Genomic DNA, 521,630 nt, shown 5'->3' on the forward strand with positions numbered 1-521,630 from the left:
TATGTGTATGTTTTGTATGTATGCACATTGATAAAATGACATAACTAGATACAAATACACAAAAAATCAATCTTGGCAGTACTATTATTTGATGCAGAAATGATCCCAATAAATTCCTTCAAATTGGAAGCATTTCATGTGTCAATGGAATAAAAAAATTCACTGGTAATGGCCATTCTTTTAAAAAGACGACATTCATTGGATTTAAGTTGTGACCCCTTAAGCTGCTATTTTACAATTGTTTCAAGTTCGAAAATGTTATTATTCCAGTTGTTTACCTTTATTTTTAATATTCCCGTGCAAACAGCAGCTTGCGTAAGTATTTCACCGTCTTCTTTTCATACCTTTATTTTCCTTTACAATTTACAAACAATTTTTATATTTGTTAAATGCGAGAACCTCATTCACAACATTCTTCTTAACACATTTTTACAACATTTTTATCAGATTTACCTTTAAAGTCTTTATCTCTTAGATAAGTTTGTGGTGCTTTAATTGAATATTTTTTTTTATCTTAAACCAACAAACTCTTCTACAGTTGTAGCTTTAACTTCATCTTTCATTTTACCAAGTATTTTCTTGTTTACTTGAGATATTTTGTATATATTATTTTGAGCTTTTTAAAACATGAATTACCTAACATACCAATAGAAATACAAAAAAAATATTAGCGGGCCACGGTGACTCGGTGATTGAGAGTTCACCTCTGGTGCATGGGATCCTTGATTCAATCCCCGCCTGCGCCAAATGAACTTTGTGATGGACAAACACCGTGTGCGTTGGTCTTCTCGGGATTTTCCCGTTTCCTCCCACTTTCTTCATTCACCACTTTCCTTTATTTCTCATTATCACAGTCTCCTTTAGCATAGCTGGCACAACCGTGCGACGTAAAACTCAAAGATTTTATTTCATTTCAAAAATTGATTAGATCTTTATCAGTATGATCATCATGAACATAATTATCATCAACATAATTTACGATACTTAAATAATTACATACACAATCAAACACTAGTTTAAGAGATACTATTTCTTTAGTACATGACATATTCAATTACAATTCTTCTGTATATAAATATAATTAATTTCATGTTTGTATTTAAAGGTATATAATTTTAAATAACGTCTATATAATAAATATGGAATAATATTGTAGTCCAATTCGTGATACACTAAACTAATTCATTAAGATGTTAAAGTTTTACAGTTGTAGTAGCATTAATAAAAAATAGGTATTGTTAATAGTGTAGTGTCCGCAGATTCGCAAATTCTTTTGGCGAATATTTTTTTCTTTTTTTGCATTTTTAAACTGCAACAGAATTCGTATTTCATTTACTTCTTTTAAAATACAAATTCGTGTTGAGTGTTGTTTTTTTTCTCTTAGTTAGAACGAAAGACTTTTTCGTTCTCCCCGTCTGAGCATCCGAGCTCCCCTTCTTGACCCCGAGGTCAACTATCTGGTAGATAACAAAATTCCCTCTGTAACAAGGAGATGTCTGGCTCTGTGTCTGACATATATCTAGTCTTGTATTAGTTATATTATTATTATTATTATTATTATTATTATTATTATTATTATTAGTGGTAGAAGACTTTTAACGAGGTCCATATAATCTGTATGTTTAAAAATCTTTTAATTTTTGCTTCTAAAAAGAAGATTATTTTTCTGTCCTCAAACTGCAGATGTTTATATATGTTATCTTAGAAGGGTTTAAAGATAAATTACAGTAAGAAGATCCTTGGTTCAAACATATATAAAATCTTTGTTCTTTAGTATTTAAAACCATTTATGTTTTATATTTTAAGTGATTCAATGTATGCATTTTAAGTGATTCAATGTATGAATATTGTATATCTCGATGTATACCACTCTTCCAGAGTTTGGGGGTAACACGTCCAAGAACACGGAATACATATACACGCATGCGCACCAACATAATCTGCTCTTCTGATTTAGCGCCGTCCAGGCACCCTATTGTAAACCAATCTTGGTGTTAGGAGCATGACGTGTTCCAATTGCTTTTCTCTCCGCCCCTCGGAGAAGCGCTTTTCTCAGCTGACTTTGCCCTTAGTGTCGTGTGCACACCAAACAGCTTTCTTTTCAGGCTGCTGGCTACTCTTGGGTTCCTCCCCAGGGAACTTTCGGACTACCACGCATGTCCAGCCTCTGACCTCACGGTCCGAGTGCAATGTCTGCACGCGTTACAATAGTGCACACGAAACGTAAATTGGTGCCGTGCGCCAAGCCGACCGAGCCCCTTAAAAACTCGTGTTTTTGGCTCGATCGTCGGACAACGTCCCTTTCCTGAGGCCCCTCAAGGTCGTGCTATCTAGACGGAGTCCGCAATGTCTTAGGCACGATCTAGCCCAGGATTTCCGAATAAGTTCCTAGTTGTCCAAGCCGTCATTCTGCCCCTTACTCTCTCGGCTTCTTCGGAGGCCAACCTACACTCTTGGTTCCATCCATACCTTATCCTAGTGGATAACTTGGCACTTTGTTTCTGAAAGCTTGACGACAGCCAGGGATCTGCCCATAATTGCTGGTCGGCTTAGGAAACTGACGGTCAAAGTTACCTCCTTCGAACTCGGCAATCTACTTCTGAAAGATAGATGGGCCAGCCGGGACCCGTGCGCCCAGAAACTGCTGGCGAGCTTAGGAAGTTGACGGTCGAAGTTCTGTCACTCCCCTATTTGATGTGTGTTTTGACAGACTCTAGGTTCATTGCCTAGCTGGACTAAACATACGAAAAATCAAATAGTTACACCTTTGCACCTAATCTTCTACTAGGACTGACTCGTGCCCTCCCAGTCTAGTGAGGTTTTATTTTATTTTGTGCTTCTCTGTGCAGTGATTATCGATTGGAACCCGTCACGTAAGTCAAACTATTTATCACACATATAACCACATTTAGCTCCCCAAGCTCGTAGACTTGTAATAACCTTAGGAACAATAAACTGCAGGCTTACTGCAAGGAACTTTATTTCTGAGTTTTGCTTTAAGTGATATCCCAGGGGTTGGTAACTATAAAGTTTTCGTCGGATAATGACTCCACCGTTCTCTAGTTAGAAGTTAAGTCTTGGCCGAGGCCATCGCTAACTTGTAAAAGCTAAGATCTTCAGATTGGTTGCTAGCTGAGTTCCTGTTCCAGTATAACTCTGCCGCTCGAGTTATAATGGGTAATTTGCAGAAATTTTGTTGACCAATTAGAAGTATTTTGGTTAATTACTAAACTCTCTTGTGTGGGTGCCGGTCTCCGCAAACGCATACCGCCGGCCCGCCACATAAATTTGGTGTCAGCTTAGTGGGATATCTTGAACAACCCTAGGATATCTTGAACAACCCTAGGATATCTTGAACAACCTTAGGATATCTGGAACAATTGTGAGGGCGTAAACTTTGATACCAGTTTAAGTTGTTTTTAGTGAACTGTGTTATGTGCATGTGCATTTTGCATGTGTGAAGTTTATTGTGTGCTGAAAGTTTTTCCATCTGTTTAACTTTTATTCCATCCTCCTTGGCGGAAGCGAAAAAGGGAAAAGGACGCTTTTGTTGTTTGACTGGCCATCAATCAGCAAAACAACCTGCTCACTGTTCGTGACGCCACACGCACATTAGTGAATCCAGTTCATTAAGTGATATTAGTGATTATTAGGTGCAGTGCTAATTAGTGTTGAAAAATTAGGCATTTAAAGCCCCATACAGGTGATAAACTCATCGTGAATTTAGTTTTAGAGATAGATTTAGTAAGACATTCCTCTGAGAAACCATTGTCGCTCAAACCTTACGAGTTTTCGCAGAATCTCTTGGAATTGATTCATCTGTTTAATTTGTTGTAGGCACGTATATTTTAATTTTTAAACATGACAGAAGCCGACGGCAATTCAGTACAATCAGAATATGTTGAAGTTTCTCAGGCGATTCAAGTTATTGTAGAACCATTTACAGGAGATCGTTCTAAGTTAAGACAATTTATTGACAGTTGTGAAATTGCTTTAGGGTTAGTTAACCCCCGTGATAACCTGTATTGTTGAAGTTCATTAAGTCGAAAATTTTAGGAGAACCTAGAAATCGTATTTTAGTCAGAGTAAGCACAAATTCTTGGGAAGCAGTTAAGGAAATTTTAGAAGAGAATTATGCTACTCATAGATCCATTGATTATTATGCTTGTTTATTGTTTTCTGCCAGGCAAGGCAAAAACGAGAGTATTAGCTCATGGGCTAGCAAATTAGATGTAATTCGAGCTTATCTGAAAGCTGCTGCTTCGAAAATCAGTCGTGAAACGGAAAGAGCCGGTGATCACGCACTCATTGATCGTTTCAAAAGCATCTTTTGTCCAGGGAATTAGCGATCCTCGCATTCAAACAGTAATTCGTGGTAAAAGTACAGAAGAAGATAAATTCGCGCAATTAGTTGATTTCGCTGTAGTTGAAGAGTCGCACATTTTGTCTCAGAGACGAAAGTCATTAGATTCTAGAAATGAAGATAGGGCAACTTCTTCAAACCATAGTCGTGACAAGTCAGAAAAGAAAGGAAAAAGGAAATTTTCCCATAATAAGAGTTCTGAAAGTAAACCCAGAGATTCCCATAACTCTTCTCGTTCTCGTAACGATAGGGCTAAATTTAAGAAAAAGGTTCATTGTTTAGAAGATTGTGAACATTCAGTAGATTCTCATGAAGATGAGCACGATAAACTTTGTAGAGAAAGTAATACAGTTGAGGATTCCAAATCTTGTTGTGCTTTACGTTGTACACACTCCTATCATTGTCGTGAAAAGCGTACCCATACTTGTGGGAAAGAACGTATCCATGTTTGTACCCGATAAAACAAGAGTTCTCCGCGTTGTTCTTAACACCGCGAAACGCGTAGTCCTTCTTCGCGTAGTTCTCATTGCCGCAAAACGTGAAAGCTTTCCCCGCGTCGCATTCAGCGTCGCCCAGCGTGAGATCCATCTCCGCGCCGTCCTCAGTGTCATCGCCCAGCGTGCACTCATTCTCCGCGTCACACCTCGCGTCGCCGGTCGCATAGTCATTCTCCGCGTCGCACTCAACATCGCCCAGCGCGTAGTCCTTCTCCGCGTCGCCCAGTTTGTCCTCAGCGCCGTACACCGCGCAAACCTTCTCCGCGACCTAAACCGAAAGCTGTTTTGCCGCGTCGTCATCCCGTCATTGACACGCATGAATGTAATTTAAGAGATAAGTGTCGTGCTGAACACAGCACCAAGCCACAAACTTTTAGTCAGAATAAATCTTTGTGTTGTTTATCGAAACATAGCTCTTCAAAAGGCAAAATTGCAAAACGTGTTGATCGCAGTAATAGGGTTAAGAAGATTTTCCTTTGTTCCGCAGAACAAACAAGTAATAGTTGTACGAAGGTGAAACCACCTCATCAATGTGATCGCGTTGATAGAAATTCTGTTAAGTCTGATACAATTGGACGTTACGACCATTTATGCCAATGTTCCACCAAGAGTATAATTGACGAAAAAGGTAAAATAAAAGTACGAATGTTGGATTTGAATAAGAATTATGAGATGATATTAGATTCAGGCTCAGGTGTTTCAGAATAGCCATCAAGTATCATCAAGTATAGCCATTTACGTGAATCGATGTTGAAAAAGATTCACAGATGTGAATCCACTCCGGTGCATGGATTCAATAATTTTCATGCCCATACTTTAGGTACATTAGATCTTAGATTAGAAATAGATGAGAATAGAGTGACTCGTACTTTTTATGTAATGCGTAGTGACTTATTACGTCCTAATGTAGCCGGTATAATAGGTAGAAAATCTTTGTTTAACGTCCCACGGTTATGCCGGTTAGGCTAAAGGAGACGGTGATAATGAGAGATGAGTGAAATAGTGGAATGAATGGGGGCTAGCTGAGTTCCTGTTTCAGTATAACTTTGCCGCTCGAGTTATAATGGGTAATTTGCAGAAACTTCGTTGACCAATTAGGAGTATTTTGGTTAATTACTAAACTCTCTTGTGTGGATGCCGGTCTACGCAAACGCATACCGCCGGCCCGCCACAATAGAAAAACAAATGGTGTTAGAACACAAATGATTTTAAATGAACAGTATACAACATAAACAAGTTGGAATAGTCACAAAGAAAATGAATCTGTTATTGAAAGTGAGGGTCATGATGAGGTATATTCTTAAAAATGAATCAGTTTTATTATATTATTTGTGACTTTGATGGGTTATTCCAATAAAAGCCGCATTCTTAATATGGCATGTTAATTCATGTAAGGACTTTTGCAGGTCACTTGAATATTTGTGTTGTATTAGTAGTAATGTTAAAGCAGTGGAATGGAAGATTCAAATAAATAAGAATTATTAAAAAGATTTTCTCTATAATAAAGAATAATAAGTGGGAATCATATCCTGTAAATTATGTATAAATACTGGTACAAACTCAGGCACTTTAACTTTTAAATTACAATTAAACTACAATTACATATTCGTAATGCAGCTACAAACTATCCACTTAAATGCACATAATGTTTAAGTTTATAGTTTTTAGCAGTGTATTCTACTTTACGGATTTATTTGATACTTTTTTTCTGTTAACGTGGTAAAGGTAATTTGTTATTTTGTTTACCTAAGTTTGATAACTGTCATTTTCTTTAACATGGTTATAATTTTTTAGCTACATCTTTATCTCTACATGCAAGTGAATTTGTTTTAGTTGCGTTATTTTTACAATATAATAACAGAATTGTGATGGGGTATTCTGTTGATTTTTATGATTCATTTACTGGATAGCACTCTACATCTCATAACCTTATGCAGTAAACATTCAAAATCAGCACAAATAACAAATGGAATTTTTATCGTGTACTGATAGCTCTCAAATTTAACATACGTATGTTGTTTTGGCATTTCTATTTTCGCAACTTCGTGAGTAGAACAATCTTTCTCATGTTTATCTAATGCTTTTAAAACTAAAAGTATAACAAACATCTATCATAAATATTTTCGAGCTCTCCATTTTGTTAATTGAGAATAAACCAGTCTATTTAAATCTTTAATCCAACAATAGTGAATTTTATTTTCTTCTTTTAATTCAATAAATGTACATAATTGTCTGTTTTTTTGTTTTGGGTATAGTATATAATGTACAGACTATTTTTCTTTATACTATACACATTAATTGATATATCGAATCTTTTTTTCAATTTTTTGAACCTCACTTAGCTTTAGAGGAAAATGGATATCTTTTAATGTTTCTTCTACTTTTGTTAATAGTTTATCTCTTTTAGATACTCGTTCTCATTCATTATAATATTCAGAAGGGTATAAAGCTTTATATATTGAGTAGGAGAAGCATTTTTTATCTTTGTTTTGTATATTAATAACAGCTTTCTTGTTTTTAATTCTTCTGGTTCCATTTATGATGACGCCCTACATACTGCATATTTATTGAATGTTAATTCTGAAAAGTTGATATCCATAAGAGCCCAAGCACAACCTTTATCTATTCTTGTTTTTAATATTTCTTTAGCATTAGTTAAGAATTCTTTTAAATTGGTTGATTGATGTACTTCTTTGTTATTACCATTAAAGTTAGTTTCGAATTTATTTATATTGATAGTTTATCCAACAATTAGCTTTTAACGAACCATGTTTCTTTAAGCTCATTTTCGTTCTGTTTACTATAACTTTTGATGATATAATAATATACTATTCTAGATCACGTGCGTCATAATCTGTTTTAAAACTCCAGTTTTCTCATTTTCATTTAAATGCTGAATTTTGAATTTTACATCGATTGTTAATTTTAGTATTTATTTTTGGTTCTTTAAATATTTGTTTCTTTAAATGGAAATAATCCCTTAAGTTGTAATCAGTTTTGTTTGTCTTCATATTGTTTATTACAATCAGTAAGTTCTGCTTTCTACAACTGGAAGTAATCTTTTAATTCCTTTCCTTTGCATTGTTTTATTAATTAAATTACAGTATATATTTATCTAAATGTTTCATCTTATTGTTTCTTACTTTACCATTTGATTTGATTTCATTTTTCTTATATTACCATTACTACTATTATTAAAACTCATCTTCTCTATTATAAAGTTAATCTTTCATTCTACTGTTTTTTACACTACATTCAATACAACAGCTAGTATTCTTATGACCTGCAAAATACTTATGATTATTAACATGTTGTATTACGAATACGGCTTTCATGATAATAAACTATCAGTCAATAATAATATAATAAAAACTAGTTCATTTGTAAGAATCTACCTCATAGTGAACCTCACTATTAATTACAAGTTCATTTTCTTAGTCATTATTTCAATCTGATTCTGATGTATAGCTTTCCTTTAAAATAATTTTTGTTCTTTTAAAATCTTATTTTGTTCTTTTACACCATTTCTTTTCTTTTAACAGCATTTGTTATTCGATTGATGCTGCTAAAAGTTTAAGATATTTCATGAATAAGTTTAAGTCCATCACCAATTAAATCACAGTATTTATCCGTATTTTTATATAGAAAATATTTAAAAATGTATATTTTAATACAAAAAATGAAATTAATTATATTTGTATACAGAAGAGTTGTTATCGAATATGTCATATGCTAAAAAATATTATCTCTTAAGTCTGTATTTGACTTTGTAAGTAATACGTTAAGTATCGTAAATGATATTGATGATGATTATACTGATAAAGATCTAAACTATTTTTGTATCTCTAATGATGTGTAAGATCATTTATTCAAAATAGTTTTTCGATACAAGTAATTATCATCAAAATAGTAGATAAAAATACCTCAAGTAAACAAGAAAATACTTGGTAAAATAAAAGATGAAGTTAAAGAAGAGTGTCTTGGTTTAAGATCAAAAATGTATTCAATTAAAGTACCATAGAATTGTCTAAGAGATAAAGATAAATTCGATAAAGGAAAATGTAATAAAGCAAAAAGCGTAAAGAAAAATGTTGTGTATAGGATCGTATTTAACGAATATAAAGACTGTTCGTACAATGAAAACTAATACTATAAGAAGATGAATTTAATTAGATGTGTTTTCAAAGGTGGACTAAGCATAAGAAGGTGTAATAAGAAATGCATGAACAAAATATAATAAAGTTAGACCGTGTTCAATATTATTGTTAAACTTGTAAATCATCTGCGACACGTATCAAAGAAGAATGTAACAGCTCTTTCTCTTTTGGCGCTTGTAGATCCGAAAATATGCTTATATTTATATCTGTAAATGCGTAGAATAATTTTCGAGTAGCTGTAAACTTAACTTTAGTTTAGTTAGAAATATAAATATACTTTATGGTATATGCTATAAAGTTTTGTGACCATTAAAATTGTAACCTCTGTAGGTTGGGAAATGTTCTGTATCAAAGAAGTATATATAAAATTATCTGTCCTAAAATTTTGCCTTAGAGGCGAGGTGTCTTATCTACTAATCTGAATCACATTCTGATATCAGTGACACCATACTAGTGAATTCCTGTAAAGGAAGGACATTATTCTTCCGATGTGGTCAAACATCTTTGAGTACTATTGAAACTGTGTTAAAATGTTGGGTCAGAAATCTCTCGATTGTTTTGACGCAGCTTTGCGCCACTCCCTATCCTGGACCAGACTTTTAATTTCTTTGCACCTTTTCTTCTCCAGTCTTCTATTATTTGGTCTGTATATGTTAATTGTGGTCTTTCTCTACTACTTCTCCTTCTGCAATTCCCTCCATAGCTACCAAAGTGATTCCTCCAAGTTTCATACTGTGTCCAATCATCCTCTCTAATCTTTTCGAAATATTCTTCACTATACTCTCTTTCTCGTAGCATTTCCAATACTCTTTCATTTGATATCTTCTCTGTTCATTTAATTCTCAACATTCTTCTTATATTATAGCACTAATTTTCAAAGGATTCTTTCTGTTCTCCGTTTTACGTTGAAATGAAGATTTTTTCGTGCATCAACAACTCAACACCTATAGCGCTGCCCAGGTCTACCAACTGTCTGCGTTTACTGGAATTGTAACATGTAAGTTGGAATGCACTTATCCAAGTGCTCGTGACACCAGATACGACATAATGAAGTCATATTAGTGAAAGAGGGAGGTGCCCAAGCTGGTGACTATACAATTCACCAGTAAGATTCCCTATAGCGAGAATATCGTCCTTAACATATTTTTATTATGATTACTACTGCACTTACGTCGTAACAGGTTTGTTAAGTCTAAACGCAAAATTTAACGTCAAATAACTTGGGAATCGAAAACCAGCAAACTGTTATATTTTATATGTGTACAAAATTTGTATAGTTCTATAACCATTCCAATTTTGATCCAGATTGGATGAGTTTCTTCAAACGAGTTTTAATGAAATTTCTTGATTTCATCGAAGTGAACTTTGTGGTGGACAAATACCATGTGAGTGGGTTTTTCGGGGTTCTCCTGTTTTCTCCCACTTTCTTCATTCCACAATTTCATTCATTTCTCATTTTCACGTTATCCCTTAGCCTACACGGCATAACCACGAATGAGACGTAAATGTGAAAGACTTCATTTCAAAGATTTTTCTTGATTTCATTGAATTCAAACCCAATTTTCCTGGTCAATAACACATAAGATTTGCGTATCCATGATATTTCACGCTAAGTTCAAATAGTGTTGAACTCCTCAAAGTATACTACTATGTCAGGTTTGGATAAGTTCAGAAGACTTTTATTCAGTGGTGTACGCAGAATTTCTCATATTCTTTCAGAGCTCACGTGATTTTTGTATATACATATTAATATAGTAAGTTTTTGTTTATCCACAGTATCTTGTTCAAGGGGGTCAAAACCCCGAAACACCTTTTACATGCGCCACTGGTTTTATCGATTGCGATTCAATAAAGTTTTATCATTTCAATGTGTTCAAATCAATTTGATGGTCCATAACAGGACACCCAATGGTCTGCATGCCATAATATTCCAAATGTACGATGATATCATGGTGTATCAGCACGTCAATTTTGGTCAAAATCGGACAAATTTCGCCAACAGGAAACAATATGTAATATCATTTCTCAAAGTCCGAGCCTAACTTTGATGGCCTATAAGCTCAAGAACCAAAGGTCTGCAAATCAAAATATATGTACTGAACTCGTAAAGTTCTTCCGTCGTCCGTAAAGTTTTGGTTGAAATCGGATGAATTTCATTTTTAAAGGAAAACCAAGTAAAAAACGAAAACAAGCTTTAAATATAGCGCAATTTTTGTCATTACGAATCGTGCATCAATTGAAATATATTTAAGAATTAGAATTTCATAGGGTAAAGATTTCTGATTTAACCCTCGCACTACTTAGGTATTTTTTGTAACGATGACTACTAAGGAAGACTTATTTTGTACCCACCTCTTAAGAATAAATGTTCTTCGTAAAACAAATTACAAATTCTCCCAGAAATCTACAGTGACTGAAGTGAATGGTACATGGGATAAGACAAAGCTATTTAATACATTGTCATCTAAGAGTGACACTTCTAAATATCAGTCACATTTCCTACCAACGGCGGGAGGGGTACTTTGTGCCCACCAACTTAAGATAGCAAATTTATGAGACATACTAACGTTCAATTTGAACCACCCTAAGGTATACGCTTTAGATAAACATGTTGAGCAATAACATAATTTTTACAATTTTAAAGAAAATTATTAGAAGAGTAATTACAAAAAAAAATTACTGTAGTAGGCACAAAATACCCCCGTTGATAGCACGAGGGTTAATAAAATGTGAACGCTAAGTAATAAAATAATTAACTCAAAATAGCAATGTTTTCAGTCTTTTATTAGCTAGGGGGTAAAAACAAAGCGTATGAATACACTCGAAACACAATCAAAGACCTTCTCCAGGAACCAGTTTTCCAGCAACATAACTTATTCGTTTTGTTACTCTTTGTTTTATGAACATTTAGTAAAGTAGTAAGTATAACAATAAATTTGAATCAAAATTATTTCCACATTATTCCGGCATAAATTTCACAGTAAGAATATAATTACTATAAATTAGTGTGCTGATGTTCAAAAAGAAATTATTACACAATTTTTCAATAATATTAACCTTAGTTCCTCAAAGCAATTTCTACAACGACCACAGACTTTGCCTTCTTAAAGACAAAACTAGTTTATAATCTCCTAGACAGCCAAACTCTCTAATAATATAATATATGTATATACTGAATTATATGCTTTTTATATAGATATATATTTAATTTCTTGTATACACATTATATTTACGATTTCTCAGTTGGAATATTTCTTCCCAAATCCTCTTCATATATCAATGAATGAAAAAAAACTTTGTTTAGAATCATCGGTATTTATGATAAAACAAACCATTGTAAATTGCACTTATAAATTCTGAATATAAATTGTATGTAAACAAAATAATTAAAATAATGATAATTCGAGTTAGTGCAAACTCTTACACATAAATAATTAAGAAAATATATGTTCCCTTACGAGTCCTTCGCAATAAAAGTTACACCGTTTTCCTTCTATCCAGAATAACTGAAAAATTCAAATTAATACGAAAATTTGGAAAATATGGCGGCCAGTAACATAGAAATTAATGTTACTGTGAAATATACTGATAAAAGGCTCATACAGTCTCATAAAGTTATCGTGTACTTCTCAGCTGAAAATCGTATGCACAACATTCATACTTTAGGCTCTCTTAGTAGCCAGAAGGCTAAAACGTATGTTTTGTATGCATGTGGGTGGTCTCAGTGACAATACGAAGCCTTGGATAAAAGCCCAAATAGTGAGTTGTATTCGAGTTCGGTTGGCATCGAATGAACCTGTAACTCCAATCAACGAAATCAGGCATTCTATATTGTTTGGAGCTATATAGAAAGTGTACATTTTACTGACAATGACTCTTACGAATTGAAAACCTTTGCAAAGCTTTTTCCATATGCTTGCTTGATAGTCTTACGCGCTCTTTTTCTAACACCGAGTTTATATAATCGCTTAGATATAAACGGATTAAATGTTAAAATAGGCGTAACAAACGCATAACTTCTTAACGTATACATCTTTAGTTGAGAAAGGTGTACCTATATACGTTTAACAAATTGTTTGTCGTTTAATGTTTCTCATCTACGAAAAGATTTTTATTATTATGCAAACAATATATGAGCTGATTACTGTAATCAATGTTTGATCACTTTCAACCAGTGGTGGTTGTTGAGGAAAGTCCCTTTCTTGATGATAGCTCTTTGCCATTTAAGTGAAATATGAGGCATAAAAGTTGAGTTTAATGAAGGATACCAACCAATTGGACCCTTAGTCATGTAAACTACTGGAAGAGAGTAACCATAAATGAAGAAATAACAACGAATCCTGTCCAGAATAAGGAAAAATGTTAAAGTTTTAGCTTACTTCACTTTCAGGATTTTAAGACGAAAGGATAAGATTCAGAGTAAATTGTTAATATTTTTTAGCTCTTGATATTAAGCCTTAATCTTTATCCGTTTGACTTAAAAATCCTAATAGTGGGTCCAGCAAAAATTTCGTGGTCACTTCTTCAATCATCTCAGTACAGAAAGTAAAAGAACAGACTTACTATTTATTGTATCTTTCTACCCTCATTTGAAATTGATAAAAAAATGTGCACATACACATAATATTGAAGAAATTAATATTATCTTTCCATTGTGCTGGTGCCACAGTATGCGAAGCTCTTTTCTGGTTTATGCTTAAGATTATTCTCATTCTACGTGCAAAATATTTCTTTGTGCAATCAGACAGCTGACTAAAACTTTCACTGATCATGAAGTGAGAACACATTCGTAAAATATATCTAGGAGTTAGTTTTGCTGGTTCATAAGTGTATCCATGTTTATGAGTTGCTCACAACGAAATATCAGAGGAAAATTTAAATTAAATATTTTTGATTCATTAAACATTATGCTACTTCAATTTAGTCTTAAACATGGATAATTTCAATCACATCTTAAAGTTACGTCGGTGAGAACGGAACTAAAGTCACAGAATTCTATTCCATTAATATATTTTATACTAGTAGAAGTTATCTTTGAAATGTATTCACTCACACTGTTCTCAGATACGACAAACTAAACATGGAAACTCACAATTTTGCCTCCGTAGTTATCCTTTGATCGTCGCTCAAATTTGTCAAAATAGCGTTAGAAATGGAAGGAAACATACACGAAAATACTTTCACTAATATTAAGGTACTCCCAATCCGACTGTGTTTCAGAACAATTAGCTTAAAGCTGAAATCTTAACCTCACCTATTCTTGTGATCGTGTATTTTTCTCTTTAGTTCTGCCACGAACTGCATCTGTTGTTACAATTATTTAGCTTTATTTCTGTTACTGATCCACTCTATAACCTCATTCATTTACATATTGTTGATATCTATAGAAATATATTACATTATATATATATATATATATATATATATATATATATATATATTATATATATATATATATATATATATATATATATATATATAAAAGACAAATTCTGACCAAATCATCAGTACAGTATCGGCAAAGTAGCGTTACAGTATTGGCCTTCATCAGATAATGTGTATGATGAAGGCAAAGATACATCGCCGAAGGCTGAAGCTGTAACGCTATTATTTATTAGATAGTATATATATATATTGAAACCCGGACAAGTGATGATGAAGGTATAGACTTGAATATCAGTTTGTGTCTGAGTCCATTGTATATTCTGTCCCTTTCTGTCACAGCAAAACATGTATACACGTATTAGCAGGGTTTCGTCAAATTCTCTGAAATTAGAGCAACAAATGTTGATGTAAAATGAATAATGACGTCTCTTTGATTAGTTCATAGATTGGAATTCTATTGATAGCTTGTTTCATTATTGTTGAAATCATAGAAGATGGTACTAACAACTATAGACGCATTTATGAAGTATTGGAGTTTTAGCAAACTGTTGTCCTCTCAGAAGAGGCAAATTCAAGTATTTTCATGTTCTAATTTCTAAACTTTGTTTCCAGAGATCGTTGTGGAATCAATGGCTTTCTTTATACAGTGAAAAGTACACAGTATTCCTCCATTTGTTTCTGTAACGCAGTTTATAAGGTTATAACAATTAGTGAGGTAATAATCAAGTATCCATAAGTTAAAAATACAATAATGATAATAAAAAAATAAGACGACAGTTCACAAAACTGGCACATGTGCGTCATCTTATCTCCAGACCACAAAGAAATTGCATTATTTTTTACATTTGTTTCTCGGAAATATTCAAATAGGATATAAATAAGTAATGTGATAAGTATAATACAAAAGAATTCTTAAACCTAATCAATTCGAATTCGTAGTTTCGACGTTGTTACGAATACTTGGAAAATTTCTCCAACTTTACAAAGATATTGTAAAGCTTATCCGAGTTTTAAATTATTATTTCCTCAATAATAGTTTAAGAAAATTAACTTTGTTCTGCTGTTAGTAGTATAAGTAATACCTTTTAGTGATTGCTAACACACGTGAAAAATAATCCATTGCACAGTTTGTTCAATCAACATCTCGAAACAAAGGACATGCTCCAGTGTGTGGGCCTAATTTAGTTGGTCAACTATTTGGAACACTTTAAACATCATACTTTAAAAAAACGCCTGAGGGAAGTAAGTAAATTCATATCTACTACGAAACTCAATATTAAATCAACTATGTACAACATGTCATTTCTATATGCATTACAACTTGGCATTTTACTAGAGATAATTATACGAGGAAATGTGTTTGGTGACGCAGGATAATGTGTGAGCGTAAGAAAACGAAGGAGGTGTGTAGCATAAAAGGATAGAACACGAAATGCGGATAAATGAGCACTATGAAGGCACAACAATACTTTACAAATCAAAGAAAAAGACTTTATTTCATTCGTGTGGCATTTGCACTACTTATCCTTTGGTCCCTGTTTGTCGAACGTTATTGCTACCGTGCTATTCAATTATTTTCTACAACATTTCCTTTCATCTCGTTCGTTATTGCATGTACTGAGACCCGTATTTCAACTGTTTCTCAAAAGCATTATTGCTCCGAGTTAACCGTTAAATTCATATTGTGATTCTATCACGGCTCTTTGATGTTAGTTAATGGTTAGAGGATATTTATCTATTAATTTCTCATAATTTTAGTTCATGTTAAAGAATTTTCATTACACCCAATATATTTTGCCTCTGAAGTTTCAATATAGTTGACTACCTAAACCAGGTCCATACTTTAAAACTGTTGAATACTTCATCAAAGGATTATAGTGAAAGTTATTTTCATCGAAGATTTTTAATGCCTTACAATACTTGTTTTGAGGATAATTTAATGTTATAGCAGCCTCAAAAATGTGTGTACTGCAATATTCAATTTGATTTGTTAACGTAATTTGATATAATATTGCATTAGGAAATTGTTTTCCTTACGTTAATATTTTATATTATTTTTATCTTTTCTCAGTGTTTCATGTCTATGTTCTTTTATACCATAAAGTTACAACAAGCGAATGTTCCTTTTCTGTTCATTATGTGAAATCGTTGTTAGATGCAAACAAAAAATGGAAAACTTTTAATTTGATACTTTAAAATGTTCATTTGTTGGTTTATCTTCATTGAGAAAAAAACTTCTCAGAAATCTGTTTCACAATATGTCATGTCATAACGAAACTTACGTAGTAGGTTTAGTAAGTTTTGTTATCGAATCAATTGTTGTAACTTGTAAGTACTCTTGGGTTCAGTTTTCATAACAGTAGTGATACAATAAATTCTTCGTAGGAGTGTATTTGTTTTTTTTTAAAAAAAAAACATTATTGTTGATGTTATTGGAATAGAAAACAATAACAAGATGTGTACATTTTTTTTAAAAAAATGTTAATACTAGTTATTGAATAAATTGAAGTTAATATCTTTTTTCTATATATTGTTCCTATTCTTCAAGATTATGTAACTGAAGCAACCCCATTAAATAGTCTTCCTGTAGTCAAAAATGTAAAACTTTTCAACAATAACTTTTCACATCTTTCACCCGTTCAATGAATTGTCAGTTATAGGAACATTTCATTTCATATTCATGTAATAAAATGACACAATGTACTATCAATAATATATGAAACTCAACAATCAAGCATTTTTAGAGGAAAAAGCTTATGTTACACGATAACCGCCTGAATAATTGCTCAATCAATGGCAAGGAAAATGTCGTAAGTTTAAAAGAGGCCCTTTACCGTTGGACGAACAGTTATAAGCGTAAGATTTAATTTTCATATTTTACAAAATCAAATTCTATGCGTTCAGCCTTTTTAAAAAGAAGATTTCTTAATACGAAATGCCGATATGCAAGAACTATGAGCGATGTATTTACATATATAAATAGATATATATTGCATTGTTTTACAAATACTTATTAACCTGTTACCAGGATATTTGTAAACAATTTACGTGAACCTTATTAAATTGGTGGTAACTTATTTTACAGAGATAATATGAATACCTTGTATAGGTCAGCCTTATACGGTTGTTTCGTATAATAAACAATATGTTGGTCTTTATCCGAATCGTATCTCTTTCTATAAAAATATTCTCCAATATATGAAACTTAATATTTTATATCCTCATATCATCAACAATCTTAGATTAATGTTTCATAACAAAAGGGGGTAAGAATAGTGATATTTGCATGCGGATATCCCAATGTTTATATCCTATACATGCTTTCTTAACAGAAGGGCGAAATATTTTCAACAAGTACAAACATTTTTTTACCCTTTTGTTTAAAGTATAGTTTTTAAAAATGTATTATTAATTTCTCTTATTAAAATTTAATAATACTTGTTTCATATTTTAAAAAAATTAATGCATTAAAAATATCTATGCATTCAATATGTGAAATTGTCAATGTAGTGTACTCTTTTACATACTATTTTTTAAACATGAAAACATTGCATTTATACAAAAGTTTACTCTTTTGTTTATTTTAAAATATGTTTAAGTTTTTCCAACTGAGAAATCACACACACGTAGTCTTTTACTTCATTATTGTTTTATTTTTATTATATTGTTTATATGTTTGCATAACATGATTAGCAGTGAAAATATCTAAAGCTCTTCGGTCTTGCTCTTTCAAAACTTCGAAGAACACATTGATATTTTTATAACAATATGGCAACAATCACAATTAACAACACCTTTGTCCAAAATACGTTAACATTTACAAAAACACAAAATTGGAGCATAAAAAGTTTCATGTTTTTATCAAACAGACAAAAAAAAACTTCATGCACTCATAACAACAGACAACATATCTCTTATAACAAAAGAAATATTTTATTCATTTTTATATACATACAGAATACATCGTATTTACCCGAAAATGCACGAATTTGTTTTACATAAACATATCCATTCCTGTATTCCATGTCGCGCTTCTATACGTAAAAGTGCATCACTTGACTATCACTCATACTAAATAATTGAAGATAACTGTTAAATAGGAAATATATTAGTTTATAATATATGAACTACTCTCTTTAATCCGTGTGAGTACTAAGTGAAGTTGTCTGTTATGGAACTGCATATTACAATGGTTTTCAAGACTACAGAAAAGACAATGGTTTAACTACCAATGATATCCAGTACCTGTGTATACACAAAGTAACTATGGTAGTAATGAGAAAAGTAATTTCGCCCAAAATATAATTCCGGACATTTTAACTAATTCCGTGACATTCAACAGATCTTAGAACAAATCGAAGTTCCTTTTTATGTAAAAAAAAAACTAGAAAACTTATGACATGTGTCTACAATTTGTAAGGTTGAAGAAAACATGTTTTCCTAATACTTAACATTCTTTGGAACATAAACCCAGTTAGTGAGAAAGATTATAGTTGCATTTCCTTGATACTAGTGATTTTTTAAAATTGTATTTACTAAAAAGTTTTAATGGACTACACAGTTACAGAAATGAGTGATACTAATAAGTGTATTTTTTAAATTCACATTTTTCTAAGATCCTGTTCGTGTCTGTGTATTAATTCTTAAAATGAAATGAGTCTTTTTTTTTAAAAAAAAAAAAAGAAATACACATCCATAAAGAGAAGACATTACGAGAATCGATACGCAAAACTTAAATCAAATTCAATTCACAATTTATTCGTTTCAGAGCAACCGTTTCGCTACGTAGTAGATCAATTTATGTAATTGCAGCTTTCGTCACATTATGTCAGATTTTCATGTATTCGGATACTAATGGATCATTAGCTATTCAAGATAGCACTCCTAGCATCAGTAGTATCCTGTTTCAAATCCTTTAGTTTAACGTCCCACGATTATGCTCTTTGGGCTAAGGGAGACGACGATTGAAGCAAGTGGATGATGATGGAAGAATTAATAGAATGATCATGTGTGAGGAAACGGGAGTACCTCGAGAAAATCCATGGACATGATGTTGTCCATCACAAACTTACCTGACAGGATCGAACCAGGGACCGCAAACACCAGGTGTAAGCGTTCCACCATTAAGCCATTGAACTACCCTGTCCAGTTCCAAAGGTGAAATATATGTGATAATCTGGTTCGCTTTAGAAGAAACATACTATCATATATATAGTATATAACTATTTTTATAAGAAATGAAATTGTGTAAACGTATATGCAGCAACCGAATAAAGGAAAACTATGATTAATTTTTATAAAGCCATTTGGGTGGAAGAAAGGGTTTTTAGGTCTGGTCTGTGTATTTTTCTAGAAATTACACCGTTAATTGTATTACTCCATATCATGGAAATTGAATGACGTTTCGTTACCGAAATTTAATTATGACAAACCAGCTTAATAGGACACACGTCCACTCCAAAAGATCGATTATCTTAGTTTTTTGGATGCTCTAAAAATTTATAGTTTCCCTATAAGTATAAGATTATACCATGTTGGAATGAATAATATGTTTAAAAAAAAATGACAAGAAAAATTATTAAGTTGCCTGCATTTGCGATTATGGTCCACAAAATCTATTGATTCCTGAAGCTTGTTATGTTGAATGGAAGAGTGATAGCACTGTATTTATTTTCTGGTAAATACGAAGTAGCTTTATTTAAGGAGATAGTACGGAAAGAATACTTTTAAATTTCTGACACAGCAAATACTTCTAATGTTCAACACACACCCTGATTCGTCTTTGTAAACACCAGAAATATTCTCTCACAAGTATACAAATTTCAATTCACGTTATTTATTAATACAAACATGTTCAACAGTGACAATTAAAAACAAGATAATCTGTTATTAAAATTCAAGAAGCTTGTGTTTAAACACAAGCCCACTTAAAATTCACTTTAGATTAGTGAACAAAATTTTACAAAATATACACCTAACGTTGCATAAATTATTTTGTGCAATATATGTACTTAGATAATACGGTTCCACTTAGAAGAAAAAACACAACATATATATAGTTATTTTTGTAGGAAACGAAATTATGTAAAACATAAATGCTACAAAGAAATATAGAAAAAATATTTATTTTCACAAAGCCATTTGGACGAAAGGAGGATAACCACAATATCATACTAGGATAAAGTTAATAGTCCTCAGCTCAGCTCATGTATGCTCATGAACTGTACTTAACGCCTCCGAAAAAATGTGATTCTCATCACACAGACTCTGCGCAAGTTATGTTTGTAAGAATCATTTAACAGTGACAATATTTTTCTATTTCCATTCTTTTCTTTATGAGAAATGACATTTTGAACAGAAGATTGTCTAAACCTTGTAATCTCACGATCAAGTTGACTTGTTCTTTGAATCTCGCTCCTAGCCATATCAATATTCACCTTATCTTCTTCCCGATGCTGAGATAACTTACAGAAAATTTTAAGAACAATCGTTTAAGATCTTTCCTTTGCAACTAGTTATTTTAATATGTTGCTGTTTTAAGGTATGAAGTAGCGTATTGTTTAAGTTTTCTTTCAACTTTCCCTGTTGCAAGTTGAATTCATTCATGTTCGTTAGATTCATATTCACAATAAAGAAACGTTGAGGTATTGCGTCCCAGATTCTCATGTAATAGCTATTCGTTACTAAATGTTGTAAATGTAATGTTGAAACAAACTGGAAGTTAACTACAAAATACATCTAGTTACACAATGATCAAGTTCAATTTTTATCTGATGAAGCATCAACAAGGTGAAATCAAGCGGTGTACGAAAGAAAATCATCCAATCTGCCTTAAATATTGTGTCTGGTGTATTTATAATATTTTTTTCTTTACTCATTTTTAATCTGATAAGATAACTTCAGCTGGCCATTTAATGTGTAAAATTAGAAGTATGACTGGTTATTGAACAGAGTTTACCCGTTTATGTATATGTTCACGTAAAACTAAAGATTTATTTATAAAATATATGTAGCTTATAATACTTTAAGTTATTTATATAATAATGTTCAACTTCAGTTATCTTCCCAATAATTTCGGAATAAATTTCAGATATCCATAATTTTAAGACAAATTATATTATCAATGAATTTATATAGAAGACTTCAGAACATGCCTGGAATATATGTTTAAAAGTTTACGTGTGATCTTGGCACATTTTAAGATTAACGAAGTTAAAAATGGGGACGTGAGTTAAGTTTACAATAGAAGAGATAATTCATGAGAAAAATACATAAATAACCTTTAAACAACATAACTTTGAAATATATCACAACGTATCTTATAAACATTAGGTGTTATCGCAGTAGACTTGTTCTGGAAGGAAAAGTTCAAATTATATTTCAAAATGATTCATCACAGTGACAAGGGACTGAAACTGTCTTAGATAAGTTTAGACATTATTAATGTGGATATTAATTAATAATCATGATAGAACTATGATAAATATCAGATAATAAAAATGTAATTGTTTGTATATAATAGCGGGCGGATGTATCCCATATATAACTACATCACAAGGTCACCAGTTTAAAAATATGATTCAGCCTAAAAGCATAACAAAGTTTTACATGACCGTGTTAAAAATAAAACACTAAACTATTTCGCTTATTTCAATTGATCTTGTTCTAAAATCCATTAAAATAGAACATATACATGACTTACGATGCAGTTACTGTTAGTATTAAAATTAATGGAAGCAGAGTCTGAGGAATAAGACAAAATATTTTATCCCCTCTTTCTAAGTTTTGATGAACAGGTACTGTACTTCATTCAATCTATTTATTGCTTAATTCTCATTATTGTAAAGAACATTATACTAACAGAAAACCTTTAGAACACTTTTGAAGCCGATGAATTTTTGTTTAACAAATCATGTGTTTTATGTTATGCCACTACTCTGTAAAGTTATACCCTTATGCTTAGAACATCTTCCATTTCTTTAGGTTATCGAATTATGCTTTTACTGATTCACAGAAACATTACCTCAAATGGCACACAAGAAAAATTAAGATATACGACAAACTTTGGACTCATTCAAGATTTAATGTTAGCAATAAAACCATGTGCGAATGTGTTGGTGTTTTGAATGTACGTAATTTGTGGTGTTAATACACTGTCAACGTATTTATTTTCCAATCCAATACAAACAATGTCTAAAAGGCAGCGAAATATAAAACATGCGTCAAATTATAAAATTTTACATTTCATTCCCTATTACAACTTCCTAAAGTTCTCTTTATATCTCCCAAATTAAAGAGTCCTGCTTCGCTCTTGACTGCAAAGCTAAAGAATATATCTGTGAGCATGTAACTATGTATTGAGTCACTGGGTAAGCCTTTCATATGTATCACTTTTAACATTGTATGCTTCTTGAATTCGTTGGCGACCTGACAGTTAAAATGGTAGAATTAGTGTTCATCAGTAAATTGTTTGTGATGCTTCATTGATTAAAATACAATTGAAGAAACGAAACGAAAATAAAAAAAAACGAATAAAAAATAATTAAACAAATAAAAGGTTGGTGTGATGTCATTTTGTAATATGTTGAATTCATTTTCTAGTGTTCTTATTCCGTAGTACTTTGTAATCAATTAGTGTTGGGCTAATATATTCTGTAAGCAACTTAAAAATCTTTATGCCTTTTAAATTTTAATTGCGACGCATATACCTCAAATTCTTTAAGAATTAACAAATGACTGGAAAAGGATTGTTGACGTTCACAAATATAACAGAGGAAAGTTATGACTTCCGGAATTATGTATATGTTTGCATCATTTATAAGGGACAAATTTTATTTATTCATTTTCATCTAACGTATTCAAAAAGCCAGATAAACTTTATTATTGCATTTCTCTGGATACAAAAATATTGCTTAATGTGTAGGCTAACACAAGACAAATGGTCCTTCTCTTTCCTCTTAGATAGGCTGTACATCTTGATCAAATAATAATGTTTATTTGTCATATTTATATATATGAATACAAATTTTATACTGATTTTTTTTTTGAAATTTCATTTATTATAACAAAAATACTTAACACATGTTATTCAATATCAGTTCAGAAAATATTGCTAGCCTATATTTTATAAACAACTCTTTCATTTTAAATTTTATTTTAATATTGGAACAGTTGAATAAATTAATCTGGTTTCGGTATAAATATTGAGACAGATCGTTCTTCAGCATTCCCAGCACTCTCAGACATCCTGACAACATGTTTACACAAGAAATAATCTCCAGAACTGATAATTAGTTTGGCATGTTTAACTTTACTAGACAGGTATTTTTTTTTAAAAAAGAAAAAAAACATTAGTTCTCTATGATAGGGTATCAAAAGTGTATTGTAATAAACAATGCTAAAAACAAAGGGTATAAAGTTAAGTATTAAACTGCCATTAATAAACAAAGAAATATTTTTCTCACACTGCCTAAATTGATTCTAATCTAAAAAGACAGAAAAATCTATTTTTCACTTAAAAGAAAGTACTGTTACAACTATTGCTCTTGTCTATAACAACGAAAAAACATACATTATTGTTTTTTTACTCTGATAGGATTACATTTAAAAGGAAGTTTATATTCAACTATTCTGTTTTTAAAACATCTAAGCGTATTGCAAGACTTAACATTTTATTCTAACAAGCATTCCTTCCTTTATTATCTTTAATCTTCTTACAGGAATCACATGAAAGCATTTATTATTTAAATTTCGTAAATATTTTTTCTCTTGTTTTTTAACAACAACAAATAACTGCTTAGTTTTATTTGTTTATTGTCAGGGGACAAAGCTGTCCTACCTCTAATTTAGGCGATCACAAACTTTTAACGAAACAACTTCTTTTCCCCAACTATTATCATCATTAACACAACGCACACTGACTCTCACTGATAGGATGTCTGCAGCCAAGAAGTTTATTGCAACTTCTATGAATACCAAGATTTTAACGTCTTATGCTTCGTGTTCTAACTGGGAAAGAATCAAAAGCTGTCTGTCTGCTTAAGAATTCACATTTAGGAATAACAATGTCTGAATTATACAGTCAAAGGTATGGCATAGTGGCATTTATCATCCTATTTCAACCATTTCATATACTTTACCTGCACATTTGCAGCATATATTGGCATCAGACAGGCAGCGCAAGTGGAGACACCTATTAGGACGACTGTTAACTGTTAGGAATTAACGTTACACAAACAGACACGTTTTATATTATAATAAGAATTTAAAACAAATTTCGTCTGTTTTCTAAAGTAGCCGTCTTCAGGCAGCGAAGAATAAGAATGTTCCTTAGAATCCAATAGATCGGAAATTCTTCAAGAAATTTAAATTGTTACAAAATGTACAAGTTACACATAGAACTGGTTAGTAAATTGATTCGTAAACATTTATAAAGGGTGTTTTTTCAGAGGCGGAGAGCTTTATGTTGAAATAAAATATAGAAAAATGTTTTTAATATCCATGAAATTGGCTTTATATGAGAGTCATTTTTATTGCATTAATGTTTGAATATAGCGTAATATGAAGGTCCAATTTTCACACACTTCGCAGTAAATCAGGCTGTATTTCGGCTATAACGTGCCGAATGTTGACTTCCAAGTGCTCGATTGTTTCTGGTTTCTCGGCGTAGACATACGACTTTACATGTCCCCAGAGAAAATTATCTAATGGCATCAAATCGCACGAACGAGGTAGGTGGCGATCAAATGAAATTGCGGATCAATAGCAATATTGCTTCAGCCCATTCACCAAATGTACGGCGCGAACGATGATCGTGTGGCTTAAATTCCTGTACAGTTGAATCTTGTAAGCACGTAAACCAAGATCTTTATGCAAAACTTTCCATAAAGTGGCTGGACACAAGTCTAATTGTTGAGTAAGACGACGAATTGATACATTTGGATCATCATCAATCGCTACAAACCATCAATCGCTTGTTGTGTATTCACTGCACGACGTCTTACGGGATGTGTATTATCGTTTAGAATAAACGTATTGCGAAAACGATCCATAGTTTCCTCAAATTAATCACTCTGATGGACGATTATGAACACCATAAAATACACGTAATACCTGATGAGTTTGTCGAATTGAACCATGGTTTTCAAAATAAATTTGCAGAATTTGCAAACGTTTCTCCGACGTGAGTTTATTCATGGTGAATTGCCAAACCAAACTTACTTCAAAACAAACGAGAACTGCAATATCAGCTGTCACAGAAAACAGTGTTGCCAGTTTAAAGTTCTCCGTCTTTAAAAAGAACACCTTTTATTATACATGAGAAAGAGAAAATTGTCACACAAAATGAGAAACAATTTAGCATGCAACTAGAAGACGTGTATCTTTGCTCATTTTATTCCTTTCACTTTCTCTTACCTTGTCATCTCCTTTAATGATCTTTACGTATTGAAAAGAAGTATCAATATTTTAGTTATAATATTTTGTGTTTTCATAGCTTATCAGCTAAGATTTCTACCTTTATTTCAAAACACTTTTCAGCTCAGCAGCTATCGACATCTTAAAGACTTTTAACTTCATATCAACAGAAGTAGCACTGACAAACATCCCAGCTGCAGAGTCATCCCACACTAACTTGTCTCTCATAATATAAGTGTGTTACTTTTATCGCATTATCATATCATATTTATCATTAGAAAAAAACAAAATTAATGTACACAGGCACACTTAAATTATTAATAATAACATATCAATACACATGTCGTAAATAGAGTTTTCCTCTACACATTTTTACATTTTACAAATTATTTCCAAAAGAAATATTTGATATACTTTATTTTTTAAATAATTATAGCTTTCATGCTATTAAGTGTAATAAAAAATATTTCCGCGTCAGCACAGAGAAATGAAAACTTGTTTAACTTTTTAAACTCAAAATCAGGGGTGTGGCCATGGGGGGCCCATCGAGGCCAGGCCCCCAAATGATTTCCGGGACCCCTTAAATGACCAGCTCTTAAAACATCATCGAAAGATCACATCGCTTCAATCATTTAAAAACTAACGAAGTTTACGTATAATTTTGCATAAAATGTTATAATTTTACGGTAAATTATTTACCGATCGAAAAATAATACGGTATCTCTTCCGTGTAAGGAACGACCAAATGCACAGCTTGTTACCACATCTGCTGCAACTAAAATTTTCCGTTTCCTCAGGAATCAAAATCACTAGCTGTAACACAACTTTTCTGGCTTTGTACATTGTAACTGCACCCCTCGCTCACAAACGACGGGCCCCTCCTAGATAAACTGCTGGCTACACCCCTGCTCAAAATAAACATACACCATTTGAATACATTTCTTCACACTACGAAATTACTCTTTGAAATTCATACTCAGCACCGTAACATTACTTCTTTTCCTTAAAACACTGAAAATGGGTATATTTCATCTGCCTTGCAGTTTCAGATTAACAGACTACTCTAATAACAGACGGCCAGTTTCTAACTTCTCCTAAAATCACATAACACTAAGATGTTTTACTCGGGTGTGTTTTCTTGTATGTCTGTTGCTAAATAAATGTGTGTGTGAGTGTTTGTCCGTGTTTATATCCTAACACTGTATCGAAAGCTTTTAACAGGCACAATAATATTATTAATCATGAATAATAGTAGTAATAATGATAATAATACCAAGTCTCGAAATGCTACTACAGATACTTTTTCATATTTCAGAATAACTTCGTCGTAACTACCGTCCCATTAGAAAAAAAGAAACCTATTCGTTTGGTGAAAGTATAGAATAAATGAAAGACTGCACTGTGAATATTGTATAAACGCGATAACTCTACATACATTTACTTTGTATAAGGCAGCAAAAAATTCTTTTTTTTTTTCCAACACTCTCCGGTTAGAATAATTATAACAACAAAAATTAAGGACAAAAACTTCTCCGAACAGTTTTTCTTCGAATATATGTATAAAATATTCTAGAACAAAATGAATTGTGTGCATTCTCTTTTCATATCGACATGATAAGCCCTCCCCTTTCTTTCAGTTCCCAAATAATTGTCTCTGTCTTTATAACGTAAAACGTGTGTGACACCCCTACCCCTGGCTAACAACACCTGAAAATGTTCACAATCATTATTTCCTTTCAGACAAATAAAACAATTCAGCTTCTTTTTTTCATATTTCTGTAGTGTCTTTAAATAATTATAATATTAGTCCCTTGTATCACTTTCACACTTTCCCCCCTTTTTCATTGAATTATGCAACAAATGCCACAAGGAAACGGTCCATCACCTTTCAGTTGACGGACTATGGCCGGTGATAGACTGCTGAAAGTCGCCGCTGCACCTGGAGCCATTTTGCGTGTTGAAGGTTTTCGTGTATTTTGGCGATTATTTGGAAGAGGCTTACTGAAAATAACCTCATCACCAGAATCCTCAGACTGTACGCCACTATCGTTTGTTCCATCACCTCCATATAGACGGAGAGTTTCACCGTACACTGCTGAATATGCCTCTGGACCATCACTTTTACGATGCTCGCTTTTCTTTTGTTCGAAATCCTTCACGGTATCGTTAATAACCATTTCTTCTGCCAACGACATCTGGTTCTCTTGCTCTTCTTCCGTTTCTGGTGATGTCTTATGAGGGGAGTTGTATCTATGGCTAAGCAGCTCCACGTCTTCGGATCCACATTCAGACGTCTCCGAGCTGGCTTTCCGCTCCTCGTCGCCCATCGACTCCATTTCCTCGGTTGATATCCCTAAATGATAATACTTGGAAAACTTGAGCGGATCGTACATGGCGGGTTTCTCGAGTGGTGATTCACCAAGAACACTTAAGTACGTCCCCGTCTCGTCCCACTCGCCGCCTTCTCTCACCTTGTCTTCATCGTCTTCACTCCACAAGTAAGAAGGAAGTAACCCAACCCTTTTTTCTGGACCATCGCAGACTACAACTACTGAATGTCTTTTTGTATCAACTAAAAGGCTACTGGATGGTGCAGGCAAAGGGTTGCCAAACACGTTTTTTGGACCGGTAACGGCGGTGTCTTCTTCCTCCTCCTCTGCATCTTCTTCTCCTCCCTCTGATGAGTCAGAATCCCCTGGAGGAGGCAATGAAAGTGCTTCTTCCAGAGGCTGACTCTCCAGCCATCGAGTCACGGCAGCTGTTATTGGTTTGGGTGTCAGAGAAGAGGCCACTTGCACAGCGTTTTTCACGATATCTTCTGAAAGACGTTCTGCGAGATGTACTGCCACATTTCTCAAAGCTTCCTCTTCGTGGTTCAAATCCGGTCGATGAGGAATATCTTCGAAATGCTGAAGCGTGTCTTGTGCTACGTTATGCACAGTTTCTGTTTCCCGGTTTGGAACACTTTGTTCGTCATGCACTTCCAAACAAATGGCTTGCTCTTCCTGATGAGTCTCTTCTTTAAGTGATTGCATTGTAGTTGCCGTTGTTATAGTCTCAACAAGAGGCGTTGATTCAATAACGTCAAGCGTCTCTTCTTGAGGCTTATTCGAGCATTCTTCTTCAACAGGTTCAATTGTACTTTGTGCCATACTGATAGTTTCTTCAACTTCCTTTCTTGCCTCTTCATCTTCTTCCTCTTCCTCCAAAATTACCGTTCGACTCAAGCCCTTCTTCTCTTTCCCACTAAAGATAATTTCATCATCATCATCGTCATCAATGGCGTTCGTTGATGTGTCTAACTCTGGCAACAGCTCCAGCGAGTCTTCATCCACACTCGTCCCGTTGCTATTTCCGCTCTCTTGGCTGCTCTCCAATTCCATCGACAACTCTTCCCCTGGCGTCGGAGGTCGTTCCACGGACCGCTTCCGCCGAGAGCCTCTTCGTCGTGGTGGAGGCACTGGAGGCTCCTGGGACGTTAGCGTACATACTTCTTCGTCGGATGCTGCAGTCTCCAAGGAAGACACGACGTTCTCCGCCTCTGTCTTTTGTGTTTCGTCAGTTGAGCAAAGAAGGGTCCCCGTAGACTGATCCACTTCTTCTTGGTTTATGCTGCTAACCAGTTTTGAGGTCGTGACGTCGACTGAAGGCGTTTGTTCTGGAGATGTCTGAAGATGGGGTTGCTGGACAGACCTTTCTTGAACACAAGGATACGACTCATTCTGTGGCGAATGATCTTCAACAGGTTCCGCTTCCCCGGGAAGTGGTGTAGTGTCTTCACGCGATGCATCGGTAACTTGAGAACTTGTACTTTGATTCCCGCTTCCAGGCGTCGCTAGCTGTAGATGTACCTGCGACTGGTATATGGTAGGTTTCTCCTGCTGGACTACCACATTCTGCTGCTGGTCCTCGATGCCTCCGCTGCTACGCAATGAAAGATCACTTTCGGTCGCTCCATCTTCAGCCGGGGGCGAAACCTGTGAGCATTCTGATTGGCTGAAGCTCATCCCAGCCGCTTCCTTCTCATCGAGGTCTCCTGCCTCAGAACTGGACACCTCCGAGCCATCATCACTTAGCTGCAAAAATAAAACAACACCATTAATGGTTCTCCTTATGTTGCACACACAAAATAATCAATTATTATACAATAATTATAATGCACATGCATTAGAAAATCAAAACGTATTTGAAATTTTGCATGATTACTCTTTTTGCAGAAATCTCCTATCTAGATATCCGAAAGGAAAATCCATTTCATAAATACAGTAAGCTCAGCTTTCAAATGTAATAGAAATTTATGTAAATAGAATCGTCGATTGGGTTTATAATTCACAAGTAATAATTATCAGGATTATAGAAAGTAATGAGGATTACATAACGATATTTTTATCCTATAACTTTTACTGTTACAGTCCATCAAAAATGTATACACACTTTAATTAAATAAAACCCTATATTGTGTGTTAGTGCTTCACATAATGCACTACATCACAAGTTTAATACGCATTACAAAAACGGACATTACAAGTTAACGTCGCCACTACAGTTACTGAACGTGCTCAGTGGCCATACACATGCCACAACGGCTAGAGCAACGTTCGCGAGATTGTTGCGAATCTACTGTAATTTCTTCACACAGGTTTCAGGAAGGTCCTTCAAACTTCAAAGTTCACTTTCAAACTTGAAATACCGTTTTAAAAATGGACTTCTGTCCCTCAAATGTCAAGCGTACAGTGGCCATTTTGTTTCAGCGTCCCATGTTACATTCATGAGAGTACCGACATCTATTGAGGAAACAAGATATTGTATGTTGTAATGATAACTCAATTGGACTTCGTAAACAAGAGCCAAATACATCCTATGTAATAAATTGTGTTGACGTGTGTTGTTTGTGGGAACCAGCGCTGTGGGTTACAGGAAATGAACGTTGTCACAATAGATATCCTCTGGATAAATGTTTAATACTTCGCGAAAATAGCAGAACAATTGAAGTTAAAGGTAAATAATTGTGAAGACGGATGATGTCGATCCCCTGGAAGTTTCCATTGTTTTTTGTCCCACAGGATGAATGTTGTATTTTCGGTTTCATTTTTTTTTTTTTTTAGCTTCTTAAAGTCGCTATCTTCACCATTGTGTGATATTATTGTATCTTTAAAATATCACTAGCTTGCTCATTTGGAATGGAGAGTACCTATGTTCTGCATGGGCTGTTTGCATGGCAAATATGTAGCATGAAGCTGAAGACTACAGCGTAGTCAACTTGTCATTGCCAAAGGATAGCTGGATGTTATAACAAGCCTCGTTATCTTTAATAGCATAGTGCCGCATTAAACCTAAATTCGGCTCTGAATATATATAAATACGTATAGCTAACCGCCATATTGAAGAATCGCCACAAGCAATTTAAGTATTATTTACGTGGTAAAGAAACATGGCGGCTCCTGGTTTGTTGATTGTAGTTTAACAGGTCTTTTCAGTAGCGAGGCTAAGTGAAACGGGACTGTGTGCTCTATCACATGATTGATTGAAGTAGAGTTTGGGTTGCCGGAGACCAGTAGCATTTATCTGATTTGAAAATGAAGACTTTTATTTTTATGCTATAACCACTGTTACTTCCGATGCGTATAACCACTACTACAAAATACAAATATTACTATTACTACTAAACAAACGTATAGAATATCAGACTAAATGAAAATAAAATTAAACTTGAACTATTATAGACGCCTACTTTATTATTCATATTTTTTAAAAGCTCCTCGCTGTTGAAGAGGACTCCTACTTTCGAGTTTTGTGGGGGGGGGGATTACAAATTATTTTCAAATTCATCTGAACACAAATTTCGGTCATCGCAACTTCTATTGATATTCTGTTTATATTATCTGATCATTAAGTTTTCGTTACACATTACACTAAACACTCGTTCGGTATGTGAATTATTACCTGGTGTAGCAAGAGAATACACTGCATTTTCTTGAATAAATTTGGTGCATCTGCTTTCTCGGAAAACCAACTCCATACTTTTCAGCAATTGCTTTGATCTTTTGTATCAAGTGTTGATATTACAAAGTTCTTTCTTTCTTTCCTCTCAACCACTAACGGGTTATAGTAATAAGATTAGCAGTCGTCAACTAGAACTCTTTATACGAGGTGTGATTGAAAAGTTTTAAGACTGGGCTTGTAATTTAAAAATGGCAGTACTTTTAGGCCATTGTGATGGATCTCCTTCAAAGTAGTCCCCTGCTGAATGAACACACCGATTACAACGGTGTTTCCACTTCTGGAAGCATTCCTGAAAATTATTTTCCGTGATGGTGTGAAGCACTCTCTCCGTATTTGCTTGAATGTTCTCAATTGAGTCAAATCTCTTTCCTGGGCCTTTGTTTCTGGGTCATACCCATAAATCCATGATTCATACCCATACCCATGTATTACCCTATTCAAGAAATCTGAGTCCATTTCGGCTCGATTAAACAGTTCTTGGGACACTTCAAGTCTGTGTTGTTTCTGCTCGTGTGACAACACTTTTGGAATGAATTTCGCGGACACTTGACGCATGTTCAAATCATCAGTTAAAATTGACTGAGCCGCATAGAAATTTAAATTCAGGTCTTCAGCCATCTCTCTAATTGTAAGTCTACGGTTCGAGCGCACTAAATCGCCAACTTTCGCAATGTTTTCGTTTTTGATGTTGAAGGCCGTCCAGACCGAGGATCATCCTCTACTGACTCGCGGCCATCTTTAATATGTGAGACCAGATAAACACGTTTGACCGGCCCAGACATTTCTCTCCAAAAGCTGTTTTTAAGATTTCGTCAGTCTCCAAGTCCGGAAGCAGATTTCCCAGTTTTAAAACAAAATTTCACACAAATGCGTTGTTCCAATTTTTCATCCATTTTGCGCACTTAAAAATCCGCCAAGACACACACACAGGCCCGCACTCAACTGGTTGCTACGCCGTACTCAAGAAAGATATCTCGGTGCATGTTTCAACATGTCTCACGGACACACCAAGCCACCACTTCCATGCTAACGGGCCATTATATCTACTGCTGAGCAGTGTTGCCAACTGTCTTAAAAACTTTCCAATCACACCACTAATTTCCGTCGAAACTAATTTTAAATCTGTCAAATCATTAAACGAAGAGAGAACAGTGTTGACGCTGCGAACAACAATGAAAGAAATTAGACCTAACCTTTTGTAATAATAAAAATATACGAGGGCAACTCGAAAAAAAAACGCCGTTTGGTTATTAATGACATACAACGGCAGATACAGAACTTTTATTATGCAGATTAGAAAAGTACATTACATTACGGTTCAACATATTCACTATTCCAATCGAGTCACTTGGCATAACGTTTTACAAGTTTTGAAATTATTTCTAAAAAAAAAAAAAAAAAAAATCCTGCTTCGAAATGCAGCCACTCGGTAACAGCATTGTGAAGTGCATTGTCATTGGTGAAGCAGTGCGACGCAAGCCACTGTTTCATGTGCCTGAAGAGGTGTCAGTCGCTCAGCGTCAAATCTGAGCTATAGGGAGGATGATCAAAAAACATCCCAGTGGAACGGTTTCAAAAGTTTTTCAGTATGTCCAGCGGTGTGAGGACGAACCATTTACGTACGACACCTTCACTTATTACGTTTGTTCCGTAAAGACCACACAGTTTGCGATGAATCGCAGCTGCCGAAAGGTTTTTCGAACTCAGAAATCGTATTATTGCACACACTTCACATTTGGCTAGTTATATATTGGAACGTTTATTTTCATGAACTGCAAAGCAACCTTCTGCTTCCATGTTCACTATCTACTGAACTACTGCACACAGTTCCACAAGACTGATGTCACACTTCCCGGCCATTTCTCGCACATAAGCAAACGGAGGGTCTTTTCCTAATTGCCCTCGTAAATAACTAAGAACTAAGTACTGTACTGTACAACATATAATAAGATATAAACAATTAACCGTAAATACTTTAGTTTTGAAGCCCGTACATTTAGTTAGTTGCCCCTACATCAGGGGAATATATTTCAAATCGGGGCACTTTGGTGTGGTAACCCTAAGAAGGATCCACACTACTTCCCGGGTTTGTATCTAAGGCAAATACTCGAACCACACGCGTGAGTCAGTTGGCCAGATAGGGACTTAATTTCCTGAGAGTCTACAAATAACTGAAACGCTGACCAAAAGTTGAGGAATGCAATTTGAAGCATATAGATACCAACAATAGACATATACATTCCGCCTTGTTCGTTTATTGATATTCATTTAGTTCTATGTTAAAACTACATAATACTTCTCATACAGGCAGACTATTATAAGTTGTGTTTCGTCACATGACAACTAGTTAAAAGTGTTGCATTTTTATTTTGTGATACCCGTAATTGCTGTCGTAGTTAGGGAACTTCGTTTCGTTCTTCTCTTCTTGTTCTTGTTGTTGTGAAAAGTATTTCAAATTGCCCTACAAGCTGAGTGCAGTAAGATGGAGATAATAGCATAATGCTGAAAGTATCTTATATTCATAATCACTTCTGCTTATTAAATAGTGTATAATAATATATGGAACAAAGATGAAACGTAAGGCTAGAGGATTTTTGCAATTTCATGTACTCCCAATATTATAATGTTAAAGAATTCAATGAGAGCTCTAATATTGGTACAGAACTATTTGGGTTGAGTTGAGTTGATTTTAGTTTAGCGTCCCGTTCAGCAGCGAGGCTATATGAGACGTGGACCTACTGATTAACGTGGAATCCGAACCACATGAGCTCCCGCCGGGAATCGAACCCGGGTCTCCCACGCCAAAGGCGCGTACGCTAACCGCTTAGCTACGAAGGAGATCAGAACTATTTGGGGTTCTATCCATCTTGCATTAAAACTCACTAAAATATTAAACTTGTTTACATCAATAAAAATATTCCAAGAACTAGATCGAATTGAGCAATCGATAAGTCAAGTGATGTTGTCAGTTCTGGTTCCAAAGTTGCAAAGAGCATGACTGCTAGAAAAAAAATGAAATCAAAATCTCTGAGTTTAACGTTCCACGATTATGTCTTTTAGACTACGTGAGACGGATGATTAAAGGAAATAAATGATGGAATGGTAATGTAGGAGGAAACGGGAGTACTTCGAGAAAACCCACGGACACGATGTTCTCAACCACAAACACTTGACGGGAGATCGAACCAGGAATCCCACGTATCAGAGGTAAGAGCTCTGCCACTCAGCCACCGTGTGCTAGCTAAAGAGTATATAATTCAGATTTATTTTCATGCAATGCGCTCTCCTTACCTTTCTAGAAATCTAGATAAAAGTTAAAATTCTCTCTTTTCTTACAATGTTTAGGGATACATACAAAGCATAATCATTCTATGTTCCATGTCTGGTATATTTCTTTGAAACCTACAAGAAACGAGATGCTGGAAGTATCTTATACTCATAATCAATTATGCTTATTAATTGTTGAGTTTCTACCTATTTAACTCGTTTATTGCTATAGAATGAGTATCAGCGAGGAAACTAAAAGCTAATCAGAATCCTTATTGGTCTGCCCACATCAAAAGTATTCTTAGCGTTTTAACACAGATTAGTTGCAATACACTAAGATGGCGCGCTAATAACATGTATATATCTATGAAATTTGATTGGTTCAATTTAGCAGTTTTGCTGAAAGCCAGTGATGCCAACTCTGGGGAGAATCCCATTTTGCATTTCTTTTTACATTGATTAAAGATCTGAATTGTAGAACATCCCAAGTCCACCGCAGAACTTTTTTGTTTTTACAAGAGAAGAAGATTATACTTGGCATGCTATTCTGTTTAGCTGAAATCATTTTGTATTTTGTTTTTTTAAAAAGTTTTCATTTGGACTCACGTATTATGCAGGTGAATAACCCTTAAAACATAGATACTAACATTAAAAAACAAACAAAAAACGCAAAATACGAAGAAAAAGAATGAACTTGGGATGTTTTGCAATTCAGGTCTTCAATTTTCCTAATAGAGACAAAGGAATATTTGGTCAAAATGGGATTTTTCATATATTTATTTGATTGACGAAACAAAATTCTCAATGAGCGGCAGGGGCGGATCCAGGACCGACTTCTGGGGGGGCGGTGGGTTCCCATACTGCTACTTTTAAGGGCTCCAAACTTTGGGATGGGTTTTATTTATATATATAAAATAAGAAAGGTTCCTCTTCTGGGGGGGGCCTGGATCCGACCCTGATGAGCGGGATGTAGGCAAATGACACTTGAATCAATATGAAATCGGTGCTAATTGTTAAACGCTATATTGAAAAGTGTATGTTAGTATGAAAATGATTTATACAGAAACTTGTGAATCTCAAAAACAAACAACAAGGAACGTCAATTTTACTCTGTCTGTAATAGTTTTTAAAAATCATAAATTAGGAAACGGAAGAAAGTAAATTAGGAAAAAGCTTGTATACCAATACACGCTTTCCCTCATGTCTATTCCCTCTATCAATACAAAACTTGGTATATACATTTCTTATCTCCTATAGTATTTTTTGAGATACATTTCGATTGTGTGATTTTACCCGAGGACACTCCAGAGGGGTCCAAAGTTGATGGGAGGAATTTCTGGAGAGAATTATCCTTGTTCAAGTACGTTATAGGCCCCAATACGTAGAACCTCTGGAAAGCTTATTCCATGTTGAAGGGAATGATCTATAATCCATGACTTTCCAATGAACAGTGTTGATACAATAGCTATTTCACTGCCAGTCTACGATTTTCTTTATATTTACAGGGTTAATGGTCCCCAGGGAGTTACTCCCTTTCCATGACACCTAATTTGTTTGTACAGGAACTTATCTTTGTTATGTTTATCGAATGGACTAAGTTTGATTCGGATGACACGTTCATGTCCGTTCCTTGTAAGTTCAACAACAAAACGTACCTTTTTTAATTAACGTTTTCAATAGGCTCTTTTAATTAAGAATATACTGATTCATCAACTATTTTATAAAAATCGGAATTCACGAATAATTCACTCAAATTTTGAAGAAAGAGAGTTTTAATTTTCATAATTTATAAATTTTTGATTTTTTTGTAATTAGAATAGCACTTGGGAAATTTAAGACTACAATAGGAATTTCTGTCTTTCGAGATGGGATTTTATAAAAGGTTTCACGTTGGCATAACTGGCGTCTCCATTTACGTCTGAGCTATGAGCTGTCAAGTATTACATAATTTAATGAATGGGTCACTAATAATTACGTCTGAACTTTAAAATTAAAATGAGATAAAATCAAAAGTGATAATGGATTTTTCTTGTTATTGTGGAAAGTAATCAATGGCATGTTCTGAGGATATCATTCAAAAGTTCTCTGCTTCGCTGGGTAGAATGGATTTCCGTGCCTTATCCTTATTGCACTGTTTGATGACTTAGTGCACAAAGAACCTCCCCTGGATGTGTTGTGTCAAGAAATGGAACTCTGAACTATCCGTCCAGATCATGTGATCTCGCCTTCAGGATTATTTTCTATTATGTGATTATCTGAAGTTTAGGTAGCCTTCACACTAGGATCATGTGAGTCGCTCGCGTGAGCTGCAGCTGCTAGCTTTACATTGTTTTAAATGTGCGCCTTCACGAATGCACTTCGGTGCAAGTGAGCCGCGGCTTTGAGCTGCTATGAAGATCACCCTGCCAGTAGCTGGTTCGAGCAGGCTGCTAGCGGGGAAGAAAATAACACGCAGTTTTATGAGAGCCCTTCACAGTTAGACTGGGGAAAAGTGTACATATATTTGAAGTTGAAAATTTTCTCATTTTGGTGTTATCTGACTAAATTCATATTTTATACTATTATACAGTTCGTCAAACGAAGATATATATACATCCTGAAGTAACTGAAAAATTTTCTTTCCTCTTCTCTCAGCTTAGGAAACAGAGTGTAAAAATAACCTTCTTCCAGTCTTGATTGATTTATAAAATGAATCCACATTGCTGTACATTTTCTTTTCCTTATTTTGTTGCAATTTATCGCTGCAGCTTCTTTTGACTCTAGCATGGCTGTCGTTTTGGTATCGTGATCTTTTCAGTGGGTTAAAAGTATTCAATGCCTCCACAATACAGATTGGCATGAGCGGCTTCAAGATTCTAGTGTGAAGGCAGGCTTAGATCTATGAGAATAAGCCACAAACAATTCGTGTACTGAAAGGGAATATTGAACCAGTGTTCGTTCAATCTAGGAAATTTCGCAGGTAAATTTAGCAAATAATGAAGAAGGAAATTTTTCGATAAAACGTGAAAAATACGGGGAAATTCTTGTGCTGACTGATTGACTGATATAAAAGGTTAATTTTTTCTTTGTTCTTCAGAAATAAGCCAATATAATAGCAATAGTATAGTATAGTGTGTGTGTGTGTGTGTGTGTGTGTGTGTGTGTGTGTTAACGCAGCATAATTTGCACTCATTGTTGAATGGATATATTTGTATGTTTTTTTTTTTTTTTTGTTAAAAATAAAAATATTTCAGTTTTACGTTCCATGCTTATGCCCGCTAGGCTAAACGAAACGATCATGATGAGAAATGAATGCAATGGTGGAATTAATAAAGCGGGAGAAAATAGGAGAACCGCATGAAATCACACGAACATTGTGTTTGTCCACCACGAAATCCGTATGGCACGAGTTGGATCGCGCCAGTGACACCACGCACCAGAGGTGAACGCTCTATCACTGAACCACCGTGCCCCCTTGTTAAAAATGAATGAAGGAAAGAGAAAACAACTAGAAGCAAAAACAAAATGAATAAAACAAATGTGGTTGGTTCTTCTTTTAATACGTATAGCTAAATTAATCTTATAACATATCTTGTGTCATAGAAATTGGACACTCAACAAATTAGGGGAGATTTGATAAGAAAACTAAAATTTTGTGCCAGTCGAGGGAATTTTTCTTAAGGAAACCTACGAACACTATATTGAACGCGCCATTGTGAATATATGTAGGAAAAGGTACAAAACTGGACCTTCAAAATACATTCGGCTCAGCGATGCACAGCAGGACATTTGAATGACATTATACGAGTATCTCGAAAACATAATCCTATTTCCTTTTAAAGTTCTGATGCTCTTATTGGTAAACACTATGTATTAATTATTAGTAGTTTAATGGCTCTGACAACAAAAATAATTTATAGTTATGTGAAATGCATTTCTCGGCAGAATGGATTCAAGACAGTAATAAAAACCCTGACTTTACTTTTCATAGGCCAAATTGCCATGTTAAATGAATATTGTAGCTGTCATTAAAAAAAAAAATAAAAAAAAATAAAAAATTAAAAAAACTTGCAACTCGATCTTTCTATTTACTCTTTACATGTTACAACTTCTTGAAAGCATGAAAGGTATCTCCACCCATACAGCACTGCACTCTAGTGAATAAACAGTGAACCTCCTCATTAAAAACGTGTATTTTGGCGCACTTCCCCTCCCTGTCCAAAAGAATCCGTTGTTTCGGAAGCAACGAAACTGGTTTTTCCTCAGTCAGTGGGAGGGCGATAGCAGGTAGCAAGCAAGACGTCTCAGAATGTTGCACACTGTTCAACTCCTTGCAAGATGGAAATAATATTTTATGACCCTTTCAAACTATGTGTACACGGTGAAATATGGTAAGGTTTGAAGATTTTTTTTTTATGACAGCTACAAGTTCTTCTAACGTGGCAACCCATCTTTACTCTGAGAATTCTGTTGCTAGACAATGATATATAATTAGTACTGACCGCTCCTTCCCCTCGGAATCCTCTTCTACCCCTTCTCTTCCTCTTCCGCTTCCTTCTTTTGGCGTCAGATGGCGGCGGCGGCGGCGGCGCTTGGTGGTTGTGGAGGTGGTGGTGGGGGCTGGAGACAACGACACCTGCAACACACGAAGCCCGCTAAATGGGCAACAATAGGATAGCACTACAGCAAACAATAATGAGCACTTATTAGCACTACATTAGCTACATCATTACTAGTACTACTATACCAATAATATAGTTTTAATTAAAAATAATGCTCTCACCTGAAGACCAGAGTTTTAATTTAGTTGTTCCCTAACTAAATTAAATATTTAACTGAATAATTTCCAAAGACAGTACATGTCTTTCACATCGGTACAGGGATGGCGATTAGGGGGGGCAAGAGAGGGCACTTGTCTCCTCCCCACTTTTTCGAAGTGACCCCTTAATGAATATAGTTTTATTTGGAAATGTAAAGTGTTTCTGTGCATTACTGGTTCATAGGAAACACTGGTGCCATATAATATTTGATGTTGCGTGAGTAAGTATTGGTTACTTGTCTTCCCGTGGGGTTAAGAAAGCTACAGGAATTGCGTTTTAATCTCAATTCAAAGCAATTAATATTACAATTGCGTATTTCTTTAAATGTCGTAGCATATGCTTGTATTATTTATTGTCCTTCATTTTCTGAGAGTAATAACAAACATTTAGTAGCATCGGTGAAATTAAAAATATAAGTTGTTCATTCCCAGTTTCAATATAACTTTTGCAAAACAAGCCTTATTATTCATTACTGTGATTAATATTATCCTTTCTATTTATTTGTTTTGCAAATTTCTTATTAAATAATCCGATCACACAATTTTCCAGACAGAATTTTAAGATGTCATGAGCAAGAAATCAAATCTCTTCTTACACTTTCGTTGTTTAAGAGTACAATACGATATAAGGTATATTAACTAAAAAGATAGTATTCTATTAGTTACACAACCTTTCATTAAACAAAGTGTTAGAAACAACCAGGAAAACTAACACTGATATACAAATATTCAGATCATGTCTTCCCCCCGCCTCCCCAATTTTAACGTCCAATCGTCGCCACTGCATCGGAGAATGGGTAAGAGCCAGAAAGAGAAAGAGTGATAATGCTAAATAGGGGCTAGGGGAATGCGGCGCCCCAGTGACATTGTTTTCCTCCCAATTACTGATGACGTAAATATTCTCTATTTTCAGATATTCAGTTATCATATTGTTACGGGATATGAAGTAAGGACAAGCTAGGACATCTTTATTTCATGTGGAAATTCAACCAGTCATCCATGGAAGCCAAGCAGCCTTCAAGAGTTCACTGCCTGATGTTATTAACACCAATATTCTGTTGTACTTCGCAATCTGACTTTGCATTGAAAGATTAATCAACTATTGCTTTTCTGTTATTGAGGAAGTCTTTGTACTTGTAATTTGTAATAAACACTGGTAGCAACTTCCTATTACCTTTTGCCTACCAAACAGTCTCACACGCGACGCTTTTAATTTGCTTTGTTAGATCAATTGCTTCTCTCAATTGGTTCGACCTCATTGGCCCCTCATAGTCAGGCTACTGCAAGACATTGTCCGTTTCGTTCGTTTACCCACGACACGATGTGACAACAAGGAAGTAATAAATACAGAAGTAAGTACTTTGACTCAGGTGAGTCTCTTTTTGGTTCGTTTACCTGTCAACGTTAGCAGTCTCATGAGCAAGTTTGAGAACTTTGTGTTGAGTCGACGACATGTGGAAACATGGACTTGGTCAATGTCAGTTTTGGGTAACCGACCACGCTCAGGAAACTCTGTGGTGTCACCATCATCTCATTCTGACGTCAGAGGGACAGTCAGGTCAAAAGCAATTGAGAGAGCACGATCTTGGTCTTTGGATCTCAACCACGAGGCGAGGCACATCGGAGTCTCCCTGCCTTTGGGGTCCGGCATTCAATGCCATGGTTGATTGTCGGACAAGTTTTCATCATGGACTTCATCAGGACAACCCAACCTGCAAGTCACTGGAACTTCGAGGACAGCGCCTAAACATCGCCTATGAGTAAGAGGGAGAAGAATGGAACGACTTCGAATTAGGGTGAGACTGTTCAAAATTAGTTGCTATTCCTTTGCTTACCTTCTATTCCTTAACGCCCTTATTGCTACCAATTTTCAATGAAAATGCATTGGTTATTTTCAAACTATTTTTACACTAAATTCATATTCATTATCTTGTCTAATTTTGCTCATGGTTCTAGTCGCCTAAGACTAGTGGTGGAATCGCCCCCATATAGTATGTGCTTTATTGCTATAAATTTGGTATTGTTATCGTCGTTTTGTGTAGTATCTAGGGCTAGTGCATTTCTATTAGACAAACCAGCTCATTTGGCCTCCACAATTTCTTGGTCAGTACTACTGTTCCTTCTTTTTGCATTCCTGCTTCTCTCTACTTTTCGATTTTGCTTGAGAAATCTCTGTTGCTCTTGCAAAACGAAAACGGTTCAATCACCTCGTCCGAAACCAACGATATCTCAGCCAGTAATTAAAACAACAACGGATTCTTTTCCTATAACAAACCAAGATTCTCCATTGCCATGCCTTCCTCCACCCCTTTCTATATATGAAGATTATTTAGAACCTAAAGTAATAATTAATAAGGCATACTCTGAAATTTCTTCTCTCGCTCATCTTAATCAAGTGTCATAAAGTTTATTTGGCCTAACGGTGAGAGTTGTGTGTACTTTGAGAGCTCTTTGTGGTGCATACTCCGATGCCCTTTTGGCCCAAGTGATAGTTATGAAACTATGTATATCTTTGTTAGATTTATATGTGATTATCATATTTAAGAATTATCATCACTGCATAACGTCTTGTGTTCACTCACCATAGACTGCGCTAATATCAACCGGTGTGCTCGTGAATAAGACCTTTAGTGGAAGCACAGACTGGTTTTCATCAATTGTGGTACAAAAACGTATTTATGAACTTTCATGAATACCATCAGCCTAATGAAGTTTTTAGAATTAAACTCATCCTTGTGTTCTTAATAGTGAACAGAGATAACGTTATTCCTGCTCTCTGTGATTGAAACATTAGTGTGACAGTGTTATGTGATATTTGGTGATGGTGATAATTATTATTACTACTTTGTGATTATTATATTTTCTTTTTAAAATTAATTCAGTGATGCCATGCTTCAGCAAGACAGTGTATATTAACATTTCAATTCAGTTTTCTTACATTTGCATAGACTGTATAGCAATAGTATGTCTGCGAACTATCAATTCAGACCATGGACGCCATTCATTTATTTTCTCTTAAACATTGAACTTTGTAGTTATATTTCTTATTCTGTGTACATTTTATTTATTTTATTTATTTTATTTTCTTGTTATATATGAAATTCGAATACGGTTGGTATTCGATGGCCACCGGGAGAATGTTTGTATCATACTTGGAGAGAACGATCCATTGAAGTTTTACAGTATTTTCTTTGAGTACATTGCTCTGTCCTGATCATACCACCCTGTCTGGATTCCGCATTCTTTAGTGTACTGCCGGGTTCAATGATAGAAAACTGCTGAATTGAACCTAGGAAGTGACTTCTGAATAAAATCCAGACTACAGTAAGGCTAAGGATGATTCTGGTTAGAACCTCGGTCCGTCGTCTTTGTGGTCTTAAGTGAAAAGACATCCAACGAAAAGAGAAGTAGTGGGCCCGGTATGGACAGGAAAAGAGGTATGTACACAAGGTCTCTCTGAGTATGATATAACTTTCATCCTAGGCCAATAGACTCATTTATCAATAGGAAGGGAATAAATCCGTATATTAAAAGGTATAAATTTGGGTCTGTTCATTTAATTCGCTTAAATGTTAGTTCATCAGTGCATCCCCAATTCCTTATTATACCTACTCTCGCATAAGACTTGCCACGATCCCAATTAAGCATGGTGGAATGCTGGTCTCAAGCACTTATTTATTTTTTTTTTTCCTCTCTTCTGATTTTTCCCCATTATTTAGTAGTGCTTATAATACTCAACTTTTTTTAGAATAAAATCTGAATTTATTTAGAATCCATTTCATGATTGGCATTGTGAAGGTTGTTGTATAGATTATTCTTATTTTCTTTTGTTTTTGACGAATCAGCATCTGCTGTTTCAACTGTCTCGTATGTCGTGTTGCTTTCGAGTAATAATTCGTTGTCTTTTTTCCTTTCCTTTTTTTTTCTTTCTTGTATGCGTAGTAATGAATTCTTCTCTTGCTTTGTGTTAAAGGCCTCGTTTGCCAACGCTATTAATAATATGCTGAGTTGAAACTTCCTTTTGTGTGTATTAGCGGAATATTCTGTTTCAATAACCACGGAGGTCTTTAGTGGCGTACGTACGAGGGGGCAACTTCGTAGACAATTAGAATCACAACGTAGCAAAATGACTAGTGAAAATCGGAATAATTTTATGGAGTGTATAGGACAGCTAGTGAAAATTCCGTCTTATACAGGTTATGAGCCTCATAAAGTAGATTTATTTTTTGAACAGTTAGAAAACGCCGGAAGATATTATAAGTGGAATAATGACAAACTGAAAGAGGTTTTGCCTACTTGTTTGACAGATTTAGCTTTTGATTGGTTCCTAAATTATAAAAAGGAAAGTACATATGATGGAAAATCTTATGACGATGTAAAGAAAGACATGATTTCCACCTTTAGAGGCATATCTTCGCCTTTAACTGTAGAAGACACGTTACGTAGGGCTAAGCAATCTATTAGTGAATCTCCACAAATGTATGCCATTCGAAAAGCCAGATTAGTTGCGTTGTATTTGCCCACTGCTACCGTTCAGCAGACAATTATGTATATTATAGACGGTCTTAGGTCCAAGTACATGAGTGTAGTTGCTGACAAGCATTTTGGCTCAGTGGACGAATTAATAAAGCAGTTGAACAGTGTAGATCGCAAAGAAACAATGTTAAGTGAACGTATTAAGGAAGAACAGCAAGAAATTAATGCTTATGCACAAAATCCCTTCATTCCGCAGGGAATACCTTACAATTTTCCTGGTAGCTCTTGGATGTCTGGTCAGACACCAATGTTTCCTCATGTACAGGGGAATTCTCATTCCTTTCCGCAGATGCAATATGATTCTTCATTTCTTTCTTCGTATCATTTACCACCTACTTATCAACCGCCAGTACTAGCTCCAAATTCTTTTCATAACAATGAAATACAGAAACTTTCTAAAGAATTAGGGGAGGTTAAACAAGCTTTAGCTCAAAGCCATAATGAGACGAGTAAGGGTGAGGTTAGCACCTCTAATTCCCAAACGGATATTGAGAAAGTGTGCGAAAATATGCAGAATCTTGTGTTAGCTCTTGAATCATCCATGAAGGATAAGAAAAAATATAACAATAATTACAAGAAGAAAAAGCCGCAAACTCAGAATTATTTTAACCGGGAGAACGAAGCACAGGGTAGTTCAGCCAGTAACCAGAACACAGGTCAAAATAATTCTGATTCGTACAAACCTATAATATGTAGGGCTTGTAAAGGAATAAACCACATTGCTAGATTTTGTCGAGCTCCTAAGCAAAATTTAAACTAGAATCATCTACGGATCGAAGGGGGGATCTGGTAGATATTCAAAAGCATCAAATCCCCATAAGAGTAGAATCAAGGTTATGTCTTATTACTGCTAAAGTTAATGGAATGCAACAGGATTTAGTAATTGATACTGCAGCCATGATTTCGGTTTGGCCTGAGCATTTGGTTCCAGAAAACGTGAAACGTGTAAAAATTACTAGCAATCTCATAGGGGTGTCTGGTGCTAAAATTATTTCAAAGGAAGTAATATTTTTGAAATTTTTCTTAGGAAATAAGTCTTACGTACATTGTTTTAGAATTATACCTTTGAATTCTAAACCTTTATTGGGCATTGATTTTCTAAGTCATCAAAATGCCTCCATTTCCTTTTCCGACTTGACATTGACATTGTATAGATATGGTAAATCGTTGTTTTTTCAGTTGTTTTGTGTTTTGGACCAGAGTGGTTCGTTTTTGGTGGAGCAGAGGATGCCGCCATTTGTTTTGGACGATGGAAGTTCCGTCCTTGACATGGTAAGAGTTGTGTAGTTATGTGCCATGTCGTATTTTGCTAGCGTGCAATATGTATGACAAGTTGAGTAGTTATTAATATAAGTGAGTACACGAACACAGAGAATTTTATGTCATGTTACACAAGTAGTTCTGACGATTGTCTGCTACGGTAACCTATGAGTTTACGTTTTGGGGTTAATTTTTATGTATGCTTGGATAAATAACAGGTTGTGATTAATGGTATACGTCATTTTTGAATATATGCATTTGATTTACTTATTTTATTAGACTGCTTACAGTGCATTGGACCATTCGTTTGATTTGTTTTGCTAAATTTTAAGGTCATATATATTTTGTTTATCCTTTGCATGAATTATTCTTTTATTTGTGTTGCACCATTCTATTTACATGAGAGCTTGAATTAACTTGTATAGCCTGTTTCATCTTGAGCTATTTTATCTAGTATACATTTATGATTATTCGATTTCTATGTTTGTCTCGAATTTATGAGATAATATATGTATATGATATTTGAGACTATATATATAGATATGGATTTTATTTCGTGATTTTGACCTTTTTTTTTCCTCCTGAGAGATATATTCCATCTTATCTCTATATATTTAAGTTATAATTATTTAGCACGTGCATTTTTTTTAAACCTACTGATTTGACCTATATTTAACTGTGAATTTCATTTTCTGTAAGGAAGACTAGCTACCTTCCTGAGGAATCCTGAATGTGACAATTTTTAAGTACTATTTTATGACATATACGCATGCATGCAATCTTATCGATATAGTCGAATTTTTTTTAACCTATTTTGAATCTTACCGATTTAGACTTTTTTTTCAAGAATAGACGATAATTTTACTTGGCTAGGTATTCATTTTTGACGAAGTTTCAATGTTACTTCGAAATGGTAATATTTACTTTGACATGATATATTAACCTTTTTGTTGAATGATGTAAACTGAGTGAAAATGTTACAGAATTGACATATAAAGCAATTTAGTGGTATAAGTGAGATATAGAGATATCTGTTGGCAGTTAATATTTAAGCTACATGTTTATGGTTGCACTTTTTTCATGCATTATTTATTTTTGTTGCTATTTGAATTGCTATTCTGAATTTAATTTTATTAGTGCCTTTTGCAAATTTTAATGTCTTTCGTAAATTTATTATGCATTAGAAAAATGTTTGCTTTTTCACTTAAGTTTACTTTGAATAGAATTTATTATTTTGAGGCAGTAATTTAATTTTGACTTTTGCCTTGTGGAATTTTAATTCAGTTAATTTTAAAGAATTTAATTTTCAATTTTAGTAATTATTTTGCAAACATAATTTGTTGTGTAAATGGATTAGTCTATCGTTTATGAAGCTGACCTATTAGTGTTTACTATGCCTATGAATTTTCGTACTTTCTGTATATTTTGTTGACCTATATAATGTGTAATATTTGCTGCTTATGTTCTTTCTCAAGTACTATTTATATTGCCCCTTGCAATTAGATTTGGTGACGGCCTTCGTTTTGGATTTAATTACTTTTGATCGGCGAGTGGCTAGGCGCCGATATCAACAAAACCTGCCCCGATGCTTTACTTTGTTTCAAGGAAATGTGAAACAAAATTTATTTCGTTTTCAGAAAGTAATTAAATTCTAAACCCTTCTGTGTTGTCCAATCTTTGATTCTTTAGTTAGTTTACATTCCCCCCACATTTTTTGGTAGCAAATAGGATTTTTTCTCCAGTTTTTCGCATTTTAGGTTTCAAATTGATATTTTTCGAGATTTTGTTTCTACTACTGTTTTGCTAGCTTTTTCTCCATTTGTCATTTTGTTCTCTTTTCAGGTACCTTTTGTTTTATTTGGGTTTGTGGTTTGGACCCTACAACGCTTTATTTGAGTTTAGTGACCCATATTGCGTGGGCTCGTAACCCACAAGTGTTTGTTTGTTTACATTTTATCTAGGTCATGGGATATGACCCAGATTACTTGTTTACAGTTGGTACAATTTCAAAGTTTTGTTTTTCTTCCAGATTTCCCATTTTGGTTTCGTTCCAGCCAACGCTTTAATTTTGTTCATTTTGTGTCTTAAGAATATTTAGTTCATTTTATCCTACACTTACAAATTGCATTTTTTATTTATTGGTAATTTATTTAATGTTCAATTGGTAGCGTAATTCCTTATACCATACCTTAATGCAACTTAATATAAACTGTAACGTGTTACTCGTCTCACCCATATCATAATTGGAACATTAGTTGCTACGTGTGTGCTATAATACGAAGCTGTTTTAGTACGTTATTGTTTTATTTATTCATCGAACTGTGTACTCACCATCCTGCTTTCTACTCCAGCATTTTCATTCTACTCTCTTGGGACATTCTTCACTACACCGTCACTACATTCACCTGACAACAACTACTACTCTTGCATCATCGGCTGTTATGGTTGTGCTACAAGTGTGTTCCCATCCCCAGCAAGTGCATCGCTTATGCCATCTCTTAGCAGTGTGGATAATTATTGGCAGTTCATCTTACGTTCTTCGTTATGGTCCAGTGGTAAGAAGTTTATCTTACTTACAGCATCTATCCCATCTCAAGATCTTAATTTTTTTTTCTTCTCCTACGATTCCACAGATCTTTGCTGTCGAAACGTCAGGATTCTCCAAGGATTCGACTCCTTTCGATTCGACATTTTGGAGGGAGGCCATGTTACGGGATATGAAGTAAGGACAAGCTAGGACATCTTTATTTCATGTGGAAATTCAACCAGTCATCCATGGAAGCCAAGCAGCCTTCAAGAGTTCACTGCCTGATGTTATTAACACCAATATTCTGTTGTACTTCGCAATCTGACTTTGCATTGAAAGATTAATCAACTATTGCTTTTCTGTTATTGAGGAAGTCTTTGTACTTGTAATTTGTAATAAACACTGGTAGCAACTTCCTATTACCTTTTGCCTACCAAACAGTCTCACACGCGACGCTTTTAATTTGCTTTGTTAGATCAATTGCTTCTCTCAATTGGTTCGACCTCATTGGCCCCTCATAGTCAGGCTACTGCAAGACATTGTTCGTTTCGTTCGTTTACCCACGACACGATGTGACAACAAGGAAGTAATAAATACAGAAGTAAGTACTTTGACTCAGGTGAGTCTCTTTTTGGTTCGTTTACCTGTCAACGTTAGCAGTCTCATGAGCAAGTTTGAGAACTTTGTGTTGAGTCGACGACATGTGGAAACATGGACTTGGTCAATGTCAGTTTTGGGTAACCGACCACGCTCAGGAAACTCTGTGGTGTCACCATCATCTCATTCTGACGTCAGAGGGACAGTCAGGTCAAAAGCAATTGAGAGAGCACGATCTTGGTCTTTGGATCTCAACCACGGATCTCTGGTGCTAAAATTATTTCAAAGGAAGTAATATTTTTGAAATTTTTCTTAGGAAATAAGTCTTACGTACATTGTTTTAGAATTATACCTTTGAATTCTAAACCTTTATTGGGCATTGATTTTCTAAGTCATCAAAATGCCTCCATTTCCTTTTCCGACTTGACATTGACATTGTATAGATATGGTAAATCTCCCAAATCAAATTTTACAAATTCTCAGAAAATACAGTATGTTTTGCCAGATAGTATTTTGTCAAAAGTCAATATACAAGGACAGCCTCAATTAGTATTAAAGGTCAAAACAAAACTTTTGCCTCACACACGTACTTTTGTTCCTATAGATTTAGTAAACGTTCAGAATGTAAAGGAATATTCGTGTTTTGAACCAAACGTAGATTTGTTGTTAAAGCGCAATATTTTTATTCCCAATGCATTGTTGCCAAATCAGAATAGACTGATTCCCATTATAAATCCAAATCCTCACAATGTAGTTTTAAAGAAGAATACAGTTATTGGTTATGCATCTTCTTGTGACGTTGTTTGTAAAATATTTGAGGAAGATGGAGAAGGCGAAAAGGCACTAGACTGGGAAAGTGAGTTAAGCGAAACTGAAAAAGAAGACCTTAGAAAGCGTATAGAGTATCACCAGGAGCGCTATAATCCTTCTTTGTTAAATGTGAATCCGGCTTTGTCTCAGTCTCAAAAGGACACAATTTTAAACTTAATTTTTAAATACAGCGATACATTTTCTTGGGATCAAACTTGTACAGGTGTTACTAGTCTTATTAAGTGTGATATTCCTACTGATGGCACTATTGTTAATGTAAAGCAGTATCCTGTTCCATTGCACTTGGTAGATCAAATGAGAGATGAATTAGAAAAATTAGAATCTCAGGGTGTGATACGTAAGTCTAGGTCTTCAGGATTTAATAATCCTGTTCTTCTTGTAAAGAAACCTCAAGGGGGTTATAGATTTATATCTGATTTTCGATTTTTGAATCGGATTGTGCGAAAAAATGAGAATTTTGCAATACCGTCCATGGAGCAAATATTTACGAATTTAGCAGGTTGCAAGTGGTTCAGTGTTCTTGATTTAAATTCTGGATTTTTTAACATTGAATTGACGGAGAGTTCTAAACCTAAAACAGCTTTTAGCATTCCTAATATTGGTAGTTGGGAGTACAATTGTATGCCCCAGGGATTGTGTATTTCTTCCTCAGTGATGTGTCGCTTAGTAGCTATGATAACTGCAGGTATTTCAGCCTCTGAACTCTCCACGTTTGTGGACGATTTCATATTTTATTCTAAAGACTTCTCCTCTATGCTTAATACAATGGAAGAAGTATTTAAGAGACTTCGTAGAGCTAATGTGAGATTAGGAGTTAAGAAAACTCAATTATTTTATAATGAAGCATTAATTTTGGGACATCTTGTATCCGAACGTGGTATACAAATTGCGCCGCATTTACTTAATGCTGTGAAAGATTTTCCTCGTCCTACAACAGTTAAAAAAGTGAAGTCATTTTTAGGGCTTACTGGATACTTACGAAAACACATAAGGAATTATAGTAACATAACATTACCTCTTCAGGGGTTATTGAAAAAACGAGCGAAATTTCATTGGGACGAGCAATGTGAAAAAAGTTTTCAAATGTTGAAAAAGTGCATTGCATCCGCGCCTGTTTTAGCGCCCTTTCACACGACGCGTAAGACCTTTTTACATGTAGATGCAGCTTATGACGGGCTTGGTGCTTGTTTATTACAAGAAGATGAGAATAATGAAATACACCCAGTTGTATTTTGCAGTAGAAGTCTTAGACCACAGGAGAAAAACTATGATGTTATGTCTCTAGAAATTGCTGCTGCTGCTTATGCATTTCGTGTTTTTAGATTCTTTTTGTTGGGATGTAAGAAATTTACTGTTATCACCGATAATGCTAGTTTAAGCTACTTACAAACATCCAAGAATCTTACAGGCAAGCTAGCTCGTTTGAGTAATTTCTTTCAAGACTATAATTTTGTCATTTTGCACCGTAAGGGCGTATCCAATAAAATAGCGGATGCATTGTCAAGAAACCCTGTAAATGAGCCAACAGAAGAGGATAATGCAGTTGATATAGAAAATAGGCTTTATTTTCTTAAAGACGAAAATTTCGACATTTCTGTCTGTCAGAGGAAAGATAGTTACCTATCTCAAATTATACGAGTGTTAGAAACGGATGGATTATGTAGTGAAGTGGAACCGAAAATTCAACGGGCAGCCTATCATTTCTCTTTGAAAAATGGTATACTTATGCGCAGGCAGAAAATTGGTGAAGAAATTGTATATTTGATTTGTGTTCCCTTGTGTTTACGTAAACATGTTTTTGAACAGTATCATGTTTCTCCACACGGCGGGGCCCATATGAGTGCACTCAAAGTTTATGAGAATATGAGGCGTCGATATTATTTTCATGATTTAAAGAGATATGTGTATTCTAAAGTACGATCATGTATAACTTGTCAACTTGTGCGTCCAATATATGGGAAAAAGCCCCACACATTACAAATGTGTGAGAACAGTCCTGTACCATTCATTTCGATCACTTGTGACATTTACGGGCCGACTGTACTAGACAAAAATAAACATCGTTATCTTTTTTTGATAATTGATGATACAACCAGATTTTTGGTGACCACAACATTGGAGAAAGTAGATGCAGAATCAGTGGCGGATGCTTTAGTGAATCATGTTTTTCTAAGGTACGGCACACCTAAATTTCTCAGATTAGACAGAGCTTCAAGTTTCAAGTCTGCGTTGTTTAAGGAGCTGACTCAACGGCTGGGGGTTACTTTGAAATTTGCAGATACAATGGCGCACTTTAGAATTGGTGTTGTTGAGAAAGCTATACAAACAATTTCTATGCTTCTCAAAGCGTATGTGTATGATAAACAAGAAAAGTGGTCTGATTATGTTCAATCCATCACATTTTCTTATAATACTGCCGTCCATTCTGGAATGAAGTTTTCTCCTGCTTATCTTTTAATGGGCTTTAATCCATCACTGCCAGTGGATAATACCATGTCTGTACCTGTTCAGTTTCAATCTAATGAAGATCGACTGAAGAAGATTGAAGAAGCTCGCCGTGAAGCATATATGAATCTTTGCAAGAAATTTGAATGTCAGAAGAAAGTATCTGACGCCAAAACGTCGCACCCACAATTTTCAGTTGGGGAGACAGTCTTAATTCTGGACGTAAATCCGAAACCAGGAAAATCGAAATTTTTCAGTCAAATATACAGAGGCACTGGTATAATAACTAAGAAGAATGATGAGAATAGTTATATCGTGCAGTATTATTCTCCACGTGGTAAACTTGTGGAAGATTCCATTACTGTGTCCAGATTGAAGAAATTCTTTCCAGAAGAAAAGGAAGAAGAAGAGGAGGAGGAGGGAGATAATAACAAAGCAGAAGTAGAAGAAAAGGAAGGACAAGAATCTGAAAACAGGAAGAAAATTAAACAACAGGATTTTGGGCGACAAAAAATACAATCCGAGGATAAGGAGACATCTCGAATCACGAAACATGATGAACATCCGGACCATGAACAACATAAAACCGGTGATGGCCCTAATCTTCGAAGATCAGAGAGACTCCTTCAGAAACATATGAAGACACTTGTGTGATTGTTAAACAAAAAGACAGAGTAAATAACACTAAAGGGAATAAAAAATTAGATTAGGCACTAACACAGGTGGTGGTCTCCAATAACGCTGTTCATTACAGTAGCATGGGCGAGTGGTGGGCGCCTGTGTGTTCCAGTTTGTCAATATCTCACCCCGATGGCCAAGCTACGATTTGTAGAAACACAAATCGTCCTTTCATTCTTCTATACTGTAATGGAGAGTGTTATTCCTTCTTTTAACCTATTTAGAATCATCTTTTCTATTCTTTGGTTAGATATAGGAGGGGGGAATCTACGTTTAAACCGTAACATCTTTCGCGATTTAGAGATCTTTTTTTACAATTAGAGATTACATATTTTAATTTGTTGTTTCAGCGTTCTCTTAGCAGAACGTGGTCAATAGGTTATACTCCTGACATCTTTACGTTTGCTGAGTTTTCTTTTATTGTTTTGTTTCCGTTGGTCGTTTTATCGTTGAACGTCTGTATATTTATGCTGTAATCAAAGTACAACATTCTCATTTGCTTCCGATTTTTTCTTTTTCTTTTTTGTATTTCGATTAAGCTGAGTTAGCGTATGATGATAATCAGTGGGTTTTGTTTTGTATCATATTTGAAGTCTTATTTATTTTGATTTTATCGTTCGATTACAGGTTAGCTGTAATTCAAGATGTAAGACAGGAAAAATGAGTATATGTACGGGTAATAATGATGCTATTTTAATGTAGAATAATAGAAGTATTAGTTTGTCCTTTTGTTAGGTACCAGGGACGTTGTTTACCATTGTTTTATTTCTATTGCATTACTAGTTATATTTAGAAAAGAAAGGATCTATTGGGAGTACTTCCAGTAGTACGTTCACGTATAATTCGTATCTATTATTCGTCTTCATTGATAGCATCTATTCGTGCATGTTTTGTATTTTTGTTTCTCTACTGAATGCATGGAAGTTGATTTTCGTTTTCTTTTTGTTTGCTTACAGGTGCACAGGAAAGCGGATTGATCTTGCGATCTTTCCGTCTTATTTTGATGATCGTAAGCTTATCATCTCTAACCGCTACTCAGCATATGCAAGTAATTTCTGGCATCTATTTGAAACCACTACCAAGCATTATTTCATATTCCTACAGTGTACCACTATTCTACAATATCACGTTAAAGATTCCGGAAATTAAACAGTTCGACAGTTCACTTCAACATGTTTTCTGCGGTACAACTTTACCTGTATCAACCGAATGTGAATTAGCTAGAACTATAATTAGTTTGCATAGGCATATGTTTGAACATTTTGGTCTCTTACAGCATTTTAATCATTCTACCGTAAGTGATGTGAAATTTCGGGGCAAACGTTCTCTGTTTGGTTTTATTGGTGACATTGCTAGTTATTGTTGTGATTTTGCTACTACAAAACAAGTCCAACCATTGCGTACTAAAGTCGAACAATTGAATCAGATTGTTAATACTGTGCGTTTGCAATTAGAAGCTAATCATATCTTTTATCGAAATATGACTCAAGAAATTAATTTATTTCAGTCAAAGGTTCAATCTGCTTTTGGGAAATTTGATGAATTTTCTCGTCACGTGCTAAATCAACAGAAAAATTTGGCTGATGAAATTCGAAATATTCATGAAGAAACAACTCATACTACACGATCTATTATTTTGGAAATACTTACAACCTTACTTCAAATTTCTCAACTTTCTCGAATTTATATGTATGAGGAAATAATTCAAAATTGTCGGCATCATTTTCTATCAGCACAGGTAGTGTCACCATCTATTCTTAAGCAAGATTTAAGCAATTTACGTAGAAGGATTTTGGTAGATCAGTTTGATCTTGCTATTCCATTGGACCTCTTAGATTTATATTACGAGACTGATTTGGTTCATTGTTCTGTTGTGTCAGATTTTATTCATATCCAACTGAAAGTTCCTATCGTACAGGCAAATGCTAATTACAAATTATACTCTGTTTTACCAATACCCTTTTCACATGACAATATGACTTGCCGCATTTCTTATGACCCTGCATATGCAGCCTTGTCAGCTGATAATACATTCATTGTAATTACAGGATCAGACTTGCAACATTGTCAGATTCATTCAGAACGCTTATGTAAAATTCCGTCTACTGTGACTCGCCATGATGGTTATTCGTATTGTCTTAGTCAAATGTATTATGCTAAATCTGTGGCTGACACTTTACAGGCTTGCTCCTATACCTGTCATGAATCCCACCTTACCGATGTTATCGAGCTAGATATTAATCTTTATGCAATTATTCATCCGCCTCCATCCGCTCTTTTTATTTATCCCAATAGCACGGAAGCAACAGTTCCTATTCCAACCCATACCGACCCTGGAGTAGTAATACTTCACGTTCCTTGTCATGTGAAAATTATTTTGAATTCCTACACAACGATACACCCGATTTATCCTTGTGGCCTAAATCAAACAACTACCCACAAAATAATCCATTCACTACCCGCTGCCTGGACAAATAATTTGCAATTCCCTCTTAATACACCTTATAAAACGTCACCTCACTTTAATGTTTCCTTTGTTTATGATAAATCTTGGGCATCTCAGATTCCACACCTAAATATCACACCTTACCGAACTGTTCCAACTCCGAAATCTATTCCTATTTATTTGCATTCTGATGCTCCAACTGTTTTGTTGATTATATGGAATTTTTTGCTCACCATGGCAATCCTTTATTTGCTGAATTTTCATCGTGTGTTGGCGTCGTTTTGTGTAGTATCTAGGGCTAGTGCATTTCTATTAGACAAACCAGCTCATTTGGCCTCCACAATTTCTTGGTCAGTACTACTGTTCCTTCTTTTTGCATTCCTGCTTCTCTCTACTTTTCGATTTTGCTTGAGAAATCTCTGTTGCTCTTGCAAAACGAAAACGGTTCAATCACCTCGTCCGAAACCAACGATATCTCAGCCAGTAATTAAAACAACAACGGATTCTTTTCCTATAACAAACCAAGATTCTCCATTGCCATGCCTTCCTCCACCCCTTTCTATATATGAAGATTATTTAGAACCTAAAGTAATAATTAATAAGGCATACTCTGAAATTTCTTCTCTCGCTCATCTTAATCAAGTGTCATAAAGTTTATTTGGCCTAACGGTGAGAGTTGTGTGTACTTTGAGAGCTCTTTGTGGTGCATACTCCGATGCCCTTTTGGCCCAAGTGATAGTTATGAAACTATGTATATCTTTGTTAGATTTATATGTGATTATCATATTTAAGAATTATCATCACTGCATAACGTCTTGTGTTCACTCACCATAGACTGCGCTAATATCAACCGGTGTGCTCGTGAATAAGACCTTTAGTGGAAGCACAGACTGGTTTTCATCAATTGTGGTACAAAAACGTATTTATGAACTTTCATGAATACCATCAGCCTAATGAAGTTTTTAGAATTAAACTCATCCTTGTGTTCTTAATAGTGAACAGAGATAACGTTATTCCTGCTCTCTGTGATTGAAACATTAGTGTGACAGTGTTATGTGATATTTGGTGATGGTGATAATTATTATTACTACTTTGTGATTATTATATTTTCTTTTTAAAATTAATTCAGTGATGCCATGCTTCAGCAAGACAGTGTATATTAACATTTCAATTCAGTTTTCTTACATTTGCATAGACTGTATAGCAATAGTATGTCTGCGAACTATCAATTCAGACCATGGACGCCATTCATTTATTTTCTCTTAAACATTGAACTTTGTAGTGATATTTCTTATTCTGTGTACATTTTATTTATTTTATTTATTTTATTTTCTTGTTATATATGAAATTCGAATACGGTTGGTATTCGATGGCCACCGGGAGAATGTTTGTATCATACTTGGAGAGAACGATCCATTGAAGTTTTACAGTATTTTCTTTGAGTACATTGCTCTGTCCTGATCATACCACCCTGTCTGGATTCCGCATTCTTTAGTGTACTGCCGGGTTCAATGATAGAAAACTGCTGAATTGAACCTAGGAAGTGACTTCTGAATAAAATCCAGACTACAGTAAGGCTAAGGATGATTCTGGTTAGAACCTCGGTCCGTCGTCTTTGTGGTCTTAAGTGAAAAGACATCCAACGAAAAGAGAAGTAGTGGGCCCGGTATGGACAGGAAAAGAGGTATGTACACAAGGTCTCTCTGAGTATGATATAACTTTCATCCTAGGCCAATAGACTCATTTATCAATAGGAAGGGAATAAATCCGTATATTAAAAGGTATAAATTTGGGTCTGTTCATTTAATTCGCTTAAATGTTAGTTCATCAGTGCATCCCCAATTCCTTATTATACCTACTCTCGCATAAGACTTGCCACGATCCCAATTAAGCATGGTGGAATGCTGGTCTCAAGCACTTATTTATTTTTTTTTTCCTCTCTTCTGATTTTTCCCCATTATTTAGTAGTGCTTATAATACTCAACTTTTTTTAGAATAAAATCTGAATTTATTTAGAATCCATTTCATGATTGGCATTGTGAAGGTTGTTGTATAGATTATTCTTATTTTCTTTTGTTTTTGACGAATCAGCATCTGCTGTTTCAACTGTCTCGTATGTCGTGTTGCTTTCGAGTAATAATTCGTTGTCTTTTTTCCTTTCCTTTTTTTTTCTTTCTTGTATGCGTAGTAATGAATTCTTCTCTTGCTTTGTGTTAAAGGCCTCGTTTGCCAACGCTATTAATAATATGCTGAGTTGAAACTTCCTTTTGTGTGTATTAGCGGAATATTCTGTTTCAATAACCACGGAGGTCTTTAGTGGCGTACGTACGAGGGGGCAACTTCGTAGACAATTAGAATCACAACGTAGCAAAATGACTAGTGAAAATCGGAATAATTTTATGGAGTGTATAGGACAGCTAGTGAAAATTCCGTCTTATACAGGTTATGAGCCTCATAAAGTAGATTTATTTTTTGAACAGTTAGAAAACGCCGGAAGATATTATAAGTGGAATAATGACAAACTGAAAGAGGTTTTGCCTACTTGTTTGACAGATTTAGCTTTTGATTGGTTCCTAAATTATAAAAAGGAAAGTACATATGATGGAAAATCTTATGACGATGTAAAGAAAGACATGATTTCCACCTTTAGAGGCATATCTTCGCCTTTAACTGTAGAAGACACGTTACGTAGGGCTAAGCAATCTATTAGTGAATCTCCACAAATGTATGCCATTCGAAAAGCCAGATTAGTTGCGTTGTATTTGCCCACTGCTACCGTTCAGCAGACAATTATGTATATTATAGACGGTCTTAGGTCCAAGTACATGAGTGTAGTTGCTGACAAGCATTTTGGCTCAGTGGACGAATTAATAAAGCAGTTGAACAGTGTAGATCGCAAAGAAACAATGTTAAGTGAACGTATTAAGGAAGAACAGCAAGAAATTAATGCTTATGCACAAAATCCCTTCATTCCGCAGGGAATACCTTACAATTTTCCTGGTAGCTCTTGGATGTCTGGTCAGACACCAATGTTTCCTCATGTACAGGGGAATTCTCATTCCTTTCCGCAGATGCAATATGATTCTTCATTTCTTTCTTCGTATCATTTACCACCTACTTATCAACCGCCAGTACTAGCTCCAAATTCTTTTCATAACAATGAAATACAGAAACTTTCTAAAGAATTAGGGGAGGTTAAACAAGCTTTAGCTCAAAGCCATAATGAGACGAGTAAGGGTGAGGTTAGCACCTCTAATTCCCAAACGGATATTGAGAAAGTGTGCGAAAATATGCAGAATCTTGTGTTAGCTCTTGAATCATCCATGAAGGATAAGAAAAAATATAACAATAATTACAAGAAGAAAAAGCCGCAAACTCAGAATTATTTTAACCGGGAGAACGAAGCACAGGGTAGTTCAGCCAGTAACCAGAACACAGGTCAAAATAATTCTGATTCGTACAAACCTATAATATGTAGGGCTTGTAAAGGAATAAACCACATTGCTAGATTTTGTCGAGCTCCTAAGCAAAATTTAAACTAGAATCATCTACGGATCGAAGGGGGGATCTGGTAGATATTCAAAAGCATCAAATCCCCATAAGAGTAGAATCAAGGTTATGTCTTATTACTGCTAAAGTTAATGGAATGCAACAGGATTTAGTAATTGATACTGCAGCCATGATTTCGGTTTGGCCTGAGCATTTGGTTCCAGAAAACGTGAAACGTGTAAAAATTACTAGCAATCTCATAGGGGTGTCTGGTGCTAAAATTATTTCAAAGGAAGTAATATTTTTGAAATTTTTCTTAGGAAATAAGTCTTACGTACATTGTTTTAGAATTATACCTTTGAATTCTAAACCTTTATTGGGCATTGATTTTCTAAGTCATCAAAATGCCTCCATTTCCTTTTCCGACTTGACATTGACATTGTATAGATATGGTAAATCGTTGTTTTTTCAGTTGTTTTGTGTTTTGGACCAGAGTGGTTCGTTTTTGGTGGAGCAGAGGATGCCGCCATTTGTTTTGGACGATGGAAGTTCCGTCCTTGACATGGTAAGAGTTGTGTAGTTATGTGCCATGTCGTATTTTGCTAGCGTGCAATATGTATGACAAGTTGAGTAGTTATTAATATAAGTGAGTACACGAACACAGAGAATTTTATGTCATGTTACACAAGTAGTTCTGACGATTGTCTGCTACGGTAACCTATGAGTTTACGTTTTGGGGTTAATTTTTATGTATGCTTGGATAAATAACAGGTTGTGATTAATGGTATACGTCATTTTTGAATATATGCATTTGATTTACTTATTTTATTAGACTGCTTACAGTGCATTGGACCATTCGTTTGATTTGTTTTGCTAAATTTTAAGGTCATATATATTTTGTTTATCCTTTGCATGAATTATTCTTTTATTTGTGTTGCACCATTCTATTTACATGAGAGCTTGAATTAACTTGTATAGCCTGTTTCATCTTGAGCTATTTTATCTAGTATACATTTATGATTATTCGATTTCTATGTTTGTCTCGAATTTATGAGATAATATATGTATATGATATTTGAGACTATATATATAGATATGGATTTTATTTCGTGATTTTGACCTTTTTTTTTCCTCCTGAGAGATATATTCCATCTTATCTCTATATATTTAAGTTATAATTATTTAGCACGTGCATTTTTTTTAAACCTACTGATTTGACCTATATTTAACTGTGAATTTCATTTTCTGTAAGGAAGACTAGCTACCTTCCTGAGGAATCCTGAATGTGACAATTTTTAAGTACTATTTTATGACATATACGCATGCATGCAATCTTATCGATATAGTCGAATTTTTTTTAACCTATTTTGAATCTTACCGATTTAGACTTTTTTTTCAAGAATAGACGATAATTTTACTTGGCTAGGTATTCATTTTTGACGAAGTTTCAATGTTACTTCGAAATGGTAATATTTACTTTGACATGATATATTAACCTTTTTGTTGAATGATGTAAACTGAGTGAAAATGTTACAGAATTGACATATAAAGCAATTTAGTGGTATAAGTGAGATATAGAGATATCTGTTGGCAGTTAATATTTAAGCTACATGTTTATGGTTGCACTTTTTTCATGCATTATTTATTTTTGTTGCTATTTGAATTGCTATTCTGAATTTAATTTTATTAGTGCCTTTTGCAAATTTTAATGTCTTTCGTAAATTTATTATGCATTAGAAAAATGTTTGCTTTTTCACTTAAGTTTACTTTGAATAGAATTTATTATTTTGAGGCAGTAATTTAATTTTGACTTTTGCCTTGTGGAATTTTAATTCAGTTAATTTTAAAGAATTTAATTTTCAATTTTAGTAATTATTTTGCAAACATAATTTGTTGTGTAAATGGATTAGTCTATCGTTTATGAAGCTGACCTATTAGTGTTTACTATGCCTATGAATTTTCGTACTTTCTGTATATTTTGTTGACCTATATAATGTGTAATATTTTCTGCTTATGTTCTTTCTCAAGTACTATTTATATTGCCCCTTGCAATTAGATTTGGTGACGGCCTTCGTTTTGGATTTAATTACTTTTGATCGGCGAGTGGCTAGGCGCCGATATCAACAAAACCTGCCCCGATGCTTTACTTTGTTTCAAGGAAATGTGAAACAAAATTTATTTCGTTTTCAGAAAGTAATTAAATTCTAAACCCTTCTGTGTTGTCCAATCTTTGATTCTTTAGTTAGTTTACATTCCCCCCACATTTTTTGGTAGCAAATAGGATTTTTTCTCCAGTTTTTCGCATTTTAGGTTTCAAATTGATATTTTTCGAGATTTTGTTTCTACTACTGTTTTGCTAGCTTTTTCTCCATTTGTCATTTTGTTCTCTTTTCAGGTACCTTTTGTTTTATTTGGGTTTGTGGTTTGGACCCTACAACGCTTTATTTGAGTTTAGTGACCCATATTGCGTGGGCTCGTAACCCACAAGTGTTTGTTTGTTTACATTTTATCTAGGTCATGGGATATGACCCAGATTACTTGTTTACAGTTGGTACAATTTCAAAGTTTTGTTTTTCTTCCAGATTTCCCATTTTGGTTTCGTTCCAGCCAACGCTTTAATTTTGTTCATTTTGTGTCTTAAGAATATTTAGTTCATTTTATCCTACACTTACAAATTGCATTTTTTATTTATTGGTAATTTATTTAATGTTCAATTGGTAGCGTAATTCCTTATACCATACCTTAATGCAACTTAATATAAACTGTAACGTGTTACTCGTCTCACCCATATCATAATTGGAACATTAGTTGCTACGTGTGTGCTATAATACGAAGCTGTTTTAGTACGTTATTGTTTTATTTATTCATCGAACTGTGTACTCACCATCCTGCTTTCTACTCCAGCATTTTCATTCTACTCTCTTGGGACATTCTTCACTACACCGTCACTACATTCACCTGACAACAACTACTACTCTTGCATCATCGGCTGTTATGGTTGTGCTACAAGTGTGTTCCCATCCCCAGCAAGTGCATCGCTTATGCCATCTCTTAGCAGTGTGGATAATTATTGGCAGTTCATCTTACGTTCTTCGTTATGGTCCAGTGGTAAGAAGTTTATCTTACTTACAGCATCTATCCCATCTCAAGATCTTAATTTTTTTTTTCTTCTCCTACGATTCCACAGATCTTTGCTGTCGAAACGTCAGGATTCTCCAAGGATTCGACTCCTTCCGATTCGACATTTTGGAGGGAGGCCATGTTACGGGATATGAAGTAAGGACAAGCTAGGACATCTTTATTTCATGTGGAAATTCAACCAGTCATCCATGGAAGCCAAGCAGCCTTCAAGAGTTCACTGCCTGATGTTATTAACACCAATATTCTGTTGTACTTCGCAATCTGACTTTGCATTGAAAGATTAATCAACTATTGCTTTTCTGTTATTGAGGAAGTCTTTGTACTTGTAATTTGTAATAAACACTGGTAGCAACTTCCTATTACCTTTTGCCTACCAAACAGTCTCACACGCGACGCTTTTAATTTGCTTTGTTAGATCAATTGCTTCTCTCAATTGGTTCGACCTCATTGGCCCCTCATAGTCAGGCTACTGCAAGACATTGTTCGTTTCGTTCGTTTACCCACGACACGATGTGACAACAAGGAAGTAATAAATACAGAAGTAAGTACTTTGACTCAGGTGAGTCTCTTTTTGGTTCGTTTACCTGTCAACGTTAGCAGTCTCATGAGCAAGTTTGAGAACTTTGTGTTGAGTCGACGACATGTGGAAACATGGACTTGGTCAATGTCAGTTTTGGGTAACCGACCACGCTCAGGAAACTCTGTGGTGTCACCATCATCTCATTCTGACGTCAGAGGGACAGTCAGGTCAAAAGCAATTGAGAGAGCACGATCTTGGTCTTTGGATCTCAACCACGAGGCGAGGCACATCGGAGTCTCCCTGCCTTTGGAGTCCGGCATTCAATGCCATGGTTGATTGTCGGACAAGTTTTCATCATGGACTTCATCAGGACAACCCAACCTGCAAGTCACTGGAACTTCGAGGACAGCGCCTAAACATCGCCTATGAGTAAGAGGGAGAAGAATGGAACGACTTCGAATTAGGGTGAGACTGTTCAAAATTAGTTGCTATTCCTTTGCTTACCTTCTATTCCTTAACGCCCTTATTGCTACCAATTTTCAATGAAAATGCATTGGTTATTTTCAAACTATTTTTACACTAAATTCATATTCATTATCTTGTCTAATTTTGCTCATGGTTCTAGTCGCCTAAGACTAGTGGTGGAATCGCCCCCATATAGTATGTGCTTTATTGCTATAAATTTGGTATTGTTATCCCGCACCTTTTAGGTGCCTCTCGTTTCTATCCCGACAGTTAAGTGGTGTCGGAACAATATTAAAGTTCTTGAGTGGGAAATACAAGGTGCGGGGGGAATACAAAAATGTAAACTTTAATTTTCACGTTTAAATGTGCTCTCTACACAATGCATCATTCACATATGAGCATGAATCTCCTTATCATTCCTCACTACATCTGTACATGTCCCTTTGCAGACACGACTGAAAGACGTTTTGATAAAAATCGGAAAGAGGTACCATAAAGGGGAGATTTTTTTCGATTACTGTTTCAAATCTCGCACCGTTTGCAAGATTTCAACCTACTTCTGGTTGGAGTTTCTAATTCATGTACGATCAGTGTTTTCTTTGTTGTTGCATGCAGTACGTAATAAGCAAATACAATACACACACAATTAATTATAAAGCCATTGAGATATTGTGTTCATTGAGCAAAACACTCCAAACAATACAGATTCATCTTAGACTAGAGAAATGGTTATCCTTCATTTTTCATCATAATTTGGTCATGAAACAAACGCCTGAGAGGTATGCAACCCCTATATACAAATATGTGGTGTTGGAATGTATAACTCATAGGTAGAGGTCTGCGCGGATGCGGATATCCGCGGATATATCCGCGGATATCCGCATCAAAATTGGTATTTGCGGATATATATATCTTTTCTGTGCGGATAGCGGATAAAGTTGCGGATAATGTTTCCTTAAAAAAATGTTGTGAAATTTCTGATAATGGTGGAAAGAACACTAGAAACGTTCATTTTGAATTAAAAGTTTTAAAACCAGTTGAAAAATACTAAAATCAAAATACAAGTATGTTTGAAGCTTGAGACTCTGTGACAGCAAAAGGACAAAAAATGACACAAGAGAGTTCTCCTTTTATTCATGTTTCAATATTTTTAGCAGCCGTTTTGTGGGTGAATGACATCTCTGACCTAAACACAAAGAAACGACAGGCCTCATCGCTACTCCTCAAGTACCGCTATTGGCTGTAAAAAAGAAAAATAATTGCCGCCAAAGCCCCTCTGATAAAGCTGAAAATTTTCAGACCATTCGCCTTGAAGAGGAAGCAATGTCTTCAAATAAAGTTTTTCTAGCCCGAGAGGTCAGGAACCAAAACCCTAATTTAAAACACCGCATCCCCTTCCATAAACTGAAAACTGGTCAGCAGAATTATCTTTACCTTTTGTGACAAACTGGAGAAGGGCGTCACCGAAATAGTAAACAAATCACATCATATGCTCATCTTTCTCTCTCCCTTTCTTTAAAAAAAAAAAAGAAAAAAAGAAAAAAAAGAAAAAATCTTCACTGCTTCCTTTGAAGTACAGGAGCAGATAGTGAATGCACATTTGCGACCGCACAGATTTCTCTCTTCGGAGAGGTGCCACGGACCTCAATGAACATTCCGAGGGATTGGAGTTTTATAACAGCAATTGTTTCTCTCTCTCTCTCTTTCTTCTTGTGTGTATATTCTGGGCCTCTTTTTCATTTCTAGTTTCAGTAAAAGCGTGGTCGTGAAAGCTTGAGTTGACTTTGAGTTTAACGTCCCGTTCAGCAGGGAGGCTATATGAGACGTTGACCTACTGATTAACGTCGAATCCGAACCACATGAGCTCCTGCTGGGAATTGGAACCGGGTCTCCCACGCCAAAGGCGCGTACGCTAACCGCTAAGCCACGAATGAGCTTGGTCGTGAAAGCATGCATTGTATTGCGTTGTTAGTTTCGTCACTTATTTTTTTAAATTTAGTGCAATTACTGGTGCTAGTGTCAGTTCGGGATATGTGGATGTGTTTGCGGTCCTGTGATCAATTTTTATTTCTTAATAACGATTATTTCTATTTCGCCTTTGTGTTTAGAACAAATGCCCCTTTTTTATGAGTAATGATGAAGTTTAAAAACTTAGTGACGTGCTCTAAAATTAGTCGATTGAGGGGATATTACCTACGTGGCATTATTTTGGTCCGATATCTACATTTGAAGATCTTGGATAAGTACATAAATCGTTTATTAATTTCTAATTTGTATATGCACGGTTTGTATTGCATTTTATTTATCGTAGTTGGTATTTGATCACGAGGAAACTGATTAACATATTGCTTCGTTTGATTCAGATACGACGTGTATTATAGAATATGTAATTTGTATATATTTGCTACCTCATTATCTGCGGATGCGGATGCGGGTGCGGATAGAGATGTTGCGGATGCGGGTGCGGATGCGGATAGAGATGCTGCGGATGCGGTACGGATGCGGATGCAATATTTTGTATCCGCGCAGACCTCTACTCATAGGATATGTGTTTTAAAATTTCAACACTTCCAGTGCACCTCTAAAATGTAATAAAGAAATAACGGCCATGTTATTATTTTAATATTCAATTAGAACTGGACAAGCTACACAAAATTTGGAATAGACTAAAGAAAACGGCACGTTTCTAGTACTTGTGGTTTTCGAGATCTTAGTGTCAAAAGGAATGGCCACAAACATATAAACTTTCCTTGACGGCAAATATATAAACCTAGCATTTTAATATATACACCTGTAGATACACTGTGACAAAGCAAACTCGTTCACGTGTGCATAAGAAGTAATGCTTGAAGGAGTTAGTGAAATGTAAAGAAAAGCTGTTTCTATCTCTACCACTGCTGCATTGTTATATCTACCTACCATGTCCAATGAGGAAATTCTCAATGATTATCTTGAAATAGCAGAAACAGAACCAATAATGTGAGAAAACAGTGAAGGCACGAATAGTGTTAAAATAGGATTTTGTAATGGTTTTACAACTGAAGTCACGAGATTCATAACACAATGATAATCTTTATAAAATTGTTATAGAGATCTTTGTGCTATACTCATACAATCTTTATATTGAGATTTCCTAAATGCCACCAATACAGTGATGCCAACCTGTGGGATTTTTTAGCATTGATTTCTGAAATAGGGATAAAGGGAATTCTCGTAGACATTGGTAGCATATATCGGATTTTTGTTCTATGGTTAATCGATGGAAACAATTCTTGGACTCAATAAACGTTAAATCAGTGCTAATTGTCAAATTTTGTTACAATAAAATCGATACTAGTATGGGAATGATTTATGCAGTCTTGAAAATCTCGAGAAACAAGCGCCAAGGAACGTAAATTGTACTCGTTTATTTTTAAAATAATGATAACAGAAGAACGTAAAATACCAAACGTTTCACACGAAATGAATGCAGAATGAAAGTTCTCTAGTTTTGTTACGTTCAAAGGAGATTGCTGCATAAAAGTGTGATGGAATAGCATTCTGACAACAAAAAATGTTTCTTCTCGTCAGTAGTTTCAATTGTCTCTTTCAATTAAGGAAGATAGTTATTGATACACGTAGAAGATGGGAATTTACGGATAATTCACTCGTATATTGAAGAAAGTGAGTGACATACAGTGTGATATTTCATAAATTTTGAGAACTTTGGAGAATTAGTATTGCACGGGAATAAAATGGGAATTTCTGCCTCTGGAGATGGGAGTTTATAATAGCCAGTTGAGATTTTGATTAGAGTAGAGGCCCCTATTCACTTGGAGGCCTTGGGCTAGAGCCCCCTTTAATCCGGCCCTGAGCCAGGAATAACTCAAATAAGGAAAAGTATTAATGCTGTTTCTCTACATTATTCCTCCAAGAGTTGCAACTCCTCGATCATCTCTCGGTTCATACACAAGTTATGGTTTACTGACAAATGTATCGATTTGTTAAAGGAAGCAGTGGTGTTGGCGCTTATTTAATCTGCAAAAAAAGAAGGAAACATCAGGACTTGGTTAACTAAAATTTCTCATATTAGCATCCGTCTCTCTCTCTCTCTCTCTCTCTCTCTCTCTCTGTTTTCCTTAATGAACATTGCTATGCAACTGTGATAAGGTCATTGTGTTCTGTGTTGACTTCACTTTCAAGATAAACTTGGAGTTTATTTTATTCGTTACGTTATCACCTTCGTATGTTGACATAAGACATTGGCGTTCCCAGGAATATGAAAACACCATCTGCTTTGACCAGGGTTGCAAATTTACCTTATTTTGAGCTTATGTGGAGTTGGACGCCTAGTCAGTAGCGGAAAGTTCAGAATTCCTCCCGAGTGGAAATTTACTTTGTTTTACTACTCGCCGCAATAACGAAGAACGCGATTTTAACTTCCTCGTTGAACATTTCTTGTCACAAAGCATTTGTTGTGACGTTTTCTTGTATATTTACATTACAATCCACACGAACTAATGAATTCGTATTTGTGTCAGCAGCGACGCTAAATAGAACGACGACATCCGTAGTTTAAAGTTAGATCTGTGCGACTGTATAGTGTTTGGTGTTTTCCCACTCTGAATCGAAGCCGAGACCTCGTACAACAAAGGCCAAGCCCTAGCGACTAATCTAGAAAGCAGGGCTGTTACCATCTACAGATGATCGATACTTATCTACGGTACAAATACTCTTCCGGTTAATATGATAAGAAAGGGAAAGAAGGAAACAAATTAGTCAGGTTTCACGAAATGAAATGAAATAAAATCTTTGAGTTTTACGTTCCACGGTTAGGCCGACTAGGCTAAAGGAGACGGTGATGATGAGAAATGAGTGAAATGGTGGAATGAAGAAAGTGGAAGGAAACGGGAGAACTCCGAGAAAACCCACGCAAAACAAAGTTCACTTAGTGCGAGCTGGGATCGAACAAAGAACTCTCATGCACCAGAGGTGAATGCTCAAGAACGGTTTTCAAAACCTGTTCAATCGTGTATTAAAAACTGTTTGCTTTTTCTTTAATTTGCTTTGGAAATGAGTATTACAAGACGAAGAATAGAAAGGAGCTTCAGTGAAAATCACACTGCTTTCACCAAAAACCCAAAACTCTTTTTGGAAAACTGAAATCAGTTTCGTTGAAAAACTGAACCAATTTTTTTCTTTTGTGTGTGTATGTGAATACTGAAACCGGTTTCAGTAAAACAAAAAAAAAAAAAAAAAAATGTGGTTTTAGAGAAAACTGAACTGTCAGGTTCTCGATTTTTCTAGAAACCCATTTTCGATTGTTATATATTTTTTAAAAGTTTTTTTTTCTTTTCGTCCGTAGTTGAAACCTAACCTCCCGTGTGGCTATATGGTTAACACAGTTGCTTTCACATCGAAGACTGCAGTTCGATTCTCAGTGGGAGTTCATGTAATATGTATTCTGCATTGAACTATACATCCATATGTCATAGATCTGAATGCTGGAAAGGGACATTAAACCACAAATCAACCTAACTAATAATGAAACCGGAAATTCTATCTATCTATCATTTCCGGTTTCAATAGAGGATATGAGAGAGTATATGAAATATATCTAGACTGCGCGGGAGAAACAGTATAAATAAAAAAAAATGGCCAAAATGAGGTAAGTCAAAATTGGAGATCTATGTGTCATGCTCCACCTCCAGTTAACTTGGTATAAGTCAATTTTAAACGTGAATTGAATAATAGAGTCTTAGTACTGTTAGTATAAGTGATTCATACTTATGTTTGGTAATAAAAAATCGCCTCCTGAAAACCTGTGTTTTTTACTTATACTGTTTCTCCCCCACAGTGTAGATATAATTTCTGCTATCTTTCACCATCTTGTTATCTCTCACTCTCTTACAGATGGATAGACGAGCAAACTTCAATAGGACTTCCCATTGTTATAGTTACCATGGTAGGCGTGTTTAAGAGATCATGGAGTAAAGTACAAGGAAGGTACACTGTTGTTAACTATCTTCATTAGTATTTCAGCTCCCCAATTCCCTTTATAACTGTTTCATTTTATACATGCTCTTGGAGAAAATCCCCCCCCCCCTCATGTCTTGTCATTTCTGTATGTCCACATTACAAAGTAAGAAAACAAAGGCGTTTAATTTTTAACGAGCACTCTTGTTTCTAGCCTATCCCTCTACTGTTTACTCTCCCAGTTTCAAGCATTGAAGAGATAGACAGGAAAAGGATGCAAATCGGTGAACATACCCAGCGAAGTGCATGAAACGCTTTATATTCAAAAAAAATTTAAAGGGCTTATTTTGGCCTGAGATCTAGAGGAATACCTGAATATTGTGTTGGAAACTGACTGCAATTACTGACAGAACAAAGCTTATATTAATTAACATCTCTTTACTGTCTTTTTTTATTTTATCAGTTCTCTTATGTTTCACAAACAGAAAATTACACAAAATATCATGAAAGTGTATGGAAAGGAAACGAGTATACTTGAGTCTTTCTGCGATTCCCTTAAGAGTGGTCATCGGTTCGATTCGTGTTAAACCAAATGCAGTTCTATGAAGTTAGAATGTACCTTTATGTCTCGGTGAATTAGTTTCTGGAATTGAACATCTCTTTTTGACAACCTCATCTAATAACACTAGAGACCTATAACTTAATGTGGGATTCAAATCAATTGGAAATCAGCAGGAAATCGATATCGAACCCTTGGCTTCTCTCACCTAAGGAGATAATGCTGACAATTTATCGACGGGCCAGCATACTTTGATTTGCTATTTTCCTCGACGTGAAAAGGTACGCTTAAGCCCCAAAGAATAAACATTTACTTTACTTCGAGGATAGCTGCTTGTATATATAAAAATTTGAATTCAACGTCAGTCTTTCTTCGCTCGTACTCAAAGAAGGAATGTTAGACGCGATTGTTTGCCAATAGACCTAAATACGTCTTTATGGTAAGGCAAGTGTAGAGCCACTGGGATAAAGTTGAAAAGAACTTAAGCTTTCCAAAGTCGTTAAACAGCCCAAAGAGACGGTGTACATACACCTGTCCGTCTACATACCACCCCATAAAATGCATGTAATCTAGTCTAATCCCAAATGAGCTACACTGTCAGAAATTTTCACTTAGACAAACATCGGCAGTTGAACCGTGATTTATCCTATGTCATATGATGCTATTTAGCCGGTAGAAGCAAGTATTTGCCTATTACATCACAGAGACAATTGGTAAGGCTTGCTCCAATGATTTGGACTACAAGAAATATTGTACTTGCTACATATTCATACGTTCTACATCTACAAGTTTCACTGGACTATGAAATCAAAAATATTACTTCCTGTTCTCTCGAAATAACAAGTTCACCATATCTGTTATCGTTTTATGTCACATTAGACAAATAAGTTTCGTTTCATAGTGTGGAACTACGGTAGACTATGCGAGCTCAATACTCAACTTGAATTAGTATATCTATAACTACTGGTTGCAATAGATCAAAGATAGATCCCGTTCCTCGGACGCTGAATCCATATCAATAAGTCATTGCTCGCTATTCCTTAATGTTCTTGTTGTATGAGATTAATATTTGCAACCGGAAGTGCTAATTGATGTCTATTAATTCCAGTGGCAATGGGGGAATAAAACTAGAGGTGAAACATTCTTGCAGTATTGAATTTATATCAAAAATTGCTTCCTTATCTATTTCTACTTTATCTATTATGCAGTGTTGTAACTGAAAATATCAAATATTCATTACTTCCGGTTTCAACAGGCAAGACGAAACTCATTTCTAGAGCGCAGAACCTGTGTAAAAAAAAAAAAAAAAAAAAGGTTTTCACTAAATATTTTACCGTTTCTGCTTTATAAAAATAAGTGTTAAATCCGGAATGTACTAGTAAATTTCAACCACTTCCGGTTTCGGTATACCGTTTCGGCTGGTGGTAGCATATTTGCTTTTGAAGCTGAGTCGATTGCAAAAAAAAAAAAAGTCGCTATCCACGAAAGTTTTTATGCTATGGCGACCAATATACAAACCGGAAACAGTTCATTTTTACCATTTTCGGTTTGGATGGAGGGTTAACGAAAGAGATAGAAAGTATTTTTGAGGCGTTGAATCGATTGCAAAAACTGCTTCTGTATACCTCTGCTCATTTTTGTTTTATAGCAATCAGATTGAAAATGGAAGTAATAGTAAATTTGAGCCACTTTCGGTTTTTTTTTTTTTTTTTTGGTAGAGAGTAGCAGATAGTCATAATAAATTGCCTTGAGATGCTGAATTATTTGCACAAAACCGATTCTCGCTATCTATAACCGTTTTCGTTTTATGGCGGAAAATGTTGAAACTGCACATGGCTAATTTCAGTCACTTCCAGTTTGAATAGAGAATTAACGGAAGAGATGTATGTTGCTTTGATATCTGTCGACAGATGGACGAACAAAAGCCGTTGTATAAGACTTCTGGTATTCATGTATAGCATAGCTTGGAAGCGAAACAAAGAGGTTAAGCATAATTTCCTACAATGTTATACAACCCAATAAACAATTAAGTAGAGTGGGTTGCGTGTATGTCAGGGGTTCTAAAACCCATAGCAAAAGACTTGCTCCTCATGGAAAAGTCTTTTACAGACCCCTTAAAACAGTGCTTCCCAACTTGGGGGTACGGTCCCTTAGGAGCGTGAAGAGCGAGCAAAGAGGACGCAAGCTACTCACAGAAATAGACTGAAGTTATGAAAACACATAATGAAAAAATGGAAAAGCATAGTCTAAATAGTTTATAACTGATTTACAAGGAACAAACAAGTAACCTAAATTATCTTGTATCTTTATCGTTACTTAATGAAGAGCCTGAAAATTGATATCGTGCAAACACTATTCAGTAAGAACGGTACTTCAAAACCGGTAAAATTGGGGAGACTAGAGATTATTATTATTGTTATTATTATTATTATTATTATTATTATTATTATTATTATTATTATTATTATTATTATTATTATTATTATTATTATTATTATTAAACATTTGAGCTGCATTGAAATTTCACAATGAAATGAAAATGAAAGAAATTTTTAAGTTTTACGTCTCACGATTTTGCAGGCTAATCTAAAGGAGATGGTGATGATGAAAAATGAATGAAATGCTGGAATGTGGGAAGAAACGGGAATACCTCGAAAGATCCCACGCACACGGTCTTTGGTCACTTCAAAGTTTACTTGGTGCGAGCTGGGATCGAACCAAGGACCCCAGGCACCTGAGGTGAACACTCTACCATTGAGCCACCGCGGCCCTGAAATCTCACAAGGGTCAACCAAAAAGTATGTATGATCACCAAGCGGGATGGAGTGGAACTTTACAAAGAGGGCGCCAGGTAAACAAGGTTGGGAACCAGTGCCTTAAAGAAAGGAAGTTGAAATAAAAAAATATTACATACTGCTGGTCATCGAAAATATAGCATCCAGAAGAAGAAGTGGACCTCCAAATGTGACACATGTGAAAGGATTATACTTCGCTCTGTTTAATGTGTGACAGTGCCCACGAGTCCAACATGGGCTTTCAGAACAGCTGCGACATGGCGAGATATAAAGATGATGCCACACTGGAGACCCTTCTAGGAGTGACAGGACATGCATCTGCGATACATTGTACCAGCTAACATCATTAGTTGTAGCTGAGAAAGGCCTGTGGTATACAATCAAAGACTAGAAGTGTTCAGTCCGCGAGAGATCATGTGAATGCGCCGGCCAAGAGAGTAGTGAAAAATCAGTAGATGCAGAAATGTCATTTTATAAAACTTCGTGTGTCGATGTGGAACATAAGCGTCTTCTGCCTCTTCCCTTTGAATGGCCGGGACACGGATGCAGCCATCATGATGCTGCAGGCAAAAGCAGGATTCGATGAAGAAGAGGATGTCGTGCCAATCGTGTTTCCATGCGCAGCATTCGCAGCGTCATTCAAAGTGCGCTGTATAGTTCAATATGACCCGCTGCATCACACGACGTCGAACTGTTCGTTGAGAGACTGGCCTCTAGTTCCTGTTTTCAGGAAGCGTTGCTGGTGACAGTGATGCATCTCGGAGCTGTATTGCTGTCATTTTACTGCCCTTCCATCTTCTAACATTCTACACATGTAGAATTAATCTGATGTCCTCTTTCAGATGTTGTAACTTTCTTTTACGTAACAACATTTAGAAATATTTTAAAATGAATCGTTTTCCTTCTAACTTTTAGATAGTTGTAATTTTTCTGTAAAGTACGTCTCGCACACCTCATATCCCTAACATATCTCCAATTTTAAAGAATTTCAGGACATGGCCACCTTATTATAACAATTGTAAACCTCATCCTTTTTTCTTCCGGCAATTTTCTTTCCAAGGAAAACGTAAAAAAAAGAAAAAAAAGAAAAGAAAAAAAGAACAGCGAGAAACATCTTTAGTTATTTTCAATCAAAACCCTAAATACCAATTTTCACACCTCTAACCATAAGGGATTCAAAAAAACGGCCATCTTATTGTAACGACTGCAACACCGACAAGTTTTTCTTCCTACCTTCTTTCTTTCCTTGTAAGGAAAGTATTAAGAAACACTGAAACATGTCTTTAATTATTTTACATACAAATTCTAAGTACCAAATTTCTTGTCTCTATCCTTAACGAATTTCGAGATCTAATTATCACAATTGTAACCCAACTTTTTTCTTCGCTTGTACTGCAAATATTTAAAAAGAAAACAGTGAAATGCGTGTCTAATTATTTTAAATGAGCAGTCCAAGTACCAAATTTCATGTCTCTAACTTTAAAAGAATCCGAGTTAATTCTAATTCCTGCCCTTTTTTTCCTTTTCAACCCCTTTCTTCACTTCTGGGTCAAATATTGAAAAAGACGCTGAAACAAGTGTCTAATTATTTCAAATCAGAAGTCCATGTCCCAAATTTCATGTTTCTATCCTTCTGAGATTCCGAAATTTAAGTTAATAATTGCCAACCCTTCTTTACCCTCTCCCCCGTTGAATTTCCAAAACCTTACATCACAAATCAAATGTCAAGTTTCTAGTTTTAGCAGTTTGGCCTGGGCTTTGATCAGTTGATCAGGATTTCTTTTATATAGAGAGATAACAATAAGGAAGGACTTTTTACTAATTTCCAACATTGAGAGTTACAATTTTAATACATATTCTGGACTTAGAAACACAAGTTTATCATTTCTGGTGTGGTGTTCATAGAGCCAAAACAGTTCACCTCTGGTGTGAGGGTCTGTGGTCCGATCCCAGAAGATTTCAGCTTCTGGTGCACAACCACATCTCTTTCGATGTTTTGCTGTTTCCTTGCACATTGCCATTGCACAAATTCTTTCATAATTACGCGTATTCACTTTCATTGATTATCCATCTCCTTGAGACTACAAGGTATAGCGTAGGACGTAAAACTGAAAGATTTTAAAAATCTAGGATCTTTGTAAAGAAACACATTTTACTAAAAATAAAGAACCCAAACACCCACCTAAATTCTTACTCACATGCATACCTAGAACCTATTTTTTCGAAGTCAATTTTAAAAAAATGGTAAAAGATTGTTTTTTTCTAATTGAATGACGTTGCTGATAACAAAGGCGCCGTTGTTTCTATTGCGATGTGCGTTGAATGATCGCTTTGTGGACTTTAGAAAACAAGAAAACAAAAGAACGGCAACATTTTATGAAGGCGACATATTTAGCCATGCTGAATATCATATGACAGGGGGAGAGCAGGGGAGACGCTGTTGCCAGAAAGCTATTTTAATGACTGAAACCTGCTTGGCTGGCACTTTGGTCCCGGAAGTTTCATGCAAACACATCAACCCACCACATGCATTCAACGTTATGCTAATATCACTCCGCAGCCCTTGTCTAAATCCACGAATTGTCACTCCGTTCTTTTCCTCGTTCAAGTTTTTAGATGAAGAGTAAAAGGGTACGAAGTTAAATGCACTAGAGTTGTCATATCCACAGAATGCATTTTTTTTTTATTCCGATTAGATTATGTACATCATAGTTACCAAAACATGTTACGGATATAAGTTTATTCTACGACTAAGTAATCCGGTTCCCAAACTTTTCAACACCACACACCTCGATATGTCACATTAACCGTGTGACATTCCCACACTGAAAATTGCGAAAATAAAGAATTGAAACGTCCCCCCGATAACGTTGTATGACATTGCAGTCAAATAGAGAAAAACGAAGAAGCATATGCTTTCATATACAGCAGTGATTCGTACAGAGTTTCCCAATACAGGGTTATTACAAATGATTGATCCGATTTAATATTTTCACTGTAGTTCTATTATTATTGGACATATTGTCACAAAACTTTGTAGACGTATTGAAAAACTTAAAAAGCTTTTTTAGTGACATTCACAAAAAATGTTGCTTCCTCACTGAAGATGAGTTTCTCACAGAACCCATCTTCTTCCATAAGTTGTTGTAAGATTGACGAAAATTCAAAGCGTCTGACTTTGCCATCAGGCGTTAGGACTTCTGCCAATTGCAGTCGCTAAGGTTTCTTCTTTAATTGTTTCCGTAAAATCTTCCAAATGTTCCAGGTTGTGGAATGTTCAGCTTTCTGCTTCCTCTGTTCTTCGACTTGTGTGAGCTTCATGGAAAACTCGCTCGCACGTTCTCAACCGTTTCTGACTGTAGACCGACCAGTTCGTTTCCCCTAACAGAGGCATCCTGAAGCTCTAAACTGCTCATACTATCGCCGAATGGACTTGTCAGTTGGTGGATATTTGTTGAACTTCGTTCGGAAGTGTCGTTGCACTGTTAGGACAAACTGATATGAATGAAACTCGAGCAAAACATAAATTTCCTCTGCGCCTGGAGACAATCTTGAATAAATGATCACTACTGCGCTCTCGTGTCAGAAATCAGAAGCGAATGTGCAGCTCAAAAACTTTTTGAGATTTTCAATGCGTCTGAAAAGTTTTGTGACAATATACCCAACAATAAACCATGAGTGAAGAACAGTGAGTTTTCACTATATGTCAATTACGCTCTGTACAACATGATTTCACTGTTAATTTAGCAAATTACAAGATGTGGCGTGCAGTATTATTCGGGTGATGGCTTTAGTTCTACAATACGTTTAACGCGAATAAAATATGATAAGATGAGATAGAAACCAGTAGATGTAATTAAGTTAAAGAACAGAATATGGCGACTGTATCCTTAGGGATACTTTTTGAATAAAAGTGAACGTTTATGGGGTTAAAAAATCTGTCATTCGTTGCTAATAATAATCGATACTTCTTATCTCCTGCATCAGATTGGTTGTTTATTGACTTACAATATATGCAAACATCTAGTGTTAAATATCTCTCTCCCCCTCACGGTTACACTACACTATTTAAAATATTATAATTTCTGTTCGTAATTATTTAATAGAGTGAAACATCTAAATAATGGACACCAGCCGCACATTAATATTCGTCCATATTGGCAAGTGTCCGTCACATAGACGTTGCAAAAGTTTAGATTATTCACTGCTTATGTGTTAATTGTGTGCAGTATAGCCTGTAGCATATGCACAGTGGCTAATCAAAGTTTTGAATTTGTTGGGGGAAAGTCTAAAATAGTTGTCTAGCGTGTGATACTGCAGACACTAATTTCTTGTTTATTAAAAGTTGCTTCCTCAGTGTTAAGAGGAGATTACTAAATAAATGGAGATAGAAAGAAGGCAGTCTACTTCCGTATGCAAACAATGTCTATAAAATGGAGACTTCTTTCACAAAAAATTCATGTACTTTTACCGGGATAAAAAATCTGTCCTTATTTATGGAGATATCCACTATTGAAAGGTCTCCATTAAGAGTGATTTCACTGTACTTAGTACAGGTAAAGACTACGTAATGGAATAATATTTGTTGATACATTCCCCATTGTCAAAGGATGGATGGTGTTTGAAGTGTCATAGATTTTGACGACGAACTGACAAAGGATAAAAATACTATACTTCAGAATGAAGTCTTTCAACTTTACGCCTTATGATTATGCTCTTTAGGCTAATGGAGATGAATGATGATGGAGAAATTGATGGAATGATATAGTGGGAGGATATGGGAGTACCTAGACAAAACCCACGGACACGATGTTGTCCACAAACTTATTTGGTCGGGGATCGAACCAGCGACCACACTTACCAAAGGTAAGAGCTATATCACTGAGCCACCGTGTCCAATAACATTATACTTTAAAAAGCATAACTGTTCCTTGAAATATTGAGTACATATCATTTCAATAAGGAAACAATTTTGGGAGTAGAGATTCCATAGAAATGTTTAGAAGTTTCACGGGCCGCAGCTTGAGAAACGGCGTATTCATACTTCTTGCAGGCCCCTAGTTCTGTTGCAAGTGTTCAGAGGAAAAGTGCGCACCGGTTTTCCCACCTCCGTCTGGCACTGACGCACACAACACTAATTTTGGAGTGGAAACAGTCGGGGGCTTTGAAGAGGGATACAATCACATCATCTGCCGAAAAAAAACTCTCACACGAGCACGTATTGACAGCAAATGACATTTTACTTCTGCAGTATTTTATTATAACATTTCATTCATGCATTATACGTACAATTCATACTTACATTCTGCAATATTTAATCATAATTTTTTTCATTTTCGTATTATGGTGTATTTAATTACAAAATTCCTACAATTCTATATAACCTTCAGGAATATGAACAATTCTTGCAAATTATTACTCTTTTATGTCTTGCATGGGCGTCAATTCCACCGGAGACACCAGGGGCGTTTCCCCCCTTCCCCAATGTTTGTAAAATCATTCATCTCCACCTCAATATTTCTAGTATCTCACGTCAACTACGACCCAAAAGAGACTCAACCATGTAGCAGTTTACTACATTCTCTAAAGAATGTTAGACAAAGTAGATGTGAAAAAAGTAGCACAAAAAAACTGTTTCAAGTTTTGAAAAAAGGTAGTAAATTTTTGACCCTTTGAAGGTGAAGGTTGAATAAACGATCAAGTAATCAACTGTTTTTGTTAAGATAGCAAATAGCAAAGCGAATTTAGCTTAGCTAAATAAACCTAATTTTCAACTACTTTTTTAACTATATATTGTTCAGCCTCATTTTCGTTAGTTGTAGGCTTGTAGGCGTAAAACCTGTTTTCAAAACTTTACTGTTTCTTAGTATTCACTTCACACTACCTTTTATCATTATTTTGTTTTCGACATACACTTCATATCATTTAAGTTCAGGGGCGGATCCAGGGGGTGGGGTGATCGCTCCCCCCAGAAGAGGAAACTTTCTTATTTTATATATATAAATAAAATCCATCCCAAAGTTTGGAGCCCTTAAAAGTAGCAGTATGACAACCCCCCACCAAAAGTCGTTCTGGATCCGCCCCTGTTTAAGTTTAGATAAAATTGTAAAAGCAGGTTGAATTTTACTGTTTGAATAAACAAACAAGCTATAAAGTATTTTTTTAAAGTAATTACCACGTTTTCCAAAAAAAAAAAAAAAAACTATACTATAGAAAAATATAACATTTTGTTTGCTTTTTGAGTCAAAAATGCTTTAAAATGGAATGTACGAAGACTATTTTTCTTAAATTTTTCGGGCAGGATCCTCGGACCCCAGCTTTCTTGGGAGGTATTCCATACATCCCAGTCAACTCGGTAGTTTGTCCCCCCCCCCCAGGTTCATGTCATGTGCTGACGCCAATCATGCCTTGCAAGATAATGATGCTATTCATCCATAATTATAGAAGTTCGTGGAAGAGCACGACGGACCGTTATAAATTATATCTCAGTGAAGGGTCACCGATTCGAGTCTTGGCCACGCGAATTTGTAGTGTATGTAGAGTATCGTTTCTTCCATTTTCTTCATTCCCTGCATTGGTCACCCGCCTTCTTTACAATACAAGCTATAATCCCCTTCCAGGTCAAGTGGCAAACGTGAGTGTTTTCGGTGTCCTTGTTACTAAGTTCAATTCTCTGTTCGAGTTTTTACCTTCAGAAAAAATATGAGTAGTGGTCGGGATTCCACATTAACGATAGATCTTCTCTCTCATAAGCAACCTCAGCACTTCTGCAAAGGGTCGCCAAATTACATTCTATCTGCGCCATAATGGCTGAAGGACACACTACATATTTCACTAAATATTCATGCAATGGAATTTCCGAATGGAACAGAAGGTTATCTGAGACACCAGTGACAATAAACATGTTTGACCAAGTCTGTAACAAATAGCACTTGGCACCAACAGAGACTTCTGGGCGCTGGCAGTTAATCGAAGCATCTGGTGGAGTTAGAACAGGAACTGCGGAGAAGGCAACAAAATCCACAAAATTTTTAATCGGGAGTTTTGTAAGAAAATTCTACGGAATTTAAACAAATTTTGTTGCATCATTTGAAGAAAGCAATATAAAGTAACAGCCCTACCCGATAGTCTAGTGGCTAGCGTGTGTGGTCCCGGGCTTGATTTACTGTGAGAGAATATAGAACGTACTTAACTAGTTCAAATACCATTTCTAACTGCCAGTCTTCTTGTGCGCTGACAAGAGACACAAATACAACCATTCAATCAGTTATCAAGTGACTAAACGTTGAATACATATGTCTATATTGTAATATTTTGTTTTTGAAAAGTTCTCTGTTTTAGTGTTAGAAATAGCAACTAATTGACCCCCAGGTTAAAAGAACAACAAGAACAAAAATTGATCTTTGTCTACTACAATTCTCTTCAAGAAGCTCGTGGCTCAGAAAATAATAATTTGGTTTTGAGTTTAGCGTCCCGTTCAGCAGCGAGGCTATATTTGACGTGGACCTACTGATTAACGTGGAATCCGAACGACATGACCTACCGCCGGGAATCGAACCCGGTCGCAAGCTCAATAATAATAATAATAATAATAATAATAATAATAATAATAATAATAATAATAATAATAATAATAATAATAAAGATTACACGAAGTGGGTTTTGTGGTGGACAAACACCTTATGCGTGAGTTTTCTCAGGATTTTCCCGTTTCCTCCCACTTCCTTCATTCCATCATTTCATTCATTACCACCACCATTTCCTTAAGCCTCCATGCACAATCGTAGGACATTAAACCTAAATAATAATAATGATAATAATAATAATAATAATAATAATAATAATAATAATAATAATAATAATAATAATAATAGAAATAATTATTAATTTTACATGCTTCTAGGCTTATTAAACAAACATTTTATGCCAAGCAAATTCCGCATTCCTATAGTAGTTACTTACTGTTTGGTTGTTATATGGTAGAACGCATTCCTTTGTTGACCGTCGTTTTATATCAAATAGCGATCAGTGTACCTCATCCAATGCGATCAGAGAGGAACCGCAGCTGTTTCGCTCCATCGGAAGAACTGGCAAACATATACGATCTACGCAAATGCTCCACAGACTTGCGCTGTATTCCCTGACTTTTTTTCTTTTTTTTTAAAAAAAAGGTTGCCTACTTACTTGTTGAGCTCCCACCCTTGTTGGAAAGTAGCACATACGCCACAACATAGCTATTTTTACCTCTAACCATTTAACCTTCTCTAAAACTTAAGGAATTGACATCACGCGAAGACAGAGAGAAGAGAAAAAGATGCAGAAACTACCCTCGAAATGTCTACATCAGCAGTTTGCACAAAAGACAAAGAAAGAAACAGAAAACTACGAGATGGTCATCTGTATTGCATTTCTTTGAATCAGTAAATCAGTTATTCCCGAAATACGAGGGGCAGATCTCGCCCGGGGCCGGGGAGGAGGGGGGCTAGCACCCTCAGTTTTTGAGTGACAAAAATAATTGAAAGTATTATTTATATCATTTTGAAAGTTTATAATAAGCATTGCCTTTTATTCTTTATTGAAAAAAATTAAGCATTAGATATGGTTTCAATTGCAGTTTTTCCTGTTATGCGATGTGTAGAAACAATACTTGAGGTCTACAATGTCAACGTCCAACCTAGCCATAATGCCCGACAGGAAAGATTTAAGTTGGAAACATCTGCATGGCTCATGAAAAATTGTGAACTCATGATTTAAGTATCATAGTCTGGGTTTTGGCCGCCCTTCTCCCCAGTTTTTACCTTCCAGATGCACCACTGCGAAATACTGGCCTCGATGCACTAACAGATCCGCAGAGCTTGTTAACATATTGTACGTAGTTTCTCTAACGTAATTTTGTAACTGTTAAACAAAATACGAGATTATTATACGAGGCGCATCCAGAAAGTAAGTTTCCCATGCGTCCCATAGCTAGGAAACCGTATGTTGCGCGAAGCTACTACATGTACGTGAGAGAGTAAGGTCCTAGCATGGCGCATGCAGCAGCGGAACTTCCCTAGTGCTCTCAGTAGCGTCGTGGCAGTGGTTGAAGATGGACGTTCCTATTCCAGCTCCCGCCGCGTGTGAAGTGCGAGCAGAGATAAAATTTTTGAATGCACAGGGCATAGCACCAATCGAAATCCATCGTTAGCTGTGCCAGGTCCATGGGCCTAACGGCATGAGCAAGCAGTTCCTGCAGATTTTCCGCTCCTTATTCTCAGGGGCGTCATTTAGGGAGGGCAGGAGGGGGCAATTGCCCCCCCAAGAGTTTGAGGAATACATAAACATTAATAGATAGTTTACTAATATACTAGTACAAAACGTGGAAGTCCTATGTCTGTGGTGCTCTTGCTCCCTCCAAGCGAAGTCTGAAATGACGCTCCTGCTTATTCCACACCACTGTCACGTAGTGCCTGTTGATCAAGAAGTTTTGTGTTGAAGGAACTGACCCTAGAGCACAAAGCAAGGCGCACAGGGTCAGCATTGACATTTTTGAAACGATACAGCTGACGATGGATTTCGATTGGTGCTATGTCCTGTGCATTCAAAAACTTTATCACTGCTGGCACTTCACACGCGGCGGGAGCTGGAATAGGAACATCCATCTTCAACCACTGTCACGACGCTACTGAGAGCATTAGGGAAGTTACGCTGGCGCATGTGCCATGCTAGGACCTTATTCTCTGACGTACAAATAGTTGGTTCGTGCAACATACGGTTTCCTAGCTATGGGACGCGTGGGAAACTTACTTTCTGGATGCACCTCGTACAAATAGAGGGTGCAGAACGCTGAAAAATAGTAATAAAAATGCAATATTAAATTTAGGAAGAACAACAGCAATAAGGAATTAGCGGTTAAGCGGTCTCCGCCAATCAGTAGTGGCGGATTTAGAAGGCAAAAACTGGAACAGCCAGAATCCAAATTATGATAAATATATCATGAGTTCACAATTGTTGATGGACCCTACTGAAGTTTCCAACTTAACTCTTTTCCAACGGATATTGTGGCTAGGTTGGACATTCACATTGTGGACCTCAAGTATTGTTTTACACATTGCATTACAGAAAAACTAGAACTGAAACTATATCTAATGTTTAAAAATGTTTAAATAAAGAATAATGGATAACGATTAGCATAAACTTTCAAAAATATATAATTAATAGATTCAATTATTTTTATCACTCAAAAAAGTGGAGGCCCCCGGCTCTGAGCTAAATTCGCCACTGCCCTAGATACGTTTTCTCCTCTGACCTACAAGGACAATATGAGAATAAATTATATTAAAATTTGGAGAATTACCCTTAAAATTAGACTAAATTTACAGAAAAGTAGGGATTTCGGGAGTCCAAACCCCCATGATCCACCCCCTGCACATATCTCTGCTTGTTGGTTCTTTTAAGGAGAAAAGCTTTGTGCAAATGTAGAAGTCGTGTTTCCATGTTCAGCTGTTTTCACGCAGCTAAGGCTTACCTAATAGCATGCGAGCGCCCAGATATTTTTGTTGGGAGGGGTTTTAATATTTGAGGGTCCAATAATACAATATAGTATCATGTTTATGTAGTATTGAACGTATGTTATTCTACAGCTGAGAAAAAGAAGGTAAGTAGTTTTTAAGTGCTGACACCTATATTCTCACATAAAATGATAAAATTAGATTGTTTTCATCAGAACAGAAATAGTACAGATGATGACTAAGGTCAAATATTTAGTGTATATCAAGGATTTCACTGCTAAACAATTATAGTTTTATTAAGAAAATGTACAAATGTATGTCGCACGAAACTTGGGGGAAGGAGTCCGGAACCGGTGGACCTCAGGAGTGCGCCCCTGACAAGACTAAAAGCTGTTCCGCCTTCAAAACGTGTTGTGAAAATGATGTTTCTCCTCGGCTGTTTGTTTGCATCTCGTCACGAGAATTCTATCGTGTCGTCTCGACCAACTCTAAGCCTAGATACACATTTTAGTTAAATTAATCGCTGACGAAAGCAAACCAATTTACTGTTATAAAACTAATATCCTGTTGCTTTTTTAACAAGATATCTAATAACAAGATATTACTTTTATGATAGTAAATTGGTTTCCTTCGCTCTCATTGATTGGTTTGTTTTTAGTTATAGTATACGAGGCGTGTCCAAAAAGTATCGAATCTTTGATTGGCAAAAATCCATTTATTGATTTGGAAATCCGAAAAACTAATCCCCTTCAAAGTAGTCTCCTTGGTAATGCACGCATTTCTTCCAGCGCTCCCACCATTATTGGAAACACTTCTAAAACCCAGTATCGAACCTTCGGTTGGCAAAAATACATTAATTGATTTGGAAATCCGAAAAACTAATCCCCTTCAAAGTAGTCTCCTTGGTAATGCACGCATTTCTTCCAGCGCTCCCACCATTATTGGAAACACTTCTAAAACCCAGTATCGAACCTTCGGTTGGCAAAAATACATTAATTGATTTGGAAATCCGAAAAACTAATCCCCTTCAAAGTAGTCTCCTTGGTAATGCACGCATTTCTTCCAGCGCTCCCACCATTATTGGAAACACTTCTAAAACCCAGTATCGAACCTTCGGTTGGCAAAAATACATTAATTGATTTGGAAATCCGAAAAACTAATCCCCTTCAAAGTAGTCTCCTTGGTAATGCACGCATTTCTTCCAGCGCTCCCACCATTATTGGAAACACTTCTAAAACCCAGTATCGAACCTTCGGTTGGCAAAAATACATTAATTGATTTGGAAATCCGAAAAACTAATCCCCTTCAAAGTAGTCTCCTTGGTAATGCACGCATTTCTTCCAGCGCTCCCACCATTATTGGAAACACTTCTAAAACCCAGTATCGAACCTTCGGTTGGCAAAAATACATTAATTGATTTGGAAATCCGAAAAACTAATCCCCTTCAAAGTAGTCTCCTTGGTAATGCACGCATTTCTTCCAGCGCTCCCACCATTATTGGAAACACTTCTAAAACCCAGTATCGAACCTTCGGTTGGCAAAAATACATTAATTGATTTGGAAATCCGAAAAACTAATCCCCTTCAAAGTAGTCTCCTTGGTAATGCACGCATTTCTTCCAGCGCTCCCACCATTATTGGAAACACTTCTAAAACCCAGTATCGAACCTTCGGTTGGCAAAAATACATTAATTGATTTGGAAATCCGAAAAACTAATCCCCTTCAAAGTAGTCTCCTTGGTAATGCACGCATTTCTTCCAGCGCTCCCACCATTATTGGAAACACTTCTAAAACCCAGTATCGAACCTTCGGTTGGCAAAAATACATTAATTGATTTGGAAATCCGAAAAACTAATCCCCTTCAAAGTAGTCTCCTTGGTAATGCACGCATTTCTTCCAGCGCTCCCACCATTATTGGAAACACTTCTAAAACCCAGTATCGAACCTTCGGTTGGCAAAAATACATTTATTGATTTGGAAATCCGAAAAACTAATCCCCTTCAAAGTAGTCTCCTTGGTAATGCACGCATTTCTTCCAGCGCTCCCACCATTATTGGAAACACTTCTAAAACCCAGTATCGAACCTTCGGTTGGCAAAAATACATTAATTGATTTGGAAATCCGAAAAACTAATCCCCTTCAAAGTAGTCTCCTTGGTAATGCACGCATTTCTTCCAGCGCTCCCACCATTATTGGAAACACTTCTAAAACCCAGTATCGAACCTTCGGTTGGCAAAAATACATTAATTGATTTGGAAATCCGAAAAACTAATCCCCTTCAAAGTAGTCTCCTTGGTAATGCACGCATTTCTTCCAGCGCTCCCACCATTATTGGAAACACTTCTAAAACCCAGTATCGAACCTTCGGTTGGCAAAAATACATTAATTGATTTGGAAATCCGAAAAACTAATCCCCTTCAAAGTAGTCTCCTTGGTAATGCACACATTTCTTCCAGCGCTCTCGCCATTGTTGGAAACACTTCTGGAACGTAACTTTTTGGAATGGTGAGAAACTGTGCAGTCACATTCTGCATGATGTCTTATCTTGACTCAAATGGGGCCCCTTTCGTGGCATTTTCAGCTTGGAAAATAACCAAAAGTCACACGGAGTCATCTAGGGTGAGTAGGGAGCCTGACAACACACAGGAATTTTGTGTTTGCCGATGAAAATTTGAATTAAATTTGGCGCACATTCTCCTCATGCTCAAATTTTCATTCAAAACTGAATATACTGATCCGATTGAATGGTTTCCGCTTGGGTATCGCCAATCCTTTCCCAAAATTTGGTGCAATATCGCTGCTGAAGTTTTTCTATCATGTTACAAAAAACTGAATTCCGACGACCGTTCACCACACGTCTTCACTTGTTGGCCGACTGCTAGCGACTGACACTTTCTGCGGACGGGAAAAAAATTCACGACTGGTTATGAGTGTCCCCTCTACATCTACACTGAAGAAAGTCACCTGCGCTTCACTGGTTTACGCATGAAAGAAATACGGTTCGATAGTTTTTAAACACACCTCGTTTAATAGGCAAAGCTGATATAATGCAGAATATTCCACATTATACGAAAGTTGTGGCCCATACCGCATTTTTTTCTAAAATTTTAGATAAAAATTAAATGTGCTGCTTTTATACAGAGGCGTATGCAGAGGGTTCGTACGGGAGGTTAAAAATCGCGACTTTTCTGTAAATTTACTTTAACTTTACGACCGATTTTACAAATTTTAATATAATTTATCCTCATATTGAATTTGTACCTCATTGAAATAAATTTCTACGTACGTACACTCATGTCCAAAATGATTGTCGCATATCTATAACTGTCCTTTTGCAAGAATATGATTTGATAATGATTTTGCAGGGTACTTTTAATACTGATACTATGGGTATAATCGTGAAATGTATATTTGTGTTAAATTTCACAGGAAAAGAATTATAAATATGAAAATTACAATGACTAAAACAAAATGTTGCTAAATGGACAAGAAAGTTTTATTTTCGTTTTATTGTTCTTATTTACTGCTCTTTGGACATGAAATTTGCCACATACATGTCTTTGCGGATTATACACATACTAACATTATAAGATATACAGAACAAATTCGTTATCTAATTATATTCCTACAACATCATATTTATAGACATGCGACAATAATTTTGGACATGAGTGTACATACTTAGTAGTAATAAAATTGTAGAAGTTATTTTCTCACACAGAATAAAAAATGGTGAAGTGAAATGTGAGAGTAATACCAGATGAAGACAACATTAGTACTTCGACAACCAGGGCGGATGAAACAGCACTCAGTAAGCGGTGAATATTTTTCATAAAGAGCCCATTTGCAGGGTAATGCTAAGCCAATGTCATGTGAGAGTTTTTACATCTGTAAAAATTGCTGTTGTTCTTCCTTAATTATTTTGTTTTATGTTAGTACAAATTTTCACTATATTACTGAATTTGAAGCTGTCAATGTAAATAAATACTTATGCATATAGTATATTAGACTTTTTCGGTCACAAATTAGACGAATTACAGCTTCGTGCTTGATGATCGAAAATTCTGGGTTCGAATTTCGCTGACAGTCACTCTGAGTAAGCATTTGATCTGTTTAACATGTAAATGATAGGGAGGTTTCTTTAAATACATACACTGGCTATCTTCACACCCTGTATTAACGTACTATTAAAAGAAATACTAGCATTCAACTGGTGGGACTGAGGAAAATACTTACTACAAACACTTCACTCAGAATGGCCGGCAGCAGAATGAATTTTGAGGGAACATCGGAGAAGGCCTTTGGTAAAATTTTGAATATTTCAATTACATAATCTTGAAGCGATAATACAGAAAAAAACTCCCCGCTCTCCAGTTCATATCTGCCTTATGCAGCAAGATTCGAAAGCGGGATCTTTTTATTACGAAGCGAGTGATATGCGTTCACCTACTTGGTATTCCTTGCATTTAAATTAGGTTTCTCTCTTGTTGTAGAGACGGCCACGGCGGCTGTGTGGTAGAACGCTTACCTCTGCTGCGTGGGGTCCGTGGTTCGAACTCTGGCCAAGAAAGTTTGTGGTGGATAAGACCGTGTTAGTGGGTTTCCTTAGAGTATTCCAGTTTTCTGGCACATTCTCATTCCACCAATTTTTCCATCATCATTCACCTGCCTTAAACGTCCTTCTCCATTAGGCTAAAGCAAGGGCGCCCATCAGGGGGGCAAGGTGGGGAGCTCGCCCCCCTCAGAGGAAATCGTACTTGGGAATATCGAAAGCCCAATAGAATTTTTACATTAGTTATATCAAAATTTGAAACTATATTTGAAACCTCGCTTATATTTGCCCCCCCTTGGAAACCACAACATGGACGCCCTTGGGCTAAAGGGCATAATTGTGGGACGTTAAACTGAGATTCCATTTTATTTTCTTGTTACAGATTCAATAGGTCTATCCCTTAAAACCTGAACTGTCGTAAAACACCCCAACAAAGAAATAGTACTTCTGAACAAACCCCAGTGTTAAAACACTGTGATGACGGGCGTGATTCCCCATACTAATACAGAATTTTTCTTGTGACTCAACACCATTACTCAACTTGGAAGCTACTTCATTTAACGAATAGAAGGCTCTGGATGAAGAAAGACTAAAAGAATATTGTCGGGAACCGATGTCATGACCACTCACCAATAGTTGAATTATGTACTTTGGCTCGGTGTCGGCTCACAACTTTGTTTCCCGCTAACAAAAATGTAGTAGGTTATCAGAACCGAGGTTCGAATCAAGTTCTTTTACAAGAAGAGGAAAAACTTTTGCAGAAATAGCCTATTGATTTATGCGAAAAGGGGCAAATATTTCCTGGCGAAGAACAAATACTTCTTTGACCAGCCATTGAAACTACTTGACGAGAAGGGGACATCCCCCTCATCCTAACTTCCTCCCTCCGTTAATTTGAACCCCAATTAGATCACAACTTTGCTTAATTTTATAAATAAACAAATAACTTTGAAGGAAGGTTTTGTGTGTCTCCTGTAGTCATACAGTCTTCCTCTCTTCACGACATTTTTTTAAGGAGATTTATTTCAACGCTCATTTGTTTTATGATAATAATGCGTATCGTCAGAAAGAGAAAAGTTGAAAAAGATAAACCGCAATTTAGTTCTTTTTTTTAAGAACTTTTCTTTAATCGAAAATGAAATGGACAGCTGTGGTTGTCAAGGAACGAAGCCTCATTTGCCAACCACTCAATCGTAGCAGATTGTTTCACAAGTGGCCGCCAGATGGCAGAAGCTACTAACGACCGAGGATGGTGCTGCCCTCTGTTCCCACTGCCTCACAATTACTTAAGTGTAAAGACGAATGAATTAACTGCACTTTTGCTAATAGGAGCACGTAATGTTTTCAAATTATACGTCCAGAAGAGACGTACTGTAAATATTTTATAGTTGGTATCATCGAAACAATGTGAAATATCACAATTAATGATTTATACAAGTGCAATATTGTATAGAGCCGACCCTAGGCAATTTTCCGCCCCGTGTAATGGTATCATTTGCCGTCCCCCTTTCTCCAGAAATAACAAATCTTAAAAGCCAGGGTTTTAAGTATGCTACCCCAACATGAACAACGAAAGGGAGGGAATGAGCACTTGGACTCAGAAAGGTCTAAACCTACAAATACAATCTCCTAGTACCTGTTTTTTTTCTTTAAATAATAATCTATTATGTTAGTCAAAGCAAACACGCCTACAGACGAAATATGGTAATCCTTGTAGAATTCAATATCGAGCTTTAATCTCAATGTATGTTTGCAATTCCAGTGCAACTAGGTCTTTTATCTTTATTTATTGATTTTCCTTCTACATCTGTTAAGAATTTTTTTCTTTAAAAAAACTTGTTTCCACCTTCAATGATAAGGACCTTGTTTTGACAAAAGAGACTAGTTTTTATGACAAAACTTTGATAAGTAACTAAATGAAACAGGTGTTCGCTACTATTCTAGAATTAAGTTCTTGTATTTGACAACAATCAACCAATTCATGCTGGGATTGTTTGACCATTTGCTTTAGCACTATCCATGTGATTTAAATTAATGCGACCTAAACATGATTTAAGAATATAGTATTCAAATGGAAGGTGAGCTTAGTAAATTTAATTACCATCATCATGAAGGCTGTTTCGAAGAATAAATATATATGATTGACGGCTAACGCCTCTAGAAAGCTGCACAGATTTTGAGGATTTTTGATACGTGAATTGATTCTGACTTCACTCAGGTTTCTGGCATATGTTCGGCAATGGGATAGAAGGGAATATGTGCAATGTGTAAAAAGAATGGAAAACGACCGATATTGTGCAATCCATAGTTTTTAGGGTCTCTGAGATGAATAGTGATATATCCCAATGTCGAAGTCGAAACTTATCTCCCACCTCCATGAGGGCTGGGGTGGGATTGGGGTTACATTTTAAATAACGGAAAACGGCCAATATTAGTGTGAAATCCATAATTTTCAGGGTCGATAAGACGGATAGTGATACTTGAGATGCCATTTAGGTGCAAGTTGAGCTCCCATTGGCATGGAGGTGAAAAGAGGGAGGGATGGGTGAGGACAGTACGGATTTTCATCATTACACTTATTAAAATGTGCACCCTTAACGGGGAAAGGGGTTGAAGCATTTCCATAAATCTATTCTCCGGCTGCGAAAAAGTGACCATAAGGGTTTTCGACAAAGTTTAGATGAATGGTTTGCAGACGACAAGAACATACACGGGGGGGGGGGGAGCTGCTCCTGAAATCCCCACTTTTCTGTAAATTTAGTCTAATCTTGATGATTATTTTACATATTTTAATATATGTTATCCTTATATTGAATTTGGACTCGCTTGGAAATAAATTCCCTCGTACGGGCCTGGTAGACGATAATATACTAGACTCTTGCTAATCCGGCCCTCAGTAGTCCGTTCTCTCAGTAATCCGGTTCCAATATCTCGCGTCTGCTGCATACCGTTGCAACACTCTATCAAAGATTTTAATTTGTTTATACTGTAGCTGAGGAAAAATAGATATAGCACTGTTGCGGCTTCCGTTTATTGTTGCTTGTAAATCGGTTGCATGATAGTGCATGCCACTGTCGAACATGTTCATTGCTTGGACTGAAAATTTGGGACATGCTTCATGGCGAATGATAATCTACGTATAATTTCAAGCATTACATTTCTATATTTTTAATGTACAGTACCTTATATTTAGTAAAGTATATTACTGTATGTGTTAAAATTATTGGTGCCCACCTCCTTATGTCCATGACGCACCGCCCCCAACTGTCTGACTTACCCTCCTCCCACCCTGATCGTATAATTATGACAATTCAAATTTAAATGTTATGTACAATCACTTTCTCTTGTCAAATCGGCTGTTCTACTACCCATATTTTTAAGTTCAAATACAAAATTCTTCCTGCGAACCACAGACACTCTCAATAATTCGACATTTTTGCTAATCCAGAACCCATCTTTGAAGAAATGGCCGGATTAGCGAGAGTCTAGTGTATTGTTGTGGAACGCAAACAGAAACTTATAATATGAAAGGTTGAGAGCGAGTTGTGTAGAATGTTAAAGCAAACGTCAGAAGAAGAAAAATAGTGGTGAAAGAAAAAGAAAAAATGGAATGAAATCCGCGATTACACCTTTTAGACTAAGGGAGACGATAGTGAATGACGATGGAAGAATTGGTGGCATGAGAAAGTGGGAGGAAACGGGAATACCCCGAGAAAGCCCTACAGAAGTAAGTGAGATGAAAAGAAAGAGGTGAACAGCTCTTGTTGGTTGGTTCCACTGCAGTGTAAAACTCCTTTCCATCATCGTGGACGAACGACACGAAAACTACTTTTAAAAGTAAGATCCGAAACACTACTCAGGCTTGAATCCGAGGCAAATACTTCATCTGGGATTCAATCCGGTACCCGGCAGATTGTACTCGTATCTATTACTTAGCCATAAAGAGAGAAACTATAAGAGATAACGTGGGAAAAAGTACATCCCAAGAAATGTGACAGACGATATGGTCAAAGGTGAAAGAGGAAAACGCAGAGAAAGATTTCAGAGGTAGAAGAATGGGTGAAAGCTCCGTCAAAAGGAAAAAGTTTGTTAGCTCTGTTTGTAGTGACAGACTTGAGTAGGATCATATTTACACATAGGCCAACATGGTCCAGGAGCGTCATTTCAGGTTTTCGTAGGAGGATAATTGTTCAGCATAGAGCTTCACTTTTCTTAGTATATTAGTATACAATTTATTATAAAACACTTTTCTCAAACTCAAGAAGGGAAGGACATTGGCCCCTGTTCTCTCCAAATGACACCCTTGTTAATCTCAAGTGGTTCTTAACGAAAATTGAAAAAATAGTCCTCGTATATACTTTATTTTCGGACTCTGTGGTAGGTCTAATATTATCCTCTCGATTGACTTTTTTGTTCAAAAAAAAGAAAGATGTGATACGACTGGAATAGCTTGTGTTGCTGACACATTCCGTATTCAGCTCAATTTGCCTTAGATGATGAACTGAGAAATATTGATCACGTTAAGAACATTGACCAGTTTGGTGTCGTGGAGTTTCTAAAAAATATAATAATGATGATGATGATAGGTATTCTGTCATTATTGACAGGTCATTCGCCACGACTGAGAAGCTTCCATGCTCCACGATCTCCCGCTGACCTCTTCGTCTTCAGTACGATTTTTCTGTTTCGATATCGTGCATTAATTGTAGTCCCCTTCGCCCCCTCCCTCTCTTTCCTGCCACCATACCCTCTAGCACGCCCCTTATGATATAGTTCACTCTTGGCCGATGTCCCAACTAGATTCTCTTCCTCTTCTTAATAATATCCAAAATTCTTATTTTCTCTCCAGCCATTTCTAAGACTCTCTCATTCGTTTTCCGCTCGACCCAACTAATTATGTCCGTTCTTCTCTATACTCGCATTTCAAACACTTCCAATTGTTTTTCATCATTTTTGTGTAATGTACATATTTCTAAATGTTAATATTACTATGTGATTGTGAAATATGAAAGAATAGAGAAAGTTTAGAGAGAATTGATAACTAATTGTAAGGCATAAGCTTACTTTGTCATGGCCTGTGTTCACATCCTGTTCCAAATGTGCTTCTGCAGACAGTATCCAATAATTGTGTTTGGTTGCAGGAGAGCTAGCCAAGGTGAGTGCATGGAGCCAATTACGATTAAGTAAAAGTCCCGAACTTTTCTAACTATAGAGTGCAGTGTGCAGTACATGGAAATAAATTTAGATTTCACACCAACGAACAGCACAAGTTTCATAAATAGCTCCAGCTCTCTTGCATTAAGTATTATGGCCTCTCTTCTCCGCAACATTTCGGCTCAATTTATTGTACCGGTCGTTACTGTAGGCGCTGCTATGTGATAATTGTCCATTATCAAACAGTAATAGATTGGAAGAATTCGGAATATGCTTCAGTCAATAGGGGCGTGATTTTGTACATGAACAACACAGCAATTGTACTTGAAATCTGTTGTGCCTCAAAAGTAAATAAAGAAGAGAGGTATAGCAGCGAATTCCAGTATAAAAGCGACACGAATCCCTAAAAAAAAAAAAAAAAAAAAAAAAAAAAAAAAAAAACGTGCTTGTTATGCAACAATTATCTACAGGGTGAGCCAAAAGTCAGATGACAGTCCTGTAACAGAAAAGTCTTTTGCACGAAAGGTCCACAGTAGCCATATGTGATAAGTGAGGGTGGAAAAACCTTAAAAAAATACCCGTGACCACCACGATCGCTACCTTGAAGTCCGCCATTTTGAATAGCACTTGATTTTTTTTTTAATTGGAAGGTAGGTATTACGACACATGTTTTAAGACTGTTTCTTTGATCAGGAATGCAATGCTGCTGTACATTTTGTCATATCACTAACCGTTGATGAATTATGGCAAGTTTTATCATTGCAGATTCCAGTGACTGGACAATGGTGCTGACGACCTAGGAACGTATTGAGATCATTCTGATGTGTGGAAATCACAGCTCCCGTGTGGTGTCTGCGGAGTTTAATGCGCTACACCCCGAAAGGGAGCCCATATCCCACAATGGTGTGGCCAAACTCATCAGCAGATTCCGAGAGACAGGTTCTGTGGACGACGGGCATCGTAGTGGTCGTCCAGAAACGTCTACAGATAAGGAAACCACAGTCGCTCTCCTCGGAACCTTCAGTAAAAGCCCCAAACGTTACACACGGCGTTTATCCCAGGTATGTGGAGTTAGTCGAACGTCCATTCGGAGAATACTTTCCACTAGCAAATGGCACCGATACAAGATCTAACTTCACCAGCATCTAATAGAGGACGATCCAGACTGTGGGGTGCAGTTTGCAGAATGGGTAACAGCACAACTGACAGCCAATCTAGATTTCATCTTGTTAGTGCCACCTGTGCGGCCACCTTAAGTCCATGGTATGCGCCGTCAAGATCGGGAATTTACAACATCTCGTGCTGCGGATTGAGGATGCAAGTGCTTTTGTGAATCCAGAGACATTACTGGCTGTGCATAAGGAGTGAAAGAGATGTATGACACCCACCATTGTTGCACAGGGTCGTCACTTCGAGCATGTGTTGTGGTCAGGTCATTCAGGATAATTCCTGAATTCATCGACGAACATTCAGGATAATTCATCGACGGTTAGTGATATGACAAAATGGACAGGACCATTGCATTCCTGATAAAAATAAGTCTTAAAACATGTGTCGCATGTCTACCTTCTAATTTAAAAAATTCAAGTGATATTCAAAATGGCGGTCGGCGATCACGTATATTTTTAGGTTTCCCCACCCTCACTCATCACCTATCGCCAATGTAGACCTCTCGCCCAACAGACTTTTCTATTACAAGACTGTCACCAGACTTTTTGCCCACCCTGTAAAAGACATCTGGTAGCCCATAACTCGGCAACAAGAGCAGTCCTAGGGGGTGTCTTAATGGTAGAGCGCTAGCGTCTCTGGTGAGTTTTCTGGTTTGATCTCAGCTTTCGGCAAATAGGCTTTGTAGTGAATAATCACCGTGCGCATGAGTTTTCTCGGTGTTTACTTGTTTGTTCTCACATTCTTCATTGCACCATTTCGTTCATTAGCGTCATCACCGTTTCCCTTAATCTCAGAGCATAGGAGAGATGTTAACTAAAAAATAAAAACCGGTACAAGTAGCAATATCAATTAAGATCATTCTTCCTTCCATGTGCAACATTGTGACTTTACGTTTCACCCACAAATCGTGAATTCGTTTCCGTGACTCTACTCTGAGCTTGTCAGATCACAGACATCGTCCGCCTAGATGACTTTGAGCAACTTTATTGTTGCACAAATTATTTGACCAGAATGTTTAGATTATTCTATCTCTTCTGTATTATGGTACATGACGGATACGTAATTGAAACATTCCAGTAAAGATTTTACTCCATGAAGTAGCTCAAGTGGTAGAGCGTTGGCTTCGCATTCGGGAGGTCGCGGGTTCGAATTCCGTTGGCGACCATCCTGACTGAGGTTTTCCAGGGTTTCCCTCAGTCCTACCAGGCAAATTCCGGGATGGTACCTACTAAACAGGCCCTGGCCGATACCTTCCCAAATCCTTTCCATTCTTATTGTTGTTGTATATCCAGTGTAAAATGGCCTCTGAGCTGTATCTGGTGATTGTTAAATAAATAAATAAATAAATAAATAAATAAATAAATGTCCATCTACTGAAATATACCGTATTAATCCAAACGCTTTTAGATTAAACTTGTGTGTGAAAGATCCCTAGACTTGTAGGTCAACATCGTTTGCCTCACTTTGTTTCAACAGAAGAATGTTCCAGCTCATCAGTAGTGGAGCCGTCACTCACCATTTCTTTCTTTTTCTTTTCTTCTCTTTCTTGTTTCGTCTATTCATCTGGATACGTCCAGCTATTTCCGGTTTCGTTTGAAGCTGAGCCAAAAATTTGCATCACCACCTTTGTTGTTGGGCGGGGAGGAGTTGTTGTAGCTGTCAAAAGGTGAAAATAGTAATTTCTACTTTTTTCTCCTCTTCTGTCTGTCCTGGTGAGCAATGCAAATTTTATATTTGTCCTCTGTAATCATGCTCTCGTTTGTGTAGCTGCTGTAAGGCATAATTCTATCGTAGTTTAGCTACAAACCGGAGAAAGGTGAAAGTAGCTGTCTTCATGGGGACTATCAGTGTATCTAAGTTTATGGAAAGTAGTCAAAGTGAGAGTGGATGGACTAAATGCAACTTTGAATTCATCTAACAGTCGAGTGCATGCATTGTTTGTATCTATCATTTTCACCATCTCTTCGTATCCGTCATGTTTCATATTTGGCCAAAACGCTGTTTTTAACATCAATAAAAGAGTCATGTGTCTGAAGCTCCAGATCGTTCATGATATATCCGAACGCAAAATCTTTTTTGAGCTTGGGAATCTGCATCATCATCATCATCATCATCATCATAGGTATTTTACCATTATTCCCAGGTCACTTGCTGCAACTGAGAAGCTTCCATACTCCACGGTCTTCTTCTAACCTCTTCGTCTTCGTCTTCACATATGATCTTTTTGTTTTAAGATCGTCCATTAATAAGGGCGTAAGCGAGTTTACGCCCTTTTAGCATCAAACGCATTTGTGGCTTTTGCCATGCTTGTTTAGCCTCTTGGTAACATTCCAATTCAATATCGGAATTAAATGCTGCTTATTACATTGTTTTATGTAAGAAAAATATTACTAAAATTTTCAACATCGTTTTTCTCCAACTGCATGTTTCAGACTTACTCTCTTATTGCGTCAAACTCCTCAATGGTAGCCTCCTTCGCCCTCTCCTTCTCTTTACTGCCACCATACCCTCTAGCACGTTCATCATGATACAATTTCTTCTTAGGGAATGTCCCAACCAGTTTGTCTTTCTCTTCTTAATAATATCTAAAAGTGTTCTTTTCTCCCTCACCATTTCTAACTCCCTTTTATTCGTCTTCCGCTCAACCCAACTAATTCTTTCCGTTCTTCTTTACACACACATTTCGAAAGCTTCCAGTCGTTTTTCATCACTTCTGCAGTTATCTTTCATTTCACTGGACAACAAGGAAAATGTTGTAAGTAGTTGTTGGAAACAAGGAGCAACTCTTTGACAATTTGCTTCATTATCTCTAACTTCATATATAAAACAGATAGCAACACATTTTTAAGGGTCAGTTGCTGATAAATTGTACTATATTATTCGTTCCTGAAGCATTTGTTACGGATCACTATCAATCTAACCAGTGTCATTCATATATTTTACTGTATCATTCATACAAAAAAGCATTGACATTTTGTACATTATTTTCGGACAAATGAAATCGCACAGGACCTTGAGATTGCATCACACATATCACTTTATTTCATTATGTTTGATTTTTATTCTAATATAATGGATAAAGTGTTGTAAATTTCTGGGAGAGATGTGGAATGACTATTGACACAAAGCCTAATTAGTTGTTATTGTCCAGATGGACTCCCTCTAAACGCTTTTTGCCTCCGTCAACAAACAGAAAAATGAAATGAAATCTGTGAGTTTTACGTCCCACGCATATGCCGGTGAGGCTAAAGGAGACGGTGATGATGAGTGATGAATGAAATGGTGGAATGAAGAAAGTGGGAGGAAACGGGAGAACCCCGAGAAAACCCACGCACACGGTGTTTGTCCACCACCGTCAACAAACAGAAGCGTGTATTAGTATATGGACTGTTCGTAAGCAGCTACAGTATTAAACTCATATATACCGCAGTTTCAGAATCCTGCGGTACTTCTACAACAATTTTTATAAAAGTAGTTGATGAGTACTTTAAATTATATGGCCGTAGCAAAACTTCCTCTGCAAAAAAATGTTGCGTGAGTATCGGAGGATTCTGAAACATGTATTTTTGGATAGTGTACATATTAGTTCCTAAGTGAAGTCTTGACCCGACTACGGTTGGTTCCATAGTGTTGGAGTTATAGACCTTTAAATTTCATTTTTCATGTTTTCGGCAGCCTATAACTCCGAAAGGAAGTATTTGTGTACCCAGGTTAGTCTATACTTTTTGTGTTATCTTGCTGGTAGGAATCACCTCCCAAACGTTGTCGGTGTTGTTTGGAAATACCCTTTATATATATATAATAACTGTTCGAATTTTCACGCACCATCTCCTAATTATACATAAGCTAGACATGTTATTCATACAGTCACAACAGCACAATACACACTCACTCTAGCAGATACACAGCATAGGTAGCTTTGTTTTTTATTCGTCTGAGACTTTTTTTATTCCTCTTTTGCTAAAATCAGATGTAGCAAAAGTTTTCAATCTGGATATGAATGGTAGAAGAGGTAAAGTCAACTTATCGCAGAAAAAGTAAACAAGGTATCCGGTTAGGGCCAGTAGGGCCAGTAAAGTTACATTCATAAAGAAATATATTGCAAGAAAAGCACACTTTCAAATGTCTAAGAGTCCAAAATAATTTTCTCTAGATGTTAATGAAAGAATAGTCAGGGGTGTACACACGATGGGGCAAATAGGGGCCATCCATCCCAAACGACTCCCTCCCCCTTCCAAACGGAGATCGAGTGTTAGGAGTTTATTTAAATAATCAAAAAGAGGAAGACTCAGTGGTTATTTCCCATAAACAAAACATGTTCATAGGACGTTCTCCCGATGTCCCACAAGTCCCACATCTGTCCCTGCACTTCAAAGCTCACAGCAGAAACTTTAAGGAAAATAGAGGCACAAGAGTTTCCTTGGATTCCATTGTTATATGACAGTTCAAAAGTCGTGCTCTGATTGTCCTGCAGAGACCACAAAAAGTCCCACTGGAAGTCTCGTTCCCGAGACATAAGTGAAGATCTGCATTCCCCAAGGATATAAAATGAATCGTGCACTGACATAAAACACGATATCTCGATAAACTGGACTAACGTCCATCGGACATCAAGAGACGTGTCTGTGTTACATAAAATCAAAATCTTTGAGTTTTACGTCTCAAGGCTAAAGGAGACGGTAATGATGAGGAATGAAGAAAGTGGAAGGGAACGGGAGAACCCGAGAAAACCCACGAACACGGTCTTTGTCCACTATAAAGCCCATTTCGGGCAAGCTGGGATTGAACCAGGGACCCCACGTTCCAGAGGTGAACGCTCTTCCACTGTACCACCGTGCTCCCCTTATTACATTTGATGTGATAGGATAGAAGAGGATGAAAGTGAGTCAGGAGGCAAATTGGAGTTAATGGACGACATTAAAGAAAGAAAGAGAAAGTACTAGTGGGAGACCTAGAATATAGAACTTCCGTCTTCGTTGGCAATCAATAGACATAGCATTCATTAAGAAGATATTAATGTTCAGTAAATTTAAAGTTGCTTTATTTAGAATCCAATGTCCCTTTTAGCATCTCTAGGGATTGAATCCAAGACCATAAAGACAAAAAGCCAGACGGCTTCTCATGAGAATATTAAACTGAAGGGAGGAATGTAGAGACGTTTCTGGATGAAACCATTTGACAGCTTTATTTGTAGAAGACTCATGGTTCCGACATCACGGTCAGTGGTGATTGGCTGTCAGACGACTGAAACAAAGAAATGAGAAATGTCATAAGAGTGGCAGAGCACCTGGCGAGGGACAAAGGTTTGGCTATATTCATTAATGACAGCGCCTGCGACACACGACGGCTAAAATGGGAATATTTCGGCCTTCGTCCAGGGATGAAGAGGTTTTGACGCTCGGCTGTATTTATAACTGCTGCTTCTCTACCTGAAATATTATAGGAGGCTTCAACAACACATCAGCGATTGCACTCATATAACTGACTGCCAACATGCTCTATCTTCAGAGCGATTGGTTCTCAAAGTGCAGTCCTCGGTCCTGTAAAGCATCTTCCATTTGCGCTAATCCATCTACACTATTATATAAAAAAAACCTTGGTTCGATTCCCGGCGGAAGCTCATGTGGTTCGGATTCTACGTTAATCAGTAGGTCCCGTCTTATATAGCTTCGCTGCTGAAAGGGAGGTTAAACTCAAAATCAACTCAATTATTACATAAAAAGAGAGACGAAGACTCATTCATAAAAACCCAGGTCATATACCAATGTTGCTCGAAACATGACATTTGGCCATAATACTCCCTTTTTCACCAAGACAAGGGACAAGAAAGGATTTTTTCAAATACTTATCCTGAACTGGAATAAACAACAATTCATCCTCCCCCTGTAAATAGAATAACTTACGAACTCTAAGTTAGTGATAGAACCTTAAATATGAACTTCTTATTTAAAATAATTCAAAACATGATTAAGCATTTTTGAAAATCTTATTCTTAAAGGAGAAAGGAAACAAAATCTTTGAGTTTTACGTCCCTCGATTATGCCGTCTAGGCTAAGGGAGACGGTGATGATGAGAACCCCGAGAAACTCCCCCCACACGGTGTTTGTTCATCACAAAGTTTGCTTGGTTTGAGCTGGAATCGAACCTGTCACCCCACGCACCAGAGGTGAACGCTGTACTACGGAGCCACTGCGTCTCCAGAGGGAAAGGAACAATTTCTGATAATACTAAAATTACAGCTCCTTTATTTAATAAATAATGAATATGAGAATTCGTTTTAGTTGGATGTTCGAAATTCGGTGAATAAATTTCTAATTAAAAATGAATGAACATATGTTTCAGCGCTTTCTAAAGGGGGGAATGGGGGCAATGTTGAAATTAGGGGTTTTACATTTATTAAACTTTCACTCTTCCTGGGAAGGACACACACTTTTGTTAGTATTAAAATAAAATGTGTATTTGTCATACCAAAAGAAATTTTCCCTGCGTCATAAGCACCGAATGCTATGTCTGTTGATTGTAGCTACCCTCTCAGAAAGATGAAACTTCATTTTTGGGTTTACGTAGTAGAATCATCAATACTAGTAACAATTTTCGTTGTGTTCGAAAATGGGCGCAACGTAAGATGACCTAAAACTTAACATGGAATCTCAATCCCATGAGTTTTTACGGGGAATCCAACCAGCGTCTTTCGCATCAGAGATTCGTATAATCACGAAGGTATTGTGCATTTGCTGTACACTGGCTACGTAAACAATAGGAAACAGTTATTAACATGTCACAATGTAATGTATGATACGGACAGTTTTTGTCTGAAACATGTTTTTACTTTTTTTAAAAAAAGCTTTGTGTTAAATGTGTTAACAATTTTTATGTTTAGTTTGAGATGAATATTTTCTTTCTTTCTTTCCTTTTTTTAAAAAATATTTTCTCTTTACACGTTTCAGAGACTTGGACATTACAGAAGTTAGAGAAGAAATAGGGCCTATTTAGGGAATTTTGAAATGTGGTGTAGGAGGAAGATGGAGAAGATAAAATGGACGGAGAGAATAACAAACGAAGATGTTTTGAAACGGATAGGAGAGAAAAGGATACTTCTATCCAACATCATTCGTAGGAAGGCCAATTGGATTGGACACATCTTACGAAGAAATTGTCTTCTTCATACCGCTATAGAAGGAAAGATGGAAGGAAAGCGAAGAGTAGGGAGAAGAAGAGCACAATTGATCGATGATTTGAAATGTAGAAGAAAATATTGAGAGTTAAAGGAGGAAACTGACGATCGAGAAACGGGCAGAAGAATTTCCAGGGCCAAACCTAAAATACAGGGTGTCCAATATACAATGCAACTCGGAGTTTGGGATAGTAGAACTTTTGAACCAGAAGTGATACACAAATAATGGTAATATCAAAATGAAACCTTGTTCGTGAATATATTTTTAAACTAGGAAGCAACGATTGAAATACACTAGAAACCACACAGCGTTGCCAGATTTAATCGAAGGTGTAAATAAATTTTTCTGCAAAACACGTAAATTGACTCATAATTCATACGTATGGATGTTCTGTCGTTAATTTTGAGTTTATTTAGTTGGAGTAGCTTGGAAACTATGGACCAGAAAAAAGAATTTTTCATATACACCGGTAACTAATCGGATAAGGCCTCTGTAAGGGGGAACTAGGGAAATCGTAGTTTTTATAAATTAATATTGAATTGGCAACAGTGCTGATGTTTCAGTGCATCAAAAAGTGTGTTTAGGATCTGTCTACATTATGCAACTCCTGAAAACAACGGAAAAGAAACTTTGAAATTATTATGATAAAAGTTTTACTTACATGTACCCGGCAACACTGCTATTAATTTCTATGGGGCTGCTTAAAGCAAGAGGTACACAAGAACAATTCTCGAACTATACAGGACCTGGAAATGAACATTCGCAGTGCCATTGAGAACATTGACACTTCTACTCTTCGTAAAGTTGCTGTCAACATGGTGAAACGCATGAACCAGTGCTTGAATCAAAACAGGGAGCGAACACTTCCAGCAATCTGCTGTAGAGCTGACAACTCATTTCGTGTTGCCGGTCATAATAATTTCAGAGTTTCTTTTTCGTTGTTTTCAGGAATTGCATAATGTAGACAGATCCTTAACACACTTTTTGATGCACTGAAACATCAGTAATGTTGCCAAATCAGAGTATTAATTTATGAAAATTATGATTTCCCTAGTTCCCCCTTACAGAGGCCTTATCAGATTAGTTACCGGTGTAAATGAAAAATTCTTTTTTCTGCTCCATAGCTTCCAAGCTACTCCAACTAAACAAACTCAAAATTAACGACAGAACATCCATACGTATGAGTTATGAGTCAATTTACATGTTTTGCAAAAAAAAAATAATTTACACCTTCGGTTACATCTGGTAACACTGTGTGGTTCCTAGTGTACTTCAATTGTTGCTTCCTAATTTAAAAATATAACATAAACAAAGCTTCATTTTGGTATAACTATTATTTGTGTATCGCTTCTAGTTCAGAAGTTCTACTATCCCAAACTCCGGGTTGCATTTTATATTGGACACTTTGTAAAAGAAAAACCTCATTAGTCCCTGTCAAAAAGCAGAATGCTTCACTTCCAGAGGTGTGCCATACATAAGTGTGAAGGCTTGTACAAGGGGCTTGTGAGTTTGCCCCTTTGTGTGTGAGTAGCTATCAGAGCGAAAACGGCAAAACATAGCAGAAATAGTTTTTGATGGGGAAGTGGTCGACAGCTAACACACATACTCATTGCCGGAACACGTACAGCCTAATTTAGAACTTTCAAAAGTTAATTTTAATTGCCTTTCATATTTAAATGACGTAAATAAGGCTGTAGAAACTTTTTATCAATTAATTGACGACGTATTTAAACAATGCATTCCAACTAAAAAGAATCCCAGTAATAAAATCTTTCCTGTCTGGTTTAACTCAGAAATAATTCGAAAAAACAAACAAAAATCGTACTATCAGAAAAAGTGGAAGAACACAATAGACAACAATACATATTACCGTGATAAATTCTGTAGTTTAAGGACGGATGTAAAGACAAAAATTGCGAAAGCATACAAAGAATTCGTAGCTAACTCCGAGAATTACATAGCAGATGATCCAACAAACTTTTGGAATTTTATCAAAAATAAAACAAGGCATTTGATTAATGGCCCCCTTATGTATAATGGTGAAAGTCTACAGTGTAACAGGGATATTGCGGAGGATTTTGCACATTATTTTAAGTCTGTTTACAATCATGAACCTGTGAGTTATAACACTGATGCTCTAATGTCACACGAACCTAGAAGTATATCACTCGATATTTTCCAAATCACTGAAATAACAATATCAGAAATAGAACATGCCATTAAAAGGTTGAAATCTAGAACAGCGTGTGGCCCTGATGGTATCCCACCCTACATAATAAAGGGAACTATTGATATCATAAAACATCCTATACATATACTATTAAACATGTCCGTAAAATATAATGTTTTTCCAGACCGATGGAAAGAAAGCTTGATATGTCCTATTCCAAAAACTAGCAATGTTAAAAATATAGAAAGCTTTAGACCAATTGCAATTCTATCCCCATTTGCAAAAATTTATGAATATATAATACACAATCGCTTACTTAATCATGTTAGATCCAGTATCTCTGTATACTAACACGGATTTCTCAAGAATAGATCCACTTCAACTAATTTGACAATTATAACAAACTTTATAGCTTCAGAACTAGACAAAGGAGGGCAGGTGGATGTAATCTATACAGACTTTCAGAAAGCGTTCGATTTAGTTAACCACGACATTTTGCTTGAAAAACTAGCTCTTATGAATCTTTCTAAGCAAGCATTAGTACTTTTCACATCATACTTACGTGATCGTAAACAATCTGTAGCTTACAAAGGTCATATCTCCAAAAATTTTAATGCTACATCGGGAGTACCGCAAGGATCAAACCTTGGACCTTTATTATTCCTCATCACTATCAATAACATAACTAAGCACATCAAGAAATTGCATACTTTACTCTTTGCAGATGACTTAAAATTATATACTCAAATTAAATCACTTGAAGACTGTAAAAACCTCCAGGAAGACTTGGAAAATGTAAAACACTGGTGCCACGTGAATAAATTTAGCCTAAACATAACTAAATGTAAAGCTATTACATTTACTAGAAAAGGAAAATACATAAATTATGATTATACTATTGACGGTATAAATCTTTGTAGGCCGGAAACTGTTAAAGACCTTGGTGTTACCTTCGACCCAAAACTGACTTTCGCAAATCACATTGAAACTATTGCAAACAATGCTTATAAGAGTCTTGGATTTGTTTGTCGTGTAAGTAGAGACTTCCGTAGCCACATGACAATTTTGAAACTATATTATTCGTATATCAGATCCCAACTGGAATACGCTTCTGTTATTTGGACTCCTCATAATGGAAAATATATCCAAATGATTGAAAGAGTGCAGTGTAAGTTTTTGAGATTACTAATGTATAAAAAAACTGGAATGTACCCAGCATATATATCATACCCAGAACTAACAAACCATTTCAATATACCGACATTAGAGCAACGTAGGTATGTTAATGATTTAGTTTTTCTACATAAAATAATAAATAATAAAATTGATTGCATAGAACTAAGTTCTAATATATTTCTGCATGTTCCGACATCTAGAACGAGGTTAAGCAATAGTAGTACCATGTACTGTAAGAAAGCACGCACTGACATCCTGTATACATCCCCTTTATGGAGAATGAGCTCTCACTACAATAATATTGAAGAAAAGTGTGAAATGATAGACATATTCAATATGTCTGAAAAAATGTTTAGGAACACAATTTGTAGTATGATGAGCTGAGTTAATTAATGAAACAATAAACATTTCTGTATGTTTTTCTTCTGTAAAAATTATGATATTTTACCATATATGTAAACAAACACTGTAAATGGGCAGGACGCCTGTTGTGTTGTTGTTACAATAAATAAATAAATAAATAAATAAATAATATTCAACGCCCTTCCCTTCACAGCCGTGGAAATACGGTTCGAACGGTGATTGCTTTTCTCTATACATGTACATCTTTTACTTCTGTGTACATTTATGCATATTAACTTGATCAAGCAATGAATTCGTCTGTACGTATTTCGATTGTTCCCTGCCGTTAGCCCCCTTACACACACATCCATCGGTGGCACTGAAAATAGGGCTCCCAAATTTTTGGCTAAAATCCTGGGACACCCTATGAAAATTTACGGTATAGCCACAGCTATGTAGGGGTCTACTTACTTTTTGCTGAAATAGCATAACCAATTAAATAACAGGCAACAATCATCAAAAGTGACTAATGAAAGATCTCTTTAAAAAAAGATAAGAAATGTACTTTTAACTTACTGTTTTGAAAAAAAAATCGTGACAGCTGGAGTTCAGAATAATTTTGGATGCACAGATAATGTAAATCCAAGATTACTATCCCAGCTAAATCGGGACGTCTGGGAGCCTTAATTTATAAACACATTCCTGTGACCTTCAAACACGCATAGGGTGTACATTTCAGTTCCTGTAGCTTGTGTGTGTGTGTGTGTGTGTGTGTGATGGTAGTTGAAAAACAGTAACCTAACTTATGGAATAACCCTCGTCTCTCTCATATAATGGCATAATTAATCTACACCATACATAGTTTTTTCAAATTAAAAAAAAAATGAATAAATTTTTATGTATTTAAACAAAAATTCTTATATATAAAGGTAACCAACGAAATCCTGTCGCTTTTTCACCCACCACCTTCGAACATCGATATGTCACCTAAGACGTACCTGAAAGATCAAAAATAGCCTTCATCAGCATATACGACTTTCTGCTAACATTTTGGAAGGCCATGGAAATCATCGCGGTAGAACTTGGTGGGCCGTGAAGCGAAGAAGGTATCAATTGCATTTTGCACCTCTACTAGGGATTTGAACTGGCGTCCTGAAAGGTGATTGTCCAAGGAATGGAACAGGTGATAATCGGACGGTGCAATGTTCGGGGAGTATGACAGATGCAATAGTGTTTCCCATCCAAGACGCAGAATGATGTCCCAGGACATCCTAGCCACGTGGGCTTAGCATTGTCCTGTAACACAAGAACCCCTTTGCGATTCAGAAGTGCTAACTTCAGAGTTTTGAGTTTTTCTTGAACACGGCTCAACTGCTGACAGTACACAGTTGCATTGATGCTCTGACCAGCTGGCAGCAGTTCCCTATGGCAGTCCACCAAATACACAAGAGGATTTTGTTCTGGTGCAGTGCTGATTTCTACTGTTTTGGAACCGGTTCATGGGATGCTAACCAATGATGACGGCGCCGTGGAGCTTCGTACAGGACCCATCATCACATTTCAACACCCTGTCCAGAAATGGCTCTTTTCTGAGACGAGACAGCTCGCGTTGCCTTTTGGCCAGAAGTCAAATCATGTGGGACTCATCTATCCAACTTGTAGTGCTTCACAAGTTGATGGAGGTGCTGACGAATGGTTCTCTACTGACACTAAATTGTAGTCCCAGTTCCTCACATGTCTGGTCACTGTTCACCTTAATTACTGCTTGAAAATCTTCATTTTGTACATGTGTTGGTCTTCCGGCAGGTGGTGCGTTTTCGAATGTTTCGTCACCGTCGTTAAACTTATTAAACCACCGCTGCACTATTCGCGTAGTCACGACACTCTTACCAAAGGCCTGGCATATCTTCTCCCCCCCCCCCCCGGAGCGTCTTTTGACTCCAATTTGAGCTCGTATAGCATACACGCTCTTATGTTCCCATGTTCACTCTGTCTTTACGTAAGTTCACGGTATAACTGAACTGCCACAACCAGGTAGTATGTTGGATATACCCACACCAACAACTGACCTTGGCCTTATCTCCCTTCACGTTCAACTCATGGTATGAGGGCCAATTGAACACAAACCTACACAAAAAGCAACACTACTTTTTTGGTTACCTTTAGGCCCTATACTTTAAAAAATAACTTTCAATTTAAAAAACACTTAGTTTTTATGGATTTAAATCAAATTTCCTATGGACTTATTGTAAATTACTGACAAAATTTGTATGGATTTAAACAAACTTTCTTTCGATTTTTCAAGCCAAATGTTAGAAATTACAAATTAGATTTTTGGGCTTTCGGCATCTATGGCCATTTTAGCCCTTGGCGATCACACTATTCGAGGAAATGGAAGGAAGGAAGCGGCTTGGGACCTGCGTGTTAGGTATCATCCCGGCATTTGCGTGGTGTGAATGAAAAAAACTCAGGGAAACTTCACTCAGGGTGGTTGGCCTAAAAAATAACTTTTACACTTTTTCCATCGGGTATGTCTCTGAGAATTGAACTCGGGACCACTCGCAGCAAAGGCAACAGCGTTAGCGACTACGCTACGCGGGCCAAGTTCAAGTCAAGTGTAAAATAATACTTCATTTAGGTCGCCGTGCGTTAAATACCACGTATAAAATTTTGGGCAAAATATTCTTTGCTTTACTCTTATCAATACTAAACCATTTTCTTCGACGTTGGAGCAGGAGTCTATTAATTTGCTCTGGCATTATCTGCTAAATGCAATTAGCTCTTAACTCTAATGGAATGACTATAATTAATTGAATATGTTGTAGATAGGAGACAGAAACTCACCGTTCATATTGTACAGAGTGGGACCAAACATGTATCCTGGGTAGACGTACGTGGGCGCAGGGGGCGGAGGAGGGCCTGCAGGAGGCCCCATCGTGGGCGGGGCAACGGGGAACATCTGTAGTTGCGTTGGTTCCATCTCCTCTCGCGGACTACCAGGTGTTCCCGTAGACTCCGAACTCTGGGTTCCCTGAGGGCTGCAGTTCTAAATAAATAAATAAATAAAAATAAAAAATAAAAGAATATAAACCATTATAAATCACAGGTCTACTTATTACAACCTTAATTTAAAAAAATAGTTGACAAACTATATTTGTGTTTTAGCGTTGAACAAACAATCGATGCTCAGTATGAACACATTCATGATGTGTGTAGAGTCAAGAGTTTGTTAGTAGAATGAAAACTTATCGAGGTTCAGAGTGGTTTTTGAGTCAGAGTTTGTAAATAGAATGTTTTACGCTTTCGAAATGCGTTGCGAAGAAAAGAAATTGCCTGCTGAGATTTTGGTTTTCAATTTCAAGTAAGAATTATTGTTAGATCTGAAACTAATGAAATTACAAATAATTAAATTTCTGAGCTATGTGGGTAGGTCACCAGCTAATACATGCAAGGGAAATACTTATTAATTTATATATATAGTAATGAAAAATAAAATAGAACAAATTTTTGTTACAAAAGGCTCATTTCTGTAGTAAATTACGAGCATACACAGTAAAAAATGGTTGTGTTAATTCAACTCAATTTTAACACACGACAGTGGTTCCAGCGTGACTACCACTATGCGGTGTTAGTTCAACACATACCCCACGGTGTTGGCGTTTAACACAGGGGGTGTGTTACGTCTTTAACACACAACCGGTGTTGAGCCATGCCGTAAACGTTAATGAACCACAAAATTACTCCCCCAAAATATGTTAAGTCGCCTATATGCGTAATGTGTTTACATTATGCCGAGTCTAAACAAACACTTTAAACAAGTAAGAAAACGTACTCCAGTGGCGGGGAGGGGCCACGAACCACCAACCCTTCAATTACTAGCCGCGTGCTCTTGCGACTTGGCCACGGAGGCCATGAAGAAAACGTCCCTTGTAGAGGAATAATTGTTGAGGTCTTTTGAATTTGGCTAATCAGAGTGCTCCTTTAAGCCGCGTATATTCGACGATAACCGTGGGGGTGAGAAAAAATTTGCTTGCCATGTAGACCAAATTTTATAACAAAATGACGACTGTCTACTTATTTTATAGTTCTTCCATATTCACTTTCAAATTATCGGCGCCAGTTGCCATCTAATAAAGTTGATGCGTTTGTTGACACAATCTAGTACACAATCGCTTAGAAAAAGAAGCAATAAATGCATCAAATGTGGGAGATAATTTAGAACATCTAAATGGCACATGCCTAGCACATCTTGTGCTGTTAGAGTTTCTTCAGAAACATTATGTAAAACAATTGAAAACACATCGCGCGGTTTGCATTTTGAAATTTTGTGTATACCTGGATTTGTTTAAGTATTTCTTTCTACTGTGTTTATCTGTAGCTTCAATTTATAAGCCTTTATAATTAGATGTCCAACATATTTGGCAATCACGCAGAAAACAACACCGAAGATTCTACACTTGTGTTAATTTAACACACAGGCTGTGTGTCATTTCAACTACCGGCATTTGACACACAACTCCAAATGGAGAGTGAGTTATTCTAACCACTTATTTGTGTTATATTTTAACACAATCGTGTTAACACATAGGCATGTCGTTGAAATAACACAACGATTTTTTACAGTGTAGCCTACATTTTCAGAAAAAGAATGATAGTACTAGATTGTTTTAATAAGAACAGGAAAGATGAAGTGTAGGATCAAAATTTCCATGCTACATCAATCATTTCAATGTTTAACAAGTATAATTTTAATGAGAAAGTGTACAAACGTATGTTGAGTTGAGAAATTTGGGAGTCCGAACACGGTGAACCCCTCCGTGGGTGCGGCCCTGCACAAGTTACTGTGTATACGAAAAATGTACGTAAATCTGTTTCCTCTCGTGTTTCAATATGGATCCTGAAAGCGACAGACATTCCAGATACATCCTGAAATTGCGTTTTGCATGGGATTTCCATACATCCTGAATATGTACTCCATCCTTGCTAGTAACATTCGAACGTTCGTCTATTATCATTGTACTCTTTAATTCCAATTGGAGAGCCGGAGTCAGTGCAATCGAACTCTATTGGAGGCGACATAGGGTGGTGAGGAACAGTCTATACTGCAAGGGTTGATCTCGCATGAAGATCTGTGCAATGGGTTCAAGCCCTCGTCGTACTTTGGAGATCATCTTAATACTACGTTCTACTATAACTCCAATGTAGCAGAAGGAGATAAATGAACACTGGACTCAACTCCAATTAGGATGCGTACAATCTTGACAACTATACACTCAAGAAAAATGGAAAAGTACAGAACAAATATGAGCATCTCAATCTGTCAAGACATAGCCAAGTAGCCAAGGTAACTCTACGCTTGCATTCTAAAGGGGGAAAAAAAAAAGTAGGCGTTAAGCTGCACACTGACATTGGGTGATATCAATAAAACGGAGAAGTTACTCATTACGCCCAATTTTGAAGTAGTTACTCGCATTGGTATCAATAAAAAGAGAACTGAGCACTAGTCGTCTCGGCTGACCTCGAAGAAGCCCCGCCCTTTTGAAGTAACCACACCTCTATTCTCGAGCCGAGTAACTACTGCGCGTTTGATATCAATAAAAATCAAAGACTCTTCTGTGATGCTAGTAACTTCTCCAAATTTGTGGAGCAAGCTAAATAGGTGACTCCGTGCGAAATATGGCAGAATATATGATTGTTTTACTACGTAGAAAAACTTATAAACTGCATAGAAATGTTGGAAATGGAGATTACAAAAAGCATTATAAGTTTATGAAAGAAAATGTAGAGTGGTTAGCACAACATTTTTTAAGGAGAATCAACCAAAATTCCGGGTGGTGGACTACGTAATGATGAAAAGATGCGGGTTTTCTTCAAGGGCGCCGATCCTGTGGGGGCCCGGGCCCCCCAAAGCTCATGTGGGCCCCCTAATTATTTATGAATATACAATATTTGGCATAATTAGAGTGCAATTTGTCTTAAAATCCTGATATATATACCTTCTGCATCTGAATGCCCCCCCCTCAATTTAAAGACAAATCGGTGTCCTTGGTTTTCTTGCGTTACGTGAGTGATCCGGGATTCCAGGTCGGAATGTCAGGGGATTCTGGTGTGGCTCAAAGTACTGTCTATGAGTACCTGAAAATGGATTGTTTCCGGAAGTGTGCGTAATATGCAAACAGCAAAGGCAGAGTGGCAAGAACAATATACATTTCCGGGTGCTATCGGAGCACTTGACTACACACAAGTGGCATTAAAGAAACCTAGTATTTTGGAGAGTAATACGTTAATAGGAAGAGCTATTTCGTGGCTAAGCGGTTAGCGTACATGCCTTTGGCATAGGAGACCCGCGTTCGATTCCCGGCAGGAGCTCATGTGGTTCGGATTCCACGTTAATCAGTGGGTTCTGTCTCATATAGGCACACTACTGAAAAGGACGTTAAACTAATAATCAACTCAACTCAACGTTGATAGAAAGGGTGTATATATGAGAATGTATTTTGTTTATGTCAAGGCGAAAGGGGACACGTATGGTGTGGCAAACGCAATCAGATGGACGTGATTTATGACGTGGGTGGCTGGACTTTTTTAAAAAGAAAACAAAGGAGCCAAGTGTCTGATTTCGTTCTTAAAGCCAAACAATCTACAAAGACCTTGGACAACACGTGATATGCGCTTGTCGTGTTAATCTTGATATTGCTTTATTCCAATCAACATCCATCAGCTCAAATAGGTTCATCATTCCCATCGTTTCAGTATTACTTTCTTCTTTCCCGTTTTTTTTTTTTTATTTTTTTCTCCTTTTTTATTTTTGTTTTATTCTCGCTCGAATATTAAAGATTCTCTTTTGAATTTGTGTCTCAGTCGTAGATGTATTTGATATTTCGTTGCATTTCAGTGTAATTACCTTCAAACTTTCGGCTTTCCTTCGTTTACTTTCTGGTAACTGTGACTTTGAAAGTACCACTGGAAACTCTTTTAGAATATCCACAAATGCACTTTGATTGAAGCTATCGTTGCTACTTGCCCGTTTCATGGCTTTTAAGATACTACGCCATAGGTGAAAAACAACGAAATGACTGCGCCATGAATGGGAGAAATGAGTAATCACTTCTTTTATTGATACGACTCAGTGCTACGTGCAGAGGAAGCGCGAGTAAACGTTCATAAATCTGGAGCAGACTAGACCTGAGTAGTGGCTTGTTTTATTGATATGAAATTGAGGGAGGAGATTACTCCAGCTGTAGTTACTCCGATTCTCGAGCAGGACTTCTCAGGAGTAGTTACTTATTTTTATTGATATCACCCATTGGCTATTACAAGGCAATCAGATCGGAAACGCCTTAATTCTCGGTTGATCGTTCTATCATTCAGGTGTTTCCTAAATTTCAATATTTCACTGTTGTGAAAAAAAAAAGTAGAAATTCGGAAGCAAATCCCAAGGAGAAATTTATTTATTTATTTATTTAACAATCACCAGATACAACTCAGAGACCATTTTATACTGGATATCTAACAACAGCATTAACTATGGAAAGGATTTGGGAAGGTATTGGCCAGAGCCTGTTCAGTAGGTACCATCCCGGCATCTGCCAGGTAGGACTGAGAAAAGCACTGGAAAACCGCAGTTAGGATTGTCGGCAGCAGGAATCAAACCCACGACCTCCCGAATGCGAAGTCAACACTACCACTTGAGCTACTTCGCTCGGTAGGCGAAGGCGGTTACGTAACATGTTCCAATATCCCACATCACTAGCAAAAGACACTGAGTAAAAAGAACAAAAAATAATTCGAAAATGTTGGCTATAATTGTGCTTATAGACACCCTAGAATTTAATATTCTTCACAGATATGTGATATCAAATTAATATATTTTGCCATGTATTTCCAAGAACTGAACAGGCAGTAGCGTACGCAGGAATTTATTTCGGTAGAGGTTCAAACTCAATATGAGGGTATTTCATATTAAAATTCGTGAAATGGCCCCTAAAATTAGGCTAAATTTACAGAAAAGTTGAAATTTCGGGGGGTCTGGATCCCCAGGATCCACCCCTTGTACGTCCCTGTGAACAGGGGCTACTGCCCCCTGGCCCTTACCGCGGGCGGACACGTCTCCTGGCACCATAACTCTTTACGAAGCAGTAAAATGGAATTTACATGAAGCTTACTAGAAAAAAGGAGTTTACGGCCATCAGTGTAAGTTGCAGTGAATTGCTGTAACAACTGATAACCAGCAATTTGGAGCGAACGCCAAGTACTATTGTCGAAGAAATTATTGTTGCCGCAAGACATTACACGGCGTATAGGCCCGCAAGACACTTCAAACACCTGGGAAATTAGGTTCTGAAATGCTGAAGCACCCTACATATAGTCCATATTTCGCGCCTTCTGATTATCATCTATTGAGAACATTCAAAGTTGATATAGGAGATCGTCTATTTCCTTTGGACTTTGTAGTGAAACAAGCAATACCTAGATGATTGTATAGCCAGTAGGTCTAGTTGGTTTGTCGCCAAACACATTATTGTTGACTGAATGCGCGAGTGAAAATGAACCGCTGGAATAAGTGCATCTAAAAGCAATGAAACAATGTAATAAATAAATAAATAAATGTTCTTTTCCAGCCCCTACCGTTGTTTTGTAATACTCTACATAAAACGAATAGTTCTTTATTTACCGTCGTATTTGCGTTGGGGACATGACATTACAACAATCTCCTACAAATGTCAAAGTTGGAACTTACCACTCTGGAAGCTTGCCATACTAAGTTCACAGTACTATTATCTTGTAGAAACTAGAGTGCTTGAATTATGCTAACGAGGTTAGTATAACAAACATTGTAAAAGCTTACCACAGCAACCTTGAAATAATTTCGTTTTATAGAAACTACAATACTTGATTCGTAATTCTTATGTCAAGAAGGTTGTAGTGTTAAAAGCTTGTACCAGAATTAAGAAGAAAACTTTTTGTAGAACCTTCATATGATAATAACCTTGTATCTTTCGTGTACTCTTGAATCAAGCTAACAATTTTGTTATGTGAAATGTTCTTCAGGGTTTTATTTTGATATGTCAAGCATGCTGCAAGCTTAAATGATTGAATTCGGGATGAATCAAAGTGGTTAATTTATTGACCATTAGACCTACATAAAAATCTAATCAGCATATATGTATCTAAAGTTAATGGTATATGTAATACTGTATTAAATGGTATTAGAGGTTTGGAATTGATAAGGTACAGAACGTGTACCCTCTCTTCGGGCTCTGAGCAGCGTTACCTTCCTAAGATATGCGGAAGACACGCAGAAATCTCATTGCCTAACATAGTTGCCAGACCACAAGAATAAAAGGAATAAAAGCGAAGTACAAGAATAAACAGGAGGCAAAGAAACAATGTTGCACATGTCGTCACAAGAGCATTTCTTTTATTTACTTTTTGGTTTCGTTTTATTTATTTTTTTCTTGTTAGTTAGGCTGATCATCAGTGCATATGCGAGTGCCAAAGTTTATTCCAAGACAACGAACCAACCGAGAATAGCCAATAGCGTGTGCGATCCTTCGAGCAACACCTCTTGCAGTTGACTCATTGGCTCCTCTGCACATCAGCTGGGGACACGCTTATCTTCTTCCTCTCTGTCGATAGACAATTTGCAAAGACTGAATTTTGTAATTCCTTTAATGCAATCTTTCAGGTATTGATATGGTCGGCGTTTCATCATTTCGTCCGTCGATTTCGTTATTGGTGCTCCACGTCTAGTTTTTTCCTTTATCTTTTCTTTCAAGCGTTGGTCGATTTTGGGTTAGTGCATTGACTATGACACTATTTCGTGTTTCTCTACGCTAGATGAATGTTCTTTGGTTTTCATCTGCCTGGTTTTTATCGTCTTTCTCCGTTATCGTCCAGTATTGGCTCTCTTATCCAACTGCCTTAGTTGATTACTGAGACTACATAAGAGATGGACCTATAGTTTAATGTGGGATTCGAATTACATGACCTCTTCCAGCAAATCGATCCGGGTAACCGTTGCTAAAGGGATATACGGTAACCATATAACCTCGAAGGTCTCTCTCTGCTATCCTGGCTCCAATGTCTTTCTCCTCTTTTCCGTCCAGTGATACGTGCATTAAAAAAAATCCTTCAGCTTTACATCCCACGGTTATGCCGGCTAGGCTAAAGAAGACAGTGATCATGAGAAATGAATGAAATGGTGGAATCAATAAAATGGGAGGAAAAGGAGAACCACGAGAAAACCCACGAACACGGTGTTTGCCACCACAAAGCCGTCTTGGCGAGAGCTGGGATCGAACCAGGGACCCCATGTACCACGCTCTAGTACTGAGCTACCATGTCCCCTACATGCATTTCAAATATAAAGTTTTCTGCAAACTTTCGCTTTGATGTCAACTGCACTGCAAACCTGCTTTGGTATCTACAGGTGAAAAAATATGAACTTTGGTCTAGAAAGTCCGAAGAGACAAAATTTAGCAGGATTCTGTGCCACACACAAGATTTTCTGTACCTGGTTACGTACAGGTTTGTTACTGAGCCAGGTCCAATATGTACAGCCTCAAATAGACGGAAATGTGTATATTTTCTGTCAGATACAGAAAATCATGGTTAAAACACAGAAAATCATGGTTACATACTTTGACAAACATTATCTAGTTGTATACGGATACACAGTACAGAAAATCTGCACCACAACACAGATTGTAGTTGTGTAGTGGCAGGAGCAGCACCAGGAAAGCCGCCTGTAGTTGGAATCTACGAATTTTTCTTCTAAATTCGTTCGACTTTTCTCTCTGTGTAACATTAATTGTGTTCGCATTTAGCCCATGGTTCCTTACTTGATGAAACAAAAATGTCAATTTGTCCTGTTTTTATTATTAGTAATTAGTAAATTATTATTATAACCTATTCGTATATGTACATGTAATTTGTATAACAATGGAACTGCATTGTTTGAAACTGCATATCAATATCTGCACTGGTTTATGAGTATTCAGAGAAAGTGAAAAGTGCATCTATGCAAGCTGTACATGTTATAGTCGGTATTTGTTGTATCTTGCAAAACACTTATTATACTGTACAAGTGATATCGTAAGGAGACAAAACAGTTATCCAAGTAACACATTTTTCCATTGCACATTAGGTAACACCTATGTAGGTAGTATCATACGGAATTCCAGTGTCTCTTTCTGTCATTCCAATGTGGTCAACTTACATGATGATATCTTGTTCCCTTGACCAACTAAAATCTCCAATTGGACTGAATTACCGTGAGCATTGTTCCTTCGTAACGAAAACATTGAAAAGATAAGGAACAGGTCTGCCAGGAGTTGGAGATCCTTTGGTACGAACAGGGTGGCATTTAATATTTTGGCACACCTAGGTCCGAAGATGTTTGCCACCCTTTATCAAGACCAACAAACAAAATTTGAATGCAATATAAAATAAAAGTTATTTTAGACTTTTCTTTGTTTCAACTTTTTTAAACATAATTTTTTCTGCATTTTTATGTTGAATCTGCTGTAAGAAAGAATTTGTAATGTTACAAATTAACGTTTCTAAAATAAACTTACAGGAAATGATTAGTTTTAGTTTTCAATATGTACTAGTTCAATAATAAAAGAAAATAGTTTTAAATTTTTGCCCGTAATAGCGGAATATTCAAACATGAAGCTCCTCCACGTCCGAGAAGATTGTTCCTTTGAGCATATACAGAAAACGAAAAAAAAAGAAATGAAATCTTTAAGTTTTACGTCCCACGGTTATGCCGGTTAGTTGATGATGATAGATGAGTGAACTGGTGGAATGAAGAAAGTGGGAGGAAACGGGAGAACCCCGAGAAAACCCACGAGCACGGTGTTTGTCCACCACAAAGTACACACGGCGCGAGCTGGGATCGAACGAGGGACCCCAAGCACCGGAGGTGAACCACTGAGCCACCGCGAATTTGGAATTTGTGCGATAGTCTTGGAAGTTGTGTACACTTGCGTATGCCCATTCGTTATTGTATCTCCTTTTGGAATATGTGCAATTGCACTTTGGGAAATTATATTAGACGTATGAAAAAATATCAAAAAACAAATATTTTATTCTTCTTCTTCTTCTTATTATTATTATTATTATTATTATTATTATTATTATTATTATTATTATTATTATTATTATTATTATTATTATTATTATTAAACTGAAATTTTTGGCTTGTTTACTAAATTTTCGTTTAACGTGCGCTCCTATTGGTAAATCCAGCAGTGGACCGTACGAAGGTCCCTGGTTCGGTCCCAGATCATGTGTGTCCGTAGATTTTCTTGTGGTTCTCCCTTTCCTCCCACACACCCATGCTACCAATTCTTTCAAAGTAAATTACTTTTATTAATCACATGTCTCTCTTGGGTTAAGGGCATATTTATCGAACGTAAATCAAAGACTTTATTACATGTTTCTTTCTACGTGACTTGGAAATTTGTTTGTCTTTTACATCGTACAGCTGTTTCGAAGCATTAACTTCGGAAATTTCGGTGAAAAATAAACGTGGGTCGTTTTCATAGAGCTCCTCAACTAACTGGAAAATATTGCGAATTCCTCCATTAGACTCAAGTCCAATTTGGAAGCCACATAAAGTATAGTAAAATTTAACTTGAGTCGATTGGTAATTCTTATTCTATTCTTTGTGAACTCTTGTGATTTCTTTCATTTGTCTTCTCGGAGTCGTGAAAGCAGAGATAAGTCTTCTTCTTAATTCATTCATTCGTTCTGTTGTTTGTGTTCCTCGATTACAGAAAGTTGTTTCTCTCCAATTTTAAAATTGCTTTTGGCTTCCAACCAGTGACGCTTCATCGCTGGCTCTCCACCTCAACGCAATCCTCAACAGGTACACAAACAACCATTTTCCTAATTGGTTCATTGAGATTGAAAGTCAGGAAATGCACGCTCGTTTCTCTCCCAAAGACTCTTAAATAAAATTCTCTAACGTTCTTGTTAGTGAAGACAATTCGAAATGTCTTCAATTCTGAACTAATTGATTTGTTACGGCTTCTATATTTGTCAGTTCCTTAATAATTAATTGTTAATTGTAGGCTCGTACTCAGAAGAGGGGTTACAAGCGGTAGCATTTTATTCTGTATTTCTCTACTAAACTAAGTAGAGTACGCCCTCTCTCTACTAGTGTCAAGTAGTATATGAAAGTACCCAGTAGTGTACGCAGAACTTTATCGAGGGGGTTCAAGGTACCAAGTTCATATCCTTTCAGAATTGTTATATGTATGAGTGGCTCGGGCAAACACAATGGCAAGCGCTTGGCATTTGTACCACAGAACAGTATGTAGGTAGTTTAATTTTGGAAATGTGCCTGCAGAAGGCAGGGAAAGCTTGTTATATATTTTTGATAGTATCTTGTTCAAGAGAGGGTTAAAACCCTGAAACACCCCATGTGTGTGCTACTGTATGGTTGAGCGGATTGGGGGAAGATATTGGTAAGAGGCATTTTCTAACTTTCGATCAAATTGGAAAAGAAAGTTCAACATTCCCATGCAATGCAGTGACACATACTAAGCAAGTTTTTCCTGCCTATGCAGGTACAGTCCGCAGCAAAAAACCTGCAACATGAGCATTGTAAGTTTAGTGTGAAACGACGAAGTCTTTTGCTCCAAAATAAGTGTGGAGGGGAGGACGCCGAGGTTTCTCCTGGCGTGATTCGTGCCACTTAGACGTTATGTTGATTCTCTGGGCTGTTAGGCGTAGTTTCACAATAAATTTGCATGCTCATGTTGCAGGTTTTTTGCTGCGGACTGTACAGTTCCAAACTTAAATTACCTACATACTGTTCTGTGGTCCGATCCCAACTCATTGAACCTAACTCAATTTCGCCGGAAGTGGTCCTTATCATTGACTTTTCCCGAGTCGCTCGGTTATATCGTGTCTATTGTATATGTAGTCTATGTTAGTTTCATTATTTTAGTAGTTACCGATCTGGAGTGTACAGCATTTGCATATTAAATGTGAATAGTAACACAGACAATCCGATTAGTATAATAAATCTTCGTGCAGACCGATGAACTGTCGGACCCAAGAAAATTATTTAAAAAATGAAATACATGATCTATTTCAGTATAATCTTTTACTTTCAGAATAAGGTTTTTTCTGTTGATATACCTTTACATTTCTCAAGCACACATATATACTATATGTATGATATTAATAATTGTTAAAGTAATTTTTAAAACTGTTGCTCTCAATGATGTAAAAACGCTGAAAATTCCAAAAGTTTATCTTCATACTAACAGTATTAAGTATGTAAATACGGAAGAGGGTTCAGAAAGTACTGAAGAAACAGAATAGCGTATTCCGTGCTAACACAACAACTTCAAAGTGTAAAAACGTCTACTGCAACTGACTCCTTTTTCTTCATCCCCTTCATTCCGTGACATTTGATCCAACAACAAAAGCTCTTAGAAAGAGGATCATTATAAGGAACAGGTGGCACAAAGACTCTTCATAATATAATCCTTGGTTGTGCTTTGTTAGCGCTTTAACTACACCGCGATCAAAAGATAAAAAGAGTTCTTTTTCTCGTATTTCTTGAAGCGTTCTCACATATCATTAGATGCACAAAACCAACCGTCTCATCTGGTTAATTCACAAAGGTGTACTGGTAAAGAATCTATAATGATGAAAATTCAAATGGGAGCTTTCAAAACATTTGTACCTTGTTACGCCAATCTATATGTTGTCTTCCTCATGTCAGTTAAGAGGAGTTACATATCTCTTAGCAGTCATGAGGACTCTGCTTACAGCCGCGAGATTACAGGTTCGAATACTGACCGGCCGTCATATTTGAATATTTCCCAAACCTTTCACTTATATCCAGCTGTTGAGTGACGTAATGGTACTTTTTAAATATCTACCGTATTGTGCGCGAAAGACGAATTGACACTGACCACTTTGACCTTGAACACTATTCGCATGTCGACCAATACGCTTACAGCAATGTTGCCAATGTCATATTCAAGTTTACTTCGCGTGAAAATTATGTACAAAGATTGAGAACTGTAGGAAATATTTATTTGAGGACATTGGTCTTCAAAATTTTAACTGGAAACTTAAGAGGAAAAAGACCATTGGGAAGACCTAGGTGCAAATGGGAGGACAATGTTAAGATGGATCTCGCAGAAGCAGAAATACAAAATAGAAACTGAATCCAGTTGGCTAAGGATAAAAGTCAATGCAGAGCTTTTGTGATTGCCGCATTAAGCCTTCTGGTTCCATAGGTCATAGAGTTATTATTATTATTATTATTATTATTATTATTATTATTATTATTATTATTATTATTATTATTATTATTATTATTATTATTATTATTAATTCCCGAAGACTTCGGTTCGTCTACAAATTGTGACTATTGAAACTCGATTAATACCATTCGGATGACATGTGAATTCTTAAATAGACCGTTGCCAATCATTCCGGCAGTTTCCGTACTTGCGTATTACACTGTTCCTTGGGGGTATTCCGGCGCTATTACTGCTAGACAGCGGCCTGAAGTTCGGGGTAGATAGTGAATTTCTTACTCCATGGGACCCCTTTAATTGCGTTGAATAAGGCTTAGGGCATAGTCATTCGGGGCACGATCCGGTGGGTACAGAGGATAAGAGACAACCGTGAACCCTAGAGCACCGAATGGGCTGCCGACTGCAATGTCAACGCACATTGTCGTGTTAAAGAACATTCCGAGTCCATTCTAGAAAGCGACGTTGCTGAATGCGTCTTTGCAGTTGCCGCAGTGAATTACAGTAACGACCACTATCGATGGGTGTATGTGTTCGGAGGGCAACCATTCTAATAGGAAGATTCTCTCCTGATCCCAGAATACAATTGTTATTTGCTTCCGTACGAATAGTCCTTGCAGTGCCCTTTCTCAACGTCTTCCCAATCTATGGAACGGTGCTACTTGTAACGAGTAAAGATTTCCGTTCGCATAGATTTTCGGAAATTCCTTAATTTGTCTGCATATTGTCTCAAGGGTATTGTGTTCGTACTGTAATGTAATGAAATTCAATTTCAGACATTTTATATGTAAAGTATGTTTGGCTTTTTTGTATTCAAAGAAGAAATTATTTTTAAAAGAAGATAGGATATATACTAAAAAAATATGAATGGATAAAGTCAATATGATGCAGTGTGAGTAGTTTTATTTGATCATTTTTCCTACGTACATTTCAATATAAGTTTCATAATGATTTAAAGGCAAACTTGAAAGTAAAAGATAAAAGTTAGCATTCGTATGTCCAAAGTTAATGAATGAGGCAGGCGGAAGTATGTAATCATTTTGACATTTCAGAAATATTGACCCTAACTTGTTATTAATACCCTGTGTAACAGTTTTAATATTTCTTTCATCAGATATGTTATCCACATACTATCGTTACATCAAATAAATGTCTGAAGGAGGTAATGTAATATATATACCTTAATAGGTAATCTATTATATAAAAGAGAACGCACAAATCCTTTGTTACCTCATCACGCTAATACGGCTGAACCAATTTCTTTTATTTTTGGGGGGTTATTAGGATTTGGACCCTAGATGGTTTTTATCATATCACTTTAATTTTTAATTACCAGTGTCTTGAGATAATTGACCATTCAAGTGTCCATAACGTACAAATCTTTGTTAGTTCATCATAGGTAAAAATAAACGTATTTATATGCAACCCGCATGACCGTGTCACTCGGCGGGTTAACATAAATGACAGGTGATATAATGTTAACATTTACTGCAATCTACTATGGTTTTTATCATATCACTTGAAAGCGAAAACTTCCGGGGTGACCGCAGCGAAGCGGGGCGGGTTAACATAAATGACAGGCGATATAATGTTAACATTTACTGCAATCTTCTATGGTTTTTATCATATCACTTGAAAGCGAAAAAGTAAAAATTATCTAAGTAACAAAGTTTATTGCGTTCCGGGGTGACCGCAGCGAAGCGGGGTGAACGCTGCTAGTATTATGATATAATATACATACCATAATAGGTAATATATATTCTTAAAACGACAATTAACGCAACTATAACAAGAAGGCTTTAAACCTCAATAGCTCAGCCACTAATTAAGCTAGGAAGATATTTTTGGTAGCAATGTATTTCTGAAGGAGGAAACTTTCCGCTTATATGCATTTTATGTATGTGCGGGTAGCGTGACGGAGGGGGAGGATAAAGTTCGTGGTTTTTTTTGCGTCAGGTTTCTTGGGGGAACATTCCGCACTCCTTGGGGTACACCCATAAAAATTGTTATGTGAAGCAATGAAATAGTCCACTACATAGTAATACCATGTATGTGTACTTGTTGCTTATATAGGGAAGGAGGAGGGTGTAACAGCCAAGGTGGGTAATGTTGCCACTACCGTCCCTTCCCAGAAAAAACTAAATCTTTGAAAATCGGGAAAGAAAGTTTTACGTTCCCTTCCCTCTACTCAAACAAGTAGCCCTTCCGAGAAGAGTTTCCCGGGTCAGGTATGTGGTTTACAACGCCGCTTAACGCACGTAAAAATGTAAGCTACTGAAAGAGTTGGTATGCTAAAGTTCAACAAATAATAATAAGTCTTCAAAGGTTGCAGGAACATAACTCTACTTGATAAACAACACAAAAAGAATTCAGATAACATTAACAAATTTTATTATATATATATATATATATATATATATATATATATATATATATATATATATATATATATATATATATATATATATATATATATATATATATATACACGTAATGTTGAATCTAACAACGAATTTGTAAAGTTCGTAAAAGTTTGTCCGATTTTGAAAAATATTTTCAACTTCTAGTAGATTTAAACAATTTCGATTCATGCAAAAACCACAAGAAATTTATAATTACTGAAAAATTTATCAGGCACATGTTGCATGAAGTAAAAGTCCAAGATGGCTCCTGCCTTATCACAAGACATATTCAGCATAAACCATATTTGAAATACACATTTATATTATAGAAATTCAATACCAATATTTGAACTGATGGTTCAATTAGAATATTTATCAATTTTCTATCTACATGTTTTTTTTTTTTTTTATATACTCACGGAAAAACTCAGAATAGATTTTAAATTCACAAAATAAAACATACTATACACAATATTAAATATGGTGTAACACATACCTCGCGAAGAGAACAAGTGACGGGCCCAATCACTTATTTTCAAGGCTCCTTCATCGGAAGAGTAAACAACCAATCAAAGGAGGTGGGCGGATAAGGGCCATTTTTCGCCCATCAGACAACGGAAAAATGATGTGTCCGATTCCGACAAGTTTGCAATGTATTTGTATACTAGAAGATATGTTGCATATGTAAAAATAATAGATACGTGATGATGAAAATAGTAAGTCATAGAAATGAGTGCCCAAAAAGAGTCCGTTTCAGCGTTTTGCGACATTTTGGTAATGTTTGCTGTCTTTGATGGAGGCTTATAGGAAGAAGGGGTCGATGAACCAAAATAAATCTGACTCGTCATAATATAACGCTGTGTAACCTTTGATATGAGTACTAACTGATTTTGGTTCAGTGTGTCCTTCTACCTATTAGAGAACAAAATGTATTGCGCCAGAGTATAGGACAATGAATACCGTTTATACGCTGTAATGTACGAGTTCAACTGGATACTCCAGCTCTGATGTAAGTTACCGATTGTGACTGAAAATACATGCTCAGCATGCCAATAAAATATATAAAGAAAATGTATTGTTTGCGCGGATATGTGTGTAGGGCAGCAAAAATAGAGACAGCACGTTATGGAGTATTGAGAAGGCGTTTCATTTCTGAAAGTGGTATGAGTAAAAGTGCGAGCAGGGAAACCAGTCGCAGAATGGCATGAAATTCTGCAATAGATATATATATCGAAGAATCATACATACCACGCGTCAATGAAGTACCGATGGAAGTCATTGATACGTTATATTGCAATACTGAAGGAAAGATGAAAAACAACGACCAAAAATAGTTACCTGATGTCTCCGATCCTTACACTCACAAGCACTTAAGTGACAAAGGTACGTAGTCTCTGTACATATATCATGACGATGCTTCTGTTCTCCGAGTTCAGTGGTACTGTCAATGTAAAATAGACGCACGTGTCGTCGGATGTTGTGAGCATGTTGCTTCCGTACTATGGTTTCTGGCTTACTGGCGCCACAATTCCACCGCAGTTAAGAAACCAAGTCTAGAATATACTCATACACTACAAGATGTCGCCGCTGCGCGATGGTCCAGTGGCGATTCGGATGACGACAGCAAGCACGATGCCTAATCTGCAAACTAGCTACAAGTGTCTCCAGTTATCTGATTATTATCTATGCTTGATTATTTCCGATATAATATACTGATCTCATAGTCGTAGTAGACTTTATTCTTCTTATTCTTGCCGTTAGTGTTCTATTTACTATTGCTTTATCTGATTCCAACTCATGACATTAGTGTTTACGTTCCTCATTAGCACACCACTTACGTCTTTGTTTATTATTTTTTTTTTACCTCTCATTTATAGCTCTTTCCATCAAAATATATTTGTTTTCTTATTTTTATGAGGTACACTATTGGAAACCATGCATTTCACATCTCGGGCCTGATGGGCGAAAAATGGCCCTTATCAGCCCACCTCCTTTAAATATATCAATCACATGACATTGACAAAAGACTTACCATAATACCAGATCATTTAAATTAAGAAAACACCAAACTCTCTATCGCAAAAATATACTGTAGTGGAATACAGGGAGGAAAAAGGAAGGTGAATCGGTTACCAAAATAAATAAATAAATAAATAAATAAATAAATAAATAAATAAATAAATAAATAAATAAATAAATAAATAATAATAATAATAATAATAATAATAATAATAATAATAATAATAATAATAATAATAATAATAATAATAATAATAATAATAATAATAATAATAATAATAATATAGAAGGAAACAGTATAGAAGGAAACAGCGCTGTTTCTAATCTTAAATTAAATCTCTTTTTCATTCATTTTACTCTATAATACCAATGTAAAAATCACTACGGCACAAGGGGCAAGTTTTGGAGTCTCAGTTTTTTTTTTTTTCGTATATTACATTTAATTTCAGGACAGTCTCATATAAGAGTTCTTCTACGAATATAGCTCGAACTGCACAAATGTTTCTACGTTAGAATCTGTGTCCCATAAGCTTCGTAACGATGTATCAAATGATGACTCTGTGATAATTAGGGGGTCACCAGGGCCATGAAAGCGAAGATCTGCAACAGCCCTTCGAAAATGAAAAACAGGGCGTTTTTATAGGAATTTCGTTCCGATTTTTATCTAACTTTGTGTTGCAGGAATAGCAACCATTTTTTATATTATTGTTAAAAGTGTGTTGCCTACACATAGCATCATTTTGTCAGCAGAGTGACTGCAAGAGTTGCCAGGGCAAATTCTATTTTTTTTTTAAATATTTTAGGACTTTTGTTTCTTCTTCTTCTTCTAAATAGGGCTGGAATTGCACAAATATTACCTCGTTGAAATCTGTGTTCCATAAGCTTTGCAACGATGTATTAATCATGACTTTGTGATAATTAGAGAGGTCACCAGGGCCACCAACGTGACATGCTACGATTTCATTGAAATCCCTGTCTGGTGTTTAAAGGATATTGTTAAAACTGTAACAGAGGATATTAATAATAGGTTTTGCTTTTGTCAGAGTTTGTTTATTTAAGTTATTTTCAAAGCTAGAATGAACAGTATTCAGTTACGAAACTGATACGTTGATCAAAATGCAGTCATTACTTCTGTTTGGAAGGTATTTGATTGTAATTACGGGAATAGGTTTCAGTGCAGATCAGCCGTATTTTGTGTGTAATATGAAATGACTCTGTTTTCCTTCGTATTTAGGAGAAGAAGAAAGAAAACACACTTTTCTCGCCAGTGTTAGCTGGAAGATAAAAGAGAAAGGACTGGAGTTGTTTTGTGTTTTATTTGTTTGATTCAGCAGACGTTAAAATGAGACGTTAATGGCTTCGAAAACAATGATTGTTGTAGAACAGCATCTGTTCATCCTCTCTCACGGTCGACAGACAAACTCCAGCTGGCGCTGCTTTTCTTAAACACAAAACCACACTGATCAAATCACTTCTTTCACTCTTCCTACAAAATTAAGTTTTTCATTGCCATAAAATATTTCACTTTGAGATGGAAACTCATCTTGTAGGTAAATTTTGTACTAGGAAGCCTATAACTAATGTATTTGTCACTCTGTACTGATCTTTAACAATTTTACAGATAGGATCATCATCATAAGCATTCTGCGATCTCGAACCATTTGCAGTATATTGCAACCACTGATGCCAGCCCGATATGCTACAAAATTCCATCTCGAGAGCCAAAATTTCCATTTTGCCCTTGAATGTCCTACGCTGTACTAACTTAGTAGCAAAAATTCAAAATTTATAAATACAGGGTGTATCAAAAAATATTTTACAACTTTAAAAACTCATATTGATTTATTTATTTACCTTACAGACATGGTTTTCGTGTCATTTTTTATGAAAATACATTAAGTTTTTTTATGCTTAAAAAGGTTCAATGTGGCTTTCATTGGTGATCTCGTCTGAAATCGATTTCTGTAGCATTTCCACACAAAATTCCTTACCAGCAATGTTATCGGTGTCTTTTAAGTGTTGCACCATTTGTAATTTGTATGATTTGAGATGAAGCCATTTTCTCAATACATGCCAAACTGTAATGTGTGGGACGCCCAACTGTCGAGGGTTGATTTTGTAGGACTGTTCACAAAGCTTTGTCTCACCTGGTCTACAATGTCTTCAGACGTACAGGGACCACCTGAAGATTTGTTGTGTCTTACTGAACATCCAGTTTCAATTAAACAATTATGCCACTAATAAATAGTAGGCCTACTGGGAGAATCTTTACCATACTTTGTACGAAAATTACGTTGCACAGTTGTTGCAGACTTAAATTGCTCGGGACAAGTAAAGGCAGCCATCTTTGCAGCAACTGCCGCTAGCGCTTGCGGTGGTTTGTTTCTGAACTAGTGTAATGCTTGAGTTAAAATTTGATATATTTTCCTTCAAAATGACACCAAAACCATGTCTATAAGATAAATGAATCAATCAATATGAGTTTTTAGAGTTGTAAAGTACTTTTTGATTCACCCTGTATCTGAAAAGTGAAGCTACCGTATTTAACTCATTTTATTCAAATATGAGTGAAATATTTTATCAAATAATGTCTGAAAAAGCATCTTTCTTAACTGAAGAAAATAATTGAATGCGAAAATAAGTACATTTCGTTGTCAGAACTTTTTTCAAGCACACTTTTGTGCTGTAGTCTTCTACGGAACGTAACGAGGCTATACACAAATTTCATTCTCGAGTCATTACGTGTCAAATGTTTTGGAAGTTCATTGTCTCTTGTTTAGCATTTTACTTTCTTCCTCTTTCTTTTGCTTTTTTTAAATATCAACTTACAATTTACGTTCCTTGGCACTTATTTCTTGCGATTCTCAAGAAATCACTTCCATACTACAGCGTGTTCGTAAAGTTGAGGAACCCAAATTTTGATCACGTACGTATATCTTTTGAACGAAGAACGATAAACACCTGAGACTTGAAACAAATGTAACCGTGTTCTATGTCAATATTTTCGAGATCATGACCAATGTTGGAGTTAGCAACATTTTTCTCTAATAACGAAAGAAAATACGGAAAGTGTAAAATAAAAAAAGAACAAAATGAAGAAAATCAATATTCAGTTTCAGAAAACTGATTTCCTGGGGTGAATCCATGTGTATCTGAGCAGTATGCATAAACATTTATCCATTGGTGCGAAAATGTCACAAACTTGATGCAGTATTGCCATGTAAAAAGGAGATGGTTCTAAAGGAATTCTCCATAGCCTATAACAGTCCCAGGAGAAGATGTTACTAAGTGAATGATCACCAATGAACTGACAGCTTCCTTCAAACTTTTCTTGGTGGGTTTTCTGATTGTTTTAAGTACCGGGCCGAAACCCTTGCCTTACATTTGTATTGCGGAATGGCGTTTAGTTTTGCGTACGTATCTGTTGTGGAAGAGGACGCAACTGTCGCGGTCCTCTTGGACAGCTTCCTCTTCTTGAGGTCTTCTTTTATAGGCATCTTCTTGGAGGTAGGACCAATGAGGGAAAGGTCGACCTTCTTCGTAGTTGCTCCGAATCCTCTTCGTGTCTTCCTGGTGATCTGCTGATGTTTGTGTTATGAACGCAAGAACAATGTGGTTGCTGTGCGTGAGGGTATTGAACTTTACTATAATCATGTTTATAGTGCATGACTATAATTAATGGTACAGTAATGGTAAATAAAACGACTTACTTGTGAGTCTGAGCATCGTTTCTTCTTCTCCTTCCGAGTGACGTAGCACCAATGGACTTCCGGCGGGGGTCGAGGGTTGAACCACTCGAGGGGCTGCAGGGGCAGAGGCTGACAAGGCACCGCTGCCAACACAGGAGCCGGAGCGGGGAACGATCCTGGAATCATCATCCCCGGCGCATTGTACATACCGGCATATGGATCGTAGTAGTCGTAGGTGCCTGGAATAAACAACATTATATTATAAATGATGAGTCAAAAACACTTTTATAGGCATAAAATATAAACAAGTTACAGTACAGAAATGGAAAGACAAGAAAAAATTATTGTCTGTCCAAATTAACACGCGAGTGGGTTCTGTACTCTTGTGTTCAGAGTGTTGGACTGAAGCTCACGCCGCACAGTGGTCGGAATGACGAGAAAATGCGGTAAAACTATTTGTGGGTTTATTGAAAGCTCGTTTTTGTCGATATGGTATTTTTAGAAGACCCATTAGGCTACCTTCGATTGTTCTGCTGTGATGTGAATAGTAATTTACCATTTATGCTCAGTTATGCGGGTTACCTATATAGGTGGCGAAAAAAGACGACATTTTCAAAATCAGGTGTACAAATACCATCTCGGCTCATTATGAAAAAAAAAAAATTTTAGAACTCGTGGTAATGTTATTAAAATTGCAGACTAAAGATCTCATTATAAACAAAATAAACATGTTTTTGGAGAGTAACGAAAAATTACATATAAACATGAATAATAAATTTAACCAAAAGTTAGTCCGTGTAAGAACTGTTTACAGGCCTGAAATTATCTCGCAACATGCATATTTGAGAACAAAACAATGGAACTTGTTTAATCAAGTACAATAAAAAAAAATCACAAAATTCGATTGTGAAGTTAATTAGGCCTACTTTCAAAAGCCTCTGGTGCCCAAACATGAGATTGGCGATGGTTATTTAAAAGTTCTAACATTTCGTTCGGCATATTGTTATGATTTGGGACATACTGGGTCTGAACGATGAAATTTTCGGGTCAGACGATGACAAAAAAATTGTAGCAAGTCTAGGTTTGTATCTTTCCTAGAGTTTTTCCGGTACCATTTCTTGCGATACCTGCGGGAGCCTGTTTCGAGACTTCTGAGCTTCCTCACTTAGCATCTCTATTGGGAGAGGAGCTACGGGTATAGTATATCCTTCAGCGATTTGCCATGTGCGCGAAGACATGTCTAGGTGGCAAGATGAGGCAACACAACGGGACTAGCAGTCAGTCTCTGTGAGCATTGAGCGCGTGCCCAGACTCATTGAAGCTTGCTTCGTTTGCCAAGTAGCAGGTAGTAGCAGCTGATTCTAACAATCATCATTAATTGAGAGACCACACAAAATATTAAAATGAAAATAAAACCTTGCTTCCTAGGAAAATTTTAAAAGTCTACAAATGTATAGGAAAGCATTGATTTTGAATATAGTGTTGTAAAAATTTCTCGAGTGCGCATACGAAGTGCTTCAGAAGCCTCCTATTGACCCAATTGTCCTGATCAACAATACCAGTATTTAGCATTTCATAAATATCAACGTAGAGTAACAGGTTCGTCATCTATCACACATGAAAAATATTTTTTTTTTACAAGGACGGCCAATTATCCACTTTCGACAGATGTTTTCTCAGGAATGAGTGATGTCTGAATGAAAAACAGATCTGTTCTATATAGAGTGGACATTCCCCTACCAAAAGACTACAGGCGTTCGTTCCAGTGATAGACTTCATTTTGGGGGTTTTGTCCAGCTTTTTTTTTCTCCTATTTCGACGACTGTGCGCCGTTCCCGTTCCATTCCCGGCCGGTACATCCCTATTTTCGGCGTCTACCCACCATTGTGAGGCAAACTGGGGGAGTAATGTGAATAAATACGTGACAGCCACTATAGCATTCTTTAAATAATAAGTTATATGGCCATGAACGTGCTGTCTGCTTTCTCCAATCACAGTTACACGGTGTTGTCAATTTGTGGCAGGCCATAGTATATAGGTCTACTGACTTTTCGCACCACTGCGAATGTTGTCAATACCAGGCGCGCTACCTAGAAATACTGAATTACTGTATTAATTGCCAAGCCAACGTTGAGGATCCCAGCGAGGTGCGCGCATGGTTGTTCGGGATTGGGGTAAACAACAAACACAACAGTGTTGCCAATAGCTGCACGAACAGTTTCCCTGCGTTTCCAATGCTTTTGAGAGTCTACTTTTGGGATCACCCTCCTACTATGTGATTTTACCCGACATTTCATTCTTAAGTTGCGACATTTTTATTTTAAAGTTTCGGTGTGAGGCTTCATTTCTTAAACCAAATTTTTGTCTTGTTTCTTGATACCGTCTACATAAAACATAATTATTTTTTTAATTGATAACAGTACGACCTACAATAAACAAGATTCAAGAGATCCTCAAAGCTAAAGAAATTCGGAGTTATTAGGAAGGCTAAAGGATTAAGTATTGAAAGAGAGATTAAGCTTTAATTAATTACTTCTCTATGTATTTGCTGTTAACTGATTGCTTACCGTTGACGTAATAGATGGTTCCAGGATCTGCGTAGCCATTGGAACAGTAGACGGGCGCTTCCTCTTCAGGAGTCACGACCTCGTGGTTGATTGGAGGAGACACCGCGTTCTCCACAGCGTCTGCAGGAGAAACAAAATAAAATATTAATTCAGGACATTAACTCTCTCTCAATTTAAGATCTCACTTTATATAAAACTTGAGACAGACATGAGTACATCATAAAATAATACCTCTGGCACAAAAAGCACTCACTTCAACCGAGCTATAAGGTAACTACTGTGAACATCGTAGAAAAGATAAGAAGTTTGTAAATAAGTTTGAAAGAGACTGGAAATACATGCTACCAAATACTACGAGGAAGTAAGTGGCAATATCTAAGCCTTATTAGCGAATTGAAATGTGTGATTGTATTATGTCTAATATTGCTTATTATACACGGATAGCAACCTATTTAAATATAAGATCAGTATGTTAATTTCTAATATATTTTTTCTCGAAGTTTAAAAACATATATTTATAAATTTCTGAATGGAAACTATCAAGTGTTTTCTAGGAAACAATTTCGTCTTTGAGTTCACCAGTTATGCGAAAGTGGTTTCCAGACAAAGAGGATTTCAACTTCCGGAAGAAGTGGAGATGGAAAGCTTATTACACTTTGACCTCCTACTTGACAGGATTCACAATTTTGTTCCAAATGTTCATGGGTCCCTCAATAGCGTTTAAATTCATGTCTGCAACATGTCGAAGCTCAGCTTTAAAAAAATGGTGGAATATGCTTTGTGCTTCAGTAGAATGTTCTTTCTTTTCGGAAATCCATTTTCTATTGCTGCGGAACTCAAATATACTGGGATTCATTACGTAGTGGTTTGCTTCATGACAAGGTAAAATTTGTTGTTTACTTTGCTACACTGAGCATAGCATCGACAATTCTTATTGTAGTTTTTTGCGTTGCGTTGTGTTGTCATCTGTAGATTTTGCGTAGACCAATACGGAATCAGGCCCATTGTCATAGATGATTGAATACATTGACGAACACAGAATAGAATGACTGTGTAGAAAGCTGATATCACGTTAAATGTTTGGAGTGCATGTTAGAAACTAAAGGAAGGTCGTAGTTTCTGTAGCAGAAATCTTTTGCTTCATATAATTTGTCATTTCTGTTTGACAGCAAAATGGCCCCTTTCTTATGGATGATTCTCGTACATTTCCTTCTTAATATTTATAGGTCTATTTCTTATGTAAAATCACCAGGATAACTTGGTACACATGCTCTACGTATTCCTCTGATAGTACTTCCAAATATTATTAATATGATTAATAATAATAATAATAATAATAATAATAATAATAATAATAATAATAATAATAATAATAATAATAATAATAATAATAATAATAATAATAATAACAAAACCAATTGAAATAGAATTTACAATAGAGCTGTGTGCAATCTCTCAACGTCAAGCAAGAAACAAATCAGTTCATTACACCACAGTTACTGATAGCATATATATATATATATATATATATATATATATATATATATATATATATATATATATATATATGTGTGTGTGTGTGTGTGTGCGTGTGTGTGTGTGTGTGTGTGTATGTGTGTGTGTGTCAGTTGTCTCTAGGCCCACATAGCACAACCCTTTGAATGTACCACATCTTCTATACCTGTGCCGGGACATAGCGGCTCGTACTATAAGCAGAGGATATTAAAAATAGACAGAATATATTCTCCAGATTAGTGACTTCAGCATTATGTTAGTCCTAGACCTTTTTGCAATAGAAGGGACTTGTATTATTAGTTCTTGTTCTAACGGAAGGAACATGGAAGTTTAATGAAGATATAAAGTTTGAACAATCGAATTCATTTTGAACTATTTTTTTGGAGGAATACCAGATCGGCAATATTATGCCTTTGTTCTAATGAGTAAATATTAAAATTGTCTACCAGTGTACTATGACTTTCAAGTGAGAGATAAATTCAAGTTATTTTGTATAGCAAATACCTAAGAAATTTTGGTTAAAATTTTTCAATCTGTTGACTATACTTTTCTTAGAATGGTTCCAAATTACAACAGCATATTCCAGCTTGGAATGTAAATATGAATAATACATTTTCAAGAGTGTTTCAATATTACTGAAGTTCTTACCACTTCTAATTATGAATCCTAATAATTTAAACATATCATTTAACATTTTCAATGTATTTAATGAACGTTAATTTCGTATCAAATGTAACATCCAGATGTTTAACTGTATTAGGACTGCTTATAGAAGTATTATTAAGCTTATAATCATATTTAAGGTTATTTTTCTTTCTGATGAAGTATAATACATTACATTTGTTTATGTTTACTATGAGTTCATTGACTGAACACCAGTTCGGAATACTCCCTAAGTTGTGTTCTAAATTAAGACAATCAAGCACGGATTTTATCTTGGTGTGTATTTCGAGATCATCAGCGAACAATAATTTTTCACAGTTGAGTATGTGATCTGGAAGATCATTGATAAATCCTTTTCAACGGACGCCGAGTGTCGTATATGACATACGAAAATTAGCATTATTTGTCTTCATAGAGGGACAACATGGGACATACGACACGCATATTTTCCTTCTCTTCCTTGTCGTCAGAGTAAGCGCTGTATTTGATAAAAAGTTGACAATTGATGAACGCTTTCCGTTGGTTCTAGGCAGTGTTTTTCAAGGGAAGAAAATATCGCAGAAACTGAAAAATGACACGATTACGTAAGTATTCTACTTCTCTTTCTTTAACGCACTATTTTTTGTAATGCCTGTTGATTAATCTTGTTAAAGCCTTGTTGATAAATACGCAGTTGATTATTTTGCTCTTCTACTGTGTTGGAGAAGACGGAGTCCTTTTATTTTATCATGTGTGGTATGCAATACTGTGAAACCAACCGTTACAAAGGATGATTATTCATTATCCGTATCTCATGTTTTCAATCTCTCCACTTGGGTTTTATGAACATGTGACCGTGTTTTAGGTATTTGATATTGTAGTTGTGTTGCACAGATTATTAAGTGTGTAATACAATAGGAGTACGTAGTTGGGCGGCAATGCGGATAGATCACTACCAGAATATTGTTTCTCATTTTTTATTGGTAGAGTTCCAATGTGTCCTATGTGACACATATGATTGTCACTACTCTGCAAAATAAAAGCAATGTCTCTTACTTTTTGCATATATGGAGCGAAAGCATTACGAAAATATAAAATTTACAAAACAAAACTATTTTGTTCTACTAGTGACACTGAAGAAGTTACGTTTATCCTTTTCAGTTTGTAAGAGTATTGTTATTTTATAACCGTGCTGACTCACACAAAATAGTACAACCTTTTTACGGTTTTTATTTTTACGCTACTCTAGTGGAAGCATGTCGAAGCGAAATTGCCTTGGCCTCAACCCAAGATAAGAGATTCGCAGTTCTTGTTGCTTTCTAGAATTATCAGTGACATGGTGATGAGAGGCAACAGAGTTTTTAATAACTAATTCATGTCACGCCATTAACCAAATAACAAAACACGATTCACACAGTTGATAATTCGTGGGGGGAAGGGGGCTAGCCTTGTCTCGCACGTAAATGAGACAGAGTCACGCACCCTGATTTAGACATCATAAAAATGAGTTGAAGGTAGGTCATTTAGCAAACTCACGTTTTTGCCACGTATTACTATTATCTTTCGGTTGTAAAAAAGCAGAAAAGTCTGTGGTATTGAAAATTAGAGGGTTGCAGGTTCGAAGCAGTTGGCAGCGTATATGAATACTGTATTTGTATCGTCAAGTTTCTGAAATACTTGTTTATGTAATGTCTAAGCAGATTTACTTTACGATAAGTGACCACGGTTGGTTCTAGGAAAAGAAATGACGCAGGGGGAGGGACAAAGTTTTATTTTAGAGATGCCGACCGGCACTCTGGTTTGAATTCAGGGTTCGATCCTCCAAAAGGTTTAAATCTGAAATGAACTGTAAACTCACGTTTCATCCAGCGTCAGAAGTTTAAAAAATCGCGGAAATAAAATGAATTTTTAAATGTCACAGTCTAGAACAGCATCTTTCAACCGCTGTGTCGCGACATATTAGTGTGTCGCAAGATTTTTAATGTTTTCTAACTTAAGATCTTCTGCAAAGAAATTATCTTTAGAAGAATAATAAAATTTATCGCCAATCGACTTGATTTCTCACTTGTCTTACAAGTTTATAATAAAGCTGAAAAGATTGCCTTTAACACTGTTCATTTTTCTTTGGAAAGAAACACTGGACATCAGAGTGTGTCTGTCAAAGAGTTCGTCCACGCATAGATATGCTTTCCAAAAATCGCCAGGGACAAATGTCTCACAAGTTTTAACTTTGATGTCTTCTTATATTTCTGATGGTCATATTTCTTTCTCATATTCCTGCTTAAGAGTCATAAGTTTCTTTTATGTTAATATGTTTCTATTCAAAAGTCTTACGTAATTTGCTTGTGACAATTGTGTCTCATAGTCCTTTCATAATAAAAAAAATGTATTGTATGTATTTTTATCTGTTTGCTCTTTTACATCTAGGGAAAAAATCCCAAGTAGGGATGTCGCGAAAGTTTAAAACGTTTTTTGATGTGCCCCAAATGAAAAAAGGCTGAGAAACGCTGGTCTAGAAAATAACTTTTTAATTACATAGCTATTTGTTTTAAATAGTTTAATTTTACTTCCTAGGGTTATCCCTTAAGACTAAGCGAGAGGGATGAACAATGGCGCGAATGATTATGGAATAATTTGGTGGAATGGGAATGTGCCAGGAATGGAGGAAAACCATCGGAGACGATGTTGTTCACAAGAACCTCACATGGCCAAACTTTGAACCAAAGATACCTCGCACGTGAGGTGACTGCTCTACCACTGAGCCACCGTGCCCTGTTACTAAGTTATTTGTAACTTAATAGAAGGATTATGTTAAGAGTATAGGTCTACAACAATGACTGGATGTCTGAGGTGCTTAAATTGCAGGAAGTTATGAACTAACGCAGCACTATTAGCATCTACTTAGACAAGTTGATCGAGAATGACTCATTTGTAGTTATTGCCTTCTGCGTTTGACAGTGTGACGGTTTGTTAGGCATATTTACCTATAATTACAACCCAGCCAGTGACCTAATTATTTTTGTCGGGATGTATATGAGTATATGTAGAGATACAAAATGTATTCTTTTACCCGGACATATCTTCTTTTTCGTGCTTTACAAATGGGCAGAGCAGATTTTAGAAAAAAATTAGAAAAGTGCTCTTTTTATTGGGATGGTTATTCATTTATATATATTAGACTTTAATAAAACCTTGTGCTGCTTCTTGAATCAACTTGAATAAAATATAAAATGACAGCAAAAATTAAACTGTAACACATAGGTGTGCCATATTATAGTTTCAATCACTTTTGTGATATCGTGCAAATATTAAAAAATGCACTAAATGCTTTTATCTATCCAGTATAAATAAAATAAAGAATTTATTTGTTTGTTTGTCTGTGTGTGTATGTATGTGTGTGTGTCTGTCAGTCTGTGTGTCTGTGTGCGGCCTGGGGACCACACGAGTGGACCGAGAGTTACCAAATTGGGTCACGGGTGCCTTGGTCCAGGCCCCAGACCAAGACGAAGCCTTTTTTTTTTAAAAAAAAAAAATCGAACCAGGGGTCTGAGGGGGGCGTTTATCTGGACATGTAAAAGTAGTAGAAAATGACCGACATTAGTGTGGATTTCATTGTTTTCGCGGTCGCTGAAGTAAATCTTCCATTAGCGATGACTTGCAAACGCAGCTACCATTGTATGCGAGCGGGGGTCAGCGGGGGAGGGGGATACCGAGACATGTAAAAATAGCCCAAAATAACCGATATTAGTGTCAAATCCAAAGTTTTCGCGGTCGCTGAAATGAATGGTGATACTCCCACAAGCGTTAACTTCCAAATGCAGCTTCCATGCGAAGAATTGGTATATTCAGCTAGTTAATAACAAAAAGATGATCGCTGTTTTAATATATTTAACATGTTATTCCTTTATGCAACCTTACATTTAACTTGTGGCCTTTCTTACTTTTCCTGTCAGTTAATTGTGTCTACTATCACCAGGACGTACACACAAATTTATTTCGGATGATGCAAAGCTTTTCGGGGGTCCACATTCAATATGTAGTTGTAGATTTTCTCGAAAAAAAAAAACGCATGAGTATTTACATATTGCCTATATCCATATAATTTGTTGTATCGATCGGTAGATGTCTGTTCTTTCGTCATTTTGTCAATTAATAATAATATTGTAAAAATATTTTTCTTTTATATTTAGCTTATATATTTTTTTAAAGAGAGTTATTTGAGATATGTCGCGAACGAACTGTGCACATATTTTTCATACGTCAGAAACGGTTTGAGATGTTAAATTCACATAAACACCATTATGATTCTCATATATGAAGTAATATTTTTTAAAAGGAGTTGTCCATTTCTAAAGGGGTGAATTATATAAACTGACTACACATTATGCATAAATATCGATTAAAATGAATGCCTTTGTTCCTCAAAGAACGAAACTCTCTGATGCGCACTGTGCTTATAAACTAATAATATTTTATAGTCAAAAATAATAAAAAATAATTTTGAAAGAATAGTGTTTGAACCCAATGAATAGCATTTTATTTAATTTTTTGTTTAAGATGACAAGAGTTTTAGCCCCTCCCCTGCGATGCGTGCGAAGGAAAGAGCACGTGGCAGTCAGCAAGTAATGCACGAACTCCCAAACAACATGCGAACTCCAATGCAATTCCACGTTTACATTCAGGGCTACCAACCTTATCCACATCATCCACATGGACATTATGATCGTATGAAGGGAAAAACAATAAGGGCATGGGAAGGAAATTAATGAAAACGGTGAACAGATAAACCTTCGAATGTTGAACACAAATAAATTCTACACGTTGTAACGTTTCAACACTTCCTTTCAACTAGTGAAAATTAATGAAATTTATTTTTTTAAAAAAATTGACGTCCCACGATTATGCACAGTGAGTGGACTTTTGGACCGTTCTTTCTGGAGAACTTTTAGATCACAACTCCAAAATTAAACTTCTACTGCCTTATGCATAGTCGTTTGCAGTTTGCAGCTTGTGGCTTTTGCGGTTTGTGGAAATTTTCCGTCGTGGCTTTTGCCCTTAATTATTTTATACTTGTGGCCCTAAAGCCATGAGTGAAAGTCTAAATACATTTGTATGATGAACTCGTTTGCTTTATCTAGATCTAGAACAAAAACAAGAAAACCATACAAGATGAAAAACTCGAATATTTTTAAATAGCTTTTTGTTGATTTTGATCTGAAACAAAGTGAAGCTCCATAATTGAATAAATGGCTATATAAGGTAGAGGTCTACACTGCCCAGAATTTTTAGCCCGGGCCCGATCCGGCCCGTAAACTTATAGAAATAATGTAAATCCCGACCCGAGTCCAAAATATGTTAGCATTTAGACCCGAGCCCGGCCCGAGCTCATGTGATAATCAAATGAGCCCGAAATAAGCCCGAATTACAGAAACTCTATTTAGGGGTCTTATGCAGAGTCGTTCTGACGCGTGATTAGTGTCATTCTAAAGAGTTCGACTAACATATGTTTCCTGCATTAGTCAGGCCTTTAGTATGACTCTAATCATACGTCAAAACGACTCTGCATAAGGTGGTAGAAGCTTAATTTTGGAGTTGTGATCTAAAAGTTCTCCAGAAAGAACGGTTCAAAAGTTCAATAAATCTCTTGTACAGTACATTTACAAACTTGGGTCCGAAAAGGCCCGAGAAATATGGTTGTATATTGAAAAAGTTACGGCCCGGGCTTGAAGTGATATATGCTTTTTAGAAGTCCACGGGCTCGGCCCGAGCCCGTGCAGACCTGTAATACAAGGAGCTATGTACGTATTGTACAGGTAGATAAGTGAAGACGACTTTTATATCTTCTGTTGATTATTCAAGTACATAGTTTAGTCCGTATTATTTGTATGCTTATATGCAATAATTGTCCACTACCAGGATCGAACAACGGTCCCCACACATCAGAGCTGAACGCTCTACTACTGAGCCACAGTGGCTCCATGAATTTTCAAATTTTAATTCTCACGATTATATCCTGTGGACTAAAGGAGCAAGACGGTTAATGAAGGTGAATTGTAATGAAAAAACTGGTGGAATGAGAATGTGGCCTGGGATCGAACCAGGGACCCTTACACCTGAGGTGACCGCTCTATCACTGAGTTGCTGTCCACCGAACCATGTTTACTCATTGAACATGTACCCAGAATTATAACATTCTCTCCAACACCTTGACTCAGTATGCACGCCTTTAGCAGATAATCATCAGAACTGATAACAGTTTTCCTAACCTTTCAAAATGCTGTATATTCTTAGATTAATTTCTTGCAAGGAGTCTAGTGATTATTTAAACAACAGAGAGGATAGTTACAATATACTATAATAAATTGATTTTCCTTATAACTATGATATTTCCGGAAATGACAACTACAGTTTTTGTCACGAGATGTTTTCCATTACAGATGTTGCAAACCCATTCTTCTATCAACAGAAGGTTTGCGTTAGTAGAAAGTTTCAAGAACCGATACTATAGATCGTTATATGTTGATAACAGGAAAGCTTCTACATGACTCACGAATTCGTAAGTTAACGTCGTATTGATTGGGCTAAGAGTAGAATTGACGAGGAAAAAGAACGGAAAGCATCTATCGTTCCGCACAACATGGATTTGCGTGTCTATTTATCTGTGTGCCTCGCAGAAACTTTCGTAAAATTTTTAGGATTTTAACGAAGCTGGGTTGTGCGCTTTATTCGAGGTTTCGTAAACAATCCTACGCTTCACATTGAAATACATCAAAAGTAAGGGATATATTGAGCTTATTTTCAAGTTTACACTTCTATATAATGTAATATCTAAACAATTGTCCAAAACAACTTTCGTTAAAAAAAAAAAATCGTTGTCGTGAAACAGCATGCTACTTTCCTTTGAGACTGAGTTTGACACGCTCATTCGAGTTTTCAGGGATGAATCAGATCTTTTCGTATTGATTTAGCGAAAACGGATCTGGCAATTAAATGAAAAATGGTTGATTATAAAGGGCTATTAGCCAGACTATCATGGATCTATAAACAGAAAGAGTGATGTTTGTGGGAATGACTTCCAGGGTAATCGCCATAGAGATACCAACGCTGAAAGCAAACATTATTGCGGGAAAGTTTTACAAGGAAAATGCTGTCGGGACCGATTGACTTTATGAATTCCCTTTTAGATAGCAACGCAATGCAAACATGTTCTTTCATTCTTGTTGCTGATAAGTACGTGCCTCGTAAGTGCGTTGCATCAAAACTGTTGCATATCGCAAGGGAAGTGCATAGCTGCTTTTATCTATTGTGTTTGAATTTCTTATCTTTGGACCACGAACTCTTTCCACCTAAATGTTTTTTGATCTCTTTTATATTTTTTCTTAGTAGCTCTGATGCAAGTATGATTAATCGTAGTAAAAATCACGGTGATGGCCACTGATGAGTTTAAATCCTTCTAAATTTGGCTTTATTTAAAAGGTAAATTATAGTCTTTCAATCAAGCAGAGACAGTATCCTCCCTATTTATCCTAGGATCGTGGTTTGTACCTCATTCTCTGTACAATAGAACAACCTTGCAAACGATATCATTCATATTTCCCTATCATGTCTCTGAGGTGGAAAATTTTGAGAGAAATCGGGATTTTTATTGAGTTTTCTTTTCAAATTTAGATCCCCTCTGGACCCCCTTGTGTTAACGCAGTTCTCAAAATCAACTAAAAATAGTAAGGGGTGTACTAAATGTTTGTAGAAAATTTCAACCTTCTATCTTGAATACTAAGGGCAGGGAAAAATATTTACCAATGACACCTACACTGCCTCAGATTACTCCAAAAGACCTGAATGTAATATAAAAATCTCCTGAGACACTTTATTTATCTTACAGTCATGGTTCTTCCATCATTCTCCTCAGAATAGAACAGACTTTCAAATGACACCATTCACATGTCTCCATCATGTATCTCAGATGGAAAAATCGTGAAAAGGGAGATTTTTGTCAGAAATATCCCATTTTTTAACCTTTCTCCCCTCTGAAAAAATCTAAAAATTATTAAGGGGTATACTGAATGTGTGTGCAAAATTGCAATCTTCTAGGTGCGAAAGTAAGCCGCCAAAAATACAAAAATAGGCCCTACAAAAATTATTTTTTAAGTTATGACATCATCACCTCCTACGTCTCGACGCAGAAAGGCGTGAAACCATACGTTACGTATTCTACAATGCCCCCAGGCATGAAAACAAAACCGAAGTAATAAACTTTATTAGTTCTTTTTAATCGAATAATGAAGACAATATCCAATATACTAAATAGTAAACGTAATTTAAAAGGACTCGTGCCCTTTAGAGCAATCTTAAAGGAGTATACCGGAGTCTTCGATTTTTTTCCATACAAATACAGTAGTGTTAGCTGCTATCTTATTTAAAATGTTTGCTGAATCCTTAGATGGATTATCTCGGGATTCTCCCATTTCCTATCCATTTCTTCATGCACCATTACCATCCATCTCATCAACACCATCTCCTTCGGTGCATAACCGTAGGACGTTAAACTAAAACGTACAGTTAGGATTAAGAAATGAACTGAGAAATAACCTTTGAACGTTCAAAAACATGTTAAGTACTCTTAACTTATAGTATTGTTGCGAAGGTGTAGTGGTAATATATTTCTAGAAATCAGTAGTAGAGGAAGTGGCTGCTTTGCTTAGCTTAACTGTGCGTCTTAGCTGCTGACACGGCGTCGCAAATGTTTGGAAACTTTTAACTAACCCTTAACTAGTCGCGTGAAAAAAGTTACGTAATTAGTCGCGTGCGGACTTTTGTTCCGCATAATAACTACATAGTAAAACTCGTGTAATATTTGCTTTTTTTTAAAAAATATTTAATTTTAGGTTAAAATATTTGTTTTAATAGGCGTCTTAATTTATTTTATGCTATGAAGACCTAAACTAATATAAAAATATGTTAGACATAAATACCTAAACAATGAAGGAACTATTATGTTTTTTTTTTCCTCAAATAACAAGAATAATAACATGTATAGTTAGTCCTGATAAGAAATATAGTTTTTATGTATTTTGAAACGTTCATATAAATGATGCTTTTGCCTCTCGGTTTACATATCCATACTACTTACATATCCTCGTCTTCAGGTTCCTTCACTCTATCTTGATGATTACATTCTTTGCAATATGTGACAGTTTCTTTATGCACACCGCACACAAATTTTTGATACTTGACACAACAATATTTGGTCTTCCTGTTGATCTTCGCTTAATTGTTGTCGGCTAAAAACAATAAACTGAAAGAAAGCGTAAAATTTGTAGGAGAAAAAAAGGGTAACTTATTTAGTCGCGCGCGGAACTTTGCTCCGCAAAATGCATCACTCCAAAATAAATAACAAAATATTCACTAGTGGCTTGGGCAACAATTCAAATATGTATTGTTGTTTAATCATGAAACTTTAAAAGACAGCTAGACAAAAGTTCAAAATCATACGATCGAAAGTAAGGAAAACAAAAACAAAAATGTAAAAGTGCGGAACAAAATTCCGCATGCGACTAATTAAGGGCTAAATGACCTTACATTGTTTACCACCTCGACCATACTTTTACTGATAGAAATTAAGTATCGCCTAAGTTGTCCCTGAACTGACAATATGCGTGTCTTAGATATGCCCAACAGTGACATTAATGCTACTTGTAAACTTATTTCATTGTTGTCGAATGTTGCTACATACTGTGCGTACTTCCATTCTGCTTCTACATCCAATTGCAGTACATTTTCATATGCACATTAATAATATGAAGCGCTCCTCGTAGTTAGAAGAAACTCAACAAAAGGCTACTACGTGCAATATGAGGTGTTCTGAGTACTTTACAATTATAAAGCGTGTCTAAATTAAACCTGCCTGGGCAACACTGTGCAGTCTACTAAGCATCGAGGAAAGTGTGTATTGGATGAGTGACACCACAGTTAATAATAGACATTTATCCATATCTGACGAAAGCGTACAGAAAAGGTAAAGCGGTGATTGGAAAGCCATTCCAAATTGATCAAAGCGCTGTGATTCAATTCTTGAAGGTAGAGACATCTGTGTCAATATGTCGAAAATGATAATGACTTTTTCCTCCGCATTGTAGCAAGGGGTGAGACGTGGTGCCACCATTTCAAACCTTAAACCAAAGTAACAACGATACAATGGAGGCATTCGTCATCGCCAAAAACTAAGAAAATGAAAACCCAATAGTTCCCAGCAAGATTATGCGTACGGCATGTTTCGAGCATTACAGACCATCACTGTTAGAGGTCAAGGAACTCGGCTTCACAGCGAATGCAGAGCGCTACACCGTGACGCTTCACAAATTGCATGCAGCCATACGAAGGCAACGTCCCGGGATGTTGACGTTTGGTGTCACCATTCTTCATGAAAATGCTCGCCTGCATATGGCCATACGAAGGCAACGCCTAAGATGTTGACGTCTGATGTCATCATTCTTCATGACAATGTTTGCTTGGACATGGCCATATGAAGACATTCTCCAGGGATTGTTGACGTCTGGTGTCATCATTCTTCATGACCATGTTCGCCCGCATGTGGCGGACATTGTGCAGGGTGCATTAAGGAAGAAATGATGGGAGGTTTTGTTTCACCCACTCTATAGCCTGGATTTATCACAGCGATGATTTCAAAGGTGCAGTGATGGAATTGTTCAGTACGCAGCCGAAATACTCCTTCTCGGCCAGAATTCGACTCCTGGTGAAAAAAATAGTGGAATGCCTGTCTGAATCACTATGGCAATTACTAACCCCCACGTTTGTCCTTTAGGTATTGTGCTCTCTTTTGAGCATGTGTTGTGCTCCATGTGTTAGTTTGTATTTTCCTTATCCATTGGAAGGAGGTTTCATTCGGACACGCCTTCTATTTTGGTCGTTCAAAGTACACCAGTAAAAAAGATTTTCAGGAAACAAGCTGTTTTTGAATTCAGTTTTACTACCCAAAACGCTTCGTATGAACTAATTAGTATTATTGTATTTTAATAAAATAATAATAATAAGTGGGTGTATTTGTCCACTAATTTCTATGTTCATGCAACGTAACTTGAGGAAATAATGTTATATTATTATCCTTAACACGATACTAATGAAAATACTTGTTTATTTTCTTCACAAATTAAGACAAAAGAGGAAGAAAATATCTCGAATACTTAGATACATTGACATGCGGGCTTTATTTTGAGTTAAAGGTTAATGGTTTAATACAGGATATAGAACCATTAGTTTGAAATTTCTTGATATATTCAAGCTCTAACACTTAAGCCAAGAGATAGATAGACGAGAGCCAATATACACGCGGATAGTCTCTGTGGAGTAGTTACTCTTCTTCCTAAGTTCAATCTGGTGGTATACAATTCAAAGAGAGTTGAAATCAGAAAAACAAAACAGTCTAATAATTCCCCAAAGCCAAAGAAGAACTTCATTATAATTTCTTGAATACTTCATGACAACTGAAATTGTTAGGTGATATTGAGGTTCACTGAAGGAATGGATAGGTCTGTATTCGTTTCCTGTGCAAGGGATGAACCACCTAAATGTCCAGCGGACTGATCGAGTGGAAGTGAGAGCTACGAAAGTTTTGAACTCTCTACACTGACTTCAGTGAACCTGGAGGCTGTTCGTCCCTCGCACAGGATGCGAGTACTCATCTACCTGTCCCTTCAAAGTTGCTCTGGCAGATCACTTTGTTTTGATTTTTTAAAATGGCATCCACAATATTTTCACTTATTAAACATTCAAGAAATTACAATGGAATTCGTCTTGGACATTGCAAAATTACTTGACTATTCTATTTTTCTAAACCCATTTGTGACATCAGATCCAATTTAGAAAGGAGAATATGAATTCTACAGAGATTGTTTCCATGGATATTAAAATTCCCATAATTCACGTAACAATGAACAAGTAAGTACACATAATGTGCATTGCTTAGTAGATTGCTAAGATTAGTTATAGCAATATTATCACGTTTAGTTGATCTATAGTATAGATATTTCAATTGATAAGTATTTGATTATGATATTTGCAATGTTATGCCTTATTTATTATATAAGGCAAATTAATTTTAATATGATAACAATGTAAGTTATTAATATTTCTACAGCCCTTCTATTGCTACTATTTTGAATTTGTTAAGTAACAATATTACATCTATTAATAATTGTTTTTGATTAGTTAGTTTATGGACTCTGTTATGTCCCTTTATTAAGAAATGGTTTCATAAGATTACTTTAGAAATATCTCTCTTTTCCTGTGCTCATAAAAATCATTGTATTAGACTTCTAATGTATCATCTATGCCTTTTGGTCGTATGTGATTTAGTAGTTTGTTTATCTTCTCTTTCTGGTATCTTATTCATATCTTGATCTCTTTTTACGCATTTAGCTCCTTGGCATTAAATATCCTGACTTTCTTCTTCATTTTCTTCTTTTCTTTTTGTATTGTTCATTTTTAGATATAATACTAATTTTCTAAGCCTGTTGTAATGGGGATAAACTTCCGTAATAGGCAGCAATAATAATTAAATAAATATGGTAGAAATTTTGACTATTATGACCTCTTTACTTTAAAAATTTCTTTTTCAAAATGAGATATTATAAATTATCTTAAACTGTAGAAATAAATTTTGAAGGCATTTGTTAATACCACATAGTGTATCCAAAGAAAGTAATATTCAAGCGAAGAATCTGTGACTCAAATTCTCATAATTTGTCTTGCATGAAAATATTTTCTTTTCAGAAAAAAATAAACACGAACTGCAAGAGTACGTGTCTCCATCAGCAATCAATAGTTCAATTAATAAATTGAGAAGGTCTTTGGGCCATGGGTCATGCAATAATCCAATCTGTATGTGTATCAACCCAACTATGTTTATTGAACCTTATGAATAGTTTCAACATTTCGTGGTTCATTACAGGACCGAATTCGGAGATATAAATTATTGATCTCTTATTGCCTATTGCACGTTACTACCAGCTGCTTTTGCTGAGTAGTAAAATAAAATGAAATGTAACATTTCAGTTTTACATCCCACGTTATGCCGGCTGGGCTAAAGGAGACGGTGATGATGAGAAATGAATGAAATGGTGGAATGAAGGAAGTGGGAGAAAACGGGAGAACCTCGAGAAAACCTACGCACACAGTGTTTGTCCACCACAAACCTAACTTGGTGCGAGCTGGGACCGAACCAAGGATCCCATGCATCAGAGGTGAACACTCTACCACGAAGGCACTGCAACTCGGCTTCCTCCCACATTGCCATTCTACCAATTGTTTCATAATGGTTCATATTCGTTAATCATCTGTGGGACGTGAAAAGAAAGCGTTTTAGTAAAATGTTCAATACCAATTGTAGGGATCAGAGAAAGATATTTTTGTGAAGATATATAAGTCAAAGGATAAGTTTAGTTTTCGTGTGGAACAGCCATGTACAAGAGCCGGCCCCCGGGCCAGTCCCGGCCCACTAAACTCTTTCATTCGGCCCGCCTGACCCTTATAGAAAATATACTTCATACATAATCTTAGCCTGAACTGAAAATATTCCCTGGGTAACTGATGTCCACCTTGGAAACTATCATCCGCGTTGGAATATTCAATGTACCACGCAACACTGAGAGACTACTTTAGGAGATGAAGATTCAAATTCCCCATTAAAATGATTAATAAATAGATTTTTTCTGTGTTTCTTTAGTAAATAAAGATTTTGGTTACCGTTATAATAGTTTTTTGTTTCTGTGATGTTAATGTACGCTGAATAAGTTTATCCAATAAATATGGCCATTCGATTGTTATGACAACGTTGTATATTATCTCATACGGCCCTCGACGACAATAAGTCCTCTCTGATTGATCCACATCCTGTTCCAACTTCCACATATCTGGTGTAGAGATTTCGTGCAGTTTAAGTTATCATATGTTACATGTGCACTCTGTCTCTGAAACTTAGCTATATCTCCTTAACAATATAAAAAACTCACAGTGCACGTATTTCAGCGACTATGTGGATTAATCGCAGAGTTCTACAATACGTGGTGTCCCCTAATTATAATCTCGACTTATTTCTTGACTCCATATCCCAAGCGGAGACCAGTGGCCTGCTGTTAGAAGTGAGATAGTGTGAAGGGAACGAACAATACTATGAAGATCAATCATGCATAACAGTGTGTGCACTCACGAACTCCACTGGACTCAACGCTGGGTTGTGGTTCGCAGCCCACGCTCCCAGCACGTAGGTCTTGATAACCTCGGTATTCCATACGGATGTAGAAAACAAAGGCAAAAATAGTTTTCATATAAATTTTTAAAGTAACCTTCGTTGTTCTTTCTGCTGTCAGCAAACTAGGGAAAAAATAGAGTGGTGGTTTCCCGTTGCCTTCTACTCCGCAGTATTTCAGCTGTTAAAGTCACTCTGACCATTTCTGGGACTAATGTCTAAGTTACCCCACCAATCACTATGATTTCCGCCAACTTTGCCACCTACAAGTAGGATAGGAGAAATAGAACAAGTGATAAGTTTCGATACCTAGGTACTATTATTAGTGAAGATGTGAAGTGCGAACGTGAAATAAAAGGGTAGGTATAGAGCATTTAGGAGGAAGAAAGGACTATTTGTGAGGCCTTGAATAAAGAATTGAGAAAAATACTCATAAAATGCTTCGTGTGGAGTATTGTACTGTATGCGGCAGAAACATGGAGATTACATGAAATGATGAAAAACAACTGGAAAATTTGGAAATATGGATGTGGAGGAGAATGGAGAGAATTAGCTGGGTTGAGCGGAAAACGAATGAGAAATGGTGGGGAAGAAAATAACAATTTTAGATATTATTAGGAAGAGGAAGAGAAACTCGTTGGAATATTGGCTAAGAAGGAACTATATTCTAAGATTTGTGCTAGAGGGTATAGTGGCAGGAAAGAGACGGAGGGGTGAAGAAGACTACAATTAATGGACAAATCAAAACAGAAAAATCATACGTGAAGACGAAGAGGTTAGCGGAAGACCGTGGAGCATTGAAGCTTCTCAGTTGCAGCAAGTGACCTGCCAATAATGGCAAAATACCTATGATGATGATGATGATGATGATTCCTTGGTATAATGGCTTTAGTAGTGAAACTTAAATACATTAGAGTAAGTGTGCTAGAACCTAGCATTGAGTATAATATCCAGACGAGACTGGATATCCATAAGAGTGTCCGTTGTGAGTGTGTAAGCGATTTGATATACGAGAGATGTGTCAGCCAAGAGAAGTGAAATCTTCAGTTGAATGTTCCACTTTCGTTGCCGGCTAAAAGGAGACGGATGATTAATGAAAGCGACTGATGACCCTGGATGAACCAACCAACACAATGTTATCGAACACAAACATCGGATGGAGCTACATCGTTTCCCTTAGATCTTTGTTGACACGCAGTGTTACCTTGGAAACAATTGAAAGAGAAAAGGGCGAGTTTTAAGATGTTAAAGTATCGTTTTTGTTTTTACCAATAAAACAACAAACATTGTAGTCTAAATGTTAGGAACAGAGACGTGTCAGATGATGAGATAGCTAATATATTATTTTTTGCTGAAAAAGAGTTTGTAAGAAATCGAAGTTATGAAGTGGACAATATGTATTCCTTAGAATATTTGTGTCGCCGTTAAGAGGAACAATCTAGTCCTTAACAGTGTATTTTTTTAAAACACAAACAGTAAATAAGTAAATAATCAAACCTTTTCTAATAGAACAAAAAGTATAAATTATTATCGGTAACAAACAAAACATCTACCTTTTACCGCCATGAAAATTGCTGTTTGTTAATTTTGTCGAAAACAACGCATGAAAATTCACCATAAATATCACTAATTTCAGTTCGATAACATATATAATCTTTGAATGATATTATAACTAAGCAAAATGGAAAGGTAAGTATTAAGCATAATTTTGATTTATAACTTATTAACCTCTCTTCTTTACTAGAATCATGATGGAAAGTTTGACTAGAATATTCTTCAGTATCTTAATACTTTCATCTTAATATGGTCATACTCTAGTTTCTTTCGATTTTCTCGAAAAGTACGCATGAGGTTACACTCACACATCATATTGATCCACTCAATGAAATATAGTCATTGGTTAGATTCTTCCTCTTTTGACATTTTCGTGTTATATGGTAATGATATTGTATGATTATTTCGCTGATTATCACCTCATCGGTTGTATTATACCGTAGACGAACTAAGATAACACAAGAGTCTAATAACTAACATATAAAGGAGAAGATATTGACTGGTAATATTTCATTCCGCATTTAAAACAAACTTTTAAAATATTTTACTTTAATTTTGCTTCATAAGCAGTTTGTACCGACACAAGTCCCAGTGTTGTTGCAATTAGTTTATCGAAAGAAGCGCAGGCTGGAAACACTGGAAATTCGTTAGACCAGCCGTCGTCTATTCCTCGCACGTAGGTTGTACGGGAGACGTTGCGTGTCATCGGGCGATGCGTGATGACTTCTCCAATGTCACGGCTCATGACTAGAATCGAACGTCTGATCATTATCTATGCACTTGCACACTTTTACAACCCACCGAGTAACTTTGTTCAAGTTCAATAGGTTTTTTGAGATTAAAATCAAACGATTAAAATAATTTAAATAACGAAAAACAGTCTGCATATAATGTACGTAAATCAGGAGGGAAATAATTGCAATATCATTTGGAATTGCGTGACTTTCTGGTAATTACATATAGACCCATATCATGTATATATACAATCACAGAACGTTGAAGTATTTGATTTCTTTGTGTATCAAATATTTATGAAAGATTGCAGTTTTCATTATGAATAAGTGACCAGTGCGTATGGAATCAGACTCCACCCAGGGAGGAGACACTTGTCTTGAATACAAAACTAAGTATGCTGTCTCTAATTTGTATTTTAAGGAGTAGGATGTGTCTTGTAAAGTCTCGAAGGAAATACTAATTAATTTATCAATTACTTGTACTAAAATTAGGGATACAATTAAGAACTCTTAAAATAAAACAAAGGATTGAATGTAGAAAAAAACAAATGTTTAATTATACCGGGTAATACGGCCGAAGTTCAGATGGAATTAAATCACAGGTGACATCAACCACACACACACACACACACACACACACACACACACACACACACACACACACACACACACAAAACATAGTGTTACATTCTCATGACTAGTTTTTTTTTAATGAAAATCGATATAAACTAACTTTTATGGAGTAAAATTGGTGTCGTTTGTTGCCAGTAATATTTGACACTTCCCATTCTGCTTGAACACATGATTCACTTATTTACATATTGAATTCTTATGTATTTATTCATGTAAAGATTCTTTATTTTTCAAGTGACATCACAAAAACATCAACTAACACACGATCGAACATGGAATATTATATTTCTAAAGATTATGAACAAATGATTTGTAGATAATCTCTTTCCCGAAATACCATATTAGAAGTTATTGAAACCTAATCATGTTTATTGATTAGTTTTTAAAATGCAATAATATCTTTAAAAAAAAAGAGAGAGAAATAATTTGTTCAAGATTGTCATGAAATTTTCTTATTTGTGGTAGGAATGGGGGTTACCTACTGATACAACTTCTTAATTATTTTTTATGTGAACATATTTCTTGTATATACAGACCTGTTTTTCTCTTGATGTGTGTGTGTGTGTGTGTGTGTGTGTGGTCGGTGAGGTTCAAAAATTGCTCCATTGATCATCTGGAAACTTTCCATATACCGGTATTTAAAAGCACGCCTGTACAAGAAGCATGTTTCCAGATAATCGAAATTGATACAAAATTGTTTTGAAGCGAAATTCGTCTTCCTATAGAGATAATGACTGTCCTCTCACCTCTTCAATATCAATAATACATCACAGTTTTCTTTTTTAATCGCATAACAAAATAATAGTTCAATAATATAAATAACAGAAAAACTCCTAAAACAATCCTCTAACCGCTTTAAAATGTTCCAGATCAAGGATTTTCCCAAGTATATGGTATTGATAGTTCAGACAATACGGGTTAACAGAGCATAATCTGCAGAAATTTTTTGTGAAAAAAATCGCGGCGTCTTCCATTGCCTTGTGCTGCTGCAACCACCAATGCTCATTGTCTTTGCAGTGTTGCATACAACACAGGCGAGGCGGAACCAGTTCCTCACTTCTTCAGTTCCTTTGTTACAAAATGTCCACAAAGTCCAAACTCTTCAACGATTTCGACTACACTGTTCTATAAATTTTAGGATTTTATCTAACGTAGTCGTAGGTAATTTTAGCGTGCTGAAACGAAACAGCGAGATTAGTTCTTGGTTTCAAGTTACAGAAGAAAAAAGCGAAATATTCGAAAATAATCGGAAATTAATGTATTTTTACGATTTTCGTGACACAACTCCGAATGTATTTTACGAATTCTGTACATTTTTCATAGCCATCTGTACTAATGCTTTTGCACTGCTTTCATCCACAAATTTTATGGCTATGTCACTTTATTAGAAGGGACCTGGGAAAATCTACGAATTTTACCTGACTCCTTGATATGTTTAGAAAAACTTGAATTTTCTCTGTACTTTTGTTAAATTTTCCTTCGAATAAAGTGCTACAAACTTTGTGTGCACGGGCTATGAAAAATGTATAGAATTTGTAAATACATTGGGATTTCCGTCACAAAAATCATAAAACTTATGAATATCCCATTATATTCAATTTTTGGCCCCTTTCTTTATCTGTAACTTGAAAACAACAACAAATCTTGCTCTTTCATTGTAATTTCCGTGTCCATCACTCTAAAATTACCCAAAACGGTTGGTTATGTCTCCGTTAAAAGATCTGTGTTGAACAGTGTCGCTTTCCCTGTAAGTAGATAGCAACGCTAGTTGCAACCAGAAGAGAATCAGAGCGATAATGATGCTGGTGAGTGTGTTATTGAGTGGGTACGAGCCTGATTAAAGTTGGCTCGATCGACGCTAGCGTGATTGTCTTGGAGATTAGTAAAGAAGAAGTTGGATTGTTTCCGATTTAAAATCGTCACTTGTGTTCCAGACAAAGAAAACTAGAAGGTTTATTGCTATAGAAACGAAATACAAACATAGAATTGTATTTTGTGTCAAGCGGAGGAGTTAGTACTACGGTACATCTCTTTATCTGCTTTCCTTAGCCTACCAAAAGGTCTCTTTCTCATGCGATTTCCAGTTACAATTATTAGTATATGAGTAACATATCTTAATCATCTTACCTGTGTCCAGCTTTTTTCCTATCAAACTTTACAATATTATTTACAGGAGAAAAATTGTGCTAAGATGATATATATATATATATATATACAGTGGCGGATCCAGGATATGATCAAGGGAGGGGCTAAACTATAATTTGCCGTTTTATCCAGTGTAAAGCAGAATTGAAGTCCATTTTATCCAGTGTAAACCTGAGCGTCAAGGCGGGGGACTATAGACCCTTAGCCCCCCTTGGATCCGCTCTTGTATATATATATATATATATATAGATAAATAGATAGATAGATAGATAGATAGATAGATAAATAGATAGATAGATAAATTTTATCTAATTGAGCTGCATAAAATGAATTAAAGAGGTGACAGCAGATAGAATGCTTAATGACATAGAACACAATATTTTCGTTAACTCTTCGCCTTCTACTTTTTTACCTATAACACCGTCCAATCAAAGACATTTTAATCGATGGAAGAGATTAAGCTGAATAAAATTAGATGATTTTGAGGGTAGACTGTCATCCGCAGTTTTTGATAATATGGAGAAAAACGAATGTTTATTGCTAAAAGGTATGTACATCATTTTTAATAATAAATTTTGCTACAGTAGCTTTTTTTAAAAAAATTGCTGCAGGAAATTGTTTATTTATTTATCCACTGATAATCAATTAGCACAGTTCCTTTTAAAGCATGCAATCATCCAATGAAATTAACATTTATACGCCCCTGGAGTAAAAGCTGTTTCGGTTACACGGACCTAATTTCAGTTACAGTTAACAAGGTAGAAAATGTACTCAAATATTTTTATTTTCATTTTTTCAATAACAATGTTATGAACGAGAAGAGTTATGTACGTGTATTTTTATTAAACCATCAAGTAAAGAGTTGATAGGCGCCAAATTCCACGACGAAAATCTTAGTAATTTCTTGCTCGCACGCTAATCTTCTAATTTTGCTATTAAGTAGCTATAAAATGCACGGCCGTTGATGTTCTAATTACGCAACTGAACGGAAACAAGAGTGACGAATGGAGACGGCGCGCGTTCCTTCCAAACACTTCCATCAAGTCCATTTGTTATTTTTGGAGCATGGCAAAAGTGCCAGCCAACTTATTATATACGGTTGGACAAGGGAGGAGCAGGGAATTTTCCAGTGTGCTGCCACTTGGTCAACCATACATGCAAACACTTGTATTTCGTTTAGAATATTATTCAAACTCTCTTTTCTATTCTTCTTTGCAATTATGTCATTATTCACTGGAAGATAAGTATGTCGGATATCTCTTGACAATGAACAACATATATTGGCTTCAACACAAAAATAAGAATTTAATTAATACTCCTCACTACGTCCTTTTTTTAAAATAAAAATAAAGAATAATCCTAAATAAGTCAACAATCTGTTGCAGCGGTATAAAAAAATGATTTTAGTTTACTTTATTTACTTTACGTTGTGTTATTTTACTTTATGTAACGTTACTTTGCGTTACTTTACACTATGTTACTCTACCTTACTTTGCGTTATTTTACTTTACATTACCGTACGTTACCTCACTTTATGCTGCTTTACTTTATTTTACTTTACGTTGCTTTATGTTATCTTACTTTACCTTACTTTACTTTAAGTTATTTTATTTTACTTTACGTTATATTATGTTATGTTACTTTACCTTACTTTACATTATGTTATTTTACTTTAACTTACTTTACTTTACGTTATTTCATGTTGTCTTAGTTTTCTTACTTTACTTTATTTTACTTTGCGTTACGTTACGTTACTTTACTTTGAGTTACTTTAACGTCCTTTTCAACAGTGAGGCCATATGAAACGTGGACCTACAGCTTAATGCGAAATTCGAACGTGAGATTCCGCCGGTAATTGAACCCGGTTTTTCCACGGCAGGGACGCGTACGCTAACCACTTAGCCATCAGGAAACTCGTCAACTCTTAAACTAGGAATGCAATGGATATACCCGATTGCAATGAAATGAGCTGAGCGAGCTTAAACTACGTAATCAGGAAGCGTTTTTCGGTGATTATTCCTCGATGGTACATCGGATTTTTTATTTCGACCTATGTTGTCACTCAGCACGACATACTCTATCAGCGTGCTAAGTTTGGTTGAGATCGGCCAAACGGTCTAGGAGGAAGCGTTTTTCGGTGATTATTCCTCGATGGTACATCGGATTTTTGATTTCGACCTATGTTGTCACTCAGCACGGCATACTCTATCAGCGTGCTAAGTTTGGTTGAGATCGGCCAAACGGTCTAGGAGGAAGCGTTTTTCGGTGATTATTCCTCGATGGTACATCGGATTTTTGATTTCGACCTATGTTGTCACTCAGCACAACATACTCTATCAGCGTGCTAAGTTTGGTTGAGATCGGCCAAACGGTCTAGGAGGAAGCGTTTTTCGGTGATTATTCCTCGATGGTACATCGGATTTTTGATTTCGACCTATGTTGTCACTCAGCACGGCATACTCTATCAGCGTGCTAAGTTTGGTTGAGATCGGCCAAACGGTCTAGGAGGAAGCGTTTTTCGGTGATTATTCCTCGATGGTACATCGGATTTTTGATTTCGACCTATGTTGTCACTCAGCACAACATACTCTATCAGCGTGCTAAGTTTGGTTGAGATCGGCCAAACGGTCTAGGAGGAAGCGTTTTTCGGTGATTATTCCTCGATGGTACATCGGATTTTTGATTTCGACCTATGTTGTCACTCAGCACGACATACTTTATCAGCGTGCTAAGTTTGGTTGAGATCGCCCAAACGGTCTAGGAGGAGTTCGCGGACAACCAAACGGCTAACCTGAGTATAAGAGCTTCGCTTCGCTCAGCTCAATTATGTGCAACAAATTACATAACGTTTAGGGCTACAAAAATTTATTTCTCTCGATTTTGTCGAAAAGTAAACAACTAACTAACTCTATAGCCTATGGAACCCAGAGGTTGAATTCCGCGTTCACACAAACTCTCAATTGAGTTGTGTTCTCAGCCAACTGGATCCAGTTTCTACTTTGGATTCCTATTTCTGCGAGACCCATCTTAATATTGTCATCTCATCAGCGCGTGGGTCTTCCTAATGGAAGTTTTCTATTGGATTTCCAGTTAAAACTTTGAAAGCGTTTCTACTTTCTTCCATTCTAGCTACATGACCCACCCACCTCAGCCTCCTAGACTTGACGACCCTAACAATGTTGGGTGAACCATATAAATTATGTTGTTCCTCGTTATGAAGTTTCCGCCATTCCCCATTCCCGTTCTTCTTGGGTCCGAATATTCGCCTCAGGATCTTCTTCTCAAACACTTTTAGTGTACGTTCTGCTCTCAGAGTACGCGACCATGTTTGGCAACCATATAGAAGAACAGGTATGATTATCGTTTTATATATTTTAAATTTCAAAATTTCTCGACAGAATTCGCGACGACAAGAGATTTTAAACTGAATAATAACACGAATTCCCTGCTTTTAGTCGACATTTAATTTCATCGTGAATATGATTTTCATCTGTTAATATTGATCCTAGATATTTAAAAGTATCCACTTTATCAAAAGTATTACTTAATATTTTAAGGCATCAGTAATTTGTAATATTACGACCCAGCTACACATAAGAATTGACCCACATGCAGATGTGAGATTTGCACACTATTATAATTGAACACAAATTAAATTTACGAATTTACTGTGATCTTGGATTAAATCTGTAAAATATCTTTTTAATTTTAATACAACGTATGTGTTGTCGTTTTGCGTAATGAAAAGCTTGGTTCGTGGTTCAGTTAGTTATTGAACGCAGTTAATTTTCAGGTTTGCAAAAAAATTCGGTTTTCTCGAAAATTGCACATGAAGATATACCACCAATTTAATTTTATTTCGCTCAAAAGAAAAATCTGCGAGTAGTACATGTCATATTTTTGGACTTTCTCCCCGCTATAAGCTAATAACAAAGGCACACAAAAAAATAAAACTTCTGTGCAGTGGACCTCAGAGTATGGGTTCGATGTATTTTGTTAGACAGAATCCAAATTTCGAAACCCTAGGACGATTGATCGTGTCAATTTTGTTTTATGACCAAAAAACGCGGGTTCTCCCTATCCAAAATCGGTAAGTTTTTCGCCCATAAAAAAAAAAATGACATGGTCGATTGTCTTGGGGTTTCGAAACCTAGTTTCTGCATAACAAAATATCTCGAATCCATCTCCTGGAGTCCGTTACATAGAACTTTTATTTGTTGTGTGTGGCTGTGTAATTGTATAATTAATTTCTGCATTAACTGGTCTACCTTCTTATCTAGTTATTGTCAAGCCCTTCAGTTAATTCAAAACTATCCTAGAAAACTTCATAACTTTTTCAAAATGTATGGCTTGAATTGAAATATTTTACAAAAAAAAAGAAAAAAGAAAAAAAGAAAAAGAAAAAAGAAAAAAAGAAAAGCGACAACATTCTTTTGTGATTTGTGTTCAGTTTCTGGAATAGCTTAACATTTCTCAGCTTAGGCTTATGAAAAGCTGTTGCCAAATGAATGAATAAACTTTTTCTATTCCTTGACAAAGTCGCCGAAAGTCATTGGAATTGAATGAAGTTTTGTTCTCTAAAATTGCATAAAATGCTTCAATCAAAGAGAGAGATTTTCTAACCTCTGCTGCTGTCTAATGGATGATCAACAAAGATATGATGTTACATCACAAGCGAGTAGTTGAATTTCCTGCCACTAGATGGTGGAGTAGGTCACGTGAGAGAGATTGTCAACTGTCTATTTCTAGCAGGCGAATACTAGAAGTTCAGGGACGCCATCAAGAAGTATTTTGGAAGGCAGCGTGTGACTCGTATACACTCTGGGAGACCACGTGGCTCGATTAACCACAGAGAATAGGACATGTGATGAAGCCCACAAGAATTTCCTTTGGCACCATCTTTTGGAAAAATTCCACAACACGTCACGTGAAATTTTTCTAATGTCTAATTTTTAGACTTGTCTGCTCCAAATCTAACAGAGTGTATTATGTGGAGCTTGGACGGCCACGGGATGTGCAAATAAAACGAACATGATACAGGTGTTTCTAGCGACGCGAAATTAATCTTCTTCTAATTCTGAGTGACATATGTGGGCATAAAAGCTAGTACGGAGCTCGTAAATAAACAGTTATCACATGTTCAAGACACGAACCTGCACACAATATTCTTATGCGCAAAGTGCGCACATCAGATTTTTATTTTAAAAGTGGAAGTTGCAGGAAAAATCTATTGTTGACAGAAAAAATTATAACTTTTCGATCAGGCCTTGTTTGCATATTCTCAAACTAAACACAACACGCTGAGCCAAGGCTCTATGATATATATATATATATATATATATATATATATATGTGTGTGTGTGTGTGTGTGTGTGTAGGATGTTTCTGAACAACATCGACAACGTTTGGGAGGCGATTCCTGACACCAAGATAGATAAAAAGTGTAAACCAACCTGGATGCACAAATGCCTCTTTTCGGAGTTATAGGCTGCCGAAAACATGAAAAAATGAAATTTAAAGATCCATGGTTCCAAAACTATGGGACATACCGTAGTCAGGTCAAGACTTCACTTAGGAACTAATATGTACCTTATTCAAAAATCCATCTTTCAGAAACCCAAGGTACTCACACAACAATTTGTACGGAGGGCGTTTAGCTACGGGCATATAATTTAAGGAACTCAATAACTATCTCTATTCCGACTACTGTAAGTCCCATAGTATTGAAGCTATGGACCTTTAAAGTTAATTTTTCATATTTTCGGCAGTCTATAACTCCGAAAGCAAGTTGAGCTCCTCCGTGGCTAAGCGGTTAGCGTACGCGCCTCTGGCGCGGAAGACCCGGGTTCGATTCCCGGCGGGAGCTCATGTGGTTCGGATTCCACGTTAATAAGTAGGTCCACGTCTCATATAGCCTCGCTGCTGAAAAGGGACGTTAAACTCAAAATCAACTCAACTCCGAAAGCAAGTATTTGTGCACCCAGGTTGGTCTATACGTTTTGTCTCATCTTGGTGTCAAGAATCACTTCCCAAATGTTGTTGGTGTTGTTTTGAAACACCCTGTATATAAAAACAATCAAGTGACAGTTGTTAACACACTAGCTGGGTCTTCATCAGACTTTCACTCCTTCTGGTTATTGGAGTTGGTCACCTCGTACATACTTCTGGAGATAACTTTTAACTAAGCTCCCTCCTTCATTTTTAAAAAGTAACACTTGCGTTTTTCCACTTTCACTTGTTCAGCTGCACACTTGTCCAAGTAAAAATATACATTTATTACGAATACATTCTGGTCCAGCAAATTATAATCATAAAAGGTGATTTGGCCTCCATCACTACAAAGGCGAACATGCTCAAAAGACATTTTGATTCAAGATGTTACATTCCCGTTGTAAAAAAAAAAAAAAAAAAAAAAAAAAAAAAAAAAAAAAAAAAAAACAATTACAATAAAGAAGTTTGTTCAATTAGGATGGTGCCTAAATTGGTGATTGGGGGGCGCGGTGGCTCAGTGGTAGAGCGTTCACCTCTGGTGCTTGGGGTCCCGGGTTCGATCCCAGCCCCCGCCAAGTGAACTTTGTGGTGGACAAACATCGTGCTCGTGGGTTTTCTCGGGGTTCTCCCGTTTCCTCCCACTTTCTTCATTCCACCATTTTCATTCATTTCTCATTATCACCGTCTCCTTTAGCCTCACCGGCATAACCGTGGGACGTAAAACTTAAAGATTTCATTTCATTTTTTTAAATTGGTGATTATTCTGTTCAAGTACAAGTATTATGTATTGTTAAAAGAAATTAATGCATTAGTAAGCGGAGGAATCTTAAAGTGATTTTATAGGCAACATTTTACGTAATTAAATGACGAATTAATGGTGGATGAATTTGATAACAAATTTGAAGCCCTGTAACCAGTAGCGTCATTTCAGATTTGGCTTGGGGGGCAAGACCCCTTGATATACAGTAAGTAACTTCTCATTTTTCACTGACTTACTACTATTCTATTGATAAAATCTATATAAATCTCAAACTCAGGGGGGGCAAATGCCCTCCCTGCCCCCCTAAATGACGCCCCTGCCTGTAACCCAGTTCCCCGAGGACTGGTAGTGATATCCCGAAAATCAGTTCTCTTAAAGCAGAAGAACTGTGGTGGAAAATGGCTTTTTGTGCGTAAAGTGACCTTGTATGATGGTCTGTGGTGTTGCTCACCTCATAAGTGTCGTCTCGTCTCGATTCTTGAAAATCTTTCCATGCCTCGTCTATATCACAAGAGATCCTCGAAGGGTGTGACATAACAACAGTCAAATCATTTTTATCATTCGATGTTATTAATTGTGTTTGTAGAATCACTTCATTAATTTACAGCTGTTATACTATGACTCATGTAACTCTAAAGTCAATCTTCGGTGAACTAGTGTTAGGTACGATTCTCATCTCGCCTCGTCTTGCCTCAAATTTAAACAAGTGAGTTTTCTCATACTTATCGCTATATATTATCGTTTATGTTCTATAGCGATCAACATTGAAACCGGAAACGGTTTGTATCTACTACTTCCGGTTTGAATATAGGGTCAATAGAGGAGATGGTCTAGGGAAATGTCCTCTTCATAGATCCTATCGAACCCACAATTTCTAATTCGTCAAGTTGTCGTTAGAGTAGTTGTATTGTAAAGTGCTGCTTCTAGACTTAATGAATTCTAGTGTTTATATCACACACAATATAGGAGAGATTTAAACTGTTGGTTTTCATGTTAGATGTTACTGATTAACACCTCTAGGGGCGCTGAATATCAAACAAGTATTTGCTTTTTTTTTTTTTTTTTTTTTTTTTTGTAGGGCCAGTTGGACCTACATGTGCTCTTTCAACGAGATGTTAATAGTTTAACAATGGATTCATTATTTATTCTAATTTATTTTGACAAGATGAAATTGTTGTGAAGTTCCCGTCATTTGCTGAATTTTCAGAAAGGTCTAGATCGCTATACTATTATTGCTCATGGGATCAAATTCTTCGCACATTTCTTCGTCTTTAATTGCGCAAAGAAACTACATATTCGCACTAAAAGCAAGAGAAATTGATTCACACTTGTCACACAAAGCTAGCTTGCATATGTAATAATGAACAAAAACCTACGAAACAGAGTTGCCACTTCAACTGTAATTTATCCCCCTTGCCCATTAAAAAAGGCACGTAGGTCCGATCTGACCCACAGTTTTCATACGCGCGAATTCAATGCAAGGAGGCTGAGCATTCCCTTCGCCTATTATGAGTACAGAATGCACAAAAGATCATCTTCCACCTACTCAGAACCACGAAACAAACAGTTTTCTTACTATAAACACCTTGTAAACGGTTGTGGATTTATCCACAATCAACTTTTTTATTTTTTTTTCCGATTTTAAACATTGAATCACTGAGCGTTATTTGAGCTTCATTGGGACAGCAGCCACGCTTTGCTCCATTTCAGAGACTGCTCGCGTTGAACGGCGAAACGAAATCCTTAAAAACTTGCTATGTTTGTAGAGGAGTAATGTATCTTTAGACAACAACTCTTTGCGCTATTTTGTTCTATTTCTCTCAACTGGCGCAGTATTTCACAACGCTATAGATGCGTGGTATGCTTTTTAAAATATGTTCAAAAAGTACAAATGTCCGAGTGACAGTGGTATTGAGCACAACGCTCGTAAGAGATAGAAGCGTTGTCTCATTCGTTGGTTCTATATTTTTCATCTACATTTAAGCTTTTGGTCCTAACATTTCAAAAGTTCTGATTTTAAGTAGAGGAATGTAAACGTTTTCTATGTAATATTTCTGCAAAAAGTGACCGCTTCTATCTACTTACTGAATGGAACCTTAGTCACTGGAATGGTGATGCAATCCATCTCTTTTCGAAGCCAACTACATCGAATTCAACGTTCATCAGTGTTGCATAAACAAACGAAATACAAAAACTCAAATGAATACACCTTTTACTTTCTATTTCTCTGTGGTTTCTTCTTTCATCCAAACCTATCACAGCAGCTCCAAATGTAGATTGTTTTCAGGATTTAATAAGGCTTTAAAAATTAACAAAAAATAAATTTTAATGATGAAACTAAATGCTAAAGGTAACGATATACTGGATATACAGTATAAAAGCATAATAGTACCCGTTGTACTGAGTGGATGTTAAAGTTGCTTCCCAACTAGCAGAGACGAACGGAAGATGTGCGTTCCCGAAAACAAAGTTTTGAGGAAAACATTTCGTGGACTAAGAGAACAATAAAAGATGGAGAAGGAAATTAAACATAGCCCCAAGTTCAGAAGAACGAATTATATGAAGTTGGAAAGAGGCCACAAGGAAGCAAGCCTATTGAAATTTTAGGCAGGTTGCAAAAATGTAATGAAGAGGATACATTCATAAGGTTCTAATTTGCAAAAAATAATTCAACATGTATGAGCCAAAAAAAATTTTTATGACATCGTCAATGTGGATAAATAGTTCTTATGCAATTCTTAGCTCCCGACGAAAGCGTACATGTAGTTTCACTACAAGTATATATATCAGAGCTTTTTTTATTTATCGCATTCTTAATCTATCTTTCCTCATAATCGTCATGCAAATTAAGGCACTTATCATACCGTGGCACAAGTTTTCCAATACCGTCGCGGTAGAAATCTGTCCCTGTGATTTCAACCACTCGTTTACACCGGCATGTAGTTCAGCGCCAGTATCAAAGTACTGTGTAGCGAATCATGTCTTCAACCCCGGGAAGAGGTGGTAGTCGCTCGGTGCCAAATCCAGCCTGTATGGTGGGTGGTCGAACACCTTCCATCCCAACGTATCCAAGAGCTCTCGGGTACTCTTGGCCGTGTGTACCTTGTCGTGAAAAAACATCTTCGCGCTGTTTTCCCTGCGCTTGTTTCGATCGTGCGCCTTAACTTTTCAACAAAAACCTCATTATAGAACGCACATTACAAGAGGCGGGATTTTCTATTGTGACACGTCACAGTTCTCACGCTAGCACAGCTGGATGTGTACTGAGTGTGGCAATGTTCTGACACCAACATGGCGGCTCTAGCCTCGTCCACGCCGCGATAGGCTAGAGGTCTGGCACTTTCAGCACAGGTCTCGTATTTGGTAGTCAGGCTCGGCTCGGCTCGGCTTGTATGTGATACTTTATTTCTCGGTAACCAGTACTGGCGGGATTTAAACGAAATTTTGTGGGCAAGTAGCCCATCGTCTAAAGAATAATGCTCGCTTTATTTGATGGTGTAGCTCGGTCAGGACAGCTTCTGGTTGGCTCAGTTCCACCACAGCTTAGCACGCCGGGAGCTTCTGAATTCGGATCAGTGATTATTTTAACCTCTTCTTTGTAGTCAAATGTTGCAATTTATAATATTTGTTACTAGTTGCAATTTATAATATTTGTTTATAATATTTGTTACTAGTATTTTAAAAATTAATAGGTAATAGCCTATTCTTAATTTACAAAGCTCTAATGTATGGAACTTATTTATGTAGACATCAATCATATAAGTCATCTGTAAACATAGAAACAGCGTTAAGAATTATAATTCAATGCTAGCTTAAAGAGACCCCTAGCACACGTTGGTGCGTGTTCTTCACACTTGCTGTTTTTATGGCGCATAAGATTGCGGATATATTGTTTATGACTTATAAACGTGTAAGCACACTATGTATGGCACATAATTTTGAACCACATTATGGTTCTGTTCACAGTTGGTGGTGGGCAGATACCAAGAAAATAACAACCTAAAAGACATTAGGAGATATATTCATGAAAGAATTTAAAGAATTATTTCCGATGACTTCCATTAACGTACCCTGTATGAAGTAGTATGCGTGTCGTTGCTCTAACAAGAAAAAAAAGTATCGATTGCATTAGGATAGTACTCTCATTAAGAAATGTGAGCTTAACTGTTGTGTAATTTGATTCCGTATTCTTAATCTGAATGAGGTTCATATGATAGAGATTGATGGTTTTGAAATGAAATGAAAGCTTGATGTTTTACATCCCATGCTTATGCCGGCTAGACTAAAGGAGACGGTGATGATGAAAAGTGAATGAAATGGTGGAATGAAGAAAGTGGGAGGAAACGGGAGACCACCGAGAAAACCCATGCGCACGGTGTTTATCCACAAGAAAGGTCACTTGGTGCGACCTGGGATCAAACCAAGGACCCCATGCATCAGAGGTGAACGCTCTACCACTGAGCCACCACGGCCTCGAGCTTAACTTCGGGTAATTTGTCTCCGTATTCCTAGTGTGAATGAGATTAATAATACGGGGACAAAGAGATAGCCGGTTTTGGCAGAGCATAGGATCCGAAGTAGAAGTGTCATTTCCGGAAGGCGGGAGAGGAAACCAGGGGTAAAAATGGATCTGAAAAGGTAGGGGGACGCATGACGTCAAACCGTCTGCAGTGTCTATCTTTTCCCATTGTATTTTTTAAGAAGTGGACGGACGCCAAAAATATTTTTGGGAGTGGTGGAACGACGTCCTGTCGCGTTCCCCCTCACTTTTATCCCTGAAGGAGAGGCAATTGAGTTCAACAAATACATACTTTTTAATAAAATGTTCATTTATATACTAATAAAAAGCGTGAAATTTATGTCGGTAGACATCTTGATAAAACCTGAAATGATACCACTGATTCAAAAGACTTTTTTGAGGTAATCAACTTTCGAGTTTGTGCAGCCATGGAAGTCGATAATTTAAGGTAATATCTAGGTAGATGATTTGAGAAAAATCTATTAATTTTAAAGATAGATAGAAGTTTTAATCAGGTTTGGAACTTTTTAAATGAAGATTGTCAATTATCCTTACGCCCTTTGTGCACTAACGGAACGCACATTTACAAACTTTCCATATCACTCAAATTGTTTGTGAGTGGCAACCCTGTTTTGGATAAACACGGCTTTTTTTTTCGTACCAACTGTTGTGGGAAGAGGTCGACATACACTTGGCACCAACTCGGAAGGGCAATTGTAAAATCTCGTTTTTTACGAGATTCCTCGTCTCTCGGTCCGTTAAACAAATTTACTACCTTCTATTTTTCCTTTCTTTTTTTCTAAATAATTTTATTTTGAAAACAAATGTGTTCAGTGGAGTTCGTTATAAATATATTTTCTTTACATTTTTATTAGAATTGGCAGACAACAAAAATGTCTCTTGCTTTGTGTCTCTGCATTTTCGCTTCTGTTGAATTCATTTGGAATTTGTACCGTAGATATCAAATTAATTCTGCGCAACCCCTTGTTTGGGAATTCGTAATTCAGAACGTGAACTAAATGCAAACACACACATACTCATCACAAGGTCTATATATAGTGTTGAAGATAACACGTACGTTTCCCTTACTGCTCGACTCAAGATTCAAACTTTCGAAAGGAACAGTTGTTCAGTGATAGAATGTTTACTTGCTAATCACTGGGTAATAAGTTCGCTCTTAGACAAAAACAACCCTACAATGACCATCAGTGGCGTATTTAGGAATTAGTTTCGGAGGGGGCAATGCACGACACGGGGAAGCGGGAGGGCAATTGCCCATCTAAGTTTGAGAATTAAATATATTTTAATCGATTGTCTACTTATATACTAGGAAAAACGTGAAACTCGTATATCGGTGAAGTATCTTACCCCCCTCCCCCCCTCCTCCAGGCAAATCTGAAATGATGCTCCTGCAAACACACGTTGAGCATTTGCAATGTCATTTCAACTTAACTGATTTCATTTTAAAGAAAATGGAGATATTCAGTTTTATCTCCGTACGTTTTTACCTGAAAGAAAATGTTGAGACAACTTGAAGCTGAAATATACTGATTGCAGTTTTAATGGCAAGAATTGCAGACTGGTGAATCTTATTTTGATATGATACAAAATTTAGCAGTGAATGTAACCTTTTATTCTATTCATAGAAGAAAAAGAAGCATCCTTTTCGCCTACCTAATTTTCTGGGCTACTCATTCCCCAACCTTGATTTTCTTTAATTCAAACATTTACCTTTCTTTAGAACTAAACGATGTAAATATTCCTTTGCTATAATAACTAAAGTCGCATTGTGTTGATATCCGTGCAAGTTGGTGTAGAACACCGATTTCACTTATCAGCTCCTCTTAGTTTTAGTGTTACTGACGACAGCCGACTTGAATCACAACTAACAGTAGTCTAAAGTATGATAGGAAAATAAAAAGACAGTAACACTTAAGAAAAGGAAACAGAAGAGTAGAAATGGACGAAAGAAAGAAAAAAGAATGAAATTTGACAATGAACAAAATGGGAAGTCAATGATTTTTTTAAAGAATACTAAGAATGATTATTGCTGTACCTGGAATGCGAAAAACTAAGAAATTTATTTCAGAGGTGTTTGAGCCCGTAGCCCCCCTAATACGCCACTAATGGAAATTATTGTATTAACTGTGTCTATTGTTTGCCTCCTTGGACCCCGTGTCTCTAATAGGCGACATGTGAATTATACATGATGTATACAGTGAGTCCCCATGTTGCTTATACAGTGAGGCGACATGCACTCACGTCAGCGGACAAATGACAAAGATATAAGAAAGAATAACTGAAAATTGGCTAACAGGGTATACAACCGGAGGTAACTATAATATTAGAACATAACATTTCTACGCAAAAAAAAAAAAAAAAAAAAAAATGCTGGGACCGAGGAGAATAAGTGCGTGATTGTGAACAGCGTTTAATATTAAGATTAGGAATGTTAATTATATCATTTCTTTATATTCTTACCTGTCATTTTTCATTATTTTTTAAACATTGAATTTACTATGAGATAAAATAACTATTTATAACAAAACTCAGTGAAATAGGAAGGTAACTGAGATCTAATTTAAGTCGCAGCACTTTGGGCAAGTAGACTATTGCACTTTTATTGTCACAAAGTAGAAAATTATAGGCATTAATTTGCGAGGTCGCCCAGAAAGTAAAAGAACGTTTTGATATGGTTAAATAAAAACTAAAGATATCAGCATAAAACTTGATTTACAAAGCCACATGATCTTACTCTACTTTTCTATGTAATCGCCATAGTTGTCAAGACACTTGTTATAACGTTGGACCAGTTCCTCAATGCCGATGTTATACTCATCTGCCGGCAAAGATTTGAGTCAGGCTGTCACTGCTTGCTTGAGTTCCTCATCATTTGCGAACTGTTTTCCACTCCAAAATTCCTTAAGTTTCGGGAATATGTGAAAATCATTTGGTGCCAAGTCAGGGCTGTAAGCAGGATGACCGAAGATTTCCCATTTTAGACGTTGAAGTGCCTGTTGTGTTCGTGCTGATGCATGAAGCCGGGCGTTGTAATGAATCAATAACAATTTTGTCGACAGCATTTCACGTCTCTTATTTTGGATGGTGTGTCGAAGTCGTTGGAGAGTTTCGCAATAGGCTTCTGATTTTATTGTTACTCCTCTTCACATGAAGTCCGTTCTTCACATTTGGGGGGATTTTCGATTGGCGCCGGCATTTTGAATCGCTGCTAAAACAAGTAGCGTGACCGCACAGCATTCAGACTCGGCTTACAACGAGGTGAATGAAGGAGCTAACTGCTGCACACGCGATCGCAATGGTGAGAAGTGAGCGCCTCGCCCCACGCGCAGTCGTTCTTTACTTTCGTATTTGCACTAAATAACTTGAGTCACAGCACAAGTCGCAACCAAAATGATGCGGGCATAAGCCAGAATTCGCCTGCACTAAATAACATATTGTTACAAAGTGAATAAGTTAAAGAATCAGTATTTGTGTGTCTGTTGGGAGTGAATGGGTCATTGTTAGGAATACGAGCGCCACCTTTGGAGCAAACAAATAACAATTGATGCTATGTGTTGCGTAACAGTTTAGGTTTTACATATGCAGTAAATACATCACACAAATAAATAAGCAGTCTTCCCGGCAGAATAAGAAAAAAATGAAATGAAATCTTTGAGTTTTATGTCCCACGCTTATGCCAGCTTGGCTGAAGGAGACGGTGATGATGAGAGATGAATGAAATGGTGGAATGAAGAAAGTGGGAGGAAACGGGAGAACCCCGAGAAACCCACGCACACGGTATTTGTCCACCACAAAGTTGGCGGGGACTGGGATCGAACCCGGGACCCCAAGCACCAGAGGCGAACGCTCTACCACTGAGCCACTGCGGCCCCTACAGAATAAGAAACTTCGATAATTGTCAACAGATAAGAAAGTTTTCAGTGACACATTTTTTTTATTTTCTCAAAAACTACGCACGAGAATTGACCCTTAAGTATGCCATTTTGTTCACTTCTCGACCGATATAAGTTTCATCTTCGTATAATAAATATCTTTCTTCTATAAACAGAAATTAAAAATTAGAAGTTACTCAAAATTTTGGACTACATCTCATTCTGCATACCGTGTCCTGCACTCAGGAAAATCCGTTGTCCGGACAGCGGTATATTGTATAAATGTACGCAATCATTATGTTTACTACAGAAATCTGTACAAAGCATACGTTATCTATATGCCACATATGTATTGTCCTTTCCTCGCTTAGATGTTACATCATGCCACTGTTGAATGTCTGATATCTAACTGTCTTCCGTATATTATAAATACGTATATACGTCAGCTATATGATACATACGTTCATCTGTATATGAGATCCTTACCGTTTATATACAGTTCTTTCGTTCGTACGCAAAGTACGTTTATTCGGAACACCTATACGGAAAGTGCGTATAAAACATACGTTTTCAGTTATACATTTGCCGTTCGTTACCCAAGAATAAAAACTACAGGAATTACAAATGTAACCTACGTCTTTACGGAGGCCAGATACTTTTTTTTCCTAAGGATGCCGACTTGTTATTTGTTAGTGTGAAAAGCTCAAGAAGAATGTATTTTAATATCAGTTCCTCCCTAATAGATCATGTGATTGTTGTTTACTGTTTTAAGTTTAGAAACAAAAATATTTAGTCGGAAACTACACATGAGCATTCACACTCAATCATATAATTTTGTTGGTATCTGTCTCATCTCTGAACATTGCTCTTCCGTTATTTTTAATTACATCGTGGTTACTTGAGTGATGGTTGTTATTCGATATTTATTTACTGATTAACGTGGATATAGAAAAGAGAATAAGAGACATAATTGTCATATATCAAGAATCAGGGTATTTACGGTCATTATGATGAATGTTATCATTTTAACCCAGACACAGCTATTTTGCAACTCATAGTCACGACGCATGCATTTCATAGAATGATGGTAGAGATACCATTGCTCTTAACATAGGTCCACAGACAGAACGCTAACACAAGACAACGTTTCGGAGGAGATTTCTGACACCAAGATAAGATAAAGAGTATAGACCAACTAGTGTGCATAAATGCTTCCTTTCGGAGTTATAGGCTACCGAAAATATGAAAAAATGAACTTTAAAGATCTATAGCTCCAAAACTATGGGACCTATCGTAGTTGGGTCAAGACTTTACTTAGGAACTAATATGTGCACTATCCAAAAATGCATATTTCAGAATCCTACGGCACTTACGCAACAATTTTTATAGAGGGAGGTTGGGTACGGGCATATAATTTGAAGTACTCACCAACTACCTCTATAAGGTTCTTACTAAGATTCTTATCAAATTCTCTCAGTCTCCTTGGGGCCGCAGTGGCTCAGTGGTAGAGCGTTCACCTCTGGTGCTTGGAGTCTCGGGTTCGACCTCAGCCTCCGCTAAGTGAATTTTGTGTTGGACAAACACCGTGTGCGTGGGTTTCCTCGGGTTTGTCCCGTTTCCTCCCACTTTCGTCATTCCATCATTTCATTCATTTCTCATAATCACCGTCTCCTTCAGCCTAACCGGCATAACCCTGAGACATAAAACTCAAAAATTTCATTTTCATTTTTTCGTATTACTACGAAATTACTGGTAACCTTCATTCAGCACGTTTGGAGATATGCCCCCGAGCCATCTTCAGAAATTATTATTGTATATAAGACAGCGAGGCTATTTGTATAGTCTATTTGTGTGAGTAATTCGATCGTCAGAAGCTTTATCGTCAAAGAAAACCTTAAACGGAATCTGAGAAATAGACATGATGTTTCGTACCTTCTTGAACCCTGGCCACAATCCCTGCCCTAGGCTAACATTGGTCTCGTTGGCAGAGCAACAATAGCGTTCCTTGGATTCTATATTGGATACATTGACCTTTTACTGCTATATCCTTAGCCAAATCATTTTTGTCACTGTCCACCTGCTCGTTAAATGATGTGTAACCGTTTCTTGTATAAAATAGAGTATCAACCAATGTTTCCCCTGGTCTTCCTATGCGACTACAAGGTAACTGAACACAAGTTGGATGAGTAACAACCTTTCCCAGAAAAAAAAATTATATAAGTACGTAAGCAACCTCTTCGGAAGTTGACCGTTGCTGTTAAAGGAATGAAGGCAATAAATGTTATGCGTAGCTATTAAGGGATGACTTATTGTGAACTTGTGCACAGAACCGTAGCTACGGTGAGGAAGAGGGAAAGGACGAGCGTGGCCGTTATCCCGGGCGCTGATAGCAAGAGGGCGTCGAACGAACAAGAAGAAAGAAAAACTATTGGAAAAGAGTAAAAGACGTGGCGCCCCGAAAAAGTATTGGTGCCCTATTAAATCAATATTGTTGTTGTTTGCAAAGAAATAGGTTTACTAAAAATTTTCTTGCTCGCTCCGCTCGCAACCGAAACGTTTCAATAAGAGTCACAACAAGTGACTCTTATTACTTTAAAAACTTATTATATATGATTTGTTAATGACGATGTGATATGCAAGGAGTGCCGAGTAATGGCCTATAGTATACACAGAGACGTTTTCAAAATTAGAAACGGCCAAAGACTGAAATAAGAGTTCGGCGTTTTTATAGTGATGACTCTGGTTAATTAATCCCGCTTTTCTACCCAATCGGATTAATCACGACCGGGAAGATAAAGGTATGAAAATCTGGGGAGTGGAGACACACACGCAAGCTGCTGTTTGTGCAAGAATATTAAATGTGAAGGTAAACAAGGAGAGTAATAACATTTTAGAACTTGAAGCAGTTTTAGAATAAGGGCCTAAGAGGTCAGGGATTTTCGTCTTTTTCAAAATCTGACCACTACCAGTGATTTTTTTTATTCCATTGACAAATGGAATGCTTCCAATCTGAAGGAATTTATTGGGATCACTTCTCCATCAACTACTTCAATCGCGAGGATATTATTTTGTATTCGTATCTAGTTGTGTGATGTTTTTATCTATCTACATACGTACAAAACATATATACATATTACATATATGTGAGTTAGTGATTTTTTATATATATGTTATAATAAGTAACCTTAAATTCAGAACTTTCGTTCATTAAGAAATTAAGAAATTACTCTAATTTCAAATATATATAATAGCTGAACTATATTTTAGATTTTAAATATAAACATAAAAAATATAGGTACATTGTTCAACTCCACCGATCAATACTGAGAAATTCGCAAAGAAGGCTCCTCCTGACTAACCAACTCTATGGTCTATGGAACACGGAGGCTGAATGCCTCGTTCACAAAAGCTCTCCATTGACTTCTGTCCTTAGCCAACTGGATCCAGTTTCTACTTTGTACTCAAGACCTATCTACTTTGTACTTTCTGCAAGATCCATCTTAATACTGTCCTGTCATCTGCACCTAGGTCTTCCTAATGATCTTTATCCAATAGAGTTTCCACTTAAAATTTGAAAGCGTTTCCAGTTTATTCAGTCCTTGCTATATGACCTGCCTACGTGAGCTTCCGAGACTTATGGATCCTAACAATGTTAGATAAACCGTATAGATTAGGCAGTTTCTCGTTATGAAATTTCCGCCATTCACCATTCCCGCCCGTCTTGGATCCGAATATTCGTCTCAGCATCTTATTCTCAAAACCTTTCAGTCTATGTTCTTTCCTTAAAGTAAGCGACCATGTTCCGCAACCGTAGAGTACAACTATAATTATCCTCTTATATGTTTTAAGCTCCAAATCATTTGTCAGGTTGTGTGAAAACAAAAGATTTTAAACTGAATAATGACACGAATTCCCTACTTTCAGTTGATTTAATTTCTTTGTGGATATAGTTTTGGTTTGTTAATGTTCACACTAGATGCTTGAAAGTATCCACTTTGTCGAAAGTATTATTTGATAATATGATGTACCCATAATTTGCAGTATTATGGTCACGGTGTACTTGCATGTATTTAGTTTTCTCTGCATTTACTTCTAAACTTATGCTTTACAAGCGTTCAATAAAACCTCTGAATTTCTTTCTATTGTCTTCATATAATCACCTATGAGATTTACATCATCATCCTAACCCATTCCATTCAACTGTAGGCCCTGGTTGCTATCTTTAATTTTCCTTATAGCGTACTATAGAACACAATTGGAATAATAATAGAGACAATACATCTCCTTGTTTCAGGCCATTCTCGGCATCAACGCTCGTGGATAAGTATTTTCCTACGCGAACTTTACTCTGGGATTCATTTACACACATCTTAATAAATTTAACTAGCTTTCCCGGTATTCTAAAGTAGGTAAGAATGTTGTACAATATGTTCCTCCTAACAGAGTTATAGGCCTGCCTGAAATCAGTAAATAGTGCCGGAGTGCTGTATTTCCATTCCTTTTCGAGTATTTAACGAATGGTAAATATCTCATGGATAGTTGATCGATTTCGTCTAAATCGTTTGTTAACATACCAAACATTAAACGTGGATAGATGAGTTTGAACCCTTCTCTACGCCATTCATCCGTTTGTCAATGACTTGTTTTGGCGGGACAGCGATAGAAGACGCATGTCACAATAAGCAGTGCAATAGGTGCTGACTACGTGAGTCCTCCGGGACTCAAACAGCCATTTTTAACGGGTACTCAGCTCCTACAGGATTTTTCTCTTTTCCTTTAGCCAATATTTCTAAACACATTTGCAATGGAAAAATAAAATTTCAATGTTAGAGTCTTGTTCAATAAAAAGTTTATGTGATCGTAGTAAAAATACATAGAGAAATAGATAAGTAAATTTGAAAAATAAAATCCTTAGGTCTTTCATTTCTTTACAGTAGCCTGTGGTTCCTAGAACATCCCCTCACCTTTAGTTTGAAAATCACTGGTCTATTCTATCTGTAAAGAAAATAGAATAGGAGATTCGAGATGCGATTTATCTTAGAAGTAGTGAAGCGTAGGCACTCATTGAAAAAAATAAAAGTCAGTGCCTATGAGAGTGGCTTTCCTTGTTCTCTCTCCCAGGGATTGACCCAGAATTTTCCTCGTGACACACATATTCCCCAATCTTTGCACAGAGTGCTCAGAGGGAAAGAGGGTTAAGACAGAAAGTAAGTTGTTTAAAACTTTAAGGGAAAAATTAAACATTTATAAAAAGGTGTAACTAATATAAAGAATAGTACGTTTTAAGTAGGGCCTACTGGAGAGAGAAATATTGAAGTTTGATGTGTTGGATGGAATTGGAGCAGGTAATACCTTTTAGCGGGGTCAGGGGGGAAGCATGCCAGTGTATGCCATAAGTACCCCCCCCCCTGCTTTACATAAGGACAGTTCGCATGTTTCCTAATATTAACGCAAGTATTACTGACCTCCATTCTCGATGGTTGGTGTAGCCTCGGCTTTGCAGTTTCCGTTGGCAGTGTCTGTGTGGTTGGAGGTAGCAGGGGCGACGGGCTTCTTCTTCGCCAGGTAGCCCTTCTTGAACAACACATCCTGGCGCGGAGTCGTGATCTTCGTGTACTCCTCTGAAACAAACAAACAATACAATTAAATATGAAACAAATCATATACAAAGATGTCAGGGCATAAAGACGTTCACCACTCTATCTTATATCACATCCTTGATCGAAGGTTTTAAGAAGAAAGAAAGTTTATAAAGTTCAAAGTAAAAATGTTTTCTTTTCCAATAATATGAGAAATACGATTAATTTTCATGTTAAAAGAAAAACATTGAACGTTGGGTAGGGTGAGCGCTGAAGTGTTAGAATTTTATCATTTACATCTTTATTCTCTCTTTAGAGAACTCACTGCCTTCAAAAATTCACGCTATAAGTAAATGGTTATAATTCCATGGGTTTCTTTCTATGACACGCTATCTTTCGATTTACAGGTATACTGAAAAAATGGATTAACACGTGTGTACTATTGAAACTAAGTTCGTCTTAAACTTTATAATTTTTTTTCACATTTTCAAAATTGACAATTCCGCTGGAGATTTATGAAGGATAATGAAAGGATTTTTCAAGATATAATCTTGGTCATCATCTGCGGCTGGCAACACAAATTGATTGGAAAACTTGCCTCCTTTCTATAACTCGACAGCAATGACTCGACGCATAGGCGCCGACTATGGGTGCTTTGGGGCTCAAGCATCCATTGTAGGATTTAATATCTGCTCAGCATTCATTGGATTTCTGCGTGGGAACTAACTGACTTATTATGGCCAGTGGAATCGGAAGGTTCAATGCTGCATTCATAAACGCTCTTCACTTATGCCCATCCTTTCTCAACTGGATATAGTTTATACTTTGTATTGTACTCTTATTTCTGCGAGATCCATCTTAATGTCTTTCTTCCAGCTCCAGCTAGATCTTGAGTCCCCTCTTTTCAAATTGGTTAGAGCACGCGCCTTTGGTGTGACAGAGTAGGGTTTGATTGCTGCTGGGAGTTCATGTACTTCGGAACCCACCTTAAATTGTAGGTCCACGTGTTATGTGGCCTCGCTGCTGAAATAGACGTTAAACTCAAAAGTTGGAAGATACGGTGGATCAGTCGTAGAACGGTCATCTCTGGAGCGTGGGGTCTTTGGTTCAATCCTCGACCAAGTAAGTTTGTGCTGGACAACATCATGTCCATGTCTTTTCTTTAGTTCTCCCGTCTCCTACCATCCATATTCCACCAATTCTTCCGTCATCATTAACTTCCTTAATCATCCGTCTCCCTTAGCCAAACGGACATAACTGTGGGACGTTAAACTAAAATATTTCATTTCATTTCATTTCCTTTTCAAACTCAAAGTTCATCTAAGTTTACGTTATTATCTTTTACAAATTCCGTTCCAGTGAAAATTTTGAAAGCATTCTTAGTTTCTTCCATTCTGGCTACATGACCTGCCCACCTGAGCCTCCTATGCCTATTGATTCTAAAATGTTCGGTAAACGATATAAATTATGCAGCTTCCCGTGATGAAGTTTCAGCCATTCCCCATTCCCGTCCCTCTCAAATATTTTCAGTTTGCGTTCTTCCCTCAAAGATCTTCTTCCATGTTTCGCATCCATGCAATATAACAAGCATATTGTCGTTTTATATATTTCAAACTTCAAATTCTTCGATACAGTTATCTAAAACACTGAATAATCTAATATAGAAAGAGTTTGTGTGTCTGTGTGTATGTGTGTGTGTGTCTGTGTGCGGTCTGGGGATCAGACGAGTGGACCGAGAGTTGGCAAATTTTGGTCACGAATACCTTGGTTCTGGGACCAAGATGAAGCGTTTTTTTTTAAATTCGAACCAGGGCGTCTCAGGGGGGGGGGTTACCAGGACATGTAAAAGTAGTAGAAAATGACCGATATTAGTGCCAAGTCCATAGTTTTCGCGGTCGCTGAGATCAATGGTGACACTTTCATTAGCGACGACTTTGAACTTCAGCTGCCATTGTATGCGGGCCGGGGTCACCGGGGGCAGGGGGTTACCGAGACTTGTAAAAATAATCCAAAATGACCAATATTAGTGTCAAATTCATTAGTAAAATAAGTGTTTTTTTTTCTTTCGTTGTTCAGTTTGTTTACACAGATATATTTTATCTGGCCCGTGCGAAGTATGGACATAACAACTAGTAACACAATAATAACAAAATTAAAGTTTCATTATATAAATGAAAAATAGTTCATCCAATGTGAGCTTTAGCAATGAATATTATGTATTTAATTACAGAATGCAATGTTAAAACTCACAAACAACAAAGCAAGTTGTTTCTCAGTTCAGTGCACTATTATTTTTGTTTGAATATTTTAAACACAACACCATTAAATATGCATTATTACGTTAACAGTTTTCTGCATTTTTTTTTGTTTGCGCAATATTTCTAAACACATTTGAAATGGGGAAACAAAATATCAATGTTTACTTTGAGTTTTCTTCAAGACAAAAGTTAAGGTAGTTGTGATTTCAAAAAATAAAAAAATGTAATGCCTTTGCAGTTTTAAAATACTTTCACACAATTCATTTTAATCTCAGTAGGCTGCATTTTCTTGATGACTTTTCATATCTCTTAACGGGAGCTTGCTGGTTTATTGGATGTGTTAAAAATATCAGAATAAGACGTTTTGATACCGAAGTATCAATACCCATTGAGAAAACAAAAAGTCGGAGCCTATCGCTTGACGTCAGAAACTTTGAAATTTTGGGAGCCATAAAGTAACACAATACTATCCTAGCATCTTCATATACGTACGGCAGCTGATCAAGAATGAATCTTTTGAAGTAATGGCGAAAAAAAACTAATCACGAAGTATTAAGAAAGGTTAGGAAAGGGAAACGTTACTGGTTGAAAAGAGGACAACACACTTATGAAGTTATTTCAAATAAATCGTGTGTTATTAGGATCTGATGTGGTGTGGTGTTAGGTGTATGACAAACAGGAATAAGGTCGTAATTTATAAATAAAGAGAGGAATCCAAAATGACAGGACTCAAAATGAAGTTTAAAAGCAAATAAAAAGTTATGAGTTCGTACTGAACACTGCCATAATGATAATGAAGAACATAATATATTAGGGTTCAAAACCGTTTACCAAACACTTGTGAAGGAAAATGTCTTTAGCATAGTTTAAGAGTTGTTAGCAATACTCAATGGAACAAAGTGAATTTACATATTTACATATTTAAGAGAAAATGTACTTCTTAAAATGTGGTAGAAGAGCTCATATGTTTCTAGTAGAAGAGCAATGCCAATAGTTTAACGAAGCAGTGCTGTATAACACCACGTAACGATGCGTCTATTCGTTCCAGATGACAGGAGAAAGAGAGAGAGATCAGAGTGGATAACGAAATATATATAATTTGTAAGGAGATACAAATAGTTATTTTATAGAACGAGATTGATTACGAAGGGAGTGAAAAGAAAAGAAGAGGTTCGGCGAATTGATTAAAAGGGAAGAACAGGAGGTGGATCGTTCTTAACACAGATTCTAATTTCTCAAACACAACGAGAAATTGTTATTATGAGCAGAAAGACTTTATTATATGACTATGCTTAGATACGAATAGCCCTGTGTCCAATGTTGCTATTTCGGGTTCCATAAATAAAATATAGCGGATGTGTAAGACGTAACATTAAATAACTATACTGTATGGCCTATGGGATCCGGAGATCCAATGCCTCGTTTAAGAAAACTTTCCACTGACTCCTATCCTTAGCCAACCGGATCCAGTTTCTACTTTGTATTCTTATTTCTGCGAGATCCATCCTAACATTGTCCTCCCATCTGTGCCTAGGTCTTCCTAATGGACGTTTTTCGATTGGACTTCCAGTTAGAACTTTGAAAGCGTTCCTACTTTCTTCCATCCTGGCTGCATGACCTGCTCACCTGAGCCAGCTAGACTTGATGACCCTAACAATGTTTAGTAAACGATATAAACTATGGAGTTCCTCGTTATGAACTTTCTACCATTTCCCATTCCCTTTCCTTTTGGGTCCAATATTTGTCTCAGGATCTTATTATCAAACACATTAGGCCTTCAGAGTCGTTTTGACTATGATTAGCGTCATACTAAAGGCCTGAATACTGCAGGAAACATATGTTAGTTGAATTTTTTTTAGTATGGCACTAATCACGCGTCAGAACGACTCTGCCTAAGGCCCTTTCAGTCTGCGTTCTTCCCTCAGAGTGAGCCACCATGTTTCGCAATTGTACAGTAGAAAAGACATGATTATCGTTGTAGACCTAACATTGGATTGTACAACATTTTAAATTAACAACGGTTTTAAGCCCCTGAAGAGCTTAACGTCAAATAATGACTGTTTAAACATATTACTCTTGGAGCAATGATTTTGTGGATATATCTAACATGTAAGTCAAAGATGTGCAGTTTATAATATATCTGTAGCTCAATGAAATGAGTATATAAGTAAATGAAGTTACTAGTCAGACGTTTTAAGTGTGTTGTCTTACGTTATTAGTATTGATATATATCCACCACGCAAATAAAAGTTTTCTAGAGTTCACAGAATTATTGTATTCAGGTTTTGACTGATATTAATTAAGTAAACATTGTTAATTAATTTCTATATAGATTTGTATAGAAGCTATGAGAGAACTACGTGAAACAAGGTAAGAAGTTGATTTTCTGTTCCCTCTGGAGTAAAGCTCTTCTATGCCTAATCGTGATTGTGCGGGTGTCCAGTTGAGTATTCGAAAATGAGACATTTCAGTCTAACGTCGCTCGTTTATGTTCTTTAGGCTAAGAAAGACTGATTAAAACAAGTGAATGATGGAAGAATTAGTGGAACGAGAAAGTGAGAGGAGTACCCCGAGGAAACCCTAGGACACAATGTTGTCCACTACAAACTTACTTGGCCGTGGATCGAACCTTGGAGCTCACGCACCAGAGGTGCGCTTTACCACTGAACTACTGTGCCCGCTTTGAATATTCGATTTCGCATTATTATTCAAAATTTGATTTGTTTCTAATTTGATAATTGCAAGAAATTTAGACGTGTGGTGCATTGGGTTCTTGCTTCGTTCTCATCTTGCGCCAAGTGAGCTTAGTGGTGGAAAAACACCGTATGAATGTTTTTTTTTTAATTATCTCGTTTCCTCCCACTTTCTTCATTCCACCATTTTCTTCACATGCACCGATTGTTTCTAGATGGCAGCTAAAGTTGATATAGCTTGATACTAACATCACTTATTAGTGTAGCAATCGATTTAACTGGTTCATGTATTTGTAGAGTAATGCTAATGCTCTCAAGTTAATCTGCGATGTTGAAATATTGTGAAATTTTGATTTTGTATAGCGGCTGAAGGAGTCCCAGGAGGACAACCCATCATATAACATTTTCGCCTTATTTTGGCCTCTGTAGAATAGTGGTCTGTGGCCCGTAGGCGCCACAGAAAGTATTAAAATTTTATGATGCTTTATACCATTTGACTAAATTAGAAGCTCTTATTGTTAACCATTTATTCTGAGTAGGATATTAATTTTGAATATTGGTGCACCATAATACCTTATTTGATTGCATAGAATATTTACATTTTATTTGGATTCCGCATGGTATCTAATTGCTCTCTGTATCGACTGATTGTATCTTGAGGCACGGCCAAAGGAAGTTTTGTTTAGATAAGGAACTCGCTCTCATTTCTGTATGTTAGGTGTTGGAATTAAAGACTGTATCTTCTCATGGCTTCTGATTAACACTACGGCTTGTCACAACCTGCCCTTAAGAGTAGACCAGATTTTCAGACTTTAAAAACAGACACCCCATGAAAAGTTACACTAAAAACCGTGACGTCCTATCAAAATTTCCAGTATGGTCATAGTTATGGACTTGACTTCTGCTCAAATACCAGAAGTAATTGAATAATAGATCAGGACTCGCCAAAAGTGAATAATAAAATTAGAGCTTTCTAAAAAAATATATTTCATTGTCTTCGCGAAAAAGTATTATCCAATCCTTATCCTGATGCTTCTCAATGTGAAGCCACACATAATAATAATAATAATAATAATAATAATAATAATAATAATAATAATAATAATAATAATAATAATAATAATAATAATAATAATAATAATAATAATAATAATAAAAGTTCTGTGCAGAGTACCCCAAGGTATGGATTCGAGTATTTTGGTACACAGAATCCAAATTAAGAAACCCAAGATGATCGAATGTGTCAATTTTGTTTTATGGCCAAAAAACGTATGTGTTGTGTTACGTACCAAAATTCGCTGAAGTTTTTTTCCTATAAAAAAATTTACACGGTCGATCGTCTTGGAGTTTCGAAATTTGGATTTTGCGTAACAAAATACATCGAATCCATACCTTGAGGCAGGCCCGTATCCACGGGGGGGCAAGGGGGTGCCCCCCTGAACTTTGGCTGGCCCCCCTAAAAGCTTCACGGTAGGCTTGCAAATGAACTATAATATGGTGATGAAGTATAATAGGATTGGGTCGGGCCCCCCTAACTTCTACCAGACCACCCCCCTAAATTTTTGGGTTGGCTACGGGCCTGCCTTGAGGTTCGGTGCATATAACTTTTATGTTTTGTGTATGGCTGTGCGACTAGTGAGCAGATTACCATTTAATCGTTCAACGAGTTTATGTATGTCGGTAACTTTGTAATACGAGAAAGGAATGGGACACTAACTTATTCGTGGAATTAAAAAACAAACAGTACAAAGTCAATAATCGCGAAAGAAACAAATGAGGTCTGTGAAGTATAACTTCTTTTCGAGGCTATTTGTTTCCTGCGTTACAAGAAAGTTAAGAACCACTGAAATAGAGAATGAAATGTATCAGCGACCTTTGTAACGAAAGTAAATAACGAAAAGGAGTCGATGAGTAAAAGTCGCATTCTTTGATGCTTTGTGGAAACTCTTAAAAGTGTTAGGTCAGAGACCTTTTCAGTTTTTCAAAGTAAATGAATTACATCACGCCATACATCCATTCCAACTTCATTTAATGTTCAAGATCTATTTCTTCGCCTACCACGACCCCCTCAAAAAGAATATGTTAAAAGCTCTTTAAGTCTACTACATACAACACGGGTTGCAAAGGAAACAACACGAAGCTTAATGATTCAAAAGAAATAGAAATATTATAAAAACATCATTCTCATCATTGCAGAGTAATTGAGGGCTGCCTTTTTATTGTCTGAAGTTTAAATCAGTCTGGGGACTTACCTTTTCTCCTCTTCTTTCATACAAAGACACAGAATTTGAGTTTTAAGCATAAAACGAAAGTGAATATACCTGAATATTAAAATCCAGAGAACACGTCGTCCTATTTCCAAATAGTGCATATTTCTAGAGCTTTTCTATTTCAACTGTGCCCCTGCTGGCGCTGCTGTCGATGTGTGTTTTTCCGTACCTCCCTCGAAAGAGTAGGGACAAGTTGTGACCGAGATTCTTCAATAGTTTGATGCGGATAGGGCTGCCACAATGAATTATTTCACGGACTTCGCTGTGCTCTGTCTTGTTAGCCAATCTAATTAGCCAACGATCTTCACTCGTCGAGACTAAACGACTGAATGACAAATTGGCAACACAGCCAAAGTCATTCATTTCCTTTCCCAAAGCAAAGGGAACGTTTCCTCCGTCAGAGAGCGGCGGGTGTGGGCTGAAGTATGTTTCACATATTTTCCGAGGGCACACTACAAATAAAAAGGCTCTACACCAGAATATACGGTGGTTCAGTGGTACAGAGCGCTCACCTCTGGTGCAAGGGGTTCCTGGTTCGATTCCAAGCTGCATGTGTTTGTGGTAGATAACACTGTGTCCGCGAGTTTTCTCGGCGTTCTCCGTTTCCTCCCACGTTTTCATTCTGCCAATTATTTCACAAACGTCCATCTGTTTTATAGTACAGAGCATAAACTTCGGACTCTCTCCCATTTCTACATGGGTATTACGAAAGAATGATGAAAAACGACTGGTACTTTTGGAAATGTGGGTGTGAAGAAGAGTGGAGAGAATTAGCTATAGGTCGAGCAGAAAACGAATGAGAAGGTGTTATAAATGGCAAATAAGAAAAGAATGATTTTAAATATTATTAACAAGAGGAACAGAAACTGATTGCGATATTAGCTAAGGAGGAACTTAATCATGAGAGAAGTGGATAAACAGAAAAAAATACGTAATTTTCTTAAAAAACGGTTTTCTTTTTCTGTACGATATGTTTTATTTTATTATTTTTAAAACAAGGCATGTCTTTTTTTAAAAAAAATACTTTATTTTTTCAAATATGTTACGAAAAATCTAAAAATCTGAAATTTTGTTCGAACCTGTGAATGTTAACTTTTGTATAGTAGAGCTGTGAACAAAAGTAAAACTCGTTACACACGTTAAGACCTATATCTACCCTAAAACTTAGGAATATATCTAAGTTTAAAAATTATATTGGTTTATACAGAAATATATAAGAGTAACAATGGAATATATTGTATTGGCACACGAGTTGCGTTGCGATGAAAATTTCATCATTGGATTGGATTTAAGTTTGATATCCCGTTCAGCACCGAGGCTATATAAGACGTGGACACACTACTTAACGTGAGATCCGAATCGCAAGAGATCAAACCCGTGTCTCTCGAGCAAAAGGCGAGTACTCTATCCACATAGACACGAGGGAGCTCTAATTTCATCACTTTATGACGCTAAGAGGTGACATAATTTGAGACTCAAACATCGTAACTTAAGGAGAAAAAATAAATTGTAGAAAAGAAAATGTTTGTATCGTTGGTAAGAGAATTGCCTCAGAAGAGCAATCAGTGCTGCGTCCTATTTGACTGGTACTTGTTCTTATGCCAGATCTTGCTTTACGGCAAATTAAACCTTGCTTAATGGCAAACGTATCTTGTCTCCTCTCGTGCAAAACTCTAACAGCAAAGCAACAGTTACAATGATGATGGTGGACAAAATTTAGATAATAGAGAAACATCCCCGTTAATAGCAAATATTTTGTACCACTGAAAACGAAGTCACAATAAGTCCACTAATTGAATAAACAAACCTCTTGTGCGTTGCTCTCTCACTGACCTATCCTTCCATTTTACTGCAGTCAAATTCTCTGCAGGACTATCAGAGGTAAATGACCCTCAATTTGTACGGAGCTTTCTAGCTGCCACTATTTGCTGCATTCTGTCGTACTGAAGAAGCAGTCGTAAATATCCCTGACCTGGGTCTCGATTCAAATTGTTGGCTAAGTTCTGAAGCAGAGACAAATATCAAAATGGTTCAACTACTCTTGCAGGCGGTGTTGAAAGAAGACAGGAACAGCAGAAATCACATATTAGAACCGCTGCCAAACAGGTGCTTTATTTGATGCCAAATTCGATCTGACGACAAATTTAATCAACTTCTTGTTTTCTACAAACACGTAACAATGAATATATATATATATATATATATATATATATATATATATATATATATATATATATATATATATATATATATATATATATATATATATATAATATTAAAAACACCTACATTAATCTGATCCTTAAATTATACGTTAGTATCATTCTAATCAGATTTCTCCATTTCGCTGACAAATTTTAATATATTTATATACTGCGGAAAGAATGAGCACTTCCCACATACACATCGTCTTGAAACGTTACGACCTGGCTATGTTGACAAAAAATGATTGTAGGGTCATTCCACTCTGCTATTATTATTCCAAAGGATTTTCAACACCTCATTACAATTCTTAATTTCACAATGACATTAGTATATATATTCTAGTCTTATGATATCGTCCATATTTTATTTTATCCAACATTTGTAAGATGAACAACTGTAGGAAACTGTAGAATGTTGGTTTCCCCCTACAGTTCTCATTCAGAATGTAATGATCCTTACGGAAAGTGTAACTACCGCTAATTTTCGAGTTTTTCTGTAATATCTTCAAAACAAATAAAAATATTCGAAAAGCAGAAACGTAGTGAAGTAGACAATACGATTTAGCATGTGATACCGTTATCACAACTCATCTATCTGTTTTCGATTTGCAGCTGTAGATAGATTTGTGTGTGGGGGGGGGGGGAGGTTGGTTCTGTGAATAGCTACATACCAAAAGCAGATAAGTGAATTGTGGTGAAAGTATCACGTGCAAAATCGTATTGTCTAGTTCACTACGTTTCTGCTTTTCGAATATTTTTATTTGTTTTGAAGATATTACAGAAAAACTCTAAAATTAGCGGTAGTTTAATTTTGCTGTAGTGAAGACGCTAAAAACAACATTAGGAATAAATATATAACAATTAAAAATACAGAGTTAGCAGCATAAACGATTCATTTGTTTTGAAAAGGCTATAATTTCCAAAAGTATTACGCATACATACATGAAAGATATAAGAAAACAACCACAAACTCACCAAGTTTGTACTGTGTGGCAGCACGAGTTTAGTATCTGTCGAAAATGGAGACAAAGCAAGAAAAAAGACGGCATCTGGACGTGTGTCGTGTCCAAAGAGGCATTTGTAGAGGGTGTATAAACTTTTGAAAATACAGCCTTTTTAAAATGAATGAATCATTTATGCTAACCCTGTATATAAAATCTTAAAAAGTGACTTTTAAGCAATCATTGAGCTTTAATTACTTGTATTTCGAGTCCTCTAGTTAAATCGACAGGTAGACATCACATTTGGTTTCATTCAGTTTTTCTCACCTATATAGGCTACTCCCACAAACCTATTCGAGCGATATTTTGATAACACGACACATTGAATAGTTGTAAACTCGAGTACTTTCTACATACCCATTTCCGATGATAATAATATTAATAATAGTTATGTGAGTCAATAATGAACATTAAGATGTGTACCTTCAACTGGCTGAGGCGAGGTAAATTAATTTTCAAGTAAGTTTTTTTTGTGCGCTTCTTATTCTTTCCAAAATTAAGTACTTCTTTAAAATTATTTTGAGTCTTGTTCCCAAGTCTGCCAGTGCCCCAAAATTGTAAAGAACATTGTTTACTTATCTGTAAGGATTTTCATTAGTAGACTTGCAATAAAACGTTCAGTCGATTTTTTTCTACTGATTTTGAAAGAATTATTCTCAAATAATTTTAGTTGTGCTTCACTAAACTAGAATCCAAAATAGTTCCGTGCTTCCCTTATACGACAGTGATAACCTCTGGACAATTGTTTCCTTTGTTTGTGGGTTACGATGTAACACGGTGTGAAGAGAAGTAAATGCAAATAATTGTTCGTCTGGGCTTGGAGTCCCGTTCTGCTACAGATGCTAACAACCTGTCCAAGAAAGAGCCACACACAGAGAGTGAGTCAAGGGCCACACGCCAGGTGTTGTTCTTCGATCTGCTACAGAAATAACCACTAACAAGATTCCTCATTTCTCCCACACAACAACAAAGAACATTATTGTTTCACGTCTACAAACAATATTTGGATATCTTTGTCTCCAACGTCTGTCTCCTCATATTTCACAATGATTGCAACAGAAGGTGTTTTACTATGCTTTAATGTGTTGGGAATGATGCAATAATTCATCAATTGCAATGGAAATTGTCATTAGCATCATGAACATAACTATGAGGTGAAATGTGACAAAGCGATAAGCCTCCATGAAGTACAACAATCGTCTGCTAAACTCTTTACCTCCACCTCATTTATCCCTTTTTTTCCTTCCACCGATCCTTCAGCATGTTCTAGAGACTGTGATTTCCTTTTAAATATTTTCGTTCTATGCTTCTTCCGCTGTTTAAGTTCTACAATCTATTTATTAGGTGGAGAGAATTACCTGGGTCATGTGGAAAACGAATGAGAGGGTGTTAGAAATGGTAGGGAAGAAAACAACAATTTTAGGTATTATTAAGAAGGGGAGGAGAAACTGGTTGGGACATTGGCTAAGAAGGAACTGTATCAAGAAAGTCCTGCTAGAGGATATGGTGGCAGCAAGAAGAGGGAGGGGGCGAAGGAGGCTACAATTAATGGACGATATCAAAACAGACATGAAGACGAAGAAGAGGTTAGCGAAGACCGTGGAGCAGGGACTTTTATTATTCATTGATCTTAAGGCAAAGGAACATAATCGTCACATGTTAAAGTAGACATTTTATTTCGTTGCTGCGTCTTCAATAACCGTTATGTGTAGTGTTTGCTTAAAATGAAACTATTACAAACATGAGAGCACTTTGGTGTAGAGCAGTGGTCGCCAAACTTATGATGTTTCTCAGCTACTGTACCGTTTTCAAATTCTATGTGAACTACTAACTTTTTTCTACAATAAATCTTGCATTTGTTTATTATCTATAAACTTACATTTCTAGTAAATATGAAATCAAACTATCCAAGTTAGCAAATATCTAATATACACACGAAAAACATAACGTGCACAACGCCATGCGTATACAATCAACTGTGAGATGAAACTGACAATGGCATTTGCGCGGGAGAAACAAGCAATTGTTGTCGTCAGCGCCCCCTGTCGTTAGCGTCAGCTCAGTGAAGGAATCAAGGTTAGCCAACCGCAGTGTTAAGGCGATCTACCGAGAATGTATCCGCGACCTACTAGTAGCTCGCGATCGACGATTTGGCCATCACTGGTGTAGAACATATGCCTCAAACACCTATATGTGATATCCTTCATTTAAGGGGTAATTACGTCTTAAAACAATCGACATCTCATAAATTGCTCCTATCCTTTACCGCTAAGCGTAGGCCTACTCAAAGACACATACCTGATTTTGTTAAAATGGTAATAGTTATGCACGCCCAGCAGCAGGACATGTATCAACTTCTTCCTTTCTTCTAACATACAATAACAATATATGCTCTGTTTTCATTTATCTCTCCTATAAAATTTTGAATTTTACACATAGTGCTGTTTGAAGATGCACCGACGATTTTATTTTCCAAATATTTTTTCCTTCCCCTACTCCCGATCTATTTTTGTTCCATCCAGCTTCCTTATTCTTCTCCATATCCATATTTAAAGGCCTCCAATTGATCTAATTACTTTTGCGTAATATTCGTGTTTATAATACAGCAGAACACACGTCACAAAGTCTTTGATTTGATTAGAAACGGCAAATGTATGTTTAAAGTTTGGAATACGAAAATCCAAAATTCGAATGATGCCAACACTGGAAATCAATGCAGAGAGAGGAGAAATAGAAAGCCCAGGTGTATCAGACGCTGCGATGTTAAGCCTAACGGACAGAAAACATTTGTAACAAATTCTCTACGACAGACCACGAGCGTTTCCTCTTCTAACAGATACTTCTACGGCCAACAAATTAACAAATGTTTGACTAACGCAATGCAGCAAGGAAATTAATTGGAATGTCTAACTACTAAGTGGAATTAGAGATAGTTCATTTTATAGAAGAGGTACGCATTTCACGTCTCTCTACAATGTAAAAAGGAAACGTTCACAGTGGCACTCCACTCGCCTCTTGTACGAGGGATGCCTTGTTCGGTCCCATGCCATGAAGTTTGTGGTGGAGAAGGTTGTTTCTGTTTTTGACGGGGTTCTTTCCTTTCTACCCTCAATCTCATCCCACCATTTTCCAAATTATTCACTTTCAGTAATTAATCGTCTCCTTTAGCTTAAAGGCTATAAACGTGGAAAGTTAAACTATAACTTTAATTCTATTTCATTTTACATTATACGAGAGTAAGTCAAAAATATCCTTAATTTTGACATAACTCTTCTTACATTGTTCAACTGCATTATGTGCTCATTTATTTTATTGTTATTCTGTTGTGGTCATGCTATGAAAGTTTGATCCTAATTTCTCCATTTGTCTTTCTTTTATTGCAGATAAATCATGGCCGCTCCATTAGAAATTTGCACCAAAGACGAAAAACAAGCACTGACTCGCTTTTTGTGATCGAAAGGTGTATGAGGAACCATGACTACTTTCCAGACGATGTGCCACTTTATCAATAGTCATTCGTCTGTCTAACAGAACCATTTAACGTGCACGCTCAGTGTTGTCATCAGTTGTGGCTGTAGATGGTCGTCCGGCTCCTTTCTCGACCGTAACATTTGTTAGACCATTTTTGAATTGTTCAGTCCATTCGTAGACACTGTTCCCGTATTGTGGCGAAAGTCTTTGATTGATTGCAGCCCTTGATACACCTTCCGACCACTCGTTGTTCTTCTTTGGTGCAAACTTCTAATGGAGCAGCCATGATCTATCTGCAATAAAAGAAAGACAAATGGAGAAATTAGGATCAAACTTTGATAGCATGATCACAACACCATAAGAATAAAATAAACGAGGACAGACGTCAGTATGAACAATGTTACAAAAGTTCGTTAAAATTGCGGATATTTTTGACTTACCCTCGTATAATAATAATAATAATAATAATAATAATAATAATAATAATAATAATAATAATAATAATAATAATAATAATAATAATATTATTATTATTATTATTATTATTATTATTATTATTATTATTATTATTATTATTATTATTATTATTATTCAATGTCGATGCACTGCTGACTGAAGGTATCTCCAACTCTTTTCCACACCCATCTATCTTGAGCAGTTTCTTTTCCATGCTTTTTGCTTGCGTCACACCATCGTGCAAGGGTTCATTCAGAGATTAATTCTTGTCTCTTGGTATCCAGTTAACGATTGCTTTCACCAATCGATCGCTTCTTGCAAAATATAGAATCCACTCCTACACTTTAGTCTTATATATTCATGGCAAAATCGAATGAGACATATTAGGAAAATGTTGTATCGTGCATTGTCATCTGTGAAATGCAGTTCTATTTGCCAACTAACTAACTCTATGGCTTGTGCAATCTGGAAGTTGAATGCCACATACACAAAAACTCTTCACTGACTTCTGTCCTTAGTCAACTGAATCCAGTTTCTACTTTGTATTCCTATTTCTGCAAGATCCATTTTAATATTGACTTTCCATCTGCACCTAGGTCTTCCTAATGGACGTTTTCCAATTGCATTTCTAGTCAAATAAATAAACAAGTTAAGTAAATAAATAAATACGCACACAACAAGGAATATACTGTAAGTATTTACATTTAAATAGGAAACGTAAATAAACAGGATAACCAAAAAAAGATTATGGATAATTTATTGCGTTCTAATCCTATTTCATGCCCCAAGTCCTTCTCTACTGTATTATGGGTAGAGTCACTAACTACGTCGAAAATCAACTCTGAGAAAGCCGTTTTAGAGATTTATATATTCTGTATAGCATGGTTCCGTTTCATATAACCTGGGCGCTGAAAAGGCGACGTAAAATTTGAATAAAATCAATTACGTATTTGCTGAATGTTCAATACATGCGATAGTCCAATTCTGTAACACACGTGGAATATAAGGGATATTGTATTGTATGGTTCGGAGACTTGGACGTACAGAAGTTAGATAGAGAGCTTCGAAATGTAGTCGTCGAGGGAAATGGAGAAGATAAAATGGACGGAAAGGGTAGCAAACAAAGATGTTTTAAAACTGGTAGGAGAAAAGGGGGACGCTTTTAGCCAGTATAGTTCGTAGGAAGGCCAATTGGATTGGCGAAGAAATTGTCTTCTTTATAACGACATAAAGAAAAAGATAGAAGGAAAATGAAGAAGAAGAAGAAGAAGAACATAACTGATTCATGATTTAAAAAAAAAAAAACAGAAGAAAATTCTGGGGTTAAAAGAGGAAGCAGAAAATCGAGAAACGTACATTGTGAGCTAGTGGTCTACTATGCCACGCTTAATTGCATGCATGGAGAGCATGCCCGCGACCGTTCGGTCTATTTAATGGACGGGTTCCGCCAAACAAGGCACCCCGCCCGTAGTTGCACAATATACGCTATTGCTCGTGCACGAAGTGCACCGTCAAGATTTGTCCCCTAACCTTGACACCTAAGTGTGTCACCCCCATTCACTGAGGGAGTGGGATACGCCCACTGCGCGGCCAGACCGAAGTCCTGAGTGCCTACCAGTAGACCTACTGGTTGAGGCAGACTGCTAGCGAGTCAGTCCTACCATGCTCTGCAGGCATGGCGCCCGAGCGTTATAAGGCAAGCTCACCTCCCGCCCGTGTTCACCGTTACCCAGATTCCTGGGATTGGCTCCCACAAGCTACCGAATCCCACGGTATGACCACAGCCCGGCAGAGTCCAACCCAATCCGGGGCCCCAGGCAACGCCCGAGGGGGCTTAGTAGAAAAAACGTTTCCAAAGTCGAAAAAAATCTCATTAGTCTCACGTTTACTAAAAAGTTTTTTTTTTTTTTCGAAAAGTACGCCGCTACTTTGTTTTAGAGAAGTCCGAATAGTATTTGCCCGAAGTCGTCCGAAATTGTCTTCCTTTTAAAAATTAAGAAAAGAAAAGGCAAACTAACAGATCTTTGAGAAAACCGAATAGACCGAGAATTCTGCTTACTTTGCAGTCAAGTTAACATCTTAAATAACTGTTGGAAATACTGCGCAGTCTTTGTAAAGCAACAGAACCTTCGTTTATTGAGTGTGGCAACGATAATTGAGGAGGAAGTAAAAAGTATTTTCATAGCTGCTGTCATAAACACGTCCTTATTTTCAAAACTGACTTTTAAATAAGAAGCCGATGGATATATGAATATAGATGTTCGTCTTTCAGCACTAAAAGACGATAATGTCTCTTTTTATATGGAGTTTGAAAGGAACAGAGCGTTTCACCATCCATCGCACATCAGCATTAGGCTTTCGGAATTTCTAATGCTCGTGTGTCTTAATATCTTCCCTTCATTTGCATTTCGTCTGGCACGAGCTGTCTGTTCTTCCTCTGTCTCAAATGCAATTTAACCTAACCTAACTGAACAAACACTAATGAGTGCAACAAAAAATAAAACTTTTAAAATAGTGAAATACCTTTAAAGAATTTAACCTTTAAAAAAATTATGGTGGTCAAGAACGGAAAGCAAGCTTGTCTCGGGATTCTGACATTCTCACATGGGTTAGTGGGCAACCACGTAGCCAATATTTCGTAAGGGGGGGATCCGTGACATGAAATACTGTGCTTATCACACCAGGGGCTCTCACAACATATGAGGCTTTGTTAGGACAATAAAATGAGGATATGTTAATAAGTATTTTAATAACAAACTATGAATAGATCGACAGCAAAAGAATATAAAAATGTATTGAAAAAGCACGTTCCTTTCTCTATTCACTGAAAACGATTTCTCTCTACATTATTCCGTTTCCTCCTTCCAGATTTTCATTCCACCATTTTTTCATAACTATTCCCTTTGATAAATCATGTATTATGTAAAGGGAAAAAATCGTGGGATGTAAAGCTAAAAATTTTATTATACTGTTGTATTTCATGGAAAGATTAGCATTTTGCATCCTGGGCATTATACTAACACGCTAATCTCAGTAGCACTGCGGGTAGTCTATCAATCAATAGCCATAACTACTTGCATAGGAGCACATGGGACCAACTGCACAGATCACCTCTTTCAACGAACTCAAATCCTAACATAGAGGTTCAGTTGTAGAGCGTTCACCTGTAGTGCATCGGGTCCTTGGTTTGATCGCGGCTCGTGCCAAGTGAACTTTGTAGTGGACAAACATTGTGTGTGGGTTTTTTTTCGGGCTTCTACCGTTTCCTCTCACTTTCTTCATTCCATCATTTCATTCACTTCTCGGTATCACCATCTCCTTTAGATGGTGTAGATACAAGTCTTCCGCAATGTAGAGTTGCCTGCGAATGGCGTGGATTCCATGGGATCTGGTTGTGGATGACGTAAATACGCTCTCAGATATTTTTTTTTCTTCAGCATTTCGCTACTGATCGCAGTAGTAGAGTCCTGTTACTCCAATAAATACAATCAAAAAAAAATCCAACTTTTCTATTTTAAAAATTACGTCTATTTTCAAAGGGATTAGGGATTAGGAATAAGGTTTCTAAGCTTTCGGTATCTACGGCCATATGAGGGATGACGTCCCTCGGGGGTCACACTATCCGGGGAAAGGGAATGAAGAAAGGAAGCGATCTGGGAATTGTTTGTTAGGTACCATCCCGGCACTTGAGTGGTGTGAATGAGGAAAACCCAGGAAAACCTCAATCAGTATGACTGACCTGAAGAAGCTTTTACACTTTTTCGACCGAGTGTCCCCACCGGGAATCAAACCTGAGACCGCTCGCACCCAAGACGAGAACATTAGCGATTACGCAACAAGGGGCCAATACTTCTATTTTCAAAGAAACATTTTACGAAACAACCTTACTTTTAAAAAGCCACTTCAGCCCAAAAATTCCATGCATTTGGTGAAAAATTTATGATTTTTACCCGTATGATGCTACTACTGTAAGTTTGTTAGTGGAAAAGAATTCCCTTGTATATTTCAACATCATGGATGTTGCCGTGTTCAATCTTCTGTTCAATAATAAGAATAAAATTCTCAACTCATCTTTAGTAGCGTCGTTCAGCTTTTCCTTTGGGGTGGGCAACACTCTCCAATGGCATAAAACTATTGAATATTGATTAAAATGTATATATGTGTGAAACTCAGGGCTGGGGGCAATTGCCCCACCTAACCCTAATTGATCCATTTGATCATCTCCTGCACAATGAAAACTTTCTCCTGAAATGTAAAATACTGACATCTAACGTCGTATAAAGCAAATACTGTTGCGAAGGTGTCCACTGAAGTAATTATCGCGTGCGGTCTCTGCGTAGATGAAACGTCACCCAATTGCGTAAAGATCTCACGGTAGCTTCTGACGTCACAGCGTCGATAACGAATCCATTATGATTATTAGAAGCTGGGAAGGAAATGCACTTTACCCACGATGGATGAATTTCTCACAATTCCACGTCTCGTTAGAAGGACACGAGTGGCTGCTATTTTTAAAGTGTTGGTACCCGTTGACTTCTCTTAGCATGACGGAAGCAAATTCTATTCATAAATTCCTTAGGAGAAGGAACCGTTTACTCTAACCATTTAAGATATACGTCTTTATGCGTTCGTCGCTTCGATTCACAATGACGTAGAGAAGTGAAGGCCGTAGCTGGCATTGTTCGCTTAAATTATCAATTTTCAACTGATGTACTGCGAAGAACTCTCTCCTTTCACGGGATAATATAAGTGTTAGGAAATCAAGAACGAAGTATGTACTTTTCTAATATGAAAAATGTTTCAGGAAATTTAAATTTGAAGAGAAGAGACAGAATGATCAATACTATGCATAAAAAAGCATGATCAAAAACACGGGCGGAGCGTTCTCCTACACATCCCTATCTCACGACCTCAATTTCCTTTTCAGAATCTCACAAGATGTCAATTCTTGTCTGATTGCACCCAACTTTTTTCCCTATTGAGACTTCGAGACTATTTTTGTCAGTGCAAAATACCAGACAGTAAAGTAACATCATTTGCATGAAAACTTCCCCAACATTTGTGGGTGTCTTGTAGGGGCGGATCTACCCCGGGGGCCAGGGGAGCATAAGCCCTTCAGTTTTCTTGACTGACAAAAATAATTTAAGCTATGATTTATATATTTTTGAAAGTTTAAAGTAAACTCATGATAGTTTGGGTTCTGGCTGCCCCCTTAATTTTTACCTTCTAGATAAGCCGTAAATTCAGAAGTTCCCATTCAGAATGATATTAACCTAATATTTTTGCTTTGATAGAAAATTGGAATTCATTAATATAATTCTTATCTTCTTCCCCTCCTTCTTTCTCCTTTCACTATAGGATCTTTCACAATACAATTTCATGTCAAAATAGAGCCGCATCGGTTTCCACTTCTCTTCTTAATTACTAGTGTTTTTAATTTCTTTACTTATTTCAAACTTTTTTTTTTTTTTTTGGTTCTACCGAGCTTATCTTTCTCTTCCCCGTATCTACATTCCGAAATCTTTCTCTTCGCCTTTCGTAATGCTTATACTTCTGTTCCGAATATAGCTTAACGAGTGATCAAATGAAGCCCATGCGTAACACTTGTAGCAGCAGTTCACGACATGGGATTGTATTGCTGTAGTAGTACCGAGTGGTATGTAATGGCATTAGTGTAGTAATCATTGTGAAACGTATGCTGTCTTTCAGGAATGAGGTTTGGATCGTGCCATTCATTATGCCAAATCCATCCGAGTCGCCCAACAACCGATTGATTTCTACCTGGACGAAATTCGTGGGCTAACGGTACAGTGGAACAAGTGCCTGAACGCCTACGGGGACTACTTCTGCAAAGCAAATAGCATGACACAATCACCATATATGAATGTGTCTGCTGTACATGTCTTGATACAATTCACCTGCTGATAGTGGACATACGGATTTCAAACTAGTTTCATTTGATCCCTTTTTTAAACATATATAGGATGTTAGTAAACTATATCGACAAACTGAAAGAGTGATGTAGACTTATGGGCAAAAATTTATATTTTTATAGCTAGGGCTATCTAAAGGCGTAGGGAAACGTGTATTGCAACACGCGTTATTATAACTGTGAGGAACCGTGAAGTAGCAGTGTTTATCAGCGTAAAGGAAGTCACAGATACGCCACCAAAAACGAAGATAAAAAATTACATATTTCAGTGATATGCAATACGTGTCCAAGATATTTCCTGCAACATATATTTTCCAGACATGCTGCAAACAGAATTCTCAGATATGGTCTTAATTATATTTTTAGGCCTACACGTACTGGCCGGGTTCACGCTCACTGAACTATAATTTCTTGGGTTTTCCTTGTTCACACCAGACAAATACAGGGATGGTATCTACCATACGAGTCCCAATCTGCTTCCTTGATTTCCTTATTTCTTTTTTCCTTCCCAACTTTTCTGGATAGTGTACTCACCGAGAGACCCCATCTCTCATATATGACGGGCTTAAGGCGTACATGCCGGTAATACCAAGAAATATGTATACATAAATAAATGAGAAAATATGTAAAGCCTAGAGTATTACTCTTGTTTAAGCTATTCCGAACACATATGCTTCCCAGAAGTTAAAATATTTGAAGCTGATAAGATACAAGGTGTGATCAAAAAAATACAGTGAATGATTTTTTCTTTTACAGTAACTGCTGACGCTACAATCATTTGATGCAATTTGTCCAATAGTCTGATCCCTAGAGACAGGCAGCGTCAAGTTGGAACACGTTCTGACTTGTCAGTCAGCTTGTAGAGCCGCTAGAGTGGGGTTGACTTTGCCGTGTCTGTCGCGCATCATGGGTTTCGAACAAAGCGTCAACATTAAGTTCTGTTTCAAGTTGAAAAAAAAAAAAAAAAAAAGCCAAAGAAACTGATGAAATGTTGAAATGCTGTAACTCTGAAGACTATTTACAAATGGTTTGAGCAATTCAAAAGTGGCAAGGAGTCGGTTGAAAACAAGCAACGATCGAGACGTCCCTTGACTCAAAGACAGATTAAAACGTGCAAAATGTGGCACAAATGATTTGTTCAAACTGCCGAATGCCTATTCGAGAGCTTTCTAAAGAACATCTCGTATGAGTCCGTGAAAAGCACCTTATTCGCCGATTAAATTGGCAAATGGCTTCCTTCTACACCACGAAAACGCGTCTACCACACCTTGCTTTCGATCCGCGAGTTTAGGCCGGAAAGTGGTCCTATCTGTCCACATCTGCCTTACACACCAGATTTGATATCATGCGACTTCTGGCTCTTCCTAAAAATTAAAACAATGCTTAAAGGAAAACGTTTTGACGCCATTCCTAACATTGAGAGGGCCACGACAGAACAGCTGAACGCCCTTCCAAAAGAAACCTTCCCGAAATGCTTGCAGTCATGGATTCAATGTTGGGATAAGAGCATTGGTATTGTCTGTTCACTCTAGGATGGAAGATTGTTTACAAACAACAATTGTAGTGCGAGCGTCAAAACCTTGCTTCTCACCCCTACATGGTTAATTCATGGTTGCCAGGCACATGAATCTCCGAACCGAATGTACCTACTTCTGCACAGTCATGGACCAAGTGCTATTACTACATAAATTGCTGCTTTTGAGATGACTGAGATATTAACGTTATGAAAAATTGAGTTAGTTATTATGTAATACAATCTTACATATAATGCACACTCAATTTTGTACAAGTGTTCTTGTTCGAAAGTGTGCGAAAACCTTGTACGCCTGGCAATATTGGAAGATGGCAGTTTGTGTTGTAAACAATAAACAGAGGTAGCGAAGACCGTTATAACACAACCAGCGAACGAGTGCGGGCGGCCGGTTTTGGAACTAAAATGCAAGCAGCAGTGTTTCTAACCGGACTACTTGTAATGAATCTATCACAGTTCTGTAATCAATCTATCACAGTTCTGTAATCAGTTCTTTCTGTCTTGTTCGTAATAAACCACTTCACGCATATGCTCAAGTCAGGGGCGGAGCGATCGGGGTCTTGAGTAAGAAAATTCTTTTGCGTTGACATCATATTCAGATGTACTTCAAAAGTTTGGTGAGAGAGAGAACTGATAATCTTTCACCGCCACACTCCTAACAGTCTCCCCAGGGGTCCTGGGTCCACCCCTGATTGAGATGGTACATAAAGATAATTTTGTCTAATCTCTGTTATTATTTAGCATGGTTTAGTAATTTAAAAAAAGATATTTCTGCCACATTTTGAAAACTTTCAAATAAAGTTTACAAAATGTGGCAGAAATATCTTTTTTTAAATTACTAAACCATGCTAAATAATGACAGAGATTAGACAAAATTATCTTTATGTACCATCTCAATCAGGGGTGGACCCAGGACCCCTGGGGAGACGGTTAGAAGTGTTGCATTGACGGCGGAAGGGGAGCGATTAAAATGGGGTGCCTGATAATTGAAGGTTCCTTATAACTCCAGTAAAATTCAGACAAAATCTCTGAATTAACTAAAAAAGAAAACATACAAAATACATTTTCAGGGTAACTCTTACAGCCATTACGTTATTCTAAGATTAATGTTACTTCTGAAATTGATTAGAGCGAATATGTATTTGAATAACAAAACCACTTTCATAAGTTTTTCAAAGTATCAAGTTTGAAATGAACGAAGTTTGTCTTCCATTGTTATCTCATTGCTCAAAGATACCGGTGATGAAGTAATTGGCTGGAAATCAATCGGCCGTTTCTTACGTCAATTTATAAAGAAGATGAGTGCCAATGTTAGATATGTCAGTTCAGTATTTTAAAAAAAGCCACCCAACCTCTTGCAACCATGCGTAGCGCATTTTAATACTTACACTTGAAATAAAAATACAACTGAATAAAGACTTTGCCTTTGAATTTCATATGTGAATAACAATATAGGACTTTTCAGATAGAGGACAGGGAGGAGCAGGTTTTATTAAACAAGACCGTACATCTGATATGTTTGAACTATAGGCAACTTGTGTTAAATGGCTAAACTCAGTCCTCTGAAGTCAATCGACTAGGCTCCCAAGTTTCAAAATTATATTGTGTGTGAAAACAGTTAGTAGATTTAATTCTTTGTCACCTGATAGCTAAAACCTGAGAGAAATTCAGAGTTAGTCCAGAGGTAATTTCTTTCCTCATAAATAAAATTTATTGTGTGCTGAAGCAATGATACTTACTCTTACACTACCCATACGCTGATGTTTTATCAATACTTTTATTCGAACTCTACCAAAGGGCTGGATTTCTATAATGATCCTAAAAGAAGGGTGCACTGAACCAAATTGTACAAATCAATCCCTAAAGGCAAGCTATCCAATCCCATAAATCTTTAAAAATGAAGGAAAAATTTCTTCACCTCCTTTTCCCCCCAAGGGTTCACATTTCTCGAACAAAAAAACGAAATTTCTTTATTTTAACGTCCCATGATTATGTTGTTTATGCTAGAGGAGAAAGATGATTAATGTAAGTGAAGGATTGTAAAATTAAATCTTGTTCTCTCAATGGGAATCAAACTCGGAACCACATACAATAAAAGCACATGCGCTGGCCAATAGACCAGCGGAAAGGACTTTCACAGTTCTCGAGAGGAAACGTTTCGAGATTCCTCCCTGGCTAAAACTCGAAAAAATAATTTATTTGTCAATCGATAAACATACACTTAAACAGCAGCATCATGAGCCTTTTGATATAAACTTACAGTTACAAGATATTGCGTAAAACTCTAAGCTATCAACCCAAAATTAATCTTTTAGTCACTGACATTGTCATTCCTGCGTTTTACAGGCTGTTACTGTTTTATAATGAAATCGAATAAAACGTAATCAATTTTTATACAATCTGCTTAATACACGGTAGAAGCTCACTGAATTGTCAACTGTGCTATGTTGTTCTTAAATTGGTAATTTCCATTCATAAATCATTATTTACAATACATCTGCATTACTTCAGGAATGGTTCACTACAATACATACATAAGTTACGGCGTTTTTTATTAAGCGTAAAGAGATTAGACTATGCATAACATCTAAACTGCAACTTTAAAAAACCGTTGGATACACTGCAAAGTGAAACTCTCCGCTCCCCTGTCCCACCGCGCTTGCCAAGAAACTGATGTAAACACAACAGCAGCGCCATCCTCCCAATACCGCACAGCTATCCTGGTCAGGTTATAGGTTCGCTGGACAGCGTTGTTTTCATGATAAGGCGACAGAAACATATTGTACTGATTGTAAACAAGGGCTGGGAATTTCGATGCGAGTATAGGTGAAAATATTCTCCCCACATATTGCCTGTTGGTGAAGGTTTGCAATGTTGCAAACTGCTAAGTGTAGAATTTCATACTAATTGAACGAGCTTTGAGAAGGATTAGTATGATGCAATAATTATAAATACTAACAACCATAGACTTAAAGTATTAGGAAATAAACCACGCTGCTGTAAGAAGAATATAATACACATTGAATTAAGTGTTCAAAGTACAATATAAAGCGAATTTTAACATTTAAACATTTTAAAGCTGTACACATTTGCCCTGTTTGGGTGCCCTTAACAGACACTGTGCAACACGAAAAAAGGCATTAAAATAGGTAGATCGAGCGTGGGCATGAACGCGGCTCTGGCCAGCATTCCTTATTAAGGTTTTCCTCAGTCCCACGAGGTGAATGACTAGATAGTAGCTTCTGTAAGGCAGGGGCGGATCCAGGACGGACTTCTTGAGGGCGGTGGGTTTTAATACTGCTACTTAGAGCTATTTTTAAGAGCTCCAAACTCTGGGATTAGGTTTTATTTAAGTATATAAAATGAGAAAGGTTCCTTTCCTGGGGGCAATCGCCATGATCGCCCCCCTGGATCCGCCACTGCTGCAAGGCCAGAATTGGGCCAAACACCGAGGCCCCAGAATTGGCGGGAAATATATTACTTCAGAATATTATGTTGTCAACACTTCCACAAATATTATGGTGGTGGGTTCCGACATCCCTTTTTCGTTTATGTGTGTTTAAATTCATTATGAAGTAAATGTAGAAGTGTTTCTTTCATTCTCTTTCTTTCTTTCTTCTCATCTTTCTCATCCTTGCTCTCCTTTCCCCACCTTCTTAAAATATGAATACTATCCTCCTGTAATGTTGTTTCTCTCCACGGCCCAACCGGTTTAAAGAGACCAACCTGATATAGTTAACTATTAGCAGAAGTGTACCAATAAATTCACATTAGAGACAGCGCCGTAACTTATATTTTTTTTCTGGGGGGCAAGCATTAATATGTGTATTTGGGCCTCCTAGAAAAAGTTGTTTTTCTCAGTCTTGCCCCCCCCCTCTTTCTAACTTTTTCTTACTATTTATGCCCCCCGGAGCCTGTCGGCCCTCCCTCACGGCAAGGTCTGCGGGGCCGCTACTTACGCCCTTGGGCCCATTCCATACATGAAAAATTAATTAAGGGAACAACATTGACAAATCTCAAAGCCATACGAATAAATGTTATTTCTAGTGCCCCTAATAATAGACGTTTCTTACTGAAGTGGGCACAAGGCTCACTTTTGTTTTATTTGCCTTTTGTGCGCTGCTTTATGTAATGTAGTGAAACTGTTTCATGCTTCATTTATAATTTCATGTTCGTATTGTATATGGATTAAGAAAATTTCGTCTCCAAATGGGCCCCTTCGAACGGCGGGGAACCTCCCTGGGGGGAAGTTGCCCCTCCCCTGTCCCACACAAGTTACGGTCCTGATTAGAGAAGAAGTAAACTCTTTCGAAATTTACGCAACTTGCAAATACCAAACCCTACTAGTGCTAAAATTGATGAGTTAGTTCCACTGTTACAACTGCTATAAGGGGAAAGTAGGGGAAGGACTGCTAAGATTCGCTGGCCAGGTTTTGTGTCAAAACACAGCGCCAAGCTACAGTGAACGGACAATAGCCAAGGATAGTATTTTGAAGGAGATTAAATCAAATTCCATTTAAGCTTATCACTTTGTTTCTAATAAAATTATTCACCGTATTTTTATTACACTTTGTATATACCTCACATACTTGGAGAAAAACATGGTATATAAAGCATAGGGTATTGTTGTTTGGCATCAGATTCACAAATTAAATTTCGTGTGATCCTGCTCCTTGTCTATAGAGTTTATATACTTTTAATGACGCTATGCCATTAATCGTTAGACAAGTGACCGGGAAGAAGATAGAAAAGAACAACCACGGTTTAGCGAAGGCTTCCTGCCTAATCATACCTGCCAATATTTTTCACATTTTGCAGGGGCGTCATTTTGGGAGGGCAGATGGGGGGGGGGCAATTGTTCCACTTGGTGGGTACTTATAATTAAAGTGAAATCAGATCGAAGTCAGAAACAATAATAGAATGAGGAAGTGCTAGAAGAGGCACTTGTAACTCCGACACATGATTGACTGATTGGAAAAAAAGATTATCACATATCACGACAAGCGTTGCGAATATTATGTTGTTTTTCTGAGATAGCAGAAGAGATTACTCGACACAAACACGTGTAATCAATGAACGCCGTCTGTCGCTAACTTATTAACTACAACTAATACAAGTGACTACTCATGTGCTAACAATACACTTCCATGTTTTCTTTTTATGTTTATGAGATGCCATATCTCTTTATCTACACCTACTCCAACACGTTCCACTTTTTCCTTTAGGGACCTCACTACAAAAGTAAAATCTTTAGAGATAAGAGTCAAACTCAAGTACCGGAAATACTGTAGAACAGGAGACAACATGTTACTAGTAATTGTTCACACCCAGGAGCACATGCACCGGGTCCGAACTCCCCCCTCCAAAGAGCTCCTCCGTGGCTAAGCGGTTAGCGTACGCGCCTTTGGCGCGGGAGACCCGGGTTCGATTCCCGGCGGGAGCTCATGTGGTTCGGATTCCACGTTAATCAGTAGGTCCACGTCTCATATAGCCTCGCTGCTGAACGGGACGATAAACTCAAAAAATCAATCAATTAATCAATCCCCCCTCCAAAACTTCCTAACTCTACAAAAGCAAAATCTTTAGAGATAAGAGTCAAACTCAAGTACCGGAAATACTGTAGAACATGAGACAACATGTTACTAGTAATTGTTCACACCCAGGAGCACATGCACCGGGTCCGAACTCCCCCCTCCAAAACTTCCTAACTCTACAAAAGTAAAATCTTTAGAGATAAGAGTCAAACTCAAGTACCGGAAATACTGTAGAACATGAGACAACATGTTACTAGTAATTGTTCACACCCAGGAGCACATGCACCGGGTCCGAACTCCCCCCTCCAAAACTTCCTAACTCTACAAAAGTAAAATCTTTAGAGATAAGAGTCAAACTCAAGTACCGGAAATACTGTAGAACATGAGACAACATGTTACTAGTAATTGTTCACACCCAGGAGCACATGCACCGGGTCCGAACTCCCCCCTCCAAAACTTCCTAACTCTACAAAAGTAAAATCTTTAGAGATAAGAGTCAAACTCAAGTACCGGAAATACTGTAGAACAGGAGACAACATGTTACTAGTAATTGTTCACACCCAGGAGCACATGCACCGGGTCCGAACTCCCCCCTCCAAAACTTCCTAACTCTACAAAAGCAAAATCTTTAGAGATAAGAGTCAAACTCAAGTACCGGAAATACTGTAGAACAGGAGACAACATGTTACTAGTAATTGTTCACACCCAGGAGCACATGCACCGGGTCCGAACTCCCCCCTCCAAAACTTCCTAACTCTACAAAAGCAAAATCTTTAGAGATAAGAGTCAAACTCAAGTACCGGAAATACTGTAGAACAGGAGACAACATGTTACTAGTAATTGTTCACACCCAGGAGCACATGCACCGGGTCCGAACTCCCCCCTCCAAAACTTCCTAACTCTACAAAAGTAAAATCTTTAGAGATAAGAGTCAAACTCAAGTACCGGAAATACTGTAGAACATGAGACAACATGTTACTAGTAATTGTTCACACCCAGGAGCACATGCACCGGGTCCGAACTCCCCCCTCCAAAACTTCCTAACTCTACAAAAGCAAAATCTTTAGAGATAAGAGTCAAACTCAAGTACCGGAAATACTGTAGAACATGAGACAACATGTTACTAGTAATTGTTCACACCCAGGAGCACATGCACCGGGTCCGAACTCCCCCCTCCAAAACTTCCTAACTCTACAAAAGTAAAATCTTTAGAGATAAGAGTCAAACTCAAGTACCGGAAATACTGTAGAACAGGAGACAACATGTTACTAGTAATTGTTCACACCCAGGAGCACATGCACCGGGTCCGAACTTCCCCCTCCAAAACTTCCTAACTCTACAAAAGTAAAATCTTTAGAGATAAGAGTCAAACTCAAGTACCGGAAATACTGTAGAACAGGAGACAACATGTTACTAGTAATTGTTCACACCCAGGAGCACATGCACCGGGTCCGAACTCCCCCCTCCAAAACTTCCTAACTCTACAAAAGCAAAATCTTTAGAGATAAGAGTCAAACTCAAGTACCGGAAATACTGTAGAACAGGAGACAGCATGTTACTAGTAATTGTTCACACCCAGGAGCACATGCACCGGGTCCGAACTCCCCCCTCCAAAACTTCCTAACTCTACAAAAGTAAAATCTTTAGAGATAAGAGTCAAACTCAAGTACCGGAAATACTGTAGAACATGAGACAACATGTTACTAGTAATTGTTCACACCCAGGAGCACACGCACCGGGTCCAAACTCCCCCCTCCAAAACTTCCTAAATCTACAAAAGCAAAATCTTTAGAGATAAGAGTCAAACTCAAGTACCGGAAATACTGTAGAACAGGAGACAACATGTTACTAGTAATTGTTCACACCCAGGAGCACATGCACCGGGTCCGAACTCGCCCCTCCAAAACTTCCTAACTCTACAAAAGCAAAATCTTTAGAGATAAGAGTCAAACTCAAGTACCGGAAATACTGTAGAACAGGAGACAACATGTTACTAGTAATTGTTCACACCCAGGAGCACATGCACCGGGTCCGAACTCCCCCCCTCCAAAACTTCCTAACTCTACAAAAGCAAAATCTTTAGAGATAAGAGTCAAACTCAAGTACCGGAAATACTGTAGAACATGAGACAACATGTTACTAGTAATTGTTCACACCCAGGAGCACATGCACCGGGTCCGAACTCCCCCCTCCAAAACTTCCTAACTCTACAAAAGTAAAATCTTTAGAGATAAGAGTCAAACTCAAGTACCGGAAATACTGTAGAACAGGAGACAACATGTTACTAGTAATTGTTCACACCCAGGAGCACATGCACCGGGTCCGAACTCCCCCCTTCAAAACTTCCTAACTCTACAAAAGTAAAATCTTTAGAGATAAGAGTCAAACTCAAGTACCGGAAATACTGTAGAACAGGAGACAACATGTTACTAGTAATTGTTCACACCCAGGAGCACATGCACCGGGTCCGAACTCCCCCCTCCAAAACTTCCTAACTCTACAAAAGCAAAATCTTTAGAGATAAGAGTCAAACTCAAGTACCGGAAAAACTGTAGAACAGGAGACAACATGTTACTAGTAATTGTTCACACCCAGGAGCACATGCACCGGGTCCGAACTCCCCCCTCCAAAACTTCCTAACTCTACAAAAGCAAAATCTTTAGAGATAAGAGTCAAACTCAAGTACCGGAAATACTGTAGAACAGGAGACAACATGTTACTAGTAATTGTTCACACCCAGGAGCACATGCACCGGGTCCGAACTCCCCCCTCCAAAACTTCCTAACTCTACAAAAGTAAAATCTTTAGAGATAAGAGTCAAACTCAAGTACCGGAAATACTGTAGAACATGAGACAACATGTTACTAGTAATTGTTCACACCCAGGAGCACATGCACCGGGTCCGAACTCCCCCCTCCAAAACTTCCTAACTCTACAAAAGCAAAATCTTTAGAGATAAGAGTCAAACTCAAGTACCGGAAATACTGTAGAACATGAGACAACATGTTACTAGTAATTGTTCACACCCAGGAGCACATGCACCGGGTCCGAACTCCCCCCTCCAAAACTTCCTAACTCTACAAAAGTAAAATCTTTAGAGATAAGAGTCAAACTCAAGTACCGGAAATACTGTAGAACAGGAGACAACATGTTACTAGTAATTGTTCACACCCAGGAGCACATGCACCGGGTCCGAACTTCCCCCTCCAAAACTTCCTAACTCTACAAAAGTAAAATCTTTAGAGATAAGAGTCAAACTCAAGTACCGGAAATACTGTAGAACAGGAGACAACATGTTACTAGTAATTGTTCACACCCAGGAGCACATGCACCGGGTCCGAACTTCCCCCTCCAAAACTTCCTAACTCTACAAAAGTAAAATCTTTAGAGATAAGAGTCAAACTCAAGTACCGGAAATACTGTAGAACAGGAGACAACATGTTACTAGTAATTGTTCACACCCAGGAGCACATGCACCGGGTCCGAACTCCCCCCTCCAAAACTTCCTAACTCTACAAAAGTAAAATCTTTAGAGATAAGAGTCAAACTCAAGTACCGGAAATACTGTAGAACAGGAGACAACATGTTACTAGTAATTGTTCACACCCAGGAGCACATGCACCGGGTCCGAACTCCCCCCTCCAAAACTTCCTAACTCTACAAAAGTAAAATCTTTAGAGATAAGAGTCAAACTCAAGTACCGGAAATACTGTAGAACAGGAGACAACATGTTACTAGTAATTGTTCACACCCAGGAGCACATGCACCGGGTCCGAACTTCCCCCTCCAAAACTTCCTAACTCTACAAAAGTAAAATCTTTAGAGATAAGAGTCAAACTCAAGTACCGGAAATACTGTAGAACAGGAGACAACATGTTACTAGTAATTGTTCACACCCAGGAGCACATGCACCGGGTCCGAACTCCCCCCTCCAAAACTTCCTAACTCTACAAAAGCAAAATCTTTAGAGATAAGAGTCAAACTCAAGTACCGGAAATACTGTAGAACAGGAGACAGCATGTTACTAGTAATTGTTCACACCCAGGAGCACATGCACCGGGTCCGAACTCCCCCCTCCAAAACTTCCTAACTCTACAAAAGTAAAATCTTTAGAGATAAGAGTCAAACTCAAGTACCGGAAATACTGTAGAACATGAGACAACATGTTACTAGTAATTGTTCACACCCAGGAGCACACGCACCGGGTCCAAACTCCCCCCTCCAAAACTTCCTAAATCTACAAAAGCAAAATCTTTAGAGATAAGAGTCAAACTCAAGTACCGGAAATACTGTAGAACAGGAGACAACATGTTACTAGTAATTGTTCACACCCAGGAGCACATGCACCGGGTCCGAACTCGCCCCTCCAAAACTTCCTAACTCTACAAAAGCAAAATCTTTAGAGATAAGAGTCAAACTCAAGTACCGGAAATACTGTAGAACAGGAGACAACATGTTACTAGTAATTGTTCACACCCAGGAGCACATGCACCGGGTCCGAACTCCCCCCCTCCAAAACTTCCTAACTCTACAAAAGCAAAATCTTTAGAGATAAGAGTCAAACTCAAGTACCGGAAATACTGTAGAACATGAGACAACATGTTACTAGTAATTGTTCACACCCAGGAGCACATGCACCGGGTCCGAACTCCCCCCTCCAAAACTTCCTAACTCTACAAAAGTAAAATCTTTAGAGATAAGAGTCAAACTCAAGTACCGGAAATACTGTAGAACAGGAGACAACATGTTACTAGTAATTGTTCACACCCAGGAGCACATGCACCGGGTCCGAACTCCCCCCTTCAAAACTTCCTAACTCTACAAAAGTAAAATCTTTAGAGATAAGAGTCAAACTCAAGTACCGGAAATACTGTAGAACAGGAGACAACATGTTACTAGTAATTGTTCACACCCAGGAGCACATGCACCGGGTCCGAACTCCCCCCTCCAAAACTTCCTAACTCTACAAAAGCAAAATCTTTAGAGATAAGAGTCAAACTCAAGTACCGGAAATACTGTAGAACAGGAGACAACATGTTACTAGTAATTGTTCACACCCAGGAGCACATGCACCGGGTCCGAACTCCCCCCTCCAAAACTTCCTAACTCTACAAAAGCAAAATCTTTAGAGATAAGAGTCAAACTCAAGTACCGGAAATACTGTAGAACAGGAGACAACATGTTACTAGTAATTGTTCACACCCAGGAGCACATGCACCGGGTCCGAACTCCCCCCTCCAAAACTTCCTAACTCTACAAAAGTAAAATCTTTAGAGATAAGAGTCAAACTCAAGTACCGGAAATACTGTAGAACATGAGACAACATGTTACTAGTAATTGTTCACACCCAGGAGCACATGCACCGGGTCCGAACTCCCCCCTCCAAAACTTCCTAACTCTACAAAAGCAAAATCTTTAGAGATAAGAGTCAAACTCAAGTACCGGAAATACTGTAGAACAGGAGACAACATGTTACTAGTAATTGTTCACACCCAGGAGCACATGCACCGGGTCCGAACTCCCCCCTCCAAAACTTCCTAACTCTACAAAAGTAAAATCTTTAGAGATAAGAGTCAAACTCAAGTACCGGAAATACTGTAGAACAGGAGACAACATGTTACTAGTAATTGTTCACACCCAGGAGCACATGCACCGGGTCCGAACTTCCCCCTCCAAAACTTCCTAACTCTACAAAAGTAAAATCTTTAGAGATAAGAGTCAAACTCAAGTACCGGAAATACTGTAGAACAGGAGACAACATGTTACTAGTAATTGTTCACACCCAGGAGCACATGCACCGGGTCCGAACTCCCCCCTCCAAAACTTCCTAACTCTACAAAAGCAAAATCTTTAGAGATAAGAGTCAAACTCAAGTACCGGAAATACTGTAGAACAGGAGACAGCATGTTACTAGTAATTGTTCACACCCAGGAGCACATGCACCGGGTCCGAACTCCCCCCTCCAAAACTTCCTAACTCTACAAAAGTAAAATCTTTAGAGATAAGAGTCAAACTCAAGTACCGGAAATACTGTAGAACATGAGACAACATGTTACTAGTAATTGTTCACACCCAGGAGCACACGCACCGGGTCCAAATTCCCCCCTCCAAAACTTCCTAAATCTACAAAAGCAAAATCTTTAGAGATAAGAGTCAAACTCAAGTACCGGAAATACTGTAGAACAGGAGACAACATGTTACTAGTAATTGTTCACACCCAGGAGCACATGCACCGGGTCCGAACTCGCCCCTCCAAAACTTCCTAACTCTACAAAAGCAAAATCTTTAGAGATAAGAGTCAAACTCAAGTACCGGAAATACTGTAGAACAGGAGACAACATGTTACTAGTAATTGTTCACACCCAGGAGCACATGCACCGGGTCCGAACTCCCCCCCTCCAAAACTTCCTAACTCTACAAAAGCAAAATCTTTAGAGATAAGAGTCAAACTCAAGTACCGGAAATACTGTAGAACATGAGACAACATGTTACTAGTAATTGTTCACACCCAGGAGCACATGCACCGGGTCCGAACTCCCCCCTCCAAAACTTCCTAACTCTACAAAAGTAAAATCTTTAGAGATAAGAGTCAAACTCAAGTACCGGAAATACTGTAGAACAGGAGACAACATGTTACTAGTAATTGTTCACACCCAGGAGCACATGCACCGGGTCCGAACTCCCCCCTCCAAAACTTCCTAACTCTACAAAAGTAAAATCTTTAGAGATAAGAGTCAAACTCAAGTACCGGAAATACTGTAGAACAGGAGACAACATGTTACTAGTAATTGTTCACACCCAGGAGCACATGCACCGGGTCCGAACTCCCCCTCCAAAACTTCCTAACTCTACAAAAGTAAAATCTTTAGAGATAAGAGTCAAACTCAAGTACCGGAAATACTGTAGAACATGAGACAACATGTTACTAGTAATTGTTCACACCCAGGAGCACATGCACCGGGTCCGAACTCCCCCCTCCAAAACTTCCTAACTCTACAAAAGTAAAATCTTTAGAGATAAGAGTCAAACTCAAGTACCGGAAATACTGTAGAACAGGAGACAACATGTTACTAGTAATTGTTCACACCCAGGAGCACATGCACCGGGTCCGAACTCCCCCCTCCAAAACTTCCTAACTCTACAAAAGTAAAATCTTTAGAGATAAGAGTCAAACTCAAGTACCGGAAATACTGTAGAACAGGAGACAACATGTTACTAGTAATTGTTCACACCCAGGAGCACATGCACCGGGTCCGAACTCCCCCCTCCAAAACTTCCTAACTCTACAAAAGTAAAATCTTTAGAGATAAGAGTCAAACTCAAGTACCGGAAATACTGTAGAATAGGAGACAACATGTTACTAGTAATTGTTCACACCCAGGAGCACATGCACCGGGTCCGAACTCCCCCCTCCAAAACTTCCTAACTCTACAAAAGCAAAATCTTTAGAGATAAGAGTCAAACTCAAGTACCGGAAATACTGTAGAACATGAGACAACATGTTACTAGTAATTGTTCACACCCAGGAGCACATGCACCGGGTCCGAACTCCCCCCTCCAAAACTTCCTAACTCTACAAAAGTAAAATCTTTAGAGATAAGAGTCAAACTCAAGTACCGGAAATACTGTAGAACATGAGACAACATGTTACTAGTAATTGTTCACACCCAGGAGCACATGCACCGGGTCCGAACTCCCCCCTTCAAAACTTCCTAATTCTACAAAAGTAAAATCTTTAGAGATAAGAGTCAAACTCAAGTACCGGAAATACTGTAGAACATGAGACAACATGTTACTAGTAATTGTTCACACCCAGGAGCACATGCACCGGGTCCGAACTCCCCCCTCCAAAACTTCCTAAATCTACAAAAGTAAAATCTTTAGAGATAAGAGTCAAACTCAAGTACCGGAAATACTGTAGAACATGAGACAACATGTTACTAGTAATTGTTCACACCCAGGAGCACATGCACCGGGTCCGAACTCCCCCCTCCAAAACTTCCTAACTCTACAAAAGTAAAATCTTTAGAGATAAGAGTCAAACTCAAGTACAGGAAATACTGTAGAACAGGAGACAACATGTTACTACTAGTAATTGTTCACACCGAGGAGCACATGCACCGGGTCCGAACTCCCCCCTCCAAAACTTCCTAACTCTACAAAAGTAAAATCTTTAGAGATAAGAGTCAAACTCAAGTACCGGAAATACTGTAGAACATGAGACAACATGTTACTAGTAATTGTTCACACCCAGGAGCACATGCACCGGGTCCGAACTCCCCCCTCCAAAACTTCCTAACTCTACAAAAGTAAAATCTTTAGAGATAAGAGTCAAACTCAAGTACCGGAAATACTGTAGAACATGAGACAACATGTTACTAGTAATTGTTCACACCCAGGAGCACATGCACCGGGTCCGAACTTCCCCCTCCAAAACTTCCTAACTCTACAAAAGTAAAATCTTTAGAGATAAGAGTCAAACTCAAGTACCGGAAATACTGTAGAACAGGAGACAACATGTTACTAGTAATTGTTCACACCCAGGAGCACATGCACCGGGTCCGAACTTCCCCCTCCAAAACTTCCTAACTCTACAAAAGTAAAATCTTTAGAGATAAGAGTCAAACTCAAGTACCGGAAATACTGTAGAACAGGAGACAACATGTTACTAGTAATTGTTCACACCCAGGAGCACATGCACCGGGTCCGAACTCCCCCCTCCAAAACTTCCTAACTCTACAAAAGCAAAATCTTTAGAGATAAGAGTCAAACTCAAGTACCGGAAATACTGTAGAACAGGAGACAACATGTTACTAGTAATTGTTCACACCCAGGAGCACATGCACCGGGTCCGAACTCCCCCCTCCAAAACTTCCTAACTCTACAAAAGTAAAATCTTTAGAGATAAGAGTCAAACTCAAGTACCGGAAATACTGTAGAACATGAGACAACATGTTACTAGTAATTGTTCACATCCAGGAGCACATGCACCGGGTCCGAACTCCCCCCTCCAAAACTTCCTAACTCTACAAAAGCAAAATCTTTAGAGATAAGAGTCAAACTCAAGTACCGGAAATACTGTAGAACAGGAGACAACATGTTACTAGTAATTGTTCACACCCAGGAGCACATGCACCGGGTCCGAACTCCCCCCTCCAAAACTTCCTAACTCTACAAAAGTAAAATCTTTAGAGATAAGAGTCAAACTCAAGTACCGGAAATACTGTAGAACATGAGACAACATGTTACTAGTAATTGTTCACACCCAGGAGCACATGCACCGGGTCCGAACTCCCCCCTCCAAAACTTCCTAACTCTACAAAAGTAAAATCTTTAGAGATAAGAGTCAAACTCAAGTACCGGAAATACTGTAGAACATGAGACAACATGTTACTAGTAATTGTTCACACCCAGGAGCACATGCACCGGGTCCGAACTCCCCCCTCCAAAACTTCCTAACTCTACAAAAGTAAAATCTTTAGAGATAAGAGTCAAACTCAAGTACCGGAAATACTGTAGAACATGAGACAACATGTTACTAGTAATTGTTCACACCCAGGAGCACATGCACCGGGTCCGAACTCCCCCCTCCAAAACTTCCTAAATCTACAAAAGCAAAATCTTTAGAGATAAGAGTCAAACTCAAGTACCGGAAATACTGTAGAACAGGAGACAACATGTTACTAGTAATTGTTCACACCCAGGAGCACATGCACCGGGTCCGAACTCCCCCCTCCAAAACTTCCTAACTCTACAAAAGCAAAATCTTTAGAGATAAGAGTCAAACTCAAGTACCGGAAATACTGTAGAACATGAGACAACATGTTACTAGTAATTGTTCACACCCAGGAGCACATGCACCGGGTCCGAACTCCCCCCTCCAAAACTTCCTAAATCTACAAAAGTAAAATCTTTAGAGATAAGAGTCAAACTCAAGTACCGGAAATACTGTAGAACATGAGACAACATGTTACTAGTAATTGTTCACACCCAGGAGCACATGCACCGGGTCCGAACTCCCCCCTCCAAAACTTCCTAAATCTACAAAAGCAAAATCTTTAGAGATAAGAGTCAAACTCAAGTACCGGAAATACTGTAGAACATGAGACAACATGTTACTAGTAATTGTTCACACCAAGGAGCACATGCACTGGGTCCGAACTCCCCCCTCCAAAACTTCCTAACTCTACAAAAGTAAAATCTTTAGAGATAAGAGTCAAACTCAAGTACCGGAAATACTGTAGAACATGAGACAACATGTTACTAGTAATTGTTCACACCCAGGAGCACATGCACCGGGTCCGAACTCCCCCCTCCAAAACTTCCTAACTCAACATACATTTGTACAATTTCTAATTAAAATTATATTTGTTTAACAAGGAAATGATTGATGTAGCATGAACATTTGATCTTACACTCACTTTGTATTTTTTCTCTTATAAAAACAATCTACTTATATCATTTTTTCTAAAAATATACAGAGTGATTACAAAGTCCCGTTACACCCTATGTATTACATAGATGTTAATGGATTGTTGTTTCTTATTGTTGCAGGTCATTATCTGGGCTGCAATGTCTTCAGCCCACTTGGTACATCCATATTTCTTTAATGGTGCTGTGAATCACATTGTATATCTCATGTTACGTGATTGGTTTATTCCATATCTGCGGGGGTGCTGAGTCGTATATGGTTCCAGTAGGATGGAGCACCAGCCCATTATGCTATTGGCGTTAGAGAATTTCTCAATGAAGTATTTCCTGATAAATGAATTGGACGTGGTTCTCTCCATTTACCTGCATGTTTCGAGCAGCCATCCCGAACTCCTGATCTGTTATTTTGCGACAATGCATTACGGGGTCATTAAAAAAAAGGTTGATGCCACACATTACGAGAAATTTGACGAACTTAAGGATGCTGTTCGACGTGCATTTACTGCCATCACGTCAGTAATGTTGATGAGAATTTCACATCGTACATGGAGGAAAATCATATTCTGTTATGAAAACGATGGGGTACACACAGGCATTCTGGAATAAATAGTAAAGGATAGTCACACCACTTCAAAGTTGTTCTCTGCCATGATCCCACATGAATGCAACGCGACCATCTATGAATATATGAACATGCGATAGGAGGTAATGGTACTTTGTGATGACTCTGTAAGTGGAAGAATTTTACGATTTGATGGCTAATGGGGCGTTTACACTTGGTCGATTTAGTTGCACGACTAAATCGACTCGCTGCATTTGCCACTAAATCGAAGCAACTAGGCCGAATCAGATCGATGGATGTGTTCAATTATTTCAACCAGAGAAAATAGAACGTCTTTCAATTCAGTTGCCATTCGATTAGTCGCCTTCGATCAACAAGCGATTAAGTTGAATTCCTGTTTACACGGTCGATTAAGTTGAAAGTGACGTCAATCGCAAATCGACTAAGTGTAAATGCCCCATAAGTTGGAGATGATACAAGTCTGCTGTTATGTTCCATCTACGTAAACAACTAAACAATTTCTATTCAGTAATACAGAAAACATTTGATTAGTTGGATTTTAGTGTAGCGTTCTTTCCAGCAGCAAGACTATATGAGACATGGACCTACAGCTAAACGTGGGACTCGAACCACATGAAATCACGCCATTGTATTCCGCATCAGAGGCGCATAAGCTAACTGTATAGCCACGACGAAGTTCCGAAAAGATTTTACGTAGATTGTGAGTGCACTAAATAGAGCATTAGTAGTTCCAGACCTTGTAGTTAATTTTGAACCATTAACAAGGTTAGAAGGAAAGCCATAGCAATAGTTAATTATCTGGACGGTGACAAAAGGCTACAAATGTTTCCCTTCCTTATGAAGGTGATGCCTCTAGAATACTTAAACAACGTATTGTATGTTTCAGTTATTCAATAAGAGGTTCATACAATATAATAGAAGAAGAAAAATTACTGCTAATCGCAATACATACATAATGAACGTCATTCATTGTACTGTGTTTCGATATGAGAAAGGAAGGCAGGAAAAAGATTTGAAAATGTAAAGAAAGAATATTTTTAATTTAACGGGAAAATATCAAATGAATTATTTTACTTTGTTATGTTGTTTAGGCTAAAGCAGACAAATGGTTGATGAAACTAGATGACCATGAAAGAATTAATGAAATTAGCATGCGGGAGGAAACAGGTCAAAGTTGGGAAAACCAACAGACAGGATGTTGCACACGAACGGGGGTCGAACCACAGTCCCCTCGAACACAGGTAGGGGCTCTCTACTTTTTTGTTTTCCTTTTTCTACTCCTTCTTGCACTTTTGATTACAACGAAACTCAACAAGGGTACGGTCCTTGGTTCAATTCCAGCTCGAGCCACATGAGTTTTGTGGTAGACAAACACCGTGTGCGCGGGTTTACTCGGGATTCTCCCGTTTCCTACCACATTCTGCATTCCACTATTTCACCCATTTCTCGTCAGCACCATCTCCTTTAGCGTAGCCGGCATAACAGTGGGATGTAAAACTCAGATTTAATTTCATTTAGACAAAGGCACGAATACAGAAATACTCAGGGACACTTGAAGATATGTGTTTTTGTCAGTGGGACTCCAATATAGAATGAGACCATTGAACCATCGTGCCCCCATTCACCCACATCTTAGAAACGACAAGAACACAATTGTTTGATACCAGAGACGCTATTTGATATCGTATGGGTCTAGTAGTTATACTACGCTCTATCTTTAAAGTATTCATTTTGCTCCACCTTTCCGTACTTCTCTCTCTCTCTCTCTCTCTCTCTCTCTCTCACACACACACACACACATACACACAGATCATGCATATTTATATGTTAATATGAATGTGTGGGAAGGAAAGAGGCAAAGAGAACCAACTGCATATGTATTTCATGTGCAACAAAACTACATAATGTTAACGTGTGACGTTTTTTCGGTTTTAATTAGTTAGCTGTATGACGTCAGTAGTCCCGACAAACCATTTTCTGGTTTCATATTCTTTGTTGGTGTCATATTAATGTGTCGCTTGATGTGGATGAGCGAAAATTCAGCAACAACTCGCTCGAGAAAGAAAAGCCTCCTGAAAACCAAGCTAACACTTTTATATATATATATATATATATATATATATATATATATATATATATATATATATATATATATATATATATATATATATATATATATAAAAGAATTCTTTGCATAGTTTTCAAACTTACAATAATGCGTTGGTTGTTAGGTAATTTCTAAACTTCTTTAATGTCGAGAAAATTTCAGAACTATTTGTCTCCTGTATGTAACTATTTTATTAGAACATAGTAGGAATTCAGGACGCGGAATATTTCAGCTGAAATCTTTTGTTTTCTTTTAAAAAGTAAAAAGTGAAAGAACATTTTTCATCAATCAAGTACACGATCGGTGCTAGAGGAGCGAAAGAAGGTTTCTATCCTCTCAGAGAATTTTAACCACTAAGTTTGTGGCTTGAGCTACTCAGCGGCGTATTAAGAGGTTTCCAAGGGATGTCATTCTATGTCAAGGAAAGTCAAGAACAATGTCTTCTTTTTATCCTCGAATCCTTTGTCTACTGTGCCGTGTTCTTGTTCACAAGCTGTTCATGGCATTCAAATAAAGGTTTTATTACAAGTAATATATGAGTTGTTAGGAGACATAATAGTTAAAAGTATTTTATTTACTCTGAACACTCCATTAATAAATAGTCTGATCCAGTAGAATACACGCTGCCAATTTTACAAGGTTCTTTCAGTAAATAAGTGGAAAAATTGTATAAAAAATACAAAACTTCGAAAAAATTTGTTTCTTTTTTGGGGGTGGTGTTCTAGAACTATTATCAGATAGATCTGGCACGTCTGGCTCGCGAACGGGATGCTGGGAATCAGAGAAACAAGATGGTAGCACTCTTGCAGCAGCAACGTGGAGCATCGGAGTGTTATTAGATTTCTGTTAGCTGAAAGGTTGAAACCAATCGAGATTTACCGTCGGATGGCAGTGCAATATGGTGAAAGTTGTTTGAGTCGAACACAAGTGTACGAGTGAGCAGATAAGCTGAAACGGGGTGTAACAAGTGTTGAAGATTTCACAACTCTCGTAATGTTGTTCTCCGTGACTGCAGAAACAGAGCGTCCTGGATGCCGACGTTGCAAATCTTTAACATTTGTTACACTCCGTTTGAACTTATCTGTCCACTCGTACACTTGTGTTCTACTCAAACAACTTTCACCAGATTGCACTGCCATCCGACGGTAAATCTCGATTGGTTTCAACCTTTCAGCTAACAGAAATCTAATAACACTCCGATGCTCCACGTTGCTGCTGCAAGAGTGCTACCATCTTGTTTCTCTGATTCCCAGCATCCCGTTCGCGAGCCAGACGTGCCAGATCTATCTGATAATAGTTCTAGAACACCACCCCCAAAAAAGAAACAAATTTTTTCGAAGTTTTGTATTTTTTATACAATTTTTCCACTTATTTACTGAAAGAACCTTGTAAAATTGGCAGCGTGTATTCTACTGGATCAGACTATTTATTAATGGAGTGTTCAGAGTAAATAAAATACTTTTAACTATTATGTCTCCTAACAACTCATATATTACTTGTAATAAAACCTTTATTTGAATGCCATGAACAGCTTGTGAACAAGAACACGGCACAGTAGACAAAAGACATATACCTTTCAGAACCATAGAAGTTAGTTTCTGTAAATTTTCTTGAAATTTTTGCATGAGGGTTTACACTTAACCTTATCATTTCCTTCAGTTAAAAGAACTCTATCGACTAATACATGAGTCATCTTTGAACATTTTTTTCACTGCACGCCAACAAAATTGTATATTATTACATTTCCAAACTATGCTATACAGAAATGTCGGGGTCTTATAGAATGGCTTCGTCTGTGTGGTCGTCTGTCGACAGTGCGAAAACAGTAACAGATATCAAGATGCGTTTTTTTTTTTCAATTGATTCAGCACCCCGACGATAGGTTCCATCTCCTTTTTTAACTCTCTATCCAAATCGGAAGAAGTTTAAATTAGTCATTTCCGGTTTCACATTTGACGCCCTAGAACAAAAACGGTAATAGGTAACGAGGAGTGGATTTTTGAAAACGATTTTTCGTCTCTAGTCAACGTACCATGATTATCTGGAACACTACCAAAACCGAAAGTGGTTAAATTTTAATATTATTTCCAGTATCCACAAAGCATAATAATAATAATAATAATAATAATAATAATAATAATAATAATAATAATAATAATAATAATAATAATAATAATAATAATAATAATAATAATAATAAGAAGAAGAAGAAGAAGAAGAAGAAGAAGAAAAAGAAGAAGAAGAAGAAGAAATACCGAGATGTGCTTTTCTAAAATCGATTTATTGCCCCAAGAATTGGTTTTATCTTCTTCATTAACTCTCTATTAAAACTGGAAGTAGTTAAAATTCCGAAATCCATTTTCAGTTTCAACGTGTATCGCTATAGAACGAAAATGATAATAGATAGCGGTAAGCGATTTTTTGTAATTGATTCAATATCTCAAAAGAGCATATCGGCACAACTCACAACACTCTATCAAAATCAGAAGTGGTTAAAATTTATTACTATATCCGATTTCAATACCAATTTCCATCGAGCAAAAATTGTAAGAGATTTCGAGATTTCTTTATTTTTTTCAATTAATTCAACTTTCCAACAGTATGTTCTATCTCCTCTCTTAACCCTTTATTGAATCCAGAAGTGGTTAAAATTAACGATTTTTGGTTTCAACAGTCTCTATAGAAGAAAACTAGTAAGGGATAGATAATAATGACTTTTTAAATATGGATTCATCCCCGAAGGAGCAGGTTCCATCTTTGATTGCATTAATCTACTGAAACCAGTAGTTATACACGTACTACTTCAAGCTTACATATTGAATTCCCATAGCCTGGAGGTCTACTATTATTTCATACTGTGAAAGGAAACACTATTATTATTATTATTATTATTATTATTATTATTATTATTATTATTATTATTATTATTATTATTATTATTATTATTATTATTATTATTATTGTAACCAAGAAAGTTCTGTCGCTTTTTTTGGAAGTCTGTGTTTAATTGGCCCTCACACCATAAGTTGAATGCGAATGGAGATAAAGCGAAGGTTAGTGTAGATATATCGAACATTCTACCTTGTTGTGGCAGTTGAGTTACACTTGCGTAAGAACAGAGTGAACATGGGACCTCCACAGAGCGTCATAAGGGCGTGTATGCTGTACGACTTCAAACTGGGTTCAAACGCCGCTGCAGCAGGGCGGAATATATGCCAGGCCTTTGGTGAGGGTGTCGTCACTACACGGACAGCGCAGCAATGGTTTAATAAGTTTAAAGACGGTGACAAAACACTCGAAGACGCACCACGTGCCGGAAGACCAACACACGTACAAAATGAAGATAAATTCAGGCAATAATTAAGGCGAACAGTGGCCAGACATATAGGAACTGGGACTACAATTTAATGTGAGTGGAGAAACCAGTCGGCAGCACTCCATCAACTTGGGAAACACTACAAGTTGGGTCGATGTGTCCCACATGATTTGACTCCATCCAGAAGGCAACGCGAGCAGACACCTGTGTTTGCTCTCTCTTCCGAGGAAGGAGCCATTTGTAGACAGGTGTTGACATATGATGAGAAGTGGATCGTGTACGAAGCTCCACGACGCCGTCATCATTGGTTAGCATCCCATGAACCGCTTCAAAAACAGCCGAAACCAGCACTGCACTAGAAGATGGTGATCTTGTATGTTCGGTGGACTACTCGCGGCATTGTGCATTGCGAACTGCTTCCAGTTGATTAGAATATTAATGCAACTATGTACTATCAGCAGTTGAGCCGTGTTGAGGAAAAACTCAAAACTCTGGATCCAGCAGTTCTGAATCGCAAAGGGGTCCTCCTATTACAGGACAATGTTAAGCCCTATGTGACTAGGATGAACCATTCTACGCCTTGGATGGGAAACATTATTGCATTCGCCATACTCTCCGGACATTGCACCGTCCGATTATCATCTGTTCCATTCTTTGGACAATCACCTTAAAGGACGCCAGTTCAAATACCTAGTAGAGCTGCTAAATGTAGTTGATACCTTCTTCGCTTCACGGCCTACCAAGTTCTACCGCGATGGAATTCATGGCCTTCCAGAATGTTGGCAGAAGGTCGTCGATGCTGATGGGGACTATTTTTGATCTTCCAAGTACGTCTTAGGTGCCATATCGATGTTCGAGAGTTTGGGTGAAAAAGCGACAGAACTTCCTTGGTTTCCTTTATATTATTATAACGTGAATGCAATAATCCAGTATTCGGCTGACAGGACCGAATGCACGCTACGAAAACAGCCCTAGTCACCGGTCGCAGTGCTTGAACTTAGAATCTCTCGATACGAAGTAAGAACTTTAACAGTGTGCCTTAATCTTCGTTTGTAAATCGCAAGATAGATGACAACGCTCACATATTTGTCTGTCTGTTATCTGTGAGGTTATTGTTCGTACAAAACATTTTCAAGGATTTATTCTGTAGCCTTGAATCGAAAGGAATTTAGTTTTTTTTTTTTTTTTTTTCGATTCTTGGTTCCACAGATGCTATTTGAGTGGAGATAGGTAAGTGATCCGAAGTTTCGATTGCGTAAGATCGCTGCTGGTGGTTCATATTGTTCTCTCGTTCACATGATGTTTTATTCAATAGTTCGTATTTTTTATGCACCTCTAGATCCAAGTGTGCAAGTAAAGAAGTTCTCTAACTTTTACAATCATGGATGTTCCATCTTGAACAACTTTTGTCATTAGCCCCATGGACGTAGATATTAAGAGCCTAACATACTAAAAATAATACAAAGTTTTCCATTTTTCTTTTTTTTTTTTTTTCATTAGTGAAAGAAAATAATGAAATGCAACTTATCACAATCATAGAGAATGTTATTGTACAACAGATAATATGAACCTGAAGAATTTTAAGTTTTCCCATCCGTAGAAATTAAAGTGTTGCCACAATAATATTTCCCCAAAAATCTAAGTTTAGGCAGCGACTAGAAGAACTCAACTGCATTTAATTACGTATCATGTTGTTTTGGAATCCAGTGAACTATTTTTTTAAATAATAATTGTATTTAGTTTGTAATAAACAAAATAGTTTTAACATACAGTTATTAAAATTAAATAATAATGCTATTTAAAAAGTAGTTCACAGGATATCAAGACAACATGATACGTAATCAAATGCAGTTGAGTTCGTTCCTCTAGTCGCTGCCTTAATTTAGATTTTTGGGGAAATATTATTGTGGCAACACTTTAATTTCTACGGATGGGAAAACTTAAAATTCTTCAGGTTCATATTATCTGTTGTACAATAACATTCTCTATGATTGTGATAAGTTGCATTTCATTATTTTCTTTCACTAATGAAAAAAAAAAAAGAAAAATGGAAAACTTTGTATTATTTTTAGTATGTTAGGCTCTTAATTTGAGAGAGAACGTTTGCTAAACTTCAACATAATTTGTGTTTTTTCTTTAGGCGCGGATAGTAAACCAAACAATCTTTTCATTTCATTTCACGTTTCATATTTCACTCACAGCGCAACAAAATATTTTGTTTTGAGAAATGTGTGTTTTCATCCTAAAGTTCGATCGCATTTGTCAGCGAACGTAAAATCAAAGCGTTGACATTCGGAAGCTTGATAGTGGAAGAGCAGCGAGTAGCTGTAGATGAAGAAGGACCGTTGCTGATTTCATCTGGTGGCTGGAGCGTCATCTTATGATGGAGGCAATATCGTTAGTTTTTCCATCTCTCTTTATTTCTCCTTGTGTTTGTGATTTCTCGTGGAGCTACGAGATGTCCATCTCTTATTTTCTGGTTGAAGGACTTAGTTTGTCAGCATAAACAGAGCCCTTGCAGTCCAAGCTTGCCAACTATACGATAATTTAAGCCTTAATGCCCTTGCGATAATAAGCGAAAATTCGATAATTTTAGAACGCACAACCCTCTTTTTGGATCAAAAGGTCCAATATATTTCAATCAAAAATATCTTGTAGGCCTTATACCTGGAGAACTGGATATAGTGTAGCTAAATCCAAACAATCACTTAACAGAGTATGGTGTGCTTATTCCGTAGAAAGTACGAAAACTCGATTTAAGGGCGGTTCAAAAATATTTTGGCCCCTGATCCAGAAACTAATTATTGGCCAATATCACAATCTTTTGATCCTTTCTTTCTTTTTCTTTTTCTTTTCTTTTATTTTATATATTTTTTTGATTATTCTTAAAATTCTGGTTCAAATTTCAAATGTGAAAATAAACTGTAGATGTACAGTCATGTCCAAAATTATTGTCGCATGTCTATAAATATGTCGTTGTAGGAATATAATTTTGTAACGAATTCGTCTGGTATTTCTTATAATGCCACTGTGTGTATAATCGGCAAAGACATGTATGTGGTAAATTTCATTTCAAAAGAGCAGTAAATAAGAATAATAAAACGAAAATAAAACTTTCTTGTCCATTTAGCAACATTTTGTTTTACTCATTCTAATTTTCGTATTTATAGTTCTTTTCCTATGAAATTTACCACAAATATACATTTCCCGATTATACACATAGTATCAGTATTAAAAGTACCCTGCAAAATCATTATCAAATTATATTCTTACAATAGATATGCGACAATCATTGTGAACATGAGTGTACATTAAATCTATAAAACACACACATTGAGGTTTCTAACATGAATCAATAACAATTTGAAAGTTGGCAAATGGCGACCCTGCATCTATTCTTCAGTCATCCATTGCACCTTTACGAGGGGGTGGAAATATCCATGTTGTTCAGAATAGTATTAATAAGGATTTTAAAAACTCGTGAGAACAGCGACGCCGATTTGGAGTTCGAAACTCAACATTACTTCATAAGTTTCTTTATTACTATTATTAGTAGTATTATACGTGTTTCTACAATTATTCTGTACATAACGAATACACGATAAGTTTTTTTTTTCGGCAGTACACGATAATTTTAAACTCGAAAATCCATAATCTTGTTCTCTGAGGTTGGTAACTCTGTTCTAGTCTTTTCTCCTCGGTACTTCCCTCGAGTTACGACTGCTTTTCATTATATCTGACCACGACAAATACACATACCATAGAGAGAGAGAAAAAAATAAACCTTTCAGAGAGGGAAAAACTTTATTAATAACTAATTGAATATACCCATGTTTCGCACGGGGGCTGTATTTGGAAGTCAACGCCTGTGGGAGTATCTCAGGGACCATTGATCTCAGCGACCGCGAAAACTATGAATTCGACACTAATATCGGTCATTTTCTATTACTTTTACATGTCCCGGTAAATGCCCCCCTGAGACTCCCTGGTTCCAAATTTGAAAGAGCGACTTTGTCTTAATCTGGGGCCTGGGCCAAGGTACCCCTGACCAAAATTTGTTAACTCTCGATCCACTCGTCTGGTCCCCAGGCCGCACACAGACAGACAGACAGACAGAGACAAACAAACACACAAACAAACTCTTTATTTTATTTATATTAAATAATAATAATAATAATAATAATAATAATAATAATAATAATAATAATAATAATAATAATAATAATAATAATAATATGTTTATTTCTTTATTAATTTTCACCAACTCTCATGTAAACAGGCGATATAGTTGTATACGGCCCATTAAAGTATATTACCCTTTCTGTGGGTTTTTCCTTTATTCTGGGATTCGAAGTCAAGTTCCTTACAACTCTGCAAGTGACCGATACTACATTCTTGTGTACTTTTTTAATATATTTTTTTAATTCAATTTGAATTGTTTCAAATAATACTCTCAACGTGTCGTCGATTATCCCTTGAAGCTAAGGGAAACGATGATTGCGGCAAGTGAATGACGATGGATGAATTGGTGGAATGAGAATCTGAGAGGAAACAATTGAACCCCGAGAAAGTTCACGGACACGATGTCCACCACAAAGTTACTTTGCCGAGGATCGAACCAGTGACCCTATGCACCAGAGGTAAGCGCTCTACCAGTGCCAGTGCCTCGCAAGTGATTACATAATTTGACAAGATATTATATTCTAAGGAAAAACATGTGGAAGGAAAAAGAGGAAGGGGAGAAAAACTGTTAACTGTTACGCCTAGGCGAGTACAACGTAGAAGATTCTCAATTTACGCCAATGATGGCAAAAGATATTTCACTCATTAATCTAGAATTAAATTTACTTCTGTTATTTAAGTAGAACTATACTTATTAATTTGTCGTAAGACACATCCTGGTTGTAAAATTGAATTACAATATATACAGTTCTAAAGCTTTTAAACAGGATTTAAAAGTTTACAGTATACAAAGTATTTCCTGTAATATTGAGTTTGCACAGTGCTCACTCCTGGTGTGAGGAATCCATGATTCGACCCCAGGATACCTGAGATTGTAGTGCACAACACAGTGTCTTACTTTTGTTCCCACATTGTCATTCTGCCAATTGTCTCATAATCATTCACTTTATTAATTGATCGTCCCTCTCCTTTGCTCTAAAATGCATAAGACTGGAATGTAAAATTAGGAATTTTCGTATCTTTACATTTCAATATCCTATGTATATTAGGGATGGCCAAAAATTTTCGGATCCGGATATCCCGGATCCAGTGAGATCCGGATCCGGATCTTGCCGGATCCGGACCTAGATCCGGATCTCGGATCCGAAACTCAGATCCGGATCTCGGATCCGGACCTAGATCCGGATCTCGGATCCGAATCTCAGATCCAGATCTCGGATCCGAACCTCAGATCCGGATCTCGGATCCGGATCCGAAATTCGGATCTCGGATCTGGGTCCGGATCTCGGATCTCGGATCTGGGTCCGGATCTCGGGTCTGGATCCGGAACTCGGATCTCGGATCTGGGTCCGGATCTCGGATCTCGGATCTGGGTCCGGATCTCAGATATTGATTCGTATCCAAACCTACATCTGAAATTGTAATGATAAAATTGAATATCTAAAATTCGTCAAAACTTTTTTCGGATTCACTAATATAGTTGATGCTGTGCTTTTAAATGTTTCCATAACACGTTTGTGCTACCTTTGTTCTTTATGTTATTTTAACCTTGCAATATTTACTTTCTTATATAAACTTTCTTATTTTCTCATATACAAATGAAATATCTTTTAAATAAGACCCTTCTAATCGCAGGAATACTGCACAAAACAAACTCTTTATTAATAGTAGTTTCTGACTCACTAGAGTCCAACCATCAACAAATCTTTCACTTCGAAGGTACAACAAAAAATATAGACTGGTTGGCGTGGAACAACAGTAGATCTTTAAACATACACACGAGAATTTCAGGAGAGCGATATGGTTGTGTAGTATTATTAGTATTAATAAAAGTGTTCGTTGTACGACTTTATTACCTAACTTATGGCTTGCCCTTCTGAGGTCAGGAGTTTGTTGAAGGAGTAAATATAAAAGAGATTTCTGTTATTTCTTCTTCACCCTTCAGGTTTCTTTAATCATACATTGCAGGACGTAACCAAAACATATCCATGCATCGTATCATTGAAGCGTTTTGTGTTTTGTATATTAGTGTTCAAAAATATTTAACATATTCGCATTTGTTCATGTGATCTCAGGTTCAATTCTCGGTGGAACATACATGAGATAATTGAAAGCTGAAACAATATGAAAATAGTATTTAAAAGTCAGGAAATTAATATTAAAACTTTAGCTATCTATTGTGACTGTAAGGCTGTAGTTAAATTAACCCACACGTTTCGTGAAGATATATTAAGTCGTTATTGTTTATTTACTATAAGCTACCAGATACATCCTCAGAGGCCACTTTACACTGTAATAATCAACAGATGAAAACATTGGGAAAGGAATGGAAGGAAGGTCTCCAGAGCCTTAGATCAAGGTACTAACCTAGCATTTGCCCAGTATAACTGAGGAACAACCCTGGAAAATCCTCAGTCAGGATAGCTGGTCTCCGAATTCGAACTCGGTATAACCAATTGCAAAGCAAGAATCCTAACAAGTAGCCTGAGCTCACTCCGTATTATTATTATTATTTAATTAACGTAATGTTTTAAAATTAGTGCAAATTAAACCCTACTTTCTTTATTGCTGATGATATAGTTAATAAGCCTACATGAGACATCAGTCTCCCATTACATAGGCCTTGCTCAAGAAAGAATACCAGAACTGGAATTCAGGAAGCGGGGGTGAAGAGATTAATGAGGATGAGGAAACTATGTGCGATGCAAAAACTGAGAAATTATGACTTCATCACAGATATATTCACTTACATACGTCAATTAATATTTCTCTGATACAGGGCACTCTACTTTCTATAGTGGCAGGGAAATGGCCCGCTTTTGTAAACAAACACATTAAGCATATAGGCACAATATCCGTGCAAAGAAACATAGGTAAAACTAGAAAAAAAATAGGGAAAGCGAGGGGAAAGTGATAAAACGCCATTCAGCTTTTTTTTTTTTAAAAAAAAAAAAAAAGCTGAAAATAACAGAGCTACGAAAGACGCGAGGCGAATTTTATTGAAATGATTGTTTTTCCTTAGTGATTAGTTGTGCTAACTATGAACATGAATTAAAAAGAAAACAAGTAGCTAGCTCTGAGTTTCGCAAACTGGTTGAAAAGAAAATATTGGATAAAATTTAATAATAAAGAAGGCATTTATGATAATTAAAACAAATTAAATTCTTGGCACGACAGTCCTTTGGTTCCTACCATCGGGCTTACGTTCATTTGAAGCGGAATTTGAATGCAAGACATTTACAGTAAAAGGATCCACAGCCTAATACCGCAGACCACTCGACTATGGCTGTCGGGTTTTCTCGGCTAATCTGTAGCACATTTACAGTAACTGATTATTTTAAAAGTTGCTCCTAAATACTGACAATCTAAGTTTTATGTATCAAATATTTCCTGCGATAATACCATACACTCTCCGACTTCTATAGACGAAAAGCTATAGTTACCCACATTATCTAATACAGAAATAAGTTCTGATTCTCTAATAGCTGCTGATGGTGATAGTCAAGGTTCACCGAAGCATGATCCCAAACCCAAACTGAGATATTGATGTCACTGGAACGCCTGAAAAGTCATTGTGGGTAAGTGAATTGCCCACTTGTCAGTATGAAGGGCGATGGTGATGTGAAATGCAGGGCTGTCAGAGGTACTACTTATAATAATTGGATTTGTAATATTCTATGTTGCCGTAAACCCTCTTCAAGAAGATAACTGTTAATTTTAGCTTTGAAAATGTTACATAAAGAGTTTTATTGCTATCATTAGGTGCATATAAATCTCTTTATTCCGGAATTATCGGATTTATTTTACCGCTTAACTTTCACATCTCTTCTGATTTACGAATATTTAAATCACGATTATCCCCTTAAGGTCAATTAGTGATATTTTAACTTATTTCGAACCAACTATGTACATGGCTAGTCTTGTTATGCGGGAATAATTGAGACTAGAAGCAGTCTACAGGCTACGTTCAAAAGAATCTTGTCCGACCTCCTGATAAACCACGTCTTTCAGCAAGGTGAATTGTGGCAATCCGATACTAACATGCGGAAATCTTCCGGTTCAAGTGAAAGCTTCCATAAGAATCAGCACCCTAATCAGTGGTATGTGCCTTGCTAATTTTTCTCCAATGTGAAAGTACCTAATTTTATTGTTAAAAATGAAAAGGTTTTTATTTCAAACAAGTTGTCATTACAGTTTTCATATTTGAACACAACACTCATGAAAAGTCATGTTAAAGCGCGACTTACTCCTGAAAAAGAATATTTATCTGTTTTTAATTTCTCGTGTTCCTCAAACTACATGCGGAATTAGTGCAAGTGCCTTCCGCTCGCATTACCTAGGTACAAACGCAATGGCGTATTTAGGGGAGAGGCTTCCGGGCTTAAGCCCCCCCCCCCCCGAAATCTTACTTACTATAGTAAACTATATGAAATATCTTGCAGAATTTTCACATTTTCAGGCAAAGCCTCCCCACGAAAGTTAGCAAAGTTTCCCCCCGAAACAAAATCGTAAATACGCCACTGTACAAACGGCTACGATCTTGGTACTAGCACATGTTTCGGTTTCCAGATCTCAAATATTTATATTTCAGCCTGATTCTATATATGAATCCGCAATTTCAAATCTAGATAAGAGGCACCAAAATTCATAGTTTATTCTCGGTGCTCATATTGTGATTTACTAAATAATTATTAAATCTAATTGTAGGGTATACATTTGATATTTTGAGCAGACTGAGCAAGATAAATTTACGTAAAAAGTAGTCAATACTTGTCTTAACTGTTTATGTTTTCTTAACTGTCAATGAAATAGGTGCATTGAGGAATTTTAAATATTCATCTCGGTCCTGCAACCGAGTGGAACTAGATTCGACATTTGAGCTCTCATCCGGATCATTTTTTTTCTTAAGTAAGCCAAACATTTGATCTTTAGAGTAGAATGAAGGAAACAAATAGACTTGTCAATATTCGTCTTAATTTTCTGTTCTCTTCTTCACTGTCAGGACTTCGTGAAATTACTTTCGGCGAATTTTAGATATTCATGTTTATCATAATTTGGATGGGATGTGGGTTTGGATAAGAATCAAGATCCGAGATCCGAATCCAGATCCGAGATTCGAGATCCGGATCCAGATCCGAAATCCGAGATCCGGACCCAGATCCGAGATCCGGATCCAAAGGATCCGGACCCAATCAGATCCGGATCTTCGGATCCGGCCAGATCCGGATCCGGCCATCCCTAATGTATATTCGCTGTAAACTTTCATATGCTGTTAACATTAACATGCAGTTCAGTGAAAATGAAATGAAATCTTTAAGTTTTACGTCCCACGGTTATGCCGGTTAGGCTAAAGGAGACGGTGATGATGAGAAATGAGTGAAATGGTGGACTGAAAAAAGTGGGAGGAAACGGGAGAACCCCGAGAAAACCTACGCATACGGTGTATGTCCACCACGAAGTTCACTTGGCGCGAGCTGTGATCGAACCAGAGACCCCATGCACCAGAGATGAACGCTCTACCACTAAGCCACCGCGCCCCCCTCCAGTTCAGTCCTGCCTTTTATTAACCTGTTATAAGTTGACTCAGGCTTAATACTTGGGACTTTCTTAAAGGTTTTGTCTGGAGTTAGGGTTGCCAACTTTTGAAACTGCAAATACCGGACACCCTCCTGGAGTACGTATACCCCTAAGATTATGACACTATCACTCGTCAAAAACGTGAACAAGCTGAAACTGGTTATTTCACATAAAATTGAGCGATTCGGAGTTCGAACTTCAGTTACTTTTGAAGCATTTATTATTTAACTTACTTACTTATTTATTAAACTTACTTATTTCAGTTTTGGTTAAGTCAGCACATGTAAGTTTTGTAGTCTATTATCAATAATACATCGTATTTAAAACAGAAAAGCTAATATAATTGGGAATATAATTATAGCATCCACAAAATACACTTGTAAAACGTCTTACCAGCTTCGCTGGGGCTAGTGATGTCTCATAATGCTTACTTTTACAGGATCTGGATGTATTATATAATTGGAAGATGTAGCTGAGAATGAAGCAGTGCTCTTGAAAATGTACTTTTGCTCACCTTTAACAGTTTTTATAAGTTCAGTAAATTTTCTTACATTTAACTCTTCAGCAAATTCCATCCACGAGAGATCGATATCAAAGCGTATTGTAAGCTCTGGTTTAACTATGTTCATCGACAAACGATTCCTTTTAAAAAAATCTGAATCACTACAAAATAATCTGAATAGAACAGAGAACAGGACTAGTAATAGGAAGAAATACCGGACACTTAACGTCCGGTTTTCATGTCGTACCGGACACCGGATACAATGAGAAAAATACGTTATCCGGACAGCGGTATATTGTTCAAATATACGGTTTGCTATGTTTACTACGGAAATCTGTACGTCATCCATATGCAACATAGTTTTCCCGTTTAAATGTTACATCATGTCGTTGCAGGGTGTATGACATCTAATAGTCTTCCGCATCTTACATACATATACGTATGTTACATACGTTAGCTATATGTCACATACATCCATCTGTATGTGAGATCCTGACCGCCTATATACAGTTCGTTCGTTCGTACGAAAGTACGTATAATATATACGTTTTGAGTTATACGTTTGCTGAACGTTAAGTCCAAAAACTATACAGGATTTGCACATGTAACCTACGTTTCTACAGGACGCCACATACGTTTTTTCCTCAGTGTAAAGAGGTCAAAAACTAAACTCTCCGGTAAAATACAGGACGGCTGTCAACCCTATCTGGAGTCTATCAGAATAAAAGAAAATTATATTTTCAAGTGCAGTCAGGGCCTAAAATTCAACGAAATCACAGCTCCACACTGGTAAAAATTTTTATATAGTATAGAAAAACTAGTTTAGTCAGCATTTGTTTTGATATATAATCAGTGTTCTGTCCAGTACATCATGTTTACCTGCGATTCAAAATAATAATAATAATAATAATAATAATAATAATAATAATAATAATAATAATAATAATAATAATAATAATAATAATAATAATAATGCTATTATTATTATTATTATTATTATTATTATTATTATTATTATTATTATTATTATTATTATGTAGGAAAATTTTGGCATATTTAATTGTATTGTATTAAACCATAAAATACAGGAAACAAACCGGTAAGAAAAATAGTCACACTGGAAGAAAAGTCACTTTCTTACATAAGAATTTCACTGTCATTTTTCCGTGATCATCACGGTGTCTCAGTCTGTTTTCTGCCGAGGCAAATACACCGTTATACCAGGGCTGTTCCTTTGACTTCCTACCAACTTCAAAACGCCTTTCCTTTCTGGCCAGCCATTTCATAACAGCAGGGGTTGTGTTAAAATCTTCCAACGGACTCATATTTATATTAACGTGAAGGTAATTTTTCACAGTAGTGGGAGCCAAAGGGAGTCTGTTATCTATTTTCAATATGTTGTAGTCACTTATAAGTCTTTCAAAATCGAAAGAAAATGGTTTCGAAGCAACAACTCGGGCTAGACTTGTTCACAGAGCATGAAATGACTGATTTCCACAGATTTTCATGAGAAGGCTTTTAGCGTCCAGACCTTTCAACATACTTCACGATGATGCCTCTCTATATTGCATTGCGAACTGCAAAAGATCTGTATCAGGACAAATAACTTTGTGGCGACTTAGGAATGGGTTTTCAGATTTGACAGGTATTATACTGTTTGCGATTGTATATTGTACAGTCAAAAATTCAGATTTTTAACTGTTTATCATGTATATTTTAGTAATTTTGCACTTATTGTGTTTTTGCACTCACATTGACATGTTGTTTTCAGCCTGTAAAAACACAGTAAGTGGCATTTCTTGAAGTAAAACCATTAAAAAAAAAAAACACGTAACAATATTTAGCAACACTTGTAAACTCAACATGGGCCTATAATTTTGAATATATATATATATATATATATATATATATATATATATATATATATATATATATATATATATATATATATATATATATAAAATAGGTTCATAATAGCAATACGGGGGGATCTAGTCTACAGCATTCTACTTACTCCCCATTATCACTGTAACATACACAGAACGATGGAAAGTAATGACGAAGAAACAGAAACAGATGTTACGTTTCTTATATTAGTAGGCGTACCTATTTTCAGGGATCACTCCCCGTGGGGCGTCGTTTTCCGCACTTAACATCACCGGGACGCCGTCCCGCACCTTACCCGCACTTAAAATTTCCGCGTTAATATGTGAAAAGAATAAAAATACTCCGAGTTGGCGAAGTACTCCACTGACAAGACCATGTACTCTTTTCCCCAACATGCCCAACTTGGCTCAAATTTACTGCGTTATAGGCTACTGCCTTCTGTACCTGTTCATACTGCTAACTGTGAGCGCGATTTCTCAAAACCGGGTAATATTTAGTCAGTAGTGGGTGCCCACACTAAGAAATTCCTGGAGGGATCCCTGTATAATTTTACTGAGGCTTTGAATTTCGATGTTCCATATAAACATAAATAGACCTAATGTCCAACGCCCAGCAACATGGAAAATTGAATACCCTATGCTGCTTGTAGGCACGAAGTACCGGAAAATCAACTAGATGAGAACCATGTGTCAGGTGTCGTGTCTGCAGGCATAAAGATGAGGAACATTGGCTTACTTTTTGTTTCTTTCCTCTGTTCCTTTCTCTATTCCATTTTCGTTATTGTTTCTAAAGTAATGAAATTACTTTACCGAAGACAACAATGCATCGTCACTAAACAGCGAACACTAATCTATAGACAAAAAAATTAACCCGGGCCGGCTAGCGAGATTTTTTCCCCATGCAACTTACGAACGGATATTTCCTGTGTTATGATTGCTTGTTGAGAGTCTACGGTGCTTCTGCTAAATTTTTGGCGGTTATTGATGTATGTTATCTCTGGTAGTACATACTTCTATAGCGGATTCAAAGGATCGTGTAATTTTTATCTACAAAACAACATATTTCATTATATCGGAAAAGTGTAATGTCCTATTAAAACAACAGATAAACGAGCAGTTAGTTGCATATTTTAAAACTATATGTATGCAACCGAAAACGTTTGAAAACTAAATATAGTTAAAAAGTACCTTCGCCTCAAAATTGACAATGGTTTTCCCTGCCATCTAGGAGACACCTATACGTATTAACTCTGGCTTAATGTTATATACTGGTAGTTATATAGAATTGAGTAACCCATTGCATAATAAATGTATTGAATCAGTAAGACTTAGTTTGACACACTAAACGCGTTTAAATACATAATTCGAGAAAAGTAAGGTACTCACATTAATACCACTCCACACTTTAGGAATTATAGTTCCACACTCCTTTCCTACAGTTCCACAAAGTGTGGAGTACTCCACTCAATTTTAGGCCCTGAGTGCAGTCATATTTGTTGGAACGTGAGTTCTAAATTCCATAAGTAAGTCAATGGAATCGAATTATTAGGATGCAATTTCTGTAATTATTTTTCTCTCTCAAAGGTGCCAAAGAGTGCTCTGTATCGAGCGAACAAGTTTGATTTCTCTTTCAGAAAGGGAAGTGTTAAAACTAAAATAATCACTGTTTATGATAAGGAGAATAATACATCTTGTCACGCAGCAGTATAGATGTTGCCTGCCACTGTTGGAAGGAGAAATCTTGGTGCTTGACCTGCGATAACTCGGGTGATCTATCATTTGTGTGTGTAACGATGGCGGAGTACCCGGTGACCTCAGCGGGCGAAGGGAGTAGCAATCGATTCCTTGGAGAGACATTCGTATCCAGGGAGCTAAGAAAATGTGGAACTAAGGATTCGGTTGGCAGACTGCCAGGCTCTATAAATCACTCGGTCGACCACTTTATACAAACTACTTGTACCTTGCAATGTGTCTTGTATATGCTATCGTCTACCAAAGTAAATCCTGGGAGATGCCACATATATTCATTCGCCTTACTCCGAGAAATGGCAACTACATTCTTTCTGTAAACGTTTGTTTATCGCATCTATTCATTTTGGAGTTTTACTTAAAATGGTTCTGCAATTGTTATTACTGTTAAGCATTCTGCTTTAATACATGAAGATAATTTTCTATTCCATCCTGCTTTTAGATCGAGTTCGTATTTTGACCTCGAAAAGAAAATAGCTCGTGTAATCTGTAATGGAGAAATGCCCACATGAAAAATATGTGTTAAAATAAATTAATTTATTCTGTAATACATAAGGCATCGGAGAGGGACTTAAATATACCACTTTATGCTCCACCCTATTCTGCCTCTGCTTGATACATTCATTAGCAGTGTAGGTAATATTTTGCGTTATACTTTTTGCAACTTTCAGATAGAATTATGCCTGAATTCGAGGCGTTGCACAAAATTCAAACGTCCCGTGAGGACATCTCAAGGAAGCACTCGCACGCGTTTTTCTTCCATCCTAGATCAAACATCTAAAACCGCTGAAATAAGTCTTTAATTAGTTTAGATAAAAAGTTCAAGCACCAAATTTCATTTATTTTACCTCAAGGAATTCCACGATATGGAAATCCTACTATAATAATATCAACATTCCACCCCTTTTCTTCCCTTCTAGGTAAAATTAAAAAAAAAAAAAACACTGAAACATGTCTAATTATTTTGAATGAAAAGTCCATATGCCAAATTTATTGTCTCTAACCTTCAGAGATTCGGAAATACGGACATTTTGATAATAATAATAATTGACACACATATTTTCATCCCTTCCACGCCGAACTTCTAAAAATCATTCCTTAACGGTACTTTATGTCATAAGTCCTACGCAGTGTCCAAATTTCAAATTTCTAGCGGTTTGACTTAGGCGTTGGTCACCTAGTCAGGACTTCTTCTTTTATATTGTATTTAGAGATCAACAGTCTGTATGAAGTAATTCTACATCAGCTGTATAGCACTACCATCTTTCAAAAGTTACATGAAGCGCTATTTTATTTCGTTGGTCTCTACGATAGCTTTGAAAATATCAAGAGTCTTCACCAATGGTTATTTCAATTTCACTTGTATCGTGCTTTTTACAACTTTTTCAAGTTTTATTGAATCGTGTACTTACAGAATTCTGAATGCGTACAGGGTGACTAGAAATGATTGACCCTATTTCATAAATTCATTATAGATTTATTATTCAACATATTGAAAAACTCAAAAAGTTTTTTTTAAGTGGCATATTACACGTGGTCTATATGTGTCTCCCTAGTAATTTTGCAAATATCAAATCGATAATCAAGTTCTTCCCACACTCGTGCAGCACGTCCCTATCAATCAGATGGAAAGCACTGTTGATGCGAGCTCTCAGTTCTGTTACGTTTGTTGATAGAGAAGATGTAAACACTATCTTTCATATAGTCCCATACAAAAAAAAAAAAAAAAAAAACTCGCGTGAGATTAGATCCGGAGAGCGTGGAGGCCATGACCAATTGTCAGAATCATTCCCACCACGACCGATCCATCGGTTTTTCAATCTATTGGAAGCGGTAGGCTGACCACTTGATTTCCTCTTACAGATATATCCTAAAGTTGTAAACTGTTCATATCATCGCCGAATGGACTCGGTGGATCTTTCTTGAAGTTCGTTCGTAAGTGTCGTTGCACTGTTAGGGGAAACTGATGTGAATGAAACTCGAGCACAACGTAACTTTCTCTGGGCTTGTCACAATCTTCCAAAAATTCTTATTGGTGCCCTCTCGTGGCAGAAGTCAGAAACAAACCTTCAACACAACAAAGTTTTTGAGTTTTTCAATAAGTCTGCAAAGTTTTGTCACAGTTTTGCAGTAGTAAAGGTACAGTGAATTTATGAAATCGGGTCAATCATTTCTGATAACCCTGTATTCTGCCATGTAAAGTTAGAAAACATTTTTTTTAATAGGTTGTCTGTAAATGTTACTACGTGGGCTGTGTAACTAGAACAATGCATATCAAATCAATAGATTTATGAATTTTCAGAGTTTGTATATAAATATTTAAAAATCCATATTCCATTATCCAAAATGAATAGTTTTACAGCTGGAGTGTTGAGGAAATTGTGGAGACCGCAAATGGCTAAACCGCTCGTGAAATCGATGGAGGAGCGAGGGGGAACAGCTGACAAGTGTAGCCAGGGCATTACCTTTCCACCTCCCAACAAGAATGCATCGCTCGGCACAGAGCCAAAACAAAATTTTATAAATTACAATGTCTCCAACGAACACTACGAATTCAACGACTGCAAACATGTTTATTTATATTTAATGAGAAGCGAATGGCGGTTCGAGATTATTTATGCTCTCTACACTACAGCACGAGTAACATATTTCCCATCCTCCTCATTTCCGTCTCCCCCCCTGATCTGAAACATCTCTATCCGAGTTCAATGATTTATGCTAGCGACTGGAGTCAAATAAGAATTGCGTGGCTGTTGGTATATTTAATCTCTGGAGTGGGAATTTCTATTTTAATTCGAGTGACCATAGATGTGAAACAAAAAGATATGTAACAAAGAAAAAAGAAAATACAAATATTATACATACTACATACTATACATATTATATACCTACAAATTTTCATGTTTCGTGTAACCTTTCTTAAATACACGGATATCGTAATATTCATCATGATCGCCATTGGTATTCTGCAATTATTGGCAGGTCACTTGCTGCGACTGAGAAGCTTCCATGTTCCACAGTCTTCTGCTAACCTCTTCGTCTTCACGTATGATTTTTCTATTTTGATATCGTCCATTAATTGTAGCCATTTTCGCCCCCTCCCTCTCTTTCCTGCCACCATACCCTGTAGCACGACCCTCATGATACAGTTCCTTCTTAGCCAATGTTCCAACCAGTTTCTCTTCCTTTTCTTAATAATATCTAAAATTGCCTTTTTTCGCTATTTCTAGCACCCTCTCATTCGTAAAAGAACAAATAACTAAATAAAAATTGTTTGCGGCACCATGTAGATCGAATAACAATGGACGGGACACCCTGTTTCCTCCATTACAGAAGACTGTTGGAAATTTATCAACAAATTTCACTTTTGAAATACAAAGGCATTTCAAAGGCCGAAAAAAGTACAGAGAAGTATGCCATTGTGTTGATGGAGATTTACGGTGAAATTTCACAGGTTCCTCTTGTGTAAATAGAACAATGAGTGGAGAGTACGTTTGAAAGGCATTCTTACACATGTAAACTTAATGAAACTTGTGTATATGTAAAGTATGTTCAATTATTCAGATATTAATTTCTTACCCACTTTTATTGGTGACAGCTATTACCTGAATACACTATTGTACAGTTTTTATATTCGTTTCCTTAAAACACGAGAAACGCCGCAAGGCATCTTTCCAGGTGTTCGCATCGGGGCTTCTACTTAGCGTCGGGAGGACAAGTGAGGAGCTACTTAATAAAGAAACTACCTAAATTCGTTTTACAAAGGCAGCATCAACGGCAAAAGGAGTCGATGTCCTGACCACATATTAACTGAAAGGCATGATCGGCTCTATTCCCTAAAGGGTCTTTAGTCATTTGTTCTCTTTTTTTCAATGGAAACAACGTCTTTCCAATTGATGCCACTTATGTCTTGAAATAAGATGAAAAAAGTAAAGTGAAATAAATGAGTAATTCTGTTCTTGTGTGAAATTGAAACCTTTCAACTCTTTATTCTCAGCGGGAAAGTACGTGACTCAGGAACGCTTACTAACAAGGCAGAAGTCCCATTCTTTGGTGATGTATTGCAGTGGAGTGAAGAGCATCAAAATTCGAGGGAACCTTCGCTGTTAACACCTACGTCTCTGCCGCTGTTGTCTTTAGGAGTAAACAAGGGATAAAGATCGTCTTTTGTTGATTCCAGTTCGAGCTAGCTGAAGAGGTAACGCCGAGGCGCATCTCAGGTTGCTAATGAGCGTAGAGCCATAGCTAATGCGTCTTTCTCTTCCGAGACAAACAGCCAGTTGCTCAGAGGAGAAAAGAGCAGATTCTTTGACACGGACCAAATCATTAGAAGGCGACCAGAGGACGTGGGTGGTGCTTTCTATAGCGATTCAGCGACCACGATTATTCAGCCAACAAAATTGCGGGTTGTGTGTCGTCGTAAGTCGAAAACAAGCTGTGGATTCAGTCTCACTCAAAGAATACAGAATATGCCTCGTTGTTTGAACTCATTCACCCTTCATTTGACACAAAATTTTGTTTTGTGGATCTCTCTTTGGAGGAAAGGCTTAGATCTCAAAGATAACGAGTACTCACTTTGCAGCCAAATGTATGTTCAAATCAAATCTACAAAGACTCGAAACAATCTCTAATTAAAGTCAATTTTGTTTTCCACCCAACTTCTAACGATCTCTTGTAGGCTATGTTTGTAACATTCAACCAATCCTGACACGGCTAAAGAGTGCAGGATCAAAGAATTAGTAAAAGGAAATGCATACATATAAAATTGTCCAGTAGAAAGAAGCCTGGAATTGAACGAGGACTCTTCCTATCAAAAACGAAACCTTTACTACTGACCATTGGTGGAATGAGAATACGGGAGGAAACGGAAGTACTTTGAGAAAATACACGGACACAATGGTGCCTACCACAAACTTATTTGGTAAGGGATTGAACCAAGAGTTTCACACACTACAGATAAGCGCTCGACCACTGAACCACCACGCCCTCTTAATCTATTAGTTTTAAAGCTACAGGGACATTTGATAATAAGTGAACCACCTTGTGTAGAAAACGTGTTAATCGAAAATAACATACTAGACCAGCTTTTTCAAATCTGTGGTCCACGAGGCATTTGATTTTCATTAAACCTTAGCTTACTATGTTTCTTACATCTGACATTTATAATGTACACTCATGTCCAAAATTATTGACGCATATCTATAACTGTCTTCTTCTAAGAATGTAATTTGATAATTATTTTGCAAGGTACTTTTAATACTGATGCTATGTGTATAATCGGGAAATGTATATTTCTGGTAAATTTCATAGGAAAAGAATCATAAATATGAAAATTAGAATGAGTAAAACAAAATATTGCTAAATGGACAAGAAAGTTTTATTTTCGTTTTATTGTTCTTATTTATTGCTCTTTTGACATGAAATTTGGCACATACATGTCTTTGCCGATTATACACATACTAACATTATAAGAAATACCGGGCGATTTCGTTATCAAATTATGTTCCTACAACAACATATTTATAGACATGCGACAATAATTTTGGACATGAGTGTACATTATTTACGTTTCAGCTAATTGAAAAGAATAGAATACACAAAGAGACGAAATCAATATTACCACCTTAGACTGAAAGATGCATCACCCATCACATTAGGTAAGCGTTCAATTCATTATAGTAGGCTTAACTGATACAATTCTACTTTTTAAAAAAATACTTTTACAGCATTGCAGTCATAAATGACACATTTACTGTTGTAAAATTGTGATGTAGGGTCTATTATATCATTTTTATGATATATAAAACATTTTTTAAAAATCTGGTTTCAGGGGGCTGCACAGAATTAACAATCGTTACAAGGGATCCGCGACATCAAAAAGATTGGGAAACGTTATACTATACTATAATATTTCATGTTTGCATAGTTATATAATTACTTTTTTCGTAATTTCTTTTTTTTTTTAATGTTTACAAAATTTACACACTGTATGCTTCCTTAACCCTTTTTGTATTACCAGTTAAGGCGTTGTGCATCTGCAGCGTAAATGTACAACTGTTGATATTTCATTTACAAAACTGTGTTGTGGCTTAGTTACATCACTCTTAATGTGTTACGTCATAGGTTAGTTAGTGTTAGTGTTACATCACAAAAGTTTATCATATGTAAAAATGCGTCTTTTAATGCCTTTACTACAGACATAATAAATGGACAAACATATGTTAGCTCCAAATATCAAAAACTTTTATTTTTAATATTATGAAATCGTATATACAGTAAACTCTCGATTGTCAGTTCTGCGATTATTAACAGTCTTGCTTTCCTTCTTCTTCTTCTTTTTACGACGATATATTACTTTGTGACAAAATGTCATTTAAAAATTTCAATCATAAGTGAAGAAAAGGTGTTTCCACACGAAGAACAAAAACAGTCGACCGAATATTTTGTGAGAAAATAACCAGTGGTTGAAGTGAGACGGTATGCGGTGGTATGCCATACCACCTCTGATTTTTCAGTAACGAGGACATACCGTCTCTGGTTTTTCAGTGATCAAGACAATATTTAAATAACAGGTATGTTGAATCATAATCATAATAAAACATACCGCCTCTGCTTTTTCTCAACTACGAACACTGAAAATAACTCAACAAACTTGTAAGTGAAGAGAATTACTGTTTATTAAGTCAGAATTGAATCAGCAATTTTGAAAAGCTCATGAGTCAGAAATGTAAAGTTATGAGAAAATCGAAAAAAAAATAATTTTTGAAAATGCTGATTGACCTCCGAAAAAGAACAGATTTCTTGTCATTGTACGAAATAAACAGCTTGTGAGCAATTAGTGTTACAAAGTAAATAAATAAAATGTTGGGCTAAAGCAAAATCGACTTTTCTAACTCAAGATCCATCCAAAACTACTGATTCAATTGTACTTTGAATAAAAATTGCTCAGACGCATTTTCATGTTTATTTGTGTTCTCTTTCGGCCAGTCTGTGAATCATCGACGGTTGCCGCACAACCCAATTTCGCGGATTATCCTGAGTTTACTGTATAACATAATGGTAAGTTTAATGTATTAACAAGTACAATCCTAGCCCATTGTACTTTCCTTATTTCAGTATCTTTATTACAACTAAATTTGTAGTGTCTTGTAATAGAGCAAAGAGTGAGAATGGTATTGATTGATTTTGTTCCTGTCTGATCCAGTTGTTTGTGTTTTTCCATTTTTATAGATGTCGATGAACATTGTGTCGCTAATTGTTTAGCTATTAAGGTCGTCTCCATTCAGCTGCAATGAAATGGTAAAGATTGAACTATTTTTGTACTACTATTAAAGACCACGCAATTTTTAAGTTGATCTGAGGTTATGTTATATTTCCTATTTCCTATGAGACGACAAATAAGGTTTCCTCGTCTCGTTTAGTCTTGTAATTTTTTTAATGTGATTTTTAATGATGTACTGCATGCACCAAGGTATGATGTGTGTGTACTTGCGATTTTTTTGTCAGTCCGGCTTCTGCTTCCCCTCCCTCTTTGGTGAAAAAATCCCTCCTCTTGACTCTTTGAGACTTTGTTTGCCTATTTTCTAGTGTTAAAGCATTTTCTCCCTTATCATTCTTTAAGGAGTTAAGTTTAAAAAAAAAAAAAAAAACATTTAATGTGCCAATGATAGTAGCCATCTATTAATTGCTTTTCGACACCAAAGATATACAAGATAGGATTCCTATTGTCAGGGCCGGATTAACCTATGTGGAGGCCCGGTACTAGAAAAATATGTGGCCCCTGCCAATCTGCAAATATATTGTACATTACAACGCTGTAAACGATACTGTTGCACGAATTAACAGTTCCACTCTATTGCAATAGAGATGCGATAAAGCAGCGAACGAAAGAAGGAAAGGCCGAAAGGTGAGTGTATATCTCAGTGTATAAATGTGTTTGCAGTAAACCGTCTAGTATTGTGGTCAAAATTCTATCCGACTCCATGCATAGAGAGTTTATAAACAGACGGAACTTGACATAAAAGGCAACTACGGAGTAACTTAATGCCGGATTGGGACTGGATATTGTATAATTCGATGAGACTGCAGAACACGTCCATTCAACGAGAATGTGTGAATCATAATTATCATGCATGTCTTATTCTTTTAAAAATTAATATATGTTAATTTATTAAGACGGTGGATGTAACAAAGGAAGAAATTTGTTTCATATTTTTGGTCATACCTATGGTGCATGGGGTCTTTGGTTCGATCCAGTTCGCGTCCAATGAGCCTTGTGCTGAACAAATACTATGTCCGTGGGTCTTCTCGCGGTTCTCCCGTTTCCTCCCATTTTCTTCGTTTCCTTCGTTTCTCATCATCAACGTCTTCTTTAGCTTAGCCGACATAACCGTGGAACATAAAACTTAAAGATTTCGTTCTTCATTTTTGGTCATATTTTATCTTATGATGATGATTGTATCTTGTATGATTATTTTTAGATAGCCAGTTGAGATTTTGATCAGAGTGGAGGCCCCTGTTCACCTGGAGGCCCGGGTCTACAGCCCTCCTAAGTCCCTCCCTTAATCCGTCCTGGCTTATTGTTCAGAGTAGGATGTAAAGCATTACTTGGATTTGTATCCGAGGCAGGGGATAACTACAGGGTGGCTAGATTCATAAATGTTCAGGATCACACCCATAAGCTCGTACTATTTTATTATTTTTTTTATTGTCTTTTATAAAAGAAAACATTCTTAACGTAATGATTCCAAGAATTACACCAACACCAGTGGCGTATTTAAGGGAGGCTTCCGAGCTTAAGCCCCCTCCGAAATTTTATTTACTATATTAAAGTAAGTGAAATATCTTGCAGAATTTTCACATCTCCAGGAATAAAGTTAGCAAATCCCCCCCCCCCGAAACAAAATAGTAAATACGCCACTCATGAACACATACCACTTTCAACTCTTTTAAGATTTCCATCTTATACATGGGTAATGTAATAATGAAATAATAGTAGGTCTATATAATTAAATTAACAGATTCTTGCCTTGTGTATGAAAAGTGGCGTTTACATCTACACTGGATGAAAAACTTGAAACGATAAAGAAACAGAAGTCATTTTCGCATCTCTTAATGTCACCCTCATTCTTGCAATGTGCAATCTACATTTCGAACATACAGAGAAATGATACGAAGCAAGAAATTTCGATAGCATTAGTATTGCAGAATTGCTAACCACGTGATCCAAGTGTCCCTACGAATATATATGATATTGTTTTACAAGAAGTACTCATTAAATCACAAGAGGAGGATCAGTAGAGTCTGCAAGTCTCTAGTTTCGCCTCTAATTTCAAGCAATTATCTCCGATGTACATAAAACCAGATGGAATGTGCACAAGGTTTATATATATGATTCTGGTAGAACAGGGCTGACGATTAAATACAATACAATACACAGAGGAACCATATATGTTAATTACCTAGCCACGGAGGAGTCACAGGTAATTCTGAAATACATTATCTATCAATGAAGAGTGTTAAATCGCAGTGGCAATCTGCGACAAATACGAAAGAGAATGTTTACATCGAGGTAGTCACATCACGGCTTTTTGCCAAAAATTCTTCTCACAAGCAACTTCCAATTTCTAAAATTAGGCCTCCATCCAACCGTTGAAGAAGACAAGAAACGTACTCTAAACCCTGTGACGTGTAAGTCCCAGCGCCAATAGGCCTCTGCATTCTAATTAACAAACATGCATGAGGTAATGCCACACCGGAAGTAAATACATACAAGAACCGGAAGTAAACATGACACAGATTACTCACCTTCGTTGAATGTTTTCTTCTCCGTCACGACGAGAGGTTGCGGGATTCTTTTAGGCCGTGGGCGTGGCTTCTGCACTTGCGGGGGCGGAGTCGGGCTTTCAATTTCCTCGTCATTGGCCGATCCATCACCTACCAGAGAAAGACGGTATTGTTTAACCATCAGAGCATGATGAGCTGACCCTATCACATACAAAACCCGTCTTTTTCTACGCCACTGCATTGTTTATTCAAATAACAATAACAATAATAAACACTTTGTAGGATATTTTGTTCAAAGTACAAAAACACAAAGGAACGATCAAAGTCCATTAAACATGGATAATTCGATATTAATTGTCAACACCATCAGTGACAACATTGCACACGGTCTGGCAACACAGCATAAACACCACAGATAAAATGGCTACAGATTGTCAGTTGTCTTTGACGGAACAAAAGGAACATATAAAAACAGAATAAGTTCTTAAGTAACCAATCAACTATAACATATAGCACATAATAGTGTAAGGTTAAAGTATTAAATTGTGTAAAAACAGAGAGTGTGTCCCCATTACAAAGTTCTTCTTTCTCTTCTTTCTAATTTTGAAACGTGAACTTGATACACTGTGGTAATGCTATTCCGCCTGCCTCGACCAGACAGACGTTAGGCAGGAGTCTGTGACGGGATCTATAAGCGGAAAAGAGGTGAGCATGCGCAGCGGTAGAGACAGAGAGCGGAGTTCCCTTCTAGGACCGGTGATTACTTGCAGTGGTCTCACATGAAGAGAAAACACCGTGTTTCATCACACTGTAAAGAAGAATGGGGAATGTTTTAGAGGGAATTTTCATGAATGTATGCAAATGGTGGCTTTTTTAAAAAAATGTTTTCCTAAACGTATTTTCAAATATTTGGTTCAACACATTTTAAAGTTGTGACAACGAGCATCAAATGCAATGTAATCACTTAATTTTGACTCCAGTGACAAGTTAACGTGGAATGTTAGGACCTGTGGAAGATGGCACTTTATGCTAGACAACACCCCGACGCCTCGTCCGCGAATTTTACATTTAAAAAAAAAAAAAAAAACTATTTTTCCCCTTCGTATTTCGACGTCAGCATCCAGAAGGTGGAGTGAACCAGGGCAATTTCATGACGTTGTCCCCAGATGAAAGTACAAGAACCTCATTTGCAAAGCAAAATAGCTTCCCTCTTTTTCGTAACAGAAAAATAGTTTTCTTCGCCACTTAAGAGCTGGCCAGAATTACACGGAAAAGAATTAACTTGTCATGAGTTTTTTATGCCTTCATCTCATTTTACTAAAGAAAAATCAATAACCAAGAGAGTATATACCATTATTATTATTATTATTATTATTATTATTATTATTATTATTATTATTATTATTATTATTATTATTATTATTATTATTATTATTATTATTATTATTATTAAGTATACTTCCTTTTGACAGGTCCTGGAACTAATGAGTTTTTATTTATTTATTTATTTTTATTTATTTTTTTTTAAGGTTTGGCACTGGAAATATTCCACGTTTCTCAATCTTCAGCTTCCTCTTTTAACTCTCAAAATTTTCTTACATTTTTCAAATCATCAATCAGTTCTTCTTCTTCCTATTCTTACCTTTCCTTCCATCTTTTCTTCTATGACGGTACAAAGAAGACAATTTCCTTCCAAGATATGTCAAATCGAATTAGCCTTTCTAGCAAGGATGGTGGGTAGAAGGGTCCTCTTCTCTCCTTTACGTTTTAAAACGTCTTCGTTTGTTACTCTTTCTGTTCATTTTATCTTGTCCATCTTCCTCCAACACCACGCATCGAAGCTCTCTAAATATTTCTTCTCTAACTTCTGTAATGTCCAAGTTTCTGAACCATACAGTCCAATGCTCCATATATAGCACTTGACCAATTTCTTCCCTGCTCCAATATTAAGACTGCCAATTAAGAATATTTTCTTGTTAAATGCTTCTTTAGCTATGGCTATTCTTGACCTAATCTCTTTGCTGCAGTAAGCGTCTCTCGTCAAAATACTTCCTAGACATTTGAAATGATCGATCTCTTCAAGTTCTCTTTGTTCTACTCTGACCCCTAAGGGTGCGTTTTCACGGGATATTCTCATGACTTCCGATTTTTCGATATTAATTTCCATTTCATATAGTTGGCCATTTTCAACTATTTTGCTACCATGTGTCATCGACAAACCACATCTGATCTTAACCAAACTTCTCCCGGTGGTAGACCTCAGCGAGTTCTAGTAAGCACATGACATGTTAGGGTGTGCAGTCCTTCGGTCCCCGAATTGTGAGAAATCAAACCTTGCATTTGGACCTACTCAAATTTTCGGAGGGAAAATGCTATTTATAACACAAATGCTATTTATACATTGAACGAACCTGTTATTAAACTGTATTATTTCAAACATAAGAAAGTAACATGACGCGACAGTTGATTATATATGTTGCAAATGCAATACGTGCTTACTTATTGGAGTAAATATTTTGCTTAAAAATCAATTAAGCCCTCAAGTTGGTCTAGCGGCTAGCACGTGCGCTTTCGTGTGCGTTGTCTCGGGTTTGATTCCCAGTGGAGGAATATTAAAACTTCAACACACTATGGTGGTTTGGATTTTTATCATATATTGTAGGTCCAGGGACTCACATAACCACAGAACTCAAAACGGACGCTAAATTCTAACAACAAACAAAAAAACAAAAATAAATGGAGAACAATTATTTTCCACAATAGGCATATTTACTAGTCCATAACAAGAAAACAAAACAAAACAACAACAACAACAACAACATATACAGTAAACTCGCGAAAGGATGATCCGCGACTGCCGCATTTTTTTTTAAACCTGATCCAGTCGTGCTCAATTATATTTCCTAAGTAGTGGCTGAGGACTGACACTTGGCATGCAGATAACTGTGTGCTCTAAAACGTAAAAATGAATTGCATTAATCATTTTGAAAAGGCCATATATCCATCAAAGTAAATTGGTGAGGAGAAAGAAAACACTCAGGACTGCAAACTCGACCTGTACAATGGCATCGATGATATGTAACAAACGATTGGTCTTCTCACAGGGGATGCGCGTTTCTTCGCGTACGTTTCGACTTTGCACTAAAGTGAAAATGTGGTGGGGATGGACATATGGCCTTTTCGCAATGACTGATGCAATTCCATTGTTTTTTTTTTTTTTTAAATCAATATTTTCAACAATAGAACACTTTTCGAACTGCAACTCTACTCTGATAAATAGAAGCTGGTTGTTGTAACGTATGAAAAACGCGAATTTGGAAGAATGATTTTCGTGGTAGTAAATTACTACGGAGTGAGAGTTCAAGGGCGAGAATCAAAAAACCAATTTTAATCCGAGCCAACAAGCGGGAAAACACAATAGGCCCTACAGTCCGAAAGTCGAAAATTATTGTGCATCGTAATCCTATAGACCTTCTCAGAATGTGTGGATAAGAGGCAGTCTCTTGCTCTTTTGTTTTGGTCATGGCTTGCACATTCTCTGACCATTGACCTTAATAACTCGAGCAATACAAACAATAAAAAAATACTTTTTATATTGAAATACTGTATTTTCCCCGTGTTTGCACTTCATTTTTAGCTTTTTTTTTGGGGGGGGGGTTATCTGTGATTTTCGCTATCCGCGGTGCTCTTGCCACCCAATTCCGCGCAAGGAGTGGCGGTGGCTCAGTGGTAGAGCGTTTATCTCTGCTGCGTACGGTCCTTGGTTCGATCCCGGTTCCTGCCAAGTGAACTTTGTTGTTGACAAACACCGTATGCGTGGTTTTCCTCGTGGTTCTCCCGTTTCCTACCACTTTCTTCATCTTACCATTTCATTTATTTCTCATCATCACCGTCTCTTTTAGCCAAGCCGGCATAACCGTGAGTCGTAAAAGATTTCATTTCATTTCTTCCAATTCTGCGGATGATTGTGGTTTTACTGTACATTATATCAGATAACAACTTTAACAATTACTACCTTCAAATGTTGGAAACTGCTTTGTTAAACTTCCATAAGAATTTACTGAGAACGTTTCCAGGGAAAAGAGTTTCCAAAGAAAACAATATTTACCTAGCAATTGCTATGATCGTGGATATATCGTTCCACATTCCCATTTTGAATATCCTGTGGGAAAGCTTGGGCGAGGAATGACTTTGATTTTTTTTTTCTCTTCTGGAAGTTTCCTCAAAATCTCAAGTTTGCTGGTATCATCAGAGTGTGATATTTTTTGTTAAAAGAAATAAAAGATCTATCTCGTGCTCTAGATATTTCATAAATCCTGAAGGTTCAATACTCTTCCACGCTATAAACGCGGAGTTCTCACAACTGCAACACTGCTTCAGAGAGTAGCAAGTATTGAGATCTGGCAACATCGAGTGAAAGATTTGTGAAAAACTTTCTCCATGTAGATACTGGTATATATATAAAGATATAAAGTGACTGATTTGAATACTGAATAATGATTTATTGCTACATAAACGTTTGTGGTTTTTATTTGTTATTCTTATTATCAAGCCAACAATGCATATAGTAACATTTTGCATTTTGGTTTCCCACCTACAGGCATGTGCGATGTGTTTCCAAGTTCCTTCCGCAGAGTACAATCTTACATTTACTTAACAAAAAGATTATGTTTACCTTTCCAAATAAGGGCGTCAGCAAAATTGTTAAGGGCTGCCCAAAAGCTTCTCCTGACGTAGACGTGCTAAAATAACATTTATATATTTATTTATTTATTTATTTATTTATATACTTGGCCTATGCAATTTTAAATGGAAAAATTGTGGCACTCTGTTTTGTCTAAAGCTAGGTTGCCATGCTGCAAGAATCTTGTAGCTGTCATTAAAAATCTTACAACCCTACAATATTCCTTCATGTAAACATAGTCTTGAAAGGGTCATGCAACATTTTTTCATCTTGCAAACAATCAAACCATGTGCAACTTTCTCAGACGTCTTGCTTGCTATTTGATATCGCCCTCCACTAACAAAGGTAAAGCAGTTTCGCCGTTTCCGAAACGACGGATTCTTTTGGAAAGAGAGGACGAGCGCGCCAAAACACACGTTATTAATGAAGAGGTTCACTATTGTCCACTAGAGTGCAGTGCTGCATGGGTGGGGATATCTTTCTTGCTTTCAGAAACTTGTAACTGTGTAAACAGTAAAGAGAAAGATGGGGTTGAAAGTTTTTTTACGACAGCTACAAGATTCTTGCACCATGGTAATCGAACACACTTAACCAGTTTTTTCTTAATCGTTCTACGGTTTCCCTTCGAGGATAAGGGAAACAGTGATGATGATGATAATGAATGATGTGGTGGAATTATTTTGGTTTTGTTTGCTGGGTAAGGGTCCCTTTTAGCAGCGAGACTATATAAGACGCGGACCTACAGCTTAATGAAATGAAATGAAATCTTTCAGTTTAATATTCCACGCCCTTATCTCCTTTAGGCTAAGAGAGACGGACAATTAAGGCAAGTGAAATATGATGAAAGACTTTGTGGAATGAGAATGTGAGAGGAGACGAGAGCATCCCGAAAAAAATCACTGATACGATGTTGTCCACCACAAACTTCGAGATCGAACCAGAAACCGCACGCATCACAGGTAAGCGCTTTACCACTACGCCACTGTGTCCCGCCTACAGCTTAATGTTGGGAACCGAATTATATGAGCTCCCGCCGGGAATCGAACTCAGATCTCTATAACGTCGAAAACATTCACGGAGGCCATATAGCTACGAGAAAGGTCTATAATGGTGGTATGAAGAAAAGGGAAGAAAACAAGAGAAACTCGAAAACAGCCATGCACATGGAGTATGACCACTACAAAGCCCATTTGGCGCGAGTTGGGATCAAAGCAGGAATCCGAGGACCACAGGTGAACGCTCTACCACTTTTTTCTTAATTCCCTGACTCTTTCTTCTTTTCTTTCTCAATTTTTAGCACTACTGGACTCGACAGGGACAGTTAGAGCTCCCATAATGATCTTCAAAGAGACCGGAACCTCCGATGAATTTCGCCTTTCTGTCGTGAGCCTAAGCACTCAGCCACCGCAGCCCCTGCTTAAACATTTAATACATTCATGTGAGAATACTAGATACAAGGAAAAGTGCAAAGTGTTTCAAAATGCGCAACTCAAACAGTTTTGTATGTATGCATGTGCATATACTGTTTCCTCTGTCTGCCGTTAGAAAACGATAGTAACAAAGATGGCGACTAGTGAGCAGAAAGCTTTTTGTGTTTTACATTTTGCAGAGACTGAACCTGTAGGTACAGAACAACCGTCTGTGTGGAGAATTTTAAGGAGACGCTTACAACTACGTCCTTATTGTTTGGAGTTGCTACAACCTCTACAGACTACAGTTTTCGTGTCAACTTTGCAAATGAAATGTTGCTACATGACGACGAAGATTTTCTGGATTGTGTCGTCTTCAGTGATGAATCGATATTTCACTTAAGTGGGGATGTGAACACTCATAATGTTTGCATATTGGGATCAGCAAATCCCCACGGAATGGTACAGTTACAACTAGACTCCCCTAAATTGAGTGTGTTTTGTGCCATATCCCGGCGGAAAGTTTATGGGCCTTTCTCGTCTATCGACTCGATGTGTGCCATGTGACGAATGATGCTCACATTGAACTCTTGTAGCAAAAACTGTGAGTTGTTCTTTCATTTGAGATATTATTGATAATACGCTAAATGCAATAAATACTACAAGCCTTAAAACCTCGGTATTCATTTTGAAACACCCTGTATACAAAAACAGAAAAAGAACATTATAACTAAAAAGAAGAAATAAACTTTAAATAGGGAGAAAAATATAGGAGGAAATGTTAGGTGGTACTGATTACTCGTAATTTGTCTCAGGAAAATTGTACTTTAGTTTTCTTTTAAATAGAGTAATAGTTGGAGAATTATTAATTAACATTGACTGAATTCCATAATCAAAGTCCTTTGTCCCATAAATAGAAGTCTAAGTACGTAGATCAAAGTTAACTTTGAAATTAGAAACACTATAACTTCAATAGCTAAAAGTAAGGCACCTAAGAAATAAATTAAAATATTAAAAAAATGTTAAAGCAAGATATATTAGGGTTTTAAAATAAAAATGAGTAGCCCCATTTAAAAATGCAATTTATTATTATTGATTTGTACAGAAGAAAATAAAATTTTTAAATTGCATGTATAGAAGAAAATAAAATTTTTAAATTTGCATGTATAGCATAGTGGGTTGCGTGCCACTTAGGAGACTTACACCCACAATGATAAATGACTTGTTACATGCCAGATGGCAGAGTTTTTGCTGAATCTCCTCTCCAAAGTGGAAAGGGATATTGTAGTAAAGAAAGGATATTTACAAGGTACAAGTTCCAAGCTCCATGGCTGCTTTTTGAAGTTTTGACCCAAACTGTATGGAACGAAGAGAGCCATAAAATATTAAAAAATGCTAAAGCAAAATATATTAGGGTTTTAAAATAAAAATGAGTGGCCCCATTTAAAAATGAAATTTATTATTATTGATTTGTGCATAAGAAAAAAAAATTAAATTGCATGTATAGTAGAAAATAATTTTTTTAAAATTTGCATGTATAGCATAGTGGGTTGCGTGCCACTTAGGAGACTGACACCCACAATGATAAATGACTTGTTACATGCCAGATGGCAGAGGTTTCGCTGAATCTCCTCTCCAAAGTAGAAAGGGATATTGTAGTAAAGAAAGAATATTTACAAGGTACAAGTTCCAAGCTCCATGGCTGCTTTTTGAAGTTTTGACCCAAACTGTATGGAACGAAGAGAGCCATAAAATATTAAAAAATGCTAAAGCAAGATATATTAGGGTTTTAAAATAAAAATGAGTGGCTCCATTTAAAAATGCAATTTATTATTATTGATTTGTACAGAAGAAAATAAAATTTTTAAATTGCATGTATAGAAGAAAATAAAATTTTTAAATTTGCATGTATAGCATAGTAGGTTGCGTGCCACTTAGGAGACTTACACCCACAATGATAAATGACTTGTTACATGCCAGATGGCAGAGCTTTCGCTGAATCTCCTCTCCAAAGTGGAAAGGGATATTGTAGTAAAGAAAGGATATTTACAAGGTACAAGTTCCAAGCTCCATGGCTGCTTTTTGAAGTTTTGACCCAAACTGTATGGAACGAAGAGAGCCATAAAATATTAAAAAATGCTAAAGCAAGATATATTAGGGTTTTAAAATAAAAATGAGTGGCTCCATTTAAAAATGCAATTTATTATTATTGATTTGTACAGAAGAAAATAAAATTTTTAAATTGCATGTATAGAAGAAAATAAAATTTTTAAATTTGCAAGTATAACATAGTGGGTTGCGTGCCACTTAGGAGACTTACACCCACAATGATAAATGACTTGTTACATGCCAGATGGCAGAGGTTTCGCTGAATCTCCTCTCCAAAGTGGAAAGGGATATTGTAGTAAAGAAAGGATATTTACAAGGTACAAGTTCCAAGCTCCATGGCTGCTTTTTGAAGTTTTGACCCAAACTGTATGGAACGAAGAGAGCCATAAAATATTAAAAAATGCTAAAGCAAAATATATTAGGGTTTTAAAATAAAAATGAGTGGCCCCATTTAAAAATGCAATTTATTATTATTGATTTGTGCATAAGAAAATAAAATTTTTAAATTGCATGTATAGAAGAAAATAATTTTTTTAAATTTGCAAGTATAGCATAGTGGGTTGCGTGCCACTTAGGAGACTTACACCCACAATGATAAATGACTTGTTACATGCCAGATGGCAGAGGTTTCGCTGAATCTCTTCTCCAAAGTGGAAAGGGATATTGTAGTAAAGAAAGGATATTCACAAGGTACAAGTTCCAAGCTCCATGGCTGCTTTTTGAAGTTTTGACCCAAACTGTATGGAACGAAGAGAGCCATAAAATATTAAAAAATGCTAAAGCAAAATATATTAGGGTTTTAAAATAAAAATGAGTGGCCCCATTTAAAAATGCAATTTATTATTATTGATTTGTGCATAAGAAAATAAAATTTTTAAATTGCATGTATAGAAGAAATTTTTTTTTTTTTAATTTGCAAGTATAGCATAGTGGGTTGCGTGCCACTTAGGAGACTTACACCCACAATGATAAATGACTTGTTACATGCCAGATGGCAGAGGTTTCGCTGAATCTCCTCTCCAAAGTGGAAAGGGATATTGTAGTAAAGAAAGGATATTTACAAGGTACAAGTTCCAAGCTCCATGGCTGCTTTTTGAAGTTTTGACCCAAACTGTATGGAACGAAGAGAGCCATAAAATATTAAAAAATGCTAAAGCAAAATATATTAGGGTTTTAAAATAAAAATGAGTGGCCCCATTTAAAAATGCAATTTATTATTATTGATTTGTGCATAAGAAAATAAAATTTTTAAATTGCATGTATAGAAGAAAATAAATTTTTTAAATTTGCAAGTATAGCATAGTGGGTTGCGTGCCACTTAGGAGACTTACACCCACAATGATAAATGACTTGTTACATGCCAGATGGCAGAGGTTTCGCTGAATCTCTTCTCCAAAGTGGAAAGGGATATTGTAGTAAAGAAAGGATATTTACAAGGTACAAGTTCCAAGCTCCATGGCTGCTTTTTGAAGTTTTAACCCAAACTGTATGGAACGAAGAATGGATCATTTTTTTCCCTTTTGCCTCTTGCCCGTGCTTTTTTATATTATTGAATTTTGTGATGTATGATGGTGAAAAATTTAAAAATTGTTTTTAGTAAGTATTTTTTTAAATTTTTTTTTTTAGGAAAGTCCATTACGTTACGAAATGTTTGTTTTGGAAAAAGCAACGGGCCGAGAAACTTATGTAAAGGTTACCTGGCTGTTGTTGTTTTTGATGAGAAAGTTTGTTTCCCTATTCACACATCCTTAACTAAGTTGTTACTTTTTAATTACTGTGTACGAAAATGTACACTAAAATATAATTTTAATTTAAAAAAAAAACTTTATGCATTTCCAGGTGCCAAGTATTATATAACAAAATAAATTTTTAAAAAAATAAATGTAAAAGAAACTTGCAGCAAACTCTTATTTTGGAGCGAATTAATAATTTCACAGTAAATCTGTACTACAAAACGAAAGTGTGCTTGTGATTACTGTGATTACTGTGTAGTATGGTATTTTCTAGTGAAAAGAAAACCTGTGTGAAAGTATTTTTTTTAGAAGATAGTAACAATACAGTATATTCCGATTTTAAAACTGAACAACCGCGATTAATCGCGAACCATGGTCATTGTGTGTGAAATCCTATTGTCAGTGGGGCGCGAAATGTCTTGAAACACGTAGCAATTTCTTTTTAAATAGTCAATCTTTGTAATGAGGAAGAGTAACACCTTGATATAGTAAAATCGCTGAAACCGTCCCCAGGTGGCTACAAAGGAAGCGGAACACCATTGAAGAAAACCCCTTGTTTCTTTGCTACATGGAAGGGATAATTCAACATGTCCTTTCAGTTGACGTGCTGAAAAAGAAAGCGATGTTTCAATTTTCACCGTCTTGCTTACTGGTTCTTCAGTAGTCTTCGCAGAAAGACAGAATTATCTAGTTTTTTCGTTACTTTTGTTTTCATAGCATCCTCCTCCTTCCGTCTCCTTTAGCTTGAAGGGTATATTTGTGGGACGTTAAACTGAAATATTTCATTTAATTTGAATTCAATTTAGATATGTTGTAATGAAGAGAAAAAAGAAATCAATCATTAGTTTCATGATATGTACTTATATTACTCTTAAATATAGCATATTGTTAATATTATATAGCTTCCATAACGATAACGCTTGTCTCAACTATACCTAAGTCACGTGAATATCCTTTAAGAAAAAAAAAGACCTCCTTGTCAGGAATTGGCCGTGTGGTGAGTGGAGAAACACTTCCCATTGCTATTGATCAGAGAGAGAACTTCTCCAAATAAGCAAGACAAGGGGAGGAAGAGGGAGAGCTATTCATGAAAGGGTAAGCAGCCGAACCCTAATGGAAGAGGAGGTCTCCTGTGTTGTCCTCCTGTGGACTGCGATAACGTTCAACAAACAAGTCATGCGAACTGTAACGTAACAATAAGAAAAGCTATTAGCCTTTGCAAAGCATGCTGGGAACTACTTTTCTTTTTGTAACTCATAAAGTAGGCTATAGTTTCGTTATTTGAATGTATTTATTTATTATTGCAGATCATATTTAATCCAATCTAATGCGAACTTGAATTATCAAGATTTAAGTATGTACTAAGGAAAGTCCTTGCTAACGAATGCAATCACATGTTGCATTGCTATAAGTTTATCTTATGAAACAACATCTATTTTTCTATCTACATTTCTAAATCATAACAGTTCTTCAGCGATGTGCAATTTAAATATCACAGAATAATTCCGTTTCAGATATAGTAGCATCTTCTGAAAGAAAAAAATTCTGAGAACTTATTCGATTGGTATGTTTAGAAATGTATTTCTTGTTACAACAAATTTACTTCACAAAATACGATGATATAACATCAAGTTTTGCCTTTTTATTTCGTAGAACGTTGAGTACTCAATGAAATTTATCTCCATTATCACAATTTCAAAGAGAATAATTTCCCTTTTTCGTTTTCAGGAAATTTAACAGTGTAACGAACCTCTTCTCCCCCAGCAGGGTACATAATAATGTTTTTTTTAAATCAATACATCATTCAGATCTACTCTTGTCTAGCGATCGGGATGTCCCAGATTCAAGTCCGGTGATCGACCATTTTGACTGTGGCTTTTCCATCTCTTTTACTCAGTTCCAGCTGTCGAATACTGGAATGAGTAGTTTGAAATATAGATTCCACCTAACTTTCATCTCTTTCTTTTTCATTGATGTTGATGCCATTGTTGTAAGTTGTTACTGATCATAAAGTGTCGAGCTCCAAGCGATTTTGTTCAATAAATAAACAATACGAGTTAATCTCTTAAGAACCAGAGGCCTATTCCACCAATCAACTTTGCAACTTTTCACTTTTCGCTTTTCACTTTTGCAAAATTTGCAAAGTGAAAGGTTTTTGAGTTCCACCATTACTTTTGAAGAACTTTGCAATTTGATGTTCTGCAAATGCAAAGTTGCAAAGTCTTTGCAAAGTGACAGTGGAAAGTTGAAGTGCGACTTTAGGTGCTATATTCTAGTTAGTAATTTGCAAGGATTCGTAATAGAAATTTTAGTGAATTATTTCAGAAATGGGGAAAAAATAAATAGGTGAACGAAATAGTAGTTCTTCAAGTCGCGAAAGAAAAACGTAATATATTGTTTGGTTCATTTAAAGAGAAGTTGACAAAAACTATTCTATATCTGCAAACACACCACCTTATGCAGAGTCGTTTTGCCGTATGATTAGCGTTATACTAAAGCCCTGACTACTGTACGAAACAAACATATGTTAGTCGAACTCTTTAGTGTGGCACTAATCACGTGTCAGAACGACTCTGCGTAAGGCCCAACAATACCATGCACTGTTCTATTAATATATATATATATATATATATATATATATATATATATATATATATATATATATATATATATATATATATATATATATATATATATATATAAAGTTGCTTTTCACACACGCTGCATTTATCTTAATCCGTGCATTTGAGTACCATTTCCTAACCAATGAAAGCAAAGAAGTACTTGTTGCTTTGCTGTAAGGGCTTTACTACGTTTTGTTGTTCTTTCCAAAGCCGGTCCAATGTGCTCTAATACGAATTCTATTTGCTCACTTGTAAAACGAAAGCATTCTTTAAACTGAAATAAATTCATGGCGTGGAAGTTGATTCTGTTTTTATACACTTTCTTAGGAATTGCATCCTCATTTGATTATATAATATAATAACCTTCGAAACATCTTCAAACGACAATGGCTCTTACCCAATCATTCAGGCAAAGCCAAATTTTTCTTTGCAAAATACGATACAACTTTGCAAGCTCTAGCTTTGCACTTTTCAGTTTTAAGGTGATGGTGGAACAAAAGTAAGACATATCTGCAAAGTCTTTGGAAGTTGTCGTTTTGCACTTTGCACTTTTCACTTTGCAGAAGTATTTTTCGTGGAACATAAACCTTGCTGCAAATTGCAAAGCGCAAAGTGAAAAGTTGCAAAGTACAATGATGAAATAGGCCCCAGACCCCTCAGTACTAAACGTAATACCATCCTTCAATTTGCATTGGATTGACTTGTCTCTATTCAACACCAACCCACAGAGGTCTCTGTTGGACGTCCGAGGGGTGCCAGTCCTGACTTATCGGGAATTCTTTTACAAAAGGTTCTATTTTTGCCAATAAGACGTTCCGTGGACATTCTGAAAATCCAGATGCTGACTTATAATTAGGAAACGGAATTTCCTATGCAACATTTCTGGGCTCTTTATGGGATAATCACAGACCGATTTTTGGACGAATCAAATATTGTCCCCTGACATGCACATTCCATTAAAATCCCGTGGATATTTCCATTATATTTAAACTTTATGTTATTATTGGGACCTCGGTGGCTAAATGGGATAGAGCTTTCACTTCTGGTTCGATCCTAGCTCGCTCCAAGTGAGCATTGCGGAAGACAAACACCGTGTGTGTGAATTTTCCCGTTTGGGTTTTCCCTCTACTTTCTTCATTCCACCATTTCATTCATTTCTCATTATCATTGTCTGCTTTAGCCCACACGACATAACCGTGGGACATAAAACTCAAAGATTTCATTTTAAAGTTACTATTCTGAAAGTCCTGAAACAGTATGTGATCTATATGAGAGGGATATATAAATAAGACGAACCCACTATTTAAAGTGAAATCCGAGGCACGTGTCGGCAGTGGCGGATCTAGCCGTGGAGGCCTAGGAACCCAGTTTTTTGGGTGACAAGAATGGTTTGTCATTATTTATATTTTGGGACTTTATAGTAAACTCATGAGATACCTATCATAGTCTATATTGTGACTGCCCCCCTCAGTTTTCACTTTCTAGATCCGCCTCTAGTTGTTGGGTTTGTACCGAAGGCAAATACGAATAGCCTATCGGACATCGAACCCTTGCCCATGCTCTAAGTCACTTACGCATGATAAAACCATTCTAAAAGTTGTTTCGCGTGCAATCATCATAGACATTAGCTGATTCTATGTCTTTTTTTTTTCAAAGTATTTGTAAGAACGTTTAGCATATAGTAGAAAATATTTAGAAAGAGTTTGTACAGAAGGCATGCTTGAGATTATATATAGTGTTCTTAAGAAATACGCAATTCCACGAAGAAACTGGGATGCAGCTAAGTCTTCAAATATAGAAGGAAAAACATTAGAAATGGTTCATTTGCTTTCACCATTAACACTGGGACAGAGAAATGAGGCGCGCACATGTAGCTACAACTCCAACCAACCGAGAATAAGAGAACATTATCTCAGGACAAATATCAAAGGTACGAGTGAATGGGAGAGCATACGTTCCTTCCCCTTGCCTTCTCTATCTTTCGCTCATTCACACTTACGCATATTCATGAAGATAGGAGAACCCTTTCTAACACATTCAACACACAACACATTCAAAAAAAATCTTTAGTTTTTGTAGCCTCTTCCTTCGTCAGGTCTCCCACTTAGTATGCTGTACATAAAGCAAACACAGTTAAAACAATAAACACGCATGTATTTTTTCTTTACTAGAACAAGCGTCTGCTTTTATTAGGCTTTACAACCTCATAATTTTTAATGCAGAGCTTTTTCGTATTTATACCTGTCTTCGATGCAAGAGTCCTGTGTTCTATTCCCGATGGAAGTAGGATCCCACGTGAATATTCTTCGTTATACTCCCCACCACTTTTCTTTTTATTGATAACAGTACAACAAACAATACAATAATTTTGGATAGGAGTAGATATGAAAGGAACAAAATATTGTTTTCGATGTCTTTCATACTCTGCAGAAACTCTCGCTGATGCGAATAGTGAAAGTGCCCACGTTTAGATAAAGTTATAATTGCATTCTTTATAGTAATTTGAGAATTCGAAATCCACTGGAACTAATGTTAAAGACAGTGGTGCTATTCAACCGATTTGCACCGGTTCTCTCGAACCGGTTGTTAAAATATTTCGAGTTCGCAGAACCGTTTGTTGTATCCAGTCATAACAGTAAATTTTTATCCAGTTATATCCAGGTACAGTAGATTTTAGTTTAATTAACTTTGTTTTTAGAAATTCTTACAGCTACAGGGTTACACATATGATCTCTCAGAACAAGGTATAAGCGTTTATTTCTCAATCTCAAACGCTCAGATATCACGAATGAGAACTGGGATCACAGGAGTGTAGTGGTAAGAGTTATTTATATTTGGAACGCTGCATTAAGGCCTTTCCAATATTTTTTGACAACCATCTATCTTGGATAATTCGTTTTCAAGATACTCGTAGTGCTACTTAATTTCGCCACACCACCTTGTAAAAAAATTGTTTTCGTCTATCTTGTATGTTTTGTTTCCTAAGAGACTTATATCTATCTCCCTCTGTGTATATATATATAACCGGTTGTTAAAAAATTAGAATAGCACCATTGGTTAAAGATATCAATTCCTTCACTTCCACAGTACTTTAAACTGCATAATTACTTGAAAACTGACACTTCCTTTTGTATGAATCTAAGCACTCCTGCTCCAAATAGAAAGAGCTCTACATTTTAAGAATTTTAAGGGGACGCTTACAACTGTGTCCTTATCGTTTGCAGTTGCTACAAGCTCTAAAGCCTACAAACTACGCTTTACGTGCCAACTTCGCAAATCAAATATTGCTGCATGATGTTGGAGATGTTCTGCATCGTGTTCTCTTCAGTGATGAATCGACATTTAACCTAAATGGTGATATGAACATTCATAACGTTCGCATCTGGGGGTCAGTAAATTCCCACGAGTTGGTACAGTTGCAACAAGACTCCCTTAAATTGAATTATTTTGAGCCATATCCTGGCAGAAAGTTTATGGGTCTTTCTCGCCTATCGACTCGGTATGTGCCGTGTCACAAATGGTTCTCACATCGAACACTTGTAGCAAAAACTGTTTGAGTTATTCTTTCATTTTATGTGTTATTTATAATTGTACGTCAGATGTAATAAATATTACAAAGTCTTAAAACTTTTATCTTTATTTTGAAACACACTGTATTTTGTAAAAGCATAGTCTGTGGACCGTCTGAAAAGAAAAGGGATCTACAGAGTCAGTGTGCTCCTTTGGATTCCATTTTGAACAGGAAGTTCCGTCACAAACAGCCTAAACTATAATCAGTGAATACTCCAATCAAGCAAGTACTAATATAGACAATCAAAACGTAAATAATTCTGAAATATAATTACCTTTTAGGGAAAAATAAATTGTCCAAAAATAAGACATACGGCGGTCGATATACTACTTGAGGTGAACAAGATAGCATACTTGAGAGTAAATTTCCTTGTGTAAGTTTCAAGACTTAAAAAAATGAACATTTCTAGCAGTAAAACATCAGTCGTTCATTGCCAATACTAATTGAGTTTTTATTTTGCTGGAAGAAATTATTATTTATTTATGTATCATATACAGTCTCTATCACAAACACTGTTGATTACCAGATTGCTGTTCGTCTTTTCCTAACATTAACACATATAACCTCACTCTTTACGCAAATACAGGGTGATTCGAAAAAAACGCGAAATTTTGTAAATTAAATAATTTCATGAAAACATTTTTCTAAATATTTCATTTAATAGTAAAGTAATTTTAGAATACACAAAAAGAAATCACAAGCTGACAAATCAGGGGATCTGGAAGGCCATTGAATGTCACAATTGTTTCGAAATTACACGTTCCCCAATCAATTGGTGTACAGCAGTCATCGATATTCGTGCTGTGTGGGACGTTGATCCTTCTTGTTGAGACCAGGCTGTGTCAATAGTGTGTGGAAATCTCTGTAGTTGTTGCACAACAAATGTTTCAAACATAGCGAGGTAACGATTCGATGTGACTGTAATCACACGGGCATTCTCGTCCTCAAAACAATAAGGGCCCATAACATTGTATAATGACATAGCACACTCCACAGTAACTTTGTTACTGTGCAATGGACGCTGATGTAGCTCCATAGGATTGTCTTGTGCCTAATATCTAAAATTTTGATCGCAAAAGCGTGTTTTGCACCACTCCAAGCATTCATGATCAACTAAATGGCAGCGTGTCATTGACAACTGACTTACGTTATTCAATGTTACCAAACGCCCACTGTTACCAACACATCTTTCAAAATGTCCCGTTTCTTTGAATCACCCTGTACTACTTGTAATTTAAGAAGCTCTCTCATACTTATATAGGATGTTAGCGTATGCGCCTTCAGCACGGGAGACTCCGGTTCGGTTTCCGGCGAAAGTTCATCTAGTTCGGATCCCACATTAAGCTGTGGGTCTACTTCTTAGCCTCGGAACCAACCAATAATGTATGCCATTCAATATAGGCTAGGCTTGAAGGCGTTATACTATATCAGCGTTAATTGGTTGAACTGCTTTCGTATTTTGACAAGAGAAAAATAAACTAACACGACCTTTCCTTAACGTTTCACCTTAAAACAGCGTTATAGATTTGCCACAGGCATATGCAATGCCTAGATAACTTTTTTAAATAACTTTTTTTTTTTAGAAGTATGTTGGCAATTTCGTTTCTGCTTTCAGGACAAAAGTGTTTGTGTTGAAAAAATGTTTGTATTTTCAGAAAAAAAACACAAAGTACCATTAATTCTGTTACAATAAAGGTATTTTTTATGCTTTCTGTAATAAAATGAATGACAAATTTTACTCTGTTTTTCTTATGAAATAAAGAAAATGAATGACTGAAGGTTCAAGTTGTTGCAGCTTTCGAACGAAAAATACAAAACGTGTTCCTACTGCAATTAGAGGCTGACGTCTGAGTAAATAAAAACTTCCTTTCAATTTGCAAGAGAAAGACTCACTAAATCTGTAAACATTGATAGTTTAGAAGTTTTTTTTTTAACTATTTGATTGATCATCATAGAATAGAACATATTTATTGGGCAATCGTTTACGGAGTTTTCTTTCTTTCTTCTTTTTTTTCGTGTCCTATGAATTTTTTTACTTGTCTACATATTAGTACCACAATGAATCTAATAGTGTTTCGCCTATTGAATTCCATTACAAGTGAGTTCTCTGTGTGCTCCAATTGCAGACTGAGCTACACGTATTATGCGGAAAGACAGCAATTTCTTTAAAATTTTAGTGGTCAGAATGTTGAGCTATACCGCCTTAAATTATACGCAACCCAACAAACACATGTGTAGAGTGGGTTGCATATCCTTGAGGTATATTCTAGTGATTAGAAGAATGGTTCCCAACCGAAGCGTCTCTTTTCATAACTAGGGTACATGATACGTGGACCTACAGTTTGAGATAGAGTTCGAACCACGTAATGCGTTCAAATGTTAATGCTCTCTGCCTGGTAGGTGGCAGCACGTGCACCAAAAACGTGCAGTATCCACTAAAGCAGCGAGAAAAACAGTGGGAACATTGAAGAGTTTACATCAAAAAGATTAGAGATAGAAGGAATAGTTTTTGTGGTGAATCTAACTTTAAAAAAAAATCTAATATGATATTAAAGAACTCATAGAAAAACTGTGAATGACAGGATGAAAACGAACGTTAAAAACAAAACAAAAAAAATAAGATGATTGGAACAAATCTATGTGTATCAAATATACGAGGAAGGATCAGAAACTAAGATTACAAGGAGTTTCGTCTGTTATAGAGAGATCAGAAATGTCCGCTAATTATAATACATGGAGTTGCCAACTGCGCAGAGTTTTAGCCGCCCGCACCTACAACGTTAGCTGTAGGTAAACAAGCTACTAGTTGTAGGTAAAGTTTGGAATCATTTTTCTCATGACCCCATCGATGGATAATTTTAAAATATTTCCCTTAGATTCAGCGTCTTTTAACTAGTGTGAAAAGCGCAATAAAAAAAATATTGGTGGTTTTACTATTGGTGCAAGCTGTGCTTTAAAGGTACAAACTTTGACATCATTTTCGTCGTAACCCCATAGGGGGATTTAAAAAAAAAGTTTCGTTGGTTTAGGCGTCCTCAAATTAGTATAAAAAGCAAAAATTCAAAATTTATCCCAGCGTGGGTACTTTTCATCAGTGGTATGAGCCTCTTTCTTATTATTATCTAGATTATTTACTACGACAGAGTACTATTTATTGGAATTGCTGGTAATGCCAATAAGCTTTTACTTTACAAATTGTAAGGCAAGGAAGCAAATTGTCTTAAGTAAAAATAAAATCCGATTAAAGCAAAAACTTGTTATTACTAATCGGTGTTTCGGCAACATATTACTGCCGTCATCACCTATTAATAATTAATTATGTAACTGATGAAGGCAATGAGTTTTTGCTGAAACTGTAGCACAAATTAGTAATAATAAATGTTTCCTTTGATCAAATTTTATTTCCATTTATGTTACTTAATTGCAAGGCTAGAATTTCATTTTGATTCAATTTTAGTTGAGCGTCCTTTTGGCAGCTAGCCTATATGAGACGTGGACCTACAGTTTAACGTGGGATTCGAACCACGTGAGCTTCCGCCAGGAATCGAACCCAGGTCTCCTACGCAAAAGACGCGTACGCTACCCGCTTATCCATGATGGAGCTCTTCAAGGCTAGAACGAACAGTATTTAAGTGTATTGACGGCGACCACGATACATACAACGTTCACTTCTTCTTCGTGGGTTCCTGGTTTGATCCCAACTTCCTCCAAGCGAGATTTCTGGTGGACAAACGCCGTGTGCATGGGTTTTCCCTGAATTCTCCCATTTTTCTTCATTGCACCATTTCGTTAATTATCATCATCATCATCTTTTTCTTCATCATCTCAGAAATCATTGTCATGTATATCCTTAAGGGGTTAAAATACGCCCCAGAAAAAATATCGTTCACTTTAACGTCCCATGATTACATCTATTAGGCTAAGGGATGATTAAGACAAGTGAATGATGATGGAAGAATTGGTGGAATGAGAAAACGGGAGGAAACGAAAGTACCCGAGAAAACCCACGGACATGATGTTGTCCACCACAACCTTACTTGGCTGGGGATAGAACCATGGACTCCACACAACAAAGGTAAGCGCTTTACCACTGAGCCAGGGTGCCACCTACAAGAAACAAGACACCTCAGTGGTAACCATGGTACTAGCCAATGCATGCGTTTATTTTTCGAACTAATGGCCTTCTAATGGTAAGTTCTTGAAAAGAAAAGGGAGAAAGAGAGAAAGGTATCGAAAGAAAAGAAATGAAAACGAGTTAATGACAGTCAGCACGTGCGACAGTGCTGCCACATGGCGTCATTTCAACAATGTAGATGGTATTAAAGAAGAAGAATATAAAACAGAAGAAAGAGAAAAAGGAATAAAACAAGGGAAGAGAGTATTTTTAGTTATAAAACCAAAGATCTCCTGTCATGCACGCGAAACACAACCAGTTCTCTCGATCGAAAATTCTATCGATTTGGACTCCTTTCAAATCTACAGAGTAATCACAAATATTCTTTGATTCTTCCGTTGTTCATTCAACCAACAGGGGGATTCTTGATTTCTATCTTGTAAAAGACTCTCGAAACCAAAATTTATCTTATGGCGTATTGGTGTAAGTTGGATGAGGTACTTAAAATCTTGCAATATATCAGTGATTGATTTAATGATTTACGTCAGGCATGCGCAAGTTGAAACAAAGGATGGGCAAATTACAAAGGACTTGCTGATGTCAAGGGCAGTACGACACAATGTATAACTTTTCACAAGGATTGAATACCCAATTCAATGGAGCACGAGACAATGTATAACTTTTCACAAGGATTGAATACCCAATCCAATGGAGCACGAGACAATGTATAACTTTTCACAAGGATTGAATACCCAATTCAATGGAGCACACTAACACCGCATGAACAGATAACTACTATAATGGTAATCAAAATATTTACTTACTAAAGAAACAGAAAAATCTATTTACTTAGTATTTTAGTGGGAAACTTGATCCTTCATGTTTTCAACTAATTTTTGAATATTCAGTTGTAAATTGGAGGTTTCCAATGCGAAGGATATTTTAAAGATGGATATCAGTTATCCACGAAAAAATTCATGTCAGGTTAAGATATTACGTAAACAAAGCATTGTCAATAACGGATCAGCAGAGACAGGTAAAAGGGTTCAGTTGGCCGCAACTGGCCAGAGGACATGCTGTTGCACATGGCTGATTTACACACTACGCCATTTGTAAGTCATGCTATCGTGCTTATAAAAGGCTTCGCCCTCGGAGGAGTTGTATATATGTATCCAGATGATCTGTTAAGAAGTTTTAAAGAAAATCCAGACAGTAATCCAAAATGATCTGCTACTGCTATTGCCAAGCAGAAAATGAAAATGGAATGAGATATTTCAGTTTAACGTCCCACGATTATGCCTTTTATGTTAAGGGAGACGGATGATTAAGGGAACTGAATGGTGATGGAAGATTTAGTGAAATGAGAAAGTGGGAGGAAACGGGAGTGCCTTGAGAAAACCCACGAGCACGATGTTGTCCACCACAAACTTACTTGGCCGGGATCCAACCAGGGATCCCACGCACCAAAGGTACGCGCTCTACCACTGAGCCCCCCACGAAATAAAAAAGTGTATTAACTGAGTGAAAAGCATGTTAGTGCCTAGTATTAAACATTTTATCCTAACGAATTACGAAGAAATTGAAAATAAAAAAAAAATCTATAACATGTGATGTTCCCAATTATATTGGGTGAATGTGAAAGTTTCTTGTTAACAGAAAAGTTGAGGCATTCGGAAACAAATTTGAGTTACTGGTCGAAGAAACATACCTTTGGATAGAGCACGAAGAAAATGGGGAGATTGTAGAAATAAAAATCTCCTCCGGTGCACAATAACAATACAGTCTGGTTTGGATACAATCCAATGATAATGTTTCTGTTTCTGTGACGTTGAACCATCTGATGTACTAAGCCATACGTTTAGTAAAAGCTTCAAGAGTGTGGGCATAGAGAAAGTGAATGAATAGTCTATAAACGGAATGAGACAGCAGGACACGAGACAGCTCCCGAATGACTCTGGGTCTAAATCAATGGGATAGATGCGAACGGAATATCACGTTGCGTCGAGGCGCCTGCAAATGTTTCATCGGGGAATAATATTTCTAGGAAACAGCATCTGTACACCGACAGACCTTAATGCATCTCTGATAGCCATGGCTCCTTTCTTACTGTTACTACAACGAATGTGGAAGAAATGTTTAAAAATAAAGGTGAAAGGGTCCCAGCAGATAATGTCTTACCAACAGATAAGCAAGTCATTGATACCGAGGAAAATGTGTAGTACAAATACCATCAAATATTTACAATATCAACAACAAGGAATAGGGTTTTTGTTTCGGAAGGAAAAATTCCATATCCTTATTCTAAATACCATCCCGGCAGTCACCTGCTGAGACTGAAGAGAAAACTTATAAAATCTTTAATCTAAGAGGCTCTCTTATTATGAAGGGACACAGTGCGCGTAATTCTAAAACATGTGTCCTGCCTCCACGCGTTGACACAATAAACAAATAGAGAACATACTATAAGGTCGATTGGCTTGGCATTCAACATCCTTTGTCAGCACCCTACGATACGAGATGTGATCAAAAAATACGGTGAATAATTTTATTGGAAAAAAGTACTAAGCTTACATAGAATTTGATTTAATCTCCTTCAAAGGCCTGTCCTTGGCTAGCAATGCACTTATCCCAACTTTGAATCCATGACTGAAAGCATTTCTGGAAGGGTGTTAAGCTGTTCGATCGTAATCCTCTCAATGTCAGGAATGGTGTCAAAATGTTTTCCGTTAAGCACGGTTTTAATTTTCGGGAAGAACGAGAAGTCTGGAGAGTACGGTGGATGTGAACAGGCAGAGAGATTTTTTCGGCCAAAAACTCCTGTTCGTCAGTCAAAAGGCGGGGAAGGAATTTCGCACTCACTGTTCTCATTTCCAAACAGGGCGTTAAAATGCTTTGCATGGACCCGTACGAGATGTTTAGTTCTTAGGAAAGCTCTGGAATAGTTATTTGCCTGTTTGAACGAACAATTTTTGCCACTTTTTGCACGTTTTCCTCTGTTTTTCAGGTTAATAAAAGTCCGGAACGTAGCGCGTTTTCTACCCGCTCACTTCCGCTTTTAAATCGTTCATAGCACATGTAAACATAATTCAAAGTTACAACATTCTCGCCATACAACAATTTCAACATTTCATGAGTTTCTTTAGCACTTGTTTGCAGCTTGAAATAGAACAAAATGTTCACGCGTTATTAATGCTCGGTAAACACAACCTCATTCTAGCGGCTCTGGACGCTTACTGACAAGTCAAAACATGTTCCAACTTGACGCTGCCTGTCTCAACGGATCAGGCTATCGGAAAAATTACATCAAATGGTTGAAGCGTCAGCTGTTGCTGTTAAAAAAATATATTCGCCGATTTTTCATCACACCTTGCATATAAGTCGTAGGCCCAGAGTTTAATGTGGGACCCAAATTACAAGAGGTCCCACAGGGAATCAAACCCAGGTCGAAATGTTAATTATATATCCAGGACAGGCTGAACAGGCTATTAGGGAAAACAGAAAATGAAAGCAATTGAAAATTATTATCATAGACTCAGGTCTTAATTTAAATTGCCCTCTAGTAAAATGTCGTTTCTGGTATGAAGAGTCCTTGGTTCAGTGTTACTCCTGTGATGCAGACAGATTTCCTCAACTGTGGAAGGTGTGTTAGCGCTTGGGTGCGCCAAGAACCATGAATCTCAGGATGATTAGGCATCCAGAAAGTACAAGTTTGTAGTTATTTCATTTAGGAAACTAACTATATTAAAATGGATTCATTTAAAGCCAATTAACTGGAAATGTACTGGGAAATAACAATAAATAATTTATTGTATGTAAAAAGTTATTGAATACTACGTTCCCTGAAATATAAACTATGGAGATACTGTTGTTAATTTTACCAGACAGAGTAAATCCTTGTATTACTGAGTATACAATGTGAGGAGGGGGTGTGCAAAGGACAGTTTTTTGAATATAAATAATAATAACCGTTTCCTTGGTGTGGGACCAGAACACATGCCTTTAGAACATGAGGCGGTGCCAATCCCACTTTAAACTATACGTCTCCAGCTATACAGTCTCGATGCACACAAAAGAATGAAAATACGAATCAATAAGTTATAACAAAACAAGTTATTCACAAATTCAATTAAATTATTGCTGTAATTCAATTTCTAGAAACAATTCAATGAAAAGAGACAAGGTGGCTTATTCGTAAAGTGCTCACCGCTGGTGCTGGAGTCTCTGCTTCGATTCCCGGCTAAATAAGTTTGTGGTGGGAAACATCGTGTTTTCTTACGGTACTTGCATTTTCTCCCACTTTATCATTCCTAACTCATCATTCCCAACACAATTCACTTTCCTAACTCATCGCTTCTCTCAAGCAGTGGTTTTCAACCGATGTGTCGCGACACACTGCTGTGTCACGCAGTCCCCTAAGGTGTGTCGCGAAATTTTAGAATTTAAAAATAATCAAGAATTTAATAATAATTAGTTAAAATCAAGACAGACTGTACCAGTCAACATCTCCAGTGGTAACAATAATGCTCACTGCTATATAGAGTCATTATAAAAATAATAGGTTTCACTATTATAACTAATAAATATTATTATTATTATTATTATTATTATTATTATTATTATTATTATTATTATTATTATTATTATTATTATTATTATTATTATTATTATTATTATTATTATATGTAATAAACAAAATGTGTCCTGGACGTTCGGTAAAATTTGCCGTCAGTCGAAAAAGGTTGAGAACCATTAGCGTAAAGGGGCTGAAAGATTTAATTTCATTTACAATTCAATAGTTTTGGAAACTTGGAGCAGATAACACAACCTTATATACAGTATATTTTTCCGGACTATGAATTTCTGATTAATACATCAAGATTTTTTTTCATTTATTTAAACTCGTAAATTCGCTATCTATAAAGAGCTAAAGATATTTTGAACTGTGGGCGGCGCAGGAAAACCTAGTTCTTCGGAAGTTGTTTTTTTTTTCTTCATTTCAGTAATAATCGTTCCACAAACTTTCAAAATGATTCATTTGCATTGAATCTACGTCTCCTTTTAGGATATTGGACATAGCGTGAGAGTACAACTAAATTTTGAATTGTTTTCACGTACTTCTCCATATCCTTTAAAGTTGAAAGATAAGTTGAATTACTGATTCTACATAGTTTCCAATTTTTCTAATAATTTTGTTGGAGGTATGTAGCATCCAATGGCTGCTGAAGAGAGGAGTTTTTGAGAAGTGATAATAGTGTTGATAAGCAGTTGAGGAAGAAAGGTATAGTCACGTGGGTGGATCTGTATTCATTGTGAATTATGGAGCTGAGCTGCGAAGTGGCCACTGGAAACCCAATCTCTTTCTCTTCAATGTCACTTCCATCGCTTTCGCAACGAACACTTCCTCCTTTGAATGCTGAGTGGGCTCGCTCCAACACAAGAAACCAATTGCATAACCTAACGGACGATCCCCGATGCTCTTTCCTTTGCGTTTCAACATAACTCATCTTCAACCGTCTTATAGCCATCTTCAAATATTCCCTTTTATTCTCAAGATTGTAATTGCTCTTTTAGCCAACTTCACGTTTCGATGTTCCTATTTCTACTGCAAGCAACGTATTGTATTGCAGTTTTCAGTTTCACGTCCTCAGCTGTTCATCCACAGCTAAAGAATAATGCAAACCAATTGTGACAAAGTACAAGCCCTGAGCGGAGTTTGAGCTCGCGACAGGTAGCCTAACCTAATGTCTGACCGCTCCCCCTGATATTTTGTAGTGCAAAGCTTATCTCTTATATATATAGTATATGCCTAGATACTATAGTATATATAGTAGAGATACATATAGTATCTCTTATATGTATAGTATATATATACAGTATATGCCTTAGTATCTTAAAACTTGTTCACATGAACATATTTGCAGTATTTCGTATAGTAAAGACATTTCAGTTCATACAGTTGTAATGTCATAAATTGCTCACTCATATTCCTGGCCTATGACAGGTGTGGAAACAGTTTTTTTTTTTCCTTTAATAGCATGTTGTTCTGTAGATGCTAATCGTCTGAAACTTCTAAAATTTTGAAGTTTCTTTTTATTGTTTTTAACTTATTTGGATATGAATGTAGCAAAGACTCTAGGCTTTGAAACTATGGTCTGCATTAATGTCGGATGATTATGACTTCGTCTGTCGACAAATATCAGAGCAAAAACACTCACAGATATCGAGAAGACTTTTTTTTTTTTTTTTTTTTTGCAATCGGTTGAACATTCTAAGAGTAGGTTCTATTTCCTCCATTCAAATCATAAATGGTTGAAATAACAAAAAATGACTACCACTTTAGCGTGTTACTTGTGTGTCAATTCAACACCAGCCACATCGCCTTTAGAGCATATCAGAAATACCTCGTTACTGGCTGTAAGTATTTGCATTGTTTTTTATTGTTTGGTAAGAGCAAAGTTTTGCGAAACATATTTCGCATTTATGGCAAGTAACTAATAACATTCTATGTTTTCTGTAATCGGTCATAATAATATTGTTGTAAATCTGTGAATCATCTGACAACAGTTACACAGATAGCTGTGCTTCCATCTGTTTTCTTTATCTGTTATTCTTGTGTCTTAGCATATATGAACATAAGATGGCAGAATTGTTGCTTATGTAACTGTTGTCAGACGATTCATAGGTTTACAACAATATTATTGTGACCGATTGCAGAAAACATAAAACATTATTCGTTACTTGGCATAAGTGCCAAAGATATTTCGCAAAGCTTTGCTCATATTAAATGATAAATAAAAATGCAAATTCTCTCAGGTAGTAACTAGTTATTTCCGATATGCTCGGAAGGCGATGTCTTGGTTCTGAATTAAGACACAAGTAACACGCTAAAGTGGTAGTCATTTTGTGTTATTTCAACACCTCATTTTTTACAGTGTAACCAGTTACGGTTTGAAAGTTTTTCGCCATAGAATGAAAACTCTAATAGATACTGAGAAGCTCTTTTTTGAGAGAGAGAGTCAGCCACTGAAGGGAAAATATCATGGCCACCCTCAACACTCCACCAAAACCGGAAGTAGTTCGAATTTACTACTGCTACTGGTTTCAATACTTATTTCTATAGAGTAAAAACGAGAAGACATATCAACAAGTGTCATTTTTACACAGATTCTGCTTCCAAGCAATGAGCTTTTCATCGACATTTTTCTATCCTATAAACCGGAAGTTATGTAAATTTGCGATTTCCGGTTACAACACTGATAGAATAATGGATAAAACGGGAAATAGATAGCAACAAACAGTTTTTGATATGAATTCAGAACCGCAAGGATGTTTCACTTCTGATTTTATTCCTGTTTTGCAACCAAAAGTAACAGGCATAAATTACGTATGACATTCTACCAAGTCTTCCATTATCATTCACTTGCTTTAATCATTGTCTCTCTTAGCCTAATGGACATAATCGTGGCACGTAAAACTGACAGAATTTATTTCATTTTTAAGAGTACAGTGACTTTTAGTCCACCCAGTATAAATTTAATGTGTATTACATTTGTTTTACGAAGAATTACATTTTGTATATAATACATTTGTATAAAGCATGACACATTTAGTTAAATTTAAAAGAAATAGCCAAAATTAACAACCATTACAATAATTGATCAATTATTTTAATGGTTGTTAATTTTGGCGATTTCTTTTTAAAAATAAAAGTTTCCCATTTAAATAAACAGGATGAAAACCTTAAGGAAAACAGAGTTGCCTGAGAAGAAAAGTTGATTTGCAGGGAAAAAATAGCGTATGATTTCAAATTACTGTACATTTTATCAGCTATTTCTGACAAAATAGAAGCGCTCTCTTTGTTTTGACGAAAAATGTTAAAAACTTCAAGTGTTGTCCTACAGATGTCACTGTTTGAGTCTGTCAATTAAGAGAATTAGCTGTGACTTGCAGGACATGTGTAATCAAAGCTAAACACTGGAAACAAATGACGAACACTTTTTTTGTATACTTGTACGTGGACGAAATTCCTCTTGTGCCAAAATAAAAGAAGAGAGCAAGAAATTTGCATGTGTTGACAAACTTAAGTTGCCATTTCAAAGGAAACAAGTGAATGTTGAGTGTTGCCAGAAACGATTTCCAGAAACAACAAAATCTTTGTTAAATATCCCTAATTAAGGTCTTGCCAGATTCCGTTCATCGATGCAACTCGCTTTTTTTTTCTTTCTGTTAACAGAGAAAGAGATAATTACGTCATTTGGACACCAGTCCTTATTCACTTCATTTGTATCACACTGCAGAGTAAAGACTTTTGGAATTTCAATTATTTTAGAAATTTTACGTAACTAATTTGGGTACAGGTTTACTTAAGGCTTCCCATAAAAAAACAGTAATTTTACTTGTAAAAAAACTGTAAATAGAAGGAGAATTACAAGAATGAAAAGTCTCCTTGTGTTTCTTATCAAAATTACAGTACAAATTAAGAATACGAGATCATTCTTTTTCTTGCAAGAAAATCTGTCATATCGTAGGGGAGGGTAATGTTTAAGGGATGTATTTAAATAGACCAAGAACATGTAAGTAGTAATTATGTCAACACAGGAACAGCACTAAAAACGTGCTTCTTTACTATTAAATTTTAATGTAAAGATAACCTATCAGCTTTTATTTGCATACCCACCGTCACTGACGTACTTCCTTAGTACAAATGCATCCACGCATGGGCCTAAGAAGCAAAGCATGCAAATTGTTTCACAATACGTATATTACTCCTTGCCACGGCATGTTAAGAATGGTGGCACTAGGACTATAAACACCGTTCGTACGTTGCGAGGAGAGATTCTTGCCCATCCTGTGTACATCTCTGACCTGTCTCCCGTGATTTCCATAGCTTTATTTTCTGTAACCCTTTTATTGCTGCCGAGTGCTAGCTGCACGAGCAACGTGCTATATTGCATAAGAACTAAAAAGGGTTGAATAACTTCTGAAAGGAAAGGATTTCCACGCACAGAAGGAAGTTGAGATTACTATTGGAGATCATTTGAGGAACTTATTTTTAAAAGAGAAATTTCCATCTCAAGTTTTTTTTTTTTTAATTGGCCTTTAACGTTTTCTGAATCTATGGGATGAACTCTGTTGGATAAGGTTCATACATTACGGTAGGAATAACAATGTAAAATTAATCATGTCTATGGAGAATAAAATGGATAGAGAAAGTAAGAAACGAAGATGTTTTAAAACAGGAAAGAGAAAAAAATGCTCTTAACTACCACCCTTCGTAGAAAAGCCAATGGTATTAGACACATCTTGCGAAGAAATTGTGTTCTTCATACCGCTATAGGAAGAAAGATGGAAGGAAAGCAAGGAATAGGAAGAAGAAAAATACAACTGAACGATGGTTTGAAAAATAGAAGAAAATATTGGAAGTTAAAAGAGGACGCTCAAAAATTGAGAAACACGTTGGAAGAAAGATTTTCAGGGCCAAACCTATAATAATATTAAGATATGCCTGTATGCAAAACCACACTTGTCTGGAAAGGATATAAGATAAAGTGCTTGAATCCCTGATTGAGGAAATTCCGCGTACCCCACTGGTCTCAAATGACAAACGCTAGAAACAAAATCGTATCCCGGCACTGTAGATAATTAAAAACAAGTTGTGCTACCCGGCCAGCAACAGATGGCGTGGGTCAATGACTCACGATCCACTCTGACTCACGACGCATCGTGACCCACTCTACCCATCACCCACCAAAACCCATCGTCATCAACTCTGACCTATGATCCACGTTCTCTTCTCTACTGACTAAAGAGTTTACATTTGTAATAAAACAAGACTGTGAAACTGTCACTAATCGGAGTTTGAATTTCTACGCTCAATCGCTCAAGCACTGCTCTGTTACAAAAACGTGGATCTGACCTTTACGATATAAAATGGTAAAGTGTTTGTCATGGGTAAAATTACGATGAATTTCAATTTAACTGTCATATATAATTATTTCCTTGTTGAATTACAGATACTTTTCAGTGGAAAATAGGATAAAATTTGAAAGTTTTAAATCAAAATAGATTAGGCCAATATAAAGGGGGGAAAACAGTATAAAATTTGACTGTATCTCGAAAGCCAAATAGAAAGTTCTATTTCTATTATTACAGTTACAAATATCAATGTCCAAAAGTGCCTGAAGTTCTTTTTCACTTATATATGCTCATCTTAGCTAAGTAATGAAAAAGGAAGAAAAATTGAGGCGTTGAAAGTAAAACGTAGACAAATTACCAGCGTTCAGAAGACGCTGTTTACAATGCACTGAGCAGAGTAGGTCGATGGATCAGAGTGGGCCATGGTGGGTCGGTGGTTCAGAGGGGTCACAGTGGGACACATTGTGTCAACCCAGTCATAAATCTTGACCCAATTGACGCACAACCCACTGACCCACTCCATCTCTGGCCAGCAAACGTAAAAAAAAAATCTATTGTGGTTCTGAAATTAGGAGGTTCTTATATCAAAACGCAAAAGATATAAATAGTTTTATTTTGACATTAATAGTTTTGGCGCAGATATTACCGAGATCTACGATTTGATTGTCTCATCTTTGTACACTTTTTCCGTTACAGACTAATAAATATTGTAGAAATACACCGTATACTGAAAATTTTATCAAAATTAGAAAGGTATTGGCACTAAGTTAAGAAAATACATTCCAATGCGTATGCATAAAATGCAGACAATAGTGTAAATTTACATAAAGCTTACGCACGAAGTGTCTAACTAGTTACTACAGCGTGCATAATCAGAAAACAATAATTAACTGTTTCATTTCTGCTGGCTTGGAAAGGTCACCATTGCCAAAATCAAATAATAAAAATAAAAAAGTTAGATCTTCATATCTCCTTTCGAAATGGAGAGCGAAGCAACGGACAAACTGGTGATTCTGCTGAAAAATTAACGTTAATTACAAAGGAATAGTTGTCGGGTGGAGTTTAAACAGTTCCTAACAAACAGACGTCGGAGTGTTTGCTGTTTGTGTTAAGCGCCATCTGTTAAAGAGGTCGATAGCGAAGGCCTACCTCCGAGCTTTCTTCTCAATTAGTGGAGCCTCTGTTAAGTACATTAGCACAAGATAAACACATGATCACAAAAACAACGAAACGAACCCAAACGAAAAATCTTACTTTGCAATAAACAGTTGACGATCGTCTTAGTTGCCAGGGGGCTTCGTAGTTTTATTATCACCTGTTCACGCATTAAAATATAAGGCAACGCTTCACGCAATTCACTTGATACGGCAACGGGATATCTCGCCTCATCGATTCGTTCAATCCACGATTTTCCAACACTGTTTAAAACACAATTATAAAGGAAGATCTGAACAAAGTTACGAATCTAGAAAAGGAAAGCTATTAAAACAAATACTTTACCTAACTTCGTTTCAAAAACAGCAACGTTTGGGAGAAGAAAGTAGAAAACCTGATTAGTTTCCAGAGCCCCCGTAGTTTTGTGTGAGAGAGAAATATTTAAGTTTTACGTCACACGATTATTCCGGTTAGGCTAAAGGAGACGATGATGAGAATTGAATGAAATGATGGAATAAACAAAGTGGGAGGAAACGGTAGAATCCTGAGAAGTCCACCACTAAACTCACTTGGCTCGAGTTCGGAATTTCGTAGTTTTGTATGTAAAGACATGAAATGCGAATAAATTCTGGTAAAGATAGTAAAGACAGAATCACCCAAAACTTGCATATCCTTTACGAGTATCACAGGCAACCAATAATTCTTAGTTGCTGTACAGGTTGCATAGAGCTAGGACCCATGACTCCATTTACGAACTCGGCCTAGATCATCGCTCTATCTATTGCGAAAAACGGAATTCAAAAAATTGGTTTCGTTCAACTTGTACGGAATAACGGATGGACGTACTGACACTAGAATGTTACGAGTCCTAACGCATGATCCTGAAGAAGCATTTAGGACAGGACGCGAAATTTCTGTTTAGCAGATCGGCATTGACGACCAAATACCATGTAGCCCACAAGTCGGTTGGCACGAGCACTTATTAGACTCTGGTTTGACTAGTTTAGTGGTTACTTGACTAGAACAGTACTTGCCTTAATTTAGACTGACACTATCAGTGATGAGACAATCATGTGGGGTACTGTTATGTGAGTCCTGCTGACGTTAAAAATCATTTTTTACAATTGATCTATAGGACACTCTTTTCACTTGCCCTTTGCTTTGTTTGCCAAATGTCAAATGGCCACTGGATTGTTAATAGGCCATTGGATTGACCTGAAACTTCGTGCTCTGCTTTAGAAAGAATAAAACATCATTCTGTGAGCGTTTGAATACAGAGATAACACAAGAAGCTCATTAACCCTTTACGGACGGCTATAAGTTTTTTTCTTCAGACAGGAAAAATGAAGGCTCTAAAAACCATCTACGCCTGTAATTGGGTATTTAACGACTTATTTCACAAATCAAATGCAAATGAGGCTCTTAAACGACATCCGTCCTCTTCTCTCCTATCCATTTTAAAACGTCTTCGCTGTTCTTTCTATTCATTTTATCTTCTCCATCTTCCTCCAGCACCACATTTCGAAACCCTCTAAATATTTCTTTTCTAACCTCCGTAATGTGCAAGTCTCTAAACTATAAATCCAATACTCCATATATAGCACTTGACCATTTTCTTTTTTAGTTCAGTTTTAAGTCTGCTAGTTAAAACGGATCTTTTCTTGTTGTGAAAGTAATGTTTTCAAGATTACCATCCTTTCTCTTCTCATATCGTTGCTCGAAATTAAACCCGTTAAGGACAAGAGAGTATACCATTACGTTTCCCAACATCTGCCAAAGTTACTCAAGAGAGGATTAATTCTTTGCAGAACAGTCGTTCTTAACATCGACGGAGAGAGTGCTTGAAGAGCGAGCAACGGGGTGCAATGTATTGTAAGAAATAAAGTACATTCACAATTACAAATGCTGTAACAAAGAGACGTAAATTAAGTATCATACAAACATAAATAACTCTTGAGTAGGAACTATGATTCCATTAAGAACAAAGGTGGTAAAAGGGAAGTATTGTCATACAATGATATGCAGAAGTATTCTTTAAAAAAAATGTTCAGAATTATTATTATTGAAGATTTGAGAGTTCAATCTTGCATCTGAAGTCGCAAAAGGGGGTCAGACTAACGACAGCAAGGAGAGGGTGGATTGAAGTATGCATGTCTTACGAAGAGAACGCCAAGTAAACAAGGTTTGAAACCACTGTTCTAGGATCTGCTGTTAAATTGTATTCTTAAACTGATATTTGATGGTAAGTTGTGATTTTACTTTATCTATAATATTTGTGAAATTCAATCTTTGTGCAGTTTAAATACTCACTTATTATTCAACCACATCCCGTCTTCTCAAATTTGTACTTTTCTTATTTTCATTTCCTTAATTTTCAAAGAACTTCAAATGTTCATTACTAAATTCTCTATGTCTGTCTGTCTGTTATTTGCGAAGTTTTCAATTTTGAGCCCTGCGTTCGATAGAGCATCAAAAACTATCTGAAAGAAGTAATGGAGAATTTTTTACGTCAGTCTTACCGTTCCCCAGATATTGGCCAAAAAAAAAAAATGGCAGATTTCGAGAGATTTAAGGAACCATATCTCGGGAACCGTAAGTCCTAGAGAGATGATCTTTTGCAAATTCTTGAGTTTTGAGCCCTCCATTTTCAGCATGTGTCTTCGTAAAACAACATATCATAGAACGTTTTAACAGAACTCTTAAAATATGTGGAAGAAATTTAGTACTCGAGGAAATTATAAATGGTTAGATATATTACAAGAATTGTTTAACGAGTATAATAATAAAGTACATAGAGCAGTTAGTATGCAGCCTGTACCAGTTAATAGGAAAAATTGTTTTTAAGTTCGTTCTGGCAATACCCTTGGAACATTCTCAATTTCTTTTTCCCTTACTGAAATTCTCATCAAAGATAAGTGTTTGTTGCACAAATAGTTCATGCTCCGTAGCTTCAATTCTCTTTCAGTGATTACATCGGAAGCAATGTGTGGTCAAGTGTGTCTCCAATCAATAGAAACTTCTCGTCGTTGTTAGATATTCCTTATTATTTGGATATTCATTCAGGGTATAGTGACGATGAGTTGTGTTATTATTTCCGAGACACGAATGTTTGGCGAGTGCTTGAATACAGAGACACTGATTACGTTGCGGGTCAATGAAAGTGGAAAAGAATGCTTGATTCTTTTCGAGAACACAATTCCACAGACAATATGTGCCGGATGTCTCAATGCATAACAATGAAGCCAATTCAAACAGTTAAAGTTTGGATTGCAATACTTATTATTAACTCTCTATCGTCTAACTAACTAGAAAAGGGAAGTATTGGACCGAGCACAGATGCTTAGAAATGGTAGATTAGATCTTCTTCCTCGGTTTGAGTGTTAATTATAATACATAAAAATATAAATGATTTGTTGTAGTACAGTAGTTATCTTTTAGATTCGAGGCTACAAGAGACAGGGTCTACAGTTTAATGTGGCATTCAAAATACATATACCTTCAACTGCGATTGAATATTTACCCTTATCATTGTACACGACAGCTATGACACCCCGGTCCGAATATTGTTCTAAAACCATGAAACAGCACAAATAATATGAGCTGTACATAGCATTATTGCAGAATTTTACAGTAGACCACATGAAATGTTCATTTCTCGCACCGGGAGAATAGGTTTATGCAAATTTGAACTTCTTCCCTTCTCCCGTAGGATACAGATTTCAATGAAAGTATCCTGTTGTGTAGGCAACCAACATTAATTTAAGTTATGAAGTGTTGCCTAATCTATTAGGGGCTGCCGTAGGGACGTAATACATACTCCTAGGCAGAGATGGCGTGGGTCAATGAAAACTTGACCCACAACCTACCGTGACCCACTGTGACCCACCAAAACCCATCGTCATCAACTCTGACCCATGAGCCACGCCCTCTCTCCACTGACTAAAAAGTTTACACTTTTAACTAAAACAAGGTTGTAAAATTGTCATTAATTGGAATTTGAATTTCTACGGTCAATCGCTCAAGCACCACTCTGCTACAATACCGGTGGATCTGACCTTTATGATATAAAATGGTATGTCATGGGCTAAATTACGATGAATTTCAATTTAATTATCATATATAATTATTTCCTTATTGAATTAGATATAGATATCAGTGGAAAATAGGATGAAATTTGAAAGTCTCAAATCAAGATAAATTAGATCAACGTAAAGGAGGGAGGGAGATGTAAAATTTTCCATATAGTAAAGCATACCGTACAAACTTGAAATTTCCATGTAATTAATCTTTGAGTACAAATTTTATGTATATTTTTCTCATGTCTTTATTAACTTGAATGCCTTGTGCTCTGAACACTCCATATTAGCATCTACTACACAAGCTTCAGCATTGTTTGTTTGTTAATTTGTTTGTTATTTAAATGACTGATTTTAAGATATGGCAGAAAAATGATAAAAGTATTAATAATGCGTGGTTACTATTGAAGTATTCAGTAAATATAGGCATACACTTCTGTGCTTTTGCATTTGTGCTTCACACTATGAACATGGGTGATATAATATACTTCAATGAATATATACCGAACACACGGATATAGCTTTAAAATGATTTGAAAATGTACAGCACCAAAAGATTCGAGTGCAGATAAACATTTTCTTCATTTTTCAAGAAATAGAAGAAGAGAAAGTTTACAGCCATATAAATGTTGCACATGTTTTCTTCAAATATTTATTGCATCTAAACGTTAGGTTAGACAATGCCTAGAGTACATATGAAAGCTATAGGCTCAAACGATCTAACCATTGTAGTACGTTCAATGTTCCCCTGTTGGAGATCTAACCGGAATCTTGTGCACACGCGCTAAGGTACTCAATAGACTAGTCTAATGGAGATGTACATCTATTTATTCCCCTCTTCTCTCTCTGTCTCTTGCCTACCCCGAGCAAAACCTGAAATGACGCCTCTGTTTTCGGCATTCTCTTTTTTCTTTAAAGTCACAAACTAATCCTTTTAGACAGTAGCGGCACGACACTTACCTTGTTAGTAAAATTCCATCAACGAACTCCTTTTTTTTCTTTCTTTTACCTGAGAAATAATAGATCGCTAAAGCAAAATAAATTGATTTGCTTTATTCAAGACAGGCGACAAACAACAAAGCACTGTTATCTTGTAGCGTGTATTGTGTAAGGAAGAACTCCCGCGTATTTTAGAGTGGCCATAATGGCCTCGAACGGTGCCAATGAAAGCCATTTATCTCTGTATGTGAAGATCGTGAAAATGTAAATTCTAACAAACGACATTTCTGAGTGTTTCCCCAATGCTTGGAGTCTCCGCTGAGATACAGTTAACAAGACAATTCATAGTACGTGAAAAGCTTGACAGGAAATACTTTTTTTAAAAACTCTATTGAAAAGAAAGAAGCGTAAAAGGATAGCAATTACTGTGTTTACCGCGTCCTCATTTAGTTAAGAGATAGAGTCCCAGGTGAGATTAGCCATAGCTGTAATTAAAGAACGTTAACCTGCTGAGTCGTAAAACTGAAATGAGCGATGGATGGACATGGGTCGATGCCTGTGCTATTGATTACAACATCAAACTACAGACAATGGTTACCTCCCACCTCACAAACCCATTTCCCCCCTCTCCCGATGCCGATGGGAGCTTAGCCAATGCTTCATCTATAAAAACAGTTTTCCCACTACTGAGTACAGCAAACAAAAAAAATTAATTATCATAAAAGCAGCGTAAAGGCCTATTGCAACATCAGGGGGGCTTCGTTCTGAACTCTCCGCAACTGCAACTGATTTGTCTCAACAAAATTATTTTAGCAATGCTGTGATTTGTAGAAGAGAGACATTTTTTTTTTCATAAGTTTAATTTTTCACCATTTTCTCGTTTTAAAAGTAACAAACAGCAACAGTTCTTAAGTATTCAAAGGGATCCTTCGTCATGTTTCATAAAAATCAGGGAATTTTTAGCTAATAAAATCAAATCTTTAACTTTTTACGAATATCCCTTTAGACTAAAAGAGACGGATGGTTGATTATGGAGTAATTGGTGTAATGGAAATGTGGGAGGTAGGAGGAGGATACCACGGACACGAATTGTTCATTACTTACTCCCTTGGCCTGGGATCGAATCAAGAACCCCTCGTACCAGAGGTAAGAGCAGAAGTGTACAAACTAGGGCAATTGCCCCCGCCCCAAAGATTTCGTGACACTCAAATGAAGTTCGAGTGTTAGGTGTTTATCTAAATATTTTTACTAAGGAAATGACAAATGCTTATCTAATATAAATAAAATACAGAGTTTGTTTGTGTGTTTGTCTACCTATCTGTCTGTCTGTATGCGGCCTGGGGACCAGACGAGTGGACCAAGAGTTACCAAATTTTGGTCAGGTGTACCTTGGCCCAGGCTCCAGATCAAAACGAAGCTCTTTTTTTCAAATTTCGAACCAGGGGTGTCTCAGGGGGGGGGGCGTCTTCCAAATTCACGCTATTCGGCTCCGGGCCGGGGGTTACCGGCGGGGGGATGAGATACCGAGACATATAAAAGTAATCCAAAATGACCGATATTAGTGTCAAATCCACAGTTTTCGCGGTCGCTGAAATCGATGGTAACACTTCCATTAGCGATGACTTGCAAATTCAGTATGCGGGCCGGGAGTCAGCAAACGGGAGGGGGCGGGGGTCCGAGACATGTAAAAAATAGCCCAAACTGACAGATATTAGTATCAAATCCATAGTTTTCGCGGTCGCTGAGATCAATGGTGATACTCCCACAGGCGTTGACTTCCAAATACAGCCCCCGTGCGAAGCATGGATATATTCAACCAGTAATAGATAAAATAGAAGTCTCCCTTCTTCGCACGGGAAGAATAAAATTTAATGAATATAAAAATCAAGATTTTCAATATTGTAAAAATTGTTCCTCTATTCCCTTTTAAAAGCAGAATTGTCGAAAATGCTGCAACACATGTTTACTCATTTTTGTATATATATTTATTTATATATCGAATTTCACGCACTCATACTAACAATTTATTGTAGACTATAATGAATTACATATTTTAATACTGGAAATAGTCTGCTTAAGCAGCCGAGGTTTTAAAAAGGTTGAAACAGTTTCTCGATTAATTTTAATTAGGAGTTTATGTGCGAAACTTTTTACCTCTAGTTTAAACGAATACTCACATAAAGTACTTTTTTTCTGAATCGGAAATTTTAATATTATAGAAATTGTTCACTTTCCTCTCATTAGAAGCTGAGTTGTCGAAATATATATCCTCCTATTTCTAATTAAGACTTTTACACCTCTAACATGAGTTAAGATCCTGACATACTAAAAATAATACAAAATTTACCATTTTTCTTTTGCTTGTTTTTCATAAGTGAAAGGAGATAATGAAATGAAACTTACTATAATCATAGATAATGGTATTCTACAACAGAAAATATGAACCTCAAGAATTTTCAGTGTTGACATCCTTAGAAATTACAGTGTTGCCAGAATAACATTTCACCCAAAATCTAAGTTCATGCAGCGACTAGAGAAACGAAATCAACTGCATTTGATTACGTATCATGTTGTCTTGGAATCCTGTGAACTACTTTTTTAAGTAGTTGTATTTAGTTTGTAACAGTTTTAACATACAGTTATTAAAATTAAGTAATAATGTTATTTAAAAAGTAGTTCACAGGATTCAAAGATTCACCCCAACAGAAATTTCTGGGGAGATATTTGCGATAAAAAAAGGTTTTTAAAAAAGAAAATCCCTTTTTCCCACTTTGAGCGGAAATTTTCCCCATTTGGTACACTTTAGGGAAATTTTACGGAAGCATTGGAAACACTGCTTTACTAGAAACAAAACGGGGTATGAACCATCATCCTACGATAAATAGTCTTGGCGCAATAGATGATTGAGTGAAAGTCTACAAAATACCTCAAAAAAGCCATAATTTAAAAGGGTTAAATGCAAAACCCCAGTCTCTCAGGCTAATTCTTAATAGTTCACAATTAGCCTGATAGATGTCACTAGGTTGCTTTACCTCCTATTTGACGCCAAAAGATGTCGCTAGCTGCGTTCTCTTCCTATCTGACGCCAAAAGATGTCGTTAGCTCCGTCCCATCCTATCTGACGACTAAAGATGTCGCTAGACGTTCCCTTCTATCTGACGCCAAAAGATGTTGCTAGCTGCATTCCCTTCTATTTGACGCCAAAAGATGTCGCAAGCTGCGTTCCCTCCTATCTAATGCCAAAAGATATCGCTAATTGCGTTACATTCTATCTGATGTAAAATAATGTCGCTAGGAATGCAGACGACTCGAAGGCTTGGAAGAAACACTTACTATTGTTTAGAATGAAATCTTTAATGTCTCTCGGTTGTTTGTGTTGTTTGTTTCTTAAAGTTTACTGTCCCTCATCAACACTGAGGCTATATGAGGCATAAACTTACAGTTTAAGATGGATTTTGTACCATCATAATACAGAAACGAACCCGGGACTACGAGCACCAAAGACGTACGCAGTAACCACTAGACCAGCAGAGACAGCTCTCCATTGTTTCTTTAGACTAAGAGGAGAGACGTGATAAACAGAAGTGAATGATAAAACTAGTTAATAGAAGGAATGAGACAGCCCAAGGAGAACACAAGCTCTGGAATCGAGCCAGGAACTTTTACACCACAGGTGAAATCCCTACCACAGAGCTAGCACATGCGTCATTAAAACAAAGAAAAAAGTTGTGGTACATAAAAATGATGTTTCGTTGATTGCGCCGAGAACCACATGCTATGCAAAATCAAAATAATTGCAGTCGATAATAACGTCATAAAAATGAAGAGCTATTTGTGGCACGTTACGTAGATATAATTAATAGAAAAACATTTTATAAAGTTGAAGCATTACTATAGGATGTTTAGTGTCTATAAATATGCAACCCTGTTGCAATCCAAGAAGAAGAATAATGCATATAAAACAGCCGGAACACTTTCTGTCGGCCGCTGCGATGCGATGCGATGCGATGGAGAGAAATAGATGTTAACCTTTTTACTTACGCAATTTAGTGTTAAAAATAAAAAGAAGGAAAGATAATGAAGAGAAGCTCCAATCGTCTTCCCCTCCTCCTCCTCTCTTCCTATTTACATCACCGACAACAACACGTGGCTCAAAGAAAAACAACTCCACAGTTTCAACTGAAGCCCTGCTCTTTGGAGGGAAAAGCAACATTCAAAGTCTACATGTGAGAGGCACAGCTGCACCCTGTTCTGATATACAGACTCTTTTTCCAAGCAACCTTCTACGGATCAATTTAATATACTTGGTTTATTTGTTTGTTTGTTTGTTCAAGTTAAGCATTCCTTTTTAGCACCAAAGCTATATGGCATATGGACCTACATTTTAATCATCATCATCATAGGTATTCTGCCACTATTAACAGCTCACTTGCCGCAACTGAAAAGTTTATGCTCCACGGTCTTCCGCTAACCTCTTCGCCTTGACGTACGATTTCCCAGTCTTGATATCGTCCATTAATTGTAGTCTCCTTCGCTCTCTCCCTCTCTTTCCTGCCACCATACCCTCTGGCACGTCCCTCATGATAAAATTCTTTCTTAGGAAATGTCCCAACCACTTTCTTTTTGTTTTCTTAATAATATCTAAAATTGTTCTTTTCCCACCCAGCATTTCTCAGACCCTCTCACTCATTTTCCCCTCGATCCAGCTAATTGCCTCCATCCCTCTTCACACCAACATTTCGAAAACTTCCAGTCATTTTTCATCACGTTGCGTAATGTTCATGTTTCTGACCCATACAGTACAATGCTCTACTTGACAGGGCCGCGGTGGCTCAGTGGTAGAGCGTTCACCTCTGGTGCTTGGGGTCCCGGGTTCAAGCCCTGCTCCCGCCAAGTGAACTTTGTGGTGGACAAACACTGTGTGCGTGGGTTTTCTCGGGGTTCTCCCGTTTCCTCCCACTTTCTTCATTCCACCATTTCATTCATCTCTCATTATCACCGTCTCCTTTAGCCTAACCGGCATAACCGTGGGACGTAAAACTCAAAAATTTCATTTCATTTTTTACAATGCTCCACACCAAGTATTACATGAATCTTTTTGTCAACTCTTTATTCAAGGCTGCACAAAATAGTATTTTCTTCCTCCTAAAGGCTTCTCTCGAAATTCCTATCTTTGATTTTATTTCACGTTCACACTTCATATCATCACTAATAATACTACCCAGGTATCGAAAACTAGACACATGTTGTATTTTCTCCTCTCCTACTTCTATATTTGACACCGACCGCTTCGTTCCAATCACTATAGCTTTTGTCTTTCTAACATTTATTTTCATATGATATTCTTCACAGCCCTTCCTTAAGTTTTCTAACATCTTACTGATTTTCCTTTCAGATTACGCAATAAGCGACATTAACATCTACAAACCGAATGCACCCTATCAAAATGCCGCCCTCATTATGTGGGATCTTTTTCACTATCTCTTCTAGATAGATATTAAATATTGTAAGGATCCTCACATTACAACATGATCACATGCTTATGGACGATATGGGCTAACGTTTATAAACAAGCAAACGATACAACGAACAGGAAGACACGATGGGAGCCGAAAGAGAACGAGTCGCCTGAAGAGGGCCTATAAAAGAGGAACCACAGAGGTAGGGATTACCAGTTGACCACTGATCGCCTACCAACAACAGCTCTGGAAGTCGCACTGGACTAAGGGGCTCTACCTATCCTAATATCCCTGGAGGCTACTCTGAAGCGAAGGAGATTTCTCGACACAAAACATATCTCACGAGGCTGCAATGAGCCGAGAAGTTTCCCTAGGACCTTAACCTGAAATCGCCAAAAGACACTCTGGTGGCTGCCATGAGCGAAGAGGTTCCCGTATAAAACGTAACGTTATTTCCTTCACCCTTGGTCATAAGGGAGATTCTGATATATTGACTTTGTAAAACACAAAGACTATTTTGTATTTTTATAAATGAATCGGTGAAGGGCTAGGTTCCTGGTCCATTATTGATTCTACCTACAGAAAATATTGCACAAAATATTGCAATATTGTTGGCGATAGACAACTTCCCTTTTAATTACACTTTCCACCATAATTAATCATGTATCAAAATGGCTATCTTGGAGCTAAAACATTTCCTCGACAATGGCGACTGGATATTTCGCGTCTTCATACAGACGATGTTATGGGTGATCATGTAAAGTCCACCCACTCCAGAGTAGGGTTCAAGTTTCATATAATGCTACAGTGTCTACTATTTCAGTCAATTACCAATTGTGGAAAACTCCTCGTCCTAGATACTGTCAGAAGGACGAGAGACATTTGCTAGAGATCGTGTACATTGGATAATTGTTCTATGTGCTCTAGAGATGTCTCAAACTCCAAGAATTGCTCTCGAGATTAATAACGAAAAGTGAGCCAGAGCTCGATCTCAATAAAGTTAAGAGAGGACAAACCTAATGAGGTTAGTGACAGCGAGCCCGAGTCTGAACTAGCATTATCACCCCCACCCCCATTCTCCCCATTACGGATAGTACGCCTGAATGCGAGTGAGTAAAATGGTCATTGGTGTCCACTAGTGACAAGTAGTACCGGAACGATTCGCTCCAAAACACCATGGAATGAATGGATCATACCTCTGAAAGGAACCGGATTGACTTCGGCGGAATTAAAAGACAATTTACTCAGTGTAGCTGAGGGGCTGAGTCAGTGGGCTTTGTTGCTCGAACCGGAGAATGGAACTAAACAAAAGACAATTTGAACAGTGACGTTCACAGAATTTCATCAAGGGTCGATCAAGCACTTACTCTTTCAGGACACAAGTGAGTTTGAAATATATATAGGGTGGGCAGAAAGTAGTTTTCCCGGATAGGTGAAGAAATAAAATTTTAAAAAATATAGGTAACTTTACAATATTTATTGTACTTCAAATACTGTTCAAACTGTCTTGCACCATTTTCAATGCACCAGGTAATTCTCTCCAGCACTAATTTGCAAATATCATGACACAACCGAGGATTGGGATCCAATCTCCCGAATGATTCCGGAAAACACCTCACCTATGACAACAGTCTTCATGAAGAAGTCGCATTGTGTGAGGTCACTTGAACGAGGTGGCCAATCTGTCGTACCACAATGACCAAACCAATCATGGATATGTTGATTCAAGAAATCCCTCACAATACCTCCAAAGTGATGTGTTACTTCATCGTGTTGCTACGTGGAAGGAGGGTTGTTTACAACTTCTGAAATGACAGCTTCCTACAAGATCTCAAGGTGTGTCACTACTAATAGTTCCTTTAAAAAAGAATGGTCCCATGACAACCACTCCAAAAACTGACAGCAGAAACATTTAAGTCTTCTGTGATAATTTCCGTAAATCATACATAGAACCTGTAGCCTCGAATCGTTGATTCAAGTTCCTCGTTTTACACTCGTAATGATCGTTTCACACTTGGAAATCTCCTGAAGTCTGCTTTCACCACATTTGTGTTTTTGTTGTGTTCCACCAAGCTTGTACCTCGAAAACATTTGTTCTTTTGTTAATTTGCAATTCGTTTCAAAATCTGTACTACTCGGCACAACTTGAGTCAGTAAATATCTCTTAAACAAAACACGTACCAAAAGATGGTTACCAGTTTCAGCCACATTAACATGTAAGAGTAGAGTCAATTCTAGTAAAAAAAAAAAAAAAAAAAAAAAAGCTCGCTCATAGCACGCTTATTTCTTTCCTTTCCTTACTTCTGTAGAAAGCGACTTTGTGCCCTTCTTACATGTATAGTAACTGTTTAGTTTTCTATAACACATTGCTCAAAGGGTTTAAGTCCTGAGAACCCCTTTGCGTACGCCACTGGAGTTGGCCAAGTCGATAGATTTTATATATGAAATCAGACAAAAAACAATACTTCAGAACAAAAGGACATTGCATGAAGAACACATATTTAATAAACCTACCGCGCATGTCTAGAAACACCGAACGTTTCTTCATTTTCGCGTACCTTCCTTGCATATATAATAAGCAAGGGCTAGAAATCAGGAAGAAATGGAACTTCAACGCATAGCAATCCTTCTTTGCACGCTTCTATTTATTCCCCTCCCCCCACCCAAAGTCAACTTTCCAATAACTTCTCAGTTGCTAAAAGTGGTTTTAGTTGTTTGTCTGAAAAGAGGAATTATATACACTAGAGTATAGCTTATCCGACATAAACAGGCAGAACGTTGGATAAGTGAAAATGTAAGACTATAAGCGAGGTACTAAGAAAAAGCGCATTAAACGTAAAACTATATTATAATTTTACACATTACGAACCTAAAATCATGTTTTACAACGAAACATGAAAAATTAACGAAACAAATCAAATTACAGTTACAGAATTATCTGAAGTTTAATACAGCACGTACGGTGCTTCAAAAGGGATTAGGATTAGAAATTATATTTCTATTTCTATATGTTCTCGGCATCTGTGGCCAAATAAGCTCGTCATATATCTGAAGGATGACGTCACACGGCGATCACAGTGCCCGGGAAATTTGTTAGGTGCCATCACATTTGCTACGTGTGAATGAGAAAAAACACAGGAAAAACCCCATCCAGGATGGCTAGCTTGAAAAAGAAGTTACAACTTTTCGGTCGAGTGTCCCTACCGGGAATCGAACCAGGGACTACTCGCACCAAAGGTGAGACCGTTAGCTACAACGCTACGTGGGGCAACAGTACTTCAAAATTTTAGTACTATGATCATTGAAAGAAATTGTGTAACTGAAGTCTCCTCCCCTGGCTAATGCGTTTCTTTGCTCTCAAGTCACTCCATTCAAATGATACAACGCACTGTACTGAATGAGACACATGATTCATAATGTAGATGGACGCGCCACGCAGTAGAGTCAGGAGCAACAAAAAATAGACTACGCTCACAATTTGCAGTTTTTGTCGCCGATTGATGCCCTTTCTTTGCGATGGTATGTCGGATAATATGGAATGTCGGATAAGCGAAGGCGAGATAAACGATACTCTACTGTATGTACTAAAGAACGGAAACCCGGAATTATTCAATAAACCGGAGCCAAAGGATTCGATCCAGAGGAAGGATTGAATCCTTGTTTGGAGCAATCAAATTGAAAAACCACGGAAATCGAAATCAGAAAGAATCCTTATCTGGATTGGATTAAAAGGAGTCGATTCCGGACCAAGAACTAAACTACACCGCATTAGTAGATAAATTAGAATCGTTTTAATTATAAAAACGTGATTAGCAATATTCACGTTTGTTAAAAAGTTGTTTGAATACCCATAGTAACAGAATTATTATTTGCGAGCCACAAGGCATTTTTACTTTATTTGACGTTTCGTTGGGAACAATCATAAGACAGTTAAACTTACTCCCAAAATACGCAACAGTTTGTATTAAATTAATATAAGCCTAAATACACTCGAGTAAAATACAAAAACATATTAAATAAAAGAAAATAAAAGCTATTTCTGGACAAGGTAACATCCACGCTACACTGTTTACAAGAACTGATATTCCTGCCATCTAGGGAACATTTTCTGTATTTAATGTTCCATTACTTTCTCACCAAGCCAAAGAGCGAAATGGAAAAGAAAAGTTCAAAGGTGCGTTAGAGTGAAAGAAGCATTTAGAAAAGACACAGAGAACAGAGAACAGAAGAGCATGATTGCTAATTACTAAAATATGTTAAATAAATTAGAAAATATATGGAACAAAAATGTAAGAAAGATCCGAAAATTGCTTGAGAGGTGTCTCTACAGAAACTGAAAGATGTTAGGGATAGGGTATAAAACTCCGACTTTATCAAGTTATAGGTAATTTAACATTTAAGCGGTCGGGGAAGGGGGGAGGAGTTTAAGAAACAACTTTTGAACATTTACGAGAAATAGTTAAAAAAAAATCGCCGCTGATTCCGCCATCTGCATCAATCATACCTGTGAATGACACATTCTCGTTCTCGAACACAATAATTTCCTGAATATTTGTATTCAATGGATCCAAACTTGTGGTAATGTACTGGATATTACCTTCTATTCAGGGTAAAATTTCAAGTACTTGTACAGAATTGGTATTATTACAACAACGAACTAACTCTATGATCTATTGAACCGGAAGGTTCAATGCCACGTTCAGAAAAGCTTTCCATTGACTTCTATGCTTAGCCAACTGGCTCTAGTTTCTATTTTGTATTCTTATTTCTGCGAGATTCATCTTAGCTTTGTCCTCCCATCTGCAGGGAGGTCTTCCTAATGGTCTTTTTCCAATTGGTTTTCCAGTCAAGACTTTGAAAGCATTCCTACTTTCTTCCATCCTAGCTACATGACCTGCCCACCTGAACCTTCTAGATTTGATGACCCTAACAATGTTGCCTAAACCATATAAATTATGTAGTTCCTCGTTATGAAGTTTCCGTCATTCCCGTTTCTCTTGGGTCCAAATATTCGTCTTAGAATCTTGTTCTTAAATATTTTAGTTATTGTAACAACAACAACAACAAAAAATCTATATCAAATTTCGTGTTCCCAATTTCCACCTGTTCGAAAAAATACTACGTAATAATAGTAAAATTTTCCCCTTACTGGAACCTCCCTCTATTTTTATTTTCAACTGACGAAAAAAATAGAATTCGACCAGGGCCGGATTTCCCAATAGGCCCGGTAGGCCCGGGCCTATGGGCGCCAGCTCCCAGGGGGCGCACGGCCGAGAGAAAAAAATTAAAAAATATCTAGAAATAAAAATAAATAGCCATAACTTAACATATTTTTTTGAATTGATTAAAAAAATCAGGCTAATAAAGCATTCTGATTTTGAAGTTCATTGGAACAAATAATTGTTGGTAAAGTTAAACTATTTTTCAACATTATGCATCAACTTCGTTACAACATTGATCTCAAACACGGGAGAACTGGCTGTAATTTTTAAATAAAGGTTTTTAGGAAAGTAACTTTAACCAGACTAGGGGGCGGAAAAATTTATTGGGCCTAGGGGCGCTAAAATGCTAAATCCGGCCCTGAATTCGACATTTCAACCGATTTACACGTTTCACAGCCTCTACGTATTGAAAACGTAGTTTTTTTTGGACATCTGTCCGTTTGTTTGTTCTGTTGTATACTCGCGTAGAGCCCACACAGTTTAACATATCTAAACTAAATTTTAAACTTAAGGTTTTTATGTGACCTTCCAGCAGGGAGGGGGGGGGGATTTCGAATTTTCTTCCTACCTCTAAAAATAAAAGTAGTTTATTTAACGGTAAATTTTCTCCAAAACGATTCTAACGATTTTGTTTTATCTCAATGTTTTGTTTATATTAAATAAATAAATTTTGAATAATAATCTCATACTGCAGTTTAAGGGGGCAGACTACTAAATATTTTTTAAAAGTTAACAATTTTTCTTTTGTCCGTTTTTCGCAAGTGAAAAGACATAATGTAATGTAACTTACCACAAGAATAGATAATGGTATTCTACACCCGAAAATACGAATCGGAAGATTTTCCAGTGTTGCCATCAATAGAAATTACAGTGTAACCAGAATTTGAATTAGACAAAAATCTAGGTTAAGGCAGCGACTAGAAAAATGAACTCAACAGTAATTGATAACTTATCGTGTTGTGTTTGTTCCTTGTAAACTACTTTTTCAAAAATGTTTCAATTTATTTTGTAATAACTTACAGAAGTTATTACAAAATAAATAAGTAGATTTATAAGACAATAAATAAACCAATTACAGAAATATGAAGCAGAAAGCTGAACTATGACAGACAGACACAAATCGAAAATACAGGCGGCAGAAATGAAATACTTAAGACGGGTTACGGAAAAGACAAAAAGGGATACAATTAGAAATACAAAAGTTAGAGAAGAGTTGGAACAAACACCTCTGAGTAGCGACATCAAAAAGAAACAAATGAAATGGATAGGACAGAAATTAGAATGCAAGCAAACAGAATACCCAGAAGAATCTTAGAAGGCAGAACAGAAGGTCGAAGAACAAGGGGACGACCAAGAAAAATGTGGATAAACAATTCGAACAGATACGAGGGAAAGACACTTAAAAAAAAAAAAAACGAGGAAATTAGCTGCAGACAGAGTAAAATACAGACGATGGACCAAGGACATAACACTATAAAGGGTACAAGGGAAAGAAAAAGAAGAACATATTGTCTCATTCTATTCTCTTGTAATATAAAACTTCTATTGCAAATGCATTCATCATCCAAGGGGCTATCCGCCCAATCACACTTCTGTTTTTGCTACAGACTTGACAGAGAGGATAGACCTTCAAGGGAGAAGCTTTATTTTCTGCGACGATTAACCTTTGCGTCCCACACTGCAAAAAATACAGAAACTACTTTTAGACATAGTAGGACATTTTACATATTACCGACACTCTTTGCACACCTCCAGATAACACATATTCACCCCTTGTAGATACTGTGTTGTCCAAGTATGTCCCAGATATATGTATAAAATGTGCAAAATGTGCAAAATGTATGCCATCACTTTGTTTTCGAACTGTTTTCCGAGAAGAAGTGTTTTAAATATTTTATACTACATACTGTTTTCGTGGAATGAACGCTTTTCGACATGCGAAGCACATTTTATAAACACACAAAGTCCTTGATATGTCCCCCCTCCCTCAATATCTGTACCAAAAGTGTTTAAATGTTGTTTTATTTTTTACAGCGCATATACAGTAAACCAGGGGGTAAAAGTGAGGGGGAATGGCGGGGACGCCGTCTCCCCACTTCCAGAAAATATCTGTGGCATCTCCCCAATTTCTAAAAAATTACAATGGACGAAGATAGCCACGGGGGACGGCCTTTTTCAGATCCACTTTTACCCCTGCACTAAACTATCAATTATTTGCGGAATTGGGTGGCGCAGCAATCACGGATAATCCCAAAAATACCCGAAATATAAAATACATGAACAAGAAACTGCTTTTGAACATCATTTACTTACAGTAGAGACCTACACATGCAATTATGAAATAATAAACAATTGTTTCCTGCACTTACAAATTTGTTGGGTCACATTTTTAGAAAAAATGGTCATGTTGAAACATCGCATCTTTTTTGTAATTGAAGTTTTTTTTTTTTTTTAACATTTTGTCATAAAGTGATGTATTGTCGCAAGAAGGAAGAATAATAAATAGAAAGAGCGTGGATAATCCACTCGAAGATAATCGAATGTTTACTGTAGTACAAACATATTTCCAACGCGAACAAGTAGAAACCTTTTTACAGAGAAATTGTTGAACATAAAAGCATTGTGAGATTCTAAGTACACTCCATACAATCTCATTTAAGTGAAACTTGAACAGAAACAAGGTAATGATGGAACATAAAGCCTCGAATAAGGACTTCATGTTTTCATTGTGTGGAAGCTACTTTAATCTCGTACCAAGCGTTGTACGCTTAAAGCGTTTCTCCCTTGTTTCTCTGAGTTTTAAATGCCAACGAATTGCAAGAGAAGGTAGCGTATAGTGTGCTTCAAGTTGCCATAAATTCTGTTTAGAAACGAATTACAGAATTGCAAGAACAAAGACGGAGCAAATTCACTCACTTAATGAAAAAATAAAAAGCTGATTAATTGAATTTTAAGACTGTAACGTTTCCTCAATTGTGTTCAAGAAAACTTTAAATTTTCATTAAAACATTTGTTTACTTATACCTTGTTGTTATGCATAACAAACCACTATAAAAAATATTTATTTTTGGAATCATCTTAGCACACAAACTACCCCAATATGACTTAAATTTAATCCTTTAAGAACATAGCTTAAATCTTACATTAGTGTCGTTCATAAGATTATGACAAATTTATGGATTTCTGATTTATCAAATTTATCAGTCATTTAAGGAAATAAAAAATTAAACATGAAAGGAAATAGTTGAGTTTAACGTTCCACGTTTATGCCCTTCAGTCTAAGGGAGATTGACAACTAAGGCAAGTGAATAATGATGGAAGAATTGATGGAATGACAATGTGGGAGGAAACGGAAGTAATCCCAGTAAACCCGCAGACACGATGTCGTCCACCACCAACTTATATTATCTGGGATCGAACCAGGCACCCCAGAGGTAAGCACTCTACCACTGAGCTCCTGTTCAGAGAAGAAAAGTATATTGTGAATACTTACATAAAATTTTAGAAAAGTTTTATCCAGTGTTTCGTATGTATAGAAGGGCACTTAGAAAAGAAAAAGGAAGAAATTAGGAAGAGGCCTTTGAAACGTCCGTATAGAGAAGTAAGAAGAACCAAAGAGCAAAGAATGAGGGAAGATTACTAATGAAAACAATTAAACAATAGGACGGAGGAAGAAATGTTTGAGAAACAAGATTCTATTCACTTGGATATGTACAGGATATGGTAAGAGGAAAGATTAGGATAGTAAGAGAAAAAATAAAATGAAATCTGACTTTTACCTCCTAGTTTGTGCTTTTTATTATAAAAGAGACAGACAGTTAATAAAAGTGCAAGGAATCGATGGAGTTGAGTTTAACGTCCCGTTCAGCAGCGAGGCTATATAAGAAGGAACCGATAGAATAAGAATGTGACAGGAGACCAGAGCTGTGATAGAAGGGGCTGTGGATCACTCAGGTCACAGTTTTTTTTTCGGGTCATCCAAGTCTCAGACCTAGTGTGACCCGCAAACTGAGCCAGACTTCGTGGTCCAAAAAGACTCCACGACCAGGAAGCCTAAAATACCATCTCTCCAAAATTTTATACTTCGTTGAATGATGTTTTCTACTCCAGCTCGAACATTCATTTGTTTGATTCCCGGAGTGACATTTCTTAATCATGATATCATGTTTTAAATATTTCAAGTATAATTTGGTGTTTCGTCTTCATCTTCCCATACTGCAAAATTATACAGTAGTTTTTTAAACGTAGACTATACAAAACAAAAAATTTTAGGAATGATCCGAAAAAATGCACCAGATCTTGGTCAATAATTAGTTTTTGGATCAGGAGCCACAAAAATTTTTTACAGCCCTAAATCAAGTTATCGTTTTTTTTTTTTTTTTTTTTTTTTTTTTTTTTTTTTACGGAATAAGCACATCATACTGAATTAAGTGATAATTTTAGTTTGGCTACACGATATCTATTTCTCCAGATATACGGTCTACAAGAAACTTTTTGACTGAAATATAACAGGTCTTTTGATCCAAAAATTAACAAAACACTTTTTGCTCAGCAGCATCTTTTATATTATAGGCAACAAGTTTTACAGATTCCTTCGATTAAACTTTGAGAATCCCTCAATAATTAAAACATGTAGGTTATCTTTTCTGTGATTATTATGCGTGTATACTCTGATAACCCTTGTAGTTATCTTCCAGTCCAATGCTTTGACACAAACTCAAGCAACAAGTTAGAAAAAATATGATAGATTTAGTGACAAGACAAACAGAGAGGCATTAGCAGTCTCACATATAGTCCGAATGTGTATTACGATGTTTCGTTGTCTGAAGGTCATATCGGGTTAGTCTGAGTCATGGGTCTCACTGTCTCTTGGTCTTTCAGGTCAGGGCCCATCACTGAAGCGGAGAACCGCGAGAAAACCCATGGGCACGATGTTGCTCACCACAAACTCACATAACTTGGGATCGGACCTCGGTCCCATTACGACAGAGATAGCGCTCTAACACAGAGCCACTGTCCCCGTCAAATAATGAGAAGAATAGTATAGTAAAGGAATTTTATGACGTTAGCAAAGACGTTAGCAAAGAAATATATAAAATCTTCTCATAGGATGCCAGAGTTCTTACAATGTTATTATGACGATGCTAGAAACACAAAGATGAACTGTTAGTATTAGGACACCGTCTGCTCAATTGTCTATGACTCTGGAGAAGAGAGACGAAAACTGGAATGTTTTGACGGGATATCTTTATAATGGGAGCTATAAACCGGCAGCAGACGGCCATTACAATGCGTCACCATGTCTAGTGTCTCAAGTGCCGAGAGCACAAACGACTAAAAAGAACATTTGATAAACGTGGCACTTTATGATGAGGAAAATAAATCGTCTGCCCCAAACGTAAAATCACAGAGCAATCAAAGCAGAGACAGAATGCTTATTGACGTTTATAGATCGGTATTCCACTGTGAACTAATCATTTCTGAGATTCAAACAACTTTGATTTCTTTACATTCTTATGCGCTTTGTTTAACTTAAATCCAGTTGAACGAAAAAAAAACTTTCAAATACCAGACATATGCTCCAATCTCATAGATCTCATGGAGCTGGGAGGATTAAATTCTTATGAGTAGTTTTTGAGAAAGTCTACAAGAACAATTTTATTGTAAACCTAAAACTTCAATTTGTACGATAACTAGCTACCTACAAACACAGTGAACCTGAAAGATATGCATAAACTCCAAGAAGTGATTCGTGACATCAAAAAAAGACAAAAAGTCCTTTTGCATGTTGTGGAATTCCGTGTCGTGTACGAGTGACATGGGTGCCAAACTTGGAATCGAAACTCCAATCGCAACAATTGGAACAGAGCAGGAAGATGTGCACGTCAATGCACCATACAAGATGACTTTTTGTCTTCCTTTGATGTGACGAATCACTTCCCGAAGAATGTGCATGTCTTTCTATTCCGTTCCAATTGTCGCGATTGAAGTTTCGATTCCAAGCTGGCACCCTTGTCACTCGTACACGACGCGAAATTCGACAATATGCAATAGGACTTTTTGACTTCTTTTGGTGTCACGAAACACCTCCCAGAGTTCATGCACATCTTTCAGGTTCACCCTGTATTTGAAACTGATCCTGAAGCATTCCGTCATCAATCTCTCTGTTACAATACTAGCGACACCCTACAGTTACTGAGGTGCAGAGCAAAATTATGCATCTCGGTTAAACTAATATTTTTGTTTAACCTTCGAGCACCTGTGTGTGTGGGGGTGTGGGGGGGGGGGGGAGATTTACACCGTCTTCTAATATATATAAAATACCTACCTAATCCCAATATGATGGGTTAGATCGTCAGTTTTCTCTAGTTAACTGTTGTAAGACCCTACACGTGGTCTATATTTGTAAACACCAACACGTACATCTTAGGGGGCCGCGGTGGCTCACTGGTAGAGCTTTCACCTCTGGTGCATGGGGTCTAGGGTTCAAACCCTGCTGCCGCCAAGTCAACTTTGTGGTGGACAAACGCCGTGTGCGTGGGTTTTCTCGGGGTTCTCCCGTTTCGTCCCACTTTCTTCATTGCACCATTTCATTCATTTCTCATCATTACCGTCTTCTTTAGCCTAGCTGGTATAACCATGGGACATAAAACTCAAAAATTTCAATCTCACGTACTTCTTAATCATAACCAAAAGCATTTGTCCTCCTACTACAACTGCTACAAGAAGCAGGACATAGGAATGCTCCTCATTATAAGGTTATATGACAGAAAGGGAAGATTATCTGTCCAGAAAAGGGTATAAAACATCATGTAATGTCTCAATCGACATCAGTTTTGGCTTGTCAAATTCCCTCTCCTAGCTTGTCTGGAGCTCTGAAAGATTTAACCTAACCTGAACCTCTTAGTTTGCCTGAAACTCTGAGGTCTCCTTGCTAGCTAGCTTGCCTGGAGGTTTGTGGGAATTCAACCAGTCTCATAGTTTGTCTGGAGGCCTGAAAAATCCTAACTGCAACCTCTTAAGCTTGCCTGGAGATTTGTGGTTTCCTGCTCGTGTATTTTACCTGGAGCTTGCGGGACCAACCTCTCTTTGCTTGCTTGAAGCACTGATAATTCGTAAATCATTTCCACTTAGCTTGCCTGGAGCTTTGTGTGAACCTTTCCCTTCAGTATCTAGGCTATGGTCACCTATTTACCCAAACTACATACTCGTATAGAACTTCGTATTGGTCTTAGGACCACACTTGCAGTGACTTTGTGTCACATTTGTCAATAACAAGATTTTTATAATAAAAGGTTGAAGGAGAAAACCGAATCTTGTGTGCGATATGGCTCTACCTTATACCTCATCAACGTAATGATACAATATTAACCCATCTCATACTACTGGCCCTATTATTTAAGTGATGAGTTGTAATAATTTCTGAAAATGCAAAGGCCGCCACGCGAGCGCTGTTGTAATGTTACTAAGCGGGAGCGCTTTTAGGTTGACTATAGGATGACGATACGGGAGGCACGCTGGCTCAGTGGTAAAATGGTTACCTCTGATGTATGAGGTCCCTGGTTCGATGGCCGCTCAAGTAAGTTAGTGATGCGTAGGATTTCTCGGAGTATTCCCGTTTCCTTTCACTTTCTCATTCCACTAATTCTTCCATCATCATTCATCTGGTTTCCTCTTGTCTCCCATAGCCTAGACGTTAAACTGGAATACTTTATTTCATATTTTCCAAGGACTCATATCAATCGATAGATGAGAAGCTGAACAAAATGAGACGGTTGAGACTAAATTCTCATGCGTAGTTTCCGAGACAAAAACGATTTTTATGACTTTCAAAAGTGTATTGTTGTTATTTCTCTCCTAAGACTAACACGTAGAATCCTAAGTGAGAGACACTTAAAAATAATTTCACGTCCATTATAAACCATACAGGTAACTAGATATGATACTTTTATCTAGGCATTTTTTCGAAATAAAGCATTTTAAAAATTTAAACTTTTAAGTCCTAGTAACTTGGTTCCTATTCATTGAAAACAAGTCATACCATGATTGTGGTATTCAACGCTAAGGTACTTTCGATGTGCATTATCCTGTGCATTTCCGTTGTGCTGTATGTCCGCTAGAGGCTCCCAAACTTTGGATGTTTGTGATACTATATCATCCTTAGTTTGCAACACTGAATAATAAACGTGGTATTTTCAGTTTTTGTTTGATATGCTGATTTGAAATATGTAATAATCTGACGTAGTGGTATTTGAAGAAAATAAAACTTTATATTGAGTTCTCAACACTGTTCACCCGATGATGTTACAAAATACCTACGAAGTTGTTTCTCTCCCTATAGTTTCTTAGTGCAAAATTTCGCTTCTCTGCCTTTTACGATTTCTGAGATACTTACTACTATCATTTTAAATGGACCATCCCGTATATATATATATATATATATATATATATATATATATAAAATGGGAGTTCATCAAACTCATCCAAGCGGGATCAAGCTTGGCATAGTGTAAGAACTTGCTCTGCTATATATGTATATTTGTGTGAAATATCAAATGTAGGCCTTTGTTTCCTAAGTTATGCATAAACATAGTTCTAAACGATTTCATTGGGCATAACAAAAAATAATAAATACTGTTCAAATAGAAATGAAAGACCAATCGTGAAGAGAAGGAAATAAACTCTGATAAAGACGATAACAACAGGATAACGCAAAACCACGTACATTTATAATAACAGCGGTAAAAGTAGCCGTTACCCGGGAAGATATTTCTAATTTTAACCACAATAATCGGTTTAGCTGTCTACTCAAAATGCAGTTTCGTTCAAGAGTTATCTTACGGAGTAACGGACGGACGTAGCAACATTTTAATCTTATGAGACCCACTAAGACGCCGATCCTAATAAAAAATCTGAGGAACAGCATTATTTTATGATTATTCACTTGTATCCACAATAGTAAAAAAAACGGAATATTGTTTAAAATGTTCCAATAGAGATTCACGTGTTTCTAGACGATGACGTAATTCATGTAAAGGCAAGAGCTCCCTCGCAGTAAGCAGTTAGCGTACACGCTTTTGGCGGAAGAGACTCAGATTCGATTCCCGCCGGGAACTCATGTTCGGAATCCACGTTAAGCTGTAGGTCGATGTCTCATATAGCCTCGCTGCTGGAAGGAACGCTAAACTAATAATCAAATCAAATCACAATAAAAGACACATATTTTCTGGGACCTTGAGTCAAAGTTTTTGATTCTGAGTTTAACGTCCCTTTCAGCTGCGAGGCTATATGAGATGTCGATCTACTTATTAACATGGACTGTTATCCACATGAGCTCCGCCTGGAATCGAAACCTTGAATAGAGTTGAGAAAAAGACTCATAAAATGCTTTGTGTGGAGTACTGTACAGTCACGAAAGAAAGTATTCTTCAGTTGACAAAATTTCTTTTCCTAATAACTCAAGAATAAATTAATCTATTAGAGTAACGATTTTCGCAAGTTATCAAATTATAAGTATTCTAAGGATAACGACAAAAAGGTCCAGATTAATTCATTTGTTCTCGAGTTATTTGGAAAAAGAAAATTTGTCAACTGAAGAATAATTTCTTTTCCGTGTGTACAGTATGGGATAGAAACATGGACATGATACAAAGATGGTAAAAAAAAAAAAAAAAAAAAATCGACTGGAAGCTTTCGAAATGTGGGTGTGGAGAAGAATGAAGAAAATTAGTTGAGTCGAGCGGAAAACGAATGAGGGAGTATTAGAAATCATAGTGGAGAAAAGAACAATTTTAGATATTATTAAGAAGTGGAAGGGAAACTGGTTAAGACATTTATTTATTTATTTCGACTTATTTTACATGTCGAGGTTAAGGCTATATGTAGCCTTATCTACCACCTAAACATGACACAAAATTGAAAAATCAAAGAATATAGCTAACAATAGCAAAAGAAAAAAGTTAGAAAGTAAAAAAAAGAAAACAAGAAACAGACGGTCACTTGAACACACACACACAGACATATAACACACACAAATATAATATAGTGTTACACGAAAGTACGTACATACATGTTACAATATGTAATAAATATTGAGTTTCATATCTTTATGACAAGCTTCTCTATTGGCTCTTCTCTATTGACAAGTTGATCTATGAATAGGAATTGCAAGTTGGCTATTAAAACGTGATCTTGTGCCCCTCTCATGGAAATAGCTTAAAAAATTAAGGTGTTTTAGAAGATAGGAAGGTTCTGTAAAGGTAAGTGTTTTATACAGCAGTACCAACGAGTGCAATTTTCGCCGTTGCTGCATCTTCAGCCATTGCAGCTTTTTAAAGAATGGCGTAACATGATTTGAGAATTTTAAGTTAAAAATAAAACGTATACAAGCATTTTGTACTCGCTGCAAGCGCTTTTATAAATGTATATCAGCGTCAGTTAAGGCGGTGTCACAGTACTCCAAATGTGGTACCACTAGGGTTTGAACAAGAGTTTTTTTCAACTGTGTTGGTAAAAAGTTTTTTAATTTGCTGAGAGAATGAAGAATTCCAAAAGCCTTCTTGCATGATGCGTTGCCTAAGAAGGAAGTATATCATGAGGAACATGCAAGACAGTATTGTGGCAGGAACACAGGGAGGGGTCGAAGGAGACTACAATTAATGGACGATATAAAAACAGAAAAATCATACGTGAAGACGAAGAGGTTAGCGCAAGACCGTGGAGCATGGAAGCTTTCCAGCTGCGACAAGTGACTTGTCAATAATAGAAGAATACCTATGATGATGATGATTGTTTGCTTGGAATTTTGCAAGGAATTAAGTAATTAATTTAAATCTTGGGTGCTTTGTAAAACTACTTTTGAAACACCCCGTCTGTTGAATGATGTGCTCAGGCACCGTTAGAGTTTCGTCTACCTTCGTCTCGATGTTGATAAAGACGTGATTGTGAAATGGCTTCTAATTTTTCACAAAGGTCTCCGTATTTTTCCTGTCATAACTATTTTGGTCTGCGTTGTTTGGAGAAAAAAGGGATCGTTAGACGACAAGAAGTGTTTCTCAAGTAGCTGCCTTTTTATTATTTTTTTTAAAAGTGAAATTCCGCTCACATCCGGTCCTCTCGTCTACAATGGCTTCGCATTTCACTTGTCGAAAGTCCATAATTAAATGAAGAAAAACGGTCGGCCTTCGCATAGAGTAATGCCAGGGTGTCAAAAGCAGACGAGATCCTTCGCCAAAATAAATCTCTTTTTGCTCGCCAACAGATGGCTCACGTGGTTGTGCCTTTGCTTTTTCTTGTTCGACAGGCTATTTGTTGTTGCAAGAAGCAAGGTAACCTTGTTCAGAGATTAGCAATGTCAGGTTTTAATCCACACGAATTAACAACAATCAGAGGTAATTTGTTATCTGTTCGAATGGTGCTGTTTCTTACTTTCTTGATATTGAGACTGTATCGCAACATAGTTTTCATGTCACAATGGGCTCTACAAGTTGGAAAATCACTTGCATTATATAACAGATCTCGATTGGTTCACATCCAGGTGCGAAAGTAGCGGTTGGATCCCCGGGTGGGTTAATCAATACGTGCAAATAACACTTAATTTGTTTGTTACATAAATGATGTGTTCAGAGCTGCTGAAACAGTTTGAAATAAAATCTGACTGAAATCTATAAAACAAAACATTTGTAAGTAAGGGGTAATTTGGAGGGATTTATTTATAGGGCAACAGGACAAGCAAGGAAATTTTCTCTATTCTACTTCTTCTACCCTTGCTTAAATGTTTAGTATTTCTACCCTGAAAAAGTCCTCCTTGTTTGAAGAGCTCCGTCGTGGCTAAGCGGTTAGCGTAGATACTTTTGGTGTGCGAGACTCGGTTGAGTTGTTGATTTTAGTTTAGCGTCCCGTTCAGCAGCGAGGCTATATGAGACGTGGACCTACTGATTAACGTGGAATCCGAACCACATGAGCTCCCGCCGGGAATCGAACCCGGGTCTCCCACGCCAAAGGCGTGTACGCTAACCGCTTAGCCACGAGGGAGCTCTGCGAGACTCGGGTTCGATTCCCAGTGACAGTTCATATGGTTTGGATTCTACGTTAAGCTGTAGGTGTACGTCTCATATAGCCTCGCTGTTGAAAGGTGCTCTAAACTAAAGATCAAATCAATCTCTTGGTTGAACCATCTTAATAACATAATACTAGTATTTCCTAACTCTTCGGTACGTTTTCTACATGAAGTATATTGAGGGCCCACGTGACCTTGTTTCTAAAGAGAACTATTGTATGTATTGTATTTACTCCGTACGTCTGTCTGGGAGAAACAAAATCTCAAGAATTAGGCCTACTTGATGGATCACCATTACATCAATTTTGGCCAGTTTGTATAGGCCAAAAGTCAGGAACCAAAGTCGTTGCTGGTGACCCACGTAGAGATTTCAAGATATGAGCAATGAAAAATCGATTTCCCTGTATTATAAAGAGTGTTCCATAAAGAACGCCACATTTGAAATTCCCGCCATTTCTGTTCCAGTAAGTTGGCAAGACTGAGCGTTACACCATTTTCATACGTTGCCATTGTGGTTAGTAGTTACGCTGCGGAGCGCTGAATAGCACGTGAGTTGCACAGAGTTTGCGAAAAGTCTCTGCACAGGATTCACCATATTTGCAAAGTTTTCACTATGACAACTCTGTCATAAAGCATTCCATTCTTACCAAGGATGTTATAAAATAGAGGATCTGCGCATAAAATAAAATCGTGAAGCCGTACGTCACACCTTAGCCATACCTACTCTGCCCACTCCGCGCCACTAACATCACAATGTTTCGAGCCAACAATCATGGCGGAAACGAGAGTAGCCAATCAGACGTGCCGACCCAGACGATGCTCGATTGGTTTTTGGCTTCATTGAGTTCATATGATGAAGATACGTATGGGCAGATCCACTATTTTATAACATCCTTGATTCTTACCCATGCAGAAAACAGATGGCGATCGTTTGCTATTCGGTGCTTCGTGACTAGTAACCATAGAGATAACAGATGAAAATCGTATAACGTTCAGTGCTGCCAACTTACTACAACAGAAACGGCCGGCATTTTAAAGTTGCATTTTTTGTGGGACACGCTTTACTTGTATTTGAGTAATTACGGATGTTATTATTGTTTGATAGATTCACTGCTTGTATAGTCTTGCTGAGCTTAGGGGGTTAGTATAATGCTAAGGATAGCAAGTACTAATCTGTGCATGGAATACAACGCTAAACTGGAAGTACTTTGTAAATAACTTTCTACTCAACAAATCTAAACATTGAAAAATAATTTCTATTTTCAAATATTCATTCATCTTAAAGTATATTACATTTAATTTAAGGTGAAACGTTACATTTAAGTCTAGGTTTGATAAAATTAAGCTCTTAAGAAGTTTGGTTTATGAGAAACCAAATGAAACTTCTTTACGTGGAGTAACTGTGATACCTACTTATTATTATTATTATTATTATTATTATTATTATTATTATTATTATTATTATTATTATTATTATTATTATTATTATTATTATTATTATTATTATTATTACTGTTTTATATGGAGGAGAGTTCCTTTTCTTTTCTTTCATATAAACAGGACTCTTTATGTATGAAATTAATCGACTTTAATGTACATATGTGTTTACCCATACCTTCAACAGAAATGAATCGGTCTTTTACGACTCTTTTGTTGTTTGCGAAAAATGTTCTATCCTTTCATCCCCACGTTCACTTCAGATGACATGTCTGTTCTTGCCTAAATTTAGAATAAACGTCATCGGGATGTATTACTATTCATTTCGGCGACCGTGAAAACTATGAATTTAACAGTTATATCCGTTCTCTAGTATATTTTTTCATATCACACCCTGCTACCCACATTTCTTTCCCCCCTCTTAAAACGGAAGTTTGAAAAGTAAACGATGCAAGAAGAGTCCACTTTTTGAAATAAAGAGTTAATATGCCAAGTTTCATCCTCCTAATTTACGATGAGAAATCTTCTTAAGCCATTGGTTATATGTAACTCACTTTACTTTGTTAACTTTCTGGTTGCAGCATATTCTAGGATAAAAGATTCGATTCTCACTATTCGTTTGCACTTGATTTTTAAGCACCAAATCTCCCTCGAGTCGAAAATTGGAAAAGAAACCAGCTTCCTACGCAGTTAAATCTCGTAAAGATCTACCAGTCCACAAAAATTGGTACCTATCGGTCACTCTTTTTATTATGCGAAAAGCTTATGTGTATATAACGAAATGGGGGGAAAGAAGATTGAAGATTTCTAGGTTTTCGGCATTATGGCCATGTTGGCCCGTTACGTATGAGGGATGACGTTTTTCGGCGATCACACTATCCGAGAAAAGGAAAGGAAGGAAGTGGCATTGGACCTTATGTTAGGTACCATCCAGCATTTGTCTGGTGTGAATTAGAAAAACCAGCCTCAGTCAGGTTGGCTGGCCTGGAAAAGCTTTACACTATTTCGACCGAGTATCTCCATTCAAGAATAATAATAATAATAATTAAAAAAAAATGTTCGAAGTGAAATGCTTGAACATAAAATGTTCACCTATTTGACTGTCCGTAATTATTAAGCTATAAAAGATTAAAAATACCACTAACCACTTGTTCGCCCATTAATAACATACGAATACATACAGTATATTGGCGATACATTAATTACAAATGAATTATTTTAATTTATTTGTAAACTTCTGGTGATAGTGTAACTTTATTCACCCTACCCCCAGGAAGTTATTGGTGAGGGGATTTCCTTCCAAAAATATTAAGGGGGGAACTCCCCCACATTTCTCCCAGGATTTCCCACGCTACATAAGAGAACGATCAGTGAGTGTAAAACAATAAAGTTGAAGTGTGGAGCAACAGAGAACAAAATGAAACTCTGTTGCCGGCTGCTTGAATCTCGGTTTTCCGTGAAAAATAAATGAAGAAAATCGCCGACTGGGAAGTGACCAATGGAGAGATCGTGCTGTAGAGTAAAAGCTAACACTCTGAAGTTGTTGTTATGCAATTGGAATGGAACAGTTCAAAACGCTGACAACACAACGGAAATACGTCTCATTTGGGATGAACAGTTGTCGTTCTGTAAAAGCATGTTTAACGGCAAAAGTATGTAGGAATAGAAAAATAAAATTGGCAATACACGTGTACAAAATATTGTAGTTTTACCATCAATCTGTGCTGATGGTGTAGTCTGTAGTGTTTGAAAGTAGAAGAGCATATGTTGATATAGCAGAAAGGCTCAAGAAATGAAAAAGTTCATCGCTAAAGAAGCATGTGTCAATCTAATGAGAATTCTTACTGAAAACTTCCTAACAAGAATCTTTCATCTCTTACTTGGTGTCTTCTCAAATGGTCGAGCAGTTCAAGGCATTAGACAAGACTTGTAGTTTCGGTTCCCCTGAACCCAGGATGTTGCGTACTGACAGTTCATTATCATCGTTCATTTATTATAGTTTCCTTTATGTTTGAGACGCAAAAGTGAAAAATACAGTACAAACGAGCACCCAGATTTTTTTATTGGAAGGGATCGAAGTTTGATGGGGGGATACAATATTACAAGCCACTACGTGTGTGTAGTATTGAAGGGGTATTATTCTGCACCCAAAAAGACGATAAGTAACTTAAAATACTTTCACCTATATTTTCAGAAAAGAATGATAGAATTAGATTGTTTTTATAAGAGAAAGAGTACAGATGAAGTGTAAGATCAAATTTTCATACTACATCAATCATTTTCATGTTAAACAAACATAGTTTTACTGAGAGAGTGTACAGATGTATGTTGAGTTAGGAAGTTTAAGAGGGGAACCACGTACTCGGTGGACACCCTCTCCGTGAATGTGCCCCTGGTGTACTAATGAGCATAGAAAAATAGTCTCCGAAAGTTCTTCTATCGAAATGGTTGCCAATTAAAAGTTTATCCATCTCATGCTACTGATACAAAGTGTATTGGGTTTTGTGTACGTGTTATAGTAATTCAGGGATGCAAAATAACCACTTGCCCACTTGCCCGGGGCGAGTGGTTCACCGGTGCGTGCGAGTTTTTAATATTACTATTAAAATAGTGAAGTTTAGTAAACGATTCGTATTGTGGGATGTGGGCTAGTAGTTTTTCTCTTGGGATACTCAAATTTTGTAGCTTATTTGCATCCCTGTAGTAATTGATTGGTGCATTTGCAATGTTCCCTTGAACTAAGTCGCTCTCAAGTACCCCTCTCCAAATAAAAACAAGAACTACTACGTCTATTTCATCAAACCACTTCCAACCAAACTTTTCCATTTCTCATCGAACTATTGGATACCATGACGAAACAAATCTGAAATGTGTTATGTGAAGGAGTCCTCAACCGCATGTTGCACCATTCACTCTCCCATGTCATCCGAAAACTTCCTCAGGAGTAAAAGTGAGGTGGGGGATGTCGTTCCCCCACTTCCAGAAAATATATATGGCGTCCCTTCACTTCCTAAAAATACAATGGTCAAAGATAGGCACTGGGGACGTCTTGACGTCATGCGTCCCCATACCTTTTGAGACCCACTTTTATTCCTTGTCACAAAGTGATGGAGATCCCGGAAGAGATATGGAGAAGCCAGGAAAGTACAGTCGGCGAGAAAATGTTTCATACTGCACGAGAGCCTCCACCATTCGTTGAGCGATGTGAAACATGAGGACAGCATGTATGTTGACGATTGGTAGACCCATGAGGACAAGTTTGCGCTGAATTTAATAGAGTTCGTCACTGCAACGATTTGCAGTGATGGTTTTACCTCAATGCAAAGAAATATGATGTTTCATCACACCACGACCACCATACTAGCAGTAACACCTGAGGGTGGAGAGGTGGGTTTGCAAATAGTCCTAGATGTTGATTATCATCCAATAATTCTTGTTCTTCTAAACATTTTTCCTGTTAGCTGGGGTCGGTTTTTCAGATCGCTGTCCTCCCGGCGAACTACTTATTCCAAAGGTCTTCTTTTTACATGTCTAGACCATCGAAGTCTACTTTCTTGTAGCTTTCCTATTAATGGTCTTACCTTTACTATTCCTCGATCATTTCATTCTTAACTTTGTCCTTCCGCATCACTCCACACATCCATTACAGTATCTCCATCTCCGCAACACAACTTATATTTCTTCTCTTCTTCGTCGTCCAACATTCCTTTCCATATAATAAGGCAGGTTTCACTCCTGTTTTGGAAACTTTTCCTTTAAGGCGTATTAGTATCCTACGCTCGTCACTATTATCCTGTCGCTTCCCTCCATTTTCCCCAACCACTGCTATTTCTACTCTTTACATCTTCGTCTATTGCTGCATTTTTCTGTAGCATTACTCCCAAGTAGTTTCTTCGTAATTACCAGTTTTTCTTAGATCAACCGTATTCTTGTATTTTCCAAATGTCGTAATCAATTATGATTGTCGGAGCAAGTCCAATTTTCATGAGAAGTGATAATCTGATACAGGAAAGCTCGCCGGTTGTTCTGTATACTCAAGAGAACTGCACGCCTTCAGACGGTGGCCCTTGTTGGTTGGTGCTATCTCAGGTGGCAATCATGAGTCAAACATATTCACTTTATCGATGGTTGAAGCCTTCGAATGATAACCGTATGGTGCACACTAGTCTGCAAATTGGACGAACACTTTTCCGAGGGTCCGAGTCCATGATGTTCCTTAAAAAGCCATCAGAGGTGACCATGGGCTTTATTTTGGAGGATTATGTCACTAGCACCAATTGGACATATGAATAGCGCCAAGCGAAAAAGATAGCGCCTATACGCCTTTTCAGAGTGTTCTGCCTGATAAGTTGTAGCCCATTTACCTATACGCAGCTATACCTATACCATTTACCTATTTACCCATCTACCTATATGCAGCTGGAGCCACTAAATCAGTAGAACAAAGGTAGGTAATAGAATATGTGGCATTCCTATTTACCAGGCTTGATTCCCAGAGGGGATACTTCATACCTGCCTGGGATATAAACTTGAGTTAAGGTTCGGATTTCTCTTTAAGCTGTTAGTCCCGTCTCATATAGACTCCGTGTTGAAAAGAGACGTTGAACTCTAACCAGTTCACTCGAATTAAAAACATAATGTAGGATCGGACCCTTGACAGGAAGATGAGCACTCTATTAATGAGTAAACGTGGCACTGTCATTTTGAACTTGGTGTGTATTTCGATCTATTATTTTGTTATAATAGAACCTTTTGCTTGTAGAGATTCTTGATTTTACCTCTTTTGTCGCGCCATTTATTTTATATCCACAACACAATAGTAACTTTATTATTAAATAAAAGAATCTAAAAATCTTATTTGTTTGTAGGAGACGCAATAACAGATGTTTTTGAATGCGTGAAGACTGCTGAGAACTCATTCGAGAGAAAGAGTTGCCGCGTTCGCAAACACAGGTTATCTTGTGATGAATGTTTTCAGTTAACGTTTTTTTTTTCTTTCTTTTTCGCTTGTGTATGTAAAGTTACGTAAGAGTAAGACAACTGCCTCTGCGACTGTCTCCAACAGTGGAACTGTGAAAGGAGCATCGATTTATCTTCTACGTAACGTTTCGTTTCGACCCTTCGCTGGGGACTCACGGCTCAACTTCCGCCTGGCAAATACCTACATCTCTCTCATCAGATGAAAATAATTATTACAGTCGTAATGTGTTGTTTTATTCTCTTAAGGAAGACTGTTTCATATACAGCGATAGTTGTAAAATATTTTCTAGATTCTATTCTTTTGCTTATCACGATTAAAAGCCTAAGAGCAAACTCCTTCGTGCCTAAGCAGTTGGCGTCGGAGATTTGGGTTCGATTCCCGGCGGGAGCTCATGTGGTTCGGATTCCATGTTAATCAGTAAGTCCCTCGCTGATGAAAGTGACGTTAAAACTCAAAATCAACTCAACTCAAAAGCCTAATGGCATAAAATCACTCTTCACTTTTAATTTCGGAGCCGCGGTGGCTCAGTGGTAGAGCGTTCGTCACTGGTTCGATACCAGCTCGCTCCACGAGAATTTTGTATTAACAAACACCGTGTGGGGAGTTTTCTGGGGATTCTCTTGTTTCCTCCGACTTTCTTCATTTCACCATTTCATGCATTTCTCATCATCACCGTCTCCCTTAGCCTCGGTCCATAATAGTGGGACGTTAAACTAAATATTTCATTTCATTTTGTTATTTTTACTTTCGAGCGACGAAAGAGGGGAGAAAGTATGGTGATCATCAAAGAAAAAAAAATAACTCGAGATTTCAATGGATTTACATGTTTGAAGGCCTATACATACCGAAAACTTTATTTGTCGACATCTGTCCGTCTATTCGTCCGTTCGTCCTAGAGTCAGATCGTTCAACCTATCTCAATCAAATTTTAAACTTTGTGTTTTTATGTGGTTCTCCAGGGAGAATCGAATTTTCTTCTTACTCCTAAAAATAAATGTAGTTTACTGAAAAATGAAAATCCAATTTTGAGATTTTTCAAAAACGGCTCTAATGGTTTTGTTTATAATTCATGAATCAATTTTTCAATAACAACCATATACTATGATATATCATAATGGAAAAACTGAGGAGAGAGAGTTTATGTTTGGGAACTTTTTTCGAACATTTTCTGAAAAACGACTCAGACGATTCTGTTAATATTTCATTTCATTAACTTCCTATAATGTTGCATACATAACTTTTATGACAATATCCACAAAGAACAGTTTAGTCTTGGGATGAGCTTTTTCTTTTCCTTTGACGGGGGGGAGTGCGAAATATTTATGCGATTTTGTTATTTTATATAGAAATATTTCATTGATAACACCAACATATGGCATAAATATTTTCTTATGGATAAAATTTTTAAGGGGCATTTACTTTTCTGGGTGAGTATTCATTGGGCGAAATATTCCGAAAACGCCTTAAAATTGTGTTCGTATTTCACAGGAAAATGTATCATGAATGTGAGCAGCACACAATAACACCACACCACATAATAACTCTTAAACGAAACAGATTTTTTATTTAAAAAATGTGATCTTGGCAATATACAGTTAGAGCAATTATCTCGGCCCTTCACGGGTAACGGTCACTTTAAAGGTTATTATCCATATCTCATATTCCATACATGGACATAGTGTTGACGTTAGAGTTTTTCTGATGTTAAAAGTTTTTCAGGTTAACACACTTTTTGGTTAAGCCTCAGAGAATATTGGTAAAGTTAAAACCTCACATCCTGGGGCATGAAAGAGTATATAATAAATACAGATTGTTTCAAGTATTAATATACATTCATTTTTAAGTTTCGTGGGTGATCCTTTTTATTGTCTTTATCAGAGTTTGATCTATTATTGAGTTGTTCTGACCTTTAGGGTAAAAGAAAGCATGAGAAACGGATGACAAAAGAACAATGGAAAGCATCATGCTCTGAGTGGGATTCGAACACGCGGCAGATAAGTTGTGTGATCGCCGATCTAACGCCTTAATTTGCTCGACTATGGGGGCCTGCAACTGACCCTAACAGTATCTGAATGAGAGAATATATGGTCACTTAAAAATTAAGGAGTAAATTGCCACACAAATTAAAAGGCTTCCATGCAACACGATCCAACGGTAATGCTTTCGTGTTGTTGCCGAAGTGATCCTCTGTAATATCATATAGTCATTAAAGGGTCTGATGGAAGAAGAGCCCATCCTACTCCTCCATAAATATTGCTTTTCATTCATTATATCAACGTTGTGCCATCTATATGGTTATTATAAAATGGCTTCTAAAAGCTCAAAGCATTCCTAATATGTTGAAAGTCGTGATAGTATTTGGCCCCAAGGAGGGAATTCAGGGATGCCGATCGGGGCAATTTCCCCCCAGAAGAGAAAACTTTATTATTTTATATATAAATAAAACCGATCCCAGAGTTTGGACCTCCTAAGAGTAGCTTTAGGTAGCAGTATTACAACCCACCGCACCCCCACCAGAAGTCCGTCCTGGATCCGCCCCTGTTAGCCCCTCACATGCTTCGACGCGAGATGAAGTGTGAATTACATTGAGTCCAAAGAAAAAAAAATGAGAAGTGTAACGAGATCGTAATATGAATCGAGACAGTTCCAAATTGGAAGGAATTCTTATTTGAAGACTCAGAAAAACAACTCATTACTTCTGATTAAGATGAGGTGGAAGCCACTCTATTTAAGGCGGCCATGACCGCGCCCGTGAAATTTGGTTCTCTGTTGAGTAACAACGGAACTATTTATTCAGTGTGCTTCTTGTTTTCAGAATCCAACACCACCTGTCATTCGGTGCAAAAAACAAAAGACAAAATGGTTGTTCTTTCCATAATGTCCTTTATACGCTTAGCGGTTGATTTCGTCATAAAGTGTGAGTTCTAACGGCCATTCTTCCACAATTTAAAGCGCCATAAAATTCCTGTTTTTACTGATACGAAAACCCACTTTGCACCTGTGACGAATAAATCAAAACAAACGAATAACAAATTGAGGAAAGGGGTGGGGCAACCTTTTAATAAATTCCTTGTCTTAACGAATGCAGTGGAAGTGTAGACATAATTAGCATGACATTTAATGCCGCCATCAAAGATGCTGACACACCGAGAAATATAGGAAAACATGTTGTTAACACTTCAAGGTCAATTGGACAGAATAGATGCATGCATTTCTCAATCAACACTTTCTGCCTGTTTCCAATACCCACTCACACAAAGATAAGAATATATTTTCACGTAATTCTCCTCTATAGACACACAATTCTCCTAGATAATCATTTGAGTTCCCTCGTGGAAGTGGCGGATTTAGAAGATAAAAACGGGGTGCACTCACAATCCAGACTATGATAGGTGTATCATGAGTTACTATAAACTTTCAAATGTATATTAATAATAGCTTAAATTAGTTTTGTGAATCAAAAACTAGAGGCCTTGGGCTAGATCCACCACTGCCTCGTGGCTAAGCAAGGAGTTGGCCTTATGGAGAGTTGTTTTAATGCATGATTAGCGGCGTACTAAAAGTCTGACTACCGCAGGAAACATATATTAGTCGAACTCATTAGTATGGCACTAATCACTTGTCAAAACGACTCTGCATAAATCCCAGTATATCTATTGGAAGACATTTCGAAGTAGAAATCCTGTTTCATGAGAAATTATAGCCTTTCCAGTAGGAGACCTTCCTGGAATCAAATAACTTGACGACATCGATTTGAGGGAGGGTTACTTTGAACAAGATGGTGGTACAAATTAGATATTCACACATCCAAGATTTGCATGCAACTGATAACCAGTTCTTTGGTAACAGGATAATCTTACAGATTCTATGGCCTCCCATATCATCTGACCTAACCTCTACAATTTCTTCTAAAACATGTGCAGAATGCCGGTATAGTCGAAACAAATACATATATTTATGAAGAAAAATTGCAATTAAGATTTAAGCCAAGAAAAAAGAAAACAGAAAATTCGTAGTGTCATTTTGTTGGTGGTTGGTTGATCAGAAGTTGTAAAACATTTAACGAGCAAAGAATAGCATCATTGGTCTGATTCCACTTGTGCCAACATGAAAAATTTTAGCGATAGGATGGAATTACATCGATATCCTGATAGTCATAGGAACACATCATGGGTAGAAATTTACAAATGTCGCATAGGCTATGTTATAAGTGTTCTGGATAATCTGTCGTCCGACAATATAATACATTTCTCTAAGGCAGCCATGCACAACAGCCGGCCCCCGGACCAGTGCCAGCCTACTGAACTCTTTCGTCCGGCCCGCCTGAGCCCTTATTGAATATACAGAAGTAATATTAACCTGAACTGAAAATATTCCCTGGAAAACTAATGTCCGCGTTGGAATATTCAATGTACCACGCAACATTGAGAGACTATTTTAGGAGATGAAGATTCAAATTCCCCATTAAAATGATTAATAAATAGATTTTTCTGTGTTACTTTATTAAATAAATATTTTGGTTACCGTTATAATAGGGTTTTTTTTAATGTTTCTGTGATGTTAATGTACCCTGAATAAGTTTCTCCAATAAATATGGCCATTCGATTGTTATGACAACGTTATATATTATCTCATACGGCCCTCGACGACAATAAGTCCTCTCTGATTGATCCACATCCTGTTCCAACTTCCACATACCAGGTTTAAATCCTAATTCGGAATCTTCAAAATTTCCTTAAAATTCGGGACAGGTCCCGCTAATTCGGGACAGGTGGCAACTCTAGTTGAAGGACAGGCTGTACACAAGAATTTTCCAAGTACTGGATGAATTACGTGAAACTGTCAGCATCTTCTCACTTCAGCAGGTTAAGTTTTGGTTAGGGAAAATGGAGGATATTTCCAATATTTGCTGAAGCATCGGGATGATTCTGCTTTATCTATTATATCTATATAATTCAGACTTGATTGCATTTACTTGTGATTTCTTTGAAAGTTGTAAGTTAATCAAATGAAAAGAATTATACGATGGTCAAGTACATTGATCAGTTTGTAATTGTAATTAAATTGTTAATGTTATGTATTTTGTTCGCCATAAACCACATAATAAATTAGTTAAACAATCTAGCCCATCACATACATATATCATCATGATAGGTATTCTGCCATTATTACTATGGCAGATACAGTACTTGCTGCAACTAAGAAGCTTCCATGCTCCACGGTCTCCTGGCAACCTCTTTGTCTTCATGTATGATCTTTCTGTTTTTATATGGTCCATTAACTGTAGTCTCCTTCGGACCCCTTCCTCTCTTTCATGGCAACATACCCTCTAGCACGTCCCTCATGATACAGTTCCTTCTCGTCCAATGTCAGAACCAGTTTCTCTTTCTCTTCTTAATAATATCTAACATTGTTCTTTTCTCCCCCACCATTTCTAATACTCTGTAGAACGTCCCTCATGATACAGTTCCTTCTTAGCCAATGCTTCAACCAGTTTCTCTTCCTCTTCTTAATAATATCTAAAATTGTTCTTTTCTCCCCCACCATTTCTAATACTCTGTAGAACGTCCCTCATGATACAGTTCCTTCTTATCCAATGTCTCAACCAGTTTCTCTTCCTCTTCTTAATAATATCTAAAATTGTTCTTTTCTCCCCCACCATTTCTAATACTCTCTCATTCGTTTTCCGTTCGACTCAACTAATTTTCTTCATTCTTCTCCACACCCACATTTCGAAAGCTTCCAGTCGTTTCTCATCATTTTTGCGTAATGTTCATGTTTCTGATCCATACAATACAATACTCTACACGGAACATTTTATGAGTCTTTTTCTCAACTTTTTATTCAGGGTCCCACAAAATACTATTTTTTTCCTCCTAAAGGCTTCTTTCGCCATTCCTATCCTTGCTTTTATTTCACGTTCACATTTCGTATTATCATTACTAATACTACCCAGTTATCGAAAACTAGTCACATATTTTACTTTCTCCCTTAAGGAAAATACATAAAACAAGCATTTCCTGTTAAGATTTCCCTCCCTGACACAGGCAACTCCTGGTTACAACAAAAATGGCGGAATCTAATATGAGGGTTGAGTGGCAAATCAGCTGATAAGTGTATCACTTTGATTTCTTGTTTCAATTAAGCAATCTTATCAAACTTCCTGTCTAGAGATTGACATATCACGTATTTTTCATCTTTTATATTTTTCTTTTAAATAGTCAGGTAAAATATACCATTGTGATCAGAATGTTTGAACATTACAGTTTTTAATCCGACTTCAAAACACAAATAGTTACTTTCGTTAGAAACATGGCGCATGGGACAGAAACTCGTGTAAGCATAGTAGTTGAGATCTCTCTTTGTTAGGACTTGGAAGCCTGTGTTTGATGACGTGGGTGTGCGTAAGGACGTTAAGCAAAATCTGTTGACAGTTACTTTTCTGACAATGGTGCATTTATGTATTATTTTGTACAGTCACACTGAAAAGTAGGTCCAGTCGGGATTTTCTTGCAGTAACTTTCGACTGAGCAGTGTAATTGACATATCACATAGCCTATAACATAGTTTCCTATAAAGCGGAGACGAGGCTATATAACTAAAGATTAAAATACTCTACTCCCTATCGGAATTCTATCTATTTTGATTAAACTTTCTCTCAGAAGATTGTGGAGAAAAGCTTTCGTGTAATATGCTTTATGTTGTTGTGTCCGAAAGGCTATGCCCGGGTCTTGTGCGTAAGAGTGAACAGAACAAATTTGAAAGGTATGACAATTATGTCGGCATTAATGTAGCGAAGACTTCTAAGCTGCATCAATTATGTAAAAGAACATACAGGTCTCCAAAATTAATATTATGAACGTACTAAACAACAATATAAAATACCCTCCTCGCTTGTATAACAAGCTAGAACGTGTGTCTTCGGTGGCACGTATTAGAGCATAAATGTAGTAGTGACTCAGCTTCAGAGATTCCACTTTAAACTGTAATATTTAGCCTAGCGGTTAACGAAGAACATAATATCAATGTTTCAACTAATACAAAATCACTAATAGACAAAAGCAAACTCAGGATTTTTTATTCGGAGGAGTCCAATCGTTGAAGGAAAGGCCCAAAGCTATACAAGCCAATACACCTATGTAGTATTGAATAGGTATTAGACCCTATTCTGCGCCCGAAAAGACGATACGTAATTGTGAAATAGTTGAGGGAAAAGATTGTTTTCTTAGGGAAAAGAGTACAGATCAAGTGTAAGATCAAATTGTCTGCTACATCAATCATTTCCCTGTTAAACAATGATATTTTATTGAAATAGTGTACAAATGTATGTTGACTTAAGAAGTTGTTTTTGGGGGGTGTCTGTGCTCGATTAAACTTCCCCCTCGTGGGCGCACCCCCGCTAACAGCTACCCATATACTATTAAAGGCTAAAGACAGTCATCGATCAAAGCCTAGCCTAAAACGCTATGTTCAGAAATATGAAATTTCGATATCATAGTTCTTTTATGGTGAAAAGAAAAGAAAAGAATGTTTTTTTTTTCAGTCCGCACTTTTTTTTTTTTTTTTTTTTTTTTTACAATGAATGAAGGAATGGCCTAATGGGGACGTCATCAGCGAGGCTATTTGTCCTCGTCATGACTTTTTACAAGGATGTTACTGTTAGGAGAAGTTAGAAAACACCACATACAATCTGGTACTTGACTGTGTATATTTCTTTTGTCAAATCGACAACGAAAGTTATATTTTTAACATCATAAAATTAATTTTCCTGTTTTCTCCAATATTACACATGAGAATTGTCGTCTTGTTCATTTGTCGACTGGTATAATGTCTTATCTTTTACACGATATTATGGTTTAAGAATTAAACATAAGTTTGGGCTGTATCTCATTAATCTATTAACTATTCATGGATTTCCCCTACAATTTATGACGGAAAAACTTCAGAGCTGTTCATAGATCATGCGGGTGATCCACAAACATTCAATATGTAGACTAGAATAGTTTTCGCGTCTTTGCGTTAGTTAGAACTCAAGATATAGACTACGAGAGTCACCGCAAGCTTCTCAAATATGGAACGGACGGGCCGCGGTGAGCTAGCGGTATAGCGTTCACCTCTGTTGCATGGGATCCTTGATTCGATCAGTTAGCTTTGCTGTGGATAAACAATGTATGTGTGGGTTTTCTCTGGATTCTCCCGTTTCCTCCCACTTTCTTCATTCCACCAGTTCCTTCATTTCTCATAATCACCGTCTCCTTTAGCCTAGCCGGCATAATCGTCAGACCTAAAACTTAAACATTTCTTTTTATTTTGAAATATGGAATCCGGAGTATATCAAATATACTAGCGCAATCGAAAACGTACAATCCAAGTTTTTAAGATTTCTCACTTTCAGTCACACTGAGAACTATCCCAAATGTCATTCAACTGTTTAACTAAACCCTAATTTTAATGTACTATCCTTGAAAACGACAAGATTTACTCATGATGATGTGTAAAAATCACAATAGATTTGACTCAAAATGCTACACATAGATTTGAATGCATTAAAATATATCAATTTTAGGTGACTCCCATAAAAACATTTGTCGAACTATATAAATTTTGCTAAAATGGCCGATCGGGTACAGTTTTTTTTTTTTTTTTTTTTTTTTTTTTTTTTTAAATAGGAATTTCGATGGACAGTTTAAAAGTTAATCATCTTGGTAATGCCACGATGAATACGTTTCTCATAATACATTTCGTTCTCACCTTCACCTTGATATATACAGTGGTTATCGTACAATCAAGTTTTAGGTTTACAAGAAAAGTATGTCGTTAAACGCTATGGAGAACTATACAATTAACAGCTATTCTTCACTAAGTAATGATGAACAGCCTATGGTTTGTGAATGCCCCTGCTCAAATATACATCATATGTTCAAATGGCGATGCACGGTTATTATATCGACTCCCACTGCATGCATTTCTGGATTTATTGCCGGAAGGTCTGCTAGCTCTTTAGTCAAGTCATTGGGGAAAATGTGGAGAGGGAGGAAGAAGACACGAATCAGAAAATTCCAAGGGCAGAATGGAATTGTAGAAAAAGTTACAAAGAACAATCACTGCTCTAAACCGTCTTCAGAATTAGGATAAGGGCCAACAGAAATCCCGCGCGGAAATGGAACCTGCAAACACCCAACCACTACACACGAGGAAATCTCTTTCTACGAAAACTGCAACGCCCCCTCGACTTCGTCGGAAGAAGCTATATTTCTGAGATGGGTGAAGGTCACCCACAAAACGTCGTTGTGTAAAATGAATCAAATCTCTTGGTGTTGAATTATCAAAAATATTATTTGATAATAGAAATAAAAAATAAGTAAGTATGTGGGTCATTAACATGTTATCATGTGTTTGTGGAGAGAAAGAGTGATACTGTATTTGTGGGAAGCAGTACCAGCAGAGGGACACAGAGATATTACTTCCAACAGTAACTGCTTCAAGCAAACACTCAGAGTAAACACTGTTGCGCGGAAAGTCTACAAGGAAAATCCTATTGGAACAGCTTGGGTTTGTGTATTCCTTTTTAGATAGGAACGCAATACAAACATCTCTATTCCACGAATGAAATAAGGCGGGAGGAGGGGGAGAATTTTAAATAAGGGACAGCTACAGGTGGCTGCATCCAAGTAAGTCACTCGTCTTCCGTCGTTTTCCTCAATTCGATGACAGTTGACAAATAAAGTGTGAAGGAAAGAAAGGAACAAATTTCAAGCGGTGAACTCCCTATTGAAGTACAAGCAGTGGCGTACGCGCTAAGGGTCTTGCAATCTAATATGTTTGGGTTCAATTTCTGGTGGAGACGTGATTTACTCTCGTTGCAAGGCAGCTGACGAGTTCGCCCATCGGATTCATTTCCAATTGGCTGTTCCGTGATGTAGAAGGGTGCTTTCTACAGTCTGAGAGAAATAGCAGGGAGAAACATGATGAACAAAAGAGGAGGCGGACGGAACAAACAGGCGTTGGCAGTGGAACTGCGCGTCGTATAGCTAACGCTATCCATGTTCTCGTCTGCGTGCCACTATTGTCCTTTATCAACACAAGATTAGATGTCAGCTCCTTCAGCTCTCCATGTGATTTACCGAGAAGTGGAGCACCAACCTGTGACGTCATGGAGCAATTAATTTTACGTATCCTCTGTAAAAGGGTGCTTGGGAAAACCTAGAGGGTAAAGTTGACCTTAACGTGACTGACCGCCTCATCTCTTTTGTGTGTCGAAGTCTTAACAAATGTCGAACCTTGACTTTTATCCTCCAACCACACCTTCGGCTTCATGTGGTCTTTATCAAAGGGGGCTACCTAAAATATGTAAATATAGGACTGTCGTGATGCAGTCGGTAAAATATGTATCTACTAGCTGGGGAGCCCGATTGCAATCACCTGATGGAAATTATATCTTTTCTCTTTGCATTCTTGTTGTAATGCGGCTAAGGGTTGCATCCAGCCTCTCTAAAATGAATACTTGTAGAAACGTATGGGGTAACAGCAGCTAAAACCTGAGTTTGACTACTTTATCTCTTGCATGTGGTGAAGTCCAGAAAATATTGAGCCTTACCTGTACAGACGGTGTGATTTATCCCTTCTGTTCCCAATGCAACACGCTTCTTTGTCTCCTATACGTACAGAGTTGGTATTTTGAAGAATGTGTTGTAAGCTCTACCACTGCTGAAATTCATTTACTATTTTTCTTTTTGGAGCCGCGGTGGCTCATTGGTAGAGCGTTCACCTTTGGTGCATGGGGTTGTTGGTTCGATCCCAGCTTGCGCCAAGTGAGCTTTGAGGTGGACAAATACCTTGTGCGTGGGTTTTATTGGGGTTCTGCCGTTTCTTCACACTTTCTTCATTCCACCATTTCATTCATTTCTTATCATCACTGTCTCCTTTAGCCTAGCCGGCATAATCGTGGGACGTAAAACTTAAAGATTTCATTTCATTTTTATTTTTATTTTTTTTTTAAATACAGACCATTTCATGGTGACTTTTAAAACATTTTAATAATTAGTACGTAATTCATACGTGTAACAGATCTTAGGGGGACGTGACACTATAATGGGAAAGTTTGCTAAATAAGATTTGACAGTGCCGGTTGGTACGAAAGAAGAAAGCTTTGATTAGGTGTGAGACATTAATTGAATTTAATTTTAAGTTTAGCATCTCTTTGAACACCGAAGATATATGAGACGTGGACCTATAGCTTAACTTGGGATCAGAACCACATGAGCTCCCGCCGGGAATCTAACCTAGCTCTCCAGCGCTAAGGCGCTATGCTGTTCAGATAGCCAAGAGGGGAGTGGTGCGAGACATTGACAATTAATCTTCTGTGTTATCTTTATTTTATGCCAAGGGATTCTTCATCTGATAAAATATAAACCGATAAAACGTTAATTCGAGATTAGCTTTACGAGGGAAGACTGTATTTCTGAATATCTTCTCCTGTAGAACCTAAGTGATTTCATATAATGTACTGAATGAGATGTCAACAGATTCAACATAATCTCAGCAGGACTTGAAGAGACGTAATGGTGTTAAGGGGAAAAAAAAAAACGAAATAATGAATGGGGTAAGATTTTCTAGCGTATAACAACATAAATAAATAAATACATTAAACAAGTGAGTTTTGTTTCCCATTATGAAATTACAGTAGACTCACAAACTATGAGGTTTCAATATTATAATCGAGAAGTGATCGATTTATCGGTTCTGATTCCAATAGGTGGATGCAGGGAGATCAACATATTCCGGAAACTATATATATATATATATATATATATATATATATATATATATATAAATGAATTGTCACCTCTTTCCGTTTTCGCTTTATGAGGCTCAGTATTAAAACCAGAAGCAATAGTATATTTGTACCATTTCCGGTTCCAACAGAGGTATTAGAATCAACATCGAATTTATTCTTGGGTTCTTGCGGCAGTAAATTCAAATCAAAAGGCCGTTTCATGTTGTTACTGCTGTTACTCTATGCGGAAGAACACTTAAACCGGAAATTGTAATAAAAAATGAAAATGAAATCTTTGAGTTTTACGTCCCACGGTTATGCCGGTTAGGCTAAAGGAGACGGTGATTATGAGAAATGAACGAAATGATGGAATGAAGAAAGTGGGAGGAAACGGGAGAACCCCGAGAAAACCCACGAACACGGTGTTTGTCCACCGCAAAGTTCACTTGGCGGGAGCAGGGTTTGAACCCGGGACTCCATGCACCAGAGGTGAACGCTCTACCACTGAGCCACCGCGGCCGCCCCCCCCCCGGAAATTGTAATATATTTCTAGCACTTAGGGATTCAATAGAAAAAGAATATGAGAACTGTTCCTGCACTCACAAACCTATAATTAAACAAACAAACAAACAAACAAACAAAACTCTTGCCATTCTTCTTCTAGAACAATCTATATTGAAAAAAATGAATTTTTTTAGTTTAACGTCCCACGATTATGTCTTTTAGGCTAAGGGATATGATGATTAAGACAAATGAATGCTAATGGTAGAATCGGTGTAATGAGAATGTGGGAGGAAAACCAATGAACACGATGTTGTCCACCACAAACTTACTTGGCCGGGATCGAACATAGATCCTCACGCACTAAAGGTAAGCGCTTTACCACTAAGTCAACGTGCTCGCGATCTACATTGAAATCGGAAATGGCATGTTGGTGCTACTTTCGGTGACAACAGAGGGATTAGAGCTGACAGTGAACCTACTTTCCTTACATTAAACTTAAGTTCGCTGTCTTTTTATGTTCTTTCTGTCGTCAAACGGATCTACACAGTTCTATAAGACTTCCCATACTTAGGCACAGTATAGTTCAGGGAAAACAGAAAACATACTGTATCGTAAATACGGTTGAGATTTTTACAGAGCTGGGATATCTGCCACAATTAATCAATTTTTTACTTCAATTGTTTGAGGTAATATTTTGTGCAATTGTATGCAACATTTTATGAAAACAGCTCGCTTCTTTCGACTGTTTGCATTTAGCACTTCGCATAAAGAAGGTGCGAGCGCTATAATTAATTTATAGCTTCAGTTGCTGTCCGATCGCAATTTATCATCCTTCCATTGCGTTAATCACAGCCGCTCCCTCCCCTTGGCAACTAAGCAGTGTTGCAACATACGGCCTCTGAAATAAACTGCATAATGAGCGTCAGTAAGATATTAGCTGAATTATTTACTTTATTAACGAATTCTAATTCAACATGCAATTAACCTTCGCGTAAAGGGCATTGTGTATTAATTTGGAAATTGCCGAATTCGCGCTCTTTTTACTTATCGTTTGTAAATACTTTACCATTACATGCTATTTGTGTATAGTGGTGTGGTCCTATAATCCAAGTCTCTTGTAGGCAAGATACTATGGTGGGAAACGGCCATATTGTAATTGTGAACATTGATTTTGCACAATGGCCCCTGCACCAGTGGTAGTACAGGTTACGGGCACCGTGTGACTTCCTCGGGTCCAGGCCCATATCCAGGGGTGTCTAGGGGGCCGCCCCCCTAAATTTTGGCTGCCCCCCTAAAATTTTCACGGTAGACTGGCAAATGAACTATAATATGGTGATGAACTATAATATGGTTGCATCGGGCCCCCGTACATTTTTGGGCTGGCTACAGGCCTGCTCGGGTCTAAGTGTCGCTTCTGAGACCCAGACTAATTTGTGTCCAGAAAGCATCTGGAATCATATCAGCTGCACGCACCGTTATTATAAAAATGTATAGCGGGTTGATAATCTCGACTTATCCAATTCGAATATTCAGATGTTTGATTCCCAGTATGATAGTATTACCTAATCATGATACGCTTAATCTAAACGTTCGAAGTTTGTCACCTCCCAGAAACATTTCATTAAGATACAGACTTAGTACTTAACGTGGTCAGCACTCCTACCAGGGAGCGAATTTTGATTTTCTATATCGTGTCCTATGTCAACACTTCATAAAAAAGGAAATTCTACACTGAATTCAACTTTACTCACGTAGTATGTTCACAGAATAAGAAACAAAATGCTAGATTCAGAGAGAAGCAAGAAGAAAATTATATTTATTAGATTTAAGTTTAGCAGAATTGGGTTTGTCCGTGAATATGAGGAAGTTTCATGCTCTAACGGCTGATACCACGTAGCCGATATTCAAGTCTTGGTGGGGGTTGCAGTGGCTCAGCGATAGAGTGCTTACGTCTGGTGCGTGAGGTCCCTGGTTCAATTCCCGACCAACTAAGTTTGTGGTGGAGAACATTGTGTCTGTGAGTTGCACTTTCGTTTCACTTTAAGAAACTACAGTATACTTACAAACTATGTTATTGAGCTGAGCGAAGCGAAGCTCTTATACTCGGGTTAGCCGTTTGGTTGTCCGCGAACTCCTCCTAGACCGTTTGGCCGATCTCAACCAAACTTAGCACGCTGATAGAGTATGTCATGCTGAGTGACAACATAGGTCGAAATAAAAAATCCGATGTACCATCGAGGAATAATCACCGAAAAACGCTTCCTCCTAGACCGTTTGGCCGATCTCAAGAAAACTTAGCACGCTGATAGAGTATGTCGTGCTGAGTGACAACATAGGTCGAAATCAAAAATCCGATGTACCATCGAGGAATAATCACCGAAAAACGCTTGCATAGACTTAACATGGGGAAAAAGTTTTCACGCGATTTTTTTGTCAACAATTAAAAATGGCATTTATTATTGCATAATGGCCAGGAATGATTACGTAGTTTAAGCTCGCTCAGCTCATTTCATTGCAATGGGGTACATCCATTGCATTCCTAGTGTAATATGGAAACCGAGGATGGGATATCTATCACTTTCGGTTTTAATAGAAATTAAAAAAAAAAAAAGCCCGAGATGGAATTAATTCTTGAGACAATGAATCGATATAATTTCTCGATATCTGATGCCACTTTCGTTCTACTGCAATTCAATATTGAAACCATGTATTGTAGGTCTATATCAATTCTGGCTTCGATGGAAGGATAATGGGGGAGATTCAAGGTATTCTTGAGATGTTGAATCTCTCTGCCATTGTTTCGCTCTATGGAAATCAGTATTAAAACCGGAAGTGGCACATATTTCTCTTCTGGTTTGAATAAAAGCATAAAGACAGAGACAGGGTCTATTCTTGGGACACTGAATACATATCCAAAAGCTGCCTTTCGCTATATCTCATCGTTTTTGTTCTAATACCTGTCAACAGAGGGACAGGCAGTTAAAACATATTCGTTCCATAAAACTTTTCATACTTACGAACACCATAGTTGGCAGTCTAAAAGAATATAAAGCTAATATAAGTTTTAATATTCATTACCGCGTCCCCTGAAAACCCACTACCTGTCCGTATTTTTCTACATTAACCATGAGTAAATCAAACAGACAACGAGTACTCAAACGTTCTTTTGACCGATTGTATTGATTTAACGTTCTAAGAAGTATCAAGATTCTGTTTTTTTTTTTTCCGTCTTCTTCTTTATTCCGTGTCTGACTTGTACGTCTAAAGAAAGGGGTTGGGTTTACTTCCTCTTTTATGGATTTTTTTCTTCTTTCATTTTGGAAATACGATCCTCATCTGGCAATCTTTGCTGGAAATAAAGCATTATCCCCTATTTATACGGTATTCAAATCGAATTACATCTTTGTTGCATACTTACTAATAATTCTGCAAAGATAAATCATTGATAGACAAATCTAAGTCTAATGATGACAAATTAATAGCATTTTTGATAAAGTGAAGTCGAATTTAGTATTTCTTTTCAATAAAGCATTAAAGTGGTCACGATGCATGACGACGCCAGATAGGAACAACGGTGCAAGCGCTCCGCTGTGGCTATACCTCAATCTCAGATGTGTTTAGTTGTAATATACATCAAGTAATAGGCCCTATAAAGTATCCTTTTCGGTATATAAAATAATAACTGCTCCTTCAAGACTGTCTCTGACTCTCTGCTTCTCTCCTCTTCCATGAAATTAAAGCTGGCGCCGTCACCGTTACGATGTCTAAGTGTTAGGGCGTTCAGCTTTGGTCCAGAGGAGTCTCGACGACAAGTGAGTTTATAGTCGAGAGTTTTCCCGGACTTTTCCAGTCAGTCACTTCAAATTAAGAGCCTACCATACTAAAAAATAATACAAAATTTATCATCTTTCTTTGCTTGTTTATTCAAAAGTGAAAGGAGACAGTGAAATGTTATAAATATATATTATAGATAATGTTATTCTACAGCAGAAAAGATGGACCTGAACAATTTTCAGTGTTGCCATTCATAGAAATTACAGTGTTGCCCGAATAATGTTCTCCCCAAAATCTAAGTTCAGGCAGAGACTACAGAAACAACCTAAATTGCATTTGATTACGTATCATGTTGTCTTGGAATCCTGTGAACTACTTTTTAAATAATAGTTGTATTTAGTTTGTAATAAACTGTTTGTTTAGTTTTAACATACAGTTATTAAAATTAAATAATGATGTTATCTAAAAAGTAGTTCCTCTAGTCGCTCCCTTAACTTAGATTTTGGGGTATTGTTATTCTGGCAACACTGTAATTTCTGTGGATGGCAACACTAAAAATTCTATACAATCATATTTTCTGTTCTGGAATAACATTATCTATGATCTATATCTATAACATTTCATTGTCTCCTTTCACCTATGAATAAACAAGCAAAAGAGATGATAAATTTTGTATTATTTTTAGCATGGTAGGCTCTTAATGTGCATCCATTTTAGTTTACGGAATACTATCGTAGTACGTTAAACTAGATATTTCATTTATTCAGCACTAACTGTCACAGCATATATAAGAAAAACTCCATAATAAAAAAAAGATTATACTGTGTTACTAACCATTAGAGTGTCACAGTTACTTTTATTAGTAATAAATCAAAGCCAAGGGCTACCGCAGTTATCTTAATCTCTAATAACAGACAGAATATTGTTCAGACGTTAGAAGCAGAGATTAATTCCATTCTATAACCATACAAGTTATCGCATTACGCATCGATGAACTACAAGTTCTATTGTGTCCATTAATCAACGGTGATAACAGATAATGAAAATCTCCCAACAGAACAGGCAACAAAACCCAGCAAGTCACATTTAATAGAAACTGGAATATAAACACAAACAATTCTATCAAGAATTGAAATATAAAATCTCTAAGTTTAACGTCCCACGATTATGCCGGTTAGGCTAAAGGAGACGGTGATAATGAGAAATGAGTGAAATGGTGGAATGAAGAAACTGGGAGGAAACGGGACAACCCCGAGAAAACCCACGAGCACGGTGTTTGTCCCGTTTCTGCGCGAGCTGGGATCGAACCAGGGACCCCAAGCACCGGAGGTGAACGCTCTACCACTGAGCCACCGCGCCCCCTATCAAGAATTGAGCTAGTTTATAAGTGGTGATAAATATAGTTAGACTTTTAAAATTTGATACATAGATATTTTATAGAAATTGGTTAATTGTTGTTGTGTATAATTAAAGTCCATTAATTGTAAATAATTTTGAGAGAATCGCAGCGGATTAGTGGTAGATTACTTTGAGGACTCCTGATTCAATTTGTAGCCATCTCAACTTACGTTGAATAACATTATCCAGTGTATTACATATATATATTTTTTATTTATAGACTACTAAAAACACCAAATTTTGATGGATAAGACTCTAAAAACTTTGGTTCCATGTACACTAATTGGCAATCCTGCGTTAGTGTACATGGAGAGAAATTTCGAGTAAAACTCAAATATTCCTTGATTTATTTATCTATACAATAGGAAAAAACATTTTTCAAAAATAATCTTACCTACTTCACATACGTAACCTACTTGTTTAAAATGTCAGAAAGAACACAGAAAGTATAATGTACTATGAGAGTGTTCCGAAACTTTGCAGTACAACTCCTGATATGTTATGCAACCATAAACACACTGTAAAATGTGTGGTTGCATATAAGCAAGTTACTTTACCATAATTAAAGCAGTATCAGTTTGAGTGCTTCATAGAATAGTTCAGAAGATTACCACCAGATCCTAGATAAATTTGTATTTACCACCAGAGGGCATACTCTTTCAAACAAACAAAAAAAATCATTACAATCCGTGCGCGTATGTCGAAGTTATGCGTGAACAAACCAGGAGTATGTATATAAACGGGTTGAATTAAGAATCTCTCTTTTTTTTTAAAAGTCGATTGATAACTGGTGATAACAACATGAGCTACTGATGGGCTAAACCTAAGTTGGCAAAAATGCAAATTACATATTTATGAGTGCCCATGCCCACAAGAGGGAAATCGTGGCGAAAAATGTGTCAATAAACTTTAAGGAAGAAGGCAAAAATAGAAAAGCGAATTAGCACGTAAATATTTAACTATAAAACGGATAAAAGAACAATATTTTTGATCAAGGCTGTACCATGCAGAGAAGAGGAAGTCACTATTGGAGACAGTATCATTGAAATAATTTAGAAATAGACATAATTTTACTCAGAAGAGAATGTGATATGATTCCTAGAAGGGGAGATAGGAAATTGTAATGAAGTATAGTTAATTACTTGATGCATGTTGAATTGTTTAGTTTTATTCACTAAATAAACTTTGGTAAAGAGAGTAAGGAGGATCGCACAATTCCATGTATACGATATTCGGAGGGACAATTTGCAGTTATATATCTTTTGCCATTAGCAACAAAGATGTCTTTGCTACTATGGAGGTTGCATAGAAGCTATGGTGTGTTAGTTATTAAGCGGAATAGATAAGCCAACCGCTAAAGTAACCGTTACCCGGGATGTTAACGGATGGAATCCACTAACGAAATCAGTCGAGATAATAGCTCCACCTATCTATTGTAAAAAGAAACTTCCAAAAAATTGCTTTCGTTCAAAAGTTATCATATGGAATAACAGATGGATTAATTATCAGTGCAATCTTTAAAGCCACAGCAGTGTGATCTTAAAAACAGAGTTTTCGTTCGGTGATTCACTAACTAATTCGTAACTTTGTAAACCACACTTCATGCAGTTGATTGTGGTGCGTCATGTAGGGAACGCAAAGGAGACAATTGCTTCCTGGTGCTCAAAATGGCCGAAAATGGACATAAATCAACACGAAAATGCTTTTGACCAATATTTATTTACAGTAGCGGGCCTACATAAACAGTTCTGACTTTGTAGTAGTTCTCTACACTTACAAGTTTGTTATGTCACTATCTGACACACACACACAAATCGGTGAACCGCTTTTGTTTTCTCGTATCTAAACACCACTTCTTTAATCGTATTGGAAATTTTTTAACATTTTGTGAAAGAAGGTAAGAAGCAAGAAAAGGTAGTATAGCAACATACTGATGAAAAACCTGAAATATTTATATCGGTGAAGATCTCCACCCCTATCCCCCCCCCTTCAATTGCAAAGCAAAACTCAAATGAGATGCTGTGCTGTTGATGTTGAGAATGGTTAAGCTCTGAACTTTGCTTCTGTCGCATTTCAGATGTCGAGTAATGTTTAACATCAATGGAAGCGTCACTTCCCCTGAGTAATTATAATTATGCATTAAAATAAATAATGAAATATTTATTTAAGAATAATGCGTTGAATATTGCATTAGAAAGTAGAGATAGCCATAAAGTTCATGATATTTCAAGATAAAACAGATCTTGTAGTTTTTCTTGCCTTTTCGTATGAAATGACTTACAAAACAAGCAGTAATGTCACATGTACACCACGTAAAGGAGTTGGTTTGCATAGCGTGTTATTTTCTCAATCAATATTGAAACCGGAATTAGAAGTAGATTTCTAACACTTCTAGTTCTAATAGAGAGATTAGAATAGATACGGAAAAATGAAATGAAATCTTTGAGTTTTACATCCCACGCTTATGCCGGTTAGGCTAAATGAGATGGTGATTATGTGAAATGAATGAAATGGTGGTATGAAGAAAGTGGGAGGAAACAGGAGAACCCCGAGAAAACCCACGAGCACTGTGTTTGTCCACCACAAAGTCCATACGGCGCGAGCTGGAATCGAACCAGGGAGCCCAAGCACCGGGGGTGAACGCTCTACCACTGAGCCACCGCACCCCCAGAATAGATAGGAATAAGCTATTAGAACGCTTAATTAATTGTAAGAAACTGATTCTCGCTATCTATTACTGTTTTACTCTGTAGAGATCAATGTTAAAACTGGGAATGATTGATGTCTACCAATTCTGGCGCAAGGATTACCTCCCATTCCTAACTATTGACAAATGCCATTCCTTACTTTTTACCTTCTAGACCTTGCCGATCCATCATGGACTTCTTAAGGTGTTTTACCTTCAGGGCGGACAGACAACTGGACACGAAGGGGAAATACATAAAGGAGTTGTTGGTAAACCAATCTCCTTTCATGTAATATGGATTCCTTACAGTTTTCATTTTACGTCCTACGCTTATGCCAGTTAGGCTGAAAGAAACAGTCGTGATGGAAATGAATGAAATTGTAGAATGAATAAAGTGGGAGGAAACGGAAGAACTGCAAGGAAACCCACGAACACAGTGCTTGTCCACTACAAAACACATTTGGTGTGATCTGTGATCGAACAAGGGACACTACGCAGCACAAGTGAATGCTCTACAACAGAGTCACCGTGCCCCCTAACGTGGATTCCTGTCAGCACAACATGGTGCGTCCTCACATTGCAGATGGAGGAGAAAGTCTCTAGATACAGAAGTTAGCTGCGAACATTCCAATAAGCAGTCGCGGACAGAAGACAAGGGGTGCTCCTGCAGGTTGGGGGTTTGGTCTGAGGCTAACAACGTCATTCTGTAAAAGGAAAAACCTTGTTTTTAAAATTTCATTCACACATACCGTTAAAATTCTCTCGGGAAGTCCTCTGATTTGATATCGAGGAGAAAACAAATCGGACATTTCATATTTGCGTTTTCATAAGTTGTTCCCTTCAAGACTTAGGATCGTCTCCATGGCGATAGCTGTTGGCATCAGGTATGGGACAGCACAGGTAGCGGCAACTATTAACCTGACTGACAACTACTGGGAATTAGCGTGATTGGGAAACTGACGAGTCTTGCCTTTATAATAAGGACTAAGAATATCTCTTAAACTTTTGAAGTTCGTCTATTAGAGTTACTCGCAGACTGGGATGTTTTTGTCTTATAAAAAGGGTCTGCCCATTCCCCATGCTTTATATAGAGTTTTATTTAATAATTGCTATTCACGCTCTCTGTCGACATCGAGACTATATGAGACAAGATATGCCGTTTTGAACGGGATCTGAATCATTGCATTGAGTTCGATGCCCTCCCACCGGAATCGAATCCGGGAGCTCCTGCAGCAAAGGGGCACATGCTAGCCACTAAACAAGGAGACCAAATTGAATTTTACGTTTCTCTTTATATTTAATGCCCCTTTAGATTACAAGATTACTGAAATCAACAAATGATATCAAACTGTTTATGTTCTAAGTAGCAATTAGCATTTCAGCACACACTTCATTCAATTTTGGATAACACATATTATATCAACGGCCGTTTGTGACATTATGACGATGTTATTGACACTCATCCATCAACTTCTATCAAGATATTTAAGAAAAATGTGAAAATATTAAGTAACAGTGTCACGTGTACACCACGTGAAGGAATTTGGTTTGTATAGTGTCATATTTTCTCATTTAATATTGACCTGGATTGATACTAGATTTCTCCCACTTCCGGTTTCAGTAGGTAGATTACGGTGGAGATTAAATAAATCTTTGAGACACTTACCGTTTTTCGATATCTATTTTATCACTTTTGTTCTATAGTGATCAACGTTAAAATGGAAAATTCTACCATTTGAGTTTGAATACCACCTCCAGAGACGAGCATAATTCCTAAATTTTGATCCTCTGGCCAACATTTATGGAAATCCATCAACCACGTCTTGAGATTCTCTGCCTCCCGGACGGATGGACAGACAGAGGTATTTTGATCAACCAAGTTCCTTAAAAATTTGCAAACATTCCCTGAGAAAAATTCACTTTTTCTTATTACAGCTATGTGGCCCCGCGTAGCGTAGTCGCTAACGCTCTCACCTTCGGTGCGAGTGGTCCCGGGTTCGATTCCCGGTGGGGCCATTCGGTCGAAAAAGTGTAAAACGCTTTTTCAGACCAGCCACCCTGAATGAGGTTTTCCTGGGCTTTCCTCATTCACACCACGTAAAGGCCGGCTTGGTATCTAACTTATAGGTCCCAGGCCTTCCTTCCTTCTCTTTCCCCGGATAGTGTGCTCGCCGAGGGACATCATCCCTAACACGTGATCGTAGATGCCGAAAGCCCGAAATCTAAATCCTAATCCTAATCTTATCATAGCTTCTTCACAGTCAGGTAGAAAAGACACATCTAGATAGATTATTTAATGCGTTTAGTGGTTTCATACAATCGCCTTTATGTATTACTCATATATATATATATATATATATATCTTTCAAAAACTTTCACACACTCCATATTACACTGCCTTTTTTTTTAAAAAAAAAAATCTAATCTTACATTTCTACTTATATTCGGAAATTCTGCTTATGCTGGACTGGCATTTGACAGAGATTCGGAGACAATGCGTCTTAATGACGAGGTTTCGCGCCTACATCCAGTAGCCTAATACAAACTAGACCCTACCGAATTTAAAAAAAGAGAAAGAAAAAGAAAAGAAAAAAGAAAAAGAAAGATATGAAATCTTTCAGTTTTACGTCCTACGCCTATGCCTGTTAGGCTAATGGAGACGACGATTAAAACAAGTGAATGATGATGGAAGAATCGGTGGAATGACAAAGTAGGAGAAAACGGGAGTACTCGAGAAAACTCACGGACACGGCGTTGTCCACCACAAACTTACCAACACCAGAACCAGGAACCAGGAACCCCACGCACCAGAGGTAAGTGCCCTAACACTAAGCCACCGTGCCCCTTTACCGAATTCGAACTCGGGATTACACACACTAAGGACGAGACTGCAAATCAGGAGCGTACTTGCGGGTGGTCCACCAGGTCCAGACTCCTCTCAAAAAACTTCCTAACTTAACATATATTTGTACATCTCTCAATAAAACTACACTTCTTTAAGAGGCAAATGATTGATGTAGCATGAAAATTTGATCTTACACGTCATTTGTATTATTTCTCTTATAAAAACGATCTAGTTCTAACATTATTCCCCTGAAAATATAGGTGGAGGAATTTTGCTATTGCTTATAGTCTTTTCGGGTGCAAAATGATAGTCGTTCAATACTACATAGACGTAGTGGCTTGTAGTACTGGCCCCTTCCCCCGAAAGCTTGGACCCCCCCCCCAACAAAAATTTCTGGGTGCGCGCTTGGTGACAATCAAAAAGTATAAAAGTCATCAACACTTGCCAAAAAGGATAAAAGAATACTGAGAGTCTGATTAATACTAAATATAATCAAATTCTACACCACTCCCGATGGTATCCCAATTTCGTATCAGAAGCTGGTACGAAGATGAAGTGATGTTCAGATCAAAATTTAACTGAAAATAGAATACATTCCTTGATATACATATTCAAACTAAATTCAAAAATAGCAACCTTATATTACACACTGACAGTTGCCGGTATAAAGGGAACTTGTGAAGGGGGTACCTAGCCCCCTCTTATGCTAAGGTAGCGCCACTGTCTTATTACTACTGGCGTTGTAAACCAGAGGGAAGCACTGTAGTAGTAAAGTCAAAGCGACTTACCCATGGAGAGTCTCCTCCACCTGGTCTTGCGTCGGCCCTTCTTGCCCATCCGGGGAGCCGGCAGATCACACAACTCCTGGCAACATGTGACTGGGGATGCTTCATGGAGATCCACGCTGCTCCGGTGACGTCACTTCGCGCTCATTGGACAGAGCCCCGCGTGACGTAAGAGTCTCCGCGCTCACACACGCACGCACTCTGAAAGACAAGAACAGAAAATAAAATAAGTTTTTATTACTATAACATCACTCGTTGAGCACAAACTAAAACTGAAATATATACAACATTGCCAACGATGTGAAGAAAAATTCACCAGAAAATCTATTATACTATTTTTTATACACACACGTAACGTAGATGTCAAACAGTTTTGGGAAGAACCTCTGGAGTCGAGAGCAAATAATGCACTTACGGAGCCGGTAAACCGTTATCTGAATCCGGAATCGAAAACTGAAATTTCTGTGATTCGGATCTTTTATCTGAGAACATTTGCAAAATAATTTGATGTGTGAAGCCACGCGTTTAGCATAAGTAAGTGTTTCCAATAGCTATTCAAATGGAAGGAATAAAAGAATTCATAAAAATAGACGCTTTCAACGAAATTAAATAATACATTTCTATTGTCCAAAGAAGAATAAAACCCAAACATACAAAATGTTCAACACTTCAAAACATAATAATTGTAAAAATTATTGTCTCTTCCAATCTCTATGGACTATGACTTTCAAAGTTTGCCAGTGAGTGTTATTTTTACATTGTTTATCGAATGCCTGTTTATTTCAAATTAGCCCTTCCCGCTGGTCCAGTGGCTAGCGTGTGTGTCTTTACTGCGCGTGGTTTCGGATTCGATTCTCGGTGAGAGAGTATAAGGATAACATTTATAAATATATATATTTTGATATGGACAACAGTCCATATCGTATGATATCATTTTTCTTTGTGGCCAGGCCAGATCTGAATATTTAACTTGTTAAGTTTTGTGACCAGACATGTATAAACATGTTTTTCTAGACAGTTCTGATATAATATGTAAAGAAGCCATAATAGTGGATGTATTTTCAGTTATAAACAAGTAATTTTGTAAAAAAAGTGAAGGTAAATGCAGAAAATTTTCGGAAAATAATCAGTTTAAATATATTTCATCTTGGGTGTTATTATTGAACATTTAGTGAGTAAACTATGTTTTGATTAGTTTCAGAAATTCTGAAATAACCAACTTAGGGCTAATATATAGAAGTAATAAGATTACCAAATTCAATTTCATAATCATTCACTTTTAATAACCATTCATCTTCTCTAGTTTTATGGACGTATCTGTAGAACGTTAAACTCAAAATAAATAAATAAATAAATAAATAAAATACTTACACATGGAATTTCATACCTCCTTGCCCATCTATTTAAAATGAACCCATAATGATAATGAAAAAGAATTCCTCATAAGAGAAGTTTCCTCTTTCCGGTTCGAATTTTTCGCAATGTGCCTAACTTATAGTCTAGAATTTAAGAACACTTGTGGAAATTTTTAAGTTTGAGACCCTAACGGTTTGGGGAATGTGGTGCTGAGTAAGTCAAAGATTGATTGGTTGCAGTTTATTCCTTTTCAGCGCCGAACCTATATGAGACGTGGACCTACTGTAATGCGTTCAAATTCCTACCAGGAATCGAACCCGGTAGTCCGAGTAAGTCAAAGGGTTCTGTAGCTATAGAAGATTATGCTACCACAGTTTTGCCTAATCCTTAGATTTGCAGTACATTCCATTCAAAAATATCCTGAATCTTACTTTGCATATCGTACAGCGTTATACTACGAAATGTTGAAAATAATTCATTATCCGTTGCTGAGAATTTGAAGTTCTGAATAAACTGTGATTTAGCATTTTGAGGAAAATATGGTATTCAACCGAGAGAAACATATCCAGAAATCACTTGCGGTCAGATCTTCTACTGTTACAGCGCTGCGGAGATTGAACGTGTAAGTGTCTCAGAGATATCTTACGTGTTAACTTGATGGTGTGAGTATACAAGAAGACAGCAAGACCTCTTGTGGCCATCTCGGTAGTCACGTGTTCGATTCTAGTTGGGAGCATTTGCATCCGACAAAAAGCAACTTAGCATATCACAGAAAATGATTATTTTTTTAATATATTAAATTTGTAGTTTAACATTCCACGGTTGTGCCCTTTAGGCTAAAGGAGACGGGTGAGTAATGAAAGTAAGAATTGGTGGAATGAAAATATGGGAGAAAATGAAATGAAATCGTTCCGTTTTACGTCCCACGTTTATACCAGCTAGTTAAAAAAAAGACGATGATGATGAGAAAAATGAATGGAATGGTAGGATTAACAAACTGGGAGGAACCGTAGAACCGCGAGAAAACCCACGCAGACGGTGTTTCTCCACTACAAAGCTAACTTGGCGCAAGCTGGAATCAAATCAGGTGAAAACTCTACTACTGAAATACCCGCCCCTAGAATACAGGAGAAAATGGGAAAACTCCGACAAAATCCACGCACACATTGTTATCCAGTACAAGATCACATTCCTGCAAATCGAAACAAGGACGCGTCACATCAGAGATGATCACTCTACCACTGAACCACGTGCCTCTCCCCGCGCATAATTTTGAAAAGAGCTATTTGCTTCTACTGTATTTATTAGGGGTAACATGGAGTCAATGCTCGATACTGCTCGATTATGGCTCGAATCACTTACTCACTAAGTCACGACTCATTTTTCGATATTTTCTCGAGTGCTACATATGAGAATTTACATTCACCCTTATCAGCGCCCGGGGCGAGAGTATATGACGGCGCCCCCATACATATATTTCTCTCTCTTTCCCTTTTTCTACCGAATTTCGCGCCCCCTTACTTCAGCGCCCGGAGCCGCCGCCCCGCTCGCCCCCCCATGGCACGATACTCACCCCTATTATTTTGTTCTACTTTATGATTTCAATCGACTGTTGTCTCTCCTCTTTGGACGTTTCTTTCGCAAATTTCTTAGAGAGAAAGCAGAAAGATATTTACCGATTTGTGATATCCATTTATATGGTTTCACATAGTAACGCGTGAAACTTACAGAGAAGACGTAAGATCTCGCAACCTAAAGATAAACATTAAGAACTGGGAAAGAATTAAAGCGCACCTTCAAACCCCTGTAAAAGAACCTGACAACAGCAATGAACCTAGCTTAATTTGTAAGTGGTCATACTGTTTCTCAATAGGTGAGAAATAACTTTTGAGCATGTGATTTAGTTGGAAATCGCTCACGTTGGCAGCCCTGCTTCAGTCGAACATCATAGAATAGACAATTTTTGAACGTCTGCCATCTAGCGTTCAAGTGATCAGTCACGAGACATTTTTTTCTTTCTTTCTCTCTCTCTTTTCTAAAAAACATTTTGCCACACGCTGTACACTATTCAGGCGCGCGCTCCGTGATTATAATCTTTCCGGAAGCACAATTCTTTTATTTTTGCAATCACTCGAAGGGAACTTTAACCTCCAGTCGGGAGAAAAACTGTGTCAGCACAGGAACGCTGCAAACGCTCATAAATCAACCGGGTGGCAGGCCAAACACCATAAAATAATATACTACATAAGTTATAAATCCAAACACTCTATACACATGGAGTAACATTTAGTGTTTAAAGTTATATCATTATTGCACCCACACAAAAACAATGCTTCCTCAGAAGTAATTCTACGTCGTAACCTAAACGTCTACGGGAATCCTAACCTAAGCTAACAAATAATAATGCAAGAAATATAAATGAATAAATTTAAATATTTAGGCAAATGAGAAACGGGAGAAGTAGATTAATGGAGGACAAATGTGTGCTATTACTCAGATATTGCCAATTTTATTAAATACCGAAAATGTAGACGGAACTAACCAATCATCAAAGTTTTTGAGTTTATTTCGGAAAAGTTTGCAATATTTGTCCGGCGTGTAATCCTGCGGACAGTAGTTTCTGATAGAATTTTGCTTGTTAAGTGCTGGATTGTTTTGAAGGGATTTATTTTCAAAAATCTTTCTTTCAATTTAACGTCCGACGATTATAGTGCGGTCCGTAAGTGCAATAATTTGTATGGATCGTGCATTTCCGGTTACCAGCACGAAATTTGGTCAGAGTGTTTAACTCGACATGTAAATGAGAAAAAATCCGGGAGACAGCTTCTCAATATGTTTCGTGTGACTCTGGGCGCCATCTTGAAAAATGGCCTACTTTCCACAAGTTCTCCAAATTTTGTACAATTTACACCGTCTTTGGGCTCAAATTCACAGGCAAAATGACTATAGAAGACTGTGAACTGCTAGACAATAGCGGCAATAGCTTTAATTTCTTGAGGGGGCCTAGTGAAAGGGCACAGGTATTCTAGGGGGGGGGGGCAGTTATTTTGGGTACACCTAAAATAAGACTATTGTTCTACTTGACCTATATATCAAGTCAACGTCTCTGGGAAGGGGCTCACGACAGGCCCGTATCCACGGGGGTCATGGGGGGCACCCCCTAAATTTCTACTGCCCCCCTAAAGTTTTCACGATAGGCTTGAGAAAAGCAGATATTACAGTTAATACAGTATTTTTGGATCGGGCCCCCTAACTTCTACCCCCCCTACATTTCTGCGATGGCTACGAGCCTGGCTCACGATGCCACTAGAGGGTGGCATAGTGAGAACAGAACAACAAACTTCTCTATGGGGAGCTTCCGATAACCCATTTACTCTTTTGAAGAAAATAGTTAGTTGTCCCGAAATCGCTGGTTTACTGGCTGAGTATGAAGACAGCAACTCTGTTGAGTTGCACGTATCGAGGTCATACCACGAGGACACGAATGCACTCCAAAGCAAATACAGGACACATGTGAAGAACGTAATTGATGTACTTCGTGAAACTGGTAATCCTTTTAAAGAAGAGCATCTGTCTACAGTTGGGTTCACCAGACGTATAGCGCCGGAAGATTCGTGTCAGTCTGCCCGCATCGCAGTTACCAGAGGAACCTAAATATATGAGGACTTCGTTTATAACCGTCTAATGACATGCAAGCAGTCCATACACGATGTTATAAAGAAAGTTAGTATGCAGGTTTTCAACTGTAGCTGATTGAAAGTTCGTTGCAAAGATAAGATGAAACTTGCTAGTGCACACAAAGATTCTAACCTGTTCTGCAAGACATTCATAGCATGTCAGGAAAGGGAGGGCGATATCAGAGAATTCTTTTCTCATGAGAACACAACTTATCCTCCATCAATATCTGAATTTGGAGATCTCAGACTTACTACCTCTAATCAGATATTTTGAAATGTTTTGAAAAATTTGAGGGGTGTACAAGTACTATCATCCTCCATTCCTCTTGTCTTCTCGTCGATGGAGCGATGCTGGTACACCAACTGCAACCAGGAGCAGCGAAAACATTTGCAGAATATGCCGCAGTTGTGAATAAGTGTTTTTTTTCACACTTCGAGATCCTCTTCCTCAGACAGATATTACTGGTATTTCTCCCTCATCCCCCATAGAAGCTGATGGAAGAATCCTTCTGCTCGTCCGTCATGCCGCCGAGAAGGAACACAAAAATATTACAGCTCGTACAGTTTACTCCGATGTTGTTGTTATCGCTCTCTTTGCGTTTCTGCATCTGTCACCCACTCTGGAGAAACTATGGATTGATTTTGGTTCTGCAAAAATGCGACGTTTCATTCTTAGACACACCATGTGCACGAACTTACCTTCTGGAACGATAGATTTGCTGCAGATTTTTCCACAGGTTTACGGGATGTGACACAGTGTCAGCCTTCCTTGGCGTTGGCAAGACAAGTGCATGGAATACGTGGATGGCGTTTAGCGAAGTGGATACGCTTTCCGGAAACTGTCAGTCGTTCATTCTCACGATGTTGTAAGCTACCAATCTCGCATGCTAATCGAGTGATTTGTGACGCTCATGTACGACAGATCAAATACTTGCGAGGAAGTCAACGAAACCAGACGTATTCAGCAAGAAAAATCGCACAATAGACAGAATACCTTCAACCGAAGACGCATTGAATCTCCATACAAGAAGAGCAACTCCAGTGCAAGATCTGGTTAACAGTGCCTCGAAAAGGATGTGCATGATGTTGAACCCCTGAACTGGGGTTGGAAGGAAACAGATGACAGACTCGGTTACCAACCTGTGTGGACTATTGAGGAGTATGTCTGATAACAGTCGACAACTAGTGACATGCCGTTGCAAACTGCGCTGTACTGGGAAATGTACTTGTATTAAGAACGGCCTCGTCTGTACGTTGTTTCGCGAATGTGAAGGACAATGCTCACAGTGATATCGCTATGAACACAGCAGCTGAACTTTTTCTTTAAATGTGAAAGTGTATATGAGTTATGTAAATATGTAACATTGTAGCAAACGTATTAAAGTTGTAGAATGATAAACTGTATTAGTTTGTACTTGATATACAACACATCTACAATAAAAACTCACAGTGAGGTCGGGTGACCGGGAAAGCCATTCATGCAGTTAACCCTTATGGGACCTTGCCTTGTATGTAAATTTTAGATTTTCAGTCAAGCAGCTATTGCAACGAGACTATTTATCGTAGGATCATGGTTCATACCTCGTTTTTTTGTAATGAAGCTGCGTTTCCAACTGTACTAGTCAAATTTCCTTATTTTGTACCTAAGACGGGAAATTCACGCCCAAAGTGGGAAAAACGGAAATTACAAAAAAGAAAAAAAAATTGGCACCAATATCTCCCTTCGAACATGCAAGTGGTACATGACACGAACATGAAAGTGGTACCAAAAAAACTTTGCTTTTTAGTAAATAGAATGAGGTATGAAGAATGGTCCCCCCAAAATGAGTATAGATGCTCTTGCCGATTTACCAATTTCTCCCAATAATACATTGTCAGTCAATTGTTTTTCAATGAGCTTCAGCATAAAGACTATTCTTCGTAGGAACATGAATCGTACCTTGTTGTCTTTGGAATGAATCAACCTTTCGAGTTGTACCACTTACATGCGGGTACCATGTGCCTGTGGACGGAAAAGGAAATTTTGGAATTACCTCCAAAAGGAAATTTTGTCAGAAAAAAATCACTTTTCCAAGTTTGGGTCCCTCTCGACCCTGTGTTAACGCTTGGATCTCAAAATCGCCTAAAACACACTATATGGTGTGTGTAATATCTGTGTAAAATATAAATCTCATATCTTGAAAACTAAGGGCGGTAAAGAAAATTTTCCCACGTGGAAAGCATAACCCGTCCTACTTTAAGGGAAAAACAAAAAATCCCTGACAGGTCCCTGTTTATCCGAGGATCATAATTCGCAAACAATTTCGTGTCAAATTAGGATAGCTTTCAAATGATACCACTCGCATGTCCCTATTATGTCCCTGAGGGGGGAAATCCCGGAAAAGGCAATTTTTCCTGAAAAAATCCCATTTTTTTCAATTTGAACGCTATTTTCTCGCTTCTGATACACAATAGGGAAATTGTAATATTACAGTTGGAAACAGTGCTTCATTACGAACACAACGAGGTAAGAACCATTATCCTAGAATAAATAGGAACGTGTCAAAAAATCCCCAAAAAAGCTCTAAAATTTACCCATTTTTTCTTCAATGTTCGTGACGTCACCAGCCGTAGGTATCGCACGCGTGACTGGAAAATGCCCATGAAACACGTTTTTTGATAATTCCACGCTTGAATAAATGCAAAAAAAAAAAAAACGATGTGAAAAGCTTAACTAGAGTCTTATAAGGCAAATTCCAAACGTCGACGCTATGGTACAGATCTATTCCATCGGTCCCCAAAGGGTTAAATGACTAAAATCGGAAAATTTTTGCTATTAACTATTTCTTATTCTGTTTGGCAGCAGACTGGAGAAGAAGAAAAGTGTTTTCTAAAGCTCTCATGTAAATATTTAGATTAAGTTGTTAGAATTTAGCCATTTTCCAATATGGCGTCCAGTGTCGGCCATGATGATCCTACGAACTGTCTCCCGGTAATTTTACAACCTTGATTGGACATGTAACAAAATGGCAAACTTTCATGTTGGTAACCGGAAATGCAGGATACTTACGCTAACATACCACACTATTAGGCTAAGGGAGACGAATGAAGTGAATGATGATGGAAGAATTGCTGGAATGAGAAAATGGAAGGAAACGGGAGTACTCCCAGAAAACCCACGGACACGATGATGTCCACCACAAACTCACTTGATCGGGGATCGAACCAGGGACCTACGCACCAGAGATAAGCACTCTATCACTGAGCCACCGTATCTGCTCCAAGATTTATTATCGAATTCCAAAAACTATATTCTGCACTAAACACACACGAACTGAGAATAATTTCTGTCTTACTCAATATCATTGGAAGCATAGGTGGCGCTACAATGGATGCAGTGGGTGCAGCTGCACCCACATTAACTTCGATTTTCAGATTTCCTACAGTAATCCTTTCTATTTTGAATATTTCGTCTTTCCTATGTTTAGATATATTTGAGTGACGTCTTAAGTCTTCCATAAGTTACTTGCTATCATACCATGTTTTCTCTATTTTATTTTAATTTATTTTATTTTTGAGTAAAACTTAGGGATTATTTTTGAGATTTTAAGAGTCAATAGTTTAGAGCGTTCTAGCAACAATGTTAGGATGTATTGTCACATCCTAGCCTGCACCCACTTTACCAAAATCCTGGCGCCGCCTATGGTTGGGAGTAGACAAAGACTGTGTTTCCTATCTAAAAGTGTCCCTAAAGTGGATATGCCTTTCCCATAATAAAGCGTATATTTATGTCCGGACATCTATTATGGAGATGTTTGTTATCGGGAGCTATGAGTTAAGAGGCTTCATCCCGGCGAAATTAAAACATCGCTAATTTTACAGTAATTATGTGATATCTTCAAATAGATAAAAGATAATCGAAATGTGGAACAAGAGCGCCCTATATAATATCATTTTACACGAGATATCGTTATCACGACCCACTTATCTGCTTTCGATTTCTGGCCATTTTGAAAATCGACATTTATTTTCGCGTTTCTAAACGGCTGGAAACGGAAAGCCACTAGGTGACTTGTGATAACGGTACCTCACACAAAGTAATATTGTCTAGGGCGCTCTTGTTCCACATTTCAATTATCTTTTATCTATTTGAAGATATCACATAATTACTATAAAATTAGCGGTATTTTAATTTCGCCGGGATGAGGCCTCTTAAGGGAAGTAGAAATCTTAGAGGCATTACTAGTATAATAGCAATTGCAGAATAATGACCACTGAAGTAGACCATTTTGTGTTATATGAGTACATTTGATACAATTATATATATATATATATATATATATATAAACGGCCAGTGTAAATATGAACTGTTTGCCTGTACAAGGGATGTAAGAATAAAGAACGGAGACGGTATTTCTCCGAAACGTTTTACAAACATACTAGGGCATAATTGCGGGATGTTAAACTGAAAAACATTTCATTTCAATATGTGTTTTCATCTAGAGCAAAGGAACAAATATAACGGAGAAACATTACAGCCATCTCATTTCGCTAATGAAATTATTCTCTCGTCGTGTGCCAAATATTTCCCTCTTTTTACTTTGAAAAATCAACAACCCTATTGCTAATTGAAGTCTGCTGAATTATATTTATAAAAACTCCCACTCTCTACTACAGATACAAAAAAATCGGCTTTTTAACAATGAGGTTCCTTTTATAAAAAGTCAGCATTTTTTTAAAAAAAATCAATTTTTTATATTTTTTAAAAATGATTTTCTTACTCAAGTACCAGCTTCGCTTTCCTGGATTGGATTCAACAATTTAAAAAATGCCTTTACAACATTCATTACTTATAAGTTCTGATGTTCACACTGAGACTGGCTAGCTTTATTGCTTTTCAAACTGCCATTTCATTGGTTGCCAAGAACCGTAAACTATGCAACCCAACATATCACAAAGATTATCTTGGTCCCCTAATCAGCTTAACCAAGCTCGTGAATGTTATACATCTTGTGTATTATATGGGTTGCCTAAATTCAAACTGACAGACAAGAATAATGTATCATAAACCAAGAAACACATTTTTGCTTTGCTTCAGAATTTTGTTTATAACTCATTCTTCATTTAGCAAAACATTTTATTGTGACTTTCAGATATTCTATTAGAACACAACTTAAGTCCAGTTTACAAAATCGAAGCAATAAACATTCTTCGGATATTTTGAATATGATGTTACTTTAATGGTAGTAAAATTTCACTATTTTCAGAATTTATACTTTCTTTAGTGTTACGTCACGCCAATATTGTAAGGTTCCATTCCCGCACTCCCTGTAACCACATGCCTACTATGAACACGTGATTTTACGTTCATAGCATAAACAATAGCAGACGACGGAAGGAGACCCCAGGAAAACACGAAGAGGACTCGGATAGACCACGAATAGGACCGACCTTCCCTCATGGGCCTCCCTCTAAGATGACGTCTATAAAAGAAGACAACGTGACGAGGAAAGTATCAGTTTATCGCTAATCAGTCACCCTCCAACACCTCATGAGACCGCCATAGCCTAGGGAGAATTCCTTTTTAAAAATCTGCTGAGGCTACTATGAGCGAAAGAGTTATTCTCCATTTGGCTGTGTGCACCAACGAAGTTCAACTGTTGAACGAGGGTAATAACCAAGCTCGATGAAAATGTCTGTTGCACCAAGAACGTTCATGGTTAAGTCTCGGTCAAATGGTGGATAAACTTGGTTTTAGTTTGAACGGCCGAATTTTGGCGTTTAAACATCGTTGATCCAAGTGAGTCTGTTTACATTCAATAATGCCTTTGTATTTTTCCATTAATGAAATTACAATACATTTCTCGTGTTCGGGAAAAAAGTTCTGCTCGTGGTTTCATTATTTTTTCCATCACAATTACGATCGCTGAAATTAGACTACTCACAACTCTATGCACACAATCTCGAAAGTCGAAAAGACCGGTACGCGTATGCTTTGTTAAATAAAGATTAGAAAAAAAAAAAAAAAAAGAGTCGATTTTACAAATTGACCGAAGTTTACTTAAACGAGATGTACTGAACTTCGACTTTTAGTGGTGCAACAAAAGTCCTCCTGGAACCACGTTTAAACTTGAAAGTTTAATGTTGAACGCGTTTGAGTGAACGCTCGTTTAAACTTCGTCGGAGAACACGGCTGTTACCTATCTAACGCTATTACAGGCTAAGAAAATTGAACCTTTATTTTGAGGACACCTGCGTGTGGCGAGTATCTTTGTTAAACTCTGAATACATTTAGACTTAGAAGAACTTCGTAAAAACACTTTTATAAGACTTTATTTTTATTTTCCATGTACATTATTTAAGACTCTACCAAACAGAACATTGCAATACATTTGGAACAGAAAATTTCAGCCTTCTTTCCCTCGAATTTTAATTCCCTGAATAAATGTTAGAAAAGTAGAAGATAGGTACAGTTGTTTAGAATAACCTCTTGCACAAATTGTGGCGTTAGCTCTAGGAAATTTGAAAGTTTAATTTATGCATAAATTCTAAATGATAATTTTGTTCTACTGAGTCTGACTACTACATTTTCAAAGGATTTATTCCTAACACTATAAATTTGAAGTAAAACATTTTTTTTTTTTATATAGTTAAAGGTTACTTTACTCGCTCTACAAACAATTTGTTACAACTAGAAAACTCATTACATCAATCAATTTGTCCTTTCTTTTCTATCGACTACTTGATTATAACCTTGATAATTGAACTTCTGATGCTATCCTTCAGAATGCAGTAATTAAATGTTTATCTCTCTGTGTGTATGTGTGTGTTTCAATGGGAAAAGAAAAGCAAAAATTACTGTTTTTCTTTAAAAAAGCTGAAATGTTAAAAAGGAAATGAAATGAAATCTTTGAGTTTTACGTCCCACGATTATGCCGGTTAGGCTAAAGAAGACGGTGATGATGACTAATGAATGAAATGGTGGAATGAAGAAAGTGGGAGGAAACGGGAGAACCCCGAGAAAACGCACGCACACGGTGTTTGTCCACTACAAAATTCAATTGACAGGGGCTGGGATCGAATCCGGAACCCGAAGCACCAGAGGTGAACGCTCTACCACGTTTTTTTAAAAAAAAAACTTCCTGACTTATTTTCTACTTCAGCCACTTTTCAGGACTACTAGACGCGACAGGGACACGAACACAGAAACATCGGGGACAGTTAAAATTCCACTCTTGCTACTACAAAGGGATTCGAACCCCCAATGGGCTTGCCCTCAAGATCATCAGCCTAACGTCTCAGACCGCTCGGCTACACCCACCGGCTACCACTGAACCACCGCGGCCCCAGAAATGTTAAAAAGGGTCCAAAATTTGCTAGTCAAGACGGCTGTGGGAAAAAATGCTTCTTTTCAATTGTTTTAAAACTCTTGCATCTTCTTTCTACGTAAGGATTAGGAATTAGATTTCTGAGTTTTCGGTATATATGACATGTTAGCCTATTTCTCATATGGAGAATTTGGAGAGGAAGAAAATAATGGACAAAGAAGGAAGCGGCCTGGAATTTTTATGTTAGGTACCATCCTGGCATTTGAGTGGTATGAATGTGGAAAATCTAGGAAAACCTCACTCAAGATGGCTGGCATGAAAAAGCTCTTACAACTTTCCGACCAAGTACCCCCACCAGGAATCGAACGTAGGCCCGCTCGCACTAAACGTGAGAGCGTTAGCGACTACACTACGCAGGACCATACTCCTTTCTACATAAGTTGCAGGAAATAACCAGTTGAGAATGGTCCAAGAGCATTGCCAGAACGAACTTAAAAATAATTAATTTTCTTATTAACTTCTACAGGCTTACCAATTGTTCTATGTACTTTATTATTATATTTATTAAACAATTCTTGTAATATATCCATCCATTTATAATTTCCTTGACTACTAATTTTTTCTCACTTGTTTTATTTAAGAGTTCTGTTAAAACATTGTATAATATGTTGTTTTACGAAGACACATGCTCAAATAGAGGGCTCAAAATTGAAAAATTCGCAAAATATCATCTCTTTATGACTAACAGTACCCGAGATATGACTCCTTAAATCTTCCGAAATCCGAACTTTTTTGGCCAATATCTCGGGAACGGTAAGAGCCACGTGAATAATTCCATCGCTTCTTTGACATAGTTTCTGATGTTCTATCGAATGGAGGGCTCAAAATTGAAAAATTCCGAAATAACAGTCAAGACAGACACACATACATACCCACAGACACACACAGAGAGAGAGAGAGAGAAATATATATATATATATATATATATATATATATAAAGAATTAACTAATGAACTTTTTAAGTTCGTTGAATATGCTATCAAAGCTGGTTCCTATACTTGTTGAAAACGGTTAATAAACTTTATGATCAGGCAGTAACTCTGACCAATCAAAATATGATTACGTTATATGAGGTGGAAAGAGAACGCTCTTATTTTCTTTTGTTTCTTTGTAACTTCGTGCCGTGGAGTTTCTTCTCTGTTCAAGTGAACCCGGAACGTGTAGTACAAAGAGGAATAGCTTTTTGCTCTCACTGTCAGATATTTAATCAATATATATAAAATACTCTCTGAGGCTAAAACTCCAATATAAATAGATCTGTGTGCTGATAGCAGTGGCTTTATGTGTATTGATCTGACTTCAGTTGCACGAATCGTAGAAGCAAGCTGTTTGGTCGACACAACTGAAGGGAAAAGATATTTGCACACGGCACTAAAGTAGATAAACACTTTCTACTCAAAAGGAAAGAAGACGTTTACTCATTGATTATCTCAGGTTCGGCTATTTCCTTACGCAATTATCTTTGTTTGTTAACCTGTCTGCATTCTAAGATGGATCTTAACCTATTTGGTGCTAAAATATCCAGAATTAAATTCTGTTTTACACTACTTCACACTATTCATTGTCACAACACAATTTACATTTCTAAGCAGAGGCACAAAGGATGACACTTCTTCTAGCTAGTTTCTAGATCATCAGCGTCATCACAAAAATTCTGACGTCATTGAGAGCTCACTTGCGCCAGAAATAAAGAAGTTTCCAGCCGGGCTCCATGTTTCTCTACTAGCCATCCTCTTTTTTTTTTTTTTAAAAAAAAAAGCTAGAAATTTTTTTAGCTAGAGGCTGGACGGCAAAATCAAAAGAGGCAAAGGTCACTATTTGCTAATGAGTTTGCACTGCAGAATCCAGTGATGCTTGAGCTGCGGGGCACTAGGTCTATTGGATCACTTGAGTCACGTCTTTTGTAAGGATCAATCTGACCCATACAGTCCCGATCACACAGAAACATCTTAAATATGAGCTGTACAGTATTACTGCAGTATTTTGTGCTAATACCCGTCAATCAAGATACCATGTCATCAGTATTTTAAATATAATTCCATGCTTATTCCTCTTCCTATACTGAAAAATAATGCACTTGTTTCTAATACAGACTTATTAAAAAAAAAAAAAAAAAAAACTGCTTAGTTCTTATAGCTACACGTAAAGTGTTACTGGCTCATTCGATGACATTTTGCGGATTTTTAATAAGGAAAGCACGAAGCTTTTATTTTCAATAACTAACTTTTATTTTCAATGCGTTTATACTCTGACAGACCTTATAGATAACTTCGAGTGCAATGCTTTGCCACACACACAAAGAGAGAAAGGAAACTATAGATTTAGTGGAAAGACAAAACAGAGGAGAGATTCGTGTTTATGAGAAATACGTATATTAGCAGGCTTATACGCACATAGCTCTTATGTGTATAACAATGTTTCATCGAGCTACTCCAGATCATGAGTCTGTTTGAGTCATACCGAATCACAGTTGTGCACGAATCACTCCGAGTCATATGTTCAGGTCACAAGATCACGAGTCTCTTAGGATTACCGCTTCTGGTTAGTGCTAAATCTTAAAATTATCTCCATCTATAAGTACTTAAAAGCTTAAAACACACTTAACATATACACTTACATATATTCGTCCAACTTAACCTTTTCTATACAACAATCACACACACACACATAAAAAACCGTTGTTTTCACGTTGTTTTCTATAATTCACGATTTGTCACCTAGTGCCAAAAAGTTGAGCATTTATCGCTGTGCAACATCTTTTCCCGGTTTTTCTTAATGTTCGTGGTTTCCTATCTCTCGGAAGACGCTTTCCATCTTTCGTTCCTCAGATTTTTTACTGCTTCATAGACTCTTCTTCTTTTTCTTTACCTTAGTAGTCCAATAATCATTTCTCGTATTTCGGGACGATGGGTAACTATTTAGTGTTGACTCACTTCCCGTGCTTTTTCCACTTGTACTTTTTTTAACATTCCATTTCAGTTGCTTCCTCTGCACTATTCTCAGTTTTTCATCTACACTTTCCTGCAATAACCAATCATCTTAAAGTCAAATCCCTTGAGGAAATCGGAAGACACTTATTATTTCTTTTAAATGTTTCTTCCACTTTTGTCGATCTTCAGCTTCCTCTTTTAACTCCCACTATTTTCTCCTATCTTAAAGATTAGTGGGGGTATAAATCAAAATGAAGTAAAAATAGTAAGAATTCGGAAAATTAAATTACTGAGAATCTTTTGTAAATCAGTTAACTTTTTTAAAAAAATGGTAAAGAAAAGAAGAAAAGTGATTAGCGAGTGCGCCATTGGTGTATGTGGTCCTGGGTTTGATTTCCGGTGAGAGATCACTAAAATTTTAACGCAATATGGTGATTCAAATTCTCGGGACCGGAATACAGGAAATTATGGATGCATTAAAATATTAAATAATACTTTTGATAAAGTGGATAGTTTCAAATACCTAGGATCAATATTAACAGAGGAAAATCATATTCACGGAGAAATTAAATGTCGACTAAAAGCAGGGAATTCGTGTTACTATTCGGTTCAAAATCTCTTGTCGTCGCGAATTCCGTCGAGGAATTTGAAGCTTCAAATATATAAAACGATAATCAGGCCTGTTGTTCTGTATGGTTGCGAAACATGGTCGCTTACTCTGAGGGAAGAACATAGACTGAAAGTATTTGAGAACAAGATCCTGAGATGAATATTCGGACCCAAGAGGAACGGGAATGGGGAATGGCGGAAACTTCATAACGAGGAACTACATAATTTATATGGTTTACCCAACATTGTTAGGGTCGTCAAGTCTAGGAGGCTTAGGTGGGCGGTTTATGTAGCTAGAATGGAAGAAAGTAGAAACGCTTTCAAAGTCTTGACTGGAAGACCAATCGGAAAACGACCATTAGGAAGACCTAGGTGCAGATGGGAGGACAATATTAAGATGGATCTCGCAGAGATTGGAATACAAAGTAGAAACTGGATGCAGTTAGCTAAGGATAGAAGTCAGTGGAGAGCTTTTGGGAACGCGGCATTGAACCTCCGGGTTCCATAGGCTAGAGAGTTAGTTAGTTAGCTAGTTAGTTAACTTCAAACAATAAACTATGCTTCTCCACACCCACTTTTCGAAAGCCTATTTAGCATTTGTTTGTCTTTCTGTTACTGGGCACGAAGCACTTGTCCACTGCAGATGTCAATGTTAGAGGACCCAAGGCTGCATTAACGCGTACTCGAAAATTATTAATAGTTCACCTTTGTCTCGTAGACTGCAAAGGAATCACACAGAATTATATCGGGAGAAAGAACTAGTCATTACATTGAACCACCTCATTTGATCTAATACCCTAAGAAGTTCTAATACAATAAACCCAATATTTGTGTTTATTGCGCCAACTAACACCACCACCCAAATTAGGGCCTAACAAAGCATTGCAAAAGTTTGACAATTGCCATTTAGTTTTTGTACAGAAGACATACAGTTTAAAGTACTTTCCATTCTATTGGGGAAGAAGTTGTAAATATCATTTAGTGAAAGGCGGTATAATCATTCAGTGCATCTCCCCCTGAAACTGAACACGGGATCACATGAATCAGAGACTAGCATGATATCAGGTCAAGAGCGGGTGAGAGGTTACCATGAGTTAGAAAAGGGACGTTAAGCTTAAAGGGTGGGAATCCTCTTATCTATGGGCAGCTTATAAACTAAAGATATCGCGAGAAGAAGAAGAGATAAATCGGTAGAAGTAATCCAGTGGTGGAAAGCTGTAGATCTGATAACCAATCACTTTATTTCCTGTTTTTTTTTTTTCTTTACATTACTTTTCTCGTATTTTCTTACAATTTTCCGTTACTTTCTTCAAAATTATCCTTGCATGATCTCCCAATCCCTCGAAAGGGAACCATCAGACGTAGTTAAACGGAGAGCAAATCAGCTCCTATTATTAATGGGGCTAAAGAGCGTGCTTGTGTTCCACGGACTGTTTGCCCATGAGAAGAGGAAGATGACAATTCTCGTAGACGAGATATTCACATCAGTCTCATGGACAACACTAGCTCACCGAAGTCTTACATCTCAAACACTATGTTAGTCTTACATGACTTATAGTGTAACACGTATACATTGATAAAGGGATTTACGAACATAATGAAAGGCATTTATTTCGTTTAAAGATACACAATATACTCCAAAAATAAATATAGTTTCAAAATTGTTATATCACAGATTTCGTGGATTTATCGTGACGAGAAAAATTTTTGATAACTTCTGGATGAAATTAAGAAAAATCAAACCATGCATTTTGTGCATAAATTTACAAAAGGAGACGAGACAAATTCGAGATGAGACGAGACAAGGCGAAAAATAATTCCTCATGAATCGAGAGAAGACTAGAAATGTACAAAATGTATGAGACAAGATGAAAAAAGTTTATTTCTGGTCTCGCCTCGTCTCTTGAGTACAAGTTCGAACATTCGTAAAATTTATCCAATTTTTAATGAAATTTGACCTTTCTTTGGTTACCTAAATAGGCCTAACGCTTCGGATTGAAACGAAGAAAGAAAGGGATTGATTTTGCGCACTATGTTTATAGGAAATCAACGATAAACTTCATAAAATATTTTTAGATTGCCATTAAAATAATTTTGTTTGAAACTGAAAGTATTTGAGAAGAAAATCTTGAGACTAATACTTGAACCCAAGAGAAAGGGAATGGGAAATGACGGAAACTTCATAACGAGGAACTACATAATTTATACGGTTTACCTAACATTGTTAGGGTCATCAAATCTAGGAGGCTCGAGTGGGTAGGTTGTGTAGCCAGGATAGAAAAGAGTAGGAGCGCTTTCAAAATCTTAACTGGAAGACCAACCGGAAAACGACCATTAAGAAGACCTAGGCGCAGATCGGAGGACACTATTAAGATGCATCTTGCAGAAATAGGAATACAAAGTAGAAACTGGATCCAATTGGCTAACAAAGGACGGGAATCAATGGAAAACTTTTCTGAACGCGGCGGCATTGAGCCTCCGGATTTCATAGATCATAGAGTTGGTTAGTTTTCTTTGAAAGTTAATCACCCAAATGCGTGCTTGAGCGCTTACCTCCGGTGCAAGAAGTCTTTGATTTGCTCCAGATCATGTGAGTGTGTTGTGGAGAGCATCGTGTCCATGGGTTTTCCAAGGGTTCTCCCCTTTCTTACCACATTTTCATTTTATTAGTTGTTTTCATAATTAATCACTATCATTAAATACCCGTCTGCTCTAGCCAACAGGACATATACATGGGATATAAAACTAAAAATGTTGATTTCACTCAAATGTTAGGGGGATGGATTTACCGTCTACTTTAAGGAAATGCTGCACCTGAGGATAATTTCGTTTAAAAAAAGAAAAACATTTTGATATTAACAAAAATAAACCATATTTGTTATAAGGCTTTAAAGTTGACACCTTCAGTGAACAATGGAATCAAGTGCACTTCTGATCAGTTTGGATATATTTTATCTCAAGGTCTCTGCCTGAAGCTCGTTTCACAGCTTAAAAGATTCATATTCAGATACCGTAAATAACGTTATGTATATAAACACTGTTAAGTTTTTCATGTAATTAAGTATACCGTAGATACATTTGGCCTTATGCAGAGTCGTTCTGAGGCGTGATTAGTGCCATACTAAGGAGTTTGACTAACATATGTTTCCTGCAGTAGTCAGACCTTTAGTACGTCGCTAATCAAACATCAAAACGACTCTGCATAAGGCGGATTATGTCTATTTTAATCAGACCTTTGGTAATTTAATTTGATTCCTTTCTGCTTTGAACGGCCACTTATGTCTCCTTCTAGGGTGTGCTGTTGGACAAGAACAAGGGATTGAATTCTCTCAACTTTATATATACAGTATAAGGGACGATCGAAAAAAGGTTTAGAAAGCCTATTTAGCCCAGTCATTTTAGACAAAGTTTGGGTCAAACTGTGCTAAAAATAGTCTAAAGTTGAAAATTGGCAAATTTGTTCTATTTGATGTCCTGAACAACATATCAAAAGTCTCCTAATCTCCCGTGGTCGCATCCTCAAATTCCAGGCGGTTAAAGTATGGAGTGCTGGAAAAGCAGAAGAAGTTATCACTGGAATGGCTGTTACATACAAACGGTTAAACCCACAAAGCTAAAATAGATCACAAATGAAAGAAAAATAATATGTCTTCAGTTCAAGCTATATATTGTTTTAATTACACACCATTCAGGGCCTCACGAAACGATTGAACCCCTCAAAAGTCGAAATAAAACGAACTCGCTTTTTCTTTGCTTGATTATGGACGTTTTCCTATCGCAAATATCGTAAAACTACTCCAACTAAAAAAGTTTCAGCAAACTTTCATCTTTCCATTGGTATCTTTGTAGTGCTGTACGATTAATAGTTACGAAGCTACGTGCGTTTAAGTGATGCGCGCTGCACTATTGCTCGCCATTCACTTAACCATTACCGTATGTAAGCACCTGTAGGCCAGATACTTTAAATAATTATATTACAAATAATTGTATGAAGCTGAAAATCGGTATATTTGCTCTATTTAATGTTCTAAACAACAGTCTAAAGTCCCCTAATTTCCCGTTCTCGCTTCATGGAATTTCAGACGACTGAACTGTTGAACGCTGGAGGAACGTAAGGAATTGGTGGAATCGCTCTTAAATCCAAACAAATAGGCCTACGAAGTTCAAATAGGGCTCGAATGAAAAATAAAATAAGATGCTTTATTGAAGTGTTCTTTTTCATCATGTACTGTCGCATAAAGAAGTAAAACTAATGAAAACAACTAAAATAGCCTTTCTTTTTTAACTCTGAAAGCCTTAGTATAGCAGGTATTGAAAAGAAAAAACTCGTTATAAATACAATGACATAATATATTTTATATGTAGGATCAGTAGTTGAGTGTATATAAACATTTATGAAGGATCTGGCACAACACTCTGTCGGGAGCTTTTCACGAGCTGTTTCCTCGGACCTCTTTTGGACCGCCGGAAAGTGGAAATCGCCTGTCGACTCTCAGTCATGGAACGGATACATGAACATCTCATTAAATAACCACCGTTCATGTGAAAGATCACATATTGGCGCCCCACTCTTCATCAATCTGGACCCTGGGAATCTGAGTGCATTGTACACAGCTATGTAGTTTGTTCTCGATATTTGTCACAACAAACAACAGTCTTGTTTCATCACATTTGTTCAAACGTTGGATGTTAAGGCCGTCGAGATGGTTGCTTCTGCATCGGAGGGAAGTGATTTGAAAAACATTGTTGTGCGTTTGGGAGGATTTCATCTTTTTATGTCCTTCATGGGAGCGATAGAATATATCATGGATGGCAGTGGCTTAGCTGATGTGTGGAGCGAGGTATATGCTAAAGCTTCAGTATTTCATATGCTGACTGGACAGGAATACGCCCGCGCTCTAAGAGTAGACGTTCTTACTCAAGAGGCCTTACTCCAGCTCCTGTTTTCCCGTCTAAAGGATCTTTGTCCAGCCGATATGGAAAAGATACAAACTATCAACAGAATTCGTGAAAAATGAAGTTTCTTGTGATGACGTCTGCAAATCCAACGCTCTCGCGACACTTTCATCTATCTTGGGAAAAGCATGCAACGACCTATCGTCTGACCGCCGCACTTCAGCACTTTGGATACAGTATGTTAGGCAGATGAATTTGATTCGTCAGTTTATTAGAGCTGAAAGAAGTGTAGATTGGGAACTGCACCTTCACAGTGTAAAAAGTATGTTCCCTCATCTACATGCTGAAGGTCACCTATTATCCTAAATGTGCACATTTGTACATTCAGGAGATTCAAAATTTGGAGCCCAAAATCCCTGCAGAATGATATGAGAAATCCGCTGTTCAAGGTTATTTCACGATAATAAGAAGTGACAAATTCTGGAGTGGAGTATGGAATGTTTCTGGAACAACAATGTGAGCAATTAAAAGCTCTGGAGGACTTACGAGAACGTATGGCAAGATTTTCCCCCTCCCCCGCACTTTAGAAAATTGAAGCAATGACTAGGTCATTCGTTTGTACTAGGTTTGTACCGTTTGTACCGAAAATATTTTCGTTTGTACCATTTTCCTTATACGGTTACTTGAGAGGTCAACTCGGGGGGCTATCTTGGCGCCAAGATAGTCCCCCCCCCGTATCACAGCACAAAAAATTGAAATACATCATTCGAAAGCAAATCGTTTGTACCGTTTGTACCGAAAAAAAGTTTTGTTTGTACCCTGATAGTTTTCGAGAAAGAGGGGATGACATTTGGGGGGGTATCTTGGCGCCAAGATAGCCCCCCCCCCCAGTTGAGCTCTCAAGTAACCCTATAAGGAAAATGATACAAACGAAAATATTTTCGGTACATACGGTACAAACGTAGTACAAACGAATGACCTAGTCATTGCTTCAATTTTCTAAAGTGTGTGTGTGGGGGGGGGGGGGGGGCTATCTTGCCATACGTCTTACGAGAGGCCGAAGTATAACGGACAGTACCCTGGCTCAGTGCATTATTTCCCTATCTGGAACTTCACTGATGTGTGAAGCCTTTGAAAAATTCAGCGACATCTCCTCATCGTCGTCCGAACAACATGTCTATCTCCGAGAATTTGGCAACAACGCTATTACACGGATCTTGAGAAGCTTGTTCTATGGCTCAATGACCATAGTCCTTCGACATGGAGACTAACAATTTAATCTCTATCGTGACTGCAGTTGTTTCTGATGCTTCAGTTAACTGCGATTCCAAGGAAACTTTGGGGAAAGCCTGTGTAGAGAGAATGGTTGGGAAGGATTTTGGACATTTAAAATTGAAGAGGTCTGATCGAGCAAAACTATTTCGTAATACAGGTATATGTATTAAGGTGCATGAAAATGTGGTCCCGGTAGAAACGAATCAATTGTTTATGCCGATAGCGTGTGTGTGATGAAAACAGAGGAAGATCTAAACAAGTATGTAAAGTACCCCCTTATCCACCGTCGCTATTTCGAAACACGGAATTAAGAAAACCAAACAAGTCTTCAATCCATGATCTTTTCCAGCCGAGCAATCCTAGTGATGATGATATCAAGAAAATGTCCCAGGAATATGAAATTATAGTGGATAGAGGTGTGCTGCTTCGTAAAGGTGTTTAGCAAAGTTCAGCTACGTACGAACAAGTTTTTTAATCTTATGTGAGTTATGTGAAAACTAACTACACCAAATTATCAACTGTTGTTTTCGATGGTTATGGTGATACTATCACAAAAGAACAAGAACAAATCTGAAGAGTAAGAAAATGTAGCTGTTCAAATATTTTAGTTGGAGGTGCAAAAATAGTTAAATGTAGTCAAGGGGATTTTCTGTCAAACAGCTCAAACAAAATACAACTAATAGAACAATTGAAAAGCAAGGAATCCACGTGAAGGAAGCGAAGGGAGATGCTAATACCTTAATAGTTGCTAATGCTTCGGAAAAAGTCGAATGAAATCGCAGTCACTATGGTAGTTTCGGATAGTGACATTCTGGTAATGCTTGTGGCTCTGCCTACTATCCCTAATGGAGCAACCATCAATCTCCTCATGTCCAGCGTTGGCCCAATTATTCAATATTTCAGATATCCAAAATAACATTGGTGATATGAGAAAACATATACTTTTTGTGCACGTCATGAGTGGAAGTGATACTACTTCTGCTATTTACATGAAAGAGAAAAATGGCTTTGTGTATACTTGAAAACAACTCACAACTACAGGAAACGGTGGATATACTTAATACAAGTGACGCAGATTGTGAGAGGGCATCAGAAGCGGGAGAGAAGTTCCTCAATGAACTTTATAACGACCGTAATTTTAAATCATTAGATCAACTAAAAGTTTACAAGTACAAGAGACTTGTGGACCAAACCGCAATAAGTACCTCAATTAATTTAGCAACTCTGCCTCCAACGTCAGCTGCAGCGCGTCAACATTTCCTCCGAGTGTACTGTACCACCAAATACAATAACGGCTAGGAAATGATCTGGACGCTTCACAATGCGGATGGAGACTTTTAAATGTCAAATATATTCCTCAGCCCACCTCGTACTGCAACCTGCACCCGAGGAGCTACTTCACATATCCTGCAACTGCAAGGGAGGCTGCACCGAAAGAAAGAACTGCAAATGCAGAACGGCTGGACTCCAATGCTCCAAAATGTGTGGACGATGTTATAAGTTGGGTCCAAATAAAGTAGTTGACTAAAAGCAGACGAGGTTGAACTTCGCCTCTAATGAAACAAGGTAAGAAATATTTATGTTTAAAAGTACCATTTTTACTTTATATATCACTACAACCGTGCTTCCTAAGCACTCATTCTATTACGTTAAAGTAACCCAATAATTTATAATGAATATAACTACCTAATAATAATTGTAAATATACCCTTTAGCTATAAAATGCAGGAACGAGAGACGGAACCTACCATCAGATAAAATCGGGAACTCAAGTGGTCACGCAAATTACGTGAAAGTTCAACGTATTTTGTTAAATGTTTATATACACTCAACTACTTATCCTGCATATAAAATATATATGTCATTGCAAAGCTATATCATTTGATTTATATCGAATTTTTGCAATACTAAGGCTTCCAGAGTATATATATATATATATATATATATATATATATATATATATATATATATATATATATATATATATAAAGATTAACAAACGGGTTATTTTAGTTCTTTTTATTAGTTTTAGTTCTTTGTGCGACCTCACAATAAAGCCTATTCTTTTACATTTCATTCGAGCTCTACTTGGACTCCGTAGGCCTATTCGTTTAGATTTAAGAGCGATTCCAGCAATTCCTTACGTTTCTCTAGGGTTCAACAGTTCAACCGCCTGGAATCCCGTGAAGCGACAACGGGAGATTAGAGGCCTTTCGATATGTTGTTCAGGACATCAAATAAAGCAAATGTATCAAGCTTTAGCCTCACATAATTATTTGTAATATAATTACTTAAAGTATCTGGCCTACAGGTGCTTACATACGGTAATGGTTACGTGAATGGCGAGCAATAGTGCAGCGCGCGTCACTTAAACGCACGTAGCTTCGTAACTATTAATCGTACATACACTACAAAGATACCAATGGAAATATGAAAGTTTGCTGAAACTTTTTTAATTGGAGTAGTTTTAGGATATATGCGATAGCAAAACGTCCATAACCAAGCAAAGAAAAATCGAGTTCGTTTCATTTCTATTTTGAGAGGTTCAATCGTTTCGTGAGGCCCTGAATGGTGTGTAATTAAAACAATATATAGCTTGAACTGAAGACATCTTATTTATCTTTCATTTGTGATCTATTTTAGCTTTGTGGGTTGTAACAGCCATTCCAATGATAACTTCTGCTTTTTCATTACTCCATGTTTTAAACGCCTGGAATTCCAGGAAGCGACCACGGGAGATTAGGGGTTTGATATGCTGTTCAGGACATCCAATAGAAGAAATCTGCTAATTTTCAGCTTTAGACTATTTTTTGCAAGGTTCAAATCTAAAATGACTGGGCTAATTACGGTTTCTGTGTGCGACACAGCTGGAAGGTCAACACATCTGATGCTAAAGTGCACTCAACAATAGCCCTTGAAGTAATCACAGTTTTTGTTGAACCGCTTATCAGAACGGCAGATGAAGTTTTCTATAACATTTGCATAAATATCCACATCAACTACTCGTAGCCATCTTCAGGTAGCGGTTTTCACATGCCAGATAATGGTGGCGAGCAGGGCCGGATCCAGGATTTTCTGATGGGGGTGCACCAATAACTACCAGTACATTTGAATGAAATTTAAATGTTGTAAATGCCTATAGACATCTGTGGTGTGTATAAGGAATTGACTTAAACTACCTGGTATTATTTTTGCAAACCTCCGCTTTCTTTTAAGCCCAAAGGGGAAACATGACATTAAATTTTCCGAAAGTATTGCTATTTTCACTGCTAGCTTCTCACTTTAGATACTGTATATTCACAACGGAGGGGGGGGGGGGCTGCACGTGCTCCAGTGCATACCCCGTAAATCTGGTCCTGGTGGCGAGCCATTTTATTTATTTATTTATTTATTTATTTATTTATTTATTTTTAGAACAGGGAAAAGGTGAAAGTCACTGGAGCAAGGTCAGGGCTGTAGAAGGGGTATTCTAGTCGATTCAAGCATAACGTCAGTGATTGAAAGGTGTGCTTCTCTGTCCATTGTTGTGATTAACAATATTGGTCCGTCTTTCTGTAAAGGCACGACATCACTTCCCTACATGTTGCTTTGAAATTTAGCCCTTCCCAATACACTTCTACAATCTGCCAATGAATGTCAGCAGGTGTAGTTGTGGGCCCACAGGTACCGCACCAGTGACCTCACTTTTATTCTTGACCAAAATTCCAGATGAGTCATCATTTTTAATGTCCGCCTTTCATGTATACATGATCAGAATCCGAAATCTTCAAACATGCACCAAAACAGACATGTTATTATTATTCTAAAAATAAATTTTCGTTAAGTAACAATGAATAACTTAAAACTTTCACGCTTTGTAGCCTTTTTTTCGATCATCCCTATATATATTTCATTTATGATGTGTATTCTTGGATTTGCCGTCAAAAGTGCATTTTACTAAAATCTGTACTCAACTCAACTATATGGATACAAATGACCTAAGTAGCTGAGTTAGTTCAAATGTAGAGGATAGTCCGTCATTTAATCATAAACTTGAATGCGTTGCGTGGATTCGTCGTTTGAAAAAGAACCCTCATCTGATATAAGAAGTGGAACAAAGAACTCCTGACATTTCGTTTCAATGGCGATGAAAGATTATTTCTCGATTTTTTCTTCTATTGTTGTCGAGGCCTTGTGAAAGTGACATAATCATGGAAGAAGAAAAAATAATGATGGAGTCTGTGGTAATTTGGGAAAAGACATTGGAACCATCATTAGTCGCAGTTACTCACGCAACCCAATTCAGTCAAATAGAATTCCTCTTGTTAAGGACCTACTTACTCTAAATTCTCTTTCATCTTTTCTCCGCGTACCAATACATGTCCACAACGTTTTACAAGTGTCTCTGCTATGTAATATTTTAATTTATTATATATCATTTCGTTTATAAAACGAAATACAAGAATTTGTGAACATATGTAATGATTCAAAATATTAATTAATAATTAAAATATTAATTATTAATATATATGTAAGTTTTTTGAGTGGACTGAAAATGTTTTTTCGACGTTGCTCGATCTTCAGCAGCTTCTTTTAACTCTCAATATTTCCTTCTATTTTCCAAATCATTGATCACTTGTGGTCTTCTTCTTCCTATTCCTAGCTTTCTTCCCATCTGTTCTTCTATGGTCGTATAAAGAAGACGTGTCCAATCCCATTGGCCTTAATACGAAAGATGCTGGCTAAAAGCGTTTTTAAAATATCTTCGTTTGTTGCTCTCTCCAGCGTCCACCACATAGTCCACACGGCGCGAGCTGGGATCGAACCAGGGATCCCAAGCAGCGGAGGTGAAGGCTTTACCACTGAGCCACCGCGCCCCCTTTACTTAAAGGATTTAATAGTTTGAATTTTAATGAAAAACTAAGCAACGTCGAAACCCTTAAATGAAATGAAATCTTTAAGTTATACGTCCCATGGTTACGCCGTGTAGATGAAATGAGACGGTGATGATGAGAAAAGAATGAAATGATGGAATGAAGAAAGTGGGAGGAAACGCAAGAACCCCGACTAAACCCACGCATACAGTGTTTGTCCACCACAAAGTTCACTTGGCGCGAGTTGGTGTCGAACCAAGGAGACTAGAACTGAATGCTCTACCACTGAGTCACCGCGGTTCCTCCAAAGCCTCAAAATACATACTAGAGTATGGGAATGGTCAACGCGTAATGTCACCTTTGATCCTCGAGAGGTACAAAACTTTCAGTGGTAATTGAGACATACAGTAAGTACCTGATTATGTTTTTTAAAAAAGGAGGAAAGGAGAAATGTTTTTTTGTAGTAGAAGCACCTATATCATATGACCCAGTCCAAAGTGTGACATCTACCTATAGCTTTGTGCGTTGAAAAAGACCTCAATTTAATTTAAATTGAATCCCTTAGAGCAGTGTTTGCTTTAGCAGATAAGTGTATATATGTGAATGCCAAACGTGGTTACCTTCGAGTGAAGAACTAACAACCTAATAAATGCAACCTTTGGTCCCAAGGACTCCAAACACCACAGATTCCACACACTAGCATCATGATGACATCAGAAAAAAGAAAAGAAAAAGAAAAAAAGAATGTCGAGGATGTAATTCAGAATGAAAAATCCTTCATGTCATTATGACTACCGGCAGTTGATGCTTTTACGGCGAGGAGCAAACACGAAAAAAAATTAAGAACCGTGTACTTTGTGTCCGCTAGTGACGTCATACAATTTTGTCTCCTACGTCACAATCCCTATTGATTACGCTCTGAATATTATTTTTTTTCGTAGTGCTACAGTTTACGTAATTCAGTTTTTCTTTTGCTTTCGAAGCGCCTCGTCACACAACAGCAAAATTTATTTCCTTTTCTCTCTCTCTCTCTCTTTTTTTTTTTTTTTTAAATTTTTGAATCATTAAAATCCCACGAACTTCGCAAGTATAGTTATGAAGTCAAATGTTCCCATTACACCCATCCTCTCTAGTGGCTTCGTCCCAACACAACGATTATTTCCTTTACTGACATGTATGACCAGGGGCGCGAACGCATGGGGTTCTACCGAGTTCGGTCACCCCAAACGTCCTAACTTAACATACATTTGTGCACTTTCTCAGTAAAACTATCCTTGTTTAACAGGGAAATGATTGATGTAGCATGAAAATTTAATCTTATCTTCATCTGTACTTTTTCTCTTATAAAAACAATCTACTTTTATCATTTCTTTTCTGAAAATATAAGTGGAAGTATTTTACAGTTACTTATTGTCTTTTCGGATGCAGAATAATACTCGTTCAATACCCGTTCATAGATGTAGTGGCTTTCAGTATTGGTTCCCCCTCCCAACAAACATTTCTGGCTGCGCAACTGTCTATGACCATACAGTACAGGGTGTCCACATGAAACCTCCCTGATCACAAATATTAATTGCATGGAAACTATTAGAGAATAACGGTTGCAGCATCTTGAAGAGCAACTCACAGTTTTGTGTTATTGATTATTAATTGTTGTTATTTGTTGCAGGTGTTCATGGACAAAGATGACAACAGCACAAGAGAGAGCGCAGTGTATGGCGTGGTTGGCTCAGACTAAATCACCAATTACCGTTCACAGGAACTTCAGACGTAAGACTATCGGGACCCATCAGAAGTCGACTATTAAAACATGCCTTTAGAAGTTTTTAGCCACAGGGAGTGTCAACCGACAGCCTGGCTCGGCCAAAGCACGAACGTCTAAGGAAACTGTGGATGAGGTCAGGGAGGCCTTCATTAGAAGCCCAACAAAATCAATTCGCAGAGCGTCACGCGAGCTGAACATCCCATGTTCAACGTCCATAAGGTGCTCCATAAAAGACTGCGTTTTGTATGCATATAAGGTGTAAATCGTTCAGGCGCTACAGCCCGATGACTTACGAAAACAGGTTTGCAATAGAAATTCTGGAACAATTCGAGGATGATTCCGATTACTTGGAGAGGCTGATTTTCAGTGATGAGGCAATTTTCCACACATCAGACAAGGTGAATCGTCACATTGTGCGCATTTGGGGTTCCGAACCCCCATATGTTGTTCGTGAATAAATCAAAGATAGCGTAAAAGTGAATGTCGCTTTGGAAAGCGACAGAATTATCAGACAATTTTTCTTCATGGAGCACACAATAACTGATCCCGTTTATCTGGACATACTTGAACACTTTGGTTTTCCACAGCTACTTAATTTGCAACCAAACGTGATATTCCAACAGGATGGTACTCCACCGCATTGGTGCTTAGATGTTCGTAGGGCCTTAGACAGAACGCTTCCACAGCGGTGGATCGGACGCGATGGACCCACTTCTTGGCCACCGCGATCTCCCAACATAACCCCTATGGATTTCTTCCTATGTGCTATGTGAAAGATAGAGTCTACGCTACACCTGTACGTGATATTCTTAGTCTTCGTCATAAAATTGAAGAATCCATAAACTCGATCACAGTGGACATGCTATACAAACATGTCCGAAGATTCATGATGTAAATTGTTCTGACATAGTCTGTCCCCAGAGAAGTAGTATTTATTTTTAGATTTTTTTAAATCGTGCTATTTCTGAATGGTACAGTATTGCTTAAAAAGTGTTACTCTATAAATTAGAGATGTTCGCATTACAGTGAGTGAAATATTTTGCTTCTTCCAATTACAGATTTTCATCGACATAACCTTTACCGATTTCACTGTGTTTAATATAAATTGAAATTTTTCTTTTTACAAAGTTTTGTCCAATATATTTCTTTTAGGATTGGAAGAACGGGTAATACACTTCCTTATTATCCATCGGCTCTAAAATCAAGCATTGGGAATAACTGACAGGGGCGCACTCAGAAATTTTTGTTGGGGGGGGGGTTCAAGCTTTAAGAGGAATCCAATACTACAAGACATTATGTCTATATAATATTGAACGGGTGTTATTCTGGACATGAAAGACTGTAAGTAGTTATAAAATTCTTCCACATATATTTCCAGAAAAAAGATAGAAGTAAGTTCTTTTATAAGAGAAAGAGTACAGATGAAGATAAGATCAAATATTTCATGGTACATCAATCATTTCCCTGTTAAACAGTTATAGTTTTACTCAGAGAGTATACAAATGTATGTTGAGTTAGAAGTTTTTTGAGGGGGTCTGGACCTGATGGACTCTCATCCCCTGTGGGTGTGCCCCTGACTGGAAAGCTCCAAGAACATGAATCATATATTTCACAGGTATTTTTAAATCATTTTTCTCTAATTGCAGAGGAGCTAATTTCATGTCTTTTTTTTTTCTTTATCATTGGGAAGCCTGAATGAAAATATACGAAAATGTATACGTATATACACTAAAATCATTATAGAACACTTTTTTTTCTATTGAGGAAGACGGAATTGATTTCTAGTTATATTGTTGATAGATTCTCTAAATCCAAACAGTCGGGTGATTACGAAACCTCAGAGAAAATATGCGCAATATTGCACCAAATTGAGTCATTTTGGTAAAAGCTATCAAAGAAATATGTTCTTATGCTATATTTAAATAAGAAAACTGAAGTTTCTCGAAACATATTCCTCTTAATCCCTTATGCTTAGCTTATTTCAAGCTCAAACAATGAGTGTGTTCCAAATACCCAAAACCCAAATGTATATACAATACATTTTGTAAAAATTGAATAATTTATATCTGAGACTTGTGTTGTGCAAACCTTTCGAGCCGGTTATTCTTGATAGATTGCAACGTGAAACAATACGCTTATCTCAGAAGATTGGAGGGAGGCATATACCAAGTTTTGCATGAGTTGTCGTGGAACAGGCAGACGTAGAGACGGATACACAGACACACAAATGCTTCAATTATATAGATTATTAATAGAAATTTTAGTTGATAGCATTTTTAAATGTATCATTTTCCGCCCTGCTAAAATTTGAATGAGGCCCTTGCGTCGTCACCCCACTATAGGCACCTCTACTACAGATCCATTTCTTCCACTGAGACCTCGTTGGCGTCATTATTACACAAGATCTAACCCTAAACGAATCGCTTGCTGTATGCTTGAACTGCAAGTCAGCCAAGCTTGCATCCAGCTTGATTGCAAAACGTGCAAGAATCCGCAAGCTGGATTCCAGTAACGAAGTACATGGAGGCAACCTTGCATTCAGTGTTCCATTCAAGCTTGACGTGAGCGTTTTACACGTCAAATCAATAGCCAATGAAAGACCAGTGATGCTATGACGCTCTGTGAAGGGTCTAAAGCATCGCTTGGAAGAACAACAAAGGGAAGATTATATCGTTGTATGAGAATCAAAGGAACGTAACTCCAAGAATGGAATTTTTGTTTGCTTGAATTAAGAACACAATTCTGAAAGCCCCACTTGATGTTATTTTATTGTTATTGAAGTTGATTTTGTCATTGATTTGTCTGTTATGCAATAATGTGTTTACCATCTTATTAAAACAACATTTGTTGGAAAAAAAACTTTTCCCTCTCTCCTGTAAACCTATGAAAATGGAGTTACGTTCCCCTGGTTCTCATAGGGCGATATGAAAGAATGAGTTTCAAGTGCAAGCGTAGAAAGCCAAAAGCCAAGCAAATGCCAACTGGCCGAAAGCTTTCTTGCTACTAGGGAGAGAACAAAGGGAGGAACACAGTCAGGAGACGAAGCAAGCAAAAACATGGAGAAAGTTAAACTTGATGTAACAGTTATTGTGCTGCCAAAATGTCTCGAGCCGTGGCAAAAATGCGAACTAAAGCTCACACCCTCACACACCCACGTTGAGCCAATAAGGGTTCAGCTGTTGCTAAGCGAGAGAAAGCAAGTGGAATTCCTTCAGCCGATTGCAGCGCTTGCAACGGAAGACTAGGGATCAAGAAAATGTGGTATATTTATACTTACAAAGTAAAGTTGACAGGGAATTCAAAGTCTCGTAAGAGGACACTTTAGCCGTGTCTTTATGTGTGCGGAAGGGAAGGGGTTACCGACGCATAGACATCTAGTAACGCAGAGATCTGATAGATGCTTAAAACAAAATAAAGGGGAAAGGTTGTTCAGCAGTCACTATAGTACTCCTTTACGCTGTTTCCAGACAAACAAAGATACTGACCGCACTGTAACCGGTAGTTGAACGTTAAATCCTCTGTAAATATATTTTAAGTACTATAATTTTTGTACATTGGAAGTTATACGTTACAACACCATTTCATATCATTACAATTTTAAACTTATTACTTGTTGTATGTTCTAAGTTTGTCGCCAGAGCTGCCGTCTGGATCGTTGCATTGCACTTGGCTACAGTGCCTCCAACGTACGACGTGTTCCATCCAATTGCCAGACGACAGCTTTTGTTAGTTGCACAGTACTTTGGGAACAGGATTCTTTTATTAAGAAAAAGGCTTATCTCTGCTTCGGAAGCTCGTGTCATACATCAAATTGAAAGATGTCAATGGATAAAACAAAAGTGTCGCTCAGACCCTCGCAGAAGAATGGAGCAGAATACGGCGACTTTTGATTACTTCACAGACTTCCAATTACAGACTGACCGTGAGAGCTCAATTTACAGTCGAACCAGTTACATCTAACTACAATGAAAGAGGAAGTGGGGATGGACGTACATTTCAAGGTGAAATAGGCTAACCATGAAGGTGAAATAGGCCTATTAGGATGGTCTGTCACTAGTGTTGCCTACAAGATGACTAATTTCTAGTCTCGTCTCTTTCTTGTCTCAAAAACGGGACAAATTTTTTCGAGTTTCGTTGGCTGCATTACTACACACAATTATTATATCATTGCTAGCATAAAAACTATAAAGTGTTAAAATGATTGTATCAACGCAATCAATGGTATTCATCGACGTCTAAAGATACGTAAGTCATTATACAATATATAGTTGAATAGTATATGGTTTAAATGTTACATCCAGTGCCTTATTTAGTGGGGTGGGTATTGGGCTCAAGTTCCCCCTTCCCGAAATAAATTTGTAATATGCACAACTTCATTCAAATTTATTGACGCCCAAAATGAAAAATATAAGTACTTATTCATGTGTTATGCATAGTCACCCCGAAACAAAATCATAAATACGCCACTGTTTACATCACTCTTAATGGATCTCTCGTGATGTGTAAGTACTCTGTTAAGTATTCTTCGTATTCTACATAAAATTAACACACAAAAAAATCTGGGTATAGATTTTGTGCACAAGTTACAAAATCGAGTCGAGCCGATCCAAGACAAGAAAGAATCCTTCGAGAATCAAAACAAGACAAAACTCCTACAAAATTTATGAGACGAGGCAAGAAGACCTCATTCAACTCTACCAGGCACTGGCCTCGAAGCTGGAGCCATGAACGCTAATCCCTACTCTATCCTCGCCCGCCAACAATGAAAGACATTTCTTATAAACTGTTGTAAGTGAGGAATGCGTATGATAACAGATCAAGGTGTTCCGTCTCGAAAAGATGTCTGAATTGGAAGAGCTCTGCCTCATCTCGTGGGCAACACTTATTGGAACATCAGAGACATCTATATTCAGTATGTGTATTACATGATAATGTATGTGACACACACTGTTAATATCTGCAAGGATTAATCTCCTTACATTGCGAATTGAAGAAATTCTTAAAATGCCAATGAAACTGTGATTGTAGAGACTTATTTTAGAAAGAGGACAAAACTATCTGTGGTGTAAACCTACAAGAAGGCCAGAAAGTCCTTTTCCACCCGAATTAAATACGTGCAGACCGGTGGATAAGACGTGGGTTCTCAAATTCATCAGCCTGTTATCCTTAGCCCCTCGAAGTCCGGACCTTACGACACCAGACAATGCCCTGAGGGCGAATATGAAATCACACGCCAGGAAGAAGGGATACGTACGTATACAATGATGGTCCGCAGGCAACTGTGCCTTTTAGTTTGTGATGCCGTAGCTGATAAAGCTAATGAGTAGGAGCGTGAAGGCGTATCAAGCTGTGCATGAATAATGTAGATGTTACACGAACGTTTCGCACAAATAATTGCAAGCATTTTTAAGTATTATTAATGCAAGGATGAAAAAGGTGCAGGTGTAAAGGAACTTTCTGGTCATCCTGTACTATGATATTATAATTAATACTTTTGTAGAACATTCAAGTTCCCCTGTAAACAAAGTAATAGATGATTAGGAACTTCAGCTACGCATAGTTCAGACAAAGTAGGTTTAAAAAGACCAGATAACTAGCAAACAAAAAGTAGTTCTATCACGATACAGTTTACATATCAAAGACGATTAAAAAATTCGAGGCAACATGTCTAAATAAAACAACATTTTCATCTTCTCGATTTTTAAAAATTAATCCTCTGCTGGTTGTGATTAACTGCAAACGAAGATGTCCTTTTCTTCCTCTGAACCTTTTTACAATTTTAACCAATGTGTTTTCCTAAAAGCTCTTCAACTATTTAGTGATACGCTTCATTCATTTTGAGGATCAACATTTGCTCGCCTCCGCTTTTTTGAATTTTAGTGAATGACTTACAGACGACGGATATCAAAAATTCAGGAAGTCAGACCGGTAATATCTGCAAAATAGTATTTAATAAGTTAGCAGCTGTTTTCGAGAGTATTCATATGGTGTAGAAAGTTGTCCATCCTTATGGCGTCATGAATTCCGCACCTGGATTTCTCACCTATGAACGAAAGTTTTCTGTAAAGAGTTATTACTTAATTTAATAGCGCTAGTTGTTGCTCCCGAAGCTTTCAGTATGCCTTACGTTAAATGTTAAAATTTCTTTTAATTGAAAACGTAATAGAACCCCCTTTTTTTGTTTTGTTTTTTGTGAAACGACACATGGTAAATTTTGTCAGACACTAAATTAACAACAATATTGTGTTTGCTATGCGTAAATACACATTTTGTGAGTTATCTGCACCTGTCAAGCTGTTTTCTGGACTTAGTATACAATAAATAAATAGACGTTGTTGGAGAAACGTACACTGTGTACCAGTGTTGGGCAAAATCAATTGAAATCAATTGCAATTGATCAATCAATTGAAAGTAATTGCTCTGAAAATCAATTGCAATTGATTTCAATTTGTAATTGACAATTAATTTCAATTGCAATTGAATTCAATCATAAAATATGCAATTAATTTTTCGTCAATTGTTAATTGTTAATTGGTCACCAGGCAATTGAAACTTTTAATTGTTAATTGTCAATTGCAAAGGGTGCAATTGAAACATTCAATTGTTAATTGCAATTGACAATTGAAACTTGTAATTGTTAATTGTAATTGTTAATTGCAATTGAAATCAGCAATTAAAACTGAAGATAAGAAGATGTGTGTGTATTGTGTTGTCCACTTGTTACTGTTTTACATATTTCAAATAAGGTACTTATAAGAAATGCTGGTTACCTACCATCCTTCCCCCCCCCCCCCATGGGAAGAAAGCCGGGAAACTAAGTATTTTTTAAAATATATTATGTTTATGGTTCTATCCCCCTCGAAAGAACTCTATATGCCCGTCATGCATACAATAGGAATGGGCACCAACGAGTTCGAGCGAGTTTTCTTTAAAACTCGACTCGACTCGAAGCAGACATCTTTGAGCTCGACTTGAGATATCGGCTCGAAAAATTTCCTCCAACTCGACTCGAATTCGGATCGAGTTTCCAGTCGAGTCGAGCCAATTCGAGTTAAATTCTTTGTGTTACTATCTTCAAGTAGCATACATAGACAATATAATTATCAATGATACTACTACTACTACCATAATTAATTATCATTATAACACCGTGTACCTGTATAAACATGGAATATAGGCGGTTTGTATCGGAATACTAAAAATTAGTTGACTGTCGATCTCGGTCGTCAAGAAATCTTCAGGAGGCAAGGACATCGGTCACGAGGTTCTTGGTTTGAGTTCAGGAGGAGCAAGTATTCGGGCTCGAGCCAAAAATTATTAAAAGTTATGGGACTCCAGCCAAATATGTTCAAAACTGCTCGACCCGGGTTTAGCGTTGTCAACAGCTCAAGCGGCTCGCTCACAGCTTATTCACTTATCGAGCCGAACCGAGAAGTGAGCCGAGCCAACAGCTCATCCAACCGAGCCAGCTCGAGCCGAGCCGAACCGAGCTGATTGCTTACCCCAACCGAGCCGGTTCGAGCCATCGGCTCAGTTAAGCTGACTCGAACCCAGCCTATGGACTCGTTTCAACGGAGCCGGTTCAAGCCATTGGCTCAATTGAGCCCAGTCGATGGGTAATCCCAACCAAGCTAGTTCAAGCTGTACGCTCAGTTGAACCGATCCGAGTCGGTTGACATCACTATTCCGGTTGGGCTTCTACTTTGGTTAAAAAATTGGACCGTGCAGTTCTCAGCCTTGATGGTAAGAATTACAAAAAATGATATGAAATCTTTAGTTTTACGTCCCACGATTATGCCGGTTAGGCTAAAAGAGACGGTGATGATAGGAAATGAATGAAATGAAGAAAGTAGGAGGAAACGGGAGAACCCCGAGAAAATCCACGATCACGGTGTTTGTCCACCACAAAGTACAAACTGCGCGAGCTGGGATCGAACCAGGGACCTCAAGCACCGGAGGTGAACGCTCTACCACTGACCCAAAGCGCCAACTGGTAAGAACTACAGTATATACTTATATTGGTGCTCACGGCGTCATTAACTTGTTCCGCCACCAACAAATTTCAAGGTACTTTGTTTTGCATCTTTTGTGCGTGTTTTGTGTCGCTTTATGCGCCTATTCCCACATTTTGTGCATCACCGGAAGTGGGTCAAAATGGGCCTACAAATATGGCGGAACAAGTTATTGCTCTTCCGCCACCAATGAATTTCAAGATCGTTTCCTTCACATCGTTTTGTGCCGTTTTGTGCGTCTACTTCCGTTTTGTACGTCGTGGGATGTGGGTTAAAATGAGTCCCCAAGGTGGGACGAAAACGATCAAGAGTTCCGCCACTATTAAATCTCGAGGTCGTTAATTTCACATCGCGTACCCTTTTGTACGTCTATTTCGACGTTTTGTGCGTCACTGGAAGATGGTCAAAATGGGCCTCGAAGGTGGGACGAAAATGACCCACTGCTCCGCCACTACCGAATTTCGAGGTCCTTCCTTTCGTATCGACTACTGAATTTTCGTGTTGTTTCGTGCCCCCATTTCCACGTTTCGTGCGTCACCAGAAGTGGGTCAAAATGGGCTTCCAAGATAGGACGAAAATGACCCACTGTTCCGCCACTATCAAATTTCGAGTTCGTTAATTTCACATCGCGTACCCTTTTGTGCGCCTATTTCGACGTTTTGTGCGTCACTGGAAGACGGTCAAAATGGATCTCGAAGGTGGGATGAAAATGACCAAGAGTTCCGCCACTACTGAATTTCGATATCCTTCCTTTTGCATCGACTAGTGGATTTTCGTGCCGTTTCGTGCCCTTATTTCCACGTTTTATGCGTCACCTGAAGTGGGTCAAAATGGGCTTCCAAGATGGGACGAAAATGACCAAAAGTTACTATCGAATTTCGAGGTCGTTAATTTCACATCGCATACCCTTTTGTGCGCGTATTTCGACGTTTTGTGCGTCACTGGAAGACGGTCAAAATGGGCCTCGAAGGTGGGACGAAAATGACCCACTGCTCCGCCACTATACCTACCGAATTTCGTGGTCCTTCCTTTCGCGTCGACTAGTGAATGCTTCGTGCCCTTATTTTCACGTTTTGCGCGTTACCAGAAGTGTGTGAAAATGGACCTCCAAAGTGTGACCAAAATGACCCATTGTTCCGACACTGTCGAATTTCTAGGTTGTTTCCTTCGCATCGTTTAGTGATTATTTTTTAAAAAGTTTTCTGTGCCTACTTCCTCGTCTTGTGCGTCACCGGAAGTGAGTTAAACGGGCCTTTAAAGTGGGAGTTAAATGGCTCACTATTCCGCCACTATCGAATTTCGGGGTTGGTTCTTTCGCATCATTTAGTGTGTATTTTGTACCGTTCTGTTCGCCTACTTCCACGTTTTGAGCATCACCAGAAATGCGTCAAAATGGTCCATCAGTGTGTGAGAAAATAGAGCCATTGTTCCGCCACTATCAAATTTGGGGGGTCGTTTCTTTCGCATCGTACAGTGCCTGCTTTGTACCGTTTTGTGCTCCTATTTCCACTTTAGTGCTTCTATTTCCACTTTAGTGCGACAACAAAAATGGGTCAAAATGGCCTACAAGTATAGCGGAATAACTTAATGCTGTTCCGTCACCATCAAATGAGGTCGTTTCCTTCACATTTTTTATACATGATTTGTGTCGCTTTGTGCATCAGTGGGAGAGGGTCAAAATGGACCTTGAAAGTGGAATGAATATGTCTTTCTCTGCCATATTTGTAGGTCGCCTTTGACCCACTTTCGTTGGTCTACAAAACGTGAAAGTATGCGCAGAAACGGTATAAATATGCGCACTAAACAATGCGAAAAAAGCGACCTTGATACTGGTGGTAAAACTGAAAAAGGAAGGGCCCGTTGCCATAGAAACCACCGTTTCCATAACAACGAATTCCGTCACGGCTCGTCAATCTAAAACTGATTGAGGGATGAAAGAATCTGCAACAAATGTGATGCACGGAATAAGTCGTGAGTGGGAACCCTTCACCCCTGGTGGGGATATTCATGAAGCTATCAGCTTATGTCTAATTATATTGGACTATAATATCCATTTCTTAATTTCGAACATACTAGGTTCGATCGAAACGAGAAAACTTTTTATCGGACTTCTAAAGAAAATAAAATCAAATAAATACATGACCGTGTTTATTACATGTAGAATTCCCAGTCACGACCCCCTTTTCAGTTTTATTAAAAATAGAAGAAGAAGATGAAGAAAGGAAAAGGAAGATAGAAGAGAAAAGAGGTAAAGTAAGAAGGTGATAAAGAGGAAACTGTTACTGGATATTTTGAGAAATATGGTAAAGGGAAAGTGAATAATTATCGAATTGGGATCATTTCCAATAGCTATTGGGTGAATGTTTGGTATTAAGGTGATCAAAGGTAGACACATGTTAACCCATACATCCCCGACCTAGATCCATTTAACCCCAACTACCGAATTATCCCAATCTAGCTCTGAGATAGATGAGAAAGTTTAATTTTACCGTTTATTCAATATTTCCAGAAGTTCTAGACTAATATCCAATATTTGAAAAATGAACGACGAAGTTGATGGCATGTTAGAATCGACCACAGAGGAAAAAAAAATCAGAGTATCACATATTTGTCGAAGATTTTGACTTTCACAGTTCTCCCATGATGATCATTCGTTCAGGCTACTTCGGTCCTTTTTACTTCCTTCATAGAGCCAACTTAAATTAAGTTAGTATTAACATTCAATGACTTTAATTGCTAGCTACCATTAATTATAATAAGTCACACATATATGTCAAAATAATTTGTGCACTTAATACTAAGCCTACATTTCACTCACACACACATTCATATAGGACAATGTATACTTCGGGTTGTATTTAGTTGAATTAAACTAACCTAACTACGTTTCTATAGACATTTATTACATTTCAATAAAAGAAAACTTAGTTTGACATAACAGGAAAAATTTAATACATGAAAAGAATGTTTCATAAGCATGCACAGAAATCCGCTACTTTCAACAAGATCAAATAACACATTTCTCTTTCTAGATATATTAAAAGTTGGATTACATGAAAAAAAAATCGACAAAAAAAAACGAAAGACAGAAAATAAAGGGAAAAAAAAAAGAAAATTCAAAGGTCAATATATTTAAGATTCAGTGCAATGAATACATATCATTGCGGGAAAAGAAAGGAAAAAAAAATATAATTGGTTAATCATTCTTTAAAAAAAAAACACTTTAGTAGCATTTTATTGAGTCTCTGTCCCAAGAGGAGACATTTCGACAATTTTATGAGTCTTTGTTCTCACGTCGATAATAACTCCCTTTTCAACTCTCTTTACGCACTGTGATTTGTGTCCATGAGAGTATTTAATCGTTTTTTGTTTTAACTATAGACAAATAGTTGCTTCATATCACATATATATATTTATATTTCTCATTTCGTCACTTGACGCACTTGATATAAAATTTCAAAGTTTATCGAGATTTAAAATATCGAGTCCAGTCCCAAACATTGGGAACATATTTCCATATTCCTGTATTCACATTACTAAATTATTAACCTAATTTCAGTTCGTTGAATTTAAGATCACTATTTTTTTTTCTAGTATAGATCGTGTAGTCAAAAGATTCTAGTCACTGAATAGTTAGGTTTCCGATCGTAGGGGAAGGATTTGTTTCATAGTTTACTGATAGAAGGATTCGTTGGAGGGGCACACTGTTTCGTAGCTTACTGATTTCACTATGATCTCGCAAAGTAAATTTGGATAAGGATTAGGGTTATTTTTACTTTTCTTACGACCTGCTACTTGTTTTATTTACATGCAGTATTTAACATGATATTCAACTTTAATAGTTACAAACATCAATAACAACTCAACAAAATGTAATTTATTACAATTTACGCGGTAATACTGTATATCACAAATAGTTGGTAAATGTCGGGTGTCAAAAATCTATGGCAACCTAAAACAACCAGGGTAAATACCGAGCCCTCTACATACATACTCACATATATATATATTCATATTACTCAATATAATAAATTTCACTTTAATATCCATCGTAGTATTTCGTCGACATTTAATATCTACATAACCTTTTTATATTCGATAAGTATTCATATTTTATTGGCTCAAAATAAACAAAAACCCTGACTATAAAAATTCACTTTTTTCCATCATAAGGTTGCAACATTGTACTTTATATATATAAACCCGATAATCAATAATCATTCTCAATTCACTAAAGATCCGCGTATAAAGAAATAGTTGGTGTTATTTAATAAGTTGACATAAGAGGTGGAAATACAACAAATAGAGCAGGCACGTAACTTTTCAAACTATGTAAGTACATATGTATAGATGTATATACAGAAAAAAATCAATGTTATTCGAAACTAGTGGGCCCAAACTATTAATACATACACACTATATGACCAATCAATAGAAATAAAACCAGAAATCAGTCGTCAATGGGTATAATTTGTACGATCAATAAATAACAAATGTTTCCAGGAATCTGAAAGCATAGTGTACCTTCTCGTCAGTTTCTCCCGTGGTGGATTGAATATCGCGAAAATGGTCCTGAGTTGTGCTGCAATACCTCCACGAATTGCATCCCTCGATGTCTCAGTTAGTACATACGATCGAAATAAGTGATATGAATATTGTACGTTTTCATGAGTTTCAGAAACCGGAAGGGGGGGTTAAAAATTTGAAAAAAAAATCTCGAAGTAATGAAGACAGAGAGAGAGATAGAGAAGAAGGAAGACGAAGAATAGGGGCGCCAAAGACTTAAGTGGGAAATAACTAACGCTACAAAGATAGAAGTCGAATTTCGCTCTCAACAAAATCCATAGCCAAAATATTCTTAACATGCCAAAAGGGTGGTCTACTCAAATACGTAGACTCAAGGAGCGCCCTGCTGCCAAGGATGCAAGTTCTGTGTCCATCAGATCCCAATCCCACAAGAGTTTGCTTGTAAGATTGAAATCCGATCCCCGTATCCGGCCCAGACCAGCAGGATAAAAGGAGAGGGGGAAAGGGACCAGGTAACTGCGTCCCCAATTTTGAAATCTCTAAGTAAAAAAAATATTCGACCTCTTAGAAAAACTAAGAAGGTTCGAGGACAGTAATGAAACTAGAGTAATAGCTAAGATATCCCTAATTAGAATTTGCCAAAATAAAAAAAATTAAATAAACTGAATTTTGGATCGGTGATTTCGATGACCAAACATCACCGATGGCTACCCTGCGCAGACATGCCACAGTCTGGGACGTCGTTAATTTCCCTCATCTAATTAAACTAAGAAAAGACATGAAAATACTTAAGGGGACTAGGGGTCGACGTCCGGGTACGCTAATGACATAAATATTAATTTAGTAGCAGTTGATTTAATCGGATAGTCCGAACTGAATTATATGAACACTGCACAATAAATAAATAAGGTAAGCAACGAAAAAAAATCTCGGAGAGGCAATGAATGTTAAAGGTACAAATGACCGAAACCTGTACTTTTCGATGATCACAGGAAATAGCAGTTATTTTTCTTAATTATCATTTCTGTCAACCTTTAGAAGTAATTCCCACATGATGCTACCCTATCTATTGAAAGTTTTAAGATCCGGGGCTGTTATTATGAGGTACTTAAATGCGAAGTAACACACAATTCCCAACTACAATTCACTATCCAAGTAGCAAACTCGGTTGGATGAATGTACTGGTGTAGAAGTCAAAACGCGAGATTTTTTTTTTTTTAGTAAACATATTCATATTTTCACTATACAACATACACTAGGCCTATCCATTTAAATATAGGTGTCATCATCTCATTCATATTTTATATCATATTATTAATATATCATTACATTCATTCATTATCTACTAATTTTCGCGCGAAGTAATATTTTACAGACACCCTATTTCATACATTTTACACGCAGGCCATACACATATTTACATTACACAGTAATAAATATATATAATTATCACAATCTATCACGCTCAAACTACCACACGATAACATTCATCGAACCACGTACTCTTTGTTTCGAAGCACCCAAATTGTATTTACTTCGCAGTTAAAAAAAAAATCATACGTGTATTCACCGAAAGTTAAATTGTCAACGATTAATCTATTTCTGATTTGTTGATAAAACTAAAGCAACAATGGAATTTTCTACAGCCACGGGAAAAGAGAATTTAATACTACATTTTGAAACAAACAGTAACAGCATATGGGCTTTACTTCTATTAAGAAAATAGGTATTCTTTATTTCAGTAGATATTTCAATTACTACTGGACCTAGCAAGCTGAAATTTTCAGTACAGTAAGATGTCATGCTATCTTATATAAAGGTATACTCATCTGAACCGAAAACCATGTCCACGGGAAGTAATTTGGGAATAAATGGCCAAAATCAAACAATCTAGATCACTAAATCATGCGATGTCGTAATGTCAACAAACAACTGATTACCGAAAACGAGCACTATGGCGCTGTAGTGGAGGCATAATTTACCGTGTACTGAAATATATACTTGTACTCATTAATCAGAAATTTAATATTTACTCCGGTTTAGTATACTTCGAGTTAGACAAATGGTACTAACTTAACGCATATTTATACACTGTCCTAACCGAAAATTCACACACTCACACAAAACTACTAACTACATACACCACTGTTAGTACTATACATAAAGACAACTAACTAAACCAAACATGCACCATTTAATTACATGCATGTTGACGAAAAATACTCCCTTGTTGGTATATACAGTCGGCTCTATTAAACTTAAAGGGGGGCAAAATGAGAAAGGTAACCCTAGGTCCAATTGACCTGACCAATTGTTTACATAATTATTGCCAAAGATTGATGCCCTGGGGGCACCTTAACGAGGTTTATTGAGGGACCCTTCCCCTGAGAGGGGAAAAGGCCCTAAAACAAACAATAACTAACCCATTCCCCCGCTAGAACTGGTTCAATTTGGAAAAGGTGATAGGAGCCCTTTTACGCTAGCTTAAGCTGCCATTATGATTATTTACATTACAATTATCAAACCTACTACGTACATGCAATTACTAAATAAATAATAAAAAATCACATTTACTGTATACACGAACAACATGCACTAAACAGGTCGTAATTTCCCTAATCCCTAATTGAATTTGAAATAAAAAAGAAAGTAAAGTCACTATTTCACTCTTGTCTATTCTAGATAGGCAGCAAACATGGCTTCCTAGTAAACAGAAATCCGGAAGCAGATATTTTCCCCTGATTTTACAGTTCTTTGAACAAAAATATATGTTTCTGGCTCCTAAATGATCACACGACGTTTATCAATGAAATTAACTGGATATTACCTTAAGTTCGTTTGAATTTCAGTCCTAATGAAGTCAAAATATGGTGATCACTTCCACAGATAGTGCTTCGTGACGTGTCTTCGATTATTCTGATAACATTGCGCCGAAAAAGCTAGAGGTAGGAGAATTCCTCCAATCAGAACGAAAACTTTAGCCGCGGAAATTACAAAGCAAATAGAAATTTGGCAAATCCAGATATAACCGGATCTGAAAGTGACTATGGACTAGTGAGAGGGGGTGAGGGAAAGATTTGGTACCTGACTAAATTCTACATTGGTCTGAAATTAAGAAAATTTATATCCAATGACGGAACTATGTTTCGGTATGACGTCAGAATGGTAAACCTTGTAACTATTCAACTTATATATCCGAAAATGGGATTTACACTTAATCAAAATATAAATAAAATATATTATTCAGTGGGAATATGGTTACTAATGAAACCTTTCGATTCATTATATTTAATTCGAAGTAAAGAGAGTAAATAAATTGTGTAACTAAACCGAAATTGAATTAAAAAAAATTACTAGGTACAGGGTGCGTAAAAAAAATTGCCATTACTTTCAACTGTAATGGTACATTACAGTTTTCCCCGGCCCATTAACAAAATTTGGTTAGAATAACAAAATTTTGCTAATTGGGAATACTAACTACTGATGCTTGTTAAATTAACACACTCATTCATCCCATTCAAACGTTACCAGTCTCACTAGGACAGTATATTATATCTACTTGGGGTATTGCGTGAGTAATTCACTACGTTTATCTTCTGTACAATTGAAAATCTTTAAATTTCGAAAATTGTGAGTTCCGATACTTTCACCTTTGAGATTATGCAAAACAGCGCAGTTTTTTAGCAATTTTTTCACGACAAACGGGCCAGTGAAAATTTTCATCCATTTGGCGGATTCCTGCTTTATTATTGACGATAAGTTATGTAATTTCAGCATTACTAGTTGACCTTCTTCCAGAGTAACAGAATGTGTTGACCGTTTACTAGAATTTCGCGAATTTATATCTATCTCCGTAAATTTAAACCTATTTTCAACGGAATCTAATTGTTTTGGCCATGGGAACACCTTCCGGTAGTTGTCAACAGCAGAGTAACTCAGAAAGCGTTCCGCCGGCGTGCAACCAATACTAGAGCAATAAGAATTATTAAGAAGGTCCTGTATTTTTACAAGATATCTATACCAGGTGGTTTGATCTTCATTACACCATAACCGAACTAACCTATTGAGCTCTTTATGGCTGCGCTCTGTTATGCTGTTACCCTGAGGAGAATAGCTAGCTGTTTTCTTGTGTTTAATTTTATACTTAGCACAGAAATCCTGCCACAGTTTAGACTGGAACTGTGGTCCCCTGTCACTTAAGAATTCTTGAGGATATGGTAAAAGGTGAAAGTATCTTCTCTCTAGTACCGTTATTATTTCTTTGGTATGAGCTTTTCTGAGTGGAAGAAAAGTAACAAAACGAGAGTAAATATCTATTAGTGATAAAATATAATAGTATCCCTGGCTAGGTGGTAATTTCCCAATAAGGTCCACCCCCAGAGTCTCATGGGGTACATTTCCTCTTATGTGATATTCTTGCTGAGCTATGGTTCGGTTTGTGAACTTTGTTTCCGCACATTGGATACAGTTTCGGATGAAATTTTTTATGGTAGCTTTTTGATTTTTCCAATAAAAGATTGCGCGACAAAAGCGATAACATTTTTGAACTCCAAAATGACCTGTGGAGTGAACAATACTGATAATTTGGTGAATACAAGCCTGAGGTATTACTAAAAGCCATTTTTGAACTCGCAACGGTTTTATGTACATTAACCCACAATGCATTGCGATTCTACTCTGATTACCACTATTTTCATATTGCCTTAAGAACGTTTGACATAACTCATCAGTTTCCTGAATTTTCTTCATATGATTTAAATCAATGTCAGCATATTGTGTTTTCGTTAGGAAATGCACATAATGGGTTTCGGGTTCAAGCAATACCTCAGGCGGGTACCTACTAAGTGTATCGGCGATAAGGTTCTCGCGGCCTGGACAGTGCTGAAATGTTAAGTCAAATTTCTGTAATTTAAGTAGGATCCTGGTGGTTCTTGGTTCAAGGTTCTTCTGAGTGAAAGCATGAGTAACTGCTGCATTGTCGGTATGAACATACGTGATACGACCCATAATATATTGTTCAAAGTGCTCACATAGGAACAGAACGGACAGTAGTTCTAACTGAGAGATCGACAGAGACAACTCGTAAGGCTTTACCCGTCGACTAGCATATCCGATGACATTAGGATCTTCTTGACCTGCTGGATATTGTGCAAGATAGCCAGCCAGATTTTCCATACACGCATCACTGTGTATGTGAAATGGCAGGGAGAAATCTGGCTGACTTAGAGCAGGCGGATTGCTAATAAGCTCTTTTAACTTATGGAAAGTTTCCAATGTTTCATCGTTCCATGTGAATTTTTGATCCTTTTTTAATAGTTGATATAATTTAGCGGTAAGTCCCGAAAAATTTGGTACGAACTTTCTCCTCCACCCTATGAGGCCTAGGAACTTTTGTAATGCCTTCTTTGATTTCGGAACCGGAAAACAACGAATGGGTTCGTTTAATTTAGGGTCGACTCTTATCGTTTTGCCACTAATGATATGACCTAAAAATTTTATCTCCCGTGCGAAGAACTTACATTTTTTAAAATTTAAGGAAAAATTTGCCCTCTTGAAAATTTCAAAGGTTCTTTCTAAATGAGATAAGTGTTCTTCTTCCGTGACCGATTTTACCATAACATCATCAAGGTATAAAACAACAAAAGAACGAGTTGAGTCGTTGAAAAAATTAGTCATAACGGATTGAAAAACAGCAGGACTGCTCTTCAATCCCTGTGGCAAAACGGTAAGGCAATATTGCCTTCCTTTATACACGAAGCTAGTACATTGATATGATTCTTTGTGTAAACTGATCCCATAATAGGCACTAGATGCATCAAAAGATGAGAAACAAGTGGCTTGTGAAACACGATGTAATAAATCGTCTATTGGTTCAACCTGTGCTTGTGGAGAAATAATTTTAGAGTTGGTAGCCCTGAGGTCCAAAACGGGACGTACGCCCCCAGAGGCCTTTCTGACAACATGAATAGGATTTCTGTATGGGGACATCTGTTCTATAGCAATTCCTAACCGTAACCATTTATTTAATTCGGCCTCAAACTCGGGTTGCATTGCTTGTGGGACAGAATAGCAAGGTCCCACAACTGGTTCGTTATCTTTTAGTTGAATTTTGTATGGAGGCGCATTAACACGACGTGGGTACTCGGAGAAGAGAGATCTGTACTGTAATAATAGTTTACGGAGACCTGATCTAATTGGTGGTGGTAAGTCATCCCGAGTAGTAATGTAAGTATCGATATCTTGTGGAGAGACATTGCATTCGGCATTCAGGAATGGATCCAGCTGATCGTCCCTGTTAACCTCTCCCCCATTGAGAGGTGTCACTGCACAGGCAGCTTGACAGATAAACCTGGGGTCAAGCATGGGCTGATCCATCACTGGCCGCCCTAACTCACCGATTGCAATCTCTCTTTCCGGTATTCCCACTAACATTACATTTGGTTTATTAGTTGAAACAGTAACTGCATTCCCGAGACTATCTTTCATACGAATTTCTTTCTTTTCACGGTCGATGATACAATGGAACTTATCTAAGAATGGGCAACCCAAGATTAAATCCGTTCGCAAGTATTTAATAACAAAAATAGCTATTTCAAAAATATGGTTTTGAATATTAAGATTGAAATTTTGAACCCCTTGAACTGAAAAACTTTCCTTCCCAGCAAATGCACCCAGTGTAAGACCCGTGTACGGCCTTAATTTTGCAGAAGGGAAGCGCTGTTTCAATCTTCTCCACACCTCCCAGTCCATTAGGCAGAGCTCCGAACCACTATCTATGGTAGCAACAAGTTCAACGCCACCGATACTTCCCTTTAGGCTGGGAGATGCCGAGAAATAGCGTTCTTCCCCCACCGCAAATGGCTCTTCATCGATTATGAATTTTATTATAAATTCTAAGGAATTCGGCGAGGGGTATTCTTGTATCTGAAACTCGGATTTACTATTATTAGAATATTGCATTTTGTAGTTAATGGGGTGTATGTACCCGCAGTTATCCTCCCCCATTTCATCAGGTAACTGCGGCGTTAGTTTGTCGACTTTACCGCAGTTTCGCGACTATCACTCCCATTTAATATTGTTCTAGGCTCACCGTTACCACGCACTTGCGAAGGGACTGAATTCTGGGGTCGATTTACATTATTGTTACTATTATTGTTATTATTATTGCCCTGACTATTACCGTTCTCCCTTCTTCCGTACGTCCTGTTAAAATTCCTCCTGATGTTATCGCCCCTATCCGGGTTCGATTCCATGTTGGTACGGTCATAGGGACGATAACTCCGGCGATTGTTGAACATGGGCCGATTCCTGAATAGTCGCCGGCCATTAGTGTTGTTTTCTGAGCCATACCCACTAGGATAACGAGATCCAGCTTGGGTATAACTCAGGAAATCTGTCTGGCAACTTGCCGTTACCTTCGTCTTCGTCGGTTTTAGAATCTTTGCCTGTCGGGCGAAGTATCGTTTTGGTGGACCACCAACTTCCTTGCCGCACAAGGCAGCTAAACGTGAGGTGACTTCTCGCACCGTTTGGCACAAGTGGGACGCTATGGCCCGGGACTCATCGGGTGGAAGAGCGTTAACTATAATATCTACCAGTTCGGCCTGAGAGGGATGTTCAGCTATCTGATAATATAGTTCAATGATTTTCCAAGCATAGTCCAAAAGGGACCCATACTTGGAGCGATCATACCGGAGTGATTGTAAGTTTCTCTTTTGGAGCCGCTCGATGTGCTCATTACAATACTCTTCTTTGAAAAGAATCAAAAAATCACTGAACGTCCTTATTTGGTATTTAACCGAGGCAAACCATGCGCCCGAAGCGGCGATCAAACATTTTTCGACTATTTGTAGGCGTTCCCCATCAGTAAGTTTGTACATATCCAGATATTGCTGCAATCTTCGCAGGAAAACTCGAGGTAACCCGTTAGCAATGTTCCCATCGAAAGTGGGAAAACGTTCAATATCCCGGAGGGAAACTTTAGAGCTCATACTATACGGGGCAGGAAAAGAATCTTTTGGAATCAACGCGTTATCCTGAGCGGTTGGGGTTGTCACCGGATTTGCCACCGACGGAGTGGTCACCGAACTGAACGCTCCCATATGACCAAGAGAGGTTTTATAATTAGTGTTGACCATGTGAGGTTCGAACTTAGGACCCACCACGGCAGTAACCGACGGTCCGGCACATCTCCTTTCCCCTCCTGGCAGCACGCTGTAAGATTGTACCATTCCAAAGGTAGAGTGAGCATTTACGCTAGTGACTGTTGTAGTCACAACACTCGACTGCATCGGTACATCGAAATTACTCAACCATGATTTCGAGGTTGGCTGATGCGGGGGACAATACATTGCTGTGTCCCGTGCATCAGGCAACACTTGACTCTTTCCCGGGAGGACGTTACTTGTTTCTGGGAAAATTTTCCCTGGAGAATCGCCATCAGGAAAAGGATAGGAGATATCAGACTTGACGAGTTCCAATTTAGTAATATTCCCCTTAAGACTGTCTACTTCGGTTTGAATTTGACTAATTCTTTGATCAACCGACTCTAGTTTAGTTTCTATTGATAGGTTAGATATTACAACATTTAATTTACTTATTTCAGCCTGCTGCTGTTCAACCTTTTGTTCGATGTCACAAAATCTTTTGTTTGTGCTCTCAAACCTAATATCTATTTCATTTAGTTTTTCATTTGTTTCGTCTCTGAGCTGCTCGGTAGAATGTTGGGCCTGGTATCTAACCTGCTTTAGTTCAGTAGACGTTTGCTCTTTCAATTTGCTAATCGAAGAAGCACAGTCTAAACAGATCTGGTCAAATTTATTGTTTAGTACCTCGAATCGAGCGTCGGTCTCTCGTTTCGAGGTATCAAACTTTTCATTTATTTCACGTCTCATTTCTGCATTCTCACGCCTCAGATCTGCACTATTTTGATCTAACTTTTCATTTATCTCATTTATCTCACGCCTCATTTCTGCATTCTCACGTCTCAGATCTGCACCGTTCTGTTTCAATTCATCAAATTTGTTGTTCATCATTTGCATCATCTGGCGAATTAATGCAGACGTGTCAGACCCTCCAGATGACATTCCTTCCTTCGGGTTTGCCGTCTGATCCCGAGAATCACTGTGATTTCCATTCTTTTCCTCATCATCGAGGTCAGATATCTCCGCTGGGGATATTTGGCCTCGGTCCTTTTCACAATCCTCACAATATTTTATTATTTCGCCGGTTTGAACTTTTTCTGCATTTTCAGCAGTATCATCCAAATTGGTGCAAGCAAAGTGGATCCATTTTAGTCCACAACCGGTGCATCTTATTAATCTCCGCGGGGCGCGAGATCTTTTCTCTTTTTCATCTAACGTGCATTGAGTGCACGTGACTTCACATTCGTCCTGTGACAAAACAACTTTTTTATTTGTTGCCATAGCTTTGACACACTTTACAAAAGACAAGATATATATCAAAAATACACATATACTATAAAATACTTATTCGCTATCAAGACAAGTATTATTCATGAATTAAAGGACTCCCATTCTCTTTCCTTCCTTGAAACCCTTCTAGCGTTTAGTTCTAATTTAGAAAAAATTTTGACACTCCTTCTCTTTTTCCCCCTTAGAAAAGGAAACAAAAATGACAAAGCAGCCAACGACTCTACTTGTTTCACTTGACTATAAAATTTCTCTTATTAATTTCAATGTTGTAATCAATAAAACATGCCTTCAACCTCACTCTTTGACATTCTTTAAAAAATTCAGATCTATCGGTCGCCATTTAAACTGAGATCCGTTGCCATGGGAACAAACGTTGCCATGACAACCATTCTTGTCGCGGTTCACCAATTCAAACTGATTGGTATGATAACTTGTATTATTCAATAAGCATTTTCAGATCCGTTACCACAGCAAACATGCGTTACCATGGCAACAGTCTTGTCACGTGTCGCCACTCTAAAACTGAAAAAGGAAGGGCCCGTTGCCATAGAAACCACCGTTTCCATAACAACGAATTCCGTCACGGCTCGTCAATCTAAAACTGATTGAGGGAAGAAAGAATCTGCAACAAATGTGATGCACGGAATAAGTCGTGAGTGGGAACCCTTCACCCCTGGTGGGGATATTCATGAAGCTATCAGCTTATGTCTAATTATATTGGACTATAATATCCATTTCTTAATTTCGAACATACTAGGTTCGATCGAAACGAGAAAACTTTTTATCGGACTTCTAAAGAAAATAAAATCAAATAAATACATGACCGTGTTTATTACATGTAGAATTCCCAGTCACGACCCCCTTTTCAGTTTTATTAAAAATAGAAGAAGAAGATGAAGAAAGGAAAAGGAAGATAGAAGAGAAAAGAGGTAAAGTAAGAAGGTGATAAAGAGGAAACTGTTACTGGATATTTTGAGAAATATGGTAAAGGGAAAGTGAATAATTATCGAATTGGGATCATTTCCAATAGCTATTGGGTGAATGTTTGGTATTAAGGTGATCAAAGGTAGACACATGTTAACCCATACATCCCCGACCTAGATCCATTTAACCCCAACTACCGAATTATCCCAATCTAGCTCTGAGATAGATGAGAAAGTTTAATTTTACCGTTTATTCAATATTTCCAGAAGTTCTAGACTAATATCCAATATTTGAAAAATGAACGACGAAGTTGATGGCATGTTAGAATCGACCACAGAGGAAAAAAAAAATCAGAGTATCACATATTTGTCGAAGATTTTGACTTTCACAGTTCTCCCATGATGATCATTCGTTCAGGCTACTTCGGTCCTTTTTACTTCCTTCATAGAGCCAACTTAAATTAAGTTAGTATTAACATTCAATGACTTTAATTGCTAGCTACCATTAATTATAATAAGTCACACATATATGTCAAAATAATTTGTGCACTTAATACTAAGCCTACATTTCACTCACACACACATTCATATAGGACAATGTATACTTCGGGTTGTATTTAGTTGAATTAAACTAACCTAACTACGTTTCTATAGACATTTATTACATTTCAATAAAAGAAAACTTAGTTTGACATAACAGGAAAAATTTAATACATGAAAAGAATGTTTCATAAGCATGCACAGAAATCCGCTACTTTCAACAAGATCAAATAACACATTTCTCTCTCTAGATATATTAAAAGTTGGATTACATGAAAAAAAATCGACAAAAAAACGAAAGACAGAAAATAAAGGAAAAAAAAAGAAAATTCAAAGGTCAATATATTTAAGATTCAGTGCAATGAATACATATCATTGCGGGAAAAGAAAGGAAAAAAAATATAATTGGTTAATCATTCTTTAAAAAAAAACACTTTAGTAGCATTTTATTGAGTCTCTGTCCCAAGAGGAGACATTTCGACAATTTTATGAGTCTTTGTTCTCACGTCGATAATAACTCCCTTTTCAACTCTCTTTACGCACTGTGATTTGTGTCCATGAGAGTATTTAATCGTTTTTTGTTTTAACTATAGACAAATAGTTGCTTCATATCACATATATATATTTATATTTCTCATTTCGTCACTTGACGCACTTGATATAAAATTTCAAAGTTTATCGAGATTTAAAATATCGAGTCCAGTCCCAAACATTGGGAACATATTTCCATATTCCTGTATTCACATTACTAAATTATTAACCTAATTTCAGTTCGTTGAATTTAAGATCACTATTTTTTTTTCTAGTATAGATCGTGTAGTCAAAAGATTCTAGTCACTGAATAGTTAGGTTTCCGATCGTAGGGGAAGGATTTGTTTCATAGTTTACTGATAGAAGGATTCGTTGGAGGGGCACACTGTTTCGTAGCTTACTGATTTCACTATGATCTCGCAAAGTAAATTTGGATAAGGATTAGGGTTATTTTTACTTTTCTTACGACCTGCTACTTGTTTTATTTACATGCAGTATTTAACATGATATTCAACTTTAATAGTTACAAACATCAATAACAACTCAACAAAATGTAATTTATTACAATTTACGCGGTAATACTGTATATCACAAATAGTTGGTAAATGTCGGGTGTCAAAAATCTATGGCAACCTAAAACAACCAGGGTAAATACCGAGCCCTCTACATACATACTCACATATATATATATTCATATTACTCAATATAATAAATTTCACTTTAATATCCATCGTAGTATTTCGTCGACATTTAATATCTACATAACCTTTTTATATTCGATAAGTATTCATATTTTATTGGCTCAAAATAAACAAAAACCCTGACTATAAAAATTCACTTTTTTCCATCATAAGGTTGCAACATTGTACTTTATATATATAAACCCGATAATCAATAATCATTCTCAATTCACTAAAGATCCGCGTATAAAGAAATAGTTGGTGTTATTTAATAAGTTGACATAAGAGGTGGAAATACAACAAATAGAGCAGGCACGTAACTTTTCAAACTATGTAAGTACATATATATAGATGTATATACAGAAAAAAAATCAATGTTATTCGAAACTAGTGGGCCCAAACTATTAATACATACACACTATATGACCAATCAATAGAAATAAAACCAGAAATCAGTCGTCAATGGGTATAATTTGTACGATCAATAAATAACAAATGTTTCCAGGAATCTGAAAGCATAGTGTACCTTCTCGTCAGTTTCTCCCGTGGTGGATTGAATATCGCGAAAATGGTCCTGAGTTGTGCTGCAATACCTCCACGAATTGCATCCCTCGATGTCTCAGTTAGTACATACGATCGAAATAAGTGATATGAATATTGTACGTTTTCATGAGTTTCAGAAACCGGAAGGGGGGGTTAAAAAATTTGAAAAAAAATCTCGAAGTAATGAAGACAGAGAGAGAGATAGAGAAGAAGGAAGACGAAGAATAGGGGCGCCAAAGACTTAAGTGGGAAATAACTAACGCTACAAAGATAGAAGTCGAATTTCGCTCTCAACAAAATCCATAGCCAAAATATTCTTAACATGCCAAAAGGGTGGTCTACTCAAATACGTAGACTCAAGGAGCGCCCTGCTGCCAAGGATGCAAGTTCTGTGTCCATCAGATCCCAATCCCACAAGAGTTTGCTTGTAAGATTGAAATCCGATCCCCGTATCCGGCCCAGACCAGCAGGATAAAAGGAGAGGGGGAAAGGGACCAGGTAACTGCGTCCCCAATTTTGAAATCTCTAAGTAAAAAAAAATATTCGACCTCTTAGAAAAACTAAGAAGGTTCGAGGACAGTAATGAAACTAGAGTAATAGCTAAGATATCCCTAATTAGAATTTGCCAAAATAAAAAAAAATTAAATAAACTGAATTTTGGATCGGTGATTTCGATGACCAAACATCACCGATGGCTACCCTGCGCAGACATGCCACAGTCTGGGACGTCGTTAATTTCCCTCATCTAATTAAACTAAGAAAAGACATGAAAATACTTAAGGGGACTAGGGGTCGACGTCCGGGTACGCTAATGACATAAATATTAATTTAGTAGCAGTTGATTTAATCGGATAGTCCGAACTGAATTATATGAACACTGCACAATAAATAAATAAGGTAAGCAACGAAAAAAAAATCTCGGAGAGGCAATGAATGTTAAAGGTACAAATGACCGAAACCTGTACTTTTCGATGATCACAGGAAATAGCAGTTATTTTTCTTAATTATCATTTCTGTCAACCTTTAGAAGTAATTCCCACATGATGCTACCCTATCTATTGAAAGTTTTAAGATCCGGGGCTGTTATTATGAGGTACTTAAATGCGAAGTAACACACAATTCCCAACTACAATTCACTATCCAAGTAGCAAACTCGGTTGGATGAATGTACTGGTGTAGAAGTCAAAACGCGAGATTTTTTTTTTAGTAAACATATTCATATTTTCACTATACAACATACACTAGGCCTATCCATTTAAATATAGGTGTCATCATCTCATTCATATTTTATATCATATTATTAATATATCATTACATTCATTCATTATCTACTAATTTTCGCGCGAAGTAATATTTTACAGACACCCTATTTCATACATTTTACACGCAGGCCATACACATATTTACATTACACAGTAATAAATATATATAATTATCACAATCTATCACGCTCAAACTACCACACGATAACATTCATCGAACCACGTACTCTTTGTTTCGAAGCACCCAAATTGTATTTACTTCGCAGTTAAAAAAAAAATCATACGTGTATTCACCGAAAGTTAAATTGTCAACGATTAATCTATTTCTGATTTGTTGATAAAACTAAAGCAACAATGGAATTTTCTACAGCCACGGGAAAAGAGAATTTAATACTACATTTTGAAACAAACAGTAACAGCATATGGGCTTTACTTCTATTAAGAAAATAGGTATTCTTTATTTCAGTAGATATTTCAATTACTACTGGACCTAGCAAGCTGAAATTTTCAGTACAGTAAGATCTCATGCTATCTTATATAAAGGTATACTCATCTGAACCGAAAACCATGTCCACGGGAAGTAATTTGAGAATAAATGGCCAAAATCAAACAATCTAGATCACTAAATCATGCGATGTCGTAATGTCAACAAACAACTGATTACCGAAAACGAGCACTATGGCGCTGTAGTGGAGGCATAATTTACCGTGTACTAAAATATATACTTGTACTCATTAATCAGAAATTTAATATTTACTCCGGTTTAGTATACTTCGAGTTAGACAAATGGTACTAACTTAACGCATATTTATACACTGTCCTAACCGAAAATTCACACACTCACACAAAACTACTAACTACATACACCACTGTTAGTACTATACATAAAGACAACTAACTAAACCAAACATGCACCATTTAATTACATGCATGTTGACGAAAAATACTCCCTTGTTGGTATATACAGTCGGCTCTATTAAACTTAAAGGGGGGCAAAATGAGAAAGGTAACCCTAGGTCCAATTGACCTGACCAATTGTTTACATAATTATTGCCAAAGATTGATGCCCTGGGGGCACCTTAACGAGGTTTATTGAGGGACCCTTCCCCTGAGAGGGGAAAAGGCCCTAAAACAAACAATAACTAACCCATTCCCCCGCTAGAACTGGTTCAATTTGGAAAAGGTGATAGGAGCCCTTTTACGCTAGCTTAAGCTGCCATTATGATTATTTACATTACAATTATCAAACCTACTACGTACATGCAATTACTAAATAAATAATAAAAAATCACATTTACTGTATACACGAACAACATGCACTAAACAGGTCGTAATTTCCCTAATCCCTAATTGAATTTGAAATAAAAAAGAAAGTAAAGTCACTATTTCACTCTTGTCTATTCTAGATAGGCAGCAAACATGGCTTCCTAGTAAACAGAAATCCGGAAGCAGATATTTTCCCCTGATTTTACAGTTCTTTGAACAAAAATATATGTTTCTGGCTCCTAAATGATCACACGACGTTTATCAATGAAATTAACTGGATATTACCTTAAGTTCGTTTGAATTTCAGTCCTAATGAAGTCAAAATATGGTGATCACTTCCACAGATAGTGCTTCGTGACGTGTCTTCGATTATTCTGATAACATTGCGCCGAAAAAGCTAGAGGTAGGAGAATTCCTCCAATCAGAACGAAAACTTTAGCCGCGGAAATTACAAAGCAAATAGAAATTTGGCAAATCCAGATATAACCGGATCTGAAAGTGACTATGGACTAGTGAGAGGGGGTGAGGGAAAGATTTGGTACCTGACTAAATTCTACATTGGTCTGAAATTAAGAAAATTTATATCCAATGACGGAACTATGTTTCGGTATGACGTCAGAATGGTAAACCTTGTAACTATTCAACTTATATATCCGAAAATGGGATTTACACTTAATCAAAATATAAATAAAATATATTATTCAGTGGGAATATGGTTACTAATGAAACCTTTCGATTCATTATATTTAATTCGAAGTAAAGAGAGTAAATAAATTGTGTAACTAAACCGAAATTGAATTAAAAAAAATTACTAGGTACAGGGTGCGTAAAAAAAATTGCCATTACTTTCAACTGTAATGGTACATTACAGTGGGAGAGTGGATCAGTTTTCTTCCCACATTGAATGCCCATTTTGACACACTACCATTGAATCACAAAACGTGGAAATAGGCTTACAAAACGGTAGAAAACACGCACAAGACGATGTGAAGGAAACGACCTCGAAATCGTTCCTGACGGAACAGCATTAACTTGTTCCGCCATATTTGTGTTTTCATTGGGAAGGCCGATGGGGGCTGAATTTGAACGTAAACACTATCGGGGGTGTCACTATAGGTCTGAGCAACCCCGATAAATATGGATTCGACACAAATTCTAGTACTTTTACATGTCCCGGTGAACGCCCCCTCAGACCCCCTTGGTTCGTATTGTGAAAAAATCTCCTCTGGCCCCCACCAACCCCCAACTAATACCGCGAAAACTATGAATGTGACACTAACATCTGCCATTTTCTACTACTTTTTACATATGCCGGTAAAAGTCCCTATAATCCTCTGGTTCCAATTTTGAAAAAAAACAATGCCTCTGGCCCGCAGCCGATGGGGGCTGTATTTGGAAGTCAACGCCTGTGGAAGTATCACCATTCATCTCAGCGACAGCTAAAACTATGGATTTGACACTAATATCGGTCACTTTCCATTATTTTTACATGTCTCGCAATTCCCCACCCCCGGTGACTCCCGGCCCGCATACAATGGTGGCTAAATTTGAAAATCATCGCTAATGAAAGTATCACCATTGATCTCAGCCACCGCGAAAACTACGGATTTGACATCGGTCATTATGGATTATATTTACATGTCTCGTGATTCCCGTTATAATGCCCCCGTTTCTTATCTGATGGGGGCTAAATGTGAAAGTAAACGCGGTCTTGAGTTTCACCAATGAGCTCAGCTACCCCGAAAACTACGAATTTGACATTAATATCGGTCATTTTCGATTATTTTTTTACATGTCTCGGAATTTCCCCCTCTGGTGACCCAAGGCCCGCATACAACGGTGGATCTATTTGAAAGTCATCGCTAGTGGTAGTGTCACCATTGATATCAGCAACCGCGAAAACTATGGATTTGACACTAATATCGGCATTTTGGATTACATGTACGTTTCGGCATCCCCCCCCCCCCGTTGACCCACGGCCCGTAGCCGGATACGGTGAGTTTGGAAGTTAATGCGATCGGAGTTTCACCATTGATCTCAGCGACCGCGAAAACTATGAAATCGACACTGATATCGGTCATTTTCTACTACTTTTACATGTCCCGGTAAACACCCCCCTGAGACCCCCTGGTTCGAATTTTTTCGAAAAAGCTTTGCCTTGGTCTGGGACCTGGACCAAGGTATCTTTGACCAAAATTTGGTAACTCTCGGTCGACTTGTCTGGTCCCCAGGCCGGTACCAGTAAACGTCCCCTGGAGACCCCCTAGTAAGGAATTTTAAAAAAAGCTCTTCGTCTTGGTCTGGGGCCTAGACCAAGCTACCCGTGACCAAATTTTGAAAAGTTTCGGTCCACTCGTCTCGTCCACAGGTCGCACAAAGATAGACAGATAGACACACGAACAAACTCTATTTCATTTATATTAGAAAGGTGAGATCCGCCGTTATTGTATTAGTGCGGTGCTTGAGCTATTGATCGTAAAAATTCAAACTCCGATGAGTGATAATTTTATAGGCTTGTTTTATTACAAGTTTAAACTCTTTAGTCAGTAGAGAAAAGGGCGTGAATCATAGGTCAGAGTTGATGGCAATGGGTTTTGGTGGGTCTGTGGGTCGCAGTAGGTAAGAGTGGTTTATGGTGGGTGGTGGGTCAGAGTGGGTCATGGTGGGTCGTGGGTCATGACGGGTGTTGAGTCAATTGGTTGTGGCTAAAGTTTTCATTGCCCCACGCCCTCTCTGAACTACAGTGTTGAAAATTAATCAGTGAAAATCAATTGCAATTGATCAATCAATTGAAAGTAATTGCTGTGGAAATCAATTGCAATTGAATCAATTGCCAATTAATTTCAATTGCAATTGAATTACAGAATTCAATTGCAATTACTTTCAATCAATTGATCAATTGCAATTGATTCTCCTTTTTTAATGGCCAACTGCAATTAACAATTAACCTTTACTTATTTCAATTGTTAATTGCAATTAACAATTAAATTTACAGATTAATTGTTAATTGTTAATTCAATTGAAATTTGCCCAACACTGCTGTGTACTATACTTTTTCTCATTTTCCTCAAAAGTTCGCTTTTCGGACATGTGTTGTTTTACAAAAGAAAAAGAAAAACAATTCAATTATTTGTATGTAACTTCTATTTTCTTCTAACTTTACTCATCAAGCAGCACAAACATATTTTTATCGAACTATTAGAGGAGTTCGTTACACAAAAGAATCCAGCATGTAGCGACATTATTAGTTTCAGGCAGGCAAATGATGATGCACGTAGCAACATCTATTAGATTGAGACAGGCAAGTGATAGTGCATGTAGCAACATCTATTAGATTGAGACAGGCAAGTGATAGTGCATGTAGCAACATCTATTAGATTGAGACAGGCAAGTGATAGTGCATGTAGCAACATCTATTAGATTGAGACAGGCAAGTGATAGTGCATGTAGCAACATCTATTAGCTTCAGAGAGGCAAGTGATAGCGCACTTAGTGACGTCTATTAGCTTGACAAATCCTGCCAACTTTTCGTAATTTGTCTCCTGAAGACAGGTGAATATGCTCAAATTGAATTCCCTGAACGCAGTCTGAGGACGTTTCCGGCTTCCTGCCGTACAGAGTGGCCAAAAACTCTCTATGCGTGTAAGAATGTAAGAGGTTATGATATTTAATATTTCAAGGGAGGAAAATAAAGTCTGCTCGTTGACCAATTCGTTGTCTCGCCTTTCCATATTTCCCGAACGACAAAGGCAGATACCAGTGACTTTACTTTGGGGGAACGCACAGTGGCAAGTGTGTGAGTTCATGAACACAAGCACAGCAACAAAATAAGTTCCAAGTGATGGATAGGTTTCGCGAACGGTTCGGTAAGGAGCCATCAAGTCATAAAACTTGCATCACATATGACAAGAAAGCTTTTCTGCTGGGAAGTGTTTTGGATGCCCCTCATTCTGATCATCCATCAATCCAAAAGGTAAAGTGTGCAGAAGTTTGTGAGTCAGTGATGAAGTTAAAGCTGCAAATCCACCAGAAAGCGTTCCGCAGAACTTGGAATTGCAAGAAGCACAATACAGGTATAAAGGGACTTTTTGGCCACCCTGTAGTTAAAAAATTCATAGGATAAGGAGAAAATCATGTATGGAATTGTTTGCTTTCTAAAGGCAATACATTTAGGCATATTACAGCTGTATTTGTTTATACTTTTACAACGAAAATGTCATACAGTCTTTCTCGCTGGCCTAGTGGCTAGCGAGCGCGTCTTTGGTTCACGGAGTCCCGGGTTCGATTTCCTTTGGGAGAGCATTGAAATTTGAATTTATGTTCGGGTTCGAATTGTATCTTAAAGGTTAGGTCCAAGTCTCGGTGCTGAAAACAGATGCTAAATTTCAGCAATAAAAGTGCCATAATTTATGTAGTTTCTTCAATCTTAAAATTTGACTGGATTCATTAGCAGAGGGCGCTTGATTAGAGATCAGAAAATCCATAATTACAATTACACCATATTTACAGTTGTAGAAAACAGGGATGGCCACACAGTTCCGGTTCCGGTGCCACGAGGAACGGCTTTTTGAGATCCGGTTTACAGAAACAGTTCCAGACCTGGATCCGAAAACCCGGTCCCGGAACCGGACGTTAGGAACCGTTTCCAGATCTGGATCCAAAAGTCTCCCAAAGACCCATAAAGGAGGAACAAACTCCACCTCCAAAACACTGCAAAGAGGACCACGCGCTTGTGTCCTCCCCGCCCAGACCCGCTTGTGCTCCCCAGAAAAAAATCCACCATGGGTGTTTAGCCAAATGAGTTTGCCAGTTTGCCTGTTTAGCCAATGAGTTTGCCAGTTACCCAGTTTATTTAGCCAATGAGACAAGCCGCTTATTTAGACAGTTTATTTAGCCGCCGCCTGGGCCTGGTGCCTGCCGCTTCTACCATTTCATCTAGCACACTGTTGAGAGTCTGCCAGCAGCTCCGTTTTAGCGTAGGGATGGCCTCAAAGTTCCGTTCTTGGAGAACATGTATTCAGAACTGGTTCCAGACCTGGATCCGAAAACCCAGACCCGGAACCGGATCTTCTAGAAACGGATCCGTTCAGAGCCGAAAACCGGTTCCACCCTAGTACAAAATCAAGGTTTACTCTTGTTGAAAATACTCACTGTCCTTTCACCCAAGAATCATACATTCCTCCGCATGAAAATGTATCGATTAAATTGAATGTAGATGCAATACGAGATGTATCTCTCAAACTGCAATTATTTCAATTGTTTCAAAGTACGATTGTTTCTCTTCTCGAGAACACTTTTCTTGTTCAAAGCTGCCGTTTAGAATGTGATTCATAATCATAATCGTCATCATTGCAATTAATAGTAGGAAAATTTTCCGCATTCTCTGACACTTCCATGGAGCATGTTTCTCAGCTACTCTCTTCGTCTCCACGTAACATTAGCAATTTTCTATTTAATACGACCCTTCATCCTGTCCCTCTTTTTCCTGTCACCGTAGCGCTTTTACGAAGATACTTACGTGTCGGGTGAGAAGGATTGCGTGGTACAGTGAAATTTTTAAGGTTATTTATTACCAGAAGGGCCACTCTCGTCGAGTTGGTTTAAATGGGGAAAATCTTTGAGTTTAACGTCCCACAATTATGCGCTTTCGGCTAAGGGTGAGGATGATTAAAGCAAGTGAATGATGATGGAGGAATTGGTGGAATGAGAAAGTGGGAGGAAACGGGAGTAACCCCGAGAAAACCCATGGAAACGATGTTGTGCACTACAAACTTATTTGTCCGGGGATCGATCTAGGTATCTCACGTATCAGAGGCAAGCGCTTTACCACTGAGCTACCGTGACCCCTTGTTTTAAATAGAGTAGTTAGACGAAGAGTGTCTTGGAAGGGTGCAGCAGTTCTTCCAGTAAGGTTGGTGCAATTTGTTCTTACTCTTAAGCAGTTGTTCTTTCAGAGAAAATATTTCCGGGGGGGGGGGGGGGGAGGGCACACTTACTATTCCGGGCGGCACTGCTGGTACTATTCTATTTACAGTGGACTCTTTTTAATTCGAAGTTTAAGGGGACACGAAAAAACTTCGAATTATCCAAAATTCGAATTATCCAACAACAATCATTTTCACATTTATAACAACAAACAAACCACAGTACTGTGCATCAAACACATATTCATATGGTGTAGACTTTACCTTTAAAGCAGCTTATTATTTGCGTGATCGAATACCGCAAACTAACAAACGATATTGACTCCACATAATTCAAATTACGTGTACAAAGGAAAATATATTTACGTACAAGACTACAACATACAGTGAATAGCCCAAACAATTAAAGATCAGTATCAATTTGAATATTCTGTTCTCACCTTGAAGTCGTAAGTCTCATTTGCTTAAATTTGATTGTTTTTGTACGGTCAATAAATCCGAAATTTCATGTATTGTGTGGAATACGATATTAATACCATTTGGTTGACTTTATCAATAATTCATCTTAAATTTTCAACCAATTTTGAGACAAGATGATATTGGCACACGTTCTCTATCTTTACTTCTTCCCCAACGCACCATCATTTGTATCATTACATAGATTTTCTGTTTATCTTTTGTATTACTCTTCCCTGTGGCGTCATCTGGATAACTGAAAACACATTAAAACTGTATTTCTCTGTTTACATCTGTCAAACATTAAAAAATTTGAACTGTACTTACTTCGAATTATCCAAAACATAGATTCAAAAGTTCGAATTATGTACGATTTTTTACTATTGCTTTCAATACAGTTTTCAAGGGGAATGAACTTCTGTTCGAATTATCCAATATTTCAAATTATCCAAGTTCGAATTAACGAGACTCCACTGTATTATTATATTAAAGACGAATTATTTTGGTCTCCTCCGGGGGGCACTCTCAGAGCTCCGGGAGGGGGGCAGTGCCCCCCAAAACCAAGTCTGGAAGAAACACTGCTCTCAAGCCTTCAGAGTGACTTTAACGACTAGGATACTGAGGAATGGAAGACAACAGGAAACTATCACTCTATTTTTCCCCAGTTTGTTGTCAGCAGATAGAGAATATAAATGTATTGAATCTGATTTGGTAAATTGATTTTTTAAATAAATAGATCAACAGCTAATCTCTTGCTCCCATGGATAGTAGAACCATTCGCTTTGAAATTGAGGAGGGAACATTGAAACCGGTAATGAAAATAATTTTTTGTTTTTAATTTTTCATATTAATACTCGAGACGTACGAGTAATTGAAAATTGATTTAGCAAAAGTGTGGATAATAACTTCCTCAGCCACCACCTGACAACGCTTTCATTTATTTTATTTTGATTTTTCACTTAAATGGAAGGGAAATACTAAACTGACATTCAGAACACTAATTAGTCCATCTAACGGTTAGCGCATGAAGTAATTAAAAACTAATCATTGCACCCTGTCCCATCCCATGTCTCGAAAAATATAAATAAAATAAAATAAATGAGTAAGCGCGGTTCAACTCCCACTGTTGCCTAGTTTACCCGCTAGAGCAAATCAATGAGTCTCTGAATGACGTCATGATGAAAGTTTATGACGTCATATGGTGCGAGTTAAAAATGGGATAATATATTTCTGGTAGATAGAGGCAATTTAGTAAATAAATTAACTTTGCGTGCTTCTTCATTTCATTTTCTTCAACAACTACCTCTGAAGTTGTTATTGCGCATCCATAGAGTTCTTTAAAACATTAGACTGCTCATGATTCCCACCAATTAAACAAGAAAAACAATATTTTAATTGTAAAATATTCATCACTAATTCTTTAGAAAATTGGTGTCTATCATCTACCGCGTGCGGCGAGATAGTGTGTACCATAAGAAAAATATGCTATGAAGCAACGTCTAAGTCAACACAACAACATTTTCGAGTAACGTAGTTCACTGGTAGAGTTCCCATCTCATGAGTGAAAAGGTTCTTCCTAAGCTGAGTCAATTTCCGTTGATTCCTACTTTCACATTATGGCTATTCTGTAATATTCCAATTCATTTCATTTTCTTTTCATCCATTGCGTGACTTTTGCCCCTCATGGAGTTTGTCTTCAATTGCGGAGGGCAGCGGGGGGCAATTAGCTCCCTGACTTTGAGAAGAACATATATTTTAATCAATTGAAGCTTAAAATATATAAAACGATAATCATGCCTGTTGTTCTGTATGGTTGCGAAACATGGTCGCTTACTCTGAGGGAAGAACATAGACTGAAAGTATTTGAGAACAGGATCCTGAGAAGAATATTCGGACCCAAGAGGAACGAGAATGGGGAATGGCGGAAGCTTCATAACGAGGAACTACATAGTTTATACGGTTTACCCAACATTGTTAGGGTCGTCAAGTCTAGGAGGCTTAGGTGGGCAGGTCATGTAGCTAGAATGGAAGAAAGTAGAAACGCTTTCAAAGTCTTGACTGGTAGACCCATAGGAAAACGACCATTAGGAAGACCTAGGCGCAGATGGGAGGATAATATTAAGATGGATCTCGCAGAGATAGGAATACAAAGTAGAAACTGGATGCAATTAGCTAAGGATAGAAGTCAGTGGAGAGCTTTTGTGAACGCGGCACTGAACCTCCGGGTTCCATAGGCCATAGAGTTAGTTAGTTAGTTAGTTAGTTAATTGAATACTAACATACTAATAAAAAACGTGATATTCTTAAAGGAATGAAAAATGTGATACGACACTGCTGTATCATAGTCTCTCCTAATAATTTTCTATTCGTGGCTATTACCCCACGAGCCAGAGTCTAGAGCTAAAGAATCTGATACGACGCTGCTGTCTCATAGTCTTTCCTAATAATTTTCTATTCGTGGCTATTATCCCATGAGCCAGAGTCTAGAGCTAAAGAATCTGATACGACGCTGCTATTTCCTAGTCCTTCCTAATAATTTTCTATTCGTGGCTATTACCCCACGAGCCAGAGTCTAGAGCTAAAGAATCTGATACGACGCTGCTGTCTCATAGTCTTTCCTAATAATTTTCTATTCGTGGCTATTACCCCACGAGCCAGAGTCTAGAGCTAAAGAATCTGATACGACGCTGCTGTCTCATAGTCTCTCCTGATAATTTTCTATTCGTGGCTATTCTCCCACGAGCCAGAGTCTAGAGCTAAAGAATCTGATACGACGCTGCTGTCTCATAGTCTTTCCTAATAATTTTCTATTCGTGACTATTACCCCACGAGCCAGAGTCTAGAGCTAAAGAATCTGATACGACGCTGCTGTCTCATAGTCTCTCCTAATAATTTTCTATTCGTGGCTATTACCCCACGAGCCAGAGTCTAGAGCTAAAGAATCTGATACGACGCTGCTGTCTCATAGTCTTATCTAATAATTTTCTATTCGTGGCTATTACCCCACGAGCCAGAGTCTAGAGCTAAAGAATCTGATACGACGCTGCTGTCTCATAGTCTTTCCTAATAATTTTCTATTCGTGGCTATTACCCCACGAGCCAGAGTCTAGAGCTAAAGAATCTGATACGACGCTGCTATTTCCTAGTCCTTCCTAATAATTTTCTATTCGTGGCTATTACCTCACGAGCCAGAGTCTAGAGCTAAAGAATCTGATACGACGCTGCTGTCTCATAGTCTTTCCTAATAATTTTCTATTCGTGGCTATTACCCCACGAGCCAGAGTCTAGAGCTAAAGAATCTGATACGACGCTGCTGTCTCATAGTCTTTCCTAATATTTTTCTATTCATGGCTATTACCCCACGAGCCAGAGTCTAGATCTAAAGAATCTGATACGACGCTGCTGTCTCATAGTCTCTCCTAATAATTTTCTATTCGTGGCTATTCTCCCACGAGCCAGAGTCTAGAGCTAAAGAATCTGATACGACGCTGCTGTCTCATAGTCTTTCCTAATAATTTTCTATTCGTGACTATTACCCCACGAGCCAGAGTCTAGAGCTAAAGAATCTGATACGACGCTGCTGTCTCATAGTCTCTCCTAATAATTTTCTATTCGTGGCTATTACCCCACGAGCCAGAGTCTAGAGCTAAAGAATCTGATACGACGCTGCTGTCTCATAGTCTTATCTAATAATTTTCTATTCGTGGCTATTACCCCACGAGCCAGAGTCTAGAGCTAAAGAATCTGATACGACGCTGCTGTCTCATAGTCTTTCCTAATAATTTTCTATTCGTGGCTATTACCCCACGAGCCAGAGACTAGAGCTAAAGAATCTGATACGAAGCAGTGCGCAATTTAGTGGATAGTACTTGGATACATATTTGTTCGTTAAGATCAGGACAGTCTATTTTGGCATGAAAGAATTTGTGTAAAAAGAATAAATCAATATTTCTTCTCCTGTTCTAATGTTTCAAATTTAAAATTTTCAACAAGGTCTATGTAGCTTTCAAATTTTGGGTAGAATTTTGTTTTCTTAAGGGTAAGAAGCCTTAAAAACTTATTTTGAGTACGCTCAATCAAGAATGAGTATTTCTGTATATTAGAGTTCCATATATTACTACAATATTCTAATTTCGACCTGACGTATGCATAATACAGGACAATTAAAATTTGTACATTTTGAAAATCTTTACTGATTCGATAAATATACCCAAGAATTTTGTAGGCTTCTTTGCAAATAGTTTCAATATGTTGAATAAAAGGTAATTTTGAATAAAAAATAACTCCCAAATTCCTTATAAAATCAAGCTTTTTCAGTTTTTCCCCTAATAATGAATAATGATATTGAATATATTTTTCTTTTCTAGTAAATGTTAAATAACTGCATTTACGAACATTTAACTTAAATTTATTGTTTTTACACCAAATTTCAAGATTTTGTAAGTCACTCTGAAGTTCTAAACAGTCCTGAATTGTTTCAATTCTGTTGAATATTTTAAGGTCATCAGCAAAGAGTAGATTTCTAGAAAATTGAAAACATTCAGGAAGATCATTTACCGCCAAAATGAAAAGTAGAGGTCCCAGATTCGAGCCTTGAGGGACTCCAGATGTTGCATGAAAGATTTGAGATTTATGATTACGATAAAATACAATTTGTTTACGATTTTGAAGGTAGGAAGCAAAGTATTGCAGAGTTAATTTCGAGAAGTTAAAGGATGCTAGTTTGTTTAAGAGAATGCCATGCACTCCCCGTCTAAAAATATATTTCACGGTAACTTTCATAAAAATAAATCTATTTTGAGTCAGTATGAATAGATATATGAGTAAATGACTTTACAGGGCGATATGTAGCCAATGGGAAAAGTAATTAGGAACAACTGGTGGGTATAGAGAAGAATGGACAAAATTGATTAGGTGGAAGGAAAATCAAACGATGAAGTATTAGAGAGGATTTGCGAAAGAAGTAATTCTGAAAATCGTCAAAAGGAAAACAAATGAACTCCCCCATGGCTCAGCGCTTAGCGTACCGCCTTTGGCATGGGAGACCCAACTTGGCGGGAGCTTATGTGGTTCAGTTTCCATGTGAAGCCGTAGGTCCATGTCTCATATAGCCTCGCTGCTGAATGGAACGCTGAACTAAAAATCAAATCAAATAAAATCAAAAGGAAAATAGTTTGGTTAGGGAATCATTTGAGGAGAAATTGTGTTATTAGAGGTGTAATAGAAGTTATTGTAGAAGGTTAAGGAGGGAGAAGAAGAAGATGACAACTCTTGGACGATACTAAAGTTGGCTATGTGAAAGTGTAGAGTGTGGAAACTTCTACCGTGGGTAAGTGAGCTGCTAGTGGTAGGAATATTACGATATGTCAGTTGCAGTGGCGGCAATTGAGCGTTAAAAGTGGGGGGAGGCAAGACATGATCTGAATATTTGTACATCAATGTTAGTTTTTCTTGGTTGTTTCTAATACTTTGTGTGACGAAAGGCTGTATAACTAATAGGAAACTGTCTTTTTCAGTTAAAATACCGTATTTCATATTTTATTAAATAATTTCACAACAGCAACGGAAGTAGGTACTAGCCTTTTGTGCTCTTAAACAACAAAAGTGTAAGAAGATATTGGATTCCTTGCTCATGACGTCTTAAAATTCTGCCTGGAAAATTGTGTGATCAAATTATTTAATAACGAATATGCAAAACAAATAAATATAAAGGATAATGTTAATCACAGTAATGAATAATGAGGCTTGTTTTGTAGAAATTACATTGAAACTGGGAATTATTGAACAACTTATATTTTTGATTCCACACATGCTATTAAATGTATGTTATTGCTCGTAGAAAATGACAGTAAATAATACAAGCATATGCTACGACATTTAAAGAAATAGGCAATTGTAAAATTAATTCCTTTGAATTGCAATTAGAACGCAGTTCCTGTAGCTTTCCTAACTCCACGGGAAGACAAATAACCAATACGTACTCACACAACGACAAATATTATATGGCTCCAGCTTTTTCTATGAGGCAGTAATACATACAAAAGCTTTACATTTCCAAATGAGAGCTCCTTCGTGACTAAGCGGTTAGCGTACGCGCCTATAGCGTGGGAGACCTGGGTTCGATTCCCGGCGGGAGCTCATATGGTTCGGATTCCACGTTAATCAGTAAGTCCACGTCTCATATAGCCTCGCTGCTGAACGGGACGTTAAACTCAAAATCAATTCAATTCAATTCCAAATGAAACTATATACATTAAGGGGTCACTTAAAGAAAGTGTGGGGCAACTTCCCCCTCTTGTCTCCCTAATCGCCGCCCCTGATCAGTTGCAATCAGAAATTGAACCCGTGGCCATAGACATAAGCATTCGGCAGTGATTATCTCAAGTGAAGTGGTGGCCACCTTTGAAGAAGGATGACTGTATCTGAGCATCCAGTGCCTCGGAGACAGTGCGCAAAGCCTAGACGACAGGTGATTCAGGAAGCAGTTGCGCTCAATTCTTGTTAAGAGGAGATCCAGAGAAGAGAAAGTAAATCAACTCCCTCTGTTGTCTGTCGTTGCTTGCATTTCACTAATTCTTTCCTTCTCTTCTTCTCTTCCTGCATCGTCCTAAATATTCTTCTGTCTCTCTCCGTGAACTTCGACATTTCGAAAATACCGATATCGAGCCAGCGCATGCGCCGTTCCCGGGCATCGACTCGGAATACTTGCCAATAAGTTTCCTTTGTTTACAGGATTGCCATTCGTTGCAAGATTATCATATTTTAACGATAACACACACAATTCCATACAGATTAGTATTTTACTAAAAGAATCTTCGCAACAATAAGCGGAAATGAATGATTATGCCTGGGAAATGAGAGTCCATAAGAGGCCCCCCTTTCATCTACCAAGATTATTATTTGTGTGCTATAAACAGCCTAAGGGGAAGAAAGCACTTTCTTACTTCTATATAATGTTTCCCATAAAATGATTCACTTTGTTACCTACCCCACGAGATGAGACAGAGCTCTTCTAATAGGAACACTTTCCGAGACGAATCACTGCTTTCCACACCTCAGACCGTATCTAATTTTATTTCCATTACAAAATAGCTATTTCAATGAAAAGCATTCCGTGTTATATTATTAATACTCAAGATTCTATAGCTTCGAAATTGGGGACACCATCAGTATTCTTATAAACAATGTTAATTTATATGTTATTGGTTGATGAGTACAAAATATATTTAATACACTTCTAGTATAAAAGAATTTGTTACTCTTCGTAAAATATTTCATTTTTTGGGAATTATAATTTAGATTTCTGGGTTTTCGACATCTGTGGCCATGTTAGCCCGTCACACATATGAGCGATGACGTTCCTCGGCGATCACACTGCCCGGGGAATTGGAGTTGAGTTGTTGAATTGATTTTGAATTTAACGTCACGTTCAGCAGCGAGGCTATATGAGACGTGGACCTACTGATTAACGTGGAATCCAAACCACATGAGCTCCCGCCGGGAATCGAACCCGGGTCTCCCGCGCCCCGGGGAATTGGAGAGGGAGAAAGGAATGTGGAAGGAGGGAAACTGCCTGGGATCATTATGTTAAGTACGATCCCGACATTTGCCGTGTAAATGAGGAAAACCCAGAAAAAATCTCACTCAGGATGGCTGGTGTGAAAAAGCTAGTAGTCGAACCCAGGACCACTCGCACCAAAGGTGGAAGCATTAACAACTACCCTACACGGGACCACTATTTCAATATTTAATCGAGCACTGATTAGACCTGTGAGTTAGGTTCATTTTCACACATTCTAATTGAAGCGAGCGTAAGAAAGCTTTTTCAACTCGACTCATCGGGTATTTATGTGTCTGTGTGTCCCACAATAACTCTCGATGATTAACTGTAGTTTCGAGTCACTTTTCAGCAGCGAGGCTATATGAAACGTGGACGTACAGTTTAAGATGGAATCCGAATCATCGTAATGGGGTCAAATCTCAAGGATCTACTTCTGGCAATCGAATCCGAGACCCTGCGCACCAAAGGTGGTAACTCTAGTAGATTGTATTCAATATTAATCAAACTTGGCGCTTGGCTTAATCCAACCTTAGGAAACAAGCCTGTTGTTTATAGCTCAAGTCCATCAAAAATAACACAGTTCAAATGTCAAGTCTTTTCCACTACGAATTGAACTCGGGACCCCATGCACAAAAACACGCGAGCTAGTTATTAGAACAGAGCGAAGGGCAGGAATAAGAGCATGCGCGCCGACTACGTGGGCGCTCCGGGGCTCCGGCACCCACACAAATAATCTTGTGGGTGCGGAGCTACCCACAAGATTTTTAGTTTGGACCCAGCTTTGAATCCGTTTCTCTTGCGTTTAAGTCAGCTGTGTTACCGATGAGCTATGACAGCCCCAACTTATCCTTTTAATACCGGTATATTTTACTTGATCACAGCACAGCCCTATATGACAATGTTCATAAAAGATTTTAACTAAAAATAAATCAATCAAATATCGAGACTTCAAATATCAATCAAATATGAAAACATATAGGCTAGCACGGCCCGCCATTGATATGCAGCCACAGAAATTTTGGAAAGTCGGCACCGTTGAATAAGAGGAATAAAGGGGGATAAGAAATACAGCGCATGTTGAAGTTTGCACAAATATAGGACATTTTTCAGTATAACATACTAAAAACTATTTAATGTTGATACAGCATAGTGAACATGTTGTTTAGGGCTTTCCAATTTCCAATGCCCAAGGTTGAATTGCTCAGGGGCAGGTTTTCCCAAATTTATAATTTTCCTTATTTAAATAATATGCCAAATAAAATAATATTATCCGATTACTTTTGTAGTTATTTGATTTTGATATAGCACAGTGTACATATTGTCTAAAGCTTTCGAACAATACCAAAAATGAAGACGAAAATGCATACTGAAGTATTAGTAAACACCGTAAAGAATTAAATGCATTTCACAAATTACACATTTATTAATTCATCAGGAATTTGGCGTCATTAACTTGCTCCGCCACCAACGAATTTCGAGCTGGTTTCTTTTGCATCGTTTTGCGTGTGTTTTGTGTCGTTTTGTCCGCCAATTCCCACGTTTTGTGCGTCACCGCAAGTGGGTCAAAATGGCCTCCAAGGTGGGACGAAAATGACCCACTGTTCCGAAACTATCGAATTTCAAGATCGTTACTTTCGCAACGTCTAGTGCCTATTTTGTACTGTTTTGTGCGCCTATTTCCACCTTTTGGGCATCGCTGGAAGTAGGTCAAAATGGTCCTTCAAGTGGGACAAAAATGACCCACTCAATATCGAATTTCGAGGTCGTATTTTTCGCATCGTTTATTGCGTGTTTTGTACCGTTTTGTGCGACTATTTCCAAGTTTTTTGCGTCACTGGTATAGGGTCAGAATGGCCTTCAAAGTGGGATAAAAATGACCCACGGTTACGCCAATATCGAATTTCGAGGTTGTTTCGTTCGCATCGTATAGTGCCTGTTTTGTATCTTTTGTGCGCCTATTTCCACGTTTCGTGTGCCATTGGAAGTGGGTCGAAATGAGCCTTCATGGTGGGATTAAAATTACATACTGCTCCGCCACTATCGAATTTCGAAGTCATTTCCTTCGGATCGTTTATTGCCCGTTTTGTGCTGTATTTTTTCTTTTTACAAATGATACAAAACAGGCATTAAACGATGCGTAATAAATGATCCCAAAATTCGATAGTGGCGGAACAGCCGGTCATTTTCGTCCCACTTTGAAGGCCCATTTTGACCCACTTCCGGTGACGCACAAAACGTGGGAATAGGCGCACGAAACGGCACAAAACACGCACACAACGATGCAAAAAAAACCTCGAAATTCGTTGGTGGCGGAACAAGTTAATGATGCCCAGGAATTTTAGCAGTGTATAGGCTATACTAGACCGGAGCTACAGTGCCTTCTAAGACAACTATTCCTACCTGGATAATAAAAATTGTAATTTGTTGTAACTAAGAAGAAACTATTGGAAGGATGATGAAATTCGATCTATTACTTCTTCAAGATACGGTACTTTTAACTTAATGCAAAGCAACTATTGCTCTAAGTTAATGAATGTAAAAGATCAATCAGAATATTACAAAAGAGCTATGCTATTCTTAACTTGTAGGCAGTCTACCTTCTCTCATCGGCTAAGGTCGATTTGGATTGCTCTGTAGACCACTCCTTGGGCCATGCCTAAGTCGTCATTTGAACCACCTTTCTCTCGAAACGGGTCCGCTTTCTATTGAAAACCGAAAAAATACCTTATTTTCCCCTTCTTACCTGAGCTAAAACTAGTTTCTTTTAGATACTAACCAGATGTATGTTCTTTGTGTGTGCGAGAGAGAGATCTACTGCCAACTGACCGATGACTGTCGTCTGGTGCAGTATGACGAGACCGCCGGCATGACCGTAGCACAGCAGGGACACGACTCACATGGTCTAGCCCGATCCTTAAGTACCTTTTAAAACAAAAGAAGAAGAAAGAAAGAAAGAAAGATAAATCGATAGATAGAAAAAGAAAGAACTCGAAGACAAAATGGAGAAATATTGAAAATGATCCTTTTGAGATCTAGCTCGCTGCCAATACTCCCCTTCATGGCTAATAGCTAACACGCGTAGTCCAGAGTGTGACTTCCAGTGTGTGGATGCTTACTTGAAATAAAAATGCAGGCAGTGTTCCAAATGCTACTAGGTTTCGAGCCCATAGCCTCGCTGCTTAAAAGGGATGTTAAATTCCAATCCACTAACTGGAAGCAAGAACGAAAGACAAATGTTTTGAGAAAAGTCGAACGCGACCTATCATTTAATAATATTATCCTATACCTTGGATAGATCGAGATAATCAGGTGCGTCGGTCTGGAAAAATTACAATTTTGACAATGGGAATCCAATCTGAACCATAATACTTGAGAAAGTCGTAGATGCGAGTGAGTGGACTTCATTGAATAGATTGAAGTGTTTCAAGTTTCAAATTTATTATTGGTGCCTTCCTTTCAGGCTTTTATTATAACGTTCATCTGTCAAACTTTTTTTTCAGGAAATCCTCGATCAATTTAGACTAAAATTGACATGAAAGCCATTAACGACCAAAACAGGGAGATTGCGAAGTTTGTTTTTTGTCATTGAAGGTCAATGGCTAAACAAAACACCAACGCAAACTTTTGTACCTGACGGAAACGTCTTTATAGGTTTGGGCCTCGATCACGCTTTCTTCCAGAAAATTTAGGCACAAAACCAAAATGTAAGAGCGGCCCTCTGTGAAATTATTTGGTTTTAAAAAAATAAAGTTCCTTGCATAAGAGCAATACCGGAACGGTGGGAACGCGCGTCCAATTTCTGGGGACTTTGCTTCTGAAACAGTGAGCCCGATTGGGACAAATATCTTCCATGTGGAACAATAGTTTGAATCTGAAGCCAATTTGAAACAACTGTTTGTATGTGCAGAGTAATTTGAATGGGCAATTTCATGGGATTCAGGTTCCAGCCCGTTCCACCTTGTCACTCACCTTTGCGGTTACCAGTTCACTTGAAGAAATATCGTGAGATTGAGTATGTGAAGTTCGGATATTTTCTGTTTCTCTGTCACTGTAACTTTCGTACTACTCGAAATTTACAGTCAAGCTTTAGTATACGAAGTACCACCTCGTTTAAAATCTTCACTTCATGTAGTATACGAATATATAGAAAGTATTATTTATAATAAGCCTTCGACAATAAAAGAGTTGAGTTGATTTTGAGTTTATCGTCCCTTTCAGCAGCGAGGCTATATGAGACGGTTGACAATAAAAGAAAATGACCGGAAATACAAAATATGATAAGAAAGTAAGGCGAATGTAGTTGCACAGTGCCACCTATCCACTTTTTATCCATTTCAAACAGTAAGCCAGGTAGCCTGAACCTTTAGGATAGTCAGTGTCAAGTTTGAACAGGTTGTTGTAACATGACAGTTAATTTCCAGAGGCAGAACAGTGAGGACCTGCTAAGGGTGTCTGTTGCGCATCATGGATTTCGAGCAACGTGTCAACATTCTGCAAAAAATGTACCAAAGATGCTCACGAAATTTTAACATCTCTGTATGTAAATGACGTGGTAACATTAAAGACTGTTTACAAGTGGTATGAGCAATCAAAAGCGTCAATGAGTCGGTTGAAAACAAGCAACGATCTGGACTCCTTGGACGTCAAAAACAGAATAAAATGTGCAAAAAGTACACAAATGATTCGGTCAAACAGCCAAAGCTTTCAGAAGAACTAAACCTCTCGTACAGGTCTGTGCAAAGCATTTTAACCGCCGATTTACAAATGAAAAGAACGAGTGCAAAATACATTCCCCACACCTCGGTTTTGATCCGGGAGTTTCTGACCGAAAAAATATTCCTGCCTATCCATATCCATCGCTTACTCAGAGGGAAGAACATAGACTGAAAGTATTTGAAAACAAGATCCTGAAACGAATATTCGGACCCAAGAGGAACGGGAATGGGGAATGGCGGAAACTTCATAACGAGGAACTACATAATTTGTACGGTTTACGCAACATTGTTAGGGTCCTCAAGTCTAGGAGGCTTAAGTAGGCGGGTCATGTAGCTAGAATGGAAGGAAGTAGAAACGTTTTCAAAGTCTTGACTGGAAGACCAGTCGGAAAACGACCATTAGGAAGACCTAGGCGCAGATGGGAGGACAATATTAAGATGGATCTCGCAGAGATTGGAATACAAAGTAGAAACTGAATGCAGTTGGCTAAGGATAGAAGTCAGTGGAGAGCTTTTGTGAACGCGGCATTGAACCTCCGGGTTCCATAGGCTATAGAGTTAGTTAGTTATCCTTATCCATCTTCCTCTCTGGATATAGCACAATGCGACTTCTGGCGCATGAGCGGCTTTAGAATTTTTATTTTGGGTAGGCCCGCTCCCTTGCTTATGGATACATATACACATTTGATTGATTAATGAGAGTAGGAAATTACTTTTACAGTGGCGATTGATGCTGTTTGTTAAATAATTATCTACCATTAATATAAATTGTGGAAAATATATTTATTCTTTATTGTATCTCTTAGCGTTTATATATTTTTTCAAAATTTTTGGGTAGGTGCCTACCCGGCCTACTCGCTAAATCCGGCACTGTTCTGGCGCTTCTCAAAAATCAAAATTTGGGCTAAAAGGAAGACGATTTGACACCATTCCCGATATTGAGAGGCTGACAACGCAGCAGTTGAAGAATCTGAAGGAAGAAGGCTTCCAGAAGTGTCAATTGTGGAATCAACTTGAAATAAATGCGTTGCAAGAGGAGTACTTAAAGGAGACCAATTCATACTTTATGTAAGCTTACAGAGTATTACTTTGTTCGTAATAAAATGTACTTTTTGATCACGTCTCGTAACGCAATGGGCTGATAAGCTACACGAAAATTTCAGCTTCACTTTCCCATTAATAAAATGACAAAATAACTATTGTAAGAAAAGTGATCACACAACTTGTATAGAAACAGTATTTACCATAAACGTTCATTTCTTTTGATTTAGCACCGAAGCTTCAGAAATATTGACATATAGTTGAAGTGAAATCCGAACATGTACTTCCACCGGGAATCGATGACGGGTCTAGTGTATGCTAGTTCTTTAGTCACTGTGTATCTTTCAAATCTTAAAACTTTCCAATGCTTTATACGAATTTTCAAACAAGGGAAACTGTTCACTCCTTCACGTTAATTCCCAATAGTACACAGTCATGCTAGAATCAGTCACATTCACTAAAATCAAATCAGATGCAGATGTCTCTTACGTACTAGAAGGCTCCACTGAATCTGCGAATGTTCAAGGCTAAACCGGTAGAAGAAGAAGTCAGTAGAGTTTTAGCTTAATAGATGCTCCTGATTCTGTTCAGTAAACAAAATCCTAGTTTATGTCACAAAAGCGAGATTACTCTATATTTTTGGGTACAAAATTGCAGCAAAAAGAAAAATCATACTGGATTCAGAAATATATTTCTATAGTAATATGCTGCATTGTTTGTAGTTCACCGCAGACATATTTCGGATTTTGTAACATTTTCCATTTACTCAGTGGTATGTTGCAGCTTCCCCGTCCTGTACTTAGCCTGTTGAGGATGGTTTATGTCTTTCTTGATATGATTTTCTCTTTTCTTTCTTTATCCTTTTTCACTTTTTATTTTTATTTTTTATTTATTTTATTTATTTATTTATTTATTTTTTTAGAATGACAGCCTTCTCATGACTCTCTCTGCGAGTAGTTTTGGCTTGGTATAATTTAGTTTAACGTTCCACGGTTATGCCTGCTAGGCTAAAGGAGACGTGGAGCACGCGAACCGGTCAAGCGTGCTAGCCACTACACCAATGGGAGGTTCTCTCTCTGTAAGTAATGTACTGACAAGTAAACCTTACGTTTGGGTGAATCGAGTTGCTGACTGAGACACATATGAGAAAGTAGTACTAAATATGGTCAGTATTTCAGTGAAGTTGTAGGTGCAAAGCTCCAGGAGTTTAGGAGATACAGCTACCAGAACATCACATGGAAGTACAGAATAGTCTTCATACAGTTGGAGGTAAAAGCTCTGTAAGACCTCTTGTAACGACAAAAGGTGAATAACAAATATATGAGTACATATTAGGACTAGGGGGAAGTCATATAGTAAGGGTATACCTGACGGCGGCCATCTTGAAATCCGCCATTTCGAATTAAGGTTAAGTTTTTAAAATAGGAATAGGGTCATGTGATACATGATTTAAGGCTCAATTTAATCAGAAGAACAATGGTGACATTAATTTTGATTTACGCACAATTGGTAAAAAGTTACAGGGAAATTAAATATTGTTGCAGCATATGTATTAGTCCTTTACCCCACCTTGTAAATTTTGTGTTAATGATAGTAATTAAATAAAAAGCAGGTGGATAAGTATTAGGTCTATGGTAAGAGTTGCCTTGATGGCGGCCATGTTCAAATCCGCCATTTTGAATCAGACAAAAGTTTTAAACAAAACGCATAACAGCGACACCTTATTAATAGCAAATTTTACCATAACTCCAACGGTATAACCACTTTTGCTTTATCATTAACCAGCACAAAATTAAATGGATCGCTCCTTACGACTACTGCTTTGACGAAATTGTTAACGACAAATGTGTCAAGTGTAACTCGATTGCCTTTGTCAGATGTGCTCACTGTGAGCAGAGCATTTGTGCAAGTCATGCACTCTTTTCTGAACTACATATTGATTGTACTAATTGAGGACTTTTCTGCAAGAAAGACCCAAGTTCAATTATGACTCAATTACACTTTGGTCATTTTTCCTTAAATTAGCAACTTGTTTATGCGATAACAAATGCTGATTAATGATAAAGCAAAAATTGTTATACCGTTGGTTTTATGGTAAAATTTGCTATTAATAAGGTGTCGCTGTTATGCGATTTGTTTAAAACTTTTGTCTGATTCAAAATTGCGGATTTGAACATGGCCGCCATCAAGGCAACTCTTACCATAGACCTAATACTTATCCACCTGCTTTTTATTTAATTACTATCATTAACACAAAATTTACAAGGTGGGGTAAAGGACTAATACATATGCTGCAACAATATTTAATTTCCCTGTAACTTTTTACCAATTGTGCGTAAATCAAAATTAATGTCACCATTGTTCTTCTGATTAAATTGAGCCTTAAATCATGTATCACATGACCCTATTCCTATTTTAAAAACTTAACCTTAATTCGAAATGGCGGATTTCAAGATGGCCGCCGTCAGGTATACCCTTACTATATGACTTCCCCCTAGTCCTAATATGTACCCATATATTTGTTATTCACCTTTTGTCGTTACAAGAGGTCTTACAGAGCTTTTACCTCCAACTGTATGAAGACTATTCTGTACTTCCATGTGATGTTCTGGTAGCTGTATCTCCTAAACTCCTGGAGCTTTGCACCTACAACTTCACTGAAATACTGACCATATTTAGTACTACTTTCTCATATGTGTCTCAGTCAGCAACTCGATTCACCCAAACGTAAAGTTTACTTGTGAGTAGATTAAAGGGAATAATGCTAGGTAACAGACCTCACACAAACTTTCTGATGAAGTCCTGACTCTTCAATGCAAGAAACATTGCAGATAACAAGAGTATAGTGTCTCTATATTCACTATTTTTAAACAAGTGTCCATTGTATAGTGTGTTCACTGAATACGAGTGCAGTTCGGCAAATGTCTTTCAAGTTGCCATGCTTAATTTTACAACACTATCCCTTCCTCCCTCCGTCCCTCTTTTGACCGCATTTGAGAGATTGTAACGTCTTAACTCCTATGTCTATTCTTTCTTCCCACTATGGCTAATATGAAACAGATGTCAGACAATGTAAGAACAAGGAAGCTGGTCTTGAGAACAGAGAATCGAGAACTAACTTAAAGGACAGCATTTGGAATTGTGGCAACCAAAACTCTACGTGGATTTGACAAGCGACTGCCAAATGTTTGAAATGAAGGTTCTTGTTGGCTATTTAGGTATCGCGATGTTTTCCGCAAGATCCCTTGGACGATGACTTATTTATGACATGAGCCACCACAAGTAAAAGGTGGCATTCTTTATATATGAACTGCACTACGATTGAAGAAACAAACTATACATTATTTGAAATCTTTTAGGCCCAAGCAAAAAGTTGGCTGATTTTGGCCACAGACTGTCCGAGGAGACCCTCGAACTTTATGCTGTCAGTAGTAAATCGAATGCTACTTCTTTTGTTTCATGCCATGCTCTTGCACGAGAAACAACCGTAGGTAGAACTACGGATAGCCGCACGATAGCCATTTTGTTCTCCAGCACTTCTTCCAGTCTGAACAGTGGGATAAACATGATAAAATAAATGTGGTGATTTGATTGAAGAAATAAGTGTTGAAATGGCAACTCTGTGTGTATATCTGTCTTGTTATGATGTCTAAAAGAATTGCCGATAGTTAGAGGCGGAAGTTGGTTGCCAGAAAACTTGTTCAAACCTTTTCTTTTTTTCTTTATTTCCGTTTGTCTGTTTGTTTGTTTTCCAATAATCCTCCTCTGGATATTCGTTAACTGTCTTCCCATCAGCTATCGACACAAAAGAACGGAAGGAAAAAAAGTTCAAACGCCTTCGCTGCAGCGGCCATTCTTGTATCCTGAGGTTTTGGACTCCGCCCAAACAACACGCTGTTTCTGTCTTCTATTTCCTTTTCTTATCCTTTCTTAGAAATTCTCGAACTGAACTATTTGACAAAAAGTTAAAGAAAAGATAAGAAAAGCAAGTGGAACAATTTTATCTGCTAATATTCCAGTATTATAGACACTTACTTTTACTAAAGGAAATTTAACGACGAGAAGAACGAAGATTAATGCTAATGGGTCAGTGACTGACATTTCTGGATCGGATGGTCTGTTCAATGTTGTAGACAACGAAATATTGAACTTCTGATTGCCATATATCAGTCTGGGAATGCAAACACTCCAATTTGCAAAAAGTGAAATCAAATTCTATGCAGGTATCAAAAGATCGCTCAGCAACAAAACTTTCCAATGTTTGCCGTACTCGGCACGAATGTGGATGTCATTATGTCATTTTGACATTGGCTATGGAGGCAGACGTCTTTCTGCATGATTAAGAATTCTGAGCGGACAATAGAAGACGAGTTTACCAGGTGCTTTATGTGGTGAATCACAGTGTCAACTATTTTGTGCAGATATGCTTTGAGCCTGACATCGCAATGGATCTTAACAGAATCACGCAATGCTAGTCAAATCAGACTGACAATCTGTGATAATGATATGTGTCTTTGATTTGGTATTCACTAATTATAAGTCATTAAATGAAGATAAATAGGTTGATCAACACGAGATTCAAGAAGTACCTTCGACTAACGTCACGATTTCTGTTGCTAATTCATTCTAACAACTATAGTTTCAACAGGACAATACACCTGAACATCGATCCTTCGTTTTCACGCACTGAATGCAGAAATATTTCACAAAATTTAAAATCCGTGCAAACTTGAATCCAGAAATTCTCCGAGGCTGGAGCATTTCATTGATGCTCTGACCAGCTGGTAGCAGTTTCCGATGCACGATGCCGCGAGCAGTCCACCAAACACACAGGTGACCTTCTTTTTATGCAGTGCTGGTTTCGGCTGTTTTGGAACCGACTAATGGGATGCTAACCAATGATAACGGCGCCGTGGAGCTTCGTACAGGTCCCACTTCTCATTACATACCAACACGCTGTCCAGAAATGGCTCTTTCCTCAGACAAGACAGTAAAGCAACACAGGTGCCTGCTCGCGTTTCCTCCTGGCCCAGAGTCAAATTATGTGGAACCCATCGACAAAACTTGTAGTGCTTCCTAGGTTGATGTAGGTGCTGCCGAATGGTTTCTTCACTCACACTGAATTGTAGTCCCACGTGCTTACATGTTAGGCAACTGTGCGCCTCATTGCTGCCTGAAGACCTTCATTTTGTACACGTGTTGGACTTCCGGCATGTTGTGCGTCTTCGAGTACTTCGTCACCGTCCTTAACCTTGTTAAACTACTGTTGCACTGTCCGTGTAATCACGACACCCTCACCAAAGGCCTGGGATATTTTCCGCCCCGCTGCAGCGGCGTTTGACCCCAGTTTGAACTCGTCCAGTATACACGTCCTTATGACGAGGTCCCATGTTCACTTTGTCCTTACGCAAATTCACGGTGTAACTGAACTGCCACAACCAGGTAGTGTGTTAGATATACCCACACCAACAACTGATCTCCGCCTTATCTCCATTCGCATTCAACTCACGGTGTGAGGGCCAATTGAACACAGACCTCTACAAAAACTGACACTACTTTTTTTGGTTACCTTTATGATAACGTAGTGCCATTTGAAAATGAAAAAGATACAAACTGAGTCGGCAACATCGCATTACTGCAATATCGTACTATCGGTTTCTTACGGATTTCATAAATACGCTTGCATATATTTGAACTTACCACATTTTACAAATATTTATTCTGCCACAACTTCATTATTTACGTCCTTTAAAGCTACAATTTTGCAATATGTGAGATCGTCGGTGAAGATAATGCGAAAACTCTCTTTACAGTTGGAAAGCTTTCCTGACTAGTTTAAAAAAAAAAATAAAAAAACAGCCTCTATTCAAAAGGCCAACTTTTCGTGAATCTTCCCAAAAGATACGTTGCAGATTTTAATTCTTTGGATTATAATAAGCATCACTATTAGATCAAAAGTTTTAAATTTGATGCTTTTAATTGAATAAGAAGTCAGGGTGCCTTCTATCGGAGGAATATTAATTGACGTATACAAATGTCTCAGTTTTGATTACATAGATTTTATGCATATAGTAGTTATAATTCTAATTCTGAACCTGTTTGTAACTTTAGTTTGCCTAGCCCTTTCTAAATCGTAGCAAAGGAAGGAAAATTAATCATCGTATGCCAGCTTAATTGACTTGGTGGCCCCGCCATAGTATTTAGGGTAAGTCGGGTGGAACCTGCTTTTGGATAGGATACTCACAGTCAGATGTCAGTAAGATTTTCCGAAGAAAATGCTACATCATTCATTAAAAAGAAATACATAACGCCTGGAATGACACCGTTAACCGAAAATTATCAATGTTGAATAATTTTCATATTTTTATTGACCCCACACCCGTACTAATTTTAAGACATATTCCAAAAATTAGTTTCCAATTCGTGCTGACGACCTGTAGTGTTAAAAATGATTGTGCTGCTACGGAAACGTTAGATTCTGGGTGGGGCTAGGTTCACGCTAGTCCCACCCACTCAACCGATTGAGATGAAACCTATACACAAAGTTAGTGTTAAATTGAGGAGTTCGATGTAATAAGGGCGTAAGCGAGTGTACGCCTTTTTCCATCAAACGCATTTGTGACTTTTGCCATGCTTGTTTAGCCTCCTGGTAACATTTCAATTCAACATCGGAATAAAATGGGGCATATTACATTGTTTTATGTAAGAAAAAAATAAATAAAATAAAATAAAATAAATAGTACTTAAATTTTTAACATCGTTTTCCTCCAACTGCATAGGCCTATTTGACTTATGCCCTTATTGTAGCAAACTCCTCAATTAATGTTGATGATACCAGATAGTAAGAAAATTAGTGCTAATTTTCTAATTTTCTTTCTATGCGGCGGCGTCACCACTAATTTAGCACTAACTTTCAGCATTGTTTACAAAATTAGTGTTCTATTATTAAAAGTACATCTCAATCGATTGAATGAGTGGGGTTAGCGCAAAACTAATCCCATTCAGATTTTTTTTTATCTTTTGACGTTTGTGTAACAGCACTTTTTTTTTTTTTTTTTTTTTTTTACATTGTAAGTTGTCGGACTAATTTTTGGGATATGTTTTAAAATTAATGCTGGTGTGGGTGGGGCCAGTTTTACAGATATGTTTTTGTTCAATGATTTTTATGGGAAATCTTTTGTTTTGCTTTTAAATGAACAGACTTTTAATTGTTTAATTTTATTGATTTCGTCTAAAAATATATTTAAATGTCCCTCATCTACTGAACATTTAATTGTTCAGTATATAATTATAATATTTAATACCCAAATTAATTTAAGTCATATGAATGGCGAAAGAAATCTCCAGGAGGAAGAAAATACTATTTTGTGGACCTTGAGTAAGGAATTGTGAAAAATATCTATAAAATGCTTCATGTGTAGTATCGTACTGTATGGGGCGGAAACATAGACATTACGCAAAAAAGTAATGGAAAAGGAGTGAAAGCTTTCGAAATGTTGGTGTGGAGAAAAATGAAGAGAATTAACTGGATCGAGCGAAAAGCAAATCAGAGAGTCTTAGAAATGACGGGAGAAAAAAAAAAACAATTTTAGATATTATTAAGAAGAGGAAGAGAAAGTGGTTAAGAAGAAACTGTATCATGAGGGACGTGTTAGAGGGTATGGTGGCAGATAAGCGGAAAAGGGGTCGAAGAAGATTGCAATTAATGGACGATATCCAAACAGTAAAATCGCACTTGAAGACGAAGAGATTAGCGAAAGACCGTGAAGTTTCGTAGTTTGTCAGTTACGGCAGGTGATCTGCCAATACTGACAGAATACCTATGATATTAAATGTATACAAAACGCAAATTTATTTTGAAAGAGCCAGTAGACAAAGAGAGTTAGTCGGTGAAATCAAATTATTAAAATTCCAGCTGACTCAAAGGAAAAATAAAATTATTTCCCCGGATAAATCAGTAGGCTAAAAAAACAAAGATGTATTCGTTATTCAACACCGTTAAGTTCATCTGATATTTTTTCTCTCTTTTAAGTGTGACTGCCTTCTAACGCAACAAAAATTAGACAGTAAAACATTCCATTTTGCATATTCAGAATTAATGATACGCAGAGCTGACCCTAGGCAATTTGCCGCCCCCCTTTCTCCAGAAAGAATAAATCTTAAAAGCCACTATTTTAAGTACGCTACCCCATCATGAACAAGGAAGGGGAGGGAAAGTGCACTCGCACCAAGAAAGGCCAAAAACACTACAAATACAATGTCGTTGTGTCTGTTTCCTTTTCTATAAATAATATATTATGTTAGTGAAATATAAAGCGAATACACCTGCAGAAGAAAGTTGGTAATCCTTTTTATACAATTCCATATCGAGCTTCAATCTCAATATATCAGTTTAAAATTCCACTGCAACTAGCTCTTATCTTTATTTCTTGATTTTCCATCTATACCTGTTAAAAATATTTTTAAACAATTGGTTCCCATCTTCAGTGATAAGATACTTGTTTGTGACAAAGACAAGACTAGTTTTCATATCAAAACTGTGATAACTAACTAAATGGAACAGGTGTTAGCTACTGTTCGAGAATTGAGTTCTTGTATTTGACAACAATCAAGCAATTCATGCTGGAATTTGTTTGACCATTTGCTTTAGTACTGTCCGTGTGACCTTAAACTAATGCCACCTAAATATGATTTATGAATGTAGTATTCAAATAGAAGGTCAGCTTAGTAAATTTAACTACCATCATCATGAAGTATGTTTCCAACAAGAAATATTTATTTTAAATAATATACTTATGAAAGATTTTGTCGGCCCTTGAAACTTGCTACCCCGTGCAAATGCATGTGTTGCATATATGGTAGAGCTGGCCCTGATGATACGCAACTATTTCAGTATAAATTTATCTTGATTTTGTTTATAAGTCAATTCGCATCATTTGGCTGCCTCTCCACAGCAAAGCACACAACTCTTCGATTAATTAAAAGACGAAGAGGAAACGCAAAAAGTACAGTACATAGCATGTGTGTTTTCTATGTCAGTGTTGTGTTGCTCGTTAACTTCGAAGGTCGGAAGATCTTTATCTTAAATATAGACAATCACAATTGCATGTCAGGTGTCAGGGAAGGTTTGCACCAACAGAAGCAGTGGGAACAAAATTCGTTTCTTTCTTTTTACGTTTAATTTTAGACAGAAAGAGTTTTTGCAACTTCTCCAAATATAATCTTTACTGTTAGAACACGAATACAGTGTTGCTCCGTAAGGCCAAGGGAGTTGCTATAAGGATATCATAAAACGCTTGGGCCAAGGACTTTGGAGGGTATTTTCTTCGTACTTGGATATTATTGGGTCAGTTTTTAGTTTCATTTCTCTTCTTCTTCTTTTATTTCTCAATTGGATTTAATTATGATTACCCTTATTCTTGGCGAAAATTATAGGTTCGAATTCTGACCAGGAATTTATTGTTATAAGCAGATGCGACTGGTGAAGGAAATCCCATACGTACAAATTAAAGTTTTATGCTTTCAAACTAAGTGAAGAAAACTTTTGTAATGTGATGTGATTTTCCTTAAAAGAAAGTACAATTTGAGTTCCCAAAACTGCATTAGTTAATGATAATGCTTTAAGATACTCACTATAACAGAGGAGCGGATCCAGGGGGGCGATCGGGGCGATCACCCTTCCCCCCAGAAGAGGAAACTTTCTTATTTTATATATATAAATAAAACCCATCCTAAAGTTTGGAGCCCTTAAAAGTAGCAGTATGACAACCCACCGTCGCCCCAGAAGTCGGTTCTGGATCCGCCTCTCCTATAACATATAATCATCATCATAGGTATTCTTTCGTTATTGGTAGATCAGTTCCTGCGACTGAGAAGCTTCCATGCTCCACGGTCTTCTGCTAACCTCTTCGTCTTAACATACGATTTTTCTATTTTGATGTCATCCATTAATTGTAGTCTACTTCGGCCCCTCCCTCTCTTTCCTGCCACCATACCCTATAGCACATCCCTCATAATACAGTTCTTTCTTAGGAAATGTACCAACCACTTTCTTTTTCTCTTCTAAATAATATCGAAAATTGTTATTCTTTCATCTCAAATGCTCAGATATCAAGAATGAGAATGGGATTACACGGGCATAGTGGTGAAGATTATCTATATTTAAAACGCATATATACTACATACCATTATCAACAATTGTTGATCCATTCCTGGATTAAGGTTTTTTCAATACTTTTTGACTATCAGGATGTATTATGATGATGTCTAAGTCCCTACTTGTCACTTGTGGTATCTCGTAAAAAAAATGTTTTTGTCTACCTTGTATGGTTTGTTTCCTAAGAGAGTTGTCTCTATCTATGCATCTACTATCTCTGTATATATATATATATATATATATATATATATATATATATATATATATATATATATATATATATATATATATATATATAAAACTGGTTGAGTTGAGTTGAGTTAATTTTAGTTTAGCGTCCCTTTCAGCAGAGGCTATATGAGACGTGGACCTACTGATTAAGGTGAAATTCGAACCAGATGAGCTCCCGCCGGGAATCGAACCCGGGTCTCCCACGCCAAAGGCGCATACGCTACAGAACTAGTTGTTAAAGAATTAGAATATCAGCACTACCTAGAATAACATGGTGAGTACTGTACCAGCACTTTTTTTTCAGACACAAAAAGGTGAAACATCCTGTATTAGGTTGCCACGAAATCATTTCATAAATACATTTTCGATTGTTTCATGCATAATGATAGGAGGAAAATGCATAAATTAAACATTTCTCGCATAATGAAGCTGAATTGAAAATAACTTAAGGTCGTCACATTGACAAATGCCCTGAACTTTGATTCCGTAGACTTTGAGCACGGTGGAATGTTGTGGAAAGTATTTCCGGATTGCGAACTTGTGACCACATTCACGTCACCGCACCTAAGTAAACCTTGTGTTTAAAAGTATTTGCGTTCAGTGGAAGAATGAAGGTGGCAGTGAGAAGCAGAGTCATTTGATGTGATGGCGATCACATGAGAGAAAAGAATCACGCGCCTCTCTTTCTGGTCCCAAGGACCTTCTGCTCTCCAAAATAACATCATGGATCAGGCGACTTATCTCTGCTTCTTCGGCAAGAATAAAAAAAGCCCAGTGGTTCATTCGTTTGGCATTCACACTGCTACTATACCCTACTTACACCTATTCACCCAACTAGCCATACACAACAACAAACGAATATTATACAATGTATTCAATGAAAGTCAAGGATTCTTATATTTTGAAAAGGAAAGAAACTATTTGTGCTGAAACTAACACCACTACATTGAAAAAATTTTGCAGTATTCAGAAATTTAGTATAAGTTATCATTTAATGTCAATCCAAGAATTCGGATGCAAAACCACACAAGCCCGACGAACATAATGACGTGCTGTGTCAGCAGCAAAAATGGTTCTGTTTTTCAACTTCTTTCATTTTCTTCAACAGATTGTAAGAACTTCCAAATGGGAAGTTACGTTGTTTCGCACTGGAAATAATGCATGATAGGCTATGACATGTATAAGCAACAGTATTCCGGTCTTAACCCATTTTTGGTCAGTGGTAGATTTGTACGTTTTTGCATCTCACTTCTTCAATTGTTAAAAATATACAGAAGAAATTTATGTTGATTCATTGAATAATTTGGAATATGATGGCGACGCCAGCAATAGTGTTGTCAGCGAGATGTCAAATAATGTTTTCGCCTCCTCTCGTGTCATAAATTTTGTACAAGTCTCGTCTCGTCTAGTCTCTTCTCGAATTTCGAAGAATTCTTTCTTGTTCCGTCCCGATTATTTTCTGGTTTTATTTCGTCATTTTATATACAAAATTTTTGCTCCGCTTATAAGAGAGATGTTATTTTTGAAGAAAGGAAATCATCAGCGTCTGCAAACGGAGAGCTTTAATTATTTAATTAAAAAATATATTAGAGGAGGATCAGACGAGAAGAAAATACCAGATTGAAGTGTAGAATTGATTCTCGATTTTAGAAAGTTCGGAAGGCACTAGTGTTAAGGATACTTGGGTTAAAATTAGAGATAAAATTAACATTAATAATAATAATAATAATAATAATAATAATAATAATAATAATAATAATAATAATAAAGAACGCAAAGAACAAACCAGGATTCGGCCATGAATGCACTAACCTAAGACAGAAGACAAAACAGGCAAAACTACATTGGCTACAAAATCCGAATGATAGAACTGTACAAACCTTCGTTGGTGTGAGATAGGAAATTTCAAACACTTTTAGAACAAAGAAACGTGGCTTTTTGAAAGTCAAAATTGTTGAACTTGAAGATAATAGTAAAACCAAAAATATTTGGGACATGTATAAAGAGATCAACAAAATGAAATTAAATGAAATCTTTAACTTTTACGTTCCATGGTTATGTCGGCTAAGCTAAAGAAGACGGTGATGATAAGAAATGAATGAAATGGTGGAATAAAGAAAGTAGAACCCAGAGGAAACTCACTCAAACGGTGTTTGTTCACCACAAAGTCCATTTGGCGCGAATTGGGATCGAATCGGAAACCAGAGGTGAGTAATCCTTTTTATAGAATTCAATATCAAGCTTCAATCTCAATATACCAGTTTGCAATTCCAGTGTAACTGATTCTTTAATCTTTATTTCTTGATTTTCCTTCTACATCTGTCATCCACCTTCAATGATAAGGAGCTTGTTTGTGACAAAGGCAAGACTAGTTTTCATATCAAACACTGTGATAACTAACTAAATGGAACAGGTGTTTGCTACTGTTCGAGAATCGAGTTCTTGCATTTGACAACAATCAAGCAATTCATGCTGTCTGACCACTTGGTTTAGCGCTGTCCATGTGACCTTAAACACATACGACCTAAACATGATTTGTGAATGTAGTATTCAAATAGATCAGTTTAGTAAATTTAACTATCATCATCATCAAGATTGTTTCCAACAACAAATACTTATTTTAAATAATATAGTTATGATAGATTTTGCCACCCCGTGGAAATTCACGTGTTACACATATGGTAAAGCAGGCCCTGTCCGTACTCCAACTTAAAAATGAAATGAAATCTTTAAGTTTAAGGTCCCACGGTTATGCCGGTTAGGCTAAAGAAGACGGTGATGAGATGATGAGAGATGAATGAAATGGTGGAATGAAGAAAGTGGGAGGAAACGGGAGAACCCCGAGAAAACCCACGCGCACGGTGTTTGTCCACCACAAAGTTCACTTGGTAGGAGCTGGGTTTGAACCCAGGATCTCAAGCACCAGAGGTGAACACTCTACCACTGAGCCAACGCGGCCCGGCGTACTCCAACTTAGTTTAAACAATTATTGAATCGAGAGATTTCTCATTTTCGACTATTTATAACTGTGAAACAAAGATTTTTTCGACCTAGGTTTATTAGGACGTTTTCCTTTCATTTGATATAGAAATCAGCCGCTAAATTTATGGACGGAGTTCGTTAACAAGCTTTATATCCTCGCTATACATAAAGGTAGCCAATCAATTGAAAAGAACAAGAATATTTGGGAAGTTTTACTTTATAAAATCAAAATTTTTATCAACTTGTTATTCTGTTCTCATAATTTAGAATAGTGCCTCACACAACTTAAATGAAAGCAGATTGTAATAGCGTAATGTGAATCCATATGAAACATTTGAAATGTGTTTCGAAGAGATGGGTGGTGTCGTTGTTTGTGTGGTTTTGTCAGTAGAACAAGCAGAGCGAACGTTGCCGAGTAATCGAGGGATAATCTCGTGGGAAATATCCTAAAGAGGATTGCATATGGAAAGCAGAGGGAACACCTGCTGTTACGTTAGCGTATAGCAGCCTTTATCTCTTACGACAAATTTCAACTAAATACATTTGTTTCATTACTTGGTGTCACAATGCATTACACGACCAATAAACAGGTGACAACGCTTCTCCTTACTTGCAGTTTACGTATTCAACGAAGTTTATACTTTCCTTTATACAGGGTGTCACAAAAATTTGTCACTGTATTTTGGGAATAGATTTCTCACATCAAAATAATAATAAAAAAAATCATATGGACCTGTGGTCGGAAGTGCATAGTTTTGTGTTTATAAGGTGCCGAAAACGTGAAAAAAATGAACTTTAAAGGTCCATAGTTCCACTACTGTAGGACCGATCGTAGTCGGGTCAAGACATCACTGAGGAACTACCATGTGAACTATCCAAATACCCATCTTGCACAATCATTGGTAGAGAGTCTGTTTAGATGTACTTGATCACTCTCCACCTACCTCTCTAAAAATTGGTGTGCAAATACTGGAGCATTCTTAAACATCGATATTTGGATAGTTTGCATACCAGTTCCTGAGTGATGTCTTGACCCACCTACGATAGGTAACATACTAGTCGACCTATGGATTTTTAAAGTTCACTTTTTTCACATTTTCGGCATCTTATAACTACGAAACTTTCCACTTTTCACCACAGGTCCATATGTATTGTTCGTCTTATTTTGATGTGAAAAATCTTTTCCGAAAATATTGACACATTTTTATAACACCCTGAAGAAACTGCCATTTTAGAAGACATTTACTTCACTTTAAATATCACTGCGTAAAGGTTAGTATTCTCAACAAATTAGAAGCTTTTCATACTTTACACGAATCGTTCGTTATTTTTGTATTTCAGTTATTATATTCTTGTTTGTGATCGCATATTCTGGTTTCAACTAGTTCGAATCGTGTACTGTATGTACTTTTCTACATCCAAGATTCATATAAGAATTCATATACGCCTATCTTCGAACGTTGGCAACACTACATATCAAGAATTCACAGGTATGACTTAGGGATGGCCACATTTTTTCGAAAAATACTTTCTCGAAAAATGGATTTTTCGAAAACGAAAAACGAAAAATTTTTCGAAAAACGAAAAACGAAAAATTTTTCGAAAAACGAAAAACGAAAAACGAAAAATTTTTCGGAAAACGAAAAACGAAAAATTTTTCGGAAAACGAAAAACGAAAAATTTTTCGAAAAACGAAAAACGAAAAATTTTTCGGAAAACGAAAAACGAAAAATTTTTCGGAAAACGAAAAACGAAAAAAATCGAAACAGAAGGAGATGGAACACGAAGGGACGAAACGAAACTGATGAGAAATTTGAAGTTGCGAAACAGCAACATTTCCTTCCCTGCCTGGTTTGATTGAAGTTATAAACAAAAGAAAAGAAACGCATCATTACATACAGATAAGCTTTACTCCCTGACTGAAATTGAATAGTATCTTATTTCGCTGATGCGGCGTGTTCTAATCGTAATAGCTATTTGAGACTGCTTTTAGCTAGCTATCTCGTACTCGCCTTTGTTGATACGGTACGTGGTTTCGTATTCGCTGTGACTGAATATTTTGGTAACAATAAAAGATTGTTGTTTAGAGAAAGGACACGTGTCCTACGATATCAACACTTCTGATATGTTTATTGGCCTAGTGGGAGAAGCATTAGTTCGTTATGAGGAATACCCAACTGAGTTCATTATATCAGTTACCAACGCAGAGCTTGTTTCGAACTATATAAGATAACTGCAAGAAGAGATATTTTCGGGAAGTATTTACAATGGGAAAGTCGAATATATGGGAACATTTCACTCGTGAAAATGATGGTGTTTCTTGAAAATGCAATTACTCTCGAAGTATTATCCACAATCGAAATTCAACGACTGGCTTGTGGTACCATTTAAGATCACGACACGTTGGTGTTATACAGGAAACATCAAGATAGCAGTCACTGGAAGAGATTATTGAGGCCGAGGGTGATCCAGAGATGGAGCCACAAAAGAAACAGAGGTAAGTGATTGTACATTGGTGTCATTTGAATCTTCTAGCCCCCTCCCCGAGTGGGGTAGATAAGATTTATTTAGAGGACACTCGTGTTTGACACTCTTAGAGTAAAAATAAAAAAATAACGTGACACGAACACACTTAGTGGACTATTTATCTTTACACTCTTGTAACTTTTAGAATAATATAAAAAAAGGCTGAAATTTTGTTACAAACTAAGGATGCTACAGTATCACAAACATCCACAAAGATCCAGGCCCGTGCTGGCTTACTAATGAGGGCGGTGGACAAGTCTACCAAGAGGGCGCTCATACAAACGTGATTACGTTATATATATATATATATATATATATATATATATATATATATATATATATATATATATATATATGTGTGTGTGTGTGTGTGTGTGTGTGTGTCTTTTGGAAGATTTAATTCCTGTCTCCAAGATAAAAAGAAAAGTATAGACCAACCTGGGTGTAGAAATGCCTCGGAGCGATGACCATCCGAAAATTTTCGGAAAAATGCAAAAACAGACATACTCCAGAACAAAATGTCGGATTGAAATTGGGCAAAAGTGAATGTCCATTATTTTTAGTCATAGATTCCATTAGTGTACAATCGGATAAAGTGCAGTGGCGGTGCAAGGGTGGCTCCCAAAGAAACTGGGGGAGCACAGTTGTCTTCAATATTGGGAGACGGGCAGATTTAAGGCTTTTTTTGGTGGCGAAGGGGCAGATGAGACTCAGATGAATCTGCTTTCTGAGGTGAACATGTATATTATATATCAGGCGATGTAGATGAAATAGTGGTAAATATCAGTATTACAAATCAGTGCCATGAACTTATTCTGAAATCTGAATACATGCATATTTGTAATTGGTATGCTTCTACTTAGACCGCATTAAATTTTAGGACACTTATTTTATAATAACTTAAATAATGACTTTCCCAAAACTATGAAGAAAGAAAATAAATTATGTATGACGCAAGAATACTATTATTTGAGAAAAATGATGATGATCTCAATAGCATTATAGGAATCGTTAAAGAAATTAAATAAATAGACTAACAATAATTAAAGACGAATTTAATGTATTGAAATTGGGGGGCAGGCTCCCCATTTCCTCGGGATTTATGCCCTATCTACAGCTGATACAATTTTCCAGCATGAGGAGAGGCACATATCCTTTTCTGACACTTATTGCAATTTGTGTCCAAGTAACGGGAGCTGAATTAATACAGATTGGTGTGACGTAAATACGCCAGGATACGAAGTTCAGTTTGAAATATGAAAGAATACGATTCTTTTTTTAAAATGAAACAAGCCAAGAGACATCAATTTCATCTCACTTTCCTTTGTGGCAGTCGGACACAAATCATCACATTTCTCCCCCCAAAACACATTTCAAATCGAATTATTGAGGGGACAGTCCCCCGTAGTTCCAAGGTTGGGGACATGTCCCCCTCATCCTCTCGGGATTTGCGCCAATGACTATATGAATTTACTATATAGAACTGATATACAGAAGGACAATTAAAACCACTTCCCTCTAACGTGGTGTTTCGCAGGGTGCTGTATGCGCGGGACGCACTGCACCCTTCACGGGTTCTTCACCCACAGTAACAGCATGTATTCATTTTATAGAACTAAGCCATACAGAAAAATAAATAAAACCGTTTATCTTTGATGTTGTTTTGCAAGGGTAAACCTGATTCTCAGATTATATTTTGTGACCCGATTTTTTATTATTATTATTATTATTATTATTATTATGAAAGTATATTCTTTCTCTAGAGTTAAATTAAATACGAACTTCCGTTTCGGAGGCGTGGCGGTATCATAATTCACTTCACACTTAGTCACCACAATATATCAGATGCACTGTCTTGCACAGTACTTACACAAAGTACTATATTGACGATTGCATTTATATGTCACCTGTTATCTGCCACGAGCCTCTCCCATATCTCCTCTGTGTATATAAATATAGCTTCCCTTTGTTTCACTAAAGTGATCGCAAGAAAACATGAAGTTTGATATAACTATCAATTTCATTATCCAATAGAATGCCTTGACGTTCGTCGACCCCTATCCATGACATTTTTTTTTCGCTGTCTCTATGATCTGATCTTTGATCTATGGCGCTATGGAAAGAACATTTCCTGAGGGCAAGATGTTGGATTTCCGTTACGTTTCGTTTTGCTAAACTCAATATTTCACCATGATTTCAGTTTATCAACATTATTGACATTTTCTTAAGTGCGCGTTAAGATTGCGGCTACATAAGTCGTACCAAAATCTTCTGATGTATCAAAGATGAAGAAAACATTTCTATGATTGGTATAGAACCCAGGATTCACGAGGAGTTGGGGAGTCATTGATAAGCCTTGACGTTATGTGTGCATGGAATAGTTCATTTCTCAAGAAAAGCTCCCAACTATACTCAATTGATGCATTTAAAGATGAATGTGTAAGGAATTCAATTTCTGGTACATTCAGGAATTTTTAACTTAAGCAGGAGAGAGCAAGAAGACAAATATAGGATACTATTACAAAAGTGTAGACCTCTATACATAGGGTATTTTGATTTGTTGCTTGAGCTTAACGTTCCATGGTAGTGACATGACGGCTAAAGGAGACGTGCACTTATTGATTGTAATGGAATCCGAACCACATTTTTCGTTGAAATGTACCCTCAACGGGAATCAAACTGGGGACTTTAAACACCGTATAGGGTATTTTGTCCGAATACTCTGCTTTTGCAGTGGTATAATTGAGTATGTAAAAAAAAAAAAAAAAAAAAAAAAAAAAAAAAAAAAAAAAAACAGACGAGGAAGAGGGTGTTGGAAATTGGCTCTATTAATTAATTTCTTAAAAGCAGTATTTAGAAACATGTATGCCTACAACAACAATAAAATTATATTATAGTAGCCTTTACCTATGTGGGATTTCGCTCCCAGACCCCCAATTTGTTCGGAATACGGCCCTGTACAATGTAGAAAATGCTTCTACGTGTATTGTGGCACAATATTTTGCGTTCTCCCTTCTGTGTCTTTCATATACATATAATTGAATCGAGCTAAAACGCTGTCACGAAATTCAAACACCTCGCAAGGCATTTTAGTCAACCCTCACCTATTTTTTTTTGCCTTTCTACTGTACGTTAAGTGGCAAAAAATGCTCAAATACATGTTTCATTATTTTAAATGAATAATCAAATTAGCAACTTTCATGTCTCTAGCCGTAAGGAATCCCGAAATATAGGCATCTTATAATAATAATAATAATAATAATAATAATAATAATAATAATAATAATAATAATAATAATAATAATAATAATAATAATAATAATAATAATAATAATAATGATAATAATAATAATAATAATAATAATAATAATAATAATAATAATAATAATAATAATAATAATAATACAAAACGCTGAAATATATATTGAATTGTTTTAAGTGAGAAGTCCATATATCTAATTCCATGTTTCTAACCTTCAAAGATTCTTAGATATTGATATCTTATTATGATAATTGCAATCCCCGCCCCCTTTTCTTTACACCTCTTTTCCCCATTTTACTGAAGTATCAAAAAATGTTGAAACGCATTATTTTAAATGAGAAATCAAAATCAAAATTTCAGTTTTCTAACCTTAAGGGATTCGGAGAGATGATCATCTTATTAAAATAATTCCCACCCCATTCCCCCTTCCTTTCTTTGAATTTCCCAAAAATCCTTCCTTAGTGATACCTTAGATCGAAAATCTTATCTACTGTCCGAATTTCAAGTTTCTAGCTTAAGCGGTTTGGCCTGTGCGAAGATCAGGACGACTTCTTTATATATGATTACAATAACAGCTTGTAGCTTGTATTATTTCCTAAGAAAAGATGAAATGCCATTAAAAGTCACAATGAATGTTTCCGTGTTGAACCCCAAAAGTCACAGCTCTTTGTTGATGTAGTAGCTAGCGGACATACCTTTGATAATTGATGCATGAGGTTCTGTGGTTTGATACAAGGTAAGTGAACATAGAACGCACTGCAGTGGTTCAGATCCAACTTTGAACTCTAGTTCTCGTTCTGTAAAGCATCGCTTTTGACAAACGACATAAATACATATCAATCAATCAACCAACCGAAAAGTCTCCTTTTAGATTCAGAGAGCTTTTCGGTAAGGAGCGCTGAATATTCTATATTTCTCTTTATTCAAAGTAAACGTAATTGAAGATTCGGGTTTTGAATCACACATCATTTTTTTCTAGGATATAGTTTTAAAATATACATTTTTAGTTCAAAGAGTGATCCATCTTTCCTTCTTCCTACAGCTGTTCGTTCAACGAATAAATCATTCTCGCTCGTTTGCGGCTTATGGTGACAGTCTCAAGGAACTAGGGACAGAAGTATTCACAATTCAAATATGTCTGTATTAAGTACCATACATTTTGATTAGACTCTGCTAGGCTTGTCACACAGATTGGATTGGCCAGATTGAAAAGACAATATTTTTATTTCCGAAAGTAAACTGGAAGTAAAATACCTTTGGGGGAGCGGTCGCCCCCTCTGCCCCCACGTGGTCGTGGATCCACCAATATACAGAAGAATAAATTAAACTTTTATCTTTGATGTTGTTTTGCAAGGGTGCCTTACGTAAAAGGCGCACTGTACTCTTCACGGTTTCTTTACCCACAGTAACAGTAAGTATTTATTGTATAGAACTGTGTCATACAGCAGAATAAATTAAACCGTTTATCTTTGATTTGGTTTCACAAGGGCGCCTTACATAAAGGGCGCATTGTACCTTTCACGGGTTCTTTACCAACAGTAATAGTATGCATTCATTGTACAGAACTATGCCATACAGAAGAATAAATAAAACCGTTTATCTTTGGTGAGGTTCCGCAAGGGTGCCTTATATAGAGGGCGCACTGTAACCTTCATGGGTTTTTTTTACCAACAGTAACAGTATGTATTCATTGTACAAAATTGTGCCATACAGAAGAATAAATAAAACTGTTTATTTTTGATGTAGTTCGCGAGGGCGTCTTATGTAAAGAACGCGCTGTATTCACCACCAGTTCTTTAGCAATAATAAATGTAAGAATTTATTAGATCTATATATATAAAAAAGTTGTACCTTTATTTATAATGAGATGTTTGGGAGGGCGCACCGGGACATGTCCCGGTGTCCCGGTGGGCCAGCACGGGCCTTCAAAGATCCAAATGTTTTAGGCTTCTATAATAATAATAAATAATAACTTGGACGGGGCATGCACATCCACAGCACATTAGCACATTACATACTATGATCATGATATGATTTATTTCAAATAAATAGGTACAAAGTTGTCATCATAGGTATTCTGCCATTATTGGCAAGTCACTTGCCGCAACTGAGAAGCTTCCATGCTCCTTAGTCTTCACGTAAGGGATTGAAAATTTGACTTTTTTTCCAGAAAGATTTTATTTCGATAACTGCTTGGATGAGTATCATATCCAACAACATAGAAGGTTTTCAACGGACGTAAAGATCATAATGCAGTTTACAGCAATTTGATATCTCAAACTGATCTGGAGATGTGATACACATTGGTAAAGTTTGCAACACTGGTTAAAATTATGTAATTGCAAGCAGTGATTTATTTGTGGATTTTATAGAAGGGGGGAATGTTTATGCAAGATTGTGTTCCGTATAACAGAACAACTTTACAGTCGGGTTGGGACAACGTTATTTTTAAACCTATCTACTTTAAAAGTATGGTACTAGTTTGATAGGCGGTCTCCAAGTTCTTCATTTTTTACTTTTTTAAAAACAATTTTATGATAAATACGGGTAGGTACGCTAGATAAGATTTGGTTAGGTAAATTAGTTTTCATGTGTTACCTTGCTACTTTTCGTCCTACTGCTGAAGACAAGTGTGCAGCATCCAGTAAAAGCCCTATAGTTAGATTGCAATCTGCACAACTTGTCGTAACAAGCGTCACACTCCTACGTAAACCAGTTTTGTTGTGACAAATAATTCTTTAGTCCGTTCTAATTTGGTCTTTGAAAACCAAATTCCTCGCCCGAGCAATAAATATGATAAAAGGTAAGAGTTTACTTTGGGCAGAACAGTGATAGGTGCACATACACTTGAACCTGATTTTATTAAATAAAAGGGGAAAGACGGTATTAAATGTCATTCGTCATATCATAAATGAGTTTTTGCACTTGCTCCTTCTACTCAATAAAATAAGATTCAGGAGTGTGTGACCCTAGCATTGTTCTGCTGAAAGTAAACTTCTGGTCAACAAAACATACTGGTATTAAAACAAATCCAGAATTGAACAAAGACTGTAATCTGGTCTCCGAATAATCATGAGCATGTATTAAGCAATACCAATATGATGCTACCTAGGGGAAAAAAATACATTTTCTTTCACTTTTACTCTCGAAATTGAAACAGCCATTGTAGCCTACAATATTTACAGTTTTTACAACAAAATGACGAGAAAGGATTGACTGCCGATTTCACCTTGTGTTAAGCTGAAGCATGACTTACGGCGTGTTATCTAACACTGTCTTCAGAAATTAACAATATTTTCACAGTGTACCTCACTTTAGAATAGTGAAGCAATAGGAGGTTCGTTTACATCGGATACCGTCTTTTTCAGTTCGTTTGTCGATAGCAATATGATGTCAATTTTTTATCCAGCTGAAGGCATACTTTTCTGCATTGAAATAAATAATGTCTGGCCATTAACGTTATGGAAAGAAGAGATTTGAGAGTTTTTACAGATAAATAGTTTCTAGCATCAGCATGCTGCAAGTTTAAGTTGGAAAAGACTCTCTTACACTCTGCAGAAGAAACTGAAAGCAATTCTATGAACAATTCTTCAGAAAGCAATTTTATAAACAAGACCAATATAGCTCGCGACAATAAACACACTGAAAAAAAAATAAAGAATCACTACTAAAACATGAAGTCGAATCATTGCACTTCAAAAGAGTTTATAGTTTAAGAAACGGAGAAAATATCTTCCCAGGCTGGGAAGGCTGAATTAAACCTAGAGACAGGGAAGCCAAAATTTAGAAGGGGGGAAATTCCCAGGCTTCCCTGGCTACAAATAAATCCCTGATTGCTAGAATTTATTGTAATTACAAGTACCAAAATCTGTTTCTGTAATGTTATAAAAGCAAAGAGAATCAAGATACATTACTAACAATCCCCAAATACGTCATTTTTAGGAGTATCACTATCAGTATTCACGTTTGTCATATCTCCTGAACGATTTGAGATATCAAATTGCTGTAACGGTTCCGAGAAGTTTACGTCTTTTGAGAATCACCTACGTGATTAGACGTTCTGTTTATGTAAGAAATTTTTCGAAAAAAGTCTAATTTTTAATTTCTTTTATTCATTCGAAATAAGCCATGGTCATAGTATTCGACACTAAGGTATTTCGGGTTTGCATTTCACTGTCCGTCTCACTTCTATTCATAGACAGATCCAGGGGGGGAAGGTTATTCACCTCCCTGAGTTTCACAATCACCAGTGCTGCAAAAGTCGGTGAGAGAGGAAACAGAATCTTTCACTACCTTCTTTCCTCACCGTTGAATTCGTCCTGAATCCGCCTCTGCTTTTATTAATACTATTATCAGGTTTCTAAAGTTTAGATGCTTGTCATATTGCAGCGTCCTTAATTTGCAACACTGAATAACAAATTTGTGTTGTAAGGTTTCGTTTAATATTTAGATTTGAGATATGTAATAACATGGCATAGTGGCGTTAAAAATATAACTTTATATTATGTTGGCAACACTATTAATTTGTTGGTACTGCAGAGTTTATTAGACAGAGTTCCCTTGTCGTTATTTGCATCTTACAAAATTCCAGCCATTTTTGTCAATTAGTTTCAAAATTACATGGGCGTATCAAGATAAATGGCCCATCTCAAATTTTTATACTATAAAGTGGAGAAGTTCCATTTAATATAAGCCTAATTAATCATTTTTTTCTTTCTTTAAATGTAAAATCTCAAATGATTGTTGTGTTTTCTTCTTTTAAAGAGACTCAAAATATTTTTCAAGTGAAAAGAAAACATATAAATAGAAGATTCGTAATCTAGTTTTTATTTTAAGCTCAACACCTTGCAAATGTGTTCCGATGATGATGAGGATATTGGTTTTAGTTTAGCGTCCTACTCAGCTATAGAGACGTGAACTCAGCATAACATGAGATACAAACCACTTAAGCTCCAGGCTGGAATCGAACCCGGTCTCCCGAACCGAAAACGCATACGCTAAACATATAGTCACGAGGGACCTCGAATGGGGCTGCGTAACTAAGGGAGATGCTGATGAGCAAAATAATGGATGAAATGGTGCAACGCTATGAAATGAGGAAACGGGAGAACCCCGAGAAAACCCACGAGCACGGTGTTTGTCCACCACAAGGTCCACACGGTGCGAGCTGGGATCGAACCAGGGACCCCAAGCACCGGAGGTGAACGCTCTACCACTGAGCCACCGCGCCCCCATAGGAAATTGTTCAAGGTTATGTACATACAAAGCTCAAGCGACTGAGACATTTTCTCAGGTCAACATGTTCTCTCAAATTATGAAGTATTGACTGTATCCTATCGTCAACTTTCATATACATGGCTTTTCCGTTCTTTTGAGTAATGCTCAGCATTTCCATTCTTCTGAAAACATGATTACATATAGAATCTTCCCTCAATAGTCTTCACAAGATTGGAAATGTGCAGGGGTTCTGGATAATATTTTGTTTAAGCATTTGTGTCAGTCTTCTACTGCTTTATTTGTTCGATTCCTGTGACTGCTACAATTCCAACTTTCCGGAGAAAAATTTCGATTTTCCAGCCATTGCTCCTAATCATTGAAGACTTCGACTCTTCGTCTAATCGGACAGCCTCCATATTGATCAACAAACCATCAGAAATATACTCTACGGGTACTAGTGCCAGTGTTGGACACATCCGGACGTGACTGCGAATCTCTTTAATCTTGAGATTAGGGATGGCCACATTTTTTCGAAAAATACTTTTTCGAAAACTAAAAACGAAAAACGAAATTTTATTCGAAAAACGAAAATTTTTTCGAAAAACGAAAAATTTTTCGAAAAACGAAAAACGAAAAATTTTTCGAAAAACGAAAAATTTTTCGAAAAACGAAAAACGAAAAATTTTTCGAAAAACGAAAAACGAAAAATTTTTCGGAAAACGAAAAACGAAAAATTTTTCGAAAAACGAAAAACGAAAAATTTTTTGAAAAACGAAAAACGAAAAATTTTTCGAAAAAGCGAAAAACGAAAAAACGAAAAATGAAATTTCCGAAAATCGAAAAACAGATTTTTCGAAAAAGGCCATCCCTAGTATGACTATACTCATAATTAGATTTTCTAGATTATATATTTCGTGTTCCGTGCCATTTAACGAAACTTCATTTTGTGGTCAGTTGGCAACACTGCATTACATATGATGTTATTGAGCATGTGTGTAGGCTCACTATAGTGTTTGCTTACTATACTGTTGTGTAAATGTCATTTTGATTACTTTAACCATTTTGAAGTTTTTTTTTTTTCAATGTATCTTTTGCATTGCTATCTTCACACGACTCTAGATCCTTGTTTCCTCTGTATCTGCTGTGTTTCTGGGTGTCGGCCTGTAAAATTTTGGATTTCTCACTTTTCTTCGGTCCTCTATCGATTGCGCATTGTTTGATTGGACAATGCTACTATCAATATAAGATGTTCCCTTGTGAGTAAAAAGCGCAAATTTAGCTAGTACAGTAGTATAAATTAAAATCACACTGACACTGCTCTCTGTGATACTCAAACCAAGTGATACTGGGACTTCTCGGACATCCTGTAGATCAAATCCCTCATAGTCTCTTTGTTGCACAAGGAAATAAAACACAAAAAGCTAAAAAGAGCGGATTTAGAAGGTAAAAACAGAGGGAGGCAGCCACAATTCAGACTACGATAGGTGTATCATAAATTTACTGTAAACTTTCAAAATATATGAATAGTAGCTTAAATTACTTTCGACACCCAAAAAACTAGGGTGGCTAGACTCCCCGGCCCCGGGCTAATTCTGCCACTGGAGGTGAGCTTTGTTCACGCGATTTTCTTAAAAGTTGTCATAACGATTCTATTCAAACTTCATAAATAATATTTCATAATGAGAATGACATAATTTATTTTGTCCGGAAAATTCAGAAAAGATCAGTTAGTGACGAAAACGTGAGGGACTAATATTTATTATTATTATTATTATTATTTCAGATGCCACCACAAGCCTCATGGCATGTGTAAAGCGATGGAAAAACTTCTTTCCTCGTAGACGCTTCTTAATTATTTTCTATATATAGATATTGAATAAAGCGTACTAATTAACTTTTGGCACACCGCATTTTCAAAGATTTACAGGTAAAATTAAATACTTTACATGAAAACACACACACACACACACACACACACACACATATATATATATATATATATATATATATATATATATATAAACAAATTTATGCAGGCGATAGAATTAAGTACAAAGTAATACACCTGTATTTTAGGTTTACAAGTGTAGGATTACCAGTGTAAAATCATTACAAGTGTTTTAAGACGGATAAAATAAATGAGTACATATGAAGCATGACTGTTTTAGGTAATATTTTATTTCTGCATAGTGTATAGGAGCTGTATTTTATGTTTATAAGCGGAGTGCTACTAGTATGAAACCATGACAAGTGCCATTGAAACTGGTATAATTGCCAAAGCCCACTTGTTTTCACTATCCTCGATTACGCGTTACGCACCGTCGGTGATGAGCCTGCTCCCTTCGGATGCACCCCTCGGAACCCCAACTTCGCCCTACCCTAACTAGGTTAGATAGCATTCGTGCTTTGTAGTGGCCACCTAGCAGAGATTCGTTTGTGTTCTTTTGCACTGTCGTTTTCATGTCATACATCCGGACGCCGTATTTATACGCAAATCGTACAAGAATTGTAACTTTTCAAGAATTACTTCTGATTGCCCCCTTGAATTTTATATATGCCAAGTGAGATACTCATGTCGCCCAGTGCAAATCATTTAGGAGACAATAAGAAGGGAATTAGTGAAAGAATTATATTTTTTCAACACGTATTTTGAGTGGTGTGCCAAAAGTAAACCTGCACGTAATAAAGCTATAGTATAAATATATCTTTTTTTTTAATTATTTGTTTAAGAAGTATTAAATGCAATATTAAGTACCGTACATTTTATTTTGCAGAGTTTATTGTTGTCTTCTGAGATGAAGCGGAATTCTCAGCCGTAATAAGACTATTAGATGCGGTTGTATGCAATGTATTGGCAAGACAGAAGCTGGGACCAAAGGTTAAAGAATCTAATCAGAGAGTAAGGTTCAACCCTGCTGGCGACACCAGCGCCACTATCAAGGTTGTTCAAAATAGGAAGCAGGAAGACTTGCGACTGTTCTTACGTAACGGCTCGGCGTATCGTGAGGGAGTGACGCAATCAACACGACACAAGATAATGAAGAAAGAGGAGCGCTTTACAATACTCAATTGGCCAGCGTTGAAGGATATTAAGTCCAGTTTAAGGATGTAGTACAGTGTGTACCGTTCTAATAAAGCCACTTACGTTTGCTCTAAATAAACATATCGTGTTATTTTTGACACTCACTGGTTTCATTCTGTTTATATTACTATCGTCATTAGCATAGTAATGACTACGACAAGAAACTATGATAACTAAAATCAACACAAGCAGAACTTAAATTCTGAGGCCCTGTTCGAACTCAAGCCTGAGGCCGTTTAATGTTTAATTTAGGCCAAAATATACAGAACTTTAGAATTAGTCACAAAATTATTATTATTATTATTATTTTTTTTAAATTACCGCAACTAGATATATATCTCAATTCTCATGGCGGCCTATGTGAGTTTGTGGTGGACAACATCCTGTACGTAAGTTTTCTCGAGATTTTTCCGTTTCCTTCAACACTCTCATTTCACCATTATTTCATAATGATTCACTTTTTCAATCGTCCATTAGCTTTAGCCTATAGGGTTAATTCGTGCAACGTAAAAGAAAGGTTTCACTTTTCAGCCCCCGATAACCTCTCTATGGTAGGAATGGCCAAAAAATTTCGGATCCGGATCCCTGACCCAATGATCTTGCCGGATCTGGATCTGAATTCGAATCTCGGATTTGGATCCGGATTTCAGATCTCGGATCTGGGTCTAGATCTCGGACCTGGATACGAAATCCGGATCTGAGATCTGGATCCGAAATCCGTATCCAAGCCTACATCTGAAATTGTGATAACAAAACTTGAATATGTCTTAACTTTCTGTTGTTTTTCTTTATTCCTTTCTTTCTTTACTGTCAGGACTTCGTGAAATTGCTTTTGACGAATTTTAACTATTCAAGTTTGTTATCATAATTTCAGATGTAAGTTTGGATGCGAACAAGATCTGAGGTTTCGGATCCAGATATGAGATCCAGATTCAGATCCGAGATCCGGACCCAGATCAGAATTTCGGATTCAGATCCGAATCATTGGGTATGACCGGATTCGGATCCGACCATCCCTACTGTATGGATCATAATTCTAACGAAATATTCGTAACAGCAAAATCGTTCATCTACAATAGGTAAGCCGGACGAACGTATACTGTTGGTTAGCATTCCGGCTTTGTAGCAGGGAGATCCTGGGTTCAAGTCCGGTAACCGGTCATCCTGACTGATACGTTTTCGCAGTTCTTTCTCACTTTCAACAAGAAAATTCATGGATATATCTTTAAATATATAAATCTTTTGTTCCATTTCTTTTTCGACTGAAATTTGTTAATGATTGTAGTTGAAATAGTCTTGATAGCTGTAAATGAAAATATAAATTTGTTAAATAATTATGTTCATAGTCATCAGTTTTTCTTTAATTCTTCGTTTTTTTTTTAATAGAAAATGTAGCAGTAATCAATGAATATTAAATTTTCCGTGTGTAACTTTCACTAATGAATGTCCTGGTGTTTTCACATTCACTGTTCACATATAATATGTGATTATCATTGGAGATATTTCTAGCTTCACAGACTGGAATTCGCTGCTCCTTGATTAAAGCTGTTTCTCAGTTGATTCATAGAAAATTTTGTGTCCCACTGAGAACCAAACCTAGGATTAAAAAAGAGTGAAATCTTTAGGTTTTATGTCCCACGGTTATGCCGGCCAGGCTAAAGGAGACGGTGATGAAGAAAAATGAATGAAATGGTGAAATAAATAAAGTGGGAGAAAACGGTAGAACCACGAGAAAACCCACGCACACGGTGTTTGTCCACCACAAAGTTCACTTGGCGAGAGCTGGGATTGAACCAAAGACCACATGTACTAGTAGTGAACCCTCTAGCACTGAGTAATCGCCGCTCCCTGGGATTACACTATCAAAGACGTGTGTTTAAACACTCGACTGCCCATGGGAAGATAAATTTCTCGTTATTTCTTTTTCGAGAATCAATGCAAGGCGAGAAATTTTACGAATTTAGTGGACAACACTAGTAGACCCAAGCATTATATCTTAAACACTATTTTAGTGTTAGATAAGTCATAGCATAAGAACTATAATTGATAACTTGATTGTAGGAACTTAATGAAGAGCCTTTATGAATGTTTACAGATACGAAATTTATTACACAACATACTCCAATAATAAATATAGTTTAAATGCTGTTATATCACGCTCTTCGTGGACAGGGGAAGGATTCGGATAACTTGTGGATCAAATTAAAAAGAAAATCGTTCCATAAATTTTGTACATCAATTTACAAAAAAAAAAAAAAAAACCTTTGAGTTTAACGTCCCACGATTATGCCATTTAGGCTAAGGGAGACGGATGATTAAGACAAGTGAATAACGATGGAAGAATTGGCGGGATAAGAAAGTGGAAGAAAACGGGAGTACCCCGAGAAAACCCGCGGACACGATGTTGTCCACCACAAACTTACTTGGCCGGGGAACGAACTATGGACCAGAGATAAGCGTTCTACCACTGAGGTATCATGTCGCTTTTAGAAGAGAAGACGAGACGAGGTTTTCGATAATTGAGACGAGATAAAACAAGAAAACATTATTTCCCGTCTCGTCTCGTCTCGTCTATCATTGTTATAACTGCATGATAGTCACAATCCAATTGGTACATAGTTTTTGTTGACACATTTGGAGAACAACATAAACGGTAGTGACTGTCCATAGAACGCCCAACCTTTTGAAAGGCTACGGTTACAACAAGTGAACGTAACCGGTTCTGTGTACTTTTGTCAACGTCCTTGCTTAGATTGAACGCTGTTGACTCTGTATCCAGTGTGATCCTCCACACAACCTGCCAAGTTAAGGAGAGATCACAAAAGTAAACGAACCCCCTTCCGTGGCTCTGTTAGAACAAGCAACGTTGCAGTACAATAGCTCTCAAGTAATACCTGAGATACACGAGACTTTGCTATAGTAAACGGAAGCGTCCTTTACAGTCATAGATAACACGTAGCTAGTACAAGGTAGAAAGGTACAGCCAAAAGTACGACACATAAAATTAAATAAACATTAACGCTGCACGTTTCCTCACTACGAACACAACCAACATTGGAGTAAATTGCGAGTGAGAGGCACTGATGCCAACGAGGAACCTTTTATAAAATCCCATCTCAAAAGGCAGAAATTCCCATTTCGCTCTTAAATTTCCCACACGCTATACTAATTACAAAATTTATAAAATATGAAAATTGAAACTACTGTTTGTCACTTACTTTCTTCAATATTTGAGAGAATTATTTCTTCGATCTTCTAAAGTCCTAATGAATATTTTTCTTAATTAAAAGAGACTATTAACATTCTTGATGGAAAACAAGTACATTTTGTTATCAGAATTTATTTTCATCACGCTTTTGTGTCATAATCTTCTACTGAATGTAACAAAGCTAGGTAAACTTCATTCTTCAGTTATTTCATGTAGGACCTTTTAGAAATTTTCTGTTTCGTTTGATAATTTACTTTCTTATATTTATGATTTATTTTTAAACTCCAGAGTACAATTTACGTTCCTTGTGCTTGTTTATGGAGATTCACAAGTTCCTCCATAAATAACTTTCACATTACTATGCGTTTCCCAACACAAAATTTGACAATTTTCACTCATTTTACCTTTATTGTAGCGTCATTAGCCTATACCCCACTGATAGAGAATTTTATTGATTTTGGTGAAATAAATATATGACAAATCCCATTTATGATGCCCATTTTGACCAAAATTCCTTTTGTCCCTATTCTAAAATTTAATGTCAAAAAACTCATAAAATGTGATTTTTCTTACGGCTTAACATCAATGGTGAGAGGCTGCAAATATTATCTTTGTGTTCGGAGATTTTGTCTTGATTCAGCACATACCATGGAGTTAATGGATTGTTTCATATTTCTAATCAGGGAGAAAGAGGACTAACTACACAGGGGGTTAAAGTAATACAGTCAAAATACTGATAGCTCATGTTGAGCACGATTGCAGAAGATATGTGATCTCAGAAAATGAATATGCTGTGTGGGGTTACCTTGGTACCATCCTCTGAAATCATCACTGTATTGTCACCGTACGATATGTTTTTACTGGGCTCTACCATTTATTACATTATCCTATTAGTCAACCGTGTAACAACCTCGGAAACACGATTGATTAGAGTTTTGTTTCCCTTTCAGCTGGAAGGCTATATGGGGCAGGACTTATTAAGGTGAAATCCGAAAGATGTGTTCGGGCTTTTATAGGAGGCAAATACCCTCTAAAAAACACACTTTCGTAGACCTCTCGTAACGTGAAGAATTCTTTAGCTTGTGTCCAAATTTTTAGAGAAATATGAGGGCAAAAACAATTTTGTACGTAAAGTTACAAAATGAGGTTTGAGGATTTTTCGAGACGAGATCGGAGAAACATTTTCGAGAATTGAGACGAGACAATACTTTATACAAAATTGATGAAACAATACGAGAAAACCTTATTTCTCGTCTTCTCTCATAGGAAATACTAGTATTGAAATTGCTCAAAGGTAACGTACCAAAAATCAACTTTAAAAAAAAAAAAAAAAAAAAAAACCGGCTTCTACAATGCATTACACAGTTCGTTACACTACAAATTGTTCGTTTTGCTGCTCATGTGAAGAGGATCCGTAGCTTAAAATCTGTTTGCATTGATTAAGCATTCTCGCCGTTACCTGAGCGAGTAAACATCAACCGGGAGTAGAAGGTCGGAGAAAAGCAAGCAAACACAAATGTATCACTTGCATACGGTAGAGACTTTGTTGCATCAGACGCTGAACATTGTACATATCATTTCGTCCTTTCACTGGAAGCGTTGCCCAACACCAAGTAACAACCACCAAATGATGCAATCCTAGAAATCTATTTCTCAAATCTTTTGGTGGTGACTTATTTCATATCGAAAAGGACTTTGTCACGCCCCCTTTTGTTAGTTATTTCAGGAAATCGTCGTCATTCTTCTTGGTCCGGAACACAAAATTGTCTCTAATCGTAAGTGAGATTCCACGTTCAACTCATTCATCTAGACCAGTGATCGCCAAACCATCGATCGCGAGCTACCAGTAGCTCGTGGGGACATTTTCAGTAGATCGTGTCCGGTTGGCTAACCTTGATCAGGGTTGCCAATTTGAGGTAAAAGTAGCTAAATCTAGGGGATTCGACTTCCAGAAAAAAAAAAAACGTGATGACAGAAAGAGAGTTCCATCCTTCTGATTAAAGTTAATAGGTCCAATAAAAAATCTGTTAATAAATTTGTTATTTATTACTAACTACACTTCAATTTCTTTCTTATGTACAATTTAATTTCAGTTTCTTTTTGTTACATGCACTTTAATTAAAATTGAATTCATATTTAGTAGAAATGTAAGTTTCTTTTTTAAGTTGGTTGTTCTTTTGGTTGGTAGCTCACTGTAAGATTTAAACATGGTACAGTAGCTCAGAAGATTCATAAGTTTGGCGACCACTCATCTAGACGGTGGCTCAGAAAGTAATTTTGCGGAGACGTTGTAATATTTATACATATCATAAAACACACATGGTTAGTACTTAAGGCTTTCAGAGTGTATCACATACATTATAAGCGAATAGAGTTCTCGTTTTGCAATCGCGTACCCTGATTGGACTCACTGCTATTCTCACTGATGTTTTCGAGAGCTATTCCTCAATCACAAGATGTGAATGCTCGGATACTATCTTTAACATTTTTACTACAGTTGTTTATTTGGAGTTGAAACCCGTCAAGAATGAAGATTCAAAGCAGACTAAAGGGGAATTAGGAATTAGATTTCTGGGCTTTCGGCATTTACGACTATGTTAGCCCATCACGTACAAGGGATGGCGTCCCTCGGCGATCCCATTATCCGAAAAAAGGGAAGGAAGGAAGTGGCCAGGGACTGTATGTTAGGTACCATCCTGGCATTTGCCTTGTGTAAATGAGGAAAACCCAAGAAAGCCTCATTCAGGATGGTTGCCCTGAGAAGGCTTTAACATTTTTTGACCGAGTGCTCCAATCGGGAATCAAACCCAGGACCATTCTAAAGCACACTAAAATCAATGCACATTAGAAGTTTGGAAATATACAAGATACGAACAAAAAAATTTTCCACAATAACTTCTGTAAAAGAATATTCGATACTCGTTGTTAGATCTACAGGGGTTGGACAAAAAAAATCTAAAACGTTTGCAAAAGTGTGAAAATCATACCTAGTATGGTGTGGGGCCTCCTTTTGCATCCAAAACAGCTTGGATCCGAATTGGAATGGACGTATACAGCTCCTGAATGTGGTGTGTGGAATTTTGTACCATTGTTCCTCCAAAATATGCTCCAGCTCCTTAAGGGATGCTGGTGGAGGGTAATGAGACTGAACATGCCTTTCTAACTCAGACCACAATGACTGAATGATGTTCAGATCTGATGATTATGGGATCCAGGAGAGGTGTGATAGCTCCTCGTCATGCTCCTCAAACCATGATTTCACCGTTTTTGCAGCGTGACAGGGTGCCAAATCATCTTGGTAGATGCCATCACCATCAGGGAACAATATTTGGGCCATGGGTAGAACCTGGTCTCCCAAAATGGCTTCATACGCCTTAGCATTCAGCATTCCATGCAGGGATATGATGGGACCTACAGATAACCACAATATCACTGCCCATACTGTAACAGAACCACCCCCATGATTTACAGTTGAGAGCAGACAGTCTGTATCATAGGCCTGCGACGGTGTTCTCCATACGTAAACACGACCGGTTGTTGGAAACAAGGTGAAGGTCGATTCATCGGACCATATTACGTGTTTCCACTGCTCATGAGTCCACGCCTTGTGGTCCTTGCACCATTGGATACGCCTCTTCGCATTTGCTGCTCTGACCAGGGGTTTGGCGATAGCGACCCTGTCATGAATTTTCATTTTATGAAGTTCCCGTCGCACTGTTTTCGATGAAACCGGGTTCTGCAAGCTGAAATTGAGTTCAGACGAAATTTTCATTGCAGTGGTCTTGTTTTTAGCTGCTACAATCCGTTTTAATTCCCTCCGGTCCCTATCTGACAGGATTGTGTTTCGACCACCGTTGTGCTTTGCAGACGTCGTTTGCCCATGAATTGTGTATCCCCTCGTGACATTGAACACAGTGCTTTTCGATACCCCCACACTGTTCGTCACTGTTGCCACTGTTTATCTTAAGATTCTTGTAGAAAGCAAAATAATTCAATAAAAATGCCTGTATGTTGATTTCCTACTTCGTGTATTTCAGCGGGCTTTTGCCCCCTATACTGGAGCAAAAGTCCGAATTTGTCCATCCTTTTTTTAATTAGTGTATCTTATTAACTAATAAATTAGTAGGCTTTCTAGCACCTTCAAAATATAGAGGAATGTTCACTTATACTTCTGTGCGAAATTCGTTATTTTGCCGTTATATCTTTTGGCTCCAGCGCAACTCAAACACCAAACTGCGGATTTTTGCCCCCGCTTACTTTATCACCACACAAAATCATCCACTACATATCTACGCTAAACAATCCGCTAATCATCACCACAGTTTAATCGGCTTTGATGCTAAAAGGAGGGGAATAGTTAGTGCCAGGTGGCCCTTGCACCAAAAGTAACCCATTTTTTCAATTATAATATTATTAATTGGTGACCCTGGAGGGACATATCAAAGAAAATTAAGAAAGATCCCTTTCTCGAAGATAAAGGAACCTTCACGAAATTATTCAACCCATGCTGTGTTGGAAGCTAAGTCAATTTAAGAGTCCCTACAGGAGCTTACTATGACATTTTAATATTTAACTTAACTAACACAAAACCTACGTATACCGCCATGTCCTTCTACATTACAAATATACTACACAACAAAACTATGTCCAGGATAGGTTATTGCAACCTAACTGAATTTGGGAGGGAGAAGGGAATATTTTAAACGTCTTCAAAATCACCAAATCTTAGTTTGAAGAGCTCACACAATCCGAAAATTAAACCACCGACACTTCACACATGTGCATGAAATCAAATATGGTGATCCTAGCAAGAAATTTTATATTTATATTTTTTGACTAATTTTCCTGGCAGATTCTTAAAATTTCAGGACTCCACAAGCTTCCAAACTGTTTATGTAGCTATTTAGTCCAGTATTACCTGCATATTCTGTAGTTCGCTGTTGAATGTATTAGATTTTACTGCAGTGAAGCGAACGGCGTGGTTGATCCGACGAGAGATGCCAAACAAAAGACGAAGTAAAGACGCGCCAGAACACTGAGGTGAAATACAGTATAGTTCCCAATCACGGCGCAGAAAATTTCGCAACGGAAAATATAAAATGAATGAAAAATAGTGAAATTGGATCAAACCGTATTTTAGCAGAATATGGGTATCTCATCGGGACGAAGGGGATCTAAAATATCCTACCAAATATTGGATTGGAGAAATTCAGAAAATTCTACCCAATTGCTAACCTATGAATTACATCGAAATAAGAATGTAAATTTTTTATAATCATCCAAATGAAATGTCCATACTCAAAAATTTACGAAGGAAAATTAATATATGAATAAAACAAATTATTTCATGGAAATATAATTTTCTTAATTATTCTGAAACTTCTGGATTAACTTTTATTTGGGCAAAAAACAAAACGGATTTAGTACGTGAACTGAAAATTATACGGTAAAACCTAATAATACACAGTATGGTCAAAAATTATTCGGACCAAAAAAATTTATACCACCTCAACTGCGACTGAAGGTTACACTGTGGTGCTCTATATTCGTCGACCATTCTTGTCGTTAGCGGGCTAGTGATCAGATAAGTAAATCGCCAGTGATTTCTGAAATGAAAAGAAGCCTTTAAACTGAAAAGGTTGGGCAACCATAGCTTATATAGATACGTTACATTTCACGAAGTTTAGCGTGAGGTTTGTTTCACAGTTATTTTTCTATTGTTTGGGTTCAGATTATTCAGAAAACGCCAAGGATGAATTCATCCTATTTAGAAAAGAAAATAACCATATTTAACGATAACTTTCCTAAAAAATTATCGAATTTTCATGAAACATTGTGTGATCTTTGTTTGAGGTTTTGTGTTCTAATGCAATCTAGGTTATTAATTGCAATTCAATCCAGTTTTGGGACAAGAGAATGAAATTTACTCCATCTTACAAAACGTGAATAAAATCATCTTTCGTACAACTTATCCCATTTTCTGGAGTAAAACGTTTCTTTTCAAGATTCCCATTGGCATCTACTACTTGAGGTTTAATTCGCGGAAAACTATGGTTAAAGTATATGCGCCGAAAATAGTATATATCGGAGATTATCTTTCTACACCATACTCATCACCCAACTCTTCTTTAGGCGATATGTCCTATGGTTTTGTTCCAAGGCATTGGTCATTGCATTCCTGGTTCCATGAATAGAAGACAGGCTGATGAAAGGCAGTATGGTGATGATTATAACAAATCCTGAATGTGTACATGTTTGGGCATGTGATGAAAGCTTCTCTGTACACACCCTGTGAGTCTTCTTGGCGTATCCCAAAGGCAGACATGCACATTTACATTTTTAAAAATATAGTTATTGAAATGAGCGTACGAGTTTCTGGCATTCGACATGGACAAATTCAGTGTTATTCTTGATAAATTTGAACTCCAACACAGGCTCAGTATTAGAGCGTAATGGTTCGATCCTAGCTCGCGCCAAGTGAACTTTGTGGTGGACAAACACCGTTTGCGTGTTTTTTTCCACCATTTCATTCATTTCTCATCATCACCGTCTTCCTTAGCCTAGCCGGCATAATCGTGGAACGTAAAACTCAAAGATTTCATTTCATTTCATTTTTTGAACTCCAACACAAAGTGAACTATTCACAAGTCCCTGGAAAAAGATACGGCTATTGCATCAAAAAGTAATACTTTATCTTTTCAAACAATTTTTACCGCAAATTATTTCGTCGAATGCGCTTACGTAAACTGAGAAGTTTTAGGTTGATATTATCTTTCTTTTATTTTCTCGTTCTTAATGTTTTTACCCGAAGCAATCGGGACATTTTGAAAGCCTAAAACAAAACACAATCTAAACTTTACTGAACAGAGCAATTTTAGAACAGTTGCCGTAGTTGACACAGGCGTTTACACGTCCTTTCTGTAGCAGAATAAATGAATACCTCGGGGGAAAATAATAACCCTCAAAATCGTAAAAAGAAAATAGTGAAACAGTCTACGCTGCTTGACGTCGGTGGATCTACTATTCGTTGAAGAATTACCGAGTTTGGTCAACAGATAGCAGAGATATGGCCAATTCAAAATATCATACACCACATGCACTGGCAAACCAACAATTCAAACATGGCGGAGTGCCAAGAAAAACGCAAGACTGCAGCTGAGTGCATATTTTGAATTCGTAAGTATCTAACTATTGTACTTGCATGAGCATAAATAATAAACATGGCCTGTCTTTTGAATGTATCTTATCTTGAACTATCTATGATCTCAATAAATGCGTCTTGCACGTATATCAAAGCTTATTTAAGTTTAGTAAGGTTATAGTGATGATAACAAGAAGAGTGCTAACTTAAACACCTAAAGAATAGTCCAAAATTGAAAGGTGTCTTCACAGAAAATGGTTGTTATAATGTCATAGTGTTCTAAATTCATTACCGTAAAAAGTGATAACTCACATTTTTTATAGTTATTTATTATTATTATTTACAAAACATACATTTATTTGTGCTAAAATACTTCGTCTATTTTACGAAAAGCAAGTCAAAATATGATAGTTTATGAGCGTTAATGTATGATTTCCTTACAGGTTTCTCAATAGTGTCACTACATACCCAAACATTCAAAGCTTTGTATCTCAAAATCATGTCAGTGTGGGATATCATTATTTCCCCCCGAGGTCTTCAAATAATACTGTCATACAATATGGCTTATGTTTCCTCAGGCTTAAGAATTGCCTCTACCATTTAGGTTAAAATTAGTCAGAACTAAAAGTTGAAAAAAAATTAAATGAAATCTTTGAGTTTTACGTCCCACGGTTATGCCAGTTAGGCTAAAGGAGACGGTGATGATGAGTAATGAATGAAATGGTGGAATGAAGAAAGTGGGAGAACCACGAGAAAACCCACGCACACGGTGTTTGTCCACCACAAAGTTCACTTGGCGGGGGCTGGGATCGAACCCGGGACCCCAAGCACCAGAGGTAAACGCTCTACCACTGAGCCACCGCGGTCCCAACTAAAAGTTGAAATCATTCCGAACTTTTCAATAATAATAATAATAATAATAATAATAATAATAATAATAATAATAATAATAATAATAATAATAATAATAATAATAATAATAATAATAATAATCTGCTCGTTTTCACTGTGCAAAGATCCTATCAGTTTCTAAGACAATTATTTTCGTCGTTAATTTTACTTTAACAAGTATTTTGTCAGTAATTTGTAAAATGGTAATGAACGACTTTCTTGTTTGCTAAATTTTAATTTGTTATAATTTTAAAATTACTGCTGCCTAAGTGTGCCCAAATAGCTTGGTGTTTCATAAATCGGAAACCAAACGCTAGTATTGATTTTTCGACTCCAAAAGAACATTCTACGAATGCTCCCTTTGTCTGAAGCAGTATTTCTTTCTTGTACGCTAATGTTAGTCAAGAGAGCATGTGCGTGGGCCGTCTAGGACATCCATCTGTGTGGGTGGGGTGAGGGGTGGAATAGGTGAGCACAAATATATATATAAACTCCACACGCAAAACGTTCCCTCCAACATCGTGTAAAATATTAAATAATAAAAAAGAAAGAAAAGGAAGTAACTCGTGCAATTGTCTACACCAGACTGTTCGCAATCAATCATGACATCTGGTGAGCTACATACGAACCAAAGAGAAATTTTAAAATATCGGACTAAGGTCAGTGTTGCAAATTAGTGGTTCTTCAACCAGATTAGTTTCTTTCCTTTGAAATTGAAATGAAATCTAATTTTAGCTTCAAGCCACGTAATTATGCCTTTGGGTTACAAAAGACGAATGATTAATGAAAGTCAATCATTAAGGAAGAAATTGTGAAATGAAAATGCAAAGAAATTTTTAAAAAAACAAGGACACGATATCGTTTACTACAGACTATCATATTCTGGGACCAAATCAAAAATTTTTCACCACAAACAAATCAGATGGACAACATTTACTAGACACTGATGTGCTGTTTAAAGTATTTCACCAGATCAGCGGTATTTTCAGTAAGTTGTTCTAGAGAGGACAATGACTTTTTCAGGGGGCGGGCTTTGTACAACCTTTTCTTTAACTTACAACCTTCCAACCGTGTCCTTAAATCTTGCACCATTAATTTATCCCATTTCCCAACGTCATACAATGATGAAATTTTGTGATCATCATCATCGTCGTCGTAAGTATTATAACATTATTGGCAGGTCAATTACCATATCTGAGAAGCTTCCATACTCCACAGTGTTCAGATACTCTTCGTCTTCACGTAGAATTTTTCTGTTCTGATAACGTTCATTAAATGTAGCCTCCTTCGTACCCTCTAGCACGTTCCTCATTATACAGTTTTTTTCTTAGCCAATGTCCCAACCAGTTTCTCTTAATCTTCTCAATAATGTCTAGAAGCGTTCTTTCCTCCCCCACCATTTCTAATACCTTCTCATTAATTTTCAACTCCACCCAACTAATTATCTCTATTCTTCTCCACACTCACATTTCTAAAACTTCCAGTCATTTTTAATCTCTTTTACGTAGTGTCTATGTTTCTGTCCCATACAGTACAACACTCCACACGAAGTATTTTATGTGTCTTTTTCTTAACTCTCTATTCAAGGATCCAGAAAATAAATCTTTCTTTCTCCTAAAACCTTCTTTCGTCATTCCTATCCTTGCTTTTATATCACTTTCACACTTCATATCATCGCTAATAATACTACCTGAATATTTAAAACTAGTCACCTGTTCTATTTTCTTCCCTCCTACTTGATACCAAGAGCTTGTTCCAATCACCATGGCTTTGGTCTTTCTAACATTTATATTCATCCCATATTTTTCACAGCCCTTCCTTAAGTTCTCTAACATCTTATTGATTTTCTTTTCAGATTCCGCAACGAGTGCCGTATCATCTGCAAACTGTATAAATCTAATAATTCTATCTCCTACTGAAATGCAGTCTTCCTTATGTAGGTTTTTTTTTTTCACTATCTCTTGAATAATGTTGGCGAGAGACAAGATTCCTGTCGAATTCTTCTGTCATTTCCTGCCCTATTCTAAGTACTAACTAGTTGGTTCATAAGTTTCTTATTGGTCTCTAATCTTTCCATTCTAACCCAACCTTTTTTTTAGAACTTCCAATACCATTTTCCTGTTCACGCAATCAAAAATCTTTTTCTAGATCAATAAATGGAACATACACCTCTTTCCCTTTTCCCATAAATCTTTTACTAATTACCCTTAATAATCGAATTGCATTTATTGGGCCGTTACCTCTCCCAAACTCGTACTGTTTCCCTCAACTATTTCATTTGTTCTTAAATACAACTTTCTGTTCAGTATTCGAAGCATAATTTTTATTGAATGTGATATGAGATCAATAGTTCTATAACTCTGACATTTCTCTGCGTTCGATTTCTTAGCCATTGGTACCATGATCATCTTCAGGAAATCTTTTGGTCATTCTCCTGTTTCATATATTTTATTGCAGAGTCGGAAGAATTGTTCCTTGCCCTTGTCTTCCGTATTCTTAATGAATTTGATTGCTATATTATCTACTCTAGTTGCCTTTCCAATCATGATCTCGAATATACCTTTGTTAAACTCATCCCTAAGACTAATTAACCCTTTCTCTTCCTTGCATATTTTCTTTTCTGCTTCAACACGGTCTATCCCTACTCTCATATAAGTCTTCAACGTATTCTTTCCATCTTGCTAAAACTTCACTCCTCTCGCTGACTACCTTCTCATTCTTATTTTCTACTGTCATCGTAATAACCATTTGTTTCCTGTGAAATTCCATAGATTTCCCAACTCTTTCAAATTCTTCTATGTTCTCGCATTTTTTCTATAAAACTTATACCTTGCTCTGTTTGTTTCCCTTCGTAACTTGTTGTTTAACTTCCTGTATATCTTTCTGCCCTCTTCTGTATCAATTTCTTTCCACGCTCTCCTTTCCCTCACTTTTTGCAACATCTGTTCTGTAATGGTTTCTTAGTTATTTGGTGTTAGCGGTAACCTACTACTTCTTCCGCAACCTGCTATATGCAACGTTTAATAAGTCCCCACCGTCTGTTACTACATGCACCTATCTTTTCCTCATTTGGGTACTTTTGTTCGAATTTTTCAAGAAAATGTTTGTTATTTCCTCATTTTTCAACTTTTCAGTAATCAACTTCTTTGATGCCTATTTCCTTTTGGACAACTTCTGAGTTGAATATCCATTTCGGTTTGCACAAGGTTATGATTTACAGCGACAAAAACGAGGTGTCAAAACACTATTCCATTGTTATTTTTATATATTTACATTTTTTTAAAAAAGTTCGATCTCTTGTTTGAATTTGAATATTGACATCAGCCTGCTGGTATGCAACTAGTTTCACTGTTCGGTAAAAACGGATTGATAATACAGGGACTACCATTCATAAGTTCGAACAAAATTTCAGACTCACGATTTTAAAAGAAATTTTAAAAACAATCAAAATAAAAATATTTTTAAGAATATTTTTTCTAAAAAAATGTTAACAAAAGAAAAACCATACTGAACAGTAAAAAAATCTTTTAAAAGAAATTCTATTTATGCATGATAAAAAAGCTTGAGGAGCACTTTTATATATAATAAGTTAATTTACATGAGAATTGGAGAATTTGGAAATTGATTGTATATAAGAATTCTCCCTATGGTTTTCTTTTTGATCAGAATTAAAAAAAAAAACAATTTTGTTGAGAATATATTTCTTTTATTTTTACTACAATTTGTTTTACTATTTTTTGTTAAACGTTTTTAAAAGGAAGGTGTTTTTCTTTTGTTAATGGTATCATAGCAATTTTTAAAGTTTAACATACCACTATTATGCTCGAAGGATAAGTGAGACGGAGGTATTATGGCAAGTTCTGATCTTTATCTGATAGGATTTTTGTAAAAAAAAAAAAAAAAAATCTGACTGTTGGCAACTTTGATTGAGACGCTCGTAACATTATAAAAAGTAATTGAAGACCGTGGTTATAGTAGTACTTTGTTTTGTTTGCTCTTTTATGTGGAGTTTAAGCGACATTCACGGGGGCGATACTTGTGAATACTTTATTCCATTCCTTGCGTGAGTTTCTTTGGAGTCCCTTCTATCATTTAATAAATAAAATTTCCCCTGCGTGAGACAGTCATGGTTTACTATAGTAATGAAATGTTGCTGTTACTTCTACCCTTTTCTTAAAACGACTTGTTGCTGTGATGTGTCATGTGCATCTTGAGGTAAAGCTCTAAATTTTTAAACAAGAGGTTCTTAATTCGACCTGCTTATATATATATATATATATATATATATATATATATATATATATATATATATATATATATATATATATATATATATATCGGGTGTTCTAAAAATGGCGCCCACGGACTACAGGATTTAGGAGTTTAAAATGGGAACAAGCTAGCGAAAGGGAAAGACAAATATTCCAGTCATTCGGTAGGGATGCCACGCTTGACTTTGGTTCGCGAGGTCCCAGGCTCGATTCCCGGTGGGGGTACAGTTGACCGGTCAAAGTGGTTCGGATTCCACTATAATCAGTAGGTTGACGTCTCCTTCAGCCTAACAGACATAACCGTTAAGCTTAATCAAACCAAATAGTTAGGGATGTGATTAATAAACGCACATTACATTGGTCATGTTACGATTGATGAACGGTGATTAATTCTTTCAGGACGCTCGCACGTACAGGACATTCAGAAGCTATATACAATAAAGAAATCAAAGGCAGTACTAAGGCCGATAATGGCTAAACGTATGTAGTTTGGGAAAAGCATTTATTTTCAATGCAGAAACCATTCGTCAACATCTCCATCAGCTTAGCAATGGTGTAAAGAGAGGCAATGGGTGCGTGAGTTGAATGCACTCACGAGGGAACCTATCCAAGTGTAACTCTGACTTCGAGTCGAGACTATGGCCGTTGGATATCTTGTCCCAAAAGAACATAACACGAAAAGGGATACATCGTCGATCGCAACCGTTGCGGAGATATAAGCGTGAAAAGTTAGAAATTGAGCTCCATACTATACATTACAAAGTCAGATTCCGGGTCAAATTTTTCGGAAACGGTCGAGTAAGGAAACTCAGCGAATACATATCAAATTAGTGTGGGGAGCACAGCGCCTTTTGAATAAAAAATTTGGTTCCCCGGGGCACTCGCAGGATCCCAGCCGGGGTCCAACTCAAAATTTGCAAATGGAACCGGCGGTCAAGTAGCATATTGTATGAAAGCTATTGTTAAATAAAAGAAGATAGAACAAATTTCAACTCTCTACGATAACACTGTGCAAACGGGCAACTGGTCAAAATGTCAATACAACCTACATCAGAAAATCTATGGCTACGCTTCTAAATCCGTTAAGTTGCGACAATAACAAAATAGAAAAATAAGTTTGAAAGTGCAAGATTCCTAATCTTGGAGGATTAGATGTTTCTGGTTTTTCCCAATAGTATAAAGACTTTAAGACAACATTGGACCACCTATCAAGAGACAACTACGTTGGAAAACAGACCAATTTCCAAAATACAAAACCATGTTCTACGCATCATTCGGTAAAATTTTCAAATGATCCTCGTAGTAACCTCGTTCTAAACATTTCCCCTTTGATATGAATGTTGCCCTATTTCGTGGGTATCTAAACTTGACTCAAGCAGTACTTTCTTACTCCAAATAGTATTGCCAAGTTGAAAGATAAATCTGACTATGTACAGCTTTTTGATTGGAAGGAACTGAGAGATTTTAACCAAACGTCTGAAATGAAGGGATTTTATGGTTATCCTGCACTTGAAGTATGCAATTGACTCGAAAGCTTCTGAGAATACGAGGGCTGCTATATATATTTCTGGCCTAATAATGAAAATACGAATATTTATCAACGAAAATGGTTTTATTGTTTTTCAAAATATTCTCCATCAAGATTTATACACTTTTGCATGCGCTCAAACCAATTTTCGAAGCACTTTTTCCACTCCGATTGAGACACCTCCAAAACATGGTTTTTGAATGCTTCAACAGCATTTTCTGGCGACGAAAATCGTTGACCACGCATTTTTTTCTTGATGTGTGGGAATAAAAAGAAGTCATTGGGTGCCAAGTCAGGGCTGTACGGCGGATGACCCATCACTTCGACGTTTTGGCCGGTCAAAAATGCGCTGGTTTGAGCCGATGTGTGAGAGCTCGCATTGTCATGGTGCACAATGATTCGTCTTCTCTTGTTCATTTTTCGAATTTCTCCGAAGACTTCAGGCAAACAAATGGTGGTGTACCACTCAGAATTGACCGTCCTACGTTGCTCAAGCGGAACAGTCGCCACATGACCAGTTATGCCGAAGAAACAGGCGACCATTTGCTTCGAAGTGCTTCTTCCACGAACAACTTTCGTTGGATTTGGCTCGTCTTGGAAGACCCACACGGTCGATTGCTGTTTTGTTTCGGGCTCATACGCATAGATCCATGATTCGTCACCTGTGACGATCTTATAAACGTCTTTTGAAGCACCGCGATCGTATTTTTTCAGCATTTCTTTACACCAATCCACACGAGCTTTCTTTTGAGCGATTGTCAAATTGTGCGGGATCCAACGAGAACAAACCTTTTTTACGGCCAGGTGTTCATGCAATATCGAATGTATGCTGGTGGAAGAAATGCCTAGGCATGCCTCTATCTCACGGTAAGTCACATGACGGTCTTGCATTATCAGTTCACGTACGGCATCGATGTTTTCTGGCACAACGGCTGTTTTTGGACGACCTTCACGGAATTCGTCTTTGAGCGAGCGTCGGCCACGATTGAATTCGTTGTACCAGTTTTTCACAGTGCTATAGGATGGTGCTTCGTCGCCATACAAAGATTTAAGTTCATCGATGCACTCTTGTCGTGATAATCCACGTCGAAAGTTGTGAAAAATGATCGCACGAAAATGTTCACGAGTTAATTCCATTTTTTTGCCAAGTTGATTTCTTCAAGTACCTGTAAAAGAAAAAAAAATTGTCGTAAGTCAAAAAGTTCTGAGTACATTTATGCTACAAAATGTCAAACTTTCCAATGGAAATGTCAGATTGCACCTGGCAACACTTAGTGTTGCCTAGGCCAGAAATATATATAGCAACCCACGTAGAAAATGTCTTTATTCTACCTTTCAGTTGCAAACAAATAGTTTTTTAGAATTTTTTTGTCTGTCGTCTATAATACACCCGTAACGAAGTATTATCCCCGAAGTCTGTTGATCAGTCTTTAACAGCCTCCTTGGAGATGCACTAAGACTTGGCTTACTATGTGATCCATCATTATTAAAAGATTCAGAATTAGAAGCAAACACCAGTATTTGAAGTTAAGACAAATGGCTTTAGTAAAGTTACAATTTTCTTCTTTGTAATATTACGCTCTATCTTATTGAGTAAATGATTTGCTAGTTATGTATGGATTTTAGCTCACTTCAGAGAACAGGTTAGTGTTTCATAACTCATTTGCAAAGAATCTTCAGCTTTCAAGCAGAACCGCAGTTTAAAAGCAAAACTCTTGGTTTCCGGAACTTTTTCTCTATGTTGGTGGTATGTTGAATGAGGGACATTTGACGTTGAAAGGGTTTTTGTGTGAGAGAACCTTGTATCGCTGTCATCAAAATTGTTCTGTTTTCCTTCCATTTAATAGGAAAAAAAAGTTTAAGCAGCCATTGACACGGTGCCCATAAACTTCATCAATATTTTTTGCAAACAGTTATTAAAGCTGGATGACTATTACCTTACACAACCCGCACTTTGGCGATTTTTATTATTGTTTGTGTTACCAATTCATTTTTATAAATTTCGATTTATATATACAGTATGTATGTTCCAATATAAATTTCAAACGCCTACAGCAATTTCAACGAAAGTTGGAATATAGCTATAATTATGATTTACTATGTGAAAAAAAAAAATAGTGTGATAAAATACCTCTGGGAGCGGGTGGAAGGGGGTAACGTTTAACAGCATCCCCTAACTGATTAGGCAACACTTCGTAACTTCAAACAATGTTGGTTGCCTACACAACAGGTCAAGACTCGTTGAAATTCATTTCCTACGGGAAAAAGGGGCTCAAATGCTTTCCTGTCAAGATTTGACTTCATCCTTTTCCTTATGCGATCGGAAGTTGTATAAATAGACCATTTCTGATGTCAGTCTTAATCGCAACAAAGTAAAAACAGTAAAAGATACCAAGACACTTTATAACTTTCTTCTCCGCTGTTATCACACTACTAAAACCGGAAGTGGTTGAAATTTATTACAATTTCTGTTTTAAATATTGATTCTCATATAGTAATACTGCTGATAAGTAACTAGAAATGGTTTATTTTATGTGAACTTAGTACCACAAGAATAGGTACAAACGCGTCTTTCAACCACCTATTGAAACCGGAAGTTATAGCAATATATCGGTTCCGGTTTTAATATTGAATGTCAATGGAGCATAAGAGGTCAGAGATATCGAGAAATAATATCCTGATAGAGATTCAGAAAAAGTGTTCTTTGAATAAATTAAGAATTTCCACGTGTACGTTACCTCTCCACTCTTTTTTTTTTGTTCACAGAAACGGAAATTAATGAATCTATGGCTTCTGTTAATATTATTGGGTCCCATAATCAAAAAATATTTCCGGAGAGGATCAAAATTATTCTCCTTCCTCATAATTCGCTTAAAAAGTGTAATACGTTCTTAAGTAAACTTTGTGTACTTTGGCAGTTAGCAGAGGTGATCCCCGTGCTCTCGTGAAGCGAGCTAATCGAAGATGAATGCATCGAAGTGTCGAGGAATTTGAATTTTATATTGAGTCAGGCTATTTGATACTTGATCATCCCCCTCCCTTCGTCGCAAGGGCTTTAACCTTTCCGGGTAGCAAGATGAAAGAATCCCTTTGGCCTACATTTGGTCCGTCTCCCCCTCGGAGTGTGGGCCTTCCCTATCGATCCTCTGGGTTGACTCCCGGTGCGTGGGTGGGGCAGAGGGGGGGCGGACGGACAATCTACGAGTCTCGGTGTCTGCGCCACACCGATCTCTTCGTGTATACGATTTATAGCCACTCTTCGCTGCTCAACAAAAATTTGGCTGCGGATTCCACTGATTCCTTTGTCCAGCGATTGTCTTTTGTTTTCTTTTCTTCGGTAATAACTTACAGTTGGTAGCCTCAGAGACTGAGATTCTGTAAATTGCAATTAATTTGTCTGTTTATTTCGCTTTGTACTACGATCAGTTAAGTCTCCGTTGAACCAAGCGAGACATGTACTGCGATGCAGCTGAAATCACTGACGGTCTAAGTTTATGATCAAGCAGTAAAATGTTTGTGTAATTTAGACACAATTGGGATTAGGAATTAGATTTCTGGGCTTTCGGCGTCTGTGGCCATGTTAGCCCGTCACACATATGAGGGATAATGTCCCTCGGCGATCACACTGCCTGGGAAAATGGAGAGGAAAAAAGCAATGAGTGAGGGAGGAAGCGCCTGGGACTATTATGCTAGGTACTATCCTGGCATTTGCCTGGTGTGAATGAGGAAATCCCAGGAAAAATCTCACTCAGGATGGAAAAGCTGTATACATATTTTCGACCAAATATCCCCGTCGGGTAATTTGGACAGAATAAAGCAGCAATGTCTCTGAATTAATAACCAATGGCGCCGATCCTGAGGGCCGGATCACCCAAAGCTCATGTGAGCCCCCTCATTGTATTTATGAATATACATTATTTGGCGTAATTTCAATGAAATTTGTCTTAAAATCCTCATATATGCTTTCTGCATCTGAATGCCCCCCTCCCCAAATTTACATAGAAATCGGCGCCCTTGCTACTGTACTCTCATCTCGTGTCGATTCTAGAAGAATTCTTTCTCATCTTGTCCCATTTTGAAAATTTATTACTTAGAAGCTATCAGAACCCTTCCGCGTCCTGAGAAGTTCACAAAGAGCATGATGAACCATATTCATTATTGGAGTATACTGTGTAATAACTTGCGTTGATAAACGCAAATACTCCATTATGTTCCTACGATCACTTTATTAATTTATACTTTTTAGTTAAGAATTGTTGAACACTAAAGCAGTGTTTGATATCTAATATTTGAATGAAATAATGTTGCTCAAGAGATTATTGAAATTTCATGATTGAAATTGATGATTGAGAATTGTCATGTTTCTGATCTCGTGTCGTGGACACGGAGTAATTCGTGGAAGAAAAGAATGGAACAAGTGCACAGCAATTCATTACCCACCACAACCTGGGATCGAACACGTGAATCTCTGCAGCCACCAGCAAGAGTCGGAATCCACATGGTAAAGCTTGTTTGATTAAGAACTTTGATAATGAAAAGACTAATTGAAGTACTGTTTGTATCTATGTCGTATAATATCGAATTAAAATTGACTTTAAAATCAATTAACCGAATCTTCTAATTCCGAAGTTTTTCACAAAATTACATTTAGAGTGTGTGGATACAGCCATTTTTAGATTTTTAACACTCACAACGATTTATAACTATCCTAGCTGAGCTGTGTTCTCAAGTCTTGCAACTTTAATTTAACTCACTTCTCAACGTCAGAGAAGAATGGAATTTTGTACAGCGACGTAAATGGAGTAACAATACAATTTCCCATTCCGTTTTATATTATTTTGTTTCTATATATTTATATATTTTGTATTAAGTTATTAATATTGCTGTATACTAATTATATATCCTAATCCGTTATGCAACAAAAAATACTCTGAAGTTGACATGGGCAGTATAACAAACTAACTAACTAACTAACTCTATGGCCTATGGAACCCGGAGGTTCAATGCCGCGTTCACAAAAGCTCTCCACTGACTTCTATCCTTAGCTAACTGCATCCAGTTTCTACTTTGTATTCCTATCTCTGCGAGATCCATCTTAATATTATCCTCCCATCTGCGCCTAGGTCTTCCTAATGGTCGTTTTCCTATGGGTCTTCCAGTCAAGACTTTGAAAGCGTTTCTACTTTCTTCCATTCTAGCTACATGGCCTGCCCACCTAAGCCTCCTAGACTTGACGACCCTAACAATGTTGGGTAAACCGTATAAACTATGTAGTTCCTCGTTATGAAGTTTCCGCCATTCCCCATTCTCGTTCCTCTTGGGTCCGAATATTCTTCTCAGGATCTTGTTCTCAAATACTTTCAGTCTATGTTCTTCCCTCAGAGTAAGTGACCATGTTTCGCAACCATACAGAACAACAGGCATGATTATCGTTTTATATATTTTAAGCTTCAAATTCTTCGACAGAATTCGCGACGACAAGAGATTTTGAATCGAATAGTAACACGAATTCCCTGCTTTTAGTCGGCATTTAATTTCTTCGTGAATATGATTTTCGTCTGTTAATATTGATCCTAAATATTTGAAAGTATCCACTTTATCAAAAGTATTATTTAATATTTTGACGCCTCCACAATTTGCAGTATTACGGTCCCGACGCACTTCCATGTATTTAGTTTTCTCTGCATTTACTTCTAAACCCATGTCCCTGCAAGCATTTAATAAGATCTCTGCATTTATTTCTACTGTTCTCCTATCATCCCCTATTAAATTTACATCATCAGCATATGCCATCACCTGATGAATGCCGTTCAACTCTAGGCCCTGATTGCTATCTTTGATTTTCCTTATAGCGTATTCCAGCACAAAGTTAAATAATAATGGCGACAACGCATCTCCTTGTTTCAGGCCATTTTCGACGTGAAAGCTCGTGGACAAAAATTTTCCTACCCGGACTTTACTTTGGGATTCACTTAAGCATAACTTAATTAATCCAATTAGCTTTCTCGGTATTCCAAGTTCTGTAAGAACGTTGTACAATGTTTCTCTCCTAACCGAATCGTACGCCTTTCTAAAATCAATAAATAGTTGATGTAATGGCTTATTGTATTCCCACTTTTTTTCGAGTATTTGGCGAATGGTAAATATTTGGTCAATAGTTGATCGATTTCGTCTAAATCCGCACTGATAATCTCCAATAATTTCATCTGCGTATGGGGTCAGTCTTGCTAATAGAATATTTGAAAGGATTTTATAGGATGTTGACAGAAGAGAAATGCCTCGATAATTATTACAGTCAGTTTTGTCGCCTTTCTTGTGAATTGGAACAATGATTGATTCTTTCCATTCTTGTGGCAATTCTTCCTTGTTCCAGATAAGGAGAATGAGTTTGTGTATCTTGTTCCACAATTTTTCGCCTCCAGCTAAAATTAACTCAGCCGGAATTTCATCCACACCCGGAGATTTGTGTTTCTTTAATTTCTTTATAGCGGCTTCTACTTCTATTCGATTGGGTTCTGGAATATACGGTTCTGCGGTGTGTATCTCCTTTTCTCCACGCGCATTAGTTTTTGGCTGCGTGTTCAGCAAATCGTCAAAGAAATCTTTCCATCTATTTAAGAGGCTATCCGTATCGGTGAGAACTGTTCCGTCAGCTTTCTTTAATATATAAGCACGAGGTTGATAGCCTTTCTTAAATTCGTTAATCCCCTTATACATGTCCCGAATATTTTTATTTTTACTATTATCTTCAAGTTCCTTAATTTTAGCTTTCAAAAAATCGCGTTTCTTTGTTCTAAAAGTTTTGGAAGTTTCCCGCCTGATATCTGCGAAATTTTGTGTAGTTATTTCATTCGGATTTTGTAGCCACCGCAATTTTGCCTGTTTTCTCTTCTCTGCTAGTTTAATGCATTCTTGGTCGAACCATGGTTTGTTTCTACGTATTTCCGCGTGTCCCAATTTTTCTACTGCTGAACTTTTAATGCTATCTCTAATTTCAATCCAAGTATCCTCAACACTAGTGCACTCCGAGTCTTCTAAAACCGAGAATCTATTCGAAACTTCAATCTGGTATTCCTTTCTTACATGGCTCGCTTCTAATTTCTTTAAATTAAATCTCTCCGTTTTCGGACATTGAATATTACCTTTATTGAACGATAACCTCTCCCGTATTATCGCTACTACCAGGTAGTGATCAGTGTCACAATCAGCCCCTCTAAACGACCGGACGTCAATTATGCTAGATTGCCTTCTTCTATCTACTAAAACGTGATCAATTTGATTATGTGTTCTTCCGTCTGGTGATGTCCAAGTGTATTTATGAACGTCGCGATGTGGGAATTTTGTACTTTTTACGATTAGGTTTTTGGATGTTGCAAAGTTCACGAGTCTAACACCGTTGTCATTACTTTCCTTATGCAAACTTTCGTTCCCTATGATCGGTTTGAAAATATCCTCTCGTCCTACCTTCGCATTGAAATCCCCTAATAGAATCTTCATATGGTATCGCGGGAGTTGGTCAAATATCCGTTCCACTTCTTCGTAAAAACTATCTTTTATATCGTCACCCTTATCTTCAGTTGGAGCATGTACATTTAAAACAATAATATCACACCACCGTCCCTTGAGAGTAATAAAAGAAAGTCTGTCAGTAACAAATTCAACCCGTTTAATTGCTGGTAATATTCGTTTGTGAACGAAAAACCCTGTTCCTAACTGGTGATTTTTATTTCCTTCCCCGTAAAAGAACGTAAAATTTCCGGAATTCTCAGACCCATTTCCTTCCCATCTAACTTCCTGAACTCCTACTAGGTCCATCCTGTATTTCTCTAACTCACTCGTAACAGATTTTAACGCGCCTGCCCTATAAAGACTTCTAATATTCCATGTTCCAAATCTCATGTCCATTTTCTTTTGCCGAGGTCGTGCCAAGTTATCAGTCCTTGTCCGAGGCTTTTGTGAATGTTTCTGAACAAGTACCTTTTTTTACAGGATGAGGGTGTTAGCCTTACCCAAACCCCCAAGCTGGAGGACCACTCCTAATCGTCTGTCCGCGACTGCTTATTCAGTATATTCGCAGCTAACCTCTATATCTAGAGGCCTTCTCCTCGATCCGCAACCTGAGGACGCGCCATGCCGTGGTGACAGGAACCCACGTTACACGGTGGGCAGTATAACATGCAGGAGATTTTCGTAAATTACATTTATTACATATACAGTAACAAGAAGTAACAAATAAATGAAAATAAATATTTTAAAAAACAAGTTACCGGTATCTTTAAAAATGAAAGAAATCGTACTTAAAAAGTAAAAATAAGTCTGTTTTTAAGAAAATTAATTTTAAAAATATATTATGCATGACTAAAAAGGAAAGCATGGCGTGCGCTCTCATAAATAATCAATTTATAATATATGAAAATGCTCCCTATGTTTCTCTTTTTAGTCATGCATAAATGCATTTTTAAAATTAATTTTCTTAAAAACAGGCTTATTTTTACTTTTTAACACGATTTACTTTATTTTTTTAAAAGGAGAGCATGATTTATTATATTTTTAAGGAAAATATGTTTTTTAAAAGTATTTTATGTTATTAATGGTGAATATGTCTCAGTATTGCAATAGAAATTAGGGATTTAATGCTTTCTTTCTACATAAAAAGAGCCATAACTCGAAATTAAATGTTGGATCGAAATCGGGTAAAAGGGAATGTCTATTATTTTTAGTCGTAGATTCCACTAATACACAATTGAACTTGCTGCAGGGGCGGCGCAAGGGTGACCCTCAAAGGAACTGAAGAATTCCTGGGGTATTTTATTAAAAGTTGAAAGAAGTAAATAAACAAGAATCACGTACAATATTTCAACGAATAAAACTAATTGTATATTGTTCAAGTCAGAAGAACACTTATTTATAAACTGGTCTTACTTTCACTCATTCTAAATATCCTTGATTTTTTTTAGAATAGCAAAATTTATATTTATTTTTTATTACACTTTAAAAGTGGAGTCTTATAATATTCTTTTATATATATATATAAAACTAAACTTATTTTGAGCCATTTCAATCAACGTGTAGAATATTTTTTTTAATAATAGTAATAGTAATAGATAACGCAATACGCTCTACGCTTGCTTCCTTTCTCCGATGTTTGTTGAATCATTCAGTATCTTTTTAGACTTCCCAAAAATGACTCAGTCAATTTTGTTCATATTTCATAAATAAATATGTCATCCTATAATATATAAATCACTTCCTTGAAAATATCCATAAAACTTAGTTTAGCCTTGTTTTTTTTTTTTTTTTTTTTTTTTTTTTTGAGGGGGGGGCAGACAATTTTCTCATGCGATTTTGTTGATATTTTATGAACAAATATTTCATTATTAATCTTAATTATGACATAAGTCATTACTTGCAAAAAATAATCCACAACAACAGGGCAGGATCAGTCCATCCTGAGGCCCGGAGCTAGAAATAAATGTGGCCTAATACATATTTCTGTAAAAATGCAATAGGAAAGATAAAAGAATACACGTTGATCCGTCAAATACCAGCAAAGATTTTTTTTATAAATTTTTTACAGATTTCATAATAATAGATTTTCATGAAAATACGAGTATGCTTTATGTCAATGTTCTGACCGTCAGTGCAACACTGGAACAAGTTATACCTCGATCGATTTGGAAGAGTGTAGGCTTTCAGTTTACGTAACGAACGAGACATTTCTGGGTACATAGGAAAAGTAATTGAAGGATATTTAAGAATATTTCCCTAAAAACGTCCCTTCTCGCGATTCTTTTAGTTATTACGAGGCAACATTGCTAACTAGGTGAATAATAAAATGTATTTAGGTGTTCTGATTTATGTTCAACTTAAACTGAAAATTTCGTCTTGATCCATTAAATAGCAGCAGAGGAAATATGTGTTTTATAGTTTTCACAATTTTCATAATAATTGATTTTCATCGAAGTATGAGTATGACTTTGTGTCAATATTCCGTTTTATTTTTCTATAGAAAACAAGTAATACAAATTATTTTAGTTGATTTTCTCATTTGTTATATTATGACAGATTCCCAGAACCGAGAAATCCCGCAGGAAGGTTTTATGATTTGTTCGTCCATGGTATAATATAAATAGTTTCAGAACAATAATTTTACTGTTGTGCGGTTACATTATGTTCCTTTGAAAATACTTGTTGTTCTGCTATTCTACAAGGAATACATTTCCAATGAATGTCTGCTGATATGTGAAGTTATCAAACAGCTCTCGAAGTTATTGCGTAGGGCATGTATTTCTATTACATGTGCACACAGATAATCGCACTTAATATAGTATGTAATATGTAGTTTTTTAATTGCCGTAATATTAAATAATTTGTTATATTCTTTGTGTTCTTGTCTGTTTGTAAGTTGATAATAGTAGCACATTCGTCCTAAAATCCACGTGTTCTCAGTTATTCTGGAAAAGAATGACAAACAAAACCAAGCCAGACAGACAGACAACAATCGCAACAAGAAAAGAGATTACTGTTGTGAAAAATCGAAAATTCTGTTTAATACACTACGCATAAAACGAAACTGAAACGACAACAAATTTCATTAAAAAAAGAAAAACTTCCATAAGACCTTTCAGGTCAAAGTACTGCGGTAAGAGACTGACACTGCAAAACTGCACCGCTTAACATCAAGTTGCATCCAAATTCCTACAGAATACGACAGAAACAAACACGGTGTATCCCTGGGACTACCAAAGTTTCATAAAATTACCACGATTGCTAAGTCAGTCTGCTGAATCATGTGTGGCGGAAAATTGTACACTCTTAGTGGATAATTCACCATATTTGGAGCGTACTGCTATATGGCAGTATCTAGCAGACATCCTGTTTAACGAGGGGCAGTGCGTATTTGGCCAGAAATAGAGCTAAAATTGGGATCACAAAAAAGGGAAAGGATGTTTTATTGGAAACTCTAGTGACATGTGTCACTAGAATAGCTGAACGTGTCATTAAACGAACACCTATTCGATAGGAAGACGAATCACTACTGTTACAGATTCAAGAAGTGGATTTCATAGCAACCGAAATGAGGTAACACAACTTGTACCAGATCATCGAGCTGAAATTGTTCATGGAACAAACATACCTAAAGATAAATTCATTGAAAGGAGAGTCTGTGCAGGTATGTCGGTAAGTGTTTTAGTTATTGAAGCAGTTTTATTGTTACTGCGAGCTTTTATTATTCACCATGGACAAGCGTCACATCTTTCATAGCTTACCACGGTAAAATTGCTACATGCCATGAGCTTAGACTTAGCTGCAAGTAATACAGGCCCAAGTCTTCGGAAAATCCGTGTCTCCAAATTTTTAACGCAAGATGTTTGTTCAGCTGCTTGAGGTGTACCATGGTTGATGTCGAAAAAGATGCTCCTAGGTATAACCGTCAGATATCTCACAAGCAGAACAGAAACAAATTGTGTTACCTCATTTCGGTTGCTATGAAATCCACTTCTTAAATCTGTAACAGTAGTGATCGTCTTCCTATCGAATAGGTGTTCCTTTAATGACACGTTCAGCTATTCTAGTGACACATGTCACTAGAGTTTCCAATAAAACATCCTTTCCCTTTTTTGTGATCCCAATTTTAGCTCTATTTCTGGCCAAATACGCACTGCCCCTCGTTAAACAGGATGTCTGCTAGATACTGCCATATAGCAGTACGCTCCAAATATGGTGAATTATCCACTAAGAGTGTACAGTTTTCCGCCACACATGATTCAGCAGACTGACTTAGCAATCGTGGTAATTTTATGAAACTTTGGTAGTCCCAGGGATACACCGTGTTTGTTTCTGTCGTATTCTGTAGGAATTTGGATGCAACTTGATGTTAAGCGGTGCAGTTTAGCAGTGTCAGTCTCTTACCGCAGTACTTTGACCTGAAAGGTCTTATGGAAGTTTTTCTTTTTTTAATGAAATTTGTTGTCGTTTCAGTTTCGTTTTATGCGTAGTGTATTAAACAGAATTTTCGATTTTTCACAACAGTAATCTCTTTTCTTGTTGCGATTGTTGTCTGTCTGTCTGGCTTGGTTTTGTTTGTCATTCTTTTCCAGAATAACTGAGAACACGTGGATTTTAGGACGAATGTGCTACTATTATCAACTTACAAACAGACAAGAACACAAAGAATATAACAAATTATTTAATATTACGGCAATTAAAAAAACTACATATTACATAATATGTTAAATGCGATTATCTGTGTGCACATGTAATAGAAATACATGCCCTACGCAATAACTTCGAGAGCTGTTTGATAACTTCACATATCAGCAGACATGTTTGGAAATGTATTCATTGTAGAATAGCAGAACAACAAGTTTTTAAAAGGAACATAATGTAACCGCACAACAATAAAATTATTGTTCTGAAACTATTTATATTATACCATGGACGAACAAATCATAAAACCTTCCTGCGGGATTTCTCGGTTCTGGGAATCTGTCATAATATAACGAATGAGAAAATCAACTAAAATAATTTGTATTACTTGTTTTCTATAGAAAAATAAAACGGAGCATTGACACAAAGTCATACTCATACTTCGATGAAAATCAATTATTATGAAAATTGTGAACACTATAAGATACATATCTCCTCTGCTGCTATTTCATTAATCAAGACGAAATTTTCAGTTTAAGTTGAACATAAAACAGAACACCTAAATATATTATATTATTCACCTAGTTAACAGTGTTGCCACGTAATAACTAAAAGAATTGCGAGAAGGGACTTTTTAAGGGAAATTTTCTTAGATATTCCTCAATTATTTTTTCTTTGTTAGCAGAAATGTCTCGTTCGTTACGTAAATTGAAAACCTACACTCTTCCAAATCGATCGAGATATAACTTGTTCCAGTGTTGCACTGACGGTCGTAACATTGACATAAAGTCATACTCGTGCTTTCATGAAAATCCGTTATTATGAACCCTGTGAAAACTATAAAATACATATCTCCTCTGCTGCTATTTGATGAATCAAGACGAAATTTTCAGTTTAAGTTGAACATAAAACAGAACACCTAAATACGTTTTATTATTCATACAGTTTGTAGTGTTGTCACATAATAACTAAAAGAATTGCGAGAAGGGACTTTTTAGGGGAAATTTTCTTAAATACCCCTCAATTAGTTTTCCTTTGTACACAGAAATGTCCCGTTCATAACGTAAACTGAAAGCCTACAGTCTTACAAATCGATCAAGGTATAACTTAGTCCAGTGTTGCATTAACGGTCTGATTTACGGTGATTTAAACATATCCCATCGATGCCTGTAAATATACACGGGTGCTACAGGGTTAAGGGTCCCAGGACCCAGGTGTTGCACTTATATGTTGACCAACAACTATTTTTTTTATTCTAAGGACCCTAAGGAACATTTCTAATATAGTGGCAAAAGTTCCCTAGGGGGGAGTTACCCCCTTGGCCCTTGGTCTATTAATTTTCCAATCAAAAAACCCAAATTTGTTAAGTTTTCTTTTTTATATTTCAAGCAATCTGTTTTTCTAAATATCAAACGAGATTTTTTAAAAAAATAATTTCGAATAAAAATCTAAAGCTGTGTTGAAGAAATTTCCTCTTTTCGTTTGCACGATAAGGAATATTAAGTAATGACTTTCCAGAATACTTTAATTACTTATTTATAAACACTATAACTAACTCCTGACATTTCATGAATTAAATTATTAGCGTTCTAATCAGAAACTTGAAGTTTTTGACGCAAAATTGTAAACTCACAAAAAAAAAAAAGTGAAATTCGTGTACTACACGGTTTAGAGAGCAAGTTTCTCCATGTTTGATAATATATATAGCTCCGTGTTACAAATTTCTGTTCTGTGTGAAATGGGGAGTGAAGGCAAAAAGGATCTAAATTTTGGGGCGATTTGTCACTCGTCAGAAATTCGTAACACAGCTGAAATGTGACAATCTAAGAGAAATCATCAGACAATTTCTAGGGATTATCATGAAATGATTCTTCCAAATTTATTTGAGATGCATTTGACATCACTACACAGCCCGATAGGACTCGGATAACTTTGTCTAACAAGGGACATCACCCAATTGTCCGGCTCCGATTTCAATGAAATTTTTCTAGTTGATAGAGGACATATATGTATTATTTGTGATCACAGAAATTTTTGCCATGGTGCATGTTTTCTATTTTTTATAATTTTTAACAGTTGTGATGTAGTTATTAGAGATTACTGCAGAAGTCCCTTACTAACCTTTGTAAACGGAGCGTTAATGAAAGAACAACCATGTAGATACATATAAGGCCTAGGGGGAAGTTGTATGGTAGGTATGACCTTGACGCCAGCCATCTTGAAATCCGCCATTTTGAATTAAGGCCAAGTTTTTTAAATAGGAATAGGGTAATATGATACATAATTTCGGGCTAGAATTTAATCAGGAAGACAATGGTGAAGCTAGTTTTGAGATACACTCATTTGGGGAAAAGTTACAAGCATTTAATTGTTCACTTACTACGTGCGAAAGTCCCTTACCTCCGCTTCTAATCCGCGTATTAATTATAAAAAGTTGATAGAATCTTCGGTAATACATATTATGCCTAGAGGGAAGTGATACGGTAAGGATATCCTTGACGGGAGCCATCTTGAAATCCGCCATTTTGAATTAAAATGAAGTTTGAGAAATGAAAACCATAGCATGTTACACCTCATTTTAATAGCAAATTTTCCCAAAAAGCCAATGGTATGCTTATTTTTGTGCTATAATTAACCAGTGTGAATTTAGGACTGCTTCTAATATGCACCAACTTCCATTATTCGATTTTTCAAATTGGCAACAGTTCCAATTTTCACCGCATGTTTTAAGATTCCAACTGACACTTTGCAGTTGTTGCCATGGCTCATGTTTTCTAAGTTTATTACATTTTTTTTTTTAAGATTTGCGATTTGTCAGTTCATGAATAGTGTTGGGATAAGCATCCAGCAATCTTTCTGAATTTTGAAGATTTGGCATGTAATTATTTATTTCCTATACCTGCCCTTCAAAAACTCGTTTACTGACATGAATCACCGCACAACGAAACAACTCCAACTTTGCATTCAGGTAATATCGAAGACGCAGCTTGGGTAGTAGATGAGACGAAAAAGCAAATGAAAATTAACTTCAAAAAGGAAAACGAAATATGATTGTTTTGTTTTATATTTATTTATTTATTTATTTTCTATGACAATTTTTTAGCTAGTCATACAAAAAGGTCATTCCTTTTCTAGCGATTGTTGTCGATGGTTCATGATTGTAAAATTTATAATCAGTATTGATCGGGCACTCAATTAAGTTACAACTCTTTATAAACAAGTTGCCTGTTTTCATATTATGCTCATGGTACAAACAATGTTGTGGGAAGAGTCGTATAATGTCTCTTTGACGTTTTCTAGCATTGCTGCTGTTTCTTTAATGTTGTATTTATTAAAAATGTTTTATTGTTTGTCGTTTACGCAACATGTAGGCTACATTTCCTGATAATTTTGTGTTCGTATAAAACCAATTTGTTATAATTTCATTTGTATTTCTTTACGTCACATACGTCCATAGGTTCTTCATGTATTCTCGTTTAAAATAAAAAAATTGCATTGCAAGTCTTCAAAATTCAGAAAGATTGCTGGATGCTTATCCCAACACTATTCACGAACTGACAAATCGCAAATATTAAAAAATGTAATAAATTTAGAAAACATGAGGCATGGTAACAATTGCAGAGTGCCAGTTGGAATCTTAAAACATGCGGTAAAAATTAGGGGTGTTGCCAATTTGAAAAATCGAATAATAGAAGTTTGGTGCACATTAAAAGCAGTCCTAAATTCACACTGGTTAATTATAGAACAAAAATAAGCATACCGTTGGCTTTCTGTTAAAATTTGCTAATAAAATAAGGTGTCACATGCTATGGTTTTCATTTTTCAAACTTCATTTTAATTCAAAATGACGGATTTCAAGATGGCTCCCGTCAAGGATATCCTTACCGTATCACTTTCCTCTAGGTATAATACTGTATGTATTACCGAAGCTTTTATCCACTTATTATCATTAATATGCGGGTTAGAAGCGGAGGTAAGGGACTTTCGCACGTAGTAAGTGAACAATTAAATGCTTGTAACTTTTCCCCAAATGAGTGTATCTCAAAACTAGCTTCACCATTGTCTTCCTGATTAAATTCTAGCCCGACATTATGTATCATATTACCCTATTCCTATTTAAAAAACTTGACCTTAATTCAAAATGGCGGATTTCAAGATGGCTGGCGTCAAGGTCATACCTACCATACAACTTCTCCCTAGGCTTTATATGTATCTACATGATTGTTCTTTCATTAACGCTCCGTTTACAAAGGTTAGTAAGGGATTCCTGCAGTAATCTCTAATAACCACATCACAACTGTTAAAAATTATTTTAAAAAATAGAAAACATGCACCATGGCAAAAATTTCTGTGATCACAAATAATACATATATGTCCTCTATCAGCTAGAAAAAATTCATTGAAATCGGAGCCGGACAATTGGGTGATGTCCCTTGTAAGAAGTTCTACTTGATAGTAAAGATACAAGGTCCAATATATCTATCCCAACAATGTAAATGCAATATAATACTCACTAGTTGTATCTGCTGTGATGAATCTCTAGCTCTACCACACTTTCTCTCCTAACTCTCCGTACTCTTCAAGCTCTATGAACTTCCTAGTTGCAGCATAGAACGTAGATCAGACTTTCTTATGAAACTCCTTACGATATCATTTCTTGCAGGAATACTTCCTATTTCTATGACGTGATGTCTAAGTTACCTCTTTTATTTTCTTAAACAACTAAGTTGTTTACAACTTTCTTCTTATACAATTTCCAAAATAAATTTACGAAGCTTATGATTCAATCTTGGGTGCATTATAATATAAATAATGTGAATGAATGTTTGACTTCTTCGTAAACAAATCTTTCTGCGTCGACGCATTAACCCATGATTTACTAATTGTAGATGGCGAGTGACAATATGAACATATTTCCGAGTAGCCTCTTGGTTAGTTTTGAGCATTTGATTTGCTAAAGTGGTCATAGATACAAATCCTGCTTGGAATATAATATCAAATAATGGTTCGAATTCCGTTTTAATAGTAGATTCAATCTTTTGATGTATGTGAGGACACAAGTCAGAATCACGACACTTGTTTTCATTTTGTGTTAAAATTTTACAGCTTCTATTTTTGAACCAACCACGATAGCTTGGTGGATTGTTGTGTGTAAGGGATTTGAAGAATAAATCTTGCTGCAGCAATGTTCATGCCGCGGAAGCTTTAGCACTGAACACTAATATAATCTTCATTGCGTAGTCTCAATACAAGATATACATATGTTCGCATACCACGGCCCAGTGCATTAGGCTGCTCGGCTGACAGAAGTAGGTAATCATTGGCCAGATGGGAGAATCCTTCTCATTCCTTCTTCTCGGATAATTGGCGATCATTTTGGCAATCTCCTCGGCCAGCAAGTGTTGCCAGAAAGGTGCTCCTTCGTTAATCGTAGAAATCAAAGATAGCGTCCAACATAGAAAAGGAAGAAGGTTTGTTCGCTTGCCATTTTCAAATTTCGAATCTAGGTCATCTCCCGTCATAACAGAGAGTATTTGATGATGCTAGCCGCTATTGGACCACCACACCCGACCCTCAACTAAATCTGAATAAGCTGAGAATGATCAGATGCCAACTGTTAAGATGACAGAAGTAGTATTTTATGTGTCATTGTTAAATAACGACAAATGTTTTCCCGACTCAAATAAAAGGAAAAATGGGCGTGATGTAGATGGTTATGTATAGTACATTTAGATATAAATAGTCGCAAGGTGCAAAAACCTGGAGGTGTAAAGTGTCACTGTCGTCAGTGTTCTGTAAATTAATTACAGTAATGTATGTGCAATTAACATATATTTTATACGTAATTAGCAGGTGAACCAGTGGTGAAGGAAAACAAAAAAGTAACTCAGGCTGGTAGTTAGGAGTGGCCAGGGATCTCAGTCTCTTGTACTTCTAGTTATTTCTTCAGGTAAATATATGTTCAAACAATGACCAATCAGGAAGGTTGAGAAAATTCAACTTAGCTCCTAAAATATCATCTGTACTTTCCTTGTCTCACTTAGTGATATGGCTATGGGCCTGAAACAACTTGATGAGACGAGGCTAGACGAGACGTGAACCTGCAGCTTAACTTTGGATTCGAACTACGTGAGCTCTTGCTGGGAATTTAACCCTGGTTTCCTGCGCCGAAAACCTACGCTAACAATATAGCCACGAGGGAGACCCAGAAACACAAAATAGAAGGAACGGCGAAATAGTCATGTTTTGCATCAACTAGTATCGAGTTTCCTTTTACACTCCTGTCTCCACCCAACTCACCACACACACGCTCTTCGGCTATGATGATTTTGCACCCTGAATAGTACTTGTACTATTTGAGATCTGTAATATCCAATGATGGTAAAATTTTATTACTATAACGAAAATTGGCACGTGTTTCATAAATCGATGTTAAAGAAAATTTTTGAGACAAAAGAAAATCTGATATAGCTCGCTCGTCTTTCATGTTAATACTGCAGAGGAAAAAAAATGAGGTAAAAAATTAAGAAGTACAGAATCAATTTGCAAATTCATCCGTTTAAAACAGCTTTTCCTAAATGCTGTCTCGCAGCTTCATAGAAATTGTCACGAAGTTGTAGCATTTAAAACTAAATTTGATACCATCCACTTACATTGTGTGCCTGGAAGTCTAAACGTCACATAAAACTTTTTTTTTTATTTTTTACCCTCAAGCCTTTAAATAATAAATTGAAATGAAGTCTGAGATATTGTACGGGTCAACGCCTGCAATGGACACATACACACGTCTATATATATATATATATATATATATATATATATATATATATATATATATATATATATATATATATATATATATATATAAAATTGAAAGTGACTGTTTGTGACTCTTAATCTCTTGAACGGCCCGACCGTAAATTTTTAATGTAGATGCGGTTCTGGCCTGGGAGTGTTTTTATATATTCACTTTGACGGTAGAACTTAGGGGAGGGGGATTAGGGGGACAGATAAAAATAAATGAAACAACTCTTGAACCACCCAAGCGATCTTGGTCAAATTTTCAATGTAGTTTTGGTTGAGCTTCTGGACTGGGATGATTTTTATCATTTCACTTTGACGGAGCAACGTAGGGGAGGAGGAGGAGGGGAAGATATACAAAAATCAATAAATACAAAAATATATTAAAAATCAATAAATATAAATCAATAAATATAAAAATCAATAAATATATGTTCGTGAATTAATAACTCTTAAGCCACCCGATCGATCTCAATCAAATTTTCAACATAAATAAGTTTCGGGCCTGGGATGTTTCCTTCATTTCACTTTCACAGTGCAACGAAGGGAAAGGAAGGGGGAAATATCTATCTATATATATAAAAGAGAACGCACAAATCCTTTGTGAACTCATCACGCTAATACGGCTGAACCAATTTCTTTCATTTTTGGGGGGTTATTAGGATTTGGACCCTAGATGGTTTTTATCATATCACTTTAATTTTTAATTACCAGTGTCTTGAGATAATTGACCATTCAAGTGTCCATACGTACAAATCCTTTGTTATTAGTTCATCATAGGTAAAAATAAACGTATTTATATGCAACCCGCATGACCATGTGACTCGGCGGGTTAACATAAATGACAGGCGCTATAATTTTAACATTTACTGCAATTTGAAAGCGAAAAAGTAAAAATTATCTAAGTAACAAAGTTTATTGCGTTCCGGGGTGACCGCAGCGAAGCGGGGTGAACGCTGCTAGTATGTAAAAAAGAAAAAAGTAAAAATAATAGTGACTGTCTTCGTGACTACATCACGCTTAAACCACCCGACCGATCTTAACCAAATTTTCAACATAGATGAGGTTCAGACCTGAGCTGGTTTTAATCATATCGCTTTAACGGTAGAACTTAGAGGAGGGGGAGGGAAGGGGAGAAATCTATAAAAATAAATAAAACTTAATAACTGTTGAACCATCAGACCGATCTTGATCAAAATTTCAACATAAATTAGGTTCCGGCCTGGACTTTTAAAATATATTTTCACTTTGTCTGTAGAACCTAGGGGGGAGGAGAAGGGGAGATTTATATATAAACATAAATAAAATTTAACTCTTGAACCATCCAACCGATCACGATCAAATTTTCAACATAGATGACGTTCGGATTTTGGATAATTTTTATCATCTAAATTTTAAAGTGCAACGTAGGGGAGGGGAGGGGGATATATATATATATATATATATATATATATATGTGTGTTTGTGTGTGTGTGTGTGTGTAAAAAATAAAAACAAAGTGACTGTCTTTATGACTTCACTCTTGAACCACTTGACCCATCTGGATCAAATTTTAACATAGATGTGGTTCGAGCCTGAGATGTTTTCTATCATTTCACTTTGACGGTAAAAATTAGGGGAGGGAAAGGAGGTGGAAATATATAAAAATAAATAAAACTTAATAACTCTTGAACCATCGGACCGATCTCGATCAAATTTTCAACCTATATGAAGTTCGAATATGAGATGATTTTTGTTATATCACTTTGACGATGTAACTTAAAGGAGGGGAAAGAGATTTACAAATGATCGAAAATGATCGATATTAGTGTCAGGTCGCTCAAATGAACAGTGACACTTCTGATGCCATTTAAATCCAAATTCAGCCCCGCAAATTGTGGGCTTGGAGGGGGATATAAAAAAATTATCGAAAATGACCAATATCAAGGAGCGCTTAGTAACAGTAAAAAGTGACTATATAAAAGTAATTAACTAACTAACTCAATGGCCTATGGAACCCGGAGGTTCAATGCCGCGTTCACAAAAGTTCTCCACTGACTTCTATCCTTAGCTAACTGCATCCAGTTTCTACTTTGTATTACTATCTCTGTGAGATCCATTTTAATATTGTCCTCCCATCTGCGCCTAGGTCTTCCTAATGGTCGCTTTCCGATTGGTCTTCCAGTCAAGACTTGGAAAGCGTTTCTACTTTCTCCCATTCTAGCTACATGACCCGCCCACCTAAGCCCCCTAGACTTGACGACCCTAACAATGTTGGTTAACCATATAAATTATGTAGTTCCTCGTTATGAAGTTTCTGCCATTCCCCATTCCCGTTCCTCTTGGGTCCGAATATTCGTCTCAGGATCTTGTTCTCAAATACTTTCAGTCTATGTTCTTCCCTCAGAGTAAGCGACCATGTTTCGCAACCATACAGAACAACAGGCATGATTATCGTTTTATATATTTTAAGCTTCAAATTCCTCGACAGAATTCGCGACGACAAGAGATTTTGAACCGAATAGTAACACGAATTCCCTGCTTTCAGTCGACATTTAATTTCTTCGTGAATATGATTTTCGTATGTTATCATTGATCCTAGATATTTGAAACTATCCACTTTATCAAAAGTATTACTTAATATTTTAACGCATCCATAATTGGCCGTATTACGGTCCCGACGCATTTCCATGTATTTAGTTTTCTCTGCATTTACTTCTAAAATGTAATTAACTAAGCGTTTATGTCCCTGCAAGCGTTTAATAAGATCTCTGCATTTCTTTCTATTGTTCTCCAATCATCCCCTATTAAATTTACATCATCAGCATATGCCATACCCTGGTGAATACCCTTCAACTCTAGGCCCTGGTTGCTATCTTTGATTTTCCTTATAGCGTATTCCAGAAGGAAGTTAAATAATAATGGCGACAACGTATCTCCTTCTTTCAGGCCATTCTCGACGTGAAAGCTCGTGGACAAAAATTTTCCTACCCGGACTTTACTTTGGGATTCATTTAAACATATCTTAATTAATCTAATTAGCTTTCTCGGTATTCCAAGTTCTGTAAGAACGTTGTATAATGTTTCTCTCCTAACCGAGTCGTACGCCTTTCTAAAATCAATAAGTAGTTGATGTACCAGGCTACTGTATTCCCACTTTTTTTCGAGTATTTGGCGAATGATAAATATTTGATCGATAGTTGATCGATTTCGTCTCAATCCGCACTGATAATCTCCAATAATTTCATTTGCGTATGGAGTCAATCTTGCTAATAGAATATTTGAAAGTATTTTATAGGATGTTGACAGAAGAGAAATGCCTCGATAATTATTACAGTCAGTGTTGTCGCCTTTCTTGTGAATTGGAACAATGATTGATTCTTTCCACTCTTGTGGCAATTCTTCCTTGTTCCAGATAAGGAGAATGAGTTTGTGTATCTTGTTCCACAATTTTTCGCCTCCAGCTAAAATTAACTCAGCCGGAATTTAATCTACACCCGGAGATTTGTGTTTCTTTAATTTCTTTATAGCGGTTTCTATTTCTATTCGGTTGGGTTCTGGAATATACGGTTCCGCAGTGTGTATCTCCTTTTCTCCACGCACACTAGTTTTTGATTGCGTGTTAAGCAAATTGTGAAAGAAATCCTTCCATCTATTTAAGATGCTATCCGTATCAGTGAGAACTGTACCGTCAGATTTCTTTAATATATAAGCACGAGGTTGATAGCCTTTCTTAAATTCACTGATCCCCTTATACATGTCCCGGGAGTTTTTATTTTTACTATTATCTTCAAGTTCCTTAATTTTAGCTTTAAAAAAATCGTGTTTCTTTGTTCTAAAAGTTTTGGAAGTTTCCCGCCTGATATCTGCAAAATTTTGTGTAGTTATTTCATTCAGATTTTGTAGCCAGCGTTATTTTGCCTGTTTTCTCTTCTCTGCTAGTTTAATGCATTCCTGGTCGAACCACGGTTTGTTCCTACGTATTTCTGCGTGTCCCAAATTTTCTTTTGCTGAAATTTTAATGCTATCTCTAATTTCAATCCAGGTATCCTCAACACTAGTGCACTCCGAATCTTCTAAAGCCGAGAATCTATTCGAAACTTGAATCTGGTATTCCTCTCTTACCTGGCTTTCTTCTAATTTCTTTAAATTGAATCTCTCCGTTTTCGGACATTGAATATTACCTTTATTCAACGATAATCTCTCTCGTATTATCGCTACTACCAGGTACTGATCAGTGTCACAATCAGCCCCTCTAAACGACCGGACATCAATTATGCTAGATTGCCTTCTTCTAACTACTAAAACGTGATCAATTTGATTATGTGTTTTTCCGTCTGGTGATGTCCAGGTGTATTTATGAACGTCGCGATGTGGGAATTTTGTACTCTTCACGATTAGGTTTTTGGATGTTACAAAGTTCACGAGTCTAACACCGTTGTCATTACTTTCCTTATGCAAACTTTCGTTCCCTATAATCGGTTTGAAAATATCCTCTCGTCCTACCTTCGCATTGAAATCCCCTAATAGAATTTTCATATGGTATCGCGGGAGTTAGTCAAATATCCGTTCCACTTCTTCGTAAAAACTGTCTTTTATATCATCACCCTTATCTTCAGTTGGGGCATGTACATTTAAAACAATATCACACCACCGTCCCTTAAGAGTAATAAAAGAAAGTCTGTCAGTAACAAATTCAACCCGTTTAATTGCTGGTAGTATTCGTTTGTGAACGAAAAACCCTGTTCCTAACTCGTGATTTTTATTTCCTTCCCCGTAAAAGAACGTAAAATTTCCAGAATTCACAGTTCCATTTCCTTCCCACCTAACTTCCTGAACTCCTACTAGGTTCATCCTGTATTTCTCCAGCTCACTCGTTACAGATTTTAACGCGCCTGCCCTATAAAGACTTCTAATATTCCATGTTCGAAATCTCATGTCCATTTTCTTTTGCTGAGATCGTGCCAAGTTATCAGTCCTTGTCCGAGGTTTTTGTGAATATTTCTGAACAAGTGCTTTTTTTTACAGGATGAGGTTGTTAGCCCTACCCAAACCCCCAAGCTGGAGGACCACTCCTAGTCGGCTGTCCGCGACTGCTTATTCAGTATATTCGCAGCTAACCTCTATATCTAGAGGCCTTCTCCTCGATCCGCAACCTGAGGACGCGCCATGCCGTGGTGACAGGGACCCACGTTACACGATAAAAAAAAAGTAATATATTACCAATATCAAGGAGCGCTTAGTAATAGTATATATACGTAAAAGTATGATCACCTACCTAATGTTGTATCTCCACCTTTAGCTCGCAAGATAGAAGCAGTGCGGTTTTTTTATAAAGGCAACGAGGCGTTAGTAGATAACTGAAGGCATGGCGAACCACATCTCCACACACACAAATAACTTAATTCCTGTAAACTTCGCGAAGGGAGTCAATGAGCTTGGTCTGATGTTTAATTACATCCCAAAGGTGTCCAATTGAGTTAAAATCGGGTGAGATTGGGGGCCATTGCAGTAATTGAAATTCACAACTATGCTCCTTGAACTAATATACGCGTAATACATCGTAGGACTTGTGACAAGGTACTTTATCCTGCTGAAAGATGTCATTCCCAGCTAGATGAGGTGAGGTGATTTTGAGTTTAACCTCCCGTTCAGCAGCGAGGCTATATGAGACGTGGACCTACTCATTAACGTGGAATCCGAACCACATGAGCTCCCGCCGGGATCCGAACCTGGGTCTCCCACGCCAAAGGCGCGTATGCTAACCGCTTAGCCACGAATGAGCTCCATTCCCAGCTGGAAATGGTCTATATGAACAGGTGTACGTGATCAGCAATGATCTGCCAATAACTAAGAGCTGTCATGATGCTCTTTACACGCACTATTAGGCCCATACGAAGGTTTTTGAAATCATAATGGAGCCTCTATAAGTCTATCGTAATTCTACTGTGCATGTCTCAAGGATGCTGTTCCCTGGAAGACAACGAATTCTGACCCGGTCAGCAATGAGATGAGTGTAGTATCGTGATTCATCGGACCATACAACATTGAGCTGCTCCTCTGCTGTCCAATGACGATGGCCATGTACCCGTTCTACTCGACGATGCCGTGCGGTTAACATTAGTACATGTGTGAGACGTCGGCTACGGGAGACCGTATCTAATACTGCACTGTAAACTGTGTGTTCACTAATGCTTTGTCCCCTGTTAAAATTTGCTGTTGATTCTGCCACAGTTTGCGCCATACCTTGTTGTACCCACTCAGACAATCTGCTACGTCCGACATATTAAATGAGGTGTGCACGTCTCATTTTGTACTTTTCTGCTGGATGCAACTTTGTTCCCCACGTTCAGAAGACACTATCAACGGTACCCTGCGTAGACCTTACAAGTAGCACTGTTCCCAGTCGTCTGGGTCTAGCCATCTCAATTTGGCCCCTATCAAACTCTGATATGTTGCCGACCTACCCCATTCTACAAACAATCACTGTCAGCTTCTGGTGAACATTTCTCGGGTACCGCGTACCTCTGTAAATCTTTAATATATATACCCTCATATGCACGTCTTTTACGGGTAGTCATCATAATAAAGAAATTTATCAGTCAGTGCGTATAAGATTTCGGGTAAAAATATTTCTGTCGCATAAATTGCAAAAGGAGCGACTTGCATTTAGTTAAAATAAAATTTAGGCTTGTGATGAATAGTTCAATTATTCACTCATTTCAGGATAGTTGTGTCTTTCTGGGACACTGTGGGGCTTCCCTTTACACATTTTCCGTTGTTTATATGGCGCTCTTTGTCCGAAATGACCGGAGATCTGTGGACTTCAAAACCCAGAAGACTGCACGAATATAATGATTGAATTCATGAAGTTCATATGATTGTCCTTTTCAGCGCAGCCAAGATTTCGATTCGTCAAGCTCGCTACTCTTCGGATATGGAGTCGCGAGTCTTTTGTCTATTCGTGGAAATCAAAAAGTGCCAGATGGAAACTCTCCTTTGCACCTGAGAGGAGATCGTGCTGCTGTCGTAAGAGGGATTTCAAGCCTGTTCCAAGCAGTGGAAAGACCACCAAACTCGTTGCGTGGAAGTAAGAGGGAACTAGTTTGAAGGGACAACGAAAATGTCAGGTGAGTGTATTCGTTTTCAGTATCTATGCTTGGATACTTTTCAGACAGGCTTCGTATATTTGAATAAGTAAGCATAATCTAGGGTGTATGTATTTCAAGAGTTTACGTCTTCAGAAATTACTTATTGGTTTGCTTTCGAACTAATGGTGTTTCAAATGTAAAACTTCGTACGGATATAACCACTACCGGATCCAGAACGGTCGTTTGTGGGGTGGAAGGGAGAATTCCTAGATGATCAACGAAGGTTTGATTTGATTTTCAAATTAGTGTGCCTTTCAGTTGTTGTTCTGTATGGTTGCGAAACATGGTCGCTTACTTTGAGGGAAGAACATAGACTGAAAGTATTTGAGAAAAGGATCCTGAGAAGAATATTCGGACCCAAGAGGAACGAGAATGGGGAATGGCGGAAACTTCATAACGAGGAACTACATAGTTTATACGGTTTACCCAACATTGTTAGGGTCGTCAAGTCTAGGAGGCTTAGGTGGGCAGGTCATGTAGCCAGAATGGAAGAAAGTAGAAACGCTTTCCAAGTCTTGACTGGAAGACCCATAGGAAAACGACCATTAGGAAGACCTAGGCGCAGATGGGAGGATAATATTAAGATGGATCTCGAAGAGATAGGAATACAAAGTAGAAACTGGATGCAATTAGCTAAGGATAGAAGTAAGTGGAGAGCTTTTGTGAACGCGGCACTGAACCTCCGGGTTCCGTAGGCCATAGAGTTAGTTAGTTAGTGCCTTTCAGTAGGAAAGGTAAGAAACATTAACATACAGCTTAGCATAGGATCCGAACCACATAAGCTCCCGCCAAGAACCCAATCCAGGTCTCCGAGGTCAAAAGCGTGTATGGTAACCGATTAACCATGAAGGAGGTCACGATCAACGAAGATACTAGAGAACAACCAAACAAAATAAAATGGTTCACTATAGAAAGAATAAAACTGTGTGTGTGGCAGCTTTCGGGAGCGTGGCTCACTCTCTCTATCTTGTGTTGGATCCGCCACTGGATATAAAAAGAGTATATTGTTTTGTAATCAATTGTATGGGCTGCGACTTTTGAGGTGCCATATCCAATGGACATCAGTCGTACATTCTCTGTCAATACCAGAGTTATACTGGTACTGGTTTAAACTACTGTTAGTTATACTGGTTTAAACTAAAGATTTTTCGCTTGAAACCAAACTAAGAAAGCATTATTAATACACTAATTGTTTTATGCAACAATTAATACATTAGATGATGTTATTCTCTTAGTTTTAAGCAATAAAACTTTACATTTTACCAGTGTGACTTTCCTTAGGAGCCGCCTCTGGTCAATACTCAAATGAGATTTGAAATTCTGTTATCATTATTATTATTTTAAATGCTTTTGGTAAGGTAGAACTCAGTGTAGCAATAAGAAGGCCTAAATTTGTTCGCAATAAGAAGGTACAAATTCGAATTCAGCGGTCGGTCATCCTGACTTATCCAAGTTTTCCCCGCAATTTTAGCATACTGTAGGAATAATATTTTTAAAAACGCCCGGACGACTTCTGCTCACTTTCTCTCATTGTTTCAATTATTAATGATTGTTAATGATCCCCACTAGTTGAATGACTAGCGTTCATATTTTATTAGGAGCGGAAACCCGAAATCGATTAGATGCAAATATGTCATAACAACCTCGGTGCTCACAAGGGACGGTAAAGAAACCAATCTAGAGTAACTTAAATTCGTTGTGAATCCCAAAGTAAAGTCCGGGTAGAAAATTTTTTGTCCACGAGCTTCCACGTCGAAAATGGCCTGAAACAAGGAGATGCGATGTCGCCATTATTATTTAACTTCGTTCTGGAATACGCTATAAAGAAAATCAAAGATAGCAACCAGGGCCTAGAGTTGAACGGTATTCACCAAGTTATAGCATATGCTGATGGTGATGTAAATTTAATAGGGGATGATAGGAGAACAATAGAAAGAAATCTTATTAAACAATAATCAATAATAATAGAGAACAATCTTATTAAACGCTTGCAGGGACATGGGTTTAGAAGTAAATGCAGAGAAAACTAAATACATGGAAGTGCGTCGCGACCGGAATACAGCAAATTATGGATGCGTTAAAATATTAAATAATACTTTTGATAAAGTGGATAGTTTCAAATATCTAGGATCAATATTAACAGAGGAAAATCATCACGGAGAAATTAAATGTCGACTAAAAGCAAGGAATTCGTGTTACTATTCGGTTCAAAATCAATTGTCGCGAATTTTGTCGAGGAATCTGAAGCTTAAAATATATAAAACGATAATCATGCCTGTTGTTCTGTATGGTTGCTAAACATGGTCACTTACTCTGAGGGAAGAACATAGACTGAAAGTATTTGAAAACAAGATCCTAAGACGTTCGCACCCAAGAGGAACGGGAATGGGGATTGGCGGAAACTTCATAACGAGGAACTACATAAATTATATGGTTTACCCAACATTGTTAGGGTCGTGAAGTCTAGGAGACTTAGGTGGGCGGGTCATGTAGCTAGAATGAAAGAAAGTAGAAACGCTTTCAAAGTCTTGACTGGAAGACCAATCGGAAAACGACCATTAGGAAGACCTAGGCGCAGATGGGAGGATAATATTAAGATGGATCTCGCAAAGATTGGAATACAAAGTGGAAACTGGATGAAGTTAGCCAAAGATAGAAGTCAGTGGAGAGTTTTTGTGAACGCGGCATTGAACCTCCGGGTTCCATAGGCCATAGAGTTAGTTAGTTAATTAGTTAGTTATACGTAGATAAATTCTATTTTAAAAATCAATTTATGTCTGAAGCTTTTTATCGCATTATCAGAGCATGTACTTAGTTTCGCATGATTGAGGGTTCGATTTGCGCAAGAAGCACTGATTTTGCGGTGCTGACACAGCATCATGGAGCTACTGAGAAACTTCTTGAACAAGATGTGACCGGCGGTGAGTGAATCTGACCGAACAGCCCTTCGCAGCTTTCTTCTTGTAATACACGAGCAGCAAGCAGCCGTCGTTGCAGAGTCTGCAGGAAGATGAATGTAATTAAAGACTTTCACACACATTGCCCGGATATTTATCCTCTGCTGTTATGTAAACCTGCAAAACAAATATGTTGTGCTGGTTGCATACAGACAAGGCGTTTTCAGAAACCGAAATAGTGTATTCATTTTCGTATACATTTTGATTTGCCCCCACAAATCCCCCGAGCAGAAAATCGAAAAAATCTTTTCGTACACAATTAGATTTCGTGAAGATCTATCTCTGTTTACAGCTTGGGGTCTCTGCTGACTTTCCTATGCGAAAAGCTGATGACACACACACACATTATTATTATTATTATTATTATTATTATTATTATTATTATTATTATTATTATTATTATTATTATTATTATTATTATTAAATACAAAAAGCAAAAAATGCTTTTCTATCTCAGCAAAAGTCATTTACCGAAGGTAATCTATGAGATAAAAAGTTAGGTTTATCGCCGCAGAAACAAAACTGCATTGAATTATATGCTGTACCAAGGCAACCCACTCTGAATTGTTATTATTTAACTTCCTAAGATTCTGCTTTATATTATTCTCCCATAGCCTTCTTGGTCTAGGAGCTCCTTCGTGGCTATAGGTTAGCATACGGGCCATCGGGCGGAAAACCTGACTTCGATTCCCGGCGGAAGCTAATGTGGTTTGTACTCCACGTTAAGCTGTAGATCTATATTCCGCATAGCCTCGCCGCTGAAAGGAATGTTAGACTCTAACCACCAAACTAATCAACGTTCTTAATGTACCAAAAGGTCTGTTTCTTGTAGGGCTCGATGAATTACCCATGCGAGTGACTTGTCTCAAAACTTCACATTCTGTACTTTATACAGTAAAAACAAGTAAACTGATACATGGGAATCATAAAAGCATATATTTCAGCTTTTATAAGTAAAGGTACCATCCCAGCATTCACCTGGCAGAATTGAGGAAAAGTTATTTGAAAATATCAGTAAGTCAGGATGTTCGGAAGTGGGATTCTAAGTAAGATTTCTCAATTGCAATTTTCAAGCAGCCTCCGTTTTATGCGCCTAATTGCACTATGCATGTTTTACAATAGAAAACTTCATTTTATGTCGGTTCAGTTGCCTTCCACTTCAACCATTCATTTTCTATCAATTTCTGGTTCTATGAAACTGAAGGACACAAAAGAAAATCAATATTTCAATTTCTTATGGTCTATAGCAGAAGTTTTCAAACTTTTTGCAGTTGGGGCTCCCCTCAACCACCAAAATCTGAACTCACCTCCCCTGTCAAAAATGAAATGTGTCAACAACATAAACACATGTCTCCCTAAAAGAAAGACTATCGTATGTGGAACAGGAGTGATACAAAGGCTTACTCCACTATGTATTACTAAAGAAGAAGGGTGTAGACTTATGTATGCTTGTTGCATTATAAATATGTTCCTTTCTATGATCTTTTTTTAAAAGTTCTCGCGTCTTCCCAAGGAGGCGCGCCGCACAGTTTGAAAACCCCTGGTCTATAGCTTATTGGAACAAAGGAATGTGACTTGGAACAGAAAATAACGTATAAACGTATATTACTTCCATCTCTAAGCTGAGAGCTCATTTCCGTCTGGGGATAATGTCCTTGGGTATCAGTGAAAAGGGAACAAGATTGAATACGTAAGAACTTTTACTTACATTTAAATACTACAGAATTCGTTTGGTATGTTAATTAGGAAAAACAATCTGAGAATTCTGAATTAGAAAGCATCGCTGAATGTCAAACCTATGAATCCTTGATTACGAAGTAAATGAGATTCTTCTTCATTAATACAATTTGAAAGGCTTACAAATAGGGAACTTATCTACTACCAGGGGCGCAATTGACCCCCGTCTAAGCTTCCTAACTCAATATACATTTTTAAACTTTCTTAATAAAACTATCCTTGTGTAACAGGGAAATGATTGATGTAGCATGAACATTTTATTTTACACTTTATCTACAGTATACTCTTTCTCTCATAAAAACAATCAAGATCTATCATTTTTTTAAATGAAAATATAGATGGAAGTATTTTACAATTCGTTTCGTTCAATCAAACACGTTTAATACTACATACAAGTAGTGGCTTGCCGTAATGGACTCCCCACAAAGCTTAGACCCCCCCCAACAAAAATTTCTTGGTGCGAGTCTGATTGCTACTGTGCTCGGTGAATAATGATTTAGTCTTTTGTGCGATAGGTTGATGTCTATAGTCCATCTTTGAACACCACGTTGAAGACTAAATTCACGTTTCATATAGCACAGAAAGCTTTAGGTGGGCGTGGCCTTAGAATCAATTTTCGGTACTCGTCCACTTCTATGAACTTAAGATGAAACTAAATACGAAAAAATGTGTCATCTAATGTTCTAGGTTATAATTTCAATGAATGTTCAAATAATATAATATATTTCCGAGGAAAGTGGTCTGATTTTTTTTTTTTTAATTATTCCATATACAAAAATATTAGCTGAATTCACATATCAATATCTGAACACAGAACATATGTATCCATTCACACGTAAAACTGTTTAAAGTTCAAAATATCCAATGAAATCGCGTCAGTTAACGCACTTCGATGCAAGAAATAAAAATGAAATGAAATCTTTAACGTCCCATGCTTATACTGGCTAGGTTAAAGGAGACGGTGATGATGAGAAATTAATAAATGGTGGATTGAAAAAGTGGGAAAAAACCAGAGACCCCAAGAAACCTACGTACAAGGTGTTCACTTAGCACAAAGCTGGGATCGAACCAGGGACCCCATGCACCAGAGGTAAACGATCTACCTCTGAGAAACCGCGGCCCGTCATTTCGGTGCAGTTTGTGTTCTCACTTTCTGGTACTTTTTAGGAGTGAAATTATACTTACAGGATAATAGTAAATTTAAAAAGAACTGTTAAGCTTTGCAGATAAATTTTAAAATCTTCACCAAGAGAGCGATTAAATTAATAACGTTGTGTGAGGTAAGACGAACCCTGTAACTCATTATAGTTGCAATAGATAGCTGCGTGGTGCAAGAGCAAATTCAATTGTACAAATCATTGAACACACTTTCGTCATCAAACATTAACTTACTTCCGTAAGATTTTATTTTCCGTAGATAACGATGATGAAGCATTCTCTGATCTTTACCAATAAAATCAATAAAAATATAGTGCTCTCCTACAGGCCTTTGTTATTTTGTAATATTGTTGTCTTTGAATAACGTTCCTCTGCTAGGTTAACCATCTTTTATAATCATCCACACCCATTTTGTTTAGCAGCGGATATATTTGCTGGAATATTGAAAAGTTATAAAAGAATCCTGGATATCTCAAAATGTTAATTCGTTTAATACTTTTGGATCTAATTTCTGGAGACACGGTAACACAGTGGTACAGAACCCACCTATAATGCTAGGATCCCTTGTTCGATCCCAGATCGTGAAAGTTTGTGCTAACAGCATCGTGTCCATGAGTTTCCTCCGAAGTATCCTGTTTCCTCGCTTTTCCACCAATTATTTCAGAATGGTTCACTTTCAGTAACAATCCGTAAGTGGTTAGCGTACACGTCTTGGGCGTGAAATACCCGGCTTCGATTCCCGCCGGGAGCTCGTGTGTTTAAATTCCACGTTTGGTAGGCTCCGCGTCTCATATAGCCTCGCTGCTGCAAGGGACGCTAAACCAAAAATCAAATCAAATCATTACTCATCCTTCTCATTTAGCGTAGACGACAGAACCGTGGGACAAAAAACTTTAAAAATTTTTCATTTCATTAAGATGTGATTTCTTTCCGCACATACAGTTTAGGTAATTGAATACTTAAGTCATGTTTACATACGAATTATTTCAACTTATTAAAGTTGTAACCTGAATTATCAACTAGATATTAGTATTGCTGAAACATGTTAAACGCTTTAAAATTCAAATATATCAAGGGATATACTCGGAAAAGAAAACTTTATCGAACTGTAAAGATAACACGAAAGGCCGGTTTTCATAGTAGCACTGATAAAAATAATCAGAACTTACAAAAATGTTCTAATAAAATTAGTTTTATTTTAAATAAAACTGGTTGACTTACCTCGTCGATTTCGCACAACTGCAATTCTAATTTTCGTGTCGAAACTCGGCGCACCAGTTCATACCTTAATATCGAAAAATTTCGGGTTGAAAAAAAAAAGTGTTAAAAAAAAGAGTTAGTAGCGGGTTCGCTGCTCGATGTGATTTCACTCGCGCGCCAACAACTACTGAATTACTCTCGGCAGCGATGGTCTCACACAGCCAACGGAAAGGACAGGGACAGAAGCTCTCTCTGGCTGCTGTGCGCAAGGTGCACAAAACACGAAATCACAGTCTGATGCAATGATCAAAACGTCAGCAGGATATAATTTTATTTTCTTTATCGTTCTATTTAACTCAGGGTAATTTCGGAGAGCGACGAAATAAAGGATTCTGTTTCGTACTAGATAATTTTATACGAAACAATTAGTTTCATTTTTCGGTTGTTTCTCATATTTTTATCTTAATAAAATTGTTTATTATACCGTTTTTCAGCGTTTAGACTGCATATACAAAGACTCTGGCTCAAATTTACCTTCAATGTTGCCAGGATCGGAAAGGAAATCATATCAAAATGAACATCTCAGCATGAAATGCGAAAATTAAATACCAGTAAAAGCAAGGACAAGAAAAATGAAAGGAGCCTTTAAGGAGAAAAAATATTGGTCTCTGATTGGAGTTTTAAAAGGCTAATCACATTTCTTGCGGAATATTGAATCCGCGGTAGCTCAGTGGTAGAGCGTTCACCTCTGGTGCATAGGGTCCTTGGTTCGATCCCATCTCGCACCAGTGAGCTTTGTGGAGGACAAACACCATGTGCATTGGTTTTCTCGCCGTTTCCTTCCACTTCCATTCCACCATTTCTCATCATCACCGTCTCCTTTAGCCTTGCTGTCATAAGCATGGGACCTAAAACTTAAAGATTTCATTTTTTTCTTGTGGAATATTTTTCTCTGCTGGATAGAAACAAAAACTATACGGGGCCGAGAGGCTTACTGGTAGAGCAGTTCCATTCCAGATGCCGCCAAGTGGGCAAATAACATGTGTGTGTGTTTTCCCATAGTTCTGTCGTCTCCTCCCACTTTCTTCATTCCACCATTATGATCAATCTTAACATCAGCATCTCTGGGGCACGGTGGCTCAGTCGTAGAGAGCTTTCCTCTGGTATCTGAGATTCTTGGTTCGGTCCCCGGCCAAGGAAGTTCGTGTCCGTGTACTCCCGTTTCCTCCCACTTTCTCATTCCGCTAATTCTTTCATAATCATTCATTTGCTTTAATCATCGTCTCCCTTAGCCTAATGGGTACAATCATGAGACGTTAAAATGTAAAATTTTATTTCATTTTCATTTCATCATTGCCGTCTGTCTCCTGTTGACTAGATAATCGTCGGACGTTAAAGTGAAGTCTATACAAAAGTAATGAATAACACGTAGTGGCTTATGAAGAAAATCTAAGAAAATTATCTGGGTCGAGATATTGCTCGGAAAGGGGGAAAGTATTGATATTGGAAATAACTAAAAAGAAGAAAAGAAAGTAATTAGAAGATTGTTACAGTTGTTTCGCTGATAGGAGTTTAAACATTATAAAATACTTATCAACTCGGTGACTCTACAGTTCACGTAGACCAAAAGCCTGATAAACTGTATAAGTTGAGTAATGTCTGGTAAGCACATTGCTTCCCAATCCCTTATTTCGGGGTCCCTAGACGATGGTTTGCTATTTCTTAACATTTCTAGTCCGAAATACATTTCTAGTGTTTGCTTACTTTTTTGATACTTTTGATGTACCCTCGTATTTGTTTAGCGGAATGTGTACGATTGACTAGATTTATACCTACCCGAAAAATTACCATAAATTAGCAACACTGTTAAGCAGTTATACAAAGTGCTGAGTATTTGAATTTTTTCCTAGTTATAATTTGATCCTTTGTTTTTTCATTTTGAAAAAATCATCGTTACGTCTAATAAGAGAGACGTTATTGAATTTTCCAAATATCTCTAAAATCTGCCGGAACGGGATGTTCTAAGGGTTTAAATCTCCCGGACTAGAAGTGTTAACCCTAGGAGGACCGGTGCCATCCTACTTGTGATAGTCTTATGTGCGACAGGAACTTTTAACTGTCCTATGAGCGACCGATTTGATCTGTTAACTGGCCTATAAGTCACCGATTCGTTCATCTCTCACAGGACTTAACAGTTCATCTAGCTATAAGGGATTATATCAGATTGCTATACGACAAGCTTTCATGTATAAGTCAAAATAAGGGGAAGTCGAATTAAGCAATTAGTTTACGTTTTGGCACCTTATAAAACGGGGGAGGTATTTTAAAGAGTTTGTTTACCGTTTGGATTGTTTAAAGTGCACTGCATTGTAATTGGTGGGATTGGTTAGGTATAGCCTACAAGATGTAAGGGATCTCAAAATATGTCTTTTATTATTTAAATGTTTTTCTCATTTTATTTATAGAATCTTAGGAAGTCTACAAAGTAGATAATTATCTACTAGGCGAAACTGTTACAGGTTTAAGCTTTACAAATGCTTTGCTTAGTGAGTAATTAGATTTGAGTTAGATTAAGTACAGAAAGCAGAGTTTTCAGAAAGGAGAATGCTACAATTGGATTTTCAATAATTACATAGGAATATACTTTTCATGGAAATACCCCTGTTGTTTCATTAGGTTATTAGATATGTTTTATGTCAAATCTAACTAAAAATTAAGATGTTTTATTTGCACTCACAGTAGAAGGAAAATATATTTGAGGAACAGTATTACTGGCACTTACATATTTCATACCAAGGTTGTTCGGACGCTAATAACACAAGAGGCAAACATATTTTACGAGAGGGAATCATGTCATCTTCCATCATCCCAATGTAAATGAATCGGTCGCTCATAGGACAGATAACAGTTCCTGCCGCTAATAGGACTGTCGCTTCTAGGATTAATTCAGGAGGACCAAACTCATTTGCATTTCTCCAGAAATACCAGCGCTTGAAAATAAACCTTTTTTTTTTAAAGGAAGCTTTTCCGCTTTTTTTTTTTTTTTTTTTTGCGTGGAAAATGTTATGCTCATTTAAATATTTCAAGTTTAATGGAGATGCAACAGTACGTTGTATCTTCGTTTCGCCATTCTGACACGAAAAAATAGTTTATTATTGCTTTTTGAAGAGAAAATTCTGAAAAAATTCAAGAATGAAAGCAAATGGGTCATTCGATTGGATAGAAAAAGTAGAAATCAATGGACGCACTCGAGTTCCAAATGATTTGTTTGTATAGGTTAACTCTTAATAACAATATATATATATATATATATATATATATATATATATATATATATATATATATATATATATATATATATATATATATATATATATAGTGGAATAACCACTCTGAAAATGTTAGATTTTGTAAAACCAAATTATCATTTTAAATTTATGAAAAGCTAAAACTTCATTATAACTAAACATAACATTTATTGAGGATGCTTAGTTCGACAGACAGAACGTTAAATATGCTATCCACAACTTTATTACTTCAAAAAATTTAACATGATACAATAGTAAACAAAAACAATTCTGTGAATAATTGATTTTAAAGTAACATCATATACAAAACATGCATTTATAGATTTAATTTTGTAAACTGGATTCTCTGAAGCTCAGGATAAAATGTTTCCTCAACAGAGAACGAGATGTAAGCAAGACAAGCTCTTTATTACCACTTATTACCCTTTTACTTGATCGCTTTCAAAGTTGTCACTTTCAGAACACATATACACACTTGTTCCATTGCTGCTGTGATTGGAGAAAATACCGACGAAAGGCCTCTTCTGGTATTTTCCGAAGTTCATCCGTCGCGTTAGATTTGATCGCTTCTACGGTGGCGAAACGGGTACATTTCAGGCCCATTTTTAGCTTCGGAAAGAATAATACATCCGATGGTGCTAAACTGTTTTTAAGGCTATCAAACTCTCTGAAGCAGATTTTCCCCGATTTGCAGATGAACTTGATATTTGCGCATTGCTCGATCTCTGAAATTGCTCCGACAGATCACTGCGCACTCCTCCGTTCAGTTTCACTATTCGTACACTGGCTGTTAAGACGTATTCACACTTCTTAAATTAATAATTAGGGAACCTAAGGACTGTATTGCGCAAGATTCATTGTGGTTGCATTACAAAAGCCAAAACTACAACAGCATTTCGGGAACGTTTTGAATGCTCCTCGTGAATATTTGTACAATCATGTCCAAAAATATTGTGTGCATGTCTATAACTGTCTTCTTTTAACAATAAAATTTGATAATGATTTTGCAGGGTACTTTTAATACTGATACTATGTGTATTGCAAGGATCCCCGCATCACAACAGACGCACGTGTCAACTCAACACGTGCTATTATTTATAAACAACATAGCAGACAGCAAGCCAACGCAGAGGACTCCGAGGAAAGCCGAAAGCTGACGAACATTACGGAAGGACCCGAGGAGGACAAATAAAAGGAGGAACACCGAGGGACCCAGCATCAGTCGTCCAACTGATCAAATCACCTACACCGCCCTGAGGTCGCACTGGACTAGGGATCCTCTCAACAACAAAGCCTTGCGAAGCTGCCTTGAGCTGAGGGGGCTATCCTTCCAAACTCACCGAACCGGCAGGTGCCTTGGAGACTGCTTTGAGAGAAGGGGCACCGTGCAAAACACCTATACTCCTCTACTTGGACATTAACGAGGAAACAGCATTATTATCTTTGTAATCAAAGACGTATTGTATTTATCAAATTTTATAATAAATTGGTGAAGGGATAAAATCTCGGTCCATTATTGACTCTACCAAAAACATTACAGTATAATCGAGAAATGTATATTTGTGGTAAATTTCATAGGAAAAGAATTATAAATACGAAAACTAGAATGAATAAAACAAAATGTGTCTAAATGGACAAGGAAGTTTTTATTTTCGTTTTATTGTTGTTATTTATTGCTCTTTTGACATGAAATTTGCCACATACACGTCTTTGCCGATTATACACGTATTATAAGAAATACCAGGCGAATTCGTAATCAAATTATATTCCTACAACAACATATAGACATGCGACAATAATTTTGGACATGAGTGTACGTATCTGTTGTTTTATGATACTTTTTTCTTCCCTGACAAATTGCATTTACACAACCAGTGAAACACATGTATCAAAATATATAACTTGCATGTACTTGATAAAGATGGTTAGATTACCAAAATGACATTTGGGATATGGTGGTTGTATAACGTACACTTGCAGCAAACAACTGCAGTACAAGTTTGAAAATTAATCAACACCGCCATCCCTGGACTAAACAAAGGACTTACAAGTACTGGATGTTGTAAACATACTTTCTTAATTGACAATCCACTACATGGAAACAAAAGTAGTGCTTCAATAAGGAAGTTATAGAAAGTTAAAAATGTGAAAATTTCGTGTTCTTTTTCAAAGTGTTTCTTTTAATACTCGCAAAAAATGCTATTTTGCATCTCTGCCTTCCACACAACCCCTAAAATAGGAATACTTTGACCCACGCATATTTCTCATAACAATTTTGCCTGCTCTCCGGAATAAGAAAAGCAATACCTGTCGTTTTGGATATTCACTTGGGTATTGGAATGTTTCCCGCAAAGTCTATAGATATACCACATTGACTTGACACTTAGTCTTTCGTTCCAAGCGCTGCTATCGGCTGAAGGAATTTCACTCCCTTTCGCTTTGCAACAGCTGAATCTTTATTGGCTCAACACATGGGTGTGAGCTTTAGTTCTCATTTTTGCCACGGCTCAAGACATTTTGGCAGCACTATAATAAAAGAGTCCTGGCTTTAAAACCTTCACCTATTTGTTTATAAAAATATATCTCTTATAATGATTTACAAAGTTTCTTTGTAATACAGTAAAATGTTTCTCAATGTTTAAAGAATCCTCAACACACACTAGTGGCTTCGGAGATAAAGGTATAATCGTTTTAAGTTAAAGTAGAAACCCCTTCGTTCATTGCAACCTCAAAGGTAGGTGATTAAAAGGAATCTGCTTTGCCCAATGCGACCTCGGGAGATAGGATTCCTCCGTAGCTCAATGCAGCCCCAGGAGAAAGGTAGTTGTAGGATATCTCTTTCGCCCAATGCAGCCTCCAGAGATAAGGTTTAGAATGATTTCTCCATAGCCCAATGCGGCTTCCGGAGACAGGTGTTGGTAGGTTAATGATAATTTGATAGCTGATACTTTTGCCTACTTGTGGTCCTCTTTTATGGGTGTCTTCTGAAGGGCGGTACGTGACGAAAGGCTCGACCATTTTCGGTTTCCTTCCGAACCAACTTCGTGATCTCGTGGTGTTCTCCTTCCATCTTCTGCTGATGGCAATGTTTGTACACAGTAGAACGTGGTTGTGAATGAAGCATGTATTTATTAAGGTTGCTTACATGTGAAGGTATAGAACCTTACAATATTTATGTTGGTTGACTCGTTATTTCTTTGATTGGTAACACCACCTAGACGTGATATTAAATTTGTGCGATTGAAATGTCTACAACATTTATCATTTTCTAAGGTAAGAAAAAAGAAAGAAAAGAAAAGAAAACTATAGTACTTCGTTAGTGAAACTAGTCTCTAACTGCAGCCATGTATTTTTGGCATCGCTCAGCCAACCACTGAATTTCATGACAAAATAAGTCCGACCCTCAACGAAGTCTTTCTCCATCTAGAATTGATCGAAATGCCGGGAAAGCTGGTAATTGGTAGAAGAGACGTCAGGACAATACCGTGGGTGATAAACAGTTTTATACTGTAATTCATGGAAAGTTGGCACAGCCCTTTGAACAACATATGGGAGCTGAATTTACATGTTCCTGTTAACGATTGTTAGGTGCTTGCGGGCAAGTTTGCGATACATTTCATGGATTAGCGCTGTAACACTCGACAGCGATAGTTTAGTCTCGACGAATAAATGCTTAGGATGGATCAACTCCTTCATAGACTACCATAACATCTTCTGAGGGTGAACAAGTTGTTTTATAAGCCATCCTGGATTGGTCCAAGCTAACTACTGTCTGACCGTTTACACTTGTCGCGACATGTCCATTTTCCATCAGAAGTGATAATGCGATTGAGGAAACCTTGCTATTTATTCCGCACACTCCAAGGTCCCCACAGTTCTAGACGGCAATCATTGTTGTCCGGTGTGATCCACAAGTCCAACTTCATCTTGGCGATTGGGCGGAGCGTCCGAATGATATTAGAATGGGTTGCATACGTAAATCGCCTGCAATTGCGTGAACACTCTTCCGAGAATCTGCTTCCACAGAGTTTTTGTGAAGCTTATCAGAGCTCAATGATAATACTCTGTGACAGTTTGAATCATTTTTCGATGTTTTATCACTGACAGGAAATTTCACTAACTAACGACGTATGGTGCCTTCGCTCACCACCTCTGGCCCAATTGGACTGTTGATATTTTTAATCCCAAAATGTGCAGTATCTCAATTTAAACTTGAAAATTAAAGCTCATAATTTTGCGTTCTTCATGGTGCAGTTTCACATGATTCTTCATCAAGGTACTACCTCTGACAGACTGGGTTGGGCACCCCTCTCTGTTTTCTGAACATTTACGTAGTTTATGGTGTTGTACACGCATTTCGGTCCATGAACTGGTTTTCACCAGATATAAAATGATATTTCAATAGTATCAACCCAATATTAACAAATTGCAAAGCGCAATTCACAATCAAAACAGTTCTTTTTTTTCTACATACCAAAGTATTTGATTTGTTTCAGATGGCATACATGAGTAAAGAAAGTTACTTTCTATGCTTATATAAACTGGTACTAAGAAATAGCTGGAGCTTAACGGGATGATCTACCTTTTCTCGGCACAAAAATTTTTATATTGGACCTTATGGGGAGAACATGGCTACCGAATTTCCTGAGTTTCTAAGGAACTAGGTATCTCTAATGGGAAAGAAAAATTTTGCAGCATTCTACAGAAGTTTATTAACGGGTTGAAATACTTAAATTGTATATTTGTCTGCTAGTTTAGTAGAAATAAATTATTAAAAATTAAATAAATTAGTTTCTTTTTATACAAATTATAATATGTCTAACTTTGGAACCAATTATGGTAGAAAGATAAACTTTTTTTTTTGGTTTTATTCCTTGAGAAGAAACGACTCTAATAGTTTTAATCACAACCATATCTGATACGCCAATTAAAAAATAGTATTTTAATATAAGTATTAAAGTCCATCTGTCAAAGTTTGACGAGGGTAAGTCACGCCCCACTCTAAGCTTGGCCGCGGAAAGGGCGGGGGTTGTGAAATGGAGGGGGAAGGGGGTGGATGTCTGAATGAAACAGGTTCTCGACCAGTTTCTGAGATTACCTGTCAGCTGCCAAATACTGTTAGCTTTATAGAGTGTGTCTCCCTCAATGGTTCCATACTAAGAGACTGGACGATGTGGTGTGAAGTATCCTCTTTTCCCCGTTACCTCTGGAAGTTCATCAAGATGCATTCTAGAGTGCGCGGGAAGAACAGTATATATCAAAAAACGCTGTTATTTTGGGAATTTTTTCCCTTCCGGACAAATATTATAGCATACAGTAGTGGCGAAGGGAAGGGGGCAGAGGGGTGCCCCCACAGGATTCCGACAATGAAAAGTCGTGGCCCCCATATATAGGTGTCCGTAAAAAAATGTCCCCTAAGTTTTTTTAAAATAATGTCTTGTGAATATATTTCAAATTTGAGGTGTTTTCCTGGTAGCCGTCATTTTCCAATATGGCCGCCGCCCTACGTAAATATCTCTCTCTCTCTCTCTCTCTCTCTCTCTATATATATATATATATATATATATATATATATATATATATATATATATATATATATATATATATAAAGAGAGAGATCGTGAACCAAAGCACTTAGAAAGATAATTTTGGTGTCAAACTATAGGTTTCTGAGGCCGATGAATTTAAATATGACATTGTTTATTGCCACTTAGAAACCTTACAACCTGGTAACACTGCTGTCTAACGATTAACTGTACAAAGTTACAAACGCGTATATGCACGCATTACTCTAGGATGTAGCGTACTTCCTCAGGACTAAATGAAACCTACTTTTTCTGGTAGCTTTCATCACGACAAGACATATTTTACATGGTAACATGAGAGAACATTTGTCTAAATCCAATATGGCAGCCAATATGATGGCTAATTACTAGGCAACCAAGTAATGGACTTATTCAAATGCCTGTCAGTCCTAATTGGCCTAGAGCCTAGAGAATGGGAGAAAGAGGCAGGATGCGGTCTCATTGAAGAAGTGTCTCCTGAGGGGGCGAGGGAAATTTAAAATACTCCATTTTTTAATGAAAAACACGGTTTTGCCTCCTTGTCCGCAGACAACACTGCACACCAAATGACGTTCTCTAAATAGCCCTGTTAGATCCAACCTGTATTGTGTGTAAACTGTGCATTTTCACGGGGGAACAGCGGAGCAAAAGCCCTGTTTTTTGTGATATTTCTGGTTTCTCGTGCTTACTTCGCTAAGACTAAGCACTGTAAGCCAATCTCCAATTATCATATAGCAGTGTTAATTTCAGATCATTTCCTCCGGAGGCACCACGTACAGGGGGAAAGCGACTAAAAATTGCGTGCTCCACAGAAATTTCTGCGAAGATCTCAAGCACCCGATGGTGAATTTCGTAGCTCTTGGGAGAATCCCCCCCCCCAGAATCACCCCTGAAATCATCACTGTCCTAGGGAGTTGAAACAAGAAGCAGGGGGAAATATTTTTGTTGAATGTTTACGCAGGCATATCCAAACGTCGGTTCGCGGGCCGGATCTGACACGCCGAGTTCCTTTATACAGCCCGTTAAATTGTCCATTATTAAATTATCCGATAATTATTTCTTGTGAAAATGTCATATATTACCTTTTACAGCCCGTGACGACAGTAAGATTTCTGTGATTCGGCCAATCCCTGTTCCTACTTGCAAATGCCTGATTTATAGCATTTACGCTATTAGTAAGCGCTACTGAGGTCAATAAGAGTTGAATTATATTTTTGCGAGGGGAGCATTGTTATAGCATGTTTTCTAACGCACAAAGGGATGTTCTGAATGGGGGCAGCTATGTGTATGTTTAGCCAATGGAGCCATTTGTATCTTCGTGGATTTGCACTCTAACTCCAAATAATAATAATAATAATAATAATAATAATAATAATAATATAACTTTTGCCTCCTGAAAATAACCAGATGGTAAAGTTATGGTCGATACATTTTTGGAATTCGGAGGCATTTTAGAATGCTTGTCTATCATCTGGCTATCAAATAATTGATCACCATTTTCTCTACATATATCTATAATTTTCTTACAGGGTAGAAACACCTCCTCGGAAGAGAGAGAAAAGAAAGAGAGAGAGAAAGTGGCCGAACTTGGGCTATTGAACGTGAGGACAGGATGTTTACATTCGCATTGACACCTGCTGTGAAAACGGTCCCTTCATATCTCTCGGGACGAAAACAGAAGAAAAGGGTGGGCGCAGATGCGTTACCCTCGTCAAACTTCTTGACAGGTGGACTTTAATACTTATATTAAAATACTATTTTTTAATTGGCGTATCAGATATGGTTGTGATTAAAACTATTAGAGTCATTTCTTCTCAAGGAATAAAACAAAAAAAAAAAGTTTATCTTTCTACCATAATTGGTTCCAAAGTTAGACATATTATAATTTGTATAAAAAGAAACTAATTTATTTAATTTTTAATAATTTATTTCTACTAAACTAGCAGACAAATATACAATTTAAGTATTTCAACCCGTTAATAAACTTCTGTAGAATGCTGCAAAATTTTTCTTTCCCATTAGAGATACCTAGTTCCTTAGAAACTCAGGAAATTCGGTAGCCATGTACTCCCCATAAGGTCCAATATAAAAAATTTTGTGCCGAGAAAAGGTAGATCATCCCGTTAAGGTCGCATGTTGGATACATTCCCTACATCTCAAAATCATACAAAACACAAAGATCGGATGAAAATTGATTCAACGTTGAGAGTCTTTCAATTCCCAGAGTAGCTAATTCACTTACAAGTATCAACAACAGACAGGTGCATGGAAAAACATATGCAATTTCAGAGATGTTCATAATGATTAGTTAATAGATAAATAAAAAAAGTATTTCTGAGTGTCCGATTCATTTTGACTCGATCTTGTTCCGAGATTCGAGGGTTACTTCAGGTATAGCCCGAATGACCTCACGATACTGTATCACCGCCGTAAACTCCGAGCGCCTTATGCAGAGTCGTTTTGGAGTATGATTAGCGTCATACTAAAGGCCTGACTACTGTAGGAAACATATCTTAGTCGAAATCTTTAGTATGGTACTAATCAAGCGTCAAAACAACTCTGCATAAGCCTCTAATGTCAAGCACGTAGGGCAAAATGCTGCCATAATCAGAGATACACTTCATGGACGAAGATGGATAGAGCAAGCTGGAATTGGAGAGGCATGAAACCACATACACACACTCATTAAATAGAGACAGAGACAGCAATTAAATTAAATTTAAAATAAATCTTCCAGTTTAACGTCTCTCGAGGCTAAGGGAGATACATAATTAAGGCAAGTGAATGATGATGGAACTATTGGTGAAATATGAATGTGGGAGGAAACGGAAGTAAGCCGAGAAAACCCACGGATACGATGTTGCCTACCACAAATTTGTTTGGCCGGGAATCGAATCAGGGATCCCACGCATAGGAGATAAGCGCTCTATCACTGCTCCACCGTCCTCCCCTCAGACAAAGAGAGAAAGAAATAAAAAGAGAGAGAGAGAGAGAGGGTCCAGACCTTTTGAGAATCAATTAGCCCTAATATTGAATACACTACGTTATTGTATACACTGTTTATACTTAGAGCTCCTTCATGGCTAAGCGGTTAGCGTTCGTGCCTTTGGCGTGAGAGATCCAGGTTCAATTCCTGGCGGGAGCTCATGTGATTCGGATTCCACATTTATCAGTAGGTCCACGTCTCACATAGCCTCGTTACCGAAAGGAACGGTAAACTTAACAACAACTGTTTATACTTATTTTACTGTTTCAAATAAGACAGTTCTTATACAAAGTTTAACTGGAATGAGTTTTAAAATGTCATTTGTTGGTTTAATTTTTTTAAAAGTGAAAAGTGGTGTGTTTTTATCGTATGCACTTCAGGGGGAGCAATGCCTCCCAAATTCTCACATTGGAGGATACTGACCCCCACGCCTCCGTATCTTCACCTATGACACACAGTTTGTTTGTAAAAATTCAAGGAGAAATGCAATTCTTTATATGCTGGCAACACGTAATGTAAAATCAGTTTGTGTGTATGACATGCGCAGTTCCCCAGTTCCCATGGCAACGGAAACACAGGCTGTCGAGAGGAATGATTTGTTCTTCTGTGATGACACAGAAGGCATTACGTCACTTTTATTGCCTCTCTTTTTTATTATTGGATTGTCTTCTCTGCTCATGTATTGAATATTTTTAAAGAAAAAAATGTTTCTTCTGGTTACATCTGAGGTCACGATATGAGGGAATAAAAATCAACTGAGCAACGAAGCAAATTTCCAACTGTTTCCAAAAGAATTGATTCCCAGAAGGAAGAACGTATTTATGGTAGGATAATCCTTATTTGATTTTGAACACGCACACTCGAGAACGTACTTAAGTGATTCATATAGAATATTAAACGAGATTGGAAGAATAGACTGACCAGCTACCGATGTACTGGTTTTTCCATTTAGAATTTGCTCATTTGTAAGATAAACTTTCAGTTCACTAACAAACCGATTACGAAAATTATTTAAAACCAGCATCGATTACTCGCTTCGCTGGTTAAAGCATAAATAAATAAATAAATAAATAAACGCACAACTTCTTATCTCATGGGTTTGGTACTCGTGAAATATTCAATTTTTGTTTTTAGTGACATGGATTTAAACTGCATCGGAAGTATCACTGTTCATCTCAGTGACCCCGAAAACTACGGATTCGGCACTAATATCGGTTATGTTCGATAGTTTTGGTATATCCCCCTCCCCCATGTTGCGGGGGATGGCATCGGAAGTGTCACTATTCATTGCAACAACCCCGAAATCTATGGATTCGATACTAATATTAGTCATTTTCGATCATTTATATATATATATCCTTCCCCTCCCGTAAGTTCTGCCGTCAAAGTGAATAGATAAAAACGATCCCAGGCTCGAACCTCATCTATGTTGGAAATTTGATCGAGATCGGTCGGGTGATTCAAGTAATTAAAAGTCACAAATACAGTGTTTTTCAATTTTACAACATAGATAAATAAGTACTTCATTATTCATTTTTTTAATAAAATGCTTAATTGAAGACAGTATACTCTTTTTCCAGGCAGTGGCGGCTCTTCAAGGAAGTAGATGAAATCTTTCAGTTCAACGTCCCACGATTATGCCCTTTTAGGCTGATGGACACAGATGATTAAGACAAGTGAATGATGATGGAAGAATTGGTGGAATGAAATGTAGGAGGATGGAATTTTCGATTTGATCTAATTCTGTATCTTTAAAAGTTTCCCCTTTTTCACATGATCAACGACTTGTTTTTCTCTTTTGCAGTAGAGGAAAGAGAGAGGGAAGTTTATTTTGATTACCTATTAACTTACGTGGAATATGTAATAGTTACTGTTTGATCGAGAGCCCGAGCTGCAACGATGAAAGCCCAATGAAACTTAACCGTCATAATTTGAACATCAGAAGTCGAATCAATTGAATGAAAACCACAAAAGAGGGCTCAAATGACCAGTATCAAATCATTCTTTCAGCTTCGGTGTAATCAGGACTGTAGTCGAGGGTATACGCTGTATACCCTCTGCTTAATCCTAGTCATTAGAGTGTACAAGTACCTTCTGCTTCAAACCGTACATTTTTTCTATCGTTTCATTCATATTTATTTAATCGGGCCATGACTCCAATGATAAAGTAACTGTATCACCTTTTCAACGAACTTAAAAAGTTGCTTACTGAATTCTCTATGTATATGTGTGTGTGTGTCTGTCATTTGCGAATTTTTCAATTTTGAGCCCTCAATTTGATAGAGCATGAAAAACTGTCTGAGAAAGTGATGGGATTTTTCGCGTCACTCTTGCAGTTCCCGAGATATTGGCCAAAAAGGTTCTGGGTTTGGGGGATTTAAGGAGCCATATCTTAGGAACCGTAAGTCAAAGAGACATGATATTGGCGTTGATCAATACCTAAGAGGATGGTGATCATTTTGGTACCAAACAGTAACCGGTGGCCATTGGCAAGTAGCTTCCACAGAAGACTTTCAAGGTTAGTGTCACGTCTTATATTTTATCGAAGGTTTTAATTGTTACTGTTGTTACTAGCTACTATTATTTGGATATTATTATACAGGAAGAACTTAAGAGTCTTCATCCCCGCGAAATTAAAATACCGCTAATTTTATAGTAGTTATGTGATATCTTCAAATAGATAAAAGATAATAGAAATGTGGAACAAGAGCGCCCTAGACAATATTATTTTACATAAGAAACCGTTATCACGACTCACTTATCTGCTTTCGATTTCGAGCCATTTTGAAATTCGGCATTTATTTTCGCGTTTCTAAACAGCCGAAAACGGAAAGCCACTAAGTAACTTGTGATAACGGTACCTCACGCAAAATAATATTGTCTAGGGCGCTCTTGTTCCATATTTCAATTATCTTTTATCTATTTGAAGATATCACATAACTACTATAAAATTAGCGGTATTTTAATTTCGCCGGGATGAAGACTCTTAAAACACAAAAAATTGTCTCGATACAAAACGGGCACATTTTTGTTCTGAGAGGATATCCTAGCGTTTTGAAGGTCGATGGCTGTGATATTTTAATTGCTTAAAAACTTGTTCTCTGCTGAAGAGACCAAACTTGAGTTGAGTTGATTTTGAGTTTAACGTCCCGTTCAGCAACGAGGCTATATGAGACGTGGACCTACTGATTAACGTGGAATCCGAACCACATGAGCTCCCGCTGGGAGAGACCGAACTTATTCGATATTCTGAAACTAAGGTATCAGTATTTTCAATATCACGCCAATAGTAATACGTAACTTTGAGCAATACAGAATCCATTAATTGAAAATATTCATGTCTCAGTGACCTTTATAGAGTTAAATTTTTGGCACAATTTTCTTACTTCCGGCACATCAGACCAGGGGCGGATCCAGGACCGACTTCTGGGGGGGGGGGCGGTGGGTTGTCATACTGCTACTTTTAAGGGCTCCAAACTTTGGGAGGGGTTTTATTTATATATATAAAATAAGAAAGTTTTCTCTTCTGGGGGGGGGGGCGATCGCCCCGATCGCCCCCCCCTGGATCCGCCCCTGCATCAGACGTTATTTTTTCTGTTCCTTCTCTACGGAATTGTTCCTTCTTCTATATGGCAAGATTTAAGTAATGAGTTCCATCAAGAAAATTGCATGAAATGGTTTTAGACTATAAAATAGTAATCACAAACCAGCGTATACCCTCTGAAAATTTTAGGACTACAGCACTGGGTATAATCGATTAGACTATTGTACAACATAAGGAAATACTTTTCTTTAAAAAAAGTTAATAATCAAATAACGCGGTTTGTTCTATCCAACCGCATTTTATCATGTGATCTAAGTTTAATTTGTTCCAAACACTCAGCATAGGCTTCTTTCTGGCTCCATTCCATTGGTCATTTGCTGTCTGCACGTGTTGCTCTTTAACATTCCGTTAAATAATCAGCTCCAAACCCAGCTACGCATTAAATATAGAAGACAACCGAATCATTGTAATACTCTTCATATTGGATATAGAAACAGAAAGAATAACTTTTCGAATAGCACCTGGTTAAATATAAGCCCAGCAATAAACGACAGAATCTGAAATATAACATTTAGTATATTCTTCGGAATTCTTCATAAGGGCATAAAAAATTTAGGGAAAACAGTTCCCTGACCACTCTGACTGCGGTGTCACACTTTCATTTCCAATATCTAGTGTTTGGCTCCATTTACTTGCTTATTTTTTCAAGTTTAGCGTCCATTTTCAGTCCATCAAGTTTAGCGTCTTATATTGCACCGAGACTATATAAGACGTGGAGGTGTCTCGGTGGGTCAGTGGTAGTACGCTCACCTTTTGGTGCGTAGGTGCCTGGTTTGTTCGATCTCAGCTCATGTGAAATGGACTATGCCGTCTGTTTAGCTTTTCCCGGGATCCTCCTGTTTCCTCCCACTTTTAATTCCACCATTTCATTTATTATCAATATCGCCGTCTCTTTTAGCCTCGGAGCACAAGCCTGAGACTTTAAACTGAAAAAGTAGTGGACCTACAGTTTAATAAGGAATCTGAACCAGGTTATGCTTTCAAATTTCGTCGTTTTTCTACTGTCAAGCTTATATCCTCGAATTTTATTATTATTGTTGTTGTTTAGATGAACATACGTTCAAAAATTAATAGTCATGAATGTAAGGTGAAATAGTTATCTTCTCAAAATTATCTTGGTCCCCTTATCTTAGTGTTCTGGTTATGGACTAGGGATGACCAAAAATTTTCGGATCCGGATATCCCGGATTCAGTGAGATCCGAATCCGAACCTAGATCCGGATCTCGGATCCAAATCAAATCGAATCAAAATCAAATTCGGATTTCGGATCTGGGTCCGGATCTCGGATTTGGGTCCGGATCTCGGATCTGGATCCGAAATTCGGATCTCGGATCTTGATTCGTATCCAAACCTACATCTGAAATTGTGATGATAAAATTCAATATTTAAAATTCGTCAAAACTTTTTTCGGATTCACTAATATAGTAGGTTGCTGTGCTTTTAAATGTTTCCATAACACGTTTGTGCTACCTTTGTTCTTTATTTTATTTTAACCTTGCAATATTTACATGTTGCATTTCTGTTGAAGTCTCTTTAGTAAAATGTTTCCAAGTTTGACTTCTTTCCATTTCAGAGTATACTGGATTGTCTGAAAACTGATGTAAATGGTAATAAATTATTCTGTTTAGCTCCTCTTCAAAACTTAATGTTAGCTTCACATTAAAAATATTTATTTTATTCTTAGAAAATAAACTTTCTTATTTTCTCATATACAAATGAAATATCTTTTAGATAAGGCCCTTCTAATCGCAGGAATACTAGACAAAACAAACTCTTTATTAATAGAAGTTTCTGACTCCTAGAGTGCAACCATCAACAAATGTAATAATGAATATCTTTCACTTCGAAGGTATATACAACAAAAAATATAGACTGGTTGGCGTGGAACAACAGTAGATTTTTAAACATACACACGAGAATTTCAGGAGAGCGATATGGCTGTGTTCGTTGTATGACTTTATTCCCTAACTTATGGCTTGCTTTTCTGAGGTCGGGAGTTTGATGAAGGAGTAAATATGAAAGAGATTTCTGTTATTTTTTCTTCACTTTCCAGGTTTCTTTAATCATACATTGCAGGACGTAACCAAAACATATCCATGCATCGTATCATTGAAGCGTTTTGTATTTTGTATATTAAAGTGTTCAAAAATATTTAACATATTCGCATTTGTTCATGTGATCTCAGGTTCAATTCTCGGTGGGAACATACATGAGAAAATTGAAAGCTGAAACAATATGAAAATGGTATTTAAAAGTCAGGAAATTGATATTAAAACTTTAGTTATCTATTGGGACTGTAAGGCTGTAGTTAAATTAACCCACACGTTTCGTGAAGATATATTACGTCGTTATTGTTTATTTACTATATGCTACCAGATATATCCTCAGAAGCCACTTTACACTGTAGTAATCAACAGATAAAGACATTGGAAAAGGAATGGAAGGAAGGTCTCCAGAGCCTTATATCAAGGTACTAACCTAGCATTTGCCCAGTATAACTGAGGAACAACCCTGGAAAATCCTCAGTCAGGATGGCTGGTCTCCGAATTCGAACCCAGTATTATCCAATTGCGAAGCAAGAATTCTAACAAGTAGCCTGAGCTCGCTCCTTATTATTATTATTATTATTTAATTAACGTAATGTTTTAAAATTAGTGCAAATTAAACCCTACTTTCTTTATTGCTGATGTTATAATTAATAAGCCTACATGAGACATCAGTACCCCATCAAGAAAGAATACTAGAACTGGAATTCAGGAAGCGCGGGTGAAGAGATTAATAAGGATGAGGAAACTATGTACGATGCAAAAACTGAGTAATTATGACTTCGTCACAAATATATTCACTTACATACGTTAATTAATATTTCTCTGATACAGTGCACTCTTACTTTCTATAGTGGCAGGAAAATGGCCCACTTTTGTAAACGAACACACTAAGCACATGCGTATAGGCGCAATGTCCGTGCAAAGAAACATAGGTAAAACTAGAAAAAAATAGGGAAATCGAGGGGAAAATGATAAACCGCCCTTCAACTTGATTAAAAAAAAAAAAAAAAAAAAACTTAAAGAAACTAAACTTAAGAGCTACGAAAGACGCGAGGCGAATTTCATTCAAAAGATTGTTTTTCCTTAGTGATTAGTTGTGCTAACTATGAACATGAATTAAAAAGAAAACAAGTAGCTAGCTCTGAGTTTCGCAAACTAGTTGAAAAGAAAATATTGGATAAAATTTAATAATAAAGAAGGCATTTATGATAATTAAAACAAACTAAATTCTTGGCACGACAGCCCTTTGGTTCCTACCAGCGGGCTTACGTTCAAAGTGGGGATGTGTAGTCAACGCATCGACACCCGAAGTCCCTAATGCCGGCTTTCTAGACTGGAGTCCGCTACCTCTTACTTAAGATAACTCCCCAATTGTCCTCACGATGCTGGGTCAACATCGAAATTGTTGAGTGCCTCTCCGGAAATTGAACCCATGACCACGGGCACTGAAGGCACGCGCTAACCACTGTTTTTATATATAAAAAGGTAACAGCTTTTTATCAGATTATTTAGCCTGTTGACCGCTTTGCACGGATTGCACTGTATCCATTACGACACCACACAAACATAGAAGTAAACGAGGATAGTTAAAAATACCTATGCCCGAAGCGGAATTTGAATCCAAGACACTCACAGCAAACGATCCACAGTTTAATGCCGCAGACCACTCGACTATGGCTGTCGGGTTTTCTCGGATAATCCGTAGCACATTGTCTTATTATCAAATATTTCCTGCGATAATACCATACACTCTCCGTCTTCTATAGACGAAAAGCTATAGTTACTCACATTATCTAATACAGAAATAAGTTCTAAATCTCTAATAGCTGCTGATGGTGATAGTCAAGGTTCACCGAAGCATGATCCCAAACCCAAACTGAGATATTGATGTCACTGGAACGCCTGAAAAGTCATTGTGGGTAAGTGAATTGGCAACTTGTCAGGATGAAGGGCGATGGTGATGTGAAATGCGGGGCTGTCAGAGGTACCCGCATTATGATAATTGGATTTATAATATTCTATGTTGCCGTATACCCTCTTCAAGAAGATAACTGTTAATCTTAGCTTTGAAAATGTTACATAAGGAGTCTTATTGCTATCATTAGGTTGCATTAGAAATTATCGGATTTATTTTAACGCTTAACTTTTACATCTCTTCTAATTTACGAATATTTAAATCGCGATTATCCCCTTAAGGTCAATTAGTGACATTTTAAATCATTTCGAACCAACTTTATATATGGTTAGTCTTGTTATATGGGAATAATTGAGACCAGAAGCAGTCTACAGGCTAAGTCCAAAAGAATCTTGGCCGACCTCCTGATAAACCACGTCTTTCAGCAAGGTGAATTGTGGCAATCCGATACCCACATGAGGAAATCTTCGGTTTAGTGTGAAAGCTTCCATAAGAACCAGCACTCTAATCAGTGAAATGTGCTTTGCTAATTTTTCCTCAATGTGAAAGTACCTAACTTTATTGCTAAAGAAGAAAAGGCATTTACTTCAAACAAGTCGCCATTATAGTTTTCGTATTTGAACACAACACTCATGAAAAGTCATGTTAAAGCGCGACTTGCCCCTGAAAAAGAATGTTTATCTGTTTTTAGTTTCTCGTGTTCCCCAAAGTACCGGTACACGCGGAATTAGTGCAAGTGCCTTCCGCTCGCATTACCTAGGTAAAACGGATACGATCTTGGTACTAGCACATGTTTCGGTTTCCAGATCTCAAATGTTTATCTTTCAGCCTGATTCTATGTATGAATCCGAAATTTCAAATCTAGATAAGGAGTACCAAAATTCACAGTTTATTCTCGGTGCTCATATTGTGATTTACTAAATAATTATTAAATCTAATTGTAAGGCATACATTTGATATTTTGAGCAGACTCAGCAAGATAAATATACGTAAAAACTAGTCAATACTTGACTTAACTGTTTATGTTTTCTTAACTGTCAATGAAATAGGTGTATTGAGGAATTTTAAATATTCGAGTTTTGTACTCCGGTTTCAAATATAAATATGTGTGTATTTCAATCTCGGTCCTGCAACCGGGTGGACTTAGATTCGACATTCGAACTCTCATCCGGATCAAATCAGTTTTTCTTTTTTTTTCTTTTTCTTTTTTTCTTTCTTTCTTTCTTTTTTTTTTTTTTTTTTTTTTTTAGTAAGGCAAGCATTTGATCTTTAGTGTAGAATGGAGGAGACAAATAGACTTGTCAATATTCGTCTTAATTTTCTGTTTTCTTCTTCACTGTCAGGACTTCGTGAAATTACTTTCGGCGAATTTTAGATATTCAAGTTTATCACAATTTGGGTGGGATGTGGGTTTGGATAAGAATCAAGATCTGAGATCCGGATTCAGATCTGCAATCCGAGATCTGGATCCAAATCCGAAATCCGGATCTTCGGATCCAGCCATCCCTACTATGGACCTGCCGCCCACCGGAAATGTAAGTCGGATCCCCGTTCACCAAAGGCGCGCGCTTACCATTAGACCAGCATTCGTATCACTATCTTTGTGTAGTTGCTATATTCATTCCTTAACATTTTAAAGCAAATGAGTTACTCCAATATACAGGATGAGTCATAATTAACTTCACATAAATTCATTTGAAGTGAATTATTTATCAACTACGGACCTATGAAAGTATTACGAGTTGTATCGTACAGGGTGACACGGATATTAGTGACAAACTACGTAGCACACAAACTCTGTTGCACATGTAAACAGCACTACAGACATTCGGATTTAGGTTATGACATGTTCGATATGTCTGCCATTTCTGGCGATGATGTGGCGCAGAGGAACAGCGAAATTCTGCCTGACCGCTGAAGTGTAGGAACATCGATGCTGTCGCAGGTTTCAGCTCGGCAATGGTTTTGGGATCATTGCTGTACACCGTGTCCTTAACATAGCCCCACAAAAATGAGTCATATGGTTCAGATCCAGGGAATATGGCGGCCAAGCGAGTCCCCTTCCAGTAGCCTCTGGGTACCCCAGAGCCAGAATGCTGTCCCCAAAATACTCCTCCAGGACGTCAAACACTCTCATGATCGATGGGGTCGAGCTCCGTCTTGCATGGACCACATCTTATCGAAATCAGGGTCACTTTGGATAATCGGTATGAAATAATTTTCCAAAACCGTCATGTATCGTGCAGTAGTCATCGTGCCGTCAAGGAATATCGCACCGATTATTCCATGGCTAGACATTGCACACCACACCGTCACCCGTTAAGGGTGGAGAGACTTCTCCATTGCGAAATGCGGATTCTCAGTCTCCCAAAAGGCCGACAGCAACACGTTGCATGCCATGCCCCGTGGTCAGCCACGCAGTTTGGACGTCATCACGCGAACAGTTCATGAATTATGATGGTTTTATTTCATATAGTTCATTAAATGTTACTCTGTAACAAGAAGTTAGGTTACCGCCACAAACCACATTCTAATATATTGTTTATTGCAGTGGTTCTCAAACCTTTTTTCAGTAAAAAACATACTTTACTGAACGTCAGGGATATTGGACTTTACTACTTACTTTCCTAAGCTCTTTCAAATGAATTTTCAATTCACTTTGCCACATCCAGTTCAGCTTCGTTCAATGTATCGGTCAAGGTTTGGAAGAGACAATCTCCAGTTGTAGAATTTACACATTTTAGTCCTATTACTCTTTCCTTCACTTCTGCTTCCAAAATATATCGAATTACTGCTACACACTGGTCAAAATTAGACATATCCATTAATACGGAAAATTGGTAAGGTTTTCTAATTCCATTGCAAATAATGTCCTGTATCTCTTTCCTAATAATAAAGATAATTTTTCTATTGTGCTCTTCCTTAAAATTGTTATTTGTTTTCCCCTTCCACTCCCTTTCCCATCCTCTTTTTTTCTAGATTCATGAAAAAAGATTTGCTTTGCTCAGTAACTTTCTTCAGATGATTGCTCAAAGTATGATCGTATTCACTAAGAAGAAGAATGATTTCTAGAAAGTTCCCATGGTTGACATCTGAATCATCTAAGCTGTATGCACCCTCTTCTTTTCCTCACAAAGCAAGGCATTGTTTTCCTATTAATTTAATCACATTAATTACCTATGAAACCTGCTACTAACTTAAAATGTGCAGAACATCGCTATAGAACCAAATATGTAAAAATGTACAAATTTGGGCCTGGAATCCAAAAGTAAATAGTTGAATATGATACAATCAAAGAGATAGCTTAATTTATCTCTGTGGGATTCGATGTTCAGAAAAATGATGAAGTGGCACTTCAATGTCTTCGACCCAAAAGTCGTTGCTGGTAGGGGGCGTAAACCATTTATTGAGGAGGGCGCATCGGCCCCAGGGCCGGCAGGTCAGTCCGATGCTTACTACTACTACTACCACTAATAATAATAATAATACAGTAGGACGTCCATAATCCGAACGCAGTCCCTAGAACCTTTTTACATTTTGTCTTAGCGCTATCGATAAACAAACAATAGGGTTGTCCGTCAGCGTTGTGTGAAGTCAGTGTTTATACAAAAGCTCATCCATATGTAATTGTTTATCATACATATTTTTTATTTTCCCTTAGGCCTATACAAGTTAAGTTTTAAGTGTGAGTTACAAGAACATGTCAGTTTAGTTTACGAGCAGGTTCTTCAGAAATATTAAATGTAAGTAACCTTACGTACGATATTGTAATTACTGTATGTATTGTATAACCACTGTATAGACCAGTGGCGGCTAATGTTAGTGTTGCAGCGTTGCGCAACGACCAAAGTATTTCAAGAAAAAAATATTATCAATAGTAGTGAAGAACAGAAAAAAAAATACTTTTTAATACTCCCATATATACACTTTAAATAACATATTTTTCACTTCTGTAACTGTCCGTTCCGTTAATCCGTTTTAAAAAGCGAAATATAATCCGTCACAGTCTCTAATTTATATTGTGTTGCAGCGCGCATACAACGACCAGATTCCTTCAGCGCGACAATTGGAGCAAATGTTAAGTCTCCTTTCCCCTATCTCAGAAGTTAAAGGGACTGGTCGTTGCAGTGCTTGTGCAACACAGCACGGTTTCCAGTGAACGATAAGGTTTTTCGCGCTAAATAAGATTTCTGAATTTTCTTTCACTAGCAATTACAAATGGAATTTGTTTATATGCATTCATATTTTAAAATTACGTGACCATACTGAAGCAAATCAATATAATGACAATTAAAAAAAAGTGATTGCAGAATTACAAAATAAGAAAGAAAATATCTAGTAGAGGAGAAAACAAATGAAAGTGGACTCGCATTTACAAGTTAATTCTTAGCTTATATTGATAATGAGGGCTTCTTCTACAGTAATTTGTGAATCAAATATTAATAAGTCAGTATATAGAATCGCTTCCCCCCCCCCCCTCTGTGGATAGTATTTTAGTATAAACGTATTTCTTTTATAAAATAAGTGGCCTATATTTTATACTCTTGATAATTTCCACATAAAACTGTATGATGGGGAACGCCACATTGAATCTGGGACTAGTTAGGAATGCTCAGGGGCGTAGCCTCGAGGGGGGTCCACAGGGTCCGGACCTCCGAAAAATTTCGAAACTTTACTAACATTTGTAGACTTTCTTAACGAACTATACTTATTTAACAGAGAAACGATTGATGTAGGCTAAATATTTTATTTTACGCCTCATCATGTACTCTTCTTTTCTTTTAAAAATAATCGTTCTATCTTTTTTTCTAAAAACTAGAATTACTTATCGTCTTTTCGGGTGCAGTATAAGACAGGTTCCATATTATCTAGACGTATTGGACCTCCCTCAAATACTTTGGACCCCTCCCAGTTAACATTTCTGGGTGTATAACTGGCAGTGCTGTTTGCTTTTATGTATATTGTGTGGAAGTATATTGTGTTCATCGTGGATTGCGTAACAACCAAGACGGATGATTTGGAATGTAGTTTTTTCTTTTACGCATATGTGTGTGTTGATGTATGAATATGTGACATTCGGAATTCATATACCAGTACCTCTTTTGTATCAGCTGGTTTGGTTTTTAATTATTAGGTTTAATTTTATTGTGTGTGCTTTAATTCTGTAAATAACCTACAAATTCTGAATGAATTGTATACCATGACTTCTGTAAATAACTTACAAAAAACATTGAACAGCTTTCAACTGAGGAAAAACTTGCAATTAAGGCTTAGACAAAACAAGCAAAGGGCAATTCAAGAGAATGTTTGAAAAAATCCAGTTTAAATTTACAGGATATCTTATGGCAGTAGTGTTGTTTGCACCAGATACATTTTCTCAATTTATTTAAAATTTTCCTGGATAAACTGTGAATAAAGTGTGTTCAATGTACATTTTTTTATAACACTAATCTCTGCTACGAACTTTCTTCAGTCAACGCTGAAGAGGAATTCGGATCACTGTGAGGGAAAAAGTTTGCTAGAATGAATCGTTCGCAATAATCTAGAAAAAATATTTAGTGAATCTACAAAGCTTCTGAAATTAATATTAACTGTACCTATGGCGTCAGCAAAAGACGAAAAGTTTTTTCCACATGAGAAAGAATTGACACTTTCAAGGAATTGAATGTCCCAAGAAAGGTTATCACCATTGGTTATGCTTTCCATCGAAAAAGACCTGACAATAAGAATACTAAAGTTCAACCAGCCTGTATTAGGCAGATTTGTTCCAATCAATGAGAGAAGAATGAACTTACTAATTAAATAAGGTGATTAATCGGATAAAACGTTCTGCATTTTTTTATTTTTTAAAAATATAATTTTATTTAATTTAACATGTCACATAGCATTTGCATCTAAATTTATGCTGATTAGTCAATGAGTCCACTTTATATCTTCTGTCTCCGATCGTTCGTACTGCAACACTAGAAACCACAATCCACCGGCCGTCACTGGTATAGACAAAGTATATTTAAGCCTAAATGACATTTTCTTGGTCATTTTCGAAAATCCGGACAATTTGAAAATCTGAACTACCTGTGGTCCCAATTAGTTCGGATTTTCGACTTCCTACTGTAATTTGAAGTAAAAATCAGTGAATTTAAACGTTAAATTTCCGTTCGTTTAAAACTTTGTTATATAAATCAATGGGCTGTGAAATCAAGATGACGCTGGTAGTCATCATCCTTAAGCTTCTCTTTATAAATTTTGCGAGGGATGTGACTCAGAGGTAGATCGTAAATCTCTACTGTGAGAGATCCCTAGTTCGATTTCAGGCCTTGGTGAGTAATAACATCGTCTACTATAATCATTAGAAGGGATTTTTCTCTAGTTTTATACAGCAAAAAACACCAGAATCTTTTAAAGGAAGCCATTAAATTAGCAACATTTGCTGTCTCTTAACATTCGCACTACCTAGGTATTTTTTGTAACGCGGACTACCAGGCGGGGGGAAGTTATTTTGTGCCCACCTGTTATGATTAAATATATATTTCGCAAAACAAACAAATTAGGAACTCTCACAAAAATCTACAGAGACTGAAGTGAACAGTACACGGGAAAAGACTACTGCTGTTGAATTTTTGTGACATTTGCGGTTTTCGGTTGTTGAGGAAACCGGTTTTCTGAAAGCCGAAAACCCGGTTTTCTCAAAAACCGAAAACCGCCGAAATCGCAAAAGCGGTTTTCAAAACCGACATTTTTATGAAATTTCACTTTTTCAAAAACCGATTTCGACAGCAGTAGAAAAGATTAGGAGCTATTTATTATAATGGCATCTAGGAGTGACACTGCTAAATGTCAGTCACATCTACTCCAACGGCGGGGGAGGTACTTTGTGCCCACCAGCTTAAAATAGCAATTTTTATGAAACACACTAACGTACAATTTGAACCACCATAAAGTATTAAGAAACTCATTAGAAGATTTAGCACAAAAAATATACTGTGGTGGACACAAAGTACTCCCCCCCCCCTTCGTTGGTACAGTAGTCCAAGGGTCAACGATCAATAAACTCCAAACTGAAATAAAATTCATGTGTATGTATAGAAATGATGTATTTATTTATAAAGCTTTCTTATATAAAACATTACATATACTCTATACAAAGATGTATCTAGCAACGAAACAGTTTGTCCAACAAAAATAGATTTTACGCAGTAAATATTGCACATAAATTGAGAGGACGTCGCCAAGGCAAGAATATGTGTGTTTATTATTATCACAACAATCAACACAGAGTAAGAGAATCGTCTTATTATACAATTTGTGTTTTTTTATGATTGTTTATGCAGCAGCATATGTACATAGTTTTAAAAAACAACTGATTTATTCATGATACAAATAATTAATTAATAAACAGAATTTGGAATGAAGAGTAATTTTAAGTCTATATTTGACACATATTTTCAGTTACTAACGGTTCGTTAAAAAGTTAGCAGTCAAGGATCAAGTAAGATGATTACACAGTCATCTTCATGAATTATAAATACTAATAAAAGCACCTCATAACCTTATAAAATATGATGTGTGAAGGCAATTTTACAATACGAGGTGTGTTTGAAAAGTATCGAACCGTATTTCTTTCGTGCGTAAACCAATGAAGCGCAGGTGACTTTCTTCAGTGTAGATGTAGAGGGGACACTCATACACTGTACGTCAGTCGCTGGCAGTCGGCCAACGAGTGAAGACGTGTAGTGAACGGTCGTTGGATTTCAGTTTTTTTGTAAAATGAAAGAAAACTTTGAGCAGCGATATTGCATCAAAGTTGGCCAAAAGATTGGCGATACCCAAGCGGAAACCATTCAATCGCATCGGTACATTCAATTTTGAATGAGAATTTGGGCATGAGGAGAGTGTCCGCGAAATCTCATTCAGGCCTTCATCGCCAAGCACAACATTCCTGTGTGTCGACAGACACTCTATTCACCCCACATGACTCCATGTGACTTTTTGGCTATTTTCCAAGCTGAAAATGGCACTAAATGGTACTCGATTTGAATCAGGAGAAGATATCATGGAGAATGCGACGGCACACTTGCTCACCATTCCAAAAAATTACGTTCCAGAAGTGATTCCAACAATGATGGTATCGGTGGGAGAAGTGTGTGCATTACCAAGGAGACTACTTTCAAGGAGATTAGTTTTTCGGATTTCCAAATCAATTAATGTATTTTTGCCAATCAAAGGTTCGATACTTTTTGAATACACCTCGAATGTTGTCTATACAAGTGTTCGTCACACTCGTCAATAGCTTTTCACTTCCATCCCCCCCAAAAAATACTTCAGAAATCATATATAATTCAGTGTTAAAATTTGTTTGGTTAATTTTCTAACTAGTTAACAAGTCAATGTTTTTTGATATGGTCTGATCAGTCCGTCATCTAAGCCTATGACGTCATTATTTATTTGAAGCCATATTATATGACAATTGGGAACGTACGAGAAAACAAACTATTTTAATAAATTAGTGCTTCTAAGCATTAACCAACTACTCAGAGAATTTTTATTGTTTGATTTCCACCCTATTTGGAAAAAAAGGTCAAAATGTAGGTGCGGGAATGGTCAGCACCGTTACCTCCCAGATGGCAGTTCTCAAACAACATTCGACCAACTAATTTCAAATCTTCACAATTGTTCTTTATATTTGTAATACTCACACTAAATAAGTAAAATCACTTTATGGAATAAGGTTTGCGTTCATTTGATGAACGGGCAAGATGACTGTTGCTTCTACTATAGGGTTATACGTCAGCACTAATGATATGTCCGCATTTTGAGAGTAAAAATTTCCGTCCATTACATTTTCCAAAATCCTCTGATTTCTCAATATTCTTCTAGGCTGAAGCGTATTGTCAATTCAATTTCAGATATTTCCTATGTTTGGCTATTTCTACTCAAAGAATGTTAAACAAAATTCAGGTCTACTGAAAAGTATAAATAGACAAAATTGATATGATGCTATGTTCGCACATTTCTTTTATAACTTTTCATGCATTTCAATATACTCTTCATAACGTTTTAAAAGCAAAGGGCCTATCCCATTCAGTGGCGGATCCAGTGGGGGGGGGCAATCCCCCCCAAAAGAGGAATAGTTTTTTTTATTTTATATATAAATTAAACCCATCCCAGAGTTTGGAGCTCTTAAAACTAGCTCTAAGTAGCAGTATTACAACCCCCCCCCCCAGAAGTCCGTCCTGGATCCGCCCCTGATCCCATTGTAATAATATGAACAGACTTTGCGGGGGATGGCTGAAATTCAGCTTAAATGTAGAAGAGACTATGGAGATTCTATATTCGAAAATCAAATTCTCCTAAAATGGATTAAATGTAATAATAATAATAATAATAATAATAATAATAATAATAATAATAATAATAATAATAATAATAATAATAATAAAAAACACGAAACATGAATGTTGAAGTGAATGGTACATGGCACGGCTAGAGTCGAATCGTATTAATCACCCTTGACCTCGCAAGACTATAGATTCAAATATTAAAATTTTGATACAAAAAAGTACCACGTGGAAAACTAACCTGCGTACATCTATATGAATTTTCTAGATTCAAAATCAATATTAATACTATTTCAAAAGTCTGTACATAAACTTTAAATATGAATTTTAGAAGAGATATTTTTCTACTTTGTCCTTGATATTATTTTAACAATGTTTATGGACACGAAACAGCATGTGAAGGGGAATTCCTTTTCATTTTTCCTATACATACAACTCTGACCATACATAATAACAGCACGTAACCACCGCGATCTTCTGTTTCTTTCTTCTTCTTCTTCTTCTAAGTTTAACCCCTTTTAATTCACCTAAGGATCACATACTTTCTCTTCGCGAGCATCTTGGAGTTGAGAATAACACCCCTGAAAAATGTTCATCTCACTGGTAAATAGATTTGGAAGCTAGTGACCAATAATGCTAATCTGCATCTTGCATCTGCATTCTACAGATCTACAGAATCTGTTTCTGCAACAAATTCTCAAACAGTATAATTATATTCATGTAAGTGAGTTACCAGAAGAGGAAACATTTGGTGATTCTCCGGCGAATCTTCTTTACAGTTTATTTTCCCTATTTCTATATGCATTTTTCTCTTTTTATTCCTTTCTATGGGGCTATTCCTTCTTGACCGCTCTGCCAAATACCAAAATAGATTATCCTCTTTAGAGCACACAATACATACAGAAGAGGTCTGTTGCGTTCTTGAAACAAAGAAGAAACGTGCCTACAGTTGTTTATGTTACTAGCAAAATCAAGATCGGTGCATAACTATGGAACGTTAAACTTAAAGAAAAAAAATCCCAATAATGACGTCATGACAAACTTATTTCTCTGGTGAAAATAACGTATCCACAATGTTAACTGTTCCATTTCAAAGTGCTTCCTATGTTCTAGAAACTTATCTTTTCCAATATTGCTTTTTCGTTTACATTCATTTTGAGAAAACAAAAAATGGTGTCAATTTAACCATAACTGCGACACCTAACACTAGAAACGTACAACATTAAAACGCTGATACTCACAAATCCAAATATTTTTTACCTAAAAATGAGAGAACTGAGAAGATTGGTTTGACGTAAAGATAAGTAGAATAATAGATAACATTACCTGCTGATATGCCGCTTATCTTACCAAGTGCACTAAATATCCATTATGGATGGCAAAACAAAAAGTAAAATGGCAAAGCGGAAAGGAACAGAAGCATCTCACAAAAAATTTGTCGTACATCTGATCTCCACGAAGCGCATAGTCTGCAACTAAAATTTCAGCTCAAGAATTTCACCTCCAGACATAAATGCTCAATACATTTTACTCTGACCCTAACATTATGAAGTACGAATATTTCTAGAACTAAATATATCGAGATGTGATACGAGTTCTGGTTGGAAATCACACCATCTTTCTTTGAAGAGCAAACACATACTTTAAAGTTACGTAATTAAAATTTTCACAATCACCTTCAAGTTCCTCACAGTCTCTCCATGCTCTTTATAATTTCCAATTATGAATTAGTAACTATGATTTGCTAACAACTAATAAAATTACAAAGATCAACGAACAACGATGCTATGAAGTGATTTAATCAAAGTTTTTTTTCATTATTATTTTTAATAAGATTACGTTTCTAAAGTATACAAAGAAGTGAATTATATAGGTATACCTAAGAGGGGAAAAATGTGAGTTTAAAATGCGAATTGGTCAAAATTATTGAAAACTGTCAGTATATTTTATATACTCAGTTACGTTACTTATATTTTTTAAGTTTTTAATTTTTGTGTACGCTTGATAGAAGATACACACAATTAAGGAAAATGTCCTATAATTACTCTATCAAGCCTTGTTTCCATATTGTCAAAGTAAATACAACGCACTGAGCAAGCCTGTGTGATAATATATATAAACACACATTCACGTAACAGTTCAGATTTCCACTTCTTCTCACTCTTCCACAGACTCAGACTTCCATAAAACATACTGGGAAAAGACTGAAGAAGACAGTTATTGTGTTGAAACTCTTACGTGAATGTGTGTTTTATATATATATAACACACATTCACGTAAGAGTATATATTATCAAGCCTGTGTCAGTGTCTTCTTGTGTTTAGTTTGACAATAAAGGAATGTTAATAATGAAATATGTAAGAAACAGGAGTAGGTAAAAAAGTCGCATTCTTTTACTGCTAGGAAAACAACAACCGAATATTTCTGAAATAATGCAGATGTTACAAACCATTTCTCAAATAATGCAGATGTTACAAACCATTTCTGAAATAATGCAGATGTTACAAACCATTTCTCAAATAATGCAGATGTTACAAACCATTTCTGAAATAATGCAGATGTTACAAACCATTTCTGAAATAACGCAGATGTTACAAACCATTTCTCAAATAATGCAGATGTTACAAACCATTTCTGAAATAATGCAGATGTTACAAACCATTTCTGAAATAATGCAGATGTTACAAACCATTTCTGAAATAATGCAGATGTTACAAACCATTTCTGAAATAATGCAGATGTTACAAACCATTTCTGAAATAATGCAAATGTTACAAACCATTTCTGAAATAATGCAGATGTTACAAACCATATGTGTTTTCAAGGAGCATGAAGGGGTGGGTGAAAAATTGACGTATTTTAAACTTACATTTTAGACTCAATATACTTTAACTCTTGAAATATATTATTCTTAACATTCTAGGAAATCGAATACAATTATGTAATAACGTTAGACCTCTAAAGAGCGACAGGATTTCAATTTTTATCCTTTTTTTTTCTATTTCTTCAACTTTTGAATACCATCGATTGTATTGTATCAATAATTCTTGATATGTACAAGTGTTGCAATATAGCACCTTATTACTACTTCTAATGATAAAGTGAGATTCTTATTGACTAGTAAGCATAACTTAACTCCTTACTTCTACTGATACCAGTCGAAGAGATATCATGATTTCTGGTTTTAGCCGTCTGATGTGCAATTACGGTCGAAACCATGTTTTCTGAGATTATACAAAACAAACAAGTAAAAACAAAACAAAATTAGTAACATAGGTAGAGTGAAAAAGTGACTGACTGGACCGGAACTAGAACCCGGGACCTCCGGCATACTGTGTCGATACGTTGGGCAGTACGGCACCCAGTCCGCTTCCCAGTAGATCTCACTTTTTCACTCTGTGCATTATTGAATTCACATCTGTAGAGGACATGGTGTGTTAAAAAATCGGTTGTTTCCTCTTTCATTAATATATATATTAAATCAACCATCATAGGTGCTCAATACACGGACACAGGAATTGTCCATTCAGAGCAGGGGTCGTGGTATAACGCACGTGGTCCGGGTGGGGAGCACCGACCTCGAGAGTGAGACAGTGGGTGGCTGTTCTGGGAAGTGGACTGCGTGGCGTAGTGATTAACGCATCGGCACGGTATGGCAGAGGTCCCGGTCCAGTGAGTCACTTCTTCACTCTTTGTACGTTATTGAATTCACATCTATACAGGATAGTGTGTTAAAAACTCGGTTGTTTCTTCTTTCATTAATATCTATACAAAATTAGTAACGTTGATAATTTATAGCTTATCTTACAGCTAAATTATCACAAATTCAATTTTAATGTCACCTAAAAACTGCTGAGAGCATCTGTAACTTAGTGAGACTGTATAAGCAGTACAGAATTGCACTATTCATCGAATATGAACCTAAACTGTGAATAATGTATATACACAGGACAACTAACTAGCCACTCTTATAGTATGTAGCATCGTTGTCTGTTATTACGTATGTTTACACACTGCTATGAATGGACGGCGGCCCTCAGATGTCGGTATCTTTGTTTTTCTAAGTTGTTTTATATACTGTGCAATACTTTAAAAATATGAACATGAATTGAAAAAAAAGAAAAGGAAAGACTAAAGCCACTTGTAAATCTTTAGCATTTTTGCGAAAAAGTTAGCGTTTTCCGATCATAATTAGAAATTTTAATTTAATTTAATTATTATTGTATTGTCCTGTTAGTTTATACAACTTCACTTTGTTAAAAACAAATGGAGATCTTTCGTATTTTTGAACATATGCTATTTTTTTTGAAGTAAAATGCTATTTTCTTTGGAATTTCACTAAAAATGAAAGAAAAAAAACGCAATTATTGCATTCATGGGCATATTTGGAGTAAATAGACAAAGTGTAGTAAAACATACTTAAAAGTAAAATAAGATCAATGTAGTCATGTTTAAGAAAAAGTCACTGATCCTTCATTCAGCTCTTACAGTCTTTCGATACATACATGTGAGATCTCCCCTACGGATACCCCTACAGAGGTTCTGATGTACAGGTGAGTGCTAATTTTCAAACATATGTTCCATTCTACTTGAAATCAACAAAAAAACGCTTGTGGTGTCAAAGAATGCAACGTGTGTTTCAGAAACGAAGAAGTTGTTATTAAGAAGCAAAATAATAGTAAATGTGAGGAAGCCTAAATACTTAAGGATGGTTCAACGGCGCAGCCCATGCTATGAACGGAGGGAGTACCTAAGATACGATTGACAAGCACAAAGTTAAGTTTAATATTTCATCGGTGTGATTTTCATAGTGGGGGTTCTAAATTAACTAACAGTTCCCGTGTATTTTATATAAGTTCATATATATATATATAACTATATGAACTTATATAAAATACACGGGTACTTCTTAACGTTACATACAGACTGAGACGTTCTTATAATGAAGACTTACAAAACGACAAAATTGGTGGAAATGGCAAAGCAAATGTACATATTTACTAGTTTATTGAACAAATCCATTTTAATAATTTATTTATACTGTGTTCCTTTTGAAGGTACATTATGAGTTTTATAGTGCGACTACTATTTCCAACAACGCCCCCTAGGGTTGTCAACTCTCCAGTATTAGCTGTAACTTCCTGCATTTGGCACAATTTTTAAACTTTTTTTCATCTCCCGATTTGATTTGATCCGGAAGCTCATATCTTCCTATTTAAAACAAAGATAAGCAAAACGTTATTTAAATGTATTGCGTATATTTAGAAGAAATTGTTTGCGTAATTGTTGCACATTAAGGTACATTTCAATGTTGAGTTCACTGTTCTGACACTATTTCCAAAAATATAAATAAATGCATATTTAAATAAGAACATCTGCAATCTGCAATCATTTTACAGCTGTGTTGTGTAATAAAATGTTTCAAACCTAAGCGTTTTTTTTTATTTATTTACACAGGGTCCAACAAAGAGATCTCCCGTATTTGAAGAGGACACTGTGAGAGTTGTCGTGGGGTAAGGCGGACCGTAACAACGCCGGAAAATGCGGCGCGTGTGAGAGCGTCCATCCAGCAATCTCCAAAGCGTTCAGCACTTAAACAGGTGAACCACGCGATTTTTTTCTTAGTGCAGAACCTGTTGCTCTAAAGTTTGATACCCAGTTCGAACAGGTTTTTGTGTACGAAACAGAATCATGTCGGCCAAATGCGAAACACTCGCTGAGTAGTAATCACAGAACCACCATTACGGATATACTCCTCCATAACAAACGCGACACGGCATTGCGACTACTGAAATGGCACGTATACCGTTATCGATCGATTCTTCTTCTGCCGCCGTATCCCAACCAAATCTCATACAGCGCCCTCTCCAAATATGGGAGGTATTTTTGTCGTATCCTGTACTAGCCGTAAGGTCGTAACAAAAACTCCCTTATTTTTACGGAAAAAAATGGTAACCCTAACGTTCGCACCCACAAGACACAAAATGGCAACCCCTACTATCATGTTTCACAGTGCTTTGGCGATTATCCTGTTCTGCCTTCTCATTCCAACAGATCTGTAGGATCAGCTTCAACGATGAATTTTAGTGTAATCTATCTCATCATGTCATCCGCATAACTTACATTATGTTATTGGATATGCTTAATTTAATATACTTCAAAATTACTATAAACCTGAACAAAATATGCGGTAGGTACAGTAGGGGACAAAATATGCGGTAGTACAGATTTCTAAGACAATAATCACACGAAGAAACAGATTTTCAAGTACTGTGTAATTTTTTTAAAATTAAAACATGCAGTTAATTTTCGAATATTTTTAATGAAAGAACGGATTTAGAACAGTGACCTTGATACAAAATAAAAATCCCTAAGTTAACTGTTACTTTCTGTGCTGAAGATTTATAGCATAAATAAACCGCTGTTTGTCGAGAATAAATGTGCCCATTTATGAGCATTCTATATTAATAGAAACAGAATTACCAACTAAATTATCGTAAGAAAAAGCAGTACATTCTGCAAATACTTTTACCCTCATAGAAACATGTATGTACAGTTGGGTAACAATAAAATTGGAAGCACACACACACACACGCGCGCGCACACAGACCATCAGTCCTTGAAGCTAAAAGTGAATAAAATATTTAATGACTTCTCAACGAATGAACTGTTGTTTACATATAAAACTTGTACCTTTACGTATGTCACTCACTAGATATATTAATACTACATGGAATACTTTCTATTTCTATACTTTTTTCTATTATAAATAGAGCAACAAAAATTATTTATCAAGTAAATGCAAACAATCTACATCACTGCCAGTGTTGGGAAAGTTTTAAACATAAAAAAGAAGAAATATAAAACGAATTACGTTCCGTTCTAGTTTATTTTATATCTTGTACTAACCCCAACGAACCATACTACCGACTGCATCTTGCTCATATAATGCATAAAACCAGCCACAATTAGAACGAAGATAACAGCTATGATCAATGATGTATGCTTGACCAAACTGGTAAAAAGAACAGTTTCTTTGGCGTCATATAAATTGTTAATTTTCAGTAAGAACTTCACGTTTATGTTCATTAAAACCTTTACGTAATCAGTGTGGCAATGAAATAAGATTTAAGAAATTCATTGTGGCAATTTGTAGAACTTTTTACCCTTTGTCACTGCAATTCTACATTGCAATTAAAATTCCGAGATATTCATATTTTATAAATAACTTATATGCTCACTTGCAAGCGCTAAATAATCAGCATTTGAAATTCTGAACTTAAAGTAAGTGTTTCTACCGAACTTTTCAAAACTGGTTAAAAATAACAATATTATTATATTTACATTTCGTTTAGTGTCGATTTGTCCTCTTATTGTTAATACATTATTTTGTGCCAGAATTTCCTTTGGGTTATAAATGTTTATTCTTATATATATATATATAGGTATAAGCAAAAGATTTACTTTATTTTTCAGTTAGTGAAAGAATAAATGTGTAGAAACAAAGAGCAGACCAGAAAAGACGTAAAGATAAATGTCTTCATTATTTATTTGAAGTAAACGTTTTCGCTCAGATTAAAAGGTTTGCTTGTTTATCTGGAGTTACTGAGATTCAGGTACGAATTTAATAGAGTCCAGTTTTACTGTCATCTGTGTTCAGAAATAAGGTAAAAGGTGCTTAGTTAATATTATTATTTTATTTTAATAGAAAAAAAAATAGATTGCAGTTTTAAGTAAATTAGTAGAACCGTACTCTTCATATTACCTAGAATTTAGAACAGTACAACTTATTAGATACTTCTGTATTACTGTAAAGGATATGAAGAATAAACTTTTATGGAATACCCTGCTATCAAGGACTTATTAGGTAGTTTAGCTACACATAATCAAAGACTTTCTTGTTCGTATTCGTACCAAAATACTTGTCCCTTATATCTTTAATCATGGAAGAACTTAACCTCATACGTGTATATGACTGAAGAAACTGAGAACAAAATAAAATTTGTTTTATAAAAGCTAAATCATGAGGAAATAAGGAGAATCTACTAGGTGGTAAATTGAAACCATCTCTCCTGTATCCAGCCCAGAAGGATATCTGTATCACACGAACACGAGAACCACCTATATTTTATTAATACATATATATGTACCAATATAAACCTTCGTCTACAAAGAGCTAGATAGGATGTAAACGAACACGGTGTGATGAACATGTTGTCTATAAGTATTACTTTAAGCTTCTTATTTCTCAGAAGCGATGGTTTTAGTGTAAATGATGTAGAACTGCTCTTGCCGAAAGAGACTGTTCCTGCATTTAATTTAGTTTTCCTCGTCCAAGAGGAGCTTATTCGTAAGCTTTAGTCGCAATTTTGAAAAAGATTCTTTAATGATCTATGCCTTATCCCCTCCATTAAATTCATTTATTTATTTTTCATTGATATTTATTTTACTGTCTTTTGTTTGAAATGATCCGATTCTACTGGCTTCTTCTTCGATTCAAAGCTATTTAAATGTCCTTCACTCTAGGAGAGTTAAATTCTCTTACACATAACCGTAATACTTAGAAATCAAATTTGATTTGAGCAATATTAAACTAATATACACAGCATCATTTTGAATGGTGCTCAATCTAGCCTGGAAGTTAACAATAAATCTGATCAAAGCGAACACTTATTACTACTAATCTGTTACAATTTTGGAAATATATCACTGCCTTCATCATATAAAGTGTCTAATAAAGGAAATGATATATTGCCCAAAATGTAACACAAATTATTAATACAGTAAAGTCCCTAAAACTCTGCACTCGATAACACAGCAGGCCGGATACATTGGCAGGGCGAAAAAACCCCGCGCGCTAGTTAATTTTCATTATAGACAGCTTTATGCCTTCATAAAGTATTTTTCTGAGGTCTGTCTTATCAGGAAAATTACTGTACAGTGTGTGTTCATTAATTTTCATTCTCATGTATAGTAAAGGCTCTATACCTTCATAAAGTACGTACTTTTCCTTTGTTTAAAGGTAATTCGGCAGTGTGTTCTCTGTTGTATTCTTAGGCAACCACTACATACAAGTAGAGTACTTCATCTTCTAAGGAAACACTCGTACTTATTCTTTTTTGATCCCATTCCCGATAATCCGGCATTTTCACAAATTCGGCCATCCTTTGGTCCACATTAGGCCGAGGTTTCGGTACTCTACTGTAATGAATGTTTGCTTTGGTTACATATTATTTTTATGTATTTAAAAGAATTTATCTTGGAAAAGTAACAAATATTTAACAAGAACTTCGGAGAAGAAATTAATACAATCAAGACAACAAAATTTCAGTTCATTTCAAACAAAAGGGAATGATTTGGAACAAAAATCAAAGATGGCGCCGGTAGGCAGCACCGTTAACGTCCTCATCAAAGAGAACGAGAATTATGTAAACACAGTATCAATTCACACCGTCGTCTCTGTACGAGAGGTAGATGAATACATGTTCCTACTCCTCCTACGCACACTTCTTCAATTTCCATCTTTATATTTGCCTTTCTCCATAGTGCTGGAGATCATTATGGCAGGCAATAATAGAGTAGCTAAGGCAAGTGATAATCTGATCTTTTGCGTTTACAGAATTCTAAAGGACTACTGTGAAAAACTTCTCTTTATACTAGAATTAGGACGTCGCACGTATAAACATACATGCATGTGCGCACTACATATATGAAAAGCAGTGTTTGAATGTTTAAAATGATAAATATATGCAACATGTATATTCCAAACACGGGATTATTTTAAATTGGCACAATTTTCAATTTTGGTTTTAACGA

General features: G+C 36.9%; 1 protein-coding gene across 1 annotated transcript; it reads right to left on the minus strand.

Annotated features, from left to right (window-relative positions):
• Positions 1-18,034: 18,034 nt before the first annotated feature.
• Positions 18,035-483,243, minus strand: LOC145691115 (uncharacterized). Its single transcript, XM_081766826.1, has 9 exons — positions 483,072-483,243; positions 329,283-329,480; positions 240,047-240,175; positions 172,443-172,598; positions 130,329-130,448; positions 127,783-128,000; positions 107,203-107,404; positions 39,569-39,702; positions 18,035-29,893 (listed from the first exon to the last, which is right to left on the minus strand). The coding sequence occupies exons 2-9, from the start codon at positions 329,329-329,331 to the stop codon at positions 27,659-27,661; spliced, it is 3,243 nt and encodes a 1,080-aa protein (XP_081622952.1). The 5' UTR covers positions 329,332-329,480; positions 483,072-483,243; the 3' UTR covers positions 18,035-27,658.
• Positions 483,244-521,630: the final 38,387 nt, after the last annotated feature.

Source organism: Thermobia domestica, chromosome 7 (genome assembly GCF_964235325.1).
Source record: "Thermobia domestica chromosome 7, izTheDome1.hap1.1, whole genome shotgun sequence".
Classification (NCBI taxonomy): domain Eukaryota; kingdom Metazoa; phylum Arthropoda; class Insecta; order Zygentoma; family Lepismatidae; genus Thermobia; species Thermobia domestica.

Coding starts and splice junctions, on each gene's coding strand:
- LOC145691115 (XM_081766826.1), bottom strand. CDS start 329,331: ATGGGCAAGAAGGGCCGACGCAAGACCAGGTGGAGGAGACTCTCCATG. Junction 128,001..130,328: donor AACCATCTATTACGTCAACG/GTAAGCAATCAG, acceptor TGTTTATTCCAG/GCACCTACGACTACTACGAT. Junction 107,405..127,782: donor AACGATGCTCAGACTCACAA/GTAAGTCGTTTT, acceptor TTATTTATTTAG/AACTGCAGCCCTCAGGGAAC.